At 40.0% G+C, this 568,231-nt stretch overlaps 5 protein-coding genes and 3 long non-coding RNA genes across 42 annotated transcripts; 3 read left to right on the top strand and 5 right to left on the bottom strand.

Moving 5' to 3' along the window:
* Positions 1-37,504: 37,504 nt before the first annotated feature.
* Il17rd (interleukin 17 receptor D) lies at positions 37,505-103,740 on the top strand. Of its 6 annotated transcripts, XR_013434447.1 has the most exons (14): positions 37,505-37,715; positions 76,357-76,414; positions 81,473-81,598; positions 85,378-85,496; positions 86,006-86,126; positions 88,723-88,767; positions 88,868-89,019; positions 90,128-90,193; positions 91,293-91,347; positions 91,843-91,953; positions 92,911-93,095; positions 95,671-96,636; positions 97,768-98,131; positions 103,045-103,740. XR_013434447.1 is itself a non-coding variant. In XM_021731273.3 (13 exons), exons 1-13 carry the CDS (start codon positions 37,590-37,592, stop codon positions 97,936-97,938), a joined length of 2,301 nt encoding a protein of 766 aa, XP_021586948.3. In that variant the 5' UTR covers positions 37,505-37,589; the 3' UTR covers positions 97,939-103,740. The 6 variants fall into 6 exon arrangements, 5 of the variants coding, with proteins under 5 accessions (XP_021586948.3, XP_077894488.1, XP_005317286.2 ...); XM_021731273.3 differs by having other exon boundaries at positions 97,768-103,740; XM_078038362.1 differs by lacking the exon at positions 97,768-98,131.
* Positions 82,022-88,874, bottom strand: LOC144375065 (uncharacterized). The gene is made up of 2 exons (XR_013434450.1): positions 87,234-88,874; positions 82,022-85,909 (listed from the first exon to the last, which is right to left on the bottom strand). It is a non-coding gene; the product is annotated as an uncharacterized LOC144375065 (long non-coding RNA).
* A 6,057-nt stretch (positions 103,741-109,797) lies between the features above and the next one.
* LOC144375064 (uncharacterized) lies at positions 109,798-111,239 on the bottom strand. The gene is made up of 2 exons (XR_013434449.1): positions 111,148-111,239; positions 109,798-110,543 (listed from the first exon to the last, which is right to left on the bottom strand). It is a non-coding gene; the product is annotated as an uncharacterized LOC144375064 (long non-coding RNA).
* Positions 111,240-111,327: 88 nt separating this feature from the next.
* Arhgef3 (Rho guanine nucleotide exchange factor 3) lies at positions 111,328-423,210 on the top strand. Of its 8 annotated transcripts, none has more exons than XM_078038365.1 (13): positions 111,336-111,393; positions 157,242-157,334; positions 221,514-221,580; positions 281,778-281,840; positions 380,880-380,987; positions 397,363-397,533; positions 401,315-401,377; positions 403,746-403,842; positions 404,004-404,080; positions 408,390-408,647; positions 415,822-415,992; positions 418,699-418,885; positions 420,966-423,210. In XM_078038365.1, the coding sequence occupies exons 2-13, from the start codon at positions 157,273-157,275 to the stop codon at positions 421,316-421,318; spliced, it is 1,677 nt and encodes a 558-aa protein (XP_077894491.1). In that variant the 5' UTR covers positions 111,336-111,393; positions 157,242-157,272; the 3' UTR covers positions 421,319-423,210. The 8 variants fall into 8 exon arrangements, with proteins under 8 accessions (XP_077894492.1, XP_077894491.1, XP_005317281.1 ...); XM_005317224.5 differs by lacking the exon at positions 111,336-111,393 and adding an exon at positions 124,461-124,671; XM_078038366.1 differs by lacking the exon at positions 157,242-157,334 and having other exon boundaries at positions 111,328-111,393.
* Spata12 (spermatogenesis associated 12) lies at positions 117,375-118,049 on the bottom strand. The gene is given in 4 exon segments (XM_021732554.2): positions 117,375-117,550; positions 117,553-117,723; positions 117,726-117,794; positions 117,797-118,049. Coding segments are annotated over 4 exon segments (669 nt in total).
* On the bottom strand, positions 343,728-354,718 carry LOC144375066 (uncharacterized). The gene is made up of 2 exons (XR_013434453.1): positions 354,576-354,718; positions 343,728-345,148 (listed from the first exon to the last, which is right to left on the bottom strand). It is a non-coding gene; the product is annotated as an uncharacterized LOC144375066 (long non-coding RNA).
* A 22,148-nt stretch (positions 423,211-445,358) lies between the features above and the next one.
* On the top strand, positions 445,359-489,433 carry Tasor (transcription activation suppressor). Of its 6 annotated transcripts, none has more exons than XM_013361416.4 (24): positions 445,359-445,970; positions 454,036-454,181; positions 455,166-455,258; positions 455,861-455,933; positions 456,509-456,600; positions 457,127-457,288; positions 459,754-459,878; positions 462,689-462,720; positions 463,621-463,726; positions 464,555-464,658; positions 464,882-464,985; positions 470,743-470,815; positions 470,906-470,977; positions 471,852-472,553; positions 475,820-476,226; positions 477,403-477,547; positions 478,753-478,812; positions 481,512-482,443; positions 484,936-485,058; positions 485,658-485,817; positions 486,326-486,434; positions 487,371-487,549; positions 487,734-487,898; positions 488,720-489,433. In XM_013361416.4, the coding sequence occupies exons 1-24, from the start codon at positions 445,631-445,633 to the stop codon at positions 489,220-489,222; spliced, it is 5,007 nt and encodes a 1,668-aa protein (XP_013216870.2). In that variant the 5' UTR covers positions 445,359-445,630; the 3' UTR covers positions 489,223-489,433. The 6 variants fall into 6 exon arrangements, with proteins under 6 accessions (XP_013216870.2, XP_013216873.2, XP_077894496.1 ...); XM_013361419.4 differs by having other exon boundaries at positions 481,635-482,443; XM_078038370.1 differs by having other exon boundaries at positions 475,976-476,226.
* Positions 489,434-489,815: 382 nt separating this feature from the next.
* On the bottom strand, positions 489,816-516,626 carry Ccdc66 (coiled-coil domain containing 66). Of its 18 annotated transcripts, XM_078038379.1 has the most exons (19): positions 516,511-516,586; positions 514,731-514,795; positions 514,048-514,073; positions 511,662-511,883; positions 505,651-506,095; positions 503,946-504,111; positions 503,663-503,766; positions 501,797-501,918; positions 497,714-497,839; positions 497,102-497,352; positions 496,840-496,924; positions 495,818-495,979; positions 494,494-494,638; positions 493,705-493,842; positions 491,520-492,001; positions 491,209-491,249; positions 490,787-491,049; positions 490,577-490,689; positions 489,816-490,033 (listed from the first exon to the last, which is right to left on the bottom strand). In XM_078038379.1, exons 5-19 carry the CDS (start codon positions 506,093-506,095, stop codon positions 489,947-489,949), a joined length of 2,730 nt encoding a protein of 909 aa, XP_077894505.1. In that variant the 5' UTR covers positions 511,662-511,883; positions 514,048-514,073; positions 514,731-514,795; positions 516,511-516,586; the 3' UTR covers positions 489,816-489,946. The 18 variants fall into 18 exon arrangements, with proteins under 18 accessions (XP_077894505.1, XP_077894500.1, XP_077894498.1 ...); XM_078038374.1 differs by lacking the exon at positions 511,662-511,883 and having other exon boundaries at positions 497,102-497,283; positions 516,511-516,626; XM_078038372.1 differs by lacking the exon at positions 511,662-511,883 and having other exon boundaries at positions 516,511-516,626.
* Between the last annotated feature and the right edge of the window lie 51,605 nt (positions 516,627-568,231).

Raw genomic sequence — 568,231 nt, forward strand, 5'->3', positions numbered from 1 at the left:
ACTTTCTTTTCATTTCCCATTTTACCATTGTACTTGCCATTTAAAGATGGGGAGAGGAGATGTGTGACAAGAAGGGAATCCTCTTCCCTGGAAATCTGAGTGTTTGTTTTCTAGTTAATAGAAGACCTAAATGGGTGGGTGATTGTTGTTGGGGTTTTTGTTTTGTTTTAATATTAGCTTGAGGATTCCCACTCTGTCCAATGAAAGCCATTTTCAACTTTGTCTATTCAAATTGAATTCTCCCTTGTTTCCCTTTTCCTTCTTCCCCCAATGTCCTTCCTCTCTCCCAATGATGATCAGAGTGGAAAGTTCTTGTAGAATTATTGAATCTGTAACTATTATACATTTTTTTCTAGGATATGTAGAGATAGAGAAAGAGAGATATGGAGAGAGAGAGAGAGAGAAATGTATTTTTTTTAATTTGAGGAAGTTGTCTATTATGTCTGAGGAAAAGCAGCATGACCCCAATTTTAGAACTTTTAAAATCACTTATTAAGCACACATTTGGAGTACAGAGCTCTGTGTCCCAACAACTGGTCAGCAATAAACTGCTTATTCTGTTCTATTGTGAGACAGGGAAGGAGGAGGAAACGAAGAATAGCAGGGAGACAAGAGGTGTTACATATAAATATCTTCCAAGGTAGTCTGGGCCACTTTTTCCAATAGAAGGAGCTGTTTTCATTATTGGTATTAGAATTTTTCCTCAGGGAAACTTCTTTGATCCCCATTAGGTTCCAGTGAAATTTGATTAAGTTGGAATACTATAAATCACCAGGAGTAGGTCTTGGGGAAATGGGTTGGAGAGAAATGTGTCATGTAATATAAACTTTTATTTAATCCTTCAAATCACGTTTTATATACTGAAAACAATTTAAGCAATATAGAATCTCCCTCAAACCTCATCCTTCACATAACCATCATTAAATGTTTTCAAAGGTCTTTTTGTATATCATAAAAGCATCTATGTGTATATTTACACACACATTTGTTGTTTTTGCTGTTCTTTTTTTAGATGTGATCATACTTTACAATTTGTTCTGTATCTTTCTGATACCTTGCTATGTCAGTATTACAGCTTTTTCTCCTTAATATCTGAGGAGTTTAGAATAACATTTCAAATATTGCACAGAACAAGAAACTATTCCATGCTACATGTGGTGGTGCATGCCCAGGAGGAATGAGACAGGAGAATCAAGAGTTTAAAGCCAGCATCAGCAATGGTGAGACCCTGTCTCTAAATAAAACACAAAATAGGGCTTAGGATGTGGCTCAGTAGTCAAGTCCCCTGAGTTCAATCCCCAGTACCAAAAACAAAACAAAACTTTTTTTTTTAAGTGCTTTTTATAAATTGGGATTTTCAAAGAGAAATTAGTTTGTGTAGGATCTGAAGAGTATAAGGATTCTGTATAAAACTATATAAAATCTAGAAGAAATGTAATAGTATTACACTGATCAACTAACACTTAATCATAAAATTTATCATATTTGTAAAAAGTCTGGTGACTAAAGAAACAGAGTAACTCCAGAATATTATTATCTCAGTATTTTCCAGCAACAATTTTATGTAACTGATTTGGGTAGTCCTAAAATTCAAGTCCATTTATTTATAAATAAAGTGTTTACTTATAGCTGAAATAAATTGTGTTTATAACTAAAGATATATATATAACTGAAATAACTTATAATAGCAATAACACCTTTATAACTGAAACATTTATTTAAAAGTAAGAAAAATGGGGCTGGGGATGTGGCTCAAGCGGTAGCGGCTCACCTGGCATGCGTGCGGCCCGGGTTCGATCCTTAGCACCACATACAAAAACAAAAGATGTTATGTCCGCCGAGAACTAAAAAATAAATATTAAAAAAAAAACTCTCTTTAAAAAAAAATATAAAATAAAAGTAAGAAAAAAGTTAATGTAACACCAGAATTTATAATATTAAAGGAGTAACTATAAATGTAATGTGCACATCCTTTTATTTTTTCTAATACTAATAGTGGAATATCAGTTTTAGTTCAACTTTTATGAAGCAGATTCACCATATATAAGAATATTAAAGAAGCAAGATAATATATATAAGATCACTACTGTATTTCCCCTAAAATCATTTTCAAAAACCTAAAAGGGCTAGACAGAGTGATCCGCGCCTATAATTTCTGTGAGTAGGAACATTGAGGTAGAAGGATCACAAGTTCAAAGCTAGCCTCAGCAATATATCAGGACCCTGGGCTGGGGATGGTAGCGCACTCATCTGGCATGCGTGAGGCACTGGGTTCGATTCTTGGCACCACATAAAAATAAAATAAAGATATTGTGTCCACTTAAAACTAAAAAATAAATATTAAATATATATCAGGACCCTGTCTCAAAACTCAATAATAAATGAATTATTAAAAATGAAAAAGAACTGGGGATATAGGTCAGTGATAAAGTGCCCCTGGATTCAATCCTCAGTATAAAAAAGCAAAACAAAATCCTATAAGTTAAGATTGATCTTATTAAAGGAGATAATGAATCAGTAACATTTTTTTGGAATTACAATTGGTAGTAATTTGGAAAGAATATGATATTCGGGGGAAAAACTGGACTTTAACTTTGATGAAATATCAAGCAAAATGAAAATGGAAATAAAAATCTAAGATAGAATTCTCTTTCCCTCAAAACCCACAGGCTCTAATCCATAGTTTATCTCTGCTCCTGGTAATTCCAGGCCTTTGTCTCCATTAATGCCCAGGACAAGGTGAATAGTAGTAACAAATCAAACTAATGCAGTCAGGCTAAGACCTAGAGCGTCTCTATTATCTGACAACTGCCTAAATGAGGTTATTTGGTCTCCTGTAATGGCATTTGTCTCTTGTGAAGCCAGCCAGACAAAGCCCATCACTAAAGAGTGCTGGAGGAAACAATGGCTGTGTGTGCTGGTGGTCAACTTTTGAGTTAATCAGTGTTAATAGCCGCTTTCAGGGCCTATATCTTATCACACATCACCCGAATGGCATAAATCTCCTATTACCAAACCCATCAACCTGGGTCTCATGCCAACCTCTAAGGGCAGGGAGCCCAAAGCCAGTCAGTTTACTTGATATAAAACCCATATCACTATGACAGATGATGACTTGCTATCTCCATTTCACTGAGCCCCACAGCAATAAAAACTCCTCTTTTGACTAAATTTAATGCTCATTTTTACTCTCCTTCCTTTTTGGGAACCCTCCCACAGCAAGCAGTCAAGGCAGCTGTTGTTGGTTCTCACTGCTCCATACCCTATTAGACTCACCCTCCCCATTTTCTTCCCTTATTATTCTGCTTCTTTTCCTCTTTGGAATTATTTATTATTTATTTCCTTGCAAGTATATTGTTATAAACAGGCTTTATTGAGTCCCGCAAATGATCCTCCAGTCAAAAAAAGTTTATGTTATGCCTTCTGTCTAGTGTAAAATCACCAATATTTAAGAACTTCATGTTTGTTCTCTTCCTCCAAGTATCTTACGGTGGTCTAGGAACCATCTGCTTTAGCATTTTATGACAAGGTAATTTCAGTAAAATAAATGAGAGCATAACTTGTGTCCTATTATCCTATTTACCGCATCAAAAGCTTGTAAATAACCTGAGTAGCTGCTTCCCCTTTAGGTTGGTTTCCAAATGGAGAAACACTAAGAAGACCTAAATCAACCTGCAGTTTGGAGCCAAGCCCTGTGGAGCCTGGTTACACACTGCCAAACCCCTTCACTGACCCACTGACCTATGAGCAAGCTGAGTTTAAGGACTTAGAAAAACAGCATTGTTGCAGCTATTCAAGGTACTATACATAGTTTCTCTTATTAAAATTTCAGTTCTTTATATAGTAAACATTTGGTTACTATATTTTGACTCATGATTTATTTTTTTAAATATTTTTTAGTTGTAGATGGACACCATTCCTTTATTTTATTTACTTATTTTTATGTGGTGCTGAGGATCAAACCCAGGACCTCGAATGTGCTCAGGTGAGCTCTCTATCGCTGAGCCACAATCCCAGCCCCATGATTTCTTAACACCTTTGAATTTTGTGACTTTTGCATACAAAAATTTAAATATTTTTACTTAAATCTCAGTCTTTTCCTTCATGACTTTTTCTGGGGCTTTATTGGACACCTTCTCATTCTTTTTTCTTTTTCTTTTTTTTCTTTTTTTAAGTTGTAGATGGACACAGTATCTTTATTTTTATTTGTTTATTTTTATATGGTGCTGAGGATCCAACTCAGGGCCTCACAGGTGGGAGGCAAGCACTCTACCACTGAGCTACAAACCCCAATCCTTGATACCTTCCCATTCTTATGATCCCCTTCTAGTAACCTGATGACTTATCTTTATGACTTGTTGCATTTTTAGTTTATCCAGGGTTTTTTTGCATACTAAATATGATAACCAGAACAATACTCCTTACAAGAGTCATAGAAATAGAAGATGATTATACTAATAATAAAAATAGTAATACCATTTATTAAGTGCCTTCTGTAGACCAAATAGTCCCCCTAGAATTCATTTGTTATAACCTGATTCCCAAAATGGTATTTGGCAGTAGGCCCTTCAGGAGGAGAGTAGGTCATAAAGATAGAGCCCTCATAACTGGGATCGCTGCCCTTCTAAAAGGGACCCCAGAGAGCTTCTTTGCCACTTCTACCATGTGAGGACATAGCTAGAAAGCCATCTGTGTCATAGAAAGTAATAACTAGTCAGAAACTGAATCTGTTTTTTAAATCTTGTTCTTTAAAAAACCTGAGCACATTTAAAAAATCTTGCCTTCAAAACTGTGAAAGATAAATTTCTGTTGTTTATAAGCCAGCTAGTCTATGGTATTTTTGTTAGAATAGCCCAAACAAAGATAATATCCATTATGAGCTGTGTGATATGGCACTTCACATGAATTATCCCGTTTAATTTTCACAGTAGCTGTGCAAGGTGGATATAGTCAACCCCCTTTACAAATAAGGAAACCTGAGCTGGGGGCGATGGCTCATACCTGTAACCCTAGCAACTCCTAAGGTTGAGGCAGAAGGATTAGAAGTTCAAAGCCAGCTGTAGCAATTTAGTGAGGCCCTATGCAATTTAAGGAGACCCTGTCTCAAAAAAAAAAAAAAAAAAAAAAGAGCAGTGGGGCTGGAGTTGTGGCTCAGTGGTAGAGCACTTGCCTAGCATGTATGAGGCACTGTGTTTCATTCTCAGCACCACATATAAATAAATGAATAAAATGAAGGTCCACCAACATCTAAAAAAAAATAGAGCTGGGGATGTTGCTCAGTAGCTAAGCACCCCTGGGTTCAATCCTCAGTACCAACAACAAAACGAAAAACAAATAAGGAAGCCTGGCCTCAAATATTTTTATTATGATGAAATTGAGGAACGGAGAGAGATTAAATAAATGATCAATATCACACAGGTAGTAAGTAGCCCAGCCAGAATTCAGACCATGTTCTGTCTGACTCCAAATACACCTCTTTCCACAGAGCCTTCCAGAAGATGAAATCACTAGTGTGATGCCAGTACTTAGAAAAGCATACTGAATTTTTCTTTTCTTCCTTCCTTCCTTTTTTTTTTTTTTAAGGGGAGCAAGAATAGAGGTCTCAATGATATATAAAATAATCAAATTCTCTCAAGTTCCAAGATTCTTTATTTATAATGTGTTCTCTAGAAAAGTGGTATTTTAGCTAGAAAATATATTTTTCCTTGTCTCTATGAATTTTAAGTAAATAATAATAAGTCCTTTTCACATAATAATAATAAGTCCTTTTCACATAAAATTGCCATCAGAAATTTGTATAAATACAGATACATTCATTCATCTGGAAGGTACCACTTAAATTGATTCTGATTTACACAATATGTGCATAGTGCCTATACAATAGACTTTTCTAGGAGTAAAGTGTTGAATTAAAAAGCAAGTAGAGTGGGCTGGGATGTGGCTCAAGTGGTAGTGCGCTCGCCTGGCATGCGTGCTGCCCCGGTTCGATCCTTAGCACCACATACAAACAAAGATGTGTCTGCCGAAAACTAAAAAATTAATATTAAAAAAAAAAAAAAAGCAAGTAGAGGGCTGGAGTTGTGGCCCAGTGGTAGAGTGCTTGCCTGGCATGTGTGAGGCTCTGGGTTCGATCCTCAGCACCACATATAAATAAATAAAACAAAAGATCCATTGACAATGAAAAAAATATATATATTTTTTAAAAAGCATGTTTACTCTGGGGTTGTTTCTCAGTGGAAGAGGGGTTGCTGGCATGTTTGAGGCACTGGATTCGATCCTCAGTACCACATAAAAATAAATAAAATAAAGGTATTGAGTCTGTATACAACTAAAAAATATATATTTTTTTTTAGAGAGAGAGAGAGAGAGAGAGAATTCTTAATATTTATTTATTTTTTTAGTTCTTGGCGGACACAACATCTTTGTTGGTATGTGGTGCTGAGGATCGAACCTGGGCCGCACGCATGCCAGGTGAGCGCGCTACCACTTGAGCCACATCCCCAGCCCCTAAAAAATATTTTTTAAAAAGAAAGCTAGAGAATATGCATATTATATCATTTATGTAAAAAGCAAAAGTAAACGAAAATAGCTGTATATATGTGTGAATGTAGGGACAAAGTCTTAAAGGACATATAGTGAATTGTCAAAACTGTAACAAGTAGTTACTATGAAAAAAGCAAAAGAGAATTTTTTTAATTGCTTTTATTTTTTAAATACATGACATCGGAATGCATCACAATTCTTATTACACATATAGAACACAATTTTTCATATCTCTGTTTGTATATAAAGTATGTTCACACCAATTCATGTCTTTATACATGTACTTTGGATAATGATGTCCATCACATTCCACCATCATTGCTAACTCCCTGCCTTCTCCCTGCCCTTCCCACACCTCTGCCCTATCTAGAGGTTGTCTATTCCTCCCATGCTCCTTTCCCTACCCCACAATGAGTCAGTCACCTTATTTCAGAGAAAACATTCTCGACATTTGTTTTTTGGGGATTGACTAACTTCACTTAGCATTATCTTCTCCAACTGCATTTATTTACCTGCAAATGCCATGATTTTATTCTCTGCAAAAGAGAATTTTTATTTTCTGTGTTTTCTTTAGTTGTAGATGCGCCATGCTTTTATTTATTTATTTTTATGTGGTGCTGAGAATCAAACACAGTGCCTCACATGTGCTAGGCAAGCACTCTACCACTGTGCTATAATCCCAGCTCACTTTCTGTGTTTTATGCAGCTATATGTTGTAGCATAGGGTTCAGAGTTGGGGATTGGGTTAAAATCAGAAAGAGAAAATCCAGAATATGCAAATCAAAACAATAAAATGCCACTTTATACTCACTAGAATGGCTATAATTAAAAAGACAATAACAAATATCTGCAAGAATACAAAGCAATTGGAACCCTCATATGTTGCTGGTGGTAATGTAGAATGGGGTAGCTATTTTGGAAATAGTTTCTCAGTTCCCCAAAAAGTAAATAAATAAATAAATGAAAACATGGAGTTACCATATGAACCAGCAATTTCACTCCTCAGTCTATACTCAAGAAAACTGAAAAAGTATGTTCACAGAAAAACTTGTGTACCAGTGCTTAATGTTATTCATAATAACCAAAAAAGTGGAAAGAACTCAAGTGGCCACTGACTAATGAATGCATAAACAAATGTGCCATATCCATACAACGGAATGTTATTCAATCATAAAAAGGCACACATACTACAATATGACTGAGCCTTGAAAACATTAGGCTAAGTGAAAGAAGCCAGTCACAAAAGGTTACATATGGTATGGTTCTGTTTGTATGAAATGTCCAGAACAGGCAAAATCATAGAGATGAAAAATAGAGCTGAGCACAGTGGTGCACACCTGTAATTCCAGCTACCCTGAAGGCTGAGGCGGGAGGATTGCAAGTTTGAGGCGAATCTGGGCAATTTAACAAGACCCTATCTCAAAATAAAATAAAAGCCTGGTGGGTATAGCTCAGCTCAGTGGTAGAGCACTTGCCTAGAATTCATAGGGCCCTGGGTTTCATCTTCCCATTACCCCTGCCACACACACACACAAATAGATTAGTGGTTGCCAGCAACTAGAGGGAGTGAATGATGAGTATGTAATTTTTAGGAGAGTGATGAGAATACTCTGGAATTAGATGTTGTGATGGTTGCACAACCTTGTGAATATATGTTTTTATTAGACTTCTCCAGGAAAACAGACCCAACAGGAGAATATGTATATGTACATATATAAGTACCTGTGCGCACACACACATATACATATACACACACATATATGTGTGTGTATATGTATATACACATACACAGAAATTTATTTTCGGTAATTGGTCCACACAATTGTGGAAGCGTAAGTTCAAAATCTGGTGTGGGAGGCTAGCAGGCTAGAGGCTGGAAAGACTTGAAAATTGAATCCAAAGGCAGTCAAGCTGGAGACCCAGGAAGAACTGATGTTGCTGTGCAAGTCTAATGGATGAATTTCCTCTCTGCTTGAAAAAGTTCAGTCTTGTTTTTTTCAGGTTTTCAAATGATTAGATAACTCCCACTCACTTTATGGAGGACAATATTGCTTTATTCAAACTCCATCGATTTAAATGTTAATTCATCTAAAAATACCTCACAGAATCATTTAGAATAATGTTTGATCATTATTCAGTTATTGTGATCCAGCCAAGTTAACACATGAAATTAAGCACACTAAAAAAATCCTTACTTTTTTTTTTTTGGTAACAGAGATTGGACTCCCAGGGGGTGATTTACCACTGATCTGCATCCCCAGTTCTTTTATATTTTTATTTGGAGACAGAGTCTCGCTTAGTTGCTGAGAATTTCACTGGATTTCTGAGGCTGGTCTCAAACTTGTGATCCTCCTGCCTCCATCCCTAGGATTACATTTGTGAACCACCACACCCAGCTTCAGTAAACTCTTAAAAGAATTAAGGAAAGGATGTAAAGAAAACTTTTGGAAAGCAGTTTGAAACTAAAACGTAGTAAAATAGGGCCATTATGCATAAAGAAAACATGCTTAGGCTGGGGATGTGGCTCAAGCGGTAGTGCGCCCACCTGGCATGCGTGTGGCCCGGGTTCGATCCTCAGCACCACATACAAACAAAAACGTTGTGTCTGCCGAAAGCTAAAAAAAAAATATATATATATATATATATATATATATATATATATATATATATTAAAATTCTCTCTCTCTCTCTCTCTCTCAAAAAAAAAATTAAAAAAAAAAAAGAAAACATGCTTAGTGGTAGAGGAGGCCCTGAGATCAATCCCCAGTATCATAAAACAAAACAAATACCTGAATATAACATAATTGTTAAATAATTGTTAGCAGGTCCTTTATTGTGGTTCCTCCCATAGTTGGGGTAACTTATGTTAAGCTCATTACAATTCTATTTACTGAGAGTTGTTATCCCTCCAGTTTGCAGTTGTTCTGCAAGTTTGATATTATTTAAATACAAAAAGGCCAGGCAGGGTGGTGCCTTCCTGTAATCCCTGCAGCTCTGGAGGTAGAGGCAGGAGGATCAGAGTTCAAAGCCAGCCTCAGCAACTTCCTGAGGCCCTAAGCATGTCTCTGAATAAAAGACAAAATAGGCCTGGGGACGTGGCTCAGTGGTTGAGTGCTCCAAAGTTCAATCCCTAGTACCTAATAAATAAATACAAAAAGACTCTTCCAGCAGGAAATTTAAAACTTTATATGAAACCAACTTTGAGTGAAAAGGTGAGTCAGTATTACAGAACTTGTAAAAAATAGTGATAGACTCAGGAGGCTAAGACAGGAATCTCTCAAGTTCTAGACTAGTCTTAGCAATTTAGTGAGATCTTGTCTCAAAATAAAAAATAAAAAGAGCTAGGAATGTAGCTCAGTAGTAAAGCATTCCTGATTTCAAGCCCCAGTGCCAAAAAATTAAAATAAAAATAAACAAAAAATATTGATCATGAAAATATGTATCAGAATTTACGGAATACATATAAAGCAATGACACAAAGAAAATTTATATCCTAACCACATGTGTCAGTAACAGTAAAAGAATGAAAATAAATTAATTCCAAACTCAAGAGGCAAAGAGCAGTGTGTGGTAGTATATACCTGTAATCCCAGTGGCTTGGGAGGCTCAGGAAGGAGGATTGCCTTCAAGGCCTCAGCAAGTGAGACCCTAGCAATTTAGTGAGATCCTGTCTCAAAAAAAAAAAAAAAAATACAAAAAGGTCTGGGGATGTGGCTCAGTGGTAAAGCCCAACTGGGTTAAATCCCTAATACCAAAAGAAAAGAAAAAGAGAAAAGAAACAAGGAAATAATTATAGAATATACAAATAACAAAAATAAGCACAAGGATGGAAACAACAAAGGGAAGACCAATAGAAATTAGTAGATAAAGAATAGGAAATGGTGTAAATTAAGTCAAGTAAATTAGAAAATTTTAAAATTGAGACTATTTTGTAGGACTTTAAGAAAACACAGAAAAAATGGTGAATTTTCTTAAGAAACAAAACAACAAATAAACAAACAAAAAACCCCAGAATTTACAAAAGTCAATTATTTTAGAAATAAAATCATATATATATATTTTTCTTTTTTTTTTTGGTACCAGGACTAGAACCCAGAGGCACTTAATCACTAAGCCACATTCCTGGCTCTTTTATTTTGATATAGGGTCTGGCTATATCAGAATTGTTGAGGCTGGCTTCAAACTTGCTCTGGGATTATGGGAGTGAGCCATTAGGCCTGGCACTCCATAGTTCCTTGAATAGAATAAGATAAACCTTGAGAACAAAGAAATTATTTTTATTTGGGCTAATTAGGGTTGCAGTCTGAGAAAATAGATTCAAACAATCTTGAAAATATCCTCTGAGGTTTTACAAAATGGTGGCAATATTTATAGCTTTAATCCAAATGGGGGTTGTAAATTACATCACTGGTTAGTAAGGAATTATGATTGATGCAGGCAAAAGTTAAACTGTGCTTGAGAGGGATTGGGTGTGACCTCAGCCTCTGAGTCATTTGAGGAGTGGGGTTCATTCTACAGAAGGTCAGCAGAGGTTAACATTATATCAAAGGTCAACTCATATCGGAGGCTGGGCTTGTTTGCAGCCCAGTTCAAAGGTTCAGCATTTGATATGATATGTCTGAGATCTGATTAGTAACAGCCTTCCAAGTCCATTTTAAATAGCCAGGACCAATGTTACCCCATTTTGATTTTTCTTCCTTGACTTCCTGACAAAATCTTCAACAAACTTTCATATTTATATCTGTTTAAAAACAAACACATAAAAGAAAATATAAATTGATGGACACATTTTTTATATAAAATATTTTATTTCATGGGGAAAACAAGAAACATTTCCACGATTATCAAGAGTGAAGCAAGGATGCTTCTATCCTCATTACCAGAAATATCAAAAGGTTCTTTTAGCAAGAGAGTTAATTCTAAATTTCATATGGAAAAATAACAATAAATAATGGCAAGAAAATTATAAAAGAGGGCTACAGTGGTAGTACCCTTGCCTAGCATGTGTGAGGCACTGGGTTTGATCCTCAGCACCACATAAAAGTAAATAAATAAAGGTATTGTATCTATCTACAACACCACCAAAAAAAAAAAAAAAGAAAAATATCAAAAGAGTAAAATCTGCTATATTCTGTCACTGAGCTATATCCAAAACCCTAGAAAATACTTGTACTGAGTGAAAATGGAAATAGAATATGTCAAACATGTGAAATATAACTGAAGTAGTACTTAGAGGGAAATGTCTAGTGTTAAAGACATTTTAGTAAAGAGAATTCTCAAATCAATAATCTAAACTTCTACCTTAAGAAAATTTTTAAAAAGTATAATAAATTTAGAATAAATAGAAGTAAGGTAATAATAAATATAAAACCAGCAAGGCATGATAGCGCATACCTGTAATCCCAGCTACTCAAGAGGCTGAGACAGGAGAATCAGAAGCTGGAGGTCAGTCTGGGAAATTTAGTGAAACCCTGCCTCAAAATAAAAGATAAAAAAAAAAAAGGGCTGGAATAACTCAATGGTAGAACCCCAATTGATTCAATACCCAGTACCACAAAAAAATAAATTAAGCTGGCATGGTGGCACAGGTCTGCAATCTCAGAAATTTCAATGAGGCAAGAGGATCACAAGTTCAAAGCCAGCCTTAGCAATTTAGCAAGGACCTAAGCAACATAGACCCTGTCTCAAAATAAAAAATAAAAAGGATTGGGGATGTTGCTCAGTGGTAAAGCACCGGTTTAATCCCCAGTACCAAATATATTTATATTAGATATCAGAAATACATATGTAAATCAGAAACATATATACAAATATATCAAGAAAAATCAATAAAACAACTAATTCTTTAAAAATTTCAATAAAATTGATAAACTTCTAGCCATGTTAACAAATAAAAAAGAGGAAAAGCTACAACATCTGGAATGAAAGAGGAGTTATAAACACACCTCAGCAACACTAAAGGAAGAATAAGCTGGGTGTGGTGGCACACACCTGTAATCCCAGCAACTCAGCAACTTGGGAGGCAGAGATAGGAGGATCACAAATTCAAAACCAGTCTCAGCAATTTAGCAAGACCATATCTCAAAATAAAAAATGATGGGGTTGGGGTTGTGGATCTGTGGTAGAGCTCTCACCTGGCACATATGAGGCACTGTGTTCAAGTCTCAGCACCACATAAAAATAAATAAAATAAAGGTATTGTGTCCTACAACTTAAAAAAAAATACAATTTTAATAAAAATTTTAAAATGGAAATAGTTGGGGATATAATTCAGTGGCAAAGTGTCCCTGGGTTCAATCCCTAGTACCAAGAGAGAAAAAAAAACAAAACAAAACACTATTAAGAACTCTATGCCCATAAATTCAATAGTTTAGAAGAAATAAAACAAATCTACAATCTCCTAAAATTCAACTAAGAGGAAATAGATAACCTTAACAACATAATCATTAAAGAAATGTGAAATAATTTTGAATCTCTGAAAAGGGAAATTCCAGGCCCAAATTCTACCTACATTTAAAAAGGGTGGTTGAGGATATAGATTAGTGAGCCTGCTTCACACATTCAAGGCCCTGAATTCAATCCCTAAGCACCAAAAAAAAAGAAAAGCAAAATTATGGAACCGACCTGGGTGTCCATCAACGAATCAATGGATAAGGAATCTGTGGTATATATACATTATGTTTTTTTATTGACTCAGACCTCCCAGTTATTTCTGGTAACTGAAATCACAGGAGTGGAAAACCACTGAAATAGAGCATTCAAAAATAGACCCATGAAAATATGGTTTATTGATTTCTGACAGAGGGGCAAAGGATATTCAAAGGAAAAAGAATAGTTTGTTCAATAAATGGTGTTTGAACAATTGGAAATCCATATGCCGCCCCCCAAAAAAACAAAGCTTGTCCTTAACTTTATATCAAAATTGGCTCTAAAAGAACCATAGATCTAAGTATAAAGTGCAAAATGTTTATTATTATTAATTATTTATTAATCTATGAAATGTTTAGAAGAAAACAGGAAAAAAAATTTGTGACATTGCTTAACTAGATAGAGTTCTTAGATATGACACCAAAAACATAATCTATAAGAAAAAAATGATGAACTAGATTTCACTAAAATGTGAAACTTTTCTTTGTGAAAGATACTCTTAATAGAATAAAAAAACAAACTATAGACTAGAAATTATTTGCCAATTATATATCTAACAAAGAACTTGTATACAAAATATGTAGAGTTCTGAAAACATACCATAAGAAAGTAAACCCAATAAACATGAGCTAAAGATCTGAATAGATACATAATTTTAAAAGATGTACAGATAATAAGCACATGGAATGAGGCTCACCATCATTAACAATTAGGGAACTGCAAATGAAACCATGATGAAATACCACTAAGTACCTACTAGAATATCTAGGGAAAAAGAGAAGAAAAGCTGCCAACAAGTACAGGCAAGAATGCAGAACAACCAGAACTCTCATTCATTAATGATAGGAATGCAAAATGGTATAGCTATTCTTTGAAATAGTTTCTTTAAAATAGCATTTTCTTTAAAAAGCAAAACATATGCTTATCATATAACTCAGGAAACCCATTTTTAGATTTTTACCTTTAAAACCAAATACAAATGCTTATATCAGTTTTATTCATAATCAACAAAAACTGGAAGCAAAAACTAAACAAACTATCAAATATTCCTATGATGGGACACTTACTACCCAGCAATAAAGAGAAACAAATTATTGGCATATACAACAATATGGGTGAATCTCAAGGATGTGCTGAGTGAAATAAGCAAGTCTCAGAATGTTATATGATATATGATTATACCTTCATAATATTGGACAAAATCACAACCATGGGGATGGAGAACAGATCAGTGGTGGTGAGGGTTTATGGGTGGGAAGAGTATTTGACTAAAAAGGAATAGCATGAGGTAATATTTTTGGGAAATGTGTGTGATGGAACTATTCTATAGCTTAACTATAGTTACACAAATCTATACCGTTAAAAATTCATGGAACTGTACACACATAAAAAAATTTTACTATATATATATATACATTTAGGGGCTGGGGATGTGGCTCAAGCGGTAGCGCGCTCGCCTGGCGTGCATGCGGCCCGGGTTCGATCCTCAGCACCACATACCAACAAAGATGTTGTGTCCGCCGAGAACTAAACAATAAATGTTAAAAATTCTCTCTCTCTCCCCTCTCTCACTCTCTCTTTAAAAAAAAAAAAAAAAAAAGACCCTGTATCAAATAATAAAAAGAACTGAGGACATGGATTCAATTTCAGTACTGCCCAAAAAAAAGAAAGAAAGAAAGAAAAAAGCAGATACATCTACATCTATTTTCTTTCTTTTTGTTTTTCTTTTTTCTTATTGTTGTTGTTATTGGCAGTACTGAAATTAAATCCAGGAACTCCACCACAGCTCCTGTCCCCCACACTTTTTTTCAGTACTAACAACTGAACCCAGGAGTACTAAGTCCCCAACCCTTTTATTTTTTATTTTGATACATGTTCTCACTAAGTTGCCAAGGCTGGCCATGAATTTGCCTCAGCCTCTTGAATAGCTGGGATTACAGGTGTGCACCACCACCTTGCCTGGCTTGGCTTATTTTTAATGAGCTACACAGAAAGAATAAACCAAAGGCTGGGATATAGCTCAGTTGGTAGAGTGCTTGCCTCGCATGTACAAGGCTATGGGTTCAATCCCTAATACCAAAAAAAAAAAAAAAAAAAAAAGAATAAACCAAAAGATGAAATTGGTTACTTTTTGGGAGAAGGGACCTGTGTCAGGGATGAGAGCACAGGACAGAGTAGAAGGTCTGGACTGGGGTATAGGAGGAGTTAAGCATTTATTTATTCATAGTGCAATGCTTGACTTTCAGGACTGTATAAAAGTTGCACATGCTCAAAAATTAAAACCAATAAGGGTGGAAGGGGAAAAACCATTAAATTTGAATATATGCAAAAACAATAAACTTAACATTAATTCAAATGAAGTAGGGTCAGGGGAGTTACAGAACTGGCCCAAGGAATTTTTGCAAACTGTGATTTGATTCTGTAAACTCAGACTCTAGATAAAGAACTATAAACAGGGGCTGGGGATGTGGCTCAAGCGGTAGCGCGCTCGCCTAGCATGCGTGCGGCCCGGGTTCGATCCTCAGCACCACATACCAACAAAGATGTTGTGTCCGCCGAGAACTAAGAAAAAATAAATAAATGTTAAAATTCTCTCTCTCTCTCTCTCTCTGTCCCCCCCCACCTCTCACTCTCTCTTTAAAAAAAAAAAAAAAAAAAAACAAAACTATAAACAAATACTGAACTCTCGTTATTGAGTTTGCTTTTTGTAGTGGTGTGTATTAGTAATTCTGAAATTGTTCTCTGTGTATTACAGATTTGAGCAAGTAAATAAAACATGTTGGATAGGGGAGCCAGGTTTCCAACAGGTGGGAAAGGGAGTTGAAGTCTGGAAAGCAGGAAGACTGGAATGAATACTGTTATGTTGGGCTGGAATTAGAGTCAGTAATGTGGGTTTAGGACATGTAAGAGCAGATTGATTGGTGATAAGAGACTGTGACACTCCTACACATAAGATCAACATTCAAGAGCTGTGAATGGTGGACTGGTGCCTGGCTCAGTATTTACAGATGCCTCACACTCCGTAGAATTGTAGCTGACCATCTACATTTCAAGCTTGGCCTCACCATTAAATCACAAAGATGATTTTCTGCCAGTTGCACATTTTTTTAGTTTGAAACTTGGAACAATAGTAAAACAGTCTAAAACCTGTGCATGAGCCAGGCTTTCTTCTGTGGCAAGGGAAGAAATGAGCTCAAGCTCACTGGAGCAATAAGGAATTTTGGGGGCCTTGAAAGACTTAGCAGGGTTTAGCTTCAGATCTGTCTGGATCTAGATTTCAGATGATGTTGTTAGAACTCTTCATATTTCAGGCCTCCTCTTCTGGTGGGCATGATGGAATTTGATAGCACAAAGCTCATTTTGGAGCCAATCTAGGAAACCCAGTGGAAACAGCCTGTCACTAAGTCTGTCAAGGACATCCCTTCTGGAGTGGAGGAGCTACTCCAGATCTGGGACAGATGGAGCACCTTGATTGGCAGTCCCCTAAGAATGAAAGGAGTGAGGAAGTGGTTTCCAAAGTAAGCACAGAAAGGAAAAACTGGCAACTAGTAGGGACTCTACACTGTTTGTCCTTGACATGGCCTATTTGTAAAGTTCTGACTTCTGTGTATGCCTACCAGGTAGGAATAATTTCCTTAAACAAAATATAAAATTACCCTGACCATTTTGCCCTATAGCAAGCTCCTCTGAGGGGTTATAAGCCCTGGTGGGTAGGCTGGATAGACCTGGGCTCATAATGTTGTGGCATCTTTTCCCCCAGCCCCTGCCTAACACAGGAACTTTCCCTTAATACAAGCTCAGAGACTGTTTACTGAATACTTCTAGTACCTTTCAAGGGTTCAATAATCTGATTATCATTGTTAGGCCTTCCAGGGTACATTGAGATAAGTGTCAACCTATATCTCCTTCAGAATTCTTCCTGGCTCAGTTTCCAAATCCTACTTTGAAGGAGGGGATAATTTGATGTAAATAGTTTATGTTTAACTTGGTTATAAATGAATAAAACTTCCCTAGCTAAAATTTTGGCCATTCTGGCCTCTGGTAAAGGAACTTTGAGACTCTAAAAGCCCCTATGAGATGATATATTCAAGTCCTTCTTGAGGAAGATTTTTTTTCATACTAGGAATTGAACCCAGGGGTGCTTAACCACTTAGCTACATCCCCAGTGCTTTTTTATTTTTAATTTTAAGACAGTATCTCACTGGGGTTGTGGCTCAGTGGTTAAGCACCTCTGGATTCAATCCCCAGTACCCAAAAAAAAAAAAAAAAAAAAAAAGATAGGATCTCACTAAGTTGCTTAGGGCTCCACTAAGTTTCTCAAGCTGGATTCAAATTTGTGATCCTCCTTCCTCAGCCTCCTGAGCTGCTAAGATTATAGGCATATGCCACCACAACCAGCATGAGGAAGATCTAGACCTAGAGGCTCTACCTTGTCTTACAAGGAACTGAGAGAAAATAACTGTACTTCCAGGTATCCCTCAGAAGTTTGTTCTTAAACTTCCTGCCCCTTAAAGACTCATCACCAGTCAGGAATTCCGAAACACAAGAACGAAAGAATCACATGAAATTCTTTTTGTTGTTGTTGTTGGTGTTCTTGGGCTTGGAATCCAGGGGCGCTGTACTACCGACCTACATTCACAGCCCTGTTTATTTTTTATTTTGAGACAGGGTCTTGCTAAATTGCCTAGGCTGGCCTGGAACTTCTGATTCTTCTGTCTCCACCTCCTCAGCTGCTGGGATTACAGGTACATGCCGCCACACTTTACATGGAGGTCATATTTAAAACACAGATTCCTGAACCCCATCCCTGGAGATTCTGATTAGCAGAACTTCTCATATGAGGAGCTGAGGGAAGTTGTCTGAGCAAAGGGAACAGCAAGTAGTAAGTCTTTAAGGCGGGAAAGAGTGTTCCAGGAAAAATCAGCAAAGTAAGCAAAAGAGAAAAGGGCAGAAGCCAGAAAAAGAAGCAAGGGCCAGAATATGCAGGGCCTCAAGTGGGATACAGAGATTGGGTTTTTATTTGAATGTGACTGGAAGCCACTGAAGGTTTTGTGCCTAAGGAATGATGAATTAGATTTTCATTTTAAGAAAACCACTCTGAGGGGATGAGGATATAGCTCTTGGGCTAGCAAGCACAAGCTCTGGGTTCAATCCCCAGCACCACCTTCTATAGAGGTGCAGGTCAGAAAGGATGGTAGCCTGGCAGGGGCATGGGTTTAGAGCTGGACAATTATTGAGTCTGTGAGAATTGTGAGTGCCAGTCTTAGTCCTGATTGGTTGTATTCTTATTTTCTTCTGTTGTAGTTATTTACCTCACTTTCCCTATCTTTTCTGTTGTTTCAAAATTAAAGTTCTTTTTATTGTGAAAATAATATATTCTCAATACTCAAAATCTAAAACATAGAGAAGGGTAAAAAGAACAAATCAATCACCAGAAGTCCTACTACTTTGAGATACTGTAACCTAGCCCTGTTATCCTTTTTGACATTCTCCATGAGTACACAAGCGTTTTGCACAAATAAAATACCACACATGCTACTTTATAAAAGTACTTTTCTTACTGTATTAAGAAAATTATTCCACCTGCCTTCAATGAAAGGAAGTTGAATCTCACTCAGTAGAATTTGTTTACAGTTTGTGCACATTTCCACAGAGAGACCTTTTAAAGGTATAAATTGGAATCTCTAAGGTTAGAAAACAAGACTAATTATCCTAAAAGGCAGGAGAGGGACTATGGGATTTAAAAATTAAAATGCCAGAAAATATACTCCAAACAGAGGAGCTAAAAATGAGTGTAGTAATTTCCTCCAGAAGGGAATGTGACGCCTGGGCAAAATTCCATTGTTTATTTTGCATAGTCTTAACCCAAGCTATACAAAAGCAGAGAGCAGGGGCAGGGTGTGCCTTCCTGCCTTGGGAGGGTATGGGGTTCCCCATGTGAGGCCTCCCCATGTGAGGCCTCTGGATATCTCAGGATTAACCTGGAATCCTCAGAGCAACTTGTCCAAAACACTAATTGTATTTGTGTCTCTGTCTTTGCTTGGTGGCTTAGTCAGCTTTCTGACTCATTATCATTTTAGGGATTTTTTTTTTTAAGTGTAAGTAAGCTAAGACTTTAGTTTTTGTTTTATTCTGATTTAATTTTCTTCTATAAGAAATCTTCCATATTACTTTGAAGGCATTTAATATATTCTTTATCTTTAATAATATATTTATTAACTTTGACATGGGAATATTGTCTCTTCTCACCTCACTCATCAGATGGTTGAAATGAAAGCAAGGGTCTTGGAATATCTTGAGCTCTGTCTTCTGGGGCCAGTTATTTTCCTCAGATGGAACATCCTTTTGACTCAGCAAAGAAAAAAAAAAATCAAAGCAGGGGCTGGGGTTGTGGTTCAGAGGTAAAGCACTTGCCTGGCACATGTGAGGCCCTGGGTTCGATTCTCAGCATCATATATATATATAAATATATATTTTAATCAAAGCAGATCTCATGTATCAGGAGAAGTAGGGTTTTACATCTCAGTGATGGAATGTGATAAGGTGAGATGGGCCAAATGTGAACTGTAGAATTTGGATGGTGGGTGTATGCTGTTAACTGTAAACCTAGAATCTAAATCATTGATTTGCTGATATCACTTGGTTTTATTAAGAGAAAACAAGCCTTAGTTAGGCAGGTAACTTTTAGAAAAGCATTCTCATATTTTATGGAAGCAGGAGACAGGCTCCTTTTCATTTTGCAGAATTTTCTATATGAAAATATTCTGAGTCTATTCACCTGTTTCCACAAAAAGTTGTAGTACTTCTCTCAAAAAGATCTGGTCAATGTAGTCAACATTTTGTTGACTTGTTTGTTTTTAATTATATGAGTAGTATACAAATACATTAATGCTGAAAAAGTGAACACATTACAGATAAAAGTTCCTTTTGAGGCTTTTCTGCTCAAATCCTCAGTCTTTCCCTTTTGATATAAATACTTTTCTAGTCTGATATGCATGCTTCCAAATCTTTCTCTTCTGGATTTTTATGCTTGTATATGTACCCATATAAAATACGCGGTATTGTTTTGTAGTTCTATTACTTTGTTGATTTTTTATCAATGGTATTATGGCACATTTATTATCTATAATACCTCCTTCCTCAACAATTAATCTTAGAGATTTTTTTTCCTAAGCTCCTCATAGATCTACCTTATTGGAAAAAACAAAACAAAAACAAATCTTCTGGCTTGTAGTGGGCCAGATTGCTATTCCATACTGTTTTTAGATTTCTCCTTCTATTTGCTATTCTTATATTCTTTTTTTTTTCAAATATTTATTTATTTTAGTTTTAGTTTTTTTTTTTTAAAGAGAGAGTGAGAGAGAGAGTGAGAGAATTTTTAATATTTTATTTTTTAGTTTTTGGTGGACACAACATCTTTGTTGGTATGTGGTGCTGAGGATCGAACCAGGGCCACACGCATGCCAGGCGAGCGCGCTACCGTTTGAACCACATCCCCAGCCCCCTATTTATTTTAGTTTTCGGCGGACATAATATCTTTGTTTGTATGTGGTGCTGAGGATCGAACCCGGACCGCACGCATGCCTGGCGAGCGCGCTACCGCTTGAGCCACATCCCCAGCCCTATTCTTATATTCTTGAGCATTCCTTCTACTTGAGAAAAACATCCTAAGGAGGAGCCCCTTTACTAGGGCAAGGATCCAGACCCTGTTGTAGAGGGTACAGCCATGCCTCCCAAGTGGCAGAGAAGCTGCTGTGGCACTGTACTTTCAGAACTTGCTAGAAATCCAGCTGCCATGGTGCCAGGAAAGCTGATCATACCTCTCACTGGAGGCGCTCTGCTATGAAGCTGCCCAAGTTGGGAGGAGGGAGAAACTGTTGGCCACTGGCACTTCTGGCTCCTGGGCACCAGAGGAACCAGCTACTACGAGAACATGGTGTCAGGAAAGCTGCCCATGCTGCAGGAGCTGGGTGTTGGACAAACAGCCCACACTGCAGGAGACTGCTATACTTAGGAACACACTAAACTGTTTTCTTCCTTTCTCTGCAATGTCTCTCCATCACCCTCTACTGACAAAGTTTAGTATAGTGCTAGCTGAGAAAGGAAAATGTCTAAATGGACCAGTTTCATCTTTTCATATCAAATAGTGGGTGAATTTGGCCTTAAAAGGCAACACATTGATAACTAGAAATAAACTCTTCACCTTTGGCTACTCACCTTCCATGTGCTACTTTTTATTCTTTTTTAAATTTTTTATTTGCTCTTTTTAGTTACACATAGCTGGGGCTGTAAATATATCATGCATATGTGGAGTATGTGGAGTATAACTTTCCATTTTTGTGGTTGTACATGACGTGGAGTTAGAATGGTTGTGTGTTCACATAAGACATCAAAAAGTTATGTCAGATTCCCCTCCCTTCCCTTCATTCCCTTTTGTCTAATCCAGTAAACTTCTATTCCCCACCCCACTACACACACCTATTGTGAGTTAGCATCTGCATATCAGAGAGAACATTTGGCCTTTTGTTTTTTGCATTGGCTTATTTCACTTAGCATGATAGTCTCCAGTTCCATCCATTTAAAGGCAAATGCCATAATTTCGTTTTTCTTTTTGGTTGAATAATATTCCATTGTGTATATGTACCACATTTTCTTTATCCATTCATCTGTTGAAGGGTACCTAGTTTGGTTCCATAGCTTAGCTATTATGAATTGAGCTGCTATAAACATTGATGTGTCCACTTCACTTTAGTATGCTGATTTTAAGTCCTTTGGGTATATGCTGAGGAGTAGGATAACTGGGTCAAATGGTGGTTCCATTCCAAGTTTTCTGAGGAATCTCCATACTGCTTTCCAGATTGGTTGTACCAACTTGCATTGTTAGCAGCAATGTATGAGTGTACCTTTTCCCCCACATACTCACCAACATTTATTATTACTTATGTTCTTAATAATTGCCATTCTGACTGCAGTGAGATGGAATTTTAGTGTAGTTTTAATTTGCATTTCTGTAATTGCTGGAGATGTTGAACATTTTTCGTATATTTATTGATTAATCTATTTCTTCTTTTGTGAAGTATCTGTTCAGTTCTTTTGCCCATTTATTGATTGGGTTTTTTGGAGATGTTTTTGATGTTAAATTTTTTGAGTTGTTTATATTTCCTGGAAATTAATGCTCTATCTGAGGTGTAGGTGGCAAAGATTTTCTCTCATTCTGTAGCCATGTGCTCCCTTTTACACACATCTGAAGTCTTATGCAACAAAATATCTTTATGATTCTACCTAACAAAATATAGTTGTTCATCTTAGAAATAAAGAGGTTGATAAAATAAAGACATTGTATCAATTGCTGGCTATATTAATTATCCCTATATTAAGTCATGATCTCACTGAATATTCTGTTATCTAAGACTAAACTATTAACATTAACTTCAGCAATTTATATATAAAATAAAATGGCAAGAAAGAGAAAGGAGAAAATGGCCAACATAGACAAATAATCATATACATATAACAGGCTAATAGAATGTTTCTTTAATTGATCATAAGACATAATTGTTATCCATGACTTCCTTATTCTACTACCCATTCAGTATTTCCCTTACCCTCAGCCAGAACTTGGTTGGGATTTTTCACCTGGTGACACTTCCAAACTTTAATTTCCCAAGTTCTGAGTACTTGATGGTCCTGCCTTTTTTCGTTGCTTTATTTTTTCATTATTCTTCGCTAGAGTCATGGCAATATTAAAAGGTGACATGGAGAATCACTGGGTTCTACAGAGTATCTTTCTTGCCCCAATTGTGGAGCAACAACCCATTTCCCCCTTTTTTACAGGAATCCGTCATTTCCCTCAGTAGAGAAATGCTTTTTAGTGGTATAAAATGGCCACATGGAAATCTCATCTTTCAATTCAATGGAAACAGTATTGGTTTCCTTAGAGATTAAGACCTTCAAGCTGGCTGAATTCAAAGTGGCTGGGAAGGGAGACAAAAACTTTGCAAGGGGGTTAATAGGTGGCATAGAGAAGCCAGTCCCATTTCTACCTGCTGATTTATGGATCTGTTTATTCCAGTTCAGGGAGAGGTAGCACCCCATAATAAATGCTTTCTAATTCAAAGTATATACTACTTCCTATAAGATAAAACCCATTCTTACAGAGTGTTGTTTTTCAAATGGTACCATACTGAGTCTTCATTAATGTATTACAATTTTCAATTAGACTAGCTGCCTTGGGGTGATAAAGTATGTCTTAAGACCAGTTAATTCCATAAGCATGAGTCTCCTGTTACATTTCTTTTGCTTTGAAATGAATTTTTGATTAGATGTAATAATTTGGAGAATGTCATGATGATATCAGTTGGATGAGGTATTCTGTGAGTCCACAGCAATATTGTGGGACAGAATATATTGTGAAAAAATAAGAAAAAATAAGGTTTCTCCTTATGGAAGAAAGGAATGACAAATAAGGAGACAGGGAGGGCTGTTAGTGTTGGATTGGAATTGAACTTATCAAGATGAGCTGATGGTGTTAGATTAGAATTGAATTTGACAGTGTGAACTAATGGTTACATGTATATACATATATATACTCACATAGAGATAAATAAATTTAGGTGTATGTATATGTGTGTGTAGTATAGATGCATGTATTTGCTAGCTCTGTCTGCTCAGTGTGCCTTCCTAGGACAACCCCCTATAGTAGTGAGCACACTGAGTACCCAGATCTTGGTTTCTAAATATGATATTCCAATAAAAGAACCAAATATTCTTGGAGAAATTGTTTATTCTGGAATTGGGACAGGGAAAATATAAGATGATCATGGGGCATCTTCTGTACCAGAAGGTAAGAATGCACTCAAAAAATGATAGAGGAGGGCTAGGGTTGTAGCTCAGTGGTAAAGGTTTGATCCTCAGCACCACATAAAAAGACAAATAAACAAAATAAAGATATTGTATCCATCTACAATTAAAACAAAACCAAAATAAGCAAAAACAAACAAAAAAAAAGAGGCATGTAGAAAGGACACAAGACCATCTTGGAAGAATTACCAGTGACCAAAACTGAAACAATTTGAGCAATGAAATAAATAATAATGGTACTGGAATAAAACTCACAAAATTAAATGCTCATGAGTTCATACCAATGTAAAATAAATAGTTGAATAAATAAATTACTGGGACAGAAAGAGCAGAAATATTCTCATTACAGGATTCCAGTTAGTAACTTTAGAGGTGAGTAGAAAATTGCCATTAGAATACTATAGTAAAATTTTCTGCATACAAGATCCACCTGTGGGTACTAAAGTTAGCAAGTAAAAGTCTGAGGAGAAACTGGTGATTTATACCATCTAAAGTATCTCATAGGGTTGGGAGGCATATGTTCGTTGGCTAGCATGTTCTAGATCCTGGTTCAATCCACAACACTGAAAAAATTGACCAAATAAAACCATCTCTATTGAAATATTTATTAATTACAAAAGGAAATAATAATTTTCCCAGTAGAGAAACCCAGCAGATATATCATCTTTACCAAGTGATTAGGAGTAATATAAGATATAGTGGCATCATGGACCCCCTGATATGATACAGAACAGCATTTCTCTGACATCTTTACCAAATTGCATGTCAATCCAATCATGAAATAACTCCAATCAAAATTAAGGGATACTTATGAATATTCCTTCAAAAGTGGCAAGGTTTCCAGGTACGGTGCTGTACACCTATAATCCCAGAAGCTCAGGGGGCTGAAGCAAAAGGATCGCAAGTTCAAAGCCAGCCTCAGCAACTTAGTGAGGCCCTAAGCAACATAATGAGACCCCATCTCAAAATGAAAAATGAGAAGGGCTGGGGATATGGCTCAGTGGTTAGGTGCCCATGGGTTCAATCCCTAGCCTCCCCCCTCAAAGTTTCAAGGTCATAAAAGAAAAAGATTGAGGAATTTTCATAGGTTAGAGGAAGCTAAGGTGACATGATGATTAAATGCAAAGTGGAATTCTAATGGATTCTAGGCTAGAAAAAAAGACTTTAGTGGATCCCTGATATTATGTGATGAAAATGGCACATTAAATGTGTGGTCTTCCTGTCAAAAACCCATAACCACTGTCTACTTGTGAGATAAAATGTCAAACAAATAACAGTTAAGAACTAACCCACAAAATACCTAACTAGTACTCCTCAAAATCATCAGGTCATCAGAAACAAGAAAAGTAGAACCTATCACAGCCAAGAAAAGCCCAAGTCAACATGATAACTAAATTTACTGTAGTATCCTGGATGGGATCTTGGAGCAGAAAATGGTATTAGGTAAAAACTTAAAAGAAACTAGAGTAAAATATGGGTTTTAGTTAATAATAATATATGAGAACTGAGGGTGTAGCTCTGTGGTAGAGCACTTGCCTAGCGTGTGTGAGGCCTAAGTCTATCCCTACCACCATCAAAAATGGGGTGAATGTACCACATTAAAGATTTTAATAATAGGAGAAACTAGGTATGGGGTTTATGGAAATTATGTACTATCTTCTCAATTTTTCTATAAATCTGAAACTAAAATTTTAAAATTTATATTTTTAAGTGGGACATTAGTGGGAAGACTGGTTAAATTCCAATAGGTCTATAGATGACTCAGTATAATATTAAATTTCTGGTTTTGACAATTATGCTTTGGTTATATGAGAGGTTAATATTAGAGAAAGCTGGATGGAGAGTATAGGGATACTCTTTGAACTATTTTTACAATAACTCTGTAAGTTGGAAATTATTTCAAAAACGTTTTATTCTAAATGAGCTTGAAATATTGCCATTTTTTAAAAAAGAGGAACCCCAACCTCTGGCCCTGTATACCATTCCCAATGTTGGCCTTGTGATGATGTATGCATACTTTTAAAAGTAAAACTATGTCGAAAGTAGCCAATGTACATATGGCTTAATTTTCTGGAGAGCAGTTTGGAAGTCATGAACAAAGTTGGAAGCACAATCGAGGCAGTAAATGAGACCACCTGGAGGATCCCTGGGAAACATTGTGAGACATTACATAGTGGCAGCCAGCAATGATGGAAGAATTTATTTTAGGTTTCCAGTTTAAATATATCTATTTATGTACACTGGGAAAGGTCAATGGCAGTTATCATCTGAATGATCCTGTAAAAAGAGGGACCACTGTTCTGCACTCCCTTTCTTGGCTCCACCCCAGCCCCTGCACCCTTCAGTGCTAACCTGCAGGGGTTCCCACCTGCCTGCTCTGGGAAGCAGAGCTGCTTTCTCACCTCAATTCTCTCTCAGGGCAGCTCCTTCGAGAGGAGAAAGCCCAGAGTAGAAAGCCACCTGGCAGAGAAGCTTGGGGCCTCTTTAGGTTGTTCTATAGTGTGCTTTTGTCACTGGTATGAAGCTCACTTCTTGTGCTTGTGAACTTGGCTCAATACCTTGCTCTGTTTTTGCAATCTGTCACTCCTTGCTTCCATCATAGCAAAATTTAGCTTAGATTTTAAAATTTAGAATTGCCTGTGCAATGGCCTTGGATTAGAAGATAGATCAGTCAGTGTACACTTTGTACTTTCATAACTGGGGTGAGCTGGCCTGTCTCCTGCAGAAAAGGGACCCCTGAGAAGGTTCTGACCCTCCAGGCCTCTACCAACTACTCTAGGAGTGTAAATTATTTACTTGTAATTATTATTTTCCGCTGAAATTAATTCCTGGAGGAATAGAGAGATTCCCGCATCTGTCAAATGAATAGGTGCATCAGCAGCCCCTGCTCCTAGCTGCCTGCCCAGAAATAGAGCTAGTCCCTGATAAAATGTTAGTAAACTGTGGGGCTAGAGTCTGAGCAAATACTTTGAAACTTTTTCTTCCTCTTGATTCTCTGTCTCTCTAAACCCTTCTTTTATGGTTCACTTTCTCTGGCTTCTCTTTTATATCCAAGTCTTTGAAACAAAATAGGAAAAGATTTGTGTTCATTATAAAGCACAGTCTTTAAACAGCTGTATGTTACTGAGCAAACCCCCAGAGCCTTAGATTTTTTTCCCCCGTGAACTGGAACTCCAAGTAGCTGCCTCCCGGGCTCACTGAGCCAGTGTAAGGGACTGCCCCAGAGCGTAAGCTCCCAGAGATCAAAAACATTATGATTTTGATCATTTTCTTTTTAAGTTCCTTGCACAGTGCCTGGCATACAGTAGATACTCAATAAATGTTTGCTAAATTAATACTTGAATATAAATGTTAGTCATTATGATTATGCATTTATATGTATCACAGGCCATATCGTAATGGCATTGGAGAAAAAAAGAATAATGTAATGTTAGAAGGTGAATGGAGAGCTAAAAATTATAGGCGTGAAAATTTGCAAAATTTGCAAAAGTGGGCATAGATTGTTTATTCACTATGTCTCATTTAAGTGGCTCAAAAGAGCCCCTTTCCTCTTGACATATGTGACCTCCTCTGGGATCTTTGTTTTTGAATGTTGATTACTCAGTTTAAGTCTTTAACTTGCTAACATAGCATATCAATTTATTTAAGAATGATTTTAGAGGATCCAGGAAAAGGTGGTTTTATTTTAAAAGTTCAAACTGGAAAAAGGCATTTGGAGTAGACAGAAGAAAACTTTAATAAAACTATTACTCAGAGAGATAAAGGAAAGAATTACTTCCTTTAAGCAAGAACAGAAAGCCCAGCAAAAGGAACAGCCATAAAATAAGAAAGAACTTCTCTTGATACCCATGTTTATAGCAGCACAATTCACAATAGCCAAACTATGGAACCAGCCTGGGTGTCCATCAACGAATGAATGGATAAGGAAACTGTGGTATATATACATTATGTTTTTTTTTTATTCAGCCATCAAGAAAAATAAAAGTGTGTCATTTGCATGAAAATGAATAGATCTAGATACCATTATGTTAAGTAAAAAAATTCAAACTCAGAAAGTTAAGGGTTGCATGTTTTCTGTTATATGTGAAAGCTAGAGAGGAAAAAGGAAAAGCAAGCTGCGAGAGGATCTTCTGAAAATCAAAGGGAGATTGTAGAGGAAAGGGACCAAAGGGTTGAAGGTATGGAGGAAGGGGGGAAGTGTTGGATAATGATATTGGCCAAATTATATTGTTATATTGTGTATTGTGTACATGTAAGAATATGTAACAACAAATCCCATCAGTATATATAACTATAATGAACCAATAAAAAATTTTGGGAAAAAAGAAAGAAATGCTCTTGGATTTTAGAATTACAAAAATTGAGGTGGGTATGGTGGCACATGCCTGTAATCCCAACAATTCATGAGGCTGGGGCAGAAAGATTGCAAATTCAAGGCCAGCCTCAGCCATTTAAGCAAAACAATGTCACAAAAAAGAAAAAAAAAAGGGGGGTGGTGGTGGCAGGGCTAGGACTGGGGATGTAACTCAGTGGTAGAGCATCCCTGGCAAAAAGAAAAAAGAAGAAAAAATGTATAAAATTTGACATAAAATATCAGTTTTTGAAAATCATCTTGAAGGAATATCCTAAATTGTGGAATGAAGTGGTTAAGAGAAAATAGTTGATAAAGATAAGAAAGTTGAAGATAAATTTTAGAATATATGTTATCCAGCTCAGGATTTCCAAAAAGAGAGGAAGCAGAGAAAAAAATATTTTTAAAAATATAGTCATCCTGTATTATATTTCATTTTACTTTTGTGTTTTTCATTATCCATAGTCAACTATAACCCAAACATATTATATGGGAAATTCTATAAAAAAATAATAATACATTTTAAATTGCATACTTTTCAAAGTAGCCCAATGAAATGTTGAGTAATCCTCCTCTCTCTTGTTAGGGATGTAATTCATCCTTTACCCAGTATGTCCAGACTATATACATACACTCCTCTCCCATTTCAGTCATTTAGTAGCTATCTCAGTTATCAGATCTACTCTAATGGTGGGGCAGTGCTTGTGTTCAAGTAACCCTTACTCAGTAGTCTAATGCTAAGAACTCATGCCTATATCATTCACCTCATTTCATCTCCTCATGTAGGCATTGTATCATCTTGCATCATCAAAAGAAGGGTGAGTACAGAACAATGAGATATTTTGAGAGAGAGACCCCATTTACATAACTTTTATTGCAGTATATTGATATAATTATTCTATTTTATTGTTGTTAATCCCTTACTCTGCCTAATTTATAAATTAAACTTTATCATAGGTATTCATGTCTAGGAAGAAGATATCATATACAGGGTTTAGTAATATCTGGGATTTCAGGCATTCACTGGGAGTCTTGGAATGTATCCTTTGTGGATAAGGAAGACTATTGTGCTCAAAAAAATTTTTCTATAACTTTAGTCTCTAAAGTGAAGGGCCACCAAAAATGAAGAAACTCATCCTTGTGAGGCTTCAAGACAACAGGGATAAAGACAGCAGCCTAAGGGTGCGCGCGCACACACACACACACACACACACACACACACAGAGAAAGAGAGAGAGAGAGAGAGAGAGAGAGAGAGAGAGAGAGAGAAGAATTTCAAATCATCTAAATGCAACAACCTTGGGAAATGAAAGATGGAGGAGCAATGACGTCAACATTCTTGTGGAAAATTTCTTTCAACATAAAACTCAGTATCTAGACAACTTAATGGTAATGTTTAAAAAAAAATTTTATTCAACCCCCAGCACTCCTCCCAAAAAAGATTTTTAGATTTGCAAATTACCATAAAATTTATCTTCCAAACCTTTTCTCAGTAAGCTAATAGTATGTGTGTGTGTGTGTCTCATCTCTGCCAAAATGAGGGTGAAACCCCAGAAAGAGACATAGCATCCAGAAAAGAAGATCCAACCTAAGAGAAGGAGAATATGGACTCCAGAGGCTCTAGAACTGAAAGAAATGTCTTTGTCCATGTGGAATATTGTATGAAAGAGTTAAGTTTTATAAGAAAATGTGTTTATTAAAAAAATAAAGGTATAGTATGTTTTTAAAAGATATATATAATATAAAACCAGAAAGTTATAACAAGAAAGGAAATACTATCATCAAACACTACTTGCCTCTAAGGTGAATAATGTTACACAGTCATAATTGTATAAACATGGAATATTGATTTAACTAAAATTATATTAGTTAGGATTCCAGCAACAAATAACTCTCAAATGGGGATAATTTGAGGATAATTTCATAAAGGGGATAGCATGAGCAGGTTGAAAAGAATTTGAGGATGGAAAGTATAGTACCAATATAGAAGGGCCATTGCTTCTCCTTCTGAGGCCTGAGAGACAAGCAAGGTACGGTTGGCCAAAACTGGGGAGAAAGCTTAATGGAGAGAATGTGAAACAGCGGAGTCAGGGATACAGTTCCCCACCCCAAGGAACCCTAGGGTAGGCCACTGGGGACATAAGTTCCATTATTCATCCTCCTCCTTCCTCCCCACCACCCCAGTTGCCTGCCCATGTCCCACATTAGTCCAAAGGGCCAGGAAGCCCAAGGGGAAGGGAACCATTAATGTGATCTACGCAGGTCAAAGTGGTTCTGGAAGGGCCAAGATCCAGCACAAGCATCAGTGGGTGGACAGAGGAAGGGAATTTAAAATCAGCTCATTTCTCATGTATCATAAAGGGAAGGAAATTAGGTGCTAATGTCCAAACCAATCAGTCAAGAAATAGCAGGATCAGCATACAACTTAAAATTGTGGCTGCAGATGCCAGAAGAAATAGCCAAAATAGTTGAAGAAGAAGGCTGCTCTGGGGAATGAGACTGGCAAGGGATGGCTGCTTTCCATTATGTATCCATTAGTCCTGATACGACTTTTTATACTTCAAAGTAAAAAAATAATAATATCTAGAGGGTCATCCTACAAAATTCCTGATAGCTGTTTCCTCAAAACTATCAAGGTCATCAAATATAAGGAAAGTCTGAGAAACTGTGAGAGAACCTGAGACATGACAGCTAAATGTTATGTGGTGCCCTTGAGGGGACACTGGAATAAAAAAAGGACATTAGGTAAATGAAGGAAATCTGAATTAAGTTTGGTGTTCAATGATACCATATCAACATTGGTTGTTAGTTAATTGTAACAATGTACCATACTAATGTAGGATATAATAACAGAGGAAGCTAAGGGCAGGACATATGGGAACTCCCTCTAGTATCTTCTCAATTTTTCTGTAAATCTAAAATTATTCTTTCAAATGTCTATTAAAAGAACAAAGGACTTTATAATAAAAAAGTTTTCAAAAGATAAAATGTTTACCACTTTATTTTTATTTTATTTTTTTAAAGAGAGAGAAAGAATTTTTTAATATTTATTTTTTAGTTTTCGGTGGACACAACATCTTTATTTTTTATTTTATTTTTATGTGATGCTGAGGATCGAACCCAGAGCCCTGCGCATGCCAAGCGAGAGCACTATCACTTGAGCCACATCCCCAGCCCCATCACTTTATTTTTGTTTGCATAATTTGGAGCTCTAGTAGGGTTGAAATTTTTATGATTTTTAAAATGATTCTTGAATTTATGACATTCATTCAACAAGTATGTATTAAATGTGGCTAAAGGCTGTGATATGGAGCAATAATGGCACTCGGATACTGGGATGTTTTCAAAATATAGCTTCAGTCCTGCCCATAAATCCCTCAGAGTCTGCTGGCTACTTTTAGGTGCAAACCAGGGCAAACCAGAACTGGGGTTAGCTCAGGAATAGAGCAATTGCATCCTTGAAGATCTGGGTTCAATCTTTAGCACCACAAAATAACCAGAGCATAGGTTCTGTCTGCCTGTCCCTGAATGCTTTTCTGGTTCACCTTGCACTATTCCTCCACACCTCTCTACTCTCCAGCCACACTGGACTCTTTCAGTTCCTTGAAGGTGCCAAGTTCCCTGTTGCCACAAGACCTTTGCACATGTTGGTCTTTCTGCTCATAATGAGTCTTCTCTTTGCTCCCTCCTCTCTGCCTAGGTAACTCTTTTACTTGGATCCCAGCCCAAACATCACTTCTTCATAAAGCAAGAACAACAAATCCATCTACTTATAATTTTCCTGTGGTCATGTGGCTATCTGAGTAATGCCAAAGTCCCCCATTCTTGTAAGTTTTATTACAGCTGGGACAGTGTCCTGTTGGGGACAGTATGCTGTTCACACTGTTCCTCAACTCCTAGAATAATGCCTGATATGTTGCATAAATACTTGTTGAATGAATGGATGGCAAGTAGGATACAGTCCACAGACTTCTAGTCTAGTACAGCTCCAAACCAGGTGTTACGGAAACAGGCAGACATCTCCTCAGCTGCTGTCTGGGTTCTGCTTGCCTCAGGGCGGGTCCACCTGATGTAATAGCGCATCCTCATAGCTATTTGATTACTTTAGATTTGCAAAAACCCACTTACTTTTGCATTTTTGTTGCAGCTGTGAAAACTGACATCCAGAAAGGATGAGCTGCCCCAAACCACATGGCTGCTGAGAGCCCATATTTGATTCTATTTTCTTACTGCCTCCTGAACTCTACTTCCCACTTCCCAAACTTAGCACCGGCTCTGGATAACAGCGGAATACTTGCACCTGCCCTGGGGACTTCATCTTAGACTCCATCCGCACAGTCCAGGGTTGTCTAGGGATCTCAGACTTGGACCGTGCGCGCCCCCTGGCGGTCTCTGGGCAGTCCTGGCGGTGGGAAGATAAGGTTCAAGAAAGCTATGGACTCAGGGAGGGTTTGGAGGAATCAGAAGAGTGTGAGGACTTCCATCCCAGGCAGGGTGATGAGGCTTGGTTTGAACCTCAGCTCTGTGACTTCAGATAGACTTCTCCTTGCTGAATTTTGGCTTAAAAATAAAGACGTTTATTTTTTAGGTGTAGATGGACATAACACAATGCCTTTATTTATATGTGGTACTGAGGATTGAACCTGGGTCCCGCCCAATGCTAGGGGAGCACTTTACCGCTGAGCCACTATCCCAGCTCTGAATTTTGGCTTTTTATCTTTGAAGTAGGAATAATCACACCTACCCCATTGGAGCCAAGACTGCTGGGTGCTGGGTGCCAATCCCGACAAAGGGACAGTCTTGGGGTGTTCCTACAGAGGAATGGGGTGGACTCGCAGGCAGATGCCAGTTCACATATGATCATCCTAAAGCCCTGGGAAACCTTGCAACCTCAACCTGCTGAGGAGGTTGGGAGTGAAGTTGGGGACATCCTTCACCTTTAATGCCTTGATTAGTACAGAAAACATACATGCACTATTTTATCACAATACCAAAAATAAATTAGAATATTGGTCCACTGAATATAACCACTGTTCATTAAAATTGTCTTTAGTTATTCTTGACTAAAAATGATGCGTGACATCATGATCACTTTTTATCCTTTATTTTGTTTCATGGGATAATTGGATTCCTAAAAAAATTCAATCCTTGTAATAATAGATTTTTCTTATCTGGTTAGGTTCTTGGTAGATTGGAGAAAGATATTTGCAATTCATCAACAGCTTATTTTAAGGTGATTTTTTTATCTTTAATATTTAGCTTTGTTCTAGCAGGGGGATGTGGTAACAATTTTTTTTTTCCCACTGATATGTCCCAAGTAGAGTGCTGAGGGCAGAGAGGTGAATGGTAGCTGAAATTGTGACTGGACCACAAGACAGTTCTGGCCCTGGTGAGTGAAAGCAGGTATTATATTTGTGAAGGATGTCCTGGACACATCTTCTGGGCATCTGCACAGCTAGGTTTAACAGTGGTCTAAGGGAAACCATGGTTCATGTAGATAATCTTGGAATTATGTTGGAATCTGGCATCTTCTTTTTATCTCAGCTTCTAAGTAGAAGCTCACACATACCTACAGAAGCCCTGCCCTCCTCTCACTCCTCAAATATTCTGAAGGGTCAAGAAAAGAAGAGGAGATGAAAAGAATCAGTAGAAAATACCAAAATGGGAGGATGATGCCAAATGTCAATTTGTTGCCTTAATATCCTGACCCAATTTGATCCTTTGATGTCTGTGGCTCCCCTCCCACCTCCACACCTGCACAGGACTTTCCTAGAAGGTAAATAGAGGGTCTCTAGGTTCTTGGTCCTAAGAGAAGTCATCCTGTGTTCCAGACAAGACATGGGGGCTTTTTCCTTGTGTCCTCTAGGCTCTGTAGAAAAGTTGAAGCAGTCTCTGAACTCTGCAGGCTGTACCCAGTGACTGTCAGTGGGCAGATTCTGCAGTGAATGGTGATGGGAAGAAATTCGACAGTAGTGGAGACAGGGAGTGGGAGTATGGCTTTGCCTGCCCTGTCACAAAGTCAGGTGGTGATGTGAATAAAACCTGATGTGAATAAAAAAATACAAATGTTCCCCTTTCCCCAATCCCCTCTTTAAGGTTCTTCCTCTATCATAAGCTCCATGTACTACTCCTTTTCTTAGAGTCCAACTCCTGAACAAAGGAAGAAGTGCAAATGGCCCATCAGTACAGGGGAACACTTCCACCTCATTAGCAACCAGAGAAGCAGTTAAGAGGGCAATGAGATGTTGAACGGTTCAGCAATTTTAGATGTGCATAATTCAACAATCCCAATTTTAGGAATGTATCTTAAGAAAAGAGTTGAATAAATGTGTTGAGATAAATGTGCAGGGGATATTTTAAAATCACTAATTATAATAGAAGTTCCTCACCATGGGATTGGTTAATAATTTAGGGAGTGTATCTAATCAGGAATACATATGGAATAAGGAGCCAGTAGCCTCATGGTTTCCTTGTCTTTCAACACCCAAGTAGCCCTGGCCATATCTCAGCCCATGGCACCTTGACCTTGGACATCTTCAGCTGTGATGGATTCAGAATGACACAGAGAGGTATACCAAGTGTTCGAGAGGATGGATAGAGCTCTGAGCCAACAAATGTGCTTCCTGAGGTCTGTTTAGAGAAGGCTACTCCAACAGCTGCCTTGTGTGGACCATGGCCCTTCTGGATGACCAAAAATGTTGTGGTGCCCACCTTCACTGGATCTGTCTGAATTTCTGAATGCCTTGGCAATGAGATGGAAACTTAAATATTTCTGTCCAGCTGTGCAAATGGACAGGAAATCCCCAGGTCTTGGGGTGGTTGCTGCTGTTTAGAGAACCTAGGACCACCCATTCATTCTCTCATTCTCTAGCAATAATGTCAGTGGTTTGTTTTTTTGTTTGTTTGTTTTTTTTTTTTTTGTGTGTGTGTGGTATCCAGCCCTAGAGTTCCAACCAGACCTACTCCCTGGTTTCACAGATAACTATTTTGAATTCAAATCCCTAGGACTTCTGCAGTATTACCAAAGGTCCTCTTTTTTCACATAAGGGTCACAGACAAAGCTGGGACCACTTCAAAGTCTGTGAATGGTTTAAGTACTAAGTTGTGGTAGTATGTGTGGAGCCATCATGGAAAGTGCCTGAATGCTGTGGTAGAAGCAGGTGAGCTTAGTCCACATCAGACAAGAAGAAGAGGGGATTCTGGGCCCTAGATGGAGTAGAGAAGGCTGCCTTGTTGGATGGACAAAGGTGATAGTTTCCAACATTTACTGAGCAGCTAGACCAAGATTGAGTCAAGGTGTATGTGTGGGAGGGTGGAGATCAGTGTAGTTGGAGCCAGATGGTGAAGTCAGAGACAAGATGATGTAGGAGAGGAGACCAGTGTGGATTTTATTCTAAGTAGCCTTTGAAGAACAACCACCACAGAGCCTGGCACAGTGGCACACATCTGTAATAGCAGCAACTCAGGAGACTGAGGCAGAAGGATTGTTAAGTTCAAGGCCAACCTGAGTAACTTAATAGGACTCTGTTTCAAAATAAAACAAAAGAGGGCCTGAGGATGTAACCCAGTGGCAGAGCATTTGCCTAGCATCCATGAGGCTCTGGGTTCAATCCTCAGCAAGGCAAAAATAAGTAAATAAATACAGAAAAATAAATGAAATTTAAAGGCCTGGCGATTAGCTTTGTGGTAGAGTGCTGTCTAGGCTCAATCCCTAGTCAAAAACCCAAAACCCAAAAAACAACAAAATTGCCAAACAACATCAACAAAACTACCACACAAGAGTTTTGTTTTGTTTTTACAGTGCTGGGGGTTGAACCTAGGGCCTTGCACATGCTAGGCAAGTGCTCTACCACTAGGATACATCTCCAGCCCCACAGAAGAGTTTTAATCAAGGGAAATCAGTAGTCTGATTTACTTTTAAAAAATTATTTATTTATTTTAAATTTTACTGTTGGTACTGGGGATTGCACCCAGGGTGTTTTTCCACTGAGCTCCTTCCATTTTTTATATTTTGAAACAGGGTCTCACTAGATTGCTCAGGGCCTCACTAAGTTGCTGAGTTTGGCCTCTAATGTGTGATCCTTCTGCCTCAGCCTCCTAAGTCACTAAGCTGTGCCATTTGCTGGGTGATTTACTTTTTTTAGAAGATCTCTCTGATTTCAGTGTGAACAAATGTATTGAATATAGGGATACAAGTGGAAGCAGAAAAAGTATTCAGAAAGCTGTTGCAGAGGTGGAGGTGGTAGCCTAGATGAGGGTGGGGGCAACCCAGAGGGACAAAGTGATGTGGCTTAAGTGTTTAGATATGAGGCAAAGAGGTGGGAGGATTTTAGTGAAAATCTGTGTAATGTTTTCTCCAGTTGTCTGGACCTCAGCTTCATCTTCCAGAAATAATACCCACTACACAAGGGTAAATTTGACAATTGTAGTTGTCGAGAGTATTGTTTTCAATAAGATCTGACTTTGAATTCAGGTTTAATGGGTACTAGCTCAGTGACCCTATCTATGCAAGTTAGTTGATGATAGGTTGGAGCAGTTATCGAACCCTTGTTATATGTTAACCAAAAGAATCCTCCCCAGATGAGTATTCTTACCCTTATTATTCTGGCTTATGGGGGAAGCAGTACTGTGGAGAAAGCAAGTCATTTGTCTGAGGTCCCAGTAGTAAATGTAGAGTGAGGATTTCTCTAAATCTGAAGTCGAGCTAACTTTTCTACTCCTAAAACTGGGATAACAATAATACTAACATTTCCTTATGTGATTGGGAGGACACAAGAAGGGATCTGGCACATAGCAGGTGCTTATTAAATTATTTTTAAAATTACTATGTTCATTGCGTTCTTCCAAATTTTTGCATGGAGCAGGCATCATTTGGAAAAATCCTCTGTGTTTAAAAACAAAAAAAATTCTTAGGCGAGGGGGAATAAACCTGCAATTGCCAGAGACTCAGCAGCAGTTTGGTAGTGACCAGAAGGGCGAGCCAAGACGGGATGGCCAGTCTAGAGAGGCAGGATCTGTACGCAAGAACTGAGGCTGGGGGCGGGACCTCGAGGGAAGAGGCGGGGCGTAGGCCGCCGGCGCATGCTCAGTGCGCCACGCTCCCCGCCGCTGCCACCGCCCACTCGGGGCTGGTCAGCGGCAGGCGGCCGGGGCTAGGAGAAGGGCCCGGCTGGGCGAGCGCACGGCCATGGCCCCGTGGCTGCAGCTCTGTTCTGTCTTCTTCACTGTCAATGCCTGCCTCAATGGCTCGCAACTGGCTGTGGCCGCGGGAGGCTCCGGCCGCTCGAGGGGCGCCGACACCTGTGGCTGGAGGGTAAGGCGAGGACGGCGGGTTTCTCGAGGTCTCCAAACTAGTAGGGGGCGCTGGGAGAGGCAGGGGCGCGGCGCGCACAGGTGCTCGCGGGCAGACAAGCCCGGGCGACCTATTTGCTCTCGGTCCAGTCTGCCGCCAGGATCCTGGTCCTAGAGCTTCTTCAGCTGTCCTCGCTTCTCCCCTTTGGTCGCGCGTCCGCCCGCCCCAGCCGGGATGAAAGGGGCCGCCCGACCTCTGGCTTTGTGTTGCTAATGAGGCGCGGCCGATGGCTGGGGTCCGATTCTAGAGGGCGGGTGTGAGGGGGCGACGAGGCGGGGGGGGGAGTGCGCCCCACCCTTTGTTCTCGGCCCTAGGTCCCAGGGCTGCGCCGTCTGGAGCTGGGATCCCCTTACAGTCTGCATGACGGGGAGCTTCAGAGAGGAGAGAGGATGTGGGGTTCTCCCGGACCTCCAGTTCCCAGCTCTGCAAAGGCTCAGGGCAGGCAGGGAGGGCACCTGGAGCGCTGGCGAACGATGCACCCATCTGTTGTGTTCCCTTTGTTCCTTCTAGCCTAGGGTCGTCATCCTACTCCCACCCCATTTCGGACTCCAGACTTCCTGAGAAACTTTGCTTCCCCGTTTAACTTTTTGTCTCACGAATGATCTCACGGTTGTTACCCGAATCCCCATCTCTGCCCCAGACCCGAGTTGAGGGTGTTTTTTTATGGTCAAAGAAAGGGCAGTAAGAGTTTGTCACCTCAGTCAGGTGCCCGTGAGGAGAGGAGAATGCCCAGACTTTCTCCGTGTAGTTGGAACCCTTTTCCCCAAACGGGACACTCCTTTGACGCTGTAAAGGCGGTGGGGCTTTGGGGATGAAAGATGTGCGCCGGGACACTGCCTCCCAACCCAGGGTCGGCTTTTGAGCTCCGGGACTTGGGAGGCCCTGGGACCTGGAGATTCCTATTGTCTGGTCAGTGCCTTCCACAGAGGCTAGGGCCGCCGCCGGGTAGGGGCACTCACGCTTTAAAACTTCCAAAGAGAACACAGGCTTAGCACTCTGACAGCCAGGTACCTGACTTTGGCTCTGTTCCTAGGCGCCAAAAGCCTCTGTTTACTCATCTGGAAAGTGGGAGGAAATGAGTGATTTCTGTTTTCCCTAGTCCCAGGGATGTGTATGGAGGTAGTTATAGACCAAGGTTGGCATACCTTTTCTGGGAGACTGTGAAAAGCCTCAGCACAGATAAGAGGTAGGCCATGACACCTTGCCCAGGGGCACAGGTTAATGCTTCCTGCTCACTTGCCCCACACATATAGAGAAATTGTGTAGAAAACCAGGTATGAGCCAATTAGCTGGGATGTCCCTAGCCCCAATAGCTGATGTACCTGACTTTTCCCACCCTTAGTGAATTTAACGTAAATTCTACCATTCCTTCCCATTTAAGGAAAAAACTTTTTCTTATTTTGTTCTATTGTAAAACATCACTGCTCTTTTTCTAATAGATACCAAGTTTTCTTAAGTCTGTTTAGTGTTATCCATCCTGCTAAAATTTTGGATCTTTACAGATTTTGGCTTTTGACTAACTGTAACAGCATCACAGGTATTTTATTCTGAGTTTACATGTCACTCATGGTTTGGGTGGATCAGTCCAGTTTGCTGTTTTTCTGCTGTTGCCTAGTTGGCTTCATGTGCCAGTATACACAGCTTATGAAGTTTTAATGTTGTGGGGATGGTAGTCTCTGAAGAAGCCAAGATGGTGGTTTTGTTTTCTGTACCTGTGGGAATGTGTGGCCCTCCCCAAATCTGTACCCCCAACAGAATTAATGGTGGTTCTCATCTCAGTCACCTCTCTCTAATGCTGACCTCCTTTCCCCTTCTGCAGAGCCTTATTGGGAGTGATCCTCTCAACAGCTTTTGCCGTGACTCCACGTCTCTTCTCAAACTTCCATCTGCTGTATCCTGTGGACCCTGTTTACCCATCCTGTTTGCATACTTGCAACCTCATTCATTACATCCCCCTCCCTGTTCCCTAACTCCTGATGCCTTTTTACAAAGGCATACCTTCCCCTCCTCCCTGGATGCCTTTACCTTCATAAGAATCCCTTGCCAAGCTTAATACTTGGCTCAGGTGATTTCACCAGGGAAGCCCTCGAGGAATGCCATATCTTTGACTTTCTCATGCAGGTGCTTATTCTTTGGTTTTCACCAGACTGCTTAGCTAGTATTTGTTCACCCTGTGTCTTTAGACTAGTTTGTTGGTGGCTTCAGAACCTGGGAACCCTGTAAAGGTAGGTTGAACCCAATTAGACCCTGCAGCCTTTCTGCTGAATCTTCCCTCCTACTTTTGTAGGGTTTAACACAGGGGCGCTGTATCACTAAACTATACCCCCAGCCTTTTTTTTTTTTAAATTTTTTCAAGACAGGGTCTTGCTAAGTTCCTTGCAATCCTTCTGCCTCAGCCTCCTGACTTGCTGGGATTATAGGCTAAGTCCTGTTTTGAGATAGATTTTACGAAGTGTGGAGAGAGATCTCAGCACCAGGTGCCTATGTCCTCTCCATAGAAGGCCTTTGCATCTATTTCTGCCTTTGTTCCTTTTCTCTGTGCCTCCTCAGTTTCCCCTTTCAACTCTAGCATCACTTCCTGCAGGAAGCCTTCCCTACCCCTACCACCCTAGGTAAGGTTTCCCAGAAGTTGCAGTTGCTGGCATGGGGCTCCAGTAATACTGGTTTACAGAGACTTAGATGTTTGATTCATGTCTGGGTCCCTGTAGATGTCAGCCTCAGCTCTGGGATTGTTTATAGTCTAATATGGGTATGTAAGGGTCAATTATATGTAATACACACAGGAGAGGGCTTCCTGTGGATCTGAGTTTCACTCAGAACCTGAGGGGACAACAAGTTACAGAAATGAGTCCTGAAGGAGGGGCAAGATCTAGGTGTAGAAGACCAGTTGAGTGAGTGAACCCCTTGTTCTTCAAGGGAGCACTTTTTCATGAACCCTTGCCCCTGTAGGAATGGAAATTTTCCCAGGATGTTCGAGGTAGCTGTAGCTAGCCAGCCTGCCCACCGACCCGCCCACTTACCCGTCTGTCTGCCCTCAGCAGCTCTGCTAACAGACCCTTCAAGCTGTTCTCAGAGGAGCCAAGAGCTGGCCTGGTTTAAGTGGTCAGATTTCACAACCTCTCTATTATTTGTGGGGCAATTAAGAGACTGATACCATCTTGAACACAGCTCAGAGTTTGGGAAATGAGTTGTGGGCACACTTCCTCAATTCCTAGAAAAAAAATCTCTTATGGCCCTTGCCAGGTAAAGTTGCTCTTTGAGTAATAAATGCTGTTTTCTCAGAGAAGTAACAATTTGTAAAACTTCCAGACGGGCTGGCCCCTTCATTTACACTGGCTTTTAATTCTTGTTTCTTAATAGTGGGATGACTTTGTTTGTGATGGGTAACTGTAATTATATCATTCACTTGCACCAAGGTTCCCCCATCTCTCCTAGTCTTGCTGGTTGAGAAGCCTATTTTTGGAACAAGGAGTTAGGAATCTGCTCCTAAAGATTTTTATTTAATAGCTTTTCCTGCAGTAGGGGAGGAAGGAACATTTCTTGATTTCTTACCTTTTCTTGTATGTTATGCCTGAAACAGTTTCTACCCTCCACAAAGCTTGCACCTTCAGCAATTCAGGAAACCAGGATTCTGGCATCATCTTTACAATGATGTGCAAGTTTCCCATTTAAGGCAAATACTTCATCTCAAAAGGTAGAAAGCAATAGGGTGGTACTTGGAAGGAAAAAAAAAAAGTTCCAGCTGGTTAAAATTTAGGTCCCTGATAAAAGTCCAGTCCAAGAATTCTTCTTGGCTGTGGGCCCAGGCGCGTTTATTTGATTCTGAATTGGATGCATTTTCATTCACTTGCAACTCATGGCTCCTAAGCCCATATCTGGTCTGTCTGTCCTGTGATCATGTCTTCCAAGTTACAGATGCTCTGCTGTCCCTTAGAGAATTCCTTGTTAAAAATTACTCAGCCTTGGATTGACACATTTTTCTGAGACGTTTTTATAAGAAATGCAATGCTTTTTTGCAGCCTGTTTTGCTTGGTTAATTGGGAACTCTCTTGGCCTGTGTCCATCTTTTTTGTGCAGCCCTTCCTTCTCTCCCCACCTCCAACCATCCATCTCTGGATCTCCTGAGGTACCTGGGACATTATGCTAGTTATTAACTCAGGGATACAGCTGGGTGAATGAGCAGTACCATTTATTGTACCTTTTCCTTCCAAGGGTGGTTTCTCAAAGTGATGTTCAGGGGCTTCCAGTATCAGAATTGTCTTGGGAGCTTGTTAGAATGCAGTCAAGGATAATGGGACCAGAATGCAAGTGAGATGACATAACGTAGATACTGGCATTTTAACAAGTTCCTCTGAGGATTCTGATGCTGTCTCAGTGGTGAGACCTATTGCTTTAGGAAATAAGCTTCCTCAATCAGGGGAGAGAAGACATTTGAAACTTTCAAAATCAATCAGAAGGATTTTTAGGTGTATCTAAATAGTAGAGCACTTGCCTAGCATACTTGAAGCACTGGGTTCAGTTCCCAGTGTCTTCCCAGCCCCATCCCCCACCAAAAAAAAAAAAAAAAAAAAGAAAAGAAAAAGAAAAAAAAATCAGAGTTTGGTTTTAAATGATTTCATTGGACTTAGGAATGTGGAGACTTTGTTAGTTCTGATCAATAAAATGAGTCAGGCTGACTGTGGTCTTGAGAAGGGGTGCTCTGGCTCTGGTGGGGTATCTGTCCTGGGCCTATGAAGGGGACTGGACACTTCCCCTGGGTTCCTCCCCAGAACAGCTGGGTTTGTCTGGAAAACTGTCTCCGGAAGGAGTAGAGCAGGATCCAAATCGAAGTCTTGAAGTTGAAATCTTACAGACAGCTTCCCTACAAAGGAAAGAACTACTAATGCTTTTTTAAGTCTTTATTTTAAGTTGAGTATTTTTCATGCTTCATTTGGGTCTGAAATGTGTTGGTTTCTTTTTTTCTTTCTTTCTTTTTTTTTTTTTTAACACTTCCAAGCTCTTTTCCTCCCCTGTCCCTGAACTTTTCATATACTCTGCTCCAACAGATGTCTGCTGCTGCTGAGGCAACTCCATCAACAATTTTATTATCCTCTTTCATTCCCCATCACCTCTTGCACTTGCTTATGATGGATGGGTTTTCAGGCTTCTGGATGCTTGGGTACTCACTCCCCATTGGTAAGATTATGGGGTGAGGAAGGGGCTCAGGTCCCCACAGAAGCTTGTCGGGTTGGGATGGGAGCAGTACCCTGGGAGCAGACCTCACTTCTGCCACCCTCACTGCCAGACCTTTGCCCTTTCGCCATCTCCCTAAAATTTGGAGTGTCTTCTGCCCTCCGCAAGCTTGGAGGCTGTCTATACTGGTACCATGGGCCCCATCTCAAGCTGGCCAGACTTGCCCAGCTAGTGGGAGGTATTGTCCTCCTGGGCAGTGTTTGTCTTGGCTTCTGAGAAGTTCTGAATGGGACTGACACACGATTAGGTGACTGATGGCCCTGCAACACATTGTCTCCTTGAGGCCCTGGGCCTTTGAAGCTCTTCCCCGTGAGAAGTAAAGAGACTATTTGCTCTGTTAAAATGCCTTGGTATTTCCTCTGTTTAACCACAGGCCACTTCCCCTCTGCCACTCTAAACCCTGCAGGGCCACCAGCTGATTGAAAAGACACAAGCCCTGGAGTGATTACATCCTATTGAAACAGATAGCCTTACTACAGATTAAAGCTAGGGCAAGTCTCTAGAAGGGACAAATCCCAGGGGGAATCTTTGAGATGGTTTTTTTTCTTGCTCAAAATTTAGCCTATTGACATACTTCACAATTGAAGTCCTGAATGCATAAATGGGTACTTCAATTTTTTTAATAAAGAAAGAAAGCTTAAGTTATTAATTAAATCAGTGTTTGTTTTAATCTACATGTGGCAGGTTAAAGCAATTTGATCAATGGAATTTCTCATTGTTTGTGTTTGGGAAGGGTGTCTGGGAAGGGCGGATGTGTTTGTAAAAAATCTCCAGCCTTGTGTGTAGGGGAGTGTTGAGGCAGGAGGATCACAAGTTTGAGGACAGCTTTGGCAATTTAAGGAAACCCTGTCTCAAAATAAAAACACACTAAAAAAGGGTTAGGGATGTAGCTCAGTAGTGGAGTTCAATTCCCAGAACTACAAAAAACAAAACAAGGAAAAAGCCATACTTGATTTGTTTCTTGCAGATTCTCTGTACTTCATCTCATGTTTAAAAGTTCATGCAACAAGTTTGTAGCTTGAATAACACCAAGAGAAACTCCAGGGAGACTTCTTGGTTTTTTTCCCAAGCAATATCTTAAAAGAAGCCTTAATTAGTAACACTAGGCCAGAAACAAAAAATTCAACAATTAAAAAAATTACCTATGTAACAAAAGACTGAAAATTGAAATACTGGTTGTCCTCTATGTTTTGTGAAGGGGCCTTAAAAAGGAATAACTTTGGTTACTCGCCAGTAGAGAGTTAACATTTTCAACTCCATTGTTCAAAGTATCCATGATAAAAACAGCTTCCCTTTTCTTTGGTTCCTTGTTTGGAAATGTTGGGGGAAGGTGGATGTAGCTAATTAAGGCTACAACATTTAAAGGGGGGACTTAATAGGTACCAGCTGTCCTCAACAAATCATGGGGTGGATGACAAAATAAAGATGTGATGTGAACACACATGTAATTCTCTTCTAAAACAGAAGTCGGCCTATAAATATTTTGATTTAACAGGGTAAATTCAAACTATCTCTACCGTGCATATTTATGAAGCATTTGTTTTATAGTGAATCTAATGGCAAAATGTCCTATTTGCATATGGCTAGTACAATAAAAGAACTGAAAGGGCAATAGATGGCAGGTATTGTTGGAAGCCTTATACACTGTAATTTTATTGTACCTTTCTTCATTCCAAACCTGATCTAATAGACATTAATCATGAGGCTTTTCATGAAAATTAGCACATTGTAGGGAAGCTTGCTTGAACTTAACAGAAAAGCCATATAACATTAAAGCAACTTTGATAAGGACGTAGAAATTGATAGCATTAATCAAAATGTTTAAGTGAATATTTAGATTTTACACATTAAATAAATATTTTCAAAGCCAGGCAGGGTGATGCCTGTAATCCCAGCTATCTGGGTGGCTAAAACAGGAGGATGGCAAGGTCAAAGCCAGCCTGGGCTACTTAGCAAGTTGTCTCAAATAAAAAATAAAAAGTAAGGGGCTGGGGATGTAGCTCAAGTGGTAGCACGCTCACCTGGCATGTGCGGGGTGCTGGGTTCGATCCTCAACACCACATAAAAATAAAAATAAAATAAAGATATTGGGTCCACCTAAAACTAAAAAGTAAATATTAAAAAAAGTAAAATAAAAATATTTTATCTCAAAATAAAAAATGGCTGGTGATATAGCTTAGTGCTAGAGTTAAATCCCTCGTATCACCATAAATAAATAAATAAACAAATAAGTAAATACTTAAATTGAATCCTTTTGAAATCATGAGGGATTAGGCTTTAAATACACCCACCCCTCGGGTTGGGGATGTGGCTCAAGTGATAACGCTTGCCTGGCATGTGCTCGCCTGGCATGTGTGGGGCGCTGGGTTCGATCCTCAGTACCACATAAAATAAACTAAAAAAAAAATATTAAAAAATTCTCTCTCTCTCTTAAATAAATACATACATACATACATACATACATACATACATACACCCACCCAAATTCCTGCCTCCCACCAGATTTTAAAAGTAGGTCTGAGGATATTGTTTATTGGTAGAGCACTTGCCTAGCATTTGTCAGGCACTGGTATTCCTCAGCATCACACACACACACAAAAAAAGACAGAAGGAATTTTCCCAAATGTTCTGTTTTGTGGTCTTTCTCTCCCTCAATTGAATACTAACCCTTTAAAAAATGCTGGCAGTGGCCCCAGACTTCTGTTCTCAGATGCACTGTTGGGCTTAAGAGTGGGAGGGTGGATGGGATAAAGGAGGGCTTCCTTGGAATGAAGAGGTACATTTTCCTGAGACAGGACATATGGTTTAGAAGTCCTTTTCCTGGGATTTTATTCTGTCCAGGTGATTTCTGGCTTTTCCACTCTTAAAAGGGCCTCCTTTTTATCTCAGAGAAATGCAGTACAATGCAGACCAAATGTGGGAGCAGTCAGCTTGAGCATGGTCCCTGTTGAGTGACAGTTTATGGCCTCCTGCCTCTAGAGTGTGTACATTTGCTCTGGGTGGGGCACAGGCACTCACCTACTTAGGATTTATTGTCACTGCTCAATATCCCAATCTCTAAAAGACTTTTATTTGGAGCCAGGAAGCAAGAGATGTTTTTTTTGTTTGTTTGTTTGTTTGTTTGTTTTCTTTCTTTCTTTTCTCTCTCTCTCTCTCTCTCTTTTTTTTTTTTCTTTTTTGAGCAACTACTCTGTGATTTGACTCAGGGAAGAGACTCCTGTCCATGTGGCTTCCCATCCAGGTGGGGATGCACCAAAGGAACAGGCTCAGACAACAGGAAGATTCAGGAGGGATTCTGAGTCCACAGTACAGAGAAGTCCCTGTACTCTCTCCATGCTTCCCTACTATTCCCAGAGAAGTGTGAATCTTGCTTCCTGTACCCCTTCATCCTGGACTTTCCCCTATGGAAAGTAGTTTGATGACAAGTGAGTACTTGAGCACTGCCTGGATGCTGCTTTGGGAACTCTGCTTTTTTGTTCTTGTTCATTTCCCAGTGAACTCTGGCTTCTTGCTCTGCCGCAGATTCCCTCTCTTTGGAGGCAGCCCACCTTTCTCTGTGAGACTTCTCTGCCTGTGAATTTTACCTGTGACACAGAGTCTGCATTTAATAAAAAATTAGGTCAACCTCATTATCCCTGCAGATTTAATGAGAATGCATCCAACCATTTTTGCAGTGATGCGATGAAGAGGAAACAGAAATGAGATTTTTTTTTGAGAGAGAGAGAGAGAGAGGGATTTTTTTTTAATATTTATTTTTTAGTTTTTGGCGGACACAACATCTTTGTTTGTATGTGGTGCTGAGGATCGAACCCGGGCCGCACGCATGCCAGGCGAGCGCGCTACTGCTTGAGCCACATCCCCAGCCCCAGAAATGAGATTTATTATGAAGAAGATATTAAATTTGAGTGGTTCTGAGGAGTCTTAGAGGGAGGAATGGAGATGTCAGGAAGAAGGCAGGCTTCTCTGAGGGAACTTTGAGTAGTGTCTTGCTAGTGAGTGGAACAAGAAAGTGGGGGGCAGTTTGAGCAGCAAGCAAGATGTGGGCAGAACTGAAGGGGGACTTATTGGAGGGAAACAGTAAAGTTGAAGCTGTAGGTTAGGACTAGATAATAGGGCAACTTGAATTTTGCCAGCATGCATCTGTCAGGAACCTTGAGTCTCAAAAGGCTTCTCCAGCACCTGACAGTTTGATAGGTGGCATGCTCAGTGGCAAATCATTCACTCAGTATTTGGTGCTTTCTGCATGTTAGACATGATTTCTAGAGCCTAGATTTAAGTAGGGGAGATAAATAGAACAAAATACCAGACTTGACCACCCTATTTAAAGAGCACCCCACTGCTCACTCTGTCCTCCTTTCCTCACTATATTTTCTCCTAGAACCTTTTACTGTGAGACACATAGTATTTTCTTGCCTGTCTTCTCCATCACCATGTCAGTTCCAGGAGGATGGGCATTTATCTGTTTTGTTCACTTCTCCATCTCCAAAACAGTGCCTGGTACATAGTAGGTTCTCCACACATGTTTCTTGAATGGCTAACTGCTCTGCAGGACATTAAAACAGGGTGATAAGGATGGCTCCAGTGGCCTCTTGGAGAAGGCAAAGCAGATGTTGAGCTAGAATTTCCTCTGAAATTCTATAGTTAGTTGTATTTTTTTTTAACATTGGTAGTAAGTACTGAGAGTAGCATAAATATAGGTTCAATGTATTCATTTATACCACAGATTATTAGTACTCTTACTGGCAAAAGCCTGGGCTGCAGACAGGGGTTCAAGTCCCCCCTCATGGTGGAGGGACTGAGGAGGGGCTGGTATTTTATAGGAGTCACACCTTGCAGAGTGTCTGTGGCTTTTGAGAGGAGGTGTTTGAAAACTTTGTTTGCCTGTACTGTGGATGAGAAAAATGTAAAAAGTTACTGCTAACCAGTAAGCATCCTGGTTTCAGGCTTTCCAAAATGATGTGAGTAAAATGGATGTCATTCCTTGGAAGCAGCCCTCAGGCTGCATGAAAACTGAGTCTTTAACAGACACATGAGGCTCATTTTTGTCTCATTCCTCCCTCCCCCCATTGTGAAGGCGGTTCATTTTCTGAAGTCATGTGGGGGTCCATCCAGAATCACAGGTGCTCTTTGCCTTCTTTCTGGGGCTGTGGATTCGCTGGCCAGCTGTGGTAATGAGTTTTTGCTGGGCTTTGATTTTCATGCCTTGCTTCCCTGTGGGAGGAACTAGATATTTCTGATCTTACCTCTACTCATATTCAGATCCAGCCAAGCAATCAGTGACTTCCCGGGCTTTTTTGTGGGAGACTGTGGGAAAAGTCCTGGTTGGCTGGCTATGAATTAATGAAATCCTTAGAAGGCTTCACTAAAGATAGCTCCTGTGGTTTACAAAAAAAAAAAAAAAAAAAAAAAAAAATGGCATTGCCTTTTTAATTTGAAAAAGAGGTCATGGAGTTTTACCAAAATTAAGCAGAGAAAAATGCAACATCTGGTTGTACAAGCCAAAGTCTGATTTAGGGACTCAGGAGCTGTGGGTTTTCAGTGTCTGACTGTGAGGAAGGTGATGGTAACCCAGACCCCTTTAAAGCTGCTCTGGAGATACTGCTTTCCCATTGTTCTCCTCTCTGGGTTTTGAAGTCATTGAGAGACAGAAAATCTACCTCCCACATCTTTTCACTTGAGCACATTTCCCATCTACTGAGCTTTTCCCCTTTTTACTTAAAGAATCACACTTTTTTTTAAAAGCACGCTTTTCAAGTTGATCAAGACTACTATGATCCTTGCTTTTATCTCATTAAAAAAAGATGGGGATGGATAATGAGGGGACAGTGTGCAGAAAGCAGGATTTTTTTGCGTTCTGAGTTTTTCAATTAGATATTTTGATAAGAGGAGAGGGAGAATGATTGATTGATTGAAGAAGAGTTCTAAGGAAAGGTATACAGAGGAGTTTAAAGAGAACTTTGATTTTTATTTTTCTATTTTAATAGTTTTTTTGGTACCCAGTATTGAGCACAGGGGTGCTCTACCACTGAGTTACATCCCCAGCCCTGTTTATTTTTATTTTGAGACAGTTCCTTAGGGCCTCCATGAGTTACTGAGGCTGGCCTCAAACTTTTGATCCTTCTGTCCCAGCCTCTCAAGTCTCTGGGATTGTATGTGTGCACAACCACACCTGGTACCTCTGACTTTTAAAAGCAGAAACGCATTTGTCTTACATGTCTGTTGTGTGCATTCCTCCCAGCTAAATGAATACTACTAATAATAACAAGTCACTTTATGTTTTTAAAAATTTGCTTTTTAAATGTTGGGTCTATCTTGTATTAAGAGTATATAATTTTTCTTTTTAAGTATCAGTAATATTTTTGGGCATGCATTTTCTGTGACTCAACAGGAAGATGAAATTGTGGCCAGCTGCCTCCCCACCCAGCAGGTCACCTGTATGTGGGCTTCTCCTTGCTCATTCTCCAATATTTTGTATTCTGCATCTGTTTTTTTCAAACCTATAGAAAAGTAGAAAAAACAATAAAATGAATACCATTTCTCCTTGGCCTAGAGTCATCAGTTCTTGACATTTTGCTACATTTACTTCAATTGACCTTTAAATGTCTTTAATGACTTCTTAATTACATTCCAGGATGAATCATTCCTTTCTGATACTGTTTCTTTAGTCTCCTTCAATGGCAGCCTTTCCTCCACCTATTTTTTTGGTCCTTTATACTGTACACATTCTGAGGAGTCAAGGTCACTGTGTAGACAGTTCCCACAATTTGGATTTCTAATTGTTTCCTGAAGATTAGGGAGAGTCAAGTTAAATGTTTTGGCAAGATTCCTTTGAAGGTGATATTATGTCATTGTATTTTAGATATCAGTCATAAGTATGGATGCTGTTTTAGCCATAAGCAAAAAAAAATTTTTTTTTTTTGGATTGAAGTTGTTATATACAGAGACCTTTCTAATGTGGAATGAAGTTTAGTCTTATATGTTGTTTTTTTAAAAATGTAGTATTTCACATTAAGACTTCTCTTTATCTTATTAAGGGGCTAAAGATAGTGTATGGTATCATTTGTGCTATCCTGTAATAAACTCTTTCTTAAAGACCATTTGAAATCAACTATGCTCTCTGAAAATTAGGAGTGCTGTTTCTCAAGAATGCTTAAGGCTTTTCCTATTCAGATGGGCTTGTTACAAACAGTTGTATGTTGCCCTCAGCGGCAGGGAATGAGTTCCTATTAAAAACCTCTATTTTGGCCAGGGCAGGTTTACGGTTGAGTGCTTCCTCACACCAAAATTCAGCCATTTCTTTCCTTTGTGCTGAGAAAACATTGAACTTTATTTCCAGCAAAGGCCACTTCACTCAAAAAATGTCCTTAAAGTCAGTTTCCAGCCTTTTAGATCTGTGATTGGGTGTTGCCTAAATTATTTTATTAGAGTCCCTTACAGACAGTTTCATTAGTTTAACTTGAATTATTATCTTCTACCTAATTACATGGCTTTTCTTACTTTTATTTGCCCCCACCCTAGATTTAAGGGCCAAGACATGTAAAGTTAATATTGGTCATTTTTCAAAGTAAGTTAAAATGTCAAAAAGCGACAAGTTGTTATTCTTACAGGGTACCCGGGAAACGACAGAGACAAAACCTCCATCTTTTATTCATAAGTCCAGGGAGACTGCAAGGGCGCAGGCGGGCTTGTGTGCCCTGCATTTTGTTCAGCTTTCAGGACTGGGCCTCATCCCCTGCTGGCCGTGAAATATCATGCCGAGATGTAATAGTGGGACATTCAGCATCCAGAGAATGGACCGCAGAGGTTCAACTTTGCTTTTCATTTTCTTTTCTGGCACCAAGTCCGTGGTCCCCACTGTGGCCTGACAGTGAAAGGCCAGAAAGCAGCAATTGGGATGCTAGCAGGGATGGGGTACAGCCCAGTGCAGTGGGCCCCAGCTCCCATGCTGGAATGTACCCCGACACAAAGACCAGTGAGGGGGTGCGCCTGGGGGAGGGGTGGCAGCTTTCCTTTGCTGAATCTAGTTTGCTCTGGTCACAGAAGAGAGAGTTCTTGTTTCCATGGCTACGCTACCCTCAGTTTTGGTAGAAGAGGGATGCAGGGGGCTTTTACTTTCAGAAATCACCTAGAGTTAACTGTTCCTATGATAAGAGAGGCATTGAGGGCAGAGGTGTGAGGCCATGCAGTTCCCTCAGACTCCACATTTTCTTTGGATGAAGAAAAATCAGGCAACATTTGCTAGAGTTTGATTTAAAGTAGTAGTTTTTGATTGGGAGCAATTTGGGGAATTTCTGGTGACACTTTTGGTTGCCACAGTTGGGGTGAGGGTTTAGGTAGGATTCAGTAATGCTGCTAAGCATCCTAACATACACAAGGGTTTTCTGGCTCAAAATGTTAATAGCACTGAAATTGATTTAGGGGTCTCATCTTAGTATTTGAATATTTCAGTCACTTAGTCTCATAACACTTTTCAACTTCCTTTCTGTTTAACAGAAGCTGCTGGTTCTATAAATCTGCACTCAGAAAGAATTGTCACTATAATCTCCGAGGCATATGATTAAACTATGCTGGTGCTCCTTGAAGATATGCCTTGAATGCAACTCCTATTCTAAATGCAAAAAGACGATTTTTTTTCCCATAATTTGATCAAAGTAGGCTAACCTGCGCCTCTGTTTTTGTTACTCACTGATGGTCTGTGGATAACATTACATTTTTTCAGCATGAAACCCAACACTTCAAATCCCTAAAGCAGTCTCAAATTTATGGTTAATAAAAGCATTTATTGTACTGGATGTCATCTGTTATATCACTCTGGGGCTAGAAACTGGCAAGCAGTGGACAGGAAATATTTTCATTTCAAATCGCTTCAATCTTATGGTCTAGGGGCAAAAGTGTCTGATTTCAGGAAAGCCATGGTGAACAGCATAGTAATGAATGCATTTTTAGTTGATTAAGCAGGCATTCTCTCCCTTTCAAACAATCATCCCTCTTTGGCTTGGTGGGGCTAAATAAACATGTGATATTAAATGATAGCATTTCTTCTGTTGGCCTTTGACCATCTTTAACTTTTCAGTGTTTTCCAGGAATCCTCAGCAGAGCAGGCACAAGCCAGAGGAGAGTGACTTGACTCAAGTTTGGGCCCTCTTTGTCCTGGCTTCTTTCTGAGCAGAGGTTTTCTGAGATGATACTGACTCTTCTGAAGTTCCCTTTAAAAATGGAATTTGGTATCTTGCCCTTGGGATTATGAATTTAGGAGGAAATGTTTTCTACCCCTTGTCTTTTTGTTTTTTAAAAGTCGAAAGTTCTGTTGTAATGTGAGCCCTGATCTCTCTTGTTCAGGTAAGGGTTGCATTCAGGGAACATCCGTGTTGTGTTGATGTGATGGGGACACAGTGATTTCTTCCTGGCTGCTCAGTGCCTGTGGATGTGTTATCTCAGTCATCACTTTGCCGCAAGCCTTGGAACTAGGCGATTATTTTTGATGTGGTCCCCCCCACCCCAAGATGAGGATTCCATGGCACAAAGAGCCAGGAAAGGATTAAGATGGGAGGCCATGTGACTTGGGGAGGCCTCTCTCTGCCAGAAACCAGAGCCACAGAGTTCTTACCCTGCCCGTGCCCCGAGCAGTCTGGCTTACCCTGCTTTCCAAGCCCCCAGCCTAAGAGGGATGTCTGCCATGTGCAACAAAGCAATGAATGGGGGCGGACAGAGAGCAAGATGAGAGACCAGAGACTGCTTTGCAGATAATTAAATTAAATTTGGTTTAGGCATTTACCTGAAAGGTTCTCAAACCTGGCTGAGTACCAGAATCACTTGAGGAACATTCTTAGGGTGGAGGGGGTAGATTCCGGGCCTTACCGTAGACCTGCTTAAGTGGGATTTCCAGGGGAAGGCCAGGAATCTGAGTTTTCTTTTTTTTTTTTTTTTTTAAGCTGCCAGAGCAGCGGTTGCCAGGGTTTTGGGGGGAATGGAAGGAGAGTTTGACTATAAAGAAGCAGAATCAGGAAATTTTGGGGAGCAGTGGTATACTGATTTTGGTGGTGGATGAGTAAATGTATATATGCATATAAGCTTTTGGAACTGTACACCAAAAAATGTCAATTTTACTGAGCGTACATTTTTCAAGATAAGGTGGCACATGGTGCCTGGTGACAGTTGGGAAGAGTTGTCCAGCTATAAGAGAATTTCACCTGGAATCGAAAAGGCAGACATAGGTAGATGCTGAATTCTGAAGCCCATTGATGTCCAGTAGAATTTTCTGTGGTGGTGAACACATAACATTCTTCCTTGTGCTATCCAATTCAGTAACCATGTACCATAGGTGGTTAGTGAATACTTGAAATGTGGCTAACACAGTTAAGGATCTGAATTTGTAATTTTTCTTAAATTTTAATAGCCATACCTGCCTAGAGTATACCTGATTGAATCATTTGCCCTCTGAAGCAGACCTTGTGGTAGTGTGGAGTACCCTTAGGTACTTAGGGCTAAGTACCCCTAGGTCCGTGGTACTTGATGCTTAAGGGAGAACAATAATAGTAAGTCATCCCCAATACAGGGCAAACTGGGAACATGGGCAGGACTTGCCAGCATGGGTTGGTGAGTACAAAGGAAAAGGAGCCTTAGAATAAAGATTGACCTGGGACCTGCTCAGGTAGAGGACTGTCCTGTCAAGTGGAGAAATCTTTTTCTTCCCCAAAGATAGCAACAGCTTTGGTTTTGTTCTTTCCTAGCTTTCCAACTTCATTCTTCTTAAAAGATGCAGAAGTTATTGGTATGCTAAGTAATTGTGATTTATTTTCTCTGAAGTAACAGTATATTCTGGAAGGTAGCACTGGATTCAGGGGATCCCTGGGTGGAGAGGTTAGGGGTGTGTGTAGCCTGGCTGGTGGTGTGCAGAGCCTACCTCTCTCTGGAAAGAGTGCGACAAAAAACCTACATTGGATATCCTGTTCCTTTTGTCGGGGGACGGGAATGAGATAATGTGAAAATGGCAATTAGGCATAAACCTTCCACATCAGTCATTGATCACCTGATTTCCACCTTGGCTCTATTCAGCTGCTCTTAAACCTCCTTCCCTCAACCCCCATGGATTTATGTTATCTTCAGTAGGGTTGCTTTCCAAATGTGCTATAAAAGAGTGAGATTCAGAGAGTGTGGACCTTTTTTTTTTTTTTTTTCAGTTCTGGGTATTGAACCCAGGGGTGCTTTACCATTGAATTACATCCCCTTTTTATTTTTTATTTTGAGACAGAGTCTCACTAAATTGCTGAGGTTGGCCTTGAACTTGTGATCCTCCTGCCTCAGCTTCCTGAGTTACTGGAAATACAGGCATGTGTTGCTGTGCCTGGCTAGTGTGGACTTCTATTATTATGAACAAAATGGTGGTCGAAGTAATATTCTAATTTGTAAAGGTATTTGTTCATAAATAAATTTATTCAATGACTAACAAAAAATTTCATGTTGGGCTGGGGATGTGGCTCAAGCGGTAGTGTGCTTGCCTGGCATTTGTGCGGCCTGGATTGGATCCTCAGCACCACATACAAACAAAGATGTTGTGTCCGCTGAAAACTAAAAAATAAATATTAAAAAGAATTCTCTCTCTCTCTCAAAAAAAAATTTTCATGAGCTATAGGATTGTAACTCTTAAATTTTGAAATCTTATTTAAAAATAGGACTTATATGAAAGCCCCAAAATGAGGGCTTTAAAATTAGTAGAACTATTCTTTTATTTTTACCTACTTAATTTGTTTTATTTTGCAGAGTCTGGGGTTCAAATCCAGGGCCTACCTAGCTTAGTGGTCTATTATTGAGCTGCACCTCAGGCTTGAGAAGAATAAGTAAATCATCATAGCATCGTAAAAGGAAGATTTCCTTGTATTGTTTTAACCAATTGATAACTTCAACCTAATAAGAAAAAAAGAGTTTAGCATTCAATATTAGTTTTTTCTACTCTTGTTCACACAAACGCATCTTAACGGCAGAGTTGTAATCATTGTATTGGTTTTATTTATTTATGGTTGATTTTAAAATTTTGCTTCCAAAGGTATTTCTAACTATTAATGTTGTTCATAAAAATGTCACTTCCAATGACAATTTAGTATTTTCATGCTGTATGCCACTTTCTCCCATTGCCAGCTCTCTTCCTCACTATTCATGAAGCATTCATCTAGGCTGATTTCAGGTTACTGCGGCTATAATGATGCTGTGAACATCTCCATACAGATTGGTCCCTGCATCTCCCCTGGCCATTTTGGTGTATTTTTTTTGGCATATGTTCCCCAAAATAGAAGTACTGGGTCAAAGGATTTGTAGCTTTTACTACATGTTCATGAACTGCAGTGTATAATGACTGGCCAATTTACTGGGAAGACTTGTGTTTTGAGAAGAGGGCAGGTTTGGCTCACGAATCCTAGCTCTACCATTTGCTACCATTTATTGTCACCTTGGGCAAATTTCTCCCCTCCTTCCCTTCCTCCCCCCCCCCCTCTTTTTCAAGACAAAAAAATACACATATTTATAATATGAGAGTATTACACTCCCTGAACCTATGACTTCGTCTGTTTAATGGATTAATAATCATACATTTCCCTGAGTTGTTTTGAAGTTTAAGTTATACACTGTCATCAAAACATTTTTGGGCTGGGGTTGTAGCTCAGTGGTGAAGTACTTGCCTAGAGAGTGTGAGTGTGTTGCACTGGGTTTGAACCTCAGCACCACATAAAAAATGAGAAAATAAATGAAATGAAGGTATTGTGTCCATAAACAACAAGATTTAGCTCTGCACCTGGCCACATAGTAACTATTTAGTGATTGATGGTTGTCCTTGTTGTCAGCTATTTTTCCACATCCTAAAAATGTTGACCTTTGTTATTATTTACTCTTTGTTATTTTTTAATTCCTTATGTTTGCTTGATTCTGAGTTTATTAGAGAAGCACTGAATCTTTCTACTTGGTTATTTATCTTCTCAGTATGTTCTAATGCCTTTAAGTCCAGTAGTACTAAAGCTAGGTGTGGGTGAAATATTGCTTGGTAGAGAATGTTAGGGAAGATGGTTTAAGTGAGTGAATAAGTGTTTTAAAATAAGAATTATTAATTGAGTGAGCCTTCCTGACTTTACAGCATATTATGAAAATAGTTGAATTTAAGTATCATCATGGGAATTCTATTCATATCACTTATTAAGTTCCTTGCATATCTCAGTTTTTAACATCTATACTACTGTTAGTGATTGATTTAAATCCACTTAGTTTTCTGGGCTAGGAGCTTTTAGGACCTAATCAATCACTGAATCCATAAACAAGGGCACTGCCTCAGACCCCCTTGAGCTTTGAATCACATTGCAGTGTTGACAGTCCCCAAGGCTTGGATCTTTCTGTCAGCGACTGTCAGGATCACAGTCCAAGAGGATTTGGAGTATTGCGCGGTAGGTGGTGGTGGGGGCAGGGGAAAGGCAACTGAAGATAAAAGTTGATCATAAATAGTTGAGTAGGGTGCAGTGGTGCACACCTGTAATCCTAGTGATTCAGGAGACTGAGACAGGATGCTCACAAGTTTGAGGCCAGCCTGGGCAATTTAGTAAGACCCTACGTTAAAATAAAAAGGGCTGTGGATGTAACTCAGTGGTAGAGTGACCCTGGGTTCAGTTCCCAGAACACACAAAAATTTGGGTGGGTTATAGGGGTATTTAGCTTAGTAGTGTGTGGGCGTTTAGTGTTTGAGAGTCTCTGTGTTTGATCTATAGCACTCCCACCTCACCAAAAGAAGTAGTTTGTTTAGAAGATTATCTGCATGTAGCAACTGCAAAATCAAGTCGTTAATTTTTTTGTGTCTCCTTTCTCTCATTTATACCTAGCTGTCTTTTTACTAGGAATGCTATGGAAGTTAGACTAGTGATACACATATATACACTCATTCATACCTACCTCTTCCTTACCTCTTCCTTGAAACTTCATTATGAAGCAGAGTACAGCAACTCTGGTTGATTCTGGATTTATTAGAGATAATAAAAAACTCAGCCCCCTAAATCACTGTTGGTACTGTTCCTTGCCCCCCTGCCCCTTACTCAGAGATTGCTATCTAGTGGGTTTCTCTTTGGGTCAAGAACTCTACTCCTAGTGTTCCTCTATCCTCCCTGATTGAACTGGTGTTGCTTTCATGGGTCCCATGGGAAGGCCACTGGATATGACCAGAATACTTCTGGAAGATCCCTGTAAGAGCAACCTTTTCTCTCCACAAGGGTGGGTTTGAGGTTACCCGTACCAGGTTGAAGATCCTGGACTTAAAGTATATAGGAAGGTGGCCACAAGGAGGCCAGAGAAAGAAGATAGAAGTGCAGATGGGCTTTAAGAAGATAAGGTGAGAGGCTGAGGTTGTGGCTCAGTGGTAGAACACTAGCCTAGCACGTGCGAGGCACCGGGTTTGATCATCAGCACCACATATAAAAATAAATAAAATAAAGGTATTGTGTTGAACTACAACTAAAAAAAACAAAAAGGATAAAAAAACAAGAAGAAGATAAGGTGAGACTTGGAGGCTGAGGCAGGAAGATTGCAAGTTTGAGACCAGCCTTCGCAACTTAGTGAGATCCTGTCTCAAACTAAAAAGGGCTGGGGATGCTGCTCAATGGTAGAACACATCTGGGTTCATTTTCCAGTACAAAAAAAAAAAAAGAAAAAAAAATGGTAAAGGTTTGCATTGGCATTCTCTGATGTTTGGGAAAAAGGAAAGAATGCCTGGTAGGCTGTCAGGAAGATGGGTCTCCAGAGGGGTCTGTGTCACAGGCCAGAAGGAGGAAGCGGCAGTGAATGACTGGGAAGAGGTCACCCATTCAGAGACCAGACAGGTCTCTGATAACAGGGCCTGAAGCTTGAAGCACCATCAAGGCCCATTTGATGAGGAGCCGTATCTTCTGGGGTCACGCCCTCCAGAAGCTCTGTGCTTAGACAGGAGTGTTGACAAGTTGCTCTGGGAAGGAAATGTATGGTTTTCAACCTGTGCCTCCACCTGCAGTTGTAGCAGAGCAATCAGCATCTTAATCCTCTGCAGAAAAGAGTGGAGACGTGCAAGGGACATGCAACTTGTACCTCTGAATAGCCTTGTCCCAAATAATGCTTGGTCAGCTTCCCTGAACCTTTACCCAGTACTCCATGATTTAGCAGCCCCTCTTCTGTGACTTATGGCCAGCAAGGAGCTGGGCACACTGCCAGTCCTTTATATTTGTAGGAGCCTTTGAGGGTCTCCCCAGTGCCACCAGTTGGTCACTCTTTGAGAAAACATTCGTGTGCTTTGGTGACAAAGGCCCCATTGCTGTGGTGAAGCTAAGAGGGAGGGAAAGGGAAGAAGAGGTAGTGGCCTCTTGGGAGTCCACTCAGTGCTGGAAGCTCTTTCTCCTTACTGTGTCTTGGCCTAATTGAAACTTCAGCCACCTTTGCAGAGAGCTGTTGTCTCCAGGTGAGAATATTCTAGAATAGACTTTATATCTGTGAAAATTAGAAAAGGAGATAAATGTTAGGGACTGTGTCTCCTATGCTGATGTGCCCTTCCACCCCTGAAGGTACAGAACAATTTAACTCCAAACAAATGTCTTGAGTTGTACTCCTGCTTTCTAATTTGGAAATGCGAAGTTGGCCACTTTTCAAAAGTGGCCCATTATCCAGTCTCTCAGCTAATGAGTGTGTCTCTTTCATGTAACTGTCACTACCTGGGAAAGCTGCCCCACTTCAGTCACTCTTTGACCCTTTCCCCAGGGCCTAGCTCTGGACCCTGCACATCCTGGATGCTCCATGAACAAGGGCTATACTACCTGTTAAATATAGATTTCCAGCTTACATATCATTAGGGCTTTTGGTAAAAGGGGATTGTGACGGAGTCAGCATTTTTGGGAGCATGTGAAACCTGTTGGCAGAACTGTGTACAAGCCCAGTCTCCCAACACCTCCTGCTTCTGATTGAGACTGAGATTGTTCATCCTGGAGCTATTCCTCTAACTCCTGGGAGGAGGAGGGCATCCCCAGGGCCAACCCTGCTGATAGGGTCACCATTCTTGTCCTCAGGGTCCTGATGAGGATGATGTAGCCTTTTGTAGAAATTGCTTGGGTACAGTGGAGACAAATAAATTCCTCCAAAAACTCAGACATTTCCCAACCTTTGCAAACAAAACACTTCAGAAAGGATACCCGCCCCATCCCTGTCCCCTGTAAGGTGGCGGAAGGAAGCTTTGGCTGACAGGAGAGTTAAACAGACTTGAAGGTAGGTCACATTTCTGACATACCATTTTCCTCTGCTGTACCAGCAGCTGCTCTCTACTTTGAAAGGGGGCTTAGCTGCTCATATAAACTTTGGTTTCTGATAATATAAACTATTATTAGGATTATCTTTTTATTCATAATATATGCCTGAATCTGTACTTTATTTATGTTCTGTTTAAAACACTCATTTACCTTCAGTACCCTAAGCCAGCTTTTTCCTCTGAAAATGAAGGAAAACTTTGTAACAGGCTATTTACATCTCTCTCTGGTTGAAAGGGATACTGGGAACAAAATCATGGGGTTGAGGAAGCTTTAGGTCTCAACAAAGCTTCCAGGTTAAACTGGGACATGGTGTTGACAAAACATTTTGGTTTATCTCAAGGGTGGCTGTTTTAATGCACAAATGCTTGATTTTCTTTTTGAGAATTTTTGGCCTTTGGAGTCTCCTGCTCACTTGCTTCCCTCCATTTCCTCACCACCTGGTAGAATACTTTGCCATTAAGGACATCCTGGCAGTGAGAGTTCTGAGTCCCAGGCTGGTGTCAACTGCAGTGGCCAGACTCTCCCTCCCTGCAGAGAGGTGGGAGGAAGACCCAGAGGTTCTGCCTCAGGCTTTCCTGACTTATTTGTAAGGAGAGAATAGGTTCATATGCAGGCCAAGAAAATCTAATAACCTTTTCAATTTTTAATAAAATGTCTCTCCCACCCTTTGTTTCTCCTTCCACTCCTCCCCCAAAGAAAGAACAGACTGAATTTTTAAGCACATCTGGACACTGTTTTCGTAAAACTCTTACCCTGAATTCCCAGAAGGAATGTATTGGCTCCCATTTTTCCAAGCAAAAACTGAACCAATTCCTTTGTTTATAAGTACTGTGCTTGTGTATTTTAGACAGTAAAAAAAGGAATTGCACTACTTTGAGAATCCTTAGCTAGGCCCAAATGTCCTTTATGGCTCTCTCCAAGTCTTTGAGAGGTGCTAAATGTTTATGATTGGTTATTACTGGTGGGGTAGTGAAAGGTAGGGCAGGGAATTCATGAGCCCCTTCTCTAAAGTCCTTTTTCTGCTTTCTGTGGCTGAATGTTCAGGCCACCAGCCCAGGGGTACTCATAGTCCGGGCTCATTTGTCCTACTTTCTCTCCTGTGCAGTATCCTCTTGGTGAACACAATGTAGATTCAATCAGCTGATAGATAACATTCCAGATCTGAGAATCTGAAGGCTTGCAGTGGAAGACAGAATCTGTCTTCCCCTTATCAGACAGTATTTGTGTTGTTCTTAGGTGAATCTTCTAGAAGTATAATATTGCTCAGAAAATACAATGAAAGTGAGGTTCATCTACCAACATCAGTCAATTAGGATGCTGGCTAGTGTTCTCCTAATATAGTGAGAATTGCAAAAGAGATTAAAAGAGTGTTAAGCTTTTGAAGATGAGATATAGGGGCACTTGCTATTTTAAGGTACTTGTAAAACAACACGGTTCAGTTCAAACTGGTAGTTGCTGAAGTTCTTTTTTATGCTCTTTAAAATTATGTTTATGAATTAAAATTGGACCTTTAGGAAGACATCAGGGCAGTGTGGTTAAGTTATGAGGGTCATAGTTCTGCTATTACCCAAAAAATGTTCATTAGTGATAGTGACTAGCATAGTAGTTACTGCTGCTTAGAATATGGCTTGCCATAGGCTGGTTGTGGGTGTCTGGAAATAAACTCTAGAGTGCCATATTTCTGTAGGCCTCATCTCAAAAGTTAATCAAATTTAAGGACTGTCATCTTTTGCCTTTTTCCTCCTACCTTTTGGAAAGAAGGTTGTTAGCCATGGCACCAAAGTTGATCCACCAAGCCTATCAATATTATGGATGTGTATCTGTTCAAATGGTGGCAAGTGTAGTAGCATAATGTCCAAAGTAGGATGATCTAAAAATTAATGCTTATATGACTGCTTTCTTGCAAAAATTTACTGTTTTCCTGAGTTTGGAACATAAAAGGTTTGCCTGAACTATGTTTAATTTGATAACTTTTTTTCTTTTTTAAAGAGAGAGATAGAGATAGAGAGACTTTTAATATTTATTTATTTTTTTTAGTTTTCGGCGGACACAACATCTTGTTTGTATGTGGTGCTGAGGATCGAACCCGGGCTGCATGCATGCCAGGCGAGTGCGCTACCGCTTGAGCCACATCCCCAGCCCAAATTTGATAACTTTGAGTCATATTGATAATGTTCTAGCTAATCTTTTGAACTTCTATTTATTTCGGGGTTCTGAGGAATAGTTATGTTATGGTTCATTTATTCAGGATACCAGCTTTTAGATCAGTTGGTTAGGAATGTTGGGTTAAAAAGATGACCTTAGAATTAGTAGTTCAGGGTTGGTTACCTTTATATTTTCCAGATAACATTGTTTTCAAAACTGCAGAAGCTTTTATTGTCTTAGCAGTAGATCAGACAGTAAAGTGCTGAGCCGATATTGGGGAGCATTCTGACTTGGGATCTCTGTGCTCTCCATAACACAACAACTAGAGTGCTGTTCAGGTAATACTGCAAGCTCTGAGGGCACCTGGGCACGTCAGCCAGAAAATGAGACATCTGTCTTTTCAGTTCCTTGTTCCAGTGCCAGTGGCACCTGTTGGGTTTTTTTGTTTGTTTTAATTTTAAGCTAATGGAAAATTTTTCTTTAAGTGGCTTCCAATACATGCTTTCTATTTTTCTATAAAACCATGGGATGTGCCAGATGTGGTGGTGCACACCTGTAATCCCAGTGACTCAGGAGACTGAGGCAGGAGGAGGATCACAAGTTCAAGGTCAGCCTCAGCAGCTTAGTGAAATCTTGTTTTAAAGAAAAAAAAGGGGGGGCAGGGGATGTAGCTTAGTGGTAAAGCACCCCTAGGTTCAATCTCTAGTATCAAAAAACAAAGCAAAACAAATAAACTAGGAGATATGTCGGAATAGCAGCAAAAAAACAGTTGGGAATTAATATGAAGGAGCTATTTTAAATGGTCTATCAGTATAATTATTTGCTCAGTTTATTTTTAAAAAAATGTGATTTTCATGTTGAAAATATTAATCTTGACTATCTCTGTTTCTCTCAGACCTATCCTTTACCATCATTCCTACCACTGCCAACCATATTATTTTCATACCTAAAGACTCCTGAAGTTGTCTCTTACCTGGTGTGCCTGCCTTCTGCCTCCCAAATTCTTCCTGCAAATGTGACCACAAGACTAATTTGTTATGATTATGTTTTGGCTTCAGCACCCTCCATTTTAGAATTTTCCTGTTTTGAAAAAGTTATAATGTACATAATATAAATTTTACAATTTTTAAGTGTTTAGTTCAGTGGCGTTGATTCATAATGCTGTGTCACTGTCACCACCATCCATTTCTAGAACTTTCTCATCTTCCTAAACTGAAACTCCATACCCATTAAATTAAGTGGCTTAATTCCCATTCTTCTCTACCCCGAGACTCTAGCAGCCACTCTTCTGCTTCCTGTCTTTATGAGTTTGACTCTCTAAGTAGCTCACATAAATGAAATCATGCATATCTGTCCTTTTGTGCCAATGTCAGGCTTTTAAAGATTGTGTTCAGTGACTCTTATCCTTAGGAATTTTGATGAAGAGTTGTTAACAGCTATCAAAGGGCTTCTGTTTCCAAGTCTTCTCTATATCTCTTTAGACTCTAAGTAGTGAGTTCTATCTTGGGGTCTGATAGGGGTTTCCCTGAATATAGACAGGGAAGTCAAGGTGTGAAAGTGATGGAGAAAGAGGGATGCTGAGGGAGCCTTACCTTGGGCCTCCATAGCACTCATCTAATACAAAAAATTAGGTAAGGTAATAACTATAAGTGGATAGTGGCTAGGACTCTTCTCTCTCCTTCTTAAATTCCTTCTATCTGTATTAAGCACAAGGCACAGGCCCATCTTGAACATATGAGGTGTGTAAGGAGACCCCAGATGTCGTCTTGCTATTGTATTGGTGTCCCCTCCAATCTCTAGGACCTATATTGAATCATCCCTTTTATTTAGTTCTCTGATCCTTTTGGTTCATCCTTTGAAGCTGCTATTTTATTGCTTTTCTCTCTTCCCCATCATTAACCTAGCCCATCACTACCTTGGTCTACATCAGAGACCCTTTCCCCTACACTCTTGTTCTCCCAATCAAAGGCTATGCTTACATCTGTAAGGAATGCTTTGGGTCTTGCCCAACTCCAAGATGTGCCACATGCAAAGATGAACCCAGTTGTCCATTGTAGCCCTATGGTTTCCCTCTTTTCAGGCCATCTGGGGCCATTTTACATGGAAAGGACGAGACTCTTGGTCGTCATTCCAGGGTCTTCAGAGTATCCGCTCTGGATGACAAGGAGTAGTTGCATTACTGAATGCTTACCACATGCCTGATACAGGGTTGTGCACTTTGTTTAAGTGCTCATATATTTATGTCTGCTTGAAGTGATCCATTCACCAAAGACCATGTACCTCAGGAACTTGTCCTTGTGGAGTCACTTCCTGGCCAGCTTCCCTTTGTTCAACTCCCCCCCACCCCCTGAAGTCCTTTTGCACTCAAGCCCAACTGCATAACTTAGTACATTTATTCTACAAAGTGTAACATCATCTAGTGTAGATTTACATCTTTTAGCTTTTTTTCCAAAATGAATTATAAACTCCTGGAAGCAGAGATCTTGTTTAGCCTTATTCCTACTTAAAATGGCCTTCCCAGGGCAAAGCATAGTGGAAACTCTTAAGACATCTGAATAATAAGAACCTTTGCCTTTGCAAAGGTCTTTCATGAATAAGTGAGGAGAGGAAAACCTCAGGGAAGGGTTAAATACTGTCTTTAGATTTGGCTAAGGTTTGAAGCACAGATCTTTCTTCTTCCATAACTAGGTGACACTTTGACTCTAATCACAAAAAGGAATTTACAGCTTTTACCAGCAAATTGTCTTATCTCCTCAGCTTGCTCTGTAGAATCAACTTTGCCCTGGTGTTTTCCTAGCCATTCTGACCCCCTGGAAACAGGAGTGGGAGTGTTTCAGTTTCCACATGGCTGTAATGTGATTACTGTGCAGGAGGGAGGATGCTGTCAGTCTGCTTCCTGGATTTGCCTATTTCCCTTTTAATTTTACACAGTTCTGTTATTCACATGAGACCTGCCAACTAATCATAAAATCCCCTAAATTTATGTAATTTAAAAAAACACACAGGATAATTTATAGTAATTCAGTTATCCTTTGGAAGAGCATTTAGGATACCACACCAGCAGATAACCTACCTACTATGTGCCAAATGGCTTTACCCATCTGCGGCATTGCCTTTTTCATGCATAGAATTAGCATTAAAGCAGGAAAAAGGGCCAGTTTTGCTGTTTCTTAACAATGGCATTTTACCTTCACAGAAAATGATGAGTGATTCATAGCTTGTTGGAGCCCTAGAATTTGGCCCAGTGGTCCTACCTCTCACCTTATTAGGTTTTTTTTTTTTTTTTTTTTTTGTAATTTCCCTCATAGATCCTACATGTTTCTTCCAAAAGGAATGACACTTATTGGTAGCTAGTAGAGGTTTATCAGGAAAGATGTTCTGTGTATTAGGATCTAACTTGGGTCAAGACATTGTCCATGCATTAGAGACAGCTGGAGGAATAATTTTCAGCATGATGAGGGGGGTGACTGGGAAGGGTTTAGGTATTCTTCTTTGTATTTAAATTTCTTTTGTCTTGAACTTATAAACCCCACTTCAAAAGAAAAGCCTTCAATTTTCCTTTAGATCCACTGGGAAGGAATCTCAGAACTGCTGGGCATCCTATCTCTGTTGGACAGATAGTAGATGACAGACAGGAGATGGCACATCCCAGCTGCTGCCTTCCTCCCAGATTCCTGCTCATCAGGTCCTGGGTCTGCAGTGCCTCTAGGGCTTTTCCTCCTTAGTTCTTGAGAGTGCACTGCTTTTGTGTCCCAATGAGCATTGCCACTCATCTGACAGCAAAGCCTCACATTGACCAGCTCCTCGTTCTTAGTTTGAAGTCATTTTCTCCAGAACCTTTGGACCTTCCTTAATGGGAAAAAATACTCCTTTTTATAAAATTCTTTTCCATTTTACACTAACTTTATGACAAAATGTGACAGGTTTCTTATTTATCTCCACCGTATACTTTGATTTTGTAAACATTTTGCCACAGGAAGCCTAATGAAGGGGTCAAGATATACTGACTTCCTCTTGCAAGAAAGAAGGTTGTGTGGGGCTGGGGTTGTGGCTCAGTGGTAGAGTGCTCACCTTGCACGTGAGAGACCCTGGGTTCAATCCTCAGCACCACATAAAAATAAAATAAAACTAAAGATATTGTGTCCATGTATAACTAAAAGAAATATTAAAAAAAAAAGAAAGAAGGTTGTGTATGCCATTTGCTTGCCACAGTCCTGTAGGAGAGGAATCAAGATTCACCACCACTCCTGGGCCACTTTGTCAGGGGAGGAAATATACTTCTGCCTGCAGTTCCCTTTGTCTATCTCCCTCACAATGAATTTGCTATGCAGTTGACTCTCTATACCAATCCATGCCAGAGAGGGATTTCAGGGAGACCATTCCTAGGAGCAACACGCTGCCTCCCTTACCCACAAGGAACATTTATCTAAATCTAAAACCAACCAAGACATCAATACTTTATTTTCACATCATTCTTTACTCTCCTTCTCAGAATGACATTTTAGCTGTTAAGGAAAATGAAAACAAAGCTGATTATTTCTTGGCAAACAATTATTTTCTGGTCTACCTATCACCCATGATTTAATTGGTGTGTCATTTTGTGTGTGTGGTTGCTTCTGTGTGCTTTAATGGGAATTCCATGTGGTAGCCTTGGGAAATTAGGAAAGAAAGTCTTCTGGATTTATTGCATATAGTTTAAGGGCAGACTGCTGGCTTCCATCCAAGAAGTGGGGAGACATAAAGTTGGGAATCGTTAGTGTTTGAGTATATCCTTCCGATTACCTACTATTTTAAAATTAGTTTGTCAGAAGGTAAAAATCTGAAACAATAGTGAAATAATTTACCCTTTGAACCTTATAATGTTCATCAAAATAACTTGTTGGGACTTGGCATTTCAAAGGTGTCAGTGTCTTTTGCTGTATATCAGCATCTTAGTTTTGAGGCTCAAATGAATTTTTCCACAGTTGGCATAGAAGCCAAAGCCATACTTGTATTTTGTTTTGGAAAGAATGGAGTTTTGGAGTTTTAGTTTATTCCCCCATAGTGGCTTTTGGGCAAATATTTAAAAACATATCCCAAATCTAACCCAGTTTTGTGTGTTGACCACAGACAACATATTCTTCAAAGGCTACTGAGCAAGAGTGGTAAAATCAGCTGTTTTCTTCATTTTTTGGATACTGTAAGAATTTCCTCCACATCCAGAGATTTTTTTTTTTTTTTAAAGGAACAGGAATTAGACATTGTGGTTTATTTTTTACTTGATTTTTGGTGAAACTGATTACTACACCTGACAGCACCTGTGATGTGGAAAGTCATAGCACCTCTCTCTTAATGGCACCACTGTAAAAAGTCACATAAATAGTTGTTCTCTGTGGTGTTTGCTACTTTGTAATGTTTAAGAATCCTAACATTTTGGAAAAAGTGTTCAATCACTGAATTGTAACAAAAATCTGCCTATAAAGGCTAATAGTTGGACAGCATTACTCCAGAGTTCTGTTTAAAATTTGAAATTTCCTCTCCAACCACTCACTTCCTTCATTTGGATTTTGGTTTTAGTCATCAAAGTAAAATCATTCCGTTTTGTTCTACAGACCTGTTTGGTGTTAAGCTATGATTCTATTAAGAGGAGCAGGTAGTCAGATGAGGAGCCTGGTAGGTTTCAGGGATCCAGAAGCCTTCTGGAATATCATGCAAATATGTGCAACACAGCTCTCATCAAATTCTCAAAGATATCTGTATCCTTAACAAAGAACTGAAACCCTGTGTTGGGAGGACTGAGAGGATTTTAGTGACTTTGGCTCCGATGGTGATGGTGTTACTGAGAGGAATCAGAATGGTAGAATTACAGCTGCATAGTAGCTCACACTCACCCAGTTTTCAGATCTGACCATTGTTTGTCTAGAAGCCTGGGGTGTTACCCAAACTTCAGCAAGTCTTTGCATCTGGAGACCATCTTGCATTTCAGTCCCATTGCACATGTGAATGGAACCCCTATCCTTACCCCGTGCCTAATGGAAGGTGCTCTGGGTTAAGTATGGCGTGGCCTGGAACCCATGTTACTTAGCACCCTTAACTTTGTTCCTGTCCCCCTAGTTAATGCAGGACAAATGGCACAGCCCTGACAATCTGTGGGCACTCAGCAAATGAGTCACTTGTGTACAGTGAAAAGGCTCTAGAACTCAGGTTTGGAGCTCTCTTTATGCAAGAGGCTGTATGTTGCTGCAGGCTGGCACACTCAGCATCAGACTTGGTATTTCTCTCAAGTGACTCAGATTCCCACAGCATGGGAAGAACCAAGACTGGTGAATTGCCCTGAGAGTGGTGGGTTGAGGCTAAGGGGAAGGCGGGGCGGGACTGGGGTGGGGTGGGGAGAAACTTGTTCACATGCTTGTTAACATTTGAGGGTCTTTGACAAAGGAAGTCTAATGCCCTGCCCGGGTCAGCCAGCGATTGCCCCCCAGGAGGCCCCGTTGTGCACAGGAAGTCAGACACTAATGATGTTAGCTAAGGGACAAAGGCGCCCAGCCTGGGAAGGGCCTAATTGCTGTGTCGGCTCCCTGGCGGCCAGCTTCCAGCTGGAGGGGGCTGGGCAGGATGCGCTAAGTGTTAACACCTGGAGCTGCTGCTGACTTCCTGGTGTGTGTATGTGTGTGTTTTTGCCATGTGGCTGGGTGTGCACACTTACAGACACACACAGGCGCTCACAAACCCTGACTAAACCTCAGGGGTACATTTTAGGATGCGGTATCTAGGAGACTAGATAGAAATTATTCAGTCAGGAAGTCAGGTTGTTGACTAAGTCCCCCACCCCACCCAGATAGGGAGTATAACCAGGAGGCCAGAGACACTACTCTCATCTGCCCATCCGGAATTTGGTGACTGTTGCTTCACCTCTGGGCTAGCCGATTCCCTCCCTTCTCCAGGAAATTGTCTGGGAAAGGCCAGATCTCACAGAGGGGCAGATACATATTAGAAGGGTCCCTCTGGGTTTAGATTGGAAATTTTAGTCAGAACTGATGAGAGAATGCTTCTGGGGAAAAGATGAGGTTTTGACCCAGCTGGAGTCCCAGGGAAACCTATCTCACAGTTCCAGTGAGATGAGGAGTGATGGGGTACCTGCTACCATGGGGGTGGGGTGGGATCTTGCTCTATGTGTAGATGTGGACATTTGAGTGCATACCTGGAGGGGCCATTTGGAGGGTGTGCATCCTAGGAGAGTGGGCAAGCCCAGATGTAACACCTTCATTTCCAAGTGGGATTGCTAGATTCCTTGTCTCTAACATGCCTGTGGACCTGGGGCCTATGCATACCTCAGAGGCTCTTGGGTGGCCTTAAGGACTGCTGGGAAAGCTCTGAAATTGTTAAGAAGTGTTTCTGTGCAAAATTAGGCGAGGACTGTCTTTCACAAGATTCTCCAAGGGCGGTCTAGAAATCCTGCCCTTTAAATAACATCAGGTTCATCAATAATTAAAAGTGAAGACCCCCTGCCTTGGCCAGTAGCCCTGCAGTGTTGGGATTAGAGGCTCAGCTCCCACAAAGCCAAGGGCAAGGCTACCTGGAGCCTGAACCTGGAGCCCTCCCATGGGCCCAAAGGAGGCAGTGTGAGCACAGGTCGACTCGGATTTTTGTAGCTTCAGAACAAAGAAGGGATGCCTGTTTCCCTCCTAAAAAAAGTGGAGGGTTTGAAAAAGGGTCTAACACTGCTGCTTCCCACTCTTATTTTAGGGAGTTTGTTTGTTTTTGTTTGAGTTCAAGACCATTATGTGGACAAACTTAATTGTCTGACAGAAGGTGTCACTTGTTTTCTAACATGTCTTAATAATGTCTTGATTCATAACAAAATGTAAAAGGAGCAGCCTTCCGTGATTCCAAATATGAAAAATCCACCTTGGAGGAAGCACATGTGTGGGCGTGCTGGGGACCTGCAGGATGAAGGAGGCTGGGTCCCCATGGCAACACTGCAGTCTCCCATTCCTGCAAGTGTTTGTGCTCTAAAAGCAGAATTCCAGATGTGACACAGTGTTCATAGACTCCATCCCCAGCCCTCAGAAACAGTATTTGAAGTGGGCACAATTTGGTGCACAGCTCTCTGTGTGGTCCTAAAGCTTATTATTAGTAGTTGTGTTCTGAGCTGAACATTTCCTCTCAGCTTAGGCCTAACAATCATGTTTATAGCTTTAAGTTTTCCTCTATTGTCTAATCACTGTTTTGCCCTGGTAAGAAGTGACTTTCTTGGGCTTCTGGAGTGAAGTCTTTGTTCCTTTCATAGCTAAGTGAGAGTGAGCCAGTAGCTGATTTGCTGGGTAGGTATTGGGTGGCTGATTGGTTGCTTCTTCTTGGTACCCAGTGTTTACCCAGAAAACCAGTTAATCTGTGAGTTTTTCTGTGTATGCTTTGCAAACTTCAGATAGATTGACTTTTACCTTAAAGATACTGGCTCTCTAACATGCGGTTCTCATTTGAGTGGAGGGGAGTGGTGTGAAGCAGAGGGGAAGGTCTGGCCCTCCATCCAGAGGCATGTTTTATAGCTTGCCTTTAACATTTTCAGAACTGGAAAAATGGAACAATACTGTCTGTTTGTGACTATCCACCACAGGAGAGCACAGATCCCAGATCCTTAAGAGACATTTTGGAGAAAGTACTTGGGCTTTTGCTTTGTGAAGGCCTAGGAGGCTGCAGAGCTCTGTTGTATTTTTTTAAACACAGGAAGAAAGCTTTTGCATGTGTGCATGTGCATGCTCATACCTCTGGGCTTTAACTGCACAGGTACATTAAAGTGAAGCAATCAAAAAATCTTAAAGTCAGGAGCAGGGAAGGACATTTTAAATTCCATGTAGGCCACCATCATTTAGAGAAGTTGCTTTCTGAGAATCACCTTGTATAAACATCCTGACACATCTATATCTTTAGTGAATTGATGGGGGTAGGGGAGGATTGAAAAGAAGCTTGGATGAAAACTAGAGTTTTCAGTTTGATAAGCAGGACACATGGTAACTTGGCATGGGTCTACTCCATGTTAGTAGAGCTCAGAAACAATTGTCCCTTCAGCTTTCCTTTGGGGAGCGTGAAATTAGGAACATGTGTGTACTGATTAGCAACATGTCAGAGATGAATCATGATTACGGCTTTGGTCTGGTGCACAGACCACGCTTTGGAGTAGTGATTTCCTACCTCCCCAAGCAAATCTCTTTAATTAGCTTAAGATCTCTCGGTCTTATGGGCCGATGGGGTAATTGCTGGTAGGAACCCCAGGGCACTCCCCCAGAGCTTGTGTGTTCCCTGCCAGATACCCAAGACCTCACCTCCCCAAGTCAGATTGCTGGCATCCTTCATTTTTGAAGTTGGTTGCATCTAGAGGGAAAGTGAGAGAGAACAGCTCTCAGGAATGTGGAGGGAATATATCTTGAATAGATCCAGGCGCAGGCTGGCTTTGTGATTTATTTTCCTTGTGTTTTGGATTCGCCAGCATTCTCCTCAGCTTACATCACCTGGGGCTTCTCTGCCTTTGCTGACTTTTTTTTTTCTTCTCTCTTTTCTTTTTGGTTAAAGGTTTGAACTGAGGTAAGTGGGATTTTTTTGTTATGAAACCCTGAACCAATAGTCACATGAGCCCACATTTTGCCTCCTCCCACCCTTCCCACATCCAAAGGTTAGAGGCAAAAGTGTCATTCTATTGTACATTTTAAGCCTCCTGGGACTCTCTGCTCTCTTTTTATCCCATTAATAAAAACCCAAGATGGGAAGAATGTTAGGGACAATAGAAAGTATGACTTGACCTTAGTTTTCAGTAGTTAATCAGTGCACCTTTTAAAATAATGTCCTCAATTCTTTGTAATGAAGACTTTTATTTAAATTTTAACTCAAAATATATTGTTCACTAAAAGCTGGTAAGCTTTGTGAGAGTTCCTTAAATGACTTGAGTGCAGTCTTGGTTAGGCCCTATCATCTGGCCAACATTCTATTGGAAAAGGGGACACTGTACTTACAGCACAGTCCTTTTCAAAATGCTTTTTTTCCAAAATGGCAGTAAAACCTTGTTGGAGCTGAATTGGAAATGTTGCTCTAGGGAGTTGGTGTCTTCAGATGGCCCCAAATCCTCATGACTCCTCAGGAAATTGGCCATGGATGGCCGGCAGTCTTTGTGTCCAGGCCTTTGCTTCTTGCCATATGGCTGGAGCATGGTGTGGGTTTCCACTTTTGAATTTTAATCCTTCAGAGCACTTAAGAGTTATCCTCCCCCATCCTTCCTGAGTAGAAGATGTTTTCTTCATTATGTTCCCATTTGCTACTTCCGTCTCTGCTTACCACAGAGCATCAACCAAAGGAATTTCATAGTGGAGCTCCAGGCACCTGGGGCTAGCATCTTAGTTCCCTTTGGAACAAATTAAAAGGTACCCGTTAGAAGAGCAAATGGGGGTGGTTAATTAACTAAGAATGTGGCACCCTGAGGCCACAACATTGGCATTTATAGGTTTCAAGTAACAGGCAGCAAACAAGTATTTTTAATTGTCAGCTCATTAAATATCAAAACAGTGTAGTAGCTAACAGCTTGGGATTGTTTCCTGAAGAGTAGTTTATAAAGCTGCGGACCAGCTTTGTGAGTGGCCTTATCTGTTTTCTCTTGGTGTGGGCCTTCATTCTAAGCCTATAAATCACTGTGAAAACACCACTCCAGGTTCTTGTGTGTATTACCTGGCTTAATCACAAATTCATTTCATTAGAAAACTAATATGTTTCAAGGGCTCACTATGTATGAACCAGACCCAGGACAATGGGCCAGGGGTTTGAGGACAGTCCTCTCACCCATGCTGTCATCTACCTCTGCTCTTTATCTTGTGCAGATTTCATAGATGGAGTTACCAGATCATCTAGTTCCCACAGGGATTACTAGCAGAACACACTCCTTAGCCTGGTGGTCAGCACCTTCTGCCACCTTGCCCTGACCTATTTGCTATGTATTCTATGGTCCTTCAAGTTTCTGTACAGTGGAGACAGAAACTTGTCTCTGTACCTCCTGCCTCCCTTGAGTGTCTCCACATTGTCATCCCTGCAGCTTAGCTCATACCTGCTTATTGAGGCAGGAATCTTATTAGGAAGGATGACATAAACATTTCTTAGTTGTTATGTGTTAGATGCTGTCTGAGCACTTGATATATGTCATCTGATGTATCCCCCATACCAGTCTTTTACAGGATGTCTCCAGAGCATTTGAACCTCTGAAATGAGGCTAGGAAATGTGCCCAAGGTCACAGGGAAAGTGGGTACTGTGAAAACACATCTTTGTAAGGCCAACCCCATTTTTTTAACCTCAACTCCATATAAACTCCAGGTCAGCCCACAGAAGCCCAATAGAGAATGGCAGAATCTCAACAGCTGCTCTGATGGATCAGGATTTCTGCTTAAGACCAGGGTGGGAGAGAAGGCAGCATCGAGTGATCACTTCTGGGAGTGGGATGGGAAGAATAAGAACACACAGCAGGTGTGTGGCATCAAGGTCCAGTTCATTTGTATTGCAGGTGAAATATATGCATATATTAGCTGTCAATTGCTGTTGTGAAGAATTACCATAGGTTTAATGACTTAAAATGATATAGACTTAATATTCTGTAATTCCGGAAGCAGAACTCCAAAATGGGTCTTAATCTGTTGAAATCAGGTGTATGCAGGACTGGTTCCTTCTGGAGCCATAGGAGAGGATCCATTCCTTTCCTTTTCCATGCTCCAGAGGCTGCCGCAGTTTTTGATTCAGTCACTCCTTCTTCCTCTGTCTTCAAAGTCAGTGATATGTATCTTCCAGTCATCTCTGCCTCTCTTCTGCTTCCACTGTCACATCTCCTTTTCTGTGACACTGACCCTTCAGTCTCCCTCTTGAGAATCCTTGCGATAACATTGGACTCATCTGAGAACCTGGAGAACCCGGAATACTATCTGCATTTCAGCATCCTTGAACTTAATCACATCCTCATAGTTCCTTTTGCTAAGTCAAATAACAGTCTCAGGTTTCAGATAAGAATGTGGACATGTTCTGGAGACCATCATTTCTGTCAGCCTTGAAATATAAAGGAATAGCAGGGTTCTGAGGACCAGCCTGGGTATACCATTTCTAAGGTGGTTTTTGAGGGCTGTGGAGCAGCTGAAGCATTATTTGGTGTGAGCTGAGGACAACCCTGTGGAGCATCTGTGATACATGTGCTGAGGCTGTGCATTGGAGAACTTCTGGGAGTGAAAGTGTTTTTAAAGTGCAGAACTGGTACCTGGGATGGCATCTTTTGCTTTCTGAACTCCATGTCCACGGTTGGCTGGTCACAGGGTCTTAGGGTCTCTAATTTTCTGTGGAATTAGAATCACCATTTCACACTGACATGTGCAGAAGTGCCATGTAGGTAGACTGATGTATCAGGAACCTGGTATGATAGAGGCTGGACTAAGGCAGCCCACCAGGGAAGCAGGACCTGGATGATAGGAAGAGATTCATGGAAAGAAGAGAAGGGGACTCTTGAGATGCAGGAGCATCTGAGTGGAACTGCAGTGCTTTGGGATGTTTGGAAGGTGGGGAAGGAAGTAGCCACACCAGCAAAGGTCTAGAGGAACATGGAACTTGTGAAGCACTGGAAGGAGGGAAGTGAGGTAGACATGTGTATTTGAAGCTTATCTTGACACCCAAAGTTTCTTGAGGTCAGGACCTGTGTTTGGTTCATACTGACTGTCCACCCCTGTGGGGTGTAAGACAAGTTGAAATGCTCAGTGGGTCATGAATGGATGCCACGTACAAGCCTTATAATCCTTGAGTTCAGCTCACTGACCCTCTTCTGAACAGCTCCACATACATCACAGAGACCTTATTGGGAGGGATTTAGGTTTTTGCTTGCATCACTGTCTTGGGCTCATTTTCACAATGCATTAGCCATTGCAAGTGCCTGGCAAATATCTGTTAAAAATATCCTACTGCTAGCTCTGGCAGCACCTGACTACAAGCTACTCAGGAGATTTGAGTCAGAAGGATAACAAGTTTGAGGTCTGACTGGGCAGCTTAATGAGACCCTGTCTCAAAATAAAATGAAAGAAAAGGGCGAGGGATATAGTGCAGTGGTAGAGTGCTTGCATAGTATCTGTGAGGCCCTGGGTTCAATCCCCAGTATTGCAAACAAACAAAAGCAAAAACCATGCTACAAAAGAAATATAAGGGAAACAGGAACAAAACCAAAAGCTGACTATGTCCAGCAAGTAGAGTGACTGGTCTCCAGTGTCCCTGTGTACTTAGGAATATGCTATTAAATGGAATGTGTTTCCTTTTTGAAAAGTACCTGCTTACCAGACATGGCAGCACGTGCCTATAATCCTAGCAACATGGGAGGCTGAGGCAGGAGAATGGCAAATTTGAGGAGTAAGTTTAACCTAAAGTTCTGTAGGGAGAAGAAGGGTGGTTTGGGGGTCTTATGCTTTGGTCTCTGGCATTCCCAAAGGGTTGTAGGGACTGTTCTCCTGCCTGGTTGTCTCTCAGGGTCTCTGCCATCTGTGAAGGTTGGGCAGCCTCTAGCTTGTGACTTGTTCCTATGAAATCATGGATACTCTAAGGATTTTAATAAGGTAACAGTACTTTCCAAAGTTTCATTTCAGGCGAGGAGTTCTGGAACTTTACATATGTGGGGAAGTAAAAGTGAGTGGAGGAAGCTAGAGAATGAAGGTGAACCAGGAAGAAGGGGAGCTGCCACAGATCAGGGGTTGGGGGACCATGTTGATTTAGGCTTTGTGTTACTGCTTACTTATTTTCCCACTTTAGAGTGGGGTATGTGTCCCTTTCTGCACAGCTGTGCTTTCCCAAGGTTCATGTATATCTGAGCTCAGGGATATGGTTTCAGTGGGCGTGACTGGCTTCAGGATAAACAGCGTGAACATGCCTGAAGCATATGGATGTGATGGGGTTGTGGCCTGAAACCTGGGCCCCATCAGAAGTGTTCTCCACATTGTGTCTCAGTGTAACAATTGCCCATTAAATACCAGGCTGCCAGCATATGGTTTTCCCCAACATCCTCCTTGTTAAGTGGAAACTTTAGCTATGTGGCTAGAATATTTTCCCATCATTTAGCTCTTCAGAATTAACCTATTTTAGAGAATTCTGCAATTAATACTCAATGGCACATTTGCAGATTATTAGAGAAACAGCTAAGTCAAAGTGGGTAGATTTAGAGCTAGCTGCTCTTTCCCATAATGGATAAACCCTGGGGTAGGAAAAGGCGGGGTCAGTAGAAGGATTCTCTATGGATGCTGTAATTAAAGTGGGAAGTCTGGCGGAGTTGTTAGCCCTGCTATTAAGAGTGCAGATGGCTAATGGCCACATCACCAACAGTTAAGAATTAGACCTTTTAAAGTCTTTTTTTCTTTTTCTTTTATGACCCACCCTGTGTATTCCAAGCATAGGTATGGATGCAGTGAAGAATTTTCTCATAAAAGTAACGGCTTATTCCCACACTCGTTCCCAGTCTGGGAATGAGAAACTGGTTTCCTTAGACTTGAGGAATTGCCTATCTGTCTTGGCTTAATAGAGCTTTCAGATGAGGGCGTCTGGTAAGAGAATTTTATAACCAATCAGTTCTAAAAGTGGATCCAACTGGAACGACTCCAGCTGGCAGCCCTAGTCTTATTCCCAATTTTACTATTAATGAATTATTTAACCCCTAAAATAGAATAGCCTGTTCCTATTGTCTCAGGGGAAATGAGTGTCCATGATCCCCTGTGACCTGGCAGTAAGAAATCTCTTGGGCTGGAGGATGTTTGGCAGTTGTGATGTCATAGGATGGGTGGAAAGAATGGTGGGTGATACTTGGGGACTTGTATGACACCAAGCCTCTGCAATGTTGCATTTAGACTCCGTGGGGATCTGTGATGGAAAAGTCAGTTGGCTTCATACTTAATTGTATTCTCTTGTTTTCCCACAGGGAGTGGGGCCAGCCAGCAGGAACAGCGGACTGCACAACATTACCTTCAGATATGACAGTAAGTAATTGGCTTGACCTGGAAGAGTGAAGCACTTTCAGTAATCCACAGCTTACACTGTTGTACTTAAACAAGGACACAACAGATCTTGGGTTGAGGACTTTTCAATGTTGAGCCACTGAAGTATTTGAGACCTTGAACAGGTCAAGTGTCTTCCATAGTGTTCAGAAAAAGTCACGTATGAAGACCTCCCGTGAATTCCTCAAGACATGACCAAGTCCTTACGAATAAGCACAGATGCTAGTCAGGCTCAGCAGGAGACAGGGGAGCAAAGCTGCCTAAGAACAGGATGTTAGGAGAAAGTGGGGACTACAGACTATGTTTGGCTTGAAGCAGACACTGAATTCTTACTTCCAGCTCATTGTGGTCTCGAGGAATTCCTATAGTTTAGCCAGATGTGGTTTCCAAGAGTAGTGAGAAATCTGTATTTTTTGTGAACATTTAAAAAATAATTGGCATCTATCTTAAGAATATACAAACACAGGAGCTGAGTTTGTAGCTCAATGTTAGAGCACTTGCCTAGCATGTGTAAGACACTGGGTTCAATCCTCAGCACCACATAAAAAATAGGAAAGTAAAATAAAGGTATTGTGTCCATCTCCAACTAAAAAAAATAAATAAGTAAATAACAAATACACAAACAGAGTGGGGCAAGTGAATCTGTGTCCCAGACTGACCAGAGGTCACCACTTGGTCACCTCTGGGCCTATGTACTTGCACCTATGTCCCAACCCCAGTTTCCCACCTGTCAGCTCTGTGAGCTGTGGCAGGTGACTTGGTTTCTTTACCCATGCTAGTTTGCTCATATGAAACAAAGATTAGTAGACTGGGGCTATAACTTAGTAGTAGAGGGCTTGTATAGTATGCAGAAGACCCTGGGCTCCATCCCCAGCACCAGGGGGAAAAAAAAATTAGTTTCCTTCTCCTAGAATCATTTTGAGGCTTAAATGAGGTAGTGCTTATACCTGCTCAGCTTGGTAGCTGGTTTGAGTATACATTCAGGAAATACTATGTGTTAACAGAAGCCGGTTCAACTGGGGTTGAATAAAAACACCCTTTTTTGTCCTTTGTCCAAACAAGTGTGCCTTTTTTTTTTTCTGGATAAATGGTTGTTTAATCAGTTTCTCTGATTAAGCAAATAGGATCCCCACTAAGCAGCTGCTTTCATTCATAAGAAGGTTGTTGTATATAATTGTGAGCATTTTAGCCTTATGAGCTGTAATTCATACATGAAAATAATGAGAGGGAGCTTGACTTCTATTTGGTGACTCCTGACATCTCATTCATCTCTTGGAGAAGATTGTGAATTAGGGGCTTAGGGCATGGTCATATGGAGGCCTCTAGAATAATCAGTACTAAAGCAGAGTTTTTGAGGTTATTGATTTAGTCTAACAATAATAAGATACAAATATGTGTGTGTCAAATTCACACCCACAGTCACTGGCATGGGTATTTTAAGTTAACCAATAAGGGCTTCCACATGGAACTTGGGCATTTCGTGTTAGTGGGGTGTTCATGTTCTGGGTAAATGCTGTGATGGTAATGAAAGATTTGCAAGTTCATGATACTTGGTTCAGCTAAGTAAAGACATGTGTAAGGGATCTTTCTTTGAGTTAGAAAGTTAATTTCTAATAGATGCTCTTGGTCCTAGCAGATCTTATATTACATTCAGGAGTTCAAAATTTTCTGGTCAGCTACAAACAAGTATTTGCCTTTCTAATTTAATATGAGTTTTGTGTAAAGGGATCTATACCTATAAAACTTAAAAATATTCTATTGTTGTCTTCATTGTACTAAATTTTTGATCCATATGCCTATTCCCACCTCTTAGTCGTAATTTCTTCTTAATTCTTTAGCATTTAATTTGAATTTAATTCACAACTTGCATTGACTCCTGAAATGTCTGAAGCTCAGTTGCATTTTGGCAAAATTTGGGTGTAAAGTTTTTTGGTTTTTTTTGGTAACCAGAATCCAAAACTTTAGACTTGCTAATAATTGGATGTAAGCTGTATAAAAAAAGCTTTTCAGTGTTTTTCACTGAAAAAGATATTTTTCTCTTTCATAGGGAAGTTCCTGTTATTGCTCAGCTGATTGATTACTAGTTGTGTTTGAAGTAGCTGAGAATCAATTACCAAGTTTTCACCAAAATTACTGAACTACAGAAACCGTTTTTTTTCCCCGTATTCTTTTGTCAATTAATATTCTAGGGCTGGGGATGTGGCTCAAGCGGTAGCGCGTTCGCCTGGCATGCATGCAGCCTGGGTTCTATCCTCAGCACCACATATATACAAAGATGTTGTGTCCACCGAAAACTAAAAAATAAATATTAAAAAAATTCTCTCTTTCTCTTTCTCTCTTTTTTTAAAAAAATATTCTAAAAAAAAAAAAAAAGAAAGAAAATGGGGGCTGGGATTGTGGCTCAGCAGTAGAGTGCTCGTCTAGCATGTTCGAGGCCCTGGGTTTGATCCTCAGCATCACATTAAAAAATAAATAAATAAATAAATAAAGGTAATGTGGGTATTGTATTCAGCTACTTTTAAAAAATAAATATTAAAAAAAAAGAAATGTCTTACCATTAAGTCATAATTGAATTTCACAAGCCTCCTTACCTCCTTTGACCCTGTATTCCATGCTTCCTTAGGCTCTGAGTGGGTATGCCTGACTAGGTTATAATACATTATCTTAATTCTTAGACTTTCTATTTACATAATTGTATTTATGAAAACCCAAAGAGTGTTAATTTTGGCATTAGGATACCCATGAATTTCTCTTGTTTGCATTTTTTCAAAACTAAGTCAAAGGGTTCTCTTACATTGTAGGCTTCAACAAATGAAAATACTGGAACTTTATAAGTATGATAGGTTCTTCTTTTTCTGTATTGGGAAGCTAGTGACAGCCAGAACTTTTTCAGACTAAACCCCTCAGACTCAAGAGCTTATGCTAGGAGCAATATACTTGTGTTGATCATAGAGTGCCAAGAACTATAAGGACCCTCTGAGGCTGCTTTTTCTGCTTCTGCTCCTGGGGTCCTTCTGAGTCACCCAGGTGATCTCTCATGGTTACAGTTTCCTCTTTTATACAATGTAGGTGTTAAACCAGATATTTAAAGATTATTTTTCCTATTCTAAATTCTCTTTTGAACTTGAAGAACACCCATTGATTGCTTTGAGAATGAGTTTCATCAAAAGTAGGATTTGGTTTTATTATTAACATTTGTTCAATTAGAAGTAATAGTGAAATATGAATGGCTGTCACTTTTTGAAGCAAATGAAGTTTAATGAAAGGAGTGCATCTAATGTGGTTAGGTAAGAAAGCAGGACAAAGACTATGTGGAGGATGCAGTTTTAAAAATGGGAGGTGTGACTGGCTGTGGTGGTACACCCCTGTATTCCCAGTGACTTATAAGAGGCTGAGGCAGGAGGATCACTAGTTCAAGACCAACCTCATTAACTTAGCGAGGCCCTAACCAACTTAGACTCTGTGTCAAAACAAAAACTAGAAAGGGCGGGGGATGAGGCTCAGGGGTCAAACACTCCTGGGTTCAATCTCCAGTACCAAAAAAAAAAAAAAAGAGGGAGGTACAATTTAGTGTATGGATGTTATACTTACATAAGAAATAAAAAAGAATATTATATGATGCTAAAAGCTTTGTAAGGACATCCTTTGGAATGTTAATAGCAGTTATATCGTGTAAGAAGAGTATAGATGACTTGTTGTTATATTCCTTTGTGGTTTTTAAATGTATATTTTTAGTTAAAAATGGGCAACATAGCTGGGTGTGGTGGCACACATTTGAATTCCCAGTGATTCAGGAGGCTGAGGCAGGAGGATTGCAAGTTTGAGGCTAGCCTCAGCAATTTAGTGAGGCCCTAACAACTTAGTAATACCCTGCCTCAAAATAAAAAGGGCTGGGGATGTGGCTCAGGGGTTAAGTGCCCCTTGATACCAAAAAAAAGAGAAAAAAAAAAAAAAGGGAGAGGAAAGAAAATGCTCTGGAACATTTCTCTCCTAAGAAAAACCTCCCGCTTCGGCAGAGAAACAGACAGATTTAGACCTTTGATGAAGATAACTTTTTGCAGTAGACACTAAAGAGGGTATTCAAATTGAGTCATGGAGAAAGAAACAAAGATGAAGCAATAGTTGGTATCTTCTAGGGACAACCAATGGTTCTTCTGTTTAAGTGGCCAGAACAGCCATCTCACAGCCAGCTTCTCAAGTCCTAGCCTGATTTTGGCTGAAAGCTTCTGGCAACTTTTTAGGGGAGACAGATTTTGAAGGTGTATTTAGCAATACCAGGTGGTGCTGCTGCTCCCATGATTGTGGCTATACTGACAAGTGACAGTGAGTAATATACTCAGACAAAAACCAAAGAAGCAGAGGTGGTTTTCATTTTGGGAGCAATGTGGGGCTTTTGGGATTTGATGAAGATTGTGTGTGTGTTTGATGACAGTGTTTCAGAACAAAAGTTTTGCCTTTGTGGATGCTAGTTAACATCCTTACCTGGGCACTAATGAATTGCTAACAGCATGGCTGTGAATCACTCCCCTGTGGATTCATATCTGCATGTTGATTCCTTGATTCCTTCCTTTCCATTTGACACCTTGCCTTCTAGGTTTCTTTTAAAAACAAATAAACCTCAAATTATTTAGCAGTGTTTTCTTTCAGATTACTCTTTTTAATGCTAAAGCTAGCTGAACTGATGCAAATACTTATTCACTTAGGTAATGTCATCAGAGTTCAAGTCAGACACACACACACACACACACACACACACACACACACACACACACTCCACACTGTGTATGTATGATCCTCCCAGGACCATCCTGGAATTTAACTCGGGGTGGGTGGTGGTAGTGATGCTATAAACAAATTCCTCTGTTGCATCTTGTAGTAACCTAAATGTCAGTCAACCTTGATGTCATGTTTGGGCTTTTGAAGCACGTGACTTGAAATGGAATGGATTTGGCCAGTTGTGGACATGCTTTGTGTAATTTGATAAGACAAACTTGAAAATAAAGATAAAATTTTAAATTAGACCATTCCTGTTCTTTCCAGACTGTACCACCTACTTGAATCCGTTGGGGAAGCACGTGATTGCTGATGCCCAGAACATCACTATCAGCCAGTATGCTTGCCACGACCAAGTGGCAGTCACCATTCTTTGGTCTCCAGGGTCCCTCGGTAAGTGTTCAGAAATCAGGTTCACCCCGGTGAGCCGGGTTATTGCCTAATGCCAGAATTTCACATGTGCAGCAGGTAGGTCTTGAAGAGGATGAGGCGAGGTTGGATGGGGGCACAGACACACTCGGTCCTCTGAGGCTTGCACTTGCTGACTCTGCCCAGTGTAAGACTGCTCCATGGCTCTTCGCGTTTTTTCTTTGACCCTTGAAAAACATGTGGGTTTCTAAAATAATAGTGTGTAGGTGATAAATGGCACCAAGTCCTTGGCCTCTGTGTCTCACTGCTAGTTGGTGGTAGGTGGTAACAGTGTCAGGAAAGCCCATGGCCCATTCAGGGGCAGACTGGCTTTGGCAGCCAGTGTTAGCGATCTCTGTGACCACATAGACATATAGACACACATTGTGATTTTTTAGGATTTCAAAGTTGGCAGCTAATTAAAATTTTATTTAAGCTGTGAGAGTTCAAAACAAAAACAAAAACCCCAAATCAAAATGAGGACAGAAAGAGAACAAACCCACATTATCTGGCTAGATTCAGTTTGGTTGTTTGGATGTGTTTGTCCTCTTTTTTGTGGGGGTGGGGGTACTGGGGTTTGGACTCAGAGGCACTTGGCCACTGAGCCACATCCCCAGCCTTTTTAAAAATTTTTTATTTTTGGACAGGGTCTTGCTAAGGTGGTTTTAGACTTGGGATCCTCCTGCCTGAGCCATTTGGGATTACAGGCGTTTACCACTGGCCTGGCCTGTATGTCCTCTTGAATGAACTGATGATACCTAGGACGGGAATGGTTAGTCAAGCATGGACATGGGGAGGGAGCATTTGTTCAGATGAGCCTGGGTTTGAACCCAGAAACAACATTTTAAAGTGGCTCACAGAGCCCCTGATTCCCTGTCTATCAAGAGTAGATGCAAGCTATTCAGAGAGAGCTCTCAGAGCAGAGGGGCTATTGTTTTCATCAGAATCTGGGCCTCAGACCTGCCCCTCTGACATTGCCACCAATTTTAGACATTTTCCCAAACATAGACAGGGATTGAGCTTGGATTTCTTAATCTGAAGAGGATAAATCTCAGAAGAACCCGACCATCAGAGGGGTGAGTTCAGGGGGAGGAAGGATAGAGCTGAGGGCCTCACTCCCCTGTTCACAGAAGTAATTCTGAGTCTGAACCCCATGAGTTTTCCAAAAATAATATTATCTTAACATTTAAAGATAAAAACATTCTCCATGGGTAAAAGGGAAGTGGTCATTCCATATAAGGCTGAAATGGTTAAGGGCTTGTTCCAAGGAATTGTGGGCTCCCTCATTAGAATAAAAGTAAGAGGTGTGAGCTGGTGGTTGGAAGACTAATACAGGGAACACAGAAGGCTGTGCTTTTCCTGAATGATGATTTATGGGGGTGTGTGTGTGTGGGGGGGGGATGGACAGGTTCTATCAGGTTCTAACAGGAGAACTTGGAAGGCAGGAAAGCCTGTGGGTTAAGGACACTGAATTAAAGTCAGATACTTCCTGGGTTTGAATTCTGCTTCTGTCCTGTCATTCCTGGTGACCTTGAGCAAGTTAACTTCTTTAAACCTCAATTTCCTCATTTGTAAATGGGGATAATAAAAAATGACAAAATCATAGAATTTGCAGGGAAATGGATGGCACTAGAGCAGATTATGCTTAGTGAAGCTAGTCAATCCCTTAAAAACAAATACCAAATGTCTTCTTTGATATAATGAGAGAAACTATGAACAGAGCAAGGAGGAAGAGCAGGAAGAAAAGACTAACATTAAACAGAGTCATGAGATGGGAGGGAAAGGAAGAGTAAAGGGAAATTGCATGGAAATGAAGGGAGACTCTCATTGCTATACAAAATTACATATAAGAGGTTGTGAGGGGAATGGGAAAATAAACAAGGAGAGTAATGAATTACAGTAGATGGGGTAGAGAGAGAAGATGGGAGGGGAGGGGAGGGGGGATAGTAGGGGATAGGAAAGGTAGCAGAATACAACAATTACTAATTGGGCATTATGTAAAATTGTGGATGTGTAACCGATGTGATTCTGCAATCTGCATTTGGGGTAAAATTGGGAGTTCATAACCCACTTCAATCTAATGTATGAAATATGATATGTCAAGAGCTTTGTAATGTTGTGAACAACCAATAAAAAAAATAAAAAATTAAAAAAAAATAAAAAAAATAAAAAAAATAAAAAAATGTAAATGGGGATAATAGCACTTCTGTGATTGTTAGGAATCAGTGAGTTTAAATGTGTAAAAGAGAGCAAATAAGTTATTTAGGGGAGGTTACTTTATAAAATAGCCTATCTTTTATAATAACAAGGTGTTACTAGTTTTATGGTAAATAAGTTCCTGCAGTGTAAGAATTACATTTGCTGCCTCTACCTCCAGACCCAGGTTTGTCATGGTGATTTCATGAGATGCTTGGCCTTTAATATATTAATCAGTTTGCTCTTGTTAAATAATAATAATTCCAGGAACATTGCGTAAATTAAATTTTTGTATAAACACAAAGGATTTGCTTAAAAAATTGTTTTTTAAACTCAAAAGGCAAGTTCCTATGAAATCTACTAAATAGTAGTTGTTCCAAAGACCTTGTGTCTTGCCATTATGTCTGAATCTCTGGGCCTGTGGATTAGCTGGCCATCACCCCGCAGGAAGCTTTGTGATTGAAACCTGACTTACTAGAATCAGTTCTGGGGCTCAGAGCACTCTGAACCCCTAAAATGTGGGGTTCTGATTGTGTTGCCTCCACTCTATCCACCATGAAAAATGTGCTGTTCATCAAATAATTACAGGATTGGAGAACCTGCTCGAAAAGAAAAAGATTTCCTTGGCCTTTGCCATCAATAATTTTCCCACCTGGTTAATTGCATCCTGTGTAATTACTTTTGCCCTGGGAGAGGGAGGTTTGAAAATGTCTCCTTGTCTAGTGTTCAGAAAGAATGTGAAATCGATATCTCGCCAATTGAGGCCAGCTTTGGGGATCTCCAGCTGCAGTTGGACCATTCTGGTCTCCATGGGATACAGACCCCTGGTGCTGGCTCTTGTGGCCATCAGGGCTTAATCCTTTTGAAAGCATCTAGTGGGACGTGCAGTGGGGGAAGCTCAGGTGGCAGGAGGCTGGGCCAGCGCCTTTCAGCAGCGCCATGGGTGTCTGGCCTCTAAGCGCTATGTGAAGAGCACACACTGGGCAGCCCTTGGGTGTCTGCCTTACAGTGATTAGAGCAAGAGATGCTTTGTAAATCTATCAGCATTCTCCTAAACTATTATTCTTTAGTCTAGGAACCCCTCAGGTGCAGACACTATGTTGGGAATTTTGTACTCTGCTCAGTGAAACATAAAAAAAATGTAGAGCTAAAACTTAAAGTGGAATTGTGGTTGAGGGACACTTCCCAGTCAGCATTGGGAATTGTCAGCTGAATGCCCCTTGTTCACTGACCTAGAAATTATATAGTTCACTGCAGACTTTTATGATCAATTGTGACTTGGGTCTAAATATTTGAACCCTGATGTTACAGAGGCAGTGGATATTTGTGAAATGGCCTGGTGGATTAGAGATTAATTATAATAGTAATGGTGGGACAGAGAAAATCACCTGTCTATCCCAGAGGACCGCAGGATATGTTCATTTCCTTTCTGTTCACCCAGATGTCCTAGGCAGAGCAAAGTCTTTACATCTGATGTGTAGGTGGAGAGGACCCTAATCTTGGAGGAAGGAAAGTGTGTTCAGAAGTAATTAGGTTTGCTTTTCATAAAAGCATCCTGCTTTGCTTAGGCATTGAATTCCTAAAAGGATTTCGGGTAATACTGGAGGAGCTGAAGTCGGAGGGAAGACAGTGCCAACAACTGATTCTAAAGGACCCAAAGCAGCTCAACAGTAGCTTCAAAAGAACTGTAAGTCACACTTGGGGAATGTGCTCCTGAAGACATGCCATTGTTCCTGGGGTCTGAATGGTCTATTGAAAGTCTGAAATTGGAGAAGCAGAGCGGTGGGGTCCACCCTGCCTGCCAAGGTGGGCTAGGATGGGGAGGCAACACCAGCCTGATCTTCAGCACCTCTCTTTGGTAAACACACTTCTCAGGTTACATTCCAGCAGCCATCCAGAAAGTGTCTGTACTCTGCGGGATTTTGTGGGCTCACTGTCCTCTCCCTGCAACTCTGAGGTTCAGGCTTAGCTAGCCATGGCTTTCTTGCCAGAGAACAGTCTTGTCCATCTTCTGAGTTACAGATCCAAATCCAAACTTGGTCCAGGAAATGGACCTGACTTTCTGCTTCCCTGGGGCATATCCTCAGCTCTGAATTGTGTCTGAAAGACAGTTTGGGTAGAAGTGAAGGTCTCAGGTGTGAGTGACAGGGTGGGTAATTTCTTCATGACACCACATGTGTTTTTGTTCCCTTTTAGGGAATGGAATCTCAACCTTTCCTGAATATGAAATTTGAAACGGATTACTTTGTAAAGATTGTCCCTTTCCCTTCCATTAAAAACGAAAGCAATTACCACCCTTTCTTCTTCAGAACTCGGGGTGAGTATGCTCTTTCCTGCCTGGTTCCCTTGAGGAGATGTTTCTCTTGCTTTTCATGATTGCTCTACAGAGATGTATTCAAAGTCACACCAGATACCAGTACAAAAGAAGCAGGATGAGGAGAAAAGCATCCAGAGGAAAATTCTAAAAATATACTTTTTAAAATGAAGGTTTGGCCCAGGCTTTGTTAACCTAACCAGAGACACCCACTCCTGGTTTATTGTAAAACAAACCTGATGGCTGATTTTTTTGAGGACACTATAACCACCATTAAGATAGCCACGTATTAAAATAATGTAATTTTTTTTGTGCTGGGGGTATAGTTCAATGGTAGAGAATTTGCCTAGCATGTGCAAGGCCTTGGGTTTGATTCCCTAACATCATACACACACAAAACAAATGATTTTTTAAAATCCAGGAGTAGGAGTGGGGCTGTAGCTCAGTGGTAAAGCACTTGTCTCCCAGGTGTGAGGCACCCTTCAATCCTCAGCACTACATAAAAGTAAATAAAGATACCATGTGTTCATCTACAACTAAAAAAAATACTTAAAGGGAAAAAATAACAACAACCCAGGAACAAAAGTCTAAGTTGATTTTGGGGTGTAGGGTGGGAGCATGAAACAATTCCATTTTATACCTGTTATTAGATGGTACTCAGGATTAGATTAAGAAAATTAAACAGTATTCCTGAGACCACTTCTTTCTAGAAATTTTAACTTACTTAACATTCATGTGCCAGGCCCTGTTCTAAATGCTTTCCATGTATTAATATACTTTATCTCTGTAACAATCCTATAAGGATACCATCCCCACTGACTAGAGTTTTGACTCACAGGGTTAAAAGGGCTTGTTGGAGCTTGAATTTGATCCTCAGAAATACAGGGATGCAGTCCCTCCCTCCCTTCAACCATGAGCCATCTGGGTTCCCAGTTGCTCCCCTTTCCCTGTTCATGTCTCTTTTAATCTTCCTAAATCACTATTTTCAAATGTGATGTCCAGTCCCCCTAAAACTTTCAGTGGCCCCTTTGACCCCTTTGGCATGATCCTGATCAGTATGATCTTGATGTTCTGTTCTCAGCTTTTTGTTGCTGTCACCAAAATACCTACCTGATCCAAACAACTTAGAGGAAGAAAAGTTGGTTTTAGGCTTATGGTTTTGGAGAGTCAGTCCATGATCAGATTCCATTGCATGGGGCTGAGGTGAGGCAGAACATCATGGCAGAAGGGCGTAGTGGAAGAAAACTGCTCAGCTCAGACAGCCAAGAAACAAAGAGCAAGTGAGGCATCAGGGAAACATAAAGACCAAAGACATGCCCCCAGTGACCTACCTCCTCTAGCCATCCCTCATTTGCCTATAGTTACCACGTAGTTAGTCCATTCAAATTATTAACCCCCCCATCCAATTCACTGATTAGGTTCTAGATCTCATAATCTAATCATTTCACCCCTGAACATTCCCACATTGACACAGGAACTTTTGGGAGGCATCTCATATCTAAACCATCACACTGATGTCCCCTCTTTTGTAGTCTGGTTGTCATCCTTTTGCTCTTGAGATTTTTGGTCTCAACTCTAGCCTATGTCCATGTTTCCCTTTGTAGAATTCCTACTGTGGTTGTTTTCTATGCTTCAAAGTTATAACAATTAGTCTTATTTTTTTAATTAATGCAAGATTCCATAGAGCAAAAACCATGCACATGTCACATTTCTCGATGCTTTGTATATAATAACCAGATGTTGGATTCAAAGAGTGTGTTTATAAGAACCTTGCCTGGATAATAATGAGCATAATTTAAGATTAATTTTCCTATTGGAATTAATTTGTCTATTTGGGGATAAGGTGGAGTAGGGCATACATTCCTGGAATGTAGACCTTTGTCACCATTTCAGTGCATTGTAGCTTTGAAACTATCCTTTTTTGGGGGAGGGGGAGTATTGTATGAATTTTCAGAAGACTCTTCCTGGGTTAGCAGCATGACATGTTGCGCTAGTCATTTGTCCCTTCAAATGTGTGTTTTTATCACATTTAAATCCTGTTTCAAAGCTACTGGTTTCAGTACATGGTTTTCAACACTGACACTACTATTTAATAAATGCCTGATATTTCATTTTTAGAGTCCACAAAGGATTTTAAATAAAAATGCTAATGATGATCAAAATAACCCCTTGACAGTTACCAGAGCCACTCCAAAGTTCTCTTGTGCCTAGACACTTCCACAGTGGAGTGGGGACCACCATTATTTCTGTTTACAGTTAAAACAGCCTCCATGTGATAGTAGCATGAACATGGTTCTGCTGCCCTTGGCTTCCAGACTTCAAACTATGTAATGTTTGACAAGCTTTTAAAATTTGGATGACTTTTATACTGTTTCCACTTATGTAGAGTAAAGTGAACTACATTAACCTTTTTATATCAAACCATTTAAATTTTCATAAGATAGAACTTCTACCCTGCAGTGAAAAATCATTGTTGAATTGATACATTTTATTCCCTTTCCAGTAGCACCAAGCATAGTGTATTTAAATTTTATTGAATTGCTGGGTAAGGAAAATGTCAAACTGTCCTAAAACTAAAGATATGTATCTCTTTCAATAGCCTGTGACCTATTGTTACAACCGGACAACCTTGCCTGTAAACCCTGTAAGTATAACAGTTCTTATCTGTCAAGTCTGAAAGTGTTGCCACTGTGAGAGCATTGGAAGGCCTCTGAATGCTCACTCTGGCTGCTTCCTCCTCCCAGTCTGGAAGCCTCGGAACCTGAACATCACCCAGCATGGTTCAGACATGCAGGTGTCCTTCGACCATGCACCACACAACTTTGGCTTCCGTTTTTTCTATCTTCATTACAAGCTCAAGCATGAAGTACCCTTCAAGCGAAAGACCTGTAAGCAGGTGAGCTGCTGGTTATGCATAAAGGAGCACCTTGTGGTTTAAAGCGACTCCTGGGTCTCTGGAATTTGGGTGGCTCAGTGTGAGCCCTAGGCTTTGGTGGCAGTATCAGTAGATATTCTAGAATGTTTAGTACTGGTTATATCTTAGGCCATCTTCCCTTCATCCCTTATTTCCTACTTGTCTACACCTTGACCGGTTCTAGTAGTGATATGATCTATAAAAAGTATTGCTAAGGAATCAAAAGAATTAGTATTTTTAGTTTGTTTTTCTATGTTTTGAACATTCATCAAGTGCTCATTGTGTGGCAAACGATGATCTTTCCACTCCATGAATCTTGAGCACTCTTTGAAACATAGGCTACTGTAATCCCCATTTACACATGGGGAATCTGAGACTCAGGGAGGTCACCTAGCTTGATCAAAGCCACACCACTGATAAGGAGGGAAACTAGAACTAGAAGCAAGCCATTAGCAGTCTACTGGCCCCTGGTTCTACCTACAGGCTAAAGTAATCAAAATCTTAAACCAAGATCAAAGTGATCAGAGTGATCAGAGAAGTGGGAAACATTTCTGAAAGCTCACAGGATTGCCAGATTGCCCACTCAAGGACCAAGAGAGGTTATTGGTCATGGTGGCCAAACACTGTCCCTTCCTACACATGCCCCTGCACTTGTCGGGTTCTGACTTAGTTCTGCTCTCTTGCTAGTTCTCACCTCTATCATTGACCTTTGACTTTCTGCCCAGGTTAAAATTGTGGCAAATGAAATAACATGCAAACCTAGACTCTAGTATCTTTTCCTTTCCCTTTTTAAGTAGAGTGTACTAGAGGGTATTTGAACTTTTTTTGGGGGGGCCTTCAGATGAAATATTCCTGCTGAGGGCACCACCAGCTAAGGATAGAATATGACAGGGGTCCAGGGCTTTTTACCTTTTACCCAGATGTGAAGTTCAGATAACATGAGTCAGATAAGTGCAGCTGCTTTCTGACCTAATTGTACCATCTGAAAGTATGACTGGTGGCAAGTTTCCTTCAGCTCTGGGGGAGAGAAGAGTCTCTGATGCCCTTTTCCAAGAAGTGAGTTTTTAAAGTGTTGGTTGCTTCTTTACAGGAACAAAATACAGAGACAACCAGCTGCCTCCTTCAAAATGTTTCTCCAGGGGATTATATAATTGAGGTATGTATAACTATAGAAAGCCCTATTATTAATTCTACAGGATGTAGTTCATGTACAGTTTTAACTTTATGGTACTAATATTTCAAGCCATTGAAGGTGAGCACAGTTATATTTTTACATGGTTCTTATGCTTTTTAAAAAAGTTTATATATAATTGATATCTGATCTTTTCATTAAAGAGTTCAAGTATGTATTTTTATGTAACCACATAGTCCACATAACTATGATATAAAATTTCTATATAATATTCTTTCATGCTACAAAGATATATTTTTAAAAGTTTAGCTTTAAAAATGTTTTGTTTTGGGGTGTAGCACAGTGGTAGAGCACATGCCTAGCATGTGCCAGGGTCTGTGTTTGAGGCACAGCACTGCAAAAAAGAAAGAAAGAAAGTTTTATTTTATTCCTAAACAGCAAAACAAAAGTTAGTCCTTTTATATCTGCCTATATTGCTCTAGGATTTCCATCGCTGTTCTCAACAGACACTATTTCAAAGAGTATGTAAATGATATGTTTCTTTTCTTTTTTAAGATTCCTTTTCCAGTATCAAATTGGTACTGTAAGAATTGAGGTAAAAGTAAATTAACAATTTGTTCATTGCCGTATGATTCAAAGACAATCAGCGTGTCCTAACATTTTGGTAGAAAGACCTACTTATTGCATTCCTCAGTAGCAGTGTGTGTTTTGGGCCAGACACACCTTCTTAAAGTATTCACGCAGGCCCAGTAAAATCAGTGTAGGATGCCAGTTTAATAGAAAATTGTTAGATTGTGGGATTCACTCACTGAATTTCTTCAGTGAATAAGCAGCCTTTTTAATCATGACAGGAAATTGGATGGTTAGAGGTTTGAGTCGGCAAAGCAGAGATGAACCCTGATGCCTAGTCTTAGCTTGGTAAATGATTACAGGCCAGTAGCTCTCTCTCTCCCTCAACTATTCTTTTCTACTTGTGCTCCTACCCCCCCATCACACTTGCACACCAATGGAATAATGAATCAATTCACTCTTGTATTGTGTCTCACCCCGCTACCTGCTAGACACAATTTGTTGAGGTGCTATCACTTTTTAAAAAAATAATACAGTGTCCTCTGTTTTGCAGCTGGTAGATGATACCAATACAACAAGAAAAGTGATGCATTATGCCTTAAAGCCAGGTAAGAATTGTTGTGTTTGAAATTTGGGCTCTAGACTACTGTAGACTTAAGGTATCTAATACTTTCTATATTTTATGGTTTACAAAAACAAAACAAAATGCAACACCTCCCTCTTAAATGATATTCCATCAAATGTGAGTTTCCTTCCACCTTCATGTTGATGCCTGGAAGATCAAAGCCAGTGTGGTATCTGTCACTGGAACTAAATAAATAGTCACTTGTCCTTGGGAGAAAAGTGGTGGGAGAAGAGGTTTTCTTAGGCGAAGTTCCCATTCAGAGCTATTTACTGTCTCAGTAGACTCAACTGTTGAATTATTTTCTACAACCCTTTAAAAATGAACCATTGAATCATTTTATAATCACTACAACTAGAGATAAATGGTTTTGGGGTCCTAGAACCTGTGGGGCAGCTTAATGTTTATAAGAAAAAAGTTATTTATCTTTAAACCTGTTATGCTGCTCAAGTTTAAAATCCTTCCGTTTGAAATTTCTCAGTGCATTCTCCCTGGGCTGGGCCTATCAGAGCTGTGGCCATCACAGTGCCACTGGTTGTCATATCTGCGTTTGCAACGCTCTTCACTGTGATGTGCCGCAAGAAGCAACAAGGTATATCTTCGTATCTTTCCACCTCCCCACCCAGGGGGCAGGTCAGGGGTCAGAGCCAACAGAGAGGGAGGTTAGGAATACCTGGTTCTTCCAGGTGGGTGTCTGGGAAACCTTAGCTCCTAGTCAGTCCCTGGCTTCTCTAGTTCCCAGAATTAAAATAGTTGAGTAAAATCTCAGGAGCCATTAAAAGGATAGGCACAATTCAATTCTCAAACTAAATTTAAGAGCATGAAGGAAGTCTGATGCAGGAATAAGGATAGAGGAAGGACCTGATCGTTTATAAAAATCAGGTGTCATGTGAAACCCTTTTTAGGAGCTGGAAATAATCTATACTTTGGTTTAGATGGGGGTTACACAGATGACACTTATATTAAAATTCATCAAGGTGTACACTGAAGAATTGTGCACTTTTAGCTGGGCATGGTGCATGCCTGTATTCCTAGATACTGAGGAAACTTAGGTAGAGATGCTTTAGCCCAGGAGTTGGAAGCCAGTCTGGGCCTGTGAGACACCCCCCCCCCCCACCCATAAGAGAGAGAGAGAGAGAGAGAGAGAGAGAGAGAGAGAGATATGTGTGTATTTTACCTTTGTAAATTATACTTCAATAAAACTTTTTTAAGGTCAACTCTGCCAATGCTTAATTTGTCTAGCAGGTACACTTGATTTTAGGAGCCAGTTCTGGGCACTTCACTGACCAGAATGGACCCTGTAGCATTTCCTGGCTTGTCCAAGGTCAGTTTCAGATTAGGAACAGTTTTTGATCTTTTGATGCTCCATTGCAGAAATCTACTGTCCCATTCAGTGATGATCCAAGGGTCTGATGGAGTCGTGGGATTAGGACTCTCTAGGTAGACATGTCAACTGTTCTTTCTTGAGGATGTTGTTGAGTTCCAGATCATATGGAACAAGATGAGGCTTTGTTCATAGGTACCAACCCTGTCTTCTTTCCCAATTTAGAAAATATATATTCACATTTAGATGAAGAGAGCTCTGAGTCCTCCACATATACTGCAGCACTCCCCAGGGAGAGGCTCAGGCCGCGGCCGAAGGTCTTCCTGTGCTATTCCAGTAAAGATGGCCAGAATCACATGAACGTTGTCCAGTGTTTTGCCTACTTCCTCCAGGACTTCTGTGGTTGTGAGGTGCGGAATCTAAAGACTATTCTTTTACTGCGGGCAGGACACATGGTTTGTACTCCCTCTTTGCTGCCTCTCTCTTCTAGGTCTGCCCTTAATTTATGGCATAGTTTCCAAACTGGAGACAGTCTTGCTTTGATCTTTCAGTCTGTCTTTCCCATCATCAGCACTAATGTTTCTTTTTTTCTTTTTTTAATTTTTTAGTTATAGGTGGACACAATGTCTTTATTTTAATATTTATGTGTGCTGAGGATTGAACCCAGTGAATGCTAGGCAAGCACTCTACCTCTGAGCCACAACCCCAGCCCAGCACTCTCATGCCTAAAACCCTTGAGTGGCACCCACCTGGAAGGAAGTTTTATGAGCACTAAAAAAATCATGGGCTTGCTATGGGACTATGTAACTGGAGTGGGACATCCCACTCAGGGGTCACTCAAGACATTGGTGAGCATGTGCTGGGCATGAGAGAGTTTGCTGAGAAGGGGAATGGAAAATGGGACTGATGTGGGAAGGGATCTTGCGGGACTAGGGAGGAATGTTTAACAAAGTGCTCCTGAGTTTTGATGATTGACTGGTACAGAGTCATGGAAAGGGAGAAACTGGTGATGTAGGAGAAGGCAGTAGCTGCAGACAGGCAGTGGAAAGGGAGGAATCCATAAAATAGTGATATGTCAAATGCTTGATTGCTCAGTTTTTTAGCAATTTTTGAGTTAACTATGAATACTTAGCTTTTCTATAATGCCATAGTTTTGATTTTTAGAGTAACTCTCAAGTGAAAACCACACCCTGTTTCTTAAAAATGCAATAATTGTACAGTAATTGTGTAGCTAGAAGTCATTTGTACTCTGAAAATGCCTGTCAGCCTGGTCTTCAGATTATCTCCATGTGGTAAGGCTGCCCTCTGCTGTCAATTAAACGAATCTAAAGGCTGGTCTAGTCTCCTGGCCTTAAGCACCTGCTGGAAAAACAACTGCAAAATCTAGCCAGTGGCACATGCTATCTTCAGATACCGCAAACATATCTAATGTATTTTTACCCAGACTTTTTTTGAACTCACATATACAATTTTGCATTTTGGGCAGATTGGAATGGTTTACTTCAGTCTCTTCATAATTTTCTACATTATTAGCAATTCTATGTAAACTGAAATTTTAAATAGTCACATAATCCATAGTATTGATGTACTACTCCTGTAATCCCAGCAACTTGGGAGGCTGAGTTAGGAGGATGGTAAGTTCAAGGCCAGCCTCAGCAACATAACAAGACCCTGTCTTAAAATAAAAAAGGACTGAGAATGTAGCTCAGTGGTGAAGTGCTCTGGGTTCAATCCCCAAAGTGTTGTGTGTGTTTACCATAAATGAGTTCATATATATTATTAAACTTCTCAGTAGTTAAGTACTGCCCCATTTCTGATGATTTCCCCAGAATAAATGCCTGGAAATGGAATTGCTGAGTCAAAGATAGGAATTTTTAAAAATTTGCTTGGTGTATTTTCCAAGTTAGCTTTAGCATGTATAATGTCAGCAAGAATTAAGGAAAGTATAAGACAGTTAAGGATTATTTTCAGTAAGTGGATGGATGTTGGGGCTTTCTTTTCTTTGGTAATATTTTACAGCAGAGGAAGATAACAAGGCCATTTGTGAGTGCCCATTCCTTCTAAAACATTGTATCTGCTATGTTTGGTCATAGTCATTGAGAATTTGTTTTTAAACTTAGAAGGAATCATTCATACCAACACAATTGTCAAGACATGTTGTCAGCAGAATCAGATGAAAGTGGTCAAAGGTTAAACCCTCTGAGGGGTCACACATACCTGATTTTCATTCCCTTGTCAGGGATACACCACCACCACCAACCTCCCTACCAAAGATCATACCCCAGAGGCCTTCTTGATCATAAGCCTTGTAGAGATGTGACACTGTAGATCTCTATGAAGCTGTGAAGAAAGGTGCTTGTTATTCTGGAGTGAGTTAACCAGAACATAACCAGTTGTGTTGTTTTATCAGTTCACCATCCTCTTCTCTGGCATTGACCAAACAACATGGCTGAATCCAGGTTGGTAAGAGTTACCATTACCAGAGAAATCCTCTTGGCCATCCATGTTCTCTGGATGCATGACTTTGGCATATAGGCCGGAGCCCCATTTCCAGCACAGTTGGCTCACTCATCCTCCTCTTGAGTCTAGTCTGTTAGCCTTCTTTCCAGGATCTGCTCCTTGACAGTCTCTCTTATAATCCAGTATCAGTCCCTTCATACTCTGTGCTCTGCACCATACTGTGGGTTCCTTGAGGCCATACTTGTGATGACTTAAGACCAGCTGGTAAATGCTCAGTGCTTCCATCTTCTCACTTCTGGGGTGCCAGTGGTAATGACCTTACATAATACTAAAATGAGTTGATGGATAGCAAGCCCTTTCAGAGGGCCTAGTGTGTGAGTCTCACTGTAGAACCTCAGCTGTTTGTCTGCAACACAGCCTGCCCATAGCTGTGCTTATAGATGATGTGACCTCCTCTACATTCACCATCTTGTTACTCCTGTCTCCTGTGGAGTAGATGAAGGAGCTGCCTTGTTTTCTTTCCAGGTGACACTAGACCTATGGGAAGATTTTAGTCTCTGTAGAGAAGGACAGAGAGAATGGGTCATACAGAAGATCCATGAGTCCCAGTTCATCATCGTGGTGTGTTCCAAAGGAATGAAGTACTTTGTGGAAAAGAAGAACTACAAACACAAAGGAGGTGGCCGAGGCTCAGGCAAAGGGGAGCTCTTCCTGGTGGCAGTGGCGGCTATTGCTGAAAAGCTCCGCCAGGCAAAGCAGAGTTCATCTGCTGCCCTCAGTAAGTTCATCGCTGTCTACTTTGATTATTCCTGTGAAGGTGATGTCCCCTGCATCCTGGACCTGAGTACTAAATACAAACTCATGGACAACCTTCCCCAGCTCTGCTCCCACCTGCACTCCGGAGACCATAGCCTCCAGGAATCAGGACAGCACCTGGGACACAGCAGCAGAAGGAACTACTTTCGGAGCAAGTCTGGACGTTCCCTGTATGTCGCCATTTGCAACATGCACCAGTTTATTGACGAGGAGCCCGACTGGTTCGAGAAGCAGTTCCTACCCTTCCATGCTCCCCTCCTGCGTTACCGGGAGCCTGTCCTGGAGAAGTTTGACTCAGGCTTGGTTTTAAATGACGTCATCTGCAAACCAGGACCAGAAAGTGATTTCTGCCTAAAGGCTGATGCTGCCGTTCTTGGGGCCACTGGGCCTGCCGACTTGCACCCGCACCCCGAGAGTCAGCACGTGTGCCTGGACCAAGACCCCGAGGCCCCGTCCCAGGAGAGTGGCTCCACACTGCAGCCCTTGCTGCATGCTGTGAAAGCAGGCAGCCCCTCAGACATGCCGCGGGACTCTGGCATCTACGATTCATCTGTGCCCTCGTCTGAGCTGTCTCTGCCTCTGATGGAAGGACTCTCAACAGACCAGACAGAAACTTCTTCCCTGACAGAGAGCTTGTCCTCTTCCTCCGGGCTGGGTAAGGTGCTATTGATTCAGGTTTGTGTTACACACTTTTGCAACATTTCTAAAGTAGGTCAAAGTGTTTTTCTAATTTTGGTGCTGACTTATTGGACAATTAAACCTAAAGGAAATAATATGGTTTCTTTGGTAGACTGGATTTATCCAAGTAATGTGAATATTTGATCTGCAGAAATACTGATACTAAATTATGGTAAGCTGCCTAGACCCCACAAGGGGGGTTATATAGCATATGGTATGTGTATTATATTGTCTTCTTGAAATCCAGAAACATTGGAATACCAAAATACATTGTCTGCCAGGGGGTTGGGTAAGGGTTTATGGGACTGTGTCTTTGTTGGAACCTGTGGTATTTATTGCCCCCCTTCCTTTCCATTGTCTTTATTTTAATTTTAATTTTTTTCATATCAAAAACTTAAATGAACCCAGAGGCACTTTACCACTGAACTACATCCCCAGCCTTTTAAAAAATATTTATTTTTTAGTTATAGGTGGACACAATACCTTTATTTTTATGTGGTGCTGAGGATCAAACCCAGTTCCTCACACATGCTAGGTGAATGCTCTACCTCTGAGCCACAATCCCAGCCCAATCCCCAGCCTTTTTTATATTTTATTTTGAGACAGAGTCTTGCTAAGTTGTTGAGGGTCTTGCCAAATTGCTGAGGCTGACCTTGAACTTGAGATCTCTCTTGCCTCAGCCTCTAAGTGCTGGGATCACAGGAGTATGCCACCACTCCAGGCTTTTCCATTGCCTTTAAAATCACATCTGTTGGACTAGAGGTTCATTGGAGCAATACTTTTTCCCTTCTAGCTCAGTATAGGGCCCTAAGTGGGAGGGCTCTGTAGGAGGGCCCACTTCCCCCAGGGAACCCCAGGATATTATCTCATGCTCCTTACCATGCCTGTAACTAGTTGGAATTATGTATAGAAACCCTTGACCCTCAAGGAAGGTATCTTCCTTCTTCAGGGTAAGGGAACTGGAATCTGTTAAGAAGATAATAGTGCTACATCTTGAACTGATTCTGATTCCTGCATCATTTGTGCAAAACCTGTACTCCAAATGCAGTTCCAACCATATCTTTGTATGGGCGCCAGGTTCAGTGAAATGCAATGACTGTGTGGATCTGTCCTCTTTTCTTTCCTTAGGTGAGGAGGATCCTCCTACCCTCCCTTCTAAGCTCCTTGCCTCTGGAGTGTGCAAAACAGAACTTGGTTGCTGCAGCTACACTGATGAACTCCACGCGGTTGCCCCTTTGTAACAAAACAGAAGAGTCTAAGCATTGCCACTTTAGCTGCCACCACTCTCTGGTACCATAGCTCATCTCTGGTCACATGGCCTTCTTGCAGCTGAGGGCTCATAAAAGGATATTTGGAGTGAAATTCTGGCCAGTACTTGCTCCTGCTGCCCCAGCCCTCTACCAAATATGTTGGCAAAGTCTCCAATTTTCCAAGACCATGTGGAACTCTGAAAGGCATGTCCATGGGGTCTGACAAGACCTTGCTATATTAGGTCAGTTTTTGGATCAGAGCCTATTCTGAAAGGTAGAGAGGAAACAGTTAAAAAGAAACAGGATAATACTCACAATGACCATTCAGACTTCACTGAGCGCCATAAACAAACTTTGCTCTTCACTGTTAATTACTTTGATTTGAAATGATCTGTGGAAAAAGCACTTGTAATATCATTATTGCCACAGAAATCAAGTGCCATTCTCTCTGGAATCTGTTGTATTGCAAATGATGTCCTATCCATTTTTGATGTGGAACTTACGATGTCAGGGGTATTACGTTAAATAAGTTTTGAGTCAATGTCAAAAGAAGTGACTGAATATCCAGTCACCTTTTAAAAAGTCTTTATGTATTGCTGGGTGACATGGCTGGTTGATGGGGGGGCCATAAAGCAGGCTGACTTTAAAGCTGAGTGACATGGCTGGTTGATGAGGGGGCCATAAAGCAGAGTCGTCTTATAATCTAAGTAGGCATCATGTGGAGGCCAGAGCTGCCTATTAAGTTTCCCTGGGTTACACTTACTGAGCTGTAGCTCAGATGATGGTGTCTGGACATTTATTTTAAGAGACTGTTACCCAACTGGGCTGTATTTTTGAAAGTTATAGTTCATGCTTCATTTTGGCCTTTTGGTCTAAACTTGAATCATAAATATTAGGGATCAGAATTTGCAAAAACACAACAGTGTGTGGAGCTGATCTCCTCAACTGGTTTTGATTGATGACAAGTTTCCTTTTAAGAAAGTAGAAATGAAGGGACTGTCACAGAAGTTATTGTTACATTTTTATGAATGACTCCTCTACACAATCTCTGTTCCCAAAGGGAAAATGTTTGTTCATATCCTGTTTGTTGATTTGCATGTGTGTGATGATGTGTTAGTCTCCTCTCTGGAAACCCTTGCCCTCCCCATGCCCTGGCACAGGTATGAGCATCTCTCTACACCTTTTTCACCGGAGGCCATTGGATTTTGGCAGTCCATTTTCTCATCATTTAGTCTAGGGATTGTGGCTTTCCTTCATCAGATAGGACCAACATTGGTAAGTGGGATGGGGCAGAACTTTATCTTTCAAGCATGTGCTTGTCAGGTAGGGAAGGGAAGGCTTGCAGTTCTGCTGGAAAGAGGTTTGTGTGTATTTTGGACTCAAATGTACTATTCTCTGCTCTGGAAAGGCAGCTGGCAGCTTCTTGGGATAATGTGCTCATCTGTTCTCTGGCATCAAGTTTCCTGCAGCTGCTCTGAGGGAGAGACAGTGAGCTGCAAGACTGTCTCCCCATGAAACTGGCTTCTTGGTAGAGATGTTCTGTGTGGAATCTAAGCCAAGCACAGAGCTCCTGCCCAAGTAAAATTGCCCTGCTGTTTTCATTGTCCACATACATTCTGTGAAGGAGATCAGTGGGTCCAAACTTGCTAACATGAAAATTCACTTGGAACGTTACCAGAGAGATTTCTTATTTAGACTAAGAGATGTTTCATGCTCCCAAAGGAACCTAGGAGCTGCTTTTACAATAGACATTCAGCTTCACATACGAAATAGGCATCTCTGAGAAAGTGGCCCTAGGGACAGTTTGGAGCATTCAGAGGAGTATTAATTGAGGTCCAAGGGCGGGGGCAGAGAGTTCAATACATGAACTCACTTGTTACAAAAATGGAACGGACAGAAAGGATGCTAGTCCAAAAATCAGGTGATGTTTTTTAGTTTCCTGAACTATTGTTTCTGATTCACAGATTCTAAAATGCCAAGTAATAAAACTACAGTACGATTGCCTAATTCAGAATAAGTTGAGAAGTCTGTCTTCCTAATTTTGTTTCATTAGTTTCACTCTTTTGTTTTCTCCCATCCCCACATCATGCTAGGAATGGGAATAGTTGTGTTGTAGATTAAGGCAAAACATCTGTTCTAAGTAGAGTTGCAGTTTTTGACTAACTACCTGTCTGACAGTGGAAATGATAAAATGGGATTAAAAAAAAATCTGCCAACTTGCTAATTTTAGATATCGGGGAAACAAGAATTAGATTATAGTGATGCGCTCAGTGAAAGGTCTTGATCTGAGAGTAAGAGGCTTTTATGGGTAAGTTATTGCCCTCTGCAAGGGAGACCAGTGTTCACCCCAGGACTCTAGAAAACCAAGAATACCAAAGGTAGAAAGCTAGTCATTCTCCTTAATTCACCGATGTCCCACAGAAAGAATTTAGTATATGATGCAGTCAGCTTTGCCAAGAGAGTGATCAGGGAGGTTAAAACCCAGGTAATTGTGTGTTCTTCTCTGAGAAGTTGGCTCCAAGTAATTGGGACTATATTCATGGACCAGGCCTAGCTACACTGGGTGCAGAACTCCTCCAGAGGATCAATACTTGGGCCTTTGAAACACAAGGATCTTGAAAGAATCAGAAGTCATTCCAGTCCAGTCCTGGGTACTGAGTTAGGGACTCAGCCAGGTAACAGTATTTTGAGACAAAAATGAGATTGGGTCATAAAGTCATGAGATAAAGCTTTTGGTTGATTCGTTATTAACTAAAAACAGTCCCAGATCAGAGGTTTAAAAAAAATTGTCCTTACCAATGATGACATCAATCATTAGAATCAATGTGTAGTAGGTTACGGAGATTTAAGTTCCTGCATGTATGTTTGTTAAAGTTCTCTCTTGCTATTCTATAAACACAAGATACTTTGGTTTTGTTTTTTACCAACATTCAGTCTCAGGTTACCTGACGTACATGCAAACAGGAAGGCTAGTCCTCCAAAACTGTAGATTAACATGATTTTAAGAGTTTTTTTTTTTTTTTTCAGAGGTGACATTTTTTTCCTTTATAAGAAACTAAAGTGGCAGGGATGCTATTTTATCCCTGGAGAAGAAATGGCATACCCTCTTTCTCAAAGAAAGAACATTCTGTAGTCCCTGGCTACCTCAAAACTAATTTGGCTCTCTTAAGAAGAGACATTACTCTCTTTATTGGAGAGAGATGGGCAGTGCCAATGTGAAGGTTACTAGTCTTTTCTGTTGTTGAAGACATCTATTCTTAGCAGATCCTGTACCTTCAGGGGCACCAGTGTAGTCAGGTATAAGCAAATCAGCTGTGTGATAACAAATGGCAACAACACACCTTCTCTTTGTCAGAGTGACAATAAGGCATGGTGGGGACTGTGGCAAATTGAAGAACTTCTGTCCTACCTACAGGGAGAGGCTGCTCCAGTTGATTGTGGACATGAAGTGTTTCCCAATCTTCCCATTTCTCAAGAGAAGCTGAAAATTTCTTTCTTTTAATATTGGCAACTAAAATTTTAAAATATTTAAATTCAAGACCAACAGAACATACAGATGGACCTAATTTGGCTCCCTGGCTGCCAGTTTGTGATTTCTGCTTTATAAGATTTGAAATGAACATCACCCATGGTAGTTACAAATAAACCATGCCACTAATGCTAAATCCAGCCAGTAGCTGGATTATTTCTTTCCCCTAACTCTCCTTCAAAGAAATTTGAGGTGATTCTGAATGTATTTTTGTAAGGTTTTAATGCTGCTTTACATTTAATTTCAAGTTCAGATTTATTGTCTTCCAATTTAAGAAACAGAATGTTTTGAACAATTTCACTTAAACTCCACAACCCCTAGGGCTCATGTGTAATCCTTTTTTAGACGGTGTGCAAATCTGAACTTAGACCAAGACCTAATTAGAAAAACAGGCATATGTGGGTAATAAGGCAAAGAATCTCCTAGTGTCCACTACAGCCAGGTATGCATTACCTTCTGTTTTAAATGATCTGTGTATTGACTCTTGGCTGTGTGAAACTGTGGACGGAGAAAAGCTTTTCCTGATGTTGAGATACAGGGGAGACCCTGTGGGTGTTGGGTCGCCCTTGCTGTTTCCCCTCCTTCCCAGGCACAGGGTGAAAGTAAACAAAAGAAAATCTGTAAGCCAATAGCTTTGATTCCCATTTCAGGCCTCAAGGGCTAGAAGAAAGTTTAGATTATCTCACATGTTCCCTCCCTGGTGTCAAGACAGGGGCTGCACTGAATTATTCCAGACATATGGCTGCAGATGAGATTGTGGATTTTTAGTAAAAGAGATTCTGTAACCTACCCTGCTGATCAGATAGTTTTTTGTATGTTCTTCCTTATAGAAATGCAAACCAGCTTTCTTTTGTTGAGGGTGTAGTGGAGAAAGAACAGCTGGTCACCTTCCGTGTATCTGAAAACCACAGTGAAGTCATCCCCCTGGTGTTTTTATTTCAGTGGTAAATAATCCCACCCAGTTAAACCATTCTTCACAGCTCCTGTTTTCCAAAGGCTTAATAATTTTCACTGCTCTTTAGTTCTCAGTTTCACACTTGTTTTAGTTGCTCAAACAGAACATTGGTGACTTCTTCATATTGGTGCCTTGTGATGGCCAAGCTCAGGGTGGGATTATAGGAAAATATATATGTGCCCAGTGCCTCTTAGCATGTAGAAATAGAATGGCACTTTTAAAAAATGGTGTGTTGCTTACATTCATTCTAAGAATCAGTAGGCTACCACTCCCCTCTCCTCCTGCCCTTGGTAATGGTCCTATTTTGTGGTTTATTTTCCTTCCTAAGGGCAAACATTTGGTGCTTACTTCTGATGTGTTGATTGTCGTTCCTGAATTTCAGGATACTCTTTTAGACCAACTCTTACCTTCTGAGTGGCAGCTACCCTACCCTCCCAATTTGTGATTCTATTTTTGCATATCTTTACCTTTATTTGGTGACTCATAATATCACTACATGGTACAGACTTCAGTTTAACCACTGGTGAGATGATGTAGCAGTTTAGTTGCTAAGTGCCACCTTCCCGTTGTCATCTGGGGACTAATTTGCAGACACCTTTGAATCCTCCAATGAGGACCTCTGGGGAATTTTGGCCAATTGTCTTCTCTCCTGCTCTTTGGTTCCTCTCCAGAATTCCATGGGAACCACAGACACCTCAAGGACTTCTTCTGCATTCCAGGGGGCTAGCGCCATGGCTCTCCGTTGACCAACCACTGTGTTTTGCACAATCAGAAGACTGACAAAAACAAACTATTCCTGTTGTACATCTCACATTTATATTATATAAAATTCCAGTCAAGAAGATTCAAAGGAGCAGTTTTCTGTTTGTATATGATGTGGACATAAGTGAATGCTGCAACTTGTAGACAAAAAATTGCCATTGGATGACACTAACATGCTCATCTGTTATTTAAAAAGTTTTATTTCTCTCATGATGCTTTTTTGCATGGTGAATCTGGACAGCAGCAAAAGCTTCTGTAATGAACTGTGTTCATTTAGAGTAGGTAACTATGATTTTCACTGTTAGTTAAATTTTTTTTTTTTCCCACTGCAAAAACTCCCTTTTCCTATGTTCTAGGAGGAAAGCCTGTGGAACACCAGTGGTCATTAATGTCATTGTTTTTATTTCATCTTTAAGTTTATCTTTGGTGGAATAATGAGCACTGACAGACTGTAGCAGTGTGCTGTAATTTTACATTGAAAATGTTAGTGAAATGTTTGATTTGTGTATAACTCTGTAAATAAGTGATAGTAGACCACAGCTGACATTTGCAAAATGGTTTTGTACCTTAGAATTTATGCATCAAATAAAATGTTTTTGTTTTAAGACTGTAGTGGTTTGTTATTTAGAATACCTGTCCTGTTTCCTAGCTAGCTGAGGCTCCTGGCAGTTTTTGGAGGGTTCTGCCTCAGGAAGAGGAGGTGAGTGGGTCAGTATTTCTTGCCCTTTAAAGAAGAGAAACCCACCACCTTGGACCACTTACATCCCCCAGCAGGCACTGGCGTTTCACCTATCTGTGTCAGGAGGCCTTCCTGCTACAATACTGTTTCTTACAGAAGAAATCTGACTCTCAGAACAAATGGATTCGTTTTCAGAAGTTTGAAAACAAGACACTAGAATTTGGGAGCCACACACAAATTAGAAAAAGAGATGTCTGCTCATTCTTCCAGGAGTCATTCTTTCACCTTCTACACACTCTTTATGCTCTGCAAGGTAACTTCTTGTTGCCCATCAACTTCAGGTTCAGGTCCCAGCCTGGCTGCCGTTGCTGTGACCCCAAGACTGTAAGATTATGTGAGAGTCTACTCCTTGATTTTCTACCTATAAATGGGCCAAACTCCCTACTTCAGAGGGTGGTGAATTAAACGGTGATATGCTGTAGCACATGTCAGTGTTCAGAAAATGGGCAAATGTCCTCAAGTGGGTGTGAAGAAATAGTATACACAGAATACAAGCCTTTGAGCCATTCCCTGAAAAAGACATGTTTTACATTTTGGGTTTTCGGAACACACTAACTTTTACTAAATGGATTTTCCCATTCACCTATCCCTTCTCATATTCCCTTGAGATTGTGTGGTGCCGAGGTTCTGCAACCTGTCCTCAAGGGAAATAGAAAGAGAGGATAATATAAACCAGCTTTGAGCAAAGCACAGTGGGTCACTGAGAGGAAGAAATCCCAAGTTCTTGCCCCTCACCTTGGCACTTCCTTAATTTTTCCTATTCATAGTGGCCTAGGGTGCTGCTGCTTGTTTTACCTATTGATTTCTTCTTTCCTTTGGTCTTTGTCATTTCTCTTAGGAGTCTGAATTTGAGTGCCACGTGCTTGACATGCGTGATCATGATAGCATTTATCTTCATAGCTATTTTTGAGGTGGGTAATCTTCTATGTCCATTTTGTAAACAAGGAAACAGGCTTGGAAAGGCTGTCAGATTTCATGGCTGGCTAGTGGCAGAGCCCACCTAGACTACTTCACATGGCCCCTTGGTATAGGTCTAGCTATTCAGATAGAGATGGACTTCATAATGTCTTTGTGGTCAAGGGCAACAGAGAGCCTCCTCATAAGGTGGCCAGTAGAGAGAAAGCGCTAATGGACCATTTTGGGTATTGGCAAAGCTAGTTCCTGGGCCAACTACTCATGCCTTTTCTCACCTCCACTTGATATAGAAAGAAATGTTTGAGATCCCAAACTCCAGAAATTGGATAGCTTTACCAAGGGCACAACCAAGGGGTTGGCAGCCCTGGGGTTGAAACATCTGAGGGAAGCATTGTCTGTCGTTCCTTATCAATAGTCCCTCAATAGAGTTTAAGAGAAAGGAAAAGTCTCCAGTAGCAATTATAGTGACTTGGTTTCTTTCTCAATCCAAATGTTGAGAGTAAATCTGGTTCAGAATTTAAGCAAGTGGATCTCAATCTGAAGAACCTCAGGCCAGTGCTACAAATGACTTCCTCTTCTTTCATTAAAATAAGTTACAGCTTGTACTTTACTATTAATGGAGGAAACATGGATAGCATGAGAAGTCCTAATTATTACCACAGTGTTAGAAAGTTGGAGTTTGTTGTTACAGTTGCCTTAGGGTTCTTATAGTTCTAACATCTGTGGGGACTTGCCACTGTTTTTGCCTTTGTGTGGCAATGCTAACTTTTTTTTTTTGGTGGTGCTGGGCATTGAACTCGAGGCCATGCCAAGTATGTGCTCTACCACTGAGCTACATCCCCTGCCTCAGGAAATGTCAACTTTGGAGGAAGCAAAGCCCAGCTTTCCTTTACAGGCTTAAATTACAGGAGGAGAAAAGTAGGTGGAGGAGGGAGGAAACTATATTTTTGCTGTCCTTGGCATATTGGGTCATCAATAACATGTCTGTGTTTTAGCCCAACCCTGGCTTATTCTGTCCTCACTGCCCACAGGAACAAAATCAGAAGCAGCTCAAGAAAAAGGAGACGTAGAGGATGCAGTGAAGGAAGATGATGGACACAAATACTGCTTAAGCACTCTTATAGTAAGATTATATTTAAATGGGCTCTTTGGGATTAAGGGAAAGTTTAATGCAAGTGTTGTGCATTTAGCCCCCTGGCTTCTTTCTGGTGAGGATGTTACGCCACATTTTACATTTATGGATGATATGACCTTCTTACAGCCTTTATTCCACAATGTGTGCTGGGGACACAGGACACAGTAATGGACAAGGCACACACACATACAATCACTGCCTCCTGATTCCAGTTCCTCCAATGTATGGAACTGTGAGCAAAATGCTTAAATGCTCTATAGGATGGAGAATAACCCACCACATGGGATTATTGTGAGGATTAAATGAACTGGGATACAGAGAACACCCAAGGCTGTACTCAGTAAGTGCTAGGCACCTGTTAAGTAGTAGCTGCTAACTGTTCTGTGAAGAGGAGACCTTGGATTCTTTGGGGACTTATGGAGATGGGCTCCATGCCCACAAAGAGCTTGAATCCTGAGACTTTTCCAGGGACAAAATAAAATCATCTCTATCCACCCCTGGCTGTTTTGTAGTGGTCTAGGGTGAAGGTGGGAGGTGAGGTTTGAAGGGGGAAAAATTAAACTTGGAATGAACTCTGGGGTTCTTAATAGTTGACCACATATACTGTGGCAGTTGACCATGTTCCTAGAGGTTTGCAGTGGTTCCATTCATCTGCTCCTTTTCTCCTTGTCACCTTTTAGCCTTGATGGGGATACATTTTTCTGGACTTGTTGCAAGATCCCAGGGGCAGGCAGATAACCACACCCAGCTCTGCATATGAACTAAGGCAGGGATTCTCAAAGAAATTATTAGTGAAAAATTAGGGGAATTTTTTTTTTTCTCCTAGGGTGAAATAGCTTTGCCTGTCTTTTCTATTCTTGCTTTTCAAAAACTCCGGGGAGTGGGCAGGAGTCAGCTTCAAGGCAAACCCAGGCCAGGCCAAAAGGAACTTGTAAGAAAGGAAGGCAGGGCTTGGGATTGTAGCTCAGTGGTAGAGCATTTGCCTAGCACATGTGAGGCAATGGGTTTGATCCTCAGCACCACATGAAAATAAATAAATACAATAAAGGTATTGTGTCCACCTACAACTAAAAAAATATATATTTTTTTAAAAATGAAGGAAGGCAGGAGCGTGCCTGTTCACCAAATGCAAATGCAGGCAGATCCTTCCTTTGATTTTATGCCACTGAAGTTAGGTATATTTAAAGATCTTTCACACAAATGCAAACTGTGTATTATTGATAAGATGATTACTGTTAGCATTATTAGCATTGTGATTAAAGTGTGGGCTTGATCTTTGGCATCCTGAACTCAGATCTTAGTCTTCCATTTTCTGTGTGACCCTGTTTAGGACTTTAAAGTTTCCCTATGGAAAGCCTAACAGAGCTCTTGTGAGACTTGAATGTAAGGTCAGGTGGCACAGAACCTGGCACACAGTGAGTCCTATATCTGTGGATGTGGGCACCAAGTGACAGGTTAAAAGATGTACAGTTAATGGGACTTTCCCACGAATGTCTCCATGGGTCCTGGGTACCTGGTGGGCTAGCAAACTAAAGTGGACCTTCCGTCTCTTAGAGGTCTCAATTCAGCTGGCCTGCAGCAGAGAGGAACACTTGATCAGATGTCACTTCCTGCTTGAAACTACAAATGACCCTGGAGGTGAACACCAAAGCTCATAATCCTGCCACAGGTGTCACTATCTTCAAGGGTGGGGACTACACTAAGCAGGTGTTATTTCATCAATGTGCTGCTCCACACCTTTCAGATTTTTTAAATGATTGGAGGAGGAGCGTTGGTGCAGGGTACTGCTATAGGCAGAAGGTTGAGTATCTCTCCCAGGAATTCCACTTCTAGGGTTGTATCTTTTACAACCAGTAACCAGAAATGTGTGTCAAAGTTTATTGTGCAAAGATTTTCATCACCAAGCTTGATCCTGATGATGAGAAATGAGGAACAAAGCAAGTGCCCTCAAAGATTGATTTTTATAAGAGGGTACTGTCATATGACAAACCAAGCAGACTTTAACAGTCATGTTGTAGAAGAACAGTTCATGACAGAAGAAAAGGCTCATAACATATTACATGAAATATAAAGGACACAAATTAACAGTGGTTATCTCTGGGTAGTGATTGTGGTTCCATCTTACTTCTTTATACCTCTTGGAATTTTTTTTTTTTTTTTTGTGGTGCTGGGGTTTGAACCCAAGACTTTATGCATGCAAGGCAGGCACTCTACAACTGAGCTATATCCTTAGCCCCTTCTTGAAATTTTTTACACTGTTTTACAATGAGAGGTATTATATAATCAGAGGGTATTAAATATATGATTACATATAACATGTTGAGCAAGTATTCAAGGTACAAGGTAGACACGAGGAGGCAGGGGCTGGTTGTTGCAGTGTCTTGCCTTTGCCCACTGTTGTGCCTTTTTATTATTTTTTTTTTTTTGTGTGTTGCTAGGGATTTAATCCAGGGCCTTTACATGCTAGGGAAGTGCTCTACCACTAAGTAACATGCCCAATCCTTTTTATTTTGAGACAGGTCTCACTAAGTTACTGGGGTTGACCTGGAACTTGTGACCCTCCTGCCTCAAGCTCCCAAGTAGCTGGGATTACGGGCATGTACCATTGCACCCAACCTGTCATGTCTTGTGCACAGGTGCTTCCCCAAGTGTGCTGCCCTGCCCCATGCTCCAGGCTGTAACCATTATTTTCCTGCCTGGTGTCAATCATAGCTCCTCATGCTGGGGTCTCCTGCAGACACCCTGGGTATCCTAATCATAATCCTGGGAGATTATGGAATTCCTGGGAGATTGTGGAATTCCTGGGAGAGATACTCAACCTTCTGATTTAATAAAGGGATTGTCCTTGTCCTACCCCAAACTTTCTTGCAGAATTAGGGAAGACAGGTGAATTTAAGAACGAGCCCCTCCCCCCACCAACTATATTAAGGAGAAAAAGTGACTGATGACCAGTGTCTTTTGGCCTCTTCACCAGTTTCCAAACCCTGGATAGTAACCCACATTTCCTGATTATGCCCTTCTTTATCCCCACCAAAAGATAACCTTTTTTTCTTGAACGGACTTCCAACTTGAGTCCAGTGACCAATTCCTTCTTTCCTCCCTCAGCCATCGGCAGGGCCAAGCATAGCATGGGAGGAAGGTATGGGAGAAGCTGCATATATAAATCCTTATGAGATAAAACTGATGTGCTACTAAGTGTGCATATCCTACTTGTAGGTGTATTCTGCTTTCCAGAAGCCCTAAATTATAAAAAAGGAAGTCAAGGAGTTTGCCTTTAATAACAATACAAAGACACGTTGCTTTTGGCAGTGAACAGACTTAGCTACTGTATTCCTTCCTCACTCAGCAACCAGTGTGATGTTCCCCAAATCCTGAATGCCTCTGCCTTTCTATGAGCAAAGTCTGGCTCACCTTGGCCAACAAATCTCCTCTGGCCTCGTCCCCCCCACCACCTGCCACCTTTGTGGACTTCCAGTATGTGATCTGTTCTCTCCTGCTTCCATACCACCTGACCTCTCACACTTTCCCCTGCCTGGTTCCCTGTCCTGTCAGGGTTCAGCCCAGACCTGCTTCCCAAGGAAGCCTCCTTCTGCCTGGACCAGCGCCTCTCCAAGTGTCTCTTTCCATATCTTGTTCCTCATCTGCTTGTAGAGGGGATTATCTGCCCCTTCAGCTCCATGAGGTCCCAAACAATCTGTCTTGATACTAGTCAGAGCCCAGCATGGGATATGGCAATAGTTGACACTCAAATAATTAAACTGAATCTATTAGAAAGAAAACTCTTCTCCTTGGTAAGGCTGCCTAGGTAGAACCTCAGGTGTCACATGTGGGTCTGAAGTTGCCAATTGAGTCCTGGGTGAATGAGTGGAAGCCTTTTGCTTTGTACTTAATAAATTTAATTACTTAATGAACATGGTTGGTTTTAATAGGAATCTTCCACAGTGTGGAGGAAGGAGAATAACAAAGGTATTCTTGTGGGGAAAGGTTGAGAACTAGAGACACTAAGTTTGCCCTTAGAAATGGAGTACTTAGGGGAGTGTGTTTTCCCTGAACAGGAAACCAGTGGGTCACCAGGGCTCAGTCTAGAATCTAGGAGCCCCCTTGAAACTGTAGTGGAATGAAGCTGCAGCTGTTGGAACAGACATTGATTTGCTCAAGATGTTTGATTTCTGGCCCAGAAGGGGACTGTGGGCTAGGAAGAGTCTAAGTAGCAGTAGCAGGCAGAGGTGCCATGAGGACAGTCCCAGCTGGGTCAAGGCAAGTTCTAAAGACATTGCACTGGTCCTTGGGGCTGGACTGGAAAATCTATATTCCTGGGATGCCTTCCAGTGAGCTCTCACTCTCATCCTATGAGGTGGGATGTAGGGGGGCAGAGTTCACTCCTTGGAGAGAGTTAAGTCCACTCAGCCCTGGTCTTGTTGCTTACTTCACACCAGCTTGAGCGCCCGCCCATTGGCTAATGCTCTTTTCTTGATAAGCAGGGGCCCTACGGTCATCTCCAGATCTCTCTCACCTGGGGGCTGGCTTAAACTCTCTAAGCTTCAGTTTCTTCTTTTGAGAACTGGGCGCCGCACAGACCCTCCATTTTAACATTGGGAATGTTAAAATTCTTCACACACCTAAAATGCACAAGTGGTTCATGGAATCATGACAGCTCAGTAACTACAGTCTAGAGCATTCTTTATTCCGGACTGTATGAGGTCCTGAGGACAGCAGACATTTATTTATCTGGTAAATGAATGACTGGGTGCAGATTCCCATGTTTATTTTTGCATGGGTGACCCAGCCACTCCTACAGGCTCAGCACCCAACAACTAACCCTCGATAACTTAAGACGTGCTGGGCGCCCAGGGGTTCGAGCAGTTCGATGCCCGTCCTCATTCTCACCTCTACAGTCAAGGAAAGTGAGGCTTGGGCAAGACCTGACACGCCGGAGATCTGCCTAGTGGCTGCGGTGGGAACTTCGAGCGCAGGCTGTGGCCCTACCCAGCTAGGGCAACCCCAGCCACTCTTGCCTTTACAGTCGCCAGCTGGTGTCAAGTATCCCGCTAGGATACCTGTCCTTTAGCCACCCATGGGGTTTCCGGGGCGCCTTGGCGGCTCTAGGGAGCAAGGGCCAAGGGCTGGCCGTCTCCCTCAATGTCCAGCCCAATGAACCCTCCGTCTAAGTTGGGTTTGGGTCGCAATGAGTGTTCTGAGGGTCCCCCTGCCCTCCCTTCTTACCTCTCCGGGAGACCCGGGCGGGGCGCGGGAAGCAAGGTGTAGAACAGCAGCCACGTGGGGCCGCGTCCAGGACCTGCTTTATCCAGCTCCGGCGCTCCCGGGGTCCCGGGCCCGCCTCCCGCCTCCCGCCCACGTGGCCGGTTCCGCCTCCCCGCCCCGCCCCCCGTCCCGCCCCGTCAGCCGCCGGCGCCGCCGCCGCGGAGCGCTCTTCAGCCCCGCCGGGCCGAGCCAGCGCGGGCCGACGAGGTGAGTCCGCGAGGGTGGAAGCGAATCCTACCCGCCCGCTACAGCCTCTGGGGTTCGCTCCTCCCTTCCCTTAACCCACCAACCCCGCCAGAATTGGACTCCCGCCTCCCTCCCGGTGTCCACGCCGCGGGGGGTGCGCTGGGCGCAGCGCAGGTGGGCAGTGCCACTCGCGGTCCTGACCAGCCGCTGCTTCTGAGGGAGACGCTGACTTGGGTGCCCTGGGAGGTCCTGGCGAAAATTCCCGGAGCTACTTCCGGAGAGGGAGGCGCCACCTGTCCTGGGGGCGCGCCCCTTTTCCTCAACTTTCGTCTCCAGGTCTGCCTCGCGTGAGGCGCTGTTGGTGGTGGCTCCTCGGGTCCCTGGTCACTCGAAGCGGGGCAGCTGGGCTCTGAGCACTCTGAGAGGGGACTGCCGCCCAGGCCCGCCCGGGTCCTTGAGCTGGCGGCGGCTTCGTCTTTTAAACTGCTCAGCCCAAGGATCCTGAGGTGGGCGGCGGACGCCTAGAGGTTAAGGTGAAAATTGGTACCTCTAGCCAGAGTCGGGTGAGCGTTTTCTAAGGGTGGAATTTGATAAGGCTGGATGGAAATGGGTTCCCTTGGGCATTGCAGTGGTGGAAGGCTGCTCTCGATTATCATTGGTCTCACAGTGGGCTTGAATGTTGCGGAAACAGAGGGCTTGTTCTTAGAGGACTTGGCTTGCTCGATTTATTGCCTTGACCAGGCTTGCGTCCAAAACTGGGCAAGGATGTCCGAACTGCAAACAGCAGTTGTCCTGAATGCAGAACTTATTTTTAAGCATTTCGCGCATTACCTAGGTATAACTAATTTCTTCCCTGGGGTGTGGAAGAGGAGAGCTTTGCTCTCTTTGTCTTAGCTGTGTAGTCTAGGCAAGTTAGTTTACATATCTATGCCTGAGTTTCCTCATTTGTAAAATGGGGGTAATAATAGTATGAACCTTAAAGGGTTTGATAAGGTTAAAGTTCCCCAATAGTGACAGTACAAGGTGAATTCTACCTGCTGTTAGTTGCTCTTATTATCACTGCTGACATCAGACTAATAGTGTATCACATCCCTAGCTTCCTAATGAAATGAATGTGTAGACTCTTTCTCCTTCTTCCTTTCCTCCTAGGGATCTGGTGTTTTCTATGTAGTAGCAGAATTTTCCCTTCAGCCCAGGGAAACATGGACTTTGTTGGGATACCTACTATGGTTAACCAGCCTTGTGCAAAGTATATCTCAGAATGTGGGGTCAGAGGTGAACTTTGTCAAGGATACTGCTGGGAAATGGGATCTTGAACCTTCTGGAAGCTCTTGGATGTGACTGGATGTTTGCCTCTCAGGAGTGGTGTGTGGGGTGGAGTGGATGAGGTTTCACTTGAATTCTTGCAAGCCTCTGTCCCCCTGACAGGCACACATCCACTAGTCTCTGAGTGTGAGAGTCTATTTAAGGGCCCAGGGGCCTGATCTTGTCTCCCTCTCCTTTATTCTTTCATCTCCAGCAGATTGACTCCTGTGTCAGTGGAGTCTCCCTGGGCTGCACCTGTCTAATTTCTTCTTGTCAGTTTAGTTTCTTTCTTCTTGAACTCCATAAACAGGAGTGTTGAACCTAGGGTCCTGGGTTCCTCCTGAAATCTACATGAGACACTTGGAGCACAGGTGTGTGTTTTCCCAGAGGCTTCCCCTTTCATCATATTTTTCAAGAAGCCTGTGTGCCATAAAAATGGACTCTGAATGGCTGGTGGAGAGATGCAAGTTTTACTCATCTCCTCTCCAGGTCAGGCCCAAATTTTTAGGGAGTGGCATGTTGGTGCACACACATTTCTTTGTACCCTAGCTTAGAGCACACCTTCCAGTGCAAAATTCAGATGTGCTTTGACTTAGGACGAAAGGATAACGGAGAAGGCAGGCTGTCAGGTCGGGGGCTGTTAGTCTGTGGGGGCCTTCAGAATGGAATGCAGCTGATCAGTATTTCAGTTCAAGATATCAGGAGACTTCTCAGAGCCTTTGTTCATGCTCTTCCTTCTAGTGAGCACACTTATCTTCCACTTCTTCCCATGACCTGCACTTTCTTACCCTTCAGTTCAGTTGTCTCCTCTGTAGAAAAAGCCTGACCACTCTGTCCAAAGCAATCCCTCCCCAACAGTTTTAGTCACATTCTCCCATTGTATTTTGCTCATGGAACTTGCCTGAAATGATTTTTTTGTTTTGTACCAGGGATTGAACTTAGGGGCACTCAGCCACATCCCCAGCCCTATTTTCCCAGTTATTGTTGACCCTGAACTCAAATCCTTTACTGACAGGGAATTCACTGCTTCCAACACAGCTGTTCCTTTGGATGAAAGCTAGGAGTGGGGAGCAGCAGAGAATCAGATATAGTCCCTGATTTCGATGAGGATAAGATATGGCCTCCAGGCTTCTGCATGCCACCGTCCTCCCAATCTGTTTTACATCCTGATTATTCTTTTTCCACCAGTATCTATCTCATGCATCTGTCTCTACTTCTCTTCCATTACCAAGGTCCCTGAGCCCCTGACCAGAACTCACATGAGCCATGTATGACCATAGGGAGAGCAGAAAGGCCATTGGCATAGATTAGAAACCTTCAAGGCCAATTCTGTATTGCTCAGGCACCTTTGTATGATTTAGATCTGAGGTGTCCCCAAAAGCTCATGGGTAAGACAGGGCAAGAGAGTTTAGAGGTGAAATGCTTAGGTTATGAAAGCCTCAACCTAAGCATTCATTAACCTACTGATATGGATTAACTGGGCAGTAACTGTAGGTAGATGGGGAGTGGCTGGAGGTGGTGGGTCACTGAGAGTGTGACTTTGGGACTATATTTTGTCACTGGTGAGTAGTGGAGCTTTCTTTCTCTGCTTCTTTTTTAGTTGTAGATGGACACAATACCTTTATTTTATTTATTTTTATGTGGTGCCGGGGATCAAACCCAGTGCCTCTTGCATGCTAGGCAAGCACTCTACCACCAAACCACAACTCCCCCTACCCTCTTTCTGCTTCATTGTTGCCATGTCCTGGGCCGATTTCCTCCACCACACCCTTCTGCCATGATGTTCTGGCTCATCTCAGACCTAGGCCATCTATGACCTCTGAAACTATGAGCCCCAAATAAACTTCCTCTCCTCTGTGTTCTTGTCAGGTCCATTGGTCACAGTGACATAAAAGCTGACTAAAAAGCCCTATACCTGCATAGAGTGGGAGCAAGGGCAGCTCTGTTTCTTTTATTCTTTCACTGAATTTTTTTTTTTTTGGAGGGGTACCAGGGATTGAATTCAGGGGCACTTGACCACTGAACCACATTCCCAGCCCTATTTTGTATATATATATATATTTTTTTAGAGACAGGGGTCTCATTATTTTGCTTAGCGCCTGGCTTTTGCTGAGACTGGCTTTGAACTCACGATCCTCCTGCCTCAGCCTCCTGAGCTGCTGGGATTACTGGCGTGTGCCACTGTCCCTGGCTCTTTTACTGAATTTTTAAAATTGTTTTAAATTTTTTATTTGTTCTTTTTAGTGATACATGACATTAGAATGTATTTGGACATATCATACATGGAGTATAACTTCCCATTCTTGTGGTTGAACACTTGATGTGGAGTTACACTGGTCTTGTATTTGTATATGAACATAGGAAAGTTAAGTCTAATTCATTCTACACTCTATCTATTCACATCCCATCTCTCCTGCCATCATTCCCCTTTGTCTAATCCAAAGTATTTCACACACACCCCCCCATTGTGTATTAGCATTTACATATCAGAGAGAACATTTAGCCTTTGGTTTTTTTTGGAATTGGCTTATTTCACTTAGCACAAGTCTTCAGTTCCATCCATTTACAAGCAAATGTCATAATTTCCTTCTTCTTTATGGCTGAGGAATATTCCACCCTGTATGTATACCACATTTTCTTTATCCAGGTTGGTTTCGTAACTTTGCTATTGTGAATTGAACTGCTATAATTATTGATGTGGCCACTCTTTCACTGAATTTTTTGTGACCCATTCCTTAATCTACTTATTAACTGTGATCCCCCTCCATTTTCTCTCCTCTTCCTTATTTATTTATTGATTGATTGATCGATTGGCATTAGAGATTGAACCAAGGGGCACTTTATACCAAGAGCTACATCCCCAGTCCTTCTTTATTTTTTTAATTTTGAGACACAGTCTCACTAGGTTGCTGGGGATCTCCCTAAGTTGCTGAGGCTGCCCTTGAACTTGTGATCCTCCTCCCTCAAGCCTCCCAAGTCACTGGGATTACAGGCATGTATCAAGGATCCAGCCCTTACTGTATTTTTCTAAAATTAATTTCATAATGTTTCATCCAGATATTTTCTGATTTACATCACCTGGCATATATAGGATACCTGGGAAAAGACCATTCCATGCATATGGAACTTAAGGTTGTCATTGAACTCCCAGTATGACCAGTCAGCTCTTGAGCCCTGGACATGGTCTGTCTCACTGGAGCAGGGGAAGGAGAATGAGGCAGTGTAGGCAGAAGTCCCCTCCCTTCCCTCAGATTCTAGCAGATGGCTGGAGTAAGGTCTTGGCATTGTGGGCTAGAGTAGTTGACTAAAGACTCATGAATTCCTTTTCAGAAGGTGGGGCCAGAAGCATTGATGTTTTCTGAAACTACCACTTGGGGAATGAACATGAACCTAGCAGGGCACTTTAGGAGTTATAACCCCTCATATAATAAAACTTGTCTTACCCCTCTTCCCTGGGTAGGGGTGCCTTCTTTTGTTTCAATTAATTACATCTACCTAAAGGGAATCATGGGGAGGAAAAGTAGTTGTAAAGCAGGGCTCTGATGGAAAAAGTGAAAAGATCAAAATGTATAGCATCAAAGGCCAGAAAGTGTGTGTGTCCTCCTCTTTCTCTGGATTAATGATCAGTTAAAGTTTATTTAATACAGTATAAGATTCCTAGGAGTTGATGGTAGAATGAGACAGACATTATTACCCTATATGAATGCATAATTACACTACTGGAGTGACTCTGCCCAATGTACAGCCAGAGTAATGAGAAGTTGTGCTCCATTTGTGTATAATATGTGAAAATGCATTCCATTGTCATGTATAACTAATTAAACCAAATAAAGAAAAAAAGATTCCCAGGAATTAAGAATTTGAGATCTGGGGCTGGGGTTGTGGCTCAGTGGTAGAGCACTTGCCTAGTGTGTGAGGCAGTGGGTTCTATTCTCAGCACCACATATAAATAAATAAAAATAAATAAATAAATAAACAAACAAATAAATAAATAAAGTCTAATGACAAGTCAGGATATTTTTTTAAAAATATGCATACTTTAAAACAAATAAAGAATATGAGATCTGGGTAATATGACCTTGTGCTAGTAACTTTGCCTTTCTGAGTTTTGGTGATTCATCTATAAAATGGTGGAAGAGATGTGACGAAAAGGTATCTTGGAAAAAGTGACATCTAAGAAGATACAGACAAGAATGGCTGCTAGTGGGGCTGGGGATGTGGCTCAAGCTGTAGCACGCTCGCCTGGCATGCATGCAGCCCTGGTTCGATCCTCAGCACCACAAACAAAGATGTTGTGTCTGCTGAAAACTAAAAAATAAATATTAAAAAAAATTCTCTCTCTCTCTCCCTCTCTCTCTCACACACACACACACACACTCTCTTAAAAAAAAAAGAAAAAGAAAAAAGAATAGCTGCTAGTTGCCCCTAGTGGTGGTAGTGGTGGTTGGGGTGTGGGTGAGGGATAGAAGGAAAACAGCATTTGTAAAGGTCCAGATAAAGAATTGTCTGGAGCTGGGTACAGTGGCACAAGCCTTTAATACCAGCTACTTGGGAGGCTAAAGCAGGAGGATTACAAGTTCAAGGTCAGTCTGGGAAGTTTAAGGGTTGGGGTATAGCTCAGTGGCAGAACATTTGCCTAGCAGGTACCAGGTCCAGTTTTCTATCCCCAGTACTGGTGGGGGGATGTTACCAGGCTCTTAGATGATGTAAGTCTCACAGATGACTCTGTGTGTGTGTGGTGGGAGGAGGAGATAGCAACCCTCAAATGCTAGTTGATTGGAATGGCTGCACTCTGCTGCTGGCTCTTTACCTGCATCCTCATGATTTCTTTAAACATACTGTGACAAAGTCCTCTTATTGTCATCTTCTATATCAGGAGATTGAAGTTGGAGTCATGAATGACTTACTGACAGCTTTGGAGAGCTGGAGGTGAGCAGGGTCTGCCCAGAAAATTCATCTGGGATGCAGTGATGTCAAGAGAGGTGGTACACATCCCCATGAAGTGTCAGCTCTGGGAGGTAGAGGCTGCCTCTGGTTAAATACCTGACCCTGGCATAATGCCAGTGCATAGTGAGGACTCCTAGGGTGTTGGGGGATTGCCCCAGGGCCTCTGTGTACCACAAAACGGTGAGTCTGCAGGAGATCATTGCCTTCAGTTCCTAGGTATCTCCTGACTTTTCCAAGACAGATTCACAAGCTGAGGCAAAAGTAGACTTGGAGCTCAAGTCAAAACTAGAATGCTCCAAAAAGAGAGGCCAGGGCCCTTGGCCAGAGTTGGAGATCAGTGGAGGCCCTTGGTTCCTGAGGGCTCTGCACACTTGCAACTTGGCTGTTTCCAGGTTTGTCCTGATTTGTCTTCTCCCACTCTGCATGCTGGTCACTCTCAGGATGTTTCAACAGGGCCCAACCCAGGACTTCAGATACTATAGAGGCTCTTCCTCTTCATACCTTTGCTCCCTCTGTCTTGACTTCGATATGCTGTTTGCCTGAGTCCACTTTCAGAGTTTCCCACACTGCCTACCTCCAAGGGCCTCTTCCCTCTCTTCTTCCCTTTTGACTAGAAAAGCAAATATTCTTTTTCACAAGGAATCCTGACTGTATTCTTATATACAACTAGAAGTTGTAGAATAAAAAGAAATTCCACCTCTCCCATCCCAGGTTTGCTCCCAGAGGGAATTTATGTTTTTCTTGTTTTTATGTGCAGGTATCTTAAAAAGAAAAGAAAGAAAAAAGAAACATATGCAGTACATATACATGTACAATACATTTAAAGTTATCCCATTTTACATGTATGGCTCACAATCAATTTTTTTCCATTTAACTGTGTTCTAGAGTGCTTTCTCTGTCTAGGCACATCTCTCTTCTTTTTACCACCCTGGTAGGTAAAACTGTACAACTTTGTATGGAAGTATGTTTTCATTTCTCTTGAATTCGTAGCAATGCTGGTGATGTGGTAACTCTTTTTAACTCTGTGTGTATGTTACTGGGAATTGAACCCAGGGCCTTGTGCATGCTAGGTAAGCACTCTACCACTGAGCTATATCCCCAATCCTATATTTGACATTTATCACTATCAAACTTTTTCCAAAGTCACTGAACCATTTTATAACCCCACCAACAGTGTATGAGGGTTTATTTCTTTGCATCCTCATCCTTACTTACTATCCATCTTTTTGATTACTGCTGTCCTGTTGGGTATGAGGTGGTATCTCATTTATGTATATGTGTGTGTGTGTGTGTGTGTGTGTGTGTGTGTGTGTGTGTGTATGTGGTTCTGGGGATTGAACCCAGGGGCATTCTATCACTGAGCTATCCCCCATCCCTTTATATATATATATATATTTTATTGTGAGACAGGGTCTCACTAAGTTTCTGAAGCTGGCCTCGAACTTGGGATCCTTTTGCCTCAGTCTCCTGAATAGCTGGGATTAGAGGTATGTACCACCTTACAGGCTCTCCTTGTGGTTTTGGTTTGTATTTCCCTGATGGCTAACCATGTTCATCATTTTTCTTGTGCTTATTGGCCATTTATGTATCTTTTTTTTTTTTGAGAAATGTCTTCACGCCTTTTATTCATTTTTAAATTGGGTTATCTATCTTTGTTGTTATTGAAAAGGTGGATGTATTAGCTACCAAAGGAACATTTAAACAGTAAACAAAGAAATAATGCCACACCTTACTTCCACAACTGATTTCATTCTTATATTTGTCACCTTTCTCTTGTCCACAAACTCATTTTTTTCTCCCCAAATTTGCATTTACACATATGCCCCTTTTTATTGTGTTGTTTTCACCCCGTGTCCCCTGGAGAGATCACAGACAGCCCCTCAAGCCCCACAGGGTCTTGGTAATTATTACTTCTCCATGACACCCTAACTTCTCCCTCCTAGGTGTCGGGAGTTTGGACAGCTTTCAGGGTTTTGTCTGAACCTGACTTCTTGCCCAGAGTTGATGCTCAGGAATAACTCACTGGCATGTGTGCTTGCTGGGCAACACCAGGTATAAGACATTTTCTATATTTTTGGTTCTGTGATTTTTCCCAGCAATGGCTAAGTTTGCCCATTTCAACATCATCTTATTAGCTCTAGAAGAGGTCTTTGTTTTGGTAATAACTCTGGAGCCAAATTGCCTAAATTGGTATCCTCACACTACCACAAATCAGCTGGGTAACATTAGGCAAGTCACTGATCCTCTCTGGGCCTCAGTTTCCTTATCTGTTAAGTGGGGGTAATAAAGTAATTACCTAAGAGTGTGCTGTGGAGATTAATGTCTTGACATAGTTGTTCCTCTTTGTTCGTGGATTCTGGATCTGTGAATTTCCCTGCTCACTAACATTTACATGGAACCCCACATTAGTGCTTGCTGTGTTTTTACAGTGACTCAGATATTGACTTGTAAGAGTTCTTTATATATCCTCTGGTCCCTTTAAAAAAGATACATGATTTTCAAATATTTTCTCCTGTTCTTTGGCTATCATTTTGCTTTCTTGATGGTGTCCTTTAAAACACAAAGTTTTAATTTTGGCGAAGTTCACTTTAATCTGGTTTTCTAGTTTGGCTTCTGCTTTTGGTGTCATACCTAAGAAATTTTTGTCCAGTCCAAGATCATGAAGATTTGTGCCTGTGTCTTCTAAGAGTTTTGTAGTTTCAGCTCTTAGATTAAAGTTATTTTTTGTATGTGCTATGAGGTAGGGGTCCAACTCTGTTCTTTTGTATTTGAATACTTAATGGTGTCATCCCAGCACCATTTTTTGTAAAGATTATTCTTCCCAGATTACATCTGTAATCCCAACTACTCCAGAGACTGAGGCAGGGGAATCAGAAATTCAAGGTAAGTTTCAGCAATTTAGGGAGAAACCCTGTCTTTAAAGAAAAAAAAAAAAGGAATAGAAAAAAAAAACAAACAAAAACTGTTCTTCCTCATTGAATTGTCTTTACACCCATGTTGAAAATCAGTTGACCATAAGTACAGTGCCAATGTTTCTAACTCTCAGTGCTGTTCCGTTCACAGCGTCCTTAATGTCTGTGCTGTCTACTGTCTTGACTACTGTAGCTTTGTAGTAAGCTTTGTGATCAGGAAGTATGACTACTCCAATTTTGACCTTTTTCAGGCTTGTTTTGATTATCTCCCCTCCTCCACACCATGAATTTTAGAATCAGCTTGTTGATTTCTGCCAAGAGGCAGCTGAGATTTTGATAGAAGTTGTTGACCCTGTAGGTCACATGGGGAGTTTTGCATCTTAACAACAGTCAGTCTGGAACCCAAGTGCTTTTCATTGCCAGCATCACCTGCTCAGCTCCCCTAGTCACTTGGTCTGTGGAGGAGACACTTAGAGATCTACCCTTTCAAGTCCAGGGATGTAATTTTTCTTTTCCTCACTGAAGACCATGACATGGTGCAGAGCAGTGGCTAATCTAAGGTTGGAGACCTTGGATAAGACGTTCACTCTTGCATTTGTAACATGGAAGTTATCTGGCAGCCTGGGCTTCCAGACGCTGAGCATTGGCTGGCGATGCACCAGACACTCCCATCACCCCTGCCTTCAGTTCTTGAGGAAGTGAAAACCAGACCCACCCCAGCAGGCACCAGTTAATGGTGTGGATATTGGGATCAGCCCCCATTTTTACTTGCTTTGTTTATTGAGTGAAGAGGTAGGATTTCATTTGAGTAAAGGATTCTGCTGCTAAAGCAGTTTTTGTCCCCCTCCCCCTAGTTCACTGGCATCGTAGTTGGAAGAACGGAATAAAAACAAGAAAGTAACAATATCACATATTAAAAGTTTAGTTTACATCCCTACACACACTTATATGTTCCAGATGTCATGCTTTGGCACTAATCTGAGATTTTATTCTCAAGAAAGGAGAATTGAAAAGTGAAGTGACTACATTTCTGTCATAGGGAACTTTGTTTTCCAAACTTAAGGAAAAACCTTGGAAACTATAGTTGAAACTTCAAACCCATTGATACCTTAGCTAGAGTGAGGCGTTCTCCTTTAAAACAAACTGTGTGTGTGTGTGTGTGTGTGTGTGTGTGTGTGTGTATAGTTATTTATCATTGTTTTTCAAAAAGGCAATTTAAACAAGCATTAATTGGAACTGAGGTTTTAGTTTGGGGACTTTGTTTTTAGTTTGTTTGTGGAGGGAAAAAGTTATATGTAATAGAAATTGTTTTGAGATATTCAAAATCTAAGATCCTTTGACTTAGTAGACTCCCTTTACTTAAGCTGTTAGTAGTACAGGCATTTCATAGAGATTTTATTTCCAGTCTCTAGTGAGGGGTATGTGTGTATGGAAAGTTAGGGGGAATACACAATGATGTAAACCCTGTCCCCAAACAAGGAAATGTGTTACAGAGCTGAGGTTTGGCACCTCCACTCTTGCCTAGTCTCAGAAGGTGCAGCTTAGCTGACCTTGGGTAACCTCTCTCCATGACACATCTCCCAAGGGGGTGTGAAAGACTGCAGCTCTCCAACATGGATTTAATTTTACAAAAGCTCTGTGTAGTTGTAACTCATGTGGTTTTCTTAACAGATCACTCATATTTCTTGTGTTCTGGCCTGGGCGGGGCCTCACTAATCTTTGGCCAGCATTGTGAGTCAGAAAATATTTAAATGACCACCCAAGTCCATTTGAAGAAAGAGTTGGCAAGTTAATTGAAGGAGATGCAGAGATTCTTAAGCAGCACTGCTGTAAACCAGTGGCAGAAATGATAGAAATGTTAGCAGCTCTGTTTTATAATGATAGTAGATAGCACTATCTATTGTGAGAACAAACATATTATCTATTAGATAATAAAGATGTTGCTACTAAATTTTATTGCGCAGTTACTATGTGGAAAAGTCTACTAGCTTTTCACACTTTTTTTTTTTTATGTGACCCAGCATAAGAAAAAAATGTGGACTGTAATCCAGGGTATGTGTGTAAGTATATGCACATATCTGAAATAAAAGTTTAATAAAATGGTACTTATGTGTAGTGTCTTCTGATAACTTTTTGATACATTAGTCTATTTCTGCTTTTTTGTTATTTAAAGTTTATTTTTTTAGTTGTAGGTGGACACAGTGCCTTTATTTTATTTATTTATTTTTATGTGGTGCTGAGGATCAAACCCATTGCCTCACCTGCACTAGGTGAATGTTTAACCACTGAGCCACAACCCCAATCCCTGTTTTGTTATTTTAAATAATGGTTGTTTGGCCCACTGAGTTTATTTCACTAATGGATCACAACCTACTCTTTGAAAAACACTGTGCAGGGCAGTTCCCTGTGTGCTTTATGTATATTATCTCATGTAATCTTCACAACATCCTCATGGGGCATAAAATTTCATTTTATGAATGGAAAAACTGAGACAGAGGTAGCTTACAGGGTCACATAGTCAGTGAGCGATAGAGCTGGGATTTGAACCTAGAAAAGCTGAGTCCTATTAAGAGTTCGTGGTAGCCAGGTGCAGTGGTGTGTGTCTATACTCCCAGCAACTCAGGAGGCTTAGGCAGGAGAATTGCAAGTTTGAGGCCAGCCTCAGCAACTTAATGAGACCTTGTCTCAAAACAAAAATTAAAAGGCCTGAGGATTTAGCTCAGTGGTTCAATCCCCAGTAAGTCACATACCTATCTCCTGTAGCAATTAAGGAATAGGATATAATTCAGTATCTAATGATTTGTTATATTGTAAAAACTAGCCACAGAAATGCTACAAAATCAATATCACTTGTTTGATCTAAGATTGCATTAAAAATATAATCACTATGATTGATTTGCTTAATAGATGTTATTCTTCCCAGGTTGCTAAATTTTGTGGGTTTTTATTTTTATCTTTTTATTCCTCTGATGACTTGAAATTTTATGCAAGTACAGGTTCTTCAGGATGATTCTACTAGGCAATCACTTGTTTTGGGTGTGAATTAGGGTTTGGAGAGAATTAGAACTATTATGATGTCTAAATTTGTATCTATCTATCTATCTATCTATCTATCTATCTATCTATCTTATTGGCTATTCATTAAGAGATATACTTTAAAGAATTGGTGCATGTAATTGTGGAGGTCTAGGGAGGATAGACTAGCAGCCTGGAGACTAGGGGAGAGTTGTAGTCATTGTACGAAGGTGGCCCACTGGCAAGGTTCTTCTTGCCTGGGGAGGTCAGTCATTTTCTCTTAAACTTTTAACTGAAACAAGTCCACCCATCAAACCATGGAGAGTAATCTGCTTTACTATACGTCTTCTCATTTAAATGTTGATCTTATCTAAAAAATACCTTTCACAGAAACATCTAGAATGATGTTTGATCAAATATATGGTCACTATGGTTTAACCCAGTTGACACATAAAATTTACCATCTTAGAGAGTAAGATACTGTTATGAATTTGATCAGAAGAAAGGAAAAAGGGGTTGGAAGCATGAGTGATGTTACAGATTAGGGAAGGTTTGAAAAGAACCCCTTCCCTCCCATTTGACTGATTGCAAAATGAGTCTGTCCCTGGTTCCTTGGCGGTTAGAGACATGTGCTGCATCATGGTATTTTGTTTAGCAGTGGATCACATACACCACCCTGGTCCCCTGAGATGGTAATGGAGCTGAGAAGTTCCTGTCGCCTAGTGATGTGGTAGCCATGGTAATGTTGTAGCACAACATATGCCTCACGTTTGTGGTGATGCTGGTGTGAACAGATGTGCTGTGCTGCCAGTTGTGTAAGAGGGTAGCATGTGCGATTATATACAGCACTACTGGATTATGCATTTACTATACTATTTCTTGTTATTTTAGATTTTATAAAAAGTTTAGCCAGATGTTGTGGTGCACCTGTAGTCCCATCTACACAGGAGGCTGAGGCAAGAGGATCAATTAAACCCAAGAGGTCGAGACCAGCCTGAGAAACGTGAGATCCTGTCTCAAACAAATAGTTTACTGTAAAACATCACGTGGTATCTTACTGAGTCTCTTGATTGCATCAAGAGGCTGAATCCAGTGATTGACCTGTACCATTGAAGTTTGTGTAAGTATATACTGATGTTCACTCAATGAGGAAGTTGTCTAACAGTGCAATTCTCAGACTGTATCCCCACTGTTAAGTTACGTATGACTATGTAGGTGGACAGCATGTGTTTGCATTTTTGAGGTGGAAGGTGCAGGTTTTCTTGCTCTGAGTTGAGTTGAAAGGTTTTTTTTTTTTTTTTTCTTTCCTGTCACATTTCTCTATATGAGAGACCCGAGAATTCATGGCCCTAAGTAGAAGGAGCCATATGTCTGCAGTGAATTCAGTGGCAGTGGATGGTGTGTGCTATGCTACATTTGTGTCTCAGCCAAAATGTGGATGACCTTACTTCTCCTGGGCCTCAAACTCCCACAGAGCTGTGGTTACCCATAGATCACTGGTCATAGGAACTGTTGGTATCTGGGGCTGTCTGAGAGGGAATTCAGTCTGTAAAAGAACAGACTTTCAGAAACTTAAAACTTTATTATAGCTTTTAGTTTAGTTTTATTGAGGTAAAATTCATATATCATAAAACTGACCTTTTTAAAGAGTACAGTTCATAGGGACAGAGCTCAGTGGTGGAGCACTTGCCTAACATGTGCAGGGCCCTGAATTCAATTTCTGGTACTGCAAATAAACTAACAAAACTTTCTCTTGAGGGCTGGGAGTGTGGCTCAGTGGCAGAGTGCTTGCTTAGCACATGTGAGGCACGGGGTTTGATCCTTAGCACTGCATAAAAAAATAAGCAAATAAAAAAAGGCATGCTGTCCATCTACAACAACTACAAAAAATTTAAAAACAAAACAAAACTTTCTCTTGAAGTGTATAATCAAGTAGCATTTAGCACATTCACAAGGTTGTACAACCATCGCTGCTGTGCCAGGACGTTTTATTTCAAATATAATTTAAATATTCAAGAACATTGTCTTCAGCGAATGAACATGCTGTTTGTTTATTTCAGTTGAAAGCAGAAGCAACAACAAAAAAATCCTTTCCTTATTTTTTCCCTATTTATGCCCTTATTTTCTTCAGTTTGGAGCAAAACTCCTTAAAAGAATTCTGTGCATTTGTTACTCTAGTTTTTTGCCTTCTATTGTCTACCACTTAAAATTGTGATAAGATACATATGACTGTCAAATTTACCATAAACTAGGTGTGTAGGTGAGGACTGTTAAGTATATTCACACTGTTGTGCAACCAATCTCCGGAAACTTTTCATCTCATGAAACAGGAACTCTGTATCCATTGAGCAATAGCTCCAATGCCCCCATCCCCCACCCCCTGGTACACACTGCACTGTTCTACTCTTCATCTCTATGAATTGCACTACTTCAGGTGCCTCATCTGAGTGGAATTGTATAGTATTTATCCTTCTGTGACTGGCCTACTGGCTTATTTCACTTATTAGTGTCATGCTTTCAGGCCATGTTGTAGCATGGTCAGAATCGCCTTCTTTTTTAAGGCTGAAAAATATTCCATCAAATATGTATATCATTTTGTTTATCCATTCTTTTTCTATTGATGGACACTTGGGTTGCTTCTACCTTTAGGCTGCTGTGAATAATGCTGCCATTCTCTTCTCTTTTGAATCCATTATTTCCCTCAGGGTTATTCCCCTTTCCTGGTCCCTTGCTGAGATTCCCAGAGATGGCTACATTATTTATTCCAATGGCCCAATCTCTGATGCCATCTGATTAGGCCATCAACAGTGTTGGGTGCAGCTGGTCATGTTTTCTTCTTGAAACCCTTCCTTCCACTGGCTTCAAGGACCTCTCACTGTCCTGGTCCTCGTCCCACATCTCAGTTAATGTGAGTTCTGTCCTTCTGGTTGATCACACCCACAAACTGGGCCATCATCTTTGACTTGTGTGTCTCTCATCTTCACACTTATCAAAAGACCCTGCTGTGTCTATTGTCAAAGCACATCTAGCATGTGGCTGCTGCTTGCCTTCCCTGTTCCTAGCGCCGTTCTCCCCTTTCACCTAATAACTGTGTGGTGGTCTCTTTGCTGGTCCCCGAGCCTCTGCCCTTAGATCCTTTCAGCTCTTTCTCAAGTCAAAGCCAGCTCTCAAAAAGAGTTGGGCAGGTTACCACTTTTCTGGTCAAAGCCCTCAAATAGCTCTTATTTACTTTCACAAAAGCCCTGAGCCCTCGCAGTGGCCATAGAGCCAATGTAATCTGGCCAGGTTTCCTGTCTAACTCTGCTCTTAGTTTGCTCTTCCCCTCATGACCCTGCTCCAACCACAGCAGCCTCAGTGCTGCTCCTCTGGCTGGACACCTCAGGGCCACTGCTCTTGTGGCTCCTCTTGCCTGAGATGCTCTTCTCCCAATGTCTGCATAACTGGGTCAGCCCTCCCTGGTCATCATATCTAAACACTCACTACTTTATCTAATACTCCCCTCTGCCTTCCCCGCTTTATTTTGTTCTCCATATTACTGTCCTTCCTAGTACCTCACCTGGCTCAGACAATGTTTGTTAGACCAGAAAGTTTGGCAATTCTTGCCTGCATTTTAAAACTTATGAATTATTTACATAAGTGTATGCATATATGTGGATGTACATGCATGTGTGTGTTTATATTTTACACACACACACACACACACACACCTGGCTTTACACACACACACACACACACACACACACACACACACACACACACCTGGCTTTCCAACTAGATGTTATTGAATAAGGTTTCCCCTCTCCCACCGAAGTTGCTACATAGTCTTCATAATTGTTATTTGTTAAACAGCTACAAAATGTTTCACTGAGTAGATGTTGCAACTTTACTTAACCTTGTTTTGTTCCCTCCTACTGGGCAGCTTCCAGTTTGGGGCTATTGTAGATGGCAAGGCTGTGCTAGGCACTTGCCCTGCCTTGCTCCCCTCTTTTGGCAGAAGCCCCATTCTCCTGAGCCTGAGCAGGGCTATGGCCCAGGCTGGGCCTGTCATGGTTCCCCACCCTCTGTGATGATCAGTCCAGGGCTGGTTATAGGCCCAGGCAGTGCAGGCTGTGGGCTTCCTCAAGCTCATGTTAACTTGCTCAGAAGTCATGGAAAGATGCTTAGAGACACCAGGTAGTGAGGATAGGCCCAGCATGTGGAATGGTGACAGCATGAGGGGAGGGTTGGTCTTTGGATCCGGGGACTGTGTGAGCTGATCCAGTGACCTTCCAACAAATCCCGTTTCTCACCATAGAGTTTAATTTTTTACTGTAAGAAATGAGTCTAGACTAATCTAATCAGTGGAGCCTCCCTCCCCCACTCCCTTGAGCTGTTCTCAGTCCAGAGCAAGGAAAGCCTCCCCAAGGGCACCATCAGGATGAGGGAATGTACACAGACAGAACAACCACATTCTCAGTGGAGAACTGGTGTCACACCTGCTACTGGCACTGCCAGAGGGGGTAACCTCTCTATATGAAATGGGGCTGAACATAATCACACCCTACCTCTGGGAGTAGTTCTGAAGACTAAGTGAATTAATGAGCCAAAGCCTTAGAAGACTATAATGCAGAGGGAGAGAGCACTCCTTGATCATCGGCTGTGGCGGCTGCTCCTGTTATGGTGCCAGAATCCTAAAAGTATGAAAGAAGCCAAACATGGAAGTACCTCAAGGTCCAGTAAGTCCACTTCTAGGCATATACCCAAGAAAATTGAAAGCAGGGGCCCAAGTGGATGTGTATACACCCATATCCACAGTGACATTATACACAATAGTCACAAGATGGAAGTAGCCCAAGCTCCCATCAATGAATGAATGAACAAATAAAATGTGGTATGAACATATGGCAAAATGTTAATCTTAAAGAAGTTTCTGATACCTGCTACAACATTAATGAGATGTGAAGATCATTCTCAGTGAAATAAGCCAGACAGAAAGGGGCGGATTCACTTACATGAGGCACCTGGGACTAGGCAAATTCAGACAGAACAGTGGAAGTTACCAGGGGCTTGGGAACTGAGGGGACAAGGGAATTACTGCTTAATGGGCATCGAGTTTCCATTTGGGAAGATGAAAAAGTTCTAGAAGTGGATGGAGGTGATAGTTTTGCAACATTGTGAATACCACTGAATTATATACATTCAAAAGTGGCTAAAGTGGTACATTTTATGTATATTTGCCACAATTTTTAAAAAGAATAAGGGAGTTAGAGGGTACGAATGGGTTGTGGATACTACAGTGATGCTCTTGGACTTTTCCTTTATGCATTGGACTTAAGTCAGAATGGAGCCCCCAGAGAAGAAATAGCCACAGGCCAAAAGAGAACTTTTGGGGTTAGTGTTGTCAACTATTCCTGAGACCCAGAGTTCCCCCTAGGGTCTGGAACTGCACAGGATCTGGAGTACAGGCATAGTGACTCTGTGGGCAGGGCAGCCTGAACTCAGATCACAAGGGTGCAACCCAGGACCAGAGTCCATGTGAGTCATAGCTCACCTCTCAGGGAACAAAGGGATATGGTAGGGAGGGATTGGGTTGTGACTCAGGCCGTACTGCAGTGCTAAGCTTCCTCCAGGCACCTGCATTCCCTGGTTCTGGTTTCTTCTCCACCATGGTGTGGACTGGTGAACCTTCTTCTTGTGGCTTCTCTGCTGAACCTAGGGTCTGTCCCAAGTTCTTTCATACCTCCTCTTTGAAAACACAAATAGCAGTAGTTATATCGACTGAGCATTTGCTTTGTCGGGTTTTGTGCATCCCTCTGAAGCCTACTCCCACCTGGTGGGGCATCTTCCCATCTTGCCTTTTCATCAGGGCAAATCCACCAGCAGCAGAGCTGATTTGATCCTGTCACTGACTTAGGAGCCTGGGCTCCTAAGTCATGCATGTGCATGTGTAAAGGATAAAACTCCAAAATGTGACTTATCTGTAGATTGTGGGCTTATAGAGAATGCTCAAGAATTTTCCTTGTACTTTTGAAAAAAGTTAGAAAATATAGGTAACAAAGGTATTTTGTTTGTTTATTTTTTATGTGGTTCTGAGGATTGAACCCAGTGCTTCACATGTGTTAGGCAAGTGCTCTACCACTGAGCCACACCCCCAGCCCAACAAAGGTATCTTACAACCAAAGACTTGGTTGTGCTTTAGCGCTTCAAGCCATTTTGTCATGCTAGCCTTTGGGATTTTGAGGAGTGGATGACATTAACCAAACCCAAGGGTTCTGAGTCTTGCTCTATGTTCTGGATGCTGGGAATATCACAGTTCCTGACACTTTGGTCCAATGTGTGTAAGTCTTCCATGGCATTTTTGAAAGACCAGACTCATTTGAACAAATTACCGTAAATGTTAAAATATATAAAATAGGTGTACTGTAGGTTGCTCCTTGAGGAAGCAAGTGGTAATAATTATTTCCAAGGTGATTTGTTTGTTTGTTTGTTTCTTTTTTCTCTATGCAAAGGCCACCTACCTTGTTGTATGGAAAGAAGCTTGCTCTTTCATGATTTTTATTTGAAAGTGATCATGTGAAATAGTAATCTTTCCTGGGTTTATGGTCATTTTGTTTGATAGAGTAGGAGGCATTCGTTCATTCATTCACACATTCTGCAGGTGTGTATCGAGTGATGTGATGGCTGGAGTTTGCTTTACTGGGCTGGGATATAGAAGAAATAAGATTGGGAATGAGCTGACCAATTGGCTGCCGAAGGTCAACGTGGGGTAATTTGTGTTTTCTAACTTTAATATTTGGAGGAGTACACGCGTGTGTGTTTGTGTGCACGCACACAGTCAAGTCTGATGGGGTCTCCATGGTTCCTTTTCTGCTTGAAACATAATGTGAATCATGTTGTGATAGAAGTATTTCAAGGTAGACCAGTTGCCTTCAACCTTATAGAGGACTTCTCTCTCTCTCTCTTTCTCTCTCTCTCTCTCTCTCTGTCTCTCTTTCTCTCTCTCTAACAGTACCTGGAGGTGCTCTACCACTGAGCTACATGGCTACATCCTCATCCCTCTCACTAAGTTGCTAAGGCTGGCCTTAAACTTGCAATTACCCCTCTTAGTCTCCTGAGTTGCCGGGATTACCATGGTTGTACATGCTCAAGAAGATAACTGAATTCTCCAATGGTTTCTATTTCGGCTTAGAAAAAAAAAATCCAGACTTTTTCTTACTTCTGCTGATGTGCCCTGCCCCTCTGAGATATACCTTATGGTCTCATGGAGGTTCCAGTGATGTCCCAGGCCCTTCCCTTGCTCAGCCTGTGGGTGTGTATACCATTCCTCCTCACCAGAACGCCCCAACCCTTCTCTTCTCAGGGGCAGCTCCTTCCCATGCTCAGGCTTTGACTCACATCTTATGACACAGGCCTTTTCATGAGCACCTCTGCCTGCTCACTTTCTTCCCTTCCATTTTTATTGATCACTTCCCCAGGCTGTGAGCATGGTGAGCTGGGGCTCTGCGTGCCTCCCTGACTCCCAGTCTAGGAAGGACCTAGTGGGTGTTCATCAGATCTCAGCCAGGTGCTGCCTTACATTGTCCCTGTACATGTTCCTACTTTATCATATTACATCTTGAGAGAATTTTGATTTACCTTCAGTTTTCAAAATGGGCTTATGGGAAGACGAAGCTCTATATAGTTGGGAGTGCTTTGTATGTAGTTTGTGTTCCAGCATTCTCTCAAACAATAGGGACTTGCATATCTGAATTCTGTTGTCCTTCAGGGAGTGACGTGAAGCTAGACATTTCTGGAAAGTTTGAAGAACTAGATTGTAGGGGAACCTATATCATCCTCTGGGAGTGATAGACATTGGTCTTTTTGTGTGCCTGGCTTGTAATCGCTGCCAACAGAAATTTACCTTAAAAGTATCAACCAGCTACTTCTACCTCACACCATACACAAAAATCACCCAAAGCTGTTGAGGACCTAAATGAGAAAGGCAAATCCATAGAGCTTCTGGAAGATAATAGAGAAGCATATCTATATGAAATTTTGTGAGGCATAGATACCTTGGGGATTTTTGTTTATTTGTTTGTTTTGGCTTTGTTTTGGTGATGCTGAAGATTGAACCCAGGGCCCTGTACATGCTAAGCACACTCTACCACTGAGCTTCATTCCCAGCCCCATAGGCACAGATGTTTTAAACAAGATACAAAAGTACTACTAGAAAGGGAAAAGCTTCTAAGTGAGGCTTTATTGAAATTAATAACTGGTGTGTAGCTTGGTGAAAGAGCTTGTGTCTTCAGCATGCATGAGACCTTGGGTTCATTCCCTAGCGCCAAATAAATAAGTGGTAGAGCACTTGCCTGGCACATGTGAGGCACTGGGTTTGATCCTCAGTACCACATAAAAGATAAATAAATAAAATAAAGGTATGGTGTCCATCTACAACTAATATATATATATATATTTTAAAGATATCATTAGGGCTGGGGATGTGGCTCAGTGGTACAGCACTCCACTGGCATGTATGAGGCACTGGGTTCGATAACCCAGCACCACATAAAAATAAATAAAATAAATGTGCTGTGTCCATCTACAACTAAAAAAACCAAATTTTTTAAAAAAATTAAAGATATCATTAAGAGAGAAAAGGCAAGCTGAAGTTTGGGAGAAGATACTTATACCTAAGAAAAGCTTCATATCCAGAATATATAAAGAACTTCTACAAACCAATAAGGAAGAGGTAACTTAATTTGGAAAAAAGACAAAAGACTTGAGCAAGTGTATCACCAAGAAATATCCAAACAACCTCTAAACATATGGAAAGATACTTAACTTCAGGAGTCTCCAGAAAAATAACAACAAAATACCACTACATACTCATCAAAATGGGTAAAATGAGAAAGACAATCAAAGTGTGGGTGAAAACTGAAACTCACACATGCTGCTAGTGGGAGTGGGAGTTGGTACAACAAGTTTGGAATTTCATTTTGACAATAACTACCCAAACTAAACATACACTTACCTACACTGTAGCAATTCCACTCTTAGATGCAAACCAAGAGAAATGTGTGAGCACCAAAAGATTTGTACATAAATGCTCATAGAAGCTTTATTCATCATTATCAAAAAATAATGAGGACAACCCAGTCCACCCATGGCCATATGGATAAGCAAATTGTAATGTACTCATGCAATGAAATATAGTCAATGATGAGAAAGGGAACTACTGCTACACACTACAACACAGATGAACACATGACAGTGATGAATGTAAGAAGCCAGGGATGGAGTCCATGCAGCCTGATTTCATGTATACATATTTCATTCAACACAGGCAAAACTATCCATGCTATTAGAAGTCAGGGTCCTGGTTACCTTTGGGTAGGGCTTTAACCAGGAAGGGCCAGAGGAGACTTTCTCTCTAGGGGCTGGCAATGTTTTATGTTTTGATTTGATTGGTAATTACATGGGGGTAAAGAATGCTATAAAGTTGTATACTTAAGATTTGTGCACTTTGGTTTTTGAGGTATATATTGGAAAAAGGATCACAGGAGGCCTTTTACAGAATCCTTGAATTAAGTCCTTTGATTAAGGCTGGAGAGGTGAAACAAAACCAGAGGGCAGGGCAGGCCAGAGAGAAAGGTGAAGTGGAAACTGGTACAAGGCCAGGCATTTCCCTGCTTAAGGGCCCCTCCCTGCCCCAGTTGCTGGCAGCATGATTTCTCCTGGGCACCCCTCCCCACCCTCACTCCCCTCATCCTTATATCCTGTAGCATGTGAGCACTAGCTGCCACTGGTCCCTGGCATGATCCTTGAAGAAAGGCAGCACTGGGAGGGAGTGTGGCCCTTCCTGCTTCTGGTGCTATCTCCAGTAAAGGTGCATCTGTTTGGTGCACCTTCCAGAGTTCCCTGGCCCAGCCTGGATTGAGTGGCAGTCTGTTGGGTAGCCAGTTTTATACAAAGCTTAGGATGAATTGCAGTGGCAGTAGGCATTACAGGATCCAGTGAGGAGACAAACCTACCTCTGCCCAAGCATATCACCCTGCTCCCACACCCTGGGCTGATCCTCAATACAAATTAAAGCCTGTATGTAGATGGTCCTGGGTGGACTTGTCAGATTGCTGGGGCAGATCCCAAGCTGGATAGACCATGGTGCCCTGGGGCATGGTGTGTGATACACATGGTCTCTGGCCATGTGTTTGGGTGTTCTTGCTGGGTATCCTTTCGTGGGAAAAGAACATGCTTCCTTTCCAGGTCTCTGTGCTGGTTGCCACGGAAAAGTATTTGTGCCCTGGTTATGGATCTGAATGTAAGCATGGTGTGGCTTTTTAAAAAATTATTTTATTTATTCATTTATTTATTTTTATGTGGTACTAAGGATCGAACCCAGTGCCTCACACGGGATAGGCAAGCACTCTTCCACTGAGCTGCAGCCCCAGCCCCAGCCCCATGGTGTGGCTTTTATTTATGTTCTTTTACTTTATCTAGAGAAGATGGAAAGCATAGGGTTAAGAGTGTAGGTTCTAGAGCCATAATGGCTGGGTTCTTAGGAACAACAGAGATTGTGGACCCACCTGACATAATGTGCCAGGGACAGGTGCATCTAATGCACATGCACTGTAGAATGTAGAGGTAAGAGACAAGGGAATAAGGAATGGCACACTGGCTGATAGCTTTGGGCAAGCTATGTCTCAATTTCTTGATTGGATGATAGAGGATAAATCTGGATAATGTTAGAACAATGACAGCACTACCCTTTGGGTGTCGTGTGGTTTTAGTGAAATGATGAACATATAGCGTTTAAAAGAGTACCTGCCATAGAGTCAGCCTTCAGTAGGTGTTAGTGGTGGCAGCAGTGATAAAGGGGGCTTAGATGAGCCAGAACAATGAAGTGAAACAGTACTCAGGATGGGCCCAGTGGGTCTGTGTGCTCAGAGCTCCTACAATGGGGCCTGCACATGTAGGGGCTCAATAAATGTTTGCTAGCATTATTATTTTATTATTTCATCATTTGGCTCTTCTCTCCACAGTTATAAAACCAAGAAATGGAAAGGTTTTTAAAAATATTTTTAAATTAGTTGTTGATGGGCTCTATCTATCTATCTGTCTGTCTGTCTGTCTGTCTGTCTGTCTATCTATCTATCTGCAGTGCTGAGAATCGAATCTAGTGCCTTACTTGTTCTGGGCAAGTACTCTACCACTGAGCACAACCCCAGCCCAAGGTTTTTTGTTTGTTTGTTTGTTTTGTTTTGTTTTGTTTTTAAAGTGGTGCATCTCATTGAATGACCAAACCTGATCTGCGTTAATAGGAGGTTACTCATATTACGTAGCAGAAATATTTATAACGTTGGCTGCAGTAATATTTGCATATTTGATTATGAGGGACTCTGTCTGACCCTGTTGGGGTTTATATAACATCCTGTATGTACTTCATATTACCTTTCCAAAGTGCAAGCAGGTTGCTGGGTGTAGTGGTGCAAACCTGTAATCCTAGTGGCTCAGGAGGCTGAGGCAGGAGAATCACAACTTTGAGGCCAGCCTCAGCAATTTAGCAAGGCCCTAAGCAAATTAGTGAGAATCTGTCTCAAAATAAAAAATGAAGGGCTGGGGATGTGGTTAGTAGTAAAGTGTCTCTGGGTTCATTCCCCTCCAAATGCAAGCAGATTATGAATTCTGAAACATGTCTGGCTTCAAGGGTTGAGAAAAGGGATTGTGGACCCACCTGTCATAATTTATTTTTCAGGTAACCATTTTGGCCACTTCTTCCTTTTGCTAATTTGAAAGGATGCTACATTGAGTATCACTGATAGACTTAAAACTGCTGGGTTAAAGCACATGCAGATTTAAAATTGAGGGAGTTATTGGCAAATGACCTTTCAAAGAGATGAATAAAATTAACATTTCCACCAATAGTGTGTGAATGTGAATTTGCTTGCATAATCACTAAGAAAATGGCTTGAGTTACTGTGACCTTCAGTGAACATATGAGACTTGAGACCCTTTCCACTGACATGCACAAATACATACTACTTTCCTTGCTCCTAAGAGTTTCCATGCTGCCCCCATGATGCATGGTTATCCACAGCCATTATATTCCACAGGCTTATATCCATATGGTGGAGTTTGTAGCCTTCCCTTCTCAGTCTGACTCCAGCCTGTCTGCCCAGCAGCTAACTCCCTGGCCTTCCCCCCACTTCCAACTCTGTGGCCCTATCTTCCAGGGAAACAGGAGACCCATCTTGGTTATGTCATCCCCATGAGGTTGCTGCAGGCCCCCAGCAGAGAGGCTCTGAGAATAGCATTTAAGGAAAGAAAACAGCCTGTGGAAAAGCCCCCAAGGCAGACTTGGGAGGAAGATTTGTATCTTCAGAACACTGTGGGAAGACTTTATGAAGGTGGAGCCAGAGTGACTTGTTATCTGGTTGAGCTTGTATTTTACATATCCCAGGTCATATTGAAGAAGGCGTTATAGGAGGAGTTAGAGAGAAAGGGATGGTGGAAGAAGGGTTAGACCTTAGTTGTTGATTGGACAAAGGGGTAAGGTGAATGAGGGATCAAGGGCACCTGGATTAAAAAAGCTGGGTGGTTGGGCATGGTGGTGCACACCTGTAATCCCAGTGGGTCAGGAGGTCAAGGCAGGAGGATCATAAATTCAAAGCCAGCTTCAGCAACTTAGTGAGGCCCTAAGAAATTCAGCAAGATCCTGTCTTTAAATAAAATGCAAAAAGGCTGGGGATATAGCTCAATGGGTAAGCACCCCTGGGTTCAATCCCAAGTACCCCCCAAAACATTAATAATAAAAAATAAAAAAATCTGGGTGGATAGAGATGTTCTTCCCTGAGCCTGGGACTCAGGAAGAGGAGGAAAACAGAAGGAGCAAGTGCTTAAGCTGCCCAGGTTTGAATCCCAGCCCTAGCACTTGTTGATGCCAGCAGGGAATGTCATAATCCTGAATAATCCCTCAAGGGGATGTTGCAAATATGAGCAGTGCTAACAGCAGCCAATGGCTTACATAGGGGTGCTGGGTAAGTGCAAGTCTTTCCCTGATGCTGTGAAATCACACTCTACCTCCATAGACCTACCTTCTCTGTGGGAATTGTCTCCCTAGCCATCAGTGTCCAAGTTCCCTTCTTGTTAGGCATTGCTTTTGTTTTCCCTCTGGATTCTGAGTCCCTCAGAAATCAAATCCCAGGTGATGGAGCCTAGACATGTACATTTCTGAGATGATCCCAGGTGAGCCCAGCTGCTTCTAACTTTCTGCAGCCTGCAGGGCAGAAGCTGACTCTTCTCCAAGCCACACGCATGGGCCACCCTGGAACACGTGAACCATCAACAACTGTGTGGATAAACTCAGCAAGCTGGACTGATTCATTTTGCAGAGTAGTGCTGGGTTGACTGCCTCAGTCACCTGGAAGGGAGCTTAAAAGTTAGGTTCCCAGGCCCAGCCTTGTTGAATCTGATTCAGAGGGCCCAGCTGCAGCTGAGCATAATTCTACGCCTTGTCATGTCAGGACAACTGTCGGCACTGAATGTTGGCTCTGGCATCCTGTGACTTTGTCATGGAAATTCAATGCTCCTGTCCTCAAATCACAGGCTCTGGCATGTCCCGTCACGATGGGTAAGGCTGATTTTTTTGTTGCCAGATCACCAGGCAAGGTTCCTGGGCAGTGGCAGTGGCTGGCCCCTCCTGCAATGATCAGGAATCAAAATACTTGGGTTGTCTGATCCTGAGTGTCTCTGCTGCCACCACTAATTACACAGGGGCAGATATCTTGAGCATAGCTAGTGCTCCAACCATTGGGGGACCCATTCTCCCAAATTTGCTTTGGTTCTCTCTGCCAGTGCCTTGGGAAGGAGGCAATGGGGAATCACTGTTCATACCCTAGCAAGAGTGCAAGGCTCAGAGCCCAGGCTTTGCCTCTGGAAGCTTCCACCCATTTCCATTGTCTACCCCTCCTCGAATACAAAGGAATGATCACAACCAAAATCGAAGAATCTCCTTTACCCTGTCCCTCCAGCTCTTGCAAGTTTGCAGAGGTGTTCTGTGGAAGATATATTCAGTTCTTGGCATATGCCAATGTACCAAGTGAGACAGGTTTCATCAAAGTGAGAGCAGTGCCTCCTGGTTAATTCTCCTTCACCAGAATAGTAGACAAAGGCTCAGCAGCTGGCAGAAGGGAGGCAGATGCTGGACACTTGGCTTGACTGGCCAAGCTCCAGGATGTCCATAAGTCATTGTTACTTATTATGTGTATCGTGGATGAGTGTCTTTTGGGATCTGGAATCCTGGAGGGATCTTGTAAGATCCAGGTCTTGGAGCCCAGAGTTGCTGGGGATGGAGGGGATGTAGAGCTGGGGGCAGGTAGTGTGGGATATATAGGAGGAGGTTCCAGGATGGGCTGAAGGCCTATTTGTGCCTGGGCCACAGGTTCCAGGAAGGGCTGAAGTGCTTAAAGGCTCATGGAGAGTTATTGTCATTCTAGGTATTCTTTTAGGGACTATGGTAGGGATGGCTGGTTTACTGCCTCTGGAGAATGCAGTGCCTATACAGTCTTGCCTTGTGGGTGGGTCTGTCATGTTTTGTTACTGGGTGCTGTTCATCCTCTGGAAGCTTTTCCTTGCCTTCTTCTCACCCTCTTGTTTGCACAGTATCCCAGAGAAGGCATCAGATTCTACCTCCTGGGCTCTTTAACCCAGTTGCTCTGAGCTTGCTTTTTCCAGCAGAGATCTTTGTCTATTTCCAGCTCCCCAAAACTTGTCTGGAACTCCCTGCCTTGTTGCAGGGACCTCTAACAAGCTGCTTAGTCTTGCCCAGATGCTCTCCCTCCTCATCTGTTATTATAAAGGGAGAGGGGCTCTAGCCCTTGTTAGGCATTTTGCTGTTCTCTTTCCTTGCTTGTCCTGTTTCCTTGTATACCCACAAAAGTTCCACAGGTAGATTCCATTTTTTAGTTGCGGAAACTGAGGCACAAAGAGGTCCTTTTCAAGATTTTCTAGTCCTTTTCAAGGCAGATGTCAAATTAGAGTCCCAATAGTTAACTTTAGAATTCAAGACCTCCTTTGGTTATCTGTATTGTAAATTTGTTTGATAATATGGATTTTTTCATACTTTTTGTAAAATCACACCAACGTGAAATTATGATATCATAGAATCATATTTCTTTTGTATTTAATTCATTCACTTGACTAGAAGCTCTTAGGGAAAAAAAAAAAAACAGGAGCAGCCATTTAATCCTACTGTTCCACTTAAAGAGGGTATGTTTGGAGTCAGTGGGAGATTAGGAGGGAGATTAAGGGTGATGAAGGTCCCCCAAGCTGGGTCCCCATTCCCGGTGCTCCAGTGTGGCACAGCTCTGTGTGTGAGTCTGGGAGTTCTGGGCCTGAATTCTCCTTTTATTCTGACTACTGACTTTCCTGGTGTGCAGTTAAGCTCATAGCCACCTGCTCCAGCACTAGGGAGAAGCTGGCCATGCTGGTGAAGGAGAGCTGCTCTCTACAATACACCTTCCTGAGGGGTTTTCCAGGGAAATTTTGAACTATGTAGGATATTCCCTGCTAACTTTAGAATTTTCTCTTCAGTGTCAGAAGACACTGGAATCCTTCCCTTTGCAGGATTTTTTTTTATTGGTTGTTCAAAACATTACAAAGCTCATGACATATCATCTTTCATACATTTGATTCAAGTGGGTTATGAACTCCCATTTTTACCCCAAATACAAGTTGCAGAATCACATTTTTACATAATGCCATATTAGTGACTGTTGTATTCTGCTACCTTTCATATCCCCTACTATCCCCCTCCCCTTCCCTCTCATCTTCCCTCTCTACCCCATCTGCTGTTATTCAATTCTCTCCCTTGTTTTTTTTTCCCATTTCCCCTCACAAACTCTTATATGTAATTTTGTGTAACAATGAGGGTCTCCTTCCATTTCCATACAGTTTCCCTTCTCTCTCCCTTTCTCTCCCCCAAACTTGTCTCTGTTTAATGTTAATCTTTTCCTCATGCTCTTCCTCCCTGTTCTGTTCTTAGTTGCTCTCTTTATATTAAAGAAGACATTTGGCATTTGTTTTTTAAGGATTGGCTAGCTTCACTTAGCATAATCTGCTCTAATGCCATCCATTTCCCTGCAAATTCCATGATTTTGTAGTTTTTTAGTGCTGTGTAATACTCTGTTGTGTATAAATGCCACATTTTTTTTTATCCATTCATCTATTGAAGGGCATCTAGGTTGATTCCAAAGTCTAGCTATTGTGAATTGTGCTGCTATGAACATCGATGTAGTGATATCTCTATAGTACGCTCTTTTAAGGTCTTTAGGGAATAATGCAAGAAGGGGAAAAGCTGGATCAAATGGTGGTTCCATTCCTAGCTTTCCAAGAAATCTCCATACTGCTTTCCAAATTGGCTGAACCAATTTGCAGTCCCACCAGCAATGTACAAGTGTACCCTTTTCCCCACATCCTCACCAGCACTTGTTGTTGTTTGACTTCCTAATGGCTGCCAATCTTACTGGAGTGAGATGGTATCGTAGGGTGGTTTTGATTTGCATTTCTCTGACTGTTAGAGATGGTGAGCATTTTTTCATGTACTTATTGATTGATTGTATGTCCTCCTGAGAAGTGTCTGTTCAGGTCCTTGGCCCATTTGTTGATAGGGTTATTTGTTATCTTATTTTTTAATTTTTTGAGTTCTTTGTATATTCTGGATATGAGGGCTCTATCTGAAGTGTGAGGAGTAAAAATTTGTTCCCAGGATGTAGGTTCCCTATTTACCTCTCTTATTGTTTCTCTTGCTGAGAAAAAACTTTTTAGTTTAAGTAAGTCCCATTTGTTTATTCTTGTATTTAACTCTTGGGCTATGGACGTCCTATTAAGGAATTTGGAGCCTGACCCCACAATATGTAGATTGGAGCCAACTTTTTCTTCTATCAGGCGCAGAGTCTCTGATTTGATATCAAGCTCTTTGATCCATTTTGAATTAACTTTTGTGCATGGTGAGAGAAAGGGGTTCAGCTTCATTTTGTTGCATATGGATTTCCAGTTTTCCCAGCACCATTTGTTGAAGATGCTATCCTTTCTCCATTGCATGCTTTTAGCCCCTTTATCAAATATAAGAAAGTTGTAATTTTGTGGATTGGTCTCTGTGTCCTCTATTCTGTACCATTGGTCCACCTGCCTGTTTTGGTACCAGTACCATGCTGTTTTTGTTACTATTGCTCTGTAGTACAGTTTGAAATCTGGTATCGCTATATCTCCAGATTCACACTTCCTGCTTCGAATTGCTTTTGCTATTCTGGGTCTTTTGTTTTTCCATATGAATTTCATGATAGCTTTATCTATTTCTACAAGAAATGCCATTGGGATTTTGATTGGCATTGCGTTGAACCTGTAGAGAACTTTGGGTAATATTGCCATTTTGATAATGTTGGTTCTGCCTATCCATGAACAGGGTACATTTTTTCATCTTCTAAGATCTTCTATCTCTCTCTTTAGGGTTCTGTAGTTTTCATTGTATAAATCTTTCACCTCTTTTGTTAGGTTGATTCCCAAGTATTTTATTTTTTTTGAGGATATTGTGAATGGGGTGGTTTTCCTCATTTCCATTTCAGAAATTTTGTTGCTGATATACAGGAATGCCTTTGATTTATGCATGTTGATTTTATATCCTGCCACTTTGCTAAATTTATTTATTAGTTCTAGTAGTTTCTTTGTAGATCTTTATGGGTCTTCTAGGTATAGGATCATGTCTTCCGCAAATAGTGATATTTTTAAGTTCTTCTTTTCCTATTTTTATGCCTTTAATTTCTTTTGTCTGTCTAATTGCTCTGGCTAGTATTTTAAGGACTAAATTAAATAGAAGTGGTGAGAGAGGGAATCCCTGTCTTGTTCCAAATTTTAGCGGGAATGCCTTCAATTTTTCTCCATTTAGAATAATGCTAGCCTGATGCTTAGCATAGAAAGCTTTTACAACATTGAGGTATGTCCCTGTTATCCCTAGTTTTTCTAGTGTTTTGAACATAAAGGGATGCTGTACTTTGTCAAATGCTTTTTCTGCATCTATCGAGACGATCATATGGTTCTTATTTTTAAGTCTATTGATGTGGTGAATAACATTTATTGATTTCCGTATATTGAACCAACCTTGCATCCCAGGGATGAATCCTACTTGATCATGGTGCACAATTTTTTTGATATGTTTTTTGTATTTGATTCGCCAGGATTTTATTGAGAATTTTTGCAGCTATGTTCATTAGAGATATTGGTCTGTAGTTTTCTTTCTTTGAAGTATCTTTGTCTGGTTTCAGGATCAGGGTGATGTTGGCCTCATAGAATGAATTTGGAAGAGCTCCTTCTTTTTCTATTTCTTGAAATAGCTTGAAAAGTATTGGTATTAATTCTTCTTTGAAGGTTTTGTAAAACTCTGCTGTATACCCATCTGGTCCAGGGCTTTTCTTGGTTGGTAGTCTTTTGATGGCTTCTTCTATTTCTTCCTTTGTTATTGGTCTGTTTAAATTGTGTGTGTCTTCCTGACTCAATCTGGGCAGATCATATGACTTAAGAAATTTATCGATATCTTCACTGTCTTCTATTTTATTAGAATATAGGGTTTCAAAAATACTTTCTAATTATCTTCTGTATTTCTATAGTGTCTGTTGTGATATTGCCTTTTTCATCCTGTATGTTAGTAATTTGAGTTTTCTCTCTTCTCTTCGTTAGCATGGCTAAGGGTGTGTCGATCTTATTTATTTTTTCGAAGAACCAACTTTTAGTTTTATCAATTTTTTCAATTTTTTTTGTTTCAATTTTGTTGATTTCCGCTCTGATTTTAATTATTTCTTGTCTTCTGCTATATTTGCTGTTGTTTTGCTCTTCCTTTTCTAGGGTTTTGAGATGTAGTGTGAGTTCATTTATTTGTTGGTTTTTTCTTTTTTTGAGGAATGAACTCCAGGAAATGTATTTCCCTCTTAAAACTGCTTTCATTGTGTCCCATAGATTCCGGTATGTTGTGTCTGAATTGTCGTTTATCTCTAAGAATTTTTTGATTTTCTCCTTTATGTCTTCTGTATCCCATTGATCATTCAGTAACATATTGTTTATTTTCCATGTGATGCAGGATTTTTCCTTCCTTTTTTTATTATTGATTTCCAGTTTCATTCCATTATGATCAGATATGGTGCATGGTATTATCTCCACACCTTTATATTTACTAAGAGTTGCCCTATGGCATAATATATGATCTATCTTTGAGTAAGATCCATGTGCTGCTGAGAAGAACGTGTATCCACTTGATGATGGTTGATATATTCTATATATGTCGATTAAGTCTAGGTTATTGATTGTTCTATTGAGTTCAATAGTTTCTTTATTCAGCTTTTGTCTAGAGGATCTGTCTAGTGGTGAGAGCGGTGTGTTGAAGTCACCCATAATTATTGTGTTGTAGTCTATTTGACTCTTGAACTTGAGGAGAGTTTGTTTTATGAATGTTGCCGCACCATTGTTTGGTGCATACAAATTGATAATCGTTCTGTCTTGTTGGTGGATGGTTCCTTTTAACAGGATATATTGTCCTTCTTTATCCCTTTTGATTAACTTAGGTTTGAAGTTGATTTTATTCGATATGAGTATGGCCACTCCTGCTTGCTTCCGAGGGCCACGTGAGTGGTATGATTTTTCCAACCTTTCACCTTCAGCCTATGTATGTCTTTTCCTACCATATGAGTCTCCTGAAGGCAGCATGTTGTTGGATTTGTTTTTTTGATCCAGGTTACTAGCTTGTGTCTCTTGATTGGTGAGTTAGTCCATTAACATTTAAGGTTACAATTGAAATATGATTTGTACTTCCAGTCATGTTTGTTTATTTATTTATTTTAGTTTGGCTAGTTTTTACTTTTTGGTTATTTTCCTCCCCCTTTACTGAGATACCTCCCACTGTTAGTTTTGGGCACTATTTTTCCATTCCTCTTCTTGTAGAATTTTGCCCAAAATGCGTTGTAGTGCTGGTTTTCTGGCTGCAAATTCTTTTAGCTTTTGTTTATCGTGAAAGATTTTAATTTCATTGTCAAATCTGAAGCTTAATTTTGCTGGATACAGTATTCTTGGTTGGAATCCATTATTTTTCAGCGTTTGAAATACATTGTTCCAGGATCTTCTCGCTTTCAAAGTCTGTGATGAAAAATCAGTCGTTAACCTAATTGGTTTACCCCTGAATGTAATCTGCCTCCTATCTCTTGTAGCTTTTAATATTCTCTCCTTGTTCTGTATGTTGGCTATCTTCATAATTATATGTCTTGGAGTTGGTCTATTATGGTTTTGGATGTTTGGGGTCCTGTAGGCTTCCAGGATTTGGTAATCCATTCCATCTTTCATCTCTGGGAAGTTTTCTAGGATTATTTTATTGTTGTCCATTCCTTTGGTTTGTACCTCTGTGCCTTCTTCTATCCCAATGACTCTCAAATTTGGTTTTTTGATGAGATCCCATATCTCTTGGATAGATTGGTCGTGAGATTTAAGCATCTTTTCTGTGTTGACTATATTCTTTTCAAGTTGATAAACTTTGTCTTCATTATCTGATGTTCTGACTTCTACTTGATCTAGTCTATTTGTAATATTCTCGTTAGAGTTTTTAATCTGGTTTATGGTTTCTTGCATTTCTAGGATTACTGTTTTTTTTTTTTTTTTAAGCTCTCTATCTCCTGGTAAAGCTCGTTCTTTGCAGTTTGAATTTGTTTGTTTAGTTCGTTTTCAAAATATACTTTCAATGCTTGGACTTGCTGTCTCATGTCTTCTCTAATATTCCGTTCCATCTGAGTTAGGTATGCCTTGATTTCTTTCCCTGTCCATGTTTCTGATGCTTCTAGGTCCTCCTGTAGATTTAAGTTGTCCTGCATTATCTGTAATCCTTTTTTCCCTTGTTTTTTCATGTTGTTCATGTTACTTTCCAGCTCTGTTTGACTGCTTTGTAACTGCTTTCTCCTATACATTTGTTTTGGCTTTGTATATCTCTGTTGTCTCTCCTTTGTGGTGGGAGATTATGCCTAGAGATGTTGGGCTTTATGTACTTTAGAGCTGATTCATTCAATTTATAAAGGGCTTCTGTATTCTTTATGCATAGAGGGATTTGTTGTTTGTTCTTAGGACTTTAGGTTAGGTGCCATGAAGGTATAAGGGTTAGTATGTCTTGGCTACTTTAGAAGGTTGCTCTATTGAACGGGGATACTAACTGTCGATTGGATCAGGATGTTGGTAGTAGCTAGGTATTTAGGAGCCCTATAGACGGCCTTGAAACATTCACCTATTTGCATTTAGACAATTACACATAATGGAGGACGTAATGCTTGGGATGAAAGTTGGGGGGAAGGGGAAGGAAGGTGCTCTTGAAAAGAAAGAAGGAGAGGGAGATAGATAGCATAGAGGAGAATGGAAAGAATAATAAAACTTGAAAGGGGAAAGAAAGATGGAAAAGGGGAGAGAAAAAATAAAATAAAATAAGAAATAAAATTAGTTCTTAGAGATCCATTTTCTTCTCTTCCCGTAGGCAGAGCTGTGCCCTCCGAGCTGAGTTTTGCCCTCAATGTGTCGATAGCAATCCCTGTAAGGCGGCTCCTGGGAGTCTCTCAATCCTGTTGGTCCAGAGCCATTTCACTTCTATGGCCCCTCCTCCCCTTCCTCCTGCCAGCCAGCCAGGTCCTGCTCACCGGAGGCGGTTCCCCAAGGATTTGGTTACACTTTCAGCCCCACCGCGTGCCCTATTTCCCGAATGACTGAGCACTCTCTCTGTCATTCATCTAAGCCCCAGTGCTGTGGAGCTGTGGTCTGGGAGTCAATAGTTTAATTTTTCCGGACCCCTTTGGTGGGCACGCCCTCGGAAGCTGGCGGCTAAGACCTTTGGTGTCGCCAGTGGTGGTAATGGGAGTTGGGGATCAATGATCCCCTCTGCTTCCCTGAGCCCCTACAATCACGACCACTCCACTGGCGGTAGGAGGAGTTGGAGGTCTGGAGTGTCCTCTGTTTCCCTCCGCCCCTACCGTCATGCCCTCTCAGTTGGCGGTTGGGGGAGTTGGGGGTGGGGAGCCTTCTCTGCTTCCCTCCGCCCCTTCAGTCATGCCCACGTCAGTGGCAGTAGGGGGAGTTGGGGTTCGGGAGTCCCTTGGCCCTTATGGTCACGCCCACGGAGAGATTTTTGAAGTTTCCAGGTTGTTTGTATCTGATGTGGGTGGGAGTCACACACCTGCTAAAGTAGATTCCGCCGGGAAGGAATCTCGTTGGCCGAACTTTGGTGACTTCCCCTCTCTGCTATGGCTTGTCCAAAGGGAGGGGTGGGACTGGCTTGTCTCTGGTCTGACTCAATCTCTGGTTTTAGTTCCCAGTTCGCTATTTCATAAAGGCTTGGTTAGAGTCCCTTCAAGTCGCCTCCTGAGCTGGGCGGGCGGGGCCGTTCACCGTGCGGGCGGGACTGTTTGCAGAGCCGGGAGGGCGGGGCCATTTTCCGGCCGGGTGGGGACCCTTCTCGCAGTGCCGGGCCGCCAGGGGCCATTTGCAGAGCCGGGCAGGCGGTTGCCGGGGACTGGACCTCTGAGCCGTATGGCCGAGATTCACTCATTTGGGACAAACTGTCACCTCTAATAAACTTACTAATTCCCGGCAGGTCTCCTTTCAGCGGAATTTTGCTAGAAGTTCCTCAGCAGGTAGAGTCTAGGCGTATTAATAGGTCTTTCTGATCCCATTAATGTGGAGATACTGAAAGTGCTTCTTCCTCGCCGGCCGCCATGTTGGGTCCTCCAGGATTTTTTTTTTTTTAGCTTCTTTTTTAGCTGCTTTAGGCTCATAGCACAGAGACATAACCAGAGAGTTTAATTTTGTGTAGGAGTCAGGCTGTATATTTACTTAGGTGCAGAACATATGGAATATTAGAAGTTTGGAAGGCCTGAACCCAGGAATTTGACAGATTTAGCTGTTCATCTCCATTGTCCAGTTCCAGCTGCTGGAGCTTGGCCACACTTCTTAGGCTGGAGCTCATTTCCTTCTCTGTAGCGTGTGGATAACAGTGCATTTCATAGGGCTCTGGTATGACCATAGCAGCTCAGAAAAGGTCCTTGATAGATTTGGTTGTTCATGCTGCTTAACTAGAATCCCATAGAGTTCAGTGAGTTTTAAATTGTCTTCAAGTGTGGTTATCTGGCTACAATTTCATGAAACATTACTTGTAACTGGGCTTCTAAGAGAGCTCACTTGGTGTGCCTGTGTCTGTGTGTGTCATTTTGAAGTACTCTTTGGTATGAGGTGTACTGTACTTGCATGAACTGGGCTGCCAACCCTGAGCTGAGTTAGCATGCTGTGTGTGAATCGGTTCTGGGAAGCTCATTTGAACAAATACCCAAGTGGGTGAAGCATCAGGTAAGAAAACCTTTCCTTACCAGGGGATCCAGTTTTAACCACAGCTAGAAAAATTGGCATGAGACCTGTTCTAGGGTCATTTTGCATGTGTGCCCTTTTGCTCGAGGCTTCAGTTACAGAGACAAGAGTCCTTGGATTTCATGTTTCTGCCCTGCCTCTTCCCCTCACTAGCTTTGTGGACTGTCTGTGCCCTTTGTGCCTCAGTGTCTTCTTCTGCAAGGAGATGAGCCTGTGCTATGTGATGCTGCTGAGAGGAGTGAATGGGATGGAGCATTTGAAGCCTCAGCAGGTGCCTGGAGCAATGGTAAAGCCCCCAGCACAATTGCCTATGATGGCAGCAGCTGGGAAACCTGTGTGTCCTTTCTTAAATGAGACCTTGCTGGGCCAGCATCCAACTCTCAGCAAGCTGCACAGAATGGGAGACACTAGACTTGCCCTGACTCAACATGCCTCACTCCCTCCTCCCTTTGCACCCTCCATGAATCCACAGAATCCACAGGTGTGCTTTCTGTCCATTCAAAAATAAAAAATACTGAGGGACTAGAATGTAGCTCAGTGGTAGAGCACTTGCCTACCAAGTATAAGGTCCTGGGTTCAATCCCCAATACTGCCAAAAAAAAAAAAAAAAAAAAAAGGTACTGAGTATCCACTAAGGACTTTCCTAGAGAGACTTAAAAAGCCAGACAGATGGTAATGGTTTATTAACGGAAAGGTTTTTCAAACTTTTTTGTTTCATTGAAACAAATGATTTATGGATTTGAGATGGGTCCCTCCTGTGTTTTCAAGGCTGGCTTTGAACTCCTGGACTCATCAAATCCTTTTGCTTCAATCTCCCAAGGAACTGGGACTACAAGTGTGCTCAGCTATTTTACTCCTTTGGATGCAGGGATTGAACACAGGGCCTTGCACATGCTCAGCATGCACTCTACTATTCTGCAACATCCCAAATCCTAGAACTATTTTATAGTTCGAGAATTTACCCAAGAGCCCCAGCATATAAATCATCCAGGAAATGAAATGCTGTGGTTGAAATTGGAATATATTTTAGCCCTAATAAAGGCATCCTAGAGGCAGCAGGAGTTGATCACTGGTGATATTCCTGCCAAATCTTTGTTCTGAGATCTGGGAGCTCTAGAAAGACTGGAGACTTGGGATGAGGCCGAGGATTGACCTAACCTCCCCACAATGTCCAGATGAGTGTGCGATGAATGCCAGGCTTACAGTGGCAGGCCCACAGATATAGCGAGAGCTGGGACCGTCACTCAGCTTCTCCATGGAATTAAGCCACCAAGATAGCCAGACACGTAGCATAAAGGCTGCCAGGGGTAGTGGAGTTGGAAATATTGTTAAGGCAAGAAGGATAAGGCATTAGCTTGTTGGTTCTGCTTCACCATGGGGCAATTTGACATTGTGTTTGGAAATATAGAACCTTAGGTCCTTGTGTCTCTAGCAGTCATTTTCTTTAGGGAGATAGTGACTTATGGGCCTGGGTGGGCACTGTGTAGTTTTACCTCTTGGAAACTTATCTTTCTGTGATTCTGGAGTGTTTTTTTAAGTGCCACTTTTTTTCTTAAGATATATGGTGCTGGCTCTATGGTGTCTTGATTTTGATTCTATAGCAGGTCTGCATGATCTTTCATTAGAGTGGAGAGGTGTCCAGCTTGCTGAGGTTGTTCATTCATTCAACAAGTGTTCTCTTGTCAGCATACTCAGAGTTAGGATGCCATAGAACCCAGTTCAGGTGGAGGGACATGTGATGGGATTGGGGTAAAGGAGAAGTGCAACGGGGTGCAGGGAAGGCACCAAAGCCCACCTTCAGGACACTCTGGGGAAACCAGAGGAGATGTGTGGTTGAGCTTACAAAATGCCATTGTTTATGCCATGCCTTCTATTCAGAGTGGCCCTAACTTATTGGCCTGGCAGGCTTTTATTCACCTTCAAAACTCAGCCTAGGCCTTATCCCCCCCCCCCACCGTGAGAAGCCATCTATAATTTTCTCAGGCTGACCTGGTCTTCCCCACCTTATAGGTGCACATCCCTTCACTGTGCTTCATCACATAATGCTGTTAATGGTCAGTAATTTTTTGTTTTTGTGTTCTGTGGATCTAGGGACACTCTACCATTAAGCTACATCCTAGCCTATCTATCTATCTACCTACCTATCTATAATTTTTTTTTGAGACAGGGCCTTGCTAAGTTGCTTAGGGTCTCACTAAGTTTCTGAGGCTGACCTTGAATTTGTAATCCTCCTGCCTCAGCCTCCCGAGTTGCTGGGATTCCAGGCATGCACTACACACTTAGCCTGGTTGGTGATTTAAAAAAAAAATACTCAGAAACAATTTTAAAAGATCTTGTCACTGGGCATGGTGGTACATGCTTGTAATTCCAGTGGCTTAGGAGGCTGAGGCAGGAGGATCATGAGTTCAAAGCCAATTTAAGCAATGGTGAAATTGAAAGTAACTCAGCAAGTCCCTGTCTCTAAATATAAAATGTAAGAAGGGCTGGTAATGTTGCTCAGTGGTCCCTGGTACCAAAAAACAAAACAAAACTGAAAACCAAAACAACAACTCCTACCTGGTCCAGTTTCAGGGCATCAACCTGGCCTGATGTGCACTGTCTGCTCTCAAGCCAGTGCACTGCTACACCCTCCTGCAACAATCTAGGATGATGTGGGTTTCTCTTCTGATAGAGATATGATAGTACTTTAAGTAGTTCTTTTTTCCTATAGTGATACATCTAGCAGTGTGTCATGATAATGCATCTAGATCAACTTTATCGTTTTGACTGCTGCACCCTACTTCACCCTGAGCAAGTCATTGATGTACCCAGAACACCTTTCATGAACATATTGGTTGCATTTCCTGGGATATGTCTCCTCAGGGATATGCCTGCTCCTGGGATACTAGCACTTTTCTTCTGTGTCCAGGTAGATGCTTGTGGTCGGCCTAAGGGCATCAGTGGATATTTGGAAAAAACACCATGCTGACACAGAGGTACTACTGGGCCATATTGGCCAGGACACTTTTTGGTAACTCCCTGTGCATCAGGCCTTGAGGGAAGGCAACACTTGGGCTTGAAATGACCACTAGCATTGTGTCCAGGATAAGATGATATCTCCAGGATAGCAAAGTTCCCTATGTTCTGTTTAGTGGCCACAGCAGACCTCAGGGGTGGTGACCTTGTTTTTAGCCAAGGACTCTGGGTCATGTTTCTTGGCCTTAGGGGAGGTGAAGTCATCTGGGGCAGGTGGCTTGGGACCTTGTGGTCCCAGCCTAAGTTGTCTAACCAGCCGTTAGCTCTAATTTTGGCTCTGGTCCTGAAGCTGGCAGACAATGAGAAAAAAAAGTGTATCCAGCTCTTTTTCTGCTCTGATAAAAGCCTGAGAACAAACCCTGACTATTATTTGCTGATAGATGTTTATAAAGCCCCCTGAGTGCCAAGCATGATGCAGAGCACAGAGCTCACAGAATCTTGCAGATCTCTCCAGAGGGTGTGTCCCCTTTTGAAATCTGAACATGAAAAGATTTGATGAAGAGTCTTTTTTTCTTTTCTTTTCTTTTTTTTTAAAGAGAGAGAGAGAGAGAGAGAGAGAGAGAGAGAGAGAGAGAGAGAAAATTTTTTAATATTTATTTTTTAGTTTTCGGCAGATACAACATCTTTGTATGTGGTGCTGAGGATCAAACCCAGGCCACATGCATGCCAGGAGAGCACGCTACCACTTGAGCCACACGCATGCCAGGCGAGCACGCTACCACTTGAGCCACATCCCCAGTCCCTGGTGAAGAGTCTTGATTTGTGACTTGTATACTTCTGAAGGCTTCTTTTTAATTGGTACATATTTCTGGTGATCAAGCATGCCACAATATTTACTAAGCACCACCTGTATGCCTGACCCCACATTAGGGTGGGGTTGTTAGAGAAGCAAAATAGAGTTTGGCTTAAGAGCATGGGATTTAGAATCAGATAGCATGGGTTCAAATTCTGCCCTTCTCAGGATGAGCTCTGGAATGGTGAGCAAGTTAATTAGCCATTCTGGGTCTCAGTCTCCTCCCTGTTTGAAAGAGGGACCACAATAGCATCTGCTTCCTCTGATAGTAATAGTAGTAGTGAGATAGTGCATGAAGAACATGAATCTGATGCATAGCTGGTACTTTACAAAGGCTGTTGGTCAGCAATAGTAGTCATTATTAATTAGCATTAGAAGGTCACATGCAGGCAGAGCCAGGAGGAGATGGAATGTACAAGATCTCGAGATGTTCTGCTCTTGAGACATTTACCATTTGTTTAGGGAATAAGAGACAAAGGAGTTTCAGGATATTAGCAATTGGTATGTGACCGTCACAATTAAGTCCAGATGGTGTGGATTGTATTTGAAGTGGTGGGGTGTTCCTTTAGGAAGGGAATAAAGGAGAGTCAGAATCTGCAGCAGGGGTCAGGAGAATGTTCCAGATCAGGCTAGTGGTTGGCAAAGTGGGATCCACTTCTTTAAGAGGCGAAATGACACAGGCAGGTCTGTGGAATGGAGATGGGATGAGAGATGCAGAGCCAATTCTTAAAGCTCCATATTGATGCACAACATCTCTGTGGAGAAGGGCCCAAGTCACAGTATAGGTTGGTGGATTTTCACAAATTGAATGTACCTGTGTAAGCAGCACCCAGATAAGAAACAGAAGCTCACAGCACCTCCCCACCGAATCCTTTTGTGTCCTCTTCTAGCCACTCCCCATTGTCCCCACTGCAAAGACCATCCTGACCACTAACAACGTGAGTATTTTTCTTGTTTCTGTCTATTCTTATTCAGGACTTGGTCAGGTGCACTCTTGGGTTTGTTGTCTTTAGCTCAGCATTGTCTCATGAGAGCCATCTGTTGTCACATGTAGTTGTAGATCATCCATTCTCCTTGCTGTCAGTTACCACCATTGGTTTCATTCATTCTACTGTTGATGAGTATTTGGGTAGCTTCTAGTTTGGGACGTGTGGTAGACCACATAATGACCTCCTCAAAGATGTCCATGACCTAATCCCTGGTCATGGGTCTATTCCCTTGTAATACCTGGTACCTAACTTTTTTTTCTGTAGTAGGGATTGAACCCAGGGGTACTCAACTACTGAGCCACATCCCCAGCCCTTTTTTTATTTTATTTTGAGACAGGGTCTTGTTAAGTTGCTCAGGGCCTCACCAAGTTGCTGAGGATGGCTTTGAACTTGTGATCCTTCTGCCTCAGCCTCCAGAGCTGCTGGGATTATAGGCATGCACCACTGTGCCTAGCCCTTCTAATACCTGGGACTGTGCCACTTTCCATGGCAAAGGGGACTCCGCAGTTTTGATTAAGTTAATGATCCTATCCTGGGAGGTTATTCTGGAGGTACCAAGATAGTCATGAGAGAGACGTAGGGGCTCAGGTTCAGAGAATTAGATGTGATGATTAAAGCAGAGCTGAGAGTAGAGGGAGATTTGAAGGTGCTGCATTGTGGTTCTGAAGATGGAAGAACTCTCACAAGCCAAGGAATGCAGAGTGGCCTCTAGAGGCTAGAAAATGCATGAGAATGAAGTTGCCAAGGAATGCAGCCTTGCTGCCCATTTTAGGTCTCTTTCTGACCTCCAGAACTTTAAAAAGATAAGTTTGTATTGATTTAAGTCACTAAGATTGTGGTGATTGTCATGGAAACTGTAGGATACTAGTAACAAAGCTGGTATGCATAGTGCTACTGAGAACATTCTAGACCATGTCTACCAGTGCACATATTTATGTACCTAGGAGCAAATGCCAGTCTTCCAAGGTGGTTGAACCAATTTATGCATCAACAGCGGCAGCATGAGTGTTCTGGCTATATCACATTCTCACAGACACTTGGTGCTTCCTGGGAAAAGGGATTTTTACATGGAGAATAACAGGGCTCAGTTCCCAGTGGAAACAGTTGTACCTTGCAGGAGGTTGATGCTCAGAAGTGTTGGTCGATGCTGGTGCAACCAGCCAAGGAGAGGAATGAGAGGGAGGGTTGGTGTCCATTTCTAGCTGGGGAGAGTTAGAAGTCCTCTTCCATGGAAGTGACTGGGATGAATACTGATACACTTGAGATTAATACAGAACTTTCCGCTTGAAGAATTAGAACAGCCCTTATCTCATCTTTGTAACATCTGATTAATCAAGTGGTGAGCAGTGTGTGGTGGGGAGAAGCAGAGGCTGTATAGTCAGCTGCTCAGAATCTGAAAACTGCAGTTCTCTGAGTGCAGTGACTATAAGCAAGTCACAGCTTCTTGGGAGCTCTGGATTTGCTGTCTGTAAAATGTCTATGATCCTGGCTTCTCTGTGGTGTTCTGAATAGGTGAGAGCCTTAGATTTGCTGCCTATAAATGGGAGTCAGAGTCAGTGGTGGTTGTGGTTGTTATCGTTACTGGTGTGGCACAATAGTATGGTATATGCCCCTTCACAGAAGTTAGCATGTCAAGGCTCAGAGTGTTCAGGGGGCTGAGTGGTTGCCTTGACAGGGTCTGAGGGTGTTACAGTTTGGATCTGGACTATTCCTCAAGGACTCTTGTGTTGAAAGCTTAGTCCCCAATACAGCAATGTTACTAGATGGGGACTTTACGAAGGTATTTAGAGCATGAGGGCTGTAACCTCATCAGTGGATTAATCCATTTTGATGGGTTTATAATTATTTTTTGTACTGGGGATTGAATCCAGGGGTACTTTACCACTGAGTACATCCCCAGACCTTTTTATTTTTCAGACAGGGTCTTGCTAAGTTGCTGAGGTTCTCACTAAGTTGCCCTGCTGGCCTTGAACTTGTGATCCTCCTGCTTCGGTCCCCTGAGGAGCTGGGATTACAGACATGTGCCACCATACCTAGCTGATGGGTTCATAATTTGATGCCATTATTGGAGTTGTGGAAATGTAGGAGGTGGGGTCTCCCTGGAGGGAATAGGTCACTGGGGGCACCCCCTGTGTGTGCACTCTCTCCCCGCTTTCCAGCCACCATGAGATGAGCACCTCTGTTTTGCCATACCCTCTCTCTACCATGATACTCTCCCTCACCACAGGCCCATAGCAACAGACCCAGTTGACTGTGGTCTGAAATCTTTGAAACTGAGCCAAAAGAAATCTTTCCTCCTTCAAGTTGTTTTTCTCAGGTAATTTGTAACAGCAATGAATTCTGATTAATGAACACAGAGGGTATCACCTGCTTGGGTGGCATCCAGGGCAAGTGAGGTCAGACTCATTATAAACCCCTCATAGGGCCTTATAAAGACACCATCCCCCACTAAACCTGAAATTGCTTTTGAAATTATCTGTTCCTTTGATAATTTATTCTACCACAACTGAGCTTTACTATGTAAAGCAATTATAATATGACAATTAGGAACAGTATCCCAGGTCAGGTATATGCTCAAGTCTCAGCTTTACCATTTCCTGTCTGTGTAGTCTCTGCCAGGTCTTAAATTCTTTATTTCCAGTTTCCTGATTTTTTTTTTTCTTGGTACTGGGAATTGAACCCAGGGGCGTTTAACCACTGAGTCACATCCCAAGGCCCTTTTAAAGATATTTTATTTAGGGATAGGAACTTTATGAGTTGCTCAGGGCCTTGCTAAGTTGCTGAGGCTTGATTTGAACTCGTGATCTCCTGCCTCAGTCTCAGAAGCCACTGGGATTACAGATGTGTGCCCCCACACCTGATTAATTTCCTGATATTTAAGGTGAGGCAGTATCAGTCCTTGCCTCCTAGGGAGGTGTGAGAATAGCTTGAGATAATTCATGTCAATACCTGGACCCCAGGGATTCCTCAGTGCTGGAGTGCAGAGATCTGTGCCCCCAGCCCTTGTCCATAGACACAGGCTGAAGGGTGATGGTTTGAGGATGGCTGTCTACAGAATACTACTTCTAACACTGGGAGGGAAAAACCCAAAGCCCTGGCCTGGAATGAGACAGCTGTTCCTTGAGAGCAGGCCCTGCCCTCTCATAGTTCCTCAGAAAATGTGGCCTTGAGGAGAGTTCTGTTGGGACATCATTTTGAGATGAGGTAAAAAGCCTCCTTACTGCATTTACTGTGTTACAGAAGAACTAGGGATACTGAGCAAATTTGGCTTCCAGGTTGAAATGAAGTGGATAGAGATGGGCACAGCTGTAGAAGTAACCTAGGTATGGGCTGCTTGCTTTGTCCCCTCACCCTTTGCCACTGACTATGTTGTAATGGCACCTCCAGGACTCTGCACTCATACCCCACTACCCGTCCATCTCTCTTTCTCCCGGGATCCACATCTTCACTCTCGCCTTATTCCAGGCCCCTCCATAATGTACATGCCTCAGCTGATGAAGTTAGCTGTGATGGAAGCCAGAGCAGTGGCCCCAGACAGGGATCCAGATGCTAAAATATCTAATGGCGTACTCTTTGCAAGTTAAATGAAAGAATGGCATTGAAGGTTGTGGCAGGGATCTAACACTCTGTCCAGTGCCCCTCAGTTATCTGGTCATGTTCACCTGGCATGGAGATTTTATCCAAATGGTGCTTTCATCTGGGAGAGGGTCAGATGGAGCAGAGATTGAGGACAGGCCAGAGACATGGCCCAGCAGCCCTGTAATTCTCAAAGTTCACAATAGCTGGCATCACGGAGCAGGGCCATACAAACAGAAGCAGCTTAGGGGGACCATGGATGGTCAAAATTACTCCAAAGCTCCCCTGCCCAGAAAGTGCTAGGCTAGAAACCAACGCAGGATCCCTCAATATGATCTGCATATCTAGCCTTTCTCAAGTGGAATCTGACAGCTGTTTGGTTTATACTAAATGGAGTCACTGGTTTGTGTTTGGGACCATGTTGTACAAAAGAAATCCAATTTTTGGTGCTAAAACCACAGCAGAATGTCAAGGAGTGCAGTAGCCAAGGCTAAAGAGGGATCCTCAGAGTTATGGTTCACACGCCTTCTGGGGCAAAACATGAGGGAGAGGAGAGGTGGGTGGAATCCTTCATGCCACACTGGAGTATTCTTTTCTCTAGCTCTACCTCTCTGTCTCTGTCCCTCTGTCTCACTCTTAGTCTTTGTCTCACTCCCACACACATCAGCTTGAGTCCTATATTATGCAGTATTTTAAAATAATTTTGTGAATGAAATAGGGTTTCATGGTATGGAACTTTTTCATTTGTGGCATTTGGTTGGTGTTTACAACTCCAAATAATCATTTTGTGATGAGATTCACACCTGGACTTGTACATTCGTTCCCCCGCCCTACTCCCCATTCTATGCCAGGTGCTCTAATATTGAGAGTCTCTGTGCTAGAAGATATCACATGCTTATTGGCATCTCCTCACTCATTAAATACTGATTTAATATGTACTATGCACCAGGTGCTCATGAAATTGCATGTTGTTTACTCAGAGCATGACCAAAAATAATTTTGCTTCATCTGTCTCTATAGATCTAGCATGTCCTATGCTCCAAATAACCAAACTCCCCTTCAGAAGGGCCCTAGTGAGAATATTTAATAGTATTCCCAACTGGGATGAAGGTTAATGAGCTATAAAAACAGATCCCCAAAAGACAGTGGCTTAAATAACAAAGAAATTGCTCTCTAGGTAGTAATTCCAAGGTGAGACAGGTAGCTGAGCTCTGTGCAATCAGTCACAGACCCAGGTGTCTTCTGTCTTGTTGCTTCAGCATTTCCACTTACGTTGGTATACTGTCGTCACCTGCATGGGCAGAGCTGGGTTCCAGCCAGTGGGAAGGGGACCAAGGCATGCTCCTATCTTAAGACTAAGATTGAGAATGGTACCATCTCTTCCTCTCATATTCCACTCACAACTCGGATCTCGGACTACACCTAGCTATGAGGATGCCTGGGAAATACATTCCCTGATAAAACTCAAATTCAGTTTGAGTATCCATCATCTGAAATGCTTGGGAGCAGAATGGTTTGAATTTTTACTGATTTTGGAATATGTGGATATTCATGTTTAATTATCTCAAGGATGGGAATTGAGTCTAAATGTGAAATTTATCAGTTTCATGTACACCTTTTACAATCCCCCCAAATTAATTTTATTTAGAATTTTTAAATCATTTTGTGAATGAAACAATGCTCTGTGGTATGGAATTTTCTATTTGTGATATCATGTTGGTGCTCAGAAAGTTTCAGATTTTGGAAAATTTTGGATTTTAGATTTTGGAGTTAGAAATGCTCAACCTGTGTCTCTGGAGAAGGGAGAAAGGATTTTGGTGGATACTGGGGAACCTTTGACACATTCTCTTTGAATATAATGCAGCTATTTCTGTGTTTACAATGTGAATGTACCTATTTGTTGGTTGTACCCATAAATGGTTATTTTGCTTTTCTAAGAAAGAAAACCTGGGCCTGCCACACCGAGTTTATGGACAGTTCCACAGCTATGAACCAGCGCATCTGTAGAGGAATGGAAGAGAACAAGGAAAGGTAAATAGATTTCAAAATTCAAAATGTAAAAATGTTTGCAAGCAGCAATCAATGTATTACAAAACTTGCTTTAAGCTTGTATAAGTCAATAGAAGTCATGAAGAATTTGAAGCACATGGGGCTCTGGGAGAGGCTCAGTGGTAGAGTGCTTGCACAGCATGCATAAGGGCTGGGTTCAATCCCTAGTGTCACCACACACACAAATAAACAAGCAAGCAAGCAAGCAAATAATTAAGGGATAGCAGAATTTTATGCATCTCCTTTCACATTTCCAATTTCTTACACCATAGGAGAGATGCCATTGTTAAGTATGAGGGAACTTTTCCAAGTCTTAGAAGTAAGAGTTAGTATAAATAGAGTCAGTATAGTATAAGATTAAATATTTCATTCCAGAACTATGGTTTATCTCCAAGGTTATAAGTTTCTTCCCCTTCTTTTTCCTTGAGGAAGTTCCCAAATACTGTAAAACATACTCAGAATTGTGTCTATATTGTGTGTGACACAATTGTGAGTGGCCAGTTCTCCAAAAGGAAGCAGTGGCAGACCCTGAGTCCTTTCTTTTCTTTTTTTGATGCTCAGGATTGAACCCAGGGCCTTGTGCAAGTGAGGCAAGCACTCTATGAAGTACTCTATCCTCAGCCCCAGACCCTGAGTCCTTTCTTGACAGCTATATCTCTTTTTTTTCCCCTTCTGCCTTCTCTTTTTCTCCCTTAAAAATAAAAATTTATTAAATTCATAATTTTATAATTTGTATTAAATTTGTAAATTTTTAAAATAAAAATAGATTTAATTTAATTTTGAATACAAGAAATGCATGGATATGTATTCCTTGTTAAAAGTGAAAATGAAGGACTGAGGTTGTGGCTCAGTGGTAGAGCACTCGTCTAGCACGTGTGAGGCACCGGATTCCATCCTCAGCACCACATAAAAAAATAAAATAAAAATATTGTGTCCATTTACAACTAAAAAAGAAATATTTTAAAAAAAATTAAATGGGGCTGGGGTTGTGGCACAGTGGTAGAGCACTCACCTTGCATGTGTAAGACCCTGGGTTCGATCCTCAGCACCATATTAATAAAAAATAAGTAAACAAAGATATTGTGCCCATGTATAACTAAAAAAATAAAAAAAAAAAATTAAATGATATCCCCATTTTGACCCCCTGTCTTCATTCCCAGCCCCCCACTGCTTTACTTCCTTATACATAATACATGTATGCAAAGTATGTAGTGTGTACATATATTTCCTTTTAGAATCTTCTCTGTGTCTAGAAACATTAAAAATTATTCCTTAAAATTAAAAAAGAAAAAAATTATTCTTTGATTTCTTTTTTTCTTTTTTCTTTAAACATATGGTATCATACTATGTTTGTTGGACTATTTTGTAACCATTTTATAAATTCAAGAATGTGTCTTAAAATGTTTTCAAGACAGTATATGTGAATCTCTCTTGTTTTTTAACTGCAGCAAAGTGTGTGATGCATCCATAGTATGAGACTCTCCATTTGTTGAGCCATCTCCCTGATGATTCTGATTTGATTTGTTCTGGTTTTGCCTTTGTAATAATGCTGTGATATGCTTTCTGGTATATTCCCCTGGTACATGGGCACATAATCCTCTAAGGAGCAGAGTTGCTGGGCTATACTGCATATGCATTTAAGATCCTAATAAGTTTGACCAAATCATTCTCTAAAGAGTGCTGCTTGTCAGCTGGGTACAGATTTTTCTGTTTGCCCACCTCTTGCTATACCTCAGGTCTGCCTTTTAATTTTGCCAGTGGTATCTCTTTAAGGTTATAATTTCCTCTCCTTCTTTTTCCCTGGGGAAGTTCATCTTCTCAGGACTCTGTTGCCTGCTTCCATCTCCTGATAGTGCCCTTAACTCTCTGCCTTAATAGGGACCTAGCTACCTCTCCTGAGATCAAGAGCCCCAGTGTACCTGGGCAGTCATGGCCCTTCCTAGAGCAGTTGCTGTATCATTTTCTCTTCTGAAAAGTATCCAGGCATACTACTCCAGAGTGTCCATCACATGAGCATCTGCTTTTCTCTTTTTTTAGTATTGTTTTTATTTTTATTTGTTCTAATTAGTTACACATGACAGTAGAATGCATTTTGACGTATTGTACAAAAATGCAGGGCTCTTCTCTTAACCCCCTGCGGGGTTGTGAAGAGCCCTTGTTGGATTTCCTGACTTCAGGTGATTTTATCTACTACCACGACTGTCACTGGCAAAAAGTTGAGTATTTACAGTGTCGACCTGTGTGTGGGTCATTTGCTCTGGTTATCTCATTAATTCTCACATTGGCCCTGGAAGGTAAGGAGTGATGGTGTTATCCTGTTTTGTGACCTTTTGGTGATACACAGGAATTTGTTTAAAACTAACCCAGCAGGAAACAAAACAAAACAAAAACCAACCCATTGAGTCTCTTACTGGGTGACAAATAGAGGCACACTTGCTGAGTGGTAAGCTCTCCTGTGGACATAGCTTTGGAGTTGGCATGACCATGTTTGAAGTTGCCCTGGACACACTCAGCTGTTATTCTATATCTGCAGTATTCCCAGAGGAGCAAGAGTGAGTAGGAATTGAAAGTAGTGACTTTGTCCCCATCCAGCACAAGGACATGGGCTCTTGCATACCATTAGCACCTCTACTCTTAAGCACCTCTGCTCTTAAGCAAAGCTAGGATTGGCAGTCTTACTTATGCTTAACCAGATGTTTCTCTGGAAGGGATTTTCCAGGTTGAACACACTTGTCTTGGGAGTAGATGTACTTTATTAGGACAGACATGCCCACAGAGCTATGGAGGGAGAGCAAGTGCTTTACTTGCCCTTGAAAGACCTAATTAATCACCCTATCCTAAAGTGTTTAGCTTTTTATCTCATTCTAAGATCAAGAAATTGCAGGCAGAGCTGGGGATGTGGCTCAGTGATAGAGCCCTTGCCTAGAGCATATGTGAGGTCTTGGATTCCATCCCTAGCATTGCAAAAGGAAAGAAAAGAGTGAGAGAAGGAAGGAGGGAATTGTAGGCAGAGTGCAATTGCAAATGCTTTCCTGTTACCCATCTCAGGTTCTTGGATCCAGAGTTGTAGTGATGAACACTGAACCCATAGAGAATTTAAGCCCAGGCAAGGCTTTATTAGGGGGGTTTGCTTGAGGCAGAAGGGAGGCAGCACATGGGGAACAGGATTCCCAGGCCGGCTCCAGCAAAGAACAAAAGCATACAGCTTTTAGGGAAGCTGCAGGGTAGTAGGAAGAGGCCTTGAGACATAATTACATGTAGGGGTGGGACTTCCCTCATGCCTTGCTGCTCTTTTTCATCATATGTCTTCATGCATCACATGTCTCATTACATCTCAAGTCTCCACCTTAGTATGTGCCTTTTTCTATACTAATAAGAGAACTGCTGGTTACTTCAGTGACTATTTTATATATTTGTATTATCTGGGTGTTGTGGTTTGGATATGAGGTGTCTGCAAGATCATGTGTGGGACAATGCAAGAAGGTTCAGAGAAGAAATGATTAGGTTGTGAGGGTCTTAAACTAATGAGTGAATTGATTCCTGATGGGATTAACTGGGTGATGACTGAAGGCAAAGAGTGTGCTTGGAGGAGACGGGAATTGGGTGTGGCTTTGGGGTTTGTATTTGTATCCAGCAAGTGGAGATCTCTCTTTCTGCTTACTGATCACCATGTAAGCTGCTTCACTCTGCTACACTCTGCTACCACAATGTTCTGCCTCAGTTTGAGCCCCAAGGAATGGAGCCTGCTGTCTATGGATTAAGACCTCTGAAACTGTGAGCCCTCAATTTTCCTACTAAAATTGTTCTGGTCAGATCTTTTAGTCACAGCAGCAAAAAAGCTGACTAAAACACTGGGAAAATCTGATCTTATTTTCAGAACAGTGTAGACCCAGCTTTGTCTGACTTTAGCTGGCATTTCTGCTGATCACGTAGTTCAGAAGGCTGAGTTGACTTTCCCAGCCTCCCATCTCCCAGGTGTGTTACTTCATTCCCATAGCCTTGAAGACTGGCTTGCTTTTTTTTTTTTTCCCTCTGTACTGGGGATTAAACCCAGGAGTGCTCTACTACTGAGCCACATTCCCTGTCATTTTTATTATTTTATTTTCAGACAGGGTCTCCTTTATTTGCTGAGGCTGGTCTCAATCTTTTGACTCTCCTGCCTCAGCCTACCTGGGATTTCAGGTGTGTGGGGCCACTGTGCTAGACTAACTGGTGCACTTTTAACTCCTAATTTTCTAGTGTAGCTGTTAACCCCATAAGACTGAGAGCTAGTTAGGATGTCTTATTTCCTCTAAAAAGTGTTCATCCCTCAGTCCTAATGGGTCCTTTTTCTATGGGGATCCCTGATTGTGCTTTCTCAGCCTACTTCTTACATATTTCAGAGACATAAAATTTGGGACTGGAAGAGATCCTCGAGTCACTGCAGAATCATTGCATGTAACTCTTCATTACAATTTTAAGCAGACAGGTGGAGTATGAGGAAGTGATTGCCAAGTTTAAGCTATAGGAACAAGCATTGGTCCCAGGTCTCTGGGGTCTGGCTCTGGCTCTTTGCACAACATCAAAGCTACCTCTCATAGGATTGTCATGATCCCTCTTGGTTCATGGCTAGAGCTTGTTAGCTAGTAGTACTTGGGAGGAAACCAGCCCATCGATTGATTAATTGATAATTCATTCAGTGGGCATTTACTGAATACTGCTATGTCAAAAAGATAGGTAATATATGTGTTCTTAAGGAGTTCAGAATCTGATTCAGGAGGCAATTATTCACTTTCTGAGCAGTGATTAAGTGGAAAATCTCAAATCTCTAGAGGTCAGTGAGGATGGTAACAGTATGTATCTACCGCACTCAGTTATTGAGAAATGTTCTGAGTCAATCACAGTGAAGTACCTGGCGTATAGTCAGCACCCAATAAAGGAAGCAGTATTCTTTTTTGTTGTTGTTGTTTATTTTTAATTCTGTGTAGAGTGAAGAACCAGAAAGATTTTTCCATTACATTTTCTGAAATAGTATCAGTGTAACAGAGTCTCTTGTCCTACCTGCATTTGTCTTTTTAGGGTCTCTCTTAGGTACTGGAACTGCATAGGGCCAGGTCTCTCTTTTGTTCATTGTTATTTACCAAGAGCTTGGCACATAGTAGTTGCTCATTACTTTTTCTTGACTCATGAGTGTAGAGAATGGAGTAATGAGAGACCCTGGATCCTTGAGGTGAAGACAAAGCCAACCAGCTGGTAGGGCCACAGATCAACCTGGGACCAACCCCCCGCTTTCCCAAGGACAGGACCTCCCTGAAAACCCTGTCACACACTGCATCTCCCTCTGTGGGATGCAGTTTCACTCCTGAGATTTATGGACATTTTGCCTTTTGTCTTTTAACCAAGCTATTTTATTGTTGAGAGATCTGTTCTCGCAGTATTTACTGACTGAGCAATCATTTCTTCTTACTTCACTTTAGGGTGGGTAACTCACTCTTTAGAGGCCCAAGATCATAGGATTTCTATAAGATAAAGCTCTGGGGAGGGAAGTTTCTTGCTGCTCATGGTGTAGTCATGGAGTTAGGCAGCAGAATTTCTGAAAGTCCAGGCCCTTCCTGTTCATATACCTGTGGTAAAATGGACTCTGACCATGCTAGAAAAACAGTAAGGATTAAGTCCATTCATTCATTCATTCATTCATTCATTCATTCATCAGTTAATACCCCATTACCCTGCAGGCCTCAGCACGCAGGAAAATACTCCAGGAAGGGATCAAGCATTCCCTGCAGGGCCTTTCACCCATAGACTATATGCATGTGTGTGTCTTTCTCTAAAATAAAAATCCTCCCTGATTCATGTATTCCTCAGCATCCTTGGAAGATTAGTTCCCAGACCCTGTGGATATCTGAGGATTCTCAAGTCCCTTATATAAAATGGAGCTTTATTGCATATAACTTATGCATATCCTTCAGTATACCCTGGGTCATCTCTAGATTATTCATAATACCTGATATTATGGAAATCGTTCAAGGACCAATGACAAGAAGAAGTCTGTGCATGTTCAGTATAGATGTAATTTGGGGGGAAGTATTTTTTAAAAATATTTTTTAGTTGTAGATGGACACAATACCTTTTTTTAAAAAAAAAAAATGTGGTGATGAGGATCAAACCCAGTGCTTCACGCATGCTAGGCAAGCACTCTACCACTGAGCAATAATCCCAGTCCCCAATGGGGAAGTAGTTTTGATCCACATTATGAAATCCACTGATGTGGAGGGCCCACTGTATGTTTTGAGCATCTCCTCTTTGCTGGCTCTGCCAGACTTTCCTCTCTTGGAAGGAAGAGCTTTATGTGTTACAGTGATGCCTGACATCTGGCCCAGGCCAGCACATAGTAGATTTTGGACCCTGAGCAGCTATGGTGGGTTGACTTGGTGCAGAAACAGTAGTGCGAAGATGGCCCCACAAAGTTTTGATCTAGGATTGGGACTGGCCTCAGCAATCACAACTTGGCAGTTTCCATGCTCCAGAGCCTATCCCTGTGGACTTATTGGTTTCACTGGTTGCTGTTAGTTGCTCTCTTCTCCTTGATCCACTTATCAGCTTTCATCTTGTTGTTAGACCAGGGCTGTTTTGGTCACTGATTTTTATTAGTTCTTTGTTCACTGCCCAAAGGGCTGTGTGGGACCTGCTCCACTTCCTCCACCCTCCAGAGATTCAGCAACTGACCTTGAGAAACTAGATACTGAACAGAAGGGAAGGCAGCAGCTTATTGAAGTGAAGGGCTGCACTGTAATCCTGCAGCCAAGGAGTGGAGGATCAAGACCGACACCTGGGTTTCTTTATCCAGTTATCCATTGGTGGACACATAGCTTGTTTACATAGTTTGGCTCTTGTGAACTGAGCCACTGTAAACATGGGTAGGCATGTATCACTATAGTATGATGACTTGAATTCTTTTGGTTAAATACCCAGGAGCGGTATAGGTGGATCACACAGTGGCTCCATTCCCAGTCTTTTGAGAAATCTCCATACTGATTGCTGTGTGGTTGTACTAATTTACAATCTCCCCACAGTGTAAAAGTGCTCCTTTTCCTCCACATACTCTTCAACATTTATTATTGTTCATCATGGTGGCTACTCTTCTGACAATGTGAGATGAAATCTTAGTGTAGTTTTGATTTGCATTTCCCTAATTGCCAATAATGTTGAACATTTTTTCTCATATGTTTGTTGGCCATTTGCATTTACTTTGAGAAATGTCTGTTTAATTCATTTGCCCACTTATTAATAGGGTTATTTGATTTGGAGGGGATTTTTTGAATTCTTTGTATATTTGAGATATTAATCATCTGTCAAAAGAGTAGCTAGCTATCAAATACTTTCTCCCTTTCTGTAGATTCTCTCTTCATACTCTTTATTGTTTCCTTTGTTGTGCAGAAGCTTTTTAATTTGATGCCATCCTATTTATTAACTCTTGGCATTATTTCCTGAGCTTTATTGAGAAAGTCGTTGCCGTTGCCTGTGCCTGTATGCTGGAGGGTTGACCCTATGTTTTCTTCTAGGAGTTGCATCATTTTTGGTCTAATTCTTAGGTCTTTGATCCATTTTGAGTTGATTTTTGTGCAGTATGAGAGATAAGGGTCTAGTTTCATTTTTCTACATATGAATAACCAGTTTTCCCAGCACCATTTGTTAAAAAGGGCTATCTTTTCTCCCAGTGTATGTTTTGGCAACTTTGTTATGGTTCAGACGCGTGGGTTTGTCTCTGTGTCTTCTCTTCTGTACCACTGGTCTGTGTGTCTGTTTTTATGCCAGGACCATCATGTGCTTTATTTTTAAAGGGTTCTATAAATTTCATTTATTTAGTAAATATTTTTTGAGTGCCTGTGGTGGGCCAGCGTATATTTGGTGAATGTCTAAAGACACACAAACTGGAGACAGTTCCAGTGGGCACAGCACAACACTCTGAGGTGGCTCAAGAAATGCCAGTTGTATAATGCAACAGGCAGGAAAAGCTGGCTTTAAGAGATTTTTGTCTTTGGCCCACTCTCATCTGGCAAAAAGGAAGTTCACAAGCCCAGGCTCAGGCCCAGGTGCTGCAGATAGCACTCGTGAAACAGCATCTGTCCTCATGCCTCTCCTGGCTGGCTGGAGGCCATGTGTGCTCGTCATGTAAATTTCCCTCCCAGGGAATCTGATAGAAAATTCCAGCTAGGCAAGAGCGTAATACGTTCTCTGGAGGTATTAGCTTTTCCTACGCTAGCCAAGCACTGGACTCAGAGAGCTGGGCAGAGGTGGCATGGGGCAGCTCAACCCACTTGCCGATATGCCCTGGACCTGACGAGGTACAATTTATTAAGGCATGTTTACTAAGTGCTGACGAGGTACAATTTATTAAGGCATGTTTACTAAGTGCTGTTTTTTTTCCCTAGGGCATTCTGCTAAGGGTAGATGAGGAGAGTCTTCCCACCCCACAAGATAGACCTACTGTTTTTAGTCTTAGTGGGTTTTTTGGGGGTACCATTTTAGTTTTTAATGTTGTTATAATCATGGTAATTTTATTATACTTAATTCTCACTGGTGTTGATCCAGTTTTTGTTATGTTATTTTCACGTGGATGATGAGGAGGATGATTTCGTGGTACTGGTGATTAAACCCAGGAGGGGTGGTCTGCCACTGAGCTCCATCCATAACCCATTTTATTTTATTTTTTCTTCCACATTTTTTTATTGGTGCATCTTAGTTATACATGATAAAGGAGTTTGTTGTCATTTTATTTTTTATTTTGAGAGATCTTGCTAAATTGCCAAGGCTGGCCTCAACTTACAGTCTTTCTGCCTCAGTCTGCAGAGTCTCTCGTAATGCAGGTGTGCGCCCCTGCACTCGGCCATGTGTATTTTTAAAGGACTGTGTAACTTCTCATTCAAGACATATTTATGTAGTGATTAGTGTGCAAGGCCAAACTGAAGATGAGTGAGCCTGTGGCATGTAGGCTTTGATGGGTGGAAAGTCAGCTGCTAACCTAGTAGTTACTTGGGTAGAACATTCTGGCAGGTTATGGAGATGGAGTTATGGATATGTTTAAAATTTTTCATTGGGCCTCACCAGCCCTGTGGGTAAGTTTTAATAATCTGCCCTCTATTTCCCAAAACACACAAAGTGGGGTCAGAGGATTTCATCTCTTCAGTGAAATCTGGGGAATGGAGGAGCATTTTAGGCAGAGGATGGGCATTCCCAGGATGTTGTAGAACGTTAAAAAAAAAAAAAAAAAGTACCCAGTACTGTAAAAGAATGTTGTGCTTATGAATAGTAGATATGTTTTTGAGTTCTGAAATGGGTCAAACTGAAATCAGTTGTTAGAGACCTAATAGTCCCTTAACTTTGTATTCTTTACCTTTTTATCATAAGGCATCATCAAAGAAGCTTTTGCCTATGTTGTTTTTTTTGGGGGGGGCACTCAATTATGTATTTGGATGATTTGCAAATCTGTAAAAAAGTTGAAAGAAGAATTCTGCAAATCTTTATAGTTCCTTCACCCAGGTTTTATTAGAACATTTTGTCTCATCTATGTTTTCTCCCTGCCTTTTCAGCTGTGAGAAGGAGTGTGTGAGTGTATGTGTGTGTGTACACATATACACTTCCCCTCGCCCCTAAAAATCCAAAATCAAGTTGCCAACATCCTGACACTTTGTCCCTAAATAATTTGTCCTATATCTACTAAATAAGGACATTTCCCCACATAATGACTTATTGTTATTCACCTCTGGAAATTGCTATAATTTTATAATACCATTTAATATCAGTCTATATTTAAATGTCCTCAGTTGTTCCAAAATACCTTTTATAGGTCTTTCCCTTTCTGCCACCCTCCTCTGGGCCCAGTGCTGGCTGAGGCATTTGGATATGGCATCTCTTCAGTCTGCCATCCAGAGCAGTGCCTTCCCTCATTTGGGCCCTTCATGTGAGACCCACGTTCTGCCTTCATCTTTGTGTGTCCTGGTGACACCTTTACCTTGGTCCTCCAGTCCTCCCTTTCCATAAACTTCAAGAGAGGCCTAGAGGCTGTATCTCCAGTGACAGGGCCTCTTTGGTGACTTCAGGTCCTTCAAGGTCAGGATGACCCAGACTGGTGATGCTGAGAGCCACTGGATGGGTGAAGGCACCAGTTGGTATTTAGATCTGATAAAGTATTGACCAGTTGTCAATCATTCTAACAGTGATTGGGAAAGAAAAGCATTTGTAATTTTAAAAAATGGTGTTTCACAGTAGACACAGGACAGATATATGTCTCTATATATCTATGTCTACCTATTTATATATATTTAACTGCCAAAAAAGTCGTATCTGGGCCCCGCTCTGTTTTTTTTTTTTTTTTTTAACTTTCAAGTAAGATTGAATATATTTAATGTCAGCCCTATAGGTGGCAAAGGGAGACATGTCAGAGAACAACCTCCTTTTTTTAATTTAAAAAAAAAACAACATCTTTCCTTCTTCTTCTTCTTCTTTTTCTTTCTTTTTTTTTTTTTTTTTTAAATGGTGATGCTGGGGATTGAACCCAGGGGCTATCACTTGCTAAACAGGTTTTCTACCACTGAGCTATATTCCAACTCTGTTCCCTCCTTCTTGATAGATCCAGGTCCAGTTGGGGTAGAATGTTCTTGATGGGGGAGGTGCCAGTGCTCTGTTTATGATGTTTAGGCAGGAAATGAGATCTCAAGGTTAGACTGTCATGGGAGAAGAGGAGCCTTGGAGAGTGATTTGTGTGTGTGCGAGTATGAACAGGTACACGTATGTGTGTGTGTTGTCTCAAGGGAATATGAATGGTGAGGTAAGGTACCAAAAGCAGCATCAGATGTGACACAAATAAATGAACTCTCTGCCAATTTGGAGAAGGCACAGTTTAAATTAAAGCCAAGGAAATCTATTTTGAGCATCTGCACTGTGCCAGACATTGTGCTGGAAATGTGAATGTCACAAGCCAACTCTTGTGAACCTTACAGTCCAGGAAGGCACAGACCTAAATGAGTCATCTCCAGGTGGAATACATGACAAGAAAGCATGAGGAGCTGTGAGGACTTTGAGGTGGACCTAGGGTTTTCCCTAGGAAGGTAATAGAAAATGGAGGAGAATGAGAGGGCTAGCCAGGTTAAGAGCAAGCCATGTGGAAAGATTAACATGTACAAAGGCCTGAGGCTAGAGAGAGATGGAAGAAGAGACAGCAGCTCAGTGTGGCTGGATCATAAAGTATAATGAAAGACTGAGTGGCCCTTGGGAGGGAGGGTTGGATCCCATGACTCTTGGTAAAATAGTGCTTAGACTCCATCCTATAGGTCCCAGGAGGACCCTAAAGCATTTTAAAGAAAGGAGTGGTGTTATTAAATCTGCATTTTGAGAAAAGGCCTCAGGCTAGATTGGGAAAAAGATTTGGAGGGAGGCCAAACTCAGGACTGAGAGGAGTCAGTGGTATTATAGACAACCAGGGAAGAGATGATGGAGATAATAAATACCTGTTGAGAATGAGTAGGTAGATAGCTTGGATATCCATCAAGAGAGGTAGAAATAAATGAAAAATATTTAGGTGATAGGATTGAGATTGTATCTGGAGGCTGAAGGAATGTGTCTACCCACCCACCTGTCCATCCATCTGTTCAACATTTATTGAATCCCTTTTGTATATCAAGGTCTGTATTTGGGGTAAGGGATACAGCAGTGTGTGAAATAGACACAGTGGTCCCTACCCAATGGAGCTTACCTTCTGGTGGGAGAGACAAACTGGACAGACAAGTCTATATAGTGACATTAGCTGGTGATATGTGCCATGAAGGAAAATAAAGTAGGGTGAAAGGCTAAAGAATAAGAGAGTAGAATGTTAGGCAGGGAGACAGGCAGGCTTTATTTTTGGAGAGTAACATTTGAACACAGACCCAAATGTTGAGAGAATAAGCCCTGTGGCCTTGATGAAGAAACTCACGGCAGGGAGAAAGGATAGCATATACGAAGGCCCAAGGGCAAGAAGGGGCTTGGCCTGTGTGTGAAGCAGCAGGCAGACCAATTTAGATATGTGATGATGGGGCTATTTCATGTGTAGATCAATCTAGTTAGCTCTGTTACTGAGGGTCATGCTTGGAAAAATGGGTCTCCTCTTCCTGTGTTGGCAAAAAGAAGAACCTTTGGGGGCTTCCTCAGGTGTCTGGGGAGTGGGCAGTCTCAGGAGACCTGGTTGATGGCATCTATGTTTAGGTGTGGTGTATATTTCAAGTTTTCCACCAAAATTTACATCAGAGATGAGAAAAATGTAGCAGAGCTCATTTTAATTTTTTGTTTATTGGTTCATTTAATTTATTACTTTTTTTGAGGCAGGGTCTGGCTGTGTTGTCCAGGCTGGCCCTGAACTCTGTGTTCAAGCAACCCTCCTACCTGGGCCTCCTTCGTGGCTGGCCCCTGAGGAGGAACACAGTTTTAGAATGGTAAGCATCTGGCTTACCATCAAATAGTCATGTTTATTTTGTTGTTTATAGGAAAACTATTGATCAATAACTTCTTTTATTAATTTTGATAAATATTATCAATTATTCTGTTTGTTCCAATAGTCTTTCAGATCTTATTTTAATATTATTATTTTTTGTGGAGAAAGATTTTTTTCCCAGGGTTATAATCATATCATCTGCAAGCTAATGACATTTTGCTGCTGCTTCTTTTCCAATTGGTAAGACCTGTTTTTCTTTTTCTTATCTAATTGGATTGGCAGTTGCTTCCTGAATCATGTTAACGATAGTGGAATCCCAGCTCATTTCTACCTCCAGCTGACTTTTGGCGGGAGCTGCATCTCTCTTAAGGAAGTTTCCTTTTGTTTCTATCTTGTTAAATTTTTTTTTTTTTAAGTCAGGAATGAATGTTGGAGTTTAATAAAATTTGCATCTAAGGAGACCTCTGTTTTTGTTATCCTTTCTTCTTTTTAATCCAATTAGTTCATTTGTATTATATATCATCAGATTTCCTAATATTGATCCATTCTTTCATTCCTGGCATGAGCCAAATTTGTTGGGACCTTTTTTTTTTTAATTAAAAAGTATTTTAAGTTACTTTTTTATTTATTACTTATTTTCTCGGTACTGGAGACTGAACTTTTGGCTGTTCTATCACTGAGCTACATCCTCAGCCTTTTTTTTTTTTTAGGGTTTATTTTGAGACAAGTTCTCGATTAGTTGCTGAGGCTGACTGCAGACTTGAGATCCTCCTGGCACAGCCTCCCAGGTTGCTGGGATTATAGACCTGGTGGCTTAAGCTATTTTTTATCATTTAAATTAATGCTCCATGAAGGCACAGTTCATGTATCCGGTGGTTTAGAGCAATGTCAGTAGGACAGCATTATTGCAGTTCTGGAAGTTGAAGCTAGAGGGATGAATAAATCATTCATTAGGCCAGCAAGCATTTATTGAATACTTAGTGTGTACAAAATATTGCTAGATGGATGGCCTCCACTGCCCGTGTGATTTTGTGATTCTCTGCAGTGGTTCCATGAGTTAGGTTTTATGATCACGGTTGTTACAAAGGAGAGAACACAATTTAATCAGGATTAAGCAGAACAGGGAATATCATGCCATAGAAGTGGAAGCTCTGAGAGGGACTGGCTTCAGGCATGGCTGTGCTTTTTTCTGTGTTGGCTTCCTCACCAAGAAGGCTTCCTCCTATCAAACCAGAAGCTCCAGGCTGACCTCTCCTACTGCTGTAAAGTGAGAACTTCTTGTTCTTACTTGTTCCAGCAGAACTTGCTGAGTGGACTCAAGTTTGTGTAGCATTGGCCTCCTACTTTGGAATTCTGGAATTTGGGGGTAGAGGACAAAGGTCAGCCTCATCAGGACTGATGAACTAAGAGTCAAGGAAGGGTGGCCTCCATGGGAAGGTCAGCTGCTGATACCTACAGACAGAATCAGATGATTTGTGACCCAAACACCAGGTGTACAGGCCATCTGGGCCAGCCATCCCCTTTTGTCTGTGGTCCTCACTGTTATTTCTCAGACCAGAGGGGAGGCCAGTGGGTGCCGATTCCTGACCCAATGTGAAAATCCAGCAAGTAGGTGAGAGAATCAAGATTTTAAGTCCCTACCTGAAGTTGTAGATCTTATTTGCTCCACTGAATTATGCTTAGAAACAAGAGTGAGAGGTAAAACATTAGCCAGGTGCCTGGAGCTTTTGTTCTGTAATAAAAGGAGTTCTTCTCTCCTGGCCTCCAAGCCATACTTCAGAATTGATTTTGGTGATTCTGTGTTGTCCCCTTTTCATAATGAACTTAAAAGGCAGATATTTTTAAAAGGATGTCTTTGATGGGATATTGAATATTTTATGTAGAGCATTTAGAGAAGAAAAGTTTTAATTTTGTAAAATCTTTCCTGGTTTGATTTGTCTTCTCTTCAGATACTTTTCTTCTTTAAATCTTTATTGAGACATAAATCCACAAGTACTGGTGCCAACCTAAGGGCCGAGCTCAGTGAGTGTCCACATATGTTTATGTGTAGCATTTGTTCAAAGACTGTCCCCTGCTCAGCCTCTTTTTTTGTCCCTTCTCTCCCTTCCTGTCTCTTCTCCTCCCAGAAGCACACTGAGGCTGGGGAAACAATGACTTCCTTGCCTCTTCCTGTTCTCAGGCTGTACTTAAGTAATCAGGAGAGTACAGATCTAAATCCATGGTCAATTTAGAAATCTGCTCCTGAAGACTTGTGATGGGAAGGGAGAAGAGTAGGGTCCATTGGAAAAGAGGCAACTGCATAGAGGGGCCCCTTGTTCCAGACACTGGAGTACCCATAGTCTAACTGAGGCACAGGTCCCCTCACCTGCCTTCTTGTTCCTGTTTTACAAATAAGGAAGTCTGGAAAGAGAAGGATTTTGGGAAGGTCATCAGCTGATGCAGGCTGGAGGCTGGGTAGATGGTCCCTGATTGCAGGCTAGCCATTCCCTGCAATCTCTGCCACCCCAGGGAGACCAAGTGGCTTCACTGCTGGATTTGGTTATAATACCTTTCACTTAAAATACTTTTGATTTTTTTTAATCTTGTAAAATCTTGAAATTATGCAAGAGAGCACTGAAAGAATATAGATGCTGGAATCTGACATTCTTGAGTTCACATTCTTGCCCTGTTTTTTGACCTTGTACAGGGACATCAATCTCCATGAACCTTGTGTCTTCATTTGTAGAGGAGATCATATTAGCTCTGACCTCACAGGGTGGCCGTGAGGATTAAATGAGTTAGTACACACCTCATGCTCAGCACACTGTGTGGCAGATGCTGTCTGTATACAGTCATGCTTGCTTGATGACAGGGACAAATTCTGAGAACTGCTTTGTTAGCAGATTTTGTCCTTGTGTGAACATCATAGAGTATACTTACACAAACTAAGACAACTGTATGTCATTGAGTGAAGTGATTGGTTTTTATTTTTCTTTTTTGAATCAGGGCTTGAACCCAGGGACACTTAACCACTGAGCCACATCCCCAGACCTTTTTATTTTTTTTTAGAGACAGTGTCTCACTAAGTTGCTTAGGGCCTCACTAAGTTGCTTAGGGCCTCGCTAAGTTGCTGAAGTTGGCTTTGAACTTGTGATCCTCTGAGCAAGATGATCTTATGGGGCCACCATTACATATGTGTTGACCAAAATGTCCTTGTGTGGCACGTTACTGTATTCAGAAAATTAAGTCAGCATTTCTCGGGGGAGAAGGTGAAACATGAAAGTAAGTGGACAGTATCACAACCTCTCCTCAAGCATTAACATTTTAGCATAACTTTAATTTTAGAATTCTAAATTAGTTTTATAATTAGTGATTTCATGGTATGTATTAAGAACACAGGCTCTGGAGCCAGGCTCTGTTGGTTCAAATCCTGACTGAACCCTTCACCAGTTGTGTGACCATAGATAAATAAGTCACTTCACCTCTGGGTCCTGTACTTTCCTTACATACAAAATGAGAGTAATAATAGGACCTGCCTTATGAGTAGTTCTGAGGAGAAAAATGACGTGACGTGCACACCACCCTTTCTTAACCCGGGGCCCCAGCTGATGTGCAATACATATGACATTGTTATTATCACCAGCAAATTGACCTGTTTTTCTCTTTGGCTGGTGAACATTTTGAGTCAAGTTGTGCCTTGGTTTTCTTGGCTATCACTGCTGCCTGTGCTCTTTGCATCTCACCGAAGTCTTTTTCCCAAGCCTGTTTCTCCGTGTTAGTAACGGGCTTTGGGAAGAGCAGACTGATGGCTCCCCGGCAGCATCCCCTGGTTGGCGCTTGGGGAAGCATGAATGGGCCACTCTCCTGGAACTAGCCTTTTGTCCAGTGGGGACAATGTGTGGCTTTCATGGTTGATTCATCCTTGGGCAGCAATGACCACACCATGGGAAAGGAGGGATGAAGTCCAGTCCAACGTGTGCCACCAGGACGTCTCAGCAGTTGCACTGCGGGAACCGATGGGAGCAGGGAAGGGTTTGTTTCTCCGAGGACCAAGGAGTCAGGTCAACCAGCAGTGGGTCAAGTTGAGCAACTGAAAGGATGTGAGAAAATAAAAAGCTCTGGCTTGGCAGGCTCAGCCTTTTTATTTTGAAAAGTGCTCCTTTCAAGCTCTAAATTGGCCCCTTCAGCTGCAGGAACGGTGCCAGTTAACCCACATTTAATAAAAAACTGGGTTAGTGGACATTCTCTCTCTTCCCAGAGCATGTCCTGGCTGTTGGACTTCTTCCAGGGGCTGGTACAGTGACGGCCATTTACACAGCCCAGGCTGGCTGGCTGTAGTCGGCTTTGAGTGAGCGCACACCCCCAACCTCTGTCCCCATGGAATTGCCAGTTCCATGCGTAGGATGCAGACTTTCCCCTTGATTTTTCTGAGAATCAGCCTCCTTCATGTACCTCTATAGTTTGGGCAGTGCTTCAATCACTTCAGTCACCTAAGGGTTCAATCTGTACTCTTAGGTGTTCCCTGTGGCTCTTTGGGAACAGTTTTACTCTCCTGAATGACATTATGTAGATTTCCTTTTGTCTGGGGGCTTCCCTCTGTGTGTGTATGTGAAAGCTTCCCGCCCTCCCTCCCCACAGCAGCCCTCACTGTGCCTTTTCTGGGGGGCTGGGATCCACTGAGCAGTGATACAGTGACTTCCTTGTCCACTTGGTTCCCACCAGCTGATGGGCAAGGTCATTTTCAAACTACACCTGCTTATCAAAACCGCCAGCTGCACTCCCCAAAGATGGCCTCCTCCCCCACACCAGGGAAGAAGGAAGATAAGAATAGACCAGGGAGTTACAGAGCAAGAGTGAAGGACACTGTCCACCCGACTGTGAGGCATGAGTGGGCATTTGGTTTGACAGCTGGGCTCAGCACAGTCTCAGCTGATGTCAGTGCTCCACCATCACGTAGCTACACATTGGAGAGGCCTTTCGAACAATAAAACATTTGCACATGTCACATGATTTGATGTCATTTTTTTGTGCTTGCAAACGATTTCACCATTTCAAAGGTGTTTAAGCCATCAGCCTGCCTCTTATCTCTTGGAAATGCTGTGATTTCAGAGGTTCTGCCCCATGAAATACATAAGCTAGGGTGGATGGTGGACATCAGTGGAGGTCAGCCTCAACAAATTAGCAAGGCCCTAAGCAACTTAGTGATCCTCATGTCAAAATAAAAAATAAAAAGGGCTGGGGATATGACTCAGTGGTAAAACACCCCCGGGTTCAATCCCCAGTACCCCAAACAAAAACAAAAACCTGATACCTATAAGAGTAAAAGGAGGTGCTGCTAGCTAGTAGACCCACTGTGAGAAGTTTTAAAATGGGAAAGCAAAAGGCCCATCTCTAGGCCAGACTAGGAGGAGGGTGTAGTATACCTGCATCTACATGCAATTACTCAACTCTGCATTTGTAGCAAAGAGTGGTCTGTGTTACAATAACTTTATTTATACAAACAGGAGGGCCGGATTTGGCTCCCAGGCCATAATGTGCCAAGCTATGCTCTAGATAATTTTCTGGTCTAAGTTTGTTTGGTAGACTTTTGCTAAAAAGTCATATGCTTAAAAAATTTAAGTTTCATAAAGTTTTACTTTTAAAAGTTTAATTATATATTATTAAATATTAATTTGTTTATTATATAAAAACCTTGAGTAGTTTAAAGAAAGAAAATTTTATAATCTCTTTTTAATTCTGCTACTCATCAATAAAAGTCATTGAATATTATAGCAGATTTCCTTCTTGCCCTGTTATGAATATGCACATTAATTATTTTCATTGAAATCATACCATATTTTCAGCATGATTTCCTGCTTCTCTCTGGAATATGGGGGCCTAGGCAGTGATGAGAGGGTGGTGGTGGCCATGATGTGGTCTGGGAAGATGGTGTAAAGTAGTTAGGGTTGTGGACAGTTACATCAAAGTCTTGGGTGTGAAACTCAGTGCTGCCTGAGCTGTGAGGCCTTGGACCCATCAGCTTCAGCTGTAAAATGGAGATAACCATTCTCCATGCCTCCTGTGAAGGTGGTAAAGAGTGGATAACTGTTCTAGTTGAGTTCCTGGCCAAGCACAGATCTAAGTGCTCCAGGGTCATCTGTCCATGTTATTTTTTTTTTTTTTAAAGATTGTTGTGATTTTTTTTATACCTTTATTTATTTATTTTTATGTGGTGCCGAGGATCAAACCCAGCACCTCGCACATGCCAGGCAAGCGCTCTACCGCTGACCCCAGCCCCAGCCCTTGTTATGGTTGTTTTTACTGTAGTTGTGTTGATGTTGTATTGGGGGAAATTCTTGGTTTTCAACAAAGCCCTGCCCTGCAGACTCCTGCTAGACTCAACCCCAGCCATCCTAGCTTGGCTTGATGGGAACAGGGATGTAGCTATCTCATCAACTCCCCTCAGAGTGTATGTGTCCCTCTCTGCATCCTTAGTGGGTTCCAGCCAGGACCCAGGACTAGTCCATGCTGCTACTCCAAAGCATCATCCCCTACTTACTAGACCCATTGCTTGCTTCTCTCCCACCCTCTCCTTTACCCTCTGGCAGCGCAGAGGCTCTGCCAGCTCTGAGGAGGAGGGGAAGGTGGCACTGGACCTGCATTGACAAAGCACTTTCAAATACCAGACCTTATTACTCCCCAGCACAGCTGTAGGGATTGGCAGCAATTATCTCCTTGTATAGGCGAGGAGACCAAAGTCTTAGGTCACACAATAAATAAGTGGTAGTGTCGGGACACATATCTTTCTGATAGCAAATCCATACTTTTTATTCTTGCTTTGGTTTAGGGCAGGAATTTCCCACTTCAACAGTATAGAAAGTTGGGGTTGGAGAATTCTTTGCTGTGGGGCGTGTCCTGTGCCTTGTAGGTCATTTAGTAGTGTCTACTACTAGCTTTCAGTAGTATCTCCTGCCAACCTGTGACAGACAAATGACTCTAAGCATTGTCACACGTCCCTGGTGGGGCAAAAGTAGAGGCATACAGTCACACACTGCATGATGATGTTTTAGTCAATGAAAGGCTACAAATATGGTGGAAGTTTCATAAGATTGTTTGGCCTTTGATGCCATAGCCTTTTCGGCTCCACACAATGGTGAAATTGCCTAGTGATACTTTTTTCAGAACATGTCCCATGGTTAAGCAAGGTGTAACAGTATTGGTGTTTTGGGAGGTGGGTCGAGAGCAACTTGAAAGTTGGATTATGTCTTTAGTATGCGCCTGTGAGAAGTCTGTAGGGAGTTCACCTTTGGGGCAGGAAAAAAATGAGATTGGTGTTCTAGACTGGGTGCTCAGACCATCGTGTTCACACAGGTTCAGCTTGTGTGGCTTGACCTAGGCTGAAAACTCACCTTCTCCCCACCTGTGCTTGTTTCTTCGTTGGGTTGCTTGCCCCCTGCTTTATTAAAGATGAAAAAATGAAAACTGATCCAGTTCCACCTCTGGGGATTGAACCCAAGGGCACTTAGCCACTAAGCCACATCCCCAGTCCTTTTTTATATTGTTTACTTAGAGACAGGACCTCACTAAGTTGCTGAGGCTGGCTTTGAATTTGCTATCCTCCTGCCTCAGCCTCCTGAGCTACTGGGATTCCAGGAGCACACCACCACACTCAGCTTTTGCTCTGGTTTTATGCGTGCCAGTTGCATGCTCACCGTGGCACCTGTGCTGTGGTGTTTCCACCAATTAGGGGTGGAGCAGACAACAACTTGAGGTCCTGAATGTCTTTTCCTAGGAATAAAGTGTATTTTATAACAGGTGATATCTGTTCTTTAAGAGCACTCTCCCTATTGTGGAGGCCTTTTCTGTGAACACTGGAGTCCTTTGTTCTTGTTGGTGGAGGTCCTTGGAGTCAGGACTCTGGGGATGCAGACACTTGATTGAATAGGGCCAAAGACCAGATGAGCGATTTTTACATACCTGAAGCTTGTGAGTAGGTGCAGGTTGTAAATCGTTAAAAGAAAATCTTGAAAATTCTCTAAATCATGACTAGCATATGTGACTTTGGGTATGTCACCCTGCACAATGACCTGTGTGTTCTGATGTCAGAGTGCTTCATTATTACACCATGAGGAGAGTACGAGTCGGTCCCAGTGTGATTTTTAATAACGTGGGAAGATATGGATGGGAAGGATCACCTCTGAATTCTGACCATCAAAGGCACATGAGCTGTTGTGCTTGCCCATGGGAATGAGGCAACACAGAGCCCTGAGGTCTGAGATCTGGGCTGGGAAGCAACTGCCTGGGCTCCACCCCCAGCTGCTGTGTGACCTTGTTCAAGTTTGTGATCATGCTGTGCCTTGCCTCAATTTTATTACCTCTAAAATAGGGATGACAGGGGACAGGGTGGGTGTGGCGTTCGCCTAGCATGTGTGAGGCAGTGCATTTGATCCTCAGCACCACATAAAAATAAATAAATAAAATAAAGGCATTATGTCCATCTACAACAACAATAAATTAAATAAAAAATAAAATAGGGATGATGGCAGTAACACCAGTGCCTGCCTACACAGAGCTCAGAAGTGTTAGCTGTTCACTGCTGGTGATAATATAGTCATGTCTATTATTAGCCAGTTAGATGGGGCTGGTTTGAGAACTGAGTTCCTCCCCAGGCCTCTTGGCTCACTTGGTGCTTCCTTTTAAAAGATGGGGAGCAAAGTGCTATCCTCCTGCCCCTTGTTGGATTTTTCTCCATGCTCCCCCTCAGTTGCTAACTGCTGCAGTGTTGGCTTGCTTGTCCTTTGATCTCCAGAGACTTGGCAGACTCAGAGCCTCCTTGCCTACCCTGCCCATCCAGCAGGCTGACAAAACGCAGATGTGGCTCCCGCCTCCTCAGAAAACCTCCTGCCTCTGGCCTGGAGTGCATTCTTGGATTCTGGCTAGCAACTGGAATGAGGGGTGGGGGATCCTGGGAGACAGCCCACAGAGGTCAGAGCTGCTGGGGGATCTTTTAGCCAGCTTTGCATCTCTGAGATGGTCAAGGGTAGAATTGCTGGCAGGCTGGAGCACTAGCTTGCAGCTTGGTGGACTCCCATTCTGTGGATTTTTTTTTTCTTTTGGTACTGTTATTCGTCAAATATTTTCATTTCAGAGCTCATTCATGACTGTTCCAGCTGAAGTGAAAAGTAAAATATTTAAGCAGTGTGTTAAAGGGGGTGGGGTGGGGAGAAAAAGCCAGACTTAACAAATAGGAATTTCAAACGTAATTGCCCACGAGGCCGTCCCAGTGATGAAGAGCGGGGTGATGACTTGGGCCTGTCATTCCTTTTCTCAGGAACTCATTCCCCTTCCCAGTTTCTGACTCCCTTTTGGGAATGCTGGTTCACTGTGGTCCAGTCTGCCAGTTTCCCAAGAGAATCCAGAAATCAAAATCTTAACATTAGATTTCTAAATTCCCAGGAGAGCCAGATTTTTAAATGTTGGCCACTAATAGAAAAAAAAAGAAAAGTTTTAAACATATTTTGGGCCAGAATTGAAAAGACCAGATAGCAAGGGACTTGAGAGGTGCCCTACTTGTGCCCTTGAGATTCACACATGTGGAATTGGAGGTCTAGAGGTCACCTGTCTGTGATCACCGGAGCACCCATTGCAGGTTTTTTTCCTTCTGTTTCCATCTACTGTGTTTCTGTTTGGTTCAGTGGTGGTGTTGGGGTCATCCAAATTCCTCCGTGAAACCAAAAGAGGAAGGAACCCCAGGAAGTGAAGCACAGACTCTGTTCCCAGAAGAAAGCAGGGACACCTTCTTGGGTCAATCATGCTGAGAAGCACAGGGATTTAGTTTTGCTCAAGTTTGATCTGTTCTAGGAAAGCATGTGTGGGTCAACAGAACTTTCTCCCCAAGAATTTATCCTGCTTAACATATTTCAGAGTTCTTGGTAGAGCAAGGGAAATTCCCACGGGCCAGACCAGTTCAGCTTTGTCCTATGACCAGGAAAAATGAGGCTGCACCTGATCCGTGGCCTCCAACACCAGCTGCCCACTGAAATGGTCATGCTGGGATAAGGTGAAGATAAATACACCTTTATCGAATGACCGCCTGACCAACGAGCTCAAGAAAAGATTATTTCCTGTTAGGCAGGAGGGAAGGGGTGGGGTTTGATCCTTATACTCTCACTTGCTTTTGCCTAACATGCTTATAAAAAGGAGAGGTCTGATTTTTGCAAGTTATTGCACTGTAGACACCAAAGCCAATCTCTTCAAGGAAACTGATCAAGATCCAGAGCAGCCTTCAGGCCCCAGGAAGGTGACTCATGAACAATGCAGTTCCCAGAACTCACCAGTCCCTAGCCAGCTAGAAAGAGGCTAAGCCAGGAGGCACATGTGGAAGGGTGGGGTGAGGCACTGCGGACATGGCCTCTGATTTTAAAAAACATTGTGTGTTACAATCAAAGCATCCCTTTCCTATGAGCATCCGAGTGATTTTAAAAATAGGAGATTCTCCAAAAGCCATTCTGGTCGACTCTTCTTATCCAGAAGGCAAAGCCACACAGTCCAAGCCCAATCTTGGAATAAATTTTAAAAGATCAGTTCTAGCTCAGCCTCGGCAAGAGACACGTGCTGCTTTTCCCTCAGGGTTGTTGGAAGTGTTTCTGAAAGCAGTATGGTCCACAGCAGGAACAACTGGTTTTTCAGGCTCTTAAGAAAGACAGTCTATGATTTATGTGGCTGAACTATGTGGCTATTTCCAACCCCTTAAAGTTCCAAAATAAGCCATGTGAATCCGCACTTTATTTGTATTAATTTTTAAATAGATGAGTAATATGCATGCAGGAAAATGTGCAAATAACCATGCAACTCATTGGGTTTCACACACTAAACATACCTCTGTAGTTAGCTCTCAAACTGAGAAACACAGCATGCCCGTGCCCAGGAGCATCCCTGCAGTCCTCTCCATGGGGATGACCACAATCCTGATGTCTGACTTTGTCTGAATGGAGTCATTGTGATGTGGGGTGAGTGGTTGGAGCTTAAAGAGTCCTAAGAAGGATCATGTCAAGCTAGGGAGAGTTGTTTCCTGAATGTCAGGAGGAAGATTCCTGTGGTGTGTAGGGACTGGGTGAAAAGTCAGTTTGCTGGCTCAGGTGGGGATGGATTTTCAGTAAGTGGACATGAGAAAGTGTGACAGGGTTTGGAGAGTTGTCAAGAGACTGATGGTACACTGAATTAAAGATTTAGAGATTGTTTTGGTGGTGTGTGTCATTCACGCACGAGCACTTTCTTTCTTTTCTTTTTTTTTTTTTTTTTTTGCGGTGCTAGAGATCAAACCCAGGGACTCACTCAGGCCAATCAAGCTCTCCACCACTGAGCTACAACCCTGGCCCAAGCTTTTTCTAAAAGGTCTGATTGTTCAAGAAGAATTAAAAGCTGAGAGCTGCCTGTTGGGGTGATCAGGGTGGAGTCCTGAATCGGAGCCAGCAAGAAAATGCCATGTGTCATTACTGATAGAAATCTGATCATCCCCGGATGCCGCCTGTCAGCACAAGAGCTCCTGGGAGCTGTTTTTCTGATGGCTCGGATGATGCCGTTGACAATGGAGACAGGAGGATGCTGCTCTGCCTAATGAGTTCCTCGTCTGTTGGCTGAAGGTGTGGGGTTTCTTTGAGGGAAGCCATTAGCCACTTGGATGGTTTGTTTTAAAACAAATGAAATCTGTCTCAGTGTGGAGGTTCTACAGAGAGCTCACACTGGTCCTTGACATTGGCAGCTGGGAGTTCTCCCTGGCAGGTGTGGGCATAGCTTGGCTTCTCCATGATTTTCTCTCACATTACTTTGATGTGTGGCTGGGATGGTTTCTATATATACACTGGCTTTGTGTGGCTCAAAGAAACAGGGAAAGTGGAAGATCCTGTTAAAAGTGGTCCCTCTTCATTCAGTATTCATTCAACATTTATTAAGTACCAACTGTGCACCAGGTGCTAGGAATGGCTTTGTTTATAGTTATCGGGGCAGTCAGCCTTTATGTATGCAGAGTGTTACAGGTAAGTTACTGTCCAGTTTGAGAGCTGTGTGTTGTGCATATGGTGCTCCTGGTGTGTGCTTATCATATCTTAACAAGAAATAATACTGACTTATCCCAGACAAGACCGTGCACAGAGCAGACTTTGTATACTAGAAAGTGTTTGGCAAATCTGAGGGTATATTTGTTCCAGGGCCTATAACCTTCTGTTTACGTGCTGAGTTATGGTGTGATGAACAGGCCCTGTGCTGGGGTCCTGAGACACTATTCTCTGCCTTTGACATGTTGGAGAATGGAGCCTCAAGGAGATGAAGTGCTCACTCCTTCATAGACCCTGTTTGCAGCTCCAGATCTCTGCCCTCGGCTGCCAGACACAGACGAATAAGGACTAGAGCAGAGCTGCTGGGGCAGCACAGTGAAACTGTCTGGTGTTTGGGCAGCCAGACTGGATCAGAGGACTTCCCTGTGAGTCTGTGATTCATACTGACATCTTCCTGCAGTTCTCATTGGCAATGCTCCTTTTGCCCATGTCCCATTCAGGGGGATTTGGGGACAGGTGGCACCGAGGTAGTAGGTAGGTTGTTTTCGACCATTGCACTTTTGCGGTTGCCTCACTGAGCCCTTATTCTGCTCTGCTGCACACTGACCATCTGTAGCCAAGCTACTTAACACTGTGCCTCCATTTCCTTATCTAAAAAATGGGATTGATATTAGTGCCTGAAACTCAGAATTGTTATGATAATCATGATTAAGTACTCAATAAATGCTCACTGTCATTTCTCTGTATTTATTCCTGGATGTTTGCATTCTCCCAATTTTGAAGCTGGGTCTATTTTACATATGTGGTACCCCCAAAGAAACAGGTCCCCCCATGCCTGGCATTGTAGCTTAAACTTTTAGCCTTGCAGTCTACATTTTAGAAGGGGCTTGAGTTCACTTGGATTTTAAGAAAACATCTGATAAACCCATTCTGCTTTTGTGCCCCCATTTATTTCAGGGATCCCAGGGACGGTATGTTAGCGGGGCATGTTATGAGAACTGTTACTGTGGGCCAGGATAAGAACACAGCCCATTATCAGGGACCCACCCAAGTTGGAGCGAGTTTACTTGAAAGGGGATCTGTGAATCGAAGATGCTGCTGCCTCTCATGTTAGAATCATCTGTTTATGTGCTTGGGCTTGGCCAGACGCAAAGGAAATGTCAGGCCTCAGCTGTCTGAATATGCAGGGGGCCCAGCTGGAAGGGGCCAGGAGGAAAACCTGGTTGGCAAATCCAGACCCACCCCCAGAGTCCAGGAAGGAAGCTCTGAGGGTGTTGCCTTTTCCCTTGTCAAGTTTTTGTCTCTTACGCATATGGAAACATTATCAGGGTGGATCCTTTAGAAGAAGAAGCCGCTGCACAGTCCGTTAGTAAATGGCTCCAGCTGTCTTGTCTCCTTGGGTTTTATAACCAGTTATGGTCGATAAGGTCATTCTACTGGGATGGTTGGAGACCCCAACACCTGCGTCCAGGTACCTTCTGCACTTTGTTGAGGCTCCTTCTGTGGCTTTCATTCTATCGGGTCTGTAGGAGCAGGTGGTGGTATGACCACCCACTTCCTGGACCAGTGAGCTCTGAGGGGCCAGGGTGAGGCCGGCTTCCAATGATGAGAGGTTTGTAAGGTGGCGCCTTACAAGCCACCACAAACTTAGTGATTTCAAACAACATCCATTTATTCTCCTGTGGTTCTGGCAGCAGAATCCTAGGACCAGTCCCATCTCTTTCTTGGCTTGTTCCAGCTGGTAGAGGCCCCTTCATTCTGTGCCTGGTGGCCTCCTCCCTGCATCATCCAGCCTCTTCTTCCATGATCATGTCTCCTACTACTGCTTGGACCCTGCTGCCTCTCTCCTAGAGGGTCCCTTTTGGTCATGGTGGTCCCATCCAGAGATTCCAGGATGACCTCCCATTTCAAGATCCTTAATCTAATCTCATCTGAAAAGTCCTTTTTGCCAGGATCTGAGACATATTATGGAGCCATCTTTTGGGGATATTGTTCACACCAACCTTCTGCCTGAAGCACTAAGCTCACAGCCCCTGGAGGCTGCCTGGGGTCAGGTTCTGGCTCTGCCACTCACTGGGCTTTGTGATCGCCACACTAGTGAAATTTTTTTTTTTTTTAAATATTTTTTTACAGAAGATGGACACAATATCTTTATTTTATTTTTATGTGGTGCTGATGGTCAAACCCCAGTGCCTCACACGTTCGAGACAAGCGCTCTACTACTGCGCTACAGCCCCAGTCCTAGTTAAATAGTCTTTTTAAGGAGTCTGCCCATCTGGTGTAGGGATAGTAATGGCACTTCACTTTCTTTTGATGCTTAATGAATTAATATATGTGAAGTGTTCAGAAAGTGCCTGACACATGGGAAGCACATTTTGAGTGTCATTTTTTATCACCATCTTTATCGTTTTTTGGGGGTGGGTGGGAATTGAACCCAGGAGTGCTTTACCACTGAGCTATAACCCCCAGTCTCTTTTTTAAAAAAATATTTTTTTAGTTGTAGATGGATGAAATACCTTTATTTTATTTATTCAATCATTTTTGTGTAGTACTAAGAATCAAACCCTCACATGTGCTTGGCAAGCTCTGTACCACTGAGCCACAATACCAGCCCCACCACCAGTCTCGGTAAGTTCCTAAGGCTGGCCTCCAACTTGAGATCCTCCTACCTCAGCCACCCAAGTAGCTAGGATTACAAGCTTGCACCACTGCTCCTGGGTGTCATCATTATTTTATTCTTAAGGAGCATTCAGAAAATGTTTGAATACATATTCCATCCAGTCTGCTAGTTGATCTGAATATTGACACTTAGGAAAGAAAGCTCTTGTCAATATAGTAGTAGGTTTTTTGTTTTTGTTTTTTTTAAGATTGTCACTTTGGGTCTTGGGAGGTAAGATTGTAAGGCTATCTCATTTTTTGTGGAGAAATATTTTATATTTCCCTGTAAAAAGGTACGTATGGTGCTGAAAGATTCCTGAGTCAATTTAGCATCTAAATTATCCAATTGGCTACAATTCAAGGCTTTTTTGTTGTTATTGTTGTTCTGCCATCCTCTTGGTGAGGCTATGTCCTTTTGTTCACACCATGGCTGCTCATCTCCTGCCCTCAAGTCTATGTTCCAGCAGGAAGGAGAAGGGAGGGTCAGTGCTTTAACAGGGTCAGTGCTTTATCAAAGGCCTTCAGGAATCTCCTTCTGCTTACATATTTGGCTAGAACTGAGGACTGTGTCCTCCAGTAACTGCATGGGGGCTGAGGAGGTGATAACATTTAATCGCAGCACGTTTCATTTCAGTTTGTAAGGACAAAGGAATGCACTGGCCCGTGCCAGATTCTCTAGAGAAACCTTGTTGGGTGCAAGTCCATGGAGATCTGAACAAGAACAACTGCATGCTTATTGCTATGTCATGTAACAGCAAAACCTGTAAAGAGCCTCCATGTCCCTCAGTGGGAGAAGGCACAGACCACTTGCTGCTCTATCCACACAGTAAACACTGGAGAGCAGTTACGACCTGTGTGTGTTAATGCAGACAGACCTGAAAGCCATAAAACTTCAAATATAAAATCACAGAATATTAAATATGGGTCCATTAATGAGAGTGACAGCAGCCACATTCAGAAGGGGATGTTGAGGAGGAATGTGGTCAAGGAGGGAAGACTGTGAACTACCTATAATCAAGGAAGGATCTGGTTTTGTGGGGCTTGTGTATGGTTTGTGTATGTGGGGGGTTGAAGGGAGTCCTCTTTAAGAAAACAAAAAGGAATTTACAATAAATCTGCCTCTACTTGGGCATTGTGTGTATGTGATGTACTGAGAAGAAGTAATTTCTGGGGTGCTTTTTATAGAGGAGTAATGACACTCACATAACTAGTATTGAACGCTCACCAGATGGCAGGCACTGGGGTTATCATTTGGCAAGCTTTTCTCATCGACTCCTTACAACCAATTTATGGTACAGATGCTGCTTATTAGTCTTATATTATGACCTAGGTAGCAAAGGCTCAGAGTGGTTAAGCCATTTGCTCAGGGTCACATAGCTAGTGCATTGTAGAGTCAGAATTCAAATCCATGCAGCAAAAGGAGACTTATTTACTAGGGATTAAGCATTCCATACTTATTGATCTCTTCCTTATCATAATTGCATACCACTTATGTTCTTTTCAATACAGACTTGGTGTTTTTAATAGAGATTTTTTTTTTTGTATTGGGGATTAAACCCAAGGTGCTTAACTTCTGAGCCACATCTCCAGCCCTTTTTATATTTTATTTTTAAGAGATAGTCTCGCTGAGTTGCTTAGAGCATCACTAAATTGCTGAGACTGACCTTGAACTCATGTCCTTTGCCTCAGCCTCCCAAGCCACTAGGATTATAGGTGTACCCCACTGCATGTGGTTAGAAAATATTTTTAAATAGTTCTGTTTCCTCCTATCACATGGAGATTATATTTGGAAATAGATGGTGTGTTCTTTTTGGGTATGTGTGGTACCAGGGATTGAACCCAGAGGCTGTCTGCTCCTGGGCTACACCCCCAGTCCTTTTCATTTTTATATTTTGAGTCAGGATCTTGCTAAGTTACCAAGCTAGCCTTGAACTTGCAGTCCTCTTGCCCCAGCCACCTGAGTTGCTCAAGTTACAGGTGTGTGCCACTGTGTCCAACTAGCTGGTGTGTTTTCTTTTTAAAAATGACTTTATTTACTTATATATCTATTTACTCGTTTATTTATTTTATGTGGTGCTGAGGATTGAACCCAGTGCCTTACATAGGCTAGGCAAGGGCTCTACCATGAGCCACAACCCCAGCCCAACTGGTGTGTTCTTTTTTTTTGGTACTGGGAATTGAACTCAGGGACACTCAACCACTAAGCCACATCTCCAGCTCTGTTGTGTATTTTATTTAGAGACAGGGTCTCACTGAGTTGCATAGTGCCTTGCTGTTGCTGAGGGGGGCTTTGAACTCATGATCCTCTTACCTCAGCCTCCTGAGCTGGGATTACAGGTATGCACCACCATACCTAGCTGATGTGTTCTTTAGCAGCATTTTCCATAGTAATTGATCTGCTGAGTAGGCAAGAATGATTTGCAATGTTCCTTGTCTTTGATAAATCTTTGGTCAAATACTCTTCAAAGTGCTTATTACTTAATCTGTTAGCTGAGCTAATACAAAGCTCCAGTCATAAACAGTCAGGAAATCAGGCTTCCTGGCAGTAAAGTTCCATGAGGTCTACCCCACAGGAGCATTCACGCAGTGGTTGTGTACAGCAGTGAGAGAGGCCAGAACAATCTGCTTGGAAGGTAGCTGCAGGGTCTATTCATGGTAGGGGCCAGCACTCACACTGAGGAGGGTAAACTTCTTGATTTTGAAAGTCCAATTCCATGGTGAGGGGAAAGGATGAAGGCAAGCCATTTGAATTGGCCATTCCTTGAAACATGTTAAATTAAAAGCCACACCAAGAAACCCAAATGGCATCTGGGCTGAGAGCTTGGCTGTGGCAATACCGGCCAGGATTTTGAGGCCGACAAGGAGCTTGAGTACCTTCACACCCTGGCCTCATAGACTGTGCCTGCAGTCCTAGTGTCAGGAAAGCAAGAAAGTGAACTGGGGTCCAGCTTGTGTTGCTCTTGGCTGTTGAGAGGGAACAACAACAAAAGGCGGGATGACCAGGAAGAGAAAGAACCAAGCTACTTCCCAGATCAGAGCTAATAAGCATTAATATTTGTAAATATTGAGCAGTCTCTGGTACCAAGGAGTAGCCTTGCCAAATGCTTGAGTGGGGAGGCCTCTTTCTGTTTGATTTTCCTGATTTGGTTTCTTTTGTGTATGCAAAAAGTGCTTGGGCCCTTTCCTTTTGTGTGGCTCTATGGGTTTAATCCAAGGGGGGCTGGTTTTCCATTGTCTTTGTGCGGGAAGCCTTGGCTGACTGTAAGAATTGGCAGTGGAAAGCAGGCAGTAGTGTGTGATGCTGCAGATTTGTCATTGCACAAATAACATGACAGCCGCCAAAGCTAAACTCTGCACCACACCCTCTGGATGCAGGACATAGAAGTTAAGTCTCTTCCACCTCACGTTGCTAAAGAAGGAAACAGAGGTTAGAGGAGCTCAGGTGCAATGTTGCTTACAGTGGTGTCCAAGGTCATTAAGGAGCATGACTTTTTGAATTGTAAAGGTTTTGCAGGTCCATGCATCTCCCAGAAATCCTTAATCTGGAATAGGGAGACCCTGGAGAAGTGAAGTTATAAAGCCCTTCAATTTTCCTGATAATTAACGGCAGGACAGTGGGGTGAGGGGGTGCAGAGCTATTGCTTGGATCATTAGGTCCTCACCCCCTGCTGTGGGATTTCTCATCTCCCTCTCAGGCTGTCACTCTGGGTTGATCAAGACAAAGGCATATGTGAATGTGGAAAAAGTCCCCGCAGACATCTGCTCTGAGTTCCAGGGTCCACCTACTCTGGGTCATTCTGGGTGGAGCCAACCCTGTTTATGGATCTCCTTCAGATCCACGCCCGCCTGGTCCCTCTTGATCAGAGGAGCCCACTGCTGAGCCGTCTGGGGTAGACTGTTTCTGGCATCTTTTTCCTGCTTAGCTTTAGCTGTCTTCCTCTTGATAGCAGCTCCTTCCAGGATCCCAAAGCCCTCAGCCTGATTCCGGAGGCCAGTTTTCTCCCAGGCCATTGACTGGAAAGAAGTGACTATCCTCCTCTGCTCCTGCCTGAACTCCCCACAGACTGCATTGGGGTGGGGGGTGGGGGGGGACAGGCTGAAAATCTGAACTGAGAGTTGGGGGCTGGAGGGAGAGTGGTTCATCCCAAGGGAAGTCCTGGGTGTTCAGAGGCTTGTCAGACAGGGTGTCACTGGGGCTAGGTCTTAAGAAGCTGAGTTACTCCAAGGGAGCCAAATAGCACAGGTCTAGGTGCTGTTTGGTGGCCAGGTCCTTCTGTGGTTTTGGAGACCCTGTGTGGGGATGCTGGAGGGTTGGGGGCATGCATCCCAGGAAATGGATTGGAGGTAGGTGGAGTGGGGAATGACTAGAGGATCAACTTAGTTGTGCATTTTATTTTGGATTTTACTCTATAAGAGATATCCAACTAGCTGAGTGTGGTAGCACATGCCTGTAGTTCCAGCAACTCATGAGGCTGAGGCAGGAGGATCAAAAGGCCCTGTCTTTAAAAGTAATAAGGGCTAGGGATGTGGTTCAGTGGTTAAGGGGCCCTGGTACCATAGTGGGGGAGAAAAAGAGATGTTGAACCAAGCTCTCCAGTCCTATGGGTCTGATTTCATATATATAACTACTGTAAACTGAGTAGCTTATAGATTACAGAAATTAATTTCTCACAATTCTGGAGGCTGGGAAGTCTGAGATAAGGGTGCCAGTAGATTTGTCATCCAGGGAACACTAATATCTTGCTTCACAGATGGCATCTTCCCACTGGGTCCTTACATGGTAGAAAGGAAGCAACTCTCTGGGACCTCTGTAATAAGGGCACTAATCTCATCCTCGAGGGCTCCATCCTCATGGCCCTCCCACCTCTCCAAGACGCTGCTTCCCAACACCATCACCTTGGGGATTAGGCTTCAACAGGTGAATTTTGGTGGAACAAACATAGATTGTAGCAGTTTCAAAGACTTGAAATGGCTTGTGGGCATGAGGAAGGGAGGATTTTATTTGAGGTTGAAAAGCTTCTCATTGGCTGTAGTGTGCAGGGGAGCTTAGATAGGGCCTGGGTGGGGGAGGAGTGGGCTTAAAGCACAGGGGTGCAGAAATGAGGGAGGGAAGGTCTCTGCAGACCTCCTGGGCTCCAGGGTGGGGATGGGGCGGTTGATACCACTTATCAGGATCCTCTTCCTGAATTGGTGAGCCCCAGTTTCTAGGTCTACAAAATGGGGACAAGGGACAGCGGGAGGATTAAAGGAGATTTTATGGCCTGTATGTAAAGGGTGTGTCACTGCGTTCCTTTCCTTCTGTCTAAATTGAATCCCCCAGCCTTGTGCCCCCAGGGCCTCACCCTCTGCTAACAGCTGTTATATTACTTCTCCTCAAGTGTGGGAGTTAATGGTTGATGAGAATATGTAGTGTGTCCTTGGTGACCTGTTTCCATTTTAAATGAAGGTCCTCAAGGCCTGGACTAAAGGAGTCCTCAGATCTATTAGGTCAGCTGTAAAGTTTTCATTAAAATTTTGCCAGAAAAACCTTTAAATGTCCAATTTTAGCTTCCACTCCTGTTTCAGTTTCTCTCTGTTAAGGTCTCAAGTTGAAACTAAGTTTTAAAACAGCAAAACAAAACTACACTATGAAATTTTACTCTTTTGTGACCCCTGGTGGCAGACTCTCAAACAACTCTTTGGTTCCAGACCCTGAAATTCATTGATTGAAAAAGTTATTGTTTGTGTCCTATGCTAGGTTGTTTTACTCAGATTTTTTGTTGCTCTGACCGAAAGACCTGACAAGAACAATTTTAGAGTAGGAGAAGTTTATTTGGTATTCATGATTTCAGAGGTCTCAGTCCACAGATGGCCAACTTCATTGCTCTGAGCCCAAAATGAAACAGAACATCAGAGCAGAAGGGCATGGCTGAGGAAAGCATCTCAGAACACACAGCCAGGAAGCAGGAGAGAGTGGAGTGAGCTCTACTCACCAGGGGCAAAATATGAACCCCAAAGGCACACTCCTAGAGACCTGTCTCCTCCAACCACACCCTGCCTGCTTTCAGTTACCCCCAGTTAATCCATATCAGTAGGTTAGTATGCTGCTTAGATTAAGGCTCTCATAACCCAATCATTTCACCTCTGAACTATCTTGCATTGTCTCACGTGTGAGCTTTTGGGGGACACCTCAAACCTAAACCATAACATTGGTGCCACAGAGATCTGTACCCCTTGAGCTCATAATGGCCAATCAGCTCCTAAGGAAGCAGCAAGGCACATAAAGTAAGTTAAATATATTTTATTTGGAGTTAGGGTCTCTCTTTTTTTTTTAAAGAGAGAGAGAATTTTTTAATATTTATTTTCTAGTTTTCGGCAGACACAACATCTTTGTTTGTATGTGGTACTGAGGATCAAACCCGGGCCGCACACATGCCAGGCAAGCGCACTACTGCTTGAGCCACATCCCCAGCCCAAGTTAGGGTCTCTCTTGAGTTGCTTAGGGCCTCGCTAAGTTGCTGAGGCTGGCTTTGAACTCTTGATCCTCCTGCTTCAGCCTCCTGAATCACTGGGATTACAGGTGTGCACCAGCTCCATTGCTTTTTTAAAAATACACTTTTAGCATTTCACATTCCTCTTTGATTAGTAAGTCTCCTTAGGTTGCAGACTGCAGGTGGAGAAGCATTGTTGCCAGCACGGGCCCTCGTCCCTCTGCACCTCTTGTTTTCTCTGTTGTCCTGGACTCGGGGGAGTGTAAGCAGTGTCTGAGGCGTACCTTGTGCTTACAGGTCTAATGAGAAAATTAGGAGAGGATCCCCATCCACATGAGTGCTTGTGTCTTGAGACAGTCACGGCTTATGACAGTGGTGCAATGTCTCTCTGTCAGGGAGGGGGTGGTAAAATGGACTGGTTGCCAAAGATTCCTCGCTTTCTGGCAAATAACTCTAAAGAAACATTAATTTTATCCACAAATAGGCATTTTTTGGTGTGTGTGTGTGTGAGTGGGGTGGGTGCTGGGGATTGAACCCAGGGCCTTGTGCAGGCAAGGCAATCACTCTATCAACTGAGCTATATGCCCAGCCCTAGGCTTTTTTTTTTTTTTTTTGGAAAAAGAAAAGAAAGAAAGAAATAAGTCAACAGACTTAAATTTTCCATAAAGTTGCTAATGTTTGGGGTGAGTCAAGCCAGGGCCCAGCTAAGCGCCTGATATACATCAGTACTCTAGAAGTGGCCTGCTGGCCATTTGCTTCTGCAGCTTCTCTGATTATATCTGGCCTCCCCCGCCCCCTTACTGGAGATTGAACCCAGGGGTGCTTTATTCCTGAACTACATCCCCAGCCCTTTTTATTTTTTATTTTGAGACAGAGTCTCACTAAGTTGAGGAGGCTGGCCTCCAATCTGTGATCCTCCTGCCTCACTCCACCTCCTGAGTCTCTGGGATTACAGGTGTGTGCTGCCATGCCCGGCTCTGTATCTTGCTTTCATGCCATGCTATGGCTTGTTGGTTGTTTTTGGCTTTATGTTGTAAGGAAATTCAGGCCACATTTCATATAGAGTTGTATTATTTACTTAATACAGTCTTGTGAGATTTTAAAAAACACGGTTGATACTCAGAATTATGAACAAAACACATTTATATGGCTTTATAATCTACAATGTGCTTTTATCCATGACCTTTGGACCTATTAATGAGATGTGAATATTTCTACTTCCAGATGAGGACATCAGCGTCAGCCCTTGGCTAGTGATATTAACACTGTAAGAGAGCAAAAACCATGTTCACATCTTGACCTGCAAGTGAGGCAGATAGAATCGGGGGTTGGTATAAGACATGAATGCAGAGCAGAGCTTTTGGCAGGGGGAAATGAGCATCTGCTGTAAGGCCGAACAGGCTTCCTTGAGCAGGCATCTGTGCTGTAGTAACTTGGGGAACAGGCGGACTGTGAAGCTCGGCCAACCACAGGCTACAGTGGGTTGATGGGAGGCCTGGCCCTGAGCTGCTGATGCCCAAGGATTAGGATCCTTCCCTGTGCTGTGTGTGGAGGCTGCAGCTAGGGTGTGGAGTCCGGGAAGAGGTATCTTATTCCTCGCAGGGATTAGAACTTTGTCGACTCTGATGATCTCTGATGATCAGTGAAGGGTGATATGGAGTCAGAACCATGTCATCCAGGGAATAGTTGTTCTCCCAATCTGTGAATCTAGTTCTGTGTTTCTGAGACAAAACTGTCGCATGTGACAGGGACTTGACTTGACAGACATGTCATCATATTAGTGCATATGTAATTGGTTAAAAGGCCCCAATCACAGGTACCAGAGTTCATGTGACCCATCTATCTCTTTGGCATGGCATCCTCCCTGCCACAGGACCTTTGCACATGCTGTCACCTCTTCCTGGAATGCTCTCTTCTATCATCCTTCACATTTGGCAGATCATTTTTCTTTGGCTCTTGAACAAATATATACTTAGCCTGGGTAAAACATTGAATTAGCTCATTAATGTGAGAACTAGCAGGATGAGGATGAGAAATCTGATTCTAGGGTACATTCAGGAGCACATACACTCTCTTTACATCTGTGTATATCTGTATATAGTGTATATATATAAATACAGATGTGTGCATATGTGTATTCCATCATAGAAAAAGTTGTGGAGAAAAGAACACTGGAATAAGACTGCATATGAAACTGGTTAATGTACAGAAACATAGCACTGTAACCTTTGAGTTTACACCTGATAGATATTTTTTTTTCAGTTTATTAATAAGTTAACTTCCTAACTTTTCAGAGTCTGGGCCCTAATCAAAAGCAAATAGTAAATCGACCAACTTACCTTCCTGTAAGCAGGCTTGAGCTGCAGATGACTCTGAAAATTTCTGCTTTATTTCTCAATTCTGGCTAGGCTTTTGAAATGTCATTATATCCTGAGTTTCCAGCATGGTACCTGGAACAAAGGAGGAGCTGTGACTGTTTCTCTCATGGAGGGAGAAGGCTGTAGCCACAGGTGCATGGGGGCCATGCAGGGAAAGCCTTTCATTAGGAAGAGGAACCTTCACTATTACATTGGGGCAAGTTGGGGTCAGGGCTGGCTGAGGGCAGAGACGGGGCAGTGGGGCAGTCAGGGTGTGGGACAATGAAAGACCTTGCAGAATCCAGCAGTGAGGGCAGAGTTATTGAGCAGGAACTGGATCTTAAGAACAAGGGGCCTCAGGGATGAGGGCAAGGGTGGGGAAGGAAAGGAACTGTCATTTCTGGCATCACCCACACCATGTGGGTCACCGTGCAAGGCGCCGTCTAGTGGTCTGTCTTACGCTTGCCCCTCACCTTGACTCTTTAGGTAGCAAAATCATTCCCCTTGGGCAGAACCTCCCAGAGCCTGGGCTGCATAGTCAGACACCCTTGGGGTTGAGTTCAGGCTCTGCTGCTTTTGAGCAGACTGACCTTGAGAAAGTCACAGACCCTCTCTCAGCCTTGAATTCCTTCTCTGTAAAACTGGAGTGTAAGCCAAGCAGACACCAAAGGCTGCAGCACTCCAGACTCGGGGTTTGTTGCGTTAAGAGATGTGAAATCCCTCGGCCGACAGTAAGAGTGATTCTGGCTTGTACTAGTGTCTCTTAAAAAATAGCTAAGAGGGGCTGGGGCTGTAGCTCAGTGACAGAGCCCTTTCTAGCATGTATGAGGCAGGGGCTTTGATCCTTAGCACCGCAACAAATGAATAAATTAGCCACCAGGATCCATTTTATACCTGAGAGCAAGCCTTCTGTGGACTCCTCCTCCCCATTCCTTCCTGTCTGTCTCCAACTCGCCCTTGCCTGACAGGTACCCAAACCTCCCTCTTGCACACCACTAAACTCCCCCTTCCATTTTATTTGTCTACAGGGCCTCTCTCATGGCCACCCTGGCATGTTCTTTCCCTGCCTTTCTCCCTTTGATGGACCCACTGGTGTAGGAGAGACTAATGAACTGAGACCACAGACTGGAGGCTAGAAGGTGGTGGCTGGGGGAAAAGGCAGTCTTCAGCATACGGACTAGAAGCCTTTTATTTCATGTAATTTTTGCCCTCAATTCAGGGAGAAGATCAGCTCCCTCCTAGCCACCTAGTGTGGTCACTAAAATGACTCTGAGGTTTCTGGAAGTTAGTGGATCTTCAGGACATAGCAGCTCCCATTATTATTCCAGAGAAGGAAACTCAAGCTCACTGCAGGGACGTTCAGGCACCTGTGAATTAATGAACCAGGGTTTGAGCTCAGACGAGTTGGCTCTGGAGCAAAGCTAGGAGGTTTCAGGGCCTGACAAGAGAGGAGAGAGGCTCTCCTAGGGAGAGCCATGAGGATGGTACCAGGGCTGTGGGGAGCAGCCTTGTAAAACAGACAATCTGTATTCTGCTCTCAAGGTAGGAAGATTCCAGGGCAGGCCATCGGGAGTACAGGTTCTGACCCAGAACTAACCTGTCCTGTCACTTACCAGGATGCTGCTTTCCTGGCCCAGACCTGCTGGCAGATGTGACTCAGGGTGTCTCTCTGTGAAGTTTAGAATCTGGTTAGGAGGACAGTTTCTTCACAGGGAAGTGGGACTCTACTGCGAGTAGAGTCCTTGGTTGAGGACTTGGTTGAGATCCCAAGTTGCTCAGATTCTTTGGTGCAGAGCTTGTGCTGTAGCATCCACAGGGCCATTGCTAGGTGATTTTCAAGTGCACCAGCAAAAATATATAGGCAAAGAGAAGAATGAAATACCCCTTGACATTGTCCTTTCTTTCAATTCTTCTCCTTTTAAGAAATAAAGACTTTTTATTTTCAATTCCAATTTTTAAAATTTGGGGGTTTTTTTGAAATTTTTATTTTTTGGCATCAGGAATTTAACCCAAGGGCACTTAACCACTGAGGCACATGCCAGCCCTTCTTTATATTTTACTTAGAGACAGGGTCTTGCTAAGTTGCTTAGAGCCTTGCTAAGTTGCTGAGGCTGACTTTGAACTTGCAATCCTCCTGCCTCTGCCTCCCGAGTCACTAGGATTACAGGCATGCACCACCGTACCCAGACTCAATCACAATTTTTAAAAAGGGTTGGCCTGTTAGGCTTAGAGGTAGAGTTCTCCCCTAGCCTGCACAAAGCCCTGGGTTTGATCCCCAGCACCATAGTCACTGTGCAAGATTGTCAGTTGTGTTTCTAATCTTGTCCAGCAGAGTGCACTCTGTGTGCGTGTTTGGTGCTGTCTTTCCCCTTGGGATTGCTCTTGTGTCTGCAGGAACCCTGCTCTCCCTGCCTTCAGCCTTGGAAAAGATTCACTTTGAGCTATTTCTAAGGTATCTTTGAGTCCTCAAGGAGGGAACCTTTTCCTTTGAGACCTATATTGTCTGTCCCACCCTATTATTTTAACATCTGCATCTGCTGTTGTCTGAGCAGAAACCCTAGTAAAGTCACGAGGTAGATGCATTCTCCAGGTTTCTTAAAGCACAAGATTCAGGCAAAAATGGGGCCAGATGGGCTTACATAGTCACATAAACACTAATGAGTTAGTACTGGGCACTAGAAAAGCCAGTCTGCCAGATTTTATGCATCTGTGGTCCAGGCCCTTCCTCTCCATGTACAGAAACTTTTTGGACAGTAACCAAAACAAGAGAATTCCCTGGCCAGTCCTAGGGGGCAACAGGGTACTATGGGACATGTGGGATACTTTACTTCCCATGGATACATTTCTAGTGAATTGTCCCCCCTCCATATACTTTTTTTTTTTTTGGTAGTTGTAGATGGACAGCATGCCCTTATTTTGTTTGATTATTTTTATGAGGTGCTAAGGATTGAACCCAATGCCTCACATGGGGTAGGCAAGCACTCTGCCCCTAAGCTACCGCCCCAGCCCCTCCCTTTACTTTTAATCTTATCGGAGGGTCATAATAGTAATGATAGGTAAAATTTATTGTGCTTTTACACAATAAGTGCTTTTTATGAGCACCAGTTTGTTTAACCCTCTTAAAATCCCAGGAGTGGGGAGCCACTGTGACTTCTTAGGTTTTGAGAGGGTCAGAGACTTGCTAAGGGTCACTTAGCTGGCGACGGAGGATCCAGATTTAACCCTGCAGAGTGTGTCCCCTGTACCTGTTCTTCTGCCAGAAAGATCTTAGCAAGACTTTCGGTGTAGGGACTCTTAGCTAAGGGGACATCCAGGACTGTTATCTACCTGAGTCCCTTTCATCTTCCAGTTCTCTGCCAAGGGCTTCTTTCCTCCTGTCTGTGGATCTGGCCAGGGGTCTCCCATGCCAAACATTTCCTTCTGTGCCTCCTGCCAAGCCTTGGCACTGCCAGCCCCTCAGCTTAGCACTGATTCAGTTAGAGATCCAGAGGGAGAGCTGGGACTCAAAGCCCAGCTTCCCACCTGCTAACACATTGCTTCTGCTCTCTGTGCTCCAGCTTCCTCGTCTGTGATGAGGGTTGCCGGTGGAATCTGCCCACAGAACTGTTGTTGGATGATGTGAAGTGATGGTTCACCTGAGCATTTTAAGTATCTCCTGGCCCACGGTGAAGATTCAATATCCATGGACCATTATTAACATTTATTATTACTATGAAGGTTATGACTACTACCACCATCCTATTTTTCTCTTTCATTCTCATGAGAGTTTATCCTCTCTTCTGCCTCCACATCTTTACCTACTCTTTCCTCTCCACCCTCTGCCACCCCCACTCCTGCCCTGAAACTGCCTCCAAGTGAGCATCTGGTATCAGGAATTCTTTACGGGGTCTTCATCGGAGGCTCCCTTTTCACAGAAGTGGCCTTGGCCCACCTCCTTCTGGACTATCTTTCTGTCCATTTGCTGGCTTCCCACCCCCCGGCCCCCCTAGTCCCTGGTTGCACTGCTCTCCATGGATGAGGGCCCTGGCCTCTTTCATCACCCGAGGTCCTTGCCATTGACCATTCCATCCATGCCAGGGCATTTCCTTGAGCCTCAGCTACAAATCCAAGTTCTCCACTGTTAGCTGGACCTTTCTGCTCCTCCCAGTCTGGCCTCCTGATTCCCTAATGGTCCTCTACTTTCTGAGTCAACAACTGGAGCCAGCATCTTCTGTGAGGAAGTTTGGCCTTTTGCAAATGAGCTACTTCAGAGGGAGGCTGAGTAGAGGGCCTGGTAAGGGTCAGCATCCCTGACTCCAGATATAGCCCATGTGGACTCCTGCTTCACTTTCTCTTCTCAAGCTAGAAGTAGGTTTCAGAAAGCTAAGGATTAAATTATCAGAGAATGTAGAAGGCAATATGTCCACTGTTATTTTCTATGTTCTTGTCTCTGAGTGATAAGAGAAGACAATAAAAAGGAAGAACCAGCTGGGTATTGTGGTGCACTCCTGTAATCCCAGACTCAGGAGGCTGAGGCAGGAAGATCCCAGTTCTAGAACAGTCTCAGTAACTCACTGACACCCTCAGCAACTTAGTAAAACCCTGTCTCAAAGTGGGGACTGGGGATATAGCTCAGAGGTAAAGTGCCCCTGAGTTCAATCCTCATTACTGAAAATGAAAAAAAAAAAAAAAAAAGGCATGAGCCAATGACCCACTGGTATACACAATGCCATGAACAAGTCTCAGTGCATTACACTGAGTAAAAGAAGTAAGACATAATGTGACGTTCTGGAAAAGGCAAAATTGTACAAACAGAAAACAGATTAATGGTTGCCAGGATCTAGACTAGGGAGGAGGGTGTGACTACACAGGGGCAGCACGAGGGACTTTCTGGAGGGACAGTTTTGGCTCTTGATTGTGGTGGCAGTCATACTCCTATAAGCATTAGCTAAAACCCAGATCTGTATACCCAGAGAAAGAACTTCACTGGTGTAAAAGTGTATTTTAAGCTGGGTGTGGTGGTGCATGCCTGTAATCCCAGAGGCTGGGGAGGCTGAGGCAGGAGGATCATGAGTTCAAAGTCAATCTCAGCCACTTAGTGAGGCCCTAGGCAACTTGATGAGACATTCTCTCTAAATAAAATATAAAAAAAGAGCTGGGGGTGTGGCTCAGGGGTTAAGCACCCCTGGGTTCAATCCCTGGTACCAAAGAAGAAAAAAAAAGAGTATTTTAAAAAGCAAATGAATGAAATAAAATATAGGCCGCCAGGAAGGGAGAAAGAGCATGGTGGCATCGTCTGCTAGCAATTTAGTCTTACGTCCAGTTTTACAGATGTGGAAACTAAGGCTCTGGAGCCTAAGCAGCTGTGGGAGGTTTCTTCTCTCTACTTGCCCTCTGCAGGCCCTGATGCTGCATCAAGCGCTGAGGCCAGAGGGCTCAGAGGGGGGGCTGGTTTCTGTTCTTACAGAGCTTGCTCTGCAGAAAGCCCAGACAGCAGCATTCTGGAGACGAGTGGTAGGGAGGATCTGGTAGTGTGGGGCCATGGCAGGGTCAGGGGAGAGGTCCTGAGGAACTAGCAGTTGAGCCAGGGACTGAGGGTATGTGGGAGTGGAGAGGTGCTGGGGCAGAGGGAGCTCCATGTATGTAGGCCTGTGTGATGGGAGAGGAGAGAGAAGGAGCTGGTAAGGGCTAAGTTGCAGTCTCTCTGGGTGTTGAGGGGATGAGATTGAGACCAACAGCCATTTTTAAACAATTAGGAATTCTGTCTCAGGGCACTGGGAAGCCTTTGCATGTGGAAGCAGGGCAAACCCCAGGGCTTCCCATCCATCTCGAAGAGCAGGCTTGGGCCTCTCCCTGTGTTTCCAACCTGTTGCTGGGGCTTTTGCGATGCTGGAAATACCTGTGTGGGTATGTACGTGTATGTGTGAGTATGTGTCTTTTTTGTGTAATCCCCTCTGATGGTGATTCATGCTTGATTACTCCTAGACTCCAGTACAATCCGTTATAGGCTGCATCTGGCAGAGTCCAGAGGTGTCGTAACTGTGCAATACTTAATGGCCAACCCTCCCCTAAGCATGCTGTGGGGAAACGGAAATAACCCTCTGCAGCCTGTCCCCATCTGAGTCTGAACAGAGCCTTCTCTGGGAGCCCAGTAGCAGCATGTATAGTGGCTCCTTTGGCCTGAATTCCCCAAGACCTACACCCCTCCTGGCCAAGCAGCATCACTTAGCTGTTCACTGTGAATTCCTTTTCCAGCCCCATCACCATGGGGTCATTTTATCCATTTACTCCATCATTTGTCCTGCTTATAACACCTAGGTGTGCATGGCTCACGCACTCCCTAGCACTTTGTCCCTGGGAAACACTGGGCAAATGCGTGTGCTGGGAGCTCTGTTGCAGTGCAGCAGGCCTGCAAGCTTTTCTCAGCAATGCAGGTTTCCTGAGACCTGTGCACCACATCCCCACTTGGAACTTCGGTTTTCCTGTCTTTACAATGTAGCTGGCACTGAGCTCTGCTGCCTGCCTGTGTAGTAGGGAACACACCTGGAGACCAGCTGAGGTTGCAGAGACCTGGTTTAGGGATAGGGAGAAGAGCACAACTGTCACCTGTCAGCCAGAGGACTGTGCCTTGGAGGTGCATGTATTCCCTGGCTGCTCCACACACCAGGGTGGTACTGAGCAGTGGTGTGTGTTTTAAAGTGTGTGTCTGTTTTAATTTAAAACCACAGATTCATTTTAGAAGATTTCCTTATGTTTCTTAGGAAGTCTTCATAGGCCTGGGATGCAAAAAATGACTGATGTTCTCTCCAAAAGAAATAGAACTTCCCATAATGTTCTGGGTTTCCAGAATCTGAAAGGGGAATTGATGTTCCCTCTGCTGATACCAGGTAGCAGGGGGATGGGTTGTTATGGGGTTACTGAGGAGTCTGGAAGGATCACATTCCATTGTGCAAGGTCAGCTGTCCCTTATTTTCTTTTCTTTCCCTCCCAAGTCCACTGTGAGAGCCAAACTAATCCAAAATATTATCCTTTTCTCTGTGGGGCCTTGGTGCTATAAAATCTGTAAAAAAAAAAAAAAAAATCTAGGGGGAGAATATTCACTTGGTTATAGTTTCATGTTGGCAACTAAAAATGAGCTTCATGAAACAGATGTCTATTCCATTTAAAAAATGCATGAAGGGTTTGTTTTTATTTTTAAGTTCTACCATGGTGAGTATGACAGCATTTTATCTTTTTTTAAAGTATAACTTGATTCACTATGTAATTTTATATCCTACCTTAAAATCTAATATTTTAGTAGAGTTATTTCCTCATAATATTGGCAAATTAGAAATTCAAGCTCAAGAGGCTCCTCTTCCTCTCTCCAGCTCTGTAACACACCCACCATCATGTGTTGTGGTGTTCGATCATCCATCACAGGTTTAGGAACAGGGCTAGGACCTAGGAGAACAGTTACCAATGACACAGGCAGAATCCCTGCCCTAGGGGGATTTATTATATAGTGGAAATAGAATTTGAACAAACAGAGAAATTTAGAGGGTAGTGGGGCTCCCTGGGCGATGGGCAAGGGGCAGCCACATGGGTTTGACCTCCAAGCATGGGTAGTGGGGCCAGTGGTGATCCAGTCTTTTGTAGATATCATGTGTCTATAAAGTCTGTCCATGTTGGGATGCTGAATTTAGACACTAGACTTGTAATTTCCCTATGAAAGATGCCCCAGTGGGGACTCAGGACTATGGTTCCCTTTCTATGTGGGGCTAACTGAGGACTGAATGTTAATGTGTGCAAAGGGTCAGTTATTGAATTAGGATTGTCCTAGGAGGAGACATTAAACCTGACCCAGCTCGATGAGCCTGAGGGAAGGGCTGTACTGTCAATGCACTGGTCTCCTGTATTGGAAATGGGAGGCTGTTGGTAGCATTCCAGGCTGCTCTTGGAGGCAGAGGGCAATTTTTAGAGAGGTTTCTCAGGTTTATAACCACAGTGAAGTCTGAAAGGATAGACACTAGGCCCACGGTCACCAACTCCGAGTGTGACAAAATGAATGGCCAGAGCAGGACAGCAGGGAGGAGCAAAGACCCCAAGAGCCCACACCCCATCTGAAAAGACAGCTGCCACTCATCCCCAGATGACTGCAGTCATATATGAGAACATGAGCACTTGGAAATGGAGATTTTCCAAACATTTCACATTTCACCAAACAGACATCTGATCTCTTTCTTTCTTTTCTTTTCTTTTCTTTTTTTTTTTTTTTTTTTTTTTGTACCAGGGATTAAACTCATGGGCACTCAACCACTGAGCCACATCCCCAGCCCTGTTTTGTATTTTATTAGAGATAGGGTTTCACTGAGTTGCTTAGCACCTCGATTTTGCTGAGGCTGACTTGGAACTTAAAGTCTTTCTGCCTTAGCCTTTCAAGCCACTGGGATTACAGGTGTGTGCCACCACACCCGGCTCAGACACCTGATTTCTAAGTGAAATCTTCTAGCTTTTAAGGTGTTGGAAACTACCTCAAAAATAAATGATATTTGTGGGTCATATAAAATATATGAGTAAGCTGAATGTGGTGGTTCATGCCTATAATCCCAGTGACTTGGGAGGATGAAGCAGGAGGATCACAAGTTTGAGACTAGTCTCAGCAACTTAGCAAGGCCCTAAGCAACTTAGTAAGACCCTGTCTCAAAATAAAAAATGTGAAGGGCTGGTGTGGCTTGGTGGTAAAGTGCCTCTGGGTTTAATTCCTTCCCTGCTCTAATATAAAAAATAGGGGTCTTCCCATTCCTGACTTGTACCCAAAATTTAGCTTAGAGGTTAAATTATAATTTTTCCTTGCTTTCTTGTTACATTTTTATTGTTTGCTTTTGCAATGAGCATTTAATATCTACCTATAAATAGGGAGGAAAAGAGGAAGACATCTTTATAAGCCAGAGGATTGCTCACCTATTAGTTCTCATTGATGGCCCCTGGTCAGTGGGGCTGGTCAAGCTGCAGAAAGCTTTGCAAACGTCAGTGCAGAGAAGAGAACCCATGTGCAGAAATAGAAGGAAGGAGAGCCTGAGGGCTCTGCAGGCCTGGTCCTAGGCTTCTGACTAGGACAACAGGCAGGTGGGGACCTGGGAGCACTCTGGGTTTCCATCCTTCATTCCCTCATTCAGTCATCCACCATATGTATACTGTGCATCTGCAATGCTGAGAACTGACCTGGCCCCCAGGGATACAGCAGTGAGCCAAGTAGACCAAAATCTACACCCATAAGGGATTCAAATGGGGGCCACCAACAAGAAACTGTAAGACATAGGGTAGGTCTGATGGAGGGAAGTAGTATGGAAAACAGGCAGGGGTGTGAACAGGGAAGCCGGAGAAGGCTACAGTTTCCAAAAGGCCAGCGTGGAAGAGTCCCACTAAGAACAGACCCGAAGGAAGGGTTTCCCTTCACTACATATGTATTAAGTGCTCACTGTGTGTTGAGCACTATGTTAGGCACTGTGGAAGATCTCCTGGCAATATCTCTAATTTTTCACTTGCTTCCCTAAACAAACCTGGACACCGAAATAAAGCATAGTTCTTTTGGTTGTATATGATGAAAGTACGATATAGATTTGCTTAAAATGGGCTTCCTTTTTATCATTGGCAAAGCTAGTGATAATTTTGCCTTCGGGCATGGTTGAATCCATGTGGTTGATCCTTGGTGAGGAATCTGTCTCTTTAGGTGTCTTGCTCTACTTTCCCCAGATTAGCTTCCTTCTTTTGTAGGCTTTCTATACTATGCCCTGCACAGTTCCCAGTTTGTACTCCATCTGCTAATCTACTGTACCAGAAGGAATGTATATCTTTTCTTTGTAGTAAGTCTGAGGTAGCACTGTCATTGGCTGGGCTGGTCACATGCCTCTCTAAGGAGCCCAGGGTTTGCCCTTCATGAATCACAGGGTCTGAGAACTAGAAGGGGCAACCCCAGCCAACAATCAGGGCACTGTTGACAGAAGAAGAGGAACCAGATGCTGGTCATTGAGAAAAAGCTGGTGTCCACTCCAGCAACTCTGCATCAAAGGGGACACTTGCATCAAGGAAGCAGGAAGCTCTGCCAAGTGCCTGCTTTAAGGGTCCCCACCTGCCCGCCACAGACCATGTGCCCTTGATTGGCTCCTGGTTTTCAGTCTCTAAATAAGGCTGGTACACTGGCTTTTTCTCTGAGGATTCTTCTAGCTCTCAGTCCATTTGCGTTTGAGGTGCAGGATGGGAAAACAGACAGCAGTTAATTAAATTACCAGGTTTGAAACAACACAGGGCCAGGGATCCTGGTGAAACACATGGGTAGTTTTGTGGTTTTGATTTGTCCTCCCTAACTAACTCTTGGTGAAGTTCTAGGGGAGCTCTGAGAGGACATGAGACCTGCCTTTATTCAAGCTTTAGGGCTGTGTCTTGTGGCATCACCTATGGCACTGCCCATATGACATGACTCGAAGTTCTGCAAGTGTCTCAGTCTAGTGATGGGAAGTGAACTTCACTGCTGCAGATTTCATGCTCCAGAAGCCAGAATGGTTCATTAAGGAAGATTTACCCTGGCTTCACCTCCCAGCATGAACTAGTGAGCAGACCGTTGTTTAAACATTACGTGTCTGTCCACAGCTGTAGGGGAAACCAGCTGTGTGGGTGTCGGCATGTGTTTCCAAGACACCAATAAGATGTCTCAGTCCAGAATTTCATTTTAATGGTTCTGTCTCATCTTGACAGTTGGATACACACCAGTGTATGTCCTGGAAGGCTGGGGAAGGATGTTATCCTTCCTTCTGCTGGCCAGACATCTACAGGGACCAGCGTTCGTGCTGCATGGCAGAGGACTGGAGAGTGAATCACCTCAAAGCTAGAAAACCATGCATCATCCTCTGCAGGAAGTGCTGGCGGTCACAGCCACAGCTATGTGGTATTGGTGCACAGAGCCACACAATAGGCAAAAGCTCTGGTACCCACCTATTGGACTGGAAGCAAAGTAGTGTTAGTACCCTTCCACGTGACCTGGCACAAGTTACCTTATCTCTCTGAACCTCAGTGTCCCTACCTGTAAGCCTGAACAATAGCAGCAGCATCTATTCACAAGATGTTGTCAGAATGATATAAAACCTGTAAGGTTTTTTTGGTACTGGGGATTGAACCTTGGGGGCACTTAACCACTGAGCTGCATCCCCAGCTTTTTAAAGTTTTTATTTACAGACAGGGTCTCACTAAGTTGTTTAGGGACTTGCTAAGTTGCTGAGGCCAGCTTTGAACTCACTACCTGCCTTCCTCAGCCTCCTGAGTCACTGGGATTATAGGTATTCACCATCATGCCTGGCACCTCTCAGGTTCTTGTCACCCAGAACAAGGACCACTGTTAGTGGTGGTGTCAGGAGACAGGATGGTATCATATGCACAATAGCTAATGTGCTTTGACAGGCCTGTTATACCCATGATGGAGCAGACGCTGTTCTTAGTTCTTCTAAGCACATGAACTCAAGTGGATGAGATGATTCTTCCCATTCGCCTAAGCAGGTGCTATTATTATTCTCACTGTATGAGTGGGCGACTGCAGCACAGAGGGTTAAGTGACCTTCTCAGCATCACACAGCTAATAGGTGGTGGAAGCCCAGGCAGCTGGCTATGGTGTCTTTGTTCTTAACCATCACCCTAGGTAGTCTGGCTAAGTAGTAAGAGCTGCACAGAGAGCTTTCGGGAGGTCAGGAAGCGTTCTAAGCCCTTTCTATAGCTTGAGTCATTTAACCCTTACAAAAGTCAAACCCTGTGAGGCTGGTAGGTGTGTTCCCCGTCTTGTAGATGAGGAAAGTGAGCCACTTAGAAAGAGCTGTGAACGGGAATAGAGTTCCCAACCTCGTCAGCTGGGTTATTTAAGACACAGGGAAGCTGACCTTTCTGAGCCTCAGGGTTGCCACAGGTGCTAGGTGGTCCAGATGAGTGCTCTCATAGGTGGGGCAGACCATCCTGGGAGGGTGGCTGTTTTGCTGGTCAGCCACTTGTCACAGACTCCAGCCCTTTTCCTGGATCTAAGCCTGTCTGTCTCTTGCTGGGACAGAGCTGAGAGCCTTTGGGAAGGCCCGGCTTCTCACAGGAGGAGGTCTTTGATGAGGTGCCCACCCCAGCTTGGACCATCTGTGGCACCAAGGTCCAGCCAGCCCCACCACAGAGACTGCATCTGGCCTGGAAGGTGGTGAGTGGAGAGATGAGTGAAGAACCCATTCCAGCCCTTTGGGGCCTGCTGAGCTGTAGGTCTGGGTCTCTGCTCAGTGGCAAACAGGGTGATTATGGGATGAAAGGATGAGATGAAAAGCACCGACTCCAGGAAATGCTGTATTTTCACAGTGTGGAGTAGCAGGTCTCCTTGCCATGGCCTGCCTTACTAGGAACGATACAAGGGACTTTCCTGACAGCCAGTCTCTTTCTGACTGTTGGGAGCTTGTCTGGTTTCTCCCTCTACAGCAATACTGGGAGGGCTATCCCTGTCCTTTCATCCCTATTTGTAGTCATTTTAGCACATTAATTATTATAAGGGTGAACTTCTGAATCATTTAATGCTCTTGGAAAATGCTGTCAAATTGCTGCCAAATTATCCTGTGGAGATGTTGTGTCAATTTATACATTCCAAACTGTGAAGCAAAGTGCCTGCTTCTCCGTATTCTTGCTCACATTCAGTTTTACCATGAAAGTTTGCTAATCTGAAAGTAGATGTGTTATCTCATTTAAATTTCCACTTTTCTAGTTGCTAGGGAAGGCAAACACTCTTTTGTTTGTTTATTGGTTGTTTGGCCTTCTTCTGTGTTATGGCAAGACATTTCCGTGTCCTATAAAAGATTAGTATTTTCTGATTACAAACTTAATGCAAGTATTTTATAAAAATTTAGACAATATAGGAATGTGTAACATGGAACTGCAGAGTCAGTCCTAACCTTGAGAAATCACTGCTGTTGACAGTGTGAAAATTATTTTTTCAGAATCTTATGGAAATTTTTGGATTCTACTCACTTGCCTTAAAGATGTCTGAAGGTTCATTCATGGCTTTACAGTCTTAAAAGGTGTTCTGCTCAGTAGTATTTTTGTCAAATAAAAGTAGTAGGTTTATTCTTATTAAATCTATTTAGGCACTGCCCAGTTGTATACCTGTAGTACCAGCTACTATGGAGGCTGAGGGAGGAGGATCTCTTGAGCCCAGGAGTTTGAGGCCAATCTGGGCAATATGGTAATACCCCATCTCAAAAAAAAAAAAAAAAAAAAAGAAAAAAAAAAGAAAGAAAGAAAGAAAAGGAAAAAAATTATCTACTTAAAAAAGCTGTGTGGCCAAGTGGTGGGTACTGAATTTGGGGTCCCTACTAACTGCTCTTTCATCTCTCCCTGCTCAACTTGGATGTATGATCTGCTGGTTGTGTCTGGCTCTGTGCTGTCCACAGGAGTATTTTCTGTTTTTGGTGTCAAACTGCTGAGTTGAGAGCAGTATCAAGAGATTGAGGGCTCCTGGTCCTCTGCCAGGGCCAGCACCATTGCCTCTGTGGGAGGAAGAAATAATAGCCAGCTTTTACTCTATCTGTCCTTTGCATTAAACCTCTTAACACTCTCTGATGTTAAAAATCTAATATTATCCTATTTTTCATTGTCTTAACACATGGGTTCCTAGAGGCCAAACCCTTTGCTTTAGGGTCACCAGCCAGCAAGCGTCATAGCCAGATCATAGCCAGAATTTAACCCAAGCCCCTCCAGGCATTGAGAGGCCCCTTGAAATGTTAGCCACCCACTCTGCAGATCTGTTTCTTTATGCATAGCCTTTCCATGAAACTCATCTCTCTGTTGACCTGTATACACATTGGCCTGGTCCAAATGCATCCAGGGAACCTCTAGTTGGTTCCCAACCTTGTAAAAACTTGAGCAAGTTGGGGGCAGGTAAAAGGATGAGTTTTCAAGGTCTTGCATCCATGAATCAGGGCTCCCATATGGAGCTGAGGGCAAGCATCTTTGCCTGGGTGACAAGGGGCGGTTGCCATGGCAGCAGCTATGGCAATGCTGATGCAAGCACTGGCCTGTTCCCTCTGAAGCCCAGCTGGGAGCAGGAAGATGGCAAGGTGCCCAAGAGAATAGGGCTTGGGTTGCCCTATGCTTTCAGGTGGACTCTGTTTGATAGGAATTTTTGGTAAGCATGGCACATACTAATTAACATAGTTAATTGCTCTTTCCCCAGTTGTGGCTCTTGGATTTGGTGGTCAGAAAAACCCTTTGATAGGGCTCGGGGGCTAAGAGCAGGAACCCTGGTGTTGGGCTGTCTGGCCCTACCCGTTCATGGCCATGGGGCATTTCCAAGTCTAACCCCAGTGCCCCAGCCTGTACAGTACCTTACCTGTACAGCCCGTACCTGACAGGGCCCCAGGAATTAATCTGTAGAAGAGAAACAGCAGAAATGGTATTATTATGATGATGAAAATACTGATGCTCTTAGCCTCCCTGACTCAGAATTGCCTCTCACTCCTACACACTCCCTTTTTTTCTAGTGTCTGAGTTCAGCCAACATTAGTGGGGGCAGCTTGCTCTTTGTCACAGTGCTTGAGGTCATCTGAGCTCCATTGGTGCCCTCCATGTTACCTTTCCTTTTCTCTATATGGGATTGAACAAATCTGCCACAGTCCCAACCCCCACCACCATATTTCACTGATGGTTTGGGAATAAACATGTTTTTATGTGTCACCCTGGTCACTGCCAAAAACAGCATTTATGGAGCTTCTAATTACCTTGGAGACTGTGGTAGGTCCTGTATCAGAGTCAATAAACTGCTTTAAGCCGTGCTGGCTAATTTAAGAATTTTTGGTGTTTTTAGCTGTTAGAATCAACAGAACATTTATTAGAAATGCCCATTCCTGGGAACTCATTTTTAGGATTGCAATTTTCATTTTGGAGGTGTTGGGCCACCTATCTGCTGATTTATTGGCTTCTGATCAATACACTATGGAATAAAATGTGAAGACTGTCTTCGCCTATGGCAAAAGATCCTTATGGGGTACTTGATGCATAGCATCTAGGACAGGGTGGTGGCTATCAGTGTGAGTTTTGAATTTGAGCTTTCTGGGATTTGAAAAACATGAATTTGTCTCCTTCCTTTCTCTTCCTCCTCCTCCCTTTTTTTTTTTTTTTTTGGTAATGAGGATTTAACCCAGGGGCACCTGAGCTACATCTCCCAGTCCTTTTAAATATATTTTATTCTGAGACCAGAGTCTTAATAAGTTGCTTAGGGCCTCACTAAGTTGCTGAGGCTGACTTTGAACTTACCTCAGCCTCCTGAGTAACTGGGGTTACCGGCATGCACCACCATGCCCAGCTATCTCCTTTCTTTTTGTTTGTGATTTGAGTAATTCCAAAGACAGCTTTCTCACTTTTATTTCTTTAAACAAAGATTGGCAAGATAGTTCAAATTCATAGTGATTTTGTTTATCTATCTATCTATCTATCTTATCTATCTATCTATCTATCTATCTATTTATTTATTTTTTTTTTGTGGTACTGGGGATTGAACCCAGGGACCCTCAACCGTTGAGCTATGTCCCTAGCACTTTTTTTTTTTTCTATTTTGAGACAGGTTCTGGCTAAGTTGCTCAGGCTAGACTTGAATTTCAGATCCTCCTGCCTCAGCCTCGTAAGTCTCTGGGATTATAGGTGTGTACAACCACATCCAGCTCATAGCGATTTTTAAAAAATACTCCCTAAGGGATGTTTGCTCCAAATTCATTAAAATACTAGGAAAACTCAGCCATGCAAATTTTACATTGAAATTATAAATTTAATGAACTATAATATGCACATAGAAAAGTATACCAATTAATCTTCATTTTTTTTTTTTAATATGAGGTCTCACTATATTGCCCAGTCTGTCTTGAACAATTAGGTTCAAGGGATCCTTCTACATCAGCTTCTCAGGTAGCTGGGAATACAGGTGTGCACCACTGAGTCTGGCTTTCTTGAATTTTTATTTGTAAATGTAGAAAAATCAATAAATAAGAGTAACCTCTGATCTATAATAATAATAATAATAATAATAATAATAATAGTTGTTGTTATTATAAAAGTCTAGTTGTAATTCACATAAAGAGAAAGAAACCTGATAACTTTGGCTCTGCACCTAGTACTTAGTAAGCATGTGTGTTTCCAACTTCCTTTCTCTGTCATTGCTGCTTCTAAATGTTTTCATCATTTGTTTATTTTTGTGCCTGGAGCCAGAACTGCCTGACTTTGAATCCTGACTTCAACATCTACTAGTTGTGTGATTTGGGGCAGTTCATTTAATCTCTCTGAGCCTCAGTTTCTTCATCTGGAAAGTAGGAACAAAAGGTACCTACTTACAAAATTGTTTTGAGGACTAAATGAGCTAATACTTACCAAACATTTGGACATGATTAGCACACAGCTAGCACTCACTGTATAAGCACTGGTATTAAAAAACAAACCCTTAAAAACTTAGTCTCGGTGGCAGAGAAATTGAAGTGTCTTCCAGTCCACAAGTCAAAGGGCAGTGATCTGAGGAGTTGGGGTGCCCGTGATCTGATCCCACATCTGCTCATGAGCAGAGAGCTTCGGTTTCTTATTCCAGCCAAGCTGGCTCACAGGAAGGTGAATACGAACAAGGAGTCCTGGTTAGAAAAATACACACTCAGGAAAGAACAGGCTCTCCCCAGGCAGAACTTTAGAAAAACAACAATCTGCTGCTCCTTGATTAAAGAGTAAAAAAACTAATTATTCTTTCCGGAGGGACCTGAGGCTGCTCTCTGCCGGGCTGTGACCTGGAGATGCAGGATGTGGATTTCCTTCAGATGTAAGGAAGTCTTTCCCACTGAAAATGTACGGTTATGCAGATGGACATGGGGGCCTGGGGCTGGGTGGAAGGAGGATTCCATGGCTTCTAGAGGCAACCCCTAAACATTTTAGAAACATCATTGCAGGTCAGCATTCGGTGTGTGTGTGTGTGTATATAAATTCTTATGTTAGATTTTTATAAAGATCTCTGGTATATAACATCCCTTAAAAATATGCTATATATAAATAAATAAATAAATAAATAAATAAAATAAAGGTCTTAAAAAAAAGGGGGACTGGGGTTGTGGCTCAGCGGTAGAGCACTCGCCTAGCACATGTGAGGCCCTGGGTTTGACCCTCAGCACCACATATAAATAAATAAATAAAATAAAGGTATAAAAAAGTATGCTATAATTTCAGTTAATTAGACCATCTTACAACTAGCTTAGATGTTTAAAGTCTAGAGCTTCATCCAAACAATGAGGATGTGATCAGGATGCCAAGAAGGTAGTGCCACTAGGAAACACTTTTTGTGTGTGTGTGTGTATGTGTGTGTGTGTGTGTGTGCGCGCGCACACACACACACCACTAAATAAATACCCTTTAGTTGAAGAACAGGAAGGAAAAAATTCCATCTAGGTGTAATTTATCTGTAACATTTCTCATCATCTTCCATACCAGACTGTTAAGGATAGCTCCCATTGTCCTGTACTGTTTGGCTGCAGATATCAAGAAAGTTCAAAAGAGTCTTACAGGGCTGGGGTTGGGGCTCAGTGGCAGAGCGCTTGCCTAGCACATGTGAGGCACTGGGTTCAATCCTCAGCACCACATAGAAATAAATAAAAATAAAGGTATTGTGTCCATCTACAACTAAAAATGTTTTTTTTAAAAAGAGTCTTATAGACACTTATTGGATATCTACCACATTCTAGGTCATATAAATAAAAACAAACAAAAACAAAACACTCATTTAAAGATTTAAAGAGTTTAAGGGACTGACCAGAACTTATGATCTCTGTCAACTTCAATCAGTTAATTGGATACTCTTTGGACAAGTATCTGTCAGCTCTTGTTCCCCATCTCCTCTGATGTTCTCTCTTAAAGTCAAATTTGGTGGGCATGTCTCTGTCCACCCTGAAGGACTTCTGTCACTTGACCTCTATAAGCTGATGACCTCTGAGTACAATCTCTAGTTCTTGTATCCAGCTGCCAATTCCACATCTCCATTTGGAGGTCTGTTATCATCTGCTCTGGATTTTTGTCCCCGTCTGTTCCCCCCACAGGCCTTTTCTATTTTCCCAGCTATTTAAGCTAAAATTGTTAGAGCATCTTTAAATCCTCTTTTTATTTCACCTTCTTCTTTTATTTCACCTTCAGTGAGTATTCAACTCTTTGGCACATCCTGTTATTTCTACCTTATTTCTACCTTCAGATATGTTCATGATTCCATTACTTCTCATCACCTCCACTGCTACCATCTTGGTCCAAGTCCCTGCCATCTGTTGCCTGGGCCATCACAGGACTTCTTCACCTCTTCTGTGCTTCCTCTCATGCTCCCTGGAGCCTCTCTCTTCATATAGCAGTTGAAAACAGTCTCTTTGAAACTTAGACCATGTATCTCTTCTCTTCAGAATCTGCCAATTGCCTCCCATCTCACCCAGACTAAAATCCAAAAACTTCATTCGTGGTAGCCTAAGACGCTTACTCTCTGGTTCCTGCTCCTTCTGTGACTCTTTTCCACTCATTCCACACACTCCTTACCCCCCACCCCCTCAGATTGGCTTTGTTGCACCTCAGCTGAACCAAGCATTTTCTGCCCCAGGAAGTTTGCATATGCCATCCTCTCGATGGAAGACATTCTCTCCCTATTCCTAAAACAATGCCTGGTGTGTTGTAGCTACTCAGCAATCATTTAGAGCTACCATTTATTATGCATTTAACAAGAGGGAGGTAGTAGGCAGAGCACCTCATAGAAATCATATCTTTAAATTGTTAGAGCATGTCCCCTGTGAAGGCCAAGCCTCATCATAGCCACTTTCAGAATGGGAACTGGGGACTACTGAGGAAGTTGTGTGAGTTGCCTAAGTCACTTGTGGGCTTGCTCAGGTCTGGGATACTGCAGAGCTTGTTCTCCAGTCACCTTGTGTTACTGCCTTTTCTCCTTGGTGGCCCATCTTGGTTCCAGAAAGTTTTTAGTGGCTGACCAACACACGGAAAGTTGAATGAGCAACTGTGGCCCCCCGCTCAGGTGGGAAACAAAGCCGAGTTTTGGCATACTTGTGATGGGCAATGTCTCTTGGAGTGTTGGGGGTTTTCATTTGCTGTGGGTTGTTATGGTGTTTTGCAGATGAGATGACCAGGGAGCCACCCCAGGGTTAGTAGGACAAAAATCATATTTAGTCTAAAGCACTTGGGAAGGGCCACATGAGCCATCTCTCCCTACATCCCTCCTGGCCAATGTTCCCTCCAGTGCTGTTCATTTAGACAGCTCTGAGGGAGAAGGTGGCAGGCATTTGAGCACCCTTCTGTTCAGAATGTGCCCATCAAGGATCCAGTTTGGCCTGAGGGGCCAGGGATAGAGAAGTGGGCTGGGGTAAGTTCAGATCCGCAGCTCCACCTCAGGCTTGCAGTTGCACCTCTGCCCAGAAGGCCCTATAAATGGCTCTTCAACTACAAAAACCATCCCCTCTCTCTTACCCCGTTGAGTGTACATAGTTGTATTCATGTTTTTTCATCATGTCTATGAGGTAGTTTTGTGATACTTCAACCACAGACTTCTTTTTTTTTTAAAGAGAGAGAGAGAGAGAGGGACGAGATAAGAGAGAGAATTTTAATATTTATTATTTTAGTTTTCAGCGGACACAACATCTTTGTTTGTATGTGGTGCTGAGGATCGAACCTGGGCCGCACACATGCCAGGCGAGCGCACTACCGCTTGAGCCATGTCCCCAGCCAACCACAGACTTCTTGAGGGCAAGCACCGTTCATTCTCCATCTGTTTATTAAGCTCCTACTGAAGACCAGCAATGACTCCAAACCATGTAGTCCCTGGCCTTCCAGAGCTTGTCCCCTGGAAGGATGCTAACAAAGTATACTTTTGCTGTGCTGGGTACCAAGTCCTTTACACATCCATCTAATCCTTACAGTAGCCCTTTGAGAGCATCCTGTTAATATCTCCATCTTACAGATGGAGGAAATAGAAATCAGAACAGTTAAATTACTTGTGCAGCATCACACAGCTAGTGAATGGCAGAGGTATCTCCAACATCTGTGCTCTTAAGCACTGGGCAAAACTATCCCTATATGGCACCACTGAGGAGGCGTCAAAAATTACCATTGGCAATTTTCCTTCTGGAAGGCTGAACTCATGACAGGCTGTTCTAAAAAGAAATACAAGCTTTGCAGGAAGCTAAAGTGCAAAAGAGGAAAAATGAGCAAAATGTCTTATGAGGTGGGAGCAGAAGACACACGGGTGTTACTGTGCGTCTCTGAGCCTGGTGTGTGTGCATGCAGGAGGGAGGGGGAAGAGGTAGAGGAAGCCAGAAGGTGTGGGAATTTTTGTCATGGCTGAATGAGTCAAGTACATATGTGTCTCTGACACAGGGACTTGTGGGCTGCTTTCTCACACTTGCTGATAAAACTTCATGACTGAGCAATTTCCAGCAGCTCTTGGGCGGCACAAAATGCTTAGCCTCCCCGTTTTTAATTACAGAATTCCCTCTTCTGAAGTAGGTGATAGGATTCTATTTCACATTATTATTTTGTGAAGATTTTCTTTTATCATACATATCTTTTATTTTGCCTGAGAATCTTTTTTATTTTACCCTCACGTTTCAGAACATCATGGTAAAATATGCATAAAATATTGCCAATTTAACCATTACTATATTTACCACTTAAGTTATAATGATATGGTGACACCATTACTACTGCCTAGTTCCAGAACCTTTCCATCACCGCAAAAGAGTCTGTGCATTCAACTAAGCGGGCACTCTCTATTCCTTCTCTTCTAGCCACTGGCAACTACTAATCTACTTTCTGACCTCACATCTCTGCCTGTTCTGAACATTTCAGATAGATGGGATCATACAATACATAGCACTTATTGCCTGCTCTCTTTCACATTGCATAATGTTTTCAAGGTTCTTTTGTCTATAGCATGTTATGTATCAGCACTTCATTCTTTTTATGGCTGAATAATATTTTGCCCATGGATATGCCACATTTTGTTTATCCATATATCAGTTGATAGACATTTGTATACCTTTAAAATAGTACCAGCTATATGCCAGACACTTTGATACATGTTATATCCTGAATATTTAAAGAGTTCTTATATATAAATTAAAATAAACCTTCTTTATATAAATGAGAAATGATGAGAACAGGCATTTTGCAAGGGAAGAACTACAAATATACTAACTTTATGGATTTCAAAAATCAGTTTAATGTCTTTAGTTTATTGTGGAATTAGTTTGACTAGAGTACTCCAGTATTATTTTGCTACAGTTTACAGACATTTGTTTGGGGTATTTCCCATTTGGGGCACAGTTTCACTTGTTGCTTCTTTAAGTAGCTCATGTATACATTTGTGACCCACAGATAATTTCCTTTGAATTTTCCAGACATTACTGTTCTAAAGCCTTTGTGAAATATTTTAGGGTGTTTCTGAGTGCAGATAGGTACTCAAATATTTTGGAGAATGCCACATTTTTTAAAATACAGGTTTCAAATTTCTCAGCTTGGTCACCAATGGCTGAGACAGAGCAGTTGATTTTCATAGCCAGAGGTTTTTTAAAACTGCACACATTGTTTTTCTATAATTGTACCGTCCAACACGGCAGCCACATACCACATGTGGCCATCGTGCGCTAGAAACATGGCTAACACTAATTAAGATGTGTGGTAAATGTAAAATCCAAATTGGATTTTGAAGACTTAGTATGAAAAATCAAGTTATCTGTCATATTTTTCCTACTGATTAGAATTTGAACTGATATCTCAATATGTTGGGTTAAACATATCATTGTTTAACCCAAACTGTCTGTTTCTTTTTAAAATATGACTAATAGAAAAATTTAAAGTACATATGTGGCTCACATGATATTTCTATTTTTAAAAAATATTTTATGTATATTTTTTAATTGTAGATGAACACACAGTGTCTTTATTTTTATTTGATGCTAAGGATCAAACTCAGTGCCTCACGCATGCGAGGCAAGTGCTTTATTACTAAACTACAGCCTCAGCCCCAATATTTCTATTAAATGGAACTGCTCTTAAAAAAAAAAAAATCTGGAACAAGGTGAAGAGAAATCCAAGTGGACACTGCAACTTCCTTGTGTTAGTTCAGAATCTTGGAAGTGCTGCTTAGACAGGCTATGGAGATGTCACATCTGTAGATCCACGGCTATGCCCATGACAGTATTTATTAGTGTCCCCCTCACCTCTTTTCTGCCTTGGGCAGTTCATGGGTCTGGTTACTTTGTCCACCTCCGCCTTCCAACCTGCTTTTCCTTTGGCCTGGCCTGCTTTTTCCATTTCTCATCGCCTGACTGAGTCCCTCTCTGGCAGGTATCAGGAGGCTTCATTTCCTCTGTGGGGCGGGAGTGGGGGTGGTCTTTCTGGCTCCTCAAACTCTGGTTGTGCTCCTTTGGCATATCACCACTTAAAAAAACAAACTTACTATGTTGTGATTTTTTTTTTTTTTAAGGAGGTGTTGGTCTGATTGTCTCAGTGAGAAAATGAAAGCAAGAGCCTTCTATCCCTTGTTCAATGCTATATCTCTAATATATGGCCCCACACCTGACATAGTGTATGTGCTCAGTAAATATTGATGATTTTTTAAAAATTATTGATGATTAAATCTAATGGGTGCGTCCCCATGAATACACACTCCTTCCCCCAGATCTGTCCTCAGTGGGACTGCTGCAGAGAGGACCCAACTGGTAACCAAGCCATGGTGCCAGTTGATGACTCTTCCTCCTCCTCCTCCTCCTCCTCCCCCTCCTCCCCCTCCTCCCCCTCCCCATCTTCCTCCTCCTCTTCTTCCTCCTTCCACCTCCCCATCCCCTGCCCCCAGGGGTTGTTAAGCACTCTCAGGAATGCTTAACCACTGAACCACAACCCCAGCCCTTTTTATTTTTTAATTTTGAGGCAGGGTCTCTCTGAGTTGCTTAGGGCCTCCTTAAATTGCTGAGGCTGGCTTTGAACTTTCGATCCTCTTCCCTCAGACTCAGAGCTGCTGGGATTAGAGGCATGTATCACTGTGCCAGGCCCTGCTGACCAGTTTTGAGGTCCTGTGATTTTTTTTTTTTTTTTTTTTAGAGAGAAAGAGAATTTTTATTTTATTTTATTTTATGTGATGCTGAGGATTGAACCCAGTGGCCCACGCATGCCAGGTGAGCGCATTACCGCTTAAGCCACATTCCCAGCCCTCCTGTGATTCTTTTTTGTCCAAGTTTATCAGAAAATAAAAAATTGGGGTTGCTGCATGATCTGTGTAGAATAAAGTGGAGGAGCCGCTCTTGGTGGTACCCTAGTGTTTTTTTTTTTTTTTTTTTTTTTTGTGAAGAGAATGGAAACCCAAAGCAACGAGCTTTCTGTTCCAACTACTTCCTCACACTGTGCTCCTCCACCAAGCCTTGGGTCTTCCCAAGCTGAACTCCTGCCTGTCTGTTTTCAATTATGTACTGAAAACAGAAACTAAAAAACCTTTACCAGAAAGAAGCTGTCGCCTTCTTAAGCGGCCCAAACAGAATCAAAACACCTGCCACAGACAGTGCTGTTCTCAGTACAAATCTCTCTTCTCAGGTATAGCTGTTTGATTTTCCCAGTGATGCTACAGTTGCCCTCATGGATGGAAAAGGGGTAAAACCAAGAGAAAGAAAGAAAGAGAAAAGGAAGGTTTTGTTAGCAAGGTGCTCTGGGCTGGAAATTCAGACATTTAAATATTTACAATGTGTACATCATCTTGGCTAACGAGGTGGTCTTTGGGGAGAGAAAAGAAGAGGCAGGAAATTAGAAGGGAAGGGGAAGTCTTTCCAATGACTCCATCCTGTTCACATGTGTGGCCATGCTGTTATCTAAACAAATATTCATAGCATGGGGAAGCCTTTGTTTTATTTGACTTATATTTTATCTGGTGTGTAAGGATTTGATGCAGATTTCATAGATCCTCCAACATGAATCTTAACAATGATAATGACTCACCCTTACTTGCTTAAGGAAGGACCCCCCCGCCACACACACACACACACACACACACACACACACACACACACACACACTTTTTTGGTACTGGGGATTGAACCCAGGGGAACTTTACCCCTGAGCCATATCCCCAGCCCTTTTTATTTTTTATTTGGAGACATGGTCTTGCTAAATTGCTGAGGCTGGCCTCACACTTGGGATCCTCCTGCCCCAGCCTCCTGAGTCACTAAGGTTATAGTCATAGCCACAACACCCAGCTAAGAACCCTCTCTTAATAATAAGAATAGCTAATTTAAGTACCTATTAAGTGCCAGACTCTCTAGTACACATTTAATATAGTGCATGACTTAAGCCCTTCCATTTTGTGAAAAGGGTTGATTATCCCCACTTTCCCTCAAAAGGAGAAAAGAATAGGTAACCTGCTTGAAGTTCCCCAATAAGAAAGGGAGGGAGCCATTTTTAGGCTTGGGCAGAAGAAGCAGTCTCAATGTGCACCTCTGGTCACTCACTCTCTTAGGGGCTGCTCTGGAAGTGTTGGATAATTCCCTGCTTAAGGTGATGAGCAAGGATCACATTTGCTTTCACATGGTGGGTACATCCTGTGCTGGCTGACCCTCAGGCCTGCTGCTACTGACCTTATTCTATTTGGTTCCAGACATACACACTTGAAGTAGAGATCATTCCCTACATGCCACAGTCTGGCTGGGCACAAATAACCTAGCCGCCATAAAGCACTTGTATGTTCAAACAGGAAACTTTATTGCCTGAACTCCACCAGCACTCCATGCACACTTCCCGGGCTGCGTGCGCACTCACTCTCGGAACCCCATGAGAACTCAACGGAACTCCAAGCAGCAAGCAGGGGTCTATATACAATTGAATACACAGCCTGTTTCAATCCAGGATCATCCTGTCACAGCAATTACAGTTTAACTTAATTATCATCCTAATGGCTCGCTGGCATCACCTCTTAACCACTCCTTTTGGCGCCACCCGACTCCTGGCTCTCAGCACCTACATACAGCTTGACTCATGATTTTTCACTCTCACTGTGGGCATTTCTCTATTTCTACCTTAAGTTCTCTCAGGGCGGAGAGAAGTGTTCTTTCAAACCTGTCACAGGGGGTGACCTTCCCATATGGATGGCAGCTCCCCTCCTGTCTCAGTGGTTTCTTGTGCTACTCCCCACACCCCCTGGCTTTCCCATCATCCTGTGGGAATGGCAATGCCAGTCAGCCTGGTCCTCGTGACATCTAAAGCATGATGGAAATGCTGCCTGGACAGAAGGCTGTGCTTAATGATGATGAGCGTGTGCCCGACTAAGGCCTGGTTCACACTAGGTGCTAGAGGGCTGCACTCAAACTTGGATCCCTCCTCTAAGCTCCGTTCACAGCCCAACTGCATGTGTTTGTGCATGGGAAACCTGCAGAACTAAGTGTCATATTGCTTGGACTTTTGTTGCCCATATGAAGAAGTTGTTTCTGAAACAACAGCGTGGTGGACACAAGCCTGTAATTCTAGCTGCTCAGCAGGCTGAGGCAGGAGGATCACAAGTTCAAAGTCAGTCTTAGCAACTTAGTGAGACCTTGTCTGAAAATACAAAATGCTGGGGATGTGGCTCAGTGGTTAAGTTGGGTTTAATCCTTCGTACCAAAAAAAAAAAAAAAAAAAAAAAAGAAGAAGAAGAAAGAAAGAAAGAAAGAAATACACCCAGGGCTGATGGGCCCATTAGATTCTTTGATAATGTGAATATCTGGAAGTCTGGCTGGGGGTGGGAAGTGAGAGGTGGGTGGGAGCTAAAAATTAGGGACAGCCTGTGTATCAGCGAGTCTCCAGGTGAGGTGGTGGGGGGAGGGGTCTCAAGTTGTGCGGGATTGGCAGATTGGCTCAACTCAAGTTGATAGATTGGCTTGATGCTTTTTCTTTGGCTGTGAGACCTGGTAATGAGGAACCCTGTTAAACTGGTGCCTTCCCTCACAGACGCCCAGGCTTTGTTCTTCCTAACACCCTGTCTACTGCAGCCTCGGGATCTAGAGTCAGGTGCATCAGCATTGGTGTTTGAATTCCCGATTGGCGCCTGCCAGCTGTCTGACCTCTGTTATGTGCTTTAACCTTTCTCAGCCTGTTTTAACTCATCTGTAAAGTGCTATAATCATAGCATTGCATTATATCATATTATATATTATAAAATTACATTATGTAAAATTATAAATTTATAATCTATTTGAAAGTATATGATCTCATGACAATATTTTATATATAAAGTATTATATAACACCATTGTTATTCCAGTCACACATCATATAATGTGTTATAACCTATTGTAAAGTTATCGTGAGGCTTGGTGTATGTAGGTAAAGTGCTCAGTTCCTGATACACCTCTACCTGAATTACTATTAATTGTTGAAATAATTAGCATTAGCTTGCAACCTATAAAACCAGGGCACATTTTTACAAATGTCCTGGTATGTATTATTGTTTTGGAAGCAGTGAAGCCCATTAAATAATTAGGAAGGCAAAACCCAGTTGTAATTGGGAGAAGTATTATTGACATATAAAATTTTTTCTTGAAGATAGAAATTTCTTTTCAGAAGAACTTACACCCATATGCTACTTAATAGAGAAGGATATTAAATCTACTACCCACATGTCCTCTGTTTATCTCCAGATATTACTGACTTGGGTTTCTGTTGTTATGGGAGGCTGCAGCGGAGGGCGAGGCAGGAAAGGCTTCATTAAAATGCATGTCTGATGGGGGTTCCCACAGACTCTGGCCAGTTGGCCCAGCTCTGCTACTCCCATGTCCCTACTTGAATACTGTTCTGGGAGCTGGGTTTGGAAAAGAGGGAGGGAGTGCTGTCATCTACTGAGTTAGAATCCTTACCTATTGAGTCTACCTAGTGGTTATTATCTCCCCTGTTTTGCACATAGAATAACTAAAGCTCAAGAAATTACTCTCATGTTCAGGGTCATATGGCTAATCAAAAATCAAGGGACTTGAGAACAGACAGTTGAGATCGGACTCCCATCCCTGGTCCTCAGTTTTTATTTTGGAGATGGGGAAGTGCGAGGGGTAGAGTCTAGGGCCTCACCTGTGCTAGGCAAGTGCTCTACTACTGAACCACATCCTCAGACCCTCAATTTTCTTATCTATTAGGTAGGTATAATAATGAACCCTAGTTCACAGGGTGAAAATCAGTGAGATTAACTATATAAAATCTTAACATATGCTTTTGTAAGTACTTAATACCTGTTAGTTGATGCTACTATTATAATTATCTTGTACTTTATTTCTCTCTTTTGCATGATAGAGCCAACCAATCTTTTACTCTGCTCTGACATACCGAAAAGCCTGGGCTCTGGTCACTGTGTACTTTCTGCTTGTGTTATTGTTGATTATAGCAGAGAGCCCAAGGTGAAGGTGACTGTCATATAACTAACACCTTTTGGGTACAGCTTGAGTAAAATCTCAGGAAAAGTCCAAGGTGGATCTTTTCCAGGTATGTTTTCAGCCAGCATGAAATGTGCATGTATCTATATTGGCAGGCATCACGTTTTCAAAATATTGGAAAAGATATTCCTGTAGGTCTGGTTAGCAGCTACAAAATTGATCTCATTTGCAAGACAGAAATCAGGGCCTCTCACCCTGACATACCCTGAAGCTGCCTGTACCACTCCCAGGAAGCTTGATTCTGGGAGAGAAGTTAATGGACAAGAATACCAATGTTGACTTGTTATGCAGCAGCCATATGTCCTGTTGGTCATCTCTTTAAAAACTTGGAAATCACATCTGACCTCCGTGGAGATGTTGGGGCTCCCCAAAGTGTGATGCAACTGGGAACTTCCAGGCTGAAGCCTTAGATATCACCAGATTGCCTCTGTTTGGTTTCTTTGTGACAAATAAAGATGGTGAGTTTAATCTGACTTTTTAGTTGCATCCCGAGGGCACTTTAGATTTTATTTTTTGGACAAAAGATGGATTACTTTGTGGAACCGTGGGGTTTTCCTCCTGGGGAGTTGGGAAGGAATATGTAGTGAATTGGGCTGCTGAAGATAAAACCTCCAGCCCAAAACTAGAGAAAACTCCAGTCACCAAGTTCACCTTGTCCTTTTCTTCAGGTATTTTCCTTTGTGATAAACCTGCATTTGAAACCAGTGATCTCTTCCAAGCATCTCCTCCATGAATAATGAACGTGTTGTCTTTTCTCCTCTCCTAGGCCTAAACGGCAGAGGCAGAACAACTTTCCCATGTTTCCCTCTCCCAAAGCTTGGAACTTCAGAGGGGTAAGTGTCTGCCCTGGGCAGCTCCTGCTGTTAAAGGTCCTGTTCCAGATATGTACTCCAGCCTCCAGAGAGGTCGCTGTGAGGTTTGATTAACTTATAAATTTCCACCAAAAAAGCATCTGTTTTACTCCCCATGGAGGTTATGTTTGCATCAGCTGTTGTAGTTGAAGTGGCCCAAAAGCATTTGCTGACATTAGCCCACCCCAAACTTCATGGGATGTAGGAAGTGTCTTGTGAAGAAGCTGAGAAGGGTTATGGTTGCTGGGGTGGGCATTGGTTGCTTCCCTTGGAACCTGGAAGGAGCCCATGTGCAATGAAGGAAAATAGAAGTGAGAAATGTGCATTCTGCTAATATGCAGATTTGTATTTTCATGGGGAACTTTGTTTTCTTAAAGTCTGAAGGCTTTAAACAGACTGGAAGGGAATCATTAAGTTCTCCTAATCACAGAACAGTAGTCTGTTATATTACCCTTGATATAACAGGGATGATAATGTGATCAGTCACAGTGCCAGGAGGTCCTGCTGTGCATTAGAATCAGTTCTAACACTGACCTGGGGTGGGAGGGACCTTTGCTCTGTAGGGAAGGCTTTGAGCTATGTCACCTCTAGACCCTTGGGTGTGGTGTTCCTGGCCTGCACTGCACCCCTGTACTCCCCCTCATCCACTTCATCCACAGTGACTAAGCTCTGACATCACCTTTTCTGGGAAGTTATCACTGCCACCCTTCTGAATCTGAGCTTGAGTCCCCTCCCCACTGCATGTATCCTGCACTTTCTTATCATTATGTTTAGTTAGGACTTACTGAAATTCAAGATTGGAACCCCCAGGCAGGAGGTGCACAGATACCTTACCCCTCTCTTTTGTTACTACTATATCCCTGGGCTTGGCACAATTCCTGGCATATCCATACTTAATTAACTAGTTGGATGGATGGATGGGTAGATGGATGAATGAATGAATTTGTCTCTCACATCCATCTGACACAAACACCACATGTTGCCTTCAGATTGGGTTTCAAGCCTTCTGTCTTTCAATTACGATTCTGACTGTTCATCCTGTAAAATGTTACATAGATCTCACTTGTTTTCTCCAGGTGTCTTATTAAAAATAAATGTAGATCACAGCACTATTTTAACTCAGACTACAGTGTACTTTTCATTGAGTACAAAGAGAAATGTGTTGACTTCTGAAATAGATGTGCGAGGCTTACTGAATACAAGTCTTGTGCTTCCTAAGTTGTTTATGGTTTAATGGATAAGATCTCCATTTCTCAAAGTGTGTTCGGTTGAATGATCATAACCACTAAGTGAAAAAATGGCTTGTGTGGTCAAATAAATTTGGGACATTCTGAATGCACAAAATTAAATATATTCATCACTTCATGGCTTCTTAGAGCCTTTGATGTGTTGATGTGCAGGGAGACTTCACAAGGAGAGTTGATAGAATTTGCAAGAATGCCCCAAATCATGGCCCATGAAACCTTTCACTGACCCAACAGGCTGTACACACTTTGGAAGTTGATATGTATAGTCAATTTTGGACAATAAAGAAATTGGATCTCCTGTGAGCAGATTAGTCTTTTTGAAGACTTTGTTTCCGGAGGTCTCCTTATCCACCCTCCCTTCAGTGTTGCTCTCCTAATTGAAGAGTGGTCATTGGCTGAGGGCAGTGAATATATATATAGGGCAACAAGCCACCCAAGTTTACTTAGGGACTGTCCTGGTTTTAAGTCTTGCACCTGGGGAAACCCCTTGGTCCCAGGCTCTCTGGGATAATTGATTACCCTACCTGTGTCCTTGGACTTCTTCTACTGTTTCTTCTTAAAAAAAGTTTTATAGGGGCTGAGGCTGTGGCTCAGTTGCCTAGCACATGTTAGGCCCTGGGTTCCATCCTCAGCACCACATAAAAATAAATAAAATAAAGGTATTGTGTCCAACTACAACTAAAAATAATATTTTAAAAAGTTTTATAAATTTTCAGCATGATTCTTGTTTAGAGAATTTGCTGCTCGAAGGAACCAATTAGGAATATATGTGTCTTCAGTGACACTCTGTTTGCCTTGTCTTTGCCAAATCTAAGATAACAGTGATGTTTTAAATTAGTAATGCACTGCAGGGTGGGGGACAAAACCTGCCCTGAGCTAACTGCAACCAAGTAGGTTTCCAAATCTAATGCAGTATCAACTTCAAGTTCCTATCAGCCCTTACTTAAATTCTTAGCCCACTCATAAGAGTGTCCCACAGCATTACATTAACTTGTCTGAATATAGTGCATTAGGTAGCTGGGTCAGCTGTGTGGTTTGCTTGGTCTCATGTTCTTGCTTTGATTTCTTCTGGACCTGGGGCTTTTTGTAAAGCTAGACAAACTGGCATCAAGATACACCAGAGGGAGAGGCTTGGGGCCTGATCGACTGCCAGATTCCTCTGTGGCTAAATCAGTCTCTCTCCACCTTGGAGTAGAATCCTCAGTGACATGGTGGGAGTGGAAGGGAACTCAGCCAAGTGGAAACACCCTCACTCCTAACCAGGACACTCTTCATCATCGTCATTATGGTAATTGAAATTGATGAAGGACCCAGGCTGCCAGGATGAGGATGTTTGAGGCATCCTCTAGCCGATGCGTTTTCTGTAATGAAATTTGACTCTCAGGTCTGTTAGACAGAGCTGTGCATGCTGTTCTAGGGCAGGATACATTTTCTGTGAACACTTTGTTTTATTCTTGACTTGGAAAGGAAGCTTTTAGAATTTCTGTACTAGCAGCTTTTCCATGTTTATGTACCTGGCAGAGAAACACATTATATTATAAGCATTTGCAATCCTGTTCCTCTTTAGCTTCTGAAGAGAAAGCATTCTGTGTTTGTTGACTCAGGTCCTGGGCATTTGTGGATCTGGGGGGTGGGGCTCAGGACACAGTGGTGAGCAATGAAGTGGAAAGCCATGAGGAACAGGAATCATGTTGTTCTAGATGAGACATTTGGGGAAAAGAGAGATTTCAGAATAATGTTAAAGAAGTTCTTATAGAGTGGATTGTATTGTTACCCTCCACCTGCCCCCAAACCCTTCCCTGGAAATGCTCTCTTTAGAGCATTGGTCCTTAAAGCATTAGGAGTTGCATTGGGGATTTTTCTTTTATTGCTGGAGGGTTTGGCTGTGCAGAGGCACAGGAAGAACCAGTGATGCTTGGATGACATGTCCCTTCTACTTCCCAAGTAGTTTAGCCCTTTCCCAGGTTGCCATTGCTGCTGACTATATTCAGCCCTTCCTTCTCATGCTGAGCTAAGGAGGCAGAGATTCTAGGTGTTTCTGATCTTCTAGGGCCTCCCCAGGCAAGGGGTGGTGCTGTGCCTATCTATGACCATACCTGTGGGTGCTGTAGGTAGATTCGTTCATGGAGATAAGTTGAGAGCATGGTTTAGGTTGGGGTAATCTTGGTAGGAACATTTAAACCAGAGTAAAACCAGAACAGAATGGGGAAGAATGAGAAGATCCAGGAGTTGGGACCCTGGGGGTGGGGTGTCTTGCTCCTAGATGTTCTTCTATCAGGTACTTTCTGCACATCTGGTCCCCATCTGGATGGGGAAGTGCTGAGCTCAGAATTTCCATCCTTCCTAATGAAAATGTTTTATACAGCTCCTCCTGTTGAGAGAGAGGGGGGGGGAGAGGGAGAGAGAGAGAGACTGACTCAAGGAGGGAACTCATACTAGGACTTGAAATTCTCAAGGATAAAGCTCCAGCCATTGCCCTGTAAGTGAACTAGAAAATGCTTAGCAGGGACCTACTGTGTGCAAAGTATTGTTTTAGTACTGGGGCTGAACTTTTAGTGACTTTCTTATTCTCTAGTGGCTGGTCTTTAGTTTTGCCTGTGCTATTTGGGAAAAAATTTCTGGACTTGGACTTAGAAGGGCATACCATTGTAGCCCTGACCTTTTAATTTTCCTTATCTAAATGAGGAAAACAAGGTCCAGTGTATTAGTCAGATCCTTTGATTATTAGTTATAAAAAGCTCAAGTAAAGAAGGGAATTGATTGCCCTTGTAAACTGAGGTGAACCAAGGTTGCAGCTTTCAGGTACAGCTGCATCCAGGGATGCATTTCCTTTCTCAGCTTTGTTTCTCTCTGGGTTTGTCTCATATTTTTCCTACTACATGTGAACTTTTTTTGTTGTTCTTGTTGTTTTGTTTTCGTTTTTTGGAATGACAGGATGGTCATGAAGAACCACGTTTCCAGGAAAAAAGTGAAAAATTTTTGCTACCAGGGTCTACATTCAAAATTCCAGTAAAAGACTCTGATTGCCTTGGCTTGGATCATGTAGCTATGCTTTGACCAGTCACTGTGATCAGAGGATGGGGTAATATGATTAGAAAGGTCTTTGTAATATGCCTCCTCCATGGTAGGGAGCCAGATGGACAAAGTTTTTCAATTGGCACTTCCTCTAGAACCACTTGAAGTGGGGAAGAAGCAGTTATTCAAAGGAAAACTTGATGCTGTTATTGAAAAGGAGTCTCATTCCTTGACAAAGAGGGGAAAATTACAACCACTCCTGAGGGCCACTGAGTGAGAGTTCAGGAGAACTTGTCTTCTGGCAGTAGATTCTTTCTCCATGAAGTTCTGATTAGTCCCATGCCCCTTGTTGGGAAAGCTGGAAAACATTCAGCATATCTGAATGTCTTGAAGGCTAGACTGAGGTGCTCTAAATTCACAACTTGTTAAAGTGACAGTCTCTGCTGCTCAAAATTCACCAGGCCAGGTCAGTGTTTCTTGTGACCCCCTCCATGCTGCAGAATGCTGAATTTGTACATTTACTTTTGTTTATTGAACATTCTCCAGGCCAGACTGTGGCAGCCCTGCATGGAAGAGAGCACAGTTATCCCTTAATATTTGTGGTGTTGGGGTTGGAGGGTTTGGTTCTAGGAGCCCGGTGGATATCAAAGTTCTTGGACACTCAGCTTCCTTATATAAAATGGCATAGTACATTATGCACATCCTCCTGAGTACTTTACATCTTCTGCCCATTATTTACAACACCTAATACAACTATGCTATGTAAATAGTTGTTATACAGTGTTATTTAGGGAATAATGACAAAAAGTCTGTACATATTCAGGACAGATGCATTTTTTTTCCAATTATTTTTGATCCACAGCTGGTTGAATCCGTGGATGCAGAACCCATGGATAATGAGAGCTGGCTGAATTTATTTCCATCACAAGATACATGAAGTTTGTTTCATTCTCATTTTATGGATGAGGAAATAGAGTATGTTAATTTTCTATTGCTGAGTAACAAATTAGCACAAATTTAGCAGCATGTACAGTACCCATTCATTAGCTCACAATTGTGTAGACCAGAAGTTAGGACATGATCTGGCTGGGATCTCTGCTCAGGGTCTCATGAGACAAAAATCAAGGTGTCAGTGTGGACTAGGTTCTCTCTAAGGCTCAGAGTCCTCTCCCAAGCTCACGTAGACTGTTGGAAGGATTCAGTTTCTTGCAGTTTCTGGGAGGTCACCGTTCCCTTATTGGCTGTCAGCTGGGGCTGCTGTCCACTCCTAGAGGTCATTTTCAGGTTTTTGCTGTGTGGACCATTCCATCTTCAAAGCCAGCAATGGAGCATCTCCTTTACATCAGATTCCTTTCAAGGGCTCAGCATATTAGATTAGGTTACACAGATGCTCTCCCTTTTGAAGTCCATGGTCTTGAAGTCTGTGTTCAGTAATCTGATCATGGGGGTGATGCCCCACAACTCCCTCAGGTGCTGCCTGCACTCTACGGGATGGGGTTATACAAGGTGGATGCACCAAGAGACGGGGACCTTGGGGACCATTTTAGAACTCTGCCAACCCCACAGAGGTTTAGAGAAGGGAGCAGCTTGCCCAGGGCCACATAGCAAGTAAGTGGTAGAGTGTGGATTTGAACCAGACCTCAACTGGTTCCAAATTCCGTGTTCTTGAGCAGTACCTTTTTTGTAACTTCTCTTCCATATGAAATTATTTGCAAGTGGGGAAAATATTTACAATTTTCTTCTTATCCTAAGCTCCCTAATGTATAAAGGACCCTTGCGAAACCATAATACAAATTTTAAAACTCAATAGGAAGAGTTAACAGACTGGAATAAGTGATGCCAAAGAGAAAATAAGTAAGCAAAGTTGAGTGTTCATTCTAATTAAGAAATTAAAAATATTTTAAAATGACAAAAGTAATAAGAATACTATCAATAATAATGTACGTCATTTAACTCTTGCTACAATTCCAAGTCATCACATCCCCCAGCAGCCCTGTTTAGTAGATAGTGTTGTGATTATCCTCACTTTCCAAATGGAATAACCGAGACCAGAATCATCCCCAATGTCCCATAGCAATTAAGTAGTAGGTCCAGCTTTTGCTTTCAACAACAGGGTCACTGTAACAAGTACAAATAATGCAAAACATATGTGCATAGAAGAAAAGGAAACGAAGTTGGGCACAGTGGCACAAACTCATAACCCCAGCTATTCAGGAGGTTGAGGTAGGAGGATCGCAAGTTGAAGGCCAACCTTAGCAACTGAGAGAGAAAATAAAAAAATAAAATGAGCTGTGGGTGTGGCTCAGTGGTAGAATACCCTTGGGTTCAGTTTCTAGTACCCACCCCCCAATATAGAAAGAAAACGAAAATCTAAAATAGTAAAATATAAAGTAACAAACAAAAATGATTCTTTTTGCAGGGAAATAATACATTACTATGTACATAGAAAATAGTCTGGGGGATTCTTACCCTTGACAGATAGTCTGAAGTGGGTAAGATCTTCAGGAACTCTTATGTTACATACTTTTGAAATGCCTGAATTTTCTAGAGAGAGCATGAATTGCATTTATAATTAGCAAAACAATATACTTATGATAATTAAAAGAGATCTTCCATAATCAAAAATTTTCATAAGAAGAGACTTATTTTTTTAAAGCTTAGGGTCTTAGAACATATCAGGGAGTGTCATTGAATATGTGTTGTGTCAGGCACCGGGGACTGATCTGATCTGGGAGTACAGAAAAGACCTGCACATTCTGTGCCACAGGACATTTGCTTGTAGTGTCTCACCAACCTCCCACCTCCCTGATAGTCAATCTAGAACAAATTCCATGCACACTGTGGGTTAGGCATTTTATTAGTTCATACCCTTGAGTTTGGTGGATAGTCCTTGGCAGTTATAACAAAAGCTTAAGTAGTTAAAAGGCACATGCGTTGAGGTCAAAAAGCCAGATTGTGGACTTCAGACTAGATACATTTCAGAGCATCAGGTCCCATATTTGCAAAATGAGAATGGACAATAATGTGATCTTCTCAAACATGAGTCTTAGTAATGATGTGTGTGTGTGTCCTGGATATGATGTTTTTCATGTAGTTAAGTGTGCAGAAAACACACTTAACTCCTTATAATGAGGGTTCCTTTATACCTAAAACCACTTTTCTAAAAGATATGTATTTGCTAGATGCCTTTTTTGATGTGAAGGAAACACTGACTCTTGGATCTCTCTTTAGCTCTACTAAATTTCCCTTCAGACAGTAGAGCAGCCAGCCAGGTATAGATGCTGACCTCTGAAAGGAAAAGCCCATGTTATGTCTTTAGCTTGCTAACACCAAAATTATGCCAGCACAGTGAAGCTCATTTTTAGATTCAATGCAATTTCTTTTTCTGGCCATATTTGAGATCTGTGGGGGTTACAGTGGGCTAGTGTGCCAGTTGTGCAGATTCTGCACATTTGAGGCAGAATTTATAGATGACTTCATTTTATGTGGTTTTCACTTCACTTAGTCTCTTTTCGTTACAGAGTATGCAGAGCAAAAGATGCTTTATCTCTGGGACTTATTAGGAAATCTTAATTGCAAGTGACAGAAATACAGATTAGCTTAGGCAAGGAGTTTTTAAACATACAGAGGTATGGGAAGTATTTCATGGAATGCAGTGGAGTTCAAGACCCCGGGACTAGATGCTGGAGTCCCATGAGATTCCAAGCTATTCTTTGCTATTGCCACATTTGCTCCGCACTTGACTCCTTCCATTTCCCCACAGAGTGGAAATGCAGCCATCTGCAAAGATATGACAGCCTGCCTTTCAAAGCCAGCATTATTGGGGAGGGATTCTGATTGGTCCAATTTGGGTCCTGGACCAATCAGCAGCGACCAGGGAGCAGGGTAATATTACACCACCACTGTGACTCCTATCGTAACCATAGTAACAGAGGAAGGGAAGGGGCAGTTTTAGAAGGGAAAATTCTTTAGGTGGATGCAAACAATTCCTGTCTATAAAGTCTTTCCCTTCACTCCTCCTATAGTACAGAATAATCTGATTCCCGAGGCCTAACTTTTCTTCTTTGGAATGGAAACAGTCCATTTAGTTTATTTATTTTTTGTTTTTTACTTTTTTTAGTTGTAGATGAACACAATACCTTTATTTCATTTATTTATGTGGTGCTGAAGATCGAACCCAGTGCATGCATGCAAGACAAGTGCTCTACCACTGAGCCAAAACATCAGCCCTAGTTTTTTTTTTAATTGATTATTTTTAGTTATACATGATAGTAGAATCCATTTTGACATAATTATAAAAGCATGGAACATGTCTCATTCTAATTCAGTCCCCAGTACCTCTTCTAACTCTCCCTTCTCCCGCAACATTTAGTTATTGATTCCTTTTATTTTTTTAACCTTGACAATTTGACTTGGGACTAAGAATATCCTATTCAACAAGAATACACATAAAACATAATAATCCTCTAGATGAATCAAAATAACAGCAGATCTTCAAAAATTGAGTTCTAAAATGGTTTATGGCCATTCTAGAATATAGGGAAATATGGTAGTTTAATCAGGGCTTTTAAGTAGCAGGTGGCCCAAGAATCAGTCTAATATTGCTTTATGGTTTGAAACTTTTCATTTTAATCAAGTTTAGACTTTAACATACAGACAATGTCATGGCAATGAACTTGATGCCTCCGAAAGACCTCTATGCAATTTGAAGACATGGGAGGGGATGGCAACTTTGAGAACTGGGGGAAACACCTATGAAGAAGCTTCCTTTTCTGAAGCTAGAACTTCCCCCTCAGTTTCTGTCTTTCTTCCATTTAGGTTTAATTCCTCTGTTTTCTGCTTCTGTGCCAGAATCTTGGGATGGGGGTTGGTGAAGGTCCCATCACTGACCTTCACCATCAACTTTCTCTCATCATCAATTTCTTCCTATTCGGTCAACAGGGGCCCATTTGATGAATCACACTGGGTGTAGCGCATTATGACTCTCAATTGCCACCCTCATTTAGATGTCCAAATCACATTGTTCATTAAAACAGTTGAAACACACAGTGAAAAACAAGGAAGAAAGATAGGATAAGTTAACACCCTTCAGAGAGGATGGTGGGCAGGGTAGAAGGAACACACCATCTGAATCCTGGGCTTCACCATGTCTTTGTGTCCCTCTCCCCTGTCGGTCCTCCTTATTGATGATGTGGTTATACTTATATATACTTTATATATACTTTAAAGTTGAAGTCTGAGCAAGAATCTCACAGACAGAAGGTACCTTGGACTAATGACCCAAATTTGTATCAAAGAGACTCAGAGATTAATACACCTGACCAGTAACTGCTTTTTGCCAGTTAGATGAATAAACAGATGCTTAATTTCTGTTTTACACAGGCAGTCAGAATGGGTGTCTCTAATGTGTAGATCTCATGAATACTAAGTGCTCATGTATATTTCATGCAACTGTATACTTACTACCTCCTAAGTCTCATGCATATTTAGTATATAACACTTAGCAGTGTTTAGTGTGTAACATTTAGTAACCAGGTGCCTCATGAATATTAGGTATCTTTTGCTACTTTCATCTATGTTTTGCACACATGTTTGACTTACTAACCACTTAATTATACTTAACGTCACTTAAAACAGTTTCTGTTACTGAAAATGAATATCTTACAAACTCAGCCTTCTTTAGTAATTGAAATGAATATATTCTAAAGGCATATGCTCATTATACTTTAATTGCAGAAGGTCCATTTGGTTGTTTCCCCCCCATATTTTTATCAGTGCATTCTAGTTGTACATAATAGATTTGTTGTTATATATTAGTACATGCACACGATATAATGATATATTTTAGCCAATATAATTCCCCAGTATTCTCCTTTCCTTTCCCACCTTTTTTTAAAAAGAATTTAATCTTTATTTTATTTATCTGTTTTTATGTGGTGCTGAGGATTAAACCCAGTGCCTCACACATGCTAGGCAAACACTCTACCACTGAGCTACCACCCCAGCTCCTATTATTTGTATTCTTGATAGCTGCAGGAGGGCCCATTTTTCAGTGGGCTGTGGTATATGATGAAAATTCTTCCCTTGCCTGACGTTTGGGCCTTCCACATTTGTCATTCTCCACCCAGATACTCTTCTTTTGCCATCCAACCTTAGAGATCTCAATAATGAACATGACTCTTGAACCAGTCTTTCTGTGCATGACTCTTACTGCCAACTTCCATATGGAGCTAGTTAATGAAAACCACCTGGATTAGATGCTGCATCAACAAGGTGTCCTGCCAGGACCTGACCTCTGGTTAATGCACTTTCAGGGTGGAAGGAACATTCTGTGCACAGGGTACTGCTAGTGTGCACTGTGTCTTTGTATCCTCAGGGCTGTTTTGACCTAACAGCACCAGCAATGTATGAGTGTACCTTTTAAGAAAAAAAAAAAAAAAAAGGAATGAAACTGATTGGTTTTGTATGGACAGATGAGGATCTGTTTAAACGTATCTCTGACTTAAGGGAAGTACAGTGGCATTGTGTCAGATATCCCTTCAATTTATGCAGGGTTCAACTAACTTTTTTTAAAATGGTATAGGGAGAAAACGTATAGTGCATATACGTGTGTATATTAGTCAGTTTTCTCTCAATGTGATAAAATGGCGAGAAAATCAACTTAGCAGAGGAAATTTATTTTGGCTCATGGATTCAAAGGTTTTAGTCCATGGTTTGATGAGGCAGAACATCATGGTGGAAAGGTGTGGGAGGGCAAAGCTGCTCACCTTGTTTCAGCAGGGAAGCAAAGAAAGAGACAAAGTAAGAAGCACAAGGGGCCAGGGACAAGGTATAGCCTTTACACTGGGCATGGTGTGCATGCCTGTAATCCCAGCAACTCAGGAGGCTGAGGCAGGAGGATCGTGACTTCAAAGCCAGCCTCAGCAATTTAGCAAGGCCCTGTCTCTAATAAAATATTTTTAAAAGGGTTGGGGATATGGTTCAGTGGTTAAACACCCTTGGGTTCAATCCCTGACACAAACACACACACACACAAATAGATAATGCCTTTAAGGACATGCCCCCAGTGACCTACTTCCCCCAAGAAGGCTCCACCTCCTACAGTTTCCACCATCTCCCACTGACTCTGACCAAGCCTCAGGGTAACAACATGGGATGTGTGAATCTGCTATTTCCTCTGTTGGTCCTCTCAGGGTGATGGTGATTCTTGACCTTGACATGGAATTTTTCTGCAGTGTGTCCCCTAAAAGCAAGCAATGCCTTCATCTGGGACTAGACAGAACCTGTATATCCAGTATGTGTTCTAACAGTGGAGGAGGAATTGCTGAGTGTGGTTTGTAGAGAAGAGATGTCAGACTTCACCTAATGTCTTCCTAAGCAGTTTCCATGATTATTATTTTTTGCCATATGTGCTATTTTTTCAACTTTATATTATGAAAAATACATTGGAGGAAAGAGCCTCTTCAGCAATGGTGCTGGGAAAACTGGAAATCCATATGTAGCAGAATGAAATTGAATCCCTCTCACTCTCCACAAAACTCAGCTCAAAGTGGATCAAGGACATAGCCATTAGACCAGAGACCTTGCACCTAGTAGAAGAAAAAGTAGGCCCAACACTTCAACATGTCAGCCTAGGAATTGACTTCCTCAACAAGATTCCTAAAGCGCAAGAAGTAAAATCAAGAATCAATAAAAGGGATGGTATCAAACTAAAAAGCTTCTTCACATCAAAGGAAATAATCAAGATCGTGGAGAGGAAGCCTACAAATGGGAGAAAATCTTTGCCACCTGCACCTCAGATAGAACGTTAATCTGCAGGATATATAAAAAACTCAGAAAATTTAACACCAAAAACCAAATAACCCAATCCATAAATGGGCATAGAAACTGAACAGACACTTCACACAAGAAGAGATACGAATGGTCAACAAATACATGAAAAAATGTTCAACATCTTTAACAATTAGAGCAATGCAAATTAAAATTATGTTGATATTCCATCTTACTCCAGTCAGAATGGCAATTCAAGAATTCAAGTAACAATAAATATTGTCAAGGATATGGGGGAAAAGGTATACTCATACATTGCCTGTGGGACTGCAAATTGATGTAGCCACTCTGGTTGCAGTATGGATATTCCTCAGACAAATTGGAATGGAACCACCATTTTACCCAGTTATCCCATTCCTGGGCATATACCCAATGGGCTTAAAATCAGCATGCTACAGTGACACAGCCACATCAATGTTGATAGCAGCTCAACTTACAATAGCTAAGCTATGGAACCAACCTAGATGCCCCTTGCAGTGTGTCCCCTAAAAGCAAGCAGTGCCTTCATCAGGGACTAGACAGAACCTGTATATCTAGTATGTGTTCTAGCCCCTTAAGAGATGAATGGATAAAGAAAATGTGAAGTACATACACAATGGAATACTTCTCAGCCATAAAAAATGACTTTATGATTTTTGCTGATAAATGGATGGAACTGGAGATTATCATGCTAAGTGAAATAAGCCAATTCCAAAAAAACAAAGGCTGAATATTCTCTCTGTTAATGTGCATGCTAACACACAATAAGTTGGGAGGAAGGAAGAATAAAAGTTTGTTGGATTAGACAAAAGGGAATGGTGGGAAGGGACGGAAATAGAATGAATCAGACATAACTTTCCTCTGTTCATATATGAATACACGACCAGTGTAATTCAACATCATGTATAACCACAAGAATGGGGTCCTAATAAGAATAAGTTATGCTCCATGTATGTATAACATGTCAAGATACACTCTACTCTCATGTATATATAAAAATAACAAATAAAAAAATGTCCAACATGGATAAGTCGAAAGATAAGTGCAGTGAACACCTATCACCTCTCTAGCTGTTTATTTGCTTTACCTATTTGTCTCTAGCTGTTTGTATGGCTAAGCCATTTCAAAGTAATACAATTGCTGATACCATAGTAGGTACTTCAGTATGTTGTCCTAAGAATAAGGATGAAATTGCCATGTCATTATTAAACCTAAGAAAGTCACCAGTGATTTCCTAGTTTTCAGTTTATATTCATGTTATTCCAGGTATCTCTTATGGCTGATCGTTCCTCAGACCATTCAAGGATCCTGCATTATGTCTGCCTGGATTGTTTTGTTTTGGATGTTTCCCCCTACATCCTTGTCAATATTTATTGTTACCATTAAAGGACCATAATTTCATTTTATTATTATCTTTATAGCTTTTTAAATTCTCTAATAGGCCCCTCTCACCTCTTTTTGAAAAACAAAACCAACAAAAACCAGACAGTCATTTAAAGTTTTTGAAAAGATCACCAGTTACCATAGAATGTGTCTCATATTTGAATTTTTCTGGTGGCTTCCCTGTGATGTCATTTGATTTTATTTCTCTGTCCATTATATTTTTTTATGAACTGTTAATTTTGGTCTAAAAGCTTGGTTTGTTTCTGGTAAAGCACTTTGGGGCCTGAAAACTCCCTAAGGGCTGGCTGTTACTTGCATCCCATTTGGTGGCACACAGTGTGGGGTTATTTGTTCTTATAGGCTCATTCCTCACCTGCTGGGTAGATCTGATGATAGCCCAGTCTCTGAGTGGGGAGGAACTCCCCTGCAGGTTCCTTGGTGGGCATTTAGACAGATCTCTTGGAAAAGAATAGGCACTTGCTCTGTTACCTCAAGAAGATTGCTGTTTTTTTTTTTAATATTTAGTTTTTAGGGTTTTTTTAGGTGGACACAATATCTTTATTTTATTTTTATGTGGTGCTGAGGATCGAACCCAGTGCCTCATGCATGCCAGGCAAGCGCGTTACCACTTGAGCCACATCCTCAACCCCAAGAAGATTGCTGTTTAATCCATTAAACCCTCAAATATGTGAATATTTGAACAAAATTGACACAGGTGCATTAAATAGGTTGAGAATAATCTAGAGCTTATGTATTATTGTATTACTTAATTTGAACATTATAATTATATTCTTATTGTTTTATATTTATATAAATATATACTGTATGCAATGTTTAAGTTTTTATAGGTGTTCTACATCTGAGATGGTGGGGTAAAATGGGCTAATAAGAAAATGTACAGTTGCAGGAACCCAGAATTTCTCTCTGTGGGCTGATTTTATTCTCTTTCTCTGTCCACCTTCATTTTCTCAGGACCTGTGGTTCTACTCCCAGTGTCTTCCTGTGTGTGGCACTGTTAGGCTCTGAACCAACTAGCTCTGAACTTTCAGGAGCTCTCTCTCACACAACCCATAGGATAGTCTCAGTTGTCCCATTCCAAAGTCCCTAAGAAAACTATGATTATGCTAGCTCACTTTTCTTGCACTGGGCTTCACCGATGGTGGGGTGGCCAGTTCTTAGAAGGCTTTCTACCTCTGGATCCAGTCATTTGTGACCTGAGACTCAGGGTCAAGTGGATCTGCTATCCATCAGCTTGGGCAAATAATCAATCTTACTGAGATTCAGACTCCTTATCTAAAACGTCTAGCTTATAGGGTTCTTATGAGGCTTAAATTAAATAATTTACATCAAGTATTAAGTAAGCACTGGGTCTCTGCTTAGTAAATTCCTCCTCCCTCTTCTCTCACACTTACTAGGAGCAGTGGGCACACTGGGGAAGAGAAGTCAGTTACCTGGGAGGGAGATGTAGGGAAGATATCCTACCATATTTCTAACGTACTAGCAAAACTTTTCCTTTTATTTTCTAATATTTTCTCATTTTATGGTGATAAGTTCACACTCTGGATTACAGGAAACTGGGCCTGAGCCATTTTCTCTTTGCGTGTATGTACCATTAAGTAAGAAAGAAGTACCTGAGGATTGTGGGGGAAATGTACTAATATGGAGGAAAGAGAACTTCTTATGTAAAAAGCGATTGAATGAATTTTAAATGTAGCCTGGATATATTCTTGAACCTTCTGTGTATTTACTTAGATGGGTATTGAATTATGGTAATTCAAGTTGCACCCATCTTGTGAAGTCTGGCAGTTGGTTTGGTTCTGATTTATTTTGCTTGCCTCTCTCTGCACTGTTGCGGGCTGGTACTGAACTGATTGTTCTTGGCTTCCTAAGCCACCGCACCTTCTTTGCCCAATGAAAACATCCAACAAATGGCTACATTCCTCTCATGTTTGTGGGTTTTGATGTGGGAAAAGTTAACATCTTGTTTTGATGGACCAACAAAGATTATTTCCATCTTGAGGTAATATTTTAAAGTATTTTGCTTTGTTTTATTTTGTTTTGGTTTGGTTTTCACCTACAAAATTAATTAGCATTTACACAAGTGATCATTTGAAATGCTAATGAGGTTGCTGGAGGATGGTCCATCACTGGTGATTAGTGATAGTGTTACTTGGTCATCTTTCTGAAAAGCAGCTCTGCTATTTGATCCAATAAGTCCACTTCAAGGAAGTGACCTTTTCTGGAAACCACCAGAAAGGTGAATTAAGATGTACAGAGAAAAAATATTTAGAATAGCAGCAGTAATGATAGGGGGAAAATGGAAAAAGTCTAAATGTCCAATAATGTGAGACAGTTGGTATAAATTGGGATTTTTCCATGGGAATGAATATTATGAGCCATAAGGGATGTTGAGGAAGAGAGTTAATTCATGGAAAATGTTTATTGTTATATTTTAAAAGCAGGAAGCAAAATTGTATATGTAGTAATGATTCCAACTATGAAAGGAATCATTTGAAAGGATTGAAAGAAAATGTACAAAATATTAATAATGGTTTCCTCTCAGTAAATGAGGTTATAAATGACCTTTTGTTTTGTTTTGTTTTGACTTTCCCAACTTTCTGCAGGGTGCACACATAGTCTTTAGATTCGTGGGGAAGAAAAACTGAAGAAAGAAGACGAATATTTGAGTCTTGAAATAGAGTCTTAGGGTTTTAAGCTTTAAAAATAAAAATCATCTCTGACAAGGAATAGGAATGAATCTAAGTCAGAAATGCAGTGAATTGGCCTAAATCTCCTAGTTACTTAAGATGGAATTTTAAAATATGGCGTCTGTTTGTGGAGGCGTTTCCTATGTGAGAATTGGTAAAAGTGAAGCTGAGGGATTCCATCTTTCTATTCTAGCAGCAGCTAAAAGAACCACCATACATCTTACTAGGATATTTGAGAGGGATGGGAGGCACCTGAAAAAGAATGGATACTGTGTACTCAGCCAGGACCAAAAAAAAAAAAAGACAGAGATATTAATATTCCCAAGTATTAATAGGTAACTTCATTCTGTCTTACAGTTTTGGGGCACATTATTTATTTATTTATTTATTATTTATATTACTGCAGAATGCATTACAATTCTTATTACACATATACAGCACAATTTTTCATATCTCTGGTTGTATACAAAGTATAATATTCACACCAATTTGTGTCTTCATACATGTACTTTGGATAATAATGACCATTGCATTATTTTTATGGGTTCTGGATGACAGTTATAGAATAATACACTGGAATTTGGGGAGTAGAAAATTAGAGAAAAAACACCCAATGTGATGGACCATGTATTCCTCCTCTTGGGTTTATTATTGAGGCTCAGAGGACCACAGGTTTCAAACTTATACTGGGAATTTACCAGTCAAAAAAGATACTTGGGCTTTTAAAAAATAATTTATCTCCCTCAGTATGTTTCCCATCATAGAACTCAAGTGATCAAAAGCTTACGTGTTGTCCTCAGGAAGAACCCTGGCCAACCATCAGTATGTTCTTCAGTATTTTCTGGAACTTCTCAAGGAGGGAAGAGGCTTGTACCTTAGTTGGGCATCTTTTCAAGGGTACTGAACTGTCACAAATGGGTTGGATGTGCTGCCCTGAAGTGTAGTAAAGCCTCCTGCTGACTGACCTTCCAGGCTGGATTTCATGTCTTTTTTTTTTTTTTTTCTTCTCCTTTTTAAAAAATATGCCTCTTGGGACTGGGTTGTAGCTCAGTGGTAGAGCGCTTGCCTAGCACAGGTGAGGCACTGGGTTCGATCCTCAGCACCACATTAAAAAATAAATAAAAAGTTATAAAAATATTTTTTAAAAATATACTCATCTGATAACCCAGAGTGACTGAGAGGCCCAGCATATGTGCCACTAAAATGCTTGTCCTTGATTTGCAATTCCTTTTCTCCTGACACCTGTGACTCAGGAGGCTTGTTTCATTCATTAGATTCCCTCCATGGAGCCTTGTGCTGAGCATCATCTCTCCACTGAGTACTTGCCCTTCTCCTTTGTTTATCCATTTGCATTTTATTTCCATTTCAAGGTTTTGGTTTGAAGGTTAAAGTTTTCTCTTATGTGTAATTTTATGTTATTTAATGAGTCTCAAACTTCTGTAAGATCAATACGTTGGCTACAGAACTCTAAGGGCAATTTTTTAAAAGAGCAGCAGATAAGAATAGGAAGGAAAATTCTTGCCATTTGGTGGTTAAAAAAAAAAATCCAAGTGTCTTGATTAATTGGTTTAGCAGTTCTCATTTAAAAAAAAAATCTTATCAAAAATTTTTGCCTACATTTGTGCTACCAGAAGAAAAAGTTAGCTTTCTGTTATTTCCCCCCAGAATGGCCTTCTGTTGCTTACTCTTTACACTGTTTTTTACCCCAGAAGAACCCAATTTCATAAGCTTCTGATTTGGCAGCAGGAGGAGTAAAAAAACATTTTCATCTTTCATCATTTGTGTTTATGTAAAGAAACTTCTGCAGCTGTTGTTGCTGGGGGGTTCTTGGGACTCATTTGTGATGCCCCCAGCATGGTGAGGAGACATGATCAGCAATTTTTTGTGTACTATTTATGTTAACAGGACATGAGAATCAACCCCAGCTATTTTAAAAAAAAATGTTTTGGATTAGTTGAGTGACTTTATTAAGATGGATAAAGTGCACTTGTGACTGATAAAACTACACTCAAGTCTCCAAGAAGGCCCAGCCACAGCTTGCTGGCTGGATTACCGGGTGACTCCAGCTCAGGAATATGGTTGTGTACCTGCAGTGTACTGGCCACCACAGGCCACTTTCTATTTTGAAGTTTCAGGTTCTTTTTTTGTGGGGTGGTGGTCGTGGTGGTGGTGGTGCTAGGGATGCTGGGGATTGAACTCAGGGGCACTCAACCACCCAGCCACATCCCCAGCCCTATTTATATTTTTTATTTAGACACAGGGTCTCACTGAGTTGCTGAGGCTGGTTTTAAATTCTCGGTCCTCCTGTCTCAGCCTCCCAAACTGCTGGGATTACAGGCGTGTGCCACCACGCCCAGCAGTTTCATGTTTTTTCTACCTCAGGATCCAGAGCTGTTCCAGAAACTTTAGCCAAGGGAAGATCTGCCAGATTTTCTTCAGTTAATAGCATCTAAATAGTTTTCCTTCAAGAATAATCATGCTGTTAACTATTAATGAGATAAATTGCAAGCGCTGTGGTTCTGACCAAAAGCCTGGAAAGAAGAACTTGAAGGATACATAATGTTCAAGTTGACTTGTTGTTGTTCCTAAATGGAAGTCACTGCCTGTCCCTGTGACTGTGGAAACATAGGAAATGTAAAGGTTTTTTTGTTTTGTCTACTTAAGCTGCTGCTTATCTCCCAGTGAGGTTCTCAAAGTGTGGCTAGGGCTTTAGAAGCAACAGCACCTGGGGGCTCCTTAGAGCCCCAGAGTCTTAGATGCCACCGGCACCCAAATCAGAATGCCAGTTGGCATTTTATCAAGATCTCAGGTGATCAGTGGGCACTTTGAAGTTTGAGGAACAGTTCAATTTTGGGGCAGTCTGGATTGAGCTTGCTGACTCAGGCTGGCTCAGTAGTGCTTCTCTCTGAAATTCTTTGGTCAGGATTTGGAGTGACAGAAACCAACATCATGCATGGTTTGTCCTCTTTGGCTAGTAAAAGGAAATAGGGCTGAGATGAATTTCAGGTATCTAGTGCCTAAATTATTAATATAAATCCTTCTGTGTCTCATAGTAAAAGAGACCACAAGCAGGATTCAAATTTCTGGCATTCCTGTCCCCTCACCATACTCTCCTTCTTCCTCCCAGGACACCCAAGTCATTCTTTGTCCATGGGTTGTCTCCCTAGAATACTTTCTCTAATGCAGAGGGTGTACTTTTTTTCACAGTGTGCACATGGTAGGTAGTAGGCCGTTTGCTCTCCTTGGGATGTCCTGTGCTGTCCTGGGCAGCAGGGTCACCACACCCTGCCATGTGACTCCTGTGCAAGAAGCAGCACGTGATGGAGGAGGGAAGGCGTCCACTTCCGTTTCACTGAGGCCACGGGTTATGTAATGCACTTGCTGCCTTTGATTAATTACCAGCCTGGCCCTGCCTGGAGCTGCTGTTTTCATAGTGCCCCAGAGGAATTTGACCTCTCTGGGAGTAAATCCCACTGGCCCCTGGCCATTTCTTGACCTATTTTGTTTTCAAATGGAAGTTTGCAGGAGGCAGAGGTACATCTTCCAAATCCCACCAGTTGTGGTTCATTGAACTCCATTTCAAGTGAAATTTGGGCTGAGGCTAAAGTGATTACTAGGCTCAGTTGGAACCCTGGGCACATTTCAGCTTTAGGATACAAATTGGCTGCTACAGTAATTGTAGTTTGTACCATAGTCCTGAAAAAGTCCCCCTGGTCATTATCCAAGTGTGAAATAAGCAGTTCTGTGTTCACAGTGGGAGGTAATGAGGGGGAGAAGGGTGCTTGAGGGACATTAAGGGCTATTTTCAGAGCCTGTGTCCAAACCTGAGTGGGAGCAGGATATGTGTCCAGATGCTGTTGTTAACAAGCTCTATGACCATTGGCCAGGAACTTAACCATTCTGAGCCTCTGTGTCCTTCAGTCTTTGCTCAGAGGGTTGCCATGGTGATGAGAAAGCCATGATGTAGTGGAACACTCAACAGTGTACCTGGAATGTAGTAGGTGCTCAGAAGCTCACTACCGGGCTGGGGATGCGGCTCAAGCGGTAGCACGCTCGTCTGGCATGCGTGTGACCCGGGTTCGGTCCTCAGCACCACATACCAACAAAGATGTTGTGTCTGCCGAGAACTAAAAAATAAATATTAAAAAAAAAATTCTCTCTCTCTCTCTCTCTCTCTCTCTCTCTCTCTCTCTCTCTCTCTCTCTCTCTCTCTTTAAAAAAAAAAAAAAAAGCTCACTACCCACAGGTGCCATAGAGACCTTCATACAGGTCTGCAATTGGAAAACATACACCCTTCTTTAGGGCTAATTCTGCAAAAACATTGGTCACCTTGTCCCACAGAGGGGCTGTGGTCACCATACCCTCCTCACACTATACCTGCCTTTAGAATTGAGGGCTGGCTTAGCTCTTGTCTTGGGGTCAGATTTCCTGCATGTCAGCCAAACTGTGTGCCCTTTGGTGATTGCTTAATATCTCTGAGCCTTAGGTTTTCTCATTTGTGCCCCTTTGCAGAGATGAGGAAATCAAGGCTTTATAGATTAAGTAAGTGACTTTCCCAATTCTGTGGCTCCTATGCAGAGAAATCCAGACTCTGGCCCAACAAACTGGTTCTAGGGTCCATGTTAGGTAATCCCAATGTTGTACCTGGAGGTGGTTGGTAATCATTTGCATAGGTACTCCCTAAGCACTTGTACTCGGGGCTCCCCTCCTCATACCTCTCATTTTTGTTCACAAATTCTTATATTGGGTTAAAGCAGATCATAACAATCACTACTACTATATTGTGTAATGTTACATATTCTATCATATTTAAAAATATAAACTTGTGCATGTTATATGTCATAATCATATGTAATGATATTATATATATTAATATCCAGCCACAGCTATTTGCACAGATTTTCATTTCTATGAGAATTGTCATTGTCAGCACAATGGCTTTTTGTTGTGCCTGGGGTGGGTATTGTCCATGATTTTGCTATACATTTTTTTTCTTACAGGGTCTCTAGGAAATCAAGGCTCTTGTCACACTGTTCATAGTTAGACACACATACCCACCCACACACATACACTGACCTTGGTGTTTTCAGACTTCTATGACTGCATACTTACCATGACATTTCCTAGGGCCTGTTTCTAGGTGGTTCTTGGCCTCAGGGGGGTCACACTGGGGTCTTCTCCCATAGCCCCCAGGTGTTCATTCAATACAGGAGGCCCTTTGTGTCCAAACCACATACACTTTTATGAAAATAAAAATCAGCCTTTTGTTTTAATGATGAAACAACCCCAGAGGTGCAGTTCTTTTTAACACACTGGGGGAATCTGGACAGAGGTGACTGGAGTCATAAAGTCAAGTAGTCAGGGAATTCCTTGTTCTCTCCATAAATTATCATGAGAAGCCCCTGTGCACTTTCACATCTTAGTAGGGAAGGGCCATACTTTCTCCTCCTTCCCTCGGAAGGGCAGACTTATTTCACTTAGCAAGGAGAGGGAGTCAGGAAGCACAGAATTGGAATTTTGTTGTTATTATAATCCCTGCTTTTTAGCTGATACATTTATGGATGTATATTTTAAAATGTGTAGGAAATGAACCACCAAAACATCTCATCAATATTATATAACCATGGCCACTGTTCTTGACAAAAAGAATGTCAAGAACATTCTTTGGTCATGTAGCTGACACACTTGCTCTGCTTCCCCATTTCTTCTAGGATAGAGTTGGAATTCCTACCTTGGTCCAAGTATCTCATCCCTCAGCTTTCCTGCCCTGTTCCTTTCCTTCCCACAGGCTGTTTGACTGTCTCTTATTTCCCAAAGGACCTGTGCTATTCCCTGCTTCTCTCCTTTGCTCTGGTTCCTCTGCTCAGCCTGACTGCTCCTAGACATCCCTAACAACTTGAGATAGCATTTCCTCTGGGAATTGTTCCTGGCTTCTCCTTCTGTGTGCCCAGTGCTCCAAGACTGTGGGATTTGCCAGGTCCAGCAGAGTGTGTGCTCTGTGCTGACAAGCCCTTGCTGTAAGCCTGGGTTCAAGTTCCTGTCCCATCACTGTTTGGCACGTGGAACAACCTCCTTAACTCTCCTGAGCCTGTTTCTTTGTCTGTAAACTTGGGGTAATGAAAGTACCTATCTCCCAGGGAGGTCATGAATAAATTTATGGTTAGGTCTTTTTTTTTTTTTTTCTTTGTGATTCTGGAGATTGAACCCAAGGCCCTGTGCATGTGAGGCAAGCACTCTACCAAATGATCTATGTCCTCAGCCCCTGATTAAATGAATTGAGCCAAGCATCTGGCACATAGCACACTCTCCCACAGTGGTGATTGCTGTTGTTATTAATAATGAAATGAAATAAGTGGCAGGAGGGAAATCAACAGAGAATAATATGATGGGCTGAGGGGCCTCAGCCTTAAACAACCAGGTCAGGGAGGCCCTCTTGTAAACAGATTAAAGGACAATGCTGTGAGTGAAGAGCTGGAGGAAAGCTTTCTGGAGAGAAGGGATAGCAAATGCAAAGAGGCAGGGGTACTCTCATGAGGGACAGAAAGTGTGACCTCAGCTTGGGAGGTCAGGAGAGAAGAATGAGTTAAGGTTCAAGAGGAAGACCAAGGCCAAGTGATGCAGGGCTTTAAACCAAGCAACTGTGTTTTCAAGTGTGGCAGAAGCTGTTCAGTCCTTGAGCTCAGAATCATTCTGTGCCATTGGTTTCCGGATTACTTCAACTTTCACTTGTCCTGTCTTCTGTGTGTACATGAGCCAACCCCAACAACAAAACCCAGTTTTGACAGAAAGCAGAAAATGACTCAAGGGTTCGGGGTAGCTCAGAGAAATTTGGAAGAATCAGGGAACCAGGAACAACCTCTAAATTACACCACCCCATTGCTATTATTGCTAGGCAGGATAGATGGCTCGATTTGCACCATGAACCAACACTGGTTTAGCAAGCATCTGCCACCCTCCCAGATCGAGGTCTGAAGCATCTCTGCTGCCCAGTATCCCAGCCAAGGCGAGAGTGGGAGTAGCAGATTGGCCAAAGCTAACTCATAACTGCAAGGGGGGCAGGGCTGGGAAGCAGGTGTGTGGTACTCTTTATCTCCTTTCGTAGAATGTGGGCTGTAGCTCCTGAGTAGGAGGCTTCTCTCAACCTAGGGAGGGAGTGCCCCTGCCAGGCATTCATACTTGCCCCATGGCCTTTGCAGAAACACACTGAAGAAATGACATCTGGAGTCACTGGGCTCAGCAGAATTCATTTGCTAGGTAGTGGCACTTTAGAAAAAGCCTGGCTGCTTTCCTCTTAGAGGAATGATTCTTTAAAAAAAAAAAAGAAGAAGAAGAAGAAGCAGTAGTACTGAATCTGGAAGCAGCTCTTTCTCACTATGTTGAGAGGCTAGGAGCTATTTTTAAGAATCTCAAGTTCCTGCAGGTGTGCGGGTAACATATTTCCCTGGTGTTTATCACAGATTTGTATTCCTGCTGGAAATGCCCTAGCCATTGTCAGTGCTTATAATTGCTTTTTGTTATGCCACGTGGGGCTTATTGTCCATAATTCTGCTGCACAGTTTATTGTTTATGGTATGTGGTCTCCAGGAAGCTACATTCGGAAATCCCTCCTTTCACCAGGAAGTCTAATTTAAAGAGACAGTCTCCAGGGCAGAGCCCTGACTGGAAGGAGCCTCCTGCCAGGTCAGTGGTGTGTGATGATTCCTTTCTGATTTTTATTTAAGTGGTGAAAAGTGGCAATATGTACATGTGAACACATACAAAACAAAAAAACCACTTTCATTGTCATGTCATGTCATTGTCATTGTCGTGTGAATGTTGAGTTATGGGAGAACACAGGATGTTCAGTCTCTTTGGTATTTTCTTGAGGGAATTTTCTTAGAACTCCTTAGCTTTTTAGATAAACATAGCAATTCCAGGGAAGTCAGCATTATAATATTAAAAAAAATATATATGGCTTAAGTTTTAACCACCCTCTAATTTTTCCTGTTGGAAGGAAGAGGGGAAATGGGACACAGCTCATTTCTATTGCCTGTTTTTTTTTGGATTTTGGATATTGAACTCAGGGGCACCTGACCATTGAGCCACATCCCCACCCCTATTTTGTATTTTTTTTTTTTTTTTGGAGACAGGGTCTCACTGAGTTGCTTAGTGCCTCGCTTTTGCTGAAGCTGGCTTTGAACTCATGATCCTCCTGCCTCAGCCGCTTGAGCCGTTGGGATTACATGCATGTGCAACCGTGCCTGGCTCTATTGTCTTTTATTATTAGATGCCCAATTGATTGCTCTCATAAATCAGGGTAAAAATTAAACCATTTCAGATTTAGTTACCACCTTTCCAACTCGCTAAGAGGAAAATTAATCCATTGTAACATCAAGAAACTTCCTTTTTTGTTTGGGAAAAAAATAAGAAGTTATTACTCTGTTTTCTCTTTAAAAAATTTCTAGTATGGAAAAATTAAAACCTACACAAAAGTAGAATAATATGGTACCCCTGATGTCCCGATCATCTTTTGTTCTGACTTTAAATATATGTCAATTAGTATCCTATAGTCCTCCCTTCAACCCGTGATGAACAGAGAAAGCATTTCTGTTTTACACATGAGGAAACTAAGGGTCAAGAGAGTGAAATGACTTCACAGGTCATCCTATCAGTAAATTCCTGGCAGAGCCGGAAAATATTACTGAGCCCCTATATTTATTTACCACTCATCTTTCTAGCTAGACTGTCATTTCCAGAAACTATCCTTAAAGAGGAATCTAGAGTTAAAATGATGGTGAGAAACTTTTCAATAACAATGATTTTTGCTTTATTTTAACTCAGGAATTCAGTGTATTTTTTTTTAATTAAAAAAATTTTTATAGTCATAGATGGACAGCATGCCTTTATTTGTTTAGTTTTTTTTTTTTTATGTTGTGCTAAGGATTGAACCCAGTGCCTCATACATGCGAGGCAAGTGCTCTGCCACTGAGCTACAGCCCCAGCCTTCAAGTTGTTTTTGATATAAGCAAACTACTTAAAATCCTCCTGAGTGTTCATTTAAGTGTCAGAAATACCATCTCCGCCCCCATATTCAGAGTTTCCACTCCCAGCCAGTTTTTAACAATATAATGCCAAATAGTAAGTCTCATTTCCAAGTAAGGCAGCTCTTTGGCTGAAAGATATCAGCTAATCAGTTTTTAAGACTTTTTTCTTCTTAAGAATTGGGCAGAGGTCAGCAACCTACAGGAGTTTCACTTTTAACTGATAGTATAAGGAAGGGGACCTGACAATCCCTTGAAAAAGCTGTACCCAGAAGTCTCATATTTCTAAGAAATAAATCAAATGAGCTTATTTGCAAGTGATACCCAACTGCTCCATGGAGAAATTCCTCCCCCTGCTCCTCAGCCTCTCTCAGAAAGTGGCTTTTCTTGCTTCATGTTTACTTTCTTTTTTTGTTGTTGTTTATTGATTTATTATTATTTTTTTAGTTGTAGTTGGACACAGTACCTCTATTTATTTATTTTTATGTGGTGCTGAGGATCCAACCCAGCATCTCTCACGTGCTAGGTGAGCCATAACCACAGCCCCTCATGTTCACTTTTTAAAATAGCTCTTTATGTATCACTTGCTAAAATAATGCAAGGAATTTGGTTATAAAAGTTCAGGTTTGTTTAGAGAGAAAATACAGCACATAGATGATTGCTCTCAACAAAATCAGCAAGATAAGCACTCAAGATTACCCTGGTTAGCCATCCATTGAGACTTCTGTCTTGGAACATCATTTATCTTTAGTTCCTGTGTTGAAACCATAGATGAAGACTTTTCTATTTGTTTATTCTTGACCTTGGGCACCCAAGTCTGTTCCCACATTCTTCTCATCACTTTGTAATCTCCTTGAGCTGGGATATTAAGCAGGGCTCCATAAGAGCATCAGCATGTTCAAATGTTCAGAATCTCTTGAGTTAAATCCCCTTGCATCTGGTTGGTCCTGCCTTGGGGATAGTGTCTAGACCTCCCTTTTGTCCACAGTTCATGGTAGGGCCGGCAGAGTAGCTGTACAGATTTTGCATGGATCAATCATTCTTCTAGCAGGAAGGAGCAGACAGGAAGACATTCAATGAAAATATATGACTGCAATCAGGAGGCAGAGGCAGGAAGATAGCTTGAACCCAGGAGTTGGAGACCCTGTATCAAGTAAATAAGTAAATAAATAAATATTTAAAAAATTAAAAATTGATCTGTGGGCTTTAAAAAAAAATGTTTGACCACCTACATGTTTTGAAGTTCTTTTTATTTCTTTCTTGCTGTGTGTTATCTCTCTACCAATCTAACAATACCACAGAGTGTTGCTATTTCTCCCCTCTCAATCATAGCATAGATTCTTGGATTTCCTAGTTTTACCACGGTTTCAGAAGCCTAAGATCTGTGAATAATAGTTTCCTGATGTTAAAATTGGTTAAATCAATGGGCAATAGACCATTTTCATTTGATCACTGCTATCACCCCATTTCTACTGAGATTATTTTGCTTCTTTTTCAATTCAGTTTGCAGAATTATTTACAAATTTTAGGCATCAAATGGGATATGGTTAAGGATTTTGATGCTACCTTCCAACTCTCAGATTTTGTGACATCTGTGGCACCTAGTGTACAAATGGGGGAAAAATGAAAGAATCAGAGTGAATTCAGATGGTAAGAACTGCCCTTCCTTGCTAACTTTTAACAAAGAAGGAATTCTGTCAAATTCTAACCTTTTTGTTTTATGCAAATGGAAATTTCATAGCCCTGATGAGTATGTTTCTGACAATATCTGCAGTGAGGAAACTGCCAGAACTTCTCAACTGAAAATGCTCTCAGCTATCAGCACAGAAAATATAGCCACCCAGGCTCCAGTGATGTCTCCAAGTATTTGGTGACATTTTAACTAATTCTCCATTTTGATGCTGGTCTCTTTGGAGTCCAAAGATACCAAGATTAGTTATTTAACCAAGTATAAGAACATAGGGGCCAGTCTTTGCATTGTAGGTGCCTTGTAGGTAGTTTCCCATATAGAAATATGATTCACCTCCACACACTTAAAGAAAATATCATACCCTGAGAACTTACACCCCCACAATTTCATGGTTGGTTTCTTTTTTGTTGTTGTTTGAGGTTTTTTTCTTTTTCTTTTTCTTTTTTTAAAAAATTTGCTTCCATTCTGTTCTCTCTCTCTCTCTCTCTCTCTCTCTCTCTCTCTCTCTCTCTCTCTCTCTCTCTCTCTCTCTTTAATATTTATTTTTTTTAGGTGTAGATGGACACAACACAATGCCTTTATTATTATTATTTTTTATATGGTGCTGAGGATCAAACCTGGGTCCCGCCCGTGCTAGGCAAGCGCTCTACCGCTAAGCCACAGTCCCAGCCCCTGGTGTTTTTTTTTTCCATATAAGATTTCTCTTAAATGTATGTAGCATTGACCTTGGATGAATGTGGTTTAGGGCTTTAAAAGGAAGCTTTTCTTTTCAATGGGCAAGTGAATTTTCTCATTGGTAGCAACCCTTGTCTTCTCTAGTGGTTTTGGTCCAATTTTTCAGATTCTGGAATATTCTAAATCAGGTTTCTGGCTGGCTATTGGGGGTTGGGGCTGGAGGCTTGTAGGAAGCAGGAGCTCTGAAGTCAACCCTCAGAGTTCCCCTCCTGAATGAACTCCCCATTACCCCATTACTAGGCCTGTGCATTAGGTAGGCTCATGTTACCTTTTCGAGTCTCTGTTTTTAAAAATCTGAAAAGTAGAGATAATAAAGTTTACCTTGGGACAATTGTGAAGATCAAACAAAAAAATATATGATAAGGGCTCATGTTAAAATATCAGAAATCTTCAGTCACATAAAGTCACTGTGGCTGTATGACGCTTTATTAACTGCTCATAGGTGCAGTTTCTGTCTTTCTTTTCTTTTGGTACTGGGGATTGAACCCAGGGACACTTAACCACTGAGCCACATCCCCAGCCTACACACACACACACACACACACACACACACACACACACACACATGGTTTGTTGTTTTTTTTTGCTATTTTATTTATTTTTTTATTTTTTTGTGTGGTGCTGGGAGTTGAACTCAGGGCCTTGTGCATGCAAGGCATGCACTCTACCAACTGAGCTATATCCCCAGTCCCCCTTTTTTATATTTTATTTTGAGACATAGTCTCCCTAAGTTGGTTAGGGCCTTGCTAAGTTGCTGAGGCTGGCTTTGTACTCAGATCTTCTTGCTTTAGCCTCCCACATTACTGGGATTACAGGTGTGGACCACTGCACCTGGCTCAGGTGTAGTTTCATCATGAGTGAAGTTTAACATTAGCAAAGGTGAAAGAAATGAACAGCTGAGAATCATTTCATGCATTTGCCATGTTTGCAGGGCATCTAGGGAGCAGGGGCTAAATGAGTGAAGGCTCATTCTTCCATGCCATGGTTTACCCTGCAGCGAGAGTTGAAACTCTGTATGACATGAAAGATACCCCAGCTCTTATGTGAGTACAAGTGGTTAAACAATGTTGTCATCCCGTTTTTAGGAAACAAAACAAAACCAACCAACTAACAAATTAGAAACCAGTGTGTTTAGACAGAAGGAAGTTCCTGGAAGAATTGCCACCATAGGTTGCAAACTGGTAACCCTTGGGACAAATCTAGCTAGCACCGTGTTGTGTGGCCTTTATAGGATTTTTTACAATGATGAATAGTTGTGAAAATTGGAAGATTTTATTATAAGCTGGAATTTCTCTTGTGAAAGCTGGAATGTCTGGTCACCCTGGGCCAATTGCCCCTTTGGGCCAAAACGAACTGAAACTGCGCTTAGGCAAACATTCTCGGTGGTGCCCCAGTGTCCCTGGGCCTTTGCTTTCAGGTACTTTATCATTCCCATCCCCCACCCCTTCCCCATCCTGCAGGCATTTGGGTTTATGCCCTCCTATCTGTAGCTGGCTTTAACCCCAGTGTCTCTGGCAAAGTGCCTTTAGGAAGACTCACATTTTACTGTATATTCTTCCCTATGGCTTGACACTGTTACTTTTTTAAAAAAGTTTTTTTTTAATTGTAGATGGACACAGTACCTTTATTTTATTTATTCTTATGTGGTGCTGAGGATTGAACCCAGTGCCTCACACTTACTAGGCAAGCACTTATACTACTAAGCTACAATCCTAGCCCGACACTGTTACTTTTAAAGTTTAAAAACCAGTAGAAAAAAAACATATTTGAATACTTGTTAGTATCTTAGATGCCACAGAGAAAATTTCTGTTCATTTTGAGGTGCCATTCTGTAACCCAAAATAGATTTGAATTCTGCAGGTCAGGAGCTTCTTATTACTGAAATTTTCTTCTTGAGATGCCATGTTGATGGACCAGTTTCATAACTGGAGTTTTTAGTTCTGGTCAGAGTGAGAGCTACTGCAGAGGAAATGGCTGTGCCCTGGTCTTTCTTCCCATTTGCAGGCTTTGCCCCTCTCCCTTGGCAGGGTGTCTTCTGGCACTTTCTCCCTTCCTGTCTCCCTCCCTCCTTTCTTCTACTGCTACGAGCCTTGGAGCCCACTTAAGTCTCACCTCTTCCATGAAGTGCTACAACCCACGGTTTCAGTTCTTCTTTCTCATTCATAGTCAACAGCCGGAAGTTAGATTGACTCATTCTAGGATTAGTTAAGGTGAATATACTCTCCCTCCACTGAAAAGATTCAAACTGTAGTGTGCTCTGGTCATCTCATTTCCCTTGGATGCTCACAGAGGTGAGGCTGGCCCTTTGAAGTGGCTTGTTTGCAGATCCTCCAGGAGGGAAGGGGCTGGGCTTAGAGAACCTTCCAGGGATCCCCAGAACACTGTTATTCTTCATTAGCTGAGTTGTCCCCAAAGCTAGCTAATCTTGGATTATTGACTGGCTTGGACAAATCTGGGAAGCTGTGTGGGAGGCTGGAACAAGAAACCCTTGCCCCCTCCAGCCACTGCTCAACCTCACTTGCTTTGTGGGGTGGCAGGCTGTGGGAAGTAGGGAATCCCAAGGATAATCTGAAATCCATCTTTTGGTAGGCACTACTATAGGAATTTGAGGACTTCCTGGTGCCAGCCCTAGGGTGACCCAGATGCTTGCCTAAAAGGCGAGAGCTCTTTTAATAGTGATTTCACTTCCTTCTTTCTTCAAACAGGTGTGACCCCTCACACTCCTCGAAGTAGGACCCTACTCTGCCAGTGCAGCCTCCAGATCTAAGTATTTGCATTTCTTTTGAAGTGCCTGTGAGTTCTGTACCTCCCCCAGGTGGCCTTTGACTGTTCTGCTTTGAGCATGCTGGCCCCAGACCTGTTCCTGCATCTCCTGCTTTGAGAAGACTTCCCAGACTTTGTACCCATTAAAAATGAATTCACCAGACTTATTTATTTCTTGGCTCTCTCAGTATTTTTTGCAAATCCCTGGCAACAGGAATGGAATGGGCCAGCTTCTTTATAAACTCCAAAGTCAATCCTTGAATTGAGTCTTCTTTTGTTAGACCAGAAGCTTGTTATCTACATGAATCTCTTCACCTTGCTGTATCCCCTGACTCAGAGAGAGAGAAAATGAAGCCTCTTCTAGATCTGTGGCATTTGTGAGAAGGCCTCATGCAACCCTGAGCTAAATCTTTGCAGCTGAACCTTCCAGTTAGGAAGAATTTTGCAAATCAAATTTTACTCCATTGGAGGACTTAAAAAAAAATAAATAAATGAAAACTCACTGGGGGTTTAGGTCTCCTTGGGTTTGAGACCCATTGCCACTGTACAGGGAGGGGGAGGTACTGGTACTGTGGGGACGGTTATATCCACAGAGTTTTACCCCCTGAAGCCTCATAGGTCTCAGTGAGACCATCTACCTTGCCCAAGCGGAGTTTGGGTTGTAAAAAGCAGGACTGGTGCAAGCTGTTCATTTTGGTGAAAGTCTTAGTCCACAAAATGAGAAATATCTGCCTGAAGTTACTCCTATCATAACTCTGAGGAGAGCAGGAAAGCCTCTTGTTATCCTTGACAAAAGCCGAAAGGGAGGTTTCCAGAAGCAGCTATTTTGAAAGAGCTCTGAAGGGAAGATGCCAGATTTGTGTAAGTAACAAGAAAGAAACGGATGGGTGTGTAGTTGCTTTTAAATTGGGCACTCAGTATATGCTCTGTGTCCTGGGCAAGACTGCTGATTCTGGGTGAAGTTCAAGGGGACCATTGATTTCCTCTTTGAATACACAAAACTCTCCTTCCTGCACCCCTTTCTTAATAAATGCTTTCTTGTCATTTCATCCTAACGTTTGGGTTTGTAAAGGTCCAGACATGAGGCAGTACAACCCTAGAGCTGCAGGGACACCCAGCACGGCTTTAGGTGGGAACTTAGTGAGCACTGTTTGCTTCTAATAGGCAGGGCACTGTCAGCCAGAAACTGAATTTCTGGTGTACTTTTGTATGCCAAAAGGCAGAGTGCTCTGAAAGAGCAGCTGCAACCGCTGAGGAAACTGCCAGAGGTTGGGAGCCCTGGGCTGGTGTGCTCTCAGCTTCTGACACTTGTAACTGATGGCCCCTGTCACTTCCTGTCATACAGCCCCAGTGGCGGGGAGGAGTTCCTTCAGGGAAACCATGCTCAGCCTCACTCAGAGAATCCAGTCTGCAAGGGTCTGCCGCAGTTAGGGGCCCGGGGAGTCCGGGTGGATGAGGTCAGAGCGCCCTATGGTGTGGTGCTGCTTCTTTGTCCGGGCGCAGGTAAGCTCCCTGCTGCTGCTGAGCCAGGGATGGATGGCTCCTGACTCCAAGCCAACTCTCTACAAGGAGCTAGGATTGGAGGTGTGGGTGGGCTTAGAGGTCTTCTCACCTCCCAAGGAACTGAGCAATGAGCTGCTATTAAAATCACCTGGGTGATGGAGCCAGAGTCCTGCCTCCCTTCATTATGAACCAGGAGCTGCGTGGTGGTGTTTAAGACCTCAGAGTGTTGTACGTGGTTTCGATGGTGAGCAAAGTGGCGTGCGTCCTGTTAGTGCCTCCTCTAACATCTGTGATTGGAGGACAGCAAGGGGAGACAGCTGTTCACTCCTTGCTGTATGATGCTAGCATTTAAAAAAAAATTTTTTTTTTTTTTTTACAAATGATCTGTTATTTATTTATTTATTTAGGTTCTGGGGATTGAACCCAGGGCACTTTACACTGATCTATATCCTCAGACCTTTTTATTTTATTTTATTTTTTTACTAAGTTGCTGAGGCTGGTCTTGGACTTGTGATCTTCTTGCCTCAGCCTCCTGAGCTGCTGGGATTACAGGCATGTACCTTTGAGTTCAGTGAATAAACCATTTTAATTAATGGGAAGGAAAAGAGAGAAAAACTGCCTTCTGTCTTTGATGTTCTTGTTGTTTATTCACAAAGTGGATTTCCAGGATTATCTTTTCTTCTTTGGGCTGGGAGATGGCTGGACTCAGTTTTGAAAGTTTATTCTGGTTGGGCCAATTTTTGTAGGTTTCCCTAGAGTGATTCTGTGTTTAGAATGTGTTTATGGTTGGGAAGATGAAGTCAGGTGGTAAATCAGTGGACACTCAGACCTCTCACTCAGAGTGCTGGTGCTTGGTTTGGGTTAATGCTACAGATGTTTTGTTTCTATGGGTTGAATGGTTGAGTCTTGAAGCTTATATTCTTTGTCCCTTTTATTTACTGAATTTGTTTATTTGGAGGTAGGTTTGTTGAAGTTTTGAGTAAGCCAAACTACTTTTGCAAGTTTGATAAGTTGTTAAGGCTGGCTTCAACTCTGTTATCCTCCTGCTTCAGCCTCCTAAATTGCTGGGATTACAGGTGTGCGCCATGACACTAGCTCAAAAAACCTACTTTCTAAAGGCCATGCCTCTTGCTTTTTCTATTCCTCTCATCAGAATGATGTTTCTAAGACTGATTCTTATAATCCAGGTTCTAACTCTTGTACATGACCATTATGGATATACTTTTTTTTTTGGTTCTTTTTATTGTGTTCAAAGTCATATATCATTAAATTTGTCATCTTGACCATTTTTATGTATCCAGTTCAATGTTATAAATACATTCATAATTGTCTGCAACTATTACTACCCTTCATCTATAACTTTTTTCTTTCTATAAAACTGGAAACTGTATCCATTAAACAGTAACTTTCAATTTCTCCCTTTCCCCAGCTCATGACAACCACCATTCTATTTTCTGTCTCTATGATTTTGACTACTCTATATTGAGTCAAACAGTATTTGTCTTTTGTTACTGTCTTTATTTCACTTTGCAGAGTGTCCTCAAGGTTCATCCATGATATAGCATACATCAGTATTTCCTTATTTTGGGGGGGGCTGAATAATATTCCAGTTTCTATATATATCACATTTTCCTTAGCCATTTCATGCTCAATGGACCCCATGGGTGGCTTTTGTCTTTGGGCAATTGTCAATAATCTTGCTGTGAAGATGGGTATAAAAATATCTCTTTTGAGACCTTGTTTTGAATTTTAGGGTGCTATACCCCAAAGTGGAATTTCAGGATCATAATTTTTAATTTTTGAGGACCCTACTCTTTTCCACAACTTTACTATTTGACATCCCCACCTGTGTGCACCAACCAGGGTTCCATTTTTTTTTTTGCATCCTTGTCAACTCACACTTATTATTTTCTGAGTTGTTTTTTTTTTTTAGTCCTCCAGTGGGTATGAAGAGTCATATTATAGTTTTAATTTGCATTTCTCTAATGATTAGTGATGTTGAGCATCTTTTCATAAGCATTATTGGCCACATATATGTTTTCTTTAGCAAAATGTCTGTGCAAGTCCTTTGCCCAGTTTTTAATCAGGCTGTTTGTGTTTTGTTGTGGAGTTTTAGGAGTTCTCTATATATTCTGGATATTTAACCCTTATCAGATATATGACATACGAGTGTATTTTCCTATTTGGGGGCTTCCTTTTTATTCAACTGATGTTATACAGACATACATTCATCCTCTTGTGTGACCTGGTTTTCACTGTTCCCATCTCACTCACCCAACTGTTTGCTCACTTGATGACGGATAATTTTTGAGCTTTTGAGATATGAAAATTAACAATAGTTTAAATTATTTGCTACATGTTAATGAAGGTTAATGTAGTGGTTAATAACAATATAATTCAACAATAGCTGGCATTTATTAGATGCTATTCACACTACTAAGTTCTTTACTCATATTAGCTTATGAAATTCTGACAATACTAGAGAGATTAGCTATTATTATCATTCCCATTTTGAAGATAGTGAAACTAAGGTTCAGAGAAGAGAATTTGCCCAGGGAGACCTGGCTGGTAAGTGAGTCAGATTTTAAACCTGGGCAGAATTGGTCCAGAAATGACACCCTTAGCCGTGGGGTGCTGCATGATGATTTGGATGCTGGGGCTCTTTCAAGGACTACCATGTTTAGCATCTACAGGGACACTCTACTTTCTAGTCCTTTGTCAAGTCATCCCATTTCGGTGAATACTTGGTATGGTCTAGTTAGTGCTTAAGTAAGAGGTACCTATGACATGTCATCTCCTCCTCTGGACTCAGTTTCCCAACCTGTCTAATGGTGAGACCTCTAAAGTCATTTTAGCTCTGATATGAGTTATGCACCTCCCTTGCATAAAAAATAAAAACTACTTTTCTCGGCTGCCTTGTTTCAAAGTCAAATGATTAATGAGTGTTTTAAAGCACTCATTTCCCAAGGATGTTGACTGGTACTCCAGATGTAACAAGCTGCTGTTCTTGAAAATATTATCAAGTGAGTTTTGATTCCTTAGCTGTGAGAATCTCCAGAGGAAGGTTCTAGGGAATTGAGCCTGAGTATGGGAGGGAGAAGAGGGAAGCAAGGTGTGGGGCATCTTTTAAAGATATAATAAACCCATGTTAGATCTGGCCAAGTAGATCTGTACCTATGGAGAACTGGGAGGGATGTTGTGGTGGGGAAGAGATGGCCTTTACAACCCAACAGGCGAGTCCCAGACCCGCCTTTTTCTGGCCGTGCAATCCAAGGAGTGTCATTGAACCTCTCTGAATCTATTTTCTCCTCTTTACAATGGGGATGATAAACAGTGCCCACCTTGCTGTGCTGTCCTGAGGATTAACTGAAGTCACTCACGATAGTGCTTAGCAGGGTTGGCACTCAGCAAACGCGATCCATGTCCCACCTTGTATTGACTCTAGGACCTGTCGGCGACTGTAACTCCTTAGTGTGTAAGGGCTTAGCAATGGTGAGGCACCAGGTACTTATGTCCTGAGATAAATGTGGACCTGGTTTGATTTTGTGGAGGGAAAGAAGCAGCATATTTCACGGCAGGTTACCACTTCATTTTCAGGCCCCTTTCCCAGCCATGTTTTTAAAGCTTGCATGGGAATGAAGTGGAGGCCATGGAAGGGGAAGCTGATTCAAAGCAGATCCTGAAAAGGTCCCTCTTGATAGAACACTCATTCGAGTATGACTCAAGGGACAAGGTCAGGGTGGCAGCCCGACAGTTGACCTGGACAGAAACAATGGGTGGCTTTAGGAACTAAATATAGACAGTGTGACTATACCATTCCCAGTGCTGGCTGGGTGGGCAGTTCTCTCAGAAAGAGCTCCAAAAGCAGCCCCTGGGTGCCACCAGGTTCTGGCAACTTTCTTGTTCTGCATAACTTCATCCATACCCAGCTTCTCTGCATCCCTGGCATACCTGCCTGAGCTTGGCTGTGTGTTTCCTTTCCCCTCCTCGTGCCTCCCAGGTCTTCCTATGACGCTTACCTCCTCTCTCCCTTGCTTCCACAAGACCCCACCTGGTTCTGCCATAAACTCCAGAGGTTCTCTCCACAGTGCTCCTTATGGAGCAGGACCAAGAGCACGGGACCAGGGGTTGGGAGCTTGGGGTCCAAGTTCCGGATTCTGCAGTCAGTTATGGGTAATGCTGGTTTTCCTGGTGCTAGGTTCTCCATCTAGGCGCAGTAGAGAGATCGCTGAACTCGATGCTGAGATTGCCAACCTGATTTCAAATCCTTACTGTTCCTTACTCTGTGACTTGATGTATTGCTCCTTACCTCTCTGGGTCTTAGCTATCTCATCTGCAGAATGGGAATGTAATAGTTCCTGCCTCGTGGGCTCTGTTTGTTAAATAGTGTCTGTGAAGTCCTTCAAATGGTGCAGCTTGTTGGTGCTCCAAAATACTTATTATGGTTGTGATTGTGATTTGTAGGAAAAGGAGACCTGAAATGGATCATGTTTTCCATATCCACATACCACGTGTACCATTATTTTTCACTAACCATTTTTTTTTAAATTGTATAGTTTATTTTTATTTTTGTTTGTTTTTAGACATTAGGTTCATCCTAGGTAGTCATAGTCCTGGAATTTCAGGTTGGATGGGTTCCTCAAATGCATTATAATATATATATATATATATATAGGTCTACCACATATGGTCTGAGATGAGTCCTTCCTACACTTTGGGGTCTGTAGAATCAATGGCTCTGAACATCTGAGGTCCAGTTTGTAGCCTTCTTGTCATTTTGACCATGCTTACCCCACTGTAATGAACAGTGACCCTGTCCTTTCATTTATCAGGCCCTGCCTGAAAATAAGCTTTGCACCTGTTTCTGTGACAAATGTCTAGGTGCCCCCCTCCAAATCCCCCCCCCCGCCTTTAAATCTTTTTTGCATGGGCCATTAACAGCCTGGAGAAGAAATGAAAAGAAAAGCACAAAATGACCTGATTTCTGAAATGTCACTTTAGTGAGAACTGAGAAAGGAATCTCTAGATATGGGTAAAGGGGACTGTTTCAGTCAGCTTTTGCTGAGTAACAGCCACCCCCAAATTCAGTGGCAAATAGTCACAAGCAAGCATTTATTCTTCTGCTCACAGGAGCACAGATTGGCTAGGGTGGTTGGTCCCCCATGGGTTCACATGTGTATTGTTCTCTAGTAGAGATTAGAAGCTCCAGAGGAGCAAGCAGCAACACACAATGTCTTTTAAGGTATTCTCAGAATTGGAACCTTGTTTCTTCCACTTATATTCTCTTGGCCAGAGGAAGTCACAGGATCAAGCCATGGAGAGAAGGGGAGGGCATCCATGTTTTCTAAGGACTAAACTGCTCTACCACAGAGAGCATCTCTTAACCTGCACTAATTGAGTATCTACTATGTGTAACATTATGCCATGTTTGGGGGATAAATATAGGAGCAATAAATGATGAAGTGATGAGAAAGTTTAACCCAAGGCCTGACACATATTAGGTCCTCAATAAACACATGATAAATGACTATCCTCTATGACTTCTTAGTGCTTGGCTATTGATGAGTATCTTACATGGGTTGTCCCATTTGATCCTCTTAAGACCCTGTTGGGCAGATATTGTGGTACAAGGCCAGACAGATATGATCTTATCCTGGCCAACTAAATGCTTGTCATCTCCTATGTATGGAAGGGACAAGTGGGTGGAGGCCCAGAGGCAGGGAATAATCACCTGCACAGCTCATCACTGCCGTGGGTGAGAGGTGGGCTTTGCACCAGTGGTGCTCAGGGTCATGTTCGTTGGGTATTTGTTCTCATGTGCATATTATGGACTCTGTTCGTTGCTAACTCTTCAGGCTTCTATGCATACTGAAACATTAGCAAGGTACTTGGTCTATCCCAGTTTCTCTAAACCACCAGCTCTCTGCCTCCTTGAGGGTACATGCATCTTTGAGTATTCTTTTCAGAAAATTGCAAACAGTTGTGAATATTTCCATTCAGGGCCACAGCACCAGGTGAGTGGCTCTGCTCTGCTTTAATTATTCACTCCATTTCCTTTCCCCTCTCTTTCTCTCTCTCCCTTAAGAAATCAATCCAGTGGAAGGGATGTTTTTTGTGTTTGGGTGCTGCTGCCAGGTTCAGAGTCTGACTCATGTGAACTGCCCAATGAATGTTTCTAAAAGGGCGAGACCACAAAGATGAAGGTATGGGTGCTATCTTGTTTACATGTGCTTAGGGTCACAGAACTTTCACCCTTAATGAGATAGAAAAACTCATATTATCCAACTTCTCTAGTTGATAAACTGAGACCCAGAGAGGTTAATTCAGTTACCCAAAGGCTCACAGCTAATAATAACAATAAAATTAATGTTTTCCCCCAAACCAGATAACTTATGTTCACATACAATTAGATACTCATTGCCTTTTCAGAATACAGAGCCTATTCCGATGAGTTTTCTGGGTTGTGTGAGAAGTTTTATTCTCCCTCATGTCTGAAACCAAAGATATGGGTGACCGGAACATCTGTTTTATATCTCAACTTATAGAACCATCGTGGGGTGAGCTCCTTAGGGATCTTTCTCTGGATCTCTCCTTTCCAAGGTGCCTCTCAATGCTCACTTAGAGCTATGCATAGACCCTGCTGAGATGGGGACATTTGTGCCCAGGCCAGGTCAAAGGGTAGAAGGTGGAGTAGGGACAGAGCTGGGAAGCAATTTATTCCTGCAGGGTCCTGGAAATCTTATTTGGAGACATTAGTCTATTCTTAGTTCGAAGGCACTTTGTTCTCTGGTGCATTGTTTTAACAGCCACCAGGAAATCAATCCCTGCTCTGTCAGCGATGCCACTGCTTCCTGCCTGTGGCCGCCCAGGTGGGGAGTGTACTAGTTCGTTTCAGGGCTAGTCCTTTGTCAGCAGAATCGCTGTAGCCCTTTCTCCTTTGTTGCCCAGCCTGTCTTCATGGAACAGGGAAGGGCAAGGAGGAAAGAGATTTCTTTCTTTCTCTCTCTCTCTCTCTCTCTCTCTCTCTTTTTTCTTTTTTTGACGAGTCTATTTTTCTTTATAGCAATATTAACTGCAATTATTTACTTGTTAAAAAGAAAAATGCTAAAATCTAGGTCTCAGCAGAGCACTGTGCCCTCTAGAACAGCATTGTTTAGTGGACCCAGAATGCAACCTACATGCCTATTTTAAATCCCCTAGTAGGCACATTAAAAGAAGTGAGAAAAACAGGAAAAATTAATTTTAATATATTTAGGTCACTGTACCTGAATATGAGCATTCCATCATGTAATTGGTATGGAAATTATTAAGTAGATATTTTACATTCTTTATTTTTCCATACTAAGTCTTCCAGATCCAGTGTGCATCGTGTACTGAGAACACATCTCAGTGAGGACTAGCTGCGTTTCAAGTGACCCTAAACCACATGTAGCCATCCCACAGGGCAGGTCTGGAGCGGCCCCTCCCATGAGAGCTTTCCACGATGATGGAATGTTTTATTTTATTTTATTTTTATTTGCTTGTTTGGCGCTGTAGATTGAACCCAGGGGTACTTTACCACTGAGCTACAGCCTTAGCCCTTTTCATTTTGATTTTGAAACATTGTCTTGATAAGTTGCTGAGGCTGGCCTTGAACTTGTCATCCTGAGGAGGCCTCCTGAGTTGCTGGGATTACAGGCATAGGCCACAGGCGCCTAGCTTTGATGGAATGTTTTATACCTACTCTGTCTCAGAGACCATAAGCCTACACAGGTGGCCAGTGAGCACTTGAAATGTGGCTAGCACAACCGAGGAGCTGAGTTTTTAATTTTATATATTTTTAATTAATTTAAAATGTAAATTTGAACAGACACATGTATCTAGTGATACCATCTTGGACAACCCAATTATAGAGATTGGATCTTCTTAGAGAAATATTGATTTAAACTTGACACATATAATTTCTCACCTACTACATTGGCAGAGATTTTAAAGTTAGAACATTGGTGAGGGCAATAGACCCTTTCATGCATGGTCTCTGGGAGCAGAAATGAGACAAAGCTTTATGGAGGAAAATCTGGCAATACTTATCAATGAACCCATCAGTTCCATTCCTGAATGTTAATTCCACAGTCCCTTGTACAGGTAGACTGGTTTACATAAAAGGACATTTGTTGCAGCATGAGACTGGCAATCCTATGCATACATATTTTGGAAAATACAGTTAATTTTTACTTAAAGTAATTAAATTAATAAGTAATGTATTTATTTTTTACAATATGATTTAAATATATTTTTAAATATAATTTGTTTTTAAAATAGTATTTTAAATTGTTTTCAAATATTGTTGATATCCATCTACATAACCCATATAAACAAAAGCTCATTGGTCCCCCTCAAAAATTTAAAAAATCTGAAATGGTCTTGATAGGCAAGAACTATCAAGAACTGCTGGTCTAGAATTAAGAATTGTGCCATGTGCTTGAATTCTTGTTGGATCACAAGAAAAGACAGCTAGCCCAGTGAATTGCATGGGGGAGCTGGGCTGGAGCTGATGTGTATCCAACTGCAAACACGTGGCCTGGGCAGATGTGTGGGAAAGAGGCAGCTTGGTTGATGGATTGGTTTTGACTGACAGGAATGTTGGTGCATGTCCTGTACATTGTTTTCCTTCTAATGGACATTTCTTTAATTTCCAGTTCTTGACTGTTGTAAACATCTTGGACCTGTCTTCAGGTGCTCACAGAGGACAAGATGTAGCTCAGAGTACCTCCCTAAAGGTGGAATGGCGAGCAGAACGCCGCACATACCTGCAGCTTGACTGGAAGCTGCTTGTTACTCCCCCATCTGGGGGTTTCCCCCTCAGCCTTGACTCAGAGCCCCTAGATCCTTACCATTTCCTATTATCATTTGATGTCACTCTTATAAACTGAAGCTGTAGTGTGGCATCTCACTTGAACCCTTTCCCTACTGATACCCACCTTTGTTTGCCACCTTGGAGCATAAAATAGAAACTCTAAATTGTAGGCAATTCAGGAAAAGTCTTTGCCTTGAGGAAACTTATGTTTCTCTCTTCCTCTCTTTTCCTTTCTCCCTCTCCCTCTGTGTGTTTCTATTTGTCTTTCTCTGTCTCTCTCTCTAGTCAATTGTTCTTGGTAGTGTGTGCTGTGATTTGGGGCTGCTTGGGGTTCTTAATGAAGGCCTTGTTCTGTTGCTGACTGGGCTGATGTAAGCCAGCTTCTCTGGGCCACTCACACGCCTGCCTAGGTGGGCCCTCCCTGCAGTCCTGTATCTAGGGCCTCTTCCCCAGCCTGCAACCTACATGCAGCCACATTGGGTCCTACATTCAGGAGTGCTGTGTGCTTGGCTTAGTGCACTGCTGTAATTATCTTGTAAAACAGTAATTTTTGAACTGAGGTCCTCATGTTTTCAGTTTGCTCTTGGTCTTGCAAATTATATAGCCAGTCTGACCTGAAGCATCTTTGTGTGTCAGACAAAAAAGAGTGTGGGAAAGAGAGGTGCAGCTCTGTGGGGGATGCTCTTCTTCTTGCTCTGTGAAAAGATGCCCTCCACCATGGTACCAGAGCCCTTTTGAATAAAACACTCATTTACTGTCTTCATGCATTGCTTTTCTTTTTTCCCTTTTTCTCTCTCTCCTTCCTTCCTTCCTTCCTTCCTTCCTTCCTTCCTTCCTTCCTTCCTTCCTTCCTTCCCTCCCCCCCCATACACACTCTAACTGTAGATCCTCATATTTATAGATTTCATATTTGTGAATGTGCCTACTCTCTAAAATTTATATGTAACCCCAGGTCAGTACTCATAGCATTTTTGTGATCATTCACCAACATGTGCAAAGCAGTAAGAATCTGAGTCCCTCTGTGTGCATGTGTCCAGCTGAGGTGGAACCCCGGGACACGCTATCTTCGTGTTCCGGCTCTCCTGCTGCAAACAAGTGTTCTTTCTGTAGTCTATGTAGTGCTGTGCTTTCGTATTTAAGTAGTTTTTGTTGGTGATTTCACTGTTCCAAATGGTCCCCCAATGCAGCGCTGAGGTGCCTTGTGGTGTCCTTAAGCACAATTAGGCTGCGGTGTGCTTTCCAGAGAAAAGCACACCACGTTGGATAAGCTTCCTTCAGGCACAGGTCCCGTATGATGCCATGAGTTCAATGGTAATGAATCAACAGTTCATACTCAATGAGGTACCCTGAGCAGAAACACATGTAACCCAGGTTATGTATCGATTAGCTGACAAATATTGCAGACACTTATCCCTGTAATTATAGAACATGGCTGTTATGAATACTGAGAGTCAACTGTATGTGCAGAGGTATATGTGTCTTTTCCTCTCCCTTACCCACTCTCCTTTTTACCTATTCTCTCTTTCTTTCTTCTCCTAATCCTTTGCTTTTGGGGGGCTGATTTCCTTGGTCATTGATCCTTCTGTATTATCCTTCAGCCCTCAAGGGTGCCCACAGAAGGCCCTTTGCTTGCTCATCCCCTCATTCGTTCCTCATTCAGTACACATCGGAGGGTCACCTTCTTTTTGCCATGCTCTGGGCTGGGCTAGGACCTGAACACACACCTTTATGTTAAAAAACATCACATACAGATAAAATTATTGCAGTCTGTGATTTTGAAGCAAATCAAGAATCTCAGAAACTATTTCTAAAAGTGCTTCCCATCCTCTGCCATTCTTGCCCACTTTTTTCCCCTATCCAGCAATCTTTTTGGCCACATGTTGTCCTAAAATGTTAGAAGGAAACTTTAGAGGCCACCTGATCCAACGCCCTTAGTTTACAGATAATGAGACTGAGATCCAGATAGGGAATGTGAAATGCTTGAGTCATGTAGGTAGTGTGAGGGCCTTAAAAAAAAAAAACAGATGACAACCCAGGTCTTAATTGTTCACTGATTGTTCTGTTTTACAAGTAAGGATCAGGCAAGAAAAAAGAGAGCATCAATTATGATCTGGCAATGTCTGATAAAATATTCATGAAACAGATTTCTGCAAATTGTGTGCATTGTAATAAAGCTGAAGAAAAAAATATCTGAACAGAAGTTTAGAAAACAATCTAGGTTTAACTGTCTTTTTTTTTTTTTATGGAAGCATTCCATATCTCTGGTCAGGGTGTCTAGATGTTTATACTAGATAGCAGGGTCTTTATATTTCTCATTTGGGCTGAGCACAGTGGCATACACCTGTAATCCCAGTGGCTCAGGAGGCTGAGGCAGGAGGATCGCAAGTTCAAAGCCACCTCAGAAACTTAGCAAGGCCCTAAGCAACTTAGTGAGACCTTGTCTCTAAATACAATATAAAAAAGAACTGGGGATGTGGCTCAATAGGTTCAATACCTGGTACCAAAATAAATAAATAAATCTCTCATTTAGATGATTTCTATTATCAATATCTGTTGTAGCACATCTAAAAGTGGGCATCACGCCAGGCATAGTGGTGCACACCTGTAATCCTAGCAGCTCAGGGGGCTGAGGCAGGAGGATCTCGAATTCAAAGTCAGCCTCAGCAACAGTGAGGCACTAAGCAATTCAGTGAGACCCTGTCTCTAAATAAAATACAAAGTAGGGCTGGGGACATGGCTCAGTGATCGAGTGCCCCTGAGTTCAATTCCTAGTACCAGCCCCCCAATAAAAAAATTTTTTTAAAAAGTGGTCATCACTTGGTCCTAGTCACACATACATAAATTTGCAAGCCCAGAGTGTGGCAAGAAGGTGGGGGAATCTACAAAGCCAACCAGGAAACAGATCCAGGAAGCCTACTTCCTGCCTGCTCCCCAAATCTAGCCACCACTCTTTCCCTCCTGAAAGAGGGAAGGAAGAAGGTTAAATAAAGATAATGTGCCCATCCTCAAACAAAGAATGGCTAACCTCTTTGGGTCTTCCAAGTACTCCCATTTCCTGTGGCTAAAGTTAGGCCTTTTAGATAGGAATTTCAATTTTAATCCATGACTGGGCAGACAGAGGGTTACAGACCTCTCCATAAAGGACGGGAAAAAGGAGGAGTCCCTTTCCAGCCATCCTAGGGAAGAGCTGGGCCAGAGAGTTGCTTTTTTTTTTTTTTTTTTTTTGTACTTGTCATGAGCAGTAAAAATGCATGGCACAGTTACACCATTACTTTGTGTGATAATTACAAGAGAGAGTTTCCATCATGAAGTGTTTCTTAAACATCACTCATTTGTAGCTCTGAACCTCAGAAAAGACAATAATTTTCTACCAAACAATGTATGTAGGTTTTCCTTATATTTCTCTTTAATGAAATGTTCATATTATAATGATAGAACTCCAGGATGCTTGCCATAAGTAGACTATAACTGTTAGGGTAAATAACATGCACTAAAAAGCTATGTAATTAAATTCCAGCTAGATGCTGTGGCCTGAGCATCTTTGTGCCCCAAAAGATGGAAGTAGTTAAACATCAGAGGGGTGTTAAACAAGAGCTAACCCCAATTTAAGCCTTTCTCCTTGACGGAGTCAGGAAGGACAATGAATTGGAAATGGAATAGCTTTGTTATTGTGTGATCTGGTGCTATGTAAAGGCTGTTATACTGCCCCACCCATATGGCCTAGGTCTCTCTCCAGATGTCACCTGTAGGTTTCCCATCCATGCCTGTCTCTTCCTATGCCCTTCTTGTTTTTTTTTTTTTTTTTTTTGGTGGGGGGAGGTGGTTATCAGGGATTAAACTCAGGGACACTCGACCACTGAGCCACATTCCCAGCCCTATTTTGCATTTTATTTAGAGACAGCGTCTCACTGAGTTGCTTAGGATCTTGCCATTGCTGAGGCTGGCTTTGAACTTGAGATTCTCTGGCCTCAGCCCTTGAGCTTCTGGGATTACAGGTGTGCACCACTATGCCCGGTGTGATGCCCACTTTTAGATGTGCTGTAACAGATATTGATAATAGGAATCATCTAAGTGAGAAATTTATTTATTTATTTTGGTACCAGGGAATGAACCCAAGGATGCTCAACCACTGAGCCACATCCCCAGTTCTTTTTTATATTGTATTTAGAGACAAGGTCTTGCTAAATTACTTAGTGCCTTGCTTTTGCTGAGGCTGGCTTTGAACTTGTGATCCTCCTGTCTCAGCCTCCGGAGCCACTGGGATTATAGGTGTGTACCGTGGCTCCCGGCTCTTCCTATGCACTTCTACCTGCAGGGCTTTCATCTAAGGCAGCTGACATCCTGGAGAGCCCCCTCTACCCCTGGGTTGGACACTTCTTCCTCCACACACTCAGGGGAGAAGGTTGGGTGTTGTCTGTACTCTCTCAGGGGGTCTCCAACAGGTTGAACTCTAGCTGGCCATGGCTGTAATCTGCGGGGTCCATACCCTTTATCATTTCCTTTCCCCTGTCTCACTTCCTCACTCCCACTGGTTCTTCCGAGGATCACCTCCCAAGTAAACTGTCTATACATGAATCTCTAGGGTCTGTGTTAGGGGAACCCCAAAGACACCTCATAAGCATACTGCACTAAAGAATGGTTTAAAAATGGATACATATAGTTAGATTGGAATGGAAGCCTCAGAATGAATTCACGTTTGTATTTTTTCCCTACATCTACTGAGAGGGTCCAGAAACAGTGGCTTCTTAGCAGCAAAGAACAAAATTTAGAGCCCAGGTGTTGGTTTCTAAATGCCATTCTGCTCTAAAAAGACCCAGGGTTTTTGGAGAAAAGGCCAATTCCAAGGACTGGGGCAGGGAAGATACCAGAGGACTCGCAATAATTTTTTTTATACCAAATAGTAATGAAGTACTTTAAGAATGATGGATAGGTGAGCAAGCAGGACATACAAACCAGCTAGTAGGGCTCTCCCTGGCCAAGTCTGGAACAATCTGAGCACCAAAGTGAATAATGATAGTAATAACCACTGAATAAAATAATAATCCATGAAAACCCACAGTGATAGAAATACAGTAGTCCTCTCTTACGCATTTGGGATATGGTCTGAGATCCCCACTGGAAGCCTGAAATCATGGGTACTACCAGCCCTATATATACTATGTCTTTTCCTATACACAGTCTACTACATGACTAATGAGGAAGTAATACATACAGCATAGATACCCTGGACAAAGAAATAAGTCATATCCCAGTGAGGACAGAGTAGATGGTGTGAGATTTCATCAGAGTACCCAGAATGGTGTGTGACTTCAAACATGAAGTGTTTATTTCTGGAATTTTCAATTTCATATTTGGTCAACACAGGAAATTGAAACTAGGGAAAGTGAAACCATGGGTAGGGGGGTACTCCTAGAAATGAGGAAGTAAAGGGTGGTGAAGGGAGAGCTCTGCCATAAGGTAGAGCTAATTCACAAATAGGATGATGGAGTTAAAAACCCATCAGTACTGAAACTAGCATTTCATGGGGAATGAGCCACCCCTATAGTTTCAATTTGTTACTTACCAAAGGAAAAATAGCGAAATTTACAATGGAGACATGATGGGGATGTAGCTTAATGGTAGCACACTTGCCTGGTGTGTATGAGACCCTATGTTCTATCCCTAGTACTGGGAGGGAAAAAGTGTACAATGGAGAAACTTTGAATACAATAATCAAAGCTAATGTTACCAATATTGGGACAAACTGATATAATAGAATCCTCTGATGGAATGTACTAAGAAAGACATCGCACTTTTATCATGTTCCAGTGAAAAATGCACAACTTAACCTATTCTCCCATCACTCTAGTTGTTTTTAAATACATCACTTGAATCCAGTCATGAAGAAACATTTAATAAGCCCACATTGAGGGAAGTTGTACAATATTACTGGCCTTTACTCTTCAAAATTGTCAAAATCAGCTGGGAATGTTGGCTCACACCTATAATCCCAGCGATTTGGGAGGCTGAGGCAGGAGGATGGCAAGTTCAAGGCCAGCCTCAGCAGTTGAGCTAGGGATGTAGCTCAGTGGTAAGGCAAAGCCTGGGGACTGTTCCAGATGAAAGGAGATTGAAGAATACAAGACAACAAATACAAGGCAGGATCCTGAATCAGATTCTGGACCAGGAAGGCAATGACTATAAAATACATGATTGGGACAGTCCAGCATATTTTGAAAATGAACTGTGGATAAGTTGACACATTTTGTCAATGTTAAATTTCCTTCTTTTGATAATAATTACACTGTGTAAGAGGATGCTCTTGGAGAATACACTCTGAAGTATTTTGGGGTTAAAGGGATATGAAGTCTGTAATTCATTCTCAAATAGGAAGAAATACTTTACATCCATATGTCTAGATAGATAAATGGGGAGATAAATAGGGATGAAATAACTGTAAAAAGATATAAGGAATCAGTGAATCTGGGTAAAGGGTTTTATCTTATTCTAGACTTACGAGTTTATCTCTAAGTTTCAAATTGTATTAAAGTGTCCAAAGAAACAAAATGGGTTGGGTGTTGTGGTGCACACCTGTAATCCCAACTGCTTGGGAAGCCAAGGCAGGAGGATTACAAGTTCAAAGCCAGCCTCAGCAACTTAGTGAGACACTAAATAACTTAGCAAGACCCTGTTTATTAATAAAATATTTTTTTAAAAGGCCTGAGAATGTGGCTCAATGCTTAAGTGCACTTAAGTATACTGCTGTAGGGGCTGGGGATGTGGCTCAAGCGGTAGCGCGCTCGCCTGGCATGCGTGTGGCCCGGGTTCGATCCTCAGCACCACATACCAACAAAGGTGTTGTGTCCGCTGAGAACTAGAAAATAAATATTAAAAAAAAAAATTCTCTCTCTCTCTCTCTCTCTCTCTCTCTCCTCTCTCACTCTCTCTTTAAAAAAAAAAAAAAAAAAAAGTATACTGCTGTAATTATCTTGTAATACAGTAATTTACCACACACACACACAAAAAGTAAAACAAAATAAATGCACAAATTCACAAACGACCTAAGCACCCTGACCTGTGGAAGAAAAAGACCTATGTCCCTTTGCTCCTGTTTGGGCATCCAGTATCCTCTTGCTGCCCAAACCTAGGGGGCAGCAGCCCCTCTTGTGCCTTCAATCCTTCAAGCTCCCTTGAGGCAGCAGTTGGCCCAGTCATTTCCGCAGCGTAATTCCTTAGGCCTGAGAAGATCATTTAAGGATTATTTGATCAAAAATAGCTCTCTTCTAAACAAAACTGGAAATTCTCACAAGAGATTGGCTGTTTATCCTTAAAGATTTTCCTCTCCTTCAGTAGGAAAAAAAAAAATTATAAGGAAAGTAACTGAAGCAATGAATGCCCTTCCCTCAAAGCAATGGACCCATTTGTGCCAACAACCAACATTTCAGTGTGGCTCCTCCATGTGCTGCCTCTGGAGGAGCCAGAGCCTCGGGAACAATCCTGGGCTGTGCCTGTGACAAGGTCCTCTCCAGCCAGATCCTATTCAGCGCAGGGGGCCACCAGTCTTCAGAGCTGTGGTGACTCACTTTAGAGCAATGCCCCTGGCAACAGTCTGCAGAGAAAACGCTCAGAACAAGAGCACAAAAGCCGGCTACCATTTCTGAGGCACCGTCTGTAAAGATGTCAACTGTGATTACAGGGACATTTTCCTCCTGCAGCTGCCTTTGAAAATGGAGGAGGGGCTCACCGCAACCCCAAATTACAGAGAGGGAGGCAAAGGGCCCCTGAACACCAGGGACATGCAGGTATTCAGAGCATCCCTTCTTCACTGGCACCATCATGTCCTGTCAAGTTTTGAGTCAAAAACAAAAGTTGTGGTGAGCCACAAATGGGCTGCAGAGAAGAGACGAGTTCTTTGCTGCCTTTTCTAATCCCGAATCTTTGCTTCAAAGTCCATTCCAACCACATATATCCTGAAGTCTGAAACCAAGGCCTGGATTTTGCAAAAATCAAAGCATATTTATCCAGCGTCTAATCCATTTCCCAGGAAATGGGTGTTTTACTAAGACATAGAATTCTTTCATGTTCAAAACTTTCCTGGACCTTGGTGAAGCCTGACCAGTGCAAAGAAAAAACTCAGCAACGCTTGCTGACTGAATACATGTGAACAAATGAACCCATTTGCTTACCAAATAGCAAATATAAAGCTGTAGAATTTCTCTTTTTAGGAAGACTAAATGCCAAGAAGTATTGACCATGAGATACCATTTTTTTTAATACTGGAGTCCCCAGGATTTTTGAATTTTGATGATGAATAAACAGGAGACTCAAATAAATGAATTTCCCTATATGCCTTAATTCATTTGACAGATTTTATTGAATACCTACTATATGCTAGGCACTGTGCAAACTGGCACATGCATTGGTTAAATGCTATAAGAAAGAATATGGTCAAGTATGTCCAGGTGATTCTAATATACAACAGAGACTTGAGACGATACCTCAGAGTTGTGCCTCTAAGCTTTAGGAGGTTTGAATGTTTGACAAATTCAATCCATCACAGATTGAAGGCTCTTTCCAGTGGCAATAACTCCCCAGCATTTCTGGCATATAAAAAGGTAAGGTGTGCAGGGTATTTGGGCCAATGGTATCTGTTATACAAGTAGCTGATCTTTTTTTATTTTATTTTTTTAGTTGTAGATGGACACAATACTTTTATTTTATTTATTTATTTTTATGTGGTGCTGAGGATCGAACCCAGTGTCTCACAAGTGCAAAGCAAGCGCTCTACCACTGAGCCATAGCACCAGTCCCACAAGTAGCTGATCTTATATGAAATATTGGCTTGGTTCAAATATGCATAGAGTGGTCTTAGGTCATTTAAACTCTTTAAACCTCAGTTTTCTTATGTGTTATAACTTCTTTGTACAGCAATCATTATTGGAAGTATTAGGTGAAAAGCACCCAGAATGCTGTATGTTTGTTTTTTAGGGTTTTTTTTTGGGGGGGGATTGAACCCATGGGTGCTTATCTTCTGAGACACATCCCCAGCCCTTTCTAATATTTTACTTAGAGATAGGGTCTCACTAAGTTGTTTAGGATCTCACAAAGTTGCTGAGGCTGGCCTTGAACTTGAGATCCCCCTGCCTCAGCCTCCGAAACTGCTGGAATTACAGGCCTGCACCACTGTGCCCAGCAATGCTATCTATATTGGACAGTTATATATCCCAGCAGGAGGAAGGAGGGAGGGAGAGAAGGGGCTACCTTAAACTGCCAGAATCTACCATAAAGAAACCAGACTTCAGCCACTCAGATGTGTGTTCTAGTATGGTAGACAATCCCAAATGGTTCTGCAAAGGAACCCTTTGTTTATTTAAAGGAAAGTTCAGATCTGCAGGGCAACTCAGTGTTGTTCTCTATTTTGTGTGGCAAATGGTGCCACAGGGTCAATGTTCCAGACACCAGTAGCTGAAGAAAGACTGGCTCTCCTCAGGGTTAAAGGTCAGCTTCTTGGCACTGCTTCTGAGCCCAGGAGCAGTACCAGCACTGGGGTCATCTCTAGAGAAGAGGAGGCAGGAACATAAACCAGGTGTGAGTGCAGGTCTAGAAACCATCCTGTCAACTCAGGCTTCTAGGGTCCTTGTGGATGATGAGCAGGTTCACATCTGAATCCTGCAGCTGGATAGCCCAGGTCATTTGGCTACAAGGAGTAATTCTCTAGAAGTTGAACCATTATTTGAATATCCCCTAAACTACACACACACACACACACACACACATGAATTATATGTTTGTTGAAATGACTCAAAGCCATTCCCACAGTGAAGAATTTTAATAAATAGGAGTTTGTTGCAATGTTTTAAAAAAAAAAAAGCAAACGAACAAAAGAGGGTCAGAGAAACACCAGTGATAAAAGTGTTATAAATCAAAGATTGTGATTAATCCAATTTAGTGCACCCAAGAACCAGAAGAAAAAAATATATAATTATAGTAATTTAGAAGGCCTTGGAGAAAGTGCTCTAGTTAACTCAATTTCGTGTTTCTTGTCACATCCCATTGTTGAAAATCTTTGTGGATACGAACCCCTTCTCCTACTTAGATCAGTGCCTGCATGGGTTGTTCTGGGACAGTCTTTCTGAGACGAGTACTTGCCAGTTCTCTACCCTGGGTAGACAAGCTCCCTGCCTCTTCTCTGTTCTTCTAGCCTGAGTGTTTTATGGGGAGCAGTAGTCTGTGTTGGGTGAATGGCAGAGTGAACCCCAATGTTCATGGGGGTTGGCTGGATCTCCCCCTCCTTGCACTCACTTGCTTGGATGCTCTTTTCTTCCCAGGGGAGAGGAAGGCTCAGCCTATCTCATTTCTGCTTCCAAACAAGTAAAGAGCCAGGTGCCCTGTGGCTAAAATCACAGTAGGGGCTTTACTTATTTTCTCAAAATCAAGTTAATGAGTAGACTTTTAGACACTTGAGTTATTTTCTCCATGATTTTTCTCCTTGGCTCCTGAACTTGTTATTATTGCTGTTGTTGTTACTTATACTAATAATAGGATTGCCTAGTTCCTGAGTGCCAGATTGTGTTGATCATTTACCCATAGCAATCTTCTGAGCTCTCACGACCACTGTAGGAGGTGGCACATTAGTGTCCCCGTAGTATAGATAAGGAAACTGAGGTTCAGAGAGGTGAGGAAATATGCTGAAATTTCCATAACAAATAAGTAGCAAAACTGAGATGTAAACTCACCCAATCTGTTGTTAGCACCTGTCTGGCATCTGGGCACATAATGGCATGTCATGTTAGTGGAAATTTATTTACAAGTAGGTTAGAGAGCACCATGATTACCAGATTCTCTACCCTGTGAACAGATTGAACTATCTAGAGAAAAGGAGTAGGGTTCCAGGATGCTGGGAAAGGGAGGGCATCTTTAAAATAGGGAGAACTGGGCTCAGTGGCACACGTCTATAATCCCAGAGTCTCAGAAGCCTGAGGCAGGAGGATCATGAGTTCAAGACTAGCCTCAGCCATTTAGTGAGGCCCTAAGGAACTTAGCGAGACCCTGTCTCTACATAAAATATAAAAAGGGCTGGGGTTCAATCCCCCGTACCAAAAATAAAAATAAAATAGGGAGAAGAAAAACTCTGTGTTCAAAATGGACTAGAGTCCCCTCTCAATTCTGCTTATCCCTGGAGAAAAACAAATTGTGGGTCTTCTTCCCTGCTCAAATGTAGGTTTATCAAGTGGAGTTCCAGCTAAGGGCAAGTGCAAGAACACAAAATCCTTTTGCTAATCTCTCCCCAAAGTAGGCGCAGATGAAAGGCAGGTCCTCAAAGCCTCTGAAGCCACCAAAGCTGTTTGCCAGCGAAGACATAAATCAAAAGAGTTCAAGATCTGGTTTGAATTTAATAATTATAAATGACTAATCAGGGACCATTTACTGCCGAGTTGGGAGGTGCACTGTCTCTATCAGTGTGTTTCTGCTGCTCTGGTCACCTGGTTATTAAATAGAAAAGCCCTGTGATTTAATAACAGGGTTGTTCTGACACTAATCAATTCAATCTCAGCTGTTTGAAATTAAGTCAGGCTTGCATTTGCCCTCGTCTCTGTGACAGAGGTGGGAAGGAGGCACTGCATAGGAAACTGATGGTATCCAGGGGCCATCTGTGTGCAACCTTCTGGGGCTTGCTAGTCAGAGAAGCCTCAGGTCTCCTATCCATCTTCTTGCAGGATTCCCCTGCCTCTCCTATCTACCTTGCCTGCCACTCTGTGTCAAACAGTAACAAAACAGTTATGCCAACAGCGATAGTGGTAGTAGTAAGAATTAAGGTAATGACCACAGTAGCAATAATTACCATTTTTGAAATCTCTCACTGTATGCCCAGCCCTGTTCTAAATATGTCATGTCCTTTAAATCCTTGAAATATAACTGTGATGGAAAAAATAAATTTTATATGTGTATTGCATAGATACTAATATATCCCACAAATCTAGAACCTGCTTGGTTCAAAATAGGTCCTCAATAAATATTTATTGAGAAATTAAAGGACTAAAGTAACCTGTTCTAGGTCACACCAAGTAGCAAATGGTAGAGCTGATTTTTTTTTAAGAGAGAGAGAGAGAGAGAATTTTAATATTTATTTTTTAGTTTTCGGCGGACACAACATGTTTATTTGTATGTGGTGCTGAAGATCGAACCCAGGCCACACGCATGCCAGGCGAGCGTGCTACCGCTTGAGCCACATCCCCAGCCCAAGAGCTGGATTTTGAACTCAGGCATCTCTCATTTGTTCCTCATTTCCTTGAGATATGTTAGGTGAATGCCTTGTGAACCTTTATATGTGTATGTGTGCATTATATGTATATATACATACTTATATGCATATATAAATATGTATGTATTCATCTGGGTGTGTGTATATTTCTCTTCATATATATGTGTGTGTGTGTATATATACACAGTGCTAGGGAACAAACTGTATTCTTGAGGATGCTAGGCCAGTAGCACTCCATCATTGACTGATACCCTTAGTCCCCGGAGCACATATATATATATATATATCAATCACATATGTATATAACAATATACATATATGCGCATATGTATACACACATATGCATATGTATGTATATATAATTTTAATTTTTTTCAATACTGGGAATTGAATCCAGGGATGCTTTACCACTGAGCTATATCCTCAGCTCTTTTTATTTTTTATTTTGAGATAAAATAAAAACTTGCTGAGGCTGGCTTTCACTTGCAATCCTCCTGCCTCATTGGTCTCCTGAGTTGCTGGGATTACAGGCATAAACACATACACACACTCACACGCACACACATTGTTTTAAATAAATATTTAAATGCATTTATATCATTTTAATATATTCAAAGGAAACCACATATTGTTTTTGCATAATATATAAAGGGAAATACTATCATATGACAGAAAGTCCACTGTTTGGAAGTCAGGCTGGCCTAATGATAGGGAGTGGCCAGCATTCACTGTCATTGTGACCTTGAGCAGGTCACTAAAGTCTTTCTGCCCTATAGCATCCCTCTGTTTTCAAGGACACTACAGTCTTTAAATGGGGTCATGGAGAAACTTAATGGAGCGGTCCTCTGGCTCATAGCAGATGCCCAGTTCCAGCATCTGTTTCCCTCTGATTGTGTATTGAAAGGCACCTTGTGATTCTCCTTTGATCCTGAGGCTCAAAACCTTAAAGGATTCCAAGATTTGGATTCTGAGAGAATTGAAGCCAAGCCAGTAAGGAGAAGATATTCAGGTGTGGACTGGGGCTTGCTTTTCTGAGAAGCCATAGTGGTAAAGATTGAGTCAATGTTCATTGCATAGTCTTCCCCAGAACAGCAGAAAAAGCTGTTTGTTCATGGACCATTTACTAATGAGATTTAGATGGCAGCCTTGTGCTGTCAGCAGGTAGCCCAAGCCTAAATCCTGAGAGCCTCAGAAGAGCTCAGGGAACAATAATGCATCATGTAAGTGGGTCAAAAGGCTGAAGTGTGAAGGCTGATGGTCGCAAGGCTGCAGGGGGATATGATCAATAATAAGTTTCCAGTGAAGGTCACCTGATCCCCCAGGGATACCCACACCACTGCGAAACCTCATATTTGATACTGCACAGGGACCTCATCAATTGTGCATTAACAAAGGGGCCTTCTGGTTGTTTTTTTGTTTGTTTTTGTTTTTTTTTTTTTTTGATTGGAGAAGCATGAGAGGGTTTTCTAAGCTCTTCTAGAAGGTGTCTCCATGCAGTATGTAGCCTGCAGAGTTAAGAATTCAGATGCTCCACTCAGGCCCATTGTTCACAAACTGTCCTCTATCTCTGCCCTTCCTTCTGATCCCAGGTAGGTATGTATTTTGGGACCAAGAGCTTGGGTGCCCATTGTGATCATTTATGTTTTTGATGGCTGGATTTCCTTTCCTCCGAGATGTTGTCAGTCTTAGGTTACATGTTTCTAAAGCACAGAGACTGAGTGCTCCTGATGTGAGAACCAGGACATGGATAGGTCCATAGGTCAGGGATGTCTTGCCTTGAACATATGTGGTATTCCTTCTGGTAGGAGACATGGAACTTGCCCAATGCCCCACTCAGACCAAGCTCTGAGATGCCATGATTTCCTTTCACATTTCTACATATTTTAAGGAAAACCAATGCCCCCACTGGTGAGGGAAATGCTTTTTCTTGTTTAAAAGCAAGAATCTGCTTTTAAACAAGAAAAAAACAAAAATCTGCTTTTAAACAAGAATCTTCAACTAGCAGCTTTTAAATCTCCAAGGAAATTTGAGGTTGACTGATTTTAGCCTTCTGTGACCTTTGCTTTTGAGGTTTTGATTTAATTTTGGGAGCCAGGTAGTTAGCGGAAGCAAAGGGTGACACCTCAAGAACACTGGCCCCCTTTATTCATTCTTTATTTTAGTCACCCGTTCGGAAATTATTCACTGACCTACTAGTCTGCACAGGGCACAAGAAGGGGGGCCAGTGCTATGGGGGGGGTAAAGTTTGCTGAAATCAGAGAGCTCAGGCTCCAGCAATTATTGGGCTCACCCCAGGTGCTTTGTTTTCATGGTTGAAAGGGAAGTGGACTGTGCATTTGCTTCAGTAAACTTGACATGAATAACAAGGTGCGTCCTTGGTTTCTCAGAGTATCTGGGAACCTGTCAGACTAAGTGTGTAAAAGCACAGTTCATACATAGTGGCCTTCCTGCCTAGGCACTCCCCCAGGTACCCTGTCCATGTTTTCTCATGTGCAGAGGAAATAAAATGGCTGTGACCTGATAGTAGGCAGTGATAACCTGAAAAACTAGAAAGGACCACAAAATCAACAGAGAGTTGTGGTCTTCAAGGTCAATTCTCTAGTAGAATAAAAGTTCTAAAAGTGTCCCCTCCCACTTTCCTCACGTTAAACTCCTTCTTACACATCCTCTGTGGGTACTAAAGATGTACTTGCCCAGACTACAGAGCTTGGAGTCAGACAGACCTAGGTTTGAATCCAAGCTATACCTCTTGCTAATTAGAAAGCCTTGGGTGAGTTCCTGCCCCTCTCTGAGCCTCTTTCTCTCCTCTGTAGAACAGAGATAATACCGATTCCTGCCTAGCTCATGAGATTGGCATGATAATCAAATGACATATAGGTATTTAGCTCTGGGAGTAACATATAGTGAATATTTAATAAGCTAAAACTACAATGTTGTCATTCTGATTATTATCATGATTACTGTGGTAAAAATTTGAAATGAGTGCAGTGTCCTGCAGCACCTCTGCTTTCTGAGATCTTGCTTATCCATGTCTTTGTAGATTGTTTCCACATGGTGGTTTTTGTCCTGTACATCATTGGCATGAGTTCAGTTTCCTAGTATTTTAGAAATTTCCAGTTCCTGGGTGGGGAATGCAGTGTCTGCATGTGGCTTGTTCAACCGCATGTCCTTCATCACCAGACTGAGCCAGCCTGGCTGCTGGGTGCCCACTTAATCCCTGATTTCTCCACCTGGTTTTCTCTGGAGTGGGGTGAGTGGTAAAGAAGACAAGCTTCTCAAAAGGAGCAGGACCAAGGGTATCAACCAAAAAAAAAAAAAAAATCAAGAAACACTATTTTGGTTGGGCACAGTGGCATACATCTGTAACTCCAGAGACCTGGGAGGCTAAGGTAGGAGGTTCACAAGTTTGAGATCAGCCTCAGCAACTTAGCAAGGCCCTGAGTAATGTAGTAAGACCCTGTCTCATTTAAAAAAAAAAAAAAAAAGACTGGGGATTCAGATCAGTGGTAAAGTGTCCCGGGTTCAAAGCCCCGGCACCCCCCACAAATGATACTAATTTGGGAGAAGTTGGCCATGTACCAAATACAGAACCAGCATCTGGGAATATGATCATGACAGACCATATCCTGCCTTCATTGACTAAGATCTCATGAAAAGCTGACTGGTGGCTCATGCCTATAATCCCAGCAACTCAGGAGGCTGAGGCAGGAGGATCACAAGTTCAAAGCCAGCCTCAGCAACTTGGCGAGGCACTTAGCAACTCAGTGAGAATCTAATCTGTCTCTAAATAAAATACAAAAAAGGGCTGGGGATGTGTGGTCCAGTGGTTAAGTGCCCCTGGGTTCAACCCCAGTACCAAAAAAAAGATCTTATGTCAACCAAAAACCAGAATAAGATTATCTATCTGATCTCTGTCTCAGCACCTTATCTGATTCATTCACAGGACAGATTATATTATGTAATTTTCTTCCTCCCTCTTGCCCTCCTTCCCTCCCTCCCTCTCTCTCTCTTTTTTTCTTTTCAGTACTAGGATTTATTCCAGCACACTCTACCACCAAGCTACATCCCAGACCTTTTTTATTTTTTATCTTGAGACAGGGTCTTGTTGAGTTACCCAGGCTGACCTCCAACTTGCCATCTTCCTGCCTCAGCCCCCTCAGTTACAGGGACTACAGGCACACACCACCACACTCAGCTATTTTGTTTTCCTTTGACTCCCAATTAGAGTGAAAGGAACCTGCGTGCCTGGCTCATTCACTGCTGTATCCTAGGACCCAGAGCAGATCTTGCACAAAAAGTATCCAGTGAACTTAGAGCAAATAAACAACGACTAAGCAATGCTTTGTGAAATTTTTGCTTCAAGCTCAAGAGTTTAAGCCTCAGATTTCTTCTTTGTTACTAGCAGTGGTCAGCCACTACCATGTGTAATGAAAATTGACAAGAAAATCCATTCTCTCAATCCATACAGCTTTTATTTTTTAAAATGTGTGGGTTTCTTGAGATCATTCTATCCCAGATTAACCAGCTGTGGCTTAATTAAAAAGGCCCCTAGGGGATATTTGTCTTCTAGACTTGACACTTGAAGCAGGTGGAAGTTTCTGGCTGGAGCTGCTTTGGGGGTGGTATGAGGCTGGGTTTGAGCACTGGGTAATATATGGAGATGGTCTGAAGGGGGCTGCCTGGCTGTGAGAAGAGATTCTTATCCCCTCTTCTTCACCAGCGAAACAGGCTCCTCTCAACTCCATAGCAGCTCAAGGCAAGAGAAGCCTGACTCCAGAAGGTCCTGGGTGATTCTAGGCAGCAGGACCACCTGCCTTTTCCCTGGCACTTGTGTATTGCTAATTGATGGCTGCATTCTCCAGCTTACTCTGCTGTGTGATCCTTGTTAACAGGGCACTCCAGGCAGATGCTCCCAGACATTCCAGGGGGTGAGAGAGACATGACCTATTTGCCTCACATGCTTTAAGCAGCATGAGTGCCCCAAAATTTAGAATCCTGAATTCACAGTGTTATGCTATGGCTATGTGATAGCAAATTGCTTATATCTTCCCACCTTAGTTTATTTACCTGTAAAACGGGAACTGCCTCTTACCATATCTCCCTCAAAAGAATCACCATATAAGCTGCGTGTGGTGACATGCATCTACTACAGCCCAGCAGGAGACTCAGACAGGAGGATCACCTGAGCCCTCAAGATCAAGGGCAGCTGGGTAACATAGCTACACCCCCATCTCAAAAAAAAAAAAAAATCTCACCATATAAAATAAGCCAGTGAATTGGTTTCCCTGAAACTACAGTGCTGTTTTTAATTGTACCTAATGATGAATCAAGGGCCAGGCCTCTGTACAAACATGAAGCATCCTCAGATATGGGCAAATATACATGGGGTGGTTGTCAGCAAGTTCCCAAGTCTCTTCTGAAAGAACTCAAGTGGAGTATTTGACTTCCTAAGTGTGCTTGGTGAGCCAGGTGTGGGGGCACATGCCTGTAATCTAATCCATGCTGGAGGATCACAAGTTTGAGGCCAACTTCAGCAACTTAGCAAGATTCTATTTGAAATAAGAAAAGTTTCCCTGGATTTGATTCCCAGTATGATTGGGGGGGGGGTGTCACTTGGTGAATTTGTTAATGTAGATGCCCAAAATTGTGGCGCCCTGCACTACTGCTTCAGTGGAAAACTTATAGGATCCCAAACTTCACAGTTCTGGATAGAACTGTGTTCACCTTTGAGAGTTTAAATATCTAGGTAGCTGGCTTTAAAGAGAGGCCTCAGTCCTTTCCCCATCTTCATCTGGTAGAATCTTATTCATCCTTTAGGCCTATTTAAATACTTCCTCCCTTCTCATTGTGCTAGAGTCCTCCAGCCCACACTTTGAGCACCTACTGTGTACCACGCACTCTACTAAGCACTAGAGTGCAACTAAGTGCAACTAAGAATAGAGTTGCCGTTATCACCCCCATCCCCCAAGCATACACACCTTGGAGTTGAGGAAGGGAATTAGAGGAGTGAAGTGACTTTCCCTAAGATGTTTGAATCTTTTTCATTACAGTTCATGATATTCCATCTCTTCTACATTAATGTGAGTTCCTTAACCTTGGGAGTTGCCAACCCCTGTTCCTGGGAGCAAACACAGAGACTGGCATACAGCAGATGTTTAACAAACCTTTGCTGAATTGAAGTAGAAATGAGCAGTTCTGTTGGCTGCCTCGGGGTTCTGATAGAGAAGGAGGCAGTGGGATTCTTTGGGGGTCAAAAACCCAGATGTCTCTGGACTTTCCCATAGCTTCACGTCACCAATTCTGATCTTTTGGTTGCTTTCTTGCAAGTAGCATCAATAGACTTTAACAAGTCCCACTTTAGGGACAGACACAAGAAAACAATGACCTGATCAGTTGAGCTGGGGGTGCTAAAAGAAAGGTGAATATATCTTTGATGGACTTTCTTATGAGATATGGATGGAATTCTTTTCTTTTTATAAAGGGGAAAATATTTTTTTTGTATCTGACTGAGCCGTAAGCCCTGGCCATAAACTTATAAATTCATTTCAGATATAATTATCTTTAGTTCAATAACGACTTTTCTAGGGGCTGGGGTTGTGGCTCAGCGGTAGAGTGCTCACCTGGGTTCGAGCCTCAACACCACATAAAAATAAATAAATAAAACAAAGGTATTGAGTCCAACTACAACTAAAAAATAAATATTTAAAAAAAATAACGACTTTTTTGAGTCTCAGTTTTTATGACTATAAAATGGGAAGGTTAGAGAAGACGTCTAAGGTTCTCTCCAGCATCGTGGTTCTGTGATTGCATTAGAACATTGGACAGGTTGAGAACAGACACTTAAATTACCCAAGTACAAAGCAGTTCTGAAAATGGAATATCTTTAAGTGAATTAGATTTTCTTTCCAGTATAGTTGTTTCTCCAAGTTAGTCAGAATTTGACCCTGGTATCTATGAATGTTTTATGGAGACATATAGAAAAAAAAAGAAAAGGAAAAAGAGACTCTAGCAGCATGAATAAGACTAATAATGAAAAATGATTATCCTAGAGCTTAATAGCTTCCCATAATTCTTAGAACTGTTCATTTACATAGTCCCGTTAAAGTTTTGTGGCAGTGTGGTGGAAATGATAAGGTTTGCATATGATATTGGATTGCTTGCTTGCTTTCCTGAATCAAAACCATAATCCCTGTTTACATTTAAACTTTGTTTTATTGTTTGTTTTGCAGCGGAAACGGAAGCAGAGCGCCCAAGATGAAGACGCTGTTAGCCTTTGCAGCCTCGACATAAATGTAAGTCCTTTCTGCTTCCAATGTCCCTTCTCTGATCATTATTTGTTAATATGCTGTGTACCTTTTTGAAGTGGGCTTCCCTGGTCCAATATGGAAGTTGTAACCCAGGGGAAATAAATTTTTTTTTTCCTTTTACTGGAGAAAGTTGTGTGGTCAACTTAAACTTCCAGGCTAAGTTCTTCAAAGCCTGTGTCTTTTCTTTCATAAAATGAAGTACGAACTTAGTGCATCTGGGTAAAATCTAGATGAATCCTGCTGTGCTGTTATAGAGGCTGGTTCAAGAAGATGAACCAGATGTTTGCCCCTTTGTGAGGAAGTTAGCGGCTTGGCCCAACTCAGGCAGCCGGATGGCCCAAAGGCTGGAAGAGAACTTCAGCAACATGATGGAGTGGATGACTTTGGAGTCAGTAGATCTTAGTCTGAATAAGGATTCTATACTTAACCATTTGTGTGGCATGTTTTCTCATTTGTCAAATAAGCATGAAAAGACTTCACCTGGAGCTGGGTCTATAGCTCAGTGGTAGAGTGCTTGCCTAGCATGTGTGAGGCACTGGGTTCAGTCCTCAGTACCATGTAAAAATAAATGAAATAAAGGCATTGTGCCCATGCACAACTAAAAAAAAAAAATTATTTATTTTTAAAAAGACTTCATCTAACACAAGTTTTTGTTAGTTGAATAAAACAATGAAAGAATACCAAGCACCTACTAGGTACCTATCAACATTAACCTTATCGTGTTTTTCTTTGAAAGCAAACGTTTGCAAAAGAGGCTTCAGGGACTATGTGGTTGAATGCTGGTAATCATAGAGGTGAAAAGCTTTCTTGAATTTTTCAGGCCTTGGAGGCTTAATTTCAGCAGCTTCCTGTGTACAACCTCTTTGCTTCCCTCTAATGCAACTGGGAAGCCTCCCTGGGCCTCCAAGGCTCTCATTATCCAGGGTGAGTGGGCAGGTGGTTAGGAACTCAAGCCTTTACTGGATTCCTCCTGTCCCCTCGTCTATGTATTTTTTACACTTTATTGGGGTTTCACTATCTTGCATTGTATCAACTCCTCTGACTTTAGGCCCAATGTCTCTCTTCTACACAGACCTTCACAAGGTATTTTTATGAGATGAGAAGACTTACAGGCTAAGAATTAAGAACTGATTTGTTGTCTTAGCTCTGCCTCTCACAGGGAAATGACTAACAATGTCATTTCCCCTCTCTGTGCCTCAATTTATCCATTTGTTAAAAAGAAAGGTTGGGGATCAGGTCTTCTAAAACCATCATGAGCTGATGACATTTATTTACTGGTATAAACAATGCATTCACTAAAAAGCTATTTTTAATTATGACTGAGTTTTCTGTGATGCAAACAGACATGCTGAGTGAGCCTGAGCTGGCATATAATTAGCATTCTTGAGCACTTTATTTCACCATATGGTGTTTATCTGTTCTAGTCTTTGGACCATCAGATTGATGGAGTTAGGCCAGTTTACTAGGTTGCCATGGAAACAGGACAAAAAGATGATGTCTTCCGGGTTTTACTTTATTCACTGAATATTTTATCGCTGACAATGAAGCTATGGAAGTTTCTTCATCAGCAATCAGATTTTTTATGTGTGTGTTTGGATGTTTATAATTTTGTAGAAATTTATTTTTAGAATTTTAAAACTTAGGATTTAAAGACCCCTTAGCTAGACCCCTTAGCATGTAATCCTAGCAGCTTGGGAGGCTGAGGCAGGAGGATCACAAGTTCAAATTCAGCCTCAACAACTTAGTGAGGCCCTAAGCAATTTAGCAAGACCCTGTTTCAAAACATAAAAAGGGCTGAGGATGTGGCTCAGTGGTTAAGCACCAAGATTTTAATCCCTGGTACTAAAATAAAATAAATAAAATAAAGAGCCCCTAGCCATCATGCACTTCAGTCCCTTCACTTTGCAAATGAAGAAATAGAAACCCAGGTGAGTGTAATGACTGAGGCAAAACTTTACTCTAGATCATTTCTAAGGTCAAGCCTCAGCTACAGTTTCCCTCAACTACATAATTAGTATTTATTTTTCAGAAAAGCATGTCTCTGGATGGAGTGTGTGTATGTTTTATCAAAGAACCACTAAAGTCTCTGATATGAAAGGATTATTTGAAATTATGGGTCATGACTTGGTTTTTGTACTGGTTGGCATCAATGGCTGCTTTCTTGTCAAGGTCACTTAAGTCTCAGGAAATGAATAATTTCAAGATAACGAATTCTTCTTGTATAGCTGCAGATGATATTACTTTTTTTTTCTTAACCATCTCAAATATTATGTTTTATTCCAGTAATGAGACCTTTATAGTAGAGGAGTATACCCAATTACCACCATTACGGCTATGCTTAGGGATTCATCTATGGCCAAACTCATTTCTAATTTGCTTGGCATTTTTTATGAATCTTGGCAAACAGATTTCCAGAACCTGGGCTGAATTTTCTTAATTTATTACTGCATAGTAATATATTAGTAATTGTAGAAGTTAGAAGAACCCTGGAAGTGCTTTTAGGGACATGAAAACTGCTGTTTGGCAGGTTCTGCTGATTCTTAGAGTCATATGGAGATGACATTTGTGTGCCAGAGTCCCATGGAAGGGGTTTATTAACGCTAATATTTCACCAACTCTATGACACACAGTAGAGATGAGTTGAGTTGAATTAACTGGTAGGTGGAGCCACCCATGAAAAGATATTTTGCCATAAATGCAATAATATCTAAATAAATATCTGAGCCAAATAAGTTAATTAGTCTAATAAATAAATGGTCTTTGTAGATTACTCAGAAGGACTTTAATCTTTAAATACTTATTTATTTATTTATTTTCAGTACTGGGGATTGAATCCAAGGTGCTTTACTGCTGTGCCATATCCTAATCCCTTTTCATTTTTTATTTTGAAACAGGGTCTCAGTAATTTGCTGAGGTTGGCCTCACACTTGCAATCCTCGTGCCTTGGCCTCTCTAGTCACTGGGATTAGAGATGTGCACCACTGTTCCCAGTTATCTTTGTATTTTTAAATGGTAATATCCACTGAAGTTGTAGCTAATCCCTTAACCAACCAGCAGCAATACTGAAAAGTTGCCTCAAATTCCTGGGCTCAAGTGATCCTACTGCTTGAGTCTCCCAAGTAACTGGGACTATAGGCACACACAACTATGCCCAGCTAAAAAGTTGTTTTGAGTCTATGTGTAGTGGAAAGTATCTGAAAAAGAGAGAGGGGGAAAAAAAGGTAGGTTTCAGTAGATGACTCATACCAGAGGATGTGAGGGTTTAGGAAAGTAATATTGGTAACTCTCAATTTTGATTCCATTTAATAAGTGGAAAGACAGTCATCAGATATATGCTTTGAATAAGAAATTGCTCAATGAGGAGTCGGGGGTATTTGGGAGATTGTGTTCAAGCTTCCATTGAGTCTCAGCCCAACAATGGACTCTTGTTAAACACTCTCTGTTAATTTTTTTTTCCAAATAGTGAGCTGCCCTAATGTGTGCTGATTTTAATGAAACATAACTGTGACATAAAAAGCTGGGAAATGTTAGTACAGATGAAATCTCCCTTTGATTAAATAGTGCTATGTAGCACCCTCTGTGGTGTCTGAGTGAGGATAACATAAACATTCCCAGTGACATCTTGTTTTTATTTTAAAGCCTTAAATGATGATTCTGATAGGTGTTTAGAGGGAGTTTTCCTGCTAAATCTCTCTCTAACCTCCTGTGAAATTTGGACTGAGGAGACCAAACGGGAGTGGGTGAGCTAAGAAAAGAGCTTCCTCTCACAGAACAGGATCCTCAGTCATTTGGAGTAGGGGTGTCCCTGATTCTTTGGGGCATCTTGTGATAGCCCTGGGTTCCAGTAAATCTTACAAGATTCATTTCAGGGCAAGATTTCAGGGCATTTGCAGATCCCAGCCAAGGCCCTACATTAGAGTTCTTCTTAGAGAGGAAATGGGCAGTGTTTTCAAGCCCAGTCAGGGTGACTGCGTTGTTCTTCCCTCCACTCCCAGCATTTGGTAAAAAATGGATTTGGACTAAAGAGTCCACGCTAGTTGACAAAATAATCGATTTCTATTTTTTCCCACCACTTCACCCAGTGCGTTGGCTGAGCCCCCAGCTTCCGGGCAGAATAGAACATAAACTATTCCAGAAAAAAAAAAAAAAAAAGGTAACAGTTTTGAGAACAATTTGCAGAGCAAAGAAGGCTCCCAGCAGCCGCCTACAAATCTCCTCTCACGTCAGAGGATATGAGTTGCTTCCCCCACTTTTCTAGTTTAAATTATAAGGGCAAGAGATGCCTGAGTGGAGTGCTGAGGGGTTCATGGCACCCCAGCAGAGAGCCTGGTGGAAGAGCAAGGTGTGTCCCCACTTGAGGGCACAGCTCAGCACCAAACATTTTTTCTCCAAAAACAAAAAGAACATCGAGCTGGACACGAAAATAGTTTCCAATGATAAAATGATGTAAAAGGTGAAAAGGAACATATGTTCTTTGTAGAAAATCTGGAAAATGTGAACAGCAGAGTTTGACAGTGCACCCCAGAGAAGTAGATAATTTTTTTTTTGTACCAGGGATGATTGAACCCAGTGTTGCTGTACCACTGAGCCCTTTTAAAATGTTTTTATCATGAAATACTTGACATACAAAACAGTACTAAGAGAACGTCAAACCCCATGTAGCTACTGCTGCAACTGAAGAAATATTTTCTTATTAGTGAAGCTGAAGATCTTTGCAGACCCCTGACTTGGCTAAATTTGATGTTTATTGCTGTCTCACCTGTCTATCAACTGTCTACCTATGTAGTTATATAACTGCATATAACTTTTTAAAGTTGGGATAACACAAATTAATTTATTCCTGTACTTTTCACTTACTATATTGAGAGCATGTCACCATATCCTGAAATATCCTTTAAGAACATTATTTTTAATAACTGTAGAGTACTTTGTCAAATGATTGCAACAAATTTATTCAACTCATTCTCTCTTGGGGACTTAGATAATTTCAGACTTTTCACTGTTAGAAATAACACTGATGAGCATCCAGGAACATCCTTCAGTGGTCCCATCTTATCAGTAGGATGAAGTCTGAAATGTGAAATCCCTGGCTAAGAGGGTGTGGGTAGTTTTAAAACTTGTGAACAGGTTTGTATCCCTTTCAGAAGAGAAGTGCACGTTCAAGTGTGTTGTATGGAATCTCACAGAAATAGATCATTTTCAGATTTCTCTGGCCCATCTTTCTTCCCACTACATCACTAGTCCCTTGCTAAGACTGTGACTTCACATGGAACATTTGGTTAGCTCTGCCTTTTAGGACAGCCCCTTACAGGGCCCAGGCACCTTTCTTGGCTGGTGGCAATGTCCTTGGTGATGGGATATCCTTTCCATGTTGGTGAGCCTTCCCTATGGGAGCAGGAGGCTGGACCATGGGTGGGGTGGCATGGGATTGGCATTCACATCCTTCCTGAATTCTGCTTTGCTGGTTTGCAGACACTGGGATAACTCCTATTTAAGCTCCTGCTAAGAAATATAGGGGAAGAACATGCTCATACCTCTCAGTGCTTTTTGAGTTCCATACATTGTTACAGCATCTCCTCTGTCCCCTTTGAGAAATTTAGAAAGAAGTTTATGTGACATATGCTCGCATCTTACGCTTTCACTCCCCTCCTCAGGAAGAAGAGTTTAGGAATTGGAATAGTCTTTTCAGAAGCTCACTAAAATGATTGCAGACCCTCCTTTCTTCTTGGCACTATTCAGCATTTTGTTGGCCTCTGTACTGGCCTCCCTGCCTCTGCTTACCTCTAGGTCATCTTTCTAAAGTATAAATATTTTCTTAGATTGCCTGCTTTCAGGTCTTAAGAGTCTATAGTGCTTCCAAAGCCTGTACCACCTGGCCCCTGCCAACCTGCCCATCTTCCTCCTAAACTATTGCCTTCCCCCTGTCACACAGGCCAACCATACTGATCTTCTTTCCGTTTCTCAAACTTACTATGCTCTGTTGTGCCACCAGGTCTTTTGCACATTCCATTTCCCCATGTCTGGAATGTGCACAGGTTCTTCCTTCTTCTTGTACTTTGCCTGGCTCCTGTCCACTAATGCTTCAACATCCAGCCCTAGCTCTCAGACTTGGAGGATTCTTCTAGCCATTCTGTATTCTGTCCCTCCACCCCCTGCCGTCCGTCCCAGGCTTGTGTCCCTGTCATAGCCTTTATCACATAGCTGTGATGTCACCTTCCTTGTCACTCTCCCCAGGGAAACTTGTGTTCCCTCTCATTACATCCCCAGCACAGGGGCAGGCACTGATCCCATAGAAGTACCTAGTAAACCTTGAGTAATGGTAGGCTTAAGATCTCTTTCATTGTATCAGTGACTGAAAGGGACAGATAAATGTTATAAAGTCAATGGCATTTTGAAAGGGAAGGGGTCAAATTTAAAAAATCTAAGGCAGAAGACAAAATGAACATATTTACCCCAGATGTATAAAGCCAGGAAATCTTTTGGACTCTGTTCACTCAGCAAGCCGTTTCCTGAGTTTATTAAAAAATAAGTGGTCACGCTCTGTCCCTGAGTTCACCAGTAGCCCATGAACTCCTTTCTAAGCAAATGGTATTTCATCAGAGGTGCTCCATAAATGTGTCTGGGGGATGAATGAAGGGTGAGTGACTGCGTCTCAGATGGATTACTCAGATGGGTGTGTCTGAGCTGCTCAGTCTTGTTTACTAGCATGGGTTTCCTGTGGTAAATAAGAATCATCATCACCATCATCAGAATATCAGGGAAGAAAGAACCAAATTGCTGGAGTCCTTCCTTATGTAACATAGCTATGGGAGACCTCTTAGTTACATGGTAAGAAGAGCAGCCTCAGTGATTTCCAGGCCTGTGCTCTCAATCATAGTGCTAATTATAGTTGTGGTTATTATATTATCAAATAGTATGACTTGAGTGTTGGTATGGATTAAGCCTTCATGTGCTCTGTGCTTTCTGAATACCTCATTTGATTCTCCCAGCAGCAACCCCATAGGTGGTCTCCAACCCCCACCACCCCCACCTCCTTTTTTTCCCCCCCAGATGAGGAAACTAAGGTTCAGAAAGAGGGAATGAGCTCAAAGGCATAGATTATGGATTCAAGTCCAGGATGGTTGAATTCTATAGCTTTTCCACACCACCTCCAGAATAGAAAAGAAAGGAGAATAAAGCATTTAGCACTGTTACTTCTAGTGCCAGATGAGTTATAGGCCATTTAGCTGGTCATATTAGCAGACTAGCTTTGAAATGTGTAGCAGGCATGTCTGAATTTTCATTACCTGTATATTCCTGTTATTTGCTAAGTTACATGAGAGTTGATATAGATGGGGAAGAAATCCTTCCTGTTTTGATTAAGCTAAATGATGCTTCACTGCTAGAATATGTTCAACCAGACACGGATTAGCAGTAGAATTATTTTATCTCTTCTTAGCAGAGTCCATATAATTAAAAAAAAAAAAAGATACCATTTCTGAAGTTTTGTTTCTCCTAGTCCAAGAGATTAACTAACTGGGGAGATTAGACTTGCCCTAGCCAGCATGAGACCTTGATGAATTACGTGGGAGATTTTAATAATGTTCTTATCACCGAGGAGACCAGGCCTGTCGTGGAAAGTGAGTCTTCATTAACACATGCTTATATTTAACCTATTGGTGTTTTTCTGTTTTGGATGTATAATCTATTTATGCTATCTGTGAAGTCATTTGGGCCTAACGTAGCAGAGATTCTACATTCAGTCTGAAGGTTTTTCTGACGCTGCCATCTCCTGACATGTTGCCCCATGTTGTCACAAACACATCACTTCTTTCTTTTGGCCTGATTGATTAGGTGGTGGATTATCATCATTGCCATGAGCTTTTCTCTTTGACCCCAACTTTTGAAAAGCACAATGACAAAGAAATTCCAAGGAGCTTCAGGACATACTCTGAGAAGTTGATAGCTTAACAAAGTGCAAGTCAGCATATCCATCTTTTACTCTTCCCCTCCGGGTGATAGCAGTAATATCCATGTTAAATGAGGATTCCTGTGTCCCAGAATATCTATTTGTTTGGATTTGTAACCAGAATTTCAAGCTTTGGGAGAAAACATCACTCCATACCTATTTCCCCACCTGTAAAACTGAAATCATAACAGTGTCCTCCCTTCAAGTTACAAGGATTAAAATCAGTTCACATAAAGTCCTTAGCATCTGGCCCACAATTATCATAAAAATGCTAGCCATCATTGCTGTTGATTTCATGAGAAAAAAATCCCTTTCTAGTTAAGTCTGAAGGTTTTTGTTGTTGGCATAAGTATTTCATAAATAGAACTGATTATGAAATTTAAAAAAAAACAGTATATAAAGACATGTATTCAAGAATCTTTATTACATTAATTATAATTGCTAAAAGACAGAAGCAGCATGAACATCTGAATTATGTAGAGATTTATAAATATATTACAGACTGTAACTATGAAGTGCCATTGCAAAATACAGTGTATATGTCATGTTCCCGTGTGTGTCCATGTAAAGGAAAAAGCATGGAAAATCATATACTGGCTGGGCATGGTGGCCCATGCCTTTAATCCCTGTGGCTCCAGAGGCTGACGCAGGAGAATTACAAGTTCAAAGCCAGCTTCAGCAACTTAGCAAGACTCTGTCTCAAAATTAAAAAAAAAAAAATAGTTTTAATAAAAGAGCTAGGGATGTACTCAGTGGTTGAGTGCCCTGGGTTCAATCCCTAATACCAAAAGAATAAAAGAAAAGAAAAATCATACATTGTATGGTAGAGAGGGTTTGGGTTGGATTGGGAGAATGAAATCAAGGGAATGAGGTGATTAATTTCCAGGATCTTAACCTTTGGCATCTTGTGAAACTTATGAATGAATACCCCCTTCTTCTAGCAGACTATTTATATTTGCTTGAAATATGCTTAAAATGCAGAAGGTTACAATGAACCAGTTATACTGAATTATAGGTATAATATTTTAAAAATCAAATTCATGGCAAAAACCACATATGTGCTTCTTAATGCATAAATAAGCCCTGGCAACATGTCTCATCCTAATAGACCCTCAATGAGATGTAAGAGGAAATGATATTTTGGAAAATCTGTAACAACCCCACTGTCATTTGGAAATAGAATGATGTCTGTAAATACTGTCTCAGGTCTCCAAATGTTTCTATGATTTGTGATCTCCATACATACTGAAAGGAAATGCAGATTTTCATTTGTTGGGCAGAAATGCAGCTCTGTGGTAGAATGTTTGCCTAAGCATGCACAAGACCCTGAGTTTGATCCCCAGTAATGCAAAGGAAAAATTAACTGTTGGTAAAATAAAGATCTATTTGTTTTCTAATCAACCTTGAAAATACTCTGAATTATATCTGTGGGCCTCTTGGGTTCATGGACTGAGGATTCTAGAATAAAAGTTCCTTCTCTAGATAATCTCTTGTGATAAACTTTTCTATTAATTACGTTTATAATAATATGAATGAAAAAATGCAGGAAATATAGAAGATTTTTTATCTGTTGACATATGAGATTGTTAGTGTTAGTAAAGGAGAGAATGTAAAACGTTTTGTAAAAATTGTTTTTAGAAAGACCTTTTGATAACCCCCAAATCAGTTCTCAACACTTAGTGTTCAAAATTTTCTTCAAGACCAGCTTCACTGACCAATTCTTTGCACTGTTTTTTGAAATAGGTGATTTAAACTACCCCAATGTTTTAGTTGATCTTTTCTACTAATATTTAAAAAAATTAGGATATAAAATGTTCTCTTTTTTTTTAAGAGAAGCATGTTGAGGTATTAGGGATCACATGTTCTGATACCTGCCATTTACTTTTTGAATACTTTTGCATAAAATATAAATGAATATTTTATAAAAGCAATTTTATTTGTAGTTATGCAAGTAATATTGCATACATTTCCATCATTTGAAGAACTGAACATCAAGCTGGGCATGTTAGCATACACCTTTAATCTCAGTGGTTTGGGAGTCTGAGGCAAGAAGATCAAAGTTCAAGGCCAGTCTTAGCAACTTAGGAAGGCCCTAAGCAACTTAGCAAGACCCTGTTTCTAAATAAAAAATAAAAAAGGCCTGGGGATGTGAATCAGTGGTTAAGCACCCTTGGGTTCAATTACTGGTAGCAAAATACACCAAAAAAAAATGAATATCAGAGATGGAGCTAACATTTTTCCCCCGTGTGCTAGTCTTACCTCTCCAGGTATATCTCACCTCCCTAGTTTTGTTTGATGCCTCCTTCCAGATATTTAGGCATATATAGATAGATAATAAAATAAAAAATAGATATAGATATCAAAATTAGAATGCAAAGCTATTTAAAAACACCAAGCAAAGCAAACAATTAAAAGGTAAACCATTTCCAAATGTAGGTCTGAACAGGCTGTGACCATTATTAGTAGGGAGAGAAAGTTTTGTCTCCACCATGTATACTTCATATAAAGGATGGTGTTTGCAACTTCTTAGATTGATGAATCTATAAATGCATTCCTTGTCTGTCATCTAGTGTGTGTATGTGTACATAAAGCATATAACAGATATAGTAGTTTTGAATTTAAAGAATAAGTTTATCATATGGACAAAATTTTTATTTCATCTGCCTTTAAAAATGTACACTTTGCCAGTGACTCTGGAGGCTGAAACAGAAGGATCACAAGTTCAAGGCCTGCCTCAGCAACTTAATGAGGCCCTGTCTCAAAGTAGAAAAAATAAAAAAGCTGGGGAAGTAGTTCAGTAATAAAGTACTTCTGGATCCTCAATACTGCAAAATAATAATAATAATACAATTTTTAAAAGTGCACTTTATTATTAATACAATTTTGACTGAGGTTATTTGCAGTAAGAAACTCAAAAATAATACTTTGCTTATGTTTTTCTTTTTGACTGTATCCTGGGTCTGTTCACCTGAAAATTATGTAAATAATCTTGCTTAGGAAGTTTCACCGGGGCTTCTATTCCTAGCTAATTTAATTTCTTCTCCAAATGACTTAAGTAATTACATCAAGCCTCATCTTGGATCTGGTTATATATTCCTGTTTTCCATAGCAGAGGCTGTTTCCTTTCTTACTTTTCTTCGTAGTGTCTGATACCTGTAAATGAGACTTTTTAAAACTCCATACACACCTCAAAATATCAGTTTCTAAAATTGGAAACTTCTACTGAACATGAAAATCAATATCTTAAGTGTTTTCTTCATCTTTATTTGCCAGAAAGTGGCCATTGTACTGGTCAGGTCTACGTAAGTTTCTTTCAAGAAAATGCTTACATCTGTAGAGCTGATAAATTCACCTGCCACATTAATGTATTTTTTATTAGTATCTGTACTATCTGAGTGTATGCAAGGATTCTTTCATCCGGTCATTCTTTCATCCGGCATCAGGCACAGGCCACCAAGGGGGAACTTATTCTCCTACAGATGGCTTGATCCAGTAATAAGGGAACTGAGCACAGGAAAGGCACATTTTAGCTGTACCCAGGGTTGGTTTTCTTCAGAATGTAAGAATGTAATTGTGGATTATTGGTTGGTTTTGAAAAAAAAATTTAATTGTACTGCAAATTCTACTGCTAACATTTTTCCCCTTAGAATATCTTTGAAATCTACTTCTTTGCCTCTATCAAGTCTGTCCAAAGGTTCATTTAGGGAAGTGCTTCACTTTGTTTTATGTGAAATCTGACCTAGAGAAATTAGGCTATATTGAGCTTTGCATCTTGCCCTCCATGAAGTTAGGTACTAGTTTTCAGAACCAGACCTGGAAGGGACCTTTCATTTTGTTGATCGGAGAAGGTTTGTGGGGTATTATTCCTCTTTAGAGTGAACAAAGTTGTTTTTAAATGAGCCACTTTTATATATAATGATTAGTAAGTAAAAAATACCTTAGCTGTTGATTTCATTCTGCAAAGCTTCATTCAGATCCAAGCTGTCATGATCTAGGGGCAACGAGTTGAAGACACCACTATCAGTTCTGCCTTTCACACTGTGATCACCTTCTCCAGTTGGACCACATTATCAGTTTCCCATCATCTCTGCAGTGACTTGATGGTTCCAAGGCCTCCTATCAAGTTTCCCTGCTTCTACCCTGACTCTGTTGTCCACTCTTAACAAAGCAGCTAAAGGGGCTCCAAATCAAGTGTTGTTTCTCCCATGGCCCCCTTAGGAGTATTGCCACATTCTCTTAGTAGCCCTTAAGGCCCAGTATGATCAGGTTGTGTTTTTACTTCTGGACTTCATCATCTACTACTCTCCCCTTTTCCCTGTGTTCCCACCATAATGACCCTCCTGTTCTGCACATATTCCAGAGATGTTGCACTTGCTACTTCTCCTTATGTAGACACTTCTTTCAGATACCCATGTGACTTACTGCCTTGATTTCCTTCAGGTGTTTGCTCAAGTGCCCTTAGAAAGATTTAGTCTATTCCCTCTTGTGAAATAGCCTTTCATTCTCCCCTAACTCCACCCTAGCATTCCCTTCTTTGCTTATCTGACTTAACTTTTTTTCTTCATAACCTTTATATTCACCTGCCACATTAATGTATTTTTTATTAGTATCTGTACCTCTATTATAGAATGCAGCTTTTATTGTTGTTATTATTTGTCATATTTTCAGTATCTGGGACAGTGTCTGGCACAGACTGCATTCAGTAAGCATTTAATGGCTAAATGAATGAGTGCCGCTTCATTGTTCATAAGTTTTGTCCTGTCTCTGGAAGGTTACTGAAAACATGAACAGGGTTTATCTTGGCAACATTTTAAGAGTGTCTTTCTTCCTCTATACACATCCTTGCATTCCTTCATTTTTGAAGAAAACCAATAAAAACAGGAGGAAAGGCAAAGTCTACCTAAAGAGGCCTCGAACACAAAGCAAGGTATGTGAAAATAATACATGGCTTTAGGAGTTAATAAAATAAATCAGGCTGAAGAGGAGAGGATGTAAAGAATGTGAAATGTATGTATGATTCCCTATAGATGTGGAATTGTTGACACCAATGCTTTCACATTAAGTTCATTTGGAGTCTATCACAATGAGGGTAGGAATGGAAATTGTCCGTTAAGATACAAAACATTCCACTGAGCTAAGTTGTGCATGCCTGTAATCCCAGGGACTTTGGAGGCCGAAACAGGAGGATCACAAGTTCCAGGCCAGCCTCAGCAACTTAGCAAGAATCTGTCTCAAAATTAAAAAGGGAAACTCAATGTGGTGATGCATGTCCCAAATCCCAGCAACTCAGGAGGCAGGAGGATCACAAGTTCAAAGCCAGCCTCAGCACTTAGTAAGAACCTATCTCAAAATAAAAAATTAAATTAAAAAGTGGGGGGCAGGGATGTGGCTCAGTGGTTAAGTGCTCTTAGGTTCACTCCCTAGTACAAAAGAAAAAAAGATACAAGGCATTCTATTTTTGAAATCTTGATTTCTTTCCATATAACCCATGTTTATTGTGTGCATATTGTGTTCATCCTGTCCATCATTTGGTTATAGAATGAGAGCATTATAAGGAGTTGTCAATCAGCTCATTGCTTATTTATCCAAGTTCATGAAAAGGAATAGATTCTATGTGATATACAAATAGTAGGGTACCAGTATATCATTTCTACGCCATCTGCAAAGACATTTGGGTCATTGCATTCAAATGCAAATGTACCTTGCATCTTGAACATTCTCAACACCGTGAAGAAAATAAGGGAGGCACCTTGGAGGGCCCAACACTGTAGGAACTAGAAATGTACCAGGTTCTCCCAGCTGGTCCCAGGTGATATTCTTCCCCACTCTCTCTTTCTGGGGTTGGTAGAGTACCCTTCCTTAGGAAAGTGATGCAGGGAAGTGCCAGGCTGACCCACTACCTGTAGCTTCCCTTTTATCTTATGTGTTTAATTTCTATTTAATTAGGTAAATAAAATTTTGACATCAGATGCCTTTTGTTGACTATAAAATTCAAAGACAATGGGAAAATAAGAAGTGCTGAATGGACCCCAAAATGGATCTGATGCTCTCCTCGGCTTAATCATACTAAAAACTTAGAAATGTGTGTTTGTTTATTAGTTTAAATTTGAAGATAATTCAAAAGGCAGATGATTCATCTTCAATTGACAGAAGCACCTTGAAAAAGATGCCTGCCTTAGTTCAGGCAGCTATAACAAAACATCACAGACTGGGTAGCTTATAAACAGCAGAAATTTTTTTTCCCACAGTTTTGGAGGCTGGAAATATGAGATCAGGGTGTCAGCCTGGATTGTTTCTGATGAGGGAGGTCCCTTTTCTGGGATACAGATGGTAGACTTCTTGCTGAATCCTCACTGGGCAGAAAGAGAATGAGTTCTCTGGGGTCCCTTTTCTAAGGGCACTAATTCCATGATGAGGGCTCCATTCTTGACCTAATCACCTGTTGGAGATACCATCACAAATACCTTCCAAATACCTTCACATTGAAGATTAGGATTTTTAAAAAATATTTATTTATTTATTTATTTTTAGTTATCGGCGGACACAACATCTTTGTTTGTATGTGGTGCTGAGGATCAAACCTGGGCCGCATGCATGCCAGGCAAGCATGCTACTGCTTGAGCCATATCCCCAGCCCCTGAAGATTAGGATTTTAACCCTTATTTGGAGGATGCAAACATTAATTCCAAAACCATGTCAAAAGTCACAGATAATACCTCACCAGCCACCTGTCTAAATGTCATTAAAGACAAGGGAATTGAATGACTTCCATAAGGGACAAAAAAAAAAATTGAGAAAGCCCTTTCTTCACCTGTTTAGCTGACAAAAACTTGGCTTTGAATGATTGTTAAATCATATTCCTTGACAGTGGATATTTCTTGTTTTGATTTTGAGCAGAGGAGGGGATTCTTTTTAAAAATCACTTTTTAATTTAATTTTTTATTTTGAGATAGGTTCTTACTAAGTGCTGAGGCTGGCACTGCCACACGGCATTCCCAGCCAGACTGCTGTCTTAAGTTTTGCTCTGTTCCTCGATGATGATCTTTCTCTGTAATACAAACTGAAACCGAGGCTGAAATTTAATTTAAATTATTGGCAGACTGTGGAAATAGGCCTACCACGCACTCTGTTCCCATGGGGAAGTGGAGGAGTGCCTGAAATGAGAAGTAACCCAGCTTCTGGGGTCTCAGGGAGAATGTATCCGCAAGCAGGGGTTGTGTGAAGGGGTTATCGTGGTAAGTTATACCACCCAAGGCTTGATTGATGGGCTCCCGGGAAACCACAGTAAGGAGCAGCATTTCCTTAGGGACCCTGGAGGCTGTGTTTAGTTGGGAGCTTATGTTTGGCTGGAGGTCTCATGTCATTGGCAGAAGGGATCTGAGTAGACTCTGAAATGTTATTATATTATATGTAATGTGGTCTCAAAGAAGCAAGTGTGCTTCTGTGGGGAGAAAAATTTTAAGCCATAAACCCTCCAGTCTTCTGTGGGGAGAGGAGTATCTAGACCCTTTTCCTTAGGTATGTCTATGTTAAGTGACACTGGTCAGTGAGCTTTCAGACTCACAGGTTAATCAGAAGACGTTTCTAGATGGTGAGGTCTTTGAGGGCTTTCCATGTATTTGCTTATTCTGATCCTGTTTATTTAATCATTCATATTCCTATTGCTATAGCATCTCCTATGTGCACACTGTGTTGTTAGTAAGAAAATAACACAGTGAGCAAGCCAGGAGAGGTTCTGGTGATTTATGGCCCATGGTCAAGTCAGTATTGATTAATGATCATGGTAATGAGAATGTAATAATAAGTGGAAATGAAAGCTTTGAAGGTGAAAGAAAGCAGCTGCTTTGAGGGCATTTAAACAAGGACCTTGCTCTAGTCATAAAACCTTCTCTGAGGAAGTGAGATCTGAAAGAAGGAAGGGTGTTAACTAGGTCTAAGGAGAGAGTAAAAGAGTTGTGACCATGGGAACGGCATGTGCCAGGGCCCTGCGGTAGGATGGATCATGCTGCTCTGAAGGCAGCTGTGGTGGGTAGGTAGAAGACCAGGAGACTGGAGTGGTGGGCAGGAACCAGGCTCTGCCAAGGCCATGTTCAAGACTTCAGTTTTTAAGAGCAGTAGGAAGTCACATGGTGGCAGATGCTTATAAGCAAGGTGTAGTTGTGTTTTGAGAAGATTCCTCTGGCTGTTGTGTGGAGAATGGATCAGAGGAAGCCAAGGTTAGATGTGGATGACAGTTCAGAAGCTGCCTTGCTTTCCTGATGAGAAATGGTATCCTGGATTTAGGTGTCCCTGGGACAGTCTGGCTTGGGAGACTCGTGGAGTACCTTTGTATCTTTACTGCCTGGTTTTGAGTGGCCACTTAGTGAAATTTTTCTTTCAGGCATGGATCAGGAGTCTTGGGTTTTATTTTGAATTCTGTCACTGTGTAGCTGTCAGACCTGGTACCTGTCACTTCACCTTTCTGGACCTCAGTTTCCCCGTCTGTCAATACAGTTGGATCCCATCCTTTTCAGTGCTCAGTCTTCCTGGGTCTGTGCTGCTGTGTGTTTTCAAGAGGATGACCAAAAGATAAATGTGTTGACTAATAATGGAGATCAGTATCTAAGTTTGCTACATAACCATCTTGCTTCAAGTAACTCCAACTCCCTGGATGGTGAAAGAAGCATATATAGTTAGGGGGCACCATTGTGCACTTTGCCAGTTCATGCTATGGTGAATACAAGGGTCTTCTTTAATTAGAATTAAAAAACCCACCAGATGTGATTTATTAGAAAATACAAAACAAACCCCTTCATAGATGTAGGAGTGAAAGCAGAGATTCTAATGATGCTGCCCAGAGCACACAGCCTAAATGAAGCAAAAGAAGCTCAGGGGGTTTATTGGATTCTTATGTACTGTGATTTGGGAATCCTTTGTCAGCAGTTGTAACTGACACAATCAGCTTAACCACAAATATTTTCCAGTGAAGGAATGTTGATAACAATTTCAATGACAAAAAAAATCTAATAACAGGGTCAAGGGAAAGACAAGAGGGTGTAATTTGCTGGCCAGCCTGTGTCAGCTGCCTGCAGCAGGCTTGTCTGTATGAGTTTTTAAGCAAATGCACCTTGGGGCAGGGAGGTTCCCCTAAGGTCAGGGGGTGAGGGTGAATCAGCCCTGGTCTTCCTAGAGGAGCTACAGATTAAAACAAGAGCAGCCCCACTGCCCTTCAGACTGCAAGTGGACTGCTTTCATTGTGCCATGTCGCCCAGCAAAATAAACCTGATGGAAGCTTTTTGTTTAACCCCAGGAATTAAACAAATAGGACTATGGGGAAAGAATATTTCCCCACCCTCCTAAAAATTGGTTTGCTGTTGGCTCACTAGCAGCTCTTCAGTGGACCTGCATTCCACACAGGCACAGGGTTATGAACTGGTGGAGAGGAGAGTTTCTTATGTGGTTTTCATTGTTTCTCTCATGCACACAGGACAGCCACCCCTGCCCTTGATTCCCATTCCCCTAACCAGGCTCGGCCTCTGTCCTGTTCCACTTAAATTCCCAATAAAGAGGGGATGAGGGGGGTCAGGGTCTTTCTCTTCCTTTTGCTCCCCCATTTTAAGCTGTGGATGGGAATATGATTTTGCCCTTGTATTTGTGTACTTTGTTGCTGCATATGGGTTTTGGGGATCAGTTGGGAACTATTACAGGTGTAGACCTGCTATACCTGTATATAAAATCTACTTCATAGATTAGACATTTGGCAAAGAAAGAGTTAGGGATAATAAATAAAGAGGTTAGAGGTTTTTAGTAACCTTTAGAAGAAAAAAAGGCAGAGCGTGAGGCACATTCTCCAGTTTGGGGAAGAGCGGTGCTTCTAGAAGGCAGGAGTCTCAGGCTGAGCACAGGACTCAACAGTGGTAGACTAAACTCCTCACTCCCTGCAGTGATCTGAGCAGCTCCTATTATGGGCCCAGCACCTATGGCCTTTCCCACTCTGTCCCTTGCCCCTCAAATGGTACAAACTCAGGCTCCCTTTAAGAAGCAAGTGATGGCTGGGTGTTGTTGCACACACCTGTAATCCCAGGCAGGAAGATCACAAGTTCAAAGCCAGCCTTAGTAATTTAGTGAGCCCCTAAACAACTTGGTGAGACCCTGTCTCAAAATTAAAGAAAAAAAATTCTGGGGCTGGGGATGTGGCTCAGTGCTTAAGTGATCCTGGGTTCAATCCTTGGTACAAAAAAAAAAAAAAAAAAAGATCCACAGCCTCTTTCTGCCAATGTGTCAAGAAAAACCCAGTCTTTGGGCCTGGCTAAAGCTCCTGCTCTAGCCACTGTCCTATACTGTCCTCTGGGTCAAGTTTCTTTGCTTTCCCTGCTAAGAAGTACATTTCACCTGGGCAATGTAGGTTTTATATTTTGAGTATTTGAGAGGGCCATGTTGATTTTGTTCTAAACCTGAATGGATGACAGAATTCAGTTCCAGTCCCTACCAGAACTGAGTTTTTGTGATGACCTGGGGCCATTCCTTGTCTTTGGAAAGATGAGAAAGCTCTTTAGATGTTTCCCTGTTCCATCCCCCTCTGAAATTTATGCTGAGGGCTCACTGCTGCCAGATACTGCACAGCCACTTTTCCATCTGCAGAAGGGGCCTGGGAGCCAGTCATCCTCATGCCCGTCTTAGAGAAAGCCCAGACTGACATGGTGTCTTTCCTCCCAGCCATTCATATGCACACAGGTTCTCTCCAGGCCATCAACCTCCCTTCCCTGCAGCAGTCCTTCTCTGTTCTTCAATAGCAATGATTCCAGAAAAGCCAGCTGTTGCTCTTCCTTGCAGATGGCATTGCCAGCTTCTGAACAGGAAATGACCCTGGCATGTTTTATTTGTTTCACCCCCTACCCACCCACCCATAAGGCTGATCTTTTCAAAAACACAAATCAGATCACATTACATCCTAAGTCAAACCCTCCGGTGACATCAGGGGACTTCCATAGGGGTCTGTAAACTTGGACTGGGAAAAAGAATTACAGCTTTATTTTTGCTACCCTACAATTGTAGTTTCCTTTAATGTACGTGAGGACTACTAACCACAATGATATCAGCAGTTACCTATGGCTATCACCAAAAGAATGCACTTTTTATGAAAAGATATTTTCTTTTCATATTATACTGGTTATATACATCTCAAAATATCATTTGCCCATGATTATTCAAAATGACAGTAGCAATCAGATCCGATGTCTTGTTTAAAGCATGAACAGAGAAATAGGATGATAAATTACCTTTTTAATAGGTTGACAGCTGTCTTTCAGGATAATCAGAAGTGCACAAGCGGGCGACAATAATGCAGTCTGCCCCGGGTTCAGGCAGGAAGGTGCTGCATGGGCTAAAGTATCGAAAAACAATAATAAGGGCTGGGGATGTGGCTCAAGCGGTAGTGTGCTCGCCTGGCATGTGTGCGGCCCGGGTTCGATCCTCAGCACCACATACAAAGATGTTGTGTCCGTCGATAACTAAAAAATAAATATTAAAATTCTCTTTCTCTCTCTCTCTCTTTAAAAAAAAGAAAGAAAGAAAGAAAAACAATAATAAGATCAACTGAAAGTCTGTCTTCTTTCTATTACCACTCTAGGCTGATGTCTTAAAACAATGCTTATGACAAAATATTCCTTTCTGCCAGGATGAACCACTCCCCTATCTCCCTGCCCTACTCCTCACCCTTTATCTTTCATAATCTTGCATTTAAAAAACATTTTGTTAAGAAGTCAGTAGACTTCAGCAGGCTGCCCAAGAGGATGAAGGCACAGATATAATTGAGAATCTCTAACTTAGAATAAAATAGAAATCCTCATTCTTTGGCTTCTAGGGCCTTCTGTGCCTGGGCTCCTACCCACCTGCCAACTTGTTCCTTCTACCCTCACCCTCTCTTGGTATCTTCTAGTAAAACAGAACTTCCTGATGCTGTGCAAACAAGCCAGGTTGGTTTTTGCTTTTCTTCTTCTTCCAGATCTGGCTCCCATCTTGCTCTGAGTTCAGTTTTCAACCTCACCATCATATAGAGGCCAAGCCTGATAACTCAATCCAAAGGCAGCCCCGCCCTCACTTCAAGGGCTTTCTCCATGCAGTTGTTACTCTCTGAACCATCTGTCATCCTTGTTGACTGTCCTCTCATCCACACAGGTACAAAGACTGCAGTTGTCAATTGTTATAATCTCAACACCTTGACTGTCACTGGCAGGCACTCAAGTGTTCTCTGAGCTGAGTTTGTGTCCTCTGAGCTGAAGTTTCCATGTGGTAGTCATGATCATATCCATATATATTTAATCACTAAGTGTAAAACCATCAAGTTGTTCCTTCAAAACCTGGGAAAATATATTCAGCTATCAAATGTGTATAGATAGAGTGAATGGGCAGGGCAACTGGGATAGTGAAGGAAAGATGAAACCTTTCAAAACCTAACTTATAGGTTAGAAAATGGTACCAATCAATTCCTACCAGCCCCCATGCTTTTTTGATGTTTATGAGTTTGGAGAATGCAGCAAAAATCCCAACTCACAAAGCTTTAAACAATAAGGATGATCTGTATCTCAGAAGATGTGCAGAGGTCAGGGTGGGTGTGGCTCAGCAGTAGAGTGCTTGCCTAGCATGTACAAGGATGTTGTTTTGGTCTCCAGCAGTGGGTGTGGGGAGAAGAAGTACAGAGGTAGGTTAATCTCTGATTGATAACTCAGTTACTCAGTTCTCATCAAATATCCGGGTCTTCCCATCTCCCTAATCTCTCCATACCTTCAGGCTACTATCCCTATGGTTTCAAGATGGCTGCCAGTAGCCACGGGGCAGTGTGTTTACACTTTCTAGAAAATAAGCCCTTCCCTTTAATGTAATTGGGTGTGTAAGATCATACTCCCATCCCTGGGCCAATAACAGCACCCCTGCCCCAAATACCCCACAGATGGACTCAGATTAGGCACTGGGGATGAACAGGGTAACTACTGCAGAAAGTAGAGGCTCTTGGGAGGGATAAGAGGGAATAAATGTTAGGAAAGCAACCAACCCCACACTGTGTACTATAGGTGTGGCTTCCTTTAAAATAAAATTTCTTTTTTGTTCTGATGTTGAGGAATAACCACTTAATGACAAGAAGAGTTCTTTTTATGTTTTATGTTTTTAAATATGGGGGACTTATTTTCTCCTAGGGAAAAAAATGCTTTAAATTATTGCCTTTATCTTAGCCTTGTTATCAGTCATGTGATCTGGCAGCTGAAGAAATATAGCCTGTGGCAGCAGACTGGGATGTTTCTATAACAGGCTTTGTTCTCCATCCTCAGTTTTAAAGGGGAAGTATATGCCAGGGATTTCGGAGAGCTCTAATATAAATTTCTGCAGAAATAACATTGCTTAGACCTTACTTAGATGATGCAGAGCAAGTCATTTGGTTTTGGGAAGCAGAGCAAAGCTTATCACCAAGTGCTGGAAAGTCTGTAGATATTTTGTTAATTCCAGTTTTATTGCAGCAGAAGTGTCAGTATTGTCTTGATGGATGATATGAAATTAAAACTACCCCCCAAAAAAGAAAGAAAGCAAAACAAAAGCAAGGGCAAGTTGAATTTGGTTCACTTTGAAACAATCTATTAAACAAAAGATGCAAATAAATGAGGGTCTATGGAAAGGTCTGAAATGAGAGCTACTTAAACCTCCTCAATGGAGAAGAGAATTCCCCAAGGGTAGAAGTAGAGATTAGTATTAGGATGTGGTAGGGAGGTGGGGAACAGGGAACCGGGAGCTCTTGAGGGGGTGTTTGTGAATTACTAATGTAATAAAACATTAATAAAAGCTTATTAGCAGTAAACACACAAGTGAAATTGCAGTTATTAGTCTTAATGACTTAATAATCCTTTGGTCCCATGTTGGCCTTCAAGAGCACTGGGGCAAAAGGCTAGAGATAGGGACTGAGATTTCTAAAAATGTTGAGTGGTTGTCCTTCCAGACATATTATTAACGTAGGTCATTTTCTTTCTCTTTATCCTCCTCCTTCTTATTTATCCCTTTGTTTCTTTTTTTCTGAGTTATGCATATATTTTAAAAATATATTTAGTTGTAAATGGACAAAATAACTTCATTTTATTTAGTTTTGTATGCGTTGCTGAGGATTGAAACCAGTGCCTCACATGTGCTAGGCAAGCGTTGTACCACTGAGCCACAATCCCAGCCCCAGAGTTATGTGTATTTTATGTGACTTGGTGTCTTCTAGTGGTACCAACTCTCAGAATTTGTAGGTCATGGACTCCTGACATCTGGATCTTTGCTAGGTATCTCAGAGATAGAGGGATCAAGGCTTCAGCCCACATCTTCCCCCTCAGATCAGGAGCCCTGGCTGCTCTGCAGCCTGCTGCTCCTTTGAGAACAAAACTGAGTGAATTGACACAATCTGGACAAAGAAAGAAGCCCTTTGAAAGCTAAGTAGTGACATTGAAAGAAAACACTTTTCCTTTTGGGTTTAGTTTTATCACTTATATTGCCTTTTACATTAGGTTCAAGGGTAAATATTCACTGCTTTTCTGATGATATCCTTGTCCTTGTCATCTGTGCCATATGCCACAAATTTGGGCACACTGTAGTTCAGCATTACAGCTTTTTCCCCTTCGGGGAATGCTATAGCCATGGGGTGGGGGTTTGCAGGCATCCCAACATACTTGTTTTTGCATCACCAAAGATCCATTCATTGCCACAAAGATGAGATATCATGGACAGAGTTAGAAAGCTTGGATTTGAATTCCTCTTCCTTTGCTTTTTAGATACATGGTCTGGGGAAAATAATTTCCTCCAGATAAAAATGGGAACACTAAGATTGCCTGACAACCTGAAGTCTCTCCATCTCAGTAGAAGGCCCCTGGTAGTTGCAGGCTTGCCCTCTTCCATCCGCCTCTCATTGCCATCTCCCCCTCACAGACCACTCTCACTCCCCATCTCTCCCTGAGGCCCCTCAGTCGGGATCCCTCCCTTTACTCTCTATTTTTTTTTAATATTTATTTTTTAGTTTTCAGCGGACATAACATCTTTGTTTGTATGTGGTGCTGAGGATCGAACCTGGGCCACACGCATGCCAGGCGAGCGCGCTACCGCTTGAGCCACATCCCCAGCCCCTTTACTCTCTATTGATCTCATCATCTTACTGTGTTGAAGAAATGGCTTGACCATCCCTGATTCAGCCTTTGGACCCTGCTCACCTTTCTGACCACTCTAGCCTGGATCCTTTTGAAAATTCTTCTTCCTGTGTCCACCTCTTAAATAGGGACATCCCTTGGGGTGTTCTCTGAGGCCTACCAGACAGCCTGCCGGCACTACATCCAGACAGTGCCCAGATGGAACACTCAACATGTCCAAGATGCAGCACCTTATCTTTCCTGCCCTCTCCCAACCCCATGCCCCTCAGGTATTTATGTCCCCTGAATAGTCCCCTTGAAGTTGCTAAAGCCAGATGCCTGGTAGAACTATAGCCTCTCTGCTTTCTTCATTTTCTTTCTTTTTGGGGGGAGGTTGGGATACTAAGGATTGAACTCAGGGCCACTCAACCACTGAACCACATCCCCTATTTTTTATTTAGAGACAGGGTCTCATTGAGTTGCTTAGTGCCTCGCCATTGCTGGGGCTGGCTTTGAACTCAAGATCCTCCTGTCTCAACCTCCCGAGCCACTTCGATTACTTGGTTGCCACTGCGCCTGGCATCCCTCATTTTCTACACTGACTCCCCCACTAACTTTTACCTGCCTGCCTCCTAAATGTCTCTGGATTCCTCCAGGTTTTCCAGCCCCAGTGCCTCCTCCTCTGAGGGGACCCCTTAATCTGTGGCCTGATTCCTGCTGCCAACTAGGAGATCTGCCTGCTGCCCTGCCATCCTTCAAGTTTGTTCCCTTCAGTGTTCCAACTTACAAGTTGGGTTGTCACTCCCCTACTTTACACTACACATCCTTTTCCTTCCAGAGAAAGCCTGAGGATCAATCCTTCTAATGTGGCTTTAAGAACCTGCCCCAGCCTACCTCTGTAATCTCTCTCTATTCCCTCATCCATCTCTCTCTCTCTCTCTCTCACTTTATTTTTTTATTTTTTTGGTACCTGGGATTGAACCCAGAGGCACTTTACACTGAGCTACATCCCCAGCCTTTTTAAACTTTTTTATTTTGAGGTAGGGTCTTGTTAAGACCCTTAAGTTGCCTTAAATTGGCCTTAAACTTGCAATCCTCCTGCCTCAGCCTCCCAATTGCTGGGATTACAGGCATGCATCACTATGCCCTGCTTCCCCGACCCCTCTTTATTTATTCATTTATTTATTATTTGTTCTTTTTAGGTATACATGACAGTAAAGTGTATTTTGACATATTATATATATATGATTTCCCTCTCTTTATACTAGCTAAACAGATTGGAACTTCCTGGACATAGTCCTTCCCACCTGCTGGCCTTTCTGCCCAGAATCTTTATTCTTTTTCCTTTATCCTCACCCTTGCCTGATTGCCCTTTAGGTTTTGGTTACTGGTGTAAATTCCTCCAAGAAGGCTTCCCTGACCCTCAAACAGAGGCACCCCTTCTGGAGGCTTCCATAGGAGCCTGTGTTTCACTTGCATGTAAAGTGCCTACAGTGCTAGGCACCACTTTTGGTACATAGTATATGCTTCACAAACACTCAACAAAGGGAACAAAAAAAAAAGTCAAGATTCATAGTGTGTTGAAGAGGTTGTACAGAGTAAAGCAGTCATTAAATTCAGTTCTTAACACCTAAGAACATGGTCCATAACAAAAATGCAGTAAGAAACATTGAATAGTGAGATAGCTCAGTTATATTTTTGAGGATAGAAGATGTAAGCCTTCTTCAATATAATCACCAGACCTATTTACCTGTAGACTTTTGACTTGTTACTTGTACTGAATTTTCCTTCAAGGATACTAGATCATCTCTTCTATTAACTCAGCAGCCCATACTCAGATCCTGGTGGAGATTGCTGAATTGAAAAAAATTAACAAATGCAGTTTATCATGCATATAGATCTTCATCTTTGGAAAAATTCAGTGTTTAAAAGTCTGCTGTTCTTGGAGGTCTTGTTTTCTGACACACAAAACCCCTTGAACTTCAAATAGTGATTCTGGATTCAAGCACTTTTCTTGCTATTTTTAGCCCTTACTTACACTATTTTTGAAATGTAGTGTATGATCTGTATAGCAGCTAAGCAGCCAGGCATTCTCTTTGGGAAGTAATTAATTCTTGTGAGTCAAGGGAATGGCCAAGAGGATCAAGTGGACATGTCAGCTTGGGATTTGAATCAGCCAGCCCAGCCCAGAGCTGGGGAGTTAATCAGCTGCATACTTCATTTTCTTCTCCAAGTTGACCATTAAGAATAGCATATTAGGACAAGTGGAAGAAATGATTTACAGTAGAGGGGGTAGAGAGAGAAGAGGGGAGGGGAGGGGAGGGGAGGGGGGATAGTAGAGAATAGGATAGACAGCAGAATACATCAGACACTAGAATGGCAATATGTAAATCAATGGAAGTGTAACTGATGTGATACAGCAATCTGTATACGGGGTAAAAATGGGAGTTCATAACCCACTTGAATCAAATTGTGAAATATGATATATTAAGAACTATGTAATGTTTTGAACGACCAACAATAAAAAAAAAAAAAAAAAGAATAGCATATTAGGGATGGGATTGTGGCTCTGCGGTAGAGTGCTCACCTAGCACGTTCGAGGCCCTGGGTTCGATCCTCAGCAACACATAAAAATAAATAAATAAAATAAAGGTGTGTGTCCAACTACAAATAAAAAATAAAATATTAAAAAAAAGAATAGCATATTAGGGGCTGGAGTTGCAGCTCGGTGGTAGAGTGCTTGCCTAGCATGTGTAAGCCACTGCATTTGATCCTTAGCACCACATAAAAACAAATAGTGATAAAGGCATTCTGTCCATATACAACTAAAAAAAGTATATATATTTTAAAATAATGGCATATTAAGTAGGATTTTTTCCCCCCAGCATGTGAATCAACATGTGACAGTTCTCAATTCTGTAGGGGGTTTTCCCCCCTTTAATCCCCTGAAACAAAAAAGCAACAGGCCATGGTTTTGGTCTGCAGAAGTAAAGAGAAAGGGGCCCAGTTCTACAGCTTTCTCCTGAGGTATTTGAGAAAATAGCAGTTTTGGGCTTTGTGAGTGTCTGTCCATACATGTGTCTATCCTCCAGTGGTGCTGTCAGCATGCTGAGGGTCAGGCAGCTTGCCAGGCTGTGCTTCCCAGGGACTAAACTGTGATCAGGCTCAGATCACTGGTGGTCAGTGTCTCTTTTTATCTAGGTCCCTTCTATCTGGTCTCTGACATCTCATTCAACCCAAAGAAACTACTGGAGGAAGAACCAGGAGAGAACACTTACACAGAGTCTACCTTTTTCACAGTAGTGAAATAAAATCACTCCAGAGAGCAAAGAATCATGACAATAGATGAGAACCCTTAGCAGCCATGAGGCCCTTGGAGACACCTATCATTGGAGGAGGCCCAGGAGGAAGTTCTCTTTTTCTACACTAGGGTATTATTGCCAAGTATGACACATCTTTGTTGAGGGTGGGGGTATTCCCTGCCCAAGGAGGAGCCCTGGTGAAGACTGGGTTTGGAAAATGGCAGAATGAGTCATATGTATGTGGGATATACAAAGGTCCTTAGGGGTGACCACTCTCCCAGGGTGAGTACAGGTGACAAGACCCAGGGGCAAGGTTTCTGATCCATGTGAAATGTGACCAGATTCATCTCTCATTAATTCTGAATCTTTGTGAAATAATAAGATTTATAGAAAAATAATGGGTAGTCTGATGTTAGTGTATATTGGGTACATAAAAGAGGCAAAAATCTGAAAAGATTTGATGAAAGGATTATCTCTAGGAATAGGCTTTGGGTAATGTAAGTTTCTCCTTTTTGCTTGTCTGTATTGTACTGCTGGGGATTGAACCCAGGGCCTCTCATTTGCTACACCAGCACTTTACCACTGTGCTACATCCCCAGACATCCCCCACCATTTTTTTTTTTTTAAGAAAAGAGAGCATTGGAAGAAAGTCTAGAGCAAAGAAAACCCACTAGGATATAGTCCAGGTTAGAGTGAGAGTGGCAAGAGGGGAGGATAGAAGTGGATCTTAAAGCTGGAGCTGCCGTGCTGGGCCAGGGTGATGATTTGAGGACTCAATAACTTCTCTCTATAACTGGGGCCGAGATGGAGCAGAAAGTATGTGTTCAGGCACAGAGGAAGTGGTGACATGGATGACATATGCTCCCCCCCCCAGCACACAGCCAGGACCTCAGGTGGAATCAGAGGGAAATTCCCCACCAAGAGGCAACACTGTGGGTCTAGTAAAGAAAACTACCTGGGATTCAGGGGGTCTGGGTTTCTATTTCCACTCTGTCACTCACTAACTGCATAATCTTGACCTCTTTTGTGCCACAGTTTTCTCATCTGTATGACTAGGATGATGATAATACTTTTCACATATAATTGTTATAAGAACAGGATTCAATTAATATTTGTAAAGTGGTCAGCACACCACCGAGCCTATCGTGAGCGCCATATAATCATCAATAAATAAAAATAGAAGCTAGGGCTGGTTGTGGTGGTGCACGCCTGTAATCCCAGCTGCTTGGGAGGCTGAGGCAGGAGATTTGTGAGTTCAAAGCCAGCCTCAGCAACAGCGAGACACTAAGTAACTCAGTGAGACCCTGTCTAAATAAAATACAAAATAGAGCTGGGGATGTGGCTCAGTGGTTAAGTGCCCCTGAGTTCAATCCCCAGTACCCTCCCTCCCCAAAAGAACTAGGGTTTGAGGCCCCTTGAGGACCTGAAATGTATATTTAATTTGTCTCTCTCCAAGTGCTTCCCAGAGTGCCCTGCAAGTATATCACACACAATGTGCATATAGTTGTCAAATAAATACATATGGCAAGTAGATTTTTAAATGTTTTTTGACCATCCCATGATGGTCAGAGCCATTTGTTTCCTATGTGGGAGAGAATGGAAGAAGAAAACAAAATTAACCTCATTTTAAGTTCCAAATAATCCATTTTATATTTTAAAAAATTGAGCTGGGCACAACAGGACATGTCTGTATTCCCAGAGACTCAGACTGAGGAGGAGGAGGACCAAAAGCTCAAGATACCTCAGTAACTCAGTGACGCCCTAAACAACTTAGTGAGACTTTGTATCAAAATGAAAAATAAAAATGGGCTGGGATTGTGACTCAGTGGTTAAGCATGCCTGGATTAAATCCCTAGTACCAATAAATAAATAAATAATAAATCGATACATGACTATTTCGTTGGATGGGGTCTACCTATATACACACTGAATACTGACTACCGACATTTTTTAAAATGAAAGGAATTGCAGCATTGTGTGCCTGAGTGTAATAACCAATCAATTAAGCAAGAAATAGGGTTTAAAAAACATTTTTGATAAGGCACCAGCAGTGTTATGGGAGAGATGGTGGACCCTACTAGATTAAAACCCAGAAGATGAAATTGGTTTGATCCAAGGCTTGGGACTGCATCTTGTAAGCTGTGTTTTGCCAAAGGCTCTTTCAGCTGTCATACCCCAGTCAGGGTAGAAGGCAGCTCTCTGAGGGGGAAGCAGGGGAAGATGAATGCAGGCATAGTATTTTTAGACTACATTGTTCTCTGAAATCCAGAAACAGCCAACCTAGATGAAAATATGTTTTCGGAGACACTCTTCCATGCTTTGTGCTACTTTCGGATTTGTATCTAGAAATAGAAAACAGTGTGTTTTCTTTGGTAATTAAATTTCTTGTTGCTTCACCCAGAGTTGAGGAGGTATGGTCTATTCTGGGCTACTAGAGTTGGTATAACATCATCTTTAAGGCAACAGGACGTGAGCATTGTGGGAGGGATGTGTGAGCTCCAAATGAGAGCTGCTTAGTGGAGATCAGGGTACAAGAATAGTAAAAACAGGTGCTGTGGTGCACGCCTATAATCCCAGCTTCTTGGGAGGCTGAGGCAAAAGGATGGCAAGTTCAAGGCCAGCCTACACAACTTAGTGAGATTCTGCCTCAAAATATTAAAAAGGTTTGGGGGTACAGCTCAGTAGTAGAGCACCCCTGGGTTTAATCCCTACTGCAGCAAAAATAATAGTAATAAAATATAATAGTGATAATAATAATAACAACAACATTAAAAGTAGCTAAGGCTTATTGAACTTTTACTGTGTGGACTTAATATGTTTTTCCTTTTAACTACCCCAGGAAACTGCTGCTATCACTGTCCCCATTTTACAGATGAAAAGAATGAGGCCAGAGAGTTAAAGAAACTTCATCAAGGTCTTGACATGGCTAAGATGGATCTAGACTATCCCTAAACCACATCATATGTGGATTTGCCTGGGAACACCTCATGGGGCATGTTTGTTTCTACTTTAAGTAAGCCACAGTGTTAACTAAAGAAGAATTACATAAGTTTCTAGTGAAAAGACCTTCTAATTCTGTACTTACAGGACACTTAGGTGCTATTTAGTAAGCCCTAGGAACATACAGAATAAAGCAGCTTCACTGAAGACTGGCTTTCCTGTTGGCAGGAGGCAAAGGAGGTTTGCTTTGCTGCAGTTAAGATTAAAATAAATCTCTTTTAATGGTTTTACTAAATAAAGAACTGGGATACCTGCTGATAATAATTAGTGTTGAATTCAGCCTTTTAAAAAAGCTACCGGGATATCAACTGTATTAAGATGTCTCCGTGGGAGAACTGAATGGTGATTGTTCAGCTGTGCTTCAGCTGTGCCCATGTAGGAGTATGTTCTTACCACCCATGTCCTCCAAAAAGTTTTATTATAGAATAACAGTAATAAACTACCCCTTGCTGAGCTCTTAAATTTTTTTCAGGGATATTACCAGGTCCTTTATATATACTTTATTTTCTTATCATTTAGTTCTAAAAACAGCCCTCTATGGGAGATGCTATTATAATCATTGTATACTTAGGGAAACTGAGGCCTAATGAGGTCAGGAAATTGCCCCAAACCCCAAAGCTCATGTGTTACCCAGCTTACCATTGATTCACCAAATATTTTATTTTGTTTATTGTAGACATTTTCAAGCATGCACAAAATTTGAGAGATTAGAATAATGAAGCCCTGAATACTGGTCACTCAGCCCTATCATAGTTTAATATTTTTCTTTTACCTATTCCCCCCCCACCTGCATCATTTTGCGGGGAGGGGTATTTTAAAGCAAATCCTAGCAGTCTATTATTTAATCCATAAATAAAATCCAAGTTTAAATGTCACAATGTTTTTGGTTTTTGTTGTTGTTGTTATTGTTGTTGTTGTTGTTGTTCTTTAAAGCTACCTCTGACTCAGAAAGAGTCCCCAGAAATATACAGGGTAAAGTGGCCTGATGATAGGTTGGTTCCCATGGCCTCAGGAGTCTTGTTTCCTCCATGTTCAGGTGCTCATGTGGGTGTGATGTCACCATCTCTATGTGATTGTCTCCAGTGCCCTCTAAGCTCCTGGAGGGTAGGCACTGTGCCATCCTGCCCTGCAGTACCTACCCTGCTCTCTGTGCTGAGTCAGCCAGGTCCAGTTTCTCTTTATACAATCCAGGATTAGCATGTTTAAGAATGTCTTAGCCTTTTGAAAACTGGAAGTTCATAATTTTCAAGCAATACCAGGAAAAAAGGAGAGAATATTTGAATGAAGAGATGAGAAAAGGCTTACTCTATCCTTAAAATCCCTGCTTCCACCTTGAAAGCACCTATAGGTAGAGCACAGTGAGCCCCTGTGGGCCAGGGAAACTGAATTGAAGTATAGAATGAGGCTGGATTCAGGTATGGGCTTGCAAATTTGGATATTAGAATTGTGCCTCAATTTAGATAAGCTTCAGCTGGCTCTGGGTGGAGGTAAAAATCTTTTCATGGAATAAATTTTAGGGAGTTGAGATGACTACTTACCCCTGAATTAAAATTTTGCTTGTGAATCTTTTTCTCTGTAGTTTACAACTTGGTAGGAATATGGAGAACTTGGAATAGAGTCAGGAAATATGTTCTATCTCTATCATATTGTGTTATCTGAGCTTCAGTTTCTTGATCTGCCCAATCAGTAATGACTGAGTGCCTATTATGTTCTGGGTACTGGGCATTGAATAAGATGCTATGTATGCAAATAATTTGTATATAAATTCTGTAATAATTATTGATGCTTTCTTTGTTAAAATACAGGTGCTTTTGAAAGGAAGCACTTTGAATAGTAATCTGTCTTAAGACTGATTCTAGGTGTTTTTTGTTTTTTTTGTACCAAGGACTGAACCCAGTGGTACTTAACCACTGAGCCATATCGCAGACCTTTTTATGTTTTATTTTGAGCTGAGTTGCTCAGAGTCTTACTAAATTTCTGAGGCTGGTCTTGAACTCATGATCTTTCTGCCTCAGCCTTCCAAGCCGCTGGGATTACAGGCACCCATCACCATGCCTGGACTGTGAGGAGCAATGAGAGGGAGAGGAATAGGATAGGACCCAAGGCTCTGGGTCCACAGGGCGTATTTGGTCCAATACTGGATTTGAGGAAGGTGCTTTTCTGAGGAATAGGTTGTGAAGCATGTGCATGAGCAAGTCCTGTTCTAAAACACAACCAGATAATTTCAGCTGTACAGGAGCTCATACAAAGCAGCAAAACCCACCAAATTAAAACACTTAGACATATTCTGAGCCCATTCCCAGCAATCTCTATCAGTGTGCCCTTTCGAGTAAATAATACTGGGCCTGGAAGTTCTCTGGTCATTTTCACCTACTGTAAATTAACACTCATTAATCGTTGTGAACTTGTAGCTCTCATTAATTGTTGCTGAACTTTAAGTAACTACATATCTCCAATAGCTATAAGACCATTATCTGGTGCTTTAATCCAGTCCCTATTACCTGCAACCCAATTTTTCTAATTTCTGTTCAGTTGTGTTTGTGTTCCTGTGATCATTTGAGGCCTGAAGTAGAATAAAAAATATCAAATGTAAGGCATATATCTGACTCCTTTGGAGGGGCTGGAGATGCAGCTCAGTGGTAGAGCATTTGCTTAGCATGTGCAACTGGGTTTGATCCCTGGCACTACAAAAAAAAAAAAATCTCTTGGGTTAGAGCAAGGAAGGAAGTGTTATGGACCCAGATGAGATTTTAGGGACATTAAACAGATTATGTATTATACTGTTTTCAATATTATTGTATAATAGATGGATTATAGGCCTTGGAGAAGATGGGTTCATTTTCAGTAGTGCAGGTCCTGACCCAAGGCCACTAAGGTAACACAGAGAGATACTTAAAGCAGTGGAGAGCAAGAGTACTGCACATTTATTTCAGCATTTCAGTGGAAGTCTAGGGGCAGCTGCTGTGGGGCGACCCCTGCACCAGACGCTGAGCGATGGAGATGAATGAGCCACAATCCTGCCATTGCTCAGTCACAGCTTCAGGGCGTATGATTCGATCTACCAGATACCTTTATTTGTTATTTTATTATATTTAATTATTGGTACCAGAGTTTGAACCCAGAGGCATTTAACCACTAAGCCACATCCCCAGCCTTTTTAAGTTTTTTTATTTTGAGACAGGTTCTTACTGCTAAGGCTAGCTTTGAACTTGCAGTCCTTCAGCCTCAGCCTCCCAAGCCACTGGGATTACAGGTACCCGAGACCTTTATTTATTTCTTTATTCACTCAATAAACTGACCTTGGAGCCCTCCTAAAGAGTTTGGCTTTGATTTTCCAGGCAGTGTAGGTTTTGGAAGAGGGATAGAATCTGTTTGGGATGGTCTTTTATAAAGACCAAGGACTGAGGGAGCTGCTTGATGAAGTCAGGCCCTGGTGGCTGATAAGTCAATTAGGAAGTCAGGGAGATCTCCCACAAAAATCATCTATTCATGATGTAACATTTTATATTAAAATGTATGTTCTCTCACTGAAGGGAAAGGAAAAATCAAATAATGCCATAGGGCTCCATTCAATTCAGGCATCACCAAATAGACCTTTTGGTCCAAGTCTGATATGAAATTTTGCTCTTTTACTGCTGGTGATTTCTCTGCAAATTCAAAGCCAGCCTCAGCAAAAACAAGGTGCTAAGCAACTGACTGAGACTCTGTCTCTAAATAAAATACAAAATTCGGCAGGGGATGAGGCTCAGTCCTCGAGTGTACCTGAGTTCCATTCCCAGTACCCCCCCTCTAAAAAAAAAAAAAAGAAAGAAAGAAAGAAATGGGAATAAATAAGATGAATTCATTATCTATACCAATGTCACCACAAATTAGGAGTCTTAAAACAGCACACACTTGTTATGGTACGTTTTTGTAGGTTAGGATCTGAAGCAGCTTAAGAGGGGTCCTCAAGGCTAAAATCAAGGTGTGGGCTAGGACTGGGCTCTCATCTGAGGTTTGATTAGAGAAGGCTGTGTTTCCAAACTCACTTATTATTAGTAGCATTCAGTCCTTATGGTTATGGGACTGAGGGCTTGCTTGAGTTTCTTATTGGCTGAGGGCTATCTTCAGCTTTTATTTTAAATTAAAAAAAAAATTTTTTTTCAGTACTAAAGCTTGAACCCAGGGCCTCACACATGCTAGGCAAGGGCTCTACCACTGAGCTACATTCCTAGTCCCTGCCTTCTTTTTTTGAAAGGCAGCCTTTTAACTCCTTGTCATATGGGCCTCTTCCAACATGACCTGTTTCTTTAATGCCAGCAAAGAAGAGTTGCCTCAAACTATGAGTGTGTAACCCATGTTAGGTAACATAATTGTGTACACATAATCTTGTACAACCTGCCACCTTGACAAGTGCTCTATGGCTAGAAACAAATCATTAAGCAGTCTACACTCAAGGGGAGGAGGATCAAGGGCATAAGCAGCAGGAGGCAGAAATCAGGGGATACCCTGGGAGGCTGTCTCTCATGTGATGTATCATGATTTGGTGGAGGTTAATGAAGCAGGAGAAACAGAGAGGAGACACAGCCTGTGGGACTCCCAGAAAAATTTCTGTTATCACAGAACTACCCTCTGTTTCCCTCAGACTTTGTGGAATCCTGGGAGATTCATCCAGAGTGCCTCCTCCAGCCCCCTAATCCCACAGGCTGATTGGTTTTAGTCCTGCTTCAAGGTTAAGACAAAACCCACTGTCTATTGGTTGGAATCCTGGGGTCAGCAGCAGTTGGTACTTATTTATTCCCATTTCTTTTTTATTTTCCTTTGCCTGGAAGATATCATTCCTTTTATTTGTTTTTAAATACTTATTTGTGGGAAATTAAGAGAGACAGGCAGGATTCCAGTCAACATGCTTAGCAGGTTTCAGGTAGCAATTTCAAGCATTCTGTTTACTAATTTAATAGTAAGCCATAAGAAAAGGAGCTTAATGGCTTTTAGAAAAGCTAATTCTGGCACCATGATAGATTTGTCTTGAGCAATCCCTCTGTCTTAATTTCCCTACCTATTAATCCAGAATGCAGTATCCATACTAACAAGATGTTCCAAGGGGAATAGTCATTTTTGAACATGAACTGGAAATTATCCATACTAGAAATTTATTTACATTCTGCACTATCGAGCAGAACGTTGCCAAGAATCTTTAAATAATTGCCATGTACTAAGTGTCTACCATGTGCCAGGTACTCTGCTTGTTTCTTCATTTCATTTTATTACAGAATCAGGAGGCTAAGGTAGGAGGATGGCAAATTCCATACTCACCCTCATCCAGCAGTGTAGTGAAATCCTGTCTCAAAATAAAAAATAAAGTGCTCCTACATTCAATCCCCAGTACCTAAATAAATAAAGTTGCTAAGACAGTGTTAGATTTGTAAAAAGTAGTTACAGAAATTTGAGTATTATGGCATTTGTATGCTAAACTAAACCACCATAAAGCATCTCTATTTATTATTCAAACATAAATAAATGTGTTCAGACATAAATAAATGTGTATGCTTAGGAAGCAGTCTGAAAGAATAATACCCTAAATTCATTAAAATAGTTCCCTCTAAGGAAGTGGCCCCAGAGGCAGTCTGGGAAGAACTTCAATCTGTAACATTTGAAGTTTTTGTTTTGGTTTTGGTACTGGGAATTGAACCCAGGGGTACTTAACCACTGAGCCATATCCCCAGCCCTTTTTATTTTTTATTTTGAGACAGGGTCTCACTAGGTTTTTTAGGGCCTTGATAACTTCCTGAGGCTGATCTTGAACTTGGGATGCTCCTGCCTCAGCCTCCTGAATCGCTGTGATTACAGGTGTGAGCCACCATGCCCAACAGAAGTTATTTTTTAAAGTAAAATGTGGACCTCAAATCAGCTCACCTCATGTCTAGCCACAACCAACAGTTACAGTTGCTTATAAGTCATTTCCACAATAGAGAAAAATGATGAACTGAAAATTCACATCACCAAATGGACTTTTTCCTCCAGAGACTTGTAAATCAGTTAGGATTTTGATGTTTGGCCAGCATCTAAACAAAATACTTGCTCAGGGGTCAGCTATGGCCACCCAGGGAGAGTTCTATGAGCCATACTGGGGACAGAAGGATGAGTGAGCCTGTCTATTTGCTTCCAGACATCTCCACCCTTCCTCACTTCACTTTATGTTGGGTAATCTTCTAGGGCTAGATGACTCGTGTGTGTGTGTGTGTGTGTGTGTGTGTGTGTGTGTGTGTGTGTGTGTGTGTGTGTTTTGGAGGATGGGAAGAAAGGTGAGGGGTTAATTGATGAAGAAGAAAGGGATAAGAAAAGAAATTCTTCTTTGCTAGGTACTGGGGACTGAACCCAGGGTGCTCAATCACTAAGCTATATCCCCAGTCTTTTTATTTTTTATCTTGACACAGGATCTCACTAAATCTCACAGGCTGGCCTTGAACTTTCAATCCTCCCACCTCAGCCTCCCACGTCACTGAGATTACAGGTATGCATCAATGTACCTGGCTCTGCTAAGGATCTTTTAATGTCCAGACCAACTAGGGAAGTTAATTTTAGAGACTGATATAGATTCCATCCTTTGACAGGCCAGATGACTTGATTTTTTTATTTTTATTTTTATTCATTTTTTAGTTATAGATGGACACAATGCCTTTATTTTATTTATTTTTATGTGGTGCTGAGGATTGTACCCAGTGCCTCACACATGCTAGGCAGGTGCTCTACCACTGAGCCACAACCCCAGCCCCAATCACTTGATTCTTAAGAGAAATGGCATTAAAAACTTGTAACTATTTCTTTTAACTCTTTTTAAAAATATTTATTCTATAGTTTTAGGTGGACATAATATCTGTATTTTATTTTTATGTAGTGCTGAGATTGAACCTAGTGCCTCATGCATGCTAGATGAGCACTCTACCACTGAACCAAGACCCTTAACTCTTGAAAAGTATATGACTGAAACAAAATTAGCCAGGTCCTAAACAATAAGATCCAAGGTGAATCTGCTAGTTGCATAGTTCTTTCATAATCAACATTAAAATAACTATTGAAATAAAAATATGTATATCCACATGTATCTTAAAAAATCTCACACATGACTACTGTGCATGGACTGTAGTTGGGGAAACAGTAATAACAGTGTGATGGGCTTAGGTTTATGGAGGAAATAGGTTCAAATCTTGCCTCCCCAACTAATCAGATGACCTAGGGACTTAACCATCTTAGCCTCAACTTCTTCTAGTAGTTTCTATCTCATAGGGCATTTGTGAGATTTACCTGAGCTAAAGTCTATAAAAAGTATAATGTGACCAGGCTCAGTGGTGCATGCCTGTAACCCTAGTGACTTGGAAGGCTAAAGCAGGAGGATTGTAAGTTTAAGTCCAGCCTCAGCAATTTAGTGAGGCCCTAAACAACTTAGCAAGACCCTGTCTCAAAATAAAAAAAATAAAAAGGGCTGTTGGAGGATGTGGTTCAGTAATATATAGCACCTCTGGATTCAATCCCCAGGGCCTTTCCCCCAACTCCCCTCCCCACAAAAAAAAAAAAAAAAAAAAAAAGAGCATTATGTGTGGTACTACAAAAAAAAGGTTAGCAAAGGAAAAAGTTCTTTTGCAATAATAAGACAAATGCTATGTCTTGATTAAATATAATTTTTGCAAAAGATGTTGCCATCCTTTACTGATGGCTCAGTGCTCAAGTTCTTGCCTTGGAGATGTGTGTTTGTCTTTCCTTTGTTTTCACCCTAGGCTATTCCCTTTCAGTCCACTTTTTTTTTGTTAACACTTATTAACACATGGAATTACCTATTGCAAATCAATCTGATGGCTGAAAAAGGTAAGCATGGGACCAGAGTGATTACATAGCTGCCCTGAAATGCATAGACTCACACCCAAGAATTTTTCTAATTAAGTAGTCTTTATGGAGGTGAGGTCTCTGGGTATGAAACTATGTAACTAAAGCCTTAGAAACATCTCATCCAATTACTGGTGCTTATGTTTAAGTTTTATATCAAATACATCCCGTATGGCATACATAGTTCATTCCTCTGCTCAGCTTTGATTGCGGGGATGGAGAAAGTCAGAGCATGAGCCATGCAGAGCTGATGGCAGCTAATGGGGTAAGTTGTGTCTTAATTGGAAGACACTGAAGATCTTGCATAGCATAGACCAGAAGCTGCCCTATAGCCGAAAGGGGGACTCAGTTGAGGAAGCCCACCCATGGGAAGCCAGCAAGTTTTCCTTCTTGCCCCTGTTTGAAACTTCTAAGTAGTTGGCATTGATTCAAGCTTTTCCTGAAAAAAAGCAAGCCATGGCTGATCCTTCATCTCATTCTTGTATTGAGATGATATAGTGGGCTTATCTGGGGATTGTGATAATTTGCCATTCTGTTCTATCCTGAACTTGATTAGTACAATTGAGGAGCTGGAGATATTCATGTATTTGAGACAAAGAGAAGGATTTTCCATATTTTTTGTACCTCAGATTGCTAATTAAACTTCATAAGATCAGGTGGGTGTAAGCTGGGGCTCAAGGCTTTGGCATTGCTTAATACCTATCTGTATGTTTGTAGTAGGCATTTTGCTATTTTGATCTTATAGTTGTTGAAAAATCTTTTATATCTCAGTAAATCTTCCTAACCATGAAATTTAATAAAGCAACATTCTAGAAATTCTCATCTAGAAAGTGAAAGTTATTTTCGTCTTTATTTGACAAAATAAGTAGATTTAAATAATTTTAATAAGTAGTATTAATTTTATATGTCACTGGGTAAATTTCCCAATGAACTCCTACCTGTTGTTTTAGCCATTCAGGAATAGAATTTGTCTTTCTCAGTTTTAAAATTAGGTGTGGGGAAGTGGTCCCCGGAAGCATGAGTCAGAGCAGAGCTTCCATCCTGATGTCTCAGACAAATTTTTATTGACTACTTATGATGCTGTCTCACAGCACAGCACTGAATCCCTCTGTATACGCACATTTCTAATCTCATTTGAGAAATAAGACAGATAAAACAGTGAACTGTGGCTTGGGGAGTGTGTGTTGTAATAGAGATATTTTTAAAAGTGGACATTTGATGGGAGCGTACTTAGAGCTTCCACCTTCTAATCTGTACAGTGTGGGAACTAGATGACATCTCTGCTCTTTTTCAGCTTTGAAACTCTGGGATCCTATAGAGGTGCAGGCTACATCTGGTCCTAGAACATTTGTTTTACATGACCATTGAATAGTAAATACACCCTGGACACAGTAAATATTGACAGCCCCCTTGAATTGTAGTTTTTTTCCCCCCCTATTGTTCACTGTTGTTGGCTGGCTCCTCTAAGCCACTGCGGTTTTGGGTTTTTTTGTTGTTGTTGTTGTTGTTTCTTTTGTTTTTCCTTTCCTTGAATGTAACAGAGCATGTCTTGTGTGGCCTTAAAAAGTAACCTCTTTGCAAAGTGTGTTAGCCCACTCATGAGGCTAAAAAAAGAGGGTCCCTTGAGTCCAGGAGTTTGGGACTATTGTAGGTAACAAAGCAAAAACTATGTTTGTTTTTAAAGGACAATAATAACAAAAACCCTAGGGTGTATCTCAGTGGTAAGAGCATTTGCCTAACATGCATGAGATCCTGGGTTCCATCGCCAGCACCACTAAAGTAGAATAAAAGAAAAGAAAAAAGTCATTTCTGTGCCTCAAAGTGCTAAAAATAGCCACTTAAGAACAAGGTGGGCTGTGAGAACTACATTGCATCCCCCATTTCCTCTTAGCAACTTGAGGGAGAACACAGAAGATGACACGCCGCCAAGATTAGATAATGCCTAGGGTCTGGTGGTTGAAGTCATCCTCAAGAGGCTTCCTGTCAGATAAAGCATTTCCGGGCCCTGGGATCCTGCCCAGGAGTGGATTGGGGGTGGTGGTGCCACTTGCTTTCCCAGATTTTGCAAACCTAGGGACCAAGCTGACTTTTTTGATACTCCATGAAGAAAGGTCACTCCCTTTTGCAAGGGGGAAGGAGGAGGGGCGATCTTTTGCCCTCTGCTCTGAGCTGTTAGGTTCTAAAGGCAGGGTGGGGCCAAAGGATCCTAGCAATGGTGAATATATATAAGAAAACCCTATCATTGAAATGTTATCTACGACCCTTGGAGAATTGGGGGGATGATACAGAGTGTAGAGATAATGTAAGATAAATAAGACTCTATTCTTTGTATTTTATATTTTTAATAAACTTTCACCAAGGGATAATTTTAGATATTCAGAGAGTTCCTGTATACATACCCTTCACCTCGCTTCCCCTTATGTGAACATCTTAAATTACCACAGTATCTTTGTCAAAATCAAAAAAGTGTCATTGGTACAGTGCTACTAAGAAAATGACAGAGTGTTTACACTTCACCCCATATTCTTCAGTAAAAGCTAAAAATTTAAAAACAACTATATCCCCCTACCTTTATGCCAACACACAAATATAAATGAAATCCTACTTTAAAAATGTGCCTAGGAAAATTTACCTAGTCATATAAATATGTATCATGGTCTTTGCCTTTGAGTCAGTTTATACAAATCACCATTTGTGTTTTTTTGGTGACTCACGTGACCATCAGTCAGTGTATTTTGCTGGATTGTGTTGACCTCTCCATGTCTTAGGACTGTTTGTGCTTTCCTAGTTCTTGGGTCAGCTCTTCATAGCTCAATCACTCCTCTCTCATTACCAAACTGCCAGCTGTTGTTTTCCTCTGCCATCAGCATCTCTGGTGGCAGACAAACCTCCTCACATCCGTACCACAGCTGCTGCCCTGTTAAGATTTTATGACCATGTACTGCTTTTTGAAATTCTAGGAGTAAAATTACGTGTTGATAAAGTTCATGGATGACATTTTTTCCCCCAAAAGCCTTCTTAATTATCTTATTTCCCAGAGCTTTTTTGTTTAGTTTCAGTACAAGAGATTGAACCCAGTGGTGCTCTACCACTGAGTTGCATACCCTTTTTAAAATATTTTATTTTGAGATAGAGTCTCCTTAATTTGCCCTAAGGGCCTCAAACTTGGGATCTTCCTGCCTCAGCCTCCTGAGTTGTTGAAATTATAGGCATGCACCATGGTACCTGGTACCATTTCCCAGTTTTTGACCAGATTTTAATTAAAAAGTAAAACAAAACAAAACAGTGAATAAAATTAAATGAGAATTTTAGTAATAGAATCTAGATCTTTTGTGTGTGTGTGTGTGTGTATGTATGTATGTGTGTGTGCGCTCACACGCACGTGTGTGGTGCTGGTGGATTGAACCCAGGGCCTTAACTCTAAATATTGATAGATATAAAATTTTACTCCCCCCGCACAGGGTTTTTTTTCCCCTAGTTTTGTAAAAATGTTTATTTACTATAAAAAAGTTGGGAAATATAAATAAGAAGGTTTTTTTCCTACACCATTATCTTTTTTTGGTGGAAGTGGGGATTGAACTCAGGGGCACTTAACCACTGAGCCACATCCCCAGTCCTGTTTTGTATTTTATTTAGAAACAGAATCTCATTGAGGTGCTTAGCACCTTGCTGTTGCTGAGGCTGGTTTTGAACTCTCAGTCTTCTTGCCTCAGCCTCCAGAGCCACTGGGATTATAGGCATACTCCACCACCCCTGGCCCACCATTATCTTTAATTCATAGGACATATAAAGTATTTCTTTTTTAAATAATCCTCCTGTGATGAACAGTCTTATAGCTGCATTTTTGCACATATCCAAGAGATTATATTTGGCCTGGGATTGTGGTTCAGCAGTTGCCTAGCACGTGTGAGGCGCTGGGTTCCATCCTCAGCACCACATAAAAATAAATGGATAAAATAAAGGTATTGTGTCCAACTACAACTAAGAAAAAGATTTTTTTTAAAAAAAGAGATTATATTCCTTGGAGTGGAATTGTTGAGTCAAAAATGTATGATCAGGTGGTTATTAATGGTCTTTCCCACATTTAGCAGCATGTTAGAAATGCAGGCTTCTCTGGCTGCAGAAGGAAGCTTCTCTTCCTGAAGTTCTGGAATGGAGTTGTCCAAGTGGCTATAGCACAGGACAGCTTGCTGGGGCGAATCCTGACAGCCTTTTCAGGTGACTTGTTGACTCTTGGGAGGGCATGATGTGTCAGGACCCGTTGTGGTTTGTTGTGACCTCATCGCCTAGAGGTGATGGCCTCGGAGAGGAGGGTTTATGAGGGGGCAGGCCTCCACAGGCTCTGCCCCACACAGCATTCTTTGCCCTCCAGCTTCAGGGAGCTTCACAAAATAGCCTATTTCATGAATAGTCATCCTCTTTAGTTCCCAGTGGTAATTATTGGACCATCTTTTATCCTCAGGTTTTCTGCCTGATGGACTATTCAGGACAAATTTCTTGGCAAACTTTCTAGCCAATTAAAGATGGAAGGCTAATTCCATTGAGCAGGCAATTCCAGGCGGCTCAGCTGGTGGAATTGTGGCTCTAATGTGGGACCCTGAGGCAAGGGTTGGGGACCATGAGACTGGGTCTCTTTACTGTGTGCTCAGCTGGTCATGCTTTTTTGGGGAGTATGGCAACACAGTGGAATAAAGTCTGGATTTTTTGCTTGTTTCTTCTTTTTCCTTTTAAATAAAGTCTTTTTTTTAGGGGTTAGGGAGATAGCGCACTGGTAAGATGTGTGCTTAGCATTAAAGAGGACCTGGATTAAGACCCCAGTACCTCCAAAGAAATATAAATAAATAAATAAATAAATAAATAAATCTCTAATACTCGTCTTTAGAATGTATTCTGTCTGGCTGTCTTTTAAGGATCTTTAGAATGGGTTGGGGTTGAAACCACACTGGCATCCCAGACACAGGATTGTGTCTGATCTATGGGAGGGACTCTGTGGACGAATGAATGAATCATTGAATAGATAAGTCATAGAATGAATGAGTGAGGCAGCTTATTAGAATAATCACATGGAGGGGTTTGTAATGTTTCAGAACTGATTTTTAATTTAAATGTTTGCTCAACTAGTTACCATTTCCTCAAGTATTATAATAGATTAAAGTTAACTGGACATTTGTATGAATAAAGTATACAGAAACCCCAAATCCCATATCCTACAACAGGCTTCCTTCCCTCTAGGGAGGAGCTGGCCTTTATTCCTTTAGTAGATTTTCATCAACTCTTGATTGAAAACAAACATCTGTTTTTCAATTTGTTTCTTCCTAAAATCATTCTCTTGACCTCATGCAATCATGAGTAGTTCTCTCTGAAGCACAGAGGATGAGGAGAGGCCCCCAAGTGAGCAGGTGGCTTGTGTTAATTTCATGCAAACAGAGCACCTTGGCCTCCTGAGATGTCAGAAAAATCATTTTTGTTGCAGAACTGCTCATGCTAAACACCAGCCATTTTCCTGAGAGGCCTCATTTTTCTCCCTTTTGGTAAATTGAGGGGAAAAAGACTTAAGTCACTTTTTCTCCTTTTAGGAAACAAAAGACTTAAGCCATTTCTTGATCTCTGAGAAATCTTTTTTTCCCACAGGAAGGTTGTGTGGAGGTGCATGATTCAGTTTTTCTATTCTTTTCTACAGAGGTCAGGGGTGAGCTGTGAGTGACTCAGCGCAGGGCAAATTATTTATCAGGCCCCATTTTAGCCCTACAGTATAGGCTGTGCTGTACCTTCTGGGTCATTTTCTGTGTGGTATGAAAATGAGAGGATAGAGTGTAGTACACTTAAGTCTTTCTGCTAAAGAGAAATGGTTCTTCTTCTGAGGGAGTGATATTATTCTTTCAAGTGGCTTAGACCTTTGGAAATGGAAGTAACAACTAATTAAAGAGATCTTACTCTGAATTATTTTATCTAACATTTAGCTTGTCTTAAAATTGTCTTATTTCAAAGCTTGTAATAAGTGTAAACACTTACTTTAAAAAAAATTTGCTGGGCTGGGGATGTGGCTCAAGCGGTAGCGCACTCGCCTGGCATGCATGCTGCCCAGGTTTGATCCTCAGCACCACATACAAAGAAAGATGTTAGGTCCGCCAAAACCTAAAAAATAAATAAATAAATATTAAAATTCTCATTTTCTCTCTCTCCCTCCCCCTCCCTCCCTCCCTCTCTCTCTCTCTATCTCTCTCTTTCTCTCTCAAAAAAAAATTGCTAACCAGGAATGATGGCACATATCTGTAATCCCAGCATCTTCAGAGGCTGAGGCAGGAGGATTTCAAGTTCAAAGCCTACTCATTTAAAGGGCCCTTGCGTTCAATCCCTTCCACGTCCTCCCCCCAAAAAAACAATTAATACTAAAATTGTGAATACACAAAAAGAGAGCTTATCTTCAGAATATTTTGGGTGACCACAGTTTATCTTAAAAAGTTAAAAATGCCCTATTATATTTATTTTTCACACTTCCAAAGTCTTATTTATTATACTAGCATTTCATGGGTATTGCAGGAAATCATAAAATAAAAATAAACATTAAAACAGATTATTAGAACATAATTTTACCACTCTTCGTATTTTGGAGGCTAGTGCTCCTGAATGTGCAATTGCATGTACAGACAGTCAAGCTGACATGAGATACAGGCAATTTTGAGGCTTGCTTGTATTCCTTGGTGGTACACAGGGCATTATTATTGTTGATATGGTCCTTAGTATTTTTAATATCTGTATAATACCCAGTTTTTCAACTTCAGGTTTTCTTACCTCCGGCTACAACTTTTTATAGTGGTAATACCTACTATCTGTCATCATTGTTTGCTTGTTTGTTTTTGCAGTACTGGGCACTGAACTAGGGCCTCAGGCATGGTAGGCAAGCACTCTGCCTCTTAGCTCTGTCCACAGCCCTGATGATTGCTTTCCACTTCATACCCAATGGTGGCCAAAGTATTTTCCATGTTACACTTGCCTTTTTTAAAATTTAATTGAGATAAAATTCAATCCCATAACCATTTAAAAGTGTACAGTCCCATCTCAGAATGTTGTGCAGTGTGGTGTGAGAACATCACTTCTATCTGAAAGCAAAACAGTGTTGTCGACCAAAGGGAAACCTGCCTGCTCATTAAGCAATTACTCATCTCCCCACACCCCAGGCCCTGGCAACCACTAATCTACTTCCTATCTCTATGAAGTCACTTATTCTGGACATTTCAGAAACATGGTGTCATTTAACATCTAACTTTTGATGTAACATCTTTTATCCCTCAAAGGCGCTCTCAGGTAAGATCAAGAAAGTTAAGGAGCTTGCAGTGTTCCCATCACTACCACCCTGTAGGAACAGAACTTGAACCCTGTTCTCTGTGGTTGTGGACAAGCCTTATTCTCTATACCATTGCCCTCTCCCAATGCTGTGTAGGTTCTTACATACAAGCATGCCCTCCTCTCTTGGCCTGTTCATTTCAACCTCATGTTAGACGATTGGTCCTTTTCCTCAGCTTCTCATTTGCAAAATGGCAAAGCTCCAACATAATGGTTCTCACATGTTTGTTTCTGTCAGTCTTACGTGGAGGACTTGTAGTGTTTCTGATTTGGGTCTGAGATGTGCACTCTTCACAAGTTCAAAGGTGCCATTGACGCTGCTGGTCCATGGACCACCCCTTGGGAGTCACTGCTCTGCCAGAGGTAGTGCAGAAGACTTGTTTCCTGATGCTGCCTCATGATTGGAAGGCTTGAATCGGCACTTAAGAATAGTCAAAAGTCAGAAAAAATTAAGCAGTTATCCAGGTTGGTGAATGTGCAGGTGTGATATATACAGGCCTGGCTGAGGAGTCTCCTGAAGTGTGATTCAGACTTGTATTTGGTTTTCCATACATATGTTAAAAAAAAACAAAACACACAACTGCACATCTGGCAAGATTGTAAATGTGCACATCCTGTGATCCTGCCTTATTAATAACAAGGTTGAGATCCTGTCTCAGGAATGCAGCAGGCTTGTAGAGGGAAGTGAAATACATTTTATAACAGTTAAAAAGAGAAGAAAAAAACTACATAAACAGAAAATATGTAAGCATTCATCTCACAAGAGAAGACATAAATAAATTATGGTGTAGAGAACACCTGATGCAGTTAAGCTTTGAATTAGAGTAATATTAAACTAGGTAGGAGGCGTTCAAAAACAATGGTAAGTGGAGAAAATATTTAGGTCCTAAATACTCTCAGAAAACATTACTACTAATATTTGTGGATGACTGGAATAAATATAGAGGTCAAAAGTTAGAAATAGTCTCCAAGGAAAATACATAAATAGCCAGTAAAAACATGAAAAGATGCTCAGTATTGATTGGCATTAGAGAAATACAAATCAAAACCACAATGACATATTATTTCATGTCTACCAGGATGGCTATAATAAAAAAGGATGGAAAATAACCAGTGCTGATGAGGAAGTGGAGAATTGGAATTCTTGTATGGAACTGCTGAGAATATAAATAGAGTAGCCACTGTGGAAGAGAGTTTGGCAGTTCCTGAAAAAGTTAAACATAGACTTATCATATGAACTAGCAATTTCACTCCTAGGTATATACCCCCAAAGACTCAAAAACAGGGACTCAAATAGATACTTGAACAGGAATGTTCATAGAAGCACTATTCATAATATCCAAAAAGTGGAAATAGCCCAAATGTTTATCAACCCATGAATGCATAAGCACAATTTGGTGTATCCAAACAAGGGGCTATTACTTAGCCATAAAAAGGAGTGAATACTACAAAATGCACCAAACTTAAAAATACCATGCTAAACAAAATAAGTGAAATACCAACGGTCTTATATATCCATTACGACTCTGTTGATAGGAAATATCCAGAGTAACCAAATCCATAAAGACAAAAAATAGATTAGTAGTTGTGAGTGGATGGGGAGGAGAGATTTAGAAGATATGGGGTTTCTTTTTGAATGATGGAAATGTTCTGGAATTAGTTGCTATAGTTGTACACCATTGTGACTATAATTATCACCACTGAATTGCATGCTTTTTTTTTCTTTTCTTTTTTTTACTTATATATGACAGCAGAATGCATTACAATTCTTATTACACATATAGAGCACAATTTTTTATATCTCTGGTTGTATACAAAGTATATTCACACTAATTCATGTCTTCATACATTCCACCATCATTTCTAAATCCATGCCCCCTCCCTTCCCCTCTAACCCCTCTGCCCTAACTAGAGTCCATCTATTCCTCCCATGCTCCCTTTCCCTGTCCCACTATGAATCAGCCTCCTTACATCAAAGAAAACATTCAGCATTTGGTTATTCGGGATTGGCTAACTTCACTTAGCATGAATTGCATGCCATAAAATGTTTAAAATGATGAATTTTATGTTATGACTTTTATCTCAATAAATTTTTTTGTAATGATAAATGGACTGGTAAGATAGGGACATAAATCCTAATTGTAGGGTAGTCTAGGTATCCTTGGGGACAACTAATGTGGGATATGGGAAAAGGTGATATCAGCCATATTGGCAATGCTTTATTTCTTTCATCTATTAAAAATAAAAAAGGACTGGACACAAATTTAACAAAACATCAAATTATTAATTCTCAGTGATGGGAAAATTAATGTTTATTACATTATCCATAGTATTTTGCTATGATTTTTCAAGTTCCTTAAAGAAAAAAAAATTTTTTGTAAAAGTGTCAAGGACAGCTGAAATGATAGGGGTGTAGACAAGGGCCTTCTTGGGCTGGGGATATGGCTCAGTGGTAGAGTGCTTGCCTAGCATGCACAAGGCCGTGGGTTTCATTCCCAGCTTGGCAAAGAAAAAAGAAAAAGAGGAGAGGGAAGGAGAAGGAAGATTATGGAAGTAAAGGACCTTCCCATTAAGCTCAGGTCTCTGCCTACCTCCTTAGACCCCAGTGCATCATACACTCTCCATATTGCCTCCACTGACCCTCCTAACCAAACTTGTCATTGAAATCCTGATTTAGTAGATATGTCAAAGTTCTAGATTCCTCCGTGACTCATTCCAGACCTTTGCCCTCCTGACTCCTCCCTGAGCCTGGACATAGTTCTGTTGCCTGTTCTTTGTGAATCCCCTGCTGCCAGGCTCACCCAAAGATTAATGAAGTTTAGGTTGAGAAAAACACAAGAGGCATTTCTGTTTCTGTGAATATGATGACTAGTTACCGTAAAACTGGGAAGAAAACCTCAACTTTTCTTAAAGTGCTGATTATTTCTTCTGAAATTATTTCTGCTGGGAAAGAGGAGATCTTTGTCTCGGATAAGCAGGCCTCAAAATAATGAGTGACAAATGAGTACCACAGGCTGCTTCTCCACAGGTCTAGTGCAGGTATCAGCAAATTTTAACCAATCCTAACCTGCTGTCTGCTTTTATGAATAAAGTTTTATTGGAATTCAGCACATTCTTTTATTTACTTATTGTCCATGACTGCTTTCATTCTGCATTAGCAGAGTTGAGTAGTTGCAATGAAGATGGCATGGTCTGGAAAGCCTGCCTAGAATAACTATTATTTGCCTTTTATTGAGAAAATTTGCCAACCCTTGGCTGTGATTTAGAACATAAACTCTTAACTCCAAATGCCATTGGAAGGTAATGAAGAGACAATGAAGATCTTTCTGTCGTCTTATTTTAGGTAAAGATGACAATGAAATGCAGAGAAGTGGGGTGAAAAGTCCAAGCTGATTACTTCTTGGGAGTTAAGAGCAGGGGCTCTGGAGTTAAAAGCCACTTTCTGGGTGCATGGCCTTGGGTGTGTTATTAAAGCTTACAGGGTGTTACCTTACTTCTAAAACAGTGTTCTTGGGAAGGGTAATGAGATAACTCAGTTATTTCATCAGTAAATATTCGCTGGTCTCCATTCTGTGCTGGCCACTATCTGATATGCTGGTGAAAAAACAGCAAACACAAGGGACAAGCTCTCTGCCTTTATGGAGTTTGAAGCCTGCCTACCTGGGGAGACAGCAAACAGCCATAAATCAGCAAAGATACAGTCTAGTCTTGAGGTAGCTAGGGCCAGAGGAGGCAGGGGAGACCCAGAGAGAGACGGAAGTTGAAGATCTCCCATAGCTGGGAGGTCAGAGAATCTCTGAGCAGGGATCATTTGGCTGATGCCTCAATGACTAAAAGAATTCAGCCTTGCAGAGATTTGGGGGCAACAGACACAGCCAATACAAATGCCCTGGCCTGGTGTGAGGCTGGCATGGTCAGGAAAAAGGAAAAGGGAGATGCTGCAGCACAGTGGGTGAGGGGAGGTGGCAGAACCAGATCCTACAGGGTCTTGTCAGTTGTGACAAGGAATTGAGGTTTGTGCAGCAGAAGCCAGTGGAGGAGTTAGACAACAGAGGGTGCCGTGAACTGATGTAACTATTCTGAAGATCCCTCAGGTTGGGAAGGGTAATGAGATGGTACAGGTGCTGTTTGCATCAGGGAGACCAGTGAGCAGGCTGTTGCACTCTTCTGGGTGAGAGATGGTAACAGATTGGGCTGGGACAGTGGCAAGCAGGTGAGGTGAAGAGAAATAGGTGGAGAAGGTGAAACTGATGGGACCTGCTGAAAGAGTAGTAGATTTAGTATGATAATATGTGGGACATGCTTAGCACAGGACCAGGGATATGGTATCATTGTCACCCCTGTTGTCATTAGCATCATCACTACCACAGTTACCGCCACCAGCAGAATCACCACCACCTCCATCACTGTCATACTGCCACCATCCATCAGGTCAAGAGATAGTGTGACATTATGATTGAGAGTTTACACTCTAGCCACACCACTTGAGTTCATACTCCAGCTCTGCTGCTCACCAGCTCTGTATCCTTGGGCAAAGGACACTTCTTCCTGTGTCTCAGTCACTTCCATTGTAAAATGGGGTGATCATGGTACTTTCTTTACAGGACACTGTGAAGCCCCATAACATGCCAGTCACATACTAAACACTAAACACTGTTGCTGTTATTTGGGGAACTGGAATACAGTCCTATACTTAATAGAGTTTGGGGGACATTGCTCAAATCCTGATCTTCTGTGGATACCCTCCTTGAAGGTTGAAAACAAATCCCTCTTTATGTATCTCATCGATTGATGAATCTGAGGGTGCCTGACCTCTGAAATGCTGCCATTTCAGAGACAAGACAGCCCACGCTTTGTTAGAACATTCTGGCTTCAGGCTTTTAAATCAGCATTCCAAAGATTTAAAGGCAAAAGACATATTGGAATTTCTACAGCAAGAGTATTGGGCCTCTGAGCCACAGCTGCATGTGGGTTGGCAAGTTTGTTATTCGAGTAACATTACCTCTTAACAGCAGGCTTGACTGGTTACTGTGGTGCACACATGTAATCCCAGCAGCTTGGGAGTCTGAGGCAAGAGGATTACAAATTCAAGACCAACCTCAGCAACTTATTGAGACCTTTGACAATTTAGTGAGACACTGTCTCAAAATAAAAAGTCAAAAGGGCTGGAGATGGAGGATGAGGTTCAGTGGTAAGCACCTCTAGATTCAATCCCTGGTGCCAAAAAAAGGAAGCATGGTAAGGGTGCATTATTTAGCCATCATGAGCAAACCTTCTTTTAAGTTGCAGGGCCACAGGGGTGGCTGAGCTCTCTGAGGTTCCAGTTATGGGCTTTTAATAATTCGGGCCAAATAGGGGGCCTTGGTGTGTCTGTCACACACTGGAACCAGTGGGAAAATGCCCTCAGGACGTACACTCACCTGGAGCCCAGACAGCTTGCGCAAGAGACAGAGACCATGCTCACTGCTGCTGAGGCATCTTCTGCAGGCCCCAAGCAGATGGCAGTTGTGCCATGCCTAAGTCTGTCCCAAAGAAACAGTGGTGAATTCCCTCCAACCACAACCACATAGGGATCTCTCCTGCCTCTCTATTTTCCGGGCGACAATGAGGAAGATCAGTAGCAACATGTGGTAAAGATCCGCTCGGTCCCTGCGTGGACCTTCTCCTTCCCACTTAGAAACAAGCCATCATGAATAGTAATTTTCACTCCTGGGCCAGAGTCAGTTCTCAGTCTAAAGGGCAGGGATTTTTGGTGCTAGTAGCTCTGGATAGCTTCTCCTTCTACTGTTTAGTTTGGGCACATTGTTTCTTTGCTTTTAAAGCAGGGAGAGACAAAATGCTATAGTCTAGTGAACCCCCATCTTTTGCAGCCAGTTAGAACTTTATTTTTACCACTTAGAACCTGCCACCTTAATCTAGTTACTTAATCCCTCTGAGTCTTAGTTTTCTTTTCTGTAAAATGGCAACAGTAATACTTACATCCATGCTTGTTGTAAATTTAACAAGGCAGGTAAGTTGGAAAAAGAAGAATAGGACTTTATTTTTTATAACAGTGTGGATGGTTGGTTGTTATGCTTTACATGGAACTTGCGTTCTGAGTATCTGCAAGATCTTGAGGTTGTTTACTTACTTTTAAAATCTCTACTTGAATATCATCAGCAGATGCTTACTGTGCACTTGCTGTGTGACCGGCAGTCACTTAGCATTCACATGTGTTTTAATCCTCACAGCAGCCCTGCTTGTCTCCTTCTGGCTTTGAGATGCTTTCTTGCCCAGTTCATCCTGCAAAAATCCCAAGCCTGCTTTTCATGCCTCTTCCAGAACCAGTCACTGTGACCATAGGAAGGGGCCTGCTGATGGTTCAGTCCTGAATCACATGTGCTTCCAAGGGGATTAGAGTGAGCTCCGTCCCTCTGAAATCACAAGCATTGAAGAGTTGAGGAGGGCCAGTCTCCCAAAAGAAAATCATAGAGCCATTATAGGAAGAGAGAGGAATTGGTGCAAACTGAGCCAAAGCCCCAGAATGCACTGCAGCACCAGCAGCTTGTTCTTGAAGCTCTTAAGTACTCAACTCTGGGTGCCAAATGCCCAAGTAATGAACATCTTGAATGGAGCAGTTGGACTCTGCTAAGCCTAGAAAACACGAAGGCTCACTGAGCTGCTGGCATGTGATCATCATCATGAGCAACAGCTTTTGTCAGCCCTCACCAGCTTCACAGAATAAAACTAAACAAGCAGAAAATGTTGCTCTCTGTCCCTGAGAATGGGTTTCTGAAATTCTAATGGAATTTTTCAGAATAGGTATCATCGTGCAATCAGCATTCAAATCAAGTGCCAAATCTCAACAAAAAAAGAGCATTGAAAGATTCTTTCCCTCTTCTCAACCACTGACCATGGCTTGGGCAAAGAGTCTGAAATTAGTGCTTTTGTAAATGTCATTTGAAAAGTCCTTCCAGCCAGGTGTGGTGTTGCAACTCAGGAGCCTGAGGCAGGAGGATCAAAATTTTGAGACTATCCTGGTCAACTTAACAAGACTGTCTCAAAGTAAAAGGAAATACAAAAGGCTGGGGGGTATAGCTCAGAGGTAGAGCACCCCTGGGTTTCATTCCCAGTATGGCAAAACTTTAAAAAAAAAAGTTTTGGGAAATAATAAAATAAACTCATTTCACACCTGAATATTCTGTAGCTTGTGAAGAATGTGGCATGAAGTGCAGGGGTCCTAGTAAATGAAATGGTGTGGCTACCCTGCCAGCTGTGCCAGGAGTAGAAGCTAATATACACCATGCCCTGTAGTGTGCCTTTATTGTCCATGCATCATCATCTCATGTAGTTTCCCCAGCAGTCCTTTGGAGAGGAACTGTTTTCATCTTCGATTTTTTTTTTTTTTTTTTTTTTTGCAGGGGAATGGGTTAAGGAAACTAAGACTCAGAAAGATTTGCTCATCAGGGTCCCAGAGCAAATGAGTCAGAATTCAGACTCAGGCTGCCAGACAGCAATATGTATGCCCTTAACCATGCTCAATAACCCATGTTGCTTCATGGAGTTTCCTCAGTCTTTTTTTTTTTTACAGGTGAGTATTTGGTTATTAGAAAAACCTCTACATAGTGTTGCCACTTAGGTGTTTTCCTTTGAGAATCCTGGCTCATAATAATGGGCCATAAACAATGAAAACCTTTTCAGATTTTTCTATTTCTTCCCTCCTTTTGCGGGGAACATTCACAGTTACTACAGTGAACTGGGCAGTGGTACTCTCTTTCATTTTATCAGTAGGTAGAAAGGCAAGGAGGAAGGCTGCTGACCCTGTTGGACATCAGCTCTAAATGTGATAATTGTCAGTAATCTTCAAAAGTACTATCTGTCCATGAGACTGGATAATTATAGACCTGTCTATCAATGGTTCGAAGGCTGGACTTTTAAGCAATCAGGGTTTGAATCATAGCCTTGTCACTGCAACCTCAAAAGAAATTATAGAACCTATCTGATCTTCAGTTTCCTCATTCATAAAGGGAGTCATTTGTAGGACTGGGTTCCTAGGTTGTCTGGGAACTAAAGGAAACAATGCTTTCAAAATGCTCAGCTCAGTGTTGTCTCCAGTAAGAGGTCAAAAAAGGCTGGCTGCTATAAATACAACCATTTATTACCATCTGACTCTTACTATTATTTCCTATCCTTACAGGAAACAATAATACTCCTTCCCACTCCAAAACAAATACTATCACAACAAAATCTTCATTTTTATCACCAACATTTAATAGTTAAATATCCTTGCCTTTTCAGTGGTTTGCAAAGTACCTTGTAATTTCCTCTCTTCCTAATTCCTGGAAATCTGTTTGTTTGAACTTGAATTGTTTAAAGTTCTCTGTTGAGCAAACTGTGTGTGTGTGTGTGTGTGTGTGTGTGTGTGTGTGTGTGTGTGTGTGTGTTTTCCTCTGATGTCCTAAAGCTTTTGCATAATCTTTGATAAAAGTTGCATGAACTCCCTGAAAGCTCCAATGGGCCAGTAGCTTTAGCACTACCTTCCTTTCCAGCTGGCTCTCTGATTTGTTCCCATCGTTTTTTCCCCCTCAAGATCCTTTATTCAGCTTCCAGGGGAATCTCTTGAAGGGCTTTCTCTAAAATATTCTCACATCCCCTATTCACAATTAAGTTATTATCTTGGTGACAGGTACTGCCCTATACTGCTTAGGATCTCAAATGGTCATGTGGTTTGGCTCACAGATTAGTGCCTTTTCCAGGTGATAAAGATTCTGAGGGCAGTTATAGAGCTTTGTCATTAAAAAAAAAAAGTTGATTATTTATGGCAACTTTGATTCTGGTGGTTACAATAACTTGGGATCTACTTAATTGTTTGTTTTCTCCCTTCCCAAGGAACATCTGTAGAATTCATTTGTGGCCAAAGAAATGCACAAGAGCACAGATCAGCTTTTTAATCAGGATAACCTCCCATCTGTAGAGCATTTCACAGATTCCAAAGCACTTCCACTTCCATAAATGGGCAATGAACCTGTCTGGGAACTGGTCAGATGTGTATTTCCAGGGAAGATGCAGGGAAGGAAGAGGAAATCAAATGTAGAATTGTGGGGTAGGATTTGGGAATGATTAGCATTCTGGTAGGTACATATAGGATGTGCCTGGCCTTGACCATGATAAGATGGTGAACTGATCTCCAACTCGGGTGGTGTTTTCTTTCTTTCCCCCCAATTTTGCTAATGACCTGAGAGAGAAGTTCACAAATCTTGGGGAGAATCTCAATCATGAAGCAATCCTTTGTAGATTCCTTTAAGATATTGCCTTTTAAAAAAAAAAATCCCTTTTGTAGTATGTTGAAGACATCCATCTCATCTTGAACCTTTTATGTCTCGTCTGCCACAAGAGAAAACTTCAGGATAATCTTTGCTTCCTGATCAAAGTCAGTGAATTCCTAGCACAAGTCATCAGAAAGATATTTAGGGAAGGAAAAGGGAATATTTCTTCCTTTAGTTTCAGTAGGCTTCCAAAGAAGAAGAAAAAGAATGCATTTGAAGAAACTGATGTTTTCCAGTATATATGAAAACACCATTCCCAAAATTCTATCTCCTATCTTTTATTTTTGCGTGCTGGGGATCAATCCCACCTTTTACATTTTTTAGAAATATTTTTTAGTTGTAGATGGATATTTATTTATTATTTATTTATGTGGTGCTGAGAATCAAACACAGAGCCTCACATATGCAAGGTAAATACTCTACCACTGAGCCATAATTCCAGCTCCCCACCTTTTACTTTTTTGAATTGTAAAAATAACATAAGTATATGGCCCATAATCAGGAGCCCTCCCTTCTGATACAACCATGATTTTCAGGGAAGATGCAGGGAAGGAAGAGGAAATCAAATGTAGAATTGTGGGGTAGGATTTGATTTCATTCTTTGTTTTATTAGCTTGGCATTTTCCCACATTGCTTGGCTTTGTAAATATACTTGTTTTTGACACAGTGATTACCCAGTGGATATCCTATAGTTTGATTAAACATCTCCTATTGCCTGACATTTGGGTCTCTGGGAAATTTAGGGGAGGACCAGGAATTGTACATCCTGAAGCCAACCTAGCCTGGATTTCCAGGTCTGCCCCTTCCTAGCTCTGTGACTTGCTTTCTTCATCTGTGGAAAGACAGTACTTTCTTTAAAGGGTTATTCATAGAATAATGTATAGAAAGCCTTTGATAGAGTTCCTGGAACATATTGTACTCCCCATATGTAGTAGCTAATCCATTATTTCTAACTCACCACTATTTAGATCAAGGTGCAACAGTCTTTTCATCTTTTTGAATGATTCCTTTTGGGAAATTCTCATGTGTAGGAATATTAAGCCAAGATATTTGTATATCCACGTTACTTTTGGGATGTATTGACACTTCTTGATGTCATGGTAGGATTTGTTTTTCTATTTTGTTTTGGTACTAAGGATAGAACCCAGGGGTGCTTAACCACTAAGCTATATCCCCAACCTTTTTATTTTGAGACAGGGTCTCACTAAGTTGCTTAGGGTCTTACTGAGTTACTGAGGTTGGCTTTGAATTTGTGATCCTCCTGCCTCAGCCTCCTGAGCTGCTGGGATTACAGGCATGTGCCACTACACTCTGTTTGTAAGTAGTTTTCACTTTTGACTTTGGGCTGTGTATTAGGTGATGTTAAGGAATTCTTTCTAAATTGGAATTTTGACATGGTTCACCCATTTCTTATGGATTTTATTCTGAAAAACTTTTCTACCCCTTTCTTTATCCCTTCACCATTGATTCATTGGAGAAAATGGGTAATTTATAGAATGTTGTTATTATTTTATTTATTCATTTATTTATTTACTTATATGGGGATTGAACCCAGGAGTGCTCTGTCACTGAATCATATCCCCAACCCTTTTGTTGTTGTTGTTGTTTTAATTTTGAGATGGGGTCTTGCTAAGTCGAGAGGCTGGCCTAAAACTTGCTATCACTAGGATTACAGGAGTGCACCTGATTTATAGAATGTTTTCTATCCTGGATTTGGGAATTGCTTTCTCATGATATGGTTTAGCTTTTTTCTCTATCCCATGTTTTCTGTAAACCGTTGAATAGATCTGGAGGCTTGATAAGTATCTTTCTTAATTTATTTTTTAAATTTTCATTGCTAGGAATTGAACCCAGGGCCTTGTACATGTTTGGCAAGTACTCTACCACTGAGCAACACCCCCTGCCCCTTCCTCAATTTTAACATGAAGTATTTTGAGGGGCAACACATCTGCACAGTCCTTTCCTCAAGGGAGTCTTAAATAGAGTTCCTGATACCAATTATGACTGGCATCCCCAGGTAGCAGGAGAGCAGTTTAAAGATATTCTTGCCTATTAACTGTTTGAATAACTTGAACATAAGATTAAGTCATAATATTAGTGTAAAATATTCCAGCTGTCATTGGTGATTCCTCTAGAAGTTCCTTTCTTAGTTCTAGTTCCCTAAGAATGCTTACAGAGGTAGGTATGGTTAGATCTAGTTCCCACGGTTTCTAGATGGAGAGATAATCTGAAGATTTGCTTGGCTACAGAACTTTAAGTAACTTCAAAAGTTACTTAACTGGAACATGGTTTAAAATGGTAGTAATAAATGTTAGTGGAACTCAAAAGAAAGTACTGTCTCCTTGGGGCTGAGTTGACCTACAGACTTTTCTCAGAAGAAAATCTTGGCTTGAGATTTGAATACTGAGTGATATTTTTAAACGTGGAGAAGCATGAGAGAGGATCTATTCTGTATCTGAGTTGAAAGACAAAACTCAAATATCAACAAGTTTATCCACTCATGTTGACAGCCCTTGGAACCTATCTTCTGAGACCTTCTCTTTCTTTTGTTCTTTAATTCATTTGACAAATATTTATTGAGCACCTATTATGTGGCAATCATTTTGTGGCCTGGGGATTGCGACTCATGAGGCAACCTAATTTTGGGGGAAAACATCATCGAAGAGTCAAAAGACCTTTAAAGTCCAGTTTTCCGAATTGGAAGAACAAAAAGAGTTCCTTAAGGTTCTTTTACTATTGGCATTTGTAGCTGGAAACTTTGGCATGTCTGGATGAGGTTGTAGCACACTGTCAGCTGGAGAGAAAAGACTTCTCAATTCAAATGGAAAGCAAAAAAATGATATATACGTGTGTGTGTGTGCGCGCACGCATGTGTGTGTATTCTTCTTGACTCTTTTTTGTGGGAGCACTTTATCCTTTGAGCTCTAAAACAAGCTAGAAACTCATGAAGCAATATTTGTCACCACTCTGGGCAAAGATGTAAATGAAAACAAGAATTCTTTAACTTCTAGACAGTTTGCCTTTGTTCAGATTCAAAGCTCCTCTGACACAGGTGAAGGGGAGATTGACCTGTGGTTATCCCTCTGGAAGAGGTGTGCTCATTTGCAAGAAAGAGACTGAAAATGGCATCTTGCAGAGTGGGTGGCTGAGTATAAAAGAAATTGTTAGCATTCTTGACATATTCATCCATCTTCAGCAGCAACTCAGCTCTTGATCATTTGATTCAAGTCTGATCCTTTGAATTCAATTCTATTAGCATCTGTATTAGACTCTTTTGCTCCCTTCCCCATTATTTCCATCAGCTCTCCCCCTGAACATATCCTTGAATAATCATACGAACTAAGTATGTACATTGTAGCTGCTGTGCAAACACAGCTTCAAGATAAGCCTGACTCCTCCCTCAGACTCCCCTAAGTCCTTCTTCTCCTCTTGCTCCTCTTCCTGTCACATAAAATCCAAGATGGGAAGAACTGAGGGTCAACTAGTTCTGACTGTTCACAAATGTATTCCACCTCTTCCCCTAACCAGAATCCTAGGACAGAGGGTCAGCTCATGATGTCTTGGCTTCTCTTTTATCCGCAACCTCCTGGGTATAAAATGTGATTAATGTTCCACAAGACTTGGATTGAAAAAGCCTAATCCAGTACATTCTGTTTGATCAAAACAGAGCTCAGGAAAGTTAAATGACTTTTCCATAGCTGCCAGAGTCTGTGGATGAACAGGGACTAAAACCCAAGGCGACTCTAGTCCACAGACATAGCCTTCCTAAAAGCTACCTCCCCATGTTGTGGTTTCAGCTAACCTGTGGATCTGGGGCATGCAGGGGCCACCTATTCTTGGGGCAGGTTGTAGCTGTGTGGTTCAGACCGTTGGTGTCCAGACTGGCTCAGTTCTCATGGCTATTTAGCTATGTGATTCTGCACAAGTTACTTATCCTCTTTTGAGGCTCTCTGCTCTCATCTATGAAACAGGGGAATGACCCTCTTCAGCAGGTTGTGAGTATTCCCTAAGTTAATGCATGTCATGTGCTTGTTATTAGGTCTGGCATAGAGCAAGTGACACCAAACATTATTTTCTACCTTTTCAGCACTCTTGGATGGGAAGTTCCCAACCCATAGTGTTTTTATTGTTGTTGTCCCATATAAAGTTAACTCAAATCTGTCTGTATTACTCAGTATTATTTTATATCTTTATTTTATTATGTGGTACTGAGGATTGAACCCAGTGCTGGGGAAGCGCTAGGGAAGCGCTCTGTCACTGAGCTACAACTCCAGCCCAGTGTTTTTTGTTTTTTGCTTATTTTAAGAATCAGATATGAGGGCTTGGGATGTGGCTCAAGTGGTAGCACTCTCACCTGGCATGCATGGGGCGCTGGGTTTGATCCTCAACACCACATAAAATAAAAAATAAAGACATTGTATCCACCTAAAACTAAAAAATAAATATTAAAAAGAATCTGATATGAAATTTTTGCTTGGAGGATGTGGCAGATAGTTCATCTTCTCTTAGAAATTATTTGAATCTCTGAGTTTCAGAGTGTCCATTTGACTGGCTCTTTGGTTCTTGGGCTTTGAAGTGATCCTCTCCTCCTCCAGACTTACCTCTCATCTATGTTTGGGACCATAATAAACCAAGCTACTGTTTATAGAGTTGCTATTATATGTCAGCTCCTTTACCAGCCTTTTCTCTAATCTCCCCCTCTCCACTTTTGAAGTAGGTGTTGTTGTATTCTAATTGCAGGTGAGGAAACTGAGTCTCCAAGAGATTGAGTAACTTGCTTGATTTTTGAAGAAATTTTGGTGGATGATGATGAAAGAACACATTTGTGTATAGTACCATTGTCTCCATGTAAGATCACATCCAGGGAGATCCTAGTGCTTTGGGTTGACAACTGACAGTGACTTAAGTAAACATTCAACCTTCTGATTGACAGACTGGGGAAACTAGTGAGCAAAGAAATCCTGGGACTTGACCAAAAATTAGAGTGGGAATGCAGGACCAAGATTTGAGCCCATGGGTCCTGATTGTTATTCAGTGTTTTGTTTTGGTTTTTTTTTTGGGGGGGGGGTTCTTTTTTGTTTTTTCATTCATATCATGAATGTTTGAATCCTTGACCCTTGGCATCACAGGCTGTAGGGTCAGGTCATCTTGCTTTGTCAGTGACCTACACATTATTAATGTTCCATTTCAAAATTGGAACTTCAGGTTCTGGAAGCAAAATACTAGCATTTGAACCCCAGATTTGCTACTTACAGCTTTGTGACTTTGGGTAAGTTGTTTAACTTCCGCAGTGCCTCAGTTTCTCCCACTATGAAAATTCTCATCTCGCAGGATTTATTATCTTCGGGATTGATGAAAAGGGTTGCATGAAATACTTCATGTAAAGTCAGAGAACAGTGCCCAGCCAAGATCAGCATCATTTATTGTGCTTTTATCACTTGCCAGGCATATTTTTACACATATTTTGGACACAGCCCTGAAGAAGAGAGTTGTGATTCTTACCCTTGCAGAGCTTATAGTTTAGTGGGAGAAACAAATATCAAACAAGAAGGCAGCTAATGACTTAATGAGCCATTCTAGTTTTGTTTGTTATTTACAGGGCACTACTTAGAAGTTGCTACATTGTATCTTTTCCTCAGTTCTGACTTTTATAACAGGCAACATCAATGTCAATATTTTATGTCAGGGGGCTGGGGATGTGGCTCAAGCGGTAGCGCGCTCGCCTGGCATGCGTGCGACCCGGGTTCGATCCTCAGCACCACATACCAACAAAGATGTTGTGTCCGCCGAGAACTAAGAAATAAATATTAAAAATTCTCTCTCTCTCTCTCTCTCTCTCTCTCTCTCTCTCTCTCTCTCTCTCTCTCTCCTCTCTCACTCTATCTTTAAAAAAAAAAAATATTTTATGTCAGAAGTTCAACTAGGGGATTGCACAGAGCCCTCAGCCTTGAGAAGCCTGTGCTGCTCAGTATCTCATACCAGCAGCCAGCTCTGTGTTACTTCTAGAATACAACTAACCATGGTCTTGCCCCTTGCCTTCTTCAGGCAGCGCGCCCCTGCAAGGCAGGAAGTTATGACTGGATAGAATTCACAGGGCAGCGAGTAGGTCCACAGAAGGAACATTGAGCTGTCATAGTCATAACAGGCCTGTGGGAAGAAGACAGAAGGAACCAAATGTTGTTGGACAGATAACACAGACACTGCATAACCAAGTACCTATTTTTAAGTGACCGTGGTGTATTTTCAGTCAGCTCCCTCTCATTTGTAGTCTATCTACAAATTTTCTCTTATTGTCTTTTCCCATTGTAGATCTTCCCTCTGTTAAACCCTCTTATTTGCCTTTGCATTTGATATTAAAGGAATCTGTATGTATATGCATTCTCTGACAAATGAAGTCATTAAGCTTAATTTTCTGATGACCCATATGAAATATTACTGTACTAAACTAACCCATACTCCATGCTGCCTTTTTAACAAAGGTACTTTCATCAATATGGGATATTATAATTTTTCTATGAAGACTTTTTCTGGAATAAAATAGAATTAAATCAGGACAATACTTCTTACATACTTTTTGGTCTTTGCTATTTTATAGAATCAGAAACATAATTCAAACATAATTGAAATCACCGTATTTTACAGCTCAAGAAACTACGCCTTAGAGGTCTCTTGACTTGCTTTGGGCAGCTTTAATGGTAGAGCCATGATTGAAACCCATATTTTCCAATTCTGGTCAGTTTGCCTTCACTGTGCCTCCTTCTTTGATATTCCCAACAGTCAAGTCAGTATTTGAAATCATGGAATTAAATTTAAAAATTATCCCCTTTGAGGAAAAAGCTATACTCACACATTGCTGGTGGGACTGCAAATTTGTGCAACCACTTTGGAAAGCAGTATGGAGATTCCTCAGAAAATTTGGAAACCACCATTTGACCCAGATATCCCACTCCTCAGTCTATATCCAAAGGACTTAAAATCAATATACCATAGTGACTCAGCCACATCAATGTTTATAGCAGTTCAATGCACAATAGTTAAACTGTGGAAATAACCTAAATGCCCATCAATAGATGAATGGATAAAGAAACTGTGGTATATATACACAATGGAATATTACTCAGTATTCAAAGAGAACAAAATTATGGTATTTGCAGGTAAATGGATGGAGTTGGAGAATATCATGCTAAGCAAAGTAAGCCAATCCCCAAAAACCAAAGGCCAAATGGTTTATCTGATCAGTGGATGCTGATCCATAATGGGGGGGGGCATGCGAAGAATGAAGGAACTTCGGATTGGGCAAAGGGAAGGGTTGAGAGAGAAGGGGGCATGGCGCAAGATAGATGGTGGAGTGAGACAGACATCATTACCCTATGTACATATGTGATTGCATGAATGGCTCAACTCTGTATCATGTACAACCAGAGAATTGAAATGTTGTGCTCTATTTGGGTTCAATAAATTTAAATGCATTCTACTATCACGTATAACTAAGTAGAATAAATAAAATAGCAATAATAATAATAATGAAAATTATCCCCTTTGAAAGCAAAGATAGTGGACAAGGTCCCCCAATCCCATCTTTTCTCCTCTAATTCATTGATGAAAGGGGAGTAGGATGATTCGTTTATCAGAAAGGTTAATAACAATATGGGTTATATGTCAACTATATGCCTAGGATGCTGAAATGTATATTATCTCATTAAATTATCCACATTTTTATCTTATCAAAGCCTTTAAGACTCACATATCCCCATTTTGCAGATGATTAAACTAAGGTTTGACATCACTAAGTAAATTGTTCAAAGTCATATGATTAGCAAGTGAAAACTTGATATTTTTGAATTCACATTTTTTTGTTCAAGAGCTTTATTCTACTTTATTCTCTCAGAAAATGAAGCACAGTCTGTTGGATATTCCACAAAGAAAGTTTTGAGATAGGGCCAGGGTAGGAAGAAAATATCCTAGTCTTAAAAAATTAAGGTCACAAGGCAATACATTTACAATTATTTTTCAGTTTATTGGAGCAGTCTGCATTTTTTCCTTAACTTTGTGACTTCTTAACTTAGGCTTCCCCATTACAAGTTCCTCTAGGAAGTGAGAATTAATTTTGGGAAACAAAACCTCAATTATTCCTGCTTCCAGCTGGAACAAGTACTTGGCCTCCCCAGGACAGGTTGGGGAGGAAATTGGCATCCCTCTGCTTGAGCTTGTAATCTGGAGAAGTGACTGAATCTAGGAATGATGCCAGGTGGGGTGAGGGCAAGGGAAGGAGGAAAGGGATGTGGTATATGCAGGAAACGTGATGGCACCTCATTTCACAGAGGCATGAGGCAAGTGTTAAGCAAAGAATATGAGCTATTGTTGTGGCATTTTTTTTTTAAGTGGGTGGGTTGTTTTTATAAAGTTTTATGAACAGGAAACTGAAGCAAAATGCTGATCCTTTTGATTTTGCCTGCATCGTTTCTGGATTTGCTTTTGAATTTTGATGACAGGCACTTCCTTTAACGCTTCTGGGGGTAGAGTGTAACAAGACACCCCAACTGCATTTCATAACAGCAGAATCCAAATGAAGACTTGTAGTTTCATATCTTTTTGATAACACCACTATGAGACAGAATTAGATCCCTCTCCAACCAGGGGACAACGATAGTTCTTTGAATAAATGAAGCAATCTGCCCACTGTCTTCTCTTTTAAAGCATTCTTAAAAAAAAAAATGTGCCTAACATACCAAAAACATGCATTAAAGTGTGTCGTGCTGTGGCAAAGAAAATATAGATCCTCCTCTCTTCCTCCTTATAAAATCCAGCCTCCCCAGAGATTGTTTCCCCTGGAAAATGATTTCATCTTCAAGTACGTGGTCCTATCTGTTGTGCGTTGTGAATGCACTAAGCTAACATTTGAGGCATCTGGCTGCCAACTTTGGAGATGTTAAGAGCCTGTTTTGTTCCTGCAGGGCATTTATTCATTGCCTACCTTGTAAAAGTTGTGTCTTACTGCATTTTCCTGGCACCAGAGCAATCCTTGTACCTACTATTGCATTTGGTGTTTCTGAGGCTGTAGGCAACACAGAGTTATTAAAGTTCAAGGAAGAAGCCACGTGATATGGGGTTTACAATTTTAATTCTCTCTTCTCTCCTTGCCTCCCTTCCTCCTACTCACTGACAGATGAGTTTGGTTCACCATGTACTGTCTCTAAGCCAGAATGAGCTCTTCAGGCACTCTTATAAGCCTCAGAGGCAGAGCATGGTCCTCCCCTGGTGTAGCAGTTCCCAGAGAAATTTTCTTCTTCCTCTGACTTCCTTGGATAAAAATGTCAAGTCCTGGGGCAGATAAGGTGGCCCAATACTGGAGGCCCAGCCACTCTGGAGGCTAAGGCAGAAAGATCACTTGAGCCCAGCCTCAGCAACATAACTCCTAAAAAAAAAAAAAATAGAAATTTGAACCAGAACTTCAGATTAATGTCATGTGTAATCTTGCACAAACACTGGGTGAAATTCCCCCTACAAGGTCTGTCTCTCAGGGTCCAACTCAAGAGAACGAAGTTTCAATATGAATAGCACTAGGTATGAGCATGAGAAATTGAAAAGGGGAAAAAATAATGTGTATGTATGTAAAGTTGAACCTGAAATCAAAAACCTTGAGAAGAAAGGGGAAGAAAGCACCTGATGGAGTTGGAGGGAAGAGGGAGATGAGCATGTTGCAGGACATCTTTGAAAATAAATGATTTGTTGTCCCTTGGCCTTAGTCTTCCTGGCAAGTCCCCCTTGTTCAAGGAATGGGCATCAATTGCTGGGTTTGTGTAGAAGGCTGAGGGACTGAAAGCTCTCATGATATCAGAGAGGGCCCTCACAGCCTTATACTGCAGGATTTCTCTCAAAGTGTTTTTTGTGAGTTTTGGATCCTTCTAGATGCTAACAGTTAAGGATAACTGTCTACCTTTCAAAATTTATGACAGCTCACTTATGACTTCTTGATCCCATCTTGGAAACTTCAAGCATGCTATGTTCCTTCTTGTAAAAAAAGTCTTCTGCAGATTTCTGTCCTCTATAACATATTCTCTGATTTACTCCATTTCAATTTTTTAAATATTTTTTTAGTTGTAGATGGATGCAGTACTTTTATTTTATTTATTTACTTTTATGTGGTGCTGAGGGTCGAACCCAGTGCCTTACACATGCTAGGCAAGCACTGTACCAGTGAGCTACAACCCCACTCTCTCCATTTTAATCTAATATTTGTTTCAACAAATAACTATGTGATAAGCAAGTTAGATAAGGTAAGGTCCATTTCCCCTGGTAGCTTGCAGTCAGGCTATGAGTGGAAACAGACAAATCAACTGATAAGGGTGGGATGAGATTGGTGAAAGAGAAGTACTTGGCACAGTGGAGATTCAAAGCAAGGGTTGCCCTTGCCTGGGGGTCACCAGCAACCTTGGCTGAAAGGAATCAGCGACAAAGCCTTTGGGTGGTTGTGCTTGTTGCACCAGAATTGAAGAACCAATGATAGTGTAGTCATCAGAGTTGGGAAGCCAGCCAGCCACTGGTGCTTCTGTTTAGCCTTTTCTTGCCAATTCTTTTGATTCAGAGAGAATTGTGGACCCCTGAGAGAACCCTGTATGCTGGGCTTGGTTTTAGATGGGAGAGGGGGAAAACATCAAACAAAGAAAAGCTCTTTTAACTCAATTCCCACTAAACCAAAGCTCTCGATTAGCCCACCTGCTCTAGCCCCTCTGTAAAACACACCTGAGTCTCACAAAACCAGAGCACTTTAGCTGATGGGCTGCTGCTCAGAAGCACACAGCAGCCGACTTCTGCTCCCACCAGCTAAGACACACACTTGCCAGGAGTCCCCAGGCCTGTTTCTGATTGTTTGACTGTTCTGTAATTAAGGTCCTCTACACCAACACCCTCCACCTTACCCTAGGCCCTAGGACTTTTTTTTCAGGTAAATATCTCCAGCCAACTGCCCTCCTTTCATTCTCTACTGCTCATTTTTTAAAGACTTAAATGCAGCTATGCCCCCTGGTTATGAAGATAAGCATGTTTTTAATTGGAGCTGTGGACTCCAGATTGTAAATCTAGGCCCAAATGCCAGAACACATCTCCAGGTATGTGGCTTAGTTGGCAGTTTACTCAGAGTATGGACTTGGTTATTTATTTTTCATGTACCCATGTTTACAGCATGTGGCCTGGCACACCATGGTTCCTCAGCACATACTGGTTTGGAGGAACAAATAAGATAAAGAGTTCCCTATGCACATTCTAGATTTTGATGCTACAGCCACTAGACTTAATTTCCCCTGGGCACCTCTGGCCTGAAGATCCATGGTGACAGCATTTATGAGAAGGAACACTTTAGGTTCTAATTTTTCCATGTAATGCCTAGTACATAAAAAGCCCACATAAATGCATGAATTAGCTATAGTCTGAGAAGAATTTTTTAAAAATCCTGGAAAATAGCAAAGTTGTTGAATTCTTAGCCCAAAGTAGGAAACACTTGCAAACAAATGGAGACTCTCCATAAGGTTAAAGCCTCACTAGTGCTATACAGAAACTGTTCTAAGGGCTAGCTTATTTCTTTTTTCTTTTTTCTCTTTCCACATTTTTTATTGGTGCATTTTAATTGTACATAATGATGCAATTTGTCATTATATATTCGTATGTGTGTACAATATAGCAATATAATTTGGCCAATATCACACCCCAGCATTTACCCCTCCCTCCCCAGATCCTACCCCATGGTCCCTTTCCCCTAGTGATCTCCCTTTGATTTTCATGAGATCCCATCCCCCAACCTTTCTTTTCCTTTTTCCTCTCTAGTTTCCACATATGAGAGAAAAATTTGAACCTTGATCTTCTGATTTTGGCTTATTTCAGTTAAGATGATGGTCTCTAGTTTCATCCATTTTCCTGCAAATGACATAATTTCATTTTTCTTTATAGCTGAATAAAATTCCATCATGTGTATATACCACATTTTCTTTATCCATTCACCCATTGATGGACAGCAAGGCTGGTTCTACAGTTTGGTTATTATGAGTTGTGCTACTATAAACATGGGTATGCATGTATCATTGTAGTATGGCTTTAATTCTTTAGGATAAATACTGAGGAGTGGTATAGCTTCCTCTTTTGAGGAAGCTCCATATTTATTTCCATAGTGATTGTACTAATTTAAAATCCTACCAACAGTGGAAAAGTGTTCCTTTCTCTCTACATACTTTCAGTATTTATTATTTTTTAAAGCCTGTTTTTTCTTTCCTTTTTTTAAAATTGTAGATAGACACAAATATCTATATTTATTTTTGTGTGGTACTGAGGCTCAAACCCAGTGCCTCACACACGCTAGGCAAATGCTGTACCACTGAGCCCAGCCCTATTATTTGTATTCTTGATGACTGCCATTCTGACTGGTGTGAGATGAAATCTCAGTGTAGTTTTGATTGGCATTTCCCTAATTGCTATTGATATTGGACACTTTTTCATGTTTGTTGGCCCTTTGTATTTCTTATTTTGAGAAGTGACTGTTTACTTCATTTTCCCATTTATTAATTGGATTATTTTATTTTTTTGGTGTTAAGTTTTGGAAATTCTTTGTATATTCTATATATTAATCCTCTGTCAGAAGAGTAGCTAACAAATATTTTTCTCCTATTCTATTGGTTCTCTCTTCACGTTCCTAATTGTTTTCTTTGCTGTGCAGTAGCTTTTTAAATTTGATACCATCCCATTTATTAACTCTTGGTGTTATTTCCTGAGCTTTAGGGGTCCTGACTGGCTTTTTTCTATGAGTAAATTAAGCCTACTTGGTAGTCATCCATTCAAATTGGAAAAGTTCAAGATTCTTATTGTAAAATTGGTTTTTGATCACACCTTTTATGAAGACAGAAATACTTTTAAGAAGACAATTAAACTCTTTGGGGTTCTTACTTAATTACTGGGTTTGCATTTCTGCCCCCTAAACAGTAAAATATGATAGCAGAAAAACAGTAGAATATGGGTATCATGGGAAAGAACAAAATTAGAAAATTTTCTTTGCCGTCTCCTGGTTACCCTTAATTATATCTCATTGAAACTAAGTCTCACTGGTCTTTTGCAGTTGTTTTTTTTTTATTTGAAGCAGTTTAAGAAAAATTTCTGTTTCCTCACCCTCTTGTTCCTACTTTCCTTTTTGTTTTCTTGTCCTGTTTGTGTTTTATGGGACCTGTTATTTGGTTAAGGGTCAGGCTTGGGCATCAGGGAAGATTTTGAGGTATGACTGTGGTCTGGGGCTTCTTAGCACTCCAGCATTTCTTTGCTCTATTTAGCCTAAACTATCATATGACACTAATAAATGATCAGGTCTGAAATAAAAAGATTCTTGAAGTAAAAAACCAACAGATTCTCTTGGCTCCAATGCCATTTTTCAGTTCTACTCTCTCTAATGAAGTTTCTCAAGTAGCATTGTTGGAATTTTGGACCTGTTCATTTTCTGTGTGTGTGGTGGGAGACTGTCCTGTGTGTTAAGTCTACTTGCATCCCTGGCCTGTACCCAGTAGATGCAGTGGTCCCCTGGTGCCTACCAGTGACAATAAAAAATGTATCCAGATATTAATAGGAGCTAAAGATATAGCTCAGTGGTATAAAGATATAGCTCAGCGTGCCTGCCTAGCATGCATGAGGCCCTGGATTTAATCCCCAGTACTACCAAAAAAATAAAATAAATAAAACCAAAAATTATATACACATACATACACACACATATCCAGATATTGCCAAATGTACCCTGAAGAACAGAGTCACCCCTGGTTGAGAATCCATGCTGTAATGAACAAGAGGGTAGGAAATGTACCTGATCACCGACAATATAATATTTATATATAATTTTTTTATAACTTTTTATTTTGGCATTGCAACTAATAATCCAAAGAATTAGGTTAAGCTGGTGGAAGAGAAAGATTTTATCCCATAACTGTTTTTTTTAAGACTTGTTTCAGAAAATGAGCTTTTAAAAAAAATGCAAGAATTAAATCTTCTAGTTGTAGAGTATCCAATAAAATATTTTTATAACTCTAACCTGAAGCCAGTGGTCACATCCTCAGGCAGGGAAAGTGTTATAATAGTATGTGATTTGGATATTATCAGTACACCATTTGTGCCACGTTTACCTAACAGTAAGTCATAGTCCTGATCTCTCCAAATTCCTGCCAAAACAACTTCAGGTTTTTTGACCCCTCCTCATCAATACTGAAGTTGCAGAGGGAAGAGGGAGCTTGATCATTAACTAGGAATGTTACCCAAATGGAAGTGAAGGGGAGAGGGGTTGAAACACATATGTGCCCAACATGTACCTACATGCCTACGCCAAATTAACAGGAAGAAGAGATGACTTCAGATGCCAAGGAAGCAAATGGAGGTATACATGTTTGAAAGCTGGGCCTTGGGGATCTGCTAATGTCACTTGAACTTCTGCAGACACAAACCTCATTGCAGAGGTTACAGCTGAAAGGCCATGTTTTAAAATGGACAATATTCCTTGAGCAGGTATGTATTAAACATCTGTCTGCCAGGCGCAGTGGTGCACACCTGTAATCCCAGCGGCTCAGGACTCTGAGGAGAATCATAAGTTCAAAGCCAGCCTCAGCAATGGCGAGGCGCTAAGCAACTCAGTGAGACCCTATCTCTAAACAAAATACAAAATAGGGCTGGGGATGTGGCTCATTGGTTAAGTACCCCTGATTTCAATCCCCAGTACCAAATAACAAAAACAAAAAGCATCAACCACAACACCTGCCTGGCATGGAGGTTCAGGAATGGTGAGAAGAGGATGGGAGAAAGAGCGAACTAAACATCTGACGGGTAGTAAGTACTTGGTATATATTTGGTGAATGAATGAGAAAACAGACTTTAAGAAAAAAAAGGAGCCCCCCCCCCGCCCTGATATTAATTAAAAATAACACTATAGGGCAGAGCACCATTCTGCTGGCTGAGATTATCACGGCCACTTTAGCTTCTGAAGTTTTAGCCTCATACTGGGCCTGTTCTGCTCACGGTCACAGTGCTTGGCTTTGAGGAATCAGTAGATGGTCTCCTTGCCATGCCTGCTCATATGCTAATCAAAAAGGAGCTAATCCCAAGAAGTGGGCTTGTGTGAGGCGGCCTACCACTCCACTAGCAGCACAAATGACCTCCACCTGGAACTGGCAAGCCCATGGCCCTGTGCTTGGCACCACTCCTGCAAATGCAGAACAACCTTCTTTATTCCAGTCTCCAGGCTTCTGGCTCCTAAGGAACACTGCCTGGCTGTGAAGCGTCTTATAAGATTATAATTGGTTGCGCCAAAGGCGAGTTCTGAAAAGCACTTTGTGCTGTTGCTTTCAGTGAAACTGCCTGTTAGGGCAGTGTTGTTCCTAGGCCTGTAAACACATACAGACACAAGCAGGATAGGGAACCCTGAGCTGCTGGGGCTGCTTGTCTGGGTGGCACGATAGGCTGGACTAGCTTCTTTCAACTATGACACTAACCTTGGGCATGTGCCTGGGATTCCTTCTATAGGGCAGCCTGTTTTCTGACAGTCTTTGGTTATGCACATCCCTGGTTAGAGTCCAAGGCAGATTGCCCAAACCCCAAATCAGCTAATAGTGGAGCAGCACATCCCACAGGGTAGAGGTCTGGGCACAAGGTAAAAATCGCATAGGGTCAAAAGTACCCTTAAAATTCTTTAAATGTCTCAAGGATCACATACAGGGCTTGTGTGGATCCAAATTGCCTGTTTGGGTTTATAGGCTCCATTGTACCAAAAATGTATGTCCTTAAACACCAGAATCCTATATAGGGATGAGGTATTCAGGTTTTGAGAAGCTGGGAAGAATCGGACCACCCAAGGGTCCCCTTCTTTCCTTTCATATTCATTTTGAAACTTATGCCTTTTTGTAGCACTATTTAAATTATTATGGACCATTAGCAATCTCCCTGCCTAGATGCAAGATGCACAGGGGAAAAGACATAAATTTGGTGTACATATATTGAGTCACTGTATATATTCACTGGTTTTCATGGTTCCATTTTTTTGTGGGGGGGGGTGTCTTTTTTTATGGAACTAAGGATGGAGTCCAGAGCTTAGTGTGTACAAGGCAAGTGCTTTGCCACTGAGCTATATCCCAGTCCTACAATATCTTGTTTTGTTTTGTGCTGCTGAGATCAATTCCATTATCTCTGGAGGAGCCCCAACACCACCCCAAAAATGTGTTTGGCAGCTTTCTTGCAATCAGTATGAAAATTCTTTTCGTGGCAATAATTGTTTTAAACTTGATGTTAAAGCCCCTCTCTCCACCATTTCTTGGGTCAATCTATGATTATTCTGGACTAATGGCTTGTCACATTCTCTGCTCAGTCCTGAGGATCACCACAGTGAGTAGCCCAGTTTCAGGGTTATGAGAATTTACCAGGATGATTCTTTTCTTCACTAAGTACTTTAAGTACATTTGCTAGCTGGAGAACAAGGCCCAGCAAGCTCTACCGGGAATCAGTTGTTAAAGGCCAGAGTCTTCTAGTTGAGATAGTAGGTCTGTGAGGCCAAGAGCAGGGAAAGGAGGAGAATAAGGAGTGGCTCTGGGTACTTTTGCTTAGATCCTGAGTGACCAGGCAAGCCTCCCAGCCTGGCTTTGGCTGCACAGTTAATCAGAGGGTGCTTTGGTTGGGTGTCCTTGGAGATGGTCTTCCTGTTCTGTTCCCCATCTCCTGCATGATGCTCAATTCTTGGTAAAGTGTGTGGGATGGGATGGAGGTGCACTTGTGTGAGCTTACCCTCAGCACAGCTCAGGCTAAAAGGATTAGGCTATGTTCTGGAGTATCAATAGGAATTCCCATTGGTTCTGAGGTGTTCATTCTCACTGCACATCTTCTTTAGCCACTTTCCTCCCTTTATCTTGTGCATTCAAGGGGGGAAAAAAACCTCAGGCACTCTCTTCAATCTCAGTTGACACCCATTCATTCAGGAGCCCCCTTTACATGTGTGGCAATAGCAGACTGCTAATTGGTTCAGATCCTTCTTGCTTCCAAAGGCAGTTTGTGGAAGCCGGGCAAAGGCAATGGGTGGATTTAGTGCCTGGGCATGGATTTGATACTTGGAATCAAAGAGCTATGTATTGTGAGGTTTCCTGCCTGGAAAGTAGAAAGTGCTGAGCTCCATCCTCTGTTGGACTCAGAAAACATGAAATAGGGATGTATGTCTCCATTCCCAGTACCTATCCCACACCCAAGAAGTAAAAACAAGAGTCACTGTCTCCCCAAACCAACACCTAATGTAGCCACGACTTTCATATGAAGGAAGAAAAGAGTCAACATTACAGCCTATAAAATAATTTTGGCGATAATAATTTTAATATTTTTAAATTAATTTTTAATTTGCTAAGTGATACATGAGTACATTTTTCTTATAAACTTTTTTTTTTTTTGGTACTGGGGATTGAATCCAGGGGTGCTTAACCATTGAGCTACATGTTACATCCCCAGCCCTTTTTATTTTTTATTTGAGACTGGGTCTTGCTAAGCTGCTTAGGGCCTCACTAAATTGCTGAGGCTGGCTTTGAACTCATGATTCTCCTGCCTCCTGAGCCACCATGAGATTATAGGTGTGAACCACCAAACCCAGCCCTGTAAACATTTTTTTTTAATGTAGCCATAAATCCCCTATGTCCACTAGCTTTAATCTCTTTATTCCAGGTCCCTCCCTCCATCCACAGGGAATAGAAAAAGATTTGCTGTGGATTCTTCCAGACAGTATTCAATACTATTTACCTACAAATATATCTCTGTGAAAAATATATGGTATTCTTTTGTAGATGTGTTTTTAACACAGATGGTACTATACTGTGCTGTAATCTTGATTGTCTTTCAACTGAGCCCAATATTTGGAGATCTTACCATGCCATACCCATAGTTCCATCTCCTTTTTTGACTGCTGCTATGAGAGGTATTCCATAATAAAGAAAGTTTACTTAAGCTCTCCATATTTATATATTACCATTGTTGCAAGTTTGTTTCTTACTGCTCCAGACAGGGCTGCAGTAAAGGACTTCATAATTGCTCCTTGGGCATTTACAATGTTATGATTTCTCAAAAAAAGGGTCCAAAAAAGGCATGGCAAGGCAAGGTCACTGCTGCACAGCTTTGGACTGGAAACAGACTTTTGTCAGATTGCTCTTCTGAATGGCAGGCAGCCTCTTTACCCTTCTGGTCATATTTTAGAGTGGATGGGGGAAAGGGCTCCAAGAGACTCTCCAAGGGTGGTGAAATGTTTTGTATCTTGATTGTGGAGGTGGTTACAAGGGTATTTACATTTGTCAGAACTCAGCAAATTGCACACTTAAAACAGGTGCATTTTACAGTTTGTACTGTTTTTATTCCAGTGATGTTTAAGGGGGTGGGGCGGTGGCACAAACCTCTAACACCAAGCAAGTCAGGAGGCTGAGGCAGGAAGATGGCAAGTTCAAGGTCATCCTGGGCAATTTAGACCCTGTCTTAAAAGTAAAACCTAGGGATGTAGCTTAGTGGTGCAGCGCCCCTGGGTTCAATTCCCAATACTGTGAAGGGAGGGAGGGTGCTGGGAGACCGGCCTGGAAAAAAGGCAAGACAGAAAACCACCTTTTTTAAAATGTGGGCTTTTAAAACGGTCGCTCCCCACCCCTAAAGGCCTCTTCCTACTACCCTGCCTCCTTTCTACCCGCTCCCTCCTCCTCACCGAGAGTGCCAGGGAGCACAAGTGGAGCTGTCACTGGGTCGAGCGACCCTGCTGTTGCGTCGTCTTACTGGGGCAGGAGAAAGAGATCCCTTCCCGCCCTGGACGGCCCCTAGCATCTCACCTGCTTAGGGTGTGGGCAGAGCAGCACCCGGGCTCCAGGAAGCGTGGGGTCGGAGCCGGCATTGCCCCGCCTGCGCTGGGCGTGTCCGCTGCGGCTCCGTCCCACTTTCAGCAGGAGAGCAGGATCAGTCCCGCCAGGCTAGCAGCCGGCTGTTGGTCTCTGCGTAGCCGCTCCCACCCGGCACCGTGGAGCTGGGGCCCCCTTTCGCCTGGGAGTTTTATGGTCGCCTCGGGTCAGCAGTGACATCCCAAAGGGCAGGCCCGGCAGCCGCCATGGTGGCCAAGGATTACCCCTTCTACCTCACTGTCAAGAGAGCGAACTGCAACCTGGAGGTGCCCCCGGCCAGCGGTCTGGCCAAGGACGCCGAGGTAGGGCGCGCTCCACCTGGACCTCTTGGACTCCATCTGCCTGCCTTTCTCCCTCCTCCTCTCTCACTGTCTTGGCACCCTCCCTCTGCCCGTCTTTCTTCCCATCTCACACTGTCGCTCGCTTTCTCTCTCTCACACGCTCTGTCCGAGTCTCTCTATGGCCATCTCTTACAGTTTCCTTTCTACCCCTTCTCTGTGAGTCAAGCATGAGCTGCCTCCTCTGCCCCAGTCCCTCTCCCTGCCTTTTGCTCTGGCCTCTCTTGCTGGAGCATTAACTGCAGGGCTCTGGGGATTATGATCTTCTTTGTAGACCTGGCCAATGGACTTTTCTCCAACTGCATCAGAAGACAGATGTCAGGGAAGAGCTATCCAATAACCGGGTGTTTCCTTTTGACAGGGTTGGGAGAGCAGAAGAAGGTTCTTAGGATCTCCCCTACATCTCACCTGTCAGACTTGGCCTTGCAGCTTTTGGCAGCAAAGATAGGACACAGTGCTTCTATTTGTCACCTTTGGCCAGAAGGGGGTCATTTATCTAAGGGTCTGGAGCTAAAAGACTACTTTGACTCCTCACATGGATCTTGAAAATGAATTAAACTCCTTCTGTTGATAAAAAGCTGCCTTGGAGGACTGAAAACATTTCCCTTTCTGGAATTTTCCTGTGCCTTGGGGGTAATGAGTGGGAGTCCTAGGGCTTGTATTTAGTCGTCCTCTTCCTCCCATGTGCTATTTCTCTGGCAAATGGCTTACTGGCCTTAAAAGTTGGGCTCAGCTGGAGGACAAAACAGTCCTAACTTTTGAAAGGGCCTTAAGGAAAACAATTGCTTTCATTAGACCACAGCTTTGCTGTGGCCCAAGCTATGCTGGAGCCATAGGACCCAACACACACTCTGTGGTTTCTATTTCCACTCTCCCCGACCTCACTCTGAGAATACAACCATTGCAAAGGTCAGGTGGGGGAGACTGAAGGCAGGTGTGCCGTGGCCCTATCACAGCCTTCTTGGAGTTCCACATCACCCACTACTGCTCAGTGTGTGCACTTTTCTTGCTGAATTATGTGTATTTGGAAGAGTGGCATCAAAGATTCATTGACTTTATCAGGATCTGCTTCAGGCTGGCAAGGTTCCCAATAGTCTCTGGTTGCATTCAGCTTTCAGTAGACTGAGAGCAAAATTAACTTCTCTTTTTTGCCCCCACTCCACACTCCATATTCCAGCTCAGTTGAATATTTTCAGAGTTTTTGTTCCCAACAGCTGTGAAAATGTGGTGGCCCTAGTGGCATTTGGATTCTTTTTTAAGTTTTGTCAAGATGGCACCTACATAGAATTCAGGTTGTTTAGGCTTGGAATGGATATAGTATACTTTTCAATGGGAACTTTATAATTTAATGAATGGAGGAACAGTGCAATTTATCTCTTTAATCTTATTCCTATGCATCGAATATAGATATGTCTGTAGTTCACAAATATGCTGAAAGAAATGTATCGTCAGATGTCAAATATTAATTTTCTTCTTTGGTAACTGGATCCAAATGTTAAAATATGACTTATTTTCCTTTTCTGGAGATGTCAGGTATGAGAGTATGGATGGGTAAATTAATGATTTTTTGGAAATAGTTGGTAGATATTCTTCAGGTATCACCCTCATTGAGTTTTCTTGTTGTTGTTATTTTAAACCAGAGTAAAAGTATATCTAATGCAACTTGAGGACAGAGATGCCTTTTAGCTTCATTAATCTGACACATCAATGACTAATAATGGCGATAAGCAAAATTGGAGAAAGAAACCCAAGTCAGTTTAAGGGAAAGTTTTCTGGTTTCATTGTTAGCACAAAAGACAACCAATCTTGGTAGGGATAGCCTCTCCATAAGCGGTTAACTAGATCTATTTTCTACCAGTAGGTGTCGTCAGTAGTTGTAGATGTTTAAAAAAACAGTATTCACTTATCTGCCTTTTAAAAAACATAGTTATATAATTATTCATAAAGTAGACATTGGCTCTTAATGCCTCTAAAAGGCTTATTTGTTTGTTTTTAATATTGATTATTTTCTTTGTAGAAAGAATATGGCTGTCATAAAAAGAAAAAAGGGGTCTTTCCAAAGGTCTTTTCCAGAATATTAGGACTCATTGACCTTCAAAGGCACTTACAGCAGAGCACCTGTGCCCTGTAGATTCACAGTGGTGTTCTGAGTTTGCTACAGGGAGGACAGTGTGTGGCCTTCTCAGTGCTTTCCAGCACTGGATCCTGTTTGCAGCAAGTGTGTTAGGGAAGGTCACTCATGAAAAACCTTTGTAATTTTTTTAAATGCCAGTGGTAGTTTCTAGTGAGAACAAAATGTGATAACGTTTAAATTTTATTTTTCTTTAAAGAAAGATCTATAAACTATGGATTGTGATGTTGCTTGTCTGCTATTTTATGACTGTTGATATAATGCTGCTTCTTAATCTGGTATTTCTTATAACATGAGTATATGAGCTTAGTTACAAATGTTCAATTTTAATACCCATAACCAGCTAGATCCTTCCAGCTCTAATCATTAACTGTGAAATCTAAGGAGCTTAGGACATGGCTCTGGATTTTCATAGATGTTTTGAACACCTAATCAATTCACTAAAAGAAAACTATTATACTCTGTAAGTTAAAAATTCTACTTCCTCACAGTAGGTTTGCTTTTAAATGAAGAAAGCTTAGGTGAATGGACATATTGGCTAAGAAAGCTAGAATTTTAAGAGTCTTAAAAACTTTTTTTTTTTAACAGGGTTTTATGCGTGCTGGGCAAGCACACTTTCACTGAGCTACACCCTCAGCCCTATTTATTTTTTGATATGTCTTGCTATGTTGCCCAGGCTGGTCTTTTGCATTCCTCCTGCCTCAGTCTTCTATGTCACTAGAATTATAGATGTGTGCTACTGCACCTCCATTTCAATTCTTTTAATTTTTTTAAGTAGTTGTAGATGGACAGCATATCTTTATTTTATTTGTTTACTTTTATGCAGTGCTGAGGATTGAACCTGATGCCTCACACATGCTAGACAAGGCTCTACCACTGAGCCATAACCCCAGCCCCTCCATTTCATTTTTCTTTCTTTCTTTCTTTTTCTTTTTCTTTGATACCAGAGAATGAACCCAAGGATGTTTAACCACTGAGCCACATCCCCAGTCCTTTTTATATTTTATTTAGAGACAGGGTCTTGCTGAGTTGCCTCAGCCTTCTGAATCTCTGGGATTACAGTTATGTGCCACCATGCCAAGCCTCCATTTCATTTTTAATAAAAAGTACAAAGAAGGATTTTCTGTTATTTCTAAGAATATATCTGATAATTTGGTGGACAACTTACTTTGGGGGTTAAGATTTACCATCTTAGATATTGGTCAGGATTAGGCCTGATTTGGTGGGTGGTATTTGTATTGCCTTTGTCTCTCAGTGGTTGTAAAAGGTTGGAACATGTAAACCATATGCCTGTCTTGTGAATAGTTGAGTATTGCCTTGGGTCTCAAAGGTATAGATTCTGACTTTGCCTCAGCCAGTGGCTTTGCATGACCCTAGGAATAATGACATGCATCTAGAAATAACAAAGTTCTACTTCTTTTCAAAGTCTGTCATGTCTAGTATTTCTTTTGAGACCCCAATTATGTTATAAGGTTAACATAAAGCATGGATTATTCTCCCCACTTTATGAATAAGGACACTGAGGGAAGGTAACTTGCAGAAGTACACAAAGAAAATCAGCATCTTAAGCCAACATCCAATGTCAGACTTCCTGATGGATTTAGTTCAACCTTCAATATCCAGCATCACTTGTAGCATCTAAGGGTATTTATTTCTGGGGCAGGGGGAAGGAGAGAGATACAAAGCTTAACAGATATATAAAATACTTTAAAATATTACCTTTTTAGGGCTGGAGCTATAGCTCAGTGGTAGAGCGATTTCCTAGCATGCATGAGGCACAAGGTTTTATCCTCAGCACCATATAAAAATAAACAAATAAAATAAAGGCATTCTGTCCATTTATAACTACAAAAACATTTTTTAAATACTACCTTTTAGATGCATTATCTTGAGTACCTAAGAATGTATTTTTTTAAGCCTCAGCTGAAGAACACAGTGAACTCTGCCATGATTTATGCCTCATCATTCAACATGTGTACTTGGAAATTTTGCACACCTGAGGCTCTGTTCCTTGAACGGCAGCTGGAGAGCTAAAGGGTTATTGGTTTCCAGTAATATATACTTTCCTTGGAATCTGCATCATATATACTGTTGGTATATATGACCAGCTGCATAGAAATGGATTTCTTCAGATGACTACATAAATAATCCCCATGAATCAACCATGTGACCTCAGAGATCTTGCTGGGTAGAGAGCCATGCAAAGTTACACAGGAAAAGGCTACTGTTAATAGGATCTGGTTGTGCTCATTGGGTCATAACTCTGAAAGCTCATTCACATGGAAAAGTATCTTGGGGATCGTGGACATCCAGGAGGCACATAAACTAAGAGCAGGTTTACTAAAGAAAAATGGATTAGCTTTATACAAGTTGACTTTAAATCTGTTCGTGGCATCAACTCTGGAACAATATTGTCTGGGTCCCAAAGCCATCTCTATCACCTGTCAGGAGTACAACCTTGAACAAGCCACCATGCCTCTCAAAGCCCCAATTTCTTCAGTGGTAAAATGGAGGTGATGATAGTTCTACCTCCTAAGACAACAGTGAGGTTCAAATGAGAGAAATCTTGTGTACTGCTTAGCATAGTGCCTGACACATAGTAAGTGCTGAATAAAATCATCAGTACTTTGGCATCTTAAAAATCCCTACAGTGGTATTATGATCACCATCCTGATTTCCTGAATGCTGTTTTAGATATAGCAGTGTATTTGGGGAGCTTTACTTACATTCTTCACTTTAATTATCATCATAACAATCCTAGGACGCTGGTATTATTGTCCCCTTTCGTAGAAGGAAAAATTGAGGCTCTGAACAGGACAGTGACTTACCAGGGTGATAAGCTACTGGGTGGAGAAGCCAAGATTCACAGCCCAGTGTGACCCTGAAGTCTGTACTTTCCCAACCACATCACATCGCCTGTAATGACTAAATCGTAGGTCTCACCACATAACACATGAAGGGTGAATCTGCCTGCTCAAGCTAATTGCCTGACAATGGAAGGGCCATTTTTTTTCTGATTATATGGGTAGGAGACCCCACCAGAGGTCAATGCTTCCTACAGCCCACTTCATTGAATAGCTGTGACCTATGGTAGTGGGGTTTTCAAGCCTGTTTGGGAGGGTTTTGGTAATTTCCATTTTGTGTTTCTTAAGACCAGGCAGCTGAGTTTTGGCAGAATTCTGCATGCTCAGCTCTGTGGAGGTGACACTGTTAGTTCTTTTATTAGTCATTTTGCTTATCTACATGAACCACCAGCCTTCCAAGTAAACCAGTAACTGGAAGGCCCAACTAACGACTGGGTATTGCAAATTGTGTCATTTCTTCTTAAGACACCCTGTGATTGCCTATAAAATCCTGTATCAGTACCACTGTTTTCATAACTGCTGAATTACTGATCATATAGTATATCTTAATATTTACTGATATATCTTAATTTTGCAAAGCCTTATGTAATTGTAATTGTTATTAGTGGTGTGTGTATGTTATGGCTGCTTCATTTGTGATGTATGTGTGCAGTTGCCTCACCTAATTTGTGAGCATTGGTAATGGATAGAAGTCACACACAAAATAAGGAAATTGCTGCAATCCTATTGCCATTTTTTCTTGTTGTATTAGCTCATGGTCTGTCAGGAGTGAGGGCCAGTGGTTTCTAATGCTTTCCTTATTATTTTAAATTAATAAATTGATATCAGTTACTGGCTTAGAAGAGGCTGTCACAATTTAATCAGGAAAGGCTTGTGAACCTTCCACTAGGAAAGGAGTGGGGTTTTTTTTTCAAGTCTAGCAATACTTGTGCCTGGACCTTCTATGTTTGGGCCGTTGTGTCCTTTTGCAAAGGGCGACCCTGATTATTAGTACACTTCAATTAATTGGAGCTGAACCAGAAACCTTAATGGTAAATTTGTTGGCTTTTTTTTTTTTCTTCTTCCTTTCTGGCTCCTAAGATGAGAAGGAAAGGAATAGCAAAACAGCCTCCCCTCCTCCCTCCAGGGATTTATGAAACAAACAAGAGCAGACTCCAGGAAATGACCTAGGGTCATTGCATCAGAGAACCTCAGAATGGGCAAGATCTGTTGCAGACCTGTAGCCCAGTTCTTATCCCATTGCTGGATCTATTCGATCTCTGCTTAAACACCTCCAGGGACAGAGAGCTCATAACCTTCCAAGGCTATATGCTCTGTCTTTGTTCATTATGGATCATAAGAAAACCCTTCCTTAATTGTAACATTGCTTTCTGGAGCTCACCTTATTTAGTAATTCTCTCTTGTGTATCATTGCCTTCAATGTTTGAAAACTGCCATCCCTCCCCGCATCTCTCCCACTGCACAGTTGAATGTATTCCCCCCACCCAACCCCAGCAGCTTTCTTTCGCCTCATTACTTTTGCAAATGTAATATACTGTTCTCTTTCTTGTCTTTGCTTATTTCTTCTGGGCATCCTCAGTGTACCAGGAAATCATGAGTATTGATCAGCCCAGAAATACTGATGGTGCCATATCAACAAATAAAATTTTTTTCTTTAATATGCTTCCTTAGACATATATGTATATATTTTATAATAATGATTATAAAATTACATAATTATATAATCATTTATAATAATGATGACAGACTTAAGATTAATGTCTTTGTCATATAAGTAATTTATACAGATGTAGAAGAATACCCCAGGATGTCCCCTGTCAAATGGGCAAAAGACAGTTCACATTCAAGGAACTCTGAAAATAAAGGTTATTTAAAATGCCCACTTTAATAGAATTATATATAAATGAAAAAGGCAACTAGTAATCACTGCTAATTCTTACTTAATTGATGTTGCAAATGTTTGATGGACATGGTAAAACCCAATGCTGTGGGTTTTGCAAAATAATGCACTTCTTTTGCATATTGAAAGACAAAAAGGCTTCAAATCTCTGGACCCATTGTTCCAGCTTTTGGGGTGAAAACTGTGTTCAAATTGTTCTTAATGACGTTACTTGCATAGTTTCATACTTCATATTTTTGCATTTTACTATGTTTCAGAGCACTTTTATATTCTTTGACTCTTAATTATTCTCATTTTAAAAATGAAGATTCCAGGGTTAGAGAGTCTCTGTGATTTGCCCAGGATTGCACAGTTGGGCATGACAGAGCTGGAGTTTGACATCCAATTGTCTAATTCCAGCCTAGTATCCTTTCCTGCTTATTTATAGTAACCAGAAAAATCATCAGCCTTTCTGCCCAGTAATAGGGGAATAAAATAGTTCTACGGACCATGGACCATGGTCTCTGGCACAGGTTGCAGTGGCATCATTTGCAGTCATTACCAACTAGCAAAGAGAAATACCCTAGTGTCCCTGGAAGAAATAAAGAGGAAGAAAAGTTGAGCATAACTACATATAACAGAACCAGTGTAAACCTGTTTGTATGTATATGGCTTTTGGGGATGTAGAGAATGGGGGAAGGGATGTTACAATCAGAGAATCCCCTCTCCTTTTCATTGTGTTCACTAAAGAATAGCAGTGCTACCCCTTGTTCAAATTTCATATGTTTTATCCCCTTTGGACCTTACATCAGCTGAGGGAGGTTGGTAAGGCAAATGCTATCCTCTTTATCAACCAAAGAAACAGAGTTTTAGAGAGATTAGGAGTCCGGGCAAGATGACAGTTCCCTCTTTGCCCAGCCTTGACCTCTTGGCAGGCCACATTGTTGACTCAAGATAGTCATGTTCCTGAGTGGGGTTGTAAGCAGCACTGGCTATTTGGAAGGCATTCAAAGTGAACCCCATTAAAGTTGCACAGAGTGACTTCATCTTCAGGCCTGTGGACAGGTGGCCTTGACTTTGGTCTACATTCCAAAAGATCCAACCACAAGCAAGCCCTTGCTTTATATTTGAAATGAGATAAATGTTAGAATTTTAAAAGAAAAAGAAATAAAAGCCCACAAAGAAGGAGGCCACAACCTTTTCTACATGAGGTGGCATATCTTTACGTGATATCTTTCTAAACTGTAATGTGTGCAGAGGAGGTGAAAAATAGGCAAACTACAGCACTTCCTGAAGGTTCTCTTTCATAGATACCACTAGAGGTTGACAACCTAATTGAGTTAAATAAAACTGAAAGCACTTGTCAGGACCTTAAAATATATATAATGGTAAATACTTAGCAGTTGCCACCTGTTGTTAGATTTGGAAGTTCACAGTATTTCCAGAGGAAGAAGCCATAGAAGGAAAAGGGAATAGGCCAGTGGTTGGAAAGAGATGGAGCTGGGCCCGATGACCAAGGGGCCTAAGTGGTAAATCTTCCCTCTGCCTGCTTTCTGGTCTGAACTCAAGGCCAGTGCAAGATCCCTTCTCTAGCGTGTTATCTTAAATTGACAAGCTAACCTTTTTTAATCCCTAAGCAATGCAGGCATGCTAAGAATGACCAAGGGCAGATACAGAGAAGGTAACTAGAGGTCACTGGTGTAGACTCCCCCTGCCCCCATGGCAGTGGTGGGGATAGAACCCTGGGCCTCCTGTATGCTCTACATACCCCCAGCTCATTCTTAATTCCTGACCTCACCTGGTAGGGGAGGGGTGTGGGTGAGTCTTCGACATCCTGTTTGGTTTAAGAGGTCTTGGTTCATTTTCACGTACCTTGCCAGCTATCTTCCTTGCTGGTTGTTGATTTTCTTGGGGACTTTTGGGTGTGATCTTGCATGAGGGTTTGGAAACCACTGTAAAGAAGGAAATGAACTGTTAGAAGCTGGAACAACTGATGGTGGTTTACATGTAAGCCACAGACATGGTGAGACATCACCTCCCTCTGCCTCAGCTGTTGAATGGTGACTTATCTGAAAACTTTGAAGGCGGAAACATAGAGAAGAGACTTGTTTTCTCTTATTAGTCTCTGAATGCTTTATGTATATGCTCTGTTCTGGGACCTACATCAAGGAGCAGGAGCTTGCCTGGAAGGTTGTGTAAATGTAGCATTTATTTCTAAGCTGATTCTTAACAAGAGCTTGCTCTTAACAAGAGTTCCCCTACTAGCTGGTGACAGTGCATAAGTAGGCTCAGCCTCTCAGGAATCTTTGCTTCTGGAATGAAAAGATTAGATTAGATCATTATTTCCCAGAAGGTGGGATTCATACTCTTGTGGCAGCTCAAATGATATGGAGACGAGACACAATTTTTTTATTTTTTGGTACTGAGCCTAGGGCACTTAACCACCAAGCTACATCTGTCCTTTTTATTTTATATTTTGAGACAGAGTCTTGATAAGTTGATTGGGTCCTTCTAAATTGCTGAGGCACAAAATAATTTTCAATCACTTTCCCATTCTCTTCCCATCCTAATTATGTCAAGCTCAGTTTGGAGCTAGTATGTCTTTAACACCTCTCTATCACTTGCTAATTTTCCTTCTTAACAAAGTACAGGCCTTAGGCTCAGAAGCTTCAGGCAAACAAGAGTATCTGACAAAAACTTAATAGTGTTCATTTTTTAAAGTTTCTGTTTTAGCAGGTGATAATTTTCTGAGTAAGTAGTGATATTGTATATTTTTATAAGTTTACCTAAGTAAAAAGTAACTTGAGGAAACATCAAATACACAATAGCTCAGGTAATCTGTACTTGTGGCGGAAGGGGAATACTAAGTGGTACCTAGAGTTCAGAAACTGCAATAGGTATGTTCTGCAAGCTCTAAAAGGATTGGTCACAGACTAAACTTAAAATTTGGATATTATATATAGGACCTAGATTTCAGAGTTAAGACTTTAAAGTAGATAAAAATGTCTTTTATGTGTCATTGAAAATTATTTTGAGCCAGGCGTGGTGGTGCACTCTTATATTCCTAGTGACTTGGGAGGCTGAGATAGGAGGATTGTGAGTTTGGGGCTAGTCTTGGAACCTTAGTGAGACCCTGTTTTAAAAAATTTTAAAAAAAAATGGACTGGGGCTATAACTCAGAGCTAAATCACCTCTGGGTTCAATTCCCAGTACAGAAAAAAAAAGGAAGGAAGAAGGAGAGAGGGAAGGAAAGAAGAAAAGGAGGAGGGAGGGAAGGGTAAGGGGAGGATCCTGGACTAGTTGTTAGCCAACATTAAAAAAAAAAAAGTTTCTGCCCTAAGAACATTAATTATTTTTTCTTTTCAAAGGTTCTAAGATAGGTCCCTAATTCCAGCTGCAATCATTTTACCTATCCTCTTCCTTTTTTCCTTCTCCCTGAGGGGGAAGGATTGGGCAAGATTATATTTCACTTTGGGCCTGAGTGTAGTGTTGAGGAACTTGAATTTCAGGACCAGAGTAAGCTGAATTCAAATCCCCACTAGGCCACTGGAGAGCATTGGACCCATCGGTCCTCTACACCTCAGTTTCCTCATCTGTAAAGTGAGATTTCCAAGGGAATTGTGAAGATCAAGCGGGCATGCAAAGGGCTTCCACGGAGCAAGTGTTCAATAGAGCATCAGCAGCAGCAACAGTAGTGTGTTTTGAATGTAGATCAGTTTAGTAGATGCTGTGGCTGGCAATCCCTATCAAGGGGTCTGCTCTCAGGTCACTCTTTTCCTTTGTAGGAAATAACCACTCAGTTTCCCAGGAATCTGAGATGGCAATGGATGTTAGTTATTTTTAACAAAAGATGTCCCAAGAACATTGGCAAGCTTCACATTCATTCCTGCCAGGTAGAATTTAAAAAAAAAAAAAAAAATCTTGTGTGGTTTTTCTAGTTGTTCCCAGAATACGTTTTAAACAAGAGTTGCTGTGTGACCTTTGTATAGAGAAGCACCCTGGCCATGGGGGCACCTTCTGCCTGACAAGCCTCATCTGAGAATCTTAGCTAAGGGCCAACCACAGACACAGACCCAAGACAAGGAGATGGGAGTGGATTAGGTTACTTGTTCTTCATGCCCTGTTCATTAGCAGGGAGCTTTACTTATAAATAAATCCTTTGTTGGAAATGTGGGAAAACTCCATAGCATGATGGCTATGAGCTGGTAAAGAGTTGGACAAATAAAAAAATGACTCCTGCTATTCTTTAGTTGTCACTAAATATGTATTGAGACCTGATGGTATATGTCATTTCCCCCCATGTTTAGAAAACAAAAGGCACACTCTCTGCCTTCAAAGAACCTCTACTTGAGTTTGAGTCATTAGCAAAACTAACATATGGGTAGTGACCATCAACCTGAGAAAAGGCAAGTAGAGAAGCAGGCCATCTCACTGGACCTGTTGCTGGATGCCACCCACCAGTCCCCAGGTGTGCGCTTAGCAGAGTACCCCTGCTGGGGGGCATAAGCAGACACCTGTGTACCTGGCCAAGCTCTCTGAGATGCTCCAGAGGAACCAAGAGGGACTGCAGATGCCAGAGTTATAGGGCTTGAATGTTGAATCATCCGCTTCTACTTGAACACTTTCTGCCTCAGTCTCCACCTCCCCACTGCCTCTAGCCTTTGTTTCCTTCAAGGTTCCCATATGAATTAGGAAACTAAGAGCCATGCTGTGGTTGAGAACCCAGGCTGGCTGAGTAGTAGCCTTGGGCTTGGTCCTGGCTGTATGACCCTAGACAAATTCTTAACACCTCTGGGTCTCAGTCATCTGCTTTGTGAAATGGGTATATTAATAGCACTAAAGAGAAGTTAAGGATACCATTCACAGAAAGCACTTTGACACTGCCTGGCACAAAGCTGCCATGTATATTACTATTACATTATTAATAAGAGGAAATTGTGTATCCTGGCAGGAAAGGCTTTCATGTCAGGTAGATCTGGATTCAAATTGTAGTTCTGCCAGATAATTACTAGGAATGATTTGGAGCAAGATCTCACTTCTCTGAACACCTGCTTCCTCTTCTATAAAATGGAATGATGGGGTGACTGCATAGAATAGATGAGAAAATACATGCCAGCACCTGGTACTGGTGATGGTGGCTGGCTCTGTTTTTCTTGGTTCCTCTTCCTACCCTCCCCATAGGTCCTTGCTGTTTACATAGTGCTTCAGAACTAGAAGACTCACACCTGGAGCAGGTGTGAGATGGTTTCTCTGTTTCTAGAAAACTGCTTGAATCTGTGAGTAGACAGGGGCTCTGTCAGCATATAATTTATTTAGTAACAATTCACTGAGGTTCTGCAGGGTCAGGAGGCCCTTGCTGCCCCAGGAAACATCTCTTCTCTGTACACTCAGGAGTGTCCCTCACTCCTTCCCCTTACTCTTTGCCATCTGCAGATGCTCAGGAACCTTTACCAGGGAGACATTTGCCAGGTGAGATACCCTGCAGCTTCCTAAAGGAATCCTTCCCCCTGTAAATGGCCCTTACTGGAAAACACATGAGAACAAACGTTGCCCTTCTCCACACATAGGAATTTTCAACAAAACTGTCCTTGTCTCTTCTGGAAATTTTTGTTAGCACCCCTTACTTCTTCCTCTCTGGCAGCTAAGCCAACATTTCTTTACCAAACCCAATAGTTAAGTCACAGATTTGTATTCTGTATTTTAAGTCAGTTGCCATTGTCTACCCATATTCTTGATTATCACTGCATTATTGAAATGAGCTGAAAGTGATGAGGGGTGCAGAGGCAGGTCTCCAAGGCTCCTTGTCACCTTTGTCATCTGATACCTTCTTTTTCATATTCACAAGCTTCTAAATTTTAATAGGCTGTAGATAATGATACATCTGGCTGCATATTAATTGCTGAGACTTAGAAATAACACATAATTACTATGTTTCAGGGTTGCAAATGTGCGGCACTGAGAGCCAGTGTTTGTCATGAGCCTGTGGAAAAATCCATTGTTAGTGGGCATTTTTAAATTCCTGTCATTAAAAATGCACTACAAAATTAAAACTGTCTCAACATTGTCAATCAGTCTTATGTTCTGCTTGAGTACCCCTCTCAAGAAATAGCGTTTTGAAGCTCTTCATCTGTTCATCTTTCAGGGAGTGGAGGACAACAGAAGGGCCATGTGAATCCATTGTGAATTACCTACCTGTTTCTTGAACAGCGTGCTTTGTACCCTGTTTTTCTGCATACTGTTGCTTAGTGGGTGGTAAAATGTCTGAAATCCCAAATAGGAAATTTTAAATTTAAAAAAAAATGTATTCCCAATCCAATCAATCCCAAGTGGTTGTTTAGTAGATTTCTTTTTTAATTTAGAATCATCAGATTTGGATATATTTTGTTCTCAGTTAGGAGCAGAATGTTCTAAAACACCCAAGTGCCATGTTCCCTGGTTCTAAGTGTGGGCATATGTTGCTGAGGACACACATGGGCTAAACATCTGAAGGAATATTGGTGCTAGGAGAATAGTTAGAGGTTGTAGTTGTGAACGTGTTTTGTGTTCCTCTCTGGAGTTCACAGCACTGCAAGGTTTGTCTGCTCAAAATCATTGTTCTTGTCATAAACAGAAACCAACTGGGCAGAAAGAAAGGGATCCATCTCCTCCTGCACACCTGGTGCCTTTGGTTGAATGTCTCTGTAGGTTATACCCAATCTAAGTCCCTGCCACATCTTCTGTTTGATGTCAGACCTGTCAACTGCTTTCCTGGGATGTGTTTGATCATTCCAGATTGAGCTAGAACAATCTGTCCTTTCTTTGGGACATTGATCTATCCCTTTTTATCTCTGTACTTCTTTTTTCTCTTCTGAGATACTAAGATAAAGCTGAGCTTCAAAAGATGACAGTTGGATGAAAACAAGAATATGTGTGAAGCTCTGGGTGGTCCTTTCTAGAAGCCAGCAGGATGTGGTGCTGCAGGCCTATAATCCCAATCTCAGGAAACTGAAGCAAGAGGATCTCAAATTCAAAGCTAGCCTCAGCAATTTAGTGAGGCCTTAAGCAATTTAGTGAGATCCTGCCTAAAATAAAAAATAAAAAGGTCTCCGGGATGTGGCTCAGTGGTTAAGCACCAATGGGTTCAATACCTAGGACCAAAGTTAAAAATTAAAAAATACTGTATACCCACTCTACTGGTCCATAATCAGTGCATCTGTTGATGGGGTGATATTTCCATGCAGACCTCAAAACCCATCTACTAGGCTCTTTCCTCCCACTCATGTTCTTATCTTGGGATTTCACCACTGACCTTTTCCTCTCCTCCAACACAGCCTTGGATCCTGCCAAGCCACTCCCACCTTTGCTCTTTCCAGCCAGAGCTTGACTAAACAGATGATAAAGCCACTGGAAGAAAGAGAAAGCAGGAATGTAGAATCAAAATACACAGTCTCATAGCAGTCTCAGTGGCCACACAGTGCCAGGGTATGCTTGTAACAATTTGACTTAGGAAGCCTAAGGCAAAAATCCAGTGCTGCAGGGAGCAGAGATGGGCAGGAGAGCTGCCTGGAGGAGAGACCAGACCTCTTCTTGGACATTAGAAATAAGGGCAGTGTTCTAATAATTTCCGGTGGCTTCCTATGGGGCAAGCCTGTGCCAGGCACATCCACATGTACTCTAATGTGCTCCTCCTGGCAATGGTGAGGAGGTAAGAGTGTCATCCTCACTTTCACAGCAGAGGAAACTGTGCTCATAGAGGCTACATTGTTCGCTCAGAGTTTTAGAATATTGGTCTCTGGACAGGAAGTTGGTTCATATTTTATCCTTAGAGCCTCTGCAAAGAATTGACACATTCTTTAGGCTATAGTGGTAAGTGCTTTGTCATTGGCTGCAGAGGCCTTTGACTCATTCCTAGCTCTGAGCAAACCCAGAAAATGTCGTTAAAGTACTCTTGGGGTCTGTATGTATCAGTGAACCCTAAGGCAGGGATGGAATCCTCCAGTAGCATCCTTTTCTCCCTTCCCCTCCAGCCCAGACCAAGGGTTGAGTCAGGATATCTCTTTGACAGAGATAAACATGGGCAGAGCTTATATCCCACCCAGGGGTTTCTAAGAAATCTGTAGGAAGTGACTGATTGAGCAACACCAAAGCCACAGAGAGCTTCCTTAGCCTTGTTGGCATCATCCAACCAGGGATGTCTAGCTGTAGCCCCTTTTTCCAGACCTGGAGATGAGTGCAGAATGGTAGACAGAAAGCTATAACATTTCTAGACCTAAGGTTGGCCTTCCTGAAAGAGTCACTGAGATGCAACTCTGCTAGCAGCCCACCTGCTTCTTCAGAAGGTCAAACTTTGAAATGCCTCAACCCTGAGCAGCTGATCTTTTCTGCCTCGTCAGAGTAAAAGCTTTGCTTGAAGTTGAAAGGCAGGTGTGGAGCCAAGGACCACAGAAAGACATTCCTCTTTCTCTGAATGTTTGTGGCACCATGGCTGGGCATGACCAAGATGAGCTTGAGGCAATGGGGATGGCATTTACTAAAAGGAACTTACCCTGGGTGTGTGTTTCTCCTTCTGCCTAAGGTTAAGTAATAGTAACATTCTGGGTAAGAGAACTCTGACGTCGTTTTCTGCTAAACTCCATTATTTTAGATGAGTTTAATCTTTAGATGAGTTTAATCTTGGGCCAGTTTAACCAGTAGCAGACTAATAGAATGACAATATGGGCTCGCTGCCAGGACAAATGTTGACTTACCCGTATAATGTTGACAAAAATGAATAACTTTGAAAGTAATTGAGGAGTGAAACCTTAGCCAAAACTACAGTCTGAAACAGTGGTTCTGTTTTATTTTACTGGCACTGCTGAGAGATTGTATTCATAACCGAGGCTGCTACTGCTCCCACTCTTAGAGCCCCATGTTTTCCTAAATGATTTCCCAAAGTTCTTTATTTTTTCCCTCCCATTCTAGCCCATAAACCTTCATTTGGCAAAAATAAAAATAAAAAAACGATTTCCCTCTAGTCAAGCAAGTAGGACAAGATCCTTTTTTCAAGGTGGGGGCAAAAAAAATTTCAGTGATCATGAGAAGAATAAAGGCAATCCCTTGCTTAAGTCTTCTCTCAGAAACAAAATGATATGCCATGGACATGAGTCCTCATTTCACCACAGTGGTAAAATGCATGGCTTCTCCAAGGGGTACTGGATGAAATTCATCTCATTTGCCCCACACCCCCATCTTCCCTTCATTTTGCCATTTAATTTGTGTAAACTTGAGAGAGCTGTAGTATTTCACCAGGGTGTATTGTGGACTTGAAGGACACAGGGGAGACTTGAAGAAAAGGGAGTCAAGAGGGCTCCAGAAATGGTCATAGGAATGAGTTCTTTTATGGGAAGCTGTATTTGGGGCGGAGACCCTGGTTGTGGCTTCAGAGACTCATGCCAGCATCATCTGAGCTCAGCCAGCTATCCTCCTGATGTCTGTCCCTTAACCAGCACTCCCATAAAAGCAGCCACTTTGGCCTAGAAGCCCCAGCTGCTCACTTGGCTTCTGATGCCCATTGGCTCAAAGAGTTTGGGTCCAGAAATGCTATACATTTCTGCCCGCCATGTTACCTGAAAGCTTGATATACAGGGAATAAATGTCAGTTCTCTAACATTAATATGTTCAGGATTTTGTTTTGGTGCCTAGGATTTGAACCTAAATCCTCATGAATGCTGAGCACATGCTTTACCAGTGAGCTACACACCCAGCCCCAGTACTTTCAATCTTATAGCCCTTAGAGTTGATGGTTTAATTTGTAGATTTGCTCACAACATCCTGGGGCAACTTCATCATCTGCTTTTGCACTTCCATGAGCCAAGGATGGAGAAGTCATCAGAGCTTCCACCCAGCAGTGTAACAGTCTGTCTGTCGCTTGGGCATGAGTCTAAACTAACTCAGGGTGTTCCCTGGATTTTATTTATCCAAGTTCTTCTTGTTCTCTGTTAGCAAAAACAAAACAAATAAACCCTAGCTTTTGTTTTTTCTTTTCTCATTTAAGGAAGGAAATTAGAGCGTTTTCCTCATAGCACCTGATGTGTAGGGGGAGTTGAGCCCTTCCATCAAAAAGGAAATCTAGTTCCCCTTGGATGCCTAGTACAAGGTCAAGGGCAGCCAGACAGCTGGCAAAAACAAACACAGGGGCGTGGCCTCCATATTTGAGACCAGCCTCCACAGTTGGTATGGGGGAATCCCTCCAGGAGCAGTTCAAAACCACAAAACCTGTCATTCCTTATTAAAATCACTGACAAGGGTCTGTAGAGGAAATTTGGAGGACCTTCTACTCACCTTGTGGGTTAGAAATCAATAATTCTGAAACACATGAGTCTTAATCAATGAACCCAGGTTTCCGTTGGAATTTGGGCCTCATTATTTGCCTTTCATCTTCTGGTAACAGATGATATAAGGTTAATTAACTGTGCCAGGGGAAAGAGAACAGGAAAAAAATAGTGGAAAATTTGGAATTAGAACAATCACTTCATTATTGTCTCCCCCAACCCCATAAATAAGATGAATAGACACTTGTGAGCTGTAAGGAAGTTCCCTTTCCTATCTCTACAATCCCACTTCTCTTTTTTTCCCTTGTCTTTCATTTTATAGAACCAGGGATTGGGCTCAGGGCTTCTCACATGCTAGGCAAGAATTCTGTCACTGAGCTACATCCCCACCAACCCTATTTCTTTCTTGTCCAGACACTTTATGACTGCCTGTGTGGATCATCCAAATTGCCCTGCCTGATCATCACCTCACCCCTGCCCACTTCCCTGACAGCTGCAGCCAACACTTACTCTGGATCCATATACTGGTTTTCCCTGTGCCACCAGGTGGAAATGCTTCACCCAAGGCTGATATATGTACTCTTCAGTGAAGCCCAGTTTGCAAAAACTGTGTAAACACTACTGAGTTGGATTAAAAATGATACAAATAGTCACAGAGTGTCTCCTCCAACTTATGTATTAATTACAAAGAGCACTGTAGTAACTTTACCATGGAGAAACCCCCAGATGCTACCTGTGTTAGTTTCCTAGGACTGCTATAACAGAGTATCACAAGCCAACTGATGTAAAAGGACAGAAAGTTGTTGTTACTGTTCTAGAGGCTAAAAGTCTGTTGTAAACACAGCCTTGGTCCCTCTGAAACCTACAGGGGCATCCCTCCTTACCTCATGCTAGTTTCTGGAGTTTGCTGGCAATCCTTGGTATTCTTTTACTTGCAGATGCATGACTCTGATCTTGGCCTCCCTTTCACTACATGGTCATCTTCTCCCTGTGCATTTCTGCCTAAATTTCTTCCTTCTTATGAGAAGACCAGCAAATAGATTTAGGGCCTACTCTAACCTATGTTTGGAGAAGGTCACATCCTTCCATCAAATTGTCAAAACATGTATAAACCAAACTTAATCATGAGAAACCATCAGCCAAATCTAAATCAAGAGTTATTCTATAAATAACCAACCAGTCTCCTCAAAAGTGTCAGAGAGCTGGACATTGAGCTGAATGCCCATAATCCCAGCCACGTGGGAGACTGAGGCAGGAGGATTGCTAGTTTGAGATCAGTCTGGGGAATTTAGTGAGAACCTGCCTCAGAATAAAAAGTAAAGAAGGCTAGGAGTATAGCTCAGTGGTACAGCACCTCTGATTCCATCCTCAGTGCCACACACATTTAAAAAAAAAAGTGTCAGATAGCTATAACATCCTGATAGAAAGAAAACTAAGGAACTCTCACAGATTGGAACAAACTATGGAGATAAGATAATGAAATATAATATGGATTTCAGATCAGATCCTGGAAAGAAAAAGGATATTAGCGAGGCACCTGTTGAAATCCCAATGACTCCTTTTATAGTTAAATTTTGTGTTGATGTTAATTTCTTAGTTTTGATAAATGTTCCTTGGATATATAAGCTGTTAACATTGGAGGAAGTGGGGTAAAAGGGTGTAGGGGAACACTTTGTACTATTTTTGCAACTCTTTTGTAAATCTAAAATCATTTCTAAATCAATTTTTTGAAAGATTATGCATATATTGAGTAATTAGATAAGTTTACTTGTAAATAGAGGCAAAGAATTTAGAGGGGAAATCATCTTTAGTAAAATACATGTAGGTTTGTCCATCTTGTTCTGGGTCCTGTTCACTTGAGAGTTCACTGTTCATAAGGCGACTGTGCCATGTGCTCCTCATCATTAGCCATTGGGCAAATTAGCTTAGCAGAGGCATATAATCAAACATTTGGTCAATATTTTGTCTCTGCCACCTTAGGTATGTGACCTTGTGGAAGTACTTGTGCTCCTTGAACCTCAGCATATTCACCTGTATAATGGGGACAATAATCTTAGCTCTCTCTTGGAATGTTTTAAAAATAAGATGGCTTATTCTCAGCCGATTCCTCCCAATGCCATTAACACCAGAGGGAGAATCTGTAGGAATTTTTTTGAAGGACATGCTACACAGCAAGCTGTTATGTCCCCGGAAGAGGAGGGATAGGGCTATTTGAAGTACAGTTTGTGTCTTGGAAGGAAGCAGAGGCAGGAGAGGTATTGGCCATTGGTAAATGAGAGCCTTTGGAAGGATAAGGAAGGACTTGGCAATGGGAGATGTCAAAGGAAGTGAGAACGCAAGGGTATTTGTGGTGACCTAGATGTTTTGAAGGGTGAGAATCTTGCCCATAAGCTGTAGAACAGTGTGAACTGCTGTTTGGCCCTGGGGAATGGGGTGATAAAGTCAAGGCAATGGTACACTAATTTAAACTTTAAACTTATTTGATTGGAGAGAGGCAGAGGGGAAATGAGACTCTAGCCCTGATAAGAAGTCTCAGCCTCTTAAGTAGAAGACAGTGTTATTGTAAGAATGAAGAGAAAAGCATGAATTTGGGAGATAGAAAAGATGGGGGTGGGAGAAAGCAAACCATGTCCGTAAATTTAAAAAAATACAACAGGATCAGAGGACTCCTGTCCATGGGCAGTCTGACCTTGAAGGGCCCTCTGTTTTCTCTGTGTGTTTCCAAAATAAATCAGAGTTCACCTCCATTAGATTGCTTTATGTTATGGAGTTAAGTGATCAGGAGCCTGTTGATGGATTTCTTAATGAGAGGGAATAAATAAACAAGTCAATAGAATAAGACAGACTTCAGGGAATCTGACAGCTGGGCTGGTGCTTGCTTCTTCATCAAGATGCCTGCCCTGGAATTTAAATGTTGTGAAGTAGTTCTTCCAGCTTTCACTATCCAAGCATTGAGGGCCTTTTCCTAGTCCAGTCTGTATTGGTTAAGAGGTACTAAAATTCAGCAGGTTGTTGTTGTTGTTGTTGTTTTCATTTTACCAGATTTCTGTTTTGGACATCTATCTCTCTGGTGTCCTCCTTCACTAGGCCTGTACTAACAAATGGACATCTATCTCTCTGGTGTCCTCCTTCACTAGGCCTGTACTAACAAATGACATAAAATACTTGGGTGACATCTGTTTATTTCTAGTTACAGTGTTTGTACATTTGCAAAACCATTTTGTGTACATTAAAAAAAAGTACTTTCTAAAAAATGTGGGAAAAGGGCTGGAGTTGTGGTTCAGTGGCAGAGTGCTTGCCTGGCACATGAGAGGCACTGGGTTTGAGCCTCAGCACCACGTAAAAATAAATAAGCATAATAAAGAAAAAAAAGTGGGGGTTGGGGATGTGTCTCAAGTGGTAGCGAGCTCACCTGGCATGTGCGTGACGCTGGGCTCAATCCTCAGCACCACATACAAATAAAGATGTTGTGTCCGCCGAAAACTAAAAAATAAATATTAAAAAAATTCTCTCTCTCTCTCAAAAAAAAAAAGAAAAAAAAAAGTGGGAAAAAATAACCATGTGCCAGGCACAGTGGCACATGCCTGTAATCGCAATGACTCTGGAGGCTGAGGCAAGAGGATTTCAAATTCAAGGCCAGTCTTAACAACTTAGTGAGATACCATCTATAAATAAATAAATAGATAAATAAATAAACAAATAAAAGGGCTGGAAGTTAGCTCAGTGGTAGGGTGCTTCTCAGTTCAATACCCAGTACCACAAAAATTTTGAAAATACTTCCTACCATGGAGAATTTTGGCTTGTACCATAGGTGGGATTGCTTACTGAGTCCTTTGTGTGGTACACCTGGTTTTGACATCTATCGACCTGTAATCAATCTCTATCCCCTTACCCCAACTTTGTTTTATTTTAAAGTAAATCCCAGGCATCATGTCATTTCTTAATGTGTTCTATTTGTACATGTTAATGATCAGGGAACGTTGGTGTTTTGTTTGGACTTTGCTTAGAAAATTAAGAGAATAAAATGCAGGAGGATAAGGTTCACTCATACAAAATGTAAAGTCATATATATCCCCTGTTCATCAGGAGAGGAGCCTGCATGCCCAGCCCCAGGGAGAATATGCAAATCTAGCTTATGTGTGAGAGTGAGGCTTCTATATATATTGTCTTTGGGTGACCCCAAGCCAGATACAGCATACATCCTATGGGCCTTAAGCTAAGAGTTTCTGTTTTTAAATAGGTGAAAAAGAAGGAAACATGTTTTTACATGAAAATATTCTGAAATTTTATTTGCATGTCCATAAATAAAGGTATAATGGGCTTTAGCCACATTCATAATTGTACCTATTGTTTATGACTGACAGCACAGATGAGTAGTTGTGACAGGCTGGATGCCCCACAAAGTCTGAATTACTTACTTTCTGGCCCCTCACAGAAAAAGCTAGGCCTGGTGTAGGACATAGGCTCTGGAGTACGCTGCCTTGGCTTTAAATCCTCGTCTCCTTTTTTTTTTTTTTTTTTTTTTTTTAAGCTTAATGACTTTAAGCAAGTTGACCACTCCATGCGTCAGTTTCTTTATCTTGAGAATGGGAATCATAATAGTAGTTAAATTGTAGGGATAATGGTAAGAGTAAACTAATATATTTTATATGTCAAGCACTGAGATAAGTTACTATGACCAGTATTAAATTATTATTATTTATTTAAGCTAAAGTTTCTCAGTCACTGTGAGACTATAACTTCTTATTTCATATGAAGATAGTGAAAGCCACCTATAGGGTGACGAGGTATATTAGACAAACTCTTGGGAGAGTAGTTTCCAGCCTACACAGAGTCCTATAAAGGATTCCCTAATATTTCCAAGTGTTTGAAAGGCTATTTTATATGACTCCATCAACTCCTGGGTAAAATGTCTACTGACTCAGTCAGTTCTCACTTCTTCCTTGCAGTACAGCAGTCTAATTCCCTATGCACATGATTGCGTTTCCAGCCCCTCCTGGGCCGTATCTGTAGCCCAGTGAAGGTAGAATCTCAGGGCAGCTGCAGACATAACATGGATCATCTTCCTAGTATTCCATCCCCACTATGGCTGCAAAAAAACAAAGGAAATTAGTGAGGGTTTCCTCATTAATATCATAGTTATTTCATTGAAACTATTTTTGAAGGAAGAAATATGCCAGGTTGTATGCATTGGTAGACATTTTTTTATGTTACAATCAATTTGTTTTGGTTTTTACCTCTTGGGAGGAAAATATAAAAATCATTGTTTCTCAGAAGGAATATCAAAATCCATTTTGTTTGTAACCCTAAAATGTATTTTAAATTGCTGGATCAGTTCTACCTGTATGCCTTTCTTCATTCTCTTTCCCTTTTTGCCACATTTCCCTTCTTTTAGTTTCTTCCTCCTTTTCCCAGCTTCCCTGCTCTCTGAATAGACAAAAAAAAAAAAAAAAACTTTTTTTTTTTTTTTTTTTTTGGATAAATGTCAAATGCCAGGCCAGGCTGGTGATATAGCTCTGTTAGTAGAGTGCTTGCCTCACATGCACAAAGCCCTGGGTTCAATCTCCAGCACCACCAAAAAAAAAAAAAAAAAGTCAATGCCAATTTATAATAGAAATTCATGGCAAACTTGGTACAGAGAGAATTATCTCTTCTCAATAAACAATGACTCTTCCATTCTTTCAGCAAACATAATATAATAATAATATATATAATGATGAAATCTTAAGAATAATCACTTTAGTATTAGAAATTAGAGTAGTACACTCACTATCTTGCCTTATAATCAATAACATACAGGTGGCTCTAGCCAGTGCAATAAGAAAAACAAATGTCTTAAAATCTAGAAAATATGAAACAAAACTATTGTTATTCATGAAATAATACCTACAGAGAATATTCATTGCTTTTTTTTAATCTTTTTTTTTTAACCTCTTTAGTGATATGCCCTCCTGCCCTCTCTTAAAATAATGTGGTCGAGCTGGTGTGTGCCCTTGAAACAGGACATCTTGTTCCTAGAGTAGGCATTGATCTTGCCCAATTTGATCTGGTAGCTTTAGTAGCTTTAGTTGTTGGACTAGGAAGCCTCTCTGTAGGTTTTGTTCTGTTGTCTCTCTGCAAAGCCTGAAAGCATCCCTGGTATTGCATTTGCTAGTTCTCAGTAGAGCTATTTATCTAGAATCTGGAAACATTTTCCCTGAAGGCTCTCTTTAGACAGCAGTAAAATGTAGCTGGAGACATACTGAGTAAATGGAAAAGAAAAATCAAATTAGGCCAAGAATTCCTCTTAATCTCCTATTTTCACAGAAGCCCTCAAGGAGAACACCATAATTCATACTTCCCTCATGAGTCAGGCAAAAATCTCCCCCTACAAAGATCCAATAACCTGGAAGTGTTCTGTTTTTGAACTTACACCTGCCTGTATTGCTGGATGATAGCAATGGATTCTGGTTCAGTCCTTCTTTACTTGAGAATTTAAGATTACCAGATAGCAGCCTGATGTTCACTTGCAAATGGGCAATGCCTCAGGAAAGCAGTTTTAGTTTAGAATCTTCTGTAGCAGCACTGTGCTGAACCTTCAGAGGAACCCACAGTTGCATTATACATATATCTTTATAGCTACATAGCTAATGCCCATCTGACTGGGTTTTGTGAAATGGGCAGCAAAGTCAGCAGAACCTTAGAAAAGATGACACAGCAGGTGGAACAGAACTGGATCATCCCTCAACTTGCCAAGTATGCAGCGTCTTCTTGTCCCTTTTTAAAGAAAAAAAAAACTAGCTGCTATTTGCCTTTCAACCTCTCCATTCTGATACAGAATTTTTGACCCAACAACTTCAGCCACAAAAATGAGAACCAGAGGCTCTGGACTCTGAAGTACATATAGGATTATCTGAGACCAAGTCCCGCTACCCCAGGGAATCCTCTGCCTTCTCAATTGCTGCAATGCAGTTTATGCCACCAAAGGTAGAGTTATCATGATCTTAGCATTTCCAAACCAAAATAGGAGCCATTTAGAGAAATTCAGGGGATGCTTAAGAGGCTGTGTGTGTGTGTGTGCACGTGCACGCATGCGTGGATTCAATGCTGGTGGTGCAGCTCTGACGTAAAAAAAAAAAAAAAAAAAAAAAGTCCTCTTTTAGGCGCAGATGCTCAGGAGCCAGACACCAGACAGAGAGCATCCTGAAGGGCACTGTCAGCTGAAAGAAAGACTGTTAGACCTTTCTCTTCAATACTTACATCTTTGTAACACAGTGTCTCTTATGTTGGAAGATTCCTCTGTCACATTTTAGAACTAAGCCTTCTTGGTGGTCTGAGAGTTTTCTACTGCCTGTTCAACTTTGCATGCCAAGAAGCCAGGGAGGTCCCCGGCAGCCCGGATTCATTCTCTCTTAGAAAAGTATATGACTGCTTTGAGAAATTATGAAGTCATTCTTAGTCACAGTGTGGAAGTGTTTTGAACTTTTGAGGGGGTTAAAATTTTGAATTTTTCTATTTAAATACCATAGAACTCATGGACAGTCTATTTCAGAGAAGACTTACAATTTTTTGAGGCTGGCAAGGGCATAAAATGACAGGAGAGCTTCTCAGCAGAATTCCAGATTTACAAAGGATTTTTCCAAGCACCTGCTATGTTCAGAATATTCTGCAGGGATGTCCTGAAGAATCAGAAGTTCTGGTTTAACCCCTCAAAACTTTGAAAGCAATGGCTGAAAAGGAAAGATGAGCACCTGGGGGCTCCCTCTGCAAATGACTGAGGTCTGCCACAACTGGCTACTTTGGCTTTTTCCATCAAAATCTGGTGTCTTCATGTGCTGTCCAGCATCTACTGCAGGTCAGATGGAGCTTAGGAAGACAAGGGTAAACTGTTCTCTTTGTCTTTGGAAAATGTTTTGTCTTTCATCTCTCTGTTCCCCATAGCCTGCTGTTTTTATTTATGTAATTCTTGTCTTTAAAGTCGTTGGGATGGGTAGGCTGTCTCTTGCCCATCGTCCAGTTTGGGAGTAACTTGCAGATTTGCAAATAGCATTTTCTGTGGAGGGATGTTCAAAATTTGTGGCTATAAATAGTATAGAAAGGAATGCCCATGGTACAATTTTCTCCTTGTACATAGTCTTTTGCAATTAGGTTTATATTTATGAGTATTAATATTTAAATAATGCATTTAAAATACATTGTAAATATAAAGATACTTTTCATAGGATCCCAGCAATAAAACTTCCTTTCTTTTAAAAAATAGATTTTTAACTTAGTGAATTAAGAAAAGCAATCTTTGTGCTTTTGAAAGACCACTTTGAAAAAGAAGAGTAGCTTTAGGGGAAATGGAGAAATGGTTTGTAAAAAAGATGAAACCACAAGCAACAAAAGACACCTGCCTAACAAGGTCATTTAATGGGAAATCAGAGGTCACTTTTCTCTACAGGAGTAGGAAAGATGATTTTACAAAGTGGAGGCTTCCAAATAAAGAGCTGGCAGATACTGTGGGTGGGGAAAAAGGAGATCCCTGCCCTGTGCTTTTCTCTCAGAAGCTGCCTCTGTTGACATCCCCTGTCATTTATCCTTTCCTGGCTCCTAAGCTAGGTCACCTCTGCAGAGCTGGAGTAAGACAGGGCATTTTTGATGTTCCACAATTTAGTGTGCAACCAGCAGCTTATGAAGAGGGACATGATTGTGTGGTAGAATAAGGTTGTCTCCAGAATTGACCTTGACATTTTCCTTTTTTTCCCCCCCCTTACAGGAACCTAGTAATAAACGGGTCAAGCCCCTTTCCAGAGTCACATCTCTGGCAAACCTCATCCCACCTGTGAAGGCCACCCCATTAAAACGCTTCAGCCAAACTCTGCAGGTAAGATGGACACAGTGGTTTTCTGTAGAAAGGGGCATCCTTATACTACCCAGATTTTCCCCTGCTTTCAGACTGACCAAATTCAATGCTTGTCTCAATAGTAAGAGTACAGATGAGAGGGCAGAAAGGAAGAAAAGTGTTTTCAAGTTGCAATCTAAAGTCAGGCAGAGTCAGAACCATTTCTCTTGTATTTTTCCTCACGATTGTATTTCCAAGGCATATGCTTCATCTAGATGTTCTCTTACAGGTTTTGTCCTAAACTATGTATGTGCTCAAAAGAAACCCAGCACATGATATGAGCTGGGGGGGGGGGCGGGGGTGACGTATAACAGAACCTGGTGGCAGGGTCAGCAAACTGCAGCATGTGGAAAAAATGTAGCCTGCCACCTGGATTTTGTTTTTATGGCCTATGAGGTAAGGGTGGCTTTATTTTTTAAATGTTTGGAGAGGAGCAGGAAAGAAGAATGGTATTTCTTGATATATGAAAACTATATGAAATTCAGATTTCATTATCTATAAGTAAAGTTTTGTTGGAACCCAGTCATGCCCATCTGTACTTTTTCAGTGATTGCCTTTGCACCCCAATGGCAGAGTTGAATAGTTGTGACAGAGACCATATTGCCCACAAAGCCAAAAATAATTACCATCTGGCCCTTCACAGAAAATGTTTGCTGATCCCTGGGTTAGACCCTGGAGTGGAAGTACCTTGGCTCCGATCTTAGTTGCCTCACTGAAAGACTGTCACCTTGGGCTAGTAATTTAACATCTCTAGTTCTCACTTTTATTCCTTATGGATAAATTTTGCCACAATGTCACCAGCTCCTTTGTAAAATCGTTGTAAATATTTATGTGACAGTATATTCAAAGGGTCTCCTATAGTGCTTTGGCCCTTTGTTAGCCATCTAGGGATGTGGCTCAAGCAGTAGCACGCCTGGCATGTGCAGGGTGCTGGGTTCAAACCTCAGCACCACATAAAAATAAAATAAAGATGTTGTGTCCACCGAAAACTAAAAAATAAATATTTTTTAAAATTTCTCTCTCTCTCTTTAATAATAATAATAATTTATTAATTAATTAATTCAGTAGTAAATATTGGTTACTATAGTAATTTTTTAGTTAATGAGTGTTTGTAGTTATTTCTCTTTCTCTCTCTCTCTCTCTCTCTCTCTCTCTCTCTCTCTCTCTCTCTGTACTGGGGATTGAACCCAAGGGTGCTTAACCACTAGCCACATCCTTAGCCCAGGTTTCTTTTATCTTTTGAGACAGGGTCTTACTAACTTGCTTAGGACCTTTCTAAGTTGCTGAGTTTGGCTTTGAACTTTCTATCCTCCTGCATCCATCTTCTTGAGCTGCTGGGATTGTAGGCATGTGCCACCATGCCCAGCTGTAGTTATTCTTAAACTCCTGATGAAGTTTATTTTTTTTTAAAGTGAAAATTGAGATTTATCTAAGGCCTTAGACCCAAGTGTCCTCTTTTAAACTCAAGCCCACAGAAATCATGCCATGAAAAGGCTCACCCAATATAGCTGAACCATTTCAAGTGAGCCATTCTTTTTTTCCCAAATACCTTGGCTTGGCAATATTATCCTTGCTTTCTGCATCCTTAAGAAAATTGTGAACCAGAACCCCAGACATGTCTCATGTGACAAAAATCCATGACTTAAGAACTCTTTGGGGTTCTTCCTTACCCAATTTCTGTCCGTGCTTCTTCACAGTTTAGCCAATATACCATGACTCCACAGAGTCCATACTGTTCCTGCCACTTTCCTATAGATGCTATCCCTCTCCAGAGTTCATCCCTTGGTGCCCATTCCTCTGTTAACTGTGCCAACAGTTGCTCCCAAATGAATCCCTCATCACCTAATTTGCTGTAGGTTTGGCTCTGTTTCTCTCAGTGGTTAGTCCCCTGGGCCCCTAGTTACACCCTGATCTTTTTTATGGAAGAACAGAGAAAAAGAGAATAAGGTCAACTGGGGAGCCAGATGAAGGACTGCAAAACTAGTGAAGAAGGATGTCTTTACCTGCTCTCTTTTATGACCAGTTCTGAGCCCCACTGGACAAGCTCATTGCCATCAGCTTCCCCTGAAAGAGTCATCACCACCTGATTCATGTCTGGTCTTTCACTGAGTTCTGCTTTTTGGTAATTCTTTAGCCTTCTTCTGCATTTGACTATTTCTTCTGCATTCTAGTGACTGTGATTCAGGTTCACTCTGCAGCATTTTCTTCTCTTGATTATGGAACACCCCCATCACTGGCCATCTCTTCCTGTTGTTTTCCCCTAGAATGTCCCACCCTGTGCCCAGGAGGTCCTCATTCATTCCACAGGCACCGAATAAGACCTCACCAAGCACCATATTCTTCTTCCTGCCTTCCTGTTGCTCTGTTCTGTATGGAGTTGCTTTCTTATAGATTCATGGCAGAGATGGGCTTAGGTTCCCATGTGTCAATAATGAGTTGGACCAGAGTAACTAGCCACCTGTCACCTACGGATGTTCCCCCACTCTCCTTCTAACACTGGTCCGTTTGCCTCACTTGCTATCATTGCTTTGCCTGAACTATAGACTTTTGTATTCATGCTCCTAGGAAAAGCAGCTTCTGTGTCTCCCACTGCAGCCCAGCTCTGATGATACATTGCTTTGAGATCCTCCATGATCTTGCCCTCACTATCTTTCTTTTGGCTTCTCAGGAAATCTTCATTTCTTTTCTCCTATTTTTGGAAATCCTACTCAGGAAATATTAGAGAAAATATTTGATCACCTTGGAAATTTTCATTGACCTGGAGAATTGGGAAAGAAAGAAATCATGTCTGAAATCCAGTAGACTAAGATCAAGCAAGGTTGAGAAAGCCAGACCCGAGGGAAAACTGAAATGTAAAAATTGGTTTTCAAAGCTTCAAAATCTTTTTTTTCTTTTTCTTTTTTGGCAAAGGAATTTTTCTATTTACTTTTTTCAAATATGATGAATTGCTGACTCTAGCTGTACATATGGGACAGAAACAACCTGGCAGAAATAGAACAGTTATTCATATAGTTATGCATAAAGACACAAAAAGTACTTGAGTAACATGTTTATTCTCAAGTGTTTCCTGGTGGGGGTGGAGAGGTCAGTGAATAGAAAATGCACCCTGTGGGTTGTAGTCAGCCTTACACAGCATGTCCACAAATGATCCATGAAGCGTGGAGAATGCCATCTTGCCCACTAGGTATCTCTGCAGCTCACCTTGGGGCACGCAGTCCAACATTATTTCCATTCTGCATTCTGCAGCATTATTTTCAGTCCTAGCATCCCAGTAACTGCTCCCTGACTTTACTGTTTCCCTCAGCGACTAGACTGGGTGTAGATGCTAACATAGCTTGAGGAACAGGAAGGATAAGGAGGACAAGCAGGCCTCACAGGGATGTTCAGTAAACCAATTTTATATCCTTCTGCAGTTTGTCTGGAGCTCCAGGACATTTCTAATAGGGAAGAAAGAGAATCAGGAAAGTCTGGGCTGCCTGAGCCTCTAAGCAGCCATTCATCCTCACCCACATGTATATATTATTTATGCCTTTTCTCTTCCAAAAATGACTTGGGGCTGTCATGGAGCAGCTTGATTTTCTGTTGCAGAATTCCTTTTCCCTGGCTCCTGGCATCTTAGATGTGTATGGATCCCTTTGGATATCCAATTATGTCTCTCAAGTAAGGTTCCTTTTCATTGTAGGCTAAGAGATGACTGAGGCCTGAACACAATGCTTTCATCAATACAGGAGCACTTAGTAGGTCTTCCTCTGGTTCCTTGGGAGAGCAGTTATCCCATGAGGATATCAGGAGAGCTTTGGGCTGGCAGCCTCCCTCAAAAGACTAAAAGCCCCGTCACAAATGTGAGTGGTCCTTGGAGCACACAGCAGGATTTGTTCTCTCTTGCCTCCCTGAACCCATATGGGCTGGGGGCTTGGGCCACATCACAAAGGCTGCATTTGTTGATGTCGGGAAGGGACAGGCCGACGTCTGCATGGCGCTGTGTCTGCTTCCTTTCCAGGAAGGTTAGTGGGTCTGTAGACTGGAGCACAGATGTCTGAATCCCTCCGGGTCTATAAATTCCCTCCCTGGACTGCAGGAGAGGAAAACCTGGCCCAGGTCCGATAGGGGCCAGAGTGTACTCCCCTGGTGTGGAGTGGGAAAGTGAGCTTCCTGTGGGCTGGCAGCTTGATTCTCCCTGCCTCTCCTGTGACTGCTGTGCACAGCTGCAGGACTCATTTGCACTCAGTCCAGCACATGTGACAAAATGCTGTGCTCATTGCTCTGTGATGTAGCCCTTTATTCTCTTTGGACAGCAACTTTTTTCTCTTCTGTTATGAAAGTATGTTCATTATGGAAAAAATACAGCAAAGAAAGAGAAAAGAACATGGATAGCCTTCTACTGTTCATATTTTAATAATTTTCTCCCAGTATTATTTGGGGTATAAGTACATAGTTTACATCCCCTGAGCCTACTTTGGGGTCACTCAGTCTCTCCACCTTCATCACTGTCTGTGTGATTGGCTGCCATTGGGGTTATTGCCTTCGAGGTGACCACAGATGATCTGTGGCATCCGTGTTGGTCTCATGTGTTTCCAAGCTCTGCATTTAGGTGCAAAAATGTTCATATTTGTTACTGTTACAGTTTCTTGTGTGCATTGGGCCTTTCATTAAAGTTAAATAGCCCTAGCTGGGTGCAGTGGCACATGCCTATAATCCCAGCAACTTGGGAGGCTGAGGCAGAAGGATCACAAATTTGAGACCAGCCTCAGCAACTTAGTGAGACTCTGTTTCAAAATAATAAAAAGGGCTGGGGTTGTGGCTTTATGGTAGAGCAAACCTAGGTTCACTCCCCAATATCATATCAAAAAAAAAAAAACAACTTAAATATCCCTATTTATTTCATTTAATGCTTTTTTTTTCTTTGTTTGTTTTTGGCTTAGTATGTTTTGTTTCATCTATTTTCATCCTCCTCTTGTCATTTACCTGGATGAGAAGTTTTTATGTAGGAGAAGAAGTATTATATCTCCGTTGTTCTTGGAAAAATCTGATCTTTATGGACTATGTATATATTATTTTAATGTGTTGATATGATTTATTTTACACAATTGGCCTACTGGTGAATATTTAGGCTGTGGATATTTTTGTATTGCTAACTATGTTGAATATCATTTGAAGATATTTGTCCTATTTTTTAAAAAAGTACCATCTATTGTGCTTTCTTTTGATTATATAACATAAAATTTAAAATTACAGTGAAATACAAAAAAAGGAGTAAGATTCACTTGTAATCCTTCCTCCATATCACCAAAAAAGCTTACATTAGCCTTTCAGTATGTACTCAGGCAGTTGTTCTTTTACTATATATATAGCGGCATGCATTTTTTTTTCCTGTGTTAGAAGTGAACATAGGCCCTTGTACATGCTAGGAAGGCACTCTACCACTGAGCTACATCCCCAGCAACATGCATATTTTTTAAAACCAACTTCATAATCATACTGCTTTTTTTTTTTTGGTACCATGGATTGAACCCAGAAATGCTTTATCACTGAGCTACATACCCAGTCATTTTTATTTTAAATTTTTGAGACAGTGTTTCACTAAGTTGCCTAGAAAACTAGCCTCAGTCTTCTTGCCTCAGTTGCCAAGTAGCTGTGATTGTAAGCGTGGGCCACTTCACCCAGCTCATGGACCCAGTTCTTAATGGGTTCATAGAATTTTTCCCAAAGGATATGGCAGTTTATTTAATCACACTCATATTGTTGAACATTTAAATGGTGCCCCTTTTTTTTTCTTTTAATCTTTGTGGATAACATTGCTTTAAACATCATGGTCACAGATTTTGTGCATTCTTGTGTGTGCCTGTATTTTTTTTTCTTTCCTTCAATTATATTCCTAGAGTGTAATTCCAACCAAAGGTTATGAACACAAAAAGGTAAAAAATTTTTTGTTTATATTTTTATTTTTGAACCTGGGGCCTTGTGCATGCTAGAAAAGTGCTCTGCCACTGAGCTATATCCCCAGTTCTTTTTATTTTTTTTTTATTTTGAGATAGGGTCTTGTTAAGATGCCAAGGTTGGCTTCGAACTTAGGATCCTCCTGCTTTGACCTCTCAAGTTGCTGGGATTATAGGCACATGCCATTACACGCAGCCCCCAAAGTCATTTATCTGTGTCAATAGTGCCTAAAACTACACATTACTTAAAATGTGACAAAAAAATATTGGTAGTTGCCATTATTATCACTGTTATTATTAGAAACAGTGGCCATTGCTACTCCTAGGGTCTCTCCAGGGGCTGACAGTGGGTACTTGCCTAGTGATGGGGCCCTGCCCTTCTTTAACCAACACATCAGAACATGTATTCTGTCGCATTCCTCATGACTAAAACACTCAGGGTGACTCCAGGTGAACTGGGCTGTGTGAAATAATCGCACAAGAGACAGAGATACCTTTTTCTTTGGGTCCTGTGAAGCTCCTCTGACCTTAGGGGTTCGAGGAAAGAGAGAGGAGCACGTGCTAAACCCTTTCATTGGGGAGAAACCATTCAAATGAGGCAAGGGGTCAGGTTTCAGAAGGTTGAATCTAGCCTCATGATGTCTGCTGTCAGCAGATTGACTGACATCTAGGAAGGCCACACCCAAAGGCAGAGCAAGAGAAGGGGACACACAAAGGGAGCTTCCATGGAACATTCTATCCCAAACAGGGAAAAGGGGTAGGATTACAAAGGAATAGGTGAGTGTAGCTCAACCCCAGGGTGACAGTCTTTGACTTCCTGGGCTGGGACAATGCCCAAGTCACCTCGAAATATAGTGATTGGTCAGAGCCTCTTGCTTCAGGACTGGAAGGCATGAGTCATTCAGAGTGGCTCCCCACAATACTCCTTCCCAACTCTGACCCCTCCAGGGAGAATTGCTTGGTTTTAGAATGGTTCCTGATAACCACAGCCATGTACTCAACTAAGACTTGAAAATCTTATGTAATAAAGTATTTGAGGGAGAGAGAGAAAGTTTAGTAGTGGCTTGGGGATGGAAAACATCAAGAAAGGCTGCCTTGCAAAGAGGGAGGGATTTGTGTTGGGTCTGGGATGGCTCAGAGCTGATAAGGATGAAGGGGAGAAAGGGCATTTCAGGGTTGAGATAGGAGCACACAAACGGATACCATCTAGATATGAGAAATAAATTATCTCACAAGGATACGTGCTGTTCTGTACATTTGGCAGCCATGATTTTCTTCTTTAAGGACCTGCAACTTAGTCCCTTGGTTTGATATTATAAGTCCTTGACCCCTAGTTGCTTGGCAGATGTGGAGATGAACTTGGGGTTTGTGTGTATATATGTGTGTTGTGGGAAACAACCAGCAACCAGATCTACCTTGCTGTTACGAGGAAATATGGTATAGCTGAGAAGGAACCTGAATTCTGTATGAGGAATAACTTCTAGTTTTCTGCTGTTCTTCATTATTCCTGGAGTAATAGCAAACCATTGTAAATAGTTGATTTATAATTTAAAGCTTGCTGTTTCTTATTTTTAATAAGAACTCTCACTAGTTGATTAGCTACTATGATCTTGGTTCCATACAAAGCACTTTATGTTCATGACCTCATATCCGTATCTCCCAGTCTCTGCAAGGTGGGCTTCATTACCACATTACAGGGTAAAAACCTGAATGTTTAAACATGTGCCCAGAGTCACAGAGCTGGTAAGTGGTGGAGCTGGGACTCTACAGGGTGTTCGGGGTGCCTTTCTCATGGCAGGCTCTGCAAAAAAAGTTTAAAAATTGGTTATAATAAAGCCTGCAATTTGTGACTGGGGTTATGACTCAGTGGTAGAGCACTTGCCTTTCACACGTGAGGCAGTAGGTTCAATCCTCAGCCCCACATAAAGTTAAATAAATAAAGGTATTATGTCCACCTATAACTGAAAAAAAAAAGAAAAAGAAAAAGCCTACAATTTGTCAGAATCTAAAAATAACCACCACACTTTGGAGCTGGAGCATCTTACCTCTCAGATGTCCCTTACTTTGCTTGGGGGCGGTGGGGAGAGTCATTGTTTTCAGTGAGGGGAATATTTTGTCATTAACATTAGCATACAAGGGCCTGTTGATGGTACCCTATGACATTGGTTAGGTAGCTGCCCCAGGCTTCTAGAAGGCTTCCTCATTTTGGGCTGGCTCAAAGCAAGTTGTATATTTTTTCCATACCGACACCAAATATTGTTTTCAGCTTTTCATTTATTTAACTTAGAATTTTTCTAAGCTACAAAAGGTTTCTCTTTGCACTGGCTCTTTGGGTTTTGAAATGTATTGATTTTCAAATGATTGAGTGACCTTTTACTATGTTTTTATTGGGCATTAATCTGAACCAAATTCTAGATATTTGATTTTATTTTTATAGTGTCACTTCTCACTCAGTGTTCTTATTCTTGCATATATGTCAACTGATTTTGGGGTTTTTTTTTAGTTAATATCTGTTCATTACAAGAAGTCTAAAAGATAAATGTAGAAAATTACAAAGCGGGAGATTAAAATCTCATCATCCAAGGGTGCAACCCCTGTTAATGTTTAGTGTTATTATAAATCAAGAGCTTTCTTCTCTTGCCTATGTCTGTCTGTAAGGTTTGCCACTCATCATTAAGCTTTTCTGAAAAAGAATGTTTTTTGAACAACCATGGAATATTCCATTTTATGGTTACACTGTGACTTATTTAACTAATCATTGTTGTTAGGCACTTTTGGCTCTTCCTAGATCTCTTATAAATATCACTATCCTTCTAATGGTTTTTCTCACTCTTTAAGTTATTCTTAGTGAAGATCCTTCAAGGAGCTGTTTGGTCCAAGAAGCTCAGAGGTGTGTCTGCTATTTGCTAACAGATGAAAACATACTGTAGTCCCTTTACCTATAATATCACTTTTCCCAGTTTATTACCTTGTAGTCAATAGTGATCTGAAAATATTAAATGGAAAAATCCAGAAATAAATAGTTCATAAGTTTTAAATAACTTTTATTATAATATTAAAATTACTCCATTTTTGTTATACTTAAACTCTTACTCTACCTCATTTATGAATTAAACTTTATGATGATACCTATAATAGGTATATATAGGAAAAAGCATGGTGAATATTAGGTTCAGTACTCTCTGTGGTTTCAGACATCCACTGGGGCTCTTGGGACATATTCCCAGGGATAAGGAGAGACTACTGTATATAAACCAGCACTAATGGTAGCAGTACAGTCAAAAATCTAACAGTGGGGCTGGGGATATGGCTCAAGCGGTAGTGTGCTCGCCTGGCATGTGTGCGGCCCGGGTTCGATCCTCAGCACCACATACAAACAAAGATGTTGTGTCCGCCGAAAACTAAAAGAAATAAATATTAAAATTCTCTCTCTCTCTCTCTCTCTCTCTCTCTCTCTCTCTCTCTCTCTCTCTCTCTCTCTCTCTCTCTCTCTCTCTCTCTCTCTCTCTCTCTCTCTCTCTCTCTCTCTCTCTCTCTCTCTCTCTCTCTCTCTCTCTCTCTCTCTCTCTCTCTCTCTCTCTAAAACAAAATTTTTAAAAAAATCTAATAGTGATAGTTACCAACCACCTCCTGCTTGCTGAACTCCAGGCATTTAGCTAAGCCTCTGACACTCTATATCATATCCAGTCCTCACTATAACATTACAACTTTGTGTGATACTTATTATCATGCCCCAGCCAGGTGTGGCAGCACATACCCTTAATCCCAGTTTTCTTGGGAGATTGAGGCAGAGGGGTTGCAAGTTCAATGATAACCTGGGCAATTTACTGAGAACCTTTCTTAAAGCAATAATTAAGGTAATAATTTTTTTTAAGTGCAGTTCAGTGATAGAGCTCTTGCCTAACCTGTACAAGGCCTTGGGTTGAATCCACAGTACCACAAAAAAAAAAAAAAAAAAGTATCATGTTCAAATGCCAATTTTAAAGATGAAGAAACTGAGTTCCAGAAAGAGAAAGGAAGTTTTCCAAGGTCCCTCAACCATTGAGTTGACTTGAAACCATGTTTACTTTACTCCAGAGCTTCTGTTCTTAACCGAAATCTGTGTTCTGGAGTTCAACATCTGGACTCCATTCCTATTCCAACACTATCGTGTGCCAGTTACTTAATCCTCTGGTCCTTTAATTTCTCATCTGTTAAAAGTGGAAGAGCCTGCCAATGCCTCTCCAGGGGCTGGCATGAGGGGCAAATGTGACACGGCTACACAACAGAGAAGTTTCCTTTTCTAACTTTCAGCTAATTTCTCTAATCAAGCTTTTAGAAGAGTCCTCCAGAATGTGGTGGGAGAACATTTCACATTCCATTTAATAATGAACCCTTTGCTACCAAATAGAAATACAGTCAGGAGGGAACTTATGGAGGGTTTACCCATCTTGACCTCTCTTCGCTGGAGCATGTTATCTCTGGCTGTGGAAACTTTCTGTTTTTGAAAAAGGATAGGGAGCACCCGGCTGAACAGACAGCATTAATAAATCAAATCTGTCCCACCATGTCTACCTGCTGGGTGTACATTTCCTCTGACATGTGTAAAGGGCCTCCACTTTCCACCCGGACAGTCCCCTTTGCATGTGCAGTGTTTTTTTCCACATACCCAGCTTGGGCATAAATGTGAACACCCATTTCCTAAATCTGCTTTACCTGTGTCTCTTGTGGCCATTGTTTTAGCTGCCAGTAATTATGAGGTCTGGGTTTTCAGCTCATTTGGTAGGCCAGATTTCCTCATGGAAACTCTTGCTTTTCCTGGATGGAACATTTTCTCATTTCAGTCCCAGAATCCTCATACCCCTAGAAATAGACCTATGTATATGTTTCTGTTTTTAGGTGGTCCCTCCCAAGTGTGGGTTTCTCCCTTCAAGGTGGACCTTGTTACCGTGGACATAGGTACCATGGACCAGTGTTTCTCAACCCAGAGGATATTTGGCAGTGTCTACCGATGTTTTGGATGGTACAACTCAGGTGGAGTGCTACTAGCATCTAGTGGTCAGATTGCTAAATATCCTAGTGTCCAAGACAACCCCCCATTCATAAAACTGAAGTTTGATTGGTCAGTGATCACTCATTATTCCTAAAACAGAACAAATGCATTTTCTCTCCTTACTTGATTTCAACTCCTAGAAGGCAGGAACTGTATCTCTTCTCATTGAAACCTCCCCACAGTGCATGACTTGTATGGAAACTGCATATGTAGCCCCCAAGAGCAGAAAATACTCAGGCTTTGGAACAAACATATCTGATTTTTAGATCCTGCCTGGGCAATTGCCTTAACTTCTCTTGGCCTCAAGTTTCCTCACAGGTAAAATGAAAACAAATCCCACCTTGCAGGGTAGGGGCAAGGATTGGAGAGATTGAATCAGAAGGTCTAAGCACAGGCAGGCACATAAAGGACTTCAGTGATAATACCCCCATGGGACTTGGAGCCCAGCAATCACTGAGAAAACACAAAATGAGGAATTATTTTTTGGGGGGGTTGGGGTACTGGGGATTGAACTCAGGAGCACTGGACCACTAAACTACACCCCCAGCCCTATTATTTATTTTATTTAGAGACAAGTCTCACTGGGTTACTTAACACCTCTCTTTTGCTGAGACTGGTTTTGAACTCATGATCCTCTTGCTTTGACCTTCCAAGCTGCTGGGATTACAGGAGTACACCACTGTGCCCAACCAAAGTGAAGAATTCTTGATGATGGAGTTCACCTAGTATAGCCCACCTCTCTCATTTTCTCCAAGTTGCCTCAGAAGAAAATCTCCAACTCTCTGGGGAATATTTCAATGCATATATAAAAATATGCTTGCCTGGCACAGTGGCACACTCCTATAATCCCAGCAATTTGGGAATGAGGCAGGAGAATCGTGGGTTCAAAGCCAGCCTCAGTAAAAGCAAGGTGCTAAGCAATTCAATGAGACCCTGTCTCTAAATAAAATACAAAATAGGGCTGGGGATGTGGAGATGTAGGAGGGCTCATTGGTTGAGTGTCTCTGAATTCAATCTCCAATACTCCCCCCGCCAAATATATATATATATATTCAATATATATGTATATATTTTTTCTTATATTCAAAACATGAAACTGAAATTCAGATATAGTTTTGCCCATCAGATTGATAATAATACCTTGTTGATAAGAGTATAAATAAAGTATGCTACCCATGACTATCTGGGAGATATACAGTTGAACCAGTTTATTTGAAGGTCAATTAGACAGCACATACCAAGCCTTGAAATGTTATATGAAGGCTGGGAATATGGCTTAGTGGTAGAGCACTTGCCTAGTGTGCTTGAGGCCCAGGTTCAATCCCAGCTCTGTTAAGAGAATAAATAAATTAATTAATTAATTAAGAGAATAAATAAATAGAATGTTGAAATATTTTAGACTTAAGGAATTTTACCTAAGGAATCTGCCTTACAGATATACTAACATGACTACATGAAGGATGTTCACTTTTTATAATAGCCAGATACAGATACTGGGAGTGATTTAATGTCCATTAGTTGGGAATTAATTAAAATAGTGTAGTCTGCTTAGACCATAAGGTAAGTAACTGCAGTCACTGAAAAAAAATGAGTAACCTTAGGATGATGAGAAATGTTTTAGAAGTAGAGGTAGAAGTTGTGTAACACTGTGAGCTTATTAAATGCTACTGACGTGTTCACTTTAAAAATGATTATGCTCTGTGCATTTCACCTCTGTTTTTGTAAAGATTTAAGTCTTACAGGGCTGGGGTTGTGGCTCAGTGGTAGGTTTCATCCTCAACACCACAGAAAAATAAATAAAATAAAGGTATTATGTCCGTCTATAAATGTGGAGAGAAAGAGAAAGAAAGAGAGAGAGAGAGAGAGAGAGAGAGAGAGAGAGAGATTGAGTCTTACCCCATAACATGAAGATATTTCAAAGAAGAAGATAACATTGTTTTTCCGTGAATGTTAGCAAATGTAAGGGGGAAGTTTGGAAAGATATAGAACAGACTCAACAGTGGTTCCTTTTAGGAAATGGCCTTGGGGACAGGAGGGAATTGCTACTTAATATTAAATGTCTGAGATGTCTGTATTATCTGAAATTTTAAAATTAGCATAAATTACTTCCAAACTGGGGGAGAAAGTCTGAAGTTGGTTAGGGACTGAAAATGTAAAGAGGTAGGAGGGTGATTCTTTTAAGTGAAAGTGGAAACTGTGTTTCATTTTGAATTTTCTTTTTGTGTGTGTTTTTCTTTCTTTCTGGGCTTTAATGCCTGTCTGGGATGCCTTCAAAACAGCAAATGGAGTTACTTGGTGACTCACTATGCATGTTTTGACCTTTCAGCAACTATGGTTAATTGATTCTGAGCACAGGGGATCTACATTCATTTAATGTGGTTACTGTTTATAAGGAACTGTTTTAAGAGATCATAAGGATTTGCAAGATGCCATTAGCGAACTGTGTATTGGGTGCACATGTTTTCTTGATCTCCTGCCCAGGTCTGCTCCAGCAATCCTAAGCTCTTGGAGCTCACAGAGGCCTGTGCCAGCCCAAGGAGCTTGTATTGCTGCTGGCAAATGGCTAACTCCCAGCTTCCAGAAGGCTCTGGTAATACCTTGAAGCTCCTTGGAAGCTTCTCCTTACATTTTTCGTTTATTCATTTTTTTTCTTAGGTCATAAAAAATTAAAAAGTAGGAAAATCAGAAATCACCTCTGATGAAAAAAAAATAGAATTTTGTGGCACTCCCATTTTATCTTTTCTCTTATGGACTTTTGCATAATTATTAAACAGTATTTATATGCAGATTTTAAATTATCTCAGAATTCTTTTATTGGCTAGAATAATATTCCATTAAGCAAGTAACTTATTTTAAAAAACCTTATATTGGATGGTTCCTTTAAAAAATATTCTCTTAGCCAGGTGCATTGGTGCACATCTGTAGTCCCAGCTCCTTGAGAGGCTGAGGTAGGAGGATTACTTGAGCCCAGGAGCCCAGGGGTCAGCCTGAGCAACAGAGCAATACCGTATTAAAAAACAACCATAAAGGGCTGGGGATGTGGCTCAAGCAGTAGCATGCGGCCCGGGTTCGATCCTCAGCACCACATACAAACAAAGATGTTGTGTCCGCTGATAACTAAAAAATAAATTATAAAAAATTCTCTCTCTCTCTCTCTCTCTCTCTCTCTCTCTCTCTCTCTCTCTCTAAAAAAACCATAAAAACAAACAAATAAAAACTCTACTTTATTGGATTTTATTGTTAAATTTCAAAATAATTGGGAGCTACCTTACCGTTCTAAGGTCTTAGTGATCTTGGCTCATATGTCACATGCAAAATCAGTTCCTGCCCTTGGGAAGTTTATAGTTTAAAACAGGTGACCAGTATATATAGTAAAAAGTGATCATTGCTATATCAGAGGTATGTCCAAATTGCTCTGGGAGAGGAGGACAAGCGAACATTAGTGAAGGTTTCCTAGAGGAGATGGTATTTGACTTATATTCTGAATTAACTGTAAAATATAAGAAATGCATTCTAGAAACAGAAGATTTGAAGGGAGCACAAAGAGATGGCAAAGCATGTCACACTGAGGGAATGGCAAATAGCCTAGTATGGCTGAAGAATAGGGGGATTGTGGGTGAGTGGCAGGATGTGATCCTAAGTACGTAGCCTGTAGTCAGATTACAAGAGGCCTTCTGTGACAAGCTAAGGAGTTGGAACTTGACATAGAAGGCCACAGGGAACGGTGACAGGGAACACTTGTTAAATAACAATATGGTTTTTGAACACAGTCATACCTCATTGCTTTGGCAAAGTTTCCAGTGAATGTGTTGAAATCTTGTAGGATGAGGACTAAAGATGATGCATTTAACTTTCTTCCTGATGATTTGTTTCTGTCATGAAAAAGCACCATGGTAGCATATTTCTGCCACAGGGTTGGACTTTGGGTGGTTAGACCACTCCATCATCATTTGCTGCTAAAATAGTATTTATTATGTATGTTAATTGGGACTTTTTGAGTTGACAGAACTCCAGCTGAGATCAATAAAAATAGGGGTAATGTATTAGCCCATGTAACTAAAATATCCAAAGGTGGCTCTTCCTGGCTTCAGGCATAGTGGAATCCAGGGGTTCAAAACACTAGTGTTGGCAAAGCTCATTACATTTCTGCTGCTTCTATCAGTCAGTCTCTCCATCCTTTATTCTGTGTGTCCCTTCCTTTTCTCCTGTTGCAGATAGATTCTCCTTTGTGACATGGGAGAGTTACTATAAGAAACCCCTGCCGAAGTTATCTCCTGAGATCACAAGTCCCCTTTTCTTTTTTTTTTTTAAATAATTTTTTTCAGTTATATATGGACACAGTATCTTTATTTTGTTTACTTATTTTTATATGGTGCTGAGGATCGAACTCAGAGTCTCGAGGCGAGCGCTCTACCACTGAGCCACAACCTCAGCCGCCCCACCCCCCTTTTTTATAAACCATGTAGCAAATTTCCAGGACTCAGTGCCCAACCCTGAAGCAGGGTTGGACTACTCTAACTGGTCAACTCTGGTGGAGTCCACCCAAACTAAGTGCAGTGGAATGCCCAGGGATAGTGAAAGTGCTGTTGGTAGGAGGAGGGGAGTAGGTGTGAGGCCTGATGTTTTTTGTTGTTTTGTTTTTTTAATATTTTCTTTTAGTTGTAAATGGACATAATACCTTTATTTTATAGATTTATTTTTATGTGGTGCTGAGGGTCAAACCTAGTGCCTCACACATGCTAGGCAAGTGTTCTACCCCTGAGCTACAAACCCAGCACCCTGCCTCCCCTTTTTAAGATTTCTTTTTAACTTTGTTTTTTTTTTTAAAGAGAGAGTGAGAGAATTTTTTTTTTAAATATATTTTTTTTTAGTTTTCAGCGGACACAACATCTTTGTTTGTATGTGGTGCTGAGGATCGAACCCGGGCTGCACGCATGCCAGGCGAGTGCGCTACCGCTTGAGGCACATCCCCAGCCCCTTAACTTTGTTTAAAAAAATAAATAAATAAATGTGGTACTGAGGATGAAACCTAGTGCCTTACCTGAGCAAGGCAAGTGCTCTACCACAACCTCAGCCCATCATCCCTTGTCCTTCTGAAGAGGGGAAGTGGCCTTTGGAAACAAGTAGAGCTCACCATTCTTCTGGGAGCTGCTGTTGCCCAGGAGTTTGGCCTGACGTGTTTTGGTGTTGTAGTACACGTGTGGAACATGTCTAGTTTTACTTAGCACGTAGACTCAAGACAATGCCCTGCTTCCTAAAGGCCCTGTGGTCCCGTCCTTTCTTTTTTGCAAATATATGATTTATGTTCCATCAGCAACAGGAAGCTGCTCAAAGGATCCACCTAGTTCTGCTGCTGACCCCATGATGGCTTGTTCTTCTCATTGTTTAGCGTTCTATTAGCTTCCGCAGCGAGAGCCGCCCTGACATCCTCGCCCCCCGACCCTGGTCCAGAAATGCCTCTTCCTCAAGCACCAAGCGGAGAGACAGCAAGCTGTGGAGCGAGACCTTCGATGTGTGTGTCAATCAAATGCTTACATCTAAGGAGATCAAACGGCAGGAGGTATGTTCCTGTATCTGCCAGGGAGGTGCCCTGAAGGGGAGCATCTTGAAGGGTCTGCACCGCAGTCTCCAAATCTAGTGGAAGGAACTGAAGAATACCTGTGTCCAGCTGGGTGGGTGTGGCCCCCCACTTTAAAAAGACACTGATGTGGGCTGGGGATGTGGCTCAAGCAGTAGCACACTTACCTGCCATGCATGCGGCCCAGGGTTCGATCCTCAGCACCACATACAAAGATGTTGTGTCCACCAATAACTAAAAATAAATAAATAATATTTTAAAAATTCTCTCTCTCTCTCTCTCTCTCTCTCTCTCACTCTGTCTTTAAAAAAAAAGACACTGATGTGCAAATCTAGAGTTTACAGGATGTTAAAACCAAGTGCCTATTTAAGATTCTGAAGTTCACAAAAACAATCCTTTCCATTATATTTTGAGAGCAGCCTCTAGAATATTTTATAATATTTAGTTTTTAGGCCTGGGTATAGCTCAGTGGTAGACCACTTGCTTAGCATGCAAGAACCGGAGTTTAATCCCTAGCAATGCAAAAAGATAAAATTTAAAATTTAAAAATTCAAATTATAGAACTTTGATTCAGCTTTGCAGAAAACTTCTTTCTAGTGCATAGTTAATTCCATTCTTTATGAGCTTTCTGTATCAATTACCCTAATAATTGGCTGCAATGACATTATACTTTTTAGAAGGCTTGTCATATGCCAGGCTATGCTAAGCACTTTGCATTGTGCATCCTCTAATGAGGTCTCTGCTGCAATTTCTATTTTTTTGTGGAGAACTTGACATTGGCAAAAGGGGAACTTGAAAATTGTCTGGTTCTTTGACTAAGCAGTTCCTTTCTAGGAAATCTGCCAGGACTGCTTGTATATAGGTGAAAAGATATATGTACAAGATTACTTATTACAGTAATATTTATAATTGTACTAATTTAGAAGGAGCCTAAACAACTATTATTAGAAACCAGTCTAAATAAATGAAATAATGCTTCCCTCAATGGCACATGCCTCTAATCCCAGCTGCTCGGGAGCCTGAGGCAGAAGAATTAAGAGTTCAAAGCCAGCCTCATCAAAAGTGAGGTGCTAAGCAATTCAGTGAGACCTCGTCTCTAAATAAAATACAAAATGTGGCTGGGGATGTGGCTCCGTGGTCAGGTGTTCTTGAGTTCAATCCCTGGTACCAAATAAATAAATAAAATACTATGCAACTGTAGAGACACATGAAGAAGTGCTGATATGTATGTTTGGCTAAGTGGATAAGGCAAGTAACAAAATAGGATGTAGACTATGCTACCATGTATATAAAAATAGAAAAATTAATATATTTATGTATTTGCTTGTAGAACCATAAAATATTTCTGGAAGACTACTCAAGGAACTATCAACAGTGTTGCCTCCTGGGGTGGCTGGAAGGAAGTGAGAAGGACAGTTTTTACCATGTGCCCATTTGTGCACTATAAATTTTATGCCATGTAAATGTATTACCTATTCAACAATTAATAAATGAAGGCTTTGAAAATAATACATGCACTGAAAAAAGTCCTGTGAAGAAATATCTGGTTAATGTGATATTGTGATGTATTTGGTCTTCATCCCCATTTCCTGGCATATAACTCATATCTTCAGAGTGGCATTTTGTTTGTTGATAGATTGACCAAGCTTTGGTAGAATCCAGATGGAGGCTGGTTACCAATGAGACCAAGGCAAGATAGACGGTTGCAACTGAAAGTCTAACCTCTGGGGAAGGGAAAGGGGTTGAAGGTTAAGTTGATAACTAATGGCCAGTGATTTAGTGAAGCCTCCATTAAATAATAATAATAAGGTTGCTGAACATATGGAGGTTCTTGGAGGGTATGTGCCTGGATGAGGCATCGAAGCTCCACACCCTTTCCCCTGTACTCTAGCATGTTCATCTCTTCATCTGGTGTTCATTGATATCCTTTGTAATATCCTTTAAAATAAACTGGTAAACTTAAGTGCTTCCCTGAATCTGGTGAGCCTCTCTGGCAAATTAATCAAACCTGAGGTGAGGGTAATGGGAACCCTGATTTATAGCAGATTGGATTTTGGATTGGCATCTGACAGGGGAGTAGTCTTGGGGACTGAGTTTTCAACTTGTGGGATCTGATGCTGTCCCCAGGTACATAGTGTCAAAATTGAATTAGGAGAGGCCCAACTGGTGTCCACTGCAAAAGAGTCAGGATTCAAACTTGGCTCCTTTTCTGCACCAAATCCCATGGTGTATTTCCTAATGTGGAGGTCTATGGTTTGCCTCTCTTAGAGGCCACATTTGGCCAGTCTGTATAAGTGAGCTCTGGTAAAACAGATGGACAAGGAGATCTGACGAAGATCCACGTTAAGGTTAACCAGTTATTTTGAGCCCATCATTTTCCTAGAGTTATGTACCACAGGTGATGGGTGCACAGCACAGGACTTCCTGACTATTTCTGTCACTTTTTTCATTTTATTTTGGCGGGGGGGAATAGTAGGATGTGGGTAGATGTGATACTGGGGATTAAATTCAGGAATACTCTACCACTGAGCTACACCCCCAGCCCTTTTTGTTTTATTTTGACCTAGACACTTGCTCAGTTGCTAAGGCTGGCCTAGAACTTTCTACACTCCTGCCCCAGTCTCCCAAGTCACTGGGATTACAGGCCTGCACCACCTTGCCTGGCCTATTTTTTGTAACTTTTCATGTGAATCTATAATTATTTAAAAATAAAAAGGTAAATAAAGTAGAATGAAAAGCCATGGGGTTTTCTTGGAACTCAGAGGGGTTAGGCCCTTGGGCTACTCTCCAGCCCCCACATTCACTGTCCTGCCCTGCAGTAGTCCTTGACCTATTGTCACAGACTTGTCCTTTAATAACATAATGTTTGCCAAGGATTTAGATCCTCTGATGTAAATGTTCTGTGCGTCATAGCTCTCTAAATTATGATGGCTTAATAGAGCCAAATTAGAAATGACCCATTTATACACTCTTGCACACAGCCTGCTCCTATAGTTTTATTTAGTGTACCTGGTGGAGCTCAGAAGTACTTTAGAATGAATTAACTTCACCAGTTTTTATTTAGAGTGATGAAGTTTTGGATTCTTTGTACAATCCCAATCTCAATACAAAACACCTAGAAGCTAAGAGGAGGATAGGATTTTTTTTTTTAATAGGGTTTGAACCTGGGGTGTTCTACCACTGAGCTAAATCCCCAGACTTTTTTATTTTATTTTTGAGGCAGGATCTCACTAAGTTGCCAAGGCTGGCCTCAAATTTACAACTGTCCTGCCTCAGTCTCCTGAGTTGCTGGGATAACAGGCATGCGCCCCTGCGCTCATCTGACAAATCGGTGATAGGAATAAAGCTTTCTACTAAGATTCATCTTTTGTTGAGTAAGAGGGAGGCAAACTGTGAAGGGCCAGCCAATAATGTTGCCAGGTCCATTACTGAGAACAGATCCTAAATCCTTTCTTAGGATTAACATTCATAACAAAGATGCAGAATCCATGGCTCCAACTGAAACATGGAAGATGACTGTTAAATTGTAAATTTGTGGCAATACTTCTCCCACAGAGAAGTCCATTATGCAGAAATACTGTAATATCTTTTCTTTGCAGGTTTTAGCTAGTAGGTACATTTTCTTTAGATTGATTTAACTTTTCGAGAATCCTTTTTAAATAAAGTAGAGATGGATTTTTGAGTACTAGAACTGGCACTGTTTGAATTTGGTCTCATAAAGGAAGGGAAAATTCATTAAATATATTTCATCTTTTTTTTTCAGGCAATCTTTGAACTTTCTCAAGGAGAAGAAGACTTGATAGAGGACTTGAAATTAGCAAAAAAGGTAAACTAAAAGCCAATAGTTTTATTTAGTGTACCTGGTGGAGCTCAGAAGAATCTCAAAAGTGGATGAAGTACTCATTTTAGTCACTTCATATTTTTCCCCTCTGAATAATTTCATAATACTCAGATGATACTTTATGAACACCTTCTTCATGACTAAGACAGGTCATCAGAAATTGAGAAGAACCTGTGACCACAAACCAAGCAGTGGAAAATGATTCAAAGAAAAAGGTAGAATAGCTCTTTGCACCTGGCACGTGTAGGAGTTCACGTCTTCATGTCTCTGGTGTACCTCAAAGAATATATCAGTTTAAATCAGAAAGTATCCGTGGATGCCTGTCCTAGAAGTCTCACATGCAGGGCCTCTTTGTCTGTGGAAGAGAATGGATGTCTTAAACAGGAACTAAATCTTAGAAAAAAGGCATTTGAAGCTGGGCATGGTGGTGTATGCCTATTATCCCAGTGACTTAGGCTAAAGCAGAAGTTTAAGGCCAACCTGGTAACTTAGTGAGACCCTATCTTAAAATGAAATAAAAAAATAAAAAGGACTGGGAATGAACCATAATGATAAAGCACCACTGGGTTCAATTCCTAGTATAAGGGGAGGGAGGACATATGAATCTCAGAAGTGGATGAAGTACTGAAATGAGGCAATTATATAACTGTTGTAAGTTAGGGGGTTTTCTATGGAAACTGGATTGGGGTTTTTGTTTGTTTTGCTTTGTTGATTTAGTGCTGGGAATTGGATTCAGGACCTTGAGCATGCTACACACACATACACTACCACTGAACCATGCTCTAGCCAGAAACTTATTTTTTAATTAACATTGTGTGGGAGGAGCAGGGGGGAATACCCTGGCCTTGTAGAATGTACATTCTTGACAATGAACTTTCCTTCAAAATTTTTTCCATTCCAGCAATACCAGGCCACTGCACCACATTCCATTCCCATAGCTTGGAAATTAATCCAGACTCCTTCATCCTGATATTCATGGCATCCTCAAATAATTATTGGGAAGGAAGGATGTTTCCCTTCTTTGAGGGGTCGTTAGTACAGCTTTCTGCTAATGTGAACCCCTACCTTCAGCATTCCTGATATGGCCATCCAAGCTATACTTGGATACAGCCAAGAAACAGAGTTTCAGTCAGGGCTGGAGGAAGGGGAGCAGATCAGAGAGGACCAAAAAGGCTCTTCACTCTAAGAGACATTGTGCTGATTCTATGTTCAACTCATCTCACCTGGATCAAGTTCTCCCAGATGCTAGCGTCTTCCTGGCAACACTTCTCTTCCTTTCAACCCTCTTTATCTACCCGTCTTCTGGGCACCACCACAAATCTCAATTCTTTCTTCTATAATATTTATTACCTCCTTCTTTGTGCCAAGTGGCTTATCTTTAAAACTTTCCTTTGTCAGTGCACCTTTAATCTTCTGGCTGTCTAGAGCACTTACAACTTGATCTTCTTTCTTGTCATATAAATATCTCTCCCATTGTTAATCTTGAGTAGTTTTGTTGTTGTTGTTGTTGTTTTGTTTGTTTTTGGTACCAGGGACTGAACTCAGGAACATTCATCCACCGAGCCACATCCCCACTCTTGTTTTGTATTTTATTTAGAGACAGGGTCTCACTGAGTTGCTTAGTGCCTCACTTTTGCTGAGTGAACTCGGTCTTCCTGCTTCAGTCTCCTGAGCCACTGTGATTACAGATGTGTTCCACCATGCCTGGCTTGAATAGATTTTTAACATGTATTTAATTTTCCATGCATTTAAAAAAAAATCTTTCCAGATGGGTGTATTGGTACACACCTGTAATCCCAGTGACTTGGGAGGCACAGGTGGGAGGATCACAAGTTTGAAGCCAGCCTCAGCAACTTAGTGAGGCTCTAAGCACTTAGTGAGACCCTATCCTAAAATAAATAATAAAAGGGCTGGGAATATTGCTCAATGGTAAAATGTCCTTGGGCTCAATCCCCAGTACAAAAAAAAAAAAAATGTGCCAATCATTTTTTTATCTTTCTTTTAACTATGTACTGATTTGCAAAAGAGCATCTGGTAGCTAATTTTGAATAAAGTGGGAGTTTTTCAAGTTGTAGGATCTTGATGATTTTGAAAACATTATAATAACCAAATCTATATCAAGGACTTATGCTCCTTCTACTTTGGTTTATCAGTGACCACAAAAGGCTCAAGGAGTCCTGGATTCTCCCCTCCTCCAGCTACTCCTGTCTGCTGTTTCTGCAGCACTATGGGAGAAGTTGTTGGGAGAACCAGATTTTTGTTGTTGTTGTTGTTGTTAATCACATAGCACCTCTTAGATGCTAGTTCCTCTGAATTTAAATGTTTGTGTCCATCTCTTGTCCCTCTTATGCAGGCCTATCATGACCCTATGCTGAAACTCTCCATCATGACAGAACAAGAGTTGAACCAAATTTTTGGAACACTGGACTCTCTAATTCCTCTACACGAAGGTATCGTTTTGTTCCTAGGATGAGTTGTGACTTGTAGCTTAGTTGACTTGTCTTACAACAAGTCAGTGATTGTGTAATAATGTGAATAACCCAGAACTGCTTCCAGCCGTGTTCATATTTGAATGCCTAACGAAATAAGCATTCTGTTTATTTTTTGCCAGAGCTTCTTAGTCAGCTTCGGGATGTTCGGAAGCCTGATGGCTCAACAGAACACGTTGGTCCCATCCTCGTGGGCTGGGTAAGAAAAGTTCTGTGGACTTAGTTGAAGACAGATTTCCTTTTTTTTTATTTTAATTTTTATTTTCTTGTGGAGTGGGGAGGGGAGACGTGCTATGGATTGAACTCAGGGCCTCACACGTGCTAGGCAAGATTTCCATAATTTAGATGGAGTTTCATTATACCTAGACTTTTCTTATTGGCAAATATTGGTTTTATATCAGAAAAATAAGAATTCAATTCCTAATAAAATTTGTAATTATATTTAGGACTTATCTTTTTAAAGCATGAAAACAATTCTTGCTACACATTTACTGCATTTAAGATAATGTGTCATTAAAATAAGTAAAATAAGTACAGGTACACGTGAAACTATTAGTTTCACATCAAATAAAACAAAACTAGGTAATATGGCATCCAGACCAATTGCTCTTGAAATTATTAGCATTTCTAGTGCATTACTGCCTTAATGCAGAACTTTTGAGGATTCACGACTTAGCTAGATTTAGTTCAGGAGTCTGTTTTAGTACCAAGGCTGAAATATCCCAAGGGTATCTGAAAGACAAGTAATGTTCTAAGATGAATAATTTAAAAAATGAGCATTAATATTTCAGGAGAGATTGTTCATCTTACACTTTCAACTTTCCTTTTATTAACTTCTTTTAGCAAAAAAAAAAAAAAAAAAAATCTTCTAAAGAGAGCCAGCCAACTAGAGTCACAGAAGGTGTAATGAGAAGAGAGGGTCTGTTTCAGTATTTCTTAAATTTCCTTAGTCTGCAGACTGCTTTGAGGGAATAAAGGGGGCAATAAGGCCACACTCTAGAATTAGCAGGATGATTGCTTTGTGTTTGCTGTGATAGCAATAAAAAATACATGGTTTCCTTAAACATCTTGTGCAAATTGTGAATTTGTTCCAGAAACAAAATTGTAGGAATCTGTCTAGTTATTAACTTTATTTTTGAAATAAATATTTATCACTTTTGTTAGGAAATTAGTTTGATCTAGGGGTAGATTTTGCAGTCTTTTTGGGTATCCTAAGGAAGAGAGGAGTGACCATGCTGGTCCATTGCTATCTGGATTCTTCAGGCCAAAGGACTTGCAGCTTCAAGAGCAACCTCAAATTAAACAACTGGCCTGTTGTTACCAGACTTCATGAGAAATGGCCTTATTTAACAGGCCCAACGAGCTGTTAAATGTTTTCCCTCTTTTAACTGCAGATGTGTCCATGCGAGTGGGAACTGTAAACCAAAGGGTACATCTGTTTGAGCTCTGGTCTTTTTAACAGAACAAAATAAACATCTTGGTGGACTTTGAATGAGAAAAGTCAGAGCCCATTCAACCCATGAAAAATTGATTTATTTCTCCCCCGAAGAAAAAACATGAAAAAGCCTTTTAAACAAGTAAGCTGCCCAAGTGGGGCAGCATTGACCATTCCTTTTGACCTTAGAATGAATCAATTACTTTTACTTTGAAGACCTTAAACAGGGTGGTTGCAGGTTTTTTTTTTTTTTTTCAGGGAACCACCCTGGTTACTGAGGATCCGTTTCCCCCTCCCCAGTAGGTCACCCTGTTGGAGCAAGCCTTCCCTATCACAAAGAATCAACTTCCCAAGTGACTTATCTAAGTAATAAAATAATTTATAAGCTCTCCAAGACAGCCAGTCCTCATGTTAATTTGGGTTCTAATTAAAATTTAATTCCAAAAAGAAAGGCAGGGCACCTGGAAGCCAAAAAAAAAAAAATAGATTTGTTCTATCACTTTTTACAATGTTAGGGAGATAGAAATTTCTAAAAAAAGGGGGGGGGCAGCGCAAGGGAGAGTTTCCTTTATAAATTTTGTGTCCTCCCTTATAAAAGTTCTTGATAGTCTATTTAAAAGAGATATCAAGTAGTTCAGAGCTTTGCAGGGCAAAATAGATAAGAACAGGCTTCAGAGTCCTGCTGAGCAAGTAGCTTTGCTTCTTTAAACCAGTTTCTTGAATAAAGTATTCTAGGAACAAAAATTAACAGCTAGTACTTACTGATTCTCAACAGGGACCAAGCTCTATGATACACGTGTTATATTTCTCATTCACTAAGGGAAAGGAAAATGTTAATATGTGTATTTTAATTGGAGAAACTGAGTCTCACAGGAGTCGTTCATGAGCAGCTGTCTAACTTGAGCTTTGAACCTGATTCTCCTTGATTCCAAAGTCTTCCCTCTTCACCACTGAATTTTCACCTCTCATATTTTAAATAAGTGTATTTATTTTTATTTGGGAACCAAGATGTGTACATTTGTCTTCTCCTATCATTTGTGACCTTTTCCAACCAGTGGCTAAATGTGGTAGCCTTTCCAGGAAATGAGCACCCCATCAGGTGTGAACACAGAGCCAGAGCTTAACTTTGTTGCCATGGTAGCAGGTGTCAGGATCTGTGAAAGTAATAGTCCAATGGATAGTGAGCAGCAGTGCAGCTGGGTTTCCTCACTAATTTACATCCGATGGTTACTGCTGATTTGTTTCTCCATAATCAAAACATTGGTCATTTCCAGGTATTTTAAAAGGCAAGGAAGTGGAAATGAAATTAAGAGGGCCTGAGGTGCTTTTAATTAACTCTTAAAATCTAGATTATAAGTACCACATCTGTTATTGGACAGGGGCGGGATGGGGAGAGCATGGATGTATGTATGGATATGTGTGTACTGGTTATCATTACTTTCAAATGTAAGGTTGAGGAAGGAATTTTTTCAGCTCTTTTGAACACAATAGAGGGTTTTTTTTTTTATTTTGGATGTTGTTTTATTTTTAATAACATGGAAAGAAGGTGGACATTTCCAAGATTGTTAAGCTTAGTATTGAGCCTTTTAAATACTACTTCCCTAGTAATTTTTTTATTTTGGTTAATGAGAAAATAATTAATAAAAGGTGTAAAAGAAGTATAAGAATATTTAAGTTTTCAGATGCCACTACACTTTATTTTTAAGGGATGTTCCCAAACCATCAAATATTGCCCAATTTTATGATCCATTATTACAAATAAGCATTCATTTATTTGTTCTCCCAGAACACAAACTTTGACTGTGGGCTGTATAGGAAGCACAATGCAGGGTACTGAGGACGCAGAAATGAAAGACACCTTCTTGTCACTGACTTATTGAGTCCTCTACAGAGTTGTCATGGTAAACAATGTAGCTTCCTAGTGTAAAATAATGAGAAGTGGGGGCTGGGGATGTGGCTCAGCGGTAGCGCGCTCGCCTGGCATGCGTGCGGCCCGGGTTCGATCCTCAGCACCACATACCAACAAAGATGTTGTGTCAGCCGAGAACTAAAAAAAAAATAAATATTAAAAATTCTCTCTCTCTCTCCCCCTCCTCTCTCACTCTCTCTTTAAAAAAATAATGAGAAGTGCTCTAAGGCATTTTATTGCCTCTTGAAACTTTCTGGAGGCTGGTAGCATTGCATTAAGATGCTGAATCTCAGGTACCATTAAGAGGGAGAAATAGAAAAAATAGGATGAGAAGCTTTTCCTTTGAGTCTCTGATGTGGTCTTTGCACATTGTGATTGATAGAACATGTCAGAGAGATGAGTGTTTTGCTGGAATGAAGGCAGTGAACTTAAAACATTCTAAAGTCTTTAAACTTACATTGTTCCTTGCTTGGGCTGTGATGTGAACCATAAGATATAACCAAAAATCTTTGCTGGCCTGTCAGAACTAATTTAAGAGATTTTTTTAAAATGCTTCCTGCACCTGATTTTCTTTTTTAACTAATCATACTTTTGTTTTAACTTCTTAAGGCCTTTATAATTGGTCTGCCTTAGAATCAGGTAATTTTAAACTAATATAGAGGTGTTTGCACAAAGCCACACAAAAAGGGCTGTGTAATGTCATACAAAGGGCTGCACTGGCCCCTTGTTTTTTGTGTGTGCTGGTTAAGTCTTCTTCATAGTTTTTTATGAATAATTTTTTAAGACATCCTTACAAGGTAACTTTTGACATACTGGATACTTTTTAAAAAGTTAGGAAAAATTCTGAACTGTTTGCATATGTAAGAATTCGGGTGCTTTTGTCCCTAGCTTGGATTGGTAGGAATTGCAGAGAAATTGAGATAGGGCTCTTAAAATCAAGAAAGTAAATGTGCAACTAAGAAAAGTACCTTGTGAAAATAAGCGGAACCTGTCTATTGCATGCCATTTTGAAGAATCCACTGGTTTCCTCCAGCCATGCAAATAAAGAAATGTTGTCCAGGCCTTCAGCCCAGTTCAGTGTTCATTCAATCCCAATGAATGAAGATTTGTGACTTCAAAGCTTAAGGATGTTGACACCTCAATCTTTTTCTGTTTCCTCCTTAGCTTCCTTGTCTCAGCTCCTATGACAGCTACTGCAGCAATCAAGTGGCCGCCAAAGCTCTGCTAGATCATAAAAAACAGGATCACCGAGTCCAGGACTTTCTTCAAAGATGTTTAGAGTCCCCCTTTAGCCGCAAACTAGATCTCTGGAATTTCCTTGATATTCCAAGAAGCCGTTTGGTGAAATACCCTCTGCTTCTTCGAGAAATCTTGAGGCACACACCAAATGATAACCCAGATCAGCAGCACTTGGAAGAAGCTGTAAGTGTGCCTGTTTTCTTCTCTCTTCCCTTTTCTTTTTCCATAATGGCTAGGAGTTGGGGTCCCATGTACACAGAAATCTAAGTCTAGTTTTTTATATTGCCAGTCACTTTTCCTCTCTCTGAGCAGTTTCCTACCTGTAAGACACACTGTTGCATGAAGTTTAAGTTTCCTTTGGTTTTAAAATTTCTCGGTTTTGTTTCAGTGGCTCTAATGTGGTGTTACAATTGCTGGCTGTGAGGATTAAGATCTTTGTGGAGATTTTTAGTTGTCTGTTAGCTTAGGCCCAAAGCCCATTTGTAAAGGCAACCTCCTGTTGAACATCCAGCTCCTCTCAGCCCCAACTGCAATGGGGTGACTAGACTAGTCAAACTTCCTGCAAATGTTTATTAAGTATGGGCTGGACCCAATGTAGCAGATATAGATTTTTCTTTCCCTGGTAGCAAGAGAAGACAAGGGAAAATGAAGTCCAGATCATTAAAATCTTGTGAACTATGAACATTCTATTTGGAGATCTGGGTTCTAACTCTGTGGGGGCAGGGTGGAACAGATGGCAGGCTGGGGTGGAGGCAGGGCACAGGTGTAAGGAAATAGGCCAGGTCACACCTGGGGAAAACCATGAATCAGTCTACCACAAGTTGAGGATACTCTGAGGAGCAAAAGGTGAGGCACAGGATGTGGGCTCCAATCTGGTTATAGAAAGTTTTAAATGGTTTAACTTTGAGAAATGTTCCTGTGTTGTGTAATTAATTCTGTTTCCTGTGTTGTGTAATTTATTCTATTTCCTAAATAGTTGGGATTCAGGGTTCAAATCCCATCTCTATCACTAATAAGCTGTAGAACCTTGGATACATTACTCTTTGTAGAACACGGAACTGAGGAGGAAGAGACAGAGAAGCTGGTGGGGATGATGCACGGTGGTGTAGGTGTGAAGTCATGAAAACCTGATTTGGGGTAGGAGGATAGAGGCTAAGGGACATATTCAAAGCGTTCGTTCCCTGGGCTGGAGATATAGCTTAGTTGATAGAGTGCTTGCCTCACATGCATCAGGCCCTGGGTTGAATCCCACAAAACACACACACACACACACAAAAAAAAAATCTCATTCCCTGATTTAATCCAGCACAACATAAGAATATGCAGAAGTGATTTGAAAATCAGAACTCTTGAACCTGCTGAGCAAACTGCCTGTCTCCTCCCAGAGAGTAATTTAATAATAATAAATAGTACCAATACCACCAATAATAATAATTCCTGTTATTTATCAAATATCTAGTAAATCAACTTTATATAATTGCCTTATAGATTGTGTATTTCTTTAACACTCATAATAACCGATGAGGTAGCTTTTTTTAAAAAAATATTTTTAGTTGTAGATGGACACAATACCTTTATTAATATTTATTTCTTTTTCATGTAGTGCTGAGGATCTAACCCAGTGTCTCATATATAGTAGGCAAGCACTCTACCAATTGAGCCACAACCTTGGCCCAAAATAGCTTTCTTATTGGGATCGTTTATTATAGTTAAATTATATTATATAGTTAAATTATATATTTAAATTAAATTATAGTTTATTATAGTTAAATAGCTTGCTCAGGTCCAGAGCCATCAAGTAGTAGTTGATGTTCAAACCCTGTCAATGTAGACTCCAAATACTGTGCCCTTATGCTTTTGTGTGGGGAGGGGGGGGGTTGGGGGAATGCCAGGCATTGAACTCAGGGGCATTCAACTACTGAGCCACATCCCCAGTCCTATTTTGTATTTTATTTAGAGACAAGGTCTCACTGAGTTGCTTAGTGCCTCTACATTGCTGAGGCTGGCTTTGAACTTGCAATCCTCTTGCCTCAGCCTCCTGAGCTGCTGGGACCCTTATTCTTCGTTATGATGCTGTACATTAGTGCAGAAAGATGGCCACTTCTTTGAGCCTGTGTTGCCTTTGAAATTGCAGAGAGCTGTTTGGTCACCAGACGGACTTTGTGGCAAGGCTTTGATGATGCAAAGCTGGGCTGAGTGTCTCCACATGAAATAGAGAAGAACAAGGAAAGACTTTCCTGATCCTTGAGGTGTTCAGTATATTGGCAGACCCAACACATAGACCAGGCTCCCAGTCCAGCCTGGATAGGGATGCAGGCTCTGAGGATAAGGCCTATCTCACTTCATCATGTCTGTTTTTATTACTGGGAAGTGTCTGATCTTGTTGCCTCCCCTCCATATTTCATCCCAGCAAGTGTGTGGTCTTCCTGAATAGAAACAACAGTGAGCTCCCAGCTACTCTAAATAATTACTTTGGTGAAGCACACAATCCTGTTCTGAGTTGTACTGTAAAGATTTCTTTTTAATATGTAGCCCAAGAATACCATTCTTTTTTTTAAGAAAATGAGCTAAAGCTTGAATTTAAAAACAGATAAAAATATGATTGTTTCCAGTATGAAAGGAATCAATAGTGTTTTGAGGGGTGATAGATATTTCCCTCCAAAGGGAACTTTTTAAAATAGAACTTTGGATATTCAGATATTCTAGAGAATTGGTTGTTTAATCTTTTAAATTCTAGGGATTGTTTCAGTAAGAAAATGATTCTGCAGTCTAATCCCTACCCCCCATCCTTACTCTTCCTTATTTACTCCCCCCCCAAAAAAAAACTTTCTCTTCCTTATTTACTCCTATAAATAAATAAATAAATAGGAAGAACAATCCTGCTTTTGAGGCAACTGCAATGAAGACTGCTATTCTTGTCAGGAACTGATGAGTAGATGACATTGTGATACAAGGGACTAGATGGCCAGGGCTTTCAGATACCACTCTGAGGATGATGATTCCAGAATGTGTGGGCCCAACCCTGTCCTGTTGTGTTTCTCATTATCTTCTCTGTCCAGTCCTTGATGGGACATGCAATAATAAATTTAATTTAAATATACAATTATCATGACTATTACTGGCAAACTGCTACATGTAACTTTATTACTGCCTGAAATCCTGCAGAGTAAATCTCCTTCAAGTCCCACTGCAGGGCTGGGGATATAGCTGAGTGGTAGAGAGCCCCTAGGTTCAATCCCTAGTACCACAAAAAGGAAAAAAGAAAAAGGAAAGGAAAAGACCCTTATGATGTCATGATCAGGTGGATAAAAGTACAAAACATTTTTAATAAACAAAAGCAGATATGGAGTTATTTTTATGAATATATACATATAGAGTATGGAATGATAACACTGTTTCCATTGTTTTGCCTCAATATTTTTTCCAATACCAGAAAAAGAAGCAGAATTTGAAAGTAGTCATAGCTGCCTAAGGAACAGTCACTGTGGCATTGAGTTCATGAATCTTCACGTGACATGCCAGCTGTTCAGTTCCTAGGTTTAATTAGGAAATGAGCACATCATTATGGCTATGGTTTGTCTTCTTTCTGATTTCCTGAATACTTGCAGGTAACTCAGAAAATTGATTCAAGTGTGTGTTTGTTCCAGCTGGCTTGGTACACCTAGTAATAGTTAATTAATAAGATAAACCACAGGCAGCTATGCTAAGTTCTTTAAAAACAAGGGGAAAGTGTGGATTCCACTACATATAAAGACGAAGAAAGACTAAATGATAAGGTAGACATAAAACAATTGCTCAGATACCTCCCTGTATGTGTTAAGCTTTTCAAGGTCAGGGACTCACTCTCATTTCTTTTTCTTCTTCTTCTTCTTCTTTTTTTTTTTAGAGAGAGAGAGAGAGAGAATTTTTTTAATATTTATTTTTTAGTTTTCGGCAGACTCAACATCTTTGTTTGTATGTGGTGCTGAGGATCAAACCTAGCACTGCGCGCATGCCAGGCTAGTGCGCTACCGCTTGAGCCACATCCCCAGCCCACTCTCATTTCTTTGAAAGCATCTAATCCAACACTGGACCAGTACTCAACAAACATTAGTTAAATTTATTTGAAAGATGAGTCATGGGCATTAGTGTGTTTTGTGTAGTTTCAAAAGTAACAATGCTTCAGGCACAGTGCCACACGCCTGTAATCCCAGCAGCTTGGGAGCCGAGGAGGAGAATCGCAAGTTCAAAGCCAGCTTTAGCAACTTAGCAAGGCCCTAAGCAACTCAGCAAGACCCTGTTTCTAAAGAAAAAAAAGGGGATGCACTGGAGATGTGACTCAGTGGTTAAGTGCCCCTGGGTTCAATCCCCAGTACCAAAAAAAAAAAAAAGTAACAATGAGTATCAAGAGGGGAAAACCAAGATGAGAAGAAAGAAACAAAGACAAAATTAGTATATCAAAGATACCAAAGTACTCTAATATTATTTGCTTTGTGTTAATAAAATTCAGACTAATTTTAGATGATTTAATATTAGGCTGATGACATGAAAGGCCAAAAGCTTTTATATGACACTAAGGAGCCTGTATTTTTTAAGTATTTTTTTTAGTTGCAAATGGACATAATATCTTTACTTTATTTATTTATTTTTATGTGGTGCTGAGGATTGAACCCAGACCCTAAAGTATATGTTTTTAATCAGTCGTGCTATCACCAAAATTTAGGAAATAGAGAAAAGATGTAAATCATCTTTGAATCTCATAATAGCTACAAAAATGTACAGATTATGCATTTATCCTCTAGACATAATCACCAGACCTACTCAGAGCTGTTAGATTTGCCAAACATGTATCAAATACAAACATTAAAACTGAGTGGTAGCTGGGCGAAGTAGCACACACCTGTATTCCCGGAAGCTTGGGAGGCTGAGACAGGAGGATCAAGAGTTCAAAGCCAGCCTCAGCAATGGCAAGGCACTAAGCAACTCAGGGAGATTCTGTCTCCAAATAAAATACAAAATAGGTCTGGGGGTGTGGCTCAGTGGTTGAGTGCCTATGAGTTTAACCTGTACCAAACAAAAACAACAACAACCACAAAACAAAAACTGAGTGGTAGTCTTTATCTGGTTGCTTTGGACACAAGTTATCATTTAACTAGCATAGATAAAAGATCACTTAGCAAATCTAGAAAGAATTCATTACCATGTTTATTACCAGATCTAGTAGCTGATGACTAAATAAAGACCCCTTTTAGAACCCTGCTTTTTTTTTCCTCCACATTTTTTTAAATTAGAGCATTATGATTGATGGGATTTGTTGTTACCTATTTGTACATACATGCAACTTAACAATATGATTTGGCCAATATCACTCCCCAGCGCTTTCCCCTTCCCTCCCTTCCTCCTTATCCACTGGTCCTTTTCCTCTATTTTACTGATATTCCTTTGTTTTTCATGAGCTCACATCATATCTTTTTCTTTTTCTGGCTTCCATATATGAGAGAAAACATATGACTTGTGACTTTTTGAGTTTGGCTTATTTCACTTAATGTAATGATCTCAGGTTCCATCCATTTTCCTGCAAATGAAATAATTTCATTCTGTTTTGTGGCTGAATAAAATTTCATCATGTATATATACCCCATTTTCTAGGCTTGGTTCCATAGTTTGGCTATTGTGACTTGTGCTCCTATAAACATGGGTATGTCATATCACTAAGTATAATGACTTTAATTCCTCAAGGTAAATACTGAGGAGTGGTATAGATGGATGATATGGTAGTGTCATGCACACTCTTTTGAGGACCTCCATACTAATTTCCATAGTGGTTGAACTAATTTACAATCCCACCAACAGTATAAAAGTTAGAACCTTGCTTTTGACCAAATTGTATTTTCTGTTGAGTAAATGTGACCAAGAAGAGGCCTAGTCAGTATAACCCATCTGTTAAGTTTTCTTCCGTTACCATAAGAAAGATGGAACTGTTTTTCTTTACACTCATAGGGAACAGAGAATCCTGCTGAGGAAGTCATTGTTTTGCCTTTGATTTGTCGTATTGATTTTTTTTAAATATTTTTTTAGTTGTAGATGGACACAATACCTTTATTTTATTTATTTATTTTTATGTAGTCTCGAGGCTCAAATCCAGTGCCGCATATGTTCGAGGCAAGCACTCTGCTGCTGAGCCACAATCCCAGCCCTTTGTAATTGATTTTGTTCTGCTAATTTCTCATCCTTTGTTTTCCATATTTTCTAATGTTTGGACATGTTATCAAAGTCATCAAATAACAATACATCCAAATAAGTACCCACTGGTTACATCTCAGAGTCTTGTTTTGTTTTGCCATTTTTTTTCTTGAATCTACTATCTCTTTGAATTTTCTTTGCCCCTAATTCCCTTACATGTGCAAAATGTATTTGTACAAAATTTCCCCTTCATAACTCCTAGTGTCTTTGCATTCTTTTTTCCTCCATCCTTTATAAAACATTTATGTTTTCTCATTAAAAATATATTCAAACCATTTGTTCACATTCAATTTGCAATTATAGTTTGTGGCATTAGGTTGGGCACATGTAGAGAGACCTTAAAACCAACTTGTACATCCCAGAGACAGACCCTCTTTTTTGGACATCTACATTCAGATTTTTTTTTCCTTGGTCCAATTATTTATATGACTAAATTTTCAACATTATGAGTGTGTTTTATTAAGAAATGTGCTCATCAATAGTATCTTAAACATCAGACCACCTTTGATCTCTTTCTCTCAGATAAGAATATGCATCAATATTAGGTTTGTTTTGTTTTATTTGCAGTACTGGGAATTGAAGTCAGGGGCACTCTACCACCAAGCTACAACTCCTGTCCTTTTTTCTTTTCTTTTCTTTTTCTTTCTTTCTTTCTTTTTCTTTTTTTTTTTTTTTTTTTTTTTTGTGTGTGTGTGTGTGTGTGTGTGATGCTGGGAATTGAATCCAGGGCTTTACGCATGAGAGGCAAGCACCCTACCACTGAGCTAAATCCCCAGGGTCTTGCTAAGTTGCCAGGCTGTCCTCGAAGTTAAAATCCTCCTTCCTTAGCCTCCAAGTTGCTGGGATTGCAGGTGTGCACCACCATACCTGGCTCAATATTTTTAGGTTTATATGCAATATAAAAATCTGTATATTTTTGTAAATAAAATGTATATGTATGTGCACATTAAGGATATGTAGGGATAGATAACAGTATATTAAAAGCATTTTTCCTCTTTTCCCAAAGCGGTAACTTAGATAAATCTCAGAATTAGATACAAGTGGATCTTGGTGATCTCTAGGCTGGCCCTAAAACTGCTTTGTATGGATGGTTTGCTTGCTTTCTCCATACTTATTTTCCTTTTTGTTGCCATAGATAAACATCATTCAGGGAATTGTGGCAGAAATCAACATCAAGACTGGGGAATCTGAATGCCGTTATTATAAAGAACGGCTTCTTTATTTGGAAGAAGGCCAGAAAGACTCTTTGATTGACAGCTCAAGAGTCCTGTGTTGTCATGGTGAACTGAAGAACAACCGGGGTGTGGTAAGTGGCTGCTCTCCTTGCCAATCTCATCCTGGGCCACCCCCATCCTTAATGCATTTGATCTGAGCCTCCTCTTATTATTCCTTCCCAGTCTAGGGTTGAATTTTTATAAATAAAAATTGTTTTTTTAGTATCTTTTACATCACTGAACTATGTATTACCTTTAAATTTTTAATATCATGGGCAAGTAAATATTCAGAAAGAATTTTGGAAACCAACAGGTTTGTCAGATTTTTTATTTTGTTTGATCATGACCTTTGGAAAGACACCAGGTACAGTGGTGCATGTTTATAGTCCCAGCAACATAGGAGGCCAAGATAGGAGGATTACTCATTTGAGGCCTCAGCAACTTAGCAAGTCTCTGTCTAAAAAATTTTTTTAGAAAAAAGGAATTTTTCAATCTTGAAGAGATTGATAAAGTTTGAGAATTCAAGGGACACCCTTTCAACCAAGACTGAGCAGCCTGGAAATGTCATTTGACATCAGTGAGTACATGTCATGGTTGTTATCAGGGCTGCTGTGGATCTAGCCAGCTGATGGTTTGATGTGGACAATAAGACCCAGCAAGACCACTCCTGAAGTCCTGTGTCTGTTTTCTAAGGAGTTACAATGGCCAGAAAGTCATGTTCTGCTTCTTGCTGAAAGACACAAGAAGCACTAGTGGATTTCTATTATCTGACACTCAACAACTTGCATGTGCTTTCTATGAAGCCCTGTGCAAAATAGGAAGAATTTTTCCCACTGGGTGTGGACCTGTTCTCTTTTGTCTCTCACTGAAGGCCTAAGAACTTTCTGATTGATGTGCCTGGAACTTTTAAGATGAATCCTAGGCAGATAGAGTTATGAGAACAAAAATAGCAACTGGGGTGGAAAGTTTGTTGCATTTTGCCCTTGATAGAGTTGTGAAGGTCATTGAGAACAAAATTTTGTGTCAAAAAAAAAAAATGTGATAACTTGAGGGCAAAAGGGAGCTGAAACTAAGAGGAATTCTCCATGAATATTTATGAATGAAGTATATTTTTTAAAGGTTGCTCAGATGATCTGAATTCAAACTACATATCTCAACTATAAGATTGATTGAGGTAGAAATAGTATAAGAATCTGGGGCTGGGGTTGTGGTCCAGTAGTAGAGCGCTTGCATGTGTGAGGCATTGGGTTTGATTCTCAGCATCACATATAAATAAATAAATAAAATAAAGGTTCGTATACTATTTTTAAAAAATAGTATAAGAATCTGATTAAGTATATAAAATAATGACCAATCCCTTTCTACCCCCATGTCCAAAAGAATAATCCTCATACATTCTACCACCATCTCAAAAAAATCTTGAACTTGGTTCTTTTGTGTTTTACTCTGTTTTCCAAACTTTTAAAATATACCTTTAATATTCATCAACAGAGATTTGGTGGAGTTTTTGTTTCTGCACTTTGTGGTATGTATGTGTGATGGGAGACTGACAAGATTACTTTTTTCTCAAAGAAGAAATGACTTGATAATGCTCAGTATGCTTCTCCTGCCTCCAAATCAAGAATCTAATCTGAGTTTCCACCTCTACCTTCTGATCACTCCTTTGAGATCCCTGGTTATACATTCCCAAATGTTTCCCCCAGAAAGCCAGAACCTAGCTGCAGGGTTGTGGATCTTTTTACTTTAATCCCAAAGTATTTCCAAACTGTGAGAAGAGTCTGGGACTTAGAATTGAATGCAGCAGCCAGGCGTGGTGGCACATGCCTGTAATGCCCACAACTCAGGAAACTGAAGCAGGAGGATTCTAAGTTCAAGGCCAGCCTCAGCAATAAAAAATAAAAAGGCTGAGGGTGTGGCTCAGTGATAGAACATCTCTGGGTTCAACTCCCAGTACCAAAAAAAAAAAAAAAAGGGAATTGAATGGAGCAAATTTTCCTCAGCTCTACCTGGCAAACTCTTTCATGATATGGTTAGAAAAGACTTCATTTTTGAGACTTTCTTTTTGCCCATAATGTGCCTTTTAAGCACAGCCTCTTCGGAAAACTCAGGTGCTGATGAACTTAACTGAGAAGGAAAATTTGGATCATCTTTCCTGTGGTTACAGCAGTGTGCTCTGTTCCCTCAGGAATGAGCAGTGTTCCCCCGTTGCAATCACTGGATGAAGCTGATAATCAGCTCTGTGGTTGAAGCAACAAGCGTTTTCACGAGTTTAGGAAGCAGAGATGACTATTAGGCTTTGATATGACAGTCTCATTTTTTATATGCCATTGTTAATTTCAATCTCTTGTAATTATATGGGGCAATTATACACCAAAGCCAGGAGAGTTCTTTTTCCCCTTTCATTCTATTCCCCTTTCTTATTTTTCTCTTAGTAGAGCTGAAAGCTATGTGTGCCTGCACAGGTTTTGAATCTCAGTGTAGATAGGGCCCCTGGAGCTGACAGCCCTGGCGTTACGTATCTGTAACAAACAGAAAGACTTTCTCCAGTGGGTCCTTAGGAAGGTATCTATATGAAAGGCAGGCTATTCATATATGGAAATGCTTTAAATCTGCCCAACTTCTGCTCTCCTGGAGGTAGATTTGAGCCTAAGAGTCCACAATCCATTGTAAACCTGGTACCTGGGGACCTCTTTTTTTTTTTTTTTTGTGAGAACTTGGGACCTCTTGCTACAGAGATCTACACATGAACCACTCTTTAGATTGTTGCTTAGGAAAGTCTGTGGATTCTTTTCTTCTAGAAACTGCATGTTTTCCTATTCCAAGAAGTGCTTGTGATCACTCGAGCCGTCACCCACAATGAGCAGCTCTGCTACCAGTTGTACCGTCAGCCAATACCCGTGAAGGACCTTATGCTGGAAGACCTGCAGGACGGAGAAGTGAGGCTAGGTGGCTCTTTGCGTGGGGCTTTCAGCAACAATGAGAGAAGTATGTACAGGGGTAGACTCTGTTCATTTGGTGAATAGTTTTGGTCGTTAGAATTTAGTAGGAATGCCTAGATGGTGAAAAGTGAAGAGCCCTAGCCTTAGAGTTAAATTGCATTCCAGTGCTGTCTCTTCACTTACTGATTATGTAACCTTGTTCAACCTCCATGAGCCTCAGTTTCCTATCTGCAAAAGCGATGCGTGCCTACCTCCTTCATAAAGTTGTTTTAACAATTAAGAGAGATAATGTAAGTGAGCCATTTGCACAATGCTGGTGCACCTTTCACTCCCTGTTCCTGATCCCTGCAGTTGGATGTAAGTGTACTTAATACCAGATGGTCTCTATCTGGGTACCAGTTATATAATGGTAGTTTTTGAGGTTAAGCAGGCAGAATGGTCCTTAAAGAGACTTAAGAATGGTCAGCTGAGATGAGCATTCATCTGAAACATTACTCAATGGGCTTCTCTAACTGGAGGCTTAACAAAGGAATTAACTAAGAGAAGCTACAACAGCAATATCTAGAAAGTACCTACCATGTGTCAAGTGCTGTTCTTGGCACTAGTACATACAGTGGTGAAGTGGGCAGTTAGATTCTTTGTCCCTGTGACGCTTACATTGTCATAGAGGAGATCAATAAACAAACATTCATGGTGCTGGTTAAAAACTGAAACCCAGTAAGGGGAGAGAGAGGGATAGAATAGGAGGTTTGTTATAGGAGAGATTGTCAGGGAATTCTTAAAGAAAATAATATCTGAATCTCCTGGGTTAACATAGACACCCTGTTGTGAAGATAATTATTATGTCCTGCCTCTTAGCTACTCAACAATTCCTGTATCCCAGTAGTAGTAGAAGTAGCAGCAGCAGCCACAGTAGAAATAAATCTTACATTTTTTTGAGTACTGACTTTGGGCCAGGTATTGTATAAGCACTTACATGAATTATCACATTTACAAATAAAGGCTTTACAAATAAAGCAACTGAATCACAGAGGAGTTGAGGCACTAATGCAGAATCAAAAGGGGGAGCCTTAATTTAAGGGACTAGAATTAGCTTCTAGCCAAAGGCAACTACCAATGAAACATTTTGGCCTACTCTACCTTTATTGCTTAGCCACTAAATGGCTGGAGTGGTAGTTCCTAGTCTGGTGGTCACACAGGAAGTGCAAGGTGTCTAACTATAGATATTTCTATGAACCAAGCATTACATGTGGCACACAGGGCCCATTACATGCTAATCAATGTTGTTTTTAGAATAAAGGTCTTCCATATCATGTACTAGCATTTTTTAAATGCAAGTTGCCGCTGGGCACAGTGGAGCACCCATATAATCCCAGCAAGTTGGAAAGTTGAGGCAAGGAGGATCACAGGTTCAAGGCTAGCCTAAGCAACTCAGCAAGACCCTGTCGTGGAATAATTTAAAAAATAAAAAGGACTGGGGATATAGCTCAGTGTTAAAGTGTTCCTATTTTCAATGTCTAATACTGTAAATACATGAATTAACTAATGCATGTTGTGCCTATTGAGATAATTGAAATAAAATTTCCTTTTTAAGCAAAAATTTATAACAGCTCTATGACTTTAAATATCTTTTCAATCAATGAATACTAAGCATCCAGGTACTCTCATATGAAGGGTTGTGGGCATGTTTTGATGTTACAAAGAGCTTCTTAAACTGGTAAAAGCTCTTCCTTGGAGCACTTATTGAAACTGTACATTATAAGGTCAGCTTTAGACATATTGAATCTCTAAGGGTAGGGCCTGGGGATCTGTATTTTTAACAAGCTCCCTAAGGGATTTTGGAGACAAGTTTGGTAACCAATACTGTGGTGGTCCCCTGAAAAGTAACACTTAGGTATTCCAAGCCGATATTCATTTTCTAGCTTCTGAGAGCAGAAAGGGTAACTGAGAGGCCAGCTCATGTCAACTCCAATTGATAGATGGTGGCATCAGGTGGAGCTGAGCTATGTGCCGCATCAGTGGCAAACATTTTACAATCAGCAGTGTCTGCCATGGTATCTAGGGTAGTGTCAGCCTGGGGAAATACTTTTCTGTTGACATTTTTTCCACATATTTTTAATTTCTAGTTAAAAACTTCTTCAGAGTCAGTTTCAAAAATGGATCCCAAAGTCAGACCCACTCGCTACAAGCCAATGACACTTTCAACAAGCAGCAATGGCTCAACTGTATTCGTCAAGCCAAGGAAACAGTCCTGTGTGCCACCGGGCAGGCTGGGATGCTTGACTCTGAGGAACCATTCCTTAATCCCGCCACTGTAAGCAGAGCGCCACAGGGAGAAACAAAACTCGAGCAGATGGACCAGTCGGACAGTGAGTCAGATTGCAGTATGGACACAAGCGAGGTCAGCCTTGACTGTGAGCGAATGGAACAGACAGATTCCTCCTGTGGGAACAGCAGGCATGTGGAAAGCAATGTCTGACAGAGGGGCTGGTGCTCCTGGAAGTAGCCCTGTGTTCTACCTGTACAGTATTTGCATTCCACACATGGAACAGTTTGGAGAAGCACTTTTTCATACTTTTGTGAACGTGTTGGCCCAGTCTCTTGTATCTGTATCTTTGTTCCTAGTACTGTAACTGCCAGTCAATCTGTCTGTGTCAGCTGGAATCTGTGGCAGCCGTTACCCTGTACTGTATCTCACAAGTGTCTGGATGGATGGACAGGTACTTGAACAAGTTGCTTTCAATTGTCCTGCTGGATTTTGAAAAGTAGAAAGAACAGAAACTCTGAACTACTGTTTTGCATAGCTTGCTTACAGAGTCCTTCCTCCCATGCTTCTCTAGTGCTTGTCTAGCTCTTTGACATGGTAGCCAAAGGCATGGAATTTAGAGGGCTTTGCCAACAGGGTATCAGGACAGCTTTAAGGGAGAACCAGAAAAGACTAGTCCTTGAAGTGAGCTTGGTTCTGTTATTCAAACAGAAAGCATGAAAACATCCCTGGGGATTCTGAAGGCTTATTTTGCAAAGGAGAGATCATGGTTTAAACCTTGCAGTTCCATCCAGTGCAAATTCAATGCAGTAATCTATGAGGATATGAAATAGAGGCTGCCCTTGGAAGGGCAAGGGACAAAAGCAGCTGCCAGCTCTGAATCTTTAACTGAAATGTGTGCAGCTCCAGGATGTGGCTGTCATGGTTAGTGGGTTGCTGTAGAAAGCCATCTCTAGCCTAAAACTGCAGAATAGAAAAGGCCTGGGAAAACCTGCCAGGATAATGACTCCATTTGTTTTAATCTGTCTAAGCCACTCCTATTTTAGAGTGTGAAGCAGCAGAAAAGAGACCTTAGCTGCCTGTGGATGACTCTGTTTACAAAACACAGGAGAGGGAGAATTGGGAGTGAGAAGTGCTCCCTTGTCCCAGGAGAGGGAGAATTGAGAGTGAGAAGTGCTTCATTGAGAAATGCTTTATTACCTTCTGAGGGAACCATTTAAGAAGAAAAGCATGGTCCAGAGCCTTCTGAGAAAGGCCAGAGCCTTGGATTTCTTGCTCTGCTTTTGGGCCATCATTTTGCATCTCTGGTTGTGCACTGTAATCAGAATTGTATACATTCTCCAGAGGCCAATTTCTTTATCTCTCTTAGGATCAGCTAGCCAAACTCAATAGAAAAGGCCTGGGAAAACCTGCCCAGGCCCTGATTTACAGAGCAAAGTTACGTGCACCTTAAAAAAAAAAAAAAACTTAACAAAATACATGGAAAAGTTCCCTATGAGTGTAAATATTTAGGATGAACTGTGCAAAAGTATACCCACACCAGCACTAGTAGTAATGATTCTAAATTATTGCCAAAAGTTTTTTTTAATCTTCCTGTGTCTTTCAAGTTTACAGAAAACAGAACATACAATGATGTCATTTTATTATGTATATATATCATGTGCATTCAAAAAAGCTGTGTGACAAGATTTATCAATATAAAAATAAGGTATATGACATTATTATTTTTCAAAAACAAAGAAAAATATTATGGTCGATTTTACCCTGTAAAACATATTTCTGTATTTATAGATTTTAAACATGGTGAATTTTTTCTATTACGAGTTTATTTAAAACTGCTTTGTTTCTCAAATCGTTATTGAGTTAGCAGGTGGATGAACCTACTACAGATAGAAAGAAGCAGGGGGAAGCTCCGAAGAGTCATTTGATGATAAGAAAGAAAAGAAAGAGCTGTGGGGCCACTTTGGGCAACATATTGAGAAGAGATTTGACAAGTGTTTGTCTAGAGAAGAAAGTCAATGAATGTCTTGATGAAATGAATGTTTTTGTATAATGGCCTTAAACTTTTCTGGAAGCATTTCAAATAAATTACATTAAAAATGTCATCTTTCTTTTGTCCAGTGTTTGCCTAACAACCAGCAAGTTTCAACTGTCCTTTTGGGAAGGAAGGGTCTTTCTAAAATTTTTGCTTATCTTTCCCAAATACAAACTCGTAACCGTGTACAGCTGAAATAAATGCTTTGATTTAGCCTAGCAAAGCTTTTTTGAAATTTACGTATCTAAGATCTATTTTTTTCATTCTATATTCATTCACTTATTTATTCACTCATTTTAATAACTCTGGCTTTATCCATATTAGGTATAAAGTCACTTATTATGGAAATATTGAATCTTATTGCCAACATAGGTGACTGTTGATAAACTTGGGGCTAAATATAAGAGAAGGCAAATTTCACTTTGAAATTCTTACTGGAATTTCAGTCCACTTTTTTATTGAAATGGTTAGTTTTATTTCCTACAAAGGGTTGTTTTCAAATGAAAAAAATAGACAGTTTTAAGCTGTTAGTAGCCAGTTCTCAATTGCACATTGGTCCAATAAGGCTGGTAGATTCATCTTTATGATACCATTTACTTTAACAAATTGTTAATTCCCAGATTATGTAAGAAAGTCAAATAAATAAGTCCATATTTTTTTCTAAAAAAAAAAAAAAAAAAAGTTCTCCTCTTCTTTTTTGTCCTTCTTGTCCTTCTTTGGTGCCATCTTGGATATTCCCTCCATTTCTCACTCCCACAATTGTGACTAGAGGATGTGTCTTTACTAGTATATTAGAAAACGCTTGCGTTGACATTTTGTGAGTTAGTGCAAATGACTGAGGGTTATTTTACACACAACTAGATGTAATCCTCACAGTCTAAATGAACAGTCTTAAGCAATGAAAACAGCCAGAACTAGTCATGTTATGCAAAGTTAGAGTATGGTTTCAGCTTTTGGACTGTGGTCACCACCACCGACTGCTTTGGTTTCCATTCCCAGCATAATCTCCAGCAGCTAAGAATGCAAACCTCTTTGTAACCACAGTCTTGTTTCAGCAAAGACTGTGGTTACAGGAAGCTGCAGCCCACCATCTTGGTGAACCATCTTGGTTCCACTTTTCCATTTATACTCTATTCGTGTCTATTTCTGACTAATTTTCCAAAAGCCTGAGGACTCTCTGGAATATTTGATGAAGAGAATGGCCACACTCAGGTCAGTTTACTCAGCCAAGCTCCTCCTGGCATTGTGGAATAGGTAGTGAATGCCCCCTTTTGTTGATATAGTTGATTCGTTTAATTCATGCTATCTTGTTTCTTGACAGAATTCTATAATAACTACATTGGAAGCGAAATGGGAGAGAGATCGCCAAAGCCAAACCTACCAGTAGGAATCTGAAAATTATGAAGACATAAAACTGTGACCATGTGAATAAGCACACAATGATAAGAGGTGACTTTATTCACTGTACCTCAAGGGTATTTAGGCAAACAAGTTTACAGAAAACATCACTGCTCATTACATCCTATCTCATTTCTCCAGGTATGGTTAGCATATCATCAGTTACCCAGACCTACTCTGACAAAGAAGTTCATCAGCAGACTAGGGGAATAGCAAGGATTTAGTAGTGTGAGCTCTATCTTTCAAAGCTAATTATTTATTTCAGGAAATTGGACATGCATTCCAAATAGCTTGTCCACTATGCATACATGTCCACACAGAAACATACCTCAGTGTTATCTCACCTGTGAAAGATTTGAAATATGCCCTCCTCAGATGTTTTATTCAGTGTCTGTTTCCATATATGTTAAAAAAAAAAAAAAGACTTGGGATGTAACAGCCCATTTAAAGAGTGAGACTGTAGATGTGAAATCACTTTAAAAATGATGAAAATCTAATAGTTTTCCTTGCTTTTATACAATATCACATTTGATCGTGTGTTGTGGAATTTCTCAAAAGTGTGGCTGTGGTCCAAGTCTTTTGTCATTCATTATGCTGTGTCATGGGGAGCCTTTTCAATCGCAAGAATCTGAATGTTATTTTGTTTTTGTTTTTAGTACTGGAGACTGAACCCAGGTACCCTCTACCACTGAGCTACTATCCCCCTTGCCCTTTTTCTTTTATTTTGAGACAGATCTCACAAAGTTGCTGAGCCAAGTTGCTGAGAATCTCACTAAGTTGCTTGGCTTCCAACTTGAAAACCTCCTGCTTTAGCCTCCCAAGTCACTGGAATTACAGGCATGTACCACAGCACCCAGGGCCTTGAGCATGGTAGGCAAGTGCTCTACCCCTAGCCCCTTATCTCTTTATTTATTTATTTTTATTTATTTTTTATTTTTATTTTTATTTTTTTTGGTACCAGGGATTGAACTCGAGGACACTCAACCACTTAGCCACATCCCCAGCACTATTTTGTATTTTATTTAGAGACATGGTGTCACTGAGTTGCTTAGTGCTTCACCATTGCTGAGGCTGGCTTTGAACTTGTGATCCTCCTATCACAGCCTCCAGAGCCTCTGGGATTACAGATGTGCATATCTATCTCTTTATTCTTAACTTTTTTTTTCCTTACAGTACTGGGGATTAAACCCAGGGCCTTGTACATGGTAGGCAAGCACTCTGTGAATGAGCTATTCTTGCGTTTTTTTTAAATTTTCTTATATTTTGTTCTACTTTCAGAAATGTTTCCTCACCTTTTTTTTTTTTTTTTTTTTTTTTTTTTAAAGAGAGAGTGAGGAGAGAGAGAGAGAATTTTTAATATTTATTTTTTAGTTCTCGGCGGACACAACATCTTTGTTGGTATGTGGTGCTGAGGATCGAACCCGGGCCGCACGCATGCCAGGCGAGCGCGCTACCGCTTGAGCCACATCCCCAGCCCCCTCACCTTTGTTTTTAACCCTTATATTAATTAGAGGAAAGGGTTACCCTCACAGGTCCTTTTTTTGCTAATTTTTTTTCTTTTTTCTCATTAGTCTTGTACTAGAGCATCTTTCTTCATTTTTAGGGAAAACAGTGTTTTCTATAAACTTTCTGAGGGTATCATAGTTTGGGTAAACATTTTTTCTTCAAACACTGTTTATCTGGGAATAATAATACTACCTCATGGGACTGTTGGGGGATTAAATGTACTAATATATCTAAAGTAGTTAGAATGGTGTTGTGTCAGGTATTTTTGGTTTACCTCTCCAAATATACCAGGTACCCTGATTCATCCTCCCAGATGCCTGTGCTAGCTGTATGGACTTTATCAATGGGCTTTCTTGCAACATCCCATTTGGTTTGGCCAAATACTAAGGCCTGACATAATAAACATTACATATGTGTGCTTTTATCATCATCAATATTATTCTACCATCTACGTTCCATTGTCACATGTTGTGATTCAAAGGTAAATGAAGATATTTGGAATCACCAAAGATGAATTTTGTGTTTCTGTTTTTTGTTATTATTGTAATGGATTCTTTTCTGAGAAGAGAAACTATCTTTCAAAAATGAAAGCAAAATACTTTTCCAAACATATCAAAACTGAAAGAATTCATCACCAGCAGACCTCCATTACAAGAAATGTTAACAATACCTTTTTTGGATAGGAGGAAAATGATACCATATGGTTCCACACTTGGAAGGCTGAAACAGGAGGATCACAAATTCAAGACCAACTTCAGCAATTTAATGAGACCTGTCTTAAAAAAAAAAAAAGACTGGATCTGTAACTCAGTAAAAATACCCCTGGGGGTTCAGTCCCCAGTACCAAAACACAAAAACAAAACAAAAAAAAGTGATTGGTTCTAACTATGATAGAGTAAAACTATGATTTGAAAGATACTGAATATAAGCAATGACGAATAATGACCTTGAGAGAAGGGAAACAAATTATATGAGTCCTACTATTGTTACAACTTATAGCCTGTCTGAGGGTTTTCAGACAGCTACACATGGAGGAAGGGGTACCTGTGCTGGTCCAGTGGACCCTATGAGTATAAGAGTTGGAACTGAGAGTTCAACTACAGTTTTCAGTACCGAAAGAAGCATATCGCATGGATAGAAAAACAGAGGTCTGTAGAGGGTCCTTCTCAAGTACACAAAGAGTATTTATTGACCAGTGCACATTTGAAGAATACACTCAAACCTAGGGGGGAACTATCCAAAAGGATTAGAGGGAACACAATACCAAAAAGAGTTTATGTTCCCAGAGACCCAATTAGAAGAATATCATAATTTACAGGGCATGGGTAAATACTAAGAAAGCTCCAGTTTCATTAGTGGAGAATAATTATCCCTAGAATAAATGCTACTCTGATCCTACCTAACAAATCTTAAGGGAATACAAAGAAAGATCAAACTCTTTCCAAGTAACGGCACCCCAAAGCAAAGCTCAAGGATATTTATAGTAATACAAAAATATTCAGCACTAAATGATAAAATTAACAGTAACTGCAAGCTCATCGAAGACTGCAGGCATGTAAAGTGGGAAAGTGCAATCCATGGAGAGAAAAGACTTATAACTGATATAAATGTTAGAATTATCAGACAAAGGCATTAAAACAGTTTTAACTGTATTCAATATTTTAATTTTTTTATTAGCTATTGATGGACCTTTATTAATTTATTTGTTTATATGTGGTGCTAAGAATCAAACCCAGTGCCTCACACATGCTAGGCAAGCACACCACCACTGAGCCACAGCCCTAGCCCCTGGATTCAATATTTTTAATGTTAAATAGAAACATGAATGATAAGAAAGATTTCTACAGATAAAAACTATAAATGAGGGGCTGGGGATGTGGCTCAAGTGGTAGCGCGTCCATCTGGCATGCGTGCGGCCCGGGTTCGATCCTCAGCACCACATACCAACAAAGATGTTGTATCTGCCAAATACTAAAAAATAAATATTAAAAATTCTCTCTCTCCCTCTCTCTCACTGTCTCTCACTCTCTCTTTAAAAAAAAAACTATAAATGAGAAAAATACAATAGATGGGATTAAAAACAGATTGGACATTGTAGAAAAAAGCATTAGTGAAAAATACATAGCCTTATAAACTATTGAAACAGAGAAGACAATTTTTAAAAAAATATTTTTTAGTTTTAGGTGGACACAATATCTTTATTTTATTTTTATGTGGTGCTGAGAATTGAACCCAGTGCCTCATGCATGCCAGGCAAGCGTGCTACCACTTGAGCCACATCCCCAGTCCAAGAAGACAATTTTTTAAAGGGGAAAGAGCATTAGTGAGTTAGAAGACAGCTTTAATCACCCAAATAACGCACATAATAAAATTTCCAACTATGCGCTGTGGCACGTACCTGTAATCCCAGTGGCTCAGGAGCCTGAGACAGGAGGATCTCAAGTTCAAAGCTAGCCTCAGCAATTGTGAGGGGCTAAGCAACTCAGTGAGACCCTGTCTCTAAATAAAAGACAAAATAGGGTGGGGATGGGGCTCAGGGGTTGGGTCCCCCTGAGTTCAATCCCTGGTACCACCCCTACTCCCCAAAATTTCCAAACTTGTTGGATATTATAAACCTGAAGATCCAAGAAGTTCAATAAATCCCAAACACAAGAAACAATAAAAATACACCACTGTGCACAGTGGTACATGGCCATAATCCCAGTCACTCGGGAGGCTGAGGCAGGAGGATCAGAAATTCAAAGCCATTCTTGGCAACTTAGCCATACCCTGTCTCAAAAGAAAAAATAAAAAGGGATGTGGATGTTGGGTGAACACCTGTAATACCACCAGCAGCTTGGGAGGCTGAGATAGGAGGATCAAGAGTTCAAAGCCAGCCTCAGCAAAAGTGAGGTGCTGAGCAACTCAGTGAGACCCTGTCTCTAAATAAAATAAAAATAGGACTGGGGATGTGGCTCAGTGGTAGAGCACCCCTGGGTTCAATCCCCAGTCCTGGGGGAAGAAAAGAAACCACCAAGGTATATCATAATTAAATTATTTAAAACAAATGATAAAAATCTTAAAAAGCAGCCATAGGAAAAAAGACATGTTGCATACAGAAGAATAAAGGTAAGGATGACAGAAATTTTTTCATTGGAAATAAGGCAAGAATACTGTGAGCAATATTTTTAATATACTGAAAGAACAATAACTCAACCCAAAATTCTATATTCAGTGAAAGTACATTTCAACAAAAAGTAAATTAATTATTTTCAAATATAAAAATATGAAAGAATTACCAGGAGACTAGTACTATAAGAAATCCTTGGGGCTGGGGATGTGGCTCAAGCGGTAGCGCGCTCGCCTGGCATGCGTGCGGCCCGGGTTCGATCCTCAGCACCACATACAAACAAAGATGTTGTGTCCGCCGATAACTAAAAAATAAATATTAAAATTCTCTCTCTCTCTCCTCTCTCTTCTCTAAAAAAAAAAAAAAAAGAAAAAGAAATCCTTGAATTGGAAGGAAAATGATATCAAATGGTTGATTTCACATTCCAAAAGCAATTGTCATAATTCACCAAATTAAAAAAGAAAATCCAGGTGTGGTGGCATGCACCTGAGTTCCAACTTTGGGAGGCTAAGTAAGGCAGGAGGATCACTTGAGCCAAGAAGTTTGAGGCCAGCCTGGGAAATACAGTGAGATTCTACCTCAAACAAAAAATAATAGGAGGTGGGGTGTTACTAGACCCTGACTTGAAACTCAAAATCCTGCCTCAGCCTCCTGAGCTGCTGGGATTACAGGCATGTGCCACTATGCCCATCAACAATCTCTTTCAATTAGAGGCTTTGTCCCCTTTATAATCAATATAATTAAAAATATAATGCATTTTAAGGCTATCATCTTTCTTATACTTTGTGTGCCCCGCTTCTAGGATCCTTTCTTTTCCTACCTTAAGCATTATTTTTAATTTTAATTTTTTTCTCCCCTACTTAAAAAATTTTTTTTGTAATGCCAGGAATTGTGCCTTAATTTTTGAAGGATATTTTCATAGAATATGAACTCTTCTCGTTTTTTGTTCTTTCAGCACCTTATCGCTGTCATTGCATTGTCTTCTGATTAGCAGTTTCTAACATGAAACACCTGTAAATGCTTATCTTTGTTCTTTTGTGCATAATGTGTCTTTGAGTAGGGAGGGGCCGCCTTAAAGATTGTAACTTAATCATTGGTTTCCACTGATATGATTATGATGTGCTTTATTGTAGTTTGTGTATGTGTGAGTGTATTTATCTTAGTGAGTTTCCTGAATTTCCAAACTTGTAATTTTCTTAAAACTTGGAAGATTACAGGCCATTCATTATTTATTTCCGCAAATAGCCTTGCACACTACCCTTTTTGAAACTCACTTCTATTAGATCACTCCATATTTTCACACAGTTCACTAAGGCTCTGTTCTTTTTTCTTCCATCCAAATCTTTTTTTTTAAACATTTCTGCTTTTTTAAAAATAGACTTTATTGATGTCTTAAAGTTCACTGATTTATTTTTTAGCAGTCTAATTATATTAATGCCTTGAGAAAAACTTTATTTTCTTTTTTTGCCATACTGGAGTTTAAACCCAGGAGTACTCCAACACTGAGCTACATCCCCCAGCCTTTTTATTTTGAGACAGGGTCTTAGTAAGTTGCCCAGCTGGCCCTCTAATTTGTGATCCTCAGCCTCCTAAGAACCTTCCTTCTTTCTTTTTTTTCAGGGGTCAGGTGTAGTGAGGTGGGGGTACTAGATATTCTATCATTGAGCTACATCCAAGCCCTTTATATTTTTAATTTTAAGACAGGATCTCATTTTCTGTATGCTACTTTTGTTAATTAAGATGTTCCATTAGGAGGTCTGGGATTGTGGCTCAGCAGTAGAGCACTTGCCTAGCACAGGCGGGACCCGGGTTCGATCCTCAGCACCACATAAAAATAAAGGCATTGTGTTGTGACCATCTATACCTAAAAAAATGAATTTTTTTTTAAAAAAAGAAGTTCCATTAGGGATTTCCCAAGGCATTACAATTTCTTATAACATGGTTTTAAATTTTGACATGATATTGAATAACATTCCATGCTATCAATGTATTTTGGCTATTCCTTTATTTTTGTATATTTGAAGTGTTTCTTATTTTATTTCTCTTATTATAAAGACTACTGAGACAATGTCTTTGTATATACATTTTGATACTTGTTTGTATCTATCTTTATGGTGAATTGTTATGATACTTATGTGGATTGCATCTCAAACACAAACAAAAAACCCAGAATCTCACTAAGTCACTGAGACTGGCCTTGAATTTGCAATCCTGCTGCCTCAGCCTCCTGAGTTGCTGGGATGGGGTTGGGGATACCACCATGCTGTGGTACAACTCATTTCCATTTTCATTCTGATACTGTATTACATCTCTGGGTATTCCATTTGCTCCTCTTTTGTACATTCATTTCTTTCCTCATTATTTTGACATTTTCACTTAAATATGTTTACATTGTTATGGTAACTGTTTTAATATTCATATTTGCTAGTTCTAGCATTCCTGTTACTTCTGTACTTGTTTTCATTGATTGATCTTAATCTTGTTATAAGCCCACATTTTCAACTTCTTGGTATGCCTGGTAATGATTTATTGGATGCTGGGCATTCTGAGTTTCTGAATTTTGTTGTTTTCCTTTGCTTTAAAGAATATTAGGCTTTGTTCTGGTAGGCAGGTAAATTAATTATAGTTTGACTCTTTTAAGGCCTATTTTAAGTTTTGCTAGAACAGATATAGATAAGGTTTTACTTCATGGATTATTCAGTCTTACTGTAGATTTGTGACTCCTCTGAATATCTGTTGCCTGTCTCAATTGATTACTGAGGACTTCAGCTAATTGAAGTTCTCACTCCCATCCATCCAGTGTGAACTCTTTAATATTATTTAGTTTATAATTCTCAGTCCCTATTTACCCAGCCACATAAAGTTTTACTCTACACATGCATGACCAATGTGCCCTCTTATACTGACTTTTCAATCTCTTTTTCTTCATAGGTCCCAATTTTCTAGAATTCAGCCCAACAAATTTCAACAACCTTGACCTCCTTGAATCTCAACTCAGAGAGATTATCAGGCTTCACTTGCATTCCCTTTGCTACATCCACAACCTAGGAATTGCCTCCCTTTTTCAGGGATCAAAATCCACATTGCCTATTATCTGATGTCTGAATACAGCTGTTTTATGTATTTTGGTCAGTTTTCTAATTGTTGATAGGATGTTATGGTTTGGAGATGTGGTGTTCCCCAGAAGCTCATGTGTGAGATGATGTAATAATGTTGCAGTAAAATTATTAGATTATGACAGCTGTAATCAGTGGATTAATCCACTTTAATGAATTAACTGGTGGTAACTGTAGGTAGGTTGGGTGTGATTGGAGGAAGTAGATCACTGGGATATGTCTTTGGGGTTTATATTTTATCGCTGGCATTTTTCTCTCTCTCCAATTTCATAAACTGATCATCTTTTTTTCATCATGCCCTTTTGCCAGGATGTTCTGCCTCACCTCAGGCCCAGAGCTAAGGATCCTGGCAAACATGGACTGAACTTCTGAAGCCATGAGCCAAAAAAAACCTCTTCCTTAGTTGTTCTTGTCAGGTCTTTTGGTAAGTCAATGCCAAGCTGACTAAAACACAGGGGAAGGATAAGTCTGATCTTTGTTGATCCAATATGATTAGAAATAGTAGTTTTGAAGTTGTTTTTAAAATTCTTATTTCATAACATAATGTGTGTGTGTGTGTGTGTGTGTGTGTGTGTGTGAAAAGGAATAGTATTCAGCCTTAAAAGGAAAGAAACTCTGACACATGCTACAACATGGATAATCTTAAGGACATTATAATAAATAAAATAAACCAGTCATAAAAAGATACATAGAATATGATTTTGTTTTTATGATAGTCAAATCCAAGTGATAGAAAATAGGATGGTGGTCTCCAGGTGCTGGAGGAGAAAGAAATGAGAATTGTTCTTCAATGGATGTAGAATTTGAGTTTTGTAAGGTGAAAAGAGGATTGGTGATTGATTGTATAACAATGTCTATATCCTTAACTAAGCTACACACTTACAAATCATTAAGGTGGAGCTGGACAATTCATGGGGCTGGGACAGGAGAATCACAAGTTTGAGGCCAGCCTGGGCAATTTAATGAGGCCCTAAGCAACTTAGTAAGAATCTGTCTCAAACACTAAAAGGGCTGGGGATTAAGCTCAGGGATAAAGTGTCCCTGAGCTCAATCCCCAGTACCAAAATAAATGTTGTGTGTGTGTGTGTGTGTGTGTGTGTGTGTGTGTGTGTGTGTGTATTTTAAAGCCTAGAAGTTTTCTAGGTTGCCTAATATATGTAACATACATAATTGCTTAGTGAAGTTTTGCTGCCCTCTGCTGGAAATTTTGTGTATATGCTCCTGGGTATGGTTGGTTTTCATCATCATAGGTTTATAAGGTGTAAAGTTTAGTATGAACAACCCCAGTGTTAGGTTCTGTTTTCATAATATAGAATTTCAAAGAGGTGTCTCAGGCATTCTGATTCAAATTTTATTTTCTAAACATTTTTAAAAATATTTTTACAATATAAACATTATTGTGTGTTTAAAAATTATATTAAGGGGTTAGGGTTGTGGCTCAGCGGTAGATTACTCACCTAGTACGTGTGAGGCCCTGGGTTCGATCCTCAACACCACATAAAATAAATAAATAAAATAAAGGTGTTGTGTCCAACTACAACTAAAAAATAAATATTAGGAAAAAATGGAGTAAATCCTTTGTATTTAAAAAAAAAAAAACAAAAACAAGAAAAAAAGAAAAAATATTGCACGGGGGCCAGGTGCAATGGCCCCAGCCACTGAAGAGGCTGAGGAGGATTGCAAGTTCTAGGCAAGCCTGGGCAACTTAGGAAGACACTGCACAAAAATATTAAAAAACAAAAAGAAGAAGAAGTCTTTGAGGGGTAGCTCAGTGGTAAAGTGTTCCTGGGTTCAATCTCCAGTACTCCAAAAAAAAAAAAAAAAAAAAGGAAAAGTTACATGGAAGCTAGGGATGGGGCTCAGTGGTAGAAGTTGGCCTAGCATGTATGAGGCCCCATAACCACAAAATAAATAAACAAATAAATAAATATTACATATCTAACTTTGATTCACCAGTTAGTACTCCAGTCTAGACTTGGAATGGGAGGGAGGAAACCTTCTTAAGCCATTTGGTCTGGGTTTTTTATGGTCCTGGGGATTGAACACAAGCCTTATCCATCCCAAGCCCTCTACTTAGTCTTCTTATCTGCTCTTATGTGTCTGTGTTTCATCACTCAACTTTGAGACTATGATCTTCTGTTAAAACATTCCAATAAAGAAAATATTTATCATGATTTTATACAGGTCTCAATTTTTATCTTTGTAAATGACATTGTTATTTGTACTATGAAATTGAAAATATTGGGTCTTTTTGTGTGTGTGTGGTGCTAAGAATTGAACTCAGGGATTCAATGCATGCTAGGCAAGTGCACTACCAGTGAGCTACAACCCCTTAGCCCTGAAGACTTTTTCATCCCTTGGTTGGTTGTTTTTTTTTAAACAACTGTGAGTCTCATTTTATGGTTTACTACTTGGTCCTCACAGACAATACTAAATTGCTGACTAGTTAACAAAATAAATGTTTTTGTTTGTTGGTTGGTTGGTTGGTTGGTGGGGAAGAGTAGAACAACAATAGCTTCCTTTAGTAGCTATTAATGATGTGTGTGTGTGTGTGTGTGTGTGTGTGTGTGTGTGTGTTTTGCTGGGAAGCAAACCCAGGATTTTTCACAGCATAGACAAGCATTCTATCATGGAGCTCTACCCCAAGTATACTATTAATTTTATCCTTTGAAATTCTCTTTTACTACAATGCAGCTTTGATTTGTTTCTCAGCTGACACTTATCTAAGACATGAAGTCCTAGACTGTCCTTACACTAGATATCAGTTATCTAATGTCCTAACTAGTTTTATTACTACTAATACACTCAGAATCCACTTTCTAGGAAAAGAATCAGAATGATCTGTGTAACATGCACATCTGGAGTTGGAGATTAGTTCAGTGGGATAGCACATGCCTAGCATTTGCTGGGTCCTGCATTGGATTCCCTACACTGCCAAAAAAAAAAAAAAAAAAAGATGTGATAAAATGCACATCTGATTTTGTCAGCCTTTACCTAAAATTCTTAAATTCTTATCATTTGCTCTCAGGATTAAGTTCAAGCCCCTTAGCATGGCTCTTGAGGTCCCCTGAAGGCTGAAGCCTTCAGAGGCACCTGTCTGTTCACTTCCTGCCTCACCTTGTATAGTAGCACAATAGTCAATGGTGCTCCCCTCTGCAAAACTTTTTTGTTTCTTACAATGAGTTTTATTATCCTAACTAGGACCCCCTGACTTTTCTTCTTCCTTATCTCTAGCATTTAATAACTCAGCTAGTCCCTACAAGATGGTCAGAATCTGCATCTTGTGTTTTACCTTATCAGATACAGTTCTTGGAAAACTTACAAAGTGTTTAAAAAAAACTGATTGCTAAATCATTGAATGAATTTGGTAAGTGCATACCAGTTAGATCATTGTAGTAAGTTCCAAATAATCAGTGTTCTGATGTGAGGGCATGAGATACTCTCTTGTCTTATCAGTGATCAAAGGTACTTGAAACATAACTGTATATTTTTAAAAAACATAAAACTTGCAATTGACTCTGCGATAGACTCCTTTAGGTTGAAAGCAAATAGATGTCTTAGTTTGTTCAGCCTGCTTTAACAGAATATCATAAACTGTTTGGCTTATAAACATTGGAAGTTTATTTCTCATAGTTCTGGAGGCTGGGAAGTCCAAGATTAGAGTGCTGGCATATTTGATATCTGGTGAGGATCCGTTTCCTCCTGGTCCATAGATGGTACCTTCTCACTGTGTCTTCACATGATAGAAAGGAAAGCAATTATTTGGGTCTCTTTTATAAGGGCATTAATCTCATTCACGAGGGCTCCACCTTCATGGCCATATCACCTCCCAAATATCCTACCTCCTAATATGATCACCTTCGGGATTATGTTTCAACACACGAATTTAGGGAGATGGAAACATTTAGCTTATACCAATAGGAAAGTAGAATTTTGCTTGAATGATTCCTGAAGCTTAAATAATATTTGAAATAAATGATCTTGTGTAGAATTCTGCAAGAACCTAAAGGTTGTCTGATTGACTTGTAAAAGTAGTACCTTATTTAGTGTAAAAAATTTTGGAATGAATGTCTTATATTGCTCATTGTATTTATAGAAAACAGAAATTCATCTAAGGGTCATAGGATCTACAATAGCTGATGGATTAGAAGAGTGAAGAGTTGTTTAGCACTTCAAGTTTGTATCTGAGCATTGGGGTGAATGTAACTCATCAACATCATTAGCAGGAATGTGGGTAAATATCTTCCAAAGGAATTTGGGGCTTTTGTTATTTTAATGCTATTTTATCAAATAAATATATGTGCATAGTATTTTATATTTAATATATAAAGCAAAACTGAATATTTGAGCATTATCATCATATATTTTGTCTCCTGAGAAACTCAGATTATCAAGAGAATAGGCTAATCACCAAATGCATAAACCACTAGAATTCCCCTAGATAAGTAACTGTAAACCACATTTTCTTCAATTAGATAAGTGTCTGGTGTTATGTTTCTATAATTTATGTAAATTGCAACCATAGACTTATCAATTACCCTATTTAAAATTGGCTGGCTCCCCAAAGACTTCTTAGAAGGAAACTTATAATAATTAGTTGTCTATCTTTTCAGAGCCATTTGGGAGTATTGAAACTTGAGTTCATATCTTTTGTAAAGCTCTATTTTTGCAAATATCTTTTAAATGGGATTTTTTTTCACTACATGGAAAAATAATTGGGAAAATGTTTTTAACTTGGGAATATTTGGAGAAGTATACTTGAAATAAGGTACTCAAAGCCACCCAATATTTTTATGACTTAGTTAAAATTTATTTTTTTTTGGAAAATAATCTGGAATATTTTATATTATTAAGTAACTGAAGCTTATATTTTGTGGATTGTTTGTTTGTTTATTTATTTGGTACTGAGGACTGAACTCAGAGACACTCAACCACTCAGCCACATCACCAGTCTCTTTTTAAAATATTTTATTTAGAGACAAGTTCTTGCTAAGTTGCCTCGGGCCTTTCTAAGTTGCTAAGGCTGGCTTTGAACTCATGATCCTCATGATCCTCATGCCTCAGCCTCCTGAGCCACTGGGATTACATTTTGTGGTCTTTTAAAAACTAGGTTGATATTAGTTGACTTTAATATACATCATTAAAATATAAAAATCCAGAAAAGACCCAGCTAACACTTTTGCTGCTCACATATTCTATATTGTAATGACTCAATGTAGTCAAATAAAATGTATATAAATTGCTGCTGCTTTAAATGATCCAAGCTACATCTTTCCTGTAATATTTGCAATTTTGCTCCTGCTACTACTATATTGGTAGAATCTAGTGATTTTCTTCTTCTTCTTCTTCTTCTTCTTCTTGGGGGGGGGGTGAGGGGAGGGACACAGACATAGATAATTATTCAATTATCTCTACACAAATGTAAACACTAATTGCAGGCTAAATAACTTCCTACATCATAAATCTGAAAAAGCATTTTCTCCAAGTTTTAGTTGAACACTATGGCAGGTTTTTTTTTAAGTTTTATTGATGAAATTCATAATATCACGATTCACTAATTTATTGCATACAATCCAGTGGTCTTTAGTATAATCACAGAGGTAGGCAACCAATACCACAATTAAGTTTAGAACATTTTCATTACCCTACAAATAACCTATACCCTTTAACTCTCACCCTACCCTCCCATTCTTCTGGCCTTAGGCAGTCACTAATATAAATTTTGTCGCTATATAATTCCATATTTTGAACCTTTCATATAAATGAAATCATACCTTATATGACTCTTTGTGTCTGTCTTCTTTCCTTTAGCATACTGCTTCATTTACATCGTAGCATATATTAGCTTATTCTTTTTATGGCCAAATAATATTCCCTTGTCTGGTTACACCACATTTTATTCATCCATTTATTATTTGACACTTGCCAATGTTCTCTTAAAACTAGCATTTAAGGGTCATGTCAAATATCTTTTATTACTAGGTTTTTGAGAAATTATCCAAAATTAAAGTAAGCCTGAATACCCTTCTGCTACTACGAATCACAAAATAATAAGGTAATAACCTGAATCATCTTATAGGGAAGCTAGCTCTCAATTCAGGTATTGAAAATTGATTGACTGGGGCTGGGGATGTGGCTCAAGCGGTAGCGCAGTCGTCTGACATGCGTGCGGCCCGGGTTCGATCCTCAGCACCACATACCAACAAAGATGTTGTGTCCGCCGAGAACTGAAAAATAAAAAATGTTGGAAATTCTCTCTCCTCTCCTCTCACTCTCTCTTAAAAAAAAAAAAAGAAAATTGATTGACTGATTACTTCTCTTTCCAGAAATCATCCACAAATCCATAGGAATTAGTAAAAAGTAAAAATGAAGACGCTTGTGTTTTTAAGAAATTTTGTGGGAATTTTCCTATTAACTGAGGAAAATTAAAGGCCAAAATAAGGAAGCAAAATGATATATAAGGGAGTGATTGAAATGCTTACAGGTGTAACTTCATGATTTTTTTTTTACTCTTGAGAGTCTTAAACCAGGTATTCCAGGGGTTGAGGGTATGCTTAGCATATGAGAGGTCTGAGTTTATTCTGCAGCACCAAAAGGGGGGAAGGAAGAAGAAGAAATTTGGGTATCCCAAAAGCCTTCAAGCAAGTAGAATTTGGATTAAGAGCCTCCAATTAGAGTTAGGAGACAAAAATTTGAGTCTTGTTTCATTCTCTTATTGGTGGTAGTTCCTTGAGCAAGGCAGTTAAAGTCACTATTTCCTTCTCTGCCAAAAGGCAGGGTGTTTCTCTCTGATAAGTGGATGCTGATCCATAATGGGGGGGCATGGGAAAATGGGGGAACTTTGGGCAAAGGGAAGGAAGAGGAGGGGAGTGAGTATGGAAGCAGGAAAAATGGTAGAATGAGATGGACATTATTACCCTATGTACATATATGACTGAGCATATGATGCAATGCTACATAGTGTATAATCAGAAAAATGAAAAGTTGTGCTGCAATTGTGTACAATAAATCAAAATGCATTCTCCTGTCATATATACCTAATTAAAATAAATTAACTAATTAAAAAAAAGATTAAATGAGGCAATAGGTATGGAACTACAAGACAGTAAACCCAGGGTCAGGATAGATCTGCTTTATTTACAACTGTACCCTCAGAAACCCAACTTGGGGCCTGGCAGCAGATAGGTCCCAGGAAATATTTGTTGAGAGAATGAGTGAAGCATTTGCTGAATTATAAGGCATTATTCAGTATTCTTTCTGTATGTTTGCTTGTCTTCCTCCAACTGTCTTCCAAATCAAAATGGGTTATCCTCCTGAAAATATGAAGTCTCAGAAAACTTTCTTTTGTTCTCCTTTGTTATAAATTCATAAAAAAATCAAAGGCTTTTAGTTTGATTTTTTTTCACACATTTCACCAGTGTTTGCACTTTTAAGTATACCACTTCCTTTTGAGCATTTTCTTTTCTTTGTATAACTCTTGCCCTTGGCACCAGCTTCCTTGTTTAGAGGACTCTACCAACTACAACATGAAGTTATTATAAATGGGACTGGAGTTGTGGTTCAGTACTAGAATTCTTGCCTGACATGCATGAAGCCCTGGGTTCAAACTCCAGCAACACACACACACACACACACACACACACACACACACACACACAAAACAACAAACAAAAAACCACTGAGGTCTTCCTTCAGGGAAAGGGCAGTGGTGTAAATGATCTTATAACTAGGTCTGTCCTGGTTAGTCAGCTGATAGAACACAATTGCTCCCAATTGTTAAATCCTTTTGATTTCAACAAGCTTTGGATTTGGCAAATGAAGTTCATCTGTCTGCTCAAATGCAGTAAAGGGAACTTTGAATTTGTATAAATCATGCAAAGGGTATCTGAATAGACACATCCTAATTTATATTGGGGGGAGATCCAGATTCTCACATAATGGAACCAGATGGCTCTAAAGTAACATATAGCACAGTAAACAGTTAAAGGTAATAAACCCAAATCATGTTAGGTGAAATATCAGAAGATTTTCTGCCAAAGAATACCAGATAGCCACTGCTTGTTTTCAGGAGTCAAAATTTATTTAGTAGGGCTAAGGATGTCACTCAGTGGTAGAGTGTTTGCATGCTGCTTCCTTAGCATGCACACGGCACTGGGTTAGTCCCTAGCACTCCTCCCCCACAAAAAAAAAAAAAACAAAAAGCATATTCAGTAAATACAGTGTTGAAGGTGGACCCTGAGGAGAATCTAGGTAAGCAAACCTAGACACTGCATTTCAGTTCAGAAAGTAGAACACAGTCTAGTGAAAGACAGAGTTAATTAAATAATCCCACAGGTGAGGGAATAATTACAGACTAGGGAAAGTTAGGTAAATGGAAAGAATCAAAATTCTATGAAAGCAAAACAGGGGAACCCAATATAGACTGGGAATGGGGATGATCAGGAAGTTTACACAAGGATGTGAAGCTTAACAGAAGTGCAGGAGCTCAATGAACTGGTGAAGAACAAGCGATGGAAAGATGTTGGCTGTCCACATGCCACACTAGGGAAATAGCACGTCCTGAGGCTGACTGTGTGGCCAGGAAAACCTGGCAAGTATGCTAGAGAAAGCAATCTCAGTGAAGAGCATAAGGGAAATGGAAGACAAAGGTAGACAAGGTCAAAATAAGTAGGGCTCTATGGACCACATGGAAAATTCTTTTATCTCTTGAATAGTGGAAATCCATGGAAGAGTTTTCGAACTTAACTGAAGAATAACATCATGAAATAAAATGTACAACTCTTGGGGCTGGGGATGTGGCTCAAGCGGTAGCGCGCTCGCCTGGCATGCGTGTGGCCCAGGTTTGATTCTCAGCACCACATACAAACAAAGATGTTGTGTCCACCGAAAACTAAAAAATAAATATTTTTTAAAAATGTACAACTCTTCAGCATACAATTCAACACATTCATATATACATGTGTCACACTGTGTGACTTTCACTCAGATCAAGATACAGAACATTTCCATTATTACAGAAAGTTCCTTCATGTCCGCTTTGAATCATATTGCTCTTTCCCACATTAGGAAAACACTTTCTTTTTTTTAATTTGTTCTAATCAGTTATACATGACAGTAGAATGCTCTTCGATTTATTATACACAAATGGAGCACAATTTTTTACTTTTCTGGTTGTACCCAAAGTAGGGACACACCATTTGTGCAATCATACATGTATCTAGGGTAATGATATTCATCTCATTTCACCATGTTTCCTACTCCCATTTCCCTCCCCCCACCCCTTTGCCCCATCCAAAGTTCCTCCACTTGTCCCATGTCCCCCCACATTATGGATTAGCATCCACTTATCAGAGAAAACATTCAGCCTTTGGTTTTGGGGGATTGGCTTACTTCGCTTAGCATGATATTCTCTAACTCCATTCTACCTGCAAATGTCATAATTTTATTTTCTTTTGTTGTTGAGTAATACTCCATTGTGTATATGTACCACAGTTTCTTTATTTATTCATCTATTGAAGGGCATCTAGGTTGGTTCCACAGTTTGGCTATTGTCAATCATGCTGCTATGAACATTGATGTGGCTGCGTTATTGTAGTGTGCTGTTTTTAAGTCCTTTGGATATAGGCCAAGGAGTGGGATAGCTGGGTCAAATGGTGGTTCCATTCCAAGTTTTCCAAGGAATCTCCATAATGCTTGAGGAAACCACTATTTCTGACTTTTATCACCAGATTGTTTTTGTCTAAACTTTGTTAGTGGAATCACAGTTTACACTTTTTTTTATATCTTACTTGTTTCATTTAGTGTCTATGAGATTCATCTGTGGGGCTGTATGTTTAAAAAAAAAAAGAAAGGGGGCTTAGTGATACCGCACTCACCTAGCATGTGTGAGGTGTTGGGTTTGATCTTCGGTGCCCCATAAAAATAAATATAAAAAATAAAATAAAGTTATAAAAAATCTTAGAAGGATTTGACTCAGAAACGAAACAAAACTTAAAATCTTAGCAGCTCTTGAGTCCTGGGTTGAGTTGAGGATTGTGATTATTCAAGTTAGGTGCATACTTGAAGGGATAACTGCCAATATGCTCACCCCTAACGCTATTTTATGCTCAAATGAGGATCCCCCTTATTTTTTTTTTCCTTTTCCCCATTGCATGGAAGTATTTCTTCCAGAAATCAAACACAAATCAACTTCAGCCAGTTTCTTGCCGAATTAGAGAGTCTTCCTTATGCTTCCCTAGGACACGCTCAAGAAATACTTGCTCAGTGAGTAACCAGAAAGAAGTTATTGTGGAGAAAGAAGATGACTTCATGGAAGTAAAATTATTGTTTTAGGTCTGGGACTATAGTTCAGTGGCAAAGCACTTGCCTAGCATGCGTGAGGCACTGAGTTCAATCCTCAGCACCACATTAAAAAAAATAAACAAACATACAAAATAAAGGCATTGTATCCATCTACAAGTACAAAATTTTTAAAAAATTATTGTTTTAGCTCAAGCATAATGGAAGGAATGATAGTTCTATATTTTTTAATGTATCTAAGTGGGCAACAGAGTTGTAACCTTATAATACTATCTTCATCCATAATTCTAAGATCCTTAAAAGTCTATGAGTTAGACCTCTTAGTGGTAGTTTAGTTCCTTGGCCTTTATTTTCTTTCTTTATTACTGCCTTTAAATGACAATGTTAAAAAAAAACTTAAAAAGTTTCTTAGCTGTGTGACCTTCAAGGCTTAAGGAATATGTAATGATCAAAACCAACAACCTTACCTGAAAAAGACATCTGAAATTACTTTTGCAAATGACAAGGATTATTATTACTATAAAATCTTAGTAGTGATTTCATTCACTGAAACATTACTATCATTAATGCTTTTTGGTTTTACTATGTGTGAACTCCATACCTCTGATTATTTTAATCGGCATGTCAAAGCTTATAGTTCCTTTATATTTAAACACAGGGACCCTTCTAAAACCTCTACATTGGCTTTTTGGATGATTATTAAGATGTTACTAGGCCAGGAGTGGCAGTGCACATTTATAATCCTAGCTTCTTGAGAGGCTGAGGCAGAAGGATGGCAAGTTTGAGGACAGCTTGGGCAATTTAGGGACCTTCTCTCAAAATATAGAATAAAAAGGCTGGAGATGTAGCTCAGTGGTACAACATCTCTGAGTTTAATGCCCACCATTACAAAAAAAAAAAAAGAAAAAAAGATTACTGGGGCTATGGTTGTGGCTCAGTGGTAGACTGTTTGCCTAGCATGTGTGAGGCACTGGGTTGGAGCCTCAGTACCACATACAAATAAATAAATAAAATAAAGATATTGTGTCTATCTACAACTAAAAAAAATTTTAAAGATTGCTGTTTCACTCTTACTTGAGGTAATGAGTAATGACAACAGTTTCTCAGCATGCTTTTCTTTCCCTCTGTAAAATGGGATTTTTTTTTTTGATGGGGGTTACTGGGGATTGAATTTAGGGGCAGTCAACAACTAAGCCATATCCCCAGCCCTATTTTGTATTCTATTCAGAGACAGGTCTCACTAAATTGCTTAGTGCCTCGCCTTTGCTGAGGCTGGCTATGAACTCAGGATCCTCCTGTCTCAGCCTTCTGAGCCGCTGGGATTACAGGCCTGCGCCACTGTGCCCGCCTAAAATGGGATTTTTAAAGTGATTAATACATTCGTTCTTTCATGTATAAAACGATATAGCCTGAAAAATATCTACATCTGTCTTCCAACCCATTTCCACAATCAAAACTTCCCATTTCATATAGGCTTCCACAAAATGTTATGCAAAGATATGTATATACTTAAATATATTTCCCCTTTTTGGGTACAAACATTAACATACTATTCATCTTGTTCTTTTTTAACTTAGCACCTCATGAGCTGCTTCATCAGAAAAATGGGAATGAATACCTACTACCCAACAGGAATAAGAGGGGTTTTATAATAATTACTGCTTTTGGTATATCAACTCCGTAAGAGATAGAAAGCCTTTCAGAGATTTGGGCTCCAATCCTGATTCAGCTGTTGGAAGATCCTAAGCACAGTGTCTGTTCTCTTGTGTCATTCATAAATTGCATAAAAGTGGAGAGCTGCTGTAATGATTAGGTCTTATAAAAGCAGTCAGTGCAATATTTAAGTACTTTCTGCTAGAGTTAATTTGATTTTTCTTTAATTATGTCCAAGTTTTGCAACACATTTTTAATGGGGCAAAATACTATCTTCTTTGTTCGTTGTTGGAAAAATTAAATGGAGGTAATGTGGGTAAATTAGTGTCTAGCATCTAGAAAGCACCCATCAAATAATGGTTGTACTCATATTAACCTATAAGTTAATGCTGAGTTGAAACTAAAAGTCTTTCTACTTAAATTACCAAGTTGTATTAAGGGATAGCTACAACCTGCTGTATTTTTAAACGTGCGGTTAAAAAAAAAAACTATATTTACTATAAATAACTGAAAAAGCCAAGTGGGGGTGGGGGGGTTAAAAAGCCTACAGCCTCCCTCGCCCTTAACACTTGTGTAAATTTTATTAAAGGATCACAGGTATTCAGCGCTTGCTTGTTCGCGCCACTGAGTCAAGTCTTTAAGGGACTAAAGAGGGGAGAGGAGTGAGTGGGGGTAGTCTGTTAAAATGCAAGATGTGGCGGGTGCAGAAACTCGGCTGCTTTATTGGTGTAGTTCAGTCTCTTATCGCCTCTCGAGAACTTTTCTCCGGATACACTATTTCACAAAATCAGGATCAACCACGATTCACTTATTCGAAACCTGTTTAAGCCCAAATAAATTGGGGGTGGAGAAGGCGGTCTTACACCGGCTGGGCGACGCCCCGAGTTCCCGGGTCCAGGCCAAGCCCTCCTCCTTCTCCTGCAGCGCCTGTAAAGCGGGACCCGGAAAATCGTGAGAGGCCGTGGGGCCTAGGCACGCCGAGGTCCACAGAGGCGTCGAAGTACTCGCGGGGCGTTGCGGTCGCCCCTTTTGGCGGGCTCGGGCACCCCAAAGCTCCGCCCCCCGGCGCGGTACATCCGCACCCGCGGAGGCGGACGCCGAGCTCCCATTGGCGGGGCAGCTCGCGAGGCCCCGCCCCCTCCCGGCCCCGACGCGAGCACGTTGAGTGGCGGGGGCCGGCTTAAGAACTGCCCGTACGAGGAGCGGCTTCAGGGCCAGGGCGGCACGTTTGGGCGCCTGCTTTGAGGCTCCCAAGAAGCTGCTAGGTCGGGAACGCGGTCCGCAGCCACGGGGGGAAGGGGGTGGGTGGGCTGAGAGCAGCTCGGCGGCGAGGCCGGCCTGCCGCCCCTTCCCCCCACGTCCGTCGACCTTGTGGGCAGAGGCTTCCCGGAGCTCCTCACGCCGGCGGGATGGCGACTGTGGCGGAGACGGAGGCCTCTCCGCCGACGGACGCGAGTTGGGAAAGTGGCGGCGGCGGCGGAGACGACGAGATGAAGCAGGCGCTTCCGGACCTTGAGTCTTCCCCACAAAATGGCGGCGGCGGCGGCGGCGGCCTCACCATCGCGGAGCCCAGCAGCGGCCCGGGGCCTGAGGAGACCACGGCGTCCGAGGCCGCCCAGAGCCTCAGCCACGAGCAGCCTCAGGAGTCATCTGAGACGGGCGCGGCCGCGCTGCCCAAAGGCCCCGAAGAGCCCGAAAGGCCTGTTAGGAGGAGTTTTCAGATCCCCAGGAAGAGCAGAGAAAAGAAAGGTGGTGCCTCCCTTTCTCCTCAACCCCTCTTTCTCTCTCCCCTCCATCTTTTCATTAGAATCTCTCTGTCGCCTGTTCCCACACCCATCTGAAACACGTAAACATGCACGCAGCGCCAGCCGCCTCTCCCCTCACTGTCACGGCCGCCCAGCAGCTGCGCTTGGTGCGAGAGGAAAGCGGTGGAACCACGCTCCGCTGCTCCCCCTCTCCCTGGAAGTTGGAAGTAGCTCAGGTTTGAAGCTTCTCGGTAAAGCTGCAGTTCCCAGAGAGGAAAGATGGTGCTCGGCGCCCCTCCTTCCCAACCCCTGAAGGCAGAGAAGCTGATGTGTCCTCCTAAAGATGCTTCTGACAAGTCTCACTGTGGAAATAGCCCATGGCCATGGATTCTGGGGCTTTCTCCAAGGCCATTGCGTTCTGAGGACCACAAGTGTTTCTCCTTAAGAAAATTCTTCAGCTATGTGTCTACTTGAAATTTGCTTGATGTCAGCGTCTTCCCTTGTTTAGAAATTTGCATTAGTAGATGTGATCCATGCACACTGCTGTTTTCCATCACACTTCATTTTCATATAGGTTTTTTTTCTTGTCTTTGAAGCATCAGATTAATAGTTTTTAAAAATTTTTTAATACAAACTATTTATTTGAAAAGAAGGGGAAGGTAGGTTCTTGGTGCAGTAACTTCCCTATGGAGGAAAAAAAAATGAGAAGTTCATTTATGCCCAAGAGTCTCCAACTTGGTTTTGAATTTCAGATTAAATAAGTCCAGGCTTAGTTTTTGATACCAGTATGGGAACAATTACATTAATTATATTTACCTTTTTAAATCATAATGCCATATTATAAAACAATGGAGATAAAATTAGTGTCGAAGTTTCCTGTTATTAGGGGATTATTTTTGACTTTCCAATAATTTTGGATATTCTAGATTTGCTTTAAAGTCGCTCATTTTTGCCCGATCGAGTAGATTCAGTCTTATATCGTTTGCTTTAGAAATTAACAGGAATTTTTAAAATTTTGAAGAAAGCTTTTTTGTTATTTAAATCAGTGAAAATTTAGAATCTTGACTGTGCATGCCTATAACCAGCACCATTTGCACAACTTGAATTGTTAGAGCCCTTTATCAGTACGGATAAAGTTCATTTCTATTTGGATGACAAAGCCAAGAAAATCCTTGCTGTGAGAAACCATGTGGACAAATTTAATCTTTCCATTAACATGAGGAATGTTTCTAGAAAAATCTCAAATTGAGTTAAAATAGTATTTTAGAATGTGGATTAAGATAGTCTATTCATTTGGTGTATTTAGATAAGAGGTATGGTTATACTCAATATGAGAAAAGTTAGGTGCTTATTGAAATTGCCAGTTGATTGAAAATAGTTTAGAAGTACATTCAAATGGGCTCAAGTTATGAGGGTAGAAGGTTAACATTTTTTCCCAACTTGATAAAATCATTTTAACATCTCTCTTGGGTTTTAAGTGTCTAAGAATATGAACAAACCACCATACCCTTTTACATTTTGTTAGAACTGAAATACTGGCTTAGAAACCTTTACATTTTGGTTTGAAAGGTGAGGAGGCGCTGTGGTTGTCTTTAAACTAGATAAACCAAATCTAGAGAAAAATATACATCCCTTGAAAATAATTAAGGAATTCAGAAATACAGACCCTGGATGCTTTCGCCCTGGAGTCATTTTAAGGGAAGTTTGTTTTCAGTCTTCACTTAGAAGTAAAAGATTGTTAACCTTTCACCTGTAAGGGGGATTATGTGTAAGGAAAATACTTTTTTTTCACGTTTAGCGAAACGGTAATTTTTTTTTATTTAATATTTATACAGAGCAGAATTTGTTCAAATAGTGTAACACTTTAAATAGAACTTTTAAAAAATTAAATAAGCAGCTATTACTACCATGGATTTTAAGCTGAGAGAAGTCAGTCCTTTAGTTTCAACTTTATATTGATAAAGAAAAGAGGGTAGGTACTGCTAGTTTCACATTTCTAGTATTATCTGGAAGACTTGTAAAGGTATCACTGTGGGATTTGCCTAGGTATTATTAGTTGACATCTGAGTGTTTATTTTGAATATTAGATTATTTTCAGTAGGTATGCCTGTTTGAGCTTTTTGTATCAAAAGCATTTGTATTTTAATATCACAAACCTTTGCTTGCAACTATGCTTTTCCAGTCAAATTAAGATTAGGACTTTAATTAAAAAAAAAACCTTAAAGGAAATACTATGTGAGTATAACTTGTCTTTTCTTGATCTTGGCAATAGCCTAAAATCCAAAATAACACCATTCTAAATGAATTAATAATATATATGGCAATTCATAGTGTTTAATAAATTATGGGCCTTGTTTTAAGCACTTTATGTATATTAACTAAATCTGAACAATTCTATTTGTACAGATGAAGAAAAAAGTATTGAGAAGTAACTTGTCATACAGCCAATAAATGGTGGAGTTGGAATTTGAACCTAGGTTGAGAGTACTTACCACTACTCAATGGTATAACAAAGATTTGAGCTGGTTGTTGGTCTAACATGTTTGGGGAAAACATTTTTCCCCCATTAAAATGTAGAATACTAACATGTATTCAACCTTGGAGAATTTTGAGTTGAAAAAATTCATGTGTTTGCCATGAACATATTTAATCATTACTAATTTGAATGACCTAACTGTTGACTAGAAGGGCGTGTGTGTGTGTGTGTGTGTGTGTGTGTGTGTGTGTGTATACATATTTTTTTTTAGTGTATGTGGTGCTGGTGATTGAAGTCATGACCTCATGCATGCTGGGCAAGTGCTTTATCACTGAGTTACAACTCCAGCCCTACTTTACTGTTTTTGATGTGTGTTATTTATTGGTTGAGCTACTTTCTGTAGTATAAAGATGCACTGTCCTTATATTTAACCAAAGTCTACAGTTGCATTTTGTTAGATGTTTACAATCACCATCTTTCTAAATTTAGTAAGTTATAAAAAGTCACCTTAATTGGTATTTTTATTTAATACAGTTTTTTCTACAAAGTTCTTGGGGAGTAGTGATGAAGTACTTTCTGGAAAATGTTGGTTACGTTTTTGTTTTTGTTTTTTTTGTAGGGGATAAGGGAATCTCAAATTAACTGAAGCTCATGTGCCAGTTTTTATACTAGTTTAGTCCAGTAGAGGTGATGGTTCATTTTCCTTCCAATCTCCAACTTTTCCCTCAAGAAACTTGCAATTATCTTTTTGAAAACACTGTAGACAGGTGGGAGTAATGGTATTTTTGTGTGTGTGATTTTTTTTTAAATTTATTTTGGTGTGGTATCAGGGGTTGAACCCAGGGCCTCCCATGTGTTAGGCAAATAAGTGCTCTACCATGGGGTTCCCAGCCCTTTGTTAAAATATTGAAACTGGGTCTTGCTAAGTTGCCCAGACTACCCTTGAACTTGTGATCATTATCTTCCTGCCTTAGCCTCCCAAGTAACTGGGTCAGCCAAGTCTTAAGGAAGTTTAAGGGTGACTGCATTCTGGGAACTGTAGCTCTCCCTATATAGAAATAAGCCTGAACTGGAAAGTCTAGGCAGAACCTAGTCATTCACATAGAACTTATTTTTTTTTTTAAACAGGCAAAGTCTCTTATTTTTTTAATATATATATTTTAGTTGCAGGTGGACATGATAGCTTTATATTATTTTATGTGGTGCTGAGGATCAAACTCAGTGCCTTACATGTGCCAGGTCATCACTCAACTACTGAGCCACAGCTCCAGCCCCACATAAAACTTTTTTTGATAGTTTTCTATAAATTCTAAACAATAGAGGTAAAATTTACTTTAACTAGTCCTCAGCCCAAAAAAGTTTCATATTCTTACTGGATTCTCTTGACTTCCACAGTGTATTCATTCCTAATTCTATACTCTCTCTAACCATTTTGATTTACAGATGTAAGACCCATTTCTAAAACATGTCTGTAGTAATTTTTTAGACTAATGTTTTGTTTTTTTAAAAATAAGCTCTGTGTCTGTGCCAACTGTTTAAATTGAATGTAGCCTTCAATTTTTGAATGTATGTTATCAATAATTAAAAATACCTTTTTGTAGTATGGGAGTCAGGAGATATGAATTCTAGTTCTGATTCTATTAGTTTCCTGTTTTGAATTATAAATCTTCAAGTACTATTCCAAAATTGTGTTCTTCAGTCTCTTAAAATAATCTGATAATTAGTTTGTCAGTAGGGAAACCTTGTATCATCAAAGCCAACTCATCTTTCTGACATGCTCATAGTGAAATTAAACAAGGTTTTGTGTGTTAAAGAACTTATCTTGTTACTGCTATTGACATATAGAGTATTATGACTTTTGGCCCTGTCATCTCTAGGAAAGTTAATATTAGAAAAGAATGTTTAAGAGGTTTGAAAGAAGACACATAAGAGGATAGAAAGCATAATAGGTAGAAATCAGATTCTTTATTCTTTATAGCTGATTGCCTGTGCCTAAATGTCCTATATGATTTCTTGATCTATAACATTAGGAAATAATCATATTTTTCCAGCTCTTGACCCAATGGAAGATTACAGTTTGATTACCTACGCATGCCTCTTTTGTTTTGCTTACAGTGGTTTGGAGTCATTGAATTTGAATTCTGCCTGTCCTGTTCATTAACTCTAACCTTGGGCTAAGTCAGCTGTTACCTGTGTCAATTTTATTTGAGTTTGAGGAACAGACATATTGAACTTCATGTGTTTGGTGAATAAATGGGATAATGCTTGTAAATCTCTTAGTATCTGAAAAGTGGTAGTGACCTAGAAATGATTAGACTCAGTTACTTTCAGAATACAGAGAATAGTATATTGGATACCCACTTCTCTAAGTGAAAATGGATGATGGAGATATTCTCTTCACTTAAGTATCACATAGTTGTTATTGTCTTAATAATGATCCATTATTGAGGTTATAATATACATACACACTAAACATGACAAGATACATTTATTAGGTTATTTGCAGTGTTAAGCGATCTCTTATTAAGGACATAACAGGACATGTACATTCTGAAGATGAACTAAATTTCTATATTGCCAATACCAAGTTGTAAACTTGGATTCCTTAGAATAGTTAGAACATTTTTTTTTTATTGAAATGATCATTGGACCAAAATCGGGGATATAACTCTCACCTAACTGGTGAAGTCAATGAGGCATTTAAAATATGAAATGCCTACACAAGTATTTATTGTTAGATCTATTGCTGCATTTCTTTCTTTTTTTTTTAAAGAGAGAGGAGAGGGGGAGAGAGAGAGAGAATTTATTTATTTTTTAGTTTTTTTCAGCGGACACAACATCTCTGTTTGTACGTGGTACTGAGGATCTAACCCGGGCCGCACGCATGCCAGGCGATCCTGCTACCGCTTGAGCCACATCCCTAGCCCCTGCATTTCTATTTGCAAGAATTTTTTCCTTACTGAGTTTACTTGAGTACACTTGACATAACTTGATTGGACATTGCTTTGGAATGAATTGGAAATTATGTGATTTTTTTTTTTTGAGGAAAATTAGAATGTCAATTTTATGCAAATGTCAATCTTATGCAAATTAGACTATTTTTACTAATAATTAGATTGGTATAAATAGTGTTCGAGTATAAATGTGTTTCATGTAGACTATGTCATAGAAATTTGAAGCCATGTGATTTTTTGATACAGGTATGTGAAGTCATTGTTGAGAAACAGAAAAATTATGCATAAACTTGACTTTGAAAATGAAACTTGGCCCATTTTGGATGTGAAAACCTATAAAGACTTCCACATGCTGTTTTCCTTGCCAAGTTTTTCACAACTTAGTAGGAGATAGTTGTTACAGAAATAAGATGTTGGTTTATCCTACTATATTTTCTAAAATATTTTGTATTTTGATAATGTAGTTCTCTTACTCTCTTTTCTGAGCTTTCATTTTGTTTTATATTATTGAATTTGAGTGAATTGTTTTAATTTTAAATGATAATCATATATTGGTAGTTGTAGATTATATTTGTATTCAGTATAAAATAATCTCTCCACAAAGTTTATTCTCATTTCTTTATGTACTTATTTCAGCTCTTCAGCCTACTTGGGGCAGCACTCACAGTTCTACCTACTGGCATATGATGAGTAATGAACAAGGCAGCCATAATTTCTGCTCTGGATTGAGTTTACAGTTAATAAGTTATTCAGTACATCTGCAAATTTGATTATAGGATACTTTGTGTTTAGTAATCATGTGGTCTTTTTCAATTTAGTATTACTTTCAAGCTTGCTTTTAATATTTTTATTAATTGCATTACTATAACCATGTTGACTTTATTCTTTGCATGCTTGCAATTTCAAAGTAGGTTACCATTCGCTTTATAATGACATTTTGTCATTAGAAACTACCTTTTTTGGGGGCTGGGGATGTGGCTCAAGCGGTAGCGCGCTCGCCTGGCATGCGTGCGGCCCGGGTTCGATCCTCAGCACCACATACCAACAAAGATGTTGTGTCCGCCAAGAACTAAATAATAAATATTTAAAAAAAACAAAAAAAAAACTGCCTTTTTTTTTTTTTTTTTCCTCGGCTTTGCTGAGGATTGAACCCAGGGAATCTCTACCACCAAGCTGTACCTTGGAACTCTCCAAGTTCCCCAGGCTGGCCATGATCTTGTGATCCTCCTGCCTGAGCCTCTTGAGTGGTTGTGATTACAGGCATGCACCACAATGCCTGGTTTGAAAACTACAATTTTTACAGACACTTCTATAATATATACACGGTTTGTTAATATATCACTTAACACTATGTCCTTTGTAATTCAATAACCATATGTAGAAAATACAGTAAAAACAGTTAAGTTAGCTGCCAGATGACATACTTCAGAGCTTGTGTACAAGTAGAACACTTTCATTTTTTTTTAAGAGAATTTTTTTTTTTAATATTTCAGTTTTCGGCGGACACAACGTCCTTGTTTGTATGTGGTGCTGAGGATCAAGGGCCACACGCATGCCAGACCAGCATGCTACCGATTGAGCCATATCCCCAGCCCAGAACACTTTGATTTGTAGTCTCTTTTGATAGACATTATTGACTCTTATTAATAAGTGTTTTGGATAGAAGATAGTATAACATAGTTTTTATGAATTGTTCTACAGTAAAAAGTGGTTCCTTTTTGGTTTGAGGAAAATTGGATATACATAGAATGGATGTTTGAAATTTATTAGTAAAGTTGTGTAAATTGAAAATTTGAGGTTACTAGGTTGGTAATCCTGAAGAACAAATTAGATATTTTACTTGAGTGTTTTAAAAATTAAATAGGATATAGAATGGTTGAAAATATGGGGAGTAAGAAATTAGTACTTTGTAACAGATGTTGTCCTTTGTTTACTCGTGCATTGTCATATCCCATGTGGTCCATGTAGTCACTATTAAAACAGGTAAGAGTTCTCCATTTTATGATGAAGAAGCTGAGCTGTTAAGTCATTTATACAGTATCCAACACAAAACTAGCATATGGTTGGTCTGGTATTTGTGTTGAGGTTTGAATCCAAAGACCCACATTTTAAAATTTTACTAAGCTGTCAAAATAAATATACTACTTTGTCTTGATAATAAAGCTATGTAGATGCAATATGCCGTGCTGCTTACAACTTTGGCACCAATATCATCACTTTCTTTTATAGACACGTCTTCATTTTTAATGTGCTTATGGCGTAAGCATTGAGTTTGCTGAATAACAGTTCTAAACATACCAGTTCAGTATGATGTGAAATAGTTTTGAAAAAGTCAAGTTCATGCATAGGTTCTTATAACAGTCTATCTAAATAATTAAGATTGCCTAATGTAGCATTCCTAGGGTTTGAAAATTGCAACCTCCTTGTTTATGTTTAAGAGCAGATCCTTATTGTTGAATAACTGGTCAGTCTAGCCAACTGGTTTCAATATTTCTTCAGTGAGTTAATATCTCTTGTATATCAATTAAATAACCTTGATGCTTTTTTTCCACTTTTAAGTTAGAGTAACAAAACCTCAAAAGTAGAAATTACATTTGAGATGAAATAATTTTAAAATTAATAAATGTTTTTTATTGTAGCACTTTTCCAGCCACTAACACCAGGCTCTCGAGAATTTGAAGATGTTTTAAATATTCTCCATTCATCTTACCTCGAACCAACTTCAGTAGCAAATTTTAACTACAAACGTGCTTGCTTGATACATAATGAGCTTTTGGAAAAGGAGGTATGTTTTAATTTGTACTTTTTGTAATAGTCTTTTCAGCACCAATTACCAGCCTAGGAAAACCTTTTCTCTAGAAATGCTAGCTTTTAAGAAGGCTAAATTACAGAAGGGTAAACAGGCTTTAAATGGTATGATTTTTTCCCTCCTAAACATTGTTGCTATAGTATGATGTTTATCTACTATGTTAAATTCTGATTAATGTGGCATTATATGAAATAACTTATAAGTCTTTAGTATAGGTATTGTTTATATTACCTTTTTTTTTTTTTTTTGCTATACTGAAGATTGAACCCAGGCATGCTCTAATACTGAGCCTACCCTTATTTATATAGACAGTCTCACTAAGTTGCCCATTGCTGGGCTTGAGCTTGTGATTCGCCTGCATTAGCCCCCCAAGTTAATTACAGGGGTTACAGGCATGTGCCACCAAGCCCTTCTTATAGTATGACTTTTTACTGTTTATTTTGAGTACATACTAATATAACTGTCTAAATTGGAAGATAACTGAATTTTATGTGTGTGTGTATTTTAAAGATATGCTCATTTTATTCCATAGTTGCTTGGTTGGGTTATGTTAACATCATTAGTGGAAATTCTTAGTGAAAAAGTATGAACAAAGGGGAAATACTTGAGCATGTTAGACAGTGAACCTAAGTTTCATGTACAGATTTGATATTTGAGTTTTGATTTAGGAAAATGAGATGTTTAGAAATATTTGACATGTAAAAAACTGGAATATGCTAGATTTTTAGTAGAAATTTAGTTAAAATTAATGGGTTATTTGACTATTTTCTATAGGTAAGAGCCAATTAAAATAGGGAGAAAAGAAATTGGGAAGAAAAAAATTATTTAATATAAAAGAAATTGGGAAGAAAGTAATTTCTACTTTGTTGAGTTTGGGATTCCATGGAAAATAATTCTTAACTCTTTGTTTAACCAAACAGTCATATGCTAAGTAATTTTTACAGATTCAATTTCATTTAGTTTGCAGAAAAGCGAAGAGAACTGAAGTCTGATGGTCGTTTAGATAAGGAACTTTCAGAATCCTATGCATTTCTCATGGTTGATAGATATCAGGTGAGTTAACTAATTACAGAAAAACAATAGAAAGGTGTTTCTATTGTAGGTTAATTTCATAATTATTCAATGATACATTTGATAAGTATAAATAACATTTTTCTGGATACATGAGTTGAAGAAATGATTTAAGAGGGCAAAATAGTTGCTTCACAATTATCAGATATGCTACATTTTCTCTGATCAACTCTTGTCGTCTTTCCCTAGATGTGTTGATAATGCATTTTCTTTTTTAAAAATTATTTTCTATATTGTTAATTATAAAGGAATACCTTTTTAATTAAAGATGGTTAGTGGAGTTATGTTCTTTTAAAATATTTTGCTAGTTCTAATACTCTAAAAGGTAATGTCTGTGAGAGACCAGAATTCAGAGTTATCCGTCCATCCCTAGCACCAATAAAGATGGATTCCAAATATGATTACTTTGGAAGTGTAAGTCGGTTTCGTGTTGATATTTAGTCATAAACTATCTCATAAATGTGATATTTCTATAATGTAGAATATACATGGTGTAGAAGTTTAGATTTTATTTAAAACATGTTTATAAATTACTTCATGTTTTTAATGTTATGATTGCAAAATGAAATGTTTTGTTCATATAGGTTCAAAGTATATGTGAAAAAGGATTACAGGTGGGACAGTCCAAAATAACAATTCTTGGCAGACCTTCCATGGGTAATTTGTTTTCTTTTTTATTTACCTACTTTTAAGCTGCCTTTGAAAAGTCTCAATTTTGCTGCAGTCTTTGTAATTCTATTACTGCATGCTTTATCATGTTTCTGTAACAAGACAATAGTTTCAGGATCTGAAATGTATAAAATTTTTTATTTTGTTTCCTGTTTTGCATACTTCTAAATGATTAAAGCTTACTTTTTCAAATGTATTATTCTAGTCCAGGTGATTTTTGTCTTTTAAAAGTAATTAACTTCATTTTTTTAAAAAAAAATTTTACTTTGGTTAAATATTAGATTTCTGTTACATCTCTTCTTAAAAAAATTTTTTTAAATATATTTTTTAAGTTGTAGGTGGACACAATACCTTCATTTATTTTTATGTGGTGCTGAGGATTGAACCCAGTGCCTCATACATGCTAGGCGAGTACTCTACCACTAAGCCACAACCTTAGTCCTCTGTTACATCTCTTTAAAAGTTGTTATACCATTTATCTCTTTCATTATTTGTTAAATATTTGGATTTTTAATGTTTATTCATGCCCTACTTATTCAAATTCTGTAATTTTTCTCTATTAGGTGTCTATCTTTCTAGGTATGCTGATTTATTGCAAGCTAATCCTTTGGAAGCTGGGGCAGTGGGTGATGTTGTTATTTTTAAAATAATGAAGGTAATTGGAACTTTTACATTTCACCTACCAAAATATGGCATCAAAATATGTGATTTGCTCGTGAGGGGTACTGGGAATTGAATCCAGGGTGCACTACCACTGAGCTATATTCCCTTCCCCTTTTTTATTTTGAGGCAGAATCTGGATAAATTGCCCAGGTTGGCCTCTAATTTGAAATCTTCTTGCCTTAGCCTCTTGAGTTGCTGGGATTACAGTGATCTAGATTTTAATTTTAGTTGACTTTTAGAGTTTGATTAAATTAAGAATTAATGTTTATGTTGAGGCCCACTCTTGGTATGAAGTACCAAGTATGAAGATACTTTTGAGAGTGAACTTTGATCTAAGCTAACCATACTTAATGGTTGTTTTCTTTTCCAAAGAAAATGAAAAGGGTAATGTGTTGCTAATGTGATGTAGATTAATGAAGAATGTTATGAATAGAATTTCTCTTTTCTTATTAAAATATTAATGTCATATAGTTAAAAATCATGTTTAGGTAGGAACTTAAAAGTTTTCTCTGTTTTAGGGTAAAATAAAGAGTATATATGATCCCATGGGTGTAAAAAGTTTGGAGTCTATGTTAAATAAAAGTGCTTTGGACCCCACACCAAAACATGAATGTCACGTGTCGAAGAATGCCAGTAGAATTACATCACTTTTGGCTTACAGAGCCTATGAGCTTACTCAGGTATGTGCCTGGAACCATCTTAATGTTATGACATTATATCTGTTACTAAATCCTTCAAAATATCTCTTTTAGTTCCCTCTGCCACCACATCAGTATCTGGTTTCTACAAATCACTGCTAGATTTCAGTGACCCTCACTTCAGTGTGTTTAGTGTTTCCAAGATGGCTCAGACATGTACTGTGGCTTCTCAGACCTACAGGGTAATATTCAAATTATTTAGTTTTCCCTTGTAGGCCATGACCTCAACCTGGTGGATCACTGTTTTAGCATTCTGTATTTCATTTGAAACCTTGTTTTTTCTGGGGAAAAAAGGATCTGACTAATAAAACACTACCTGTGTTCATGGTAAAGTTAAAGCCTCTTAAAATACCTTAATTCATAACATTTTATACTGTTGACTTGATATTTTTTATTTTTATTAACTTAAAATACAAACAATTTTTTAAAGTTTTATTCAGGTATAGTTGGTATAGTAACTACTCATTTTTTTCTCCTTTAAAACATTTTAATTTGACACATAATTGTACATATTAATGTTGTACAGAGTGACATTTCAGTACATATATGCAATGTCGTCAGATCTAGGTAATTTATCATTTTGTGTTGGAAGCATTTATAATCTCTGCTAGCTGTTTTGAACTATATAGTTAGTTGTTGTCAACCATAGCTACCCTATTATACTGTAGATCATTCAGTTATTCCTTCTGGCTGGAGAATGTAGCTCAGGGTAGAGCATGTGCTGAGTCATATATGAGATCCTAGGTTCTGTCCCATCTACTAAAAAAACAAAAGAACTATTCAACCATACCCCATACCATGCCCCTTAAACTACCTCTCTACGTTTCCCCCTCTTACACACCCATCCCAGCTCTCATATCCCCTTTTCTACTCTATATACTCTTATGATCTCAATTGTTAGAGCAACTTTTTATCTTCTGCATAAAAGTGAGTCTGTGTAGTATTTATTTCTGAACCCAATTTCCTTCATTTAACAGGGCCCTCTTGTTTCATCTGTGTTATAGTAAATGACAAAATTTTATTCATTTTTATGACTGAATAATTGTGTATATATTTTTTTGTGTCAGTTGCTGAATTACACATTTAAAAGTGTAATACTTGGTATATGTTACGTTTTTATGTGAGGTTTGATTATAAAGTAATATTATCTTTTAAACAAAAAAGTGACAGGACTGGGGATGTAGCTCAGTGCAAGAGGGCTTGCCTCACATACATTAGGCCCAGGGTTCAGTATCCAAAACTGGAGAAATAAAAGTTTATGTCCAAATGGGTTGTGAAAAGTAGTGATGATAACCTACCTAGAAATATATATTTTTAAAATTTTACTGTATTCATGTAAAATAAAATTTATTTTATTTTACATGAAAAAAATAAAATAAATTTTATTTTACATGAATACAGTAAAATTTTTTTAAAAATTTATTTTACATGAATATAATAAAATTTTTTTTAAAAAAATTCATTTGTGAAGAATCTCCTAGGGAAGACCTTTGATTGGGAGTAGTAAAAATTATATTTTCCACAGGCATCTGGAGCTGACTCATTTGATTACCTTCTGGACAGTATATTGACTGATATAATTTCAGTGTAATTATGGTTTCTCTAGGAGGATTTGTAATCTAGCTGTATGTTTCAAGATACATTTGAGGCATTTTTTTTTTTAAGAGCAGAAACATTATTGATATTGGTAATTTCCCAGAGGGAAGAACTTTTTAAAAAAGTGCTGCTTTGTTTATAAAACCTGAAGCAGCTGGGCACAATGATGTATGCCTGTAGTCCCACAATTTGGGAAGTGGAGACAAAAGGATTTCAAGTTCAAAGCCAGCCCCAGCAATTTAGCAAGACCCTGTCTCAAAAAAATAAAAAGGGCTGGGGATGTGGGCCACTGGTATGCTTCTGGGTTCAATCCCTGGTACCAAAAAAAAACAAAAAACAAAAAACCCAAAATATAAAAGCTGAAGCATTCTTTTAAAAAATGAAAATGACTAGTCTACAAGTCACAAAATCCTAGCCTAATGAATATGGTGAATAGGTGAAGGGGAGAAGCTGATGGGTCATAGGATGATACTTGGGTTTGGTTGAGATTATGGCCTTAATATTTTATTTTTTGTACCAAGTTGGCTTTTCTGTAGTAACTTGGGAGTTTCTGCTCTGTTTGTAATAATTTTACTGGAAAACTTATTGCATCTTCCTAGTAGTCGGCTCTTTAAAGTAAACTTTTGGAACAACCAGTACTAATAACATGGGATTTGATACATTATAGCACAATATTTTATATCACAAGATGAATATAAAGTGTAAATTTTGTTAAATTAATTAATGCTGGAGCTATAACTTTAAAATCAGAAGTGATAAATGGTTTTTGTTTCTCAAAAATCAGATAAACGTTTCCACTCCATACTACTTGCCTACTTAAAGAAGTTAATTTTCCATTTTTTTATATTTAGTATTATTTTTATGAGTATGGCTTTGATGAACTAAGGCGAAGACCAAGGCACGTTTGTCCGTATGCAGTTGTGTCTTTTACTTACAAAGATGATATACAAACTCTAAAATTTGTATCTTCATCCAGGTAAGATGAGTTTTAGACATTATCCAGAGTGATGTGATATAGAGCTTATGCTACTGATTTAGATGGACTACTTTCTTTCCTCCCCTCCCCTCCCCTCCATTTTTTAAAAACTTAATTGGATTCTCAAGTGTTCAGGATAACTTTTAATAGGTCAGTGTGAAAGTTGGGTGTGGTGGTGCATACTTGTAATCCCAATAACTCATGAGGCTAAGGCAGGGGATTGCAAATTTGAGGCCAACTTCAGAAAACTATTAAGGGCCTAAAGCAAGACCCTGTCTCAAAATTAAAAATGAAAAAAAAAAGAAATAAAAAAAGCTGGGGTTCTAGCTCAGTAGTAAAGCATCTCTAAATTTAATCCCTAGTATTCAAAAACGTCAATGTGAAGGATAAGATTGACTCTGTGGAAAAAAAGTTTAAGCTAAAGTTTACTTAAACCTTATTTGGTTAAGCTCTTTTTTTGTTGTTCAAAGTTTGTGTAGTTGTAAATGCAGTTTTAAAAAGTAACATTTTGTTCATTAGCTCTCCTGAAATGAGGAGCTTCTGAACAAAACATCTCAGTCATGGGAAGCCTTGTCATTGATGATTGAATTCTTCCTGGTGATTCTGATGTTCAGTTACTGTTGAGTACTATTGATGATTATCTTGCATGCTGTAATTGAAGGTGACCAAATATAAATTGTTGGCCCTTTTCCCCAAGATATGTGGGTTTTTTATCCCCTGCAATACTGGTCATTGAACTTGGGTACTGTACTACTGGTGCTGCATCGCTATCCCTTTTATTTTTTATTTTGAGATAGTCTCGCTTAAGTTAACCGAGGCTGGCCTCAAACTTGTAATACTCTTGCCTGAGCTTCCCAAATGCTGTGATTACAAGTGTGTGCTATAGCACCCAGACACACAATGGGGAGTTGCCCTGGGTATGTTTATACATTGCTGCCCACTTTGGGAATTCATTTTAATCATTTGGTTTTAACCAAGTGGAATAGTTTGTAGAGAGAGAGGTGTACTCATTTTTATATTGAGTTCCTATATGTACTTGAAATCATGTGTGCTTTCAATTTAGAAATAAATGACTTTTTAAAAAGCCACATATCATGAAACATGTATTTTAAAGTTGGCCTCCTGAATCGGTTTTCCAGATCAAAATTATCTTTCATTTTAAGTTGTCTTCAGATATAGCACTTTTAAAAAAATCTTTAATTACTTTCTAGTTGTAGATGGACATAATGCCTTTATTTTATTTTTATGTGTTGCTGAGAATTGAACCTAGTGCTAGGCAACTGCTCTATACCACTGAGCCACAACCCCAGATCTGTAGCACTTTTTTCATGTTAATAAATAAGCCCTGGAGGCTATCCACAGCCATAAGTACCTGTTCACATAATATAAAGACAGTTGAGTTTTAATTCTATTATCCTATATTTATGATCCCCATGATAACACACATTTGCTATAGCATTTTTTTCATGAGTGATCTTTAAAAGATAGCTAGCACAGCCAGATGCTGTGGCACACATCTGTCATCCTAGTTACTCAGGCAGGAGGATTGCAAGTTGTAAGCCAGGCTTGCAACTTAGTGAGACCTCATCTCAAAAAAAAAAAAAAAAAGCCACGTTAATATACCCAGTGCTACAATATTTGCCTAGCATAGCAAGGCCCAGAGTTTAATCCCCAGAGCTGCCCTCCCTTTCCCACATTTATAATTACATACCTCCCCTAGAAATAGTAACTTAATTTTATTTCATCTTTGCTTCTATCTGTTATCTTCCATATCATTTCAAACATACATTTTTTTGAACATCTATCTTGTACCTTGAATGTGCCATCAGTGCTTTGGGATAGTACATTTATGATTCCTTTTCCCCATTATTTCTGTAATTTGTTCTTTTGTTTCTTTAAAACATGAGCTTCTCAGTGAGTCCTTCCCTTTTTAAATTTTTTAAAAAATTTAAACCCCTATACTGTGGTATAGTGGTGTACATCTGTAATCCCAGCTACTAGGAAGTGGAGGCAAGAGGCTCTCATATTTGAAGCCAGCCTGGGCAACTTGGTGAGACAATGTCTTAAATTTGAGAAACGTGTTAGGGGTGTACCTCAGTGATAGAGCACTCACCTAATGCATAAGACCCTAGGTTCAATTCCTCGTACCACAAAAATAAATAAACCCCAGTATGTCTTTTTTTTCCCTTCTTCCATAACACTTAAAACCCCTACCACCTGGTAGACACTATTTTTGGTTAAACTCTATTCTGTTTGGTTATTGTCTGTGTTTCTCATTAGAAAGCAGAGACTTTGTTAGGTTTATTCTTATAATCTTGTTACCTGGAATCGTGCCTGGTGGTAATATTTATTGAATGATGAATGAACATATTTATATGTTGTGACTATTTTTCTAATCATGAAGAAGTATTTGACTTACTGGACTTGTCTCTTTAATAGATACTTTTTTTTTGGTGGGGGGGATAGCTCCCTTAAATTTGGGAAATATGGGTATGTGATCAAACTAAGTGCTTCTAAGTTCTTCTTGTTCTCTAAATTTGGATTTATTAAATATTATGAGATATTTGTTGTTCTTGGGGGAAAGATTTCATTGTCTTATGTAGTACACCATTCAAATTTATATATTTCATAATGCCATTAAAATTTATGGGCTGTGCATGTAGCTCAGTGGTAGTGTCTTGCTTATAGCTTGTGTGAGGCCATGGGTTCAATCCCCAGCACCATTAAAAAAAAAAACAAAAAACTAATTAAGGTCTTAAATGTTAACTTTCATGTTATCAATCAGTAATTTTTTTTTTAATTATTTGTAGGTCTAACAGTTTTAACACAGATAGAAACATAGGTAAGTCGAAAGAATAATACATATAGTAAAAGATTAATAATTTTTTGTTTTATTTCCATAATGAATGAAAATATGCAAAGTATAAAAAAGCAAATGAGGCATTGTTTTGATGTAGCATCAATACTTGGTCATCCAAGCATAAAGTTTTTGTAAGAAGCTTCTGCTTAAATGATAGACTAAAGAGTTATAACACTTATTGAAAAAGGTAACTGATAAAACAGACTTTACAACTCAGCCTTTTTAAATACTATATTCATCAGAGCCAAGTGTGGTGGCACATGTCTGTAATCTCAGTGGTTTGAGAGGCTGAGGCAGGAGGTTTGCAAGCTCAAGTTCATCCTGGACAACTTAGCAAGATCTTATCTCAAAAATGAAAAATAAAAAGGGCTGGGGATGTAACTCAGTAATAGAGTATCCCTGGGTTTACATGTCCCCAGATATAATCCCTAGTTAAACAACCCTTCTCCCCCTGCAAAAATTAAAAGTAAAAAAACAAGTTTTCATCATAGGTTTAAGATCTAATTTCTCCATAATAAAAGTGAATGAATAAAAGATAGAAGACATTGTGATCATTCATATAATTAACAAGATTTAATATCTATTGTTTATATAAAATTTATATATGTATTAGATATTTGGGAGATGCAAGAATATTGGTTGTCTCTGAGGACATTTAGATAAATTTGTTATTTGCTAAATCTGGGATGATTTTTGTGTGTGTATATGGGGGGAGTATCAAACTTAAGTCCTAGAATTGGAGCTTTTTTATGAATGGAAATGTCACTTTTATGTTTGTTTTCTACTTAAACCCTTGTGTCCAACTATTTTCCCTCTTCTACTAAATTTGCATTTACTTCTCTGGGTTATCAAGAGATTGAGCTATATCCTTTTGTTTTTTAGATAAATTTAACTATACCTTGTGGAAAGGACAACTTTTAAATAAAGGAAAGCTTCTGTGTTATATTTCTCTGAGGTCAGCCACTCGTGCTTTTTTGCCTATCAAACTGTAAGTATAAGAAAATAGCAGTTGCAAGAAAAAAAAATGCAAAATAAACAAAAATAGCAGGCTAAGTGTTGATTGTTTCTTCTTTTAGCTTTTTTCCTTTTTATTACATTTAAATTGTGCTTTGTTCCATAAGAACTTAAATACCAATATTAGATTGTTTTTTAAGAAAGTTGATTTAATAGTTTTAGAAAGTTACTTGGCCCAAAAGGTCCTCTGCTTCTTTGTCTTGATTTGAGAATGAAATAGTACTTCATTCATATATATGTGTGTGTGTGTGTGTGTGTGTACATGGTATAACATTTTTCTTAAGTGATATTGAAATCTGAGAAGATAAATTTTAAGTTTTATCCTGAGTACAATAGACTAGTTTATATTATATTTGTTAGAAAGAACTTTGTTGTTGTGAGTTAAAGAGGCTCTTTTCAGTTCAGTCCTGTGCAACATGTTAGAATATTGAGTGATCTAAAATGATATTTTGGTACCACCAGAGTAAACATTTGGGCCTTTATGAAGGTTAAGAGTTACAGTTTGTACTTGAATTGTCTTTAATAAAATGACAATCTCTTATCCTTTGTGGTTAGTAAAATTTGCATTAATTAATAGGATTAGCTTCTGTCTTTAGGATGAAAGGTTGGTAAGATTGCCAGGCTGTTTACCTGTGTCTAGGTATTGGACTTCCCCTGTAAAGTCCCCTTTAGAATAAGTTGAGATAATGAATATGCTCTTCTTTTTTTCCATTGTATGTGTGGTTGTGTCTGTGACAGAGAGAGCCTTGTTAAAGTTAAAAATACAGGTAATGTGAACATGCTTTTTTGATTTTTCTTTCAGTCCTGAGAAGTTAGATGTTGAAACAGTTATGAGTATCGATCATCTGAAGCAGAAAATTCCACCAGCACTCTTTTACAAAGAAACATACTTAGGTCCAAATGAAGGTAGAGTATTTAACTATAAAAGAGATAGGGCTGGGGTGTGGCTCAGTGGTGCAGTGCTCACCTAGCACATTTGAGGCACTGGGTTCGAACCTCACCTCAGCACCACGTAAAAAATGAAATAAAGATATTGTGTTCACCTACAACTAATAAATAAATAAATAGATAAATGAAAGATATAAAAAAGCAGACAATTTGAATATTTATTGTATTTTTTTAATGTCAGTTTTGAAGAATGGAATGTATTGCAGCCTTTATGAAGTTGTAGAAAAGACAAGAATTGGAAGTAACATGGAGAATTTACTGCAGAAACTAGAGAAAGAAAAACTTGTGAGTGAAAGTTCTACAACATTCCTTGTTCTTCCTTGAAAATAAATAAGTGATTATACTAATATTTTGATTTATTTTTGCCTTTGAAAGTCCATAAATTCTCTGTGTTGTTACCACTTAGCAGTGTTTTACTGTGATTGGTACTCTTTTAGGGAGTGACACTAGACATTTTACAGACCAGTCTTCCCATGAAGTATTTTTATTTAATGATTATGAATATGATCATTAGCAAATATTTATTATTTTCTTAAGCAGGGTATATAGTTAGTATAAGAGTGACACAAAGACTGTTCTGGATTATACAGTGATGAATAAAGTTATTATTTAGATGCAGTTTGTTCCAGTAGAGTATATTTGAAGATATAAAAAAATGAAAAACCCTGTGAGGTTGAAGAGATTAAAAAAAAAAACTGGAACATTTTAAAGGGATTAGGGATAGATGTGTTGTATTTGACATCATTCAGGAAGTTTTCAAATGTTTGGGAGTTTGTATTTGAAACAGAGTAATTTTTTTTGTGGGGGCATTGTGGGGATTGAACTCGGGGCATTCAACCACTGAGCCACATCCCTAGCCCTATTTTGTATTTTTTATTTACAGACATGGTCTCACCGAGTTGCTTAGTGACTCACACTATGCTGAGGCTTGCTTTAAATTTGCCATCCTCCTGCCTTAGCCTCCTGAGCCACTGGGATTATAGGCATTACCATGCACCCAACTTGATTCCATTTTTAATTGTTTTCAGGTTTTCAATTTTTTTCCTTGGGTCAGTTTCCGTATACTATGGTTGTTTTTTACGAATTTTTTCATGTCTTCTAAGTTTTCCAATCTATTGGAATAAAAGCATTCCTATAGTCTTCTTTTAAAATTTTCTTTTAGTTGTTGAAAGACCTTTATTTTATTTTACTATTTTATTTCTGCTATTAACTTATAGTTTTGTTTTTTTTTGACATTTGGTGTTCATTTCTAACTTATTAAGTTGGAAAAAGTCAGTGAATACTCGGTTTCAAGTAATGCTTTATTGGCATGTCACATGTTTTAATGTGTAGTATTTTCATCTAGTGCTAAATATGTTTAGTATTGTGTTTTCTACTTTGCATGATTTAGAGGTGTTTTAACTTCCAAGTAAATGGAGATACGATTTTTATGTTTTGTTTTAAATTTAATTGCATTTCTGTAAGAACATAAAGGGATTATTTAGAATTTATGGACCTGATTTTAAAACTGTGTGGTCAGTTTTTATACATGTCCCCTTTTCTTTGAGGGAACTGTAAATTTTGTTTTTAAGGGTACCAGGGATTGAACTCAGGGGTGCTTAAACATTGAGCCACATCCCCAGCCCTTTATATATTTATATATTTGGTGGGGGGGTGTGCAGGGAGAGGTACTGAGGATTGAACTCAAGACAGAATCTTGCTAAGTTGCTTAGGGCCTCCCTAAATTGCTGAGGCTGGCATTAAACTCATGATCCTCCTGCTTTAGCCTCTTGAGCCACAGGGATTACAGGCATGTACTACATTGGGCAGGAACTTTAATTGTTGAATACACTATTCTGGGTTGATGGCTCTTTCCTTCTAAATGTATACCACATTGTATTCTTGCTCCTATTCTTGAGGTCAGCTCTTTGTTTATATACTGTTCTTTGTAAGTCAGGTTTTTGTTTTTTTCCCCCTCCTGGCTGCTTTTTTGATCCTCTTTTTTTCCCTTTGGTGTTTTGCAGTTACATTATCTAGGTGTAGATGTGTTATTAATCCACCTTGGCACATTTTCTTCTGTATCTGTAGTTATATATCTTCATTTCTGGAAAAATTGTTAGCTATTATCTTTGTACCTTTCTTTCATTCTGTATAGTCTTAACATTTTGGGGACTCTTACGAGGTGTACATCAGACCTTTTTATACTGTTATCCATGTCTGCTATTTACTTGTTTTTCTGAGCTGCATTATAAGTAAATTTCATTGCTGTCTTCTAGTTTAAAATTCTACCTCTAGCTATGTCTAATCGGTGATTTTGTCCATTCATTGAATTTCTAATGCCACATGGAATATTTTTCATTTCTAAAAGTCATATTTGATTCTTTTCAGATCTGCCAGGTCATTTTTTAATAGGTTCTTATTCTTTTTTTTTTTTAATATTTATTTTTTAGTTCTCGGCGGACACAACATCTTTGTTGGTATGTGGTGCTGAGGATCGAACCCGGGCCGCACGCATGCCAGGCGAGCGCGCTGCCGCTTGAGCCACATCCCCAGCCCCCTAGGTTCTTATTCTTTCAGACGTTATTTATTCAGTGCCTCGTCTGTGCCAGGAATTCACACAATGTAAGATTCATCATTTTAGTCCACCTGGCACATTCTAGGCAGAAAGTACTATGTCACTGAGCAACATATCCAGCACTTTTTTAATTTTGAGACAGGGTTGAAGTTGCCCAGGATTGCCTTGAACTGGAAATCCGTCACCCCAAAAAGAGCTCTTGATCATTAAGTATTCACTCCCTTTCTTCAACCCTTGATCTATTTTCTCTACGGATGTGTGTGTTCTGGACATTTTATATAAATGAAATTATGAGCCAGCCTTGTTTTTACAGACCTTAATACTTTCAAGGTTTAATCATGTTCTAGTATATATCAGCACTTCATTTCTTTTTTATGACTAAATAATACATCATTATGTGAGTGTCACATTTTCTTTGTCTATTGTTTCCATTTTTTGACTGGTAACAAAATGGTTACTATGAGCATTTGTGTACAACTGTATATTTTCAATTCTGCCAACTCTATAAATATTTCACAATGAGCTTTTTTTTAATATTTTGCACCTAATGATTCTAAGTTATGCCTTTTGGGTTCAAATTTTGTTGTTGTTGTTGTTTTGTTTTTCTATTGAGTGCCACTTAGTGCCACTTAGTATATTTTACTAAATTAAGTGATTTAAGGTTGTGAACTTGCTGGGCACAGTGGCACTCACCTATAATCTCAGTGACTTGGGAGACTGAGTCAGGAGGATCACAAGTTGGAGGTCAACCTCTGCAATTTAGCAAGACCTTGTCTCAAAAAGTAAAAAGGCCTAGAGTTGTAGCTCATTAATAAAGCACTCCTGGGCTCAATCCCCAGTATCCAAAGGAAAAAAAAAAAAATGATGGTGAGGGGCTCAGATGGTTGCTGTTCAGTGGTAGAGTGCTTGCCTAGCATATGTGAGGTCCTGGGTTCAGTCCTCAGCACCACATACAAATAAATAAAATATTGTGTCCAACTACACTGAAAAATAAATATACAAACAAAAAGATTGTGAGCTCTTTGGTATTATACTTATTGGTTTCATATTGCCTGTAAAGTTATCTGACAAGTCACAGTAGTAGTGATAAGACAAAAAAGAATAAAGTAGGAAAAACTCAAAGGCTAGGTTAGATTAATGTTGTTACTCAAAGGGAAAGAAAACAGAAAGGTGTAATAGAGACAACAAGAACATGGGGGACTCCAGCATTTTTCCTTCCTTGCATGTTTGAAGGCATAGATAACACAAAGGCAGAGAGGCCCCAGAGTTTTATGTCTTGGTATGTATTTACACTATTCTATGAATTTCTGGGTACATTGGCATTCCTTAATAAGTATCTCTAGCCACCAAGCCTTTAAATTTTATGAAAACTGTATTTGGAGTAGGTAAAAGGTTAGAAGCATGTAACTGGTTTTCCTTAGAAAGCAAAAATCGTATGCTTTCCATCGTCTTGTTCTGACACTTATATGAGTTGGGCAAAAATCTTAAAAGGAATATAAAATTTAAAACACTTAACGTCAAAGTATTTATGTCAAACAAAAATTCTACAGATACTGAGTCTACTTGTAGTACTTCCAGGAAAGATATCCTGGCCATAAGATTAATAGTAGTTACAAGGCCCATTTTAGTATATCATAGGGCTGATACTACATGTCACTTAGCAATGTCATACAGCCTGGCCTGAGGATTTATAGGAGGCAAAGCCACCTCAGCACAGATGGAACTTTGCTATACCTTAAAACAAAGCTTTTTCTTATTTAAACTCCCTTTATGATAGAAATCACCTGGTAACTGACCTAGACCAAATACAGTTATTAAAAGAGGGGAAGGATTTTCCCAGGCTTTGAGAATGGTCTCCAGATGGAGACCCTGTGTGAGTCAGTCTTCTGACCCCTTAACTGTATATGGCTCATACCACCAGCCTGCTGATGCTTTCAATCTTTAAAAGTGCTGCCAGAATGTGAACTGTTTGAGCATCAGATGGTATCTAAGAATCAGCATTGGAATTGATTGAACTGAAGGGCAGAAGATGCACCTGGGGTAGCTGGTCAGCTAGGACTACCTGAAACCTCTAAACATACTCACTTTGCTTTTGAGTGTTCAGACAGTGTTTTTATTAAATTTCATAGTCAATTTTTGTCCTTTAAATTATTAGTTCTTACATAGATTTTTTTTTTACTAGCATTATTAGTGGAATTTAGGTAGCACGGTTTTCTTTCAGAACTCAAATACCCTACTACCATGCTCATTCAGTTCATTTATACACTCATCCTTTGATTCAAAAGATGAACTATTTCAATAGCCTCCAAAATAAGATTGTTGTTTCTTTCCCAGTCCTGCATAGTGCTGTCAGATCTTTTATTATTGTTGTCATATTAAGGAAACACTAGCATAAAAGGGTATATTGTCAAAGACATTCCTAGCTAAAGTGGCATTTTTGTCTTTTTACAATCTGACCCTTGATATTCCTTTCTTTAGACTTACACTTTTATCTTATTCTGTCCTCACCCTTTTGCCAGTCATAAGTTCTGTATGCCTATAAATTGTCAAGTATTTTATAACTTGCCTTTGCTTATGATGTTGTGTCTCCTAAAATGTATTTTGCATAGTCTCAGGCTCTTGTCAGTGGTTCTCATCCTTCAGAGTCTACCTTTGATACACTCTTCAGTAAACTTTTTGTAACCATCTTTTACTACCATTTTTCTTTTTTTATGTATTTTTTGGGACTGGGTTTTAGCTCAGTGGTAGAGCACTTGCCTAGCATGTGTGAGACACCACTGGCTTCAATTCTTATCACCCCAGATAAATAAATGAATAAAATAAAGGTCCATCAACACCTTTAAAAAAAATTAAAGCATTTTTCCATTTTGTATATCTCTTAGGAACTTTTTTGTCTTACTTACGTATTGGTATTTTGTGTGTTCTTCTCTCAATTATAAACTTGTTGTGGTCAAGGAGCTGTGTTGCTTCTTGAAGTTTCTTCTGGGAGGGCAAGTTTCATAACAAGTAAAAGATGTTCATTAAATATATGTGGAATTAGATTATGGCAATATATTTCTTTCAAGATTAATCTGAATTCTTCCAAAGAAGTATTTCAAAGAATGTTTTTTCCAAATGCAGCACAGTACCTTGGCATTTAATATTGTATCTTTTGAATTGATGAGGAAAATATTAAAAAGTATTTGTTTTAGCCTTAGGGGAAAAAATAAACAAGTTGGTTTCACAGTTAATTAGAGGAATTATTTCAGTGATGTTCTCTCAGCATAATATGAAAACAAATTTTTGTTTATTGGAATTCTGTTAATCAGCATAGAGTTGATGGGGACTTTATTTGTGGTGCTGAGTAGTTTTTAACTAATTCAGTAGCAGTATTTTTCCTAAAAAGATTAAAAACTTTTTTCTCCTGTATGATTAGTAGAAAGTGCTATGTGTCTGTCCTATAATAATAAATAAAGTACATATAACTCTTCCCTCTCCCAAAAATGCAGGTTCTTGTTAAACCTTTAGGAGACCGAGGATACCTTTTTCTTCTCTCTCCTTATCAGATGGTTTCTCCATATGGTAGGTGGCTTCTCTTATTACTGACCATTTTTAAAAAATTATTTATTTTATGTTTTTTTATGTTAGTGACTTTTGCTTCTGTTTATTTAGAACATCAGACTGTCAGGTCTCGAATCCTGCATGCTTTGTTTCTATTTCAAGAACCTAGAGGCGTAATTACTTGTAAGTTCTTTGAATACCTAAATCTAATAACTTATAGATACCTAAATTTCATTGAAAAAATTTCAGGTAACCTAATCAGCATTTTGTTTTTTCCTAGATCATGTTTTTCCTACACCAATATTCTGAAATATTCTAATACCTCTAATACTTAGAGGTATTAGAAATTTAAAGCAATTAATGTTTAACTTTTTTTTTCTTAAAATAATTTTACACAGTACTTTAACTGATAAATGATTATTATTGTTACATTCCTATGTAGCTTAATTGCTGTGCTGGAGATTGAACCCAGGGCCTTGCACATGCTAGCCAAGTGCTCTATCACTGAGCTATATCTCCAGCCTTCTTGAGGGATTTTTTTTTTAATTCACTTTTGCATTTGAGTTAAATATTAAGCCATTCAGAATTAGAATTTCTGGCACTCATGTTATATACTTTGTTTTTTCTAAGAAGAAACTGTTGAATTAGGATAAATTTCTAAGTCGTAGCTACTCAATGCATCCATATCAGCTTACAAGAGAAAGGAGTGGCATTACTATCATGCTTTGAGTTGGATCTTGCCCTCTTTATTTCTCCTTAACATTTTCCTTACCACCATTTGAATTGCCTACCAGAAGTAGGAAATGAAGATCTTCAATGAGTGGGCGTTTTTTCCTTTTAAAAATATACTCTTTCTTTTCTTTTTATTGACCTGTTTCATGTTTTTGGACTTAGAAGTGTACTTTCATAAATATGCTATGCTACATATATGTATTAGGATACATACTCCTTTGGTTCAACGTTAATCTATAAATATTGTTGCACTTCTTTGGCAGTATAGTTCTGTATTTGATTAGCTTCTTGATGCTAACATGTTTTGCTTTTGTTTTGTTTACAGCACAAAAAAGTTCAACCAATGCAGCACCACAAGAAAGGCATGAGAGCATGCCAGATATATTAAAAATAGCTCAATTTTTACAATTTGCTTTGATTCAGTGTCGAAAGGAATTCAAAAATATAAACACTATAAATTTTCATTCTGTTGTTGAAAAGTATGTAAGTGAATTTTTTAAGCGAGGTTTTGGTTCAGGTAAACGAGAGTTTTTCATGTTTTCATATGATTCACGATTAGATGATAGAAAATTCTTATATTCGGCACCAAGAAATAAATCTCATATTGATAATTGTTTGCATACCTATATTTTTCGGCCTGAAATGTATCAGTTACCTATTTGTAAATTAAAAGAGCTATTTGAAGAAAATAGAAAGCTTCAGCAGTTTAGTCCACTTTCAGATTATGAAGGTCAAGAAGAAGAAATGAATGGTACAAAAATGAAATTTGGAAAACGAAATAACTCAAGGGGTGAAACTATTACATCTGGAAAGCAAAAAACATCTCATTCTTTGGATTATGATAAAGATAGAGTCAAAGAATTGATTAATTTAATTCAGTGTAGGAAAAAAAATGTGGGTGGGGACCCAGACACACAAAACATGAGAAGCAAAACTGTCTTGAAGAGGAAGCTCGAGGACCTACCTGAAAATATGAGGAAGCTCGCCAAAACCAGTAATATATCCGAAAATTGTCATCTATACGAAGGTAAAATATCAGATTGCTCTTATGACATCCACCAAAAATATAGGAAAAAGCTGTTTTTTCCTAGTAGAGGGTCTTCAAATTAAAGCTTGAAGGCCACATCTAACCTGTCTTCTTTTCATAAGAAAATTGTATTGTAATACAGCCATGCCTTTTGATTTATGTGTCTATAGCTGCTTTCACATTTCAGTGGCAGGGTTGGGACAAACTACAGGGCCCATGAAACCTGTTGGTATCTACTATCTGGTTCTGTATAGAAAACATTTGTCAAAAACAAACACACAAACAAACAAAAAAGAAAACATTTGTCAACTCCTATTCTGGTACATCAGATTTCTGGAGAGTTTGGTTTATGCCTGTATGAGAGAATACAGCTATTTTCCTTTTCTATTTTATTATTTTCTATTTTCAAAGCTCGCTCTTTTCTATTTTCATAATTGGAGAAAGACAACATTATAATATTGGTTCTTTTAGGATGCTGCTTAATGAACGGAATCTTCTAATCTTTAAAATTTCTTAGATGCTTGCATATTAATTTTCTATCCTAGGGATCCAGGAATGTCTTTGGGCTTTTCTATTTTTTGTTTTGCTTTTTTTTTTTTTTTTTTTTTTAAATTAAAAAAGAAAATCTTCACAATACTGGGGATTGAACCCAGGGCCTTGTATATGTTAGGGCTCTGCCAATGAGTTATATCCTTAGCTCTCTATTCTTTCAGTTGACAAAAAAAAACACGAATGAGACCCTTACTAAATACATTTAATTTACAAGTAAGCTAAAACATTTTTTATCATCTAGGTTTTTAAGACTTCACAGTAATAGTCCATAAGCACGATATGTGTTCTTTTGCAGTCAGGGACCTTTGAAACCATACACAGTTTGTTCTGCTGTTGATGTTCTTATTGATTATGGCAGTTCTGAATATTCCTTTATTTCCTACTGAATGGTTTTCCTTCTTTTCACATTCATTACATGTCTGACTAGGTTGGACAGATGGGTGTCTTTATTATACTTACTCGGCACTCTATACTTCTGTCCTGACTTTTCACTTAGCTACTGTCCTTTCCTTCTTGTATTATCCAGCATGGTTTACTATTCATATGTTAAAATTAATAATACTGTATTGTCCAGGACAGATAGCATTTTAATCATTGCAGAAAGTTCTGTTTGACAAGTGATATTTCTGCAGTGACTTTGAGGGTTTTTTCTTGTGTTTCTTTTTCTTCTCAGTGTTTGTTCTTTGTCCATGTTCATATCACCTTGGTGACCTTCCTGGCTTATTTGAATGACTTTAGCATCGTGTTCTTAATATTGCTTTGTTAACTTGTGACCAATCTCATCTTCTATATTTGGCATGTAAAAGATGTGTTAGATTGGCCATATCCTGCCATGCTTTCCGCTATTTTATGTGGTCTTTGACTAGGGTTCAGTCTCCCTAGAATATGAATTTTATTTTTCCTCCCTGAAACATCTTCCACGTCTATCAAGTTTTATATTGTCGCAGGTCAGATCTCACCTCGGCTTTCTGGCTCTTCTTTTTTGGGGGAGGATTGAATTCAGGGGCACTCAACCACTGAGCCACATCTCAAGCCCTATTTTGTATTTTATTTAGAGACAGGAGCTCGTTGAGTTGCTTAGCACCTTGCTTTTGCTGAGGCTTCCTTTGAACTTGGGATTCTCCTGTCTCAGTCTCCTAATTCCCTGGGATTACAGGTGTGTGCCACCACGCCTGGCACTGTTCTACTTCGTGATGATCTCCATCTCCTTGTTTAACTTATGCTGGACTTTTGGTCTATACTGAACCCTGTTGACACTAATATGTACTGTGTTACACCTGTGTCAGGAGGGTTCAAGTGTTTACTATGTGCTAGGTATGTCATGTATTTATGTCATTTGGTTCTCGAGTATTAGGCATTATTTTCATCAGTTTTGCAGTTGAGAAAACCATCTCAGGTAAGTAAAATAATGTTAACTACATCTGCATGTGGCAGACTCCATGTTTGAACTCAGAACTGATTGACTCAAAAGCTTTATTCTAAATTTTCTTGTATTAGCATTGAGCACATAATAGGCATTTAATAAGATAAGTGAATTGCCAAAAAATAAGTTATCTGTGAAAAAGCTGTGTTTGGGGATGTAGCTCCATGGTAGATTACCCTGGGGTTCAGTCCTAAATACACAAACAAAAGCACCCTGCTCTTGATTTGGTGGTGAGCTCATTTTATAAGAATGAACCTCTAAAATCATTTGTCACTTTTAATTTTAGCACCAACTTTCTCAAGGTATAACTTATATATGGTACACCTTTGTTAAGCATGCATTTTAAGTTTTGACAGCTGTGTAACCAACTCTACAATATAGACATTTTCATTATCCCCCAAAAGTTGCCTTGAGATCCACCTAACTGCCAGTAATCTGTTTTTTTTGGTCTATATAAACTTTACATATGCAATAATTTCTTAGAATCATGATTATAGTTAGAGTTAGTAAATACTCCCTTTTATTTTTTACCATGGTATGTTGTACCCTTCCTAAATTAGAAATCCTAATATCCACTCAGGCATAAGCTCAAGCTCACCTCCACCTGAGTATTAAAGTACATGACTTTCTGAATATGTGCTCTTGGCAACTTTTTAAATATTGGTTGTACAGATTATCTAGATTTACATGTTTTCTTTCATGTTGCTTGCTTGGAGGTTTTCTTCAGTATCTCAAATATCCTAGCTTCATTATGAATATAAGTAGTCATTTTGGATAAATGTTAGCAATTTTAAGAATGTTAACCTGAGCATTAAGGACAAAGGCAATAATAGGTACAGAGGAAATAAAATTAAGTGATAGGTTGGGTTTTTTTTTTTTTAAGTATATGTAAGTATAATTTGCATCTCCTAAAAATTGGCAAAATAGTGGAAAGCTTATCTTCAATCAAGCAACTAATTGAGTGGGATTTTGGTGGCAGAGTTTAAGGTAATTATTATATGGTTACTGATATTTATTATCCATAATTTATTATTTACAACTTAATGCATGAGCTCATTTTTTTAATAAAGTACGTAAATTATGACATACTAGCCTTCATTTAAAAGGAATTTTGGCCTTTATTCCAAATTTTAGAACTGATTACATTTTTAAAATCTAAACCTCACTTGTTTGAGTTCTTGCCTATTTCTTGTAAGTAATTTTTAAGGTATATTTGATTTTTAAAATATGTAAGCTGGCTTTCAAACTTAACTTCAAGAGATGACTTTTTCTCTCCCCCCACCCCGCCCAGAGTCTCCACAGCCCATTGGCTTACTTGGGCATGATGCTGACTTGAGACAGCAGCAGCAGGATACCTGTAACTCCGGTGTTGCTGACATCCATAGGCTGTTTAATTGGCTATCAGAAACATTAGCTAATGCACGCCATTCTGATGCATCTCTGACAGAGACAGTCAACAAAGCCTTAGGATTGAGCACTGATGATGCCTATGAAGAGCTGAGGCAGAAGCATGAATATGACTTGAACTCTACCTCAGATAAGAAAGAATATGAACAGCCTACTTGTGCAAAAATTGAAAATACACATTTTAAGGGTGCTCAAAGCCCATTGCTAGAAGTTAATGTAACATCTTTAAAGTATCCGGTTGCTGTTTCTACCAGTGAAGTAGGCATTGACCATAAGTTGCATTTGAAAGAAGTAAGCATATGTCTTTTGGTTGTCTTTCTTTGCTTTTGTGAGTGTGGGTGTCAAGGAGGATGTGGGTTTGTGCTTCATGGAGTGGTTTCTTCTTTCAAGAAAAAATAAGATACACTTGAGTAAAGATATTTATCTAGGACAGTGCTTCTTAGTTTTCCTTGTTATGAAATAAATACCAAAGTAGTTGTTTTCCTTCCTGCTCTTATAGGCTTTATAAATAGTCTAAGGTTTACTTGTTGTGATAAAACTAAGGCTGGACTGTGTTTGTCAGAAATGGCATATTGGGAGTTGGTTCCATGTTGTTTCATAATGTTGAATCCTCAAAGCATTTGCTGCTTTCTGCTGGCAGAGGCAGAGAACTCAAAGGTGAGGCAAATGAAATGGTTGAATTTATTAGTGTCTCAGTGTAATAAATAAGGTTAGGTACTTAGTATTTGTTGTGCAGATGGGAATGAGATGAGTCTATTGGGATTACCTCTGAAGTGATTCTCCACCCTTCTGTGAGGGCTTCCAGATTATGGTATGTGCTTAGAGTACTGGTTTCTAGCTGGGAAGTAACCTCAAGAAGTGGCTGTATCATTGAGAATGACCCAGGATGGTACCATATTCCCATGGACTTCTAATTTATTCTCTATCTGGAGGAAAAGTCATAATGTGGATGTTCCCAGCCTTTGTCCATGTAGTTTTGGGATATTTATATTAGGAAGAAAATTCTAGTAAAGGACTTAAATAAGGTAGGCATTGAGATACTAACCTGCATGGTTTGTATTTTCCACTGTATTTAATACTCCAATTGACAAGGATTTGGTTGCCTAACACAGCTCACTTCCTGGTTTTTTTTTTTTTTTTTGTAATTAAAAACTTGGTGCCATTCAGTTAGGTGTTGCCTTATGTCCACTTTTGAATTGTTAATGGCAGAGTTCAGTATATGGCCTGCAAAACCTAAAATGTTGGTGCCTTACTATATAAAAGTGTACCAGTCACTGCTCTAAATTAACATTGTTTTGAGAAGAATAATTGTGTAATAATTTTGAGACTAATGTATCATAACTTTGCCATGTTTATCAGTTATTTGTAATGTTTAGATTGAATTGTGTGGATTTGCTGTGAAGAAAATAGTTATTCTTGACATTAAAATTAAAAAGAATGTTATTGAATATGTACTTTAATTTTTAGGATCCAAATTTAATTAACATGAATAATTTTGAAGATTGCAGTTTGTGTCCCACTGTTCCCATTGAACATGGATTACATAGACAACAGTCTAAGTCAAATAATGTTGAAGAGACTGAAATACATTGGAAACTGATACCAATTACAGGTAAGAAAAAATAAACTAGGTCATAGTTTTATTGCCTTTATTCAGAACTAGTTTCTTGAAGGGTTTCATCTTTTCAAAATTCCACTCTTGGGTTACTAGGTGCTTTATCTTAGTGACATCTTCACCATCTTATTTTGAGCAGTATCATATTCGTCAACTGGTGATGCTGTTCTTGGTCATCATCAGCAAGTATCTGCAGAAGGGCCTATTAATAATAGAGGGATTTAGGACATATATACTCTCCCTATTAGATTTAGCATGCAGACTATCAAATAAAAATTGTTGGCAGAAACTGAGTTTCTTACAAGGAGAGGTAGGTACAGAGATGAAATCATGCTCTTTGTTCAACCAATACTTCTCAACTGATTAAACTTTAATAAACTGTCATCTAATAAGTGGTTACGTTAAGGTTCATCTATTTGAAAAATTTTTTTGATTTCTTAATATTGGAGTATCTTAAAGAAATTGAATCATCTTGGAGAATAAACTGAAATGATCAAATGCAAAAACCTAAGAAAGCTTATTGATCCATGGGCCTCAAAAATAATGTGGTAAATGTTGAAAGATTATCATTTTGCAGTATTCTTGTTTCTCCATGCAGATATACTCTTAATATTCCAAGTTCTTATTCATCTTTGTTACTAGCTAAATATATTCAGAAATGTTTCTAGGGCACATCTTTTCTATTTCTAGCTAGACCTTCATTTAACTTTAAAAGAAAAAGTAAACTACTCTTTGCTTAAAAAAAAAAAAAAAGGCTGGCTTGTGACCTTGGACCTGTGAGCCCTTCAAGGATTCTGAGAATTTCTGAAATTTCGGGAGTTTACATGGACTTCATTCAGCACCATTTTCTACCTTATTAGAGAGGGCTAGAAGCCCAAAAGTGATAGGGAGCTGCTACTCTCTTATGAGCTGGAGACATTGGCTTGAAGTAGTTTATTGACCTGATTGTCCTAATCATTCCTCATTTAAACACCTTCATACTTAATGTTGAGCCATTTGAAGGCATAGCATCTAGGTGTTGTTTCATCACCTGGAAGGAAAAGGAAGGAGTTTGCCATTTCTGAATGACCCTTCCAGGAATATTTTAAGCAAAAGAAGGAATACCTGGATTTGTTAGCATTTGGGGTTTTTTTGAAAGGTACTTAATAGGTGTCACTGGTATCTGAAGACAGTCTACAAAACTAATGGATGCTTTCCCTCAGGAGGGAACGCAAGAAGCCCAGAAGACCAGCTGGGGAAACATGGTGAGAAACAAACACCAGGTGAGAAGGCTCGCTTTGCTTTTCCTCCCAGTTCTTCAGAATGGCTTTCATTTCTGATTCTCTATCACTAGGGCATTGATTTAAGTTCCATTGTTTACTGAAAGTTTGGCCAATACCATATTTATATTTAAATCATTAATTGAATTGTATCAAATATTCTTACTATAATATGTTCAGAAAAGTCACTGGATATTTATAGATTTCTTTACCTATAGTAGATTCTCTCTGATAGGATTACTTGGGAAGACTTAGAATTTGTTTTCCTAATCCATTTTGCAGAATATCTTAGGAAGCAGTTTCTTTGAAGTTTCTTTTAAATTTGAAAAATACCAGGAGAGAAAGCCATTTATCTTTTAGGTACAGTATTCCTAATCTTGAATTTTTTGACCTAGTTCTTATAGTTTAAGAGATGAAGAAACTGACTCCAGAACTTCATCCAGATTATTACTGATTAGCTAGTTGCAGTGGAGAGTCTCTCCTTTGTCTAATGTCTAAGCTCAAAGTCAATTCAGCTTCTACATATGATCATAAGCTTGATTTCTTGCTTAGAGTTTGGTAGTCTTTTTTTTTTTTTTTATTGTTTCCATTTCGTTAGAGGCAAATACCACTTAAATCGAGATGTAGTGCATTTCCATCACTCCAGGTATTTGTCTGCATCTATGTACTCTGCCTGTTCCCAAAAAGTAACTACTAAAGTGACTTCTTTAACATTAGTTTTGCCTCTTCTTCAACTTAAGGTAAATGGAACCCCCACAGTTTTTTGTGTTTGGCTCTTTAACTCAATCTTGTATAAGGATTTCATCCATGTTGTGCAATTATCAGTAATTCTTATTGGGAATAGCAGGAATCTTATTTGTATTTGAAATGCTTCATAGGCATCTGTAGTGCCCTCATTTGGGATACTGTATTCATATTTTATAACAAAGTGTAGACAGTCTGAATGATGTCACCTTAAAATCTTACAGGGAAATTTGTTTCAAATAAAGTTTACATTTTTAAATGGGATTTATTTAGTTAGGTTTTTTTAAATATGGGAAATTCTCCATGTAGATTTACATTATATTTAAATTTGAAAAAAAATATCCCTTTATCTATAGCCCTTTAGGAATAAGCATATTGGTCTGATATGTAGCTCTAAGTTTAAAATTAGTCTTCTTCAACCTATGTGTTTTATAAGACAATTCAGTCTTTATTTGAATAAATCTGATATTTCACATAGTACATAATTCAAGAAAGGAAAAAAACACTAAAGTACACTTAGTTTCCTCTCAGTGGATTAATTATTGTTAATGATTTCTTGATATAACCTTGCAGATATTTTGTATACATACTGAACTCCATTTTAATGTTGTAGATATAAGGATATGTATGACATTGAGTATTCCTAAACTTATAGAATTTGAATTTTCTGTCCTGTCAACTTTGTACAGTTGCAGTTCTTTCCTTGACAAGTTGAATATTTTGGTCCCCTTCTTGCTTTCACCTGTGGACCTGCTGTGGTCTTTTTACTCTGATGACAAGTGCCTTTGCAGTAGTTACTGAGTGCAGTGATTCATAATAACCACTAGGATCAGTAGAGAATGTCACAAGCTGCTGCTGAGATTGTTCTTACATGTAGAAAAAAGCAAATGCTCCCACACCTGAAACTTTAAAAAGATACTGTGAATTCCTTTTTCAAAAAGTATTGTAGATTTGAAAATGATAGATAGACTTTCTTATTTAGAGATACCATTTCTTATGCTATAGTAGCAATTAGTTAGGGAATGTTGACTTTAAGGAATATTGGTCATTTTTCAAGGGTGAAATAGTGTGATATGGCCTTATAGACAAAGATCCTGATTTTTTTCCCTAAAATGTAATATGACTGTTGAAGTTAAATATATTTGCCCCTTGTGTCTTAAAAGTGTATGAGGGTATTTATTTTGAAATGTAGTTTCAGAAACGTTTGAATTTAGAATTTTTGTGTGTAGGGGAGTATGATCTTATAGAAATTCTGCTCATTGTCAACAATCAAAGATTGTAGTTCCTTTAGCATCAGCTAACTGAAACATCTTTTTATCTCAAATGGGATAGCTATCTTGATTTCTCTTAAAATTACTTCCAAACAAAATGGGAATCACTATGAAATTTTATTCTCTTCCTATCTTGTTGAGGCTTTTTTCAGTGACAAAATAAAGTCCCTAACATTGCAGGAAATCTCCATATGAGAGCAAGTCTGAAAGTGGATGAGTTATTGTAGATCCTAAATGATTGGTGGAATCACAACATCTTACTATAACATTCTTTTGAGTTGCCTTACACCTGATTCTCATATTAAGTGAGTATTATAGTAGATATTACCTAGCAAGGAATGTAAGAGTTGAGCAAGCTAATGTAATTGACCATCCTGATTAAAGCATGTCAGGTCTATAGAATGATAGGGAAGCAGAAAAGAAGCAGATGACCTGTGTTACTAGAAATACTTGTTTGAATACTTCAAAAGAAGTATTCAAAGTTATTTTTCTGCCTCCTAAAATCCAAAAACATGCCTGTAAGTAGGGCACATAGGAAATAGGATTCACAATGGTATTTGAGGTTTTTATTTTGCTTTTAGATGCATAATTAAATATTTACTTGATCTATTTTTCTTCTGATTTAAAAGTGTTTTTAAATATTATCTTTGTGGATTGTTCTTATAATAATAAACTCTTCCTGTATAGGTATGAAATCACCAGAAGAACAACTGGTGTGTCTGCCACCACAGGAAGCCTTTCCTAACGACCCCCGGGTAATAAGTAGACAGAGAAGTTCTGATTACCAGTTTCCATCCTCTCCATTTACAGACACACTAAAGGGCACCACTGAGGATGACGTGTTGACAGGTCAGGTGGTGACAGTGGAGGAGCAGTGTGTGCCAGCAGCAGAGACGCCTGCAGTGAGTGAAACTACAGAGAGAACAGTGTTAGGAGAGTACAATCTCTTTTCTAGGAAGATAGAAGAGATTCTGAAGCAAAAGAATGTTTCATATGTCAGTAGAATTTCCACACCAATCTTTTCCACACAAGAGAAGATGAAACGGCTTTCTGAGTTCATATATTCTAAGACTTCAAAAGCTGGTGTACAGGAGTTTGTAGATGGTTTGCATGAGAAACTAAATACTATTATTATTAAAGCATCTGCTAAAAGTGGGAATTTGCCATCAGTCAGTCCTAATGATTCTGATACTAAGATAGCATTGAATCCTCTGGGAAGGCATATTGTATCAGTTTCCTCAAGTGACATCAACAATAAACACCTCCCTGAGTCACTTTGTAGTGATGCTTTGAAAGACAATGACTCTAATGAACAGCATTCCTCTTCATCATTGAGTTTAACTGAAGGAGCAATGAACCAGTCGCATCATGCTACAGAGGTAATGGTGACTTCTGATCATACTGTACCTGGTGATGCTGCCCGGGAACCAATAGAAAAAGAAACAAAATCACCCAGTGATATAAACATCTCTGCCCAACCAGCTCTTTCAGATTTTATAAGCCAGTTGGAACCTGAAGTATTTAATAGTTTGGTTAAAATCATGAAAGATGTCCAGAAAAACACTGTGAAATTTTATATTCATGAAGAAGAAGAGAGTGTGCTCTGTAAAGAAATAAAGGTAACTAAATGGGAAGGTAAATAATAATGCTGAATAAACTTGTCTTATTGACTTGGCCTCTATAAAATGGAGTTTAAAAAAAAAAGGTTGGTCTTATATTTTCATAATCTAATAATTCAGAATAGAATAAAAGATTAATAAATTGAACTAAATGTAGTACCTGTGACCCAAGTATCTTAGAATTTAGAATCTTTTTCTGTGTATTTTTTAAAGGGCATTCATGTAAATAACTGCAAGGTATAGCTCAGTGGTAGAGAAAATTATGGTTCCCAACGGTATCAAAGAAGAGTCTGTTCGTACATACTACAGATATTTTAAACTGTCGATTCAGAGGTTTTAAATACTGCCTACTTGGGCTTTTAATGAAAGGGAAGAAAGATACATGCCACTGTTCATAACGGAGTTTTAGGAGTCAGAAACGAACTGTCCAGAGTTGACCTAATGATATGTTCTTGTGGTGTTTCTTGATACGTCATGATTTGCTGTACTACTTATTGATCAGAAACCTTAATGATCCTGAAGGGCTTCCCAGTCATGAAGGACTATTCACTGTAAGGTGTATCTTTTCTGCCACAGAATAACTTTTTAGGTATTTGTTTTAAATACTTACCTTCATGTATATAAGCATAGACCTCAGTAAAATTTGTTAAAAATAGGTATGTAAATGGAATGTTTGTATCAGTGGTTTAATGTATTTGATTAGTACTCATTGAACTATAAGATTTTAATTCTAACTTGAGGGAATGTCATGGGTTTTCAAATGAATGTTTGTTCCCATTTATGCAATTTACTTATGACTGAAATTGCCACCTGTTTTATTAGAGGAAGCAGAGGAACAAATTAGTGACTTACAGCACAGCATGGCCCAGAAACTCAGTAGTAATGACAAGGGCCTAACCCTTTGTCTAGGGCTCTCTGACGTCACCAAGTTTGCTGTGGTGTACCCAGTGAAGATGTGAAGACATGGAAATGAAAGAGGATCAGAATACTCGGTTGTGCTTTTCTTACTGAATCCTTGTGATACCTTGGGAAAATGAAACCAAGCTTGGTTGCATTTATGCCCTCTATATTGCAATGTAGAAGTTCTTAGCTTCCTACCCCTGGCAACATGTTTTCAAGCAGAGCACTCTTTGGAGCATAGGTGCACGTTGGGTAGGGTTAATTGAGAGAATAGGCTGGGTTTAAGGGCTGGGGATGTAGCTCAGTGGTAGAAATGTGTGCTTGGAATAAACTGCACATTCTACCCTCTTCGCTCTTTTAATTTTTTTTAATGTAACATTCTTAACATGACATTTAGATTGAGGGGATAGGAGATGCATTTCTTTATGAACGGTACATTGAATTCATTTTAGCGTAGAACGAATTGTATTTCTGGCATAACTTACTTTATGTAGAATAAGTAACTGCTCTTACAGATCTGATAGAAAATGGAACTTTTACTGTTAAACTATTCAGCAGTATCAGATAATTTCCAGCAAAAATAAAGACAAGGAATAAAAATATAAGCCTACTAATTTCTATATTCAGGTTGCTTTATTACTATATAAGATAGTCTTATAAACTTGGATTTAAAACTCTCTACTATTAAAAAAAGACCTGAAATCACTATGAGTCCTGGCAGTAATTTACCTTTTCACTAAGCTAATCTGAGATTTGCTCAGGTGCTTAGAGTAAAATCTGTAGAAGCTGCTGTTTTAGTCTAGGTGAATAAAAAATATCCTCTTTATGTGTGACACTTTAAGCTGCTTTCAGAAGAGCAGTAAACTAGTTGTCAGGCACACTGGGTTTTGATGTGGCTATTTGACCAGCTGTGCTGACATTGAGAACATTAATTTCCTATGAAGTGAGGAGTGTTACCTCCAGGATCCTGCAGTTGGTGTCAGGGTTCAGGAATCTACCAGCAAGCAAAGAGAACTCTTCATGGACTTAACTGCTTGTGTCCTGTGAAAGGTAGTAATACTTTGCCACCAGCATGGAGGGAGGTTTTAAATGGGAAAGTCTGCTTTGCTTGAAGATGTTAAATAGCTAATTAGTATGTGAATACTGGTGTATGAATACTTTCTGACTTGTTGTGAATTAAATGAGCTTTATAACTCTGAAGAGGAATACCACAGTAATATTGCCATGAACAACCAAGGGCCTGCTTAGCAGATGAAAAAGAAAGCAAGGAGTGGTTAATGATGTACTCTACATTTCTCATAATAATGAACAGAGCTGGGTTTATAATGTGGGAATCTGGGCTAATCCATTATTACAGTTCTGTCATTTCACACAGGCATTTACTTTAAATGCATAGCATTCTAACATTGTGAAGGTGTGATTGGTGAAGCTTGACCTTTTAATTCCTCTTGCATAAGAGTGGAGTGGACTTGAGGTCTGTGAACTTTCCTAGAGTAAAGGTTCTTAAAGGTCCTAGTAGTAAAATTTATCTGTTTGTTGCATAATTTACCAAAAAGCTTTTTAATGTTGATATAGTTGTTTTTCTTTAACAGGAATATCTTATCAAATTAGGCAATACAGAATGTCACCCAGAACAGTTTTTGGAAAGAAGATCAAAATTAGATAAACTATTGATTATTATTCAAAATGAAGACATTGCAGGTTTCATTCACAAGGTAGTCTGTTAAGTCACATTCATATTTATTTTGGTTTTTTATAACTCCCTTATTTTTAAATCTTAACTGTCTGAAACTAAAGGTTTTGTCTAAGCTTTAAATATGATAAAACATATGTATCCTTTCATGAATTAGCTTGGGGGCAGTTGTTTTGTACCACTGCAAAATTCCTAAATTGCTGTACATCATATTTTCTTCTGACAGTCAAAGTAGTCAGTACTAATAAAAGTACTGAATCCTTGAATGCTGGGGGCCTGCTAAATTTTTATGTCTCAGGCACCTATTTGTGCTACCTCTTCTTTGCCAAACTAGTCCTCCTTTCCCTTTGATTTGGACGTATCCTGTCAAGAGACTCTTCTGAATTTTGCCTATATTCGTGTGTTACAGACTGGTTACCATTTGTCCATTTTGTTTTCAGGTCTATTGTCAATTATTTAAACAATGGTTTATATATTGGGAAATAATGTTGAAGAAATTATTTTTGTGATTTTTTTTTCAGCTGCAATGCATTAATACAGATGAACCATAAAGATTTTCTGTGTAGGTTACTTATCATTTCATTTTCTTATCCATCCTTTTCTATTTTTTATATTTAACAGGTACCTGGCTTGGTGACTTTAAAGAAACTCCCCTGTGTTAATTTTGCTGGTGTTGATAGCCTGGATGATGTTAAAAATCATACATACAATGATTTATTTGTGTCAGGAGGTTTTATTGTGTCTGATGAATCAATTTTAAATCCAGAAGTGGTTACGATTGGTAAGGTTAATGCGGTCTTATGAGCATGTTACTTGTTCACCATCCCCACCCCTAGGTTTCTAGACAAATTGGGGGATTTGAATTCTTAATGGTATTGTCTGTTATTCTGTCATTCACAGTAACCAGTATATTTTAATCTTTTTCCTGTGCTCTTATCACCTCAGATTTCTTTCCTATTTTTAGTATTTTAAATTCTTTTCTGTGAATCTGGTGTAGATTACTTTTTTGGGATGGTGCTAGGGATTTAACCCAGGGCCTTGTACATGCTAGGCAAGCACTCTACGAACTGAGCTATATCTCCAACCCCTAGATTACTTCTGATATTGGTACTGTCATCAGTGTATTCTTTTTTCTCGTGCAGATATAGTCTTAATGCTTTAGGGATAATGTAAGTCTCTTAGGAAAAGAATATATAGGAAAGTAGATCTCTTACATGATATGAACAAGCACTTCTTCCATAATTCAGATGTGGATTGTTAACTGAAAAGAAACTTCATTATTTCAACAGAGAGCCTTAAAAATTTTTTGGCATTCCTTGAAGACCTTAGTACCCCAGAAGGAAAATGGCAGTGGAAAGTTCACTGTAAATTTCAGAAAAAGCTAAAAGAACTAGGCAGGTAAGATTTGGGAAAAAATAAATGTGTAATGGTTGATTTTAATACTGTGCTCACAAATTTTTTTCCCCATGTTTGTAGACACTGCGATTTTAACAGCGATCCATAGCCAATCTAAGGTCGAAGTGGTATTATTGTTTAGATAGATGTTTAAGTTCTGGTTTTGTGTAAAGTATAACTGGCTTAATGTGCTTATGAATCGAAAATAATCAAAATGGATCTACAATTTTTTTTCTTTGTATAAGCCAACTAGATCAGGCCCTCTCCTAACAAGTATTTGGACAAGGATTAATCTCAACCTGATAAGGAGACTGGTGATTAGGATATTCATTTATATTTGTACATATTACTTATAATATGCCTAAGGTCAGTTCCTTGGAGGACTAGTCCACAAACAAGTACAGTATCAGATGAGTTTGAGATACTTATCCTACTGTAGAGTTTAAAAGGTAATTAAGAAATTACTCTGCATTTCCTAATCAGACTGAGGTACACTCTTCAAGGGAATTCAGGGTTAACTAATTTCCAGTTATTTGATTCTTACAGCTATTCACCTTTTAAAATTTACCTTCAAAACCTGTGAAGTGGGGTTAGGGCAAATCTCTTCTATTACAATTTATTTATAAACAATACTGAGATGTAACGGTATACTTATCAACAGTTCCCTCACTTTCCTAACTGCAGCCAATAGTTTTTTTAATGGCTTGTTGCCTTGTGCCTTACATTGTAGCAATAGCTTAGAGTAGAATGATTGAAATTTTACCTAAGGTAGTATAGTGACCACCCCTGCCAGCTTGCCTGTAGACTGCCCAATTCCCACTCTCTCTCCTGAGCATCCCTATTGCTAAGAGTATAATTTTCATTAACTAAGGAATTAAGGTTTTAATCTGAAGTAAAAACTTTAGAAGTACAGACCCAGATTTTGAACTTTAATTTCAGATTGAATGCTAAAGCTCTAAGTTTGTTGACACTTCTGAATGTCTATCAGAAGAAACATCTGGTTGAAATCTTGTCATACCACAATTGTGATTCACAAACTCGAAATGCTCCAGAATTGGACTGCCTTATTAGACTTCAGGCTCAGAACATACAACAGCGACACATAGTCTTTTTAACAGGTAAAGAAAAGACTCTTAAGCTTTCTTTTATAAATATAAGGATGTGGATGAAAAAAGGATTTCCTGGGGCTGAGATGGGTGGTTAAGCTAGAATTTTGAATGTGTGAAATAAAGGATTTTGTTGTGGTTAGGCATCATTGTTTGTCTAGAATGTTCAAGTGCTTTTTTTGTTGTTGTTTTTAAGAGAAGAGCATCAAGGTGCTTTCCAGTTACACAGACAATGGAATAGTAGTTGCAACTGCAGAAGACTTTATGCAAAACTTTAAAACTCTTGTGGGCTATCACAACTCCGTCACAGAAGAAAACCTTCCGTTGTTTGGTGCTAATGAGAACCTTGAGTCACAGTCAGGTAACTTTTCAGCAGTTTTATTTTCTTTAAAAGCAGATAGAAAAAGGAATGGTTTTGTCTGGTATGAAATACTGAAATGCCTATTTTGAAACCACTGACTTCAGTGTAAATAGGCTTAGGGTTAGTGTTTAAAGGCATTTATCATTTTAGTACTCAGCATGCACAAGTAGTCAGTACAAGTTGTTACCATATACTGCGGCCTATGCATACTGTGGAGTATGCATTTTCTCTTTGAGGGGTTTTATTAAGGAAAAAAAAGTAGGAAACCAGATCTGGGGATTTAGCATTGGGTTACTAAATCTCCTCAGGTGTATGAAGCAATGTAATTGGAGATAGTAGGAATATTATAGCTTCAGTCTTATGAGATGGCCTCTGCTTTGGTTCCAGAGTTTACATAAAATGAACAATGTATTTAATTTTGTTTTTGGTGAAAAGCAGAGATGATCATTCAATAGAACTTAGTTTAGTAATTCAGTGAAGCTAGATGTCAGAAATTTTATTTTATATTTGTTTTGTCAAATACTGAATTACCGTATAACTTTAGATGCTGTTTTGACATTAACCCCTTTGGAGCTGGGAGTTGGGATTTCCCAACATTAAACGTGAACACATTTCGCAGAAGCTTTTAGCATCGGATTATCTGGACATTCACACCTAGTGTGAGTGTTGTGACTAAGTGAACTTGTGGCAGAAGACCAAGCTTTAAGGGATTGTGGACTTGCAGACCCTGACGCATTATATTGTGTGAGTAGTGTATAATTTTAAAACTTAAACAAATTGTGTAATTCAATAGAGGAGGACTTTTTGTTTTTTAAATGTAGCTCTTTTAGAAAACGATGAAAAGGATGAAGAGGATATGTCTCTGGATTCAGGGGATGAAATCTCACATATAGAAGTATGCAGCAATTTTCATTCAGAAATATTGGCGAAAGAGACCAAAGGATCCAGTGGAACAGATCAAAAAAAGAATATTCAAATTGAGTTGCAGTCATCTCTTGACGTGCAAAAAAGTTTATTAGAAGATAAGACTTACCAAATTGATTCTGAAGAGAGCGCTTCTGTTGATGATATAGTATGCTCTGAAGGAGAGAACAGTTCAGCAGAACAAGATTCATATAGCAACTTTGAGGTTCACCAGAGTCAATTAAATATGTCCCATCAGTTTAGTCATTTTAATGTTCTCACTCATCAGACATTTTTGGGGACACCATATGCCCTTTCATCAAGTCAGTGTCAAGAAAATGAAAATGACTTTTTATCTGCTTATACTCAAAGCTTGGATAGAGAGAAACCTCCATCTCCAATAAATTGGGGGAAAAAATGAAAAAGAGAAATGTGGTAACTTTAAAAAAAAAAGGTTGTTGTGAACTTTTTCTGTTTAAGTGAATTAACAATTTAACAATTTATATTTCTTTCTCTAAGCAAAAGGTTTCTTATCCTTTCTGAAATGTTTTTCCTCTTATTTAAATCATGATGGCCTGTATCAGTTGAAGCATCTGAAAATTGAAATAAATATATATTTCTAACATATTGTATTTGAATTCTCATGTTGGCACTCTTTAAGTTTTACATTTTCTGTACTTAGGCTTCATATTGAAGTCAGTTTTATATGTAAAATTAAATGACTTAAGCTTTGTACATAGGATTTTGTGCAGTTTAATTTACACAGGACAACAAGCAACTTTAACCAGAAGTATAGAAGTCAGATTAACTTTTCTGTGGTCTAATTCTAACTTCTACATTTTTGAAAATTGCAGCAGTTTCTACAATAAATGTCAGGATGTAGAGAAACTTCCACAGGAGCCTAAACTGAATTTGGGTTATTTAGTGAAAGTCTAAAAATGTGTTCAGTCTTCTGGTACTCTCAGGTACATAAAAGCCATGGAAGAACAGGTCAGGAACTCCAGACTACTAAGGTAAGTTTTATAGCAGTGAGCTTTTACAAAAGTATCTGCTTTTATTTAAAAAAAAAAAAAATACAGCATTTACTACATAATGTACAAGCATAGGGTACTTGAAAAATACAGTGAGCACATTTTAGCATTTGTTTAAAATGAAGAACTAAAATTTTCTTCTTGATTTGCAGCTAAAGGCATGAGATTAGTTTCCAACTCCTTTTGCTTCTGGAGAAGGCCCTGAAATCACATTGATACATTAGTAAAGGTGTGTGTGCCATAGCTTAAGCTTGATCCCTACCCTGAGTAATTCTTGTGTCCTTCACAACTGGATATCATGTAGTAGTTGTAAATAAATCCTCTTCACTCAATCACCCTTCTCATGTTATCTTAAGCTATATATATATAGAGAGAGAGAGACCCAAATTAGACCCTTTTCTTAGTGACCCATTCACATTTTCTAGAGGGAAGATTTTACCTCTAATTTCTAAACCAAAGCCCCAGATGGAGAAAGTCTGGTAAGATTATACATGTAATTTCTACTCAGCCATCAATATTTAAAACTGCCAATACATTCATTACACTCAGTTTGCATTATTAAAGCATAATTTGTTTTTTGTCTTGCTGTTAAATGTATGGGGTTTTTTTGTTGTTCAATAAAATTGAACCGTCTAATTTCACACTGGAAAATCATAATTGAACATTATTATATTAATGTGACACTGTTTATATAACTTCCCCACCCTTGAAAGGTAACATCTGGACTTGGTGAAACACTCATACCTGTCTCAATTCTGAAAGTCCTTTAAGGATTGCTTGCTGTCGATCCCTATTTTTCAACAAGTTAGGATTAAGGAGTGGATCCCTAATGTGGTGGTCAGAGACTTGGTCACAATCTGAAGCAAGATAAAATTTACAAAGTCAAATTCATGCTATGGATTTGTAAGTAAACTAACACTGATCTTCACTTATAAATTAGGTGGTATTACATACCCTGAGAATTTTGGTATTGAGGTTCCTGGGTTGAAGGCCTAGACAATGGTGCATCAGGATCAAGGTAATAGATCTCATTTGTTCGAACATAAGGAATAAAATGGGATGATTCAGACATCCCAGCTGACAATCCTGTTTGACCACCTCTTGAGATCAGATTCTCTGTTTCACAGCTACTGTATTTTAGTGGTAAGTGTGATATATTATTAGTCTGAGTTTGTTGAGTTCTGTTTTTCACTGCTGGAACTGGTGATGACTGAAACCTGGTTTTTTTTTGGGGGGGTGGGGAACCACAACAGATTAATTAGCTAGTTCATGCAGAGTTATTAAACCATCCCTTTCCAGCTAAAATGCCATCCTTATTCCTTAAACCTCTGCCTTTCCCTATATATATAGAATGGCATGGAAAATAAGTCACATACCTTTCCTTGTTCAATGAATGAATTTTCAGAGACTCTTCTTCCTGAAAGATGGACACATTTTGTGAACAACACTAATGTCCATGGACTTTATTTTATATAAACGAATAAAGAACCATAAGAGGTAGGTAGCAATTTTCAGTTTTTGAGCCATGTGGTCTTTGGTGCAGCATAAAGCCAACGATAATTCACAAAAAGAATAAGCATGGCTGTTGTTCCTATAAAACTTATTTACAAATTTACATATTATTGTCAAAACATACTGCTGGGAAACTATTTTTAGAAACATTGATACATGCTTAAAAGGTTTTTACCTTTTTGATTAGATGCCACCTGCTCTGTGATTCAGTTTCTTGTTGAGATGAATGAACTTCTGATGAAGTGCCTCTATTTTGAGAGAGGTGTTCAGGATTATTTCTCTCTACCAAATGAAGTAGTTCCATCTGCCTCCTTACCTTTTTTTCTTCTCTCTGCCTTTGAAGCTGTATGGGATATTTTTCTGATGCTGGAACATACCTTTTGAGAGGCTTATTTAAATTCCATTCAGGCCTTCTAGGACACTTCTTCATGTGTTTTGTTTGTTTCTCTGGTTTTACAAATTCATTACACTGATCATTACATAAACTGTTTTCTTTTTCTAAGTTGGCATTTTTCTTTCTTAATTCTTGCTTGTCTGTCTTAAATTGTCCATTAAATTCTACAGAAATCTCAGGAGATGAACAATTTGTGATTTCTCTTTCCTTTACATATTCACAGTATGATTCTGCATTGGCGAATATGCCTGTAGTTAAGTCATCTATAAAAAAAATTGAAACTATGACATACCAAAATTCATCACTTTATAAACAATTCTTAGTTACTACCCCCTAAAACTTTTGGAAAAAGTAGAGAACCACCATTCTATTTGTGTTTATATAAATTGAATTATGTAATACACTCACTTGTCATTTTGTGATCACTTGTCATTTTGTGACTGACCACTTAAAGTCCTCAAAGTTTATCCATGTTGTGTGGCATGTATTAATAAATATTCTACGGTGTGACTGCATTTTGTTCATCTGTGCATACATGCACATGTTTCCTTTTTGGCTATTATAAATAATGGTGGTTGACACATCTTTATCTATGTGGTGCTGAGGATCAAACCCAGAGCCTCAAATATGCTAGTGCTCTACCACTGAGCCACAACCGTAGCCTATTTTTTAACCATTAATAAATTAAGTGTGCATTTCAGTGGCACCAATCATACCCATGATGTAGTTAATTAATCTGGTATATTGAAGTAGGGTCCAAAGGCAGTAAACAGTGGCTTAGATAATAACAGCATAGCTAAATGGCCAGCCAAGTTGGTTTGACTCTTGGGATCTGTAAGAATCACAAGTAATGACAGGAAGATCCACTGGTACCTAGTTCAAAAAGTGAAATAGTAAAATGGCTTCCTGATCATCCCATTTACTGAGAAGGCTGAGGATTACTTGAGTCCAAGATTCCCAAGACCAGACTGGGTAACACAGTGAAACACCATTAAAAAAAAAAAAAAAAAGATTTGTAATAAGCAGAGTTAGAATGATGATAATAAGAGATAAATACTGCCTTATTGAGCATATTTTCATATGCTGGTATTAAATATCAACCACTTCACAACCACTGGTGAGAACCTAACATGGTACTGTTAGTTGCTTTGGAGAACAATTTTTTTCAAAATGCTCATTCTCTTCTTTCCCAAGAGAACTGAAACATATCCACACAAAAACTTGGGCTGGTGACAATAGCACACACCTGTAAGCCCTGCAACTTGGGAGACTTAGGCAGGAGGATCACAAGTTCAGGACCATACTCAGTAACTTAACAAGACCCTGTCTCAAAAAAAGAAGGATGTAACTCTAATAGTAAAGTGCCCCCAGGGTCCATCTTGTGAGTGTTCATAACAGCATACTTATACACCCAGTGTCCATCAAATCATGAAGGAACAAACAAAATGTATTTTCACACAATGGAACAATATTAGGCAACAAAAAGGAATATTGTAAGTACTACAACATTGATGAACCTTAAAAGTTAGGCTAAGTCAGAAGCCAGTCAACAAAAGACCATATATGGTACGATTCCAATTATATGAAATATTCCAAGACAGAATGCAAACTAGAGTTGAGAGTTAATGGGTTACTAGGTTTCAGTCATGAAAAGGTTCTAAAATTGATTGGGTACTGGCTACACAACTATAAGTGTTTTCTAGTGGACATACTGAATAAAGCTATTATAAAAGTCTCTAAATTTTAGGGCTGGGGATGTGGTTCAAGCGGTAGCGCGCTCGCCTGGCATGTGTGCGGCCCGGGTTCGATCCTCAGCACCACATACCAACGAAGATGTTGTGTCCGCCGAGAACTAAAAAATAAATATTAAAAAAAAATTCTCTCTCTCTAAAAAAAAAAAGTCTCTAAATTTTAAACTTTAAGTAGAACTTAATGGTAATAATTAACAAATGAAAATTTTATATACCTGTCTGCACACCAGTATCCTTCCTAGGAGAAGTCGTAGAATTGATACATGGGTTCATTTTATCACTGGCTTCCTCAGAGTCATGTCTTGAATTTGAAATGGTAATGGATGCATTATAGTCCATTTGTATTGTATCAACTGGCAAAAAGAAAGAAATTATCTTAAATTTTCTTAATATCCCTTAAGTATCATTTTATGTACAGGGGGTTGGAGAAAATCCATTTGTATTGTATCAACTGGCAAAAAGAAAGAAATTATCTTAAATTTTCTTAATATCCCTTAAGTATCATTTTATGTACAGGGGGTTGGAGAAAACTCAGTGGTAAGAGTGCTGGAATAGCAGACTGGAGGCCCCTGTTTAAATCTCCAGCACCAACAACAAAAAAGTAATTATGTATAGCACAGCAGTACACAACTTTTAGCTTAAATCAGAATGAATGCTGCAATAAAGATTTAGAAAGGCTAGCCTAAATTTTATAATTTAAAGTTTTACTTGTATTCTAATCCTTAAATTGATTTAGGGAAATCACAGTTGTTTTCTTTGTAATCATAGGTTCAAAGTACACATTTGACCTGTGATCCAGCTCAGTGGTAGAATGTGTGCCTAACATGCACTAGCTGTGGGTTTGATCCCAATAATGCAAAAGAGGGAACAACAACAAAAGTATGTGAAAGTTTTAGTTCTACTTGTAATTTTCAAATATGCATTTCTATTTATAAAGTTACAATGAGCAAGTATTTAAAAATCATCTCAAAAAAAAAAAGGTAAAATTCTGATTAATCACTTACCACCAAGATTTTTCATCAATCTAGAAGTGTCATGTCCCTTTTGAGCCAATTCTCGGATTCTCTGTTCTTGTTTTTGTCTGTGTGCCAACTCCTGTGCTCTCTGCATTGTTTGGAATAGCTCATTGGTCTTGAGAGTCATGATTTCCTATTGATATTGACATATAAGTTCTTAAAATTATCAATCTTGTAAAAATTATTCTCTCAGTTAATATATTTCCTAAGTAGAAAAGTGAAAGGCAAAGTTCTGCCTTTTTTGAGCTTATATAAAAATATAAAAACTTTTTAGCCATTTCACCTTTTCAAAGTTTTAAAAACTGTCAATTTTACAGTTCTGTTAAAATTGAAAATGAATACTAAAAGGTAAAACAGTATTTAAAGGCACTTGAAGCAAATGATACTTTTTCTCAAGATATCTTATAGGGTTAGCTGCCTCAGGCTATTCATGCTAATGAAATCAGAACCCTACTAGCCAACTTTGGAGTGAAGGATGAAAACTATATAATATAAATAGATGAATAAAACAAAGGTTCATCAACATCTAAATAAAATTAAAAAAAAAAAATAGGATTGGGGAGATGGCTCAGTACCACCCCCACCAAAAAAAAGCAAGGGAGGAGACAGTTTAGTGACAGTGCTTGCCTTACCTAGCATGCTTAAGGTCCCAAGTTCAATTCCCAACACTGAAAAAAATCTACAAAGGAATGGATAATGCACTGCTATATGCTCACAAACAGAACACTACATAGCAATAAAAAAGAAAATACTGTGGGAGCACGCATATTATGGCTAAATTTAAGATGCCAAGTGGAAAAAAACAAGAAAATGCAGACTCTGTTCGTTCTCTGGCAACCAAATGTCTCTGTATGATCTCCTCTTTGTCAGGTCAGCTAACATGTGGCACTCCATACTACCCTACCTACTTTGTCTTTTAACAAAGGGGTTCTCCCCTAGCTAACACAGAAGAATCCTCTAATAGCCACAAAACTATCATCAATCCTACCCAATCACTCTGCAAAATATGCATCTGTTTATAAGTGATATGGATAGAAAAGCCAACCATTTCTTTCAACATCAAGCATATGAATTAACTTTGTGCTATATTAACTCATCTTGACCTCCTCAGCAGAAAGAAAAAAGCCAAAGCAGTACAGTGTTTAAGAACTATATTGTATGAAATAAAACCTTAAGATTCCCTTTTTTCTTTTTAAAGATGTCTCCACACATAGCTTTACACTTCCACACACTAATGTTCAAATTCTGTTATTTTTCCTCTAAAAAACATTTTTATTCTAAAATGTCAAAGAGTTTAAATATAAATATGTACTTCTTTCTTTTTTTGCTTAAGTATGTCTTCTTCATATTGTTTCTGCATCTCTTCTCGTTCCCGTGCTAAGCGACGCTCTTCTTCTTGTTCTTCCTTCTTTCTTTGCTCTTCTTCCAGCTGCTTCTTCCTGCGTTTCTCTTCTACCTGAGCAGTGATTGCTTTCTAGTCATAAAATCACATTAATTACTGCCATGAGTAAAAATCCATATTTCATATATTTTGGTAACTCAATAAACTTTATCCATACTGATGCAGAAAATATTATATATGAGTCAAATTAAAATGTTAAAATTTGTAATGTGTTTCTCCCATCTTCCACTTGTCCAGTCAAGCTCTATGTAATTACTTTTTCTTCATTCCCAGGAGGGCTATTTGAAGATAGAAAAAACTGGGTAACACAGCAAGACACATCTCAACAACGAGTTGAAAAAAAAGTTCTGATTTAAGGAAAATTAAACACTTTATAAACTAACTGAAAGTTTTGTACATGCACATATTCTAACAATATAATTTGGCCAAAATCACTCCTCAGCACTTTTTTCCCTCCCTCCCCTTAGTTCCTTTTCCTCTACTGATCTCCCTTTGATTTTCATGAGATGGCCTCCAACCCACACACCTTTTCCTTTTTCCTATCTTTTATCTGCCAGGTTTCTGAATCATAATTCTACTTCAGTTGCCCATATGGTTCCCTTTCAAAGAAACCAATAACTAATTCTCAGCCTGAACAGGACTCTGGGGAAATAAATTGAAAAAATATCCCAGACTAACCCAAGACAGTACAAAGTCTTAACTTACATCCTAAGAGCCTTCTCTACTACGAGACATGTACCTGGCTGTAGTGTGACTGGTTCTCAGCATAAACTTAATTCTCCAACTTCATGTCAGTTGAGGTAGGGATTCTTCACAGGTTGGAATAGGATCTGTATGCTATGCTTATACCAGAATTTTAGCTTCCAGCTACTTAGGTGTATGTTGGTTATACTAGTACTTATTAAGGCAAACAATATTTTGCAATGCAATACCTGATGTTCTAACTGTTTTTGTCGCCGTCTGTCCCGTTCCTCAATCTGTGCTGGGTCCAAGAGAGCAGTCATAGAACGAAGGAAGCTGACAAGATATATACATTAGCTATTCAGAACCCCAAAAAAGTAGTTTCCATAGCCTACATCATTTTTGCTTGAAAAGAATATATATATATCAAACCTGAAACGAATTAAGACATATTAATACTCCAAATAAAATACATTTTCATAAAAATCAATAAATTCTGAAGAACAAACTTACTTCGTTTTCTGATTGTTTGCCTCAGCCACATCCTTAAGAGGTTTTGCTATGTGCTCCTCTTCTGAAGTTTCCAACTGGCTTCCAGTTGTAGGTGTATAAACACTACTGACATCAGCCAGCTCCTGAGTATCAGGAGAGACACAGAAGTACTCTGGTTGTTTCTGTGTTGACAGAGAGGAGAGCTGAGACCGAGAACCAGGATGACTCTTTAGTGAATCAAAATGCATTGCCCATCTGTCATGTTCCTCACCCTAATTGTGACAAATAAGAACTGCTGAGAGTTTTCCCAATTGTTTCAACATAAATTCCTAAATGACATCCAAACATGAGATTTCCAAAAATCACTAACCAAAATAAACATAAAAATTAACAAAATTGTATTGTTTTGATGCCTTATACATGGAAAGCAAATGAGAAATTCAAAAAATCAGGAAATTTATAAGAAGCTACACAAAATCACATTAGACACATTCAATCAACCCAGGTTCACATGAGCAAACGTAGAATTTAAATACTCTGGTCTTATCAAGTAATTTCAGGATACTTGTAAGTTAATATGATTAAAGACTTCAAAATTAATTTTTTCCTTATAGCTATAAAAACTTAAGGTACCTTTGAAAATATAATTTTTTCCTCTGTTTTCCTTTGCTGATCATCTTCTTGTTTATTCAACTCTTCAATCCATTTTCTCTGTTCTTGTTTCACAGCACCAAAAGGATGCTCCAGCAGCATTGCTTCCTAAACAATCATCAAACCAACTAATAAAGTTCAATTCTCTTTTCTGGCTACTTTATAATAATTTGCCAAAATTATTTATATAGTTGAACCCAGTCAGGCATTTCTCGCTAAGATTTTGACTATATTATTAAGTAGTTATCTTCCAATTCTCAAAACCAAATTTTAAACATCATACTAGAAGGATATGACATCTGAATATAAGTCAAGGAAACTTTTAATTCTCTACTTAAGCTTTTTATATAAGAATGTACCTTTGGGAAAAGAATACTCCTTGACCACTCTGCCCTTGTCCAGAAAGCCCTTATTGTTATTTCATGATTGCCAAGTCCTTCCCATTCTTATCTGCCATATCTTCCTCAAGTATTTTTTACCAAATTTTAAATATTGGGTTGTTTATTAATTATTGGATTTTGAGAGTTAAGCTTACTAGAGCATGGTGACTTTTATTCCACAACTGGAGGACCCAATTTCCATGTGGAGAAGTCAGATGGAAAAAAAAATCAGAGAAATGCTTTAAAAATCACCCCACTATGACAGCATCACAAATTATAAAAGGGTAAGTTTTAGAGCAGAACAACAATGGATTTAAAAAATTTCCCAAGCTACAGAACATGCACTGATCTTAGCCATGACTTTTTCATGCATTACTGAATTTACCTACTAATATTTTAAGAATTGTTTGTATATTTATGAAATAAAACTAATTTTCCTTTTTTTTTTTTTTGGTTTTTTTCCTGGACTTGTCAAGGTTACACTGGTTTTGTACAATGAATCAGATATTTCTTTTTTCTATTACTGAGAGTCTGTATAAATTTGAAATTTATTCTTTTAAAATTTGGTAGAAACTGGCAGCAAAACCACGTGAGTATGTTGTTTCCCTTGTGAGAAAAAGCTTTTAAGCAGAGCTACATTTACCTATCCTGTTACAGGACTCACTTTCTGCTTCTAAGGCTGCTTTTGTTATATTTTTCCAGAACTTTGTCCACTTATTTCATTCATAGGTACTCTTATTTTTATTATTTATATCTTCTAATTTAGATTTATTCTTGTTCTTTTTCTAGATGGGCACCTCGCTTATTGATTTAAAGGTTTTTTTTTTTTTCTGAAAGGAAGCTTCCTGAATTCTACCCTTTAACACCTCATATTTTGATATGCGTGTGTGTTTCAAGTACTGTAGTTGTGTTTTCCATTACGATTTTAGTATTTAGTAGTATGACTGTTAATTCCCAAATATGCAGAAGTTAAAGTTGTCTATGTAAGAACTATTTAACATTAAACTGAGTCTATCACTTCTCAGCCTTCTGAATAATATCAAATGTAATTTGAGTCTAATGTTGATATAGATGAACCTTAACTGAGTTAAATCAGTTAAGTCAATAACTTAGTATCACAACTGTCTGGAAATGATTATTCAGTAAATTTAGTAGTTAACTATGATGGAGAGCAGGTTGATATGAAGGTAGAAAGTTCCAGGCATTATTAGTTAAATCACAACTATTTTCTAACCTTCTAACCTTCAGAACAACTCCTAAAGTCAGGGCTTCCTTCTTTGGTAGTACTCCTTTAAATGACCAGGCCTGTAAATTTAATGGTGATAGTGGTCCCCAAATGATTTTCCCAATTCCTGGAATGAGATTCAAGTGAGCACTGTCCAAGATTTTTTTCCTAGAGGACAGCTAAAAACAATGATTTGAATTATAATAAATGTAAGGTGAGGCATTATTTAAGACAATGGCACTGGGGTGGGAGGAAGCAGGTTAGCAGGGATAGAACTCCAACAATTTTACTTTATTCTCCCATAGATAGTCCTGGTTTGCTTCCACTCCATGCCACCAACCAACCCAACACACCAAAAATACTGCTCCCTTCAGTTTCTTCAATATCTTAGGGATTGACGTTAGAGAATGCTATCAGCAGTTTGCATCAGAACTCCATATGCTGAGATCATGAGATTTCAGCACATGTGCATTTGGATAGCTTATTTACTGTCAACATTTTCTGATTTTTTATTTTATAACAAATTCTATAAACTATAATAAATTCTATAATTGTATATTCTATATTATATATTCTATGATTATAACAAATTCTATAAATACCCACTGATGCCTGAAAATTTTAACTGTGCCATTTGTAGAAAATAAAATTCCTAACATTTTATATTGTCTAAATTCCTTGATAACGCTTGATAACTGTTAGGAAAAAAAGTGCTTCTAGTCCTATTAACTTGACTCATAATCACAGGCAACAAATGACCAGGTGTAGGGCAAACTGCCAGGTGTGGTGGTGCTCACCAGGAATCCTAGGGAGGCTGAGGCAGAGGGATGGCAAGTTTGAGGCCAGTCTAAGCAACTTAGTGAGATCCCGTCCCAAAATAAATGATGTGGCTTAGTGGTTAAGCACCCCTGGGTTTACTACCCAGTACCAAAAAAAAAAAAAAAAAAAAAAGAAAAGAAAAGCAATGTATTAAGGAATAAATGCCAACATTCCAACCTGAAGTTTGGTTGAATAAGTCAACTTTATGGAAAGTTTCAGTTAAGTTTTAGTTGCTGCTTTTAATGGCACATACTGAGTATCTGAAATGCTACCGTAAATGTTTCAGATTTTGGAATTTTGCATATACATAATGAGAGAAATTAAAGAGATGGGACTCAAGCCAAATCACAAAATTAAGTCACTTAGATACTCATGAAGTCAGAGTAGAATTGTCCCTTGTGACTTCTTAATGATACTCAAAAGGTTAGAGGTTGAAACATCAAATTTTGGATTTTCAAATTAAAATCCAAATTTTGAGCACAACCTGTACTTCATCTGGATAAATCAACTTCAAAACTTCACACACTTAAAATTATCACCCAGAACTATAGGATTTTCCAAAATTATTTCTATCAGTGAGTCAAAAGTAACTTCTGGGACAATAGAAAAATGCAGATTTCTTTTTGCTAATGTTAAATTATCAACATATATCAAAACAGGCCAGTCAACACTGATCTACAAGGCATTTACCCAATTAGGCCACAGTGCTAAAAATTTCCACCATCTAAACAACCTTTTTAGGTTACTACATTGTTTTCAGAATACATTTGTTAAAATATAAATGTTCATAAGGTAGAAGGGATTATACATGTAATTATACATGTAAAAAAGAAATGGTAAATTAAGGATTTAATTTTATTAAATTATAAAACACTCATAAAAGTTAATCTGTAATTAAAAGTAAGGAGAATTCAGAATTACTCCTCTAAGGAAAACTGGTTATATTGAAATCAAGCACTAAAGGGTCTAGTAGTGAGGACCCAATCAGCCTGGACCACCATAACCTGACAAGGAAACTAACTGAATGTTTGAAGAGCCAGCAGATGGAAAGAAATAAGAAAAACAAGGGTACTATTTATCTAAAATTAAATATAAATAAAATTTAAAGATCATAAAAGCAATATGGGAAGGATATCTGGCATACACTCATCTTTGATACGAAAACACCTTTTTTGAGCTGATTTGATAACCTTGTAGTGGCTATCACACATGGATGGTTAAGTTTTTTGAGCTGTTTAAAAAAACTGCAGTGCTCCTTTATTGGAGCCTAAAGGAGGTGCCTAAGGCCTCTATGCTCACCAACTAACACATAGCAAGATAATTTACAGAATGCAAACAGAAACTAGTTCAGGTCATAACTTTGTAGTAAACTATTGTCATAAAACACCACATAACAAGTAAGGTTTTTTTCCCTTAAATGAGTTTTGTGGTGTGGTTTTGTTTTTGTTTTTTGGTGCTGAGGATTGAACCCAGAGCCTTATGCATTTGAAGCAAGCACTCCACCAACTGAGCTATATCCATAGGCCCCTTAATGAGTTTTAAAAACAAATTTTAAAATATGAACACTGCTTAGCATTTTAAATATTGTAATAAAGATGTCTTAAGATAATCAAACAAAATGCTTTATTTTGATATTCTTACCTTAGATTGGTCTAAAATTTGAAGTTTTTCCCACACTATTTTATCACTTTCAGATTTTTTCCAAGAATTACTCCACTTTTCAGAAGCTTCTTTTTCTTTCTTCTTTAAAGCAACCTGTTCATCTGTAAATAATGTCCTTTTTTAAAAAAAAATGTATAAAAACTGTAAAAAAAAATCATGTAAACAAATCATGACCTTAAATACTGCAGAGCAGATTCTAACACAAATTTAATTGAAATTGTTTTTTAGGTAGGAAATTAACTCACAAGGCAGAGAGGAATTTTTAAGGATATGAAATAAAATTTTTAATCACTATGGTATGAATGGATATAAGAATATTGCTTTTATTATCACATTTACCAATATGGAACTTTTTTTCAGAATAACTTATTTGATATTAATTATTATGATGTTCTACTTTCCTATATCATTCATTCAGTTTTCACTTTGAAAATTTAAAGCTAGAACTCTGAAAGCAGGGAACCTGACAGTCAACTTCAAGCTCAACCACTTCCTAGTCACGTGACTGTTGGCAAACTGCTGTTAATATCTCTAAATCCTTAGTTCTTATTTTGGTTTAGGATCTGGCACTAAGTATGTTAGTCATTATTTCTCATGACTTTAAAAACAGAGAAATTCTCCTTGCTAACAGTATCAGGTTAAAAAAAGTAAATTATTTAAGAAAATATTTAAGCATGAAATACTTAAGATAACTTATTTCACAAATTTGGTATTGTAATTTGATAAGTTAAATGTGCTGAAAAAAATTTATTTATATATTTATTTCTGTGGTGTTTGGAGTTAAATCCAGGGGTGCTCTACCACTGAACTACATCTTAGCCCTCTTTATTTTGAGACAGGGTCTAAGTTACCCAGGCTGGTCTGAAACTTGCAATTCTCCTGCCTCACAACTCCTGGGCTGCTGGGATTACAGGTGTGTGTCCCCATGCCCAGCTTGAAAACATTTAAAGGTGAAATTGTGACATAAAATACACAGACCTCCAAACCTTCAATTCATTCCCTATTTCTTCTTTTTTGCCAAATTACTTAACCATCAGTAATTGTTTCACAAGACTTCCCAGTTGAGTAGATGCTGTAGTTCATCTCATATCTTTATTGTAGTTATTTCCAAGATTTCCAAGAAGTACAAATGTTAAGCCATATTTTCTAAATTGTAGTATCTGGACCCTAAGTTAAGTCTAATAAGTAATGGGTATTTCTTAGTAATTAACAAAATTTCATAATTGGAATTACAAATTTTTGTTATTAGATTCTTGAGCTGACAGCAATGTTTGTTTCTAACTAGAATACTGCTTGATATCACTGATTATTCCTTTTTTTAAAAATGCCTTTTTTAATTTTTTAATGTAGTGCTAAGGATCAAACCCAGTGCTCACATGTGCCAGGCAAGCACTCTATCACTGAGCTATGGCCTCAACCCTGATTGTCCACTATTTTTAGTTCTATGTGGACACAATACCTTTATTTGGTTTATTTATTTTTATATGGTATTGAGGTTTGAATCCACATGTGTTAAATAATTTTTTAAATAAAACCATTTTAAATCCATAGGACTTCTGTACTCAAAAAATACGAAAATTTAGAAATCCTTTCTTGAGCTACCAGGACTGTGAAAGGATACCAGTGACATTAATGCTTTTGGGGTGCACACCACAGTATACCAAACGAAAAGAGACAACTGTGATTTTCTATGTGAAATCACAGTTTCATTTGGATTTGTAGAAGAATACTCTAGATATGAAATGTTATAAAACAAGATTTTTGATAATATGCTAAAAGATATAATTGGTCCTCACTCTATATTTCATAGACCAATAAAACTACAATAAAAGGTATAAAAATTACCTAGTTCTTTCTTCCACTGGGCTTTTTTTGCTTCTAACAAACTTCTATCACGTTCTCTTTCCCCCAGAGTACTGAATATATCTCCTGGTTTCCATTCATTCTCTCTAATGTAATAAAAAACAAAAAAACCCAAAGACATTATCATTATAGGTTTTTACGTGACTGACTCCATAAAAATAAAGCAATAAGCTTTTAAATAGCTTCAGAGTAAATATTTCACATGGAAGTAAAGCAAAACCATATTCCCAAGATGATCCCATAGTAGTAGATATGAGTTACATACAGGGCAATTTTCTGTTCATATTGTTTAGGTGCCTCCTGATTTTTATTTAAGACAGATTTATTTTCATCTGGAATAGATGAAACAGCCTCATATTTTTGGAGTAATCCCATAATGTTCTTGTCCTTTGGCTGATTGGGAATATTGTTCAAATGGAGACTATCCTGACCTAGGAAGTCAAAATGCATGTTTTAAAATTAACACTAAATTACAGCTAGTGCAATAACTTATCTTGGCAATGTACTACATGGTTAAAAAACAAAACAATCTTATACGTTATCTAATTTAACTCTCAAAACAATCTTTGAGGTGGGTATCTGTCAAAAAAAGGGAAACTGAAGCCCGGAGATTAGATGGCTTGTTTGTGGCCAAAGACATACAACTTTTTGTATCAAACAGGAAACCAAGTGAACAATAAAAGAAAAATAAATCTCTGCTTACTCCTGCCAATATACTTTCACAAATATAAATAACATAAAATCATAACCTAAAAGGGAATAAATGCAATTAATTAAAATTCATTACTCTGAACTTACTCTTCTCATTTAGCTATAAAATCAACAGAAAACTTTTTCAAGAACAAGTGTCTCTACACCCCAGCTACAATAGCAAATAACGAAAGATTTTTACGGAGGGCTTATATGTTGACTTAAAAATTCCTCCTGAACCAGCTAGTTCTCCCAGTGAAAAGAAAGCATACCTAACAGACAAGTCAATACATAATTGAGAAAAATGTGCTTTTAACTTTGTTGATATTGTCTTATGATACCCATTAAGTTGCTACTTTTTGTTCTCTGAGCTAGAATTTTAGTCTTAAAGACACAATCAGAAATAATAAAAAAAAAAAAAGACACAATCAGGTTCCCTATTTTACAAATAACCTATGATCAAGAGAAAGTAAATGACTCCAACATGAATGTCGTAGTAGTCTACAGGAGTTGCCTAGCCTCCAAACTAGTTGTGGGGTCTTAGCCATGGAGACAGCCAATTTTACTTTTATTTATCTCATTATTGCCTAATAAAATTTTAGTGGTATTTCTATTAGTTTCAGAGTCATAATTCCTAGCCCAAAGTTGAAATTAGAAGGCTTTAAAAACAACACAATAACCTGACTTGTGAAATGGGGCATGTAACATTCTAGTCTGTGTTTTATACTGGTTAAAAAATAGTACAGGAAACCCTAACATAACATATATGCCATCTATAGACTCACAGGTCACTAGCCCCTTATTGTTTGACCTTATATAGCATGAGAGACATGAAGAACAAATAAAGGGGCCAAGGAAAGCAATGTTTTTCAGCAATAACTCAAGTCATATCTTCACAAAGTTCCTTTGGTTTTCACTAGAAATACCATAGATGGTTTTGTTTAAAACTATTTTATATAGTTTATATAGCCTCAGAAATTCTAAATTAAGTACAAGTCTTTGTTGTTGATTTTTTTTGTTATTTAACAGCTTTTCTGAAGTTCACAGAAACTAGATTTCTTAAGGCTATAGTGCACATGAATAATATTTTGAGCATCAACCTTAAAACATGGCATATCATTATTATCAAAGTAATTTTGTATATTAAAGTCCTCTAAAAGAATAATTATTTTATGATATGTTACATTTGAATTTAAGAGGTACTTACATAATAACCAATGAATGTGGAATTCTAAAGCAAATATTAAGAAAATAGCACAAAATCAGGAAAAAAATCTTACTTGTTTCTTCCTCCTTTCCATTCTCAGTCAGGGAAACAGATCCATTTCCTTGGTTTACAGTCATCAAAATATGCTGTAGTTGGTCTTGTGTTAGACACATCAAACCACTGTTCATGTTTTCAACTGTGATGTGCTTCTTGTGAGACTTCTGTTTGTCTACTAGAGATATATCTATGGTGTTTCTAGTCTTCTGTATATTGGGGGTTGTAGATGAAATCCCTTTTGGGGAACAAAGACAGTCTTTGTCTGTATACTGCTTACATAAATCCTTAGTGGGTGAAAGTATCATTCTATTTTTTTCACCTCTTGCTTGTGAGGTTCCCGAATCAATTGTCTTCTTTTGGAAAAGTTTTCCACTCCCAATACAAGTATTTTGTGATTTTATAATGTGTCCAGTTTGTTTTGTTCTTAAAGGACATTTTGCAATCTTGGTCTTATTTCCCATCTGTTAAAACACCAGAAGCTTATTTTTTAATGGTTTTTGGAAAATCAATAACTACCTTTATTTATATGATCTGTGATAAACCTATCCTCTAAACTTTTCATTTTACTATTTAAATAATAAAGCCATAGAAATTAATTTTTAACACTGCAAATCTTCAGTTGAAAGCTTCATCAATAACTAAAAATTATTAATTCTGGATAATGAAGAATAGAGATAAACTTTTATTTTATTTGTTACAGGACATCACCAATCTACTTCAGCTTTGGATTTCATGTCATTAAATCATACCACTCATACTACTTTTCTTTACATGCCATCTATAGACTCACAGGTCACTAGCCCCTTATTGTTTGACCTTATATAGCTTGCTGTCAACCTTCTAATACAAATCCTTTCTCAATTAGTGGTACTTTCATATTCATATTATTCTTATATCCTTTCATTTCCTCAAACTCTTCCTATTCTGCTATTCTCTAAGCTATTATCATTACTCACTTCCACAGTACCTTCTGACACTGACCTGGGAACTATCCACAACTGCAACTCCTCTAATATCTCAATTTTAAGTACTGGATAAGGATTCCCACCTCCTATTTTTTTCCAATTCTCTTTTTCCCATATCCCAATTCCAAAAATTCTTTAACTGTGCAAAGATCAATAACCTACCACCTCCCTCTTGCTCTTATTTTCCTTCTTTAACAATCTTTTTATTTTAAAGTATTTTTAGGTGTAGATGAACACAATACCTTTATTTATTTACAGATGATGCTGACGATCAAACCCAATGCCTCACATGTGCTAGGCAAGTGTTCTACCATTGAGCTACAGCCTCAGCCCCTTTAATGATCTTAAATTCCACAAGTCAAATCATCCGTCTTCCACTCTTTACTCTTTGCTCTCATGCACATCTAGCAAATCCTAATTCCAACAAAATCCAATCCTTTACCTATTCTATGACTGCATAAGCAGAGAAAAACAACACAGCCATGCTTACTGGTTTCATCTTAAACTCATAACCAAGAATATCAAGTGAGTTCTTAATAGTACCTGGCAGTCATATATTTCCCTACTCTTTTTTGGGAGGTGTGGGGGGGGGTATCAGGGATTGAACTCAAGGGCACTTGATCACTGAGCCACATCCCTAGCCCTATTTTATATTTAATTTAGAGACATGGTCTTACTGAGTTGCTTAGTGCCTCACCTTTGCTGAGGCTGGCTTTGAACTCATGATGCTCCTACCGCAGCCTCCCGAGCTGCTGGGATTACAGGTGTGCACCACTGTGCCCAGTTTCCTCACTCTTTTCATAATTATTCAACCTTAATACTTTCTTTCCCATCCTCATTCTCAGGTGAAGACTCTGTTTAATATTTCACTGAAATATACAGAAGTATTCAGAAGAAAACTGCAAGTTTCAATCACCAAATCTTTCCCAGCATCTGTAGCCATACTTATTCTCGTTACTTGTACATAATTCCATAACCTCTCTCTTTCTTATGTATTTCTCTCTAGCAATTCTTAATTTGGAATCATGACTTTTTCTTTTCTGCTGGATCACAACAAACAATAGCATACAAACATGCTATTATTTTACCATCTTTAAAAACTCTTGCCCGGCGTAGTGGCACCCATCTGTAATTCTAGCTACTCAGGAGGCTGAGACTGGAGGATTCCAAGTTCAAGGCCAGCCTGGGCAACTTAGCAAGACTGTCTCCAAAACTAAAATAAAAACATGCTGTAGCTACAGTAAGCAATTAAAAAATTCTTGATCCCATTTTGTCTTTCATCTCCTATAACCCCATTTCAATCAGTCTTTCACCCACATCACACCATACCACCAAAACTCCTCAAGGTCACTAATAACTTTACATTGCTAAGTCTAGTAACCTATTCTCAAATCCTTATCTTACTTGACCTATGAGCTCTATCTGATGCAGAGGATTACTCTTTCTGTTTTGAAACCTTTTCTTCATTTCCAGGACTTCATAATCTTGATTCTTAAGACTTTTGACTACTTGTTAGTCTTTACTGGTTTCTTTTCTCACAGACCTCTTAAAGTTGAAGTGCACACTGGTCAGTCCTGTTCCTTCATTTAACTGGTCATTTCATTTACTTTTCTGACTCTAAATATTATCTATGTTGATGACTCCAAGTTTGTGTCTTTAATTCCAGGTTCTAGATAACCTATCTAACACTTCCACTGGGTTTCTAATAGACATTAAAAATCAGCATGTCCAAAACTGAACTCATCTGCTTTTTGCCTCTAATTAACTTTCTCCCCATCTGTTACTTATATTTGCATACTCAACTCCTCTACCATAAACCACATTCAAATTGTCATCAACACTATATTGCTGCATCTTCAAAAATATATCCTGAATCTGACTACCTCAACATACTTCTTGTTATTCTGCTCCAACATATTACATCTCACCTGAATAACTATAAAGCCTTCAAACTGGTATTCCTGTTTTTACCTGTGCTTCATCTACTTTCAATACAGGAGCCACAGTGACTACCTTAATATGTAAGTCATATCATGTTACTATCTTCAAGAGCCCCCAAAGCCGCATATGGTGATACATACATGCTTGTAACACCAGTAGAAAGCTAAGGCACGAAGATCACAAGTTCAAAGCCAGCCTCAGCAACTTTTAGAGAAGCCTTCATCAATGTAGCAAAATTTTAAAAAAAATAAAAAAGGACTGGAAATGTGTCTCACTGGTTAAGCACCCCTGGGTTCAATACCCAGGTAAACCCCAATGATTTCTCATTTTACTCAAAAATAAAGTTGAACTTCTCACAATGACCTAAAACAAGCCCTAATGATAAGTGAGTACCCCCTACTCCCCAGCCTCTTTGCCCCCATGCTATTTGACCTCATTTTCTATCTTGAGTTCCTTGAACTCAATAAGGCCTTTCCTTCTTCCTACAGATTCTACACAGCTCATTTCCTCACCTTTATCCGATCTTTGCTCAAATATCACCCACTCAGTAACACCTCACCAAACTAGCCTGTTCTGTCCACCCTTTCAGCTAATATTACTTATTCCGAAGGCTGCTAAACCAGTAAGGTTATCATGCTCATTTTTCTCCATAACCTGTTTTGTCTGGAAATACTTGGCTTCTGTCTGTCCATCTCACATCCTTCTAATGTAAACTCCATAGGGCAGAGACTTGTCTGTTTAATTCATTCCTATAACCCCAGTAACTAGAACAGGTGAAAGAGAGTAAGTATTCAATAAATTTTGCTTGAATACCTTCAACTATACCATTCACCCCACTGAATTATTTATCTCTTGCCCATAAATTAGTTCTCTTTCCCAAAATATTCCATTTCTTTGGCACTGTTTTTCTAATCTCAGGCCAGTAACCATGGAGTCACCTTTAACTCTCTTCCTTCAGGGTCTTATTTAGCTTATCAGTAAACACTGTATCTTTTTCTTATCATTTACAGATTCTTGTCATCTCTACTAGATTACATTCTATCATCTCTACTAGATTACATTCTACCTATCTCAAGTTTATCCTCCACTTAATCCACTGTACATTTCTGTAAATCCAACGAATCTGAAATAATTTGATAATCAATTAAATGTGTTTTATGTGCTCACCACTGTGGAAAGTGTGGGTGATATAAAAAATAAGATCAGATCCTTGTTGTCAAAGAGTGAGATGCCATAAGAGTTTTCATATCCAACTTTTTCTTATATTTCATGAAACTCACCTTGCTGACCAATTAGCTAATCTCATTTCACCCTACTTTTCAAAATGTACCTTCTGAATCAGCCACAAGATCTCTTAATTATCTACTTCACCTCACCTCACCTCACCATGTTTATTCTTGGCTTCAGGTTTTTTATATCAATCTAAAATGCATTTTTACCCTTTTGTCTCTGCAGCTATTTTAGTATAACTAACTCAAATGTCTATCATGAATTAGACTAGATGGGAACTGAGAAGAACTGAAGAACACTAGAAGAGAGAGCCAACACTCAGAACCTGTCTATTATAGGCAAACATGAATCTGAGTCTACATGCGAGATCACCCAATATTTCTAAAGAATCAAGAATGCTAGATCATACATTAAATTATCCAATTTTTAGGCACCAGCAAGTCATTCTAGTTTTGGAGGAAAAAAAATCACTGCATGCATCAAATTATCAGCAGTCTACATGTAGTTTGCTTGGGCAGCTGAATCATACCACCTCAGTCTCTACCACAGCTTCTACTGATCTTGCCCTTCTTTTGACACACGTGCACATTTTCTGGGTAATAGCTGGGCATTTCAGTTTATCTCAAACTGCTAAACAAAACATATTTTCTTAACATACTTTAAAATCCTCTCATTTCTGTCTTATATTTCCATCTTTTAACTACTATACAAGTTCAGAGCCATATCCAATTCTCCTTGGACTGCTGTAATTGACAATTAACTGGTCTTCTTCTTTATTGACAATGATAATCTATCTGTCCTTCATGGAAATGCCTGAAGTCCTGTTCTAAAACCACAAATAAGATCACATCTATTCCTCTCATCAAAAATCCTTTAATAGCTTCCTTCATGCAAATCATCGAAGTCTTCGAACATCCAATGAGGCCCTTCAATGACTGTAACTCCCTTAAGCTTTTATGTTCTACATTTCCCAGAGGTAAATACTATTCACACATGCACTCTGCCATTAAGCTACAAATCCAATCCACAAGGACTTGTTTTTTTCTGAGAACAAATAAAGCTAAGAATGGAGTCTTACATCCATACTTGAATTTACAGTAAATATTTGTTAAACAGAAATCTACTAATTTAACTAGAATTATTTTACCACATTCTGGTCACATCAGAAATAATATACAGAAAAAGTCCTCTAAAAATACTTACGCATAAAAAAGTAATGATCTGGCATGTAATCAACATACATTAAACTCAATTGTGAACACTACTTGTAGCCTACAGCCAGATAGGAACAATGAAGGGAGGCAGCAAAAAATTATGAACTGCCAAATAAAGATTCAATTACATGTGGGTTACTAAATAAGAAAAAGCAACCTAGCCAAAGTCATTTAAGAAGTGTTTACTGGATGAGATACATTCTAACTGATCAAACAAGTTTTATGTCATAAAACATTTTTATATAGCATATTGCTTTTGCCTAATTTAATTCCACCAATATTTTTCATAAAATAAAGACAATATTAAATGCATTCATTTATTACTGGTAGACTTCACAGTTTATAATGAGGTCAGGATCTGGCACAAGGAAACAAAATTAGCATTTTAAAACCTAGAAAGTGCTACCTTGTACTATACATCCTTCAATATATATTTCCCACATATAGAAATATCAACAAAAATTTTTTTCTTTGTTTAGAAGAGGTCTATGTTGCCTAGACTGGTCTCGAACTCCTTGGCTCTAGCAATCATCCTAACTCAGCCTCCCAAGTAGCTGAAACTATAGATGTGCATGATCACACATGGTCAAAAAACTTTTTCATGCTATTCCAACTAATTTTTAAGAGTACTTTAAGTATAAGAGTTTTAGGGGCCATGATTTTTATAAATTACTTACAACACTGAATCATTTCTAGTTCTTTTATTTCTCTTCCAATAAGCATAAGAAATTAGGCTGGTAACCATCTTTACTTCATATTCATTAATGAAGATTAAAGAAAAATGCAGGAGAGAATTTGCTAGAATTAGGAAAGCACTCTGACCACACGTGTTAAACTTGATGATGATGATATAGTTCAGCTGTGTTTAAAGAACACACTGGAGATGACAGTAATTCAACCTATGAGGAATAGGGAAAACAAAAAACTGTAGGTGTCATAGTCACTCAGTTTACCTCAGTAGAAGAAAAACGCTATGTAGAAAGCACTCATGAATAACTTACAGAAAGGAAAATCCAACATATATCTGTAGAACTGTAACACTTGGGAAATTTAAAAATAAAACAAAAGACAAGTACTACTGATTCTGGTGTTTGTCTCCATGAAGAGCAAAAACAGGAAGGAAGAGTATAGCAACAACCTCTCTAACTATGGGAAAGAGAATCTCCTTGAAAGCAAATCAATATACAAGGGAGAATTAGGTTGTGTCTATTTTCAAGTCCGAAATTCAACAGGGAGGAAACCAATTTGAGACAGTACATAAATTAACATCAGCTGAGAACATTACTCATTAAAAAAATTTTTAAAAAATCCTAAAATGCCCCTAGACAGCTGACAGAATTTTGTAATAATTCCACTAAAAGTCCAAGACTAATAACTTTATTATAGGCTTGAAAGGGGAGCTCCAGATATTCTGAGTTGGTTAAAAATACAATTAAATGTCTTTAAAATTGTGGCAACTATAGCAAACCTGTTAAGGATATCAATAGAAAAAAGAATGTGTAAAAAGGAAGATAGGCTTGGAGAAGATAGAAATCAATCATTACAAGTAACTTTTCATATCTAGAAGTTTGAAAAAGGCAATTTGTTAATGTGACTTAAATAAAAGCAGTTACTTGCAATATTTAATAAGAGGACAGGAGACAGACAACGTGTATTCAGTGGTTAAAGGAGTACACAAAGTATATAACTATATACTACACAGTAGTCCCCTTTATCCATAGGTGAAACATTCAAAGACTGCCTGAAACTGCAGATAAGACCAAATACCCTAAATAAGCATCATGATACCTCAACAGTTGACATGATAATTACTAAATGGGCATGGATATGCTGGACAAAGAGATGATTCATACCCCAGGAAGGACAGAGTGAGATTTTCATCACACTATTCAAAATGGTGCACATTCTAAAACTTATGGATTGTTTATTTTCCATTTAATATTTTCAGACACAGTTGACCACAAATAACTGGTACATCAGAAAATGAAACGATAGATAAGGGGCAGATTAATGTATGCCTATATATAAAAAATTTTTATATGTAGTTTGTGGAATCACCTATTTATCAAATAATTAATCTCCTGAGTACTCAAGAAACTTCTCCACCTTGATTAAACTTGGAAATAACAAAGCCATAAAGGGTTCAGTATTCTTAGGAAAAGCCCTATATTGTCCAAACTGGGTTCTATCCACAAACAAGCTAAAGCTTTAAGATACTGCAAAGAAGGCTGAGGTTGTAGCTTAGTGGTAGAGCACTTGTCTCACACATGTAAGGCACTGGGTTCCATCCTCAGTATCACATAAATAAAATAAATAGTAGTGTGTCCATCTATAACTAAAAAATATTTTTAAAAAAGATACTGCAAAGATAAAGGAAAAAAAGGCTACAGTAAGTTATGGAAGAGGAGATATTTCTGCCAATGTTTATCTAAAAATGGAAAATCAAGGAAACAGCTGCAATAGAAAAAAAAAGAAAATTTCTAATGGTATATATTTTGCAGAAAAAGGAACAGTGGGTTCATGGTAAAGGAAAGTAATTTGAAAGATCACTATTAAGTTCATGTGTAATCTTATAAAAGAGATGTAGGAATTTGTGAATCAAGTTTTCTTTCTGGTCTGGGCAAATGGAATTTGAGTATGAGAAGAAAAATATTTTGTTTTAAAATCTGAATATCTGTTTTTAAATATCTCTGGAATGATGCTGTTTAGTGCAGTAGCTACTAAATTTAATTAAAAATTGAATAAAATTAGAAATGTAGTCCCTCTGTTACACAAGTTACATTTAAATGCTCAATCTATACATGGTTAGTGGCCACCATATTGGATAGAACTGATTTTATAACATTTCCATCTTTGCAGAAAGCTTTACTGGATAGCAGTGATCTATAGAAGAGAATTCTACTGGACTTTTTAAACCTGGGGGGGGAGGACAATAACTTCATAACTTCACGTCATCATTCCAAACCACTAAGAACACTTTACATTTCCCAGGAATTATTTTCAAACTATTGAAAAGAAAACTTTATTTTGCACTTGAAAGTAGGTCAAAGTCATTTAGCTTACCTTCACAGAAAATTTTGATTTATGTTCTACAAAAGAAAAAAAAATTACTAAACTATCAACCAAAAACACACAAAGGCAGTTATAAAAGAAAGTTTTAACTAGTAGTGTTTAAGATGTTAAGACAGAAATATTACCCCCAAAAGCATTAACTTTAAAGCCCACCTGAGTGTTCCAACCCTTACAATGTGGTTCAAATAATTATTTCAATTAGTTACCTTTTCATAGTAAAACTATAAACAGATTGGGGGTGAAGGACATGACCAAATTACAGAGTTTAAAAACTAGTACTAAAAAGAGTTTTAGTAACTATAGTCTTACTATAAATTTAATTTTCTCAAGCAACACTTTTCTATGTGCAAAGAATACACATATAATTACTTAAATTTCACTTATATTATTCATTAGACAATAAAAATATTTACTACATGCAAAGAACACATAAATATTACACGTGAAATACATTAATCATTAATTTTTATGAATCTGAATAATGACAGTAGTAAGCACTGATGTAATCTGACTATACTTGGGTAAAAGTAAATTTGAAGCAGTTAAGCAATCAGCTTCTTTCAAAGTATCATCTAAACACCATTCTATTACAAGTAAAAAATCTGATAAACTACTATAAATTTAAGTTAGGAATGTAAAAGTTAACACTTTAGATTTCTAGTAACACAGCATACCATATGGAGATAATATTAGCTTGGTTTTTCCATCCAGTAATTCAGTCTCGAGCTTTAACCCATCTCTGCAATATAAAAAAACGTTGTCATTTTTCAGAAATGGAAATATTTTAAATAGCCAGAAACGTTCCTTTGAACCTTGAAAGTAAACCTATGTACACAAATTTACATAGAAATCTTGTACAATTCCATTAGTCTTTTTCTTTTTAAGTTGTAGATGGACAAAACACATTTGTTTTTATGTGGTAATAAGGATGGAATCCAGTGCCTCACACGTGTAAGGCACATGCTCTACCACTGAGCCACAACCCCAGCTCCCCCCCCCAGTAGTTTTTTAAAATATTTTTCAATCCAAAAGAAAACTAAATAGAGAAATTTTTTGAGATTTCTCAATAATACAAGAATTTGTTATTGGTAAACAATTCAGCAACTACACTGAAAAAATAATGTTGTTACCAGAAATCCTTAGCTAGATAAAGGATCTACCGTCTATTAGTTTCATAGCAAGCTCATGCTTAACACATTCTATGGAGTGCTGGAGCACCTGAAAATGACTATAACAACGCCACATAGGTTAGTAACTGCTTGAGCATGGAATTCCACTTTATTTTGAATATTTCAAACAATACATATGCACAGTGACTCTTTTGTACTATCAAAATAAATCTGCAAAGAACTCTGGCTGCTATGATACTTTATATGTAGCATGTTAAAATCATAAGCATTAACAGTAGACAATGCAAACAAAACACGTACATCTATTAAGTTCCTAAATTTAAAAATCTACTGAAATCTAAAATGCAGTCCATACAGCAATTAATTATTGTCTTATGAGAACAAAACAAAACAAAAACGCCAATACACATTAACAAGGACAAAAGTGAATTCCTCAAGAGAGAAAATTAAATCCAGGAGACAGAAGTTGGGATATACGATTAGGAATATGAAAAATCTGAGGTGTGGTTCATGTGGGGAAAATCAAGTTAAATTACTTATTAAAGACAAAATACTGGAAGAAATAGGTTGTAAACGTTTCCCTGTTACAGAGTTATGAACAGTTCATGTTTGTTGATGAAACTAAACCACAACAAACAAACAAAAAAACCCTGGATGAAATTGCCAAGTATTTGTTCTGCACTGTACTTAAATTCCTTCACAGGCAGTATTATTTATTTCTAAATCTCAAGATTCTAGAACATAACATTTGCTAACGATATGCAGTTAACTCTGGAATTGTTTGCTTTTTATCTTTCTGAAACATTAAACTTCCAAGCAATGAAAATCAATACAGACTTTTTAATTTAATCAATACAGACTTTTTAATTTATCTAACGACTCACTCCTCAATGAGCACCGGTTACGTGCCAGGAAATGGCAAGACAATTCCTTGAAAGATTCCTCGCCCCGCGGGCCTTCCATTAACCCGGAAACGCCAATATTCTGCAAGACTCCAAGACAGGTTCGCGAAGAACCAGAGGCGTGGGCCAGAAATTCTACCTGGAATGCTCTAAGCTGTCTCTCTCAGACCCCTTCTTCCCTCCACGTCCTGAACTCAATAATAAAAGGGCTGGAAACAAGGTCACAGTTTCAATGTCGAGTTATGAAGGGAGAAGTGAGGCCCGCGGGGTCATAAAGGCCGACGGGTCCCCTTTGCACCTCTCTATCTAAAGGAGGTGGGCTCTGCCGCTACAAGCGGCGACATTCCTGGAGGAACGGCGAAAGACTCCTAGGGCCAACCCAGACTCCCCCTTCTTTGGGGACGGCCACTTCTCACGCTTACCCCAAGTTCATGGCCTGACGACCAACTCTCGCTGCGGGCCGCAGGAGCCCCCTGTGTATGACGGTTGCTGCAGCTGCTGCCGCCGCTCAACAAACACAAAGCTGATTGGATGCAGAGGTGGGGGAAGATAAACCAATCACGATGATGCATGCTAGCGGATGCGCTCAGAAGGGGCGGGGCTTCGCTCGTTAGGGTGTCTGTGGCAGAGATCTGCGGTTCTCGCTATTGTAGTCCCCAAAGTTTCACAGGGAACCCTCGGAGAAACGCATTTTCAAGTGGAATCACGAGAAACAGGGAAGAACAAAAAGTATAAGTGTCTCAATTTACATTTTCTGTGCTGTAGTTTATATTTGGAAAAGAGGTTAATTTTAGTACAACAAGTTGGAGAGGGCATGTCTAGGACAGAGAGTGTGTATGTTTTGTCTCTTGCTCTAACTCCATCGTCAAGCCTGGCACGTGGTAGCTCTTTTTAAATACTACAGCAGCAGTCCTACGTGCTCAATAAATTTAGGTGATATGTGCCATCATGGATCTAAGCCCTTGCATCTATTATTACAACATGATCTCTGAAGCACAGAGAGGTTAAGCGATTTGCCCAAAATCACTGATCACGAAGCAATTTAACACCAGACCATGTCTCTATCCAGTATTATGAGTTTAACTAACTCCTATCCATCCTTTAAGTCTCAATTTAAATGTCACTTCCTTCAAGAAGCCCTCCTGTAATCCATGGGTGGGTAAATTAGTAACCTTTTTATCAGGACACGTAATGCATTTAAGATGCTATATTAAAATGAGGGTCAGAGGAGTAGACAGATGGTGTCTTGTACACTTTTGTAGTCACAGTGCCTAATACTGCACAGTGTAGACTATAAATATTTGAATGAACAGCAAAAATTAAAAATGTCAACAAGAACTTTATTAAATTTGACCAACTGTATGATATTTCATAAGGGTGTTCCTAGATTCTAACACAGTTGCTAAAAGTTCACAATTTTGGTTATGTACCTGCTTTTATGTTTTTTTAAACCCCATAGTTGACTTAAAATGGAGCACATTAAATTCTTATGGTATATTCAGGGAAACTCCAAAAGAGATCTTTTAATATTCATCTTTGTACCTGGCCTGTGTAATATATATTTAAATAAACAGTAGACTGAATAAACAAATACCAAAACGTGTTTTATCTATGTTGTTTTTATTATTTAAAGGATATTTTTTTAAAACCATAGGAAGAAAAAAAATGGCTAAAAGGACCAATGTGTTAATAAATGTATTTCTGGGAGGTATCATAGTGTGCATTTTAAAGAGTTACTTTTGTTTCTAGCTTTATTATTATGAAAATGTTTAAAGATACAAAAAAGACTGTACTACAATAAACAATTATATATCCTCCACCTAGATTTGACACATGCTAATATTTTGCTGCCTTTGTTTTCCCCCTCTCCTCCCTCTCTCCACAAACACACACCTTTTTTGCATGACATCATTTGCTGATAGACATTCTAATGCTTCACTCCTAAACCTTACAGCATGCATATACTAAGAATGAGATGTTCTACAAATAACCACACCACCATGATTACACCTAAGGAAAGGAACAACTTCATGATATATAATGCCCTATCCCTATTTCATTTCTGCCACTTGTCCTAAGAATAACTTCTATGACTTTTTATTTTGAAAGCATGTGGCTATTATATATCTTTTTGTGTGCACTCTCTCTTTAGAAAAACAACATATTTATTACTAATGTCTGATTAGCCTTTAAGTTTTAAAACTCGTCAGTTCAGTGGCACAGTGTGTGCAACCATCATCACTATGTATTTTGAAAATTTTTTCACCACACCAAACAAGAACTCCATGCGTTCAGCAATAACTCTTCATTCTCATTTTCCTAATACCTAGAAATTTTTAGTCTTATTTATGTATCTTATTATTTTTGCCTATTCTAGATATTTCTTTTTTATTTAGTTTTCAGTAATAGGTGGACACAATATTTTATTTTATGTGGTGCTGAGGATAGAACTCAGCACCTCATGCATGCTAAGCGAACACTCTACTTCTGAGCTACAACTCCAGCCCTCTACATATTTCATGTAAGTGGAATCATTATATTTGTCCTTTTATGACTGTCTTTTTTCACTTGGTAGAATGTTTAAAGCCTTCGCTCATGTTGTAGCATATATGAAAACTTCTCTGCTTCCCTCTCATCCTTGAGGTAGGAGTGGTGGTGCAGGAGATTGAACACAGGGCCTGGTGCATGCAAAGCATGTGCCTTACCACTGAACTACACCCATTTTATTATTATGAACGAATATTATTTCATTGTATATGCTAAAATGAATCCATTCATCTGTTGATACACTTTGGATTGTTTCTATCTTTTGGTTATTGTGAATCGTGATTATTTTTTGAGATACTGCCTGTTTCCACAGCACTCGAATCATTTTACATTCCTACCAGCAATACATTAGGTCTCCCTTAGTATGATGTTTCTCCACATCCTAACCAATGCTTGTTTTTTTTTTTTTCCTTTTCAAAAAAATTATAGCCATCCTAATGTTTCCCTGGTTCTGACAATTTAGGCTGGGTGCGTTTAGGTTTTTTTGTTGTTGTTGTTGTTGTTTACTGTTTCTTAGGTGGGGGACTAAAGCTTAGAGTTGCATACTCCATAATTTTGCTGACACTATCGCACTTTCCTCTCTCTTTTTGATTTTGAGTCTTTCCTCTAATTTAATGTAAAACAATCACCCCACTTGTTTTTTCCATACTACTGACTCTGAAAAGTTAAAAATACTAAGCTTATAGAATATCCCACAATCCAAATCTGTCTGTTTGCTTTCTCGTAATGTTATTTATCCTGTTCCTCTATCCTCTAACTTTCTATGAATATTTAAGTTAAATATTTTGGTAATACTTTAAGGGGACATTTTGTGGTTCACAGCTCATCATCATGTTAGGTTATCCTACTGTTTGTGAGTCCAAGTTTGAAGATTTAAGAATGTTGAATACTCCACTTCTCTATTGTAAATATTTATTTTTCACTAAAAGCACACCCTTCCTTTATATGCAATGTAGTTTCCTTGGGTCTATCTATAAGAAGCGACATATTGAACATAATCTTGCCCCAAACTGCTCTTGGGGGATCTTGGTCTGTGCTAAGCACCTCCAAAGCACTTCCAGTAGTACACTAGAACCCATGAGTGCACAAGTTGCAAGTTGTGGGAAAGGAGAAATGCATGCCTTTGTGTTCTATTCTGCTTCAGTGCAAACTATAATTTATCAGAACTTTGGAGCCAGGCTGCCTGGATCTGCTTGACAGATCTCAGCTCTGTTGCTTACTAGCTGTATATTCTTGGATAGATTGTTAACTTTCTATTTTAGTTTCTTCTTTGATACATTGGTTATGAATAATAGTACTTTACTTCATAGGGTTATTGTGAGAGTTAAATGAGTTTAATATATGAAATATACTTAGAATAAAGATGAACACATAGTATCATGTGTATATTAGATATTGTTACCAAAGAAGTGATGTTTGAGCTCAATGACTTATAGGCTTATAGATTGCTTAATTTTTTCCTATTTAAAAAATTAATGTAAAAATTACCAACAACAAAAGGTACAGATCTTAACTGCACAATTTGAGAAATTTGGGTAAATGTATATACCCATTTAACAACCACTTACATCGAGATTAAAAACATTTCTGTGACTCTAGAAAGTTCTCTTGAACTCTCTCCTTTATCAGTCCCACCTCTTTCTATAGGCAAGAACAGTTCTTATTTCTATTATCATATACTAATATGGCTTGTTATATAACTTCACATAAAGGATCATGCAGAATGTAGGCATTTGAGTCTAGCCACTTTCATTTAGCATAATATTTGTGCAAACTCACATTCATTCTTCTTTTTTTTATTCTGAGTATTGTTCCATCACATGAATATGCAAAAATTTGTTTGATGCTTCAATCATTTCTAATTTGAGGTCACAATTCAGGGAATCAAGGTGGCTGAGTAGAGGAAGGCTGCATTCCTCATTGCTCCATAGCTAGGTGAGTCAAAGAGAGATTTGACTAAAATTCAATATCAGACAATCAGAATGTCTTAGAGACTCAGAAATTTGGGTACATTGAACAAAGAAGAAAGAGTATGTTAGAGCCAAGCCAGTTGCCACAGTGGTAGTGGTAAGCCATCACCACAGAGGGAAGGAGAACGCTTTCTATGAACAAAGAGAGATCCTCTGCACACTCTTCATAGACTTTGTGGACAAGAATTTTCATTTCTCATGGGTAAGTACCTAGAAGAATTGCTGAGCCCAGGGCAGATGTTTAAAGTTTTTTTTTTTTTTTTTTTTTTGTTGTTGTTGTTTAAATTAAGAACTACCAGACTGTTTTCCAAAGAGACAGTATCATTTCAAGTCTATGAAGATGAGGGTTACAATGGCTTCCCAACTTCATCAACATTTGGTATTATCGAGTTTTTTATTTTTTTAATAATTTTTATTTATTTATTTATTTATATTGTTTAATTTTCGGAGGACACAACATCTTTGTTTGTATGTGGTGCTGAGGATCGAACCCGGGCCGCACGCATGGCAAGCGAGTAAGCTATCGCTTGAGCCACATCCCCAGCCCCAGATTTTTTTATTTTAGCCATTCTTCTGGGTGTGAAATGAAATTTCTCTGTAGTTTTAATCTACATTTCCCTAATGACAAAGGATTTTGAGCACCTCTGCTCAGTTTTCATGGAGTGTGCAAGTGAAGAGCCCATTATTCTGCTCTTTCTTCCTTCAGGTCCTTGCAGGAGGCTCTGGAAAATTTACATCTAGCAGACCCAACAAATTTGCCAGTGGGTGGCAGTGCACCATTCAGGCTGAATTTATATTAGAACAGTATATTGTATATATTGGATATACCAAGCATCTGTAGTTGCCCAAGCATCTACAGATAGTAAAAACAGTGGCTTTCAGAACGCTTAGCTATGAGGTCTGCTATTATCACGATAACCTAGAATTCCTCTTCACAATCATTAAGGATCCTCTGGTTGATGTTTACAGTTTTCTTTCTAGAAGGATTTTAGCAGGCTCATTTTTATGTTATAATACAATCTTAAAAATTGTATAATATATTTACAGAAAATATAATAGTATACATATATGTAAACTATATTACAAATATTACATATATTTACACATATGTAAACTAGATTACATATAGGGGGAAACCAATTCAGATCTCAGCAGATTTTTTAACCCAGACCCTCAAACTAGGAGACCCTGGAACAACATATACCAAACTCTGAAAGAAAATGGATGCTGGGCTGGGGTTATGGCTCAGTGGTTGAACGCTTGCCTGGCATATGTGAGGCACTGGGTTCAATCCTCAGCACTACATGTAAGCAATCAAATAAGTAAATAAGGTCCATCAATAACTTATAAAAATAAAAAATAAATAAATAAAAATAAAGATATTGTGTCCATCTATAACTAAAAAAAATATTTAAAAAAGAAAGTGGATGCCAATTAAGAATCTTATAATCCAGCTAATTTAAGCTTCAGATTTGATGACAATATAAAAACCTTCCAGGGTGGGGGGGCTGGGGTTGTGGCTTAGTAGTAGAGCTTTCACTTCGGACATGCAGGGCCCTGGGTTCGATCCTCAGAACCACATAAAAATAAATAAATAAAATAAAGGTATTGTGTCCAAAATAAATATTAAAAAAAACTTTCCATGATAAACAAAAGTTAAAAGAATTTACAATGAGAAAGCTTGCACTATAGAACATTCTTGGCAAAATATTCCATGAGGAGGAAATGAACATCAGCAAAGGGAGGAACTACCCCAAAGGTAAAACCAATCAAAGGAGAAACCAAGTCAAGGTAAAAATAAAAAAATAAACCAAAATGATCAGGAATACAAACCATATTTCCAATAACAGCCCTGAATGTTAATGGCCTAAACTCATCAATAAAAAGATACAGGTTGGCAGATTGGAATTTTAAAAAATACCCAACAATAAGCTGCCTTCCAGAGACTCATCTCATAGGAAAAGATTGTCCACAGACTGAAGGTGAAAGGATGAGAAAAAACATATCACTCACATGGACTGTGTAAACAAGCAGGGATTTCTATCCTCATTTCAGATAAACTGGACTTCAAACCAAAATTAGAATGAATAATGAAGGACATTTCATACTGCTTAAGGGAATTACACATAAATAAAACATAACAATTGTAATTATCTGGGCCCCAAACAATGGAGCATCTATATATATCAAACAAACCCCTCTCAATTTCAAGAATCAGACCACAACACAACAATACAGGTGACTTTAACATACCTCTCTCACTACTGGATAGATCTGCCAATCAAAAACTAAACAAAGAAACTATAAACTCAATAATATGATCAATAATTTAGACTTAACAGACATCTATAGAATATTCCATCCATCAATGAGGGAGTACACTTTTTCCTTGGCAGCACATGGATCCTTCTCTAAAATAGACCATGTTATGCTACGAAGCAAGTTTTCACAAATACAAAAAAAAAAAAAATAGAGATTCTACCCTGCATTGTATCAGACCATAATGGAATAAAATTAGAAACTAATGATAAAATAAAAAATAGAAGCTATTCAAACATCTGGAGATTAAATAATATGCTACTGAATGATGCATGGATGACAGAAGACATCAGGGAGGAGATCTAAAAACTCTTATTAAAGGTAAGTGAGAACTCTGATACAACAAGCAAAATCTTTGGGACACTATGAAGGCAGTACTTACAGAAAACTTCATTGTATTGAGCTCATTCACTAAAAGAATAAAAAGTCAACAAATAAACAACCTGATATTACATTTCAAAGCTCTAAAAAAAGAACACATCAACACCAAAAGTAGTAGAAAACAGGCAATAATTAAAACCAGGGCTGAAATCAATGAAATTGAAACAAAAGAAACAATTTAAAAATTGACAAAACAAAAAGCTTGTTCTTTAAAAAAATAAATAAAATTGATAAACGCTTAGCCACCCTAAGGAAAAGGAGAAAGAAAATTCAGATTGCTAAAATATGCGATGAAAAAAGAAATATCACAGCAGGCACTACAGAAATACAGAAGATAATTAGAAACTATTTTGAAAATTTATACTCCAATAAAATAGAAAATCTCAAATACACTGACAAATTTCTAGAGGCATATGATCTGCCCAAACCGAATCAGGAGGATATACACAATGTAAGCAGATCGATTTCAAGCAATGAAATAGAAGATACCATAAAAAGCCTACAAACCAAGAAAAGCCTGGGACCAGAAGGATTCTTTTTTTTTTTTTTTTTTAAGAGAGAGAGAGAATTTTAATATTTATTTTTTAGTTCTTGGCGGACATAACACCTTTGTTTTTGTATGTGGTGTTGTGGATCGAACCCGGGCCGCACACATGCCAGGCAAGCGCGCTACCGATTGAGCCACATCCCCAGCCCCCAGATGGATTCTTAACCGAGTTCTTCAAGACCTTCAAAGAAGAATTAATACTAATCTTCCTCAAATTATTCCATGAAATAGAAAAGGAGGGAATCCTTCCAAACTCATTCTATGAGGCTAGTATCACCCTGATACCAAAACCAAACAAAGACATACCAAGGAAAGAAAACTTCAGACCCATACCCTGATGAACATAAGCGGAGAAAAACAGATGCTAAAATTCTCAATAAAATTCTAGCAAATCGCATGCAAAAATATATTAAAAAGATAGTGCACCATGATCAAGTGGGGTTCATCCCAGGGATGCAAGGTTGGTTCAACATATGGAAATTAATAAACATAATTCATCACATCAGTAGACTTAAAGACAAGAATCATATTATTAGGTGAAAAAAAAAGAATCATATTATTATAGCAATACATGTATAATTGCACAAATGGTGTGACTACATCTTGAGCAACCAGAGAAATGAAAAGTTGTGCTCCCTTTGTGCATAATGAATCAAAATGCATTCTGCTGTGATGTATAACTAATTAGAACAAATAAAAATATAATCATTTTATGTAATGTTTAATATTCAATAATTATAATTAAGTATTTATATAAAATATAATAATTACACAAAATATAATAAAATTATTAAAATTAAGTAAAACCCTGTCTTGGAAGGCTTCGTTCTAGATTTGCAGTTTGGAGATTTCTGCAGCTTTTCTTGAAAAAGAAAAATTTTCAGAACTACATGACTGGGAAGGCCTTCCCACATCCTTCATTTGTGGAGTTCACTCTTCCTCCTGACACACCGTCACTGTCAAGCAGTGTTTATGATTCATTTGTTAGTGTGGCTTCCCAGAGCAAGTTAATTAGTAGTCCTCTCTTTCTCCAGGACCAGATGATATAAACCAAAGTACGGACACATTTCATAAAAGTAAAATTAAATTGCATAATGTGTGTGTGAAGGGACAGAAGTCTTAATTGGGCAATTCTGAAAAATGTCTTAAAATATGGAAAGAGCAGGGGAAGAAGAGAAAGAAAATCACTATGGGAGTAAGTCAATTAACCCTCTCTGACCTCAGGTTTTTCATATAAAAGAAAGATTAGATGAGCTGTCTAAGGTCCCTTTCAGTTCATAAGTGCACGATTTAAATTATCCTCAATCTCTTTCCATACCTCAGCCCTTACCCTCATTAGGCCACTCTTGTCTCTCCCCAGGAGTATTCTAACAGCCTCCTAACCCTGTTTAAGTCACTGATGCTTGATAGAGGTGAACTTCCTCAACTTGATAAAGACTTTCTACAAAACACCTACAGCTAATAGCAAACTTAGTGAAAAACTTTGACCTTTCCTGCTGAGAGCCATAGCCAAGTAGGAATGACGCATGGCAATTTCCTTGTCAGCCTACCCAATGTTGCTTAGAGGGAGGACTCTCCATTGTGGAAATGGGCTTGCCTTGGACCCAGGTCATTTGCAGTGACATTGCATGAAAGGTGACCTTGCTCCAGGTTTAGGGCGGATCCGGGTTTAGGGTGAATCCAGGTTTAAGGTGGATCCTGCTGGGAATAGGGCGTATCCTGCTGCCTAGGCGCCCGCTCCTTGAGTTGCCTAGGCGCCTGCTCCTTGAGTTCCCGTTGAGTTCTCGTGGGATTCAGAGGGTATTTGGGATGCAGACCCCGGTGGAGCCCGGTGTGGATTTTCCCCAGAACGTGCGTGTAGAGTGCCAGTGAGAGTTCGGGAATAAAGAATTGCTGTTTGAGTCTACAAGGCTGTGAGTGGCTCGTGATTTTGTGCCCAGCCAGACTGCGGCACTTTCCTGCAAAGATCAAGAAAAAGGCAAAGACACCCCTTCTCATCACTGCTTTTCAACATCATACTAGAAATCTGAGCTAATTCTGGAATTAAACCATAGTCCTGGCTAAGACAAGAAAATAAAATAAAAGGTATACAGACTGGAAAGGAAGAACAAAACTTGGTTCAGAGATGTCATAAGAGTATACACAGAAAATCTCAAAGAATCAATAAAAAACCTCAAACCTCCCAGGCTGGGGTTGTGGCTCAGTGGAAGAGCTCTTGCCTCATACAGGTGAGGCACTGGGTTCGAGCCTCAGCACCACATAAAAATTAATAAAATAAAATATTGTGTCTATGTATAACTAAAATTTTTTTTAAAAAAACCCAAACTCCTGACAATAAATACGTGATTATAGCAGTCTCGCAGAATACAAAGTTAATACACAAACATCAATCACTTTCCTATATACATGAACAAGTAGAAACTGAAATTTAGAACACAATAGCATCCACACTAATATCCCAACAAATGAAAGACTTGGGTATAAATCTAACAAAATGTGTACAAGAAAGAATTAAATCAGAAAGATATTTACTGATCATGGTTAGGAAGACTCAACTATTGTCAAGATTTCAATTCTTCCAACTTGAGCTATAGAAGCAATGCAATCCCAATCAAAATTCTAGTAAGCTATTTTGTGGATATCAAGAAATTGATTCTAAAGTTTAAATAGAGAGACAGAAGACCTAGAACAGCCAGCACAAGAGTGGAGAACAGATGTAAAAGTCTGACACTACCTGATTTCACAAATGACTATAAACCTACAGTAAGACAGTATGGTATTGGCAAAAAGATAAATAAACTCATTAATGGAACAGAAAGCCCAGAGATAGGTCTACATAAATATAATCAACTGATATTTGGCAAAGGAGCTAAGGCTATAAATAGAGAAATGACATTCTTTTCAGCAAATGATGCTGGAACAACTGGATAGCCACTTGCAGAAATATGAGTCTAAACACAGAACTTAAACTCTTTACAAAATCTAACTCAAAGTGGATCAAAATGTAAAATACTTACATAAAACACCTAGGGAAAAAAAAAACAGGAGAACATGGAGACAATTCTGGGTTTGGTGATAACTTTTTGGTCGAATGATCCATGAAAGAAAGAATTGATCTTAAAACTCAACAACGATCATGCATACTATCTGATTTTTTTAAAAAAATGGGCCAAAGACTTTAACATCATTGAAAAAGATATGTTGATGGCAATAAGCATAGGCCAGGATGCTCTGTATCAATAAGGTTTCACCATACACCTATCAGAATGGCCAAAACCCAGAATTCTGGTAACACCAAATGCTAGTGAGGAGGTGGAACAATAGGAACCATCATTTATTGTTGTAGCAATGCAAAATAGTACCAGCACTTTGGAAGACAATTCAGCAGCCATTGTGCTCTGTACCCAAAGGCACTGAAAACATCCACAATAAGACCTGCACATGGATATTTACAGCAGTTTTATTCATAATTGCTAAAACTTGGAAGCAACCAACACATTCTTCAGTTAGTGAATGAGATAAAATAAATTGTGGTACATCGAGAGAGAGAGAGAGAGAGAGAGAGAGAGAGAGAGAGAGAGACAGAGACAGAGAGCACGTGAGTGCTGTCAAGCAATGCAAAGACATGAAGAAAACTCACATGCATATTACTAAGTGAAAGAAGCCAATGTGTAAAGACTACATGCTACATGATTCCAACAATAGGACACTCTGGAAAAGGCAAGTATGGAGACAATAAAAAGATCAATGGGGGGGTGGGGTTGTAGTTCAGCGGTAGAGCAATTGCCTAGCATGTGCAAGACCCTGGGTTAGATCCTCTGCACCACATAAAAAAAAATAAAATAAAATAAAGGTATTGTATCAAACTAAAACTAAAAAATAAAACATATTTTAAAAAAGATGGATAGGGTTAGAAAAGAGGGATAGTTGCATAGATAGAGCACAGAGGACTTCTAGAGCAGTGCAACTACTTTGTACTTCACTATAATGGTGAATACATGTCATCATACATTTGCCCAGATCCATGGATCATACAACACTAAGAGTGCACACGAATGTAAACGATAGACTCTGGGGGATACTGAGGTATCCATATAGTTTCATCAAGAACAACAACTGTGCCACTTTGGTAGGAGATATTGGTAAGATGTGAGGCTTGGGGGGTGCAGGGGATATATGGGAAATCTCTGAATTTTCCACCCAACTTTGCTATGAACCTCAAACTGACCTAAAAACAGCCTATTTAAAGAAGAAACTCGATAAAAAATTGAATAATCCCATTGTCCTTGAGATAAAGTCTGAAGAACTTAACATGCTGATGAGCTCTATCCTGACCTTTTAAATTCACCTCTCACCATTGCTCCCCCAAACACACTGATTTTTTTTTTTTTTTTTGGTCCTGGGGGTAATGCTCTTGTAGTGGCATCCCCTTTCTCCACAGAAAAATCTTAACTGATGGCTGATTTTAGGACTGTCAGCAAAAGAGTCTCTACAAAAGAATTCAATGTAGATAAACTTCCAATTTTCATGTTGCCCTGTTTTACTTGGCCACTGGCTGGGAAGAAATCAGCATTCCAGGTGCTGGACACCCCCTTACTAGTTTCTCACAAACATGTATCCAGTATAGTAGTTTGTAGAAATGTGTAAACAAGGGCTTTGTCCTTGAGCTGGGGCTTCACAGAGATGTCTGCATTCCTAATGTCTACATTACCAATTGGGCTCCATGGTAACAGCTGGCAGGGGGAGGAGAGAAAGGGGAGAAGCAGCTCTCCCCTTCTCAGGTGTTGTTCTTGAAGGGTTAACTTGCCCAGAACAGTGAAAGAAAAAGCTGCTTTACATGAACTCCTGCAGACTGTGAACTTCTGAGCCCCTCCCCTTACATGCTGGGTATAAAACTCTGAAACTCTCTGAACTCTGGGTCCAAGGGATTGATTGATTACAGCAAAAGCTGTGCTCTCTGAGCCTGACTGCAGCCAAATAAAACTGTTTTCTGTTTCAGTGCCTTGCCTCATCTGTCCCTACAACACTCTTCCTCATGGTACCCCTTCACCTGAGTAACTGGTGCCCTGGGACCTACCTGAGATGTCACATTCTTTCGGAGACTCCTCTTATTGTAGCTTCTGTTTCTGCAGGGATAGACATCTTCCTTTGGGGTGTATTTTCTCTCTCTCTCTCTCTCTCTCTCTCTCTCTCTCTCTCTCTCTCTCCCTGTGTCTCTGTCTCTTTCACTCTTTCTCTTTTACAAAACAACACAAATGTTCTTTCTTTTCTTTTTTTTTTTTGTTCCAGAGATGGTGTTCTCCCTGGTGTTGCACTGTTTTTCCTTCTTGCCCACCTGATTTGCATTCGAATTGGTTTATCATCACATAAGAATGTTAGGGGAGATAGGGAATGGAATTGCAGACAGTATGATGTGTCAGGTTTAATATCTTTCTTCCTGGGATTGTTTCTCTTCAGGTTCATTACTAGAAGGACACTTAAAAGGTAAAACCTAAAGAAAGAGGCTTAACTTGTGGTCAGCAAGAGTCATCAGGTACTGGGAAGGATTATAGTGAGGATATCTTTCTTGTTGCTAGAAACAGTGTGCTGCACACCTCATTGTTGACCTTCCAATGTGGTTTTCTAGCACCTGTAGCCACAGACGTATCCATAGATCCTATTTCCAATAGCTCAAGCTCTTTCCTAGTTCCTCTGAACTCTCATCTCTGTAAGGGTTGTACAGGTAGCTCTGAAATCTCTAAAACCTCTATTTTTCTCCTTAACTACTATGTTGTATTAGTACAACTTTCTGTCATTATGACAAAGTAGCTGAGGTAAAAAACTTATAAGGAGGAAAGGTTTACTTTAGCTCATTCAGAGGTTTTAGTTCATGGTTGTTTGGCTTTGGACCTGTGGTGGCACAGTACATCATAGCAGAAAGTCAGAGTGAAGGAAGTTGCTCCCATGATAGCAGCTAGGAAGAAGGCAAAGGGGTCCCAATATCACCTTCAGGGGCTCACCCCCAGTGACTTAATGTCCTTCAGTGAAGCCACTTTCTAAAGATATAACCACCTACCAATAGCACCATAGGCTAGGGGCCAAGATTTTAACACATGAGTCACTGAGCAACATTCAACATCCAAACTATAGCACACTAGATCTCCAGTTGTAGGTGGCCAGTTCTCTTATTGCTATGTGAAATCACCTCGAAAGTAGCGGACATATGTCAAAAACACCATCTTTTCCCCAACATAACTCCTGTTATCTGGGTTTCCCTGCCTTTTTTTAATGGCACAGTGGTTTCCACAGCCACTGGTAGTCAGTGTCCCTGTGGTAGGACGTGTGCCCATCTGTATTTCCTCTTATGCTCCAGCTATGACAGTCTACTTACTCTTCCCCAAATATACTCTTCTACTGTCTGATTTCTGTATCTCTCCCTCTCCCTCTACCTAGAATGCCTTCTCTCCACATGAACCTATATGGGGCAAAAGAGGCTCATAATTTGTATGTTATCTTAGACATGCCACAGAAAGAGAGCACCATAATTGAAACAAGACTTAGCAGCAGTCAAGGGGAGATTAACTGAGGTCTGACTCTTAAATTTGGAGAAAAGCCTTTTTGGAATAAAAGTACAAAAATAGAATTCTTTCCACTAACTTCCCAGGATGAAGTTTCTCAGATGGAGATTTTTTCACTGGTCAGTATTTTTGTGGTTGTTGTTGTTGGAACTGGAGCAGGGGAAGGAACCCAGGGGGGCACTTAAGCATTGAGCCACGTATCCAGCCCTTTTTTATTTTTGAGACAAGGTCTCATTAAGTTGCTTAGGGCCTTGCTAAATTGCTGAGGCTGACTTTTGACTTTTTTTAAAGATTTCTTTTTTAGTTGTAGATGGACACAGTATCTTTTTTTGTTTATTTATTTATTTATGTGGTGCTGAGGATCGAACCCAGTGCCTCACATATTTTAGGCAAGTGCTCTAACACTGAGCCACAACACCAGCCCTGACTTTTGACTTTTGAACTTGTGATCCTCCTGCCTCAGCCTCTAGAGTTATTGGGATTACAGGTGTGTATGGCCATACCCAGCTAACTGCTCAACCATTCTTTCTTTCTTTTTTAAAATATATTTAGTTGTAAATGGATACAACACCTTTACTTTATTTACTTTATTTACTTTTATGTGGTGATGAGGATCGAACCCAGCGCTTCACATGTCTGAGGAAAGCACCGTATCACTGAGCTACAACCCCAGCCCCTAATTGCTCAATCTTAATAAGGAACAAAAAACTAAAAGCAAACACATTTGCCTACTAGATGTCCATATTCGTCTATTAAAACCTTTCCAAGTGATAAACATGACCTTCAGGAGGTTAATTTCCTTGGGGGTGGGAGTGGGAATGGTGACAATGAGACTAGGGAGACAGAAACTCAAGGAGTTGTGAGTGGTATTAGTGAGAGCTGTTTTTTCATAAAGGGGGTGGGGACAGAAGTTTTGTTATATTATTCTCTATTTTTTGTGTTCCTGAAATAGGCCTTATTTTAAAATACACACATAACCCTTCCCTCCACTGCTAATACAAGTTGAAATACACAGCTGCGAGCATGTATTTTTCTCCTGCACTCATTTTCCTCAAAGCAAAGTGATAAAGGCTTTTCCTGTGTATATTTGGCATTCCCCAAGGCCAGTTGATGTGGGTGATTTTGAACCTAATCTTGACACAGCAGATGGCAGTGTAGGCCTAGTATCCTATTCGGTAATACCATATGGGCAGGTTCACAGATGAAATTTATTTTAGTTGAAAATCTGGGGTTTTAAATGATTAACACAGAAAATACAAAATTATAGGAAATCATGACCCTTTTCCTTGGAATTTAGAGACACATTTCCTAATTATGTTAAGCCCATTTAGAAAATGCTTCGCTAAGAAAGCAAAAACTAATTCTTAAGCAGAAATAGAACTCACCACCTCCAAAGAAAGAACGAGTAACCCTCGTTCTCACAAGATTTGAGTGAGTGTAAAAACTGATACTTGAAGTTTGACTTTTGCAAATAAATCCCCTTATATTGAATTATTTAAGTATCCTCAGGTTTTGTTATCATGGGGTAAGATCATATTTTGACAAGACTTTTTAAAAAATCAGTTAAATTTAAATAGATTTCTATTTAAGAATTGCAGTATGACATGCTGCTAGTACACCTTTTTGCATCCCCCTGTCCACGCTTCCTAAATTAGTTTCAACCTGCTGCTTTCCTTGCACCACCAAGAGCTAGAAGAGAGGTACAGCAAGGTGGATAACAGTGTAGGCTCTGACTAAAGAGAACTGGATTCGAATTCCTGCTTGGCTGCTAACATTATTTGCTGTGTGATCTGGAGGAAGCTTTGGCCTCTATGAGTCTCAGTTTCTTGCCCTACAAAATGGGAGGCAATAACAGAACATGGTATTTAGGATTTCTGAAGGGCTAAATTTGAAAAGGTATTCACAGTATTCCTACAGACGCTTATTTTCCAGGATTGCCAGGCTCCAATCTAATTGCTATTCTCTCAAATGTATTCTCTTCCTGTGCCCTTCTGCACAATGTGTTAAAATACTCATCACCTGGCAGCTTTCTTTCCCAACTTTTAGAACAATGTTTCTGCAATATGCTGCCCCTCATTAGGCTCTGATTTTTTTCCTTTCCCTTTTCTCATTCCTCTCTTGCATGAAAAATTCCACTTCTCTCTCATTTTTCTCTCTAGCGTTCATCTTCACCAACTCCTAATTTCCAAAAAAAAAAAAAAAAATTAATGATAGATCTAATTATTCTTCCCTGCCTTCCAGGGACACAGCCATTTTTTCTTTGGGTCCACCTCGACCCCTTTCTGACCTTCCCTCTGGGAAAGGCTGGGGAGAGGGAAGAACTACTTGTTTCAGTGAGAAAGTTCACAGATGGCTTTTTTTTTCAAAGTAGGAGATATTTGAAAATGGGCCACTTTTAGAAAAATACTTGAAGGTATTAAATCATAGGATTTCCAATCTGTTGGGGAGACTTAGGGCAATTTAATTTTGTATTCTTTGAAGGAAACTATATAGTTTTTAAAACTTCACTAATTTTTCTCAGCCACAAAAATATATCACAGCAAGAATTATATCATTTTATTTCTGCAGACAATCATTGGATGGATATGAACAAAAATGTCAATCATGATATTCTTGAACACAGAACAAAACAACCAATTGGTTGACTATATTACTAGTAATATATTAAAATAAGCTCCCAATTCTTATTTTGTATTTATTAGACATAGTGCTAACCACTTTAAAATCATTATCTCAATTTATTCTCTCTTTTTTTTTAATTGCAATGCTAGAGATCAAACCCAGGACTTGACACATGCTAGGCAAATGCTCTACCACTGAACTACACTTCAAGCTCTCAATTTAGTATTAAAAATATAAAAACCTAACTGTAGGGCTGGGCATGTAGCTCAGTGGTAGGGCGCTTGCCTAGCACATGTGAGGCACTGGGTTTTATCCTCGGCACCACATAAAAATAAATAAATAAAGTAAAAGTATTGTGTCCATCTACAACTAAAAAAAAAAAAAGCCTCTAACTCTAGATGTTAATATTATCTCTACCTTACAAATAATAAAACTAAGGCTTAGAGAAGTTAAGTAACCTGGTTTAGGTCAGACAGAAAGTCAGGGTAGAGTCAAATTAGTCAACCTCTGAAGTCAATTGCCAGTGTTAATACTCTATAGTATCTAGTCAGTACCAGGAAAATGTTTCTGGCAAAACTAGCCAGTTAGATGCTCAATCAAATCCACAGGCTCATCTTTTCTAAAAAATATTTTATTAGTTATTGATGGACCTTTATTTGTTTATTTATTTATATGTGGTGCTGAGAATTGAACCCAATGCCTCACACATGCTAGGCAAGTACTCTACCATAGCTCCAGCCCCAGGCTCATCTTTTGAAAGCTAGTTTTTAGTTGTCAAGGGGCTTATTCACACAAGAATTTATTAGGCAGCTAGCATATGAAAGCCATCCTTAATTTATCCTTTACCTTTCCTATCACCAAGAAATCCATGTGCAAATCCTATTGGCCTTTACCTCTTGAATGGGTTTCATGTGGATCCTATTCTTTCCGTTTTCTCTCTCCCTACTTACTCTAAGTTATCATCTTTGCTCCCTGCATGACTACAACTGTTCTCTAAATATGCTATACTTTTCTAAGGTTATTTTTAATTTTTTTGTAGATAGATACAACAACTTTATTTTTTTGTGATGCTGAGGATCAAACTCAGTGCCTCACATGTGCTAGGCAAGTGCTCTACCACTGAACCACAACCCTAGCCCCAGTTTCCTAAGGTTATTATGTGTTCTTTTCATCCCCTTAGTAATTCCATGAGGACAAAGACATATATTCAGGACAGAACAGCATCTGGCATATGGTGAAGCAAATATTTACTGGTCAAATGAATTTAGCACTGGATATATAAAGATGAAGGGAGCACATCTTTACCTTCATGGAATATATTATGTATTAGTAAAAATACATACGTACGTGTGTATGTGTGTGTGTGTGTGTGTGTGAGAGAGAGAGAGAGAGAGAGAGAGAGATGCTATAGGAGAGGCACATACGTGGTAGTGCAGAAGGCAGGAGGAACAATTCTACTTGGTTGGGATGGGAAGATCAGCGAATATACAGATGAGTAAATGATCCAAAAATATCTTTTAGGTTAAAGAAGAATTCACCAGGTGGACAGGGAGAAAGAGTGTTCCAGGTAAAAGGGGTGCTGGGTAGCAATTGGAGAGGGGAAGTGTGTAAAGTACCTTGAGGTGGTAAGAGCGATGGTGCACCCAGCGGATGGTAGTGGGTGGAGACATGGGGATGGAAAGAGCCTCTTCTGGAGGTCATGAAGCATGCCTTGTGAAGCAGCACAGATTATTCTACCAATAATGGAATTGCCATATAAACACTTGCAGTAGTTTTTTTTTTTTAAAGAGAGAGTGAGAGAGGGGAGGGAGAGAGAGAGAGAGAGAAAGAGAGAGAGAGAATTTTTAATATTTATTTATTTTTTTAGTTCTCGGCGGACACAACATCTTTGTTGGTATGTGGTGCTGAGGATCGAACCGGGGCCGCAGGCATGCCAGGCGAGCTCGCTACCGCTTGAGCCACATCCCCAGCCCATGGAGTAGTTTTTGAGTTAAGTTTTTAAAGTTAGTTTTAAAATACTAGCCCAAGATTCGTATTTTAGGAAAAAAAAAAAAAAGACTGGTGAAATGGGAAGGATGGGTTGTCAAGGTCTGAGCAAGATTATTGGTTAAGATTCCATCACAGGATTTTCTTTTCTGCTTAAGATGGAGTAACAGGAATGGATTTACCCTCCCCCTGAAACAATAAAGAGATACATAAAACACAGATTTTTAAAACACTGGACATCAGGCAACAAAGGACAAAGAGATGCTGTGAAACAGAAAACACTGGAACAGCTGAGCCTGACGGCTGATGGAGAGAATTTCAAGACTGAAGTGCAGGTGTGTATGTGGAGGGTGTTGGTCAGCTTTCCACCACTCTAACAAATACCTGAGACAATCAACTGAATAGGAAAGGTTTATTTTGACTCAGAGATTTGGAGGTTCCAGTCCGCGATCGATTGGCTTTTAGGCTTCTGAATGGAGGCAGCACACGATGGCAGGTGTGCATCCCATCGAAAACCCACTCATCTCTTGGCTGGGAAGTGAAAGAGAAAAGACTGGGTTCCCATATTCCCTCCAAAGGCACACCTTCAATGACCTGAAGACCTCCCACTAGGTCCCACCTTTTAAAAAGTTGTTGGGGGGTGGGAAGGGCTGGGGTTGTGGCTCAGTGGGAGAGCGCTCGCCTAGCATGTGTGAGGCCCTGGGTTCGATCCTCAGCACCACATAAAAATAAAATAAGGGTATTGTGTCCAACTACAATTCAAAAATAAAACTTAAAAAATTAAAAAAAAAAGTTGGTCAGCTTTTCCTTGCCATAATCAAAATACCTGACAAAAACAACTTAGAAAAGGAAAAGTTTATTTTGTCATACAGCTTCAGAAGTCCAATCCATAGTTGGCTGACTCCATTGCTCTGGGCCTGAGATAAGGCAGAACATCATGGCGGAAGGGAACTATGGAGGAAAACTTCTCAGTTCATGGCAACCAGAAGTGGGGGGCAGGAAAAGAGAGTGAGAGTGAGAGAGAAAGAGGAGGAGGAGAGAAAGGAGGAGGAGAGGCAGAGAGGATTCAAAGGCAAGATATAGAACCTAAGGGCACACCCCCAGTAACTGACTTCCTTCAGCTGCACCCCACCTGCCTACAGTTACCACCAAGTAGTCTATTGAAATTATTAATGTACTGATGAGGTTACAGCTCTCATAATTTAATCATCTTACCCATGAACATTGTTGCATGGCCTAATACATGAGCCATTTGAGGAATGTTACATACCCAAACCATAATGTTCTTCCATTTCCCACTAGTACCATGGGCTAGGGGATCTTTGGGGATCATTTAAGATTCAACCTATACAGCAGAGGAAACAGGTGGAATCCAGTGTTCTCCCTGAAAGAGAAGACAGAGCTGAGAGTCCTGGGAGATCAAGACAGTCAAGTGCATAGAACAGAGAATAGTAGCCAGTGCTCATGCAGGGCCAGGAACAGTACTTCTTCCCATCCAGATTGGAAAAACCCAGAATTCATGGCATTGTGTAGATTAATCAGGAACTTTCCCTCCCTCAGTGTTGAACAATAATTACCCCTAGGGCTAGGGATGTGGCTCAAGCAGTAGCGTGCTCGCCTGGCATGCGTGCGGCCGGATTCGATCCTCAGCACCACATACAAACAAGGATGTTGTGTCCGCCGAAAACTAAAAGATAAATATTTAAAAAATTCTCTCTCTCTCCCTCTTAAAAAAATAATAATAATTACCCCTAAATGCTGTTCCAGATTTGTCTTTAAAAATCATAAAAAGTAGACCTAAAAGGATCAAGCTATTTCCAAGTTACTTGACTTTATCCCAGAATACAGCTCAAGAAGATTTATAGGAATACAAAACTATCCACTCACCTCCATCTCTAAGCCTGCACAATCTCCTCAGGATTCAAGTTCCTGGGGAAGAATAGGGCCGACTGATCTGTGTCTTAGTCCATTTGAGCCACTATAATAAAATACCTCAGACTGAATAATTTTTTAAAGAAAAGAAATTAAAGCCTCACCGTTCCAGAGACTGGAGAGTCCAAGATCAAGGTGCCACCAGCGGGTTTCAGTTGTCTGGTGAAGGCTGCTCTGTGCTTCCCGTCTTCTGAAGGGGAGGCACACTGGTGTCTTCACGTGGCAGAAGAAGGGAAAGTCAGCCAAGTGCTGTGTGAAGCTTCTTTTATAAGGGCCTTAACCCGATTCCTCATGTCTTAATTATCTGTTAAAGGCCTAAAAGTGCACCTAAACCCTCAGGATTGAGACTCAATTCTCAAGACATTTCTCTTTGCTTCTGCGTTCAAACCACAGCATGTGAGATACATGGTCACAATCAGATTGCTTTCTGGTTATGTGACTTCAGTCACCCCCACTCATTCTTCAGTAAAGCCTGCTGGACCACGAGAGGAATTGTTCCAGGAAAATAATCCAGTGTGCTGTTTTTCCTTTACCTTTCTTTCTGCCGTGAGTTACTTTATGCACATGCTATGTGACAGGTACTCTGTTAGAAGAAAGGGATACAATCAATAATAAGTAAAACCAGATACAAACTCTGCTCCCCTGGAGGGTAAGATCAACAGAGACTTAGATTGACATTGGTTCTGTGCTTAATGACCACACAGTTGAAAATTTCAGAAATGCTCTGATGGAAATGAATGCTTTCAAACAAGTGTATAACAAAGGACTCTGGTCTGACTTAGGGTTTTGGGTAAATACTTCCTGCAAAAGAGATGGGTCAACTGAGGGTCATGGCAAACCAGGTAAATATCACGTGCAAAGGGCCTGTGACTGGAAAGAGTCTTGGTTATACCCTGAAAAGCAGCTCATCCTGAAAATAGGGCTTCTCACTATCAGTATCCAAATTAACAAAAGCATAGGTTTGTGGATGACTTCCCTTGTCTCTGTGATATCAATATAACTTCAATGAATGGGAGAAAATTTAATGTGGGTTAGTGGGATCACCTACTTTTCTAAGAACACAAATTTATTGTTTGTTTTTCTTATTTTTGTAGTTCGGCACATACACACCTAGAGGTTGAATATAAATTCTGTAGTCAAAATTAAGTAAAATATTGTTAAACTGTAGCTTTCTATGGGATAGTAATAAGAATCATGTTATGACTCACAGAAAAAAATAATTCAAAGAGAGTTTAAAAATTTTATTTTAAATGGGCAATTCTCTGTGGAGAATAATTACATAGAATTTGCATACACTGTAAGAGCCAAGATAGATGTTTTCATATCTATGTGTGTACTCATTAATTAAATATGACACCTTAAAACTTGTCTACTAAATATAATTAGATGTTTATCATACACATAATAATTTCATTTCAGCTTTAGAAATTTTAACAACATATTATTAACAAAGATAAAACAGTCATAAAAAATAAAGGTCAAAATTTGTAGTTGTTTTTTAGAAGAATCTCTCTTACACAAACATCTATTTTACATAAAAGTGAGACGTATGCATTTGCAATATTTGTACAAAGGTTATATATTATGTTGGACCTTATTAGTTAATCATAGAATTTGGGGAAAATTCCTTTGAAAAGCCATTCATCACTGTCATTCAGTTTTAAAACACTACCATTATTCTGAAAAGTTCCTTCCAGAATTTATGTGATTTGCTTTTGGAGCAACAAATAACCTGAAGAAATGCATTTATGTATAATATAGCAAGTTTATTGCTGAATAATCAGGTCAATCAATCTCAAAAAATCCAATCTCAAAAATAAATGACATCTACTCCCAGTCTCAGGCCCAGAAAACAAATGATTTGCTTTGGGTCTTCATAGAGAAGAGTTTGACTTAGTTAAATTCAATTAGACAGGAACAAAGTGTGGGAGAAATTTCATATGGGCTATGACTTTACCTTAGTCCAGTAGATAGTAGGTGATCAGTGAAAGGATTCCCTAGTGTATTCTCTATATAAATGTCTGTTGAATGTATTGTGATTGCTTTTTAATATGTCCTTCCTTCTTGTGCCAGTATGCAAAATACTACACCCTGAAGAGTTGCAAAGGGGAGAAAAAAAATCCAATTCTATCCTTCTGGATGCTTTGTTCAATTCTTAGTGTATCCATTATAAATAAAAATCTTTTATAATTATCGCCTAATCTACTCTCTCTTTCTATAGGTTGGAATACAATCAGCTTTTAAAATAGGAAATCTGATATCACTTTTGCATAAGCCCATTTAGGTTTAATAGTGTTGTAACAATGATCAATGTAATTTCATTTCCTCCTTGCATGTCCTCATTTTTTCATTTTTTATTTCTTTTTCTTTTTTTTTTTTTAGAGAGAGAGTGAGAGAGGGGAGAGAGAGAGAGAGAATTTTTTTTAATATTTATTTTTTAGTTCTCGGCGGACACAACATCTTTGTTAGTATGTGGTGCTGAGGATCGAACCCGGGCCGCACGCATGCCAGGCGAGCGTGCTACCGCTTGAGCCACATCCCCAGCCCCCTCATTTTTTATTTCTCGATAAATTTTCTAAACCTGAATGTGAGAATTTGGTGCCATTCTTTTTTTTTTTTTAATTGTTTACCTCCTCATAACATTAAATAGTTATTTTACTAAGTATTTTTTTTTAGTTGTATATGAACACAATACCTTCATTTATTTATTTAAAATATTTATTTTTTTTCTAGTTGTACACAATAACTTTTATTTATTTATTTATTTTATGTGGTGCTGCGGATCGAACCCAGGACCTTGCATGTGTGAGGCGAGCTCTCTACCACTGAGCCACAACCCCAGCCCAGCCTCTCATTTTAAAAAATTAATTAATTAATTAGTACTGGAGATTGTTCTCAGGAGTGCTTACCACTAGCTACATTCCCAGCTCTTTTAAATTTTTGATTTATTTATTCATTTTTATTTTGAGACAGGGTCTTGCTAAGCTCCTTATGATCTCACTATGAATTTGTGATCCTCTTACCCTTGCCTGGCAAACAGCTCAAATTACAGGTGTGTGTACCACCATGCCAGATGATGCTATTTTCTTTTGGGGGTGGGTTCTGGGGATTGAACCCAGAGGAAATTTGATTTTTTTTTAATAATTTATTTTATTTTTTTAAATACACAACAGCAGAATGCATTACGATTCTTATTATACATATAGTGTGCAATTTTTCATATCTTTGTATATATAAAGTATGTTCATGCCAATTCATGTCTTTATACATGTACTTTTTTTTGCATTACAATTCTTATTACACATATATATATATCATAATTTTTCATATCTGTTTGTATATAAAGTACGTTGACACCCAATTCACATCTTCATACATGTACTTTGGATAATGATGTCCATCACATTCCACCATCCTTGCTAATCCCCTGCCCCCTCCCTTTCCCTCTCACCCCTCTTCCCTATCTAGAATTCATCTATTTCTTCCATGCTCCCCCTCCCTACCCCACTATGAGTCAGCCTCCTTATATCAGAGAAAACATTCGGCATTTGTTTTTTTTGGGATTGGCTAACTTCACTTCGCATTATCTCCTCCAACACTGTCCATTTACCTGCAAATGCCATGATTTTATTCTCTTTAATTGCTGAGTAAAATTCCATTGTGTATATATGCCACATTTTTTTAATCCAGAAATTGGATTCTTGAGATTGATTAGACTGCCAACTCAAGAGTAAACATTTTTATCATCTAGTCACTTCTAAGTCATTTTTCATGTTATAGGTTTTTCAAAAGAGAAACAAATGTAAATTTTAAAATTATTGTGTGATTATGGTAAAGCACTAATTTCTAGAAGATGAGCTAATATGGAACTTTCACAACACATGTTCAGGAATTTTGCTTTCTGCATATTTTATGGATTTGGCTACATATGGAAATTTCAAAACTGTAAGACTATGAAATTGAGAGTTCTACTATCATTCCCCACTTTCTTTTCAGTGACTGTTATCTGACATGAATTAACCATATAAATAGGAAGACTATAAATTAAACCTGAAATTTTCTCCATAGATTTAAAAGTGTTGGTAGGATATATTTATCCAACACTCTACTTAAAGCAATCCTAATAATTTTAAAAAAAGGGAATGATAATTTAACAATGAAACTTCTTCAGGGAAATGAAGCAAATTTTGTTTCTGATGTTAAATCAATCATATTTTTAAAAATACTTTTTGTATCTTACTTTGGTCATGGTATATAACTTAGTTCACTAATATTTTGTTTATAAACAAATTTTTGAAACTAATACACACACACACACGTTGTTTCTGATTCTTGTTTTGATGGGCATAAAGGTAATTGGCCTGGAATTTTTTTCTTTTTTTGCAGTATTGGGGATCAAACCCAAGGCCTCATGCATGCTAGGCAAGCACTCTGCCATTGAACTCACTGCTAACCCCCTTTGTTATCTTTATTTTGAAACAGGGTCTCACAAAGCCACCAAGCTGGCTTCAAACTTGTTCTCCTGCTTTAGCCTCCTGAGTAGCTGGCATCAGAGGCCTGCACCACAGTGCCCAGCTTCCTGTATCTTCTTTAATCTTGTTTTGATATTGTGGTTACATTAAGCTTATAAAAAGGACTTGGGACTTAGTCTTCCTTTTTTTTTTTTTTTTTAATTCTCTGGAAGAGTTTGTATAAGATTGGAATTTGTTGTTCATTGAAAATTTTAATATATTATCTATCTCATCTCTAACATTCAAACTTAGGTGTAGAGAAAGAGGCATATGGAGACTGACATTTCCAAAGCTGAATAATAAATCAGGATTAAAATAATTAGTGTTAACTCAGCCTTCCTACAGGATTCACAACATGCAACTAACAAGAGAGAAAGAGAAAGCAATTATGAATTGTGAGAATCTTCTCGAAGTCAAATGCTCCCTCAGTGAGCATTTATGCAGATAGGAAAGACAAAAATGGAAAGCTCTGAACTTCCATTGAGAGAAAAAGAATCCTTATTTAGAGAAGACAAATTGGAGCTGATTGCCTCCTTTCTCTAAGCAACACCAGCTCCTCCTTTGCCATCAGATAACAAAGATTAATGCACCCTGTCATTCCATAGGATGTTGTGTTGCCATAGACACTTGCCCAGTTCTCAAATTCCCTTGGTTTCATACAAAAGGAATGTTGATTGGGATCAAAGAAATTCATGCAAAAAATGTATACATAAAGGAAAAACAAAATTAGAATATGCCTGAATTTCTTCCCTTCCTAAACCCCTACCTCTTCTATTCTTAGTTAATGGAAAGAGCCATTTGCTTAATGGTGTACATATGTATCTCACTACTGTTTCTAAACTCATTCAATAATTCTTGAAATGAAACTCAACTGGTAAAGACTACATAAAAATTGTGACATTTTCTGTCATAAATTTATTTCTTATATAATTGCACCAATTTTTTTGGTTGAATTATTAATTATTTCACCTTGCCTTAGTGTTCCCTTTCATTGATTAGAACTAGTGTCCTTATACATTATTTTTATATCTTTCCAGTGATATAGACAAGATAAGTATCATTCCTATTTTCTAAATGTGAATAATATCAAACAGTCATGAATTTCCCCAATGGGACCAAGATCTAAGTTTTCTAATAATAATCTAGTTAAATTTGCAATATATTGTGTATGTAAAAGGATATGAAAATTATTGTAGCAGGTTTGGGGTTTAGTTCAGTGATGAATTGCTCGCCTAGCATGCGTGAAGCCCTTGGTTCAATCCCCAGCTCCAATAAATACAACAAAATAATTGTAGAACTTGATTAGGACTATTTTGTTGATTCCTAGGCCTTGCCTAGGAGGAAAAACAGTTAGAAACTTGGAAAGCAAATGCATATTTATGCTACTTAATATTATTTTTCCCTCTTGGCCACAAAAGCTAAATGAGAAAACAAGTGTGAAATTGCCTATCTTTGTCATTGATGAGGTTGAAACTTTTTTTTTTTTTTTCCTTTTGGTAAATGAGGATTGAACCCAGGGGTGCTACCAGCTTTCTATTTTTTTTCTTTTTAATTTTGAGAGGGTTTTACTAAATTGCTGAGATTGGATTTGAATTTGCCATCCTCCTGCCTCAGCTTCTCAGGTCACTGGGATTATAGGGATGCATCACCGCCTCAGCTCTTGAATCTATTTATTTATTTAAAAAAATATTTAATTTTTAGTTATAGGTGGACACATATTTGTATGTGGTGCTGGGGATGGAACCCAGTGCCTCACGCCTGGTAGGTGAGCACTCTACCTCTAAGCCACAGCCCCAACCCTTGAATCTACTTTAATATTGCACTAGTACTTGAAACTTTTGCAGTTAAGTTTGGTCAGTTTAGAAACTGCTTGTTATAGGCAATTTTGTTCCTTCCAAAATTCATAGGTTGAAGTCCTAACACTGAGTACACTGGAAAGTGACCTTATTTAGAGATAGACTTTTTCAGAGATTGTTACTGCCTAGGGGTGCTGGGTTCATTGTCTCCATTCAGCAAAGAATTGAAGAATAGGACACAATCGACACAATTAAGCAGCAGGTTTATTGCAAAAGGCACAGAGATGGATTTCTCTAACAAGAAGGGGACACGGAGCTGGGAATCCAGTGGGGGAGAGTTTTTTTTATGGTACCTGGAATTTCCTTCTTTCCTTATCTCCTCCCGGTCCATGCTCTCCTCACTATTATTGATTGGTTCCCCGTGTCCACGAGTCTGTTTTAGTTTTTCTATTGGATCCCCTGCTTAGGAGCATAAGTACAGATGTGTCTGTCTCACTGGGTCCCCACTTGTGTCCTCGAGCACTTTCATCAAGCAGGAAGTTGACCTCAGTGGAAGACCCTCCCCATGCTCCTTTCTTCTGGTCCTGACCCCGACCCCCTCAGGAGCCATCTTGCCCTGGCTGCACCAGACCTTTCTACATCTCACTCAAGGTGATATGAGGTCACGAAGTTGGAATGAGATCAATCCAATTTGACTGCTGTCTTTATAAGAAGAGGACATTTAAACTCAAGAAAAGACACCAGGGATGAACATAGAGCAGGAAGGGCAAGTGTGAGAACATAGCAAGAAGGTGGCCATGTGCAAGACAAGGAGAGAGGCCTCCGGAAAACTGAACCTGTCAGCACCTTGATCTGGATTTCCAGCTTCCAGAACTGTGAGAAAATACATTTTTGTTGTTTAAGCCATCCAGTCTTTGGTATTTTGTTCTGACTGCCCTTGCAAACGATTACCCTGCCCTGCAAACATTAGATTTGAGGAAGAGGAATGAACAGTCATCAGTGAGAAGTATCCTTAAGCTCCTTCAGTTTCGTAAGTCACAATGGGAGCTTTCACAAAGGAGTCTTCCCATAAACTAGAAAAAAAAAAAAAGATTGGCATCTAACTATAAATGCTCAAAGAATCACTTCATGGAAGGCACTCCCTGTTTTGGAAAAATTACTTCCGAGGAACTGCTCATTATCAAACACTTGATGGATCCACATTATGCAGAAGCATGGCAAGGATTCAGCACCATTTGTAAGTTAACAATGAGTCATAAACAGCCTGTATTCTCTTTCTGGGTCTTTTTCCAGAAGGAATTATTTAATTTGCAATTTATCTTTGTGTTCAAATAAATGTTTAATAAAATGTCTTTTTTTTTTGAAACAGCAAATTTACAGAAAAAGATATTTTAGGTGCTTTTTCATTTTTAATATTTTTTTTTGAGGTGAAATTCACATAACATAAAATTAACCAGTTTAAAGTGAACAATTCAATGGCTGTAATTACACTCACATTGCTGTATAACCACTCTCTCTGTCTGGTTGCAAAACATTCCTATCACTCCCAAGTAAAATCTCCTGACCATTAAGTAGTTTCTCCCTGAAAGGAAAGTGAGAGAGCAAGAGAAGGGCAGGTGAGAAATGAAGGACAGAGACCAGGCAGAGATCCACACAAAAGTTTATTTGTCAAAGCTGACAAATAAAGGCCATCTCTCTATGGAGGAGAGAGGCACCAAGATGTTCGGGTGTTCAGCTTTTGTGGGGTGGGGGTTTGGAGATGTAGCCGTGGCGCTGTGGGATAGGCTTGGGGTGCTTGCGACAGAGCGAGGCGGGTGGGAGTAGCATGGGATTGGCTTAGGTCGATGGCACTGAGGGACTTTCCAGAGTCAAGGGGTAGTGTCCTTCTGGGATTGGTTTAGGGTTATTGGCTTAGGTCACTAATGGGAGAGGGGGAAAATTCGGGTAAGAGGAAGTACAGGAAAGCGAAACTTATCTAGCAAGATGGCGGTTAACATTTAAGATGGCTGCTCCAATGTTAAATCAACACCCTGTTCTCCCCATTTGTTTTAGTCAGCTTTTTGGCTGGTACGACTTAAAGACCCAACCAGCACAATGGTCCGGGAGGAAAAGTTTGTTCAAGGGCTCATAATTTCAGAGGTCTTAGTCCATAGAAGGGTGGCTCCATTCCTCAGGGCTCGAGGTGAGGCTGAACACCACAGCGGGAGAGTGCGGTGGAACAAGCAGCTCATCTCATGGTGATAAAGAAGCAGAGAGAGAGAAACCCGAATCTCCAGATACAAATATATACCCCAAGCCACGCCCCAATTCCCACCTCCAGCCACACCCTACTGTTTCAGTTTAATTCACTGATTAGGCTATAACCGAATCATTTCTCCTCCAAACCTTGCATTGTCTCACACGTGAGCTTCTGAAGGACACCTCATATCCAAACCATACTACCATTACTGCCTTCCCCCGCCTCTTTTTGTCTCTAAGGATTTACCTTGTTGGGTGTGTGGGAGACCTTGCCTTTTGGTTTTATATCCCCCATCAGGTTTCTCCCTGTTGAAGTTAACTTTCTGGCTCTCCAGAAGAGCATCCTGTAATCCCTCACCCCTGCCCTTCCTCTCCCGAAGGGCGCCAAAGTCTAAAGTTTTCTCAACCAATCGCTGGCTCCTTCCAGAGTCATCCTACCAATCAGCACTCGCCAAGTCCCCTAAACAACCCTTCACAAGCTGAAGCTTATAGGCTCAGGCTGCTGCTCTCTTCCTCTCCTTCAGGCAGCCCCCCTATAAAATCTCTTGGTTGAATTTCCATCTTGGGTGAGTCACTTGCCTTTCATTATCTATTATGAATATTTCATATAAGTGGAATCCTACACTTTTGTCCTTTAGCGTCTGCATTCTTTCTTTATCAAGGTTTTCGATATTCATTCAGATTATAACATATATCAGTGCTTCGTTTCTTTTTACAGACAGCTACTATTCCATTGTACATGTATAATGTACTTTGCTTATTCCTTTATTTGTTAATGGATATTTGGGCTGTTTTCACCTCTTGGCTATTATGAATAGTGTTGCTTTCTTTGAACCTGTGCATTCATGTACCTGTTGCAATCCTTGTTTTCAGTTCTTTGGGGTGGGCATAAATTTAGGAGTGGAATTGCTGAGTCATATGGAAATCCTCAGTTGAACTTTTCCATCAAACGGGTTTCAAGTGGTTTCACCACTTTACTATCAACATTGCATGGTGATTCCCATTTCTCTACATCCTTCATCACCAACACTTGTTACTTTCTGATCATCATCATCATCATCATCATCAATACAAAATCATTTGGCCATACATATATGGGTTTATTTCTGGACTCTTGTTTTTGTTCCTTTGTTTTGTCTACCTTCATGTTGGTATCACATTGTGTTGATTACTGTATTTTGTACTAAGTTTTGAAATCGACAAGTGTGAGCACTACAACTTTTGTTCTTGATTTTAAAATTTTTTGTTTTGGATATTCGGGATCCCTTGAAATTCCTTTTGAAATTTTGGATGGATTTTTCTATTTCTTCAGAAAACATTATCAAGATTTTCATAGAGATTGCATTGAGCCACACTTGTAATCTAAGTGACTCGGGAGGCTGAGGCAGGAGGATCAGGAGTTCAAAGCCATCCTGAACAACTTAGGGAGTCCCAGTCTTAAAACAACAACAATAACAACCACCACCAAATAAACAAACAAACCTCTCCCAAACAGGCTGGGAACATGGCTTAGGATTAAGCACCCTGGGTTCAATACCGAGAGAGAGAGAGAGAGAGAGAGAGAGAGAGAGAGAGAGAGAGAGAGAGAGAGAGAGAGAGAGAGAGAGAGAGATTGTATTGAATCTTGAATTTATAATTGCTTACTGTAGTGCCTACATCTTTGGATCCATATACATAAGATATGTTCCCATTTATTTAGGTATTCTTTAATTTCTTTCAGTAATGTTTTGTAGTTTCAGTGAACAAGTCTTTACCACCTGGTGAAATTTTTTCCTTGGGATTTTATTCTTTCAGAATACATTATTGTAATATAATCATTCTATTAATTCTTCCCCCCAGATTGCTCACTGATGAAGTATAAAAAACATGACTAACTTTTCCCTGGTAATTTTGTACCATACAAATTTGCTCAATGGTTTATTAGCTCTAGCATATTCTTGGGATTTCCTATATATGAGATAATGTCATCTATGAATAGAGATAGCTTTCACTTCTTCCTTTCCAATTTGGCTGTTTCTTATTTCCTTTTCTTATCCACTTTTTCTAGGTAGAACTTCATGTTTGAAGTTAAATAGCAGTGGCATCCTTGACTTGTATTTTATTTATGGATAAAAGTTTTGTGTCTTTCACCGTGAAATATAATGCTGGCTGTGGGTTTTTCATATATTCCTCTTATAAAGCTGAAAATTTTCTTTCCATTCTTAGTTTTCTGAGTGTGTTCTTAATTTTCTTTTTGTTGTGAAAAAATGTTGGATTTTTGTTGAATACTTTCTCTCTCTTGTGTTAATTCAAATGATAATGTGTTTTGTTTTGCTCTCTTTGTTCCCTTTACATGGTATAATGATTGATTTTTTTTTTTATGTTCATCTACCCTTGCATTCCTGGGATAAATCCATTTAGATATAGTGTACAATCCTTTTAATATGTATTGAATTTATCTTGCTTCTATATTCACAAGGAATGTTGTTCTATAATTTTCTATCCTTGTGTTGTTTTATCTGGCTTGGATATTAGAATAATTGTGGCTTTATTGAATGAGTTTGGAAGTACCCCCTCCTCTTCTGTTTTTTGAAAGAGTTTGAAAATGATTGGTATTAGTTTTTCTTTAAATGTCTGATAGAATTCACCAGTGAAAAACTCTTTTGTTCTGGATTTTTTTTTTTAAAGAGAGAAAAAGAGGGAGGGAAGGAGGGGGGAGGGAGAGAGAGAGAAAGAGAGAGAGAGAGAGAGAGAGAGAGAGAGAGAGAGAGAGAGAATTTTAATATTTATTTTATTTTATTTTTTTAGTTTTCGGCGGACACAACATCTTTGTATGTGGTGCTAAGGATCTAACCCGGGCCGCACGCATGCCAGGCAAGCGTGCTACCACTTGAGCCACATCCCCAGCCCCCCTGGATTTTTTTTTAAAGAGATTTTGATTACTGATTCAAACTATTTATTTATTTATTTATTTATTTATGGTACCAGAAATTGAACCCAGTGACGCTTAACCACTGAGCCACATCCCCAGTCCATTTAAAATTTTTTTGTTTTGTTTTGTTTTGTTTTGAGACAGTCTCACTAAGTTGTTTAGAGCCTTGCTAAGTTGCCAAAGCTGGTTTTGAACTCAACCATCCTCCTGCCTCAGCCTCCCGAGCTGCTGGGATCACAGGCATGTGGCACTACACCTGTCTGATTCAAACTCTTTACTGTTGATATTTTCCATTTCTTCCTAAGTCGGTTTTGATAACATGTGTGTTTTTAGAAATTTGTTCATTTCATCTAGATTATCTAATTTGTTGGTTAATAATTGTTTGTATTATTATTTTAGAGGCATTATTTCTGAAAGGCCAGTAGCAAAGCTCCTCCCACTGCATTTCAGATTTAGGAATTTGCATGTTCTCTATTTCATCAGTTTGGCTAAAGACTTATCAATTCTGTTAATCTTTTCAAATAATTAACCTTTAGTTTGTTCTCTCCATTAAAAAAAAACCTCTGTTTTATTTACATCTGCTTTGATCTTTATTATTTCCTTCCTTCTACTTACTTTAGTTTTATCTTCTTTTTTAAGCTTTTAAAGGTGTAAAGTTATGTTTGATTCAAAGTCTTTTTTGTTTTCTTAATGTAGATGTACTGCTATAAATTTCCCTCTGGGTGCTATCTTGGCTGCATCCCATAATTTTCGATATTTTGTGTTTTCGATTTTCACTTGTCCAAAGTATTTTCTAATTTTCACTTTTATTCTTCTTTCCTATTACTTGTTTAAGGGTATATTGGTTTATTTCTATATATTTGTGAATTTCTGGTTTTCCTTTCTGTTATTGATTTCTAGGTTTATCCCATTGTGGTTAGAGAAGATACTTTGTGTTATTTTAATGTTTTTAGATTTATTGAGACTTATTTTGTGGTCTGATATATGATCCAGTCTGGAGAATGTGCCATATGCACTTGAGAAGTCTATGTATTCTGGTGTTGTTGGGTGAAGTATTCTGTGTAGGTTTATCAGGTTGAGTTGATTAAAAGTCGATGTTTAGTAGGCCCATTATCTAGGTGTCTCCAAGAATAGTTTCTGTCAGTTATTTTTTTCCTTTTAATGGGCCATTTCCTTCTGTTTTTATGTATGCTTTGTGATTTGTTGTTGTTGCAGACTGACTCTCTGCCATCCTTGTGATTTGTTGCTCTTGATTTCAAGAAGTATAGTTACTTGTTTGTTTAGTGATTTTTCTGAACTTCTTTTACAAAGACTGTATCCACCCACTGGAATCTTTGTTTCTTTGGCTTGTATTCATCTAGTGTTTTGAAAAAAAAATTTCTAAAACAATAGAAATGTAAACAAATAAAGAAAGAAAAAAAAATCAAAACAAGGACGACAAAAATTCTCACCCAGTCTTTGAAGATCGATCCCATAAGGAACTCCTTTAAACTTAGGCTGTTTAGATCTCTTAGTCTCTATTTCCCACTCTCATTTAGCTTTATAAGAACAATTAAAGTTTTAAACTTGGTGTCTCCTTGGATGTTTTCTGAACAAGTATCTTGCCCTGACTTTCTGAATTCCCACGGCACACAGGTGCTTTTTTTTTTTTTTTTTGTAGTTGTAGATAGACAGAGTGCCTTTATTTTATTTGTTTATTTTTATGTGTGCTGTGGGTTGAACCCAGTGCCTCATGCATGCTAGGCAAGTGCTCTGCCACTGAGCTACAACCCCAGCCCACACAGGTACTTTTGAATGCTCTGATTTCCCAAACAAACTCTCTTGCCACTTTTTTCTCTAGGCTTTAGTTTATTACATGTCTCAACTGTCATCTTTTGCCCTGGCTCCCATGAATTTTTTCATTTTTCTTGTGATGTTTTACCTGGTTCAATGTCCACCACTTTTCTGCTTGATTGAGTTAGACAAAACAAAGATGAGCACCTTGCATCTGTCTTTCACATATGCAGACACATTAGAACAAACGCAGTACTTTGCAAATAAAATCTGTGGGAGACCAATTTTGCATGTGACTGAGTTAACTCCCGGTGATGTGGCATCAGACGCTCACCTGTGTCTTTGTAATATAACCCTTTGCCCTGTTTAGGATAGAATGTTCCATGGAAGTGCCTTGTGTGTGTCCCCTTCTCTTACTGTGCCCTTGGATGTGGCCTACCTAGATGTCAGTCAACCTGCTGACAGTGGACATCATGAAGATAGACTCAGCCCCCTGAAATCTGATCCTTGCCTCATTTGAATAGCTTCTCCTCAATAAAAGGGGTCAGCGAATCCTCTCTCTTCCTGCGGACACTTAAGGTCAGAGGAGCTATCATAGCGACCCCAAAGAAAAAGTGTCTCTTGGGTGGTTATTTTGTGCAGCCCAGTTAGCCCAGTTTACCTGGAGTGACCTCTGAGTGCTTTAGTTGCGGGAAAAAACCCTGCAAAGATCTTCTCTGATCCCTCCAGAACCAAGTACCAGGGTACCATAGTGGGAATTTGGACTTCATCTTCAAGATGCACAATGACCCAGGGAAAGAGTGGGCTACAGGCAAATAAAAACACAGCAAGGCTGCATAGACTATATATGTAGTTGGTGTATAACATGTAGTTAGTCTACGAAACTACCATTGTTTAGTTGTGTTTTTCTCAATCCAGTATTTGCCTCATTGCTGTAAGCCTTCGTTTCCCAGAGTTCTGACAAAGTTGATTCTGAGAGTTTCTGCTTGCATGTTTACTTATTTATGTATTTATTTATTTTTGATGTCTCTGTGGGCTGGCATTTGGAGCTGCCTACTCTACCTCTTTGTTGGCATTGCTCCACACAAAAATATTTTTAACCTGAAAGTAAAGTCAAGTAGTTCACATCTAAGACTAAAATTCCCCAATGTTTGGGCCATTGTCCACTATCATTGTTCCTTCCTTCTTTTCTGAGTCTGTTGTGGAATCTTTCAGTCACCTGATTTTATATTGGAATTAATAACAATGATATTGCAATAATTGATAGCCTTTATGGGACTGAGTGCTTTGCATACCTTACCTCATTCAGTCTTTTTAACAATTTCACCACAAGGGTGCTGTTGTAGATCCTATTCTGTCAGGATATCAACTGAAGCTCAGGGAGCTTGAGAGGTTGCCTAGAGCCAGCCAGGGGCAAATACAAGATTTAAATTGAAACCTGTCTGATAATAAATCTGTATCTTTACTTAAGGTTAGACTTGCTCCTTGGGCAACTGTCACTCATTCATCTTTACATCTTGTTAATTCTCCTTATGTAATATGTCTTTTATTGAAGTGTTTGCCAGCTCCATTTCCACCCCTCTGGTTTCTGGGTCATGGGTAGGAGTAGACCTAAGACAGAACGAAGTACCTTCATCCCTTTGACTTGTCAATAAAATGTAATGTTTGATTGTCTTTGATATTTTTCTCTGCTTCCTTCTTCTCTTTTCTTTTCTCCACATTCTGGAAGATTATTCTTCCAACTGATCAAATTAGGACAACTTTTTTTTTTTTTTTTTTAAAGGGGGGACCGAGTAGCAATCTTCAGGTATAACTCTGGAAACATGAGGTTCTCAGTGTCTAGGAATTCCAGTCTAGCAACCTCTCCTTTGGAAAATTTATAAATACAACATTTTAACTCAATATCTTTTTTATTCTAGTTCTCACCACACACAGCCGCCTCGTTTATCCTCTCACCTCAGTGCCTCATTTTCTGTTGTCCCGGGCAAGTTTAACCTCCCCAGGGCAGGTGAGAAACATAACAGGATTGCTAGTGTTGTATTTTCTTGTCTTTCAAAATAGCTGACTTGGGATGCAGTTTCCAATTTGGGTTTAGCTGGAAGTCATAAGACAGGATGGCGGTGGTATTCATGTCAGAGGTGTGAGAAGTATTTTAGAACATTGCGGCTTACTGTATATCCCACAGCTGGGCTTTTATAAATACTTAAAGAAACTGAGTGGAGTTGGGAGAATCACTGTATTTAAATTTCTACCAAGTTACATTTTCTCTAGAGCTGCCTCTTAGAAATGGAAGCATTCATTCCTTCACCAGGAATGAATGCTGCAAGGTGCTGGGGATTCAGGGGCAGACAAGAGAACTTTGGTGCCTGTTGGGCAGAAGTGACTGTCTAATAGGGCAGCCAACTGAACAAGCCATTCTACATAGTGTAGCATGATCCTCTGTAGTGGAAACACATATGATGAACCTCCTACTGTAATGTGGAAGCAGAAGACACCTTGGTTACCATGTAGATCAACCCCCCCCCCCTACTTTTCAGGTGTGGAAACCAAGTGCAGAGAAGGGAAATGACTCACTCTTCATCAGTAACTAAACAAAGGGCTACAACACTTGTTTCTCATTTTTTCAAAGCAACATTTAAAAAGTCTCTGCTGTGTTTTCTTTCTTACATAGTTGGGAAAACTGATCCTTGCTTTCAATTCCTTTTTTTACTCACACAGAAGTTAGTTAGATTATTCAAAAACCAGAGGAGATCACCAGTGCTTGTGTCGGCTAATTTCCATACAAGCTTCCTGTGGCACTCTTTACTTGTTGATCTGTGGACAGGACTCTCATCCAGGGCACACACCCTAGGAATAAAATCTAGAGTCCTTGGAAGATGCACACAGACTTCAAGCAGGCCGTGGGTGACTTCAACCCGATCCCTTTCTTCTCAAATTGTTCTTAAACCTGATACTTTCAGATTCACTTAACACAACCTCTCTCTAAGCCAAAACTGCCTTTAAAGTCTAATAAATTTTATTGTTTAAATGTTGGTTATATGATAACATAAAGCAAACCATATTTAAATTTTCATCATGCATCGGATCCGACATGCATAGCCATTGGTAGTTCCCTGGATTTTTATTTCATGTGACATGACTAGGGCAAGCAAAAATAGAGCAAAACTTCATTTTGCAGTTGCCTAGGTTTCCCACCTTTTTGCTTTGCTCTTCTGATGCATTATCTGGAGCACACCATCCATTTCCATGGCTTCAACTGTTAATCAATATCCATGTCTTCAGGGGTGTATGTGTGTGTGTGTGTGTGTGTGTGTGTGTGTGTGTGTGTGTGTGTGTGTATAACTGGGTATTGAATCCAGGGCCTCACACATGCTAGTAAGTGCTTTACCATTAAACTACACCCCCAATCTCTTGAACTCCAACCTATTAAATAAGTACCAAGTAGATATTTCTGCCTCTATAATCCTGCATTAAAGCAAGATCAGCATGACGCCAAATAAACATTTTCTGTTATCCCTTTTTCTTTATCTTGGATTTCTTTCCCTAGTAGCTCCAAGATCTCCAGGGCTGGTTCTGAGGGCTCTGACTTCATGTGTGGAATTTGGGTATGCCTCTAGCATGCTAGTTACTCCATAGGTTTTTTTTTTTTTTTTGCTCCTGTGAGAGTTGAAAAGATACACTGAATGGCCCCACATACCTGCTCTTTATAATACTCTTCCTCATACCACTCCTGCCAAAGAAAATGCCTGGTATGCTTATCTGTAGTTAGCAGAGAGGTGGCTTGGGCTGAGCTGCCTGCTCAGGAGGCTTTCATTGCTACTGAAAACCCCAACCCAGGTCTCAGTGACTCCTCAAGTAGGGACTTTGCTTCCCACTGAGTTACACTTGGGGAAAAATGCTATGACTTCCAGTAAGTACTATGTTGAAAAAAGTGATGAAGGTAGGTATCCCCCCCGTTCTGTTTCTTATTGTGCCATTGGGCCCAAGTAAGTCTAACCACCTTCTAACTTAACCTCAGGCTGCCACAAAAATTTCAATGATTTTAAACTTGAAAGTAGCTTCAGTTTCAGTCTGAGGAGGGTTTTCTGGTTGTAAGCAATAAAATCAACTGATTGTGTCCAATCTAAGTAAAACACACACACACCAAAACAAAACCAGGATTTAATGGAAAGATATGAGGTAGTTCAAAGGCTAAGAATCTAGATAGGCTCTGGAATCTAGGAATCAGGAACTAAGAACGTCCGGGAGCACTATTGGAATGATTACATTTGAACATTTGTTGTGGCTGTTGTGTTTTATAGTAGGTGGTTCAGATTCTAAGGAGAGAACATCTGACTGGTCTTGCTTACTGCACATAAGCATTTCTGGGCTAGATATAGCTGTGATTCACAGTCTACTCAGATGCTTTCATTGGGTTCTGTGTATTCAAAGGGCAATCAGGGTGCCTTCACCTAACAGAGCAAGAATGCTCACCAGGCAACAATAGCAGATGTCTGTTCCCTTAGTCAGTTTGGACTGCTATAACAAAGTATTGTAGACTGGATAGCTGATAAGCAATAGGAATTTATTTGCACACATCTGAAAGCTGGAAGTCTAAGATCAAGGTGCCAAGATGGTTGAGTTCTGAAGAGGGTCCTCTTCTGGATTGAAGGCTCTCACATGGTTGCTAAAGAGCTAGTTAATTCTCTGAACTTTTCTTAAAATGGCACTAATCATATTCATGAGGGCTTCACCCTTATGACCTAATTAATTTCCCAAGGCGTTCCCCCCAAATACTATCACCTTGGAGGTTAGGATTTCAATGTATAAATCTTGGGGAGACATAAACATTCAGTCTACAACAGTTCCTTTCTACCCAGGAAGATGCAAGTACAAATAGATGATCAGGCTAAGGAGTTTGGGATAATTTCTTCTTTGTTCTGGAGGCCAATGTGTCAGAAGAGGGTTAGCCAGAATCTATCTGCCTCCAAAGCTGATGACCAAGGCTTGGTCACAATACCTGTTCCATTATATTCTTCTGGATTTGGACTATGCTTTATAAACTTGGTCTTTTATTTATTACAGGCCTGAAATGTATACCAAAATGCCAAAATGTATTTCCGGGTTATAACATCCTTCAAAGTTGCAGGCAAGTTTTTTTTTTTTTCTTCCCCAGAGCAAAGCACTAAAATGTCAAGGAGAAAATCACCTAAACTTAGTAATGCCCAAGAAATTGTTATGTGCATTGAAATTGTGAGAGAAAGCGCTGAAGCAATGCAATTTTAAATCAGATGCAAAGGCAAAATGGAAATTACAAATATAGAAAGTAGAATCTAGTAATTATAATTCCATAGTCTCCCAATCAGTTGCTTGCTTATTCATTTATTCATTCCTTAAATATTTATCAAGTGCCTTCTTTGCACCATACACTATGCTAGCTGCTGGGGATAGATACCTGGAGAGAGATACAGTTTTGGCTTCTCTTTCTCCCACTTTTTTAACTCATATTCACATTTCCTCTAATTTTGTTTCTTTCTCTTTTAAGCTAAGTGGGAGAAAACCTTCCAAATACTGGATACAGGTCTCCTACCCTCAAGTTATAATAAATAATGATTTCAAGGAAATTATAGTGGGATTCTCCATCAAATGGCTTTTTGCCAATTCTTGAAAGTCATATTTGTGCTTAGGATCTTTTTCTTCTTTAACTATATCAAGTTATCTCTTAAGTGCTCCACGTGGTTCAAAAAGAGGTGTCAGGAAGCTTTTGGAGCTTTTGTGAAGCAGCTTTCATAGCAAGTAAAATGGGAAATTTGTGGACCTCTTCTCTTGGCCCCTGGCTAAGTTGCTCAGCAGGTGACTGGTGGCTAGAGGAGCACAAATGAGTGAAGACTTCTTTATTAAGCACCGTGAGAACAGAGATTCTCTCTGCCATGATCACTGTAACTGTCCCCAGCACCAAGCAATGTGGCAGAAATAGAGTTGGAGAGTGCTCAGTAAGTTGGCATGCCATAAATGAATAAATATTTAAATCGTCCTTTGAATGAGAGAAGAGAAAATGTAATCTCTCTGGATTTATAGTCAGATGATTTTTTTTTACAACTCCTTTGTTGAATTGGTTGATCCTGAATAGCATCTGATATACATAAGTCTCAAGGTTCAACAAAAGCAGACAAAGAATTCGAGTTCTCAGAGAATTTCGATTCTGGAAAGTAATCCTAAATTGCTTCCATGGTTACATTTGAAGTAAACATCAGTGCCTATTTAGCCAATGTTCTGATTTAATTACAAATTCTTCTTGATTACGAGCTAAATTTTGACTTACATAAGACTCTTTGAATTCCAGCTGTGCATGCTTGGAAGTTATTATTTTTGGACAAAATTTTTAGTATTTCAGGCATTTTACTAATTAAGAAAGTTTCCTACATCACGTTAGCTTACAGGTGGTTTTCCTATGTCTGTGATGGCAAATGGATTTTATCTCACTTGTCAATTTTATTTGATTGGTTTTCTTGGAGTACCAGATTAAGAAGCAGCCTGAGGTCAAACAAAGCTGGACTCCATAGGGAAGGTTACCATTCATGATAGCTCATGAGTGATTGATACATATCCTTCAAGTTTTTCATCTTTTCTCCACAAACTATAATGTAAGATTGGAAGTACTTCTTCTGTGATCAGAGACTAAATGCAGCCAAGACCTGAAAATCAAGGAAGGAATTAGCAGACACATCAACATAGTTCCATCTTAAAGAAGAGTCATTTGTTAACTTGACAGAGAATGGCCTGAAATGAAATTGTTGAGGGAGTCTGGTTCCTTGTTAGAAAGAAGAAGACCTAAATCAACACAAAGGTTTGAAGTTCAAGTCACTGATGAGTTTGCTGAACCTGGAAATAAGGCTAATAAAACTGGGAAGTAAAGTAGCCTGGAAATTGGTGTCAAATGAGCATAGTTCAGCAGTTAGTCATCAGCTGAGGGCCTTTGGATAATTCAGGTCTTCTCTCTGGGACTGTTTCCTCATGTCTAAAATATGGATACCAAAACCTGCTCTCTGGTTGATAACAAGTATGCATAAACAGGGTCTGACGCAGAGACTAACTAAAATGATAGCCATTTTCCCCACAGAAGTATAAATTGCGAGATTTCTTTGAACATTATCCTTTCAAACAGTTTATGTTGTGAACACGTCTTGAGGCGCTATTCTAGAAGATCAACGAATGTCAGCTATTGCTGACTTGACATATAGTTAAATGAAATGACAAAATTCCTATGCAATGGTTGGCATGCCTTTTATCTGGCAATTCCATGTAAAAGGTAATCTGGAATTAAGATCAATTACAAGTGAGTTCTGACTCTACTAATTTGTAGTATTTTTATCTTTCAGACTCAATAGGAATATGCTATTGATACTTGCACTGCCCAGTTCAAATCATCTTCACCACCTCTTTAGCTGCCATTGTAGTACAGCATACAGATTGGAAGAAATTTTAGAACAGATGTAAAATATGGAAAATAGGCAATCTCTGGGTTCAGGGAAAGATGGTGTTTTTAGCACTCTTACACATGACTCTTGTAATTTTGGCTGCTCTTAAAGGCAGATCTCTCTAAGTGGGAATTGCTTTCTAAATCCAATTTATGCTTAGACTTACCTCCAGAGGAGTCCTAGCAAGGAGAACCAGGCAAACATTGATTATTGAATGGAACTGTTCTTAAGATCCCTTTAGAAATTTCAAAGATGAAAATTCATGTAGGCAAAGATCATTATCAAAATGGCATGTCTCTAAAGAGAGTTTATCTTCATTTACTTGGAGGTGGGAGTCTAAATATCTGTCTCTGACTCCACATGGGTGGCAGGTGAAATTTGTGCCATGTGCCCATGTTTTTTAAATATAAAAAATTTCCAACTGGGACAAAAGGGATAAGAACTGCTTTATAAAAAAACAAACAAACAACAACAACAACAACAACAACAACAACAAAAAACCCCGAACAAACAAACAAAAAACATTTGGATGCAGGGAGAGCTAAAAGAATGGGACAGTCATGTTTTTGAATTATTCAGAAAACCTAAAAGGATTTGTTTTGGAGACAGTGAAAAGAAAACACACACACACACACACACACACACACACACACACACACACACACAGACTGCTGATTGCTAAAAGCAGCTGTGGTGCTCATAAACCCGAGAAAAAGAAAGTTGAAAAGTGGAACTTAAAAAATTTAAGAATTGTTTCTAGCATTTTCAGGCTTAGGAGACTGTGGAGTTCTGTGGTTATAAAATTGAAGGTTGGTGTGGGGATGTGGCTCAAGCGGTAAAGTGCTCGGCTGGCATGAGCGGGGCGCTGGGTTCGATCCTTAGCACCACAAAAAATAAAATAAAAATGTTGTGTCCACAGAAAACTGAAAAATAAATATTAAAAAATTCTCTCTCTCTCTTTAAAAAAAAAAATTGAAGGTAAAACAGACTTGTGTGCAAGCCAAGGCAATCTAGGAATATTTCTAGAAACCTAAGAATATGAATTTTATTTTATTATTATTTTTAATTTTAATGTCTTTATTTTATTTATTTATGTGGTTCTGAGGATCAAACCCAGTGCCCCAAGCATGCAAGGCAAGCGCTCCACCACTGAGCCACAACCCCAACCCTATTATTTTTAAACTATGTAAATTCACCTTTACTACTCTTATATGTGTAGTACATTGCGTAACTTTTTACAAGTAGTTCTTCCCTTCATGAACTACATTTTAATACACAAAGTGCTTTGGTAGTGGTACATACTCTTTAGCATTCATGATTCATGTTGATTCTTTTACAAATGAAATTAATGTTTAAGTTAATAATATTTCAGCTGTTCTGTTTACACAATAAAGCCCCTTTTCACCCTCTCTGGTACCTCGTTAAAATGGTACAAGTTTGTTTTTTGATGATTTCTATCTTTTTGTGTGTAGCTCAATGGTAGAGTCTTGTTTCATATATGCAAGTTTGATCCCCAGAATTGAAAACAATTTTTTTCAATTTAGTTAGATAGATTAATTTAAAAATGTCCATATCACAATTCAAAAGAAAAGATAAATGTCAGAGTTGGGGGGAGCATTTCTTCTACATGTGTTGCAAAGGATTATGTAATCAAGAGACATTAGGAAACTAGAATGAGGACTGGAGTTGTAGTTCAGTGGTCAAGTGCTTGTATAGCATGTCTGAGGCCCTGGATTTGATCCTCAGCACCTCACGAAGATAAATAAATAAAATAAAGGCATTGTGTTCATCTACACCTAAATAAATATAAAATTTAAAAAAAGAAACTGGAATGCTGGATTGATATTCTTGACATATGCTGATGATTGCTCAACTCTAAAAATTTGCTAAAAAATTACTGAATTGTACATTTGTAGTGTTGAATTATGGTATGTAATGCTTACTTTAATAAAACTGTGCAAGAAATCTTTAATATATAAAGAACTCCTACTAAATCATTGGGGGGGAAGCAACTTAATAGCAAAATGTGAAAGAGATGTGAGTAGACAGTTCATGGGAAAATAAGCATGGATATCTGTTCACGTACAAAAAGTTCAGCTTCACCAGTAGTTAGGAAACTGATTTTTTTTTTCGGTCTAGGTATTGAATCCAGGGGTGCTTAATCACTGAGCAACATCCTCAGACCCTTTCTATTTTTTATTTTGAGACAGAGCCTCATTAAGTTGCTTAGGCCCTCCATAAGTTGCTGAAGCTGGTCTTGAACTTGCAATCCTGCCTCAGCCTCCTACCCACTGGGATTACAGGCATGTGCCACTGTGCCTGGCAGGAAGCTGCATTCTTAAAACAGCAATGGAATGCACTTTTTATCTATGGTTTGGTAGGTTTTCAAAACGTTTTTATTCAAGTTGTATAAATTATTTGAATCGGCAATACATTCAAGGGTTCAAAGATAAAGAAGAAGACAGATATAAAACTGTACATGAAAAGTTTCCTTTTCACCTTTGTCCCCACAATGCAACCAATGCTATCCATATCTTGTGTAATTTCCAGAGACATTTAATGAACATAGAGGAAAATGTGTATATTTTCCATTTCTATTTTATGTACAAATGGTCCGGCACTGTATAAACTACCTTGCCTACATCTATTCCTCTACCTTCAAGAGCTTCCCCTGTGGGTTCAATGGAGAGCTGGCTCATTATTTTTTAAAGGCAGTATAGCATCTAATTGCACAGATGTACCATAATCTTTTTAAATGTTTCCCTATTGGTAGAACTATTTTTTTTTTGAGAAAATGGATGTTTATTGTCTTCATATGAATCCAAAGAGTCTACAGAAAAAAAACTTTTATAATTATTAAGACAGCTTAAAAAGTAGCTGGCTATAAGATCAACATACTAAATTTGACGTTTTATCTGTCAATTAATGTTTAACATGCTAATTACCTTAAATTAATAAATTCAGTTCTAATCCAATGAGAGTTATTTGGAAAACCTGTGTTGTTTTGTTGTAATTGTTGTTACATTGGTAACTTTATTAAAAATTGAATAGAACATAATTTTAAAGGCTCCATATTCATCATCTTGCTCCCCACTTCCATCTTTTTTTATTGGTTGTTCACAACATTACAAAGCTCTTGACATATCATATTTCATACATTAGAATCAAGTGGGTTATGAACTCCCATTTTTACCCCAAATACAGATTGCAGAATCACATCGGTTACACATCCACATTTTTACATACTGCCATATTAGTGACTGTTGTATTCTGCTACCTTAGAACTATTTTTAAGTATTGTTCTATTAGCACTATAGAGTACACTCATGATTTCATACGTGTATATCTGTGGAGTAGGTTTCTGAATGTGATTTTGACAATTGTGGCAAAATGTTTAAAAAGTTTGTTCAGTGCATCAGTAAATGTTTAGAGAAAGGGATGTCCCATAGGCTGTTTCAGGAGGTACAATCTTTGCTGTGTATCAAATTAGAAATGTATATGCCCTCTGACATAGAAATTTTATTTCTAGGACTCTTCCCCACAAAAAATAGTTATATATGAACACAAAGTTTTATATTCTAGCATTGCTTGAAATAGTAAAACACTGAAGGCAACCTAAATAAACAGCAATCTTAGTAAACAAATTATGATATACCCATACTATCAAGTATTTCAAAGAAGTAAAAAGAAGGAGGCAGATCTTTGTGAATTGATATAGGACGGCAACCCTTGGAAGTGTGTGTGTGCGTGTGTGTGTATATATACACACACACACACACACACACACACACATATATATATATTTAGTTGTAGATGGATACAATACCTTTATTTTGTTTATTTATTTATTTTTATGTGGTGCTGAGGATTGAACACGTGCAAGGCAAGCATTCTAATGCTGAGCCACAACCCCAGTTCCTGAAATGTATTATTAAGAAAAACATGTTACAAATGTGGTATAAGATGGTTAGGTAGAGAGATATTTAAATATCGCATAGCTTTTTTAAAAAAAAGTGTGTGTGTGTGTGTGTGTGTGTGTGTGTATATATATATATATATATATATATATATATATATATATATATATATATTAGTTGTAGTTTGGCACAATACCTTTTATTTATCTATCTATCTATCTATCTATCTATTTATTTATTTATTTATATGTGGTGCTAAGGATCAAAGCCAGCGCCTCTGCGAGCACTCTACCACTGAGCCACAAGCCCAGCTCCTAAATATCACACAGCTTTGCTTCTCTCTTCTTTGCTTCCTTTAGAAGAAGGTCTGGATGCATACCTGCTAACATTTAGCAGTGGTAGTTACCTAAGGAGAGAAGAAAAAGGGCTGAAGAAAAATAAAAGTGGGATTTCTATTTCTTATTATACGTTTTGTTCATGGTTAGTTTTGACAATGAGAATATATTCACATTTAAATTCTTTAATTTAAAAAGTGACATTTGTAAGTAGCAATAAAAATTCTAAAGAAAGCTATGATAGTTGATTCTTGCCAAGGCTTTTTCCTTTCTTCCCCCATCCTGTTTTTTTGTTAATCATAAGAATTTCCAAGTATATATAAAGTGTGGGAAATAATGTAACAGACACCCGTGTACCCACCATCCAAATTTAACAGATGTTAACATTTTGCCAAATTTGCTTCAGAGACTTCTCTTAAAAAAGGAAGAAAATGTTGCTGGATAAAGTTAAAACTTTATACCCTACACCTGCAAGGTGATGATTTGATTGAAGTTGTGTATCATTTACAATTTTTTTTTAGATCATAAAAAATAAGATGTCCTTAGATGATTTGAAAGAAGAAAATCTCAGGCTCAGTTTTCCAACATTTTGAAGAAAACTCTTTAGAATAGGGATTAGAATTGCCTCTTCCTATTTTCTGAACTACTTGAAGGATTTGCCATTTCCCCCCTTTACACCTTCATCTCCTTCCTGTCTCCATGAAGGAACATCTTCCCTGGGGTCCTTGATTTCATTTTCTATCCATTTGACAACCAGACTGTCTTCCCAAACCAGGGTTTCTGAACTTCATCACGACTCTCATTTGGGGCTGGGGGAGGATTCTTTGTCGTGAAGAGCAGTCTTGTTCATTTTATGGTGTTTTGCAGCATCCCTGGCCTCTAGTTGGTAGATACCCCATATCATCCTCCCAGGTTGTGATAATCTGTTTCTAGATGTGGTCACATGTTCTCTGGGGGGCAGAGTTGCCCCTGGTTGAGAATCACTGTCCTAATAGACTTTTGTTGGGTACAGTTGTTGTTGGGGATTCAGCCCAGGGTATGCTAAGCACGTACTCTACCACTGGGCTACACCCTCAGCTCTAAACTGAGACTGTTGATACCACTGCTGTGCTCGCAGGCCTTCCGTAGTTCCTGTTGCTCATCACACCACGTTCAGACGTTCCCCACTCTCCTTTATCTGATTTTGAGGTCATCTCATCTGCTCCCTCTTCCTATTCATTTTTTACTTCTTCGTATTAGTCAGTCAGACTTCCTTCCCTCAATTCTCTTGCATTAGGCTTCTTACCTTTCAGCTCTTGTGCATTTATTCTCTGTCTTAAGGTGTATTACCTGTTACTTTCTGCCTACTCAACTTCCTTTAGCCATTCAGGGTCAGGCTCACATTCTATTTCTTCATATAATGTGTCCTGATTTATTTCCCCTTAGCTGTGTACTCCTTACTGGGAAGAAGTGAAATTTGGTGGCTCAATAAATGAGTCAAACACTTGTGGCATAACCCTGACAATCCTCTACACGGTCTATGAGACACAAGCAAGTAGTTTGGCTTCTGTGTGCTTTTATTTGATAATATAATGGGGATAATCCTTGTTTTGCAGAGTGGTGGGGAGAATTAAATTACATTTTGTAGAGGTCACTTAGCACCTGAGTATATATTGCTATTTTAGGCCTTTCAAGTTGTTTCATGTGCATTGAATTGTTCAAACAGAACGAAGTTACTAAAGAAGGGGATTGTGTGTTAAACATCTCCTCTCTTTTCCAATGACAGATCCTTTGTAGATACCTAATAGGTATCATTGACTATAAGGGGAAAAATGCTTCTGTACACACTTGCTAACTACTCTATTTATAGTCTTGTGGTCCTCATTCTTCCAGCCCTTCCAAATAAATTTCAGCAGGATTAGGCCTTGCATGTTGATTATATTCAAAATGGTGTACAATGTCAGTTGGTCACTGCTCTGTTGAGATGGCTGAAATGATGAATTGGCCCAATAATCAGTGAGGATTATTCATTTCATAGTGCTTTTGGAAATATAGATGGAAGTTGTGGCACTAGATACTGAAAACATGTTTTCCATGGAGGGAGAAGAAATTAGAATTCTGGGAGAAAGAGATGGGTGACAGGCCACTCATTCTCTGGGGACTAAAAGAATTCCACAGAGCAGAGAGGTGGTTCTATGGGGTCTTCTCTGCCTTCTCTAGACTGTCTCCATAAAGGATGATGGAAAAGCTCCATAAACTCAGCAAGCCAAAACAACCGTTTACCTGTCTGAGATTTTATTAGCAGGACCATAGCGGCCAGTCGCAGAAGAGAAGGGGGGAGAGAGAGAGAGAGAAGAGAGAGGGGGAGAGAGAGAGGAGAGGGGGAAGAGAGAGGAGAGGGGGAAGAGAAAGGAGAGGGGGAAGAGGGCGGGGGGAGAGAGAGAGGAGAGGGGAGAGAGAGGAGAGAGAGTAAGACAGAGTAAGAGTAAGAGAGAGCAAGAGTGAAAGAGCAAACACGAACAGGGTATTGATATTTATGGGCTTAACACAGGATGAGGAGGAGCAAGGCGAGTGGGCTGTTACTTCTTCATTGGCTGAGAGTTCTAGCCACTTCAGGGATTGGAGGTGTGCCATTCAAAGTTCGCGCCATTCACAGGGAGTGGAGGTGACAGTTCGCGTGCCATTCAGTGCGTCATGTACCTGAGCTCTCGGAAGAGAAGCACTCCAGGCGCCATCTTTACCAACAGTCTCTCTATTTCAAGGTGACAACTGTAAGGTCTGGGGCTTCCCAATTCAACTTAAGGAAAGTTTAATTGAGAAATCCAGTTCTAGGAATTTACCTTAAAGAAATACTATAGACCTAGGCACAGGGGTACACACCTGTAATCCCAGCTATGGGGAAGGCTGAGGCAGGAGGATATCAAGTTTGAGGCATGCCTGGACAACTCAGTGAGACTCTGTCTCAAAATAAATAAGAGGAATTGGGGATGTAGCTCATGCTAGAGTGCTTGCCTAGCATGTGTGAGACCCTGGGTTCAATCCTCAGCACCACAAAAAAAAAAAAAAAAAAGAAAAAGAAGAAATATTATAGAGATGTGACATAATTTGGTTATGAAGATATTCATTGCAGTGTTGTTTATAATAAAAAGTGAAAAATTCCTAAGCACTTAGCATGTTTATTAAAAAAACAATAGTAAATAAATATGGCATAATATTCAGCATCTGTTAAAAATAGAATTGAAACAGATTCAAATTTATAATACATTCGTATTATTGGTCTTAGTCTCTTTGGGCTACTATAGAAAAAATACTATAGACTGGGTAACTTAAACTGCAAACATTTATTTCTCTCAGCTATAGAGGCTGAAAAGTCTAAGATCAAGGTGCCAGAAGAGTTGATTATAGGTGGGGGTCTCTTTCCTGGATCATAGGGCGCCATCTTCTTGCCATGTGGAGAAAAGGGGCAAGAAAGTTTTCTGTTTTAAGAGCATTGAAATAATTCTTGAGGTAGTCCACCCTTATATATAATCACCTCCAAAAGACCTCTCCTCCAAATTCTACCATATTGGGGATTAGGATTTCAACATGTGGTTGTAGGGGAGCACAAATATCCAATTGAGTCCATAACTTTACAGAATTTTATGTGCCATCTAACGTGTAAAGGAAGTGGCCATGACCAGTCTGACTTTAGCACACACACTGTCACCCACTCATCCATACAGTCTTACAAGGTTTTGTAGGAGATATGGGTACTGAGGTTTTTTTAAAAAAAATCTAGGAATTTTATTGACTGAAAATAAAAGTGGGGCTGTGGTTGTGGATCAGTGGTAGAGTGCTTGCCTGGTATGTGTGAGGCACTGAGAATCTTTAGAAAAAACATTCTCAGCATATAAATAAATAAAAAATAAAGGCTAATCAACAACTAAAAAATATCTAAAAGAAAAGTGAATGGGTCTAGAATGAATCCATTCACAAAACGAAAAATGTTGGTAAAAGATGTTACCAAAGTGATTCCCTCTGAAAGGGGAAGTAGGAGAGGAGAAGGTAATGGAAACCTGCATATTTATTTTCTGCGTTATTGAGATGTTTGTGTTTTCTAACAATGTTTTCATGTTAATTTAAAACGGTTGTGCAACAACCAAACCCACCACTAGAGGGCTCAATAAGCGCTCGCTACGCTCTCCCTCTAGAGGCCGTGGGGAGAGAGCTGTCCAGGTGCTGAAGTGTGTGAAATGGGTAGTTCCCGGCAGTGACTGGGGAACTGAGACTGAGAACCTGAAGCTTCCACTGCGAGCTCTGTGCCTGGGAATCAGTCGGTGTTATTTGGAGTATAGGACTGAGCTGTATTCTCTAGTTCTCTCTGTCATTCCATCCTGAATCAGTGCTAGAATGTCAGGAAAGAGGAAGTGATACATACTATTATGATACACTGAGAACCCCAAGTGTATATTGCCATCAAAAATCCTGATGATATTGGAAGCCCAGAAACTCAAGGTGAAAGCTTTAGAAATGAGGAATTCTGACCTAGTCCTCAACTATTCGGGAGAGGATATGGTCTAAGAAAAGAAGATAAGGGTTTGTTTGTTCTAAAGATTCTACTATCTGAATTAGCTTAAGAATCCGAATTTTAGCCGGCGCGGGTGCCCACAACTGTAATTTCAGCAGTTCAGAAGACTGAGGCTGGAGGATCCTATGTTCGAAGCCAATCTCAGCAATGGAGAGGTGCTAAGCAACTCAGTGAGACCCTGTCTATAAATAAAATACAAAATAGGTCTGAGGATGTGGCACAGTTGTCGAGGGCCCCTGAGTTCAATTCCTGGTATCATCATCATCATCATCATCATCATCATCATCATCCAGTTTTAAAATTCACTGTCACATAGTTTGTAGACAATGGACAAGTCCTTCACTTTCGTGGCTTATAAGAAATTGTAAAGGCCAGAGTGAAAATAAAAAATTTATAAAAATGAAATCTGTTTATGAGCTCAAAGTGGGTGAAGGATTGAGCAAGTTAGCATTGTTCTGTATTGTCTTTGAGAGTTTAAATTGTTATGTTCTTAGAGGCTGGGGATGTGGCCCAGTGGTAGGGTGCTTGCCTAGCATGAATGAGGCCCTGAGTTTGATTGCCAGTACTGCACACACACACACAATGGCTGCAAACTTTTAGATGAAAATTTAGCAGAATCTACCAAAATATTAATGGATATCCTTTTGGGTCCAGCCATTCCACATGAGGAATTTCACCAGGAGAAATATCAAAGAGTATGCAGTAACTTTGTATTGCAATTGTGTACACATTATACCATTGATATTATGGTGAAATATTGGAAACAATCTAAATATTATTAGTAGGAGTAAGCTGAACAGACTAAAAGTGTTGGCTTATATGAAAAAGACAAGGAAAGATATCGATAATAATTTCTGGATTAAAAAATAGAGCAGAAAACAAACAGTATGTGTAATAATCTACTTAGGTAAACACACTTGCATATGTATACATAGAAGGATCTAGAAGGCCATGCAATAAAGTAATAACAGTACAAAATTTTATTTAGAAACTGAGATGCCAAGGGAAAAGTGAGTAGTGCTTTATGATACACATTTATTATTATTCACATTTACTATGAGTGTGTACCATTTTATCCTTTTAAAAAGATGAAAAAAATTGTATAAACCAAAATATTAAGATAGATATATTACTATTTCCAATTTCTATAGCCTTTAAAATTGTTATTGTTTTTATTGCTATTTTTAATGACACTAGGTAATTTGATTCTTTTCAGTTTTTTTTTCTCTTTTTTTGGTCTTTGGAAAAGGACTTTATCAGACTTTTTTTCTTTTTGAGAGGTATATTATCTCAGAAATTCCTCTCACAGAATTAAATTACTAAAATTCTTTTGCAGCTTAGTAGATCACTTCATATGTCCATTCTCCAAGAGTTATGGTAACAGATAGCTAACATTGTATAAGCCACTCATCAAGCCTTCTGGGCTGTGAGGTTTGGGATACTGGTCCACTGCATCTAAGGACTTGAGAAAACATAGCTTGGGTCTGTGTGAGTCAACTTTAAATTACTTGATGCAAAATTCAATTAATATTGATTAAATTCTTGACTTTGGAAGAGGTAGTAAGGTTTAGGGGAAGCAAGAAGTCTGTTTAGTGTTGGAAAGGTTCCTGGTCCAGCCACAGAAGGAATCCTTAGTAAAGATTCTATATTAAATGGTGAGTATTGTAATAGTTTCTTCATAAAAAAGTTCTAAGTCGTCAGATTTATCATTGTTCACAAACTGTACAATCACAGGATAACCCCCCTGATTTGTGTCAATAGGGTAAGGGAATAAATGACCAAGGAGTCTGAAATCCTG

This window comes from Ictidomys tridecemlineatus, chromosome 2 (assembly GCF_052094955.1).
Source record: "Ictidomys tridecemlineatus isolate mIctTri1 chromosome 2, mIctTri1.hap1, whole genome shotgun sequence".
In the NCBI taxonomy this organism is placed as follows: Eukaryota; Metazoa; Chordata; class Mammalia; order Rodentia; family Sciuridae; genus Ictidomys; species Ictidomys tridecemlineatus.

Excerpts from the sequence above, each read along its gene's own strand:
- Il17rd (XM_021731273.3), top strand. The coding sequence starts at position 37,590 with ATGGCCCCGTGGCTGCAGCTCTGTTCTGTCTTCTTCACTGTCAATGCC. Across the intron at positions 81,599-85,377 it reads TTGGTCTCCAGGGTCCCTCG|GCATTGAATTCCTAAAAGGA; the intron begins GTAAGTGTTCAG and ends TGCTTTGCTTAG. Across the intron at positions 88,768-88,867 it reads CAACCTTGCCTGTAAACCCT|TCTGGAAGCCTCGGAACCTG; the intron begins GTAAGTATAACA and ends TCCTCCTCCCAG.
- Ccdc66 (XM_078038371.1), bottom strand. The coding sequence starts at position 507,401 with ATGAAAAGAGTGAGGAAACTGGGCACAGTGGTGCACACCTGTAATCCC. Across the intron at positions 496,925-497,101 it reads GCAAACAATCAGAAAACGAA|CTTCCTTCGTTCTATGACTG; the intron begins GTAAGTTTGTTC and ends ATATCTTGTCAG. Across the intron at positions 495,980-496,839 it reads AAAAACAGTTAGAACATCAG|AAAGCAATCACTGCTCAGGT; the intron begins GTATTGCATTGC and ends TTTTATGACTAG.
- Tasor (XM_013361416.4), top strand. The coding sequence starts at position 445,631 with ATGGCGACTGTGGCGGAGACGGAGGCCTCTCCGCCGACGGACGCGAGT. Across the intron at positions 476,227-477,402 it reads ATAAGTTGCATTTGAAAGAA|GATCCAAATTTAATTAACAT; the intron begins GTAAGCATATGT and ends TTTAATTTTTAG. Across the intron at positions 477,548-478,752 it reads GAAACTGATACCAATTACAG|GAGGGAACGCAAGAAGCCCA; the intron begins GTAAGAAAAAAT and ends GCTTTCCCTCAG.
- Arhgef3 (XM_078038365.1), top strand. The coding sequence starts at position 157,273 with ATGGACAGTTCCACAGCTATGAACCAGCGCATCTGTAGAGGAATGGAA. Across the intron at positions 281,841-380,879 it reads TTTGCAGCCTCGACATAAAT|GAACCTAGTAATAAACGGGT; the intron begins GTAAGTCCTTTC and ends CCCCCCTTACAG. Across the intron at positions 404,081-408,389 it reads GTCCCATCCTCGTGGGCTGG|CTTCCTTGTCTCAGCTCCTA; the intron begins GTAAGAAAAGTT and ends TTTCCTCCTTAG.